Source organism: Callionymus lyra, chromosome 1 (genome assembly GCF_982586985.1).
Source record: "Callionymus lyra chromosome 1, fCalLyr1.hap1.1, whole genome shotgun sequence".
Taxonomy (NCBI): Eukaryota; Metazoa; Chordata; class Actinopteri; order Syngnathiformes; family Callionymidae; genus Callionymus; species Callionymus lyra.
In genome coordinates this window covers 38,441,582-38,993,566 of record NC_141818.1, presented here as the reverse complement: position 1 = coordinate 38,993,566, position 551,985 = coordinate 38,441,582, and the positions used below count along the sequence as shown (strand labels likewise).

Sequence of the window (551,985 nt, the reverse complement as noted above, 5' to 3'; positions counted from 1 at the left end):
AAACGACTGAAGGCCTCGGGTAGATTTATTCTGGCAACACATGACAGCTCAAATATGATTGGATGAAAGCTCTCACATGAACGTACAATCCTGGAAGCAGTGCAAGCAAGAGGAAAGCTATGATATAAAGAGAAAAGACTACGAGGAATAATTTAATACATATTTATGAATATTTTCATAATTTACCCCCAAATTATCGTTATATATTTCTCATATGTTAGTTATTAGATATTGATAGCAATGAGCTCCACAGGACAAAAAGTTTTGAGACTCACAACGCACACAGTAGAAGAAATCACTGCAGCTCTCTGTAAAGAATCATAACAATCCTGGATTCAAAAATATATAATTATATATGGAGATATTTTATTGTAAGAAAAAAAAAAGAAATCAGACCATCATAAGATGTTAAACATATTTAGGTATTCATTGGTTTATGTTGACAAAAATGTTCTAAAATGAAATTATATTAACCAAATGATCCTTCTAATTTTGTTTTAATATCATGATTACTATAAACGTATCTTTATCTATATTTACAGCATTTTATATATCATAACATTTTTTCCATGTTAGCAGTGTGTTCAATATAGTGCTCATAGATTTGCCTTTATTAGCTTCTGTCTTTCGATTGACACAACATATAAGAATTAGTTTTTTTTAAAGCCAGTGATCTAATAGATGTGTTTATACCTTAAATGTGTTTTATTTATCAGGGTAAATCAGCAAAAAAAAGAACAAACTGATGAACGATACAGTCAGTCTCGACGACTAAAGACTATAATTCACATGCATTTGTCAATATACTTTTATTTTTTTCCGCTGGCTGTCAATCATTGAGGTACTAGATGTCATTTCCCCGCTCTCCGTGCCGCGCATCTATTGTGACCGTGAAGTCAATCAAAGAAGACATCTCTGTCACTCAACGGCATAATAATAAGTCTCTTCTCCGATTCTTCCGGAATAATCCCTCCATTCAGCGAGTACCAAGGAGCAGCAGCCTCCTGCCATCCTATGGAAGGGAAGGAGGGCTAGTGCCAGTCTTGTACCTAGTCTTCAGTCCTTCAATGGGCCATTGTGGGCGCTGCCATCCTTCCTCTTGGCCCGAGCCCAGCGGGTCCATTCAGGAGTGTTACATGGCACGACTGCTCGCTGACCATCCCCACAATGCCCTCCTGTCATCCGCGGTTCATTGACATGCTCTTTAAGTGATGTGCACTGGGGTATAGTCGTGCTCAACCGCCAGTCTCAAAGGAAATGGAGTGCCTGGCTGGGTGGCCCAAGTGTGGCTTCCTGGATACCGTATCCATATTTCTTAAGAGGAAGTGATGCAAAGAGAGGTGGCGAGCGAGTTGGCGAAGACTCTCGGTCGGCCCGACTGTGCCGGTCCTCACTTCTGTGAGACACTTGTAGGTGTCACTCACCGGGACTGCAAGTCGTTTATGATCGAAGTCAAACTTAGGAAAATGTGTTTTTTTAAAAGGGGCCACGAGTCCATGGGACCGTAAATTCAATCTCTTCTCGTCTGGACTATTGTAACAGTTTGTTTTCATGTCTTAACAAGAAGGATCTGTCTCGCCTGCAGTTGATTCAGAACTCTGCAGCGAGAATTCTGACCCGCTCAAGTAGAAGAACTCACATTTCTACGATCCTTAAAACTCTTCACTGGCTTCCAGTTTCTTTCAGGATCAACTTTAAAATTCTGGTTCTTACTTTCAGATCTATTCATGGTCAGGGTCCTCCTTACATCAGTGATCTGATCCAGCCTTACACCCCAGCTCGGGCTCTGAGGTCTGTGGATCAGAATCTACTGAAGGTTCCTCGCACACGGTTCAGGACCAGAGGAGAGAAATCCTTCCAGACTGTTGCTCCTAAGCTTTGGAACGATCTTCCTCTCTCTTTGCGCTTGATGATCTACTGACTCCTTCAAGAAACATCTTAAGACATTCTTATTTGTTCAGGCTTTTCCTTGATTTTCTGGAACTCCTGTTGTGTTCTCAGTTTTATCTTGACCTTTAAAGTATATACTTTATTCAATATTGTTTTGATTGTTTAAGCGCTTTGTGACCCTGGTCTGGAAAAGTGCTATAAAATAAAAATTACTTACTTACTTACAATAATAAGGAAGTCTTCCCCACTGTTGGCTCAGTGGAGGTTCAATCGTGAGAAAATCAAACTGCAGTCCTCGGCTAATACGATAGAATTGTACGATGGGGATAAATATTTTTGGCTGGATTTCCATGAACGTTCCTCTATGTAGTTTCTTTTTCAATGGTAGCTCTTGCTTCATTGTTTCTTCATCCTGTTCCCGAAAAATCAAATCTTCAAGTTCAGTGTGTGGTCACTTGTTAAATGACTCACTTACAATTAAAAAGGAACCTAACTTTGAACTCGCCAGAAACTATTCGTCATAACCTTTTTTTTTTCTTTGGTGAGAAAATAGATCCACCAATCATTCGTTATTTTCTGTTGAAAACACACCTGCAGTGTGAGCCCTAATGATTATTCTGTGTTTTTTATTTACTTTTATATCACAATATTGGTGGACATCCACGCTCCTTAGGGTGCTTTTCTAGTATCTGTTTAAAACTGTAGTGGTATAAAACATACATACACTTAAATATTTAAATTTCTTCTCTTATGAATATGTCTCATGTCAATATTAAACAGCACTGTATCGATTGAAAACATCTTTCGAATCCTTTAAAAGAAAAAAAAAACAGTTGTGTTATTGTGAATATTTCATGTGTGTATGTAACAGATACATTTTTTTTACATGCAAATATTTACAGCGTTCATTTTTGTTTTGCGATTAAACTGCCAGCCGGTAAATGGCATTCATCTTATCCTCCGCAACAAATGAACAATAATCCAGATGATGACTGAGGATGAGAGGATACAGTTGAGCTGATGTTTTAACATATTTTGTTTTTTCAAAACGAAATGAAATCATTTACGACTTCAGTTATGAAGAATCATGTGCTCTGCAAATTCTGTAACACCAGAGTCAAGTACTCGACAATACTACAAAACATACTAGTTTCTACAGTATTACAATATACCTGTATAGTAAAATTGGCCCTGTATCGTGATACGTAACGGATTTCCAGATTCTTGCCAATACACACCCCTTGTCAACTGTGTTGTTAGGTGTTAAGATAATAGTTTAAAGATTTACTTTCTTGTTAAGTATTTATTGTAGATGAATATCATGTCTTTACTGTAGCGCCTGATGCTGTAGCGTCTTTATCTTCCTCAACAAAACATCCAAATACCTCCATACTGCTCGTCTGTAACGTCCTTCTTGGATTAAAGCCTCGGTAAGTGGAATTTCGGGGGAAAAAAAACTTAAATAACTATATATATGTATATTTTAGGTTAGTTAAGTGTATGTTATCAGTCTATCGACTCCTGTCTCAACTCATTTGAACACATTGCAAGATTTTGGTTGCTGGTCGGGTTTAAAATATAGACTTTTAAAATATTTCCCAGAACAATTCATCATTTTAAAGCTTCAACACAAGATGGACGTTACAGCCGAGCATTATGGAGGTAAGGTAAGGTAAGGTAAGGTCTTTAAGAAACATCTTAAGATGTTTCTATTTGTTCAGGCTTTTCCTTGATTTTCTGGAACTCCTGTTGTGTTATCAGTTTTATCTTGACCTTTAAAGTATATACTTTATTGAATATTGTTCTGATTGTTTAAGCGCTTTGTGACCCTGGTCTGGAAAAGCGCTATATAAATAAAAATTACTTACTTACTTACTTACTTAAGGTAAATTGTTTTTTTTCCAATAGCCACACAATTTTTCATAAAAAATAAATCAAAATAAAATAAGAACAAGAAAAAAGGGAAATAAAGAGAAAGAACAAGACGATACAATCTAAATCTAAAGATAAAGGTATTTGGATCTTTTTTCAACGTGTCTTTTTTTGTGTCTCACATTTTTGCCTGATGACTCTGGAAAATAATCCCAAACCCTTAAATCTCCATGAGTAGAAACATGAACTATCCCTTTAAACCACTTATGTAACGAGGAATGCACAGAGAAGCTTGACTTTCACAAATAAATAAACAGTCAAGAGATGTTCATGACTTTCATCTTCAGTTTCAACTTTTTTCCCAAAAGGAAAAGTAAACGAGCGATCGCGTGCACGTTACGGTTTCCCCCTGTGATCGTGCGTGTTTGACCCTTTTACACAAGCACGCGTCTAAATATAACCGTTCATTGGTGGGCGCGATCGCACTGGTCTACGTGACCATGTGCTCCATCCCTCCCTCCCTCCGTCCCTCCTCCGCCCGCATCCCTCCTCAGTCCGTCAGTCCGTCCAAAACACACGAGAGACTTACGGGGTCGGAACCAGCATCGCTCGACGGGTTTGGGTTCTGTGACCAGACTTTCTGTTGAGGTTAAACCCCCTTGTTTTCTGGTGTGTTTTTATTTTGGAGTTTTGAGCTCGTCCACGAGGGACACCATTCATGATCGCCTGAGAAAAGTCCAGATCCATTTTTGTTAAATTATTTTTTGGTTCTGATTGTTTTGAGACCATCAACCCGGGGGATTGGAACCACACGTCGGGATTTGAGACCAGAACCGGTGAGTCCCATCCGAATGTTAGCAGCTAACGGAACCGTTGGACACTCGCTGATGCTCCGAACCTGGGCTTTTTTTTGTTGACATGTTGGACCCGTAAACGCGTGCGTTATATGCGGGTCTCTCTCTCTTTCTCTCCCTCTCTCCCTCTCTCTCTCTTTCTGACCCGGGTCCCGCTAACGGACGCTGTGTCATCGGTTCCGCCGCGGGTGAAGCTAGTACCGATGCTAGTAGCTCCGGAGCCCACGCCCAGGTCCTGTCAACCCGCCCGGGATCCATCATCATCACACCCGCATATCATTGTCTTACGTTACCTTATGTAATACCTGGATACCTTTTAAGAATCAAAGCAATGAAATAGTTTTAAATGTCAGTCTAGGATTAAAAAAAAAAAGAGTAGTTTTCTGTGACATCATGTGTTTCCCATTAAATACAACATGATATTCATTAAACTGCCATCAGAAAATTAAAGATTTCTTAAAGGGAAAGTTCAGCAACAAATTAACACGTTTTCCACTCGCCCTCATCGCCCTTCTAGACAAAAATGTATGACTGAGGATGAGAGGATACAGTTGAGCTGATGTTTGAACTATTTTGGGTTTTCAAAAACGAAATGAAAGCAGTTACGAAGAATCGTGTGCTCTGTAATTCTGTAACACCAGAGTCAGTAGATTGTATCGTCTTGTTCTTTCTCTTTGTTCTTGTTCTTATTTTATTTTGATTTTTTTTTTTATGGAAAATCGCTGTATTTGCTGTGGATAATTTGGAAAAAACAAACAATTTCTCGAAGGAGACCTCCTGAGGGATCAATAGAGTTCTACCTAACCTAACTCGCCCTCATGTCGACTAAGGGTTGGGATTCTAGACAAAAATGTCTTTTTTTTTAATGTAGAGACTAGAGCCGGATATCCATCTTTTGTTGAGGCCACGACATGAGGAATTGTTCCCCTAAAATATGATAAAAAGTCTTTATTTTAATTTCTTCTCTTATGAATATGTCTCATGTCAATATTAAACAGCACTGTATCGATTGAAAACATATTTCAAATCCTTTAAAAGAAAAAAAACAGTTGTGTTATTGTGAATATTTCAATAAAGTGTGTATGTAACAGATACATTAACAATAATCCAGATGATGACTGAGGATGAGAGGATACAGTTGAGCTGATGTTTTAACATATTTTGGTTTTTCAAAACGAAATGAAATCATTTACAACTTCAGTTACGAAGAATCGTGTGCTCTGTAAATTCTGTAAACCAGAGTCAAGTACTCGACAATACTGCAAAATATATCTGTTTCTATAGTATTACAATATATAGTATAATTGGCCCTGTATCGTGATATGTAACGAATTTGCAGATTCTTGCCAATACAATACACCCCTTGTCAACTGTGTTGTTAGGTGTTAAGATTATAGTTTAAAGATTTAACGTCTTCTTAAGTATTTCTTTGAGACGAATATCACAATTTTACTGTAGCGCCTGATGCTGTGGCGTCTTTATCTTCCTCAAATAATACACTTAAAAACAACGAAATACCTTGCATATTCATTGTCTTACGTTACCTTATGTAATACCTGGATACCTTTTTTTTTTGACGAATCAAAGCAATGAAATAGTTTTAAATGTCAGTCTAAGATTTAAAAAAAATAGTAGTTTCTGTCACATCATGTGTTTCCCATTAACTACAACATTTAATACACAGTTGTGTTATTGTGAATATTTCAATAAAGTGTGTATTTAATAGATACTTCTTTTTTTTACGTGCAAATTTTGTTTTGCAATTAAACTGCCAGCCGGTAAATGGCATTCATCATATCCTCAGCAACAAATGAACAATAATCCAGATGATGACTGGGGATGAGAGGATACAGTTGAGCTGATGTTTGAACTATTTTGGGTTTTCAAAACGAAATACACACCCCGTGTCAACTGTGTTATAATAGAACATCTATTGCACAAATTCCTGGCTCATTTACTGTTTATAATTGTTAAGAATTGTTTTAAATTCACCTCTAAAACGTCTATGAAACTGAACTTGAATAAAAAAATAACTAGTACATTTTTATGGTATCCAAAGAAATGTATCAGATATCTGCGATTTCACAACCACTTGAAACTAAAGGAAAAAAAAGAATAATTCTGAACTAGTTATAATAACTTTACAAGGCAGTGCTGTTGCTTTAACAATACAATGGTATTTATGATGGTAATGTTACTCCGGGCTTCTGTTCACAGGCCTGAACGTTTAAAACACAAAATGATTTCATATGTTTGAAAACCTTTTGACTGGTTAATGTGCCCGGCTGCTCTATAAAATGCTCGTTGAAAAGGTTAAGGTGGCGACAGCGATGCTTATTTCACCGTTAAATCATAATCATTATCAAATTAAAGGTGTTAAGCTTCCACTAAATCACACGGCGAGTGTGTTAAAGCCGGTAAATGTTCTATTTTCTTTCCCTATAACGGGTGTGTTATTGAGCCATCGTGCAGCGGCTGGTAATTGCATGTGTCAGGACAAAAGCGGTGCTTATGTAGTTAGTGTTTTTCCAAATATAACTATACTTTAACTTGACAACAAACAAATGTTAAACTAGAAACATGTCACATTTCGTTGAATTTACCGTGTTTACATCATTCGCGATTCACACTGTTGATTGTTGGTCTGATGACCATGATGTCATAGCACCTCGGCGTAAATACCAATTGTGTAATTTTCAAGTGAAGCGAAAAACAACACCGAAAAAACAGTGACGTGAGGAAGTGTCAACAGATGCATAGGTCCAATGTGTCTTTAGTCTCACCTCCGACACCTCCAGAGTATCTTTATTTAATAAAGCAGTATAGGTACTACAGAAATACAAATATATATATACATGGGTATGAACAATATACACATGTGACTTAATGTATAGATCTAGACTCCAACCTTATCCCTTGCTTTTCAAGGTTGAGGTTTAACTGGTTTCTTGATGAGTGTGATTCTCAAAATGTCTTTAAGTCCAGATAAGATCCTTCCAATGCTCGCTCACTGCCGACGCCACGCTGCTGTAGGTGAGATCGTAGACAAATTGGGATCTTTACCTTTTGGCTCAGCTCTTTAAGAATGAAAATAACTCGTAGCCAAACCGTTGTTCTAGCTCAGAAAGATTGGAAAGGAGACAGAAAGGACTAGGTTTTAAGAATTCCTTCTGGCTTTGTTGAGACTTTTAGAAAAAGCTTAAGACACTTATGAGGATGGACTAGGTAAACGACAGTCTTTTTTTCAATCTATCATTTACTTAAATGTATTGCATTGAGCTAGGATAAGGAACTTTTCAGCTCCTTGTCGTTGTTCAAAATGTCAACAAACTCTTTGTTTCTTTGTCTCTGTTATTTGTCTTAGATCTATGTTCTTTATCTTTAGACTTAGATTGTGTAATCTTGTTCTTTCCCTTAATTATCTTTGTTGTATCACTATTACAAATGATAGGATGTATTGCGATATTTGTACTGTTGTCCAACTCAGGTGTTGCAGAATTTATAGATCACATGACTCTTGACAAAGTCGTAACTGCTTTCATTAGTCTTGAAACCAAAATATTTTTCTAAACAAAAGTGTAAAAAGCTGCTGGAGTCGACTGTGTCCTTAGTAATCTCCAGGATCTTGCTGTATTTTATTTTCCATTAGCTACGAGGACATGATGACTTCTGCCATCTAGTGTCTGGAAGTTTACGTGCAACACAAAAATGAACAAACACCTTGAACCTTAGCATGCTAATTGTAAATAAAAAATGTAATTATTTTATTTTGAACACACTTAATTGAACCATTAATCATTTAGGAAGTATAGTAAAAACATAAATGATCATTTGAAGTAACAAAATATAATTACAAGTTGTCTTTACAAGCTGTCAAATATTGATACAGTATCATGAAAAAGAATTGCGATATATATATATATATATATATATTGTCGCCTCGATGTTTTCTAACATCCCTTCTTTTTACATACTTCTCTATTTAGTAACGGCTGATTGAGTTCTACAAAATGGATTTCATAAACTTTTTACCGTATTAAAAGTAATTGTCAGCTGTGATTGGTTGGCTGGGCGGCAAAGCATTGTGGAAGCTGTTCAGGTCACCGTTACTGAGAGGTTTGTTGATAGGGATGCAATTTTGAGTTTGCAAGGTTATATAAATGTGGTTAATTCAAAGAAGTGAACATTGTAATTTGATATCGTAACTTGACTGAAAGGTTACTAAACTAAACGGGCCTGGTTTCATTCCCCAACACTAATTCAGTCGACCCAAAACCTTGTTTCCCGAGCCGAGTCCGGCTGGTGTTTAACACACAAGTTTCACTCTGAGTGAGCCGTAAACTATCGGCGTTGAAATGCCATTATCAGAGGTGCTGGAGCATGGAGTCATGGATTTAGCTTCGCTACCGTGAAGGCCGTCAGACTATCTTGTGTCAAAGTAGGTCAGTGGGTGAGAAGAATTCCTGACCTTGTTTTGTCCGGAAGGTCGTGTCAAAATATAAAAACTTGAGGGAAGTCGTCACATTGGCACAGATTGTCGACTCCGTCACATGCTTTTGCTTTAGTCAGTTTGTGTTGAGATTGTTGAGAGTCTGACTTACTCGCTGTCACATGACAACACACTATATTTGTAGTGATACTTAAGCCAAGCATGTGGTTAATTGTTCCATCACCCAATGTGTCATTAGTAGGTTAGGGACGTCGGTGGGATTGTGGATCAACTAACTCTGGAACTTGGATTGTAGAGTGGAGTTCTGCAGGGCAGCTGTCCCCGTCAGTTCCTCTTGTTTGTCTCGGCTTGTGTTACTGGCAGGTCCTACTGAGGGCCACGAGGGCAAAAGAGCAATTTATGGAAGGGTTAATGTTTAGCGCCTCTTTGTATATGTGATTCAGTTAACATTTTAGATCCGGGAAGACAAGTTCAGTTCAGTTCAGTTTATTTAAAAAGGACAATGTGCAGTTAAATTAAAAAGTAAGAAGTTTCAAGCTGTAGGAAAACTTCGATACACTGCAAAATTATATTTGATTTATATCATAGTTCTTCCTTTTGGACCAAATAGTGTGTATAAAATACTTCAATTTAAAATTAACAAATATTCACACTGTCTTGCAATTAAACTTCCAGGCCGATAGATGGCAATAGTTGTACCCCCGCAGCTAAAGAATCAATGAGACATCCACGTTGACTGAGAACGAGAGGATACAGTTGATAGCTTTTAAAGCTGATCTTTTTTTAATATTTTGGTTTCCAAACAAATGAAAGTATTGTAAAGACTTCGTCAAGGGTCATGTGGTCTGTAAATTACAGCAATACCAGAGTCAAGTACTCGACAATACTACGAATATATCCTCGTAACTACAGTATCACGATATATGGGATCGTTGCCCCTGTATCATGATGCGTATCGTATGGCCAGATTCTTGACAATACACAGCCTTACGTTTATTGTGTTTATGGTAACGTTGTAGATCAGAGAAGACGAGGAAAAAATACTTATTCACGTGTGTTTTGACATTAGTCAGAAACAATCAATGAAATCAGTGTAAAACCTGGATAAGAGTTAACAATGTAATGGTTATAGATGTTTCTTCATGATGGTAAAGTCACCAGACTGGTGACTGCGTTGACCTGATCTACTGCCAACAATTCCCTGAAACTCTGCACACATGGTTTGTGTTGGATCGAATGTCAACAGTGTTAAGTTAGCTCATGTATGATTATCAAGTCAGTGGCTTGAAATTCATATTTTTGTAATTTATTTAACATTTGTTGATATCATAAGCAATAAAAAAAACTCTGTTAAAATACATTCCATCTTCATTGAGTCCCAGCAGAGTAGTTCCAACGTGGCGAAGGTTCTCTGCGTGGCCTCTGAGGCCCCGGTGTTTAGCTCCGTCTCGGAGAATATTACATTTCAGATGTGAAATCCAGATTCAACTGTGGCTGCTTGTGGAAATTTCCATGTCTTTTTTTGTATTTCCATGTCTCTCTTGGATGTCTTACAAGTTAAACAATGAGGGTGGGCGTGGGTTCGACTTCTTCGGAGCGAGGAAAGTTTAGTGTTTTCTTATAGATAAAGATAATTATGGTTCATTAAATAGCATTTAATGCAACTTTTAGCTTAAATATGTTATATAACGACAATAGGTTAATTTTGTGGTTTTATTTCTACTGCAAAATCTCTTCCTGTGTGTCTATAATCTCTATCTATAATCGACTTTCTTTGAGTCAATTCATGATTCTTAGGATATGAAGGTTTAGTGGATGAGTTAGAGGCTGAAAGACGAGATGAATGATTTACTCGACAGGATGGGGGGGTCGGCCTTGTGTTTGTTGCTCTAGCGTCCCTGCAGCTTGTTGAAAAGGTAGCTAATGACTCCCTTTGTTTGTTTTCCCTCTTCAATTGTTGACCAATAATAAAACGATTCCGGTCGAAACCCCCCCTTCCGCCCACTTGTGGCTCTCGACGTCGATTCAGTTTCTCATCAGTGATCCAGTTCATTCACCTGTTTTACTGCTGGTTGAAACGTTTGGGATTTAAAATGGATAAAGCCGAACCGACTTTGCTTTCACTTAAAACTGAAAGTAAATGTTTGTTTCAATTTGAGTCATCGTTAGAACTGCAAACACGTGTATCATGTGCTTGTCTTAAAACAAGGTAAAAGTTGATTAACAAAAACAACGTGTTATTTAAATAGGACGAAAATGCTTACATGATGTGTAATACTTATATGAAAAATATTAATTGAATCATCAGAATTAAATTGAAATATTTTTCATCTTTTTGTTTATTTTTTTTTACGTATTACTACGAACCCCCACGTAGCTGGTTACGCAATAGAAGACAAATGTACAGTGACCCCAAACATGAGGTCATGCTCTGCATCTTTGTGAAGGAAAAGGTTCTGTTTGAATGTACGTCTCCATTTAGTAAATCCTTCCTGCATAAAAGGAAGTTGGATTGTTTAGGAATTTCTCCAAGAAGGTTGGAAACTCCAGCGTGGGATGAATGTGGCAGCATGTTTTGCTTTTTTTTTTGTTGCTTTTTTAATTGATTATTTTACAATATAATACTATAATATATACAATAAATAAATATTTTAATAATTATTTATTTTACAAACATTTGTTTTTTAATTTATTTTATTTGTTTCATGCTGTTAAATTGTTTTAAAGTACATAACGTTCTTCTCTTTAGTCAATGTAGATGATTTCAAGAAGTTTACACCATGTCCAGATCAAAAGTTAATCGGTTACTTTTCATGCGCCGCGTCACTAAAATAGGATTGTATATTATCATCGTCATCGATGTTAATAGGATTGTTTTTGAGTAATTAACGTAACATGAGTCCGGTGAATTTTAATTATTTAATTATTATTATAAACCATTTTATTGGTTATACTTTAATCAATTGTGTATACAACATAAGAATAATCATATTTTTTTAACTGCAAAAAATAACCTGAAAATATTTCATTAAACCTCAAATTAAACTGTTGCAAATGAACTTCCAGCCACTCATTAAGTCCCTCGCAGCTAATGGTGATGACTGAGGACGAGAGGATACAGTCGACTCCCAACAGCTTTTAAAGCTCATATTTTGGTTTCAAAACAAATGAAAGCAGTTACAACTTCGTCAAGAGTCGTGCGGCCTTATATTTGCTTTAATAACCTATATAATAATATATCCTTATTCCTAAACTAATGTTAAATATATATCACAGTATAAGGCGTCATTGCACTGTATATTGTATTGCAAGATTCTTGCCAGTACACACCACTAGTGGGCACTATGAGAGGGAAAAAGTTAACAATTATGATTAAGTATCAGATGTAATAAAAAAATCCAGACTGTGGGACATTTTTGCACCTAAATTCGATTTCCAGCCTCACATGACTGTGTTCTTGTGGATTACCGGGGAATGTTTAAGAAAAAAAAAAAGCAACTTATTATGCACATTACAGCATCTGTTTGACCCAGTTCAAGTTAAATACACTTTAGATTACACTTGAAATAAGTCGGAAACACTGGAATAATTCTGATATGTACATTTATTGTTTGAAAAGCAGCTCTTGGCTTCCTGGAAGTTTCATTATCGTAGATTTTCTTCATGACCTTCAGGTGGTGAACAGAGCTACGTTGATAATCTGGTTCCTTCGGAGGCGTCGAAAGTGTTCTGTGTGAAACGGAATCGTCATTAACTTGTTAGAAGGATTGTCAGTTGGACACAAACACACATTTTAGAGCATTGATGATACATGCTGTGAAAGAGAGGAGGACACGCCACAAAGACGACTGAAGTGAGTCGATCCTGTGGTGGACGATACATGTCCAGACATGCCCGTCCACTTCATGCTCCACAGCACTTGAGTGGGAGTCTTGTTTTAGGAACAAAGCTAAACAAAAAAACATCCATAGGCAGCTAAATATTTGTTTTGCTTCACTCAAATAATAGAAACAACATTGGGACAGTGGGCAGAAATATTTATTTATTTATTTAAGATACTGTATTGATATTTGCCAGCATTATTTTTATTTTTAACCATAGTAAGTAAGCTTTCTTTGTAAAGTTATTTTATTGTTTCCAGCTGAATGAAGTGTGTTTAAAACTGGATTTGATTTAAAATTAGCAAATATTCACAGCATTTGTTGTTTTTGTGTTGCAAATAAACTTCCGGCCGCGAACAATGAAATCAGCGAAAAAATGAAATCCTGCGAGGACTGAGGATGAGAGGATACAGTCGACTCCAACAGATTGAAAAAAAAAGCTGATGTTTTGACATATTTTGGATTCAAAACAAATGAATGCAGTTACGACTTCATCAAGAGTCATGTGGTCTGTAAATTCTTGCACCAGAGTCAAGTACTCGGCAATACTACAATATATATATCCTTGTTACTACAGTATCAGAACATATGGTATCGTTGCACCTGTCGCCACATTTTTCAAAAATAGAATAAAATGGAATAAAAGGTGGAAAAAAAATCAGGTGCAGTTTTAAACGGATGCGTTTTGCTGGTGATGAAGGACAAGAACAATATGTACTACAGACATTTAAATGATCGGATTTTATTTTTGTCAAAGCCTTTTTAGAAACTTGATTTGCATCAAGTGCTCGGTTAATGAAGACGCTGTATTCGTTGTATTGTCTTGTTTGTTAGCATGAGTTTTAGGTCATTGAACGTCACATGAATTTTGAATCATCATCTACAAAAGGCTACAAAACCTTTTTCTTTTTTTTTGAACAATACATGTTTTCTTCTGACACTCAATCCAACAACTTCCAGAGTTTAACCACTGATTCTATCATTTTCCACACAGTGTATCCATGTGCTCGGGTTTGCCCGACTACAGCCTGAGGATGCCGAGTATAGGGTTCCAGAACCTTCCGCTCAATATCTACATTGTGGTGTTTGGGACGGCCATCTTTGTCTTCATCCTCAGCCTCCTCTTCTGTTGCTTCTTGATACGGTAAGATCCTTGTTTTGTGATTGAATCGTCAGTCAACATTTTGAATGCTTTTTTCAAATGGAAGTTTCCAACCTCAACAGAGAGAAATGATGGATCGAAGCAAAATTAATTTGAACCAGTTTGACCTTCATTTCCTGTTAACACATTCAGATCATCCTGTTCTGGAGTGTGCAGAAGTACTTTATGTGTATATACATTATTTACCCATTAAACATGTTTTGTGATAGAGTTAAAATGACGCCAAGTCGCTCAAACAAAGCTTTTATAGCTCAGGTAGAAGAACTCACATTTCTCCGATCCTTAAAACTCTTCACTGGCTGCCAGTTTCTTTCAGGATCAACTTTAAAATTCTGGTTCTTACTTTCAGATCTATTCATGGTCAGACTCCTCCTTACATCAATGATCTGATCCAGCCTTACACCCCAGCTTGGGCTCTGAGGTCTGTGGATCAGAATCTAAAGTACTTCCTGAACATGCTTCAGGACCAGAGGAGAGAAATCCTTCCAGGCTGTTGCTCCTAAGCTTTGGAACGATCTTCCTCGCTTGATGGAGTCTACTGACTCCTTCAAGAAACGTCTTAAGAAATGTTTTATTCCTTTAGGCTTTTCCTACTCCTGTGTAGTTCTCTGTGTTATCTTGACCGTTTAAGATTATATTTTATTGAGTATTGTTTTGATTGTTTAAGCGCTTTGTGACCCTGGTCAGGAAAAGCGCTATATCAATATAAATTACTTACTTACTTAGTAAAAGTCATTATTGCATTGCTTTTCAATGTGGTGTTTACATTTGTTGCTTCACAAATTCATGCAAATATGAGTTTATTACAATAAATTCACATACATGTCTTTGTGTCACTTTGAAAAACATGTCTGTATCTCAGTGAAAATGTTTGTTTTATAACCCAAATTATGTTTCTGAACGTGTCATGTTACAGCAGGTAGCTCTCATACTGCCCAGGGGCCGAAATAGGCCCTTAGGTCATTTGATTAGGCCTGCAGGAGCTGAAAATCAAGTTAATTCCTCTTGTTAATAGCACCAAAGCAAGTTGATGGCTGATACGCCCACCTATCATAACCTGCAGAGAAAGAAGTGTTCTGCCCTTCTTTGTTGCCTTGAGAACGGAGCGTAGTTGAGAAAACAACGTATTTTTGTGCTTTGAGAAAATTTTATTAGCCTTTGAATTGGACGGAATTTGAAATATTGCCTTTGTGTGTGATTGAGGTCGAAACCTCTGCTTTAATATCACAGCAAAAAAACATCAATTGTAAAAATTAAATCTACTATCTTTACTTTTTTTTAATATTTTCTCCAACAAAATGCAGGTGAAATTCTTCTAGGGAGTAAATACAGGATCAAACTTTCGCTCTTTGCTCTGACAAGCATTTTACATTGTAGGTAAAACATTTACAATTTCAACTAAGAGGAAAGTATTTATCAGCGATAAACTTTAGACTTGCTTTAACCAGTGAAAAGCAACCAAAAAGACAAAAAAAGGTTGTTTATTTTTTACACCAAGTGAGTTGTTTTGAGTAAATTAAATGTACGTTATTAAAAGGCCTGGTCATTATGGTGTTTCTTCATGGTGTCAGAATATTGTGTCTGCAATGTCGTACATTAATTGTTTTTCGCTGCTTAAAGTTTGTTTACAAAACTGGATAAAGGCTCTTGTTGGGTCAGTTAACAGCTGTAAAGTCAAATGTTACTTCAGTTAAGGTTTAACTAAGGTTTCTTCAGTTAAAGAAACAAGTCTCGTGCCATTTAACATGACAAACCTTTGTGTCACACGTGTGCACAGGTGAACTGTGTGTCGAGGGCGAGGCGAAAGGTAAATCCTGGGAGACATGCCTGATATGGGGGAGTTTCCCCATATCTTTATTTAGACAAACGCAAGAATGTGAAATGACTCCATTACTTTCTAACATCTCGTCATGCTTCTTGTTAAGTATAAACAACAATGAGGTTCACATACAAGGTTCAAACTGAGGTCAGATGGACTCGCCGGAGCTTCTTCCTGTTCCATCTGAAATACAATAACCAGACCCCCGAGCGAGCCCCCCCGTCCATCATCCAATGACCCTCTGAACCCGAAGCCCACACCCTGGGAGTCTCTTCACCTGCTGACCTCTTTCCTAAAAATGTCCGACTCTCTCCTAGACTGTGCTGCTTGTTTTACAGATCCCTCTCACTCTGCTGCGAGAGGTTAAGGTTACTTATAATTGAGGTAAATCTCACAAACCTATGAACTTATCCTGTCTTTCCTCTTCTTTTCTACTCGTGTACACTTTGGTGTCGACCTCGCTGCCTGCTGTTCCCCTTAATAGCGTTTGAGTGACTCCCTGATGAGTCAGCGTTTCGTGGCATAAAAGACGGATAAAGTGGAAATTAATTTGCTGCTGCTTTTTGTTAATGATTATTTATGGCACTTGAATTTTATTTGAAGTGCTTAAACTTGTCTGATAAAATGAAAATTAGGACACTTTTTTTTTTTTATTTCTGTCCCTCCAGTTGAAACCTTTTGTGTAAAGCCAACATGAAGCAATATATTTAGATTTTTCCATTGATTTGCGAATGATGGTGTGTATTTGTGTTGTTTCCTCTTCTTTGCCAGGGTGTCTGAATGTTGTTTTTTTTAGTCTCACTAACTGACATAATTCAATCGACGGCTGTTGTCTAATCACAAAGATTTTTGTGTTTTCATGTCCGCAGGGTGCGACACCAGGCGCACAAGGAGCTCTACGCCTACAAGCAAGTAAGTGCTTTTAGATTGATTTTTAATCCAAAGACATGATTTTACTCAGTTTTATTTAGATTCTGTAAAGCTATTTACCCTTGTGTTTTCTTTGATGGTGACCCTGGGTGTGTTTGAGGTATACCATGTGTTGTGTCCGGGTCAAAGTGACCCAATGTGTTTAACCTACTCTGTCAAGGTGAACGACCTTGAACAAGAGACAACACAAAGGATACTTCAAACACATTGGGTCACCTTGACCCAGTGAAAACCCAAGGGATACCTAAAAAAAATGTATGTTTTCAGGCCGCCGAGTCAACTTGACCCAGAGCTAACACAAGGGGTTAAGTTAACCTAGAATAGATAATAGTCATCAAAACAAAAGCAAAGTTGTCTACAAAGGTAGAAATATCTCGATAGAGGTGTTTTTTAGTTCCTGAATACTCACTACTGTAATATTTGGAATTTTTTGGTTAACACCAATTGTAGCAATAACTGCTCCAACACACCAAGTCAAACATATGTCAAACACATGTATATGTCAAATTCATGCGGCTCGCTAGGTGATTTTATTTGGCCCAAAATCAAAGAACATTATTGTCGTGTTGGATTTATGCATCTCAAAGAATCGCACAAATGTAATGTAAATGTGTGTAAATGTATTTAAGAGTCTGATACTAGGGCTGATCACAGGAGAGTCTAAAGTGTATAGAATTAGGTGCAAAAGTTGAATTGTACCAGTGAAAGATGGGTTTTATATCAGAGAACAGGAAGAACACCTCTCCATCTGGATAATGATAGTAATTGCCTTTCGCTGTGAAGATGACACTTCATCTGCTTTTCTCTTCTCCGCAGGTCATTCAGAAGGAAAAAGTCAAAGAGCTGAATTTGCATGAGGTGAGAGCTCATCCCTATCTGCCCACAACGCTTCCATATCACACATTTTTTCTCCAAGACATCTTCTGGACAGAATGTTCCGTCATGTAATCTGACTGGAGGGACACGCTGTGCTGGATGATTCAGCCATGCTAACAATGCATGAGTCCCATTCATGCGCCGTCATCTTCGGCCCAATTTTTTTAATACATCGGATCCAATCGGAAGACGTAAATCCTCCGCGGAAGCGTTGGAAAAAGAAACCAAGACGTAAAAGATCTCAGTTCGGCTCAGAGAGAGAGGACGTGTGGTGGTCGGTTGATGCAATTGAACACGCACTCCGCTGACATGTCGCCGTGAACAGTCGAGTCTTGTCCTTGGTTGACAAGAGTCCTTTGCGACCCAGTGACATAACAAAAGCTCAGTGACGTCGGGACATGACAGCAGCTGATGTCCAACATTCTGTAGGTTCAATTGTTGCCCAGTCTGTGCTCTGAAGCCTCACTTTAGTGTAATAGGAGAACCATCTGCAGTAGGACCACGCAAACGAATACACTTCGCTTTATTTAAAAAACACAATTCGTAACAGACATATTTAAGGTAAGGTAAGGTAAAACTTTATTGATCCCTCAGGAGGTCTCCTTCAGGAAATTGTTTTTTTCCAATAGCCAGCAATTTTTCATAAACAATAAAAAATAATAAATAAAAAAATAAAATAAGAAGAAGAACATAAGAGGAAGAACAAGATAATACAATCTAAGTCTAAAGATAAAGACAAAGAACATAGGTCAAAGAAAAACAACAAAGACAAAGGATACAAAGACTAACATAGAATAGAACATCATGATACTTTCACTCCACTCCTGCCCCCGAACTCAGAATTGTACAATTGAATAGCCCGAGGAATGAATGAGTCCCTGAGTCTATTTGTTTTGCACCTGGGTAGGAGCATTTGTGCACTCATTCTGCTTCTCTGCTCACTGATGACAGTGTTCATTTAAATGATGGACGTATATCAGTGACGTCAGAATATTAAATGAATGAATTCATATCGACTGAACTTTGTCCTCCACTTAGAAGATGTTGAGTGTTGAGAACCATGGCCTCAAAATTCGTAGTGTACTTCAGCAAAGCGACATTCTTTATAGGTCGTCGTGATGGACCAAAAAACTCCCAGACAACATGAAGATGTCACATCTTGTGAGCCAGTAAATCTTCTCAGTGCTGTTGATCAACGGGATTAACCAAAGGTTGTCGTTCCACCATTGTAGATCTGAGCGTCAGCTAAAAAAAGTGACGATATAAAGACTCAGGAAGCTTCCCAAGCTAAAACCGAACTGAATGTTTCCCAACATCAATGGATGACCTGAAAAAGACGTCCTATCTAAAGAGAAAACAGCGGGATATCTACTTTTGAATCAATGGGGAAAGTCTTTTTCACTTTTTTAATAGAATCGCCAAAGTAGTCGTCTAAAATAGCTTCTTCAAAAGGCCCCGAGGCGCCATGCTGTTTTTTTTATGTGGAGGTGTCCATCCTCCTTTTATTTCATTTTAGGAAATTGAAAGTCAGCTGTAGAGAAGGATTAAGTAGCATTCAGATCCTGTCTTCCAGAGTTTGAAAGGTGATGCAGAGCAAAGTCTCATCTGTTGTTGTGGAGACTCTTCTCAGGACTTGTTGCGAAGCTTTTCATTTGTTGTTGGCGTGCAGTTGAGTTCAGGCCCCGATTAAACTAGTCGAGGACGAGCATCTCGTGAAATTTCTCAAATCTCAAACAATTTTTTCTTCACAATTTTGATTTGTATTCTGTCTTTTGTTATCTCTGTTTGGCTTCAACATGTCTTGAAGGTATCGTTCACCCGAAATTCAAACTTCACTCATTTTCTACTCGCCCTCATGTCGACTAAGAGTTGGGATTATTTTCTGAGTAAACTGTTCCTTTTTTAGAGTTCTAGACAAAAATGAAACAAAAAGACACTTGAAAACATCCAAATACTATTACGTGTAATGTCTCTCTTGTATTTAAATCTCAACAATTAAAAACATAAATAAGTCTATATTAAAATAATAAAATGCTTAATAAAAAAGGGATTAATTTAATTCATAAATCTCATGATAAATTAACCAAGGTTCATTATTTAAATTTGTTTGGCTGCTTGTTTGTTTGAGGCTCTTCTGTCCATGTTGTGTGGATTTTCTCATTATGTAAGCTTTGACCGCTCCTTGCTAGCATATGCTAAAAACATTCACACCCCCTCCTCACCCTACGACATTGTTCCTTAGCAACCGAGGTCAAAATATGAAGTGAACTGGTATCAGCTATCAGTGCAAGAACTTGAGCCTGGATTTACTATGATTGAGTCAGGCTGTAATGTGACCTGGAATCATAGAGTGAAAATACAGTTTGTTTGTATATTCAGTTGAGATAAATATGACTTATTTTGTCTGTTTTTTTTAGTCAGACTTAAAAAATACTTTTCCTGTCTGTAATCTCTCAGGTTGAGGCAAAAAAATAAATGTTCCAAGGTTTCATTATCAGAGGATTGTCCTTGTAAATCTGCGATCGATGTCTGTCCGTCAATAGAGTCTGACTCTACGGTGGTAGACAAGGTTGTTTCAAGTGGGTTAAGGTTCACGGCTACAGACGGAGCCAACATCCAGCGGTGATGTTGTTTTCCTTATTAAAAAAAAAAAAAGAAAAAAGACAAGTTAAGCGTTCCCGGCATGTGAGGAGGATATCATTAGACTCAGAAAACCCTTTTCCAGAAGAATCAAATGCTCGCCCTAGACTCACATGGGGATCAATTTGTTATGGTTTCCGAAGAACTGGATCAGAAGTTGACGACATTGTTGGATTCTTTTCAAGGTTTCCTCAGGAAAGGAGGTTATATAAGCCCAATATTGCAGATTTATTTAAGTCAATATCGACACATATGTTAATTAAAAACGATTCAAATCAATATGGTTTGTATCTTGTTATTATTATGGTTTTGTTTATATCATTATTTATCTTTATTCTTTCTTATTGTTACCTTTTTTATTGTAAAATTGTTTATTTAAATGCCTGGTATATATATATATATATATATTATTAATTTAAGAGCTGATATCTTAACCAAACAACACAACAATATTGTTTTTTTTTGTCTTAACATGATCGTTTAGCAATTAAAAAATATTGTTTCCTCTTTCAATCTCACTTCACATGATACATAACCTTCCCACGCCACAATGACTAACTCTTTTTCACTCTCCCCCCCCCTCAGATATGCGCCGTGTGTTTGGAGGAGTTTAAACAGAAAGACGAGCTCGGGATTTGCCCGTGCAAACACGCCTTCCACAGGAAGTGAGTACAAGCTTTTGTTTGACTTCTCAAGAGCCGAAAACTACCGTTCCCCAAGTCAAGGATTTTAACGACGAATGATCGTGTCGAGTTGTGTGTTTTAGTGTTCAAAATATTGTGTAGTCGAGAGAGATTAACGTGTAATTCGAGATACTACGCATGACAAGATGGATGGCCAGGGCTAGCCTTGCCCACTCACTCACTCACTCACTCACTCACTCACTCCCACCCTCATGTCACTTCAGCTGAGTTGTTTATAACAGCATGAAACCTCCCGTGCCCTAGTTTCCCTCCACTTACTGGAAACGTGGTCACTTATTGGATCCACGGTATAAACACTGGGGTAACTCCTGCTGTTTCCTGGGAAAATAACACATTCCAAAATGTAGGATTCATTGACGCAATATAAAGAAATTTACTTGCATGTAAGAAAAAGTGTCAAAATCAACTAGACAAGTTGCTTTCACATGAAAAATTGTTTAAATTAAACATGTCTTTGATTCCTCAGGTGCCTCATCAAGTGGTTGGAGGTGAGGAAAGTGTGTCCTCTATGCAACATGCCGGTGCTGCAGCTCGCCCAACAGGCCAGCAGCACGGACCCCGCGGTGCAAATCCCGCAGCCCTTGCCCGGCATCGAGAACCTGGTGTAGCGGATTTTCTTTTGTGTCCCGGGAACTCTTCGGCCTCCGCAGGCAACACGGCGCTCACAACGCCGGCAACTGGTCACCGGAGCCACTAACGGACGCCGCTTTCTGTCACCTTCGGTTTTTTTTTTTTTAAAGATGGTTCAAACCTTCCGTCGGGAGAGGTGGGGAAACCAAAGCACTTTTTTTCCCAGACCAGGAGGAAAACGAACGAGACGATAAAGTTGTGTTTCTTGCACTTTACAAAATATATGTGTCGGCTGTAGCGTTGTTAGACGATAGAATAACATGTGTAGAGAGATTAAACACACAACACTGAAGGGATTAAAACACACATTAAGTTTGAAAAAAAAAAACTGGAAATCCAACTAATGTGAAGCATTTGTTGTACTCGGATTAGTGTTTATTTATTATTGTGTAGTAGCACAAAAACAAACGATGGTTGATCATGTCACTGTCGCAGCGAGAGACTGTTCTGTAATTTACCCAAGATGCCCCACTGTAAAAAAAGTCCGGACACATCTCCGTCACGCCCACTTGGTACACACACCCCCTTTTTTATCGTAACCCGGAAATGGATCAGTTAGCGTTTTAATCGTGATGTTGACGGATCGATACACAAATATGTTACACAGCGAACAGGTCCGTGGCTCGGTCCACTGAGTAAACAGGTTAATATGTACACAAAGCTCTGACGCGTGTCATTAGTGACATTCCAGCACAGCACAACATCACGGCCTCTCGCACGAGACCAGGGAGTGGATTCTGGCATTTGATCAAACAAACGTGTGACAAACGTGTAAAATACTGTATCATTATTGGATCTTCTACGAGTGTCAAACTCAGTCATACGGCTGGAAATCAAAGTGGATTCATGTTCCCGTCGCTATGGTGATCAAAGGAAACACATTTGAACAAGCACTAGATGGATCGAGCCTCCAAGAATGAAAACCATCATAATTATACATTTTTACAGTAAATACCGTATTTGTTGGACTATAAGGCAGACCTTTATTTTTTCTAAAATCGACAGTGTGCCTTATAATTCCATGGTTCTTATGTTTTCATTCTGGTTGTACTTTCTCACCTCAAACCGTTTTCACACGCCACTTAAAAATCTGTCAAAAATGATAGCAAGCGACAAAGCCACACGACGAGGCTCTTTAGTATTACTCCACGAGGCTATGAAGTATAACTCTATTAGGCTCAATAGTTATACTCTCTTAAGCTTCGTAGTATTACTCCACGAGGCTATGAAGTATAACTCTATTAGGCTCAATAGTTATACTCTCTTAAGCTTCATAGTATTACTCCACGAGGCTATGAAGTATAACCCTATTAGGCTCAATAGTTATACTCTCTTAAGCTTCGTAGTATTACTCCACGAGGCTATGAAGTATAACTCCATTAGGCTCGATAGTTATACTCTGTTAAGCCTCGTAGTATTACTCCACGAGGCTATGAAGTATAACTCCATTAGGCTCGATAGTTATACTCTGTTAAGCCTCGTAGTATTACTCCACGAGGCTATGAAGTATAACTCCATTAGGCTCGATAGTTATACTCTGTTAAGCTTCGTAGTATTACTCCACGAGGCTATGAAGTATAACTCCATTAGGCTCGATAGTTATACTCTGTTAAGCTTCGTAGTATTACTCCACGAGGCTATGAAGTATAAGTCCATTAGGCTCGATAGTTATACTCTGTTAAGCCTCGTAGTATTACTCCACGAGGCTATGAAGTATAACTCCATAAGGCTCGATAGTTATACTCTGTTAAGCTTTGTAGTATTACTCCACGAGGCTATGAAGTATAACTCCATTAGGCCCGATAGTTATACTCTGTTAAGCTTCGTAGTATTACTCCACGAGGCTATGAAGTATAACCCTATTAGGCTCAATAGTTATACTCTCTTAAGCTTCGTAGTATTACTCCACGAGGCTATGAAGTATAACTCTATTAGGCTCAATAGTTATACTCTGTTAAGCTTCGTAGTATTACTCCACGAGGCTCTGAAGTATAACTCCATTAGGCTCGATAGTTATACTCTGTTAAGCCTCGTAGTATTACTCCACGAGGCTATGAAGTATAACTCCATTAGGCTCGATAATTATACTCTGTTAAGCTTCGTAGTATTACTCCACGAGGCTATGAAGTATAACCCTATTAGGCTCAATAGTTATACTCTCTTAAGCTTCGTAGTATTACTCCATGGGGCTAAGAAGTATAACTCCATTAGGCTCGATAGTTATACTCTATTAAGCTTCGTAGTATTACTCCACGAGGCTATGAAGTATGACTCCATTAGGCTCAATAGTTATACTCTGTTAAGCTTTGTAGTATTACTCTAAGAGGCTTTGTATTATTAGTCCAAGAAGCTCTGTAGTATTACTATGTGAGGCTCTGTAGTATACTCCATTAGGCTCTGCAGTATTACTTCATGGGGCTCCATAATATTATTAATAGTATAAAAAGCGCTATACGAATAAAAATGACTTACTTACTTTCTCAGCGAGGCTCCGTAACAATAATCCGAGAGGCTCCATAGTATAGTTTTTGAGGCTCCCTAATACTGCTCAGCAATGCAACGTAGTATTACTCAGTGATGCTCTAAAGTGTACTCCATTAGGCTCCATAGTATTACTTCATGAGGCTCTGTTTGTGAGAGGCTTCCTTGTATAACTCTGAGAATCTCAGTAGTATTATTCCGAGAAGCTCTGTAGTATTACTCTACAATGCTCTGTAGAATCACTCCAGGAGGCACCGTAGTATTACTCCGTGAGGCTTTGTAGTGTTACTCCCAGTGGCTAAGTAGTATTTCTCCGCGACCCCTGTTAGGTTCCATAGTATTGGTCTATGAGGCTCCGTAGCATTTCTCCGAAAGAAACCTTAGAATTACTCATTGAGGCTCTGTATTATTACTCCGCAATGCAACGTAGTATACTCTGTGAGGCTCTGTAGTATTACTCCGTGAGACGATGTAGAATTACTAATTCCATTTTCACAAGTTGTAGTCTTACTCTGTGAGGCTCCGTAATGAGGCCTTGTTGTGATCCTCTGAAAGTCTACGTAGTGTTACTAGTTACTAGTAATAGTTAGTAGTACTACGAAGTCACATCGATCTAAATGCACTTTATGTGTGAAAATAGAGAACAATTCAACTTTGGCCCCTCGTGTGATTGAGTTTAACACTGATCTAGATCTAGATCACAATTTGTTTGAGCTTGTCTGAGGCACTTATGAAGATTTAACAAGTTTTTAACAAACTTCTGTCAATCACTAATCTGATCAAAAGAACAACTCGAGTCTCACATCTACAACAGTGTTTGTGGTAATTAAATTATGTCGTTTTTACACCAAAAAAAATCTCAGATCCTCTTGTCAATGTAGACAACAGAGTCCGGGTTCCCAAAACTCAAGAACAGTGGAAATTTCTGAATTTCACTCATCGTAGTGAGGCTTTAAATCACTTTTTTAACTAGTGCAACCTGGTTGTTACAGTATTTGAGTCTGCTGTACATATGTTAACATGAGTAAAACACCAAGAGGTATTTTTTATTCATCCTAAAGTATTTAAAGAGATATTAAAAAACATTATAAGAAGAGAGTATAGATGACAAAATGTAAGTTCATGATATTCAAACTATGAGAAAAACCTTGAAAATGCTTCGTTAATTAACGATCAATACAAACCCATTGAGCGACTGATCGATCACTTCATAACTGCATCAGTCTTAACCTATTTTAGCATCGAATGTATTTTTCACAAGGTTGGATATTGAACATGAGTGACCACTCCTACGGGATTATAAGAACAATAGTTGTGTGTTTATATGTCGTAGAAATGTATAAAAAGGCTTCACATATGAAAGTATAGCCATCAGAATATGGTTAAATTATCATTTTAAATGTTGAATTATTACTTTTTAATAATTGAATTAAATAATTTATATATTTGAACTTGTTTTTTTTAATGTAATCAATAAATAAATAAAAAGTTTTTTCTTTGTTTGTTTTAATAATTTCATTTCAGATTTTACATATTTTCTTCTTTTTTTTTACACATAAAGTTTGTTTTTCTTATTTAAATAATTCCATAATAAATATTCTATTTGAATCAGTAGCCTTTTAAGCTTAATAGTGGCACTATTATAACACTTTTTTATATTGAACTCAATTGGCCATGAATTATTATTGTTTTATTAAAAACAATATTTTTTTAAATTATTGTAATTTAAATATTTAAATACACTATGTGTAAAAACAAAACAATTCAACCTTTCAATGCACCAATTGCTGAATTAAGTCATAAGAAAATACAATTAAATAAACAAAAATGAAACTTTTCATTAAGAAATTCAACATTTAAAATGTCAAATTCAATGATTCATTATTTTGATGAAATACTTCAATACCATCGGCTCCTTTTTTTTCCCCACGTGTGTTGTGTTTCAATATTTAACACTTGAATCCTCTTTTCAATGTCAAACTAAGTGCCAATGTGAGTTCAAGTGTCTGCCAATCACAAAAGGGTCTCGCTTTGGAAATAAAATGGCGTAAAAAAGAAAAAAAGATGTAGGAAGTTGAGACTATAAATAGAGTCGTGATGGCTTCTCACTGTCGTCAGTGCTGCTGTGAGAGACGCTGAATAGACTTCGTCACCACCAGCAACACACTTTCAAACACTCACCCCAGCGAGGAGTTTAAAGCAGCACAAAGTGTTTTTGGAAACATAACAAAAAATGGATATTTCGGTAATCTCCGTCTCTGCCTTTCTCGAAGTTAACCTTCTTGGTTTTTGTCTAATTTATTTGTCAATAACGTTTCTCCGACACGTACACGTTTTATTTTTTATCCTAACACTGATTATGTTTGTGGAATCCCACGGACATTGTTTGTATAACTAAGAATTCTGCAGCAGAATATTTTTGGAGATACTTGCTGTACAGTATTTGTAAGCTCTATTTTTGTATATTGGCTCTTTTTTGTTGTTGTTGTTGTTGTTTTTCTTATTTTTGCTAATTTCAAGTTGATTCATTTTAGAGAGAAACTGTTGCATGTGACAAATGTGAACTGTAAATAAAGGACAAAAAATGGGAAATGTGTTGTCTTTATAAGTTTAAACTAAGATCCAAAAAAGTGGTCAGAAGTGTTGTTTCATTGTTCCATCTGGACTCTGGTAGGCTTTGAAGGTTCCATCGTTCACTTGTGTGGCTTCTCACCTGGAAATGTAGCTTACAATCAAATCACTTCAAATAATATGATGACAAAAAGTGTATTTAAGTTAGTAGGTGTCAGTACATGATCCAGGAAATCTGCTTTACACAGTAAAAGACAAAACAGAGTAAATGAACACAGACTCCATACTTGTTGAAACAGCAGCACCTTGTGGCTGTTTTAGAAACTGCAATAACTAGTATAACATATATATATATATATATATATATATATATATATATATACAGGTATATATATACATATATACTGTATATATATACTGTATATATATATATATATATATATATATATTTAATACAAATGAAGTTCCAAGTCAATCCGTTGGATGGATAGATGGATAGATAGATATTTTAGATTATTTTAGTATAGTGTTTAAGGTTTTTACGATGACAAATTGAATAGTTAAAACAAGAAAACTATTTATTAAAATGATATATTCACTGAACGTTAGTGTATTAACATGACAGCTAGCATAACATCATGCTAATGTTAAAACAAAAGTGCATATATTAAAGTTAATTCCATATTTAGGTGATGCTTCAGCGTTATTGTAATGCATTCAATTTATTTAAACAACTGTTCAGTTATAGCCAGTTAAATGATGCATAAAATATATATTTCCTTTGTGTTTATTGTAACTTTTTATTGCTCACTTTTGCTTTTGTTTGAATATTTTCTTTGCGTTGTTTGTGAACAATCTGAGATAAGCTAAAGCTAAGCTACTTGCTAATTTTGATGTTATCATTTACAGATATAAAGCTGTTTTCGATAGATACCTGGTGACTTACGGAAAGGAGATACTATTCAAGACAATTGTAGACAAAAGGTAAGCAAAACAAAACGCCGAAGCTATTAGAGAAAAAAGATTTATAAAATGAATATATTTATATATTTACAATTGTCTGCAGTGAACGATAACGTGTGCTATTGTTTTTAGCATGGCAGCTAACACAGCAACACGCTAGCTATGTTATAACAATAGACATTTGCATGTATCAAATGTATTATTTATAATATTTTTAGTTACAGTTAAAGAATTGTTCAGTTATATTAGAATAGAATAGAATAGAAACTCTTTATTCATCCCCAGAGGGGAAACACACTTTTACAACAGCATAGTTGAGAGAAAAAAAATAAATAAATAAAGTGCAGGGAAAAAAGAATAATAGAAGAGATAATACAAAATAAAATAAAAACTATCTTAAAATATACAAAGCAGTTCCTCAGACACCACCAACAGAAAAATTCGACAAAAACAAGCCAACAAATATATCCAGTAAGATGATGCCAAAAATATAGATATTTTGTGTGTTTTGTCATCTTGACATCTTAGCTCCATGCTAAGTGCTACATTGGATTCGATTTTTGCATATATTATAATAAATAGAAAACTCAGACCAAGAAATAAACACATATCGTAACTTTTCATTGATCGTGGATATATTCCTCACTTGTTTTTTTTAGCTTGAACACTTGTTTTGTATTTGAAACAACTAATTTTAGCTCATTTTTGATGTGATCATTTCCAGATATAAAGCTGTTTTTACATTTGATCGACAGGTGGAGACTTAAAAAAGGGAGATATTTATGAAGACAATTATCAAGTTAAGCAAAACAAAACAGTCGATTGTAGTTAGTGCCATACTTTATTAAAAAGCTTCAACATCTTTCATGTTATCTATTATAGACGGTTAACAACAAGTGAAGCACGCTTTGTAAAATACAGTTTGTTGTGCAATGAATTGATAGAATAACACTTTGTATCATTTGGGTTTTTGGTAACCCGTCCACGCAGTTTCATTTTATCACCATTTGTTTTAAACATAAATAACTTCAGTGACTGCACCAGGAGTCCATATTTGTTCACATGATGTATGAAAAAAGCACGATGCTGATGTGACACAGGACCAGGCCGCCAAAGTTCACGATGCTAGCATGTGTGGTGGCGGCAGCGTTGCTGGTGCCGTTGGTCGCAGATGTGGCGTTTGCCACGACCTTGGCCGTGGTCTTTGCCACTGTAGCTTTTGCTGTTGATGCTGGTTTCTTTGCAGTTGATGCTGGTTTCTTTGCAGTTGATGCTGGTTTCTTTGCGGTCGACGCTGGTTTCTTTGCCGTCGAGGCTGCAGCTTTAGCTGTGGTGGCGGCGGCGGCGGCTTTGGCCGTGGTGGCGGCGGCGGCTTTGGCTGTGGTGGCGGCGGCGGCGGCTTTGGCCGTGGTGGCGGCGGCGGCTTTGGCCGTGGTGGCGGCGGCGGCTTTGGCTGTGGTGGCGGCGGCTTTTGTCGTGGCAGCTGGTGTCTCTTTCACTGACAACGCTGATGGATGATACGAAACATGATTTTAAAAGTCATGTTACTTTGGTGTGCCGGGATAAAAGAGGTACTTACCAATGACCAGGAGATGGACCAGGAGAAGTGAAAGAAGCATTTTTCTTGTTGTGTCTGAAAAAAAAGAAAAGAAAAAAAATCCGGTCACACAATTTATTTAATTATTTACAGGAAATAACTAGTTTGACTCAAAGATGAATATTTGGTTAGCTACCAAAACTGACTTGATAAAAAGTTATACTAAACGACTATTCATAATAAAAAAATAATATATTATAAATATTATAAATATATTATTTTGTTCCCATGTTTCTTTGCTTTCGATCTTTCTCTTGCAAAACGACTAGTAGTTGGGACTGAATTTTAGGTTTTGCATTATTTTTAGAGTAGATACAATTGGTTGAAGAAAAAGATATATATATATATATATTTATTGATCATTCAGTTAGTATTTTGAAATGAGAACATACAGAAATTCTAAATAACAGTGCTGTTTTTCTTAAACATTTATGAATAGAAGGGTTATACAGAAAAACACATGTTTAATCAAGGAATATAAGTATAACTTATATTTTCTTAAACAATCCTATATTATTTAAGTGTTCACAATGAAAGTTAATTAAAGAAAGTATTTAAAATTTCAGAAAATATGTACATTAACAATGAATTATGTCATTTGTGGCCTCGCAACATAATGTTTGTCACTTTTTATTTTAGTGATAGATAAATAAATACAAATATATTTTATTTAAAGCCAAGAGCGACTGTTGTAAAGTATATTTTTAAGTGTTAAAAGCTGAGCAAACTGACCTGTTGTTGTTGGTATAAGGTCCTGTTGATGTTGTCCTGCTGTCGTCTCCTCTGACTGACACCCTGGACTCACCTGGGCTTTTATATTCTCCGTTACACCTAGAAAGAAATCCGGCTTCATTCCTTTATGAAGAGTCAGCTGGATTTTATAACGTTCTCTTGGCTCCTAATTATTCTTCCGATACAAAGCAAACAGGAGGTGACAGGTGGTGGCACAATGACAGTCAGTGTGTGCCTAACTGACTAATGGAAGCCGAAGCTGCTCTGCCACTTTTGGGTGTTTTCCAGAGAAATGCTTTCTTTTGTTTCGGGACTTATCTACCCAGTTCTTCAACCAGGTCACAAGTGCATGACGCCATCCATCTATGTGTCCCTCAACAACCCTCACTGCTTTTCACCTCAGTCCCAACACTTTTCTAATCTCTCTCCATCCCTTCCGTCTTAGAAACTGTCCTTTTAGTCCCGTTTATGTTGGATTAGAACTCCTTATTAAATTGAAGACTTTCCTCTCCCCAGAAATCTCTTTCAGCCCTTGCGGGACCTGGTGTCCTGGGTCTGTCCCCCAAGTTTCTGGGAACACCTCCTAAAGGAGGCTTCCACAAGGCATCCTAAAAAGTAACCCGAGCTCAACATAATTCTCTGCAGGTGGTGGATTATTGGTTCTACTTTGGGTCGCTCCTGAATGAGTCCAGACATTTGGAACACTTGTATCCTTGATCTTGTTCTTTTGGTCACAAAACATACAGTAAATGGAAAGCTTTGTCTTTTGGCTTCGCTTTTTTTTTCACAGGTGATACATAGACCTAAGGACCGAGGACGACCGTAAACAATGGTGTTTAAGAAAACCTCAATACATTTAATTATTGCCCTTTTTTCTCCCCATACCGTATCGATACTCAACTATATCCATTTTGTTAAATATGTACATTTTTCTTTCAAATTATATTTGATTTAATTTAGGTTATTTTATGGTTTATATTTCAGGATACAGCTAAAGTAACAATGATTTCCCAAAAGATCTGGATGATGACTGAGGACGAGAGGATACAGTCGACTCCAGCAGCTTTTAAAGCTGATGATTGGATATAGTTTGGATTTCAAAACAAATTAAAATCAGTTACTACTGTCAAGAGTCATGTGGTCTGTACATTCTGCAACACCAGAGTCAAGTACTCGACAATACTACAAATATAGCAATCTTTTTTCCATTTATTTATTTATTGCTTAGATTTCCAAACTCAGCCTCATAACCATGCTTTCTTTAGACATCAGAAATGATGTCATGATAAGTGTGTGAGTGATATGAGAGTTGCGCAATGGATCATGAGTTCTCTTGCGTTACCAATGGCATGTTGAGCGGAATGTTTGAAACTCTTCTGGGGATTTACCGAGTTTCACTGTTGACGTTTTACGTATCCATCAGCGTCATCATTGTCCTGGAAAACTCGTCTTTGACTCAACTCTTGGTGCCAGTCAGTTTTAGGTGTGGCGATGGACAAACCTCAGCTCTGCTGTCCAATTAAAGTAGTATGTTTAATAATAAAAATAATATTATGTCAACATATTATATCAAATTAAGGGTTTGGTTACATGAGGAACGCCAATAACTACAAAACAACTAGGTGTGATTTTTAGTTCCTGGAAATTAAGGAACAAAACGTTTTTTTTTTAATAGTATTTATTGAAAACCATTCATAACGAGGCACATCAATGTCGGATCAACGGAGAAAGTATCATCACGAAACATCTCTTTGTGAGAAAACCGAACGTCAGCCGACGGGGTCTTCAGGTAGAATCAGGGCCCGGTACTGTGGTCTTCTGGTTCTTACTTTTGCTTTGTTTGGCTGATGGATTCTGGCTGCTGGATTTTTGCACCATAGCCAGAGTGTCTCTCTTCTCAATCTTCCTCAGGTGCTTCTTCTTCATCCTCTTGATCTTGGACGTGTTCTTGATCTATGGAAACATTGATCAACCAAATGTTCTCTTTTCATGCTTAACAAACACAGAATAACAAGTGTTACTCTCCCTTGACAAAACTACAATTTAACTTCCGTCCACTAGATGGAATCAGTCATTACGGCCTTTAAAGCTAAATAAAATACCTCAAGATCCCAGTGATGACTGAGGACGAGAGGATACAGTCGACTCCAGCAGCTTTTAAAGCTGATGTTTGGACATATGGTTAAAAAAACTAATTAATTCATTTACAACTTCATTAAGAGTCATGTGGTCTGTAAACACCAAAGGAAAGTACTTTGGGGAATACTACAAATAGATACAAAACAGTTTCTCTATATATCGCTACCCATGTATTGTGATAGTACCGCCAGTTTCAGTTTCTTCCCAATAAACACCACTTTTTTATAACCTATACCACATTGTCAAAAAACGTCCCCAACCCAATGCTCGTAGTTTGACCAAATTCTAAATCAATAAAACGTTGACCAAATATTTTCTAGATAATTTTATTAAACTTGTTTTAACTTGATGCTGGGCATTTTATTGTCTTTCAATTCTTTCTTTTTTTAAAAAAAAAAAACAACTGGTAAGTATTTCACTTGCTTTTAAGTAAAGTTTCTACTGAGCTTTACTTTGTTATTGGGGAATATTTTTTATGACTATATTGGATTTAAAGAAAAAAAAAAGGAAAAGCATTATATGATTTTTAAAACTTTAATTTAAATGCCAAATTAATGTCTAATTAAATTCAATTGGGTTTTAAGTTAAATGAAACAAAGAAAAATACAGAAACCAAACCCTCAAATTGGTTTAAGGTACAAAAGGCCTTTTGTAACTAATTGAAGTGACATAGAGCTGGTATTTACAGGACCAACCCTCTTGTTACCGTCATGTCATTGATAGATTTGACATGCCCTCTTCAAAATGGCTGCGTCGTGTTTATTGTATCAAGAATGTAAAAAAATCTTCCAGAAAGCGTCACTCGTGACCTCAATGAAAGCTTCACTTGAGAGACTCACATACCTTAGTATATAGCGTCAAGAGCTCTGTTGAGCGCAGGGCGTTGGTTAAGATAAGCCACTAAGATAGCTGCTGTGTGTACCAACCAATCGGTTGGCTACGTTTTAATCCCATTTTAATCAGCATTGTATTCGAGGTGAACATGGAAACATATTTACCACTTGAACAATCTCTGCCTTGCGTTCGTTCTCAGCTCTCCGCTTCAAGGTGTGTTCTCTCCTTTTCCTCTTTTCCTGTCGATGCAACAACAAGGATTAAAAAATGGGAGTGCACAACAATTCTCTTTTTTCTTTTTTTCCGTCCACTGACTTCCTTCTGTCGGTCCTTCTCTGCCTTTAGCTGCGAAGAGTACTTCTTCAACAAGTCCTTGTCCCTCCTCGCCTGCATCTTCTTTTCCCAAGATGTGCAAAGCTGTTTGTCTCTGACCAGCGTGGAAAACCTGGAGGCATAAAGAGATGGAAATGTTAGAGAAAGACCCACTGGGATCTTTAAACTTGCTTTATTTTGAAGCATCCAAAGCTCAGTTAATAGTTTAAAAACGATAAACCACTGACAAGTTGTGTTGTTGTGAACTAGCTTAATAATAACTACCTTCATTTAACTAGCTCCATCTCACATTTGTAAATCCACTTGTCTAAACGGGGTTCCTACAGTGTAAGGCCAGTTACCATCAGGACTTTAAGATCTTTCAGTTTGAAATATATTTAAATTAGTAAATGCATGAATAAAGCACCACATCGATGCCAGGTTGCTTCGTTACTATATTACCAATAAAGAGATTTTTAATTTAAGACATTTCTACTGCCTATTCTTTTGTGGGGGTCACCGGGGCGGCTGGAGGCGTCTTGAGCAGAACTCCACAAATCATGTTCGTACCATGGGAGGAAACCGGAGTACCGAGAGTAAAACAACAAAACACAGGGGCCAGAGGAGAGAAAAATCTATCCAGGCTGTTGATCCTAAGCTTTAGAACGATCTTCCTCTCTCTCTGTGTTTGATGATCTACTGACTCCTTCAAGAAACATCTTAAGACATTTTTATTTATGCTTTTTTCTCAATTTTCTTGGGGCTGCTTTGTTTGACTCCATGTTGTCTTGACCTTTTGAAGCATGTATTTTAACTGTTTTGATTGTTTAAGTAAGTAAGAAAGTAATGGTTATTTTTAAAGAGCTTTAACAATCAAGAGGAAGATCGTTCCAAAGCTTAGGAGCAACAGTCTGGAAGGATTTCTATCCTCTGGTCAGGAAGCGTGTTCAGGAACCATCAGTAGATTCTGATCAAAAGACCTCAGAGCCCGAGCTGGGGTGTAAGGCTTGATCAGATCACTGATGTAAGGTCTGACCATGAATAGATCTGAAAGTAAGAACCAGAATTTTAAAGTTGATCCTGAAAGAAACTGGCAGCCAGTGAAAAGTTTTAAGGATCGGAGAAATGTGAGTTCTTCTACTAGAGCGGCCCAGAATTCTTGTTTAAGCGCTTTGTGACCCTGGTCAGAGACAAGCGCTTTACAAGTAATAATCACTTGCATACAATCTCCCCAGATTCTCTCCCTTTTTACCAGGGAGTTGAACCTGCAACCCTTTTGCTGTGTTTTTAAGGATCAATGGAAATCCTGCTACAACAACTTTGTTCATCTTGTATTTTATTTATGAGCTTTACTACTACTATATAAGATAGAATTATAATATATTACTATGAGCTTGGCTGTAAATACTTTAACTAACGTTTTCAAGTATTGCATTATTATTATTATTATTATTAGTCATCACCTCTTCTTGTTGCGGTCCTTCCACACTCTTCCTGACTTAGGTTTTCCAAGAGGGATCACCGGGCCTGGCGTCACCTTTTCCACACGAGCCTTCTTTTTGGGTTTGGTTTCAGAGTCCGTGCTCGGGGTCTTTACCAGGCCGGCTGGCACAGTCTCCAACGCGGCGACTGGAGCCGTCTCCACCGGGGCCGATGGAAGTGTCTCCACCGGGGCAGATGGAAGTGTCTCCACCGGAGAAGACTCCTCTCCCTCCTCTTTAACTGCCTTTAAATCTATCGGTTCTGGTTCAACGCGCTCCGAACCCTCGTCCATCCTGACGTCCTCATCTTCCTCTTCTTCTTTGCTCTCCTGGATGACGGAACTACTGGTTCTCCGGCTCGGAGTCCTCACCGCTACCTCAGGAACCTGCAGCCCAGCCGGAGGTCGTACTCGGCGGCCACTGCGCGTCCGCCTGGTCTCCTCCACTTCCTGGACCGGCTCAGAAACCTCTTCTGCCACAGCAGATCTAGACCGTCGCGACATTTTTTCTGAAGGATTTTTTAGCTCATTTAATGAATTACTGTAACCCACGTGTGGACGACTGCAAGTGAGACAGAAGAGTATTTCCGCCTATGAACGGATGTAAACAAAAACTAGCCGTCCTGGCAGCGCCATCCACTGGATAGGAGGACACATTACCGTTGTAAAAAGAGTAAGTAAATAATTTTTATTTGTATAGCGCTTTTCCAGACCAGGGTCACAAAGCGCTTAAACAATCAAAACAATATTCAATAAAGTATATACTTTACAGGTCAAGATAAAACCGATAACACAACAGGAGTTCCAGAAAATCAAGGAAATAACAAATAAAAAATGTCTTAAGATGTTTCTTGAAGGAGTCGGTAGATCATCAAACACAGAGTGAGAGGAAGATCGTTCCAAAGCTTAGGAGCAACAGCCTGGAAGTATTTCTCTCCTCTGGTCCTGAACCGTGTGCGAGGAACCATCAGTAGATTCTGATCCACAGACCTCAGAACCGGAGCTGGGGTGTAAGGCTGGATCAGATCAGTGATGTAAGGAGGAGCCTGACCATGAATAGATCTGAAAGTAAGAACCAGAATTTTAAAGTTGATCTTAAAAGAAACTGGAAGCCAGTGAAAAGTTTTAAGAGGCCCCAATTTATTCATAAAGTTCAGTAAATAATATCCGAATCATACAATTGTATTGCCAGTATTGTAAGCACAGAAATGTTTTTTTTGTGGTGGAACGAATTTAATAATATAAATATAAATGAAAAAGGGATTAATAAAATACATTCATTTGAAATAAAATAATAGACATTCATTAATGAATAATTAACTTAGGTAAAATACATAAATTGAATTAAATTATATACACGATCCGGACCGCAGACAGGTATAAAGAGTTCTTGATTTGTGACGTTCTGGTCTCCTGCCGGGCGGGAGCATTTGAAACAGGGGGTGTCCCAAGTGAATGGGGGCAGCTGCAAATCTGTCTGCACGCCTCCATGTTCTGGTGATGTACAGTTCCTGCAGAGATGGAAGAGGGCAGAACGCCAGTGCATTCTGTTCTTGTCTGTTACTCTCGCAGCAGAGTACCAAACGGTGATGGAGGAGCTGGTGATAGACTCCACAATTGCAGTTAAAAACTGCACCTGCATCGACCGTGTGAGGTGGAATTTGACGCAGGAAGTACATCTCCTTCTGAGCCTTCTCCACGATGACACCAATGTTCAGATGTCCTGTAAAGGAAGTACCCAGCTGACTGATAAACTCCACAATATTCTCAAGGCAATAGTGCTTGATAATGTTTGTTTGATTACATTCTGCCCTTACTGTACAGCACAAATATAATATATTAATTATACATGTTATTCTCAGCATAAACATGTGCAAAGCAAAATAAAAACATGAATTAAAAAAATGACCTTTTTACACCCATTTGTAATTGTATATATGTATTGCCTATACAGTTTGAAATATTATATACAGTATATATGTTAATGATGAAGTCTTCCTGGAACACTTGGAACTTCCTCGTCAAAATGAATGATTTGAAAACACACAAAAATGTTGAATATTCGTTTTAAATGTTTCTCACTTACACAGGTTGTTACTTTTAATTGAACATTTACACTAGTACATTAATTGCCAATGTGTGTGACTTTGTGTTCAAAGCATTTATGATCTAATATATATTAATTTAAGCATACTTGCTGATGTTTTTAATGTTTGAATTACGATATAATAACGCCACTTTAAAAACACAATAAAACAATTTTTTTTTAGCAACAACGTACTTTTGGCCACACATTTAAAAAAAAAAAAAGATTTCTATCACTGTCTATGAATTTGATTTGCTTATCTTATTTGATTTTTACAAAACATATTGTTAATTTTCTGCATTTGGATTAAATAACGTATGATATTTTTAACAAGTGCATAAATGAGAAAATTAAAACATAAATAAATGAGAAAAATACCGTTAAAGAAACGTACACGTTTTAAAATTTATTTTGAATTATTTGCTTTCTTTTGAAACAAAAACCGATAAAGACAAGAAATAAATAATAATCGATAAGGAAATGCGAACAAGAAAAAAAACATAAAGCAAAAAAAACAACCGGTCACCTGACTTTACTTCCGCATCACGTGATACCACTGTCGCGCAGACGTTCCAAACAAACACTTCTTGCATCTGTTAAATGTAACGTTTTTAGCTCTAAAGACCACTGAAGACTGGAAATGCTTTCACTTACGACTAGATATAAAATCCTTCTTTTCCTGCCGTTCTTTTTTGGACAATGTGTAAGTACTTCCTTGTTGGAATCTTTGCTGCAAGCTGTATAACTAGTTTAAATGTTGCATTAAAGTAGTCGCTGTGTTGAATTGCAAAAACGTTTAAAGTGTTAAAATAATACCAAATAAATGAGGTGGTTTATAGTTACAAACCACCATAAGTAGTTATGTACAGGAAGCCTTCTTAAGAAAGTGTTTCTTAATATACCAACTTTGTTTCTACCTTAATATAAAAGTTACAAAATCAAACCTTAAACAGGTTGTATTTAAAAGCTTATAGATTAAATAAAGCGTAATATTAGGAAACAGGAAATTGTCAAGTTGTCTTTTTTTTAAATAGCTTTTAAAAAGTACCTATTTTTTCATTACCTTTTTTCACACTAAACATCAGATGGTCTTCCTCGACCAGTTAAAAACAACCTTTAACCAAACACTGTCCAAGCACCGCCTGAAACGTCGATTGTAACATCGTTGAGTCACAAGACATAAGATGTTCATGTTCTGTTGTCTCGCAGCTCAGTGATCCCCCTACATTCACGGTGGATTACCAAAAAGACTGTTTTCGGAAAGATGGCGAGGAGTTCCGCTACATATCCGGAAGCATCCATTACAGCCGTATCCCCAGAATCTACTGGAAAGACCGTCTGCTCAAGATGTACATGGCAGGACTGAACGCTGTTCAGACGTACGTCTCTCACCATCATCCACTAACTAACACTATTTAATGATAAAGTCATTAACCTTTTTCTTACCAAACATGTGCTTCATATAGTTTCGACATTGACTACTTCTTGAGTGATTACGGTTTCTTTCATAACAGGTACGTTCCCTGGAACTTCCACGAGGAGGTTCGAGACGGCTACGATTTCACGGGAGACCGAGACATAACACACTTCCTTCAGCTCGCTCAGGACATCGGGCTGCTGGTCATTCTTCGCCCAGGCCCGTATATCTGTGCGGAGTGGGACATGGTGAGTGGACGTGTGGGGGGAGAAGTCAATACACTTAAATATCACAATTTCTTGATACCTTATCGATATATAACAGATATTTTTTTGGTCTAATCACATTTAATTATCAATATACTTGTGGTTTACGTTTCAAAATTTTACATTACTTACTTCCTTATATAAAAAAAACATTTTGTGTTGCAATTAAACCTCCGCCCACTAGATGGCAGCGGTCACTACGTCCTCCGCAGCTAAATGAACAATGAAATCCCGCGAGATCCCAGTGATTACTGAGGGCGAGAGGATACAGTTGACTCCAGCCACTGTTAAAGCTGATGTTTGTTACGACAAGTACTCGACAATACTACAAATATATCCTTGTTATCAGTTTTGGACAATGTGTAAGTACTTCCTTGTTGGAATCTTTGCTCCAAGCTGTATAACTAGTTTAAATGTTGCATTAAAGTAGTCGCTGTGTTGAATTGCAAACACGTTTATAGTGTTAAATAGTTATGTACAGGAAGCCTTTTTAAGAAAGTGTTCTCTAATATACCAACTTTGTTTCTACCTTAATATAAAGGTAAAAAAATCAAACCTTAAAAATGTTGTCTTTAAAAGCTTATAAATTAAATAAAGAGTAATATTAGAAAACAGGTATTGCCAAATGATATATTTTTTTTAATAGCTTTTCAAAGTACACACGCACAGCTAAAGGAAAAATGAAATCCCGTGAGATCCCAGTGATTACTGAGGCAATTAAACCTCCGCCCACTAGATGGCAGCGGTCACTACGTCCTCCGCAGCTAAATGAACAATGAAATCCCGCGAGATCCCAGTGATTACTGAGGGCGAGAGGATACAGTTGACTCCTGCCAATTTTAAAGCTGATGTTTGTTACGACAAGTACTCGACAATACTACAAATATATCCTTGTTATCAGTTTTGGACAATGTGTAAGTACTTCCTTGTTGGAATCTTTGCTCCAAGCTGTATAACTAGTTTAAATGTTGCATTAAAGTAGTCGCTGTGTTGAATTGCAAACACGTTTAAAGTGTTAAATAGTTATGTACAGGAAGCCTTTTTAAGAAAGTGTTCTCTAATATACCAACTTTGTTTCTACCTTAATATAAAAGTAAAAAAATCAAACCTTAAAAATGTTGTCTTTAAAAGCTTATAAATTAAATAAAGAGTAATATTAGAAAACAGGTATTGCCAAATGATCTTTTTTTTTTTAAATAGCTTTTCAAAGTACACACACACAGCTAAAGGAAAAATGAAATCCCGCGAGATCCCAGTGATCACTGAGGCAATTAAACCTCCGCCCACTAGATGGCAGCGGTCACTACATCCTCCGCAGCTAAATGAACAATGAAATCCCCGATACAGTTGACTCCAGCCAATTTTAAAGCTGATGTTTGTTACGACAAGTACCCGACAATACTACAAATATATCCTTGTTACTACAGTATCACCCGTTTCTTGTCAATAAACACCCCTAATGATGAGTTGAATGAAGGTTTACAATACCCAACTTTATTAGCACCACTGAACATGACGCATGTTGGCATTATTTTCTCTGAAGTAAAACATCTTTCAAATTAACAAAAAATAAATAATATCCATATCTCTGAGTCACAATACTGCCGGTCCAGGACAAATTGGTTAAATGACAAATATTTAGGTTCAAAGATCAACTGATCTGCTTCAATAAAACAAAAATAAATGGATTAAAAGCCGACACTGACGCTGCATGTGTGTGTCTTCGAGGGGGGGCTTCCAGCGTGGCTGCTTCAGAAGAAAGACATCGTCCTCAGGTCTTCTGACCCGGGTAAGCAACGAAAGCCGCACAAGCTCCCGAGTCACTGGAGTCGGTGTTTCTTTTACTTTCAGACTACATCGCCGCTGTAGACAAATGGATGGGAAAGTTCCTCCCTATGATGAAGCCGCTCCTCTACCAGAACGGAGGTCCCATCATCATGGTCCAGGTGTGACTCCAACCAAAACCCGTCACCAGTGACCGAGTCTTCTAACGCTCACCACCGTCGGCAGGTGGAGAACGAGTACGGCAGCTACTTTGCTTGCGACTACAACTACATGCGTCATCTCTCCGGTCTGTTTCGAAGCCACCTGGGCGACGACGTGGTTCTGTTCACCACCGACGGCGCCGGCCTCGGCTTCCTTAAGTGTGGCTCCATTCAGGGGCTTTATACGACCGTGGACTTTGGAGCGGGTAGGTGGCGCTAGTCCGCTAGAATAACTGACAACTCTTTTTGGTTGCTATGGTTAATGCGGCCCTCGTGATGTCATAGTAAAACTATAAAACTCATCTTTGAATGTTTTCGATGGAAAACTATTTTATCATTTAAGTCATTTAAATATCCCAGTTTTTTCTTTCCTTTTTTTATTTAGAATACATTTGAAAACAGTTTCAAAGCATATTTCTCAGTGACTTTTAAAATGAAATATTACGCAATAAAATAGCTTATTTACATTTATTGTATGATGTCATTTTATAACTTCTTTCATCTTTTGCATTAGATTTTGTTTTGTTACAAAAACTACTGGGTCAAGTTGACCCGAAGGCCCGAAAACAGTTCACCTTGACCTTGTTATTTCTGGGTCAAGTTGACCCGAAGGCCAGAAAACCGTTCACCTTGACCTTGTTATTTCTGGGTCAAGTTGACCTGAAGGCCCGAAAACAGTTCACCTTGACCTTGTTATTTCTGGGTCAAGTTGACCCGAAGGCCCGAAAACAGTTCACCTTGACCTTGTTATTTCTGGGTCAAGTTGACCCCGAAGGCCCGCAAATAGTTCACCTTGACCTTGTTATTTCTGGGTCAAGTTGACCCGAAGGCCCGAAAACAGTTCACCTTGACCTTGTTATTTCTGGGTCAAGTTGACCCGAAGGCCCGAAAACAGTTCACCTTGACCTTGTTATTTCTGGGTCAAGTTGACCCGAAGGCCCGAAAACAGTTCACCTTGACCTTGTTATTTCTGGGTCAAGTTGACCCGAAGGCCCGAAAACAGTTCACCTTGACCTTGTTATTTCTGGGTCAAGTTGACCTGAAGGCCCGAAAACAGTTCACCTTGACCTTGTTATTTCTGGGTCAAGTTGACCCGAAGGCCCGAAAACAGTTCACCTTGACCTTGTTATTTCTGGGTCAAGTTGGCCTGAAAACAGTTCACCTTGACCTTGTTATTTCTGGGTCAAGTTGACCCGAAGGCCCGAAAACAGTTCACCTTGACCTTGTTATTTCTGGGTCAAGTTGACCCGAAGGCCCGAAAACAGTTCACCTTGACCTTGTTATTTCTGGGTCAAGTTGACCCGAAGGCCCGAAAACAGTTCACCTTGACCTTGTTATTTCTGGGTCAAGTTGACCTGAAGGCCCGAAAACAGTTCACCTTGACCTTGTTATTTCTGGGTCAAGTTGACCCGAAGGCCCGAAAACAGTTCACCTTGACCTTGTTATTTCTGGGTCAAGTTGGCCCGAAAACAGTTCACCTTGACCTTGTTATTTCTGGGTCAAGTTGACCCGAAGGCCCGAAAACAGTTCACCTTGACCTTGTTATTTCTGGGTCAAGTTGACCTGAAGGCCCGAAAACAGTTCACCTTGACCTTGTTATTTCTGGGTCAAGTTGACCCGAAGGCCCGAAAACAGTTCACCTTGACCTTGTTATTTCTGGGTCAAGTTGGCCCGAAAACAGTTCACCTTGACCTTGTTATTTCTGGGTCAAGTTGACCCGAAGGCCCGAAAACAGTTCACCTTGACCTTGTTATTTCTGGGTCAAGTTGACCCGAAGGCCCGAAAACAGTTCACCTTGACCTTGTTATTTCTGGGTCAAGTTGACCCGAAGTCCCGAAAACAGTTCACCTTGACCTTGTTATTTCTGGGTCAAGTTGACCCGAAGGCCCGAAAACAGTTCACCTTGACCTTGTTATTTCTGGGTCAAGTTGACCCGAAGGCCCGAAACAGTTCACCTTGACCTTGTTATTTCTGGGTCAAGTTGACCCGAAGGCCCGAAAACAGTTCACCTTGACCTTGTTATTTCTGGGTCAAGTTGACCCGAAGGCCCGAAAACAGTTCACCTTGACTTTGTTATTTCTGGGTCAAGTTGACCCGAAGTCCCGAAAACAGTTCACCTTGACCTTGTTATTTCTGGGTCAAGTTGACCCGAAGGCCCGAAAACAGTTCACCTTGACCTTGTTATTTCTGGGTCAAGTTGACCCAAAGGCCCGAAAACAGTTCACCTTGACCTTGTTATTTCTGGGTCAAGTTGACCCGAAGGCCCGAAAACAGTTCACCTTGACCTTGTTATTTCTGGGTCAAGTTGACCCGAAGTCCCGAAAACAGTTCACCTTGACCTTGTTATTTCTGGGTCAAGTTGACCCGAAGGCCCGAAAACAGTTCACCTTGACCTTGTTATTTCTGGGTCAAGTTGACCCGAAGGCCCGAAAGCAGTTCACCTTGACCTCGTTATTTCTGGGTCAAGTTGACCCGAAGTCCCGAAAACAGTTCACCTTGACCTTGTTATTTCTGGGTCAAGTTGACCCGAAGGCCCGAAAGCAGTTCACCTTGACCTTGTTATTTCTGGGTCAAGTTGACCTGAAGGCCAGAAAACAGTTCACCTTGACCTTGTTTTATCTGGGTCAAGTTGACCCGAAGGCCCGAAAACAGTTCACCTTGACCTTGTTATTTCTGGGTCAAGTTGACCCGAAGGCCAGAAAACCGTTCACCTTGACCTTGTTATTTCTGGGTCAAGTTGACCCGAAGGCCCGAAAACAGTTCACCTTGACCTTGTTATTTCTGGGTCAAGTTGACCCGAAGGCCAGAAAACAGTTCACCTTGACCTTGTTATTTCTGGGTCAAGTTGACCTGAAGGCCCGAAAACAGTTCACCTTGACCTTGTTATTTCTGGGTCAAGTTGACCCGAAGGCCAGAAAACCGTTCACCTTGACCTTGTTATTTCTGGGTCAAGTTGACCCGAAGGCCCGAAAACAGTTCACCTTGACCTTGTTATTTCTGGGTCAAGTTGACCCGAAGGCCAGAAAACAGTTCACCTTGACCTTGTTTTTTCTGGGTCAAGTTGACCCGAAGGCCAGAAAACAGTTCACCTTGACCTTGTTATTTCTGGGTCAAGTTGACCCGAAGGCCCGAAAACAGTTCACCTTGACCTTGTTATTTCTGGGTCAAGTTGACCCGAAGGCCCGAAAACAGTTCACCTTGACCTTGTTATTTCTGGGTCAAGTTGACCCGAAGGCCCGAAAACAGTTCACCTTGACCTCGTTATTTCTGGGTCAAGTTGACCCGAAGTCCCGAAAACAGTTCACCTTGACCTTGTTATTTCTGGGTCAAGTTGACCCGAAGGCCCGAAAGCAGTTCACCTTGACCTTGTTATTTCTGGGTCAAGTTGACCTGAAGGCCAGAAAACAGTTCACCTTGACCTTGTTTTATCTGGGTCAAGTTGACCCGAAGGCCCGAAAACAGTTCACCTTGACCTTGTTATTTCTGGGTCAAGTTGACCCGAAGGCCAGAAAACCGTTCACCTTGACCTTGTTATTTCTGGGTCAAGTTGACCCGAAGGCCCGAAAACAGTTCACCTTGACCTTGTTATTTCTGGGTCAAGTTGACCCGAAGGCCAGAAAACAGTTCACCTTGACCTTGTTATTTCTGGGTCAAGTTGACCTGAAGGCCCGAAAACAGTTCACCTTGACCTTGTTATTTCTGGGTCAAGTTGACCCGAAGGCCAGAAAACCGTTCACCTTGACCTTGTTATTTCTGGGTCAAGTTGACCCGAAGGCCCGAAAACAGTTCACCTTGACCTTGTTATTTCTGGGTCAAGTTGACCCGAAGGCCAGAAAACAGTTCACCTTGACCTTGTTTTTTCTGGGTCAAGTTGACCCGAAGGCCAGAAAACAGTTCACCTTGACCTTGTTATTTCTGGGTCAAGTTGACCCGAAGGCCCGAAAACAGTTCACCTTGACCTTGTTATTTCTGGGTCAAGTTGACCCGAAGGCCCGAAAACAGTTCACCTTGACCTTGTTATTTCTGGGTCAAGTTGACCCGAAGGCCCGAAAACAGTTCACCTTGACCTTGAGGCAACACAATGTTTAAATCTCCTTTTATTTGTCCCTTCTTTTTTTGGCTTGATGGCCCCTTACGACAGTCGCATATTGTGGCCCCTGATCCTCAATTTGTTTGTGGCCTCAGGTTCCAATGTATCGTCGGCCTTTGCGGTCCAGAGACACGCTGAGCCTCACGGACCTCTGGTGAGAGAATCCACCATCTGCTGCTCTTCTTCTTACTAACGCTTGTATTTCCAGGTCAACTCCGAGTACTACACCGGCTGGTTGGATCACTGGGGCTCCCGTCACGCCGTCGTTTCCACCGCCGCTGTGGTCAAGACGCTGAACCAGATGCTGGCACAGGGTGCGAACGTGAACATGTGAGTTTTAACCTTTCAATATAAAAATTATTTAATTAAATTGTTAAAAAAAAACATTTAAAATGTCAAATTCAACCATTCTGATGATATACTTCCATGGTCGCACCTCTTTGGTTTATAATTTAGCCTTGTGATGGACTGGAAAACTATCCAGGGTGTCCCCTGCCCTTTGTCCCAACTAGCTGGGACGCACCAAACTTGTAAAAAAGAATAATTATTGTGATGCTCCGTCCTCAGGTACATGTTTATTGGAGGCACAAACTTTGGCTACTGGAACGGTGAGGACGGCGTCACAAACATAAGGAAAGCGAAGGACTTGAATGTTGATTTATTTTAATATTTTTAACCCCTTCAGGAGCAAATTCACCGTTCAGTCCACAGCCGACCAGCTACGACTACGACGCTCCGCTCACAGAGGCCGGAGATCTCACCGAGAAGTACTTCGCCATCAGAGAAGTGATTCGAATGGTAGCAAAATGTCATTTTAAACGAGTTATACACAGTTGTTTTTTAATGAATCATAATAACTTTCTGTGTGTGTTGTTTCGAGTGATGATTGTGTAGATATACTTTGCAAAACAGAGGTTACAATCTATATTTTATAGTTAATACATTTTTTTTTTTTTTTTTTTTGAAGATTTTCCAAATCAATGTTTTTGTTTTATACAGAGTTTGATCGTCCAATCGCAATAATAATAAGGTATATAAAGTTTATTTTTAATTTGAAGTCTTCTAAATTAAGTATTGTCAAGTGGCACTATTATACCAATGTTTTTATAGAATTTAAAAGACAATTACTTGAACAATATTGAATTTGAAAACTTTTTTTATTATTATTAATATTTGAACTTCAATATCAAACAGTGTGGAAAATGTGTAAAAAAAAAAAAAAGAAAATTAAAAAGTATTCAATTATTCCAAAAATAATTAAATATGAAAAAAATAAAAAATATTTAAAAAATAATAAAGGCTTCAACACTTGAAACGTTAAATTAAACCATTCTTGTTCAATTCTTTCTCTTATTTTTCCTTCTTAAACAACTACTCGTCTCAACGCGCAGTACCGTAAATTACCTGATGGCTCAATACCACCATCAACGGCCAAATATGCTTATGCAGCAGTGGACATGAAGCAGGTTGGTTTAAACTTTCACCACTAACTTGTCCTGGAAGTCGTTCTAATCAAACATCCACGACATGGTTACAGCTTCAGACCGTGGTGGAGGCGTTGGACGTTCTGTCCTACTCCGGACCTGTGAAGAGCAAGTTTCCTCTGACCTTCACGGATCTAAACCAGGTAAGAGTTCAAACTTTTGAATTTATTATTAATTTAAAAGAAAATGCCTTTGTTTGTTTCAGTCCTTTGGTTACGTGCTCTACCGAACCACGCTGCCTTTCGACTGTGACGCCCCGACTCCTCTCTCCTCGCCGCTCAATGGCGTCCACGACCGGGCCTATGTGTCCGTGGACGGGGTGAGTGGAAAAACCCCGGTTGGAAATTTTCAGAGGTTCATCAGGCTGGTTTCTTCTCCAGGTTGCTATGGGGATTTTGGAGAGGGACAAAGCCCTCGTCGTGAATGTGACGGGGAAGAAGGGAAGCGAACTGGACCTCCTGGTGGAGAACTTGGGTCGGATCAACTACGGGAAAAACATCAACGATTTCAAGGTTTTTACTGATCTGTCTTTTGAGGTTGAAGCATCAGGTCTGACCTTTCAATCCTAATTCTCTCAGGGTTTAGTGACCAACCTGACTTTAGGGAAAGAGGTCCTCGGTGGTTGGACGATGTTCAGTCTCAGCGTGGATAAAGCCGTCGATCAGGGTCTGCTCAAGAAAAGCCGGTCGGAGGTCGACCGTAGCCCTTCTAATTTATCGCTGCCCACGTTCTACGGAGGGACGTTTACCATTCCTGGTGGCATCCCGGATCTTCCTCTGGACACGTACATCAGGCTACCTCAGTGGAGAAAGGTTAGTATTTCTAACGATTCACGTCAAACATCGATACACTTGATCTTTGCAAATAAATATTCAGTAAACCTGAAGAGATATTCAACAGCACTGTATTGAAAGAAGAAAAACAAAGAAGAAAAACCACTTTATTTTTTTTGTTTTGGCTTTAAAATCATATTTTATTTTTATCTTAGTTGTTTTTATGATTCATATTTTGATAAAATGTGTATAAAATAAATCAAAGTTTTTAACAATTAACATGCATATATTTACCGGCTTTGTTCATTTTTGTGTTGCAATTAAAATTCTGGCCGCTAGATGGCATCCTTAAGTAAGTAAGTAATTTTTATTTATATAGTGCTTTTCCAGACCAGGGTCACAAAGCGCTTAAACAATCAAAACAATACTCAATAAAGTATATACTTTAAAGGTCAAGATAAAACTGATAATACAACAGGAGTTACAGAAAATCAAGGAAAAGCCTGAACAAATAGAAACGTCTTAAGATGTTTCTTAAAGTCATTAGCCTTAGTCATTAGGTCCTCCAAAGCTAAAGGAACAATTAAATTCTGAGAGATCCCGGCGATAACTGGGGACAAGAGGATACGGTCGACTCCAACAGCTTTTAAAGCTGATGTTTGGACATATTTTGGTTTCAAAACAAATGATAGTAGTTACGACTTCGTCAAGAGTCGCTTGGTCTGTAAATTCTGCAACACCTGAGTCAAGTATTGACAATACTACAATTATATCTTTGTTACTACAGTATAGTAATATATCTTTAAATACAGGTTTTTGCCAATACTATCCCACTTGCTTGAGGTGTGATGAAACCTTGTTTCTTTTTCCTTCTTTTTGAGTCCAAGAATCTTTCTTTCCAGGGGCAGGTTTGGATCAACGGCTTCAACCTCGGGCGCTACTGGCCATCCAGGGGTCCTCAGGTGACCCTCTTCGTCCCCGCCAACGTCCTCAGCACGGACGCGCCCAACAATGTGACGGTCCTGGAGCTGGAGAGTTCTCCGTGCAGCTCTGGTTCGTGCGTCGTAGAGTTCACCGCCACACCTGTGTTGAACGCAACAGTGAGCCCGGACTTCACCCAGCAGAGCAGACGGTTCAGAAAGATGAGCGTGTTCTAGTGCACACTGTGTTATAGTGCACACTGTGCACTGGTTTCTCCAGAACACTCAATCAGAAAAGCCATCATGAGATCACTGTGATTTATTTGCCTCTGAATCTTTTTCATTTTATCTGTGTGCGTTTTAACTGTGTGTGTCAAAGAGTCACTGTGTTGAATCTTTTTTCAGGAGTCGGGAAAGTACTGCTTTGATCAGGGATTAATTGTGGGAATATGCCATTGTTTTACTGTAAAAAATCCTGTTGAAAATATTCAAATAAAATGACTATTTTACTTAATTCTGTCTTTTATCATTTTATGAAGTTTCAAATATCTGATATTTTGAAGGGAAAAAGTCACCTTTGATTTTATTATTACAATAAGAAGAGTTTTGTGGTAATTTATTAAAAAAAAGAGAAATTATACAAGAATACAAGGATTGGGGAAATGTGAGTTCTTCTACTAGAGCGGGTCAGAATTCTCGCTGCAGAGTTTTGTATTAAATGCAGGCGAGACAACTCCTTCTTGTTTAGACATTAAAACAAACTCTTACAATAGTCTAAACGAGAAGACACAAACACATGGATTATAAACTCCAGATCATGTTGTGAAATAATTTTCCTAGGTTTAGAGATTTTTTTCAATTGAAGGATTTGATGAACGGTTTCTAGTCAGTTTTCCACAGTGTTGAACTAGAGACATGTCTGTCAAATACAACACCCAGATTTCTAAACATTGTGCTGCCACAACAGGTTTTGCATAATAAGTAAAGATTGACGTTTCCTCCTTTTAATTTGAATTTAATTCGTCAAAAATAAAATAAATAATGATTAAAAAAAACAAAAACAATTTTCTTCTTTTGGTGGGAAACTGAGAGCAGACAACTGTGGTCCATCAGTGCACGTCTTCAATGAAAACGGTTTCTGGATTCAAGCAACTTTTCGTTGTTTGATTAAATAACAAAGAGACCAAACAACAGTCATTACTTGGTCGGTGAGATCTAGTTACAGACGACCAAAGTGTATTTATCATTAATGAATATGTTTGAAAAGCTGAAAATTGTGTGATTGGGAATTAATTGTGGGAACAAGCCATTATTATCATGATTATTATTAATATTATTAAGTCAATAAGACTTTTTTATGTTAAAGTCACTAATAAAAACTACAATTTTATTATTTTCTTGCTATTGTCTACTATCTTATTAATTTCTCATTGAAACAAGTTGTTTATAAATAATATAAATACGATTTTTTATACTGTAATAGTCCTTGTTAAACATCAGCCACACATGAATAACCATCATTTTAACGTACAGCAGAGTATGACGAGTAATAGTTCATTCATTTCAAGTTCAAGGATCAATACCACACCCTGTACGCCAGGGGGCAGTGACGTATTTTCTCTTTAATTGTTTATAGTTTTTTTTTTTTTTTTTACAGAAGAAGTCATTTGCGTGAACCGTTGAAGAAGAATGAGGAAACCTTACTCCGATGATAGTCAAGGTAACGAAGCAAAAACGACTTTATTAATAGAAAATATAGTTAACCTCAGGATTTAAACGTGTTTTTATGATGAAATATTTACGTTTACCGTGTCTGCTTTCGGAAAGACTGTCAACTTAGCTAAAGAGCTAGCTTAGTTCCTGATGCTAACCAGACGTTTATTTACCAACATATGTAGTTCTTCGTTTAATTCAACCTTTTTTTTTCTTCCCTTTTTTCTCCAGGGGTATCGACCACATGTCCAAGATGCACCCATTAATAACTGTAATATAAATACTGTCTGACAGTAAACCGAGATGCTAAAGGACACATCGTTTATTTAACGGTGTAAAAGTAAACAAACACGTTTCGTGTTGACATTCAAAACACTCGCAGAAAAACAGCAGATCCACGATGGTGGACAATCGTTACGCCACGGCTCTGGTCATCGGCTCGGTGCTGAGCCTGCTGGCCACCGTGTACCTGTCCGTGGCGGTGGGTACCCCGCACTGGTACCAGTACGACAGCCCGCCGGTCCAGCCGGCCGGCAACGTCTCCAACCAGTTCTCCAACCAGGAGCTGGACGAGAAGTCCTACACTGAGTCCATGTTCCGACACAACGGGACTCTCGGGCTGTGGTGGAGGTGCATCCGGATTCAAGGCGAGTCTCACTGGTTCAAAGAGCCAGGTATTAGTCCCCCTTTTGACCTTTGACTTCTCAGACAGCTGTACAGTTTATAGTTATATAGTTATCACTTGCTAAAGCTTTCAGTATATCTGTCAGAAATTACTTTTTCCATTCAAAGTTCAACGTAATGTGTTGATTTTAGTGTCTCTGGAATAGATGTTGGACTCTATTGTACTCATCAATATGTGTTTGATTGTGCAAAACTCTCTTTACTTACTTTTCATTGAAATATATACCATAAAAGATGCACTTGAGCCACGTCCACTAAAAACAACTTTTTGTAGAGATTAATGCTGTGTCTCAATTCGCATACTAGCGTACTCAAAGTTAGTATTTTTAGTGCGTAAGTGCGTCTCAATTCTTAGTATGCGAAATTTAGTGCGCCATGCACACTCAATTGTTGTACTTAAACGCCCACAAAACTGAGTATGGTTCGATGGACACTAACCACCCTATGCGAATATTTCGATTCTCATATTTTTTCTTTATTTCTATTTACAAACTTGCAAAACGTGCTGCCAGCAGGTGGCGATAGCGTTCAAACAGCTGGTTGCAACCATCGCTAAATAGAAGTAGAAGAAGAAGCTGTCGAGTCATTTCCAGTTAGTGTGTATCGGCAGTGTTTGATTTGAGCCGTTGTAGGTACAAATTTTGTATCATGTAAACGTTCTGTTGACGTTTCTTTAACCCATAAAAAATATTTTAAAGTGACGTTCGCATATGAAGCGTGTGACGTCATCACGTAGGAAGTGGGGGGACAAAATTTGTAGGGGGGATAAAATTTGTACCTACACCGTACTATCTGTTGAGAATTTACGTACTAGGTAGTATGGACACTATCCTGATGCATACTAACTTCTAGTATACTAAGAGAAGTATGCGATTTGAGACGCAGCATAAATCTTGTTAACCATAACCAGACCAACTCTGCTGCGATTGGTCAAGCATGGGGGTTTGTCACCACATGTCATCAATCCCTAAGATGCCACCAGTGGAGACTCCAAGGGACTCGCTGTATAAACAAAGCGGGACAGCTGGCTGGAGGAGGAGTGAAGACCATTATTACGTCATAATGGACTCCACTCTCGTAACCTCTTGTCTGTCCAGATTTCAGAGGAACTTTATAAAGTAATAAGTTAAAAACATGGTCACGGTGAAAGACTTACTGCATCTTGGAGAGAAAGACTGCAACATTTGAAACATTTGAGTGAGTCAGGAGAGTTGGGTTTTCACATTAGTTTCCATTTAAATAAATGTTTTTCCATTTTCTCAGCAGGTTATCTGCTTCATAAGAAAGCAACTGTGTTGATCTTATAACTGTGTTCAATTGTGTTGTAAGGTTTTTGCTTCTTTTAAACCTTTTTTGTTTTACACCAGATCCTAAGTTGGAGACACACTGTGTGAGCTTCACTCTCCCTCAGCAATTTGCCCCAAAATTCAAGCAACCTGGTGACCACGACGGTGAAGAAGATTTGCTACGGACATGTAAGTGTTAAGTTTAAAAGTTAACCTTTTTTAGAAATAAATAGTGGTTCTAGATGATGTAGTCTGTATAAGAGGTACACACACTTGCACATACAAACCGTGCACACACACAAGTATACTGTATATGAATCAAATCTATGTTCCTACAAGTGTTCCAAATACTTGTAACTGTCTGGACTCTCCCTTAGAAATACGGTGATAGGCTCAGTAAATATGAAGCGACTCAAAGTATAGACTCGCTAATCCTCTACATGGGGAGAAGCTAATTGAGATTTTTGGGATGCCCTACAGGGGGCTCCCTCTGCAGGTGTTCTTGGTAATTTGGAGGAGTCCCCGGGGCAGACCCAGGAAATAGTCTAAAGACTATGTGTCCAGCCTTGTGTTCTCCCGAGAGAGCTGGGAGAAGAAATTCTGGTCCTTACATCACTGATCTGATCCAGACTTACACCCCAGCTCGGGCTCTGAGGTCTGTGGATCAGAATCTACTGATGGTTCCTCGCACACGGTTCAGGACCAGAGGAGAGAAATCCTTCCAAGCTGTTGGTCCTAAGCTTTGGAATGATCTTCCTCTCCCTCTGTGTTTGATGATCTACTGACTCCTTCAAGAAACATCTTAAGACGTTTTTATTCATGCAGGCTTTTCCTTGATTTTCTGGAACTCCCGTGTTTGTCTCTGTGTTATCTTGACCTTTAAAGTATATATTTTATTGAGTATTGTTTTGATTGTTTAAGCGCTTTGTGACCCTGGTCTGGTAAAGCGCTATACAGATACAAATTACTTACTTACTTACTTACCTCTTTGCTTTAGCTATAACCTGACTTCAGATAAATGTTGGTTCAAGAGTCACGTTGGCTGATAAAGAAGAACCTTTGGTTCATCGTCATTAAATTCTCGACCTCATATATGCTCGTATAAATGTTCTTCTACAATGACCTGTTTGTGGTTTTGTCTCCTCTCAGACCTGTGGCAGTGTCAGTTTCTCCTGCCTCTGGTGTCCTTGGCTCTGGTGTTCCTCAGCGGTCTGGTCGGAGTGTGCGCTTGTTTGTGCCGCAGCTTCACGCCCACTCTGGCCGTGGGAGTGTTGCACCTTCTCGCAGGTAAGACTGATGACCTGATCAACCTCGACATCAACACTTTACAACATGGAGACTGTTGCCGTGTTGCCTCACAACAAGTAATGATCTTCTATAACTAGTGTTGGGCTGATGAAGCTCCATGAAACAGTGTCATGTTTTTTAGAGTAAGGATGAACGATTATAGAAAATAAACTGTAATTGCGATTATTTTCTGAAATATTGCGATTATTTATGCGATTATGTCCTTTTTTCCCCCATTTTTTAAAAATCTAATACAATAAATGATTAACGTAATGATTCATGTATTTCTCTTTGATTCTCAAGATAAAGTTATTATGTAATTGTTATGATAAAGGAAAATTAAGTAAACCTTAAAATAAAGAAGGTTTATTATTTACTTTAATTACAATTGTAAACTTTGAAGGACAATAAAGGACTTATGTATACATTTATAAATACGTAACAAACTGTATAAATGTATAAATAAATGTTTTGATGAATATCAATATGTCAAAATAAATAAATGACTTCTGATTTAATTTTTGTCAAAGAATGGAGCTATTTTACGTATAAATACCCATTTTGTCTTCTATTTATTTAGGTATTTATACATTTTGACATTTAATGTTTGTAAGTAAAGTTTTGTGTCCATTTAACTGCGTCGTTCTAGTGATCAGAGAACCTGATTTATTCATTTCCTTTTCTTCCCCTTTTTGAGCAGCGTCGATGCTTTAGACCAGTTGCTGCTGAAGCGATAGTTTTGAGATCGACTACTTTATTTTGTTTAATTTACATACAGACGACAAAATGTCAAAATGCATAAATACCTAAATAAATTTAAGGTTTATACAAAATATAAATAAATAAAAGTCAACATTTATAAATGATAAAATGTGTATTTATACGTAGAATAGCGCCATTCTTTGACAAAAAAAGTCATTTATTATTTTGACATATTGATATTTATCAAAACATTTATCTATGCTTTTATACAATTTGTTACGTATATCGTAAACAAACATAACATATTCCCTGCAAATACTAAAAACTAGTGTAAAAACCTGCTAAAAGTGTGATGTAAACATTTATATTTGAGTCAATAATAAATCGTACAAACGTCAGAGTAAATAAAAGTGAAAACACGAGTCAGTCATTCTTCTTTTTGCACATTTTCTCTTGTGTTTAAGTGCATTTCCTGTACTACACAATAATATATTATCATTTATACAATTATGTGATTGCATAAGGTAACTTTGATGAACACACACACGCACACACACACAGACATGTCTGCAGACACAAGATTCGAACTGATGTCAGGATGTAAAATTGTTAAAAACACTGTAGTTTGTTTCTTCTGCTGCTCTTTAGCTTCTCTAGACGTCACTGATCAACAGGTTCAAGCGTCTCTCTCTGCTCACAACTCATTCTGACGTCTCGGAAATTAAAGGAACATGAAATAAAATCGCGACTTCTGCGATATAATGATCGCATTCTTCAACATCGCGATTATATGGCTAATGCCATTCATCGCTCAGTCCTAGTTTAGAGGTCAGTAGGTGGCGCCATCAGTTTAAAAATGATGTTTCATGAGAACAGTTGTTCAAAACAAGGGAAAATAGTGCAGAGACCGCTATCTAGTGGACTCTGACAATAATGACACTGCTTCATCGGACCATCACTATGATCAACTGGAGCTGTCTGTAATCATTTTACCTGATATCGTTTTTTTTTCTCAACTGATTTTGTCGACATTGTGTTTTTAAAGTTTGCTGATAAACACTCGAGGTTTGTCCTGTTATCGATTTTATATGGTGCGTGTTGGACTATTAGTTTTAGTGAAATGTGTTTGAGTAGAACTAGAAATGACTAGTTGTTTGCTTCTAGTTCAAGATGTTTGTCCCGAAGCTTTGTGTTCATTTAACCGTGTAAACGCAGCATTTTCACCAGGAAGTTCAGAACTTTAGTATTTGTTCAGGCTTTTCCTTGGATTTTCTGAGACTCTTGTGTTTGTCTCTGTGTTATCTTGACCTTTTAAGTATTTATTTTATTGAGTATTGTTTTGATTGTTTAAGCACTTTGTGACCCTGGTCTCTGGAAAAGCGCTCTATAAATATAAATGACTTACTTACTTACTTACATTTAAGATTGAAGCTGCTTCCCTTTATCTTAACCTGTGACGATCCCTTCTCACTTTATAAAAAAAACCATTGACATCCTCCTCGTGTTAGAGCTTTACGCTCAAACCCCCACTTGTTGAATCTCCGACTCATCTACCCTTTTACTGAAACTGGAAATAATGAGTCAATCTGTGCTCGACCCGTCAGGCCTGTGCACGCTCGGCACCGTCTGCTGCTTCCTGGCGGGCGTGGACCTGCTCCACCAGCACCTGAAGCCGTCCTCGCAGGACGTGGAGTTCCGTCTGGGCTGGTCGCTGTACCTCGCCCTCATCTCCGTCCCCCTGCAGATGATGGCGGCCGCCCTGTTCCTGTGGGCGGCCCGGAGCCACAGCAAGAGCTACACACGCATGACGGCGTACAGAGTGGCGTGAGCCGGTGGAATGTCGACCACCAAGGACTCTTTTTAGCGTAGTGTCGGGACTCAGAGGGAAGGGTTTTTGTTGGTTTTTTTTCAACCGCAGTTATTGTTTGACCGCAGTCAAGGTCGGCCTTTTTTATTATTTGTTGCCTTTTTGTTGCCGCTCGTCGCCTTTAGCTTTTAATTTGCACTTTCCTCGCCACGGTCTCACGACAGAAATACCCCGTGAGTCGTAAACGCAGTCTCGGCCTCGCACGCCATCTAAACACGGACTCTTCCATCCAGCGTTCTTCCAGCGTTCCATTCCTCACACAGAACAGTTGATGCCACCAAAAACTGGGATGGATTTTTTTGTGTGTTTTTACCATCAATGTTCACCGACTGCGTTAAATCTGTCGTTTAATTGATGTTAACTTTTCTTTAGCATCTTCTGCATGTTTTACTTCTGCAATTTAAAAGAAAAAAAAAAAAGAAAAAGTTATTTCTTTTTCAACCAAAAGTTGACTTTTTTGTCATTTATAAGCGATTAAATGTCATTTAATGCCATTTGACCTTTTCGAATTAATCTTTAGTGTTTGGAATTTTTTGCTAAATGAATAAAATTTGTCTCTGAAAAGTGAATTCAAACGTATTGACTTTTATTTCAGGTTATTTCTCAGCATTTATTTGAGTTTTTCTTGTTATTCTCTGCTTCCCATATATGAGGCTCTTTCAGGCTTTTTAAACTCAACGTGTTGTTTTTATTTTTATTAGTTTAAAAACGTACAAAACATTTTCTACCGTATAAAAAATGGATAATGACAAGAGATCGCTTATAAGAACTTCCAAAAACTTGGTTTTCCAACTAATTATATTTAATTTGACACGAGAATTAAAAACGTATTACAATGACATCCCTGTTAAGAATCATAGAATATCCAGTAAACATGAAACTTATCAGATTTGATATATTAACTAGTGTTTTATGTTTGATGGTTTAATTGTATTTTTAATCAACACATGGTACTACACTTTTCTACTTCACTTTTCTGCCCCCCCCCCCCCCCCCCCGACCCCCCCATCATCTTCCACTTTAATTAAACGTATTTAAACCTCCATCATTTATCTTGTAATAAAACATTATTTCAATGAATTTCTTGGACACATTTTATGATAAATTACTTTAAAAAATCATTTTATTTCCCTTTTTATGAATAAAAGATAAACGTATTTTCTCACATCTCGTAAATACGTTTATAAATATATAAACGGGACAAACTTGAGACGAATGTATTCGATCGATCTGCTGAAACTAACGTGATTAAAAAAAAAATACAAATAAATATGGGTTCTGGTTCCTGAGCACGCGATGATGACGTCATCCATGAGGTAGACACCGGAGATGTAAATTCATCACCTTGAGTGACAGCCGGTGACGAGGTCACGCCTGCAGGCGTACGGCCGGGACGCACACGGAGATCTTCTGAGCTAAGATGAAGGCCACCTTCTTCTCGTAGTAGGCGCACTCGTTGACGAAGAAGCAGAACGCCGGCTCGCCCTCGTACGCCAGCGTCTCCCCGGAGAACGACTTAAAGACGGGGTCCCCCGCCTGCAGAGGACTGAAGTCGTTGTCCTGTTGGAGGGTCAGGGTGTGTTACGTTGTGTAGATCTGTGTGTGAGTCCTTGTGTGTCCCCCCCCCACACCTGTAGTTGTGGATGAACGACCGCCGTGATGTCGCCCGTGTCGGGGTCTCTCGGGTAATCCACGGCGCGCTCGCGACTGTAAACCTCCAGCTCGCCCGCCTCGAAGAGGGTCCCTGTGGCGGAGGTCAGAGGTCACGAGGAGCTCTCCGTAAAAACACGTTTTTTAACGATGGAGGATTTTTCTCACCCGAGTTGAATTTTTCGAGCCATTCCAGCGAGAGGTCGACGGCCTCTTTCATCAGGAAGTAAACGTCGGCTCGGATCACGCCGGTGGGTTGAGGCCCGACTTCTATGGCTGCGGAGAGAAGTAGTGACTTCAGCGGGTCGTTTAACATCCTTTACAGTCGAGTGTCAAGACTGAGACTTAAAACACACAACTGTTGCTTCAGTTAACAAACACAAGTTGCACCAATGAAAAAACACAAGTTGCTTTGATGAAAAAACACAAGTTGCTTCAATGAAAAAACACAAGTTGCTTTGATGAAAAAACACAAGTTGCTTCAATGAAAAAACACAAGTTGCACCAATGAAAAAACACAAGTTGCACCAATGAAAAAACACAAGTTGCATCAATGAAAAAACACAAGTTGCACTAATAAAATAACACAAGTTGCACCAATGAAAAAACATAAGTTGCTTCAATGAAAAAACACAAGTTGTGTTGATGAAAAAAGACAAGTTACTTCAATGAAAAAACACAAGTTACTTCAATGAAAAAACACATGTTGCTTCAATGAAAAAACACATGTTGCTTCAATGAAAAAACACAAGTTGCATCAATAAAAAAACGCAAGTTGCTTCAATGAAAAAACACAAGTTGCACCAATGAAAAAACACAAGTTGCGTTGATGAAAAAAGACAAGTTACTTCAATGAAAAAACACAAGTTGCTTCAATGAAAAAACACAAGTTTCTTTGATAAAAAAACACAAGTTGCTTCAATGAAAAAACACAAGTTGCACCAATGAAAAAACACAAGTTGCACCAATGAAAAAACACAAGTTGCATCAATGAAAAAACACAAGTTGCACTAATAAAATAACACAAGTTGCACCAATGAAAAAACATAAGTTGCTTCAATGAAAAAACACAAGTTGTGTTGATGAAAAAAGACAAGTTACTTCAATGAAAAAACACATGTTGCTTCAATGAAAAAACACAAGTTGCTTCAATGAAAAAACACAAGTTACTTAAATGAAAAAACTCATGTTGCTTCAATGAAAAAACACAAGTTCCATCAATGAAAAAACACAAGTTGCACCAATGAAAAAACAAAAGTTGCGTTGATGAAAAAAGACAAGTTACTTCAATGAAAAAACACAAGTTGCCTTCATGAAAAAACACAAGTTGCACCAATGAAATAACACAAGTTCCATCAATGAAAAAACACAAGTTGCACCAATGAAATAACACAAGTTGCACCAATGAAATAACACAAGTTCCATCAATGAAAAAACACACGTTGCTTCAGTGAAAAAACACGTTGCTTCAATAAAAAAAACACAAGCTACTTCAGTGAAAAAACATGTTGCTTCAATAAAAAAACACAAGTTACTTCAGTGAAAAAACACGTTGCTTCAATAAAAAAAACACAAGTTACTTCAGTGAAAAAACATGTTGCTTCAATAAAAAAACACAAGTTAATTCAGTGAAAAAACACGTTGCTTCAATAAAAAAACACAAGTTACTTCAGTGAAAAAACACGTTGCTTCAATAAAAAAACACAAGTTACTTCAGTGAAGAAACACATTGCTTCAATAAAAAAACACAAGTTACTTCAGTGAAAAAACACGTTGCTTCAATAAAAAAACACAAGTTACTTCAGTGAAAAAACACGTTGCTTCAATAAAACACAAGTTACTTCAATGACAAAAACACAAGTTACTTCAGTGAAAAAACACGTTGCTTCAATAAAAAAACACAAGTTACTTCAATGACAAAAACAGAAGTTGCATCAATGAAAAAACGCAAGTTACTTAAATGAAAAAACTCATAATAATCAGGATTCAAATGAGATGTTTTCGTTGATGCAGTTTGTTGGAATCATTTGTACACTTTTCACACACAGTTGAAAACATGATGTATTTATACACAGTGACTCACAGATGCCGTGTTTGCCGACTGACTCCAGAGAGTAGGCCGGCGTCGTGGAAGGCATTTGAATGACTCTCAGAGGTCCTGACGTTATCTTGCTCTGCGGAGAAATGGTGAACAAATGGGTTGAGTCGGTGAAAATAACTATAAAGTGTGGATTTATAAAAATTTTTTGAACATATTTTGAGCAACCATGAAATGAACCACAAACACAAAAGGAACCTCAACCATCTTGAAACAATTGATAAATGATCATTAAAAACAAAACTGTGTGACATTTTAATTAAATGGAGTTGGATTTAACCTTAGATCACCAAATTATGATTTATATCGGCCAAAAATATTGAGTAATTCTTAGTCAATTTCGTAAGAAAAGCACATTTTTATTTAAGTATCTGAAAGAAAAAAGGAGGAATTGCTAAATTATAAAAAGATATTAATCAATAAAGGTGAAATCGGTTTAAAATGTACTAAATATCTGAAAAAACGCAAGTTGCTTCAATGAAAAAACACAAGTTGCTTTAATGAAAAAATACAAGTTGCTTCAATGAAAAAACACAAGTTGCTTTAATGAAAAAAACACAAGTTGCTTTAATGAAAAAACACAAATTGCTTTAATGAAAAAACACAAATTGCTTTAATGAAAAACACAAATTGCGTCAATTAAAAAATGCAAGTTGCATCAATTAACAAACTAGTTGCATTAATGAAAAAACACAAGTTGCTTTAATGCAAAAAACGCAAGTTGCTTTAAAGAAAAAAGACAAGTTACTTTAATGAAAAAAACGCAAGTTGCTTCAATGAAAAAACACAAGTTGCTTTAATGCAAAAAACGCAAGTTGCTTTAAAGAAAAAAGACAAGTTACTTTAATGAAAAAAACGCAAGTTGCTTCAATGAAAAAACACAAGTTGCTTTAATGAAAAAAACACAAGTTGCTTTAATGAAAAAACACAAATTGCTTTAATGAAAAAACACAAATTGCTTTAATGAAAAACACAAATTGCGTCAATTAAAAAATGCAAGTTGCATCAATTAACAAACTAGTTGCATTAATGAAAAAACACAAGTTGCTTTAATGCAAAAAACGCAAGTTGCTTTAAAGAAAAAAGACAAGTTACTTTAATGAAAAAAACGCAAGTTGCTTCAATGAAAAAACACAAGTTGCTTTAATGCAAAAAACGCAAGTTGCTTTAAAGAAAAAAGACAAGTTACTTTAATGAAAAAAACGCAAGTTGCTCAATGAAAAAACACAAGTTGCTTTTGATGAAAAAACACAAGTTCCATGAATGAAAAAACACAAGTTGCATGAATAAAAAAACACAACTTGCATTATTTAAAAAACACAAGTTGAATCCATGAAAAAATGTTATAAAGTGCTAAATATCTGCCTACAAATTGGATTTTGTAAATAATTATATTCTACACCGGAAAAATAAAAGTTTGAATACAACATTTGCGTTAAATGTAATTGATTATGATTTGATTTGCAGAGGTTTGTAAAAGCTGAGTTATGGGTAAAAAATAATAATTTAAATTCTATCTTAATTTACCCCCAACTTTTTATATACATATAAATGGACTACATTAATAATGATAATAATAACACACTCACCTGGTTTTGTGTCCTGATTGAGTGACAGCTGAATAGTCACTACAATGTTATAATATGTTGCAATTTTCTCATTTATTTGTACTGAAAATAATTATTAAAATGGTTCAAATCAATTTCTCCTAATGAGAAAAGTTGGTCAATTTTCCCGATGGATGTATTTGCTACTCAGTGGTTCTGGGTTGATTTTATTTTTCTAAACTGAGTAAAAATGAATTTAATAAATCATTAAAAGTTCAAAGTTCAGCTGAGGACTCACCTGCATGTATTTACAGATGTGCAGCGCGATCACGTCGCCACAGTTCATGATGACGGTCAGACCCATGTTCGCCGTGGTGTTGTGCAGGTCACAGACCAGGTCCATGGCTTCAGGACTCCCCTTCGGTCCCACCAGCTCGTTCAGCTCCTGTGCCCTCTTGACCTCGAAGGGGGTCCCCTCTGTGATCGGGGCCCTGCACAAAAACACAGACGCGTTGAGTGACCGGTTCCAACGACGCCCCCCAAAAGTCACGCCCTCACCTCAGCAGCGAGTCCGTGAAGCAGCGGTTCAGGTCCGTGTCCACGTATCTCCTGCAGACGTCCACGGCTCGGGGGTTCGACAGGACCGTGGTCAAGGACACGGAGCCCCGTTTCTGGACGTTCTTTTTCTGCATTTCCCTGACGAGGTAGATCCCGGACATCTCGTTGCCGTGGGTGCCGCCGCAGACCGCCGCACGGGTCAGTGGCGGGAAGGTGAGGGGCTCCATTTCTATGAAGGGGGGGATTATGTGTTAAAGGAAAAACAAAATAGTTTTTTTAATTGATCATTTATAAACTCTCTGCCAGCTTAAGCATCACAACATTTCCATCTGGCTGAGGAGGTTGAAATAGGATGATTAAGTCGTCATAAATTGTCACAAATTCTACACTAAAATGATGTATTTTGTGTGATAGAAGAGATGTGAGGCTTTTATTTTAACTTGGTTTACTTTCTCAATCAGTCGCTTTAAATGATCAGTGACTCAGTTAAAGTTACAACATCTTAAAGTGCTTGTTCACCCAAAACATTGTCTACTCACCCTCATGTTTACTCAGGGTTGGGATTATTTCCAGAGTAATCTGTTCCTTTTTATAGTTCTAGACAAGATTGTCTTGATCTTTGTTTTTCTGAACAATTCCTCATGTCGAGGCTTCAACACAAGAGACACGTTACAGCAGTATTTGGATGTGTTTCAGTTGTTCTTTTTGACAAAGATGAAGATGGAAACAACTGATCATAACTCTAAAAAGGAACAGATTACTCTGAAAATAATCCCAACTCTCAGTTGACTTGAGGGTGAGTAGAAAATAAGTGAAATATTTACTTTAAATTGGCCATTTTTAAACGATATGAGACATTTAAATAGGTTTTAAACAAGTGATAAGTGATTTAATAACCTTAAACAGCAAAGAGTATGACAGTAATAATGAAGGAATATAAATCAGCGCCGCTCTAATGCGGTGCTCTTATTTTGAAAGCCGGAAGTTAATTTCCATCTCATAAACATTGTTTACCGTGAAGTTCAGCGATAAATCTCCAGATTTAAGTTCGGCTCATGACTGGAGAAACACGAAGGACGGATATCTGGACCGCAGTACGATGTCGAACGATGTTGTGTTGAAATGTTGTTAAGTTTCGATGACACACGTTGTTGTCGCGGTGTGTGTGTTTATTGTGAGACGCCAAGACCCGCCTCCTCTCTCTTCTGATTGGTCCATATTGCGGGGCGCTTAAATAAATAAAAATAATAGATCGCAAATATTATTTGGGCTTTGTATCTATTATTTTGTGTATACTTAATTATTTTCAGATTTATAACCTGTGGTGTGAGGATTAAGTGACGCACTGAAGACGTGACAACGTGCGTTAAATATAGACCAGACAGAAGACAAAAGTTCAAAGGTCAATGTTTGTCAATTCAATAAGTAATGACACTTGGACACAGATTAACAGCAACTCTACCTCTCAGTCACTGTTTTCACTCATTCATTACACGTGTGGTTTGTTCTCCTCGGGGTCGATTGAGAGCACATTCCGACAGACAATAACAATATAATAATAAAATAATAAACCTTCATCACTTCAACGTCTACTTCATCAGGTCAAGAGTGCTTTGAGCACATATTTCAGAAGGTACTACATTAGAGAGCAATGATATTTAAGTGATATTTTATCAACAATAATATGTTTTATAATGAAGGCAAATTGTGTTATTAAGAATAAAACGTTTGTAAAGTCGTCAGATGGATTTTATTCTGAGGGATGATATTGACAAGTTTAAAGATGGCCTTGCATCCTTTATATATTTAAGAGATGAACAAAACTGGTGAGTGTTTTTGGGGGATCTTTTAAAAGTTTTATTATTAATAATATAAATCGAGTGTCTCCTTGGATTGAATCACATTGCATCATGATAAAGGGAACTGACAGGTGTTTTGCAGTGAGTCGTAATTATTATTTCTCTTGTCATTTTGAACATCTTTATTATAGGTTTCAAAACACCCTGATTTAAAGTGAAAAACTGACATAACTGACATTTTATATATCAGTGGATCAGGTTTCTCCAGTCATGAGCTGCACTGTAATCGAGACGCATCAGAATTCTTGCCTGCTAGTAATTCTGTAAAAAGCCATTCAGAAGTAGGAAATAAACTTTCAGCTTTCAAATTAAGAGCATCAACTGCCTTGTGTTTCACAGTCATACTTAAAAATCAATGAGATTTATTTATTATTGTTTATTTATTATTTTGTGCCATATGTAGGATTTTTTTTTATTCATTTAGGTTAAGATTTTCACCAGGTTATTAAGTTTCAGATCATTTAAATGGGCACGTTTAAGATGCGAACATTTCCTAACATTTGAAAGCAGAATTTCACAACTCTAAAATCTCACAATTTTTGTAAAATTTGGCCGTGCTGAATACAGAAAAGTTTTTTTGGTACTTTTTTGTGCACAACTGACTTAAACTATTATTTTGGATGTTTTTTAATGGTCTTTGTCAATCTGTGTGCAGGTAAATAAAAATGTAATGAATAAATGAGTTTCAAATTTGTTTCTGCTTCCAACTGCTTAAAATCTTCTTCATTAGTGACAATGGATGCATTATCCTGTTATTAGTCTCCAATATCTGAAACCCACTGGAAATACAAAAAAACTTGCTTGTTTAACTTTTAGCTTTGACATTTTCCCAACTTGCCTGCAGCTTTGGGAAAGTATTTTAATGCCACGTCAACTGAAGCAAAGAAAAAGTGTAAATATGAATCTTTTGGTATTATCATGTTATTATAATATAAGATTGCTACATCAAATAATACACAATAAAGACTTATTTTTTTCTTACATTTCATCATTGTAATACATGTCCATATTGGATTCATGAGCGCCTGATAAAAGCAGGTGAAAGGGCGTCATGTGACTTTTCTGATCAATCAAGTGAAAGCTCAAGAGTTCAGAGTCGAAGTTTGACCCTTGCAATGGTGTTTTTATCACATGGTTCCCTCTGGAGAACCTCTAGGACCGGAGGAAATGAACCGCACTTAGACCATGTCTGCTTCAAATAAATGACAGATGATCAAACATGTGGTTACACTCCCGTGTCAAACTTAAACAACTCTGGTCGGTGTCCTGCGCACAACGCGTCGGGACAAACTTGAAAATATATAACGTTTCATTTGTCTTACCTTGACCTGCTGAGCTCCAGCAAAACTCACTACGAGTCGATCCACGAGTGGAGGAGATCTTGTCAGACAGGCAGCGACGTCTCCCCCCCCTCTGGCTCGTCCTGTCATGGCTCCGCCCACTCTGTACAGGTTCTTCCAGTTGGAATCCAAGAGCTTGAAGTCGTGTGCAGAGAAACCAGCTGCTAATAAACATCAAAGACACGTCGACAAAGTCTCTTAAAAACAAGTTCCATGCAGAGATGCTGATGCAACATCCTCCCCCCGTCCCCCTCCATCCACCAAATACCCCTCAAATACGCTTCAGAAACCACGTGGCAGTCGCACTCTGGTACCAGCTGCTTGGCAGGGTTCTGCTCTCTCAAAGTGCTTTCATATTTTCACGAAACTTGGTTTGTGTCCTCTCCGCCTGAACGTTGTTTTTCCATCCACCACGTGAATGTGGGGTCAGGTCGTGGGGGCAGCAGCTGGAGCAAAGATGTCCGGACTCCCCCCCCCCCCCAAGAAACCTCCGCGTGTATGGACGCGAGATCCTTCCAGCTCACTGACTTCTGTCCTCAAACTTCTGGCTTCTTCTGCTCTTTGCCTCGTGGATCCTACATCTAAGTGCTCACATGTCCTCCATGTCATTACCTTCTGATGGTAAATTAATATGATGAATTATTTCTCTGCCCTCCCGTCAATCAGAACTAGAACCGACCGTCACAACAACCGTTTCTTTCCCTTTTCTTGAACACAAACTTACAATAACACACACTTTCATTTCTTAATCTGCACCATGTAAATAGTTTCAATGTACTTTTATTGATGTTTAAGATTTTAGTTTCGTGTTTAATGTTGCACAACGCTACCAAAACAAACTCCTAATTGGTGGAACCCTGCACTTATTATGACAATAAAGATAGTTACGATTCTGTTCTGATTATTATATTATTAACCTCGTTATCATTCATTTATTGATTCAATTCATATTAAATCTGAAAATGTATTTGCAAATTATCTTTTTTATTTGATCTTTTTGTCAAAGTAAACGTTGACACTTTTGTCAATCTTACTGTTGCTAACATGTGATTGTTGTTAACATGGACTGTTGGACTAACTGTTAAAATAACTTGGAAAGAAGGAAAACTTGTGGAACATTTTTGCTATGGATGTTTAAGGTGTTTATTCAAAGATAGAAAAACGAGAAAAACAACAGCATTTTAATCATTTGCAACAGAGGATATATTGCGATATGTAGTGATACTGTAGTAACAAGGATATATTTGTAGTATTGTCGAGTACTTGACTCTAGTGTTGCAGAATTGACAGACCACATGACCTTTGACGAAGTCGTCACTGATTTCATCTGTTTCGAAACCAAAATATGTACAAACATCAGCTTTAAAAGCTGCTGGAGTCGACTGTATCCTCTCGTCCTCAGTCATGGCTGTGATCTTGAGGTATTTCATTATTGCTTTACGTTCATCCAGCGACCGGAAGTTTAAGTGAAACCCAGAAATGAACATGGCATGAATATTCGCATGTTAACAAATAGAATAATTTCATTTATCACAAAAACGTTAAACAAAGCAAGAACTGTGGTAACACATAAAATATAATTTGCAGGCCAAAAATGGAGAAAAAGAAAATTGAAGTGGAAAAAGAAAAATCGATGCAGTGCTGTTGAATATCTGTAAAGTATTGTGTAAAACAACATCGCGATATATAAGCTTGAAAATGAAGTATATTCATGAAACATTCTTGTAATTTATGATTAAAGCGTTTATTCAGAGGTATAAGAAGAAAAACAGCAACAATGTGTATCTCTCGTGCTTAACATGTACTTTTTAGTTTTTGTTGGCAACTTTTGAATGATTTATTTATGTCTTTTTATATGTTTTGTTTGTATTTATTCATTTTTTTAAATGGAAATTTGTGTGGATAGATGTATTATTGCTGTGCAATCAATCAAGTATCTTTCTATCCACGTCACTGGGTCTGAACTTCAACAGTTTAACCATTTGCAACAGATTTAACTTCAGCTGGAAGTGAAAAGCTGTGCAGCCAGCAGAACACAAAGGACCCAGAGGGTGGAGATGTCCGCTGCAGACCTGGAAACAAAAACAATGAAAGATGAAAGTTCATCTCCGGACTGTTTGTTACACGAATTAAGTTTTTAACAAGGTTCTTTTTTTGTCATTTGGGTCAGAGCCAATCACAGGGAGGTGGTGGGACCAGTTTTTAGAACCACTGCCTTATCAAGACGCGCAAACAATTAGAATCAGAAACTTTTACTGCCTGTGTTGTTAACGAAACAAAGGACTTAATAAAAGAGTGAAGTTAGAAAACACACAAAACAAGCAATAGAAAACCAGTACCAAGGCAGCCACTCTACAAGGCCAGGGAGATACATTTACGAACTGCGTTGTGTGATCCTTGCTAGTCTCACCGTGAAACGATGTAACAGTTGTGCGTGCCGGTGAGTCCGGAACTTTTGAGGACAATTTCCGTGACGTCGCCCACCTTCACCTCGTCGACGACGATGAACTCCTCTGCGGGAGAAATGACGGCTTTGTCTCCGCACTTCGGGCAGATGTCCTCATGTCTGGCCATGAAACAGGTGGTGATGTTGAAGTAGGTGCCCTCGTCCACGTCCTCCTTCATCGACAGGTCGGTCTGCACGGAGGTGAATTTCCCAAATCTGACCTTCGAACCCTTCCGGGCTTGGTACTGAGGGTCGCTTATCTTGTACACGTTCGTGCAGGTCTTTGGGTTGAGCAGCCGGATGGCGTCCGTCAGGAGGAAGTGAATCGACTTGAAATGGAAATCCTTCTCGTAGACGGTGGCGTTGACTCCGAGCGTCTCCACCGCGTCGTTGAACCTCTTGATGAATTTCCCGTCCACGTTAAAATACGCCCAAAGAGCCACCGTTTGCTCCTTCGGCACCCCCAGGATGGTCTTGGGCTGGTTGACGTTCCACACTGAGAGGAAATCCTTGTTTTCCTGCAGCTCTTTCTCCAATAGCCCTGAAGAAACTAACTTTTCAATGGCCTTCTCTCGACACCCTTGGTACATGTCGTCCACTGCGTCTGGAGACAGATCCAGCTGTTGGACGGCCGTCACCTTCCACTGGCAAAGAGAGAACTTTGGTGTTAGACTGCAATAAATATAAATACTTCACTTGTGTACTGCAACGCGCTAGTGGTGTAAGAAACCAGTTCTCGATACACTCAAATCTTGCGTCGTAAATTTCGTTGTTATCATAGTTATTTTATGGTTTACTTTTCAATAAAGTGTATATAAAATAAAATAAAAATTAACAGCAAATATTCGCAGCATTTTACCCATTTTAATGTTGCAATTCAACTTCAGGCCGCTTGCGATAACGTCCTCCACAGCTAAAAGCAACAGAGCCACAGCAGGACTGAGGACAAGAGGATACAGTTGAGCTTTTAAAGCTGATTTATAGACGTATTTTTGGTTTTAAAACAAATAAAAGCAGTTACGACTTCGTCAGGAGTCATGTGGTCTGTAAATTTTGCGACACCAGAGTCAAGAACTTGACAATACTACGAATATATCAATGTTCCTACAGTATCGCAATACATTGTATAGTTGCCTCTGCACGTATGGTATTACCAGATTCTTGCAAATACACACCCCTTACAACTCAAACAACATTCTAAGTTTTTTTTAACATGCATTACTAAATAGTTTGAGACAATGAAAATTACATTTCAAAACAAACATTGTTGAACATAAAAAGTCATAAAAGACATGAACGTTAATTTATTGACCAAATATAAAGAGCATTTCTTTTATATCCCCTTCTTTTTAATCCCACAAATTAAATTTCACACACTCACCTCCTGTGCGGTCAACGCGAGGAGGACCAGAGCGGCGACCAGCGATCGCTTCATCTTCCAAATTCTGATTTGTTTCCTTTGAAGAGAAGCTGCAACACAGACGACTTTTTCGGTGAACAGGCATGTGGCGTCTTGTTATGAATTCTTCACGGATAAGCTTTCAATCAAATTTATAAATTCACCATCACATCGCAACAGCTGGAAGAGGATTCTTACCTGACGCCCGAAAGTTGTGTGTCCGACCTCGGGTGGGATCTGTTTAATACAAGGACACTTATCTCGCCCTCAACTGATTTTGCTTTCCTGGGGAAGGAAACAAGGGCCCGTTGGGAAATCCCAGTCCTGTTGTTTGTTCTGCTACTGACTCAATTTCATTGCCATTCAGCCCAAGTTGGATCAGGTCGTTTGAAAAGGTTGAGTTAGAGCTTGTAATGTGAATAGTTTAGTTAATATTTCCGGTATTTGCCAGTTCAGCATGTTCAGACACACCAAACAAAATGTTTTCACACTTTTCACTGGTTTATGTTTCCAAATACATGCAATTAGATGATGTCTTACACTATCTAGAAGTGCACAAGGGGAAAAAAAACAACAACAAAAAAAAGTTCCTGTCATGTCTAAGAATGTGTGATTGATTGAACCATTAATCCAAATGTACTTTTAAAAAGTTGTCAGCAGTAAGTGTATTTTAATAATATTTAAAAAGAAGTTATTCCCCATATTTTGGTTTAGGTAATGCAGATAAAAGTTCTGTATCTGCTTGTAATAGAAAAGGATTTATAGCCTCGTTTCCTGTCTGTAGTAAATTCCTCAGCAAAGAGGAAGTAGGTCCTCCCCTCTCAATTAATTTAAAATTTAGAATAATTTTTAAACATCTTTGCGATGATTGTGTTTGCTTTGTATATACATATTAGAATAAAAATATATATATAAAAAAATAAATCTGGATTTGAACGCGTTTAAAAATCAAGGCTTTAGCTTGAAATTTAACCGGAAGTAAAAAAAACAATGTCTTCCGGGTTAAGTCAGTCGCGCCAAACTTGTAAACAAGACAGTGACGTATTAGAAGTAGAAAACGTAAACTTCGCGGATCTTTTAAAACATATTGTAATAGTTTTTATCGCAACGCTTCTGCAGGTACGTTTTCTCAGTATTCTAAGGAAATGAATGACAAACTACATGTGATAATGGTCACGGTTCTACATTTATAAATACAAGAAGGTCAAAATTACCGTAAAATAATAGTTTTTCTTAGAGAATATCACTCGAAATTACAGATTTATTGTTTGTTTATTGTAGATTTTTTGGAGTTATTGAGATTTGATATAAAGTATAGTTATTAAGGGTTCATAAAATACCACTTCACACGAGATTTAAAAAGTTGTTTTATTTTGTTAATAAGGAATTTAACCAAAGCAGAAACAACCCGAACATGACATGACAACAAGTCCCACAGTACACAGACACTTTAAGACAAGTAGCATAATAATGATATTGTTATACACGTAGTTAATAACCTTCTTCTTTCAGGAAGTCAGGATGGAGAAGTGGAGAGAGCGACTGAAAAAAGTGGAGCAGCTCGCAGAGTCTTTCCAGCAGAAGCCATTTTCCAGCCCGTACAAACCTCGGCTGTGGCCTTGTCAACCCGCTTCTGTGTGGAAACTCTTCCCTCGACAATGTCTGGCTATCAGCTTCGCTCAGAACTGCAAGGAGGTAACAAGAGACTTTCTGTTGTACCTGGAAAAATGTTGTCTTTGTCTATTTGCAGAATGATTCAGAAAAGACAATTACAATCCATTACAAAGCCTATTTAATAAACGTTATAATCAAAGAGTTGTATTTTAATGACTTTTAGGGGTGTGTATCACGATACAGGGGCAACAGTACGATATATTGTGATACTGTAGTAACACGGATATATTTGTAGTATTGTCGAGTGCTTGACTCTGGTGTTGCAGAATTTACAGACCACAAGACTCTTTAACTTTTTAAAACAGAAATGGGTCAAAACACCACTTTTACAAGCGGCTGGAGTCGACTGTATCCTCTCAACCTCAGTCATAGTCAATATCTAGCTGTATTTCATTATTGCTTTACGTCCATCCAGCGAACAGAAGTTTAAGTGAAACCCAGAAATTAACATGGCGTGAATATTCGCATGTTAATTGTAAGATCTGTAGTAACATATACAATATGATTTGCAGGCCAAAAAAGGAGAAAAAGAAAATTTAAGTGGAAAAAGAAAAATCGAAACAGTGCTGTTGAATATCTATACAGTATTGTGTAAAACAACATCGCGATATATTCCAACAAGTGAAGTGAAGTATATTCAAGCAACATGCTTGTAATTTATGTTTAAAGCGTTTATTCAGAGGTATAAGAAGAAAAACAGCAACAATGTGTATCTCTTGTGCTTAACATAACATTTTGTATTTTTGTGTTTTTGCATTTGTTGAAAAATGTTGATTTGAGGAATGTCTTAGTGTTGATTTCAAAAGAAAAACAACTCACCTGTTGTCGTCAGTTCATGATTTTCCTTCCTCTATTTTAACACGACTCATGTGTCTCTTTCCCTTCAGTCAGTTCATGTTTTTGCACTTGAAAAGGAAAACAGCTCCGAGGGTCAGAGGATCTTCCTGGTCACCAGCTACAGTGAACTGTGGCACTACTACCGGTCAGTCACAACAGGATCATGTCATGGTTTTCTTTCTCAGTAAATCTCATCTTATTGCTGAGGTCTTGTGTTTTTTTGGGTCACAGGACGTTCAGACAGTCCCTCATGCACTGCTATGAGGTGATACCAGAGGGCGCTGTTTGCAAACTGTACTTTGACTTGGAGTTTCACAAACCTTCCAACAAGGACGCTGACGGAAAAGAAATGGTGTCATTACTCATCAAGGTATTATAATAAACAAATATTTAACTCGTATATACTTTAAAAATGTATATATTTTATTATTTTATAGAGTTATTGCCAATTAAACCAAATCATGTTGACAATGGAAAAAACAACTTTAGAGACAATTTGAGGAAAGACGAATTTGTGTTTTCATCTTTCACAGTACGTTTGTGCGGAGCTGAAGAGTATTTACGGGCTGGAATGTTCTGCCAGGGACGTCCTCAACCTTGATTCCAGCACTGATGATAAGTTCAGTCGGCACCTCATCTTCAATCTGCCAGACGCAGTTTTCAAAGACAACATCCAGGCGGGTATGTTTGTCCTCAGACATCCGTCATGTCCACCCATTTTTTACCTCCTTCAAGTAAAACAAAAGTGTTTATCGTACGTATACAGGGTTTCAAATGCTCCTACAGAATAAATATACAACAGAGACTTACATTGTTGACTTGTAGTTTTCACACATTATGACTCATTTCTAAGCATTGTGTACTAAATAAAATTGGTCATTTAGTAAAACCAGAATCCATTGAAAATTGAAAGGATTTTAAGTTCGTCCTTTAGTCTGAAAAATACGGCAAAATAGGTTTATTAGTTATATTGACTATCCTGTAGCATTTAAAGTGGTTGTACAAGAATACATTTTCGTCTGACTGGATGAGAAATGAAACCCTCTAGTGGCTATATAGTGCAATTGCAGTTGAAAGATCACATCCTGATGTGTAACCGGATACGCGACGGTAGGAAGCTTCGAATACATGTGTGATAAAAGTCTCAAAAGTTATTGAACTCGAGTCAAAGCCGTCTCGTAAAGTTTCTCCGTGTTTAAAGGAGGCTTCATTCATGAGATCCTGAACCAAGTCTGGAGTCTCGGCAAACACGGTGTGGACCCAGTCGACAGGTGAGTCCTTTTCTCCTGTCATGACATTCAAACACCGCCCTGACCCCGTCGCACATTTGGACAGTCCGAGCAAGAAGAGACAGAAACAGGAAGACCTGAGTTTCCTGGTGGTGAAAAACAAAGACGGTCAAGATTCTCTCTTCGTAGATGTTGGTGAGAAGATTGGATGTTGGATATTTTAAACGGCAGCTGTCGTGTTGATCTGTGCGAACGTTTGACACACAGGCGTCTACACCAAGAATAGAAACTTCCGCCTGTACCGCTCGTCCAAGCTGGGGAAGAATGCCGCGTTCACTCTGGCCGAAGACAACCGGTTCCTGCCCAAGGCTGAGAAGAGGATCTCGGCGGAGGAGAGCCTGTTCCTGTCGTCGCTCATCTGTAACATCAGGTCTGTAGACTGAGGGCTGAGGAACAACGGGGCTCACAGGCGGTGCTGGTTCAGCTTCACAGGTCAGAGGACCCTGACCTGGGACATTAAAGAGGGACGGGAGAAGAAGACGAGGCCTGGTCCGACCAAGAGAAGTCCAAGTGACGGTAAGTCCTTCAAAAGAAGTAGAGATGACGGATGTTAGTGAAAAGCTTATTTTATTGCCTTATTCTATTGTTTTAAATGATTGGCTCAAGTCAAAGTTACCTTTAACTTTTAACATTTTCTTTTTTCAGATTTTGATGTTTAACATTGTGCTGTCGTCTCCACCTTTTCTCCTCTTTTTCTTCATCACTGTCCTTTGCTGACCCAAGTTATATGAAGTGTTGTCACTCATCTACTCGCACACCTTCACTATTCCATGGTCATGCTCTTAAGATCACTATATCATCAACAGACATCATTATCTGTTGCCTGTAACTAACTAACTAACTAACCAATAGTTATTTATATTGTGCCTTTCTAGACCAGGGTCACAAATCGCTTCAACAAACAAAACGATACACAATTAATACTGTAAAATAAGAAGAAATATCTAAGAAAATACCCTTCCATAAGACGATATTTATTTTTCATAATACCCAAAAAAAACATTTTTTGTTATCATAGTTCTTGTATTATTAATATTTAAATACAGTGAATTAAATAAAAAAGTTTGATTTGATTTACAATCAATATGCAAATGTTCATGGCACTATCATTTTTTGTGTTGCAATTAAAATTCTGGCCGCTAGATGGCAGCAGCTATTACGTTCTCCACAGCTAAAGGAACAGCTCCTGGCAATGACTAAGGTCGAGAGGATACAGTCGACTCCAGCAGCTTTTAAAGCTGATGTTTGGACATATTTTTGATCCAAAACAAATTATAGCAGTTACGACTTCATTAAGAGTCATGTGGTCTGTAAATACTGCAAAACCAGAGTCATGTACTTGACAATACTACAAATATATCCTTGTTCCTACAGCATTGCAATATATCTTATTGTTGTCCCTGTACTGTGATACACACCCTTTATTTAAGATATATTCTTCTCATGATATCGACACTTTTTGATTGTTAGATTTGATATGATTTCACAGATTTGATTTCTGGCTGTTTGTCGTCTCCTTACCAAGAAGTGGACGACTTCATCCTCGACCTGGTGAAGAAAGACGGGGTCACAGGAAGTGAGTTTTATTACGATCCTGTTATGAATGTCAAGTGGCGGAAATCATTTTCGAGTGACCTTCGACGTCTGCTCTGCGCGTGAAGACATCCGACGATGGAACTACTTCGCTGCGGATCAGCTGCTCGTCTACGACATCGGAAAATACCGCTGGTGTGAAAACGTCGGTCGCTTCCACAAGAGCAACAACATTATGTGAGTTTGTTTGTTACCATGAACGCGGACCTTGAATTATTAGTTTCATATTTATAAACAATCAGCAGGATGATACATATGACATGTTAATGTCATTTAAAATTGAAGTTATGATTTAAGAAATAAATGTTGATATTCATTTATTGATCGCTTAGGAAAATTAAAAGATCAATTCTATAGATATATATTTATATATATTATATTATATATTTTAATATCTAAAACACATAAATAAAAATTTTTATGTATCGACTGGTGAAATCACAGAATCATGATTGTGCCGTTTCAGGATCATTGTGGATCTCAAGGAGGAAGTTTGGTACCAAAAGTGTCACGACCCGGACTGCAGGAACTTCAGATCCTCAAGTATGTACTTGTTTCACTCACTGTCCATGTGTGTCACTGACCTTTGACCTCCGTCGTCCAGGCTCCACTCTGCCGCAGGAGATCAGCGTGGGCTTCATGTTGAGTCTGGTCAGTGCGAGACTTTCCTGTTGTGAGTCCAGCAGCTGCTCACGGTTCTGCTCCTGACAGGACGAGGAGGACCAGGCCTACCTGATGGATCCTGCTGGCAACATTGAACCCGGTCAGAACCAGAATACCGGCTCAGAGGCTTCTTGCAACGCCCGGGTGGAGCAGCAGGACGATCAGGACGATCAGGACGATCAGGACGATCAGGACGATCAGGACGATCAGGACGATCAGGACGATCAGGACGATCAGGACGATCAGGACTGCCTGGAGAGTCTCAACAAGTTTGAGCTCAATGAAGAAATCTCGGACCAACTTCTGCTTGGATGTATGGCAGACTTTGACGCCCACTAGAGGGTGAGTTCTTGACTTTTGTGTGTTGGCAAGAATCTGACGATACGATAGGATTATTCATGATGATATATTGCAATACTGTATGAACAAGGATATATGTGTAGTATTGTCGTAGTACTTGACTCTGGTGTTTTTACAGACCACATGACTCTTGACGAAGTCGTAACCACTTTCATTTGTTTTCAAACCAAATCATGTCCAAACAACAGCTTTAAAAGCTGCTGGAGGTCGACTGTATCCTCTCGTCCTCAGTCATTGCCAGGAGCCGTTAGCTTTAGCTGTGGAGGACGTAATGACTGCTGCCATCTAGCGGGCCGAATATTAATTGCGACACAAAAATGAGAGACTTGACCATTTTCATGTTGATTGTAATAGAATTAAAAAAAAAAAATCAAACTTTTAAAATGTAATTCATTGTATTTAAATATAAATCATATAATATGATAACAATTTTTTGGGGGTATTATGAAATGATGTTGATGATGATGTGTGTTGATGATATAGTGATCTTGAGAGCATGAGCATGGAATAGTGAAGGTGTGCGAGCAGATGAGTGACAACACTTCCTATAATTTGGGTCAGTGATGAAGAAAAGGAGAAGCATTTCATTTGTTTTGAAACCAAAATATGTCCAAACATCAGCTTTAAAAGCCACTGGACTCGACTGTATCCTCTCGTTCTTAGTTTTCGCAGGATTTAAACGTTACCTTACCTGCGGAGGACGTCATGACTGCTGCCATCTAGCGGCCGGCAGTGGAATTGCAACACAAAAATGTACTAACACGTTAATATTTGCATGTTGTTTGTAAATAATTAAACGTATTTATTTTACACACACTTTAAAGAAATATAAGCACGGAAACATTGTATACAAATAATGATACAGTTGCTGTTGAATATGATGAAAAACAACATCAAGGTACAGAACTGATGATCTCATCACTTTATTAAGCTCAGGTGTTCCGGCGCGAGCGAGAAACGGTCACATGATCTAGTGTCACATCAGGTTATTTCTCAATAAACTTTTATTCACACCGAAGTATCGTCACTACAGTCCAGTACGTTCGTCTCTTCGGGTACAAAGTGGTTTCGGTAAAAACTTCGGCGTTGGCACAAATAAACTCCACAAAAAAAAAAAGACGCTTAAAAACTTGTGATGGAGCTTTGAAACAAGGGAATGCAGGGAATAAAAACTCTTATTGGACTCGCACACGTTTTAGCGAAACACAGTATTTACACTTAAAAGTATCTTAAATACCAACTTAAATAGACATTAAATAGCCAAACATGGACAAAAGGTCAGGCGGTGCTTGATCACGTGATGAAACGGTTCTTTCCTGGAGGTGCAAGGACTCCGTCGGTCGGGGGTTCTTCGTGGGTCGTCTACGTGGACGGATCGGATCGAGCGCCAGGTCGGGGTCACATCTTGATTTTGGCGTAAAGTTCGTCGATCTGCTCCCTGAAGCGCTTGAGCAGCTCCGACCTCTTGGCCTTCAGGGTCGGCGTCAGCAGGCCGTTCTGCACCGTGAACATCTCGGGGTGTAGCGTGATCTCTCGCACCTGAGGAGACCAAAGAACGTCTATGGGATGGATATACAAACTCCTGTCCAGTTTACACCCTGCCTTACGCCCTTTGTAGCTGGGATTAAACCAGTACAAGGTTGTCGAGACGTAAATTCCTATAATCCGGGAGAAGTTTATTGAAGTATAATCAGTGCCATCAGGATATTTAAACGCTTCTATTTAACATTTTTAAACCTGGAATTATTTTAAAATATTTACTCAATAATTTATATATTGAAATATGAATTTTTGAGCAGTTGAATAACAAAATGCTGACATTTTTTGACAGATATTCTTAAACATATTCAAAATACATGTTCTAAATAAAAACAAAAAATGCAATCAAAAATATGTTATGTCCTCCACAGGTAAAGGAGCAACGAAATGGCTGGGGACGAGAGGATACAGGCGACTCCAGCAGCTTTTTAAAGCTGATGTTTGTACATATTTTGGTTTCAAAAGAAAGTTATTTTAAGATATATTTTACTGATACCTTGACTGTCGCAGTGATTGAATATTAATATATACTTTTAAACGTATATACATATATACTCCTACAGCTTCACAATATAATCTGTTTTAAATTCAATATTTTTTAATCGGTAGCCTTTTAATTTATTATGAAAATCTTATATGTATAATAGTGGATAATAATACATTAATAACATAAACACACAATAAACATCTATATAGTATTTGATTAAATAACTGCAATGCTGAAAAAACAAAAACATATCAATAAATACATTTGAACTATTCAATATTTCGATGGCATTCTTCTAGAAGCGCTTGTCCTTCTTTGTAAAATGTTTAATTGACGTAAAAACCAGTGACAGAATCAGGGATTTTGTTGTAAGGTTTGAACTCTGGAAGGAAGTGATGGTTTCACGTCACCTGCTCGAAGGACTTGAGTCCCGCCTCCTTGCCCAGCTTGAGAATGTCCTCCAGGATGTTGTTCTTCAGCTCCTGAAAAAACCACGAGTCAGCAGCTTGTCGGCGAGTCCAGTCGGCGGTTGAGTCTCACCTTGTTCTCGCAGAGGTCCGTGTACGAGCCCTCGATGCCTTTCTTCTTCGCCCACATGGGCAGGAAGTCCTGATCGGGGACGACGACGCCCACCAGACATGCCTGCAGACACAAGTCAGAGTCCAGCATCCAGAAAAACCTTTTTCTTTTTCTGATCCTTACCTTCAAACTGTCGCCGTGAACGAAGATCTGGGCCACCGGGTCGCTGCGGTTGTAGATGGTCTCGATCTTCTCGGGGGCGATGTATTCTCCCTGAGCCAGCTTGAAGATGTGCTTCTTCCGGTCCACGATCTTCAGGGCGCCGTTCTGAGGAAACACAGGGCGGTCAACCTTCGGACGCAGCTCCCGTACCCCACCACCCCCTCACTCACGGGGAGCCACTTTCCCACGTCGCCCGTGTGCAGCCAGCCGTCCTCGTCCAGCGCCTCGGCCGTCCTCTCGGGGTCACCCAGGTACCCCAGGAACACGTTTGGACCTTTGACACAAACCTGCAGGAGACGAACAGTCGTGCGAGGCTTCAGTGAAGCTTCGTGAACAAAGTGACGCATGAATAATAAGCTTCATTCAAACATAACGGTTTTTATTTTCTTTCTGCTTCGATATTTACATTCGTCTATAGAGTTTGTCTTATTAAGACCCCGAAAGTCACATAAAACCCTTTTGATTTTTACTTAAATTTTTAAAAATGGATACATTTTTATGTTCTTTCTTGTATTTATTGGGAATTATGATTTGTTTGAATGTTATTTTCTCTGATTTAGTTTTAAATTAGTGTTTTATTAATGATTAATTCGTATTTTTTGTACATGTGAAAAAAATAAATCATTCCCGTCATATTTTTTCAGCTCTTAATTCTCCGTCTTCACCCGCCCGTCACACAAACATGCTGCGACCTTGGAGAAAACTCAAAAGTTGAGCCTTTTTAAAAAATATTGCCTAAAAATGATGAAGATTTTGCTGCTTTTTTTTTTTCTACTCCATTATGGTTTTTTCTACCAATATTTCTTTATTATCAAAGCTAGTTTATTATACTTTTTTTTTAATGCAGAAAAATTGTTTAGGAAAGATAGACTTTTTCAATATATATCTTATCGCCAATGTTTTTGATTTAGGAAATAGTTTTTCAACTTTTTCCAATCCGAATATTTTTGTTTTAGCAAAAATATATATATTTTAAAGCCAATATTTTTGTTTTAGGAAACACAAACTTTTTCAATAGGAATATTTCTTGTTATAGCAACATTTTATTTTAATTACAATATTTTTGTTTAAGCAAATATATATCTTTTTCAAAGCCAAAATATGTGTTTAAGCAAAAATATAAATATTTTAAAGCCAATATTTTTGTTTTAGCAAATAAATACTTTTTCCAATAATATTATTTTTGTTTTAGCACATTTTAATTGAATTTCAATATTTTTGTTTAAGCAAATTTAAATATTTTTCAAAGCCATTATGTGTTTTAGCAAATATATACTTTTTCCAATACCATTAATTTTGTTTTAGCAAAATTCTATTTTAATATTCAATATTCAAATATTTTTGTTGAAGCAAATATATATATATACTGTATATATATATATATATATATATATATATATATATATATACTGTATATATATATATATATATATATATATATATATTTTAAAGCCAATATTTGTCTTTTAGCAAATATATACTTTTTCCAATACCTTTATTTAACACATATTGGCTTTGAATATATGTATATATATATATATATATATATATATATATATATATTTTAAAGCCAATATTTGTGTTTTAGCAAACCTATATATATTTCTATCTACCTTTACCCTCGAGTCACAACAAGTATTCTCAACATCGAATAAGAAACTTCACGAAGCTCACTGATTGGCCAGCAGCTCTCACCTCTCCTTCTCCATTGGCCGCCAGGTAGTTCATCTCAGCGACATCCACCAGCTTGACGAGGTTGCAGGGCAGCGGAGGTCCAACGTGACCTTCAACAACAACAACAAAAGTCAACTCCCCTCCTCCAGCGGTACCCGAGGCAGGGGTCAGTACCGGCGGTCCAGTCTCCGGGCAGCGACATGGTACACCCGGCCGTACACTCGGTCTGACCGTAACCTTCGTAGAACTGCAGAGAGTGTGTGTGTGTGTTAGGGTGTGTGTGCGACAAAGTGTGAAAGTGTGCGTTCGTGTCAGTACCTGACATCCCAGAGCCGCTCGCAGGAAGGTGAGGATGGTGGGCGACACCGGAGCAGCTCCCGTGATCATGAGCCGGACCCGTCCTCCCAGGCTCGCCTGCGCTTCAAAAGGAAGTTGCTGGTTCAAAGACTTCCTAACAGGGACGGGATGGACGGACCTGCACTTTCTTGAAGATGAGTTTGTCCCACAGACTGTCTTGTCTCACCACGCCGCCCCGAAGCTCCGCCTCCTTCCGCCTGAAGGCGAAGTCCAGCACCCACCTCTTGAGCGGCGTGTTGGCCTGACTGAACACCTTGTCGAACATGCGGTTGAGCAGACGCGGCACCACGGGGAACACCGTGGGCTGCAGGGTCTTCAGGTCGTCCATCAGAAGACGGATGTCTCCCTGGAAGTAGCCGATGCGAGCTCCGTGGACGAGGATCACTCCCTGAGAAGAAGGTTCAATTAAAAACATGTTTCGTTGCTGCAGGAAGATTTTAAATGTTAAATACAAGCAAAACAATCTGGAAATTAAAGGTTAAGATCTTTAATGCAATTCAATCCAATATTAGAAGTTAATGTGAGAACATTTGTTTAGTCAGACAAACAACGATACATGAAGTTTCTCTATGTTTTTTATTCGCTAATGAATTATTTTTGTACCATCTCGCTATGCATGCATTTTTATACGACCTAATTATTGTCTAGAAAGGCGCTATATAAATAGAGATTATTATTATTATTATTGTAGTTAATGTAATACTTGTATAAAAAAGTTGTATGTATTACGAGATTAAAGTCGTACACTTTAATCTTGTTATACATGTTTTTTATACGACTTAAATCTCGTGATAAAATCCTTTTAATAAGACTTTAATCTCTTAATAAATGTTTTTGTACAACTTTAATCTCGTTATAAATGTTTTTGTACAACTTTAATCTCGTAATAGTAAGTAAGTAAGTAAGTCATTTTTATTTGTATAGCGCTTTTCTAGACCAGGTAATAAATGTTTTTGTATGACTTTTATTTGTAATAAATGTTTTTGGATGACTTTAATCTCATAATTAATAGTTTTTATCTCGTAAATGAATTTTTATGACAATCTAAAATAAATGTATTTTATATGATTTTAATCGGAAACTGAATGCTTTTTATACGACTTTAATCTTGTAATAAATGAATTTGTGTTCGATTTTAATCTCGTAATAAATGTATTTCTGTACGACTTTAATCTTGTAAAACATCACGATTTTAATCTCCTAATAAAAGTATTTTTTACGATATTAATTTCCTGATAAATGTATTCTGTATGGCTTTAATCTCGTAGTAAATGTTTTTGTACGACTTTAATCTCGTAATAAATTCATTTTGTAGAATTTTAATCTCGTGATGAATGTATTTTTTATGACTTTAATCTCCTGATAAATGTATTTTTATACGATTGTAATCTCGTAATAAATACATTTATGCACAAGCTTAATCTCGTAATGAATGTATTTTCGTACAACTTTATTATACTTTATCTTAAAGAAATTTAATCTCATAATAAAAGTTAAAAAAAATCTCTTGAATGGATTTTTATGACAATCTAGAATTATAGAATTATTTTATATGATTTTAATCTTGTAATAAATCCATTTATATATGACTCGAATCCTGTACTTCATCGATCCTGTAATTTTAATTGTTTATAATAAATATCTTGTAATTGATGAATATTATACAACTTGCATTTTTATATAATAATAAATTAATTTTTAAAACATTAATCTGGAATACATATCAAACTGAATAACTTATTTTACACGACTTTAACCTTGTAGTTCATGAATAAATCTTGTAATAAAATATAAAATATATATCTTTGACTGGGCCTTAATTATCCGTCATACATAGTCATACACAAAAGGAATAACTTTTTTTCCTGTAGCTACACAGAGTCACCAGCAGAGGGACACGTACCTGCACCACCCTCTCAAACATGTGAGCGAGCGGCAGGTAGGAAATGTGAATGTCGTGGAGGTCCAGCATGCAGTGCACCTGCGGAGGGGGAACACACACATGCACAGATCAAACCCGACGGCCGGTACCTCCACCACTCTCTCAAACATGTGCGCCAGAGGGAGGAAGGAGATGAGCACGTCTTCAGTGCTGGCCTCCAGTGTGTCCTGGACAAGTCCAGCCATTATTGACATGAATAAGAGGGTGACCTATGACCTTCAGCTCAGCGAGAGACGCTCGGTTCTTAGCTTTCGCTTCGCCGTTGTTACCTGCGTGACCTTCAGGAACGCCGCCGTGTTGGCGATGACGTTTCCGTGCGTGAGCATCGCACCTTTGGGGTTCCCTGCGGAGACACAGGTCCATGGTTCACGGTCGGCTCCGACGAAACCCCAGTGTCCCCCCGGACTCACCTGTGGTCCCGGACGTGAAGCAGATCAAAGCCAGGTCTTCGGGTGTCGGCGGCTGAAATCAAAGGTTAACAATGAAGGTCAAAGTCAGGTGGAGACGTTTAGCTACGAGTGGTGACGAGTCAAAGAAAAGTCTCAACCGGACTTGAGACGGTCTCTCGGCAGGTGTGGGACGGAGCTACTCACCACGGGGCTCTGAAGGTGAGCCTCACCGATGGCCTTGAAACCGAAGAAGACGAAACGACTTATTATCAACGGAAATATCGATCTTTTCATCTTAAAAAAATCAACCGTCTCACCTCAAAGTCCTTCAGGCTGACGATGTCCACGCCGCACTCCTTCCCCTGGGACGCCAGGTCATCGTCGACGGTCTCCATGACGACCACTGTCTTCACCATCCTCCCATTCTCACGGACGCACTCCAGGATCATCCGAGCTTTGTCGGCGACGTCACAGATCACCGTCGCGATCTGGGCTGCAAAAGCAGGTCGGCAGTTTTAGAAACGGTCAGGTCTCAACATTTTTCTTACAAATAAAGTTTGATATTATAATATTCTTATTATATATTCTGATACAAATATACTGACATACCTTTGTTGATGATGTGGGCGATGGCTTCGTTGCCGAGGGTGTCGTACAGCGGGACGGCCACGAGGGAGTAGGTGTAGCAGGCCAGCTCTGAGATGGTCCACTGGAGACAATCACAAGCATCTCAACTATTTCTTTGTCAATAAATAAACCGAACATGAGTCACTAAGATAAATCCGTGCACAAACTCAACGTGGCAGCAGTGATTGTCCGTGATTTCACTATGTTAACGATACAAAAATGGTTTATTTTACAGATTTTAAAGCATTGAAATCTTTTCATTTTCTCAAACATCGACAGTGAGCCTCAAAATCAGCAAAGCTTTGTAGTATCAGTAAGTAAGTAATTAAATTACGTATTACTTAGTGAGGTTCCGTAGTATTACTAAGTGAGGCTTCTTATTATTACTTGGCAAGGCTTCGTATTATTACTTAGAGACGCTCCATAGTATAACTTAGCGAGGCTCTCTAGTATTACTAAGCGAGGCTTCTTAGTATTACTTAGCGAGGCTTCGTATTATTACTAAGCGATGCTTAGTATTATTTCTAAGCAATGCTTCGTATTATTTCTTAGCAATGCTTCGTATTATTACTTAGCGAGGCTTCGTATTATTACTTAGTGATGCTCCGTATTATTACTTGGCGAGGCTTCGTATTATAACTTAGCGAGGCTATGTAGTGTTACTTAGCAAGGCTCCGTGGTTATTTAGTGAGGCTACATAGTATTACTTAGTGAGGCTTCGTAGTATTACTTAGCAAGGCTCCGTGGTTATTTAGTGAGGCTACATAGTTTTACTTAGTGAGGCTCCGTATTATTTGTTAACAAGGCTTCGTATTATTACTTAGCGAGGCTTCGTATTATTACTTAGCGAGGCTTCGTATTATTACTTAGTGAGGCTTCGTGTTATTACTTGGCGAGGCTTCGTATTATTATTTAGCCAGTCTTCATATTATTACTTAGTGAGGCTCCGTATTATTACTTAGTGAGGCTTTGTATTATTACTTAGCGATGCTTATTATTACTTAACAAGCTCCGTATAATTACTTAGTGAGGCTCCGTATTATTAATAAGCGAGGCTTCGTATTATAACTTAGCGAGGCTCCGTAGTATTACTTAGCGATGCTTCTTATTATTACTTAGCGGGCTACGTATTGTTACTTAGCAAGGCTCCGTAGTATTACTTAGCGATGCTTATTATTACTTAGCAAGGCTAAGTATTGTTACTTAGTGAGCCTCCGTATTATTACTAAGCGAGGCTTCGTAGTATAACTTAGTGAGGCTCAGTAGTATTACTTAGCGAGGCTCTGTAGTATTACTTAGCGATGCTTCTTATTATTACTTAGCGAGGCTACGTATTGTTACTTAGCAAGGCTCTGTATTATTACTTAGCAATGCTTCTTATTATTACTTAGCGAGGCTACGTATTGTTACTTAGCAAGGCTCCGTAGTATTACTTAGCAAGGCTCCGTAGTACGACTTAGCAAGGCTTTGTATTAATACCTAGTGAGGTTTGTATTGTTACTTAGCGGGGCTCAGTATTATTACTTAGCGAGGCTCCATAGTATTACTTAGCGAGGCTCTGTATTATTACTTAGCGAGGCTCCGTATTATTACTAAGCAAGGCTTCGTATTATTACTTAGCGAGGCTTCGTATTATTACTTAGTGAGGCTTCATATTATTACTTTGCGAGGCTCTGAGGTAATACTTTGTAGTCAGCCATACAAACCTCTGGTCTGTTCTGCGAAAAGATTCCGACAAACTTGTCTCCGGACTGAGAGTGTCCTCTGTGGAGGAGAGCAGATCCCAGACGTTCAGCTCTGTCTGCCACCTGTGAAGACATCGTTCTTCAGTCCATCCATGTTCCTTCTCTCTTCCATAGTCAACCCTGATGACCGGTGTCTCACCTCCTGGTACGTCTGCCATTCATACGGCTGGTTGGGTTTCCGAGATCCTAAACATGGTCCATTATCTGCACACGACACGGTTTTAGTTTTGATGCAAACATTCGTTTCGGAGAGAAAAGATGGTGGAAGAATTGGGAGTGAAGCCCACCCGACAACCGGAGCCCCCGCTGGAAGGCTTGGTACATGGTCCGGGCGTCGCTGTAGAAGTGCGTCATCAGCTCGTCGCTGTCGGTCAGAACCGACCTCCGGGCGTGTTCCTCACCCTGCAGGAGGAACCACAGCAGACGGTGAGATGTTGCTCTCACTTCCTGAGGACGGACAGCTGGCTGCTCTGGAGAATGCCGACATCTGCCATATTTGGAACGTGACCCAGAAGCTCGTAAGTCACCCTGGACTTCTGTTCCTTGATAATAGTTGAACAAATGGAGAAAAGACTGGTCGCTTCGGTCAATAGAATTAATCAAATAAATAAATACATTTTTTGATTGTTTAACATATATTTTTATGTGAACTGAAAATAAACATTACAAAAAAGTTTTTTTTTTTTTTTTTCAAAGTACTTGTTAGTGGAATTCTATTTTTATGTAATTATTTCCACATAGTGTATAACGATTAAAAGAAAATAAAATACTTTTTTTAAAATTCTGTGTTTATTTAATGACCCTTGTTTAAACCCCCCCGCCAGTCAAATATGGATATTAATATATATATATATATATACATATACATACATACAGCTTGATGGATCTACTGACTCCTTTAAGAAACATCTTTGGACGTTTTTATTTGTTCAGGCTTTTCCTTGATTTTCTGGAACTCCTGTGTTGTTCTCAGTGTTATCTTGACCTTTAAAGTATTTACTTTATTGAATATTGTTTTGATTGTTTAAGCGCTTTGTGACCCTGGTCTGGAAAAGTGCTATATAAATACAAATTACTTACTTACCTACATACATACATACATTTATATAAATGAATGATATTGTTCAATTGGGTCAAAATACTATATTTAAATAATAACAATGAACATTAGCCAAAAAATATAAAAGATATTGAGGACAGGAAAGCCTGCTCATTCAGTTGTACAAAGTCAACAAATGCTGGCAAAATAAACATGTTTTTTTTTCATGATGCTGCAACGACAGATTTCCATTTCCTGACCCACTCACTGGAATTTCCTGGGACTGCTGAGCGAGGTCACAGGGAGGTTTGAGGGCCCGAGGTCTGGTGCTCAGCCAGTAGGTGGTGATGGCGGCGAAGGCTCCCATCCCCATCAGCGTGTTGGCGGGCAGCCCTCGCAAGTACTGCCGGAGATCCTCCAGCTCTGGAATACGCAGCTGTCTCAGGACTTCCTGAGCCTGCATGACTGTGGACGGACCCTGCAGAGAAAAGACTTTTTGTTTGGTGTTCCTCCTTGTTTAAGCAGAAGTGCTGCGAGGGTTCGGAAAGACTTCATTTTTGACACGGTTGTTTGCTCCAGTTGTAAACTGTTTATGCGAGCGAGACCGAAGAGGAGGCTGGCGGTGCCGTCTCCGCTCTCCTGCCGGAAAACATCTGCTTCTCACGAGGTTTAAACACTTTTTTTTTCACGTTTTAAACCACATCACTCATTTATAATAAGTCAGATCCTTCGAATCAGTCAAGAAAAAGGGCTGAAATGTCACCTAGTTTTTCAATTGTTCAATTTAGCATGAGTTCCCTTCTGTAGAAATGACATAAAAGACGTGAAACTATATTCAATGTTGCTGCTTTATACAAAAAATAAACCTCTACCCACTTTATAAGGAAATTAGTTTAATAAAAAAGAAGTTATAAAATAATATAAGCAGAAGTTTTAGCAGTAACAATATAATTAATTAAGACAAGAGGTGTAAGAACAATATCTATATATATATTTTTTTTTTCAATACACCAATATTCAACAGCACTGCAACTATAAATGAATATTGTTTTATTTATTTAAACTTTTGACTTTCAGTTCATATTTTATAAAAAAAACAAAAAACATATTTCTTTTACTTTTTTTTATATATAAATACAAATTGATTTTTTGATTTTTTTTAAATTACAATATTCAAGGCTCTAGATAGTAACATTCTTTATGTCCAGCTGAAGGAATCAAGCTGAAGGAAGAATGGAATCCAGCAAGTCTGCGGCGATGACTGAGGACGAGAGGATACATTCGACTCCAGCAGCTTTTAAAGCTGATGTTTGGACATATTTTGGTTTCAAAACAACATGAAAGTAGTTACGACTTCGTCAAGAGTCATGTGGTCTTTAAATTCTGCAACACCAGAGTCAAGTACTCGACAATACTACAAATATACCCACTTTATATCGCGATACATAGTATCATTGGCCATTTTATCGCTGCAAATTTTGAATCGACAAATTGCTCCTGATCTTGATGCTCTTAAGACGCTTCACTTCACTGCAAAAACACACCTGAGGTACAAATGATCAAATTCTTTTATCGTTTATTCATTATGGGTTTTTTTCAATCTCTCTGTATCATCTGTCATGGTGAAGAAAGAGCTGAGCCAAAAGACTCAATTTGATGGTCCCTCTTTGCTCCTACTATTTCCAACCACTTTGCGAGCCAGAGAATGGAAGAAATATTCGAGGAGGAAGTAGAAACCGGAGATCAGATGACGTAAGTCTGCAGACAAGTGACCACCGAACGTGCAGCAGAGCAACAATGTCGAAAAAAAACAAAGATGGAAACGTGACGAGGAGTCGAAAGCGTGTCGCGATCGAAATCACCTGACCCTCGAGAGGTAAGACGACACCGTCCACGAACACGAGCGAACAATCGAACCTGCTATTATTAACACGCTCGGCTCGACCGAGCTGCTGGCAGATGAATGAACATAAAAAAGCGCCGGAACAAGCTTCCTCGGTCGGTCATCAGGAAAGGTCGAGGAATAGACGTCTATTATTCGATTCAATATAAACCGAGGAGAATCATCGAGCCGACAATAAAGTGACAAACATTAAAAGTAAAAAAATACTCACAAGTCCTGGATGTGGAGATCAGCAGGTGTGTGTGAGAGTGTGTGTGTCAGCAGCAGGCGCGAACACAAGGGGGACCGAGTGACTTCTAGTAGACCTCTGAAGTTCCCACAACTATGAATAGAAAGACACACCCCTTGCCAAAGAGAAACAGACGCACGAGGCTGCGTCACTCCGTCGATGAATACACAACATCCACACATCCATATAATAGACGGTTCACTGTCCACGTGTTGCGTAATCAGCCGAGGTTTTACTGATAATATATCCGTCCTGCTCAGATGCACTGGAGACGGAATTTATGGGAAGTTGTATCCCCCCCGTGTGTCTGGACCAATTTAACTTTGAGACCAGTTCCTTAATTTAATTTTCTTTCTCAGTCATGTCTTTGGATTTACTGGTAATGTATCAGCAGCAGCTGTGAACCCCGTTGTTCCGATGAATCAACACACACACACACACACACACACACACACACACACACACACACACACACACACACACACACACACACACACACACACACACACACACACACACACACACACACACACACACACACACACACACACGTCAAAGGCATCGTGAGCTTTTTGCTGACTCAGCTTATGTGATTTTAAGTGATGTCACGACTTAGTAATTCTCCAATAGTGATATATATATATATATATTTTTTTTTTCATTCTGAAGGCGATTTCGCATCAGTCACGACCTGTAGGTTCAAACTCTCATCGGGTCGTAAATTCTATACGTTTAAGAAATGTTTACGTTTAACTTCCTGCCGTGTACGCTTCACAAATACCTGGAGTATTTTTGGAAAAACACAGTGTTTACACCAAACACACTCAAAAAGTAGGTCTATTTGCTTGAGGAATTGGGGGAGGGTCTAATGTCAGTGGAGAGTCAAAATGGGGCATCTTCAGCTAATGCACACGAGTCAAACAAATCCAGCTGCCAAGTCATTTTGAGGGTGATCTATAAAGATGGCAGCGATTAAGATAAGATAAGGAAATGACATTGATGTCAACAATGACAGATACAGAGATTTGCAATAACGGTAACACTGAGGGTAAAGGAAATGAATTGAAAGACAGTTTGATTGAAAACTGAAATGCTTGAAATGCATGAAAATGACCAAAAAAAAGCCGTGAATTAAAGTTACTTTGAAGTTTAATTTATCTCAATAATCGACCCTTAAGGCGGTGTCTGGGACAGTTGGTTGAACTACACTTTGTCCAAATTCACATTTCTAAACACTGCGAGGTTTGTTGCAAACGATTCTGTGTGGTAAGAAACACGGCGATGATGCCATCATGTTGTATCGCAACAGTTTATAACAGAACTTCACTGTTGTCTTCGCACGTCTACGAGTGAAAACACGACCAGCGACAGGTTTTAGCAAAAACGAATCCATGTGTTTATAAAGTCTGGCTCAAACCAAACAATTTCTTCACACTTGTCAAATAAAATAAACACCTGCATTTAGATAATCAATGTCTTAGCACTTCTTACCAGAGTTGTTTTTAACTTGATTTTATTCATATATCTTAAATATAAATGATAAAAGACACATGAAAATAACGAATAAAGGACAAAAAAAAGGTTTTATTTTAAACTTTGACCTCATTAAGGGCCTCTATAAAGATCTAATGTGTTATATCCGTCTACAGATATGCTTGGAATATATTTGAGCTTTTTATCAGTTTCAAAATATATTGATTTTTTATTTAAATGATTCATGTGTTTAAGTGATGTGGCTTTTTTTTTTTTAAAAAAAGGATAGTAAAAATCTAACATTACAGGGTTGTTTGTTTTCCCCTTTGTCATTGAAATGCATGTTCAAAATATAACACTTTTATTTCAAATATGAATGACATCTGTAACGGTTGATGTCAGAGAGGTCGCCCAAGGTCAGAGGTTTATCAATGGACCAGTCATTTCCACATCAGCACATGTTATTTCATATTTATTTCAGGTTTACTGTGCACTTCTCTGGAGTTTTTTAAAAAATTTTTTTCTTTTTAACTAAGAGTCACATGTCAGCAGTGTCATACTTGGCTGTCAATCGTCGGTGCACGAGAACCCCTCCGACCCTCCGACCCTCCACCCCGACAACCCTGGAGTGACACGTACACTCTCCATACTTGGCCTGGCAGCACAGCAGAACCAATGGCTGCGTCGCCTCACCAGTCACCCCACACTCCAGAGGGACGAGCGACAGACCAGCACAGTATCTGCTTCTGTGACGACGCACACAAGAGTCATGACTCGGAGGGGTAAAAAAAAAAAAGGGGAAGTTAAAAACCTCTTGATTTCCTCACAGAAAATTCAAATACAACACAACTTGTTGTACAAGCTGCAAACAAACACGTCGTTTCATCGCGCGTCGAACAATGAAGGGATTCAGAGAGAAAATCTCTTTGGGTTGAAGAAGCTACTGACGGTCAATCCAACTGAACTCACTAGATAAACAGTAGAAAAAGAGACTTTATACACTTCAGACTTTTAACAAAAATACATAAACTCACAAGGATTTTGTTTCTAATGAGAATGTAAAATCGAAATTAAATAAAAATGTCAATGTTTTCAGAGGCTAAAAGAAGGAAAAAAGGAACATTTACATCGACTGTACAGTAGGTGGCGACAGAAACAAAAGTTGACAGAGACAAATCACCTTTTAGTGTTTTCATTTTTATATATTAAGGGATAAACTTCTTTTTTTTGCACTTTATTTTCTGTGACCACGTGTTCAGTGGTGTGGAGAGTCATTTATTCTTATTTAAATGTTTACACTTTAATCTGGGTTAAATCAATATATTTCATTCATTTACATAGCAATTAATTCATCTCACTTCATCATTATATGCATGGAAGTCTTGTTATATGTTCATACTATCAAATGTTGTGTTGGTCACACAACATAAATACTTAATTGTAAGACCGAAAAACACAGAATGAAAGTACATTTGGTTTAAAAATATTGCTGTAAGATTTTTCCCTAAATTGCTCCACACAGATAAAGATAGTTATCATGTATTCATATCACTTTTCTTCTCCAAATGTTATACAAAAGGCACTTTATTTATTTTCTTAAAAAAAAAAAAAAAAGGACATTAAAAAGTAATAAAGCCTAACTTGTGATAAAGAAAGTTGAAATCTGTCAGCTATCAGAAACATTACGATCAGTTAGACCAAGGTCACAAAGTGCTTTAACAACCAAAAACAATATACAGTTAAAATATATGCTTAAAAAGGCCATAAGACACATAAGACAAACACAGGAGTCTCAGAGAATCTAAAATTGATCCTGAAAGAAACTGGCAGACAGTGAAGAGATTTAAGGATCGGGGAAATGTGAGTTCTTCTACTAGAGCAGCTCAGAATTCTCGCTGCAGAGTTTTGTATTAACTTCTTGTTTAGATGCGAAAATAAACTGTTAATCGTCTAAACAAGAAGATCAATTAAATTAATTGTTTTTTGTTCAGTTGAGTCCAAGAGGAAACTTCATAGGAAGGTCATAGGAACACTTTGAAAATGATTTTTTTTCTCCTGAATAAAATAAAATGTTATTGATTTATATCAAACGACACAAACATCTAATATTAACAAGTTAGTGGAGACAGTAAAAAAAAAAAGTTCTAATTTTTAGTCAATTAGGAGGAAAAGATAAACAAATTGTGTTCCGCCGTTCTGTTGTCCTTGAGCAAGCATGCGAGCATGTGATTCAACTACAGCCAACAACTAGAGCCTCCATGAAAAGTCTATTATTAATATGACGTCCGCTTCCACCTGCTCGCCCTGGAACACTGACCAGCACGACAGGTGAAAGTATCACCAAATACCTCGCGATGACAGGTCACGGTGACCCTTTAACCTCCTGAAGATTTAATAACTACCTCTGCCAAGGAGGTTCTGTGATTGTTACCCGATTTTTTTTTTTTTCCAGATACAGCAGCGAACCGTACACAAGACACGTTTCTGAGCTGCTCATTGAAACTGTATATCCCAGTCACGGGGTCAGAGCCGGGGGAAGGGCGGGCGGTGAACTGGAGCAAAGGTCGCGCACGCTTTCGCTAACGCGGCGTCACGACACGCGACGACATGCAGGTCAAGGCGAACAAGACGCGTTTCTAGTGGCGACCTCTAGAGGTGTAAGAAAACACGGATACAGGTAAATATTGTGATTTATTTTCTCCATAATACTGCATAGATATTCAAAAACACGGCACCCATTGAATAGTTTTTCGATAAAATATGTTAAAAATGAAATAATTGATTTCTTTATTTACAAGTAGCAGGTAAATATTCACAGCAGTTGTTCATTTTATGTGTTGCAATTAAACCTCCGGCCACTAGATTGCAGCACAGTCCTCTGCAGCTAAAGGAAGAATCATCACGACGAGGCGATGACTGAGGACGAGAGGATACAGTCGAAAAATCTTTTAAATCTGATGTTTGGACATATAATAATAAAAAAAAAAAATCATATTTCTTTTACGTTTTTATACATATATCTATATATCTATATATATAGCTGAAGGAATCAAGCTGAAGGAAGAATGGAATGCAGCGAGACTGCGGCGATGACTGAGGACAAGAGGATACAGTGACTCCAGCAGCTTTTAAAGTTGACATATTTTTGTTTTAAAAAAAAATGAAAGCAGTTACGACTTCGTCAGGAGTCATGTGGTCCGTAAATTATGCAAAACCAGAGTCCAAAGTACTCGACAATACTACAAATATAGCCTTGTTCATACAGTATTACTAGATAACGCAAAACATGGTATTGTTGTCCTAGTATCGTGATAAGTACTGTATCGCCAGGTTCTTGCTAATACACACTCCTACTCAGGCTTTCAGTTAGACAGACCTGATCCATTGTACATTAAAATAAAAAAACATTCAGTCACTATATTATCCAAAAAGATGAGAAGTTAATAATTAATATATAATAATTGTGCTTTGGGCAACTTATGAAGCGCTACTAGTCTGTGAATTTTTAACTTATTCGAGTGTGTATTAACTTCATTCCAAGTAGGATTGAACTAAATATACTGGAGCTCACGTCACAGCAGGATCAATAGAATCATGCAAAGGTCACCAAAGAGTGTGAATAAGAACCTTCAACAGAAGTTTGTCTTCAAATAAATTTGGGTCAACTCGAGCGATTCTGCGCGGCCCGGACAGCTGCACGGTTCAACACCAGACCCGAAACATTATCCAGCACAAAGCTACAAGTGATCCTCCTCCTGGAATTATTCTGCCGAGGAAGAATGAGTCAATCTTTCCAGACACATTCCATAAGATGTGGGAGGATTCCTCTAAAGTCTTGTCAGTACCAGGTGCGCCAGCAGTACTGCGGAAAGAAAATTGAGCAACATCTGCAAGTATATATGCGAGTATTTATGCAGCACATGTAGAATGAAAGTTTAAGTGAGAGTGTGAGGGGTTTAAAAATACACCTTAATATAAAAAATAAAAAAATCCCAAGATATGGTGTTGTTACTCAACAGCCCTGTATGGATTTAAGAAGAAAGAAGAAGAAGAAGAAAAAATATACAGTATATATATATACTGTATATATATAGAAAGAGAGTACATCTGTTGAAATTGAACTTCCAGCACCAGCCAATTACATTGTCCGCAGCTAAAGAAACAATGAAATCCAATGAGGTCTGGCGATGACTGAGGATGAGAGGATACAGTCCACTAGTTTCAAAACAAATAAAATAAGAGCCATGCGATCTGCAAATTCTGCGAGGCCAGAGAAAATGATTCATTCATTCATTTTCTACCGCTTATTCCCTTATAGTGATCGCTGGAGCCTATCCCAGTTTCTTCGGGCAAGAGGCGAGGGACACCCTGGACAGGACGCCAGTCTGTTGCATGACACATAAAACCATTCACACACTCATACCTACAGACCATTTCCTTAAGTTCCAAATCAACCTGTATGTGTTTGGACTATGGGAGGAAACTGGAGTACCCTGAGTGGGTTTACTCCGGGTACTCAGTACGCAAAATAGGGAGAACATACAAACTACACACAGAAAGATCGCAAGTTGCCCTTTTCTCCGGACCTGAGCCAACGTGGGCCCCAGGAAATTACTCTAAGAATATCTCAAATATAGCGTTGCTTCTACAGTATTGCAATGTATCGCAGAGTATTTTTGAACTGCCAGTGTATCACGACACGTATTGTATCCCTAGATTCTCTGCCAATACACACCACAAGAAAGCGTATGTGTAGATTTTTAAATATGACTAGCTTTTGTATGCACACACCTCCAGAAATGAGTAAATTAAACTTTCAGAAGGTTCCATTGAAGACAGACTTTGAAGTCTCTGCAATAGTTCAGTGAGAATGACAGACATCCATGTACGGTGCTGCACGTCCTTGAACTCACAACTTCTGTTGGAAAGAAAATAAATTAAACTAGAGTAGATCCTACTCGGATTTGAAGAACTGCAACACTACACAATAAAAAAAAACAACAGAAAACTAGTACTACTTCCTAGCGTTACTTAGATTTAAGCATATATTAAAGTGCCAACAATCTCCCAGAATAACAAGATAACAACAACTACTACTTATTTCATGGTTAATTTTTGTCAATTTTTGTTTGGTAACTGCCTAACTGCCTTAATATTCAAACATCAGAGGCAACATGCGTTTCAAACTAGTTAGCAACATTACTAACTCATAACAACAGCAACAACAATATACATTTAAAATATAATCTTTAAAATAAAAGACCAACACATGAGTCTCAGATAATCTAAAATTGTTCCTGAAAGAAACTGGCAGCCAGTGAAGAGATTTAAGGATCGTGGAAATACGAGTTCTCCTACTAGAGCGGGTCAATTCTTGCTGCAGACGAGACAGCTCCTTCTTGTTAAGACATGAAAAAAAAAACTGTCACAATAGTCCAGGCGAGAAGAAACAAACGCATGGATTACAAGCTCCAGATCGTGTTGTGACAACATTTTCCTAAGTTTATAGATTTTTAGAGTTGAAGGAAACAGTTTGTGGTCAGTTTTCTACAGTATTGAACAAGAGACATGTCTTATTGTCAAATACAACACCCAGGTTTCTCAGGCTCAGTTTGACAGACTGACCTAAGTCACCCAAGTACTGACTCAACATAAAGATCAGGAGGCGTTTAAACAAGAAAGACCACCAACAAGACTTTGGGCCTGAGTGTAAACAATGAGACCCTATAGAAAACTCAAGGCTAAATGCTGGTAAAATTTCAAAATGTATACAGTTTTGAAGTAATGGAAGAGTGCTACGACTTCCTTATAGAATAATCATCTTTTTTAATATTCTTGGCAAGATGACAAAGACAGAGATATCTCCTCAACAATGTCCTCTGGAACAGCTGAGTCGCCACACCACCAACAAACATAGGATTTCCTGTATAGTCTGAGCACGTAAATAAATAAATAAATAAATGTGTTGCCAGGCAACTGTGGTCAGACTCACGTCTTGCTCTTTTCCAGACTAATAATAAAAGGACTCCATTAGTCTGGGTCAAACTCACAGTGAATGAGTTCACTTGTTTACACTGACGTCCTGTTTTTTTCCGGGTCAGACGATGGATAAACAGGTTGGATCAGCAGAAGATGCCACGACCTGACAATGCTGCCATTGTTCCTGGTAACATCTGAGAGAAAAAAACCATTCAGACTCCAGAGGATCACGACTCGGTGACGGGGTGAAAAAAAAACCCTGACGTGGACCCTTCAAAAGTGTCAGAAGGTCCATCACTTCATACATGAACATCAACATAGATTTGACATTTAAAAAGATGGCGAACCACAGCAAGAATACACGTCTGAGCAACAAGTCCGAGCTGAGAGAACAACAAACGCACGCGCAAAGGGACAACAACAGTCGAGAGGAAATGTGGTTAAAAGGGAAGAAAGAAAAAATAATATCAAGAAAACAAACCTGGACTCGATGAGACGCTTCTTGGGGAGAAAAAGCAGAAGCTGCGGCGTTGAGTTCCGCCGGAGGAGCTCGGCCAATCAGAGGAGCCGTTACAGAAGCCAGGGGGGGGTTGAAGTCAGAGAGGAGGCTTCTGATTGGTTGATGGGATCGTGCACAGTGACGGCCGGGCAGACGAGCTGATAATAATATCTTCTCTGTGTGTTCCAGTAAATAATGATAATGCAAAACTAAAATAAATAATAAACTATCATTACATTTTTTTAAAATGACGCTTAAATTCTCAACATAATTTTGACAATGTCATACATCCTCAAAAATGTGTTCTTACTAAACTAAAAACACCCCCAGAAATAATCGCCAAATAACAAAACTATAACTGTGTATTGTTTTGTTGCTTATTTAATTACTTTATCTACTGATTTATTTTTAGTCTGTGTTATTTCTAGGGGACATTTTAAATGTTAAAATGTTTTCGCTACCTGTATATGTTTGAGTGTGTGTGGATATATATATATATTTATTTTTACAGCTGCAAAAATGTTATTTCCCCTCTTCTGATGGACATTTTCTTCTTTCATATTTTTTATTTTTTTCTGTGTATCATAACATTTACACTGTTGAGTTGTACTGGTTGTTTTATTAAAAAATCAATAAACAAATATAAAATTTTTTTCGCTTCCTCGTTTATTCCAATGCCCACATATGCACATATACCCTTAAATCTTGACACGTTTTACTTTGTCTTCAAAATGAAACAAAGTTTTGTTTTGTATGCACTTGTGGGAACTTGAATGACAATAAGAAAGTATGTCTAAGTCTAAGCGTATAAACAACAATAAAGATGTTGACTGACCTTTTCTAGGCATCGCGGGCTAAATGTGTATAGTTGAATAAAACATTTAATGTTTTAATGAACAAGTTATATTTTAGAATAACTTCAATAAACTTAGGAAAATGTTGTCGGAACATGATCTGGAGCTTGTAATCCATGCGTTTGTTTCTTCTCGTCTGGACTATTTTAACAGTTTGTTTTCATGTCTTAACAAGAAGGATCTGTCTCGCCTGCAGTTGATTCAGAACTCTGCAGCGAGAATTCTGACCCGCTCTAGTAGAAGAACTCATATTTCTCCGAACTCTTCACTGGCTTCCAGTTTCTTTCAGGATCAACTTTAAAATTCTGGTTCTTACTTTCAGATCTATTCATGGTCAGGCTCCTCCTTACATCACGGATCTGATCCAGCCTTACACCCCAGCTCGGGCTCTGAGGTCTGTGGATCAGAATCTACTTATGGTTCCACGCACACGGCTCAGGACCAGAGGAGAGAAATCTTTTCAGGCTGTTGCTCCTAAGCTTTGGAACAATCTTCCTCTCTCTTTGCGCTTGATGGAGTCTACTGACTCCTTCAAGAAACATCTTAAGACGTTTCTATTTGTTCAGGCTTTTCCTTGATTTTTTGGAACTCCTGTGTTGTTCTCAGTATTATCTTGATCTTTAAAGTATATACTTTTTTGAGTATTGTTTTGTTTGTTTAAGCGCTTTGTGACCCTGGTCTGAAAAAGCGCTATATAAATAAATATTACTTACTTACTTACTTACTTACTATGTTTCTATTTTTTCCTTGATTTTCTGGAACTCCTGTTGTGTTATCAGTTTTATCTTGACCTTTAAATTATATACTTTATTGAGTATTGTTTTGATTGTTTAAGCGCTTTGTGACTCTGGTCTGGAAAAGCGCTATATAAATAAAAATTACTTACTTACTTACTATATATTTTCTTATGTAATGTTAATGTTCGTAATCCTTATACTTTGGTTTGTATATTATATATATATTTATATATATATATGTGTAAAGAAAGCCAAAAGTGATGAAAGAATCCAGGCTTTTGATTCTTTTTCACATAAGACAATGTTCAAGTTCCTGTTCAGTCAACATCCATTAAAACAGTTCCTGCTGAGGAGACTGAGGGATGAAGTGAGACTGTCTGGGTCTGTGCTACAGTGGTTCTCGTCGTACCTTTCTGGGCACAGTTTCAGTGTCTTAACAAATCAAATGAGGTCTGAATCATAGGATCTGTTGCGTGGAGTCCCACAAGGTTCTGTTTTGGGTTCTTATTATTTTTGTTGTACTTGATTCCCCTCGGTAGAATCATTCAGAGATTTCCTGATGTTTCTTAACACACTTTTGCTGATGACATCCAGCTCTACTGCTCTTTGGATCCAACTGAGCCCCAGAGGCTGAACAGCTTAGTCAATTGTTTGCTAGAAATCAAACAATGGCTGAGTGAAAACACTTTGCAGCTAAATATGGACAAAACTGAAACTCTGGTGATTGCTCCTGATGATAAGATTCCAGGGTTGAGTCAGTACTTGGGTGACTTAGGTCAGTCTGTCAAACTGAGCCTGAGAAACCTGGGTGTTGTATTTTGCAAAGACATTTCTTCAGTTAAACACTGCAGAAAACTAACCAGTACTCTAGTAGAAGAACTCACATTTCTCCGATTCTTAAAACTCTTCACTGGCTGCCAGTTTCTTTCAGGATCAATTTGAAATCTTACTTTCAGATCTATTCATGGTCAGACTCCTCCTTACATCACTGATCTGATCCAGCCTTACACCCCAGCTCGGGCTCTGAGGTCTGTGGATCAGAATCTACTGATGGTTCCTGAACACGCTTCAGGACCAGAGGAGAGAAATCCTTCCAGGCTGTTGCTCCTAAGCTTTGGAACAAACTTCCTCTCTCTTTGTGTTTGATTGAGAAACATCTTAAGACTTTTTATTTGTACAGGCTGTTTACTAATTATCTTGGGGCTGTTGTGTTTGTCATTGTGATGTATTTGGCTTCTAAAGTTTTTAAATGTGTATGCGTTTTAAACTGTGTATTGTTTTGTAGTTTAAGCGCTTTCTGACCCTGGTCTGTAAAAGGTACTTTACAAATAATAATGACTAACTTACCAACTTCAGATCCAAAAAACAAAGCAAAGGTGACTTTGCACATGAATCATTTAGTTAAGTGCAGATTTAACTTTTCACCTATAATCTCACAGTCAAACAACCTTAGGCCTTATTTGTGGTGTGCAGGGACTATTGACTAAAAACTGTCTCTAATCCAAAAGACAAATATCACATCTATGACATCTAAGAGCCATGCAGTCATGTGAAGTTATAATTTAAGTCAAAATAAATAGTTTATATCTTTTTATTTAGTCCATATATATATAACAATTCCAATATAACAATATATATATATAATACAATATATAACAATTGGAAACAATTTCCCGAAAGAGACCTCCTGAGGGATCAATAAAGTTTTACCTTACCTTACCTTATATATATTATTTAAGCGCTTTGTGACCCTGGTCTGGAAAAGCGCTATATAAATATTACTTACTTACTTACTTACAATTAAAATTGTGTCATTCAGTTTCTGAAGGTTTTGGGAAAAACAAATCACGTTGTCTTTTCTTCTGAACTTAAGAAAACAAAGTCCTCATTTTTCAAATATTAGAGTCGTATGAAAGTACATTAATGTTATCAGAATTAAATTTAACATTTTGAATGTTGAATCTTTAAAGTTTGGTTTTGTTAAAGCCAGCATTTTGTAACAATTAATTCAATCATTTCTATATTGAAAGATTAAGTTGGTCTTTTTTTTAATAAAAATGTATGTAATAAAATTGAATGATTTACATGTACATATTTTTCGATTTATAGATAGAGTTTGATATTGTGTGGCAATATTATAGCAATTGTTTTATGTTGAATTAAAAAATCTATGAATAAAAAAACAATTCATTAGGAAAATGTATATTTGAATTATATGAATAAGAATATCAAACCCTATGTGTAAAACATATCAAAATGAATCTATTATAATTTTCTAATTATTTAAAAAAAAGGCTACGAGCATAAACCTGAAGGACAGGATTGTCTGCTAAAAATGATATTAAAATATACATTTATTTAAAAAAAGGTCGAAACAATTCCTCATGACAAGGCTTCAATATATATATATATATATATATATATATATATATATATATATATATATATATATATATATATATATATATATATATATATATATATATATATATATATATATATATATATATATATATATATATATATAAAATGTAACCCCTTAGCAGTCAGATTACCCCAATTATTGGCCTGTATTTTTTGTATTTATTATTTTATACATTTTACTGCACCATGTCAATATCATCACAATAACATCACTCTGCTTTTAACCTTAATTAAAAAAGCATTTGGAACTCACCTGTTTAAGAGCATTTGTACCACAGAGAGTGACGAATCTTCATTGACTTTAAAAAGAAGCTAGTGTTTAACCGATGTGTTTTCTCTGGGTCAAGCTTTTGAACGACCTCCCTGGCCTCCATAAATACATATGAAGTGGTGGAGGTCGTTCACTTTGACCAAGAGACAACATAAGGGTTGAAACAAAGCCAAAATAAAAGTAAGACCGCTAGCTAAATAGATATTTGTTAGGTCCCAATTTTTCAGAATCAGAATAAGAAAACTTTTATCGCTAGTATCGTAAACACAACACTGGAATTTGTTGTGGTCTCATTAGAGAACATTATTGAGATGTTGGACCCTGTGATCTATCTTCACACCACCGCCTTTGAGTTGCTAATTCACCCAAAATTCAAATTTTACTTTTTTACTCACTCTCATGTGGACTAAGAATTAGGATTGTATTGAGTGATCCGTCAGTAACGTCCATCTTGTATTAAAGCCTTGACATTAGGAACTGTAACAAAAAAACATATATTTAAGGATTGTTTTTAGCGGAAGATCTCAGATCTCGCAATGTGTTTAAATTGGAATAAACTAGTTTCTGGAGTTGAGAGAATTGGAGCTTCCACTAGAAACAAGCTTAAAATATAGATAATTTTTTAATTTTTTCAGAATTATACCTCATGTCGAGGCTTTAATTCAAGAGGGGGGGGATAAAGAATCAGTCACTATTAATTAAAAATGCAAAATACATTTTTTGCCTATCACTCTTAAAAAAAAGTTTGTTAAAATAATCCGAACCCTTAAACCTCGACATCATGACGATGAGTAGAAAGTTAGTGAAATCATGTTTGTTTGTTTTTAAGACTATTAACCAGACAAACTTTAACCACAAGAGGGCGCTGTTGCCAATAGTTCGGCGTGAACATAAAATATTAAAATATATTTCAGAAAGTTTATACATACTACCGAAATGAAGCACGGATGTCAATGCGATTATAAACGTTTAGATGTGGATTTGAGTGAATTTCAAAAGTTTAAATTGCGGAAAAAGCCCAAACCCTTGAGCAAGGTTATCGTCTGGTTCTGTACTTGTACACGGTGTGAACGAACCTTTTAGGCTGGGTTTGTGACGAGGGTCAGCGTCGGTTTCTTGACGACGGGGTCTGAATAAAGACCGTGTGAAATGTCGCAGTTCAGGCTCAGGGTGGCGCCCCAAGCCAAAGGATTGTATCTGTGATCCTCAGGGGTCACCACGGGTCAAAGCACAGACCCTGGCGACACACACAGACTAAATAAACAAGTGGACTCTATTCACGCATTCAGCATAAAACAAACACAAAAGATGACATACATGGATGCTAGAATGTATTTTATATCATGTTTCTATACCATGTATTTTAATGCCAATTGAATTATGATCCACTTCTTAATGTTATTGTTGATTATAAAATATACTTTGGCGTTAAAAGAGTAAAATGAAAGCTACTAGATAAAGTAGTTTAAAAATAAGTATGTACAAATAACCGTATTAACAAGTATTTGTTCGTCACAGTTTGTGCACTTATCTATTGAACAAACAAGTTAATAGTCATTTAAATATTTTATTTCTATTTTTTAGGTTTTAGTATTATAACGTTATTTACCAATGTTCTGGAAATTACAATTTCACGTTTAATAAATAGCGTGTCATGATGCTTAACATTGTGAAACAAACTAAATAAATAATATATATACACAGACGACACGTAGAAAACATGAATTTCGCTGATAAAAGCATTACTTGGTGAAATAAAAAATAAAAAATACTGATTTCAAAGTGTTGAGATAAAATAAGAATATATTGAAGCACTTATTTACGATCAAAAACCCAAAGGGACTTCGTGACGCAACGTTCTGACGCAGAGCCTCTTAAATTGTCTGCCAGCGAGAGCTTCGGGTGTTTAATCCAGTTTTTAAGTAACCACAGACAAAAGTCCCCTTTTATCTGAAAGGACGAAGACATAAAAAGTGTTAAAACGGCACAGTCATGTAATTGGATTTTATGCCCTCGTCCCTCTCGCTCGCGCTTTTCTCTCTCCATGGTGCACCAAACTCTCTCCAAACTCTTGTGATGTCTGCTGGACCTTTTCTTTCACCATCTCTGCCGCTTTTTTTTCTCCAGCCGTCGCAAGATCAAATATATCCACGCACAGGGAAAGTGTTGAGATTAAAAGGTTTCTCAATGCGAAATAAAAGAAAGAGCGCAGCAGCAAAGTGTTTTGGCGCATGAGAGAAGCGCCAATGTGTGAGAAGGAGCGCACACAATAAACCTGTTGTTACAACCTTGCTGTGAAAATATGTTTGAAGAAAACAGCCGATTGTTGTATGAAATGTATTCAAGTATAAAATAATGCCCTTTGTTTGGGGGTAAAAACTTGAGGATACAAAAGTCCCCTGTGGCATTTACCAGCAGCCTTTGTGCACTTTGCGCTTTGGCGTCTCCACTTGGCGCATTACCCAGGCCCCTTTAAACGCGATTGTTTCTTTCTTTCTAATGACATTTACCGGATCAAAACATGCTGTTAATTCGATCAGAAAGCTTCACCCTTCATAACAATAGCAGTATAATTTCTCCCAAAGTTTGTTAAGTTGACCGAAATTAGGCAAATGAATAGGGGTCTCCAGGCTATCCATCTCGCAGGTGACAGGGAATAATGCGCGCTCACACCAGCTGCATTCTTCTTTATTTCTCCCTTTCTTTCACAGCATTATTAAAATTTAGGCCAATGAAACTATTCACTGGACTGAATAGACATTTTCTTATAGGATAATAGGATACAAATTGAGCCTCTCCAAAGAGTCTCCAGTGGTGGGTGAACCTCGTGTGCCAGAGGCGGCAGGAGACGCCGGCCGTGACGCAGACGACGCCCGCGTGCCAGCAGCTAAATCACACACCTGCCGAGGACTCCCACACACAAAAAAAAAGAAAAATAAAGCATTTAAACAAAAAGCTCGCCAATCCCTCATAAAGATGGACGTGTCAGCAAGTCGTGTGAGAAACGCCGAGAACAAACGGGGGGGACTCCGTCTCCAAAAGGTCTCCCCTGAACTCGGCGGAACAGCCTATTAAAGGCTTACTTAATTACTCTAATGACACTGGACAGGCCTTCAGACTTGGACTTGGGCTCGGAGGAGAGTTAAGATCGCTTGCTGGGATTTGTAAACAGGCGATCGTGTGAGAAACGCGAGAGAGATTCTCTTTTGTCTCCGGTGCGCACAGTGCGCCACGGCGGATCACCCGAGCCCACGCTCGCTTCTCATTTCCCGCCCCGGGTTTGTTACTATGCAAATAATATTCCACACAAGTAATCACGTGTCTTTTGAACAGCCACGTGGATTAACAAAGCAGGTTTTGCCCCCCTGCGAGCCCCTTGGCTTTACGTCTTATACTATTTTAACGGATCCTAAATGCACACATTTAGCCAATGCTGCGCCTCTAATCCCGCGGAATAATTTACGTCCCGTGGATGAGCCCTTTATAAGTGAGGAGGGTCTTCACCTCCGATATCAGTCCCTCTCCGTCCAAGACCTGAACAAGTCGAACTCCATTTGAAGAAGATCTCCAGGAACTAGATGGCATCGAAGATGAAGGACCGAAAGGTTAGCCCTCTTCGTTTGTGCGCTCTGAGGAACTATTTCTTTGGCACTCGGAACTTTTCCACCTCCTTTTTAGGCAAAATCTTACTTTTATTTCACGGGATCCAATGTAGTTTTTGACTTTTTTTATTTATTTATATTCCTCGTGATCTTCAACTGAAATCATTTTTGTTGGCGCATCTCTGCATGATTATGGCGCAAAGATTCTTTTTTCAGATTTACGCATTTTTAAGACTAATTTAGGTCTTCATTTTGGTTGGATTTACTGTTAGTAAATCGAGCTAAATACATGAATAATTACCTTATTATTTCTTTATGTGCTCGTCATTCAAACTTGTGAGAAAGTGAAGTTGAAGTTAGACGCGCGCTTGTCTGTTGCGCGCTCAGGAGCTCCGGCGGCGCGCAAGTTGAGCGCATGTTTTTTTTAATATATTTTGCTCTGCTTTATGATACTTTCCATATGGATTTCCAAGTTTTAAACATTATCCTTATGTTTAACAATTCTGTACTCATGTTTCTGCCTCTCTGTCTTCCGCACAGAGAACTCCAATCTCTCACAAAGTCATCGAAAAGAGGAGACGGGATCGCATCAACCGTTGCTTAAACGAGCTCGGAAAAACCGTCCCCATGGCGCTGGCCAAACAGGTAAATATTCAGCAAAATAAAGGAAAAAAATCTTGCGTATTCTAGGTTTATAATGTACGTGTTTTTTTTTATATGATCACAGAATTCAGGGAAACTGGAGAAGGCAGAGATCTTGGAAATGACGGTCCAGTATCTGCGGGCGCTCCACTCCGCAGACTTCCCCAGAGGAAGAGAAAAAGGTAATTTTTTTTATTATTTAAAGATAATAACTTAACTATTGATGTAAGAGTTGTCTCTGCCTCCACTTTGGTTAAAAAACAAAACAATTCAGAAAGTTCATTTTGAAACTTCAATTCTGGAACGTTCGTACTACAGTGTATGTTGCCAGGAAGGAAAATGAGAATCTTGAGCCAGAACTTGTGTCAGAGCTGGTGACAAGTTCATATATATATATATATATATATATATATATATATATGATATCATATATTATAAATAAAATAAAAAAAACGAAACTATTAAAAAGTATTGCTTAAAAATGATAAGAAATAAAAACTTAAATAGACATTTTTCCCCCCCTAATCCTGATTCCCGTATCGGGGTGTCCTATCCCAGCTACTTAGGGCAAGAGGCAGCGGACACCCTGAGCAGGTCACCTGTCTGTTGCAGGACACACAACCACTGACACACAGACTCGTTTTTTCTTGATTTTCTTGAACTCCTGTGTTGTTCTCAGTGTTATCTTGACCTTTAAAGTATATATTTTATTGAATATTGTTTTGATTGTTGAAGCGCTTTGTGACCCTGGTCTGGAAAATGACTTACTTACTATTATTATTATTTATTTAATATAGTTTAAATTGTTGGTAGATAAGTGAGTAACTTGAGGATGGAGGGATGACTCGTCGTTCTGACTGGTGTTTGCGCGCAAAAGTGAATCCATCTCTTTTTTTATTTCCAGGAGAACTTCTCGCAGAGTTCGCCAACTACTTCCACTACGGCTACCACGAGTGCATGAAGAACCTGGTCCACTACCTGACCACGGAGGACCGAGCCGAGACCAAGGACATCAAGTACGCGCGCATCCTCGCCTTCCTGCAGTCCAAATCCCGCGCGGTCACAGAGCCCGTGTTCGGCTCCCTCGGGTCCACCCCAGAACCCTCGGACTACTTGGCCCAGTTGCACCCGTGCACCCCGGAGCCCCAGGGCCACAGTCCCGCGGAGACCGTGTACCACCAGCAGGCTCCGGCGGCGGGACACTTTCCGTGGCACAACCCGGCGGCGCACTACCCTGCGGTCCCGCTGTCCGCGCACGCGCAGCAGCACAGCGGGTACCTGTCGCCGGTGCAGGGACTCGAGCATCACCACTACTTCAACTTCTTGGGTCACGCGAACACCTTCAGTTTGCACAGCGCGCAGCACGCCATCTAGAACCCGTCCGGACTCTATCATAGATCTATTTATACACCCGCCGATGACGTCAAGAGACTTTGTACATGATGTAAATAAATATTTGTAATACAACTTTTGTCTTTTGTCACATCTTTACCACTCACCTCAAGTTGTTTCTCACTTGTTTATCAGTTAAACCAGTATCTTAAGTTAATACGTTTTTCTTGTTGTGTTATCAGTTTTATCTTGACCTTTAAAGTATATATTTTATTGAATATTGTTTTGATTTTCAGTTCAGTTTATTTTAAAAGGACCACATTAAAAAGATGGTTCATATGTCAAAACCAGCCTCGTCCAGTTAAGTAAGTAAGTAAGTAAGTAATATTTATTTATATAGCGCTTTTCCAGACCAGGGTCACAAAACGCTTAAACAATCAGAAACAATATTCAATAAAGTATATACTTTAAAGGTCAAGATAAAACTGATAACACAACAGGAGTTCCAGAAAATCAAGGAAAAGCCTGAACAAATAAATACGTCTTAAGATGTTTTCTTAAAGGAGTCGGAACATTTAAAAGTATTTAATCTTACTTTGTAAAATTAAAGGGAGTCATTGCAGTTTTACTACATAAATATGCCACTTTGTGTTGTTTATTTTATGTGTATTGGATTATTTACAATGAACACAATATTTATGTATTTACTTGGTTGCCCCTGGGATAAATCTTGGATGTGACCTCTTACCAGAACCACAGAAACAAACTCTTTCTTGCACACTAGTGCCATCTACAGGTAATTAAAGCATCAAGTAGAATGAAAAGGGACAGATCCAGGATAGGCTGAAGAGACTATGTAAGTAAGTAAGTAAGTAAATAATTTTTATTTGTATAGCGCTTTTCCAGACCAGGATCACAAAGCGCTTAAACAATCAAAACAATATTCAATAAAGTATATACTTTAAAGGTCAAGATAAAACTGATAACACAACAGGAGTTCCAGAAAATCAAGGAAATATCACGTATTTATGTCTCTCTCCTGGGAATCTCTCTCCCTGGTAAAGACAGGGGCCAAGCTGCCCTGTGACCCTTAATAAGAGAAAGTAAACGATTACTTTTAAAGTTGTTTTAGTTCATCACTTTAAGTGCATGTACTTTTAAAACAGGTTGATTTCTATTTCACACGACAAGCTCCAGATCAGGGATGTCAAGCCCAAGGACCATTTGCCGCCTAACAATGAAATTCTGTGGCCCTCAGTTTGATATCTGCGGTTCACAGGGGACTGTACAATGTCAGATTCTAAGGACTAAAGATCATCACATCAAATGCTTTTATTAATATAGCTTTGATTGTTAAGTTAGGATGAAATAGTTGTATTTTTTAAATACACATATGTTTAGAAAAAATGGCCTAATTTCATAGTGAAAACATGAAACAACTAAATATATATCAAATTGGATCATTGTCTGGCAGAAGAAACAGCAGAAAGACGCGTCGGCTTGTATCTCAGTCTCAACAAGAATTTAAATCTGGTGAGATATTGGATTCAAAAATATTCCTCCTTGTTAAAATATAATTAGGCTGTTACAAAACAAGATACCTCTGGCTCCTCAATAATGATTGTTCCATGTTTGTGTGTGTATGTGTCAGCTCACTATGTTATTTTTCCTTGTTTGATTTGTATTGTAGTAATTATACTGTTATAATGGTTACATGCTTCACTTCCTGGAGGTTGATTCAGATATTTTTTTGTCTGTTTGTGGAATATTTGTTTGCAAGTGGTTGCATCGGAGCTTTTCGCCTCTTCCTGCACTGTTTATGGGATGTATTGTTTTTTTAACTGTGCAAAATAAACAACTACAACCACCTTTAGATTCAGCTATCAATTTAATACTATACACACTAATCTAATAACTATCATTATGTATCCATACTGGAGATAATTTGAATTAAAGTAAGTAAGTAAGTAAGTAATTTTTATTTATATAGCGCTTTTCCAGACCAGGGTCACAAAGCGCTTAAACAATCAAAACAATATTCAATAAAGTATATACTTTAAAGGTCAAGATAAAACTGATAACACAACAGGAGTTCCAGAAAATCAATGAAAAGCCTGAACAAATAAAAACGTCTTGTTGTGATGTTTCTTGAAGGAGTCAGTAGATCATCAAACACAGAAAGAGAGGAAGATCGTAGAAACACCTTTTCCCAAGGAGGGTAAAATCTCCTGTAAAAATCATCAATATTTCAGAGAAAGTATGTGCGTGTAAACAATCCATCGTCTGTCAATAAACTGCTCCTGAATAAAAAGCAGATTTGTTCAACGTCTGTATGTCTTAACCAATCTTGTCTTAACACATTAGAGCCTTTAATGCAGCACCAGTTTGGAGGAAAGTCTCATCCATGAAGAAAGGAGACATGGAGAAGAAAAAAAGAAAAGCCTGATTGTTCTGCGTCTGAATGTGCTTCATCCTCGAGTGGTTACGAACAACAATAATCAACACCATGAAATTCAAGTTTCTCTTCAAGGAGCCACGTCAAAAAAAATACTTTGAACTTCTAGACTTAAGGAACTAACCAGACACGTCCTTCCTTTTTAATTTAATATCATTTATTTTTTCTGCTGATGTGCATCTCTCAGGTGTTTAAGTCCCAACAGTGACCGTGGTCGAGGAGATGGTCTCCGGGTCGGCGACGCATGTGTGAATAAACCCGCATTAGTCGCCCGGCTGAATGGATCAACCACATTAAGGAGTCTGGGGAGTGAAAAAGACGAGCAACAAGAGAGCAAATCAATGAAATGAAAGACAGTGTCTGTGCGGACGGGGAGGCACAATATGATAAAAGAGGACGGGCTACTTGGATCTACACGACTCCCATATTGGTTTAAATCCTGAATCCAAAGTTCAGCAGCAAAATAAAAGACTCATGTGCAGCCAGATGAAAAAGATTTAGCCAGAGCACATCACATGAATAATAATAAATTGAAAAGGGCCGGAAGATAAAAGGCAGCATTTATTGTCATGTAAACTTGAGCCACAAAGCTTAAGAATGTTTATCTTTCACATTACTTTTGCTTTCTGAACATCAATAATCCCATTTTTTACAAAAATCATTCTAATACTGTGGCCTGGACAGGAATCTTCTTATTATTTAAACGTGATGAATTACCGTGTTTTTATTCTATGTTCATTCAATAACATTTTGTCATTACGTCCATAAATTATCATAATTTATATCATGATATAGACCAGCGGTCCCCAACCCCCCCGTCTGGGGCCGTAACAGTCACTTTTACTGGGCCGTACATAAAGAAAAGTCTTTTTTAAAAATCTTTTAATAATTAATATTGTCTGAAGCACGTATTAAATGAACAAAATAGTATTTTCTTTGCATTAACTAGAGAAAATAAACCTGTGAAATGCTGGAAATAAGCGAAACACAAACTATATAAGTCTTAATTTTTATGTCTTTATATGTGAATGTTGTTGGGGGCCGTCAAGCAAAAAGAAAGACGTGAAAAAAATCCTAAAAAGACAATCGTCATTAAACCATGACATTTATTAAGCTAAATAAGCTGCAATTTTATTCTTTTATATATGAGTTTTTTTTCCAAACATTTCTTCAACTAACTAAAAATGTTTTGAATGATTAGTATATACACCAAAAATTTCACACAAAAAGTAAAAAGTGTTATGTTGTAATGTAAATGAATAATAAATACAAAATACATTTTTTAATGCATTAGAACCATTTATACATGATCATACTTGGGGCCGCATTAATACAGTCAAAGGGCCGCATGTGGCCCCCAGGCCGCACTTTGCTCAGGTCTGGTACAGACCATAGTTATCATAAGTTGCGTCAAATTTATTTATTTTTATATTAGGTTTTTCATATATTTAGGGATCAACAGAACACACTTTGTAGATAATGAAATATAATTTCATACCAAATAATAATATAGTTTCAATGTCACTAATCTTTTATGTAAGGGTGTAAGAAAACATTGATACAACAATATTTACAATGTTTAAATTCCCAATGTATTGATACCAGTGCTAATGGTGAGGTTCATGGTTGGTGAGGCACTTGGTCAGACTCCTTTAGTGTCACATGTACACGTATATAAACCCAAAAGAGAAGCTTATTCAATTGGCTACTGGTTATTTCATATTTCAACAGCATACTTCACATAAATAAGACATTTAACAAATATATGATTTAATTAAAAATTTCTCATCAAGTCTGTATTGAATTGTTGTGATATTTAGTGGGATGTTAGTCTGCATCCTCTAGATCTATGACAGTCATTTGATGAACAGATTGTTGATGAATATTGATTTATAGCTTCATAAACCTGTCATCTTTTACATTGACATAAGAGTCATAGCTGTAATATTACGTTTTAATTATCAATTTATTTAAAGTTATGTATTCAAAATATTTAACCTGCCATATTAAATGATCTGAGACCTTTCAATTAAAAATTGCTGAAAATCTAAATTATTTTTAAACAATCAATTGTTATAAAATAGATGAATGAACTAATAAATAATTTAAAAAGGACTAGCAAATGTGGATTTGAACAGATTATGACCATGATAGTAAAGGATTCCATGCTCTTAATTTGAAAGTCAGACGTTTATTTCCTCCTGCTGAGGTGAATTTACAGTAAAGTTTAGCGAAAACTCTCCAGATTTAAGTTTGGCTCCAGAGTGAAAAAGCCTTCTTTGATAGACTCGCCTTTTGTTGCTTCTTATTGGTTAATATTGCGACTGTCCTTCCGTGATTGGCTAGAATTACGCAAACCGGAACAATGTTTCTTATGGTGAAAAGGTAAATATTGAGTATTAAATAACATTTCATTCAATATAAGAGTGAGAAAAAACAATAATATTTTATTTAAGGCCAAAATGTAGTTTTTAAATATTCTATTGTATTTTTTTTTGTCTTATCTCTTTTTTATACGATTGAAAATAAAACAGTTTCTGGGCTTCAGTTTAGCTTTAACTAGTGACTTTCCTTCGCCACACAAACCTCTGTTACTTTGTTGTAAAAGTCCTTATTTCCTTTAGTTTTAAAAGTCTCTCCGTCTCAATGGAGATGTGACATAGTTTGATGAGGCTCATAAGCATGTGCCTCAAGCTTTGCCTTTTTACTGCGGATGTATTTACAATCAGCGAAACTAAACAATACCCTTACAAACATTAAACTTTAATGGTTAAAGACATCAGCCAGACTTTGGAAAATCAAGGCATGACTGCACGTGCCTGAATAGCACTGTATCGATAATAAAAAAACATTTTTTGTTAATATTCTGAGAAGGACTTCCCTACAAGTACTAACACATTTCATTAGAGAAAGCATTTGCTATTTTGTCCTTGTAAAAGCAGAAAATAGTTGTTTCTTGTTCAGAAACAATGTTGTATTATTGATCCCACAGTATGTAAATATACCGCAATATATCTTCTATCTATCGTCACACATGTATCGTGATATCTATCGTATCGCCAGATTCTTGCCAATACACAGCCCTTCTTTAATTTCAATTTAACCCCATCATGTTCTCTGTGGACGATGATTAAGAAAAAAAACCCCAGATTAAACTGCTTAATCACGTTTAAATCTCTTGACACGTTTCATGTTGAACTGGTTACATTTCTTTCAAGGAGAAGTTATACAATGAAGGTTAACAAAGAGTCAAGACAGAGCATACCTCCACTGAAGAGTTAAAATCATCTGTCGCACTATTAGAAAACGCACACACCATAAACACTCAAAGCAACAAAATGCATTTCCATGATACAGCACTTGTGTTTGGTCATGGCTCAGGAATCAAACCTGCAACTCAGGAGTGAAGCTGCAAAGAAAACAGACTTTTGATCTCAAAGCCGCTTAGGAAGTTATATTCATAGTACTAACAAGTTGTCCAGGATTTCCTTGATGTATTTACGGTAACAAGTTCACATGGTTTAAACTTATCGTTCGATGTTTTGTTAGTCGTGTTTTCCAGGGTTAAGTGATGAACGGAGCTGTTAACAATGTATTTGAAGCATGTTTTTGAGCCATTTAGGCAGTAATACACTTGTAATTACACAATTACGATTGTGTCATTCAGTTTCTGAACGTTTTGGGACATAAATCACGTTGTCTTTTCTTCTGAACTTAAGAAAACAATGTCCTCATTTTTCAATTCGTATGGAAGTACATTAATGTTATCAAAATTGAATTTAACCTTTTGAATGTTGAATCTTTAAAGTTTTGTTTTGTTAAAGCGTGCATTTTGTAACAATTAAAATTCAATCATTTCTATATTGAAAGGTTGAGTTAGTTACTTTTTTAAAAATAAAAATGTATGTAATAAAATTGAATGATTTAAATGAACATATTTTTTACACATAGAGTTTGACATTGTGTGACAAAATTATTATATTGAATTTATAAAAATATGAATAAAAGAACAATTAATTGGGGAAATATATAATTGAATTATTTGAATAAGAATATCAAACCCTATCTGTAAAACATATCAAAATTAATTTATTATCATTTTTTAATTATTTAAAAAACAAAACATAAGTCAATATTTTAAGCTTGTTTTTAGTGGAAGATCCCAGGCTACCTGAAGGACAGGATCGTCTGCTAGTAATGATATTAAAATATACATTTATTTAAAAAAAATGTCGAAACAATTCCTCATGTTGAGGCTTCAATCCAAGATGGACGTTACAGTCGAGCACTTTGGAGGCATTTGGATGTTTTTAAGTATCTTTTTGATAAAGAAAAGTGACAATCAGTCCCGACCGTGATATGAACCAACATTTTTGTCTACAACTCCCAAAAAAAGAACAGATTACGTTGAAAATAATCCCAACTCTAAGGGTGAGTAGAAAATGAGTGATATTGAGGATTTTGTCAACAAAACAAATTCCTGGTCCCGTCTGATCCCTGGCATTGATTGTAGGTTTGTTCTGGTGTGTGTGTGTGTGTCAGTGAGTGTGTGTCAGTGTGCATGCATGTGTCGGTGTGTGTGTGTGTGTGTCAGTGTGCATGCATGTGTCGGTGTGTGTGTGTGTGTGTGTGTCAGTGAGTGTGTGTCAGTGTGCACGCATGTGTCGGTGTGTGTGTGTGTGTGTCAGTGTGCATGCATGTGTCGGTGTGTGTGTGTGTGTGTCAGTGAGTGTGTGTCAGTGTGCACGCATGTGTCGGTGTGTGTGTGTGTGTGTCAGTGAGTGTGTGTCAGTGTGCAGGCATGTGACGGTGTGTGTGTGTGTGTGTCGGTGTGTGTGTGTGTGTGTGTCAGTGTGCATGCATGTGTCGGTGTGTGTGTGTGTGTGTCAGTGAGTGTGTGTCAGTGTGCAGGCATGTGTTGGTGTGTGTGTGTGTGTGTCAGTGTGCATGCATGTGTCGGTGTGTGTGTGTGTGTGTGTGTGTCAGTGTGCATGCATGTGTCGGTGTGTGTGTGTTTGTGTGTCAGTGTGCATGCATGTGTCGGTGTGTGTGTGTGTGTCAGTGTGCATGCATGTGTCGGTGTGTGTGTGTGTGTGTCAGTGAGTGTGTGTCAGTGTGCAGGCATGTGTCGGTGTGTGTGTGTGTGTGTCAGTGTGCATGCATGTGTCGGTGTGTGTGTGTGTGTGTGTGTGTCAGTGTGCATGCATGTGTCGGTGTGTGTGTGTTTGTGTGTCAGTGTGCATGCATGTGTCGGTGTGTGTGTGTGTGTGTCAGTGTGCACGCATGTGTCGGTGTGTGTGTGTGTGTGTGTCAGTGTGCATGCATGTGTCGGTGTGTGTGTGTGTGTGTGTGTCAGTGAGTGTGTGTCAGTGTGCATGCGTGTGTCGGTGTATGTGTGTGTGTGTGTCAGTGAGTGTGTGTCAGTGTGCAGGCATGTGTCGGTGTGTGTGTGTCACACGGAGCTATAAAGACAGGCTGCTACAGTTTCTTTCTTGGGAATCAGCCAAAGACGACACAAGCTGTGAGAGCAACCGTCAGTCCTGCCGCAGACCTCACCTCTCCGAGAGATGGAGGGATGCTGGACGGAGGGGAGGAGGGGGGTGGAGGAGGACAAGAGAAGAAACTCCAGCCAGAGATCATTCCCACAGCAGATACCACTATCTCACAGGGTTTAAAGGGCCCCCTCCATGTACACCTCCCCCAACCCCCCCCCCTTCCCCTCCGCTCCCCTTAATAATGCCAAAACTTGGCAGGCGACCCAACCCATGAGCAACAGTTTCCCATCCGAGCGAGCCGAACCGCCTTGGCACCAGCCATGCCTAGAAGAATGACGGGCACAGTGAGAGGAGACTAGGCATGAATGGAGGGACTATCCCTGGATTAAAAAAAAAACCTCTCCTGGTACCTGCTCCACGACCAACAGTGTCAGTTTCAGTTTCATTGTCTGCGCCGCCTGCCAGCGAGACACAAGCTTCACCTTTCTGGACTTGGCAAACGCTCTATGAGCTCGCCAGTGCAGTGCCACCAGATTATGCAAATCCACGGGGCCGACCCCCCCCCCCCCCTCCTAACCCCCCCAACACACATTCAACTCCGACGGAAGATTTTTTTTGGGCAGAGGAACCCGGGTCAGAGGCAGATGATATGATGAATACTGTACACAACGCCCCACTGTGGACGCCAACTCCACGCTCCCCGGCTCCTGTAAACAAACTCTTTTGTTTTTCCCGGTTAATCGGAGGAATGAGCAGCGAAGCACAGCATGATGGGAAGTGGCTCGATTCATGTAAGCCGTCCGGGGTGTAGTAACTGTTGACATGAAGTGGAAGATGCTACCGAGGTTTTCTGACCCTTGGCAGCAGGATGTGTCGTTCTTGTGACTCTTTTAAGAAACATCTTAAGACGTTTTTTATTTGTTCAGGCTTTTCTTTGGTTTTCTGGAACTCCTGTTGTGTTATCAGTTTTATCTTGACCTTTAAAGTATATATTTTATTGAGTATTATTTTGATTGTTCAAGCGCTTTGTGACCCTGGTGTGGAAAAGCGCTATATAAATAAAAATTACTTACTTACTTGTGTAATAATGTTTCTATTACATATCTACTATATGAACATAATGTTATTTTAGAATGACTACATTTAATGGGTTTAACAGTAGAGGGGCAACGATACGATATGTGGTGATACTGTAGTAACAAGGATATATTTGTAGTATTGTCCGAGTACTTGACTCTGGTGTCGCAGAATTTACAGACCACATAACTCTTGATGAAGTCGTTACTGCTTCCATTTGATTTGAAACCAAAATATGTCCAAACATCAACTTTAAAAAGCTTCTGGAGTCGAGTGTATCCTCTCGTCCTCAGTCTTTGCCGAGCATCTCGCAGGGTTTCATTCATCCTTTAACTGTGGAGGACGTAATGACGCAACCCAAAGAATGAATATACGGTATATACACGTGTATATAAACGTATATGAGTGTGTTTGTTCTCAATTATTCTAAACGGTTTATTTTTTTAACATAAAATGATGTTTGTAATGAAATAAGATGCCATAAATGTAAACGTTTAAATGAATATGGGAAAATATCAGTATATCTGTTTAACTCTTTCACACATTGTTAACCCATACTTTCATTTTATTTGCATGGGAGCTTTGACTTTTTTCAGTATTTTCTGTGAAAGTTTATAAAGTTATGAGAATGTTGATTTTACTTTATCACTAACAAAATCAACGCTGTGTGTCTATGAGCTCTGCAAAGCCACAAGGACCAATGAAATTGAGTGTAATGAAAATATTAATCCCTGAATCTGCATTAAATAGTTATTGAAATGTAGTAACGAAATGAATGCACCAAATTACCCGAGTACACCTGATATTTCTCAAAAATCTTTTTCTGTGTATAAAATGTTGATTAAAGTGCTCGTCTGTAACGTATATCTTGTATTGAAGCCTTGACGAGAAGAATTGTTCTGGAAAAAATTTAATAAGTATATATTTTATGCTCGTTTGTGGCAGATGTTTAAAGAACAACAAGCCATATAAACAGGAAGTACTCCGGCTAAAAATCGCGAGCGCTTCCTGTCTAGACAGTAGACAGTGTGCCAATCTGATTTTTACTTAAACAAAGAATACAATCAGGTCAGGTTTAAAGACTCACATTTTACTTGTATACTAGTGAGAAAGTAAAACTAAACAGAGTTTAAATGTCTCTCTGAATCCTTTCTGAAGCACAGAGCTGTTAGTTCGCTGTTTTATCTCCATCCCAGTTTCACAACCCGTTCATCTTTTATCCTAACAGTCCTTTCTCACACCAGCAGTAATACAATTATAATAACAACATATGTGCTTAAGTAAATGTGACAAACATACTTTATATCAGGACTTTCCCATCAGTAAACAATATCAAAAAGTAATGTTTAGTAAATCGATTCTTCACGTTAACAAAATAAATATGTCGCGAGGTACAGTTTTATGTTTTGAAAACGTAAGGTCATATTGCTTTTATCTAGGTTTTCATAAGGTTTTTCGCCTCAATTTTATTTTCTCATCAATGCCGTCTTTACTGTTTAAATTATAAACATGTTTATTTAATTAGTTTTTTTTAATCTGGATGTTCAAGCACCTCGGCACCATCTCTGAGTTTAGCAACGCAAACACAAAAAAAAAACTCACATTCGCCACATTCTTTGTTATTCATGGGAAAATAAGAGCAGGTTTGTTAAGTTGCACAATTAAGGCATCATTTGCCAAGAGAGAGTGCGCTCCTCTGGTCCTCTTTGTTTTTGGGGACAAAAGGTTGAGAAAGCGTGTTTGAGGTTTTGCTGCTGTGAGTTTTGCAGAGGGTGGGTTTTCGGTGAACCGGCGTGCCTCAACAAGGACCACTTTTGTCAGCAGCACAGACAGTGTGACATCACACAACGTGCCGGAGATAAATCAGGTGATTTTGCATGGTGGCTGCACAAAGAAAGTGCCATACATGGAAGTTCCTGCGGAATAAAGAGGTTGTGTGTAAAAGACACAACGCGGTGTGAGGAGGTTCACCGGGAGGCTCCTAAAAGAGAAGACTCATTTAGACTTTTTGTTCGGTATAACGGGATTAAATTGAGAAACATCAATAAATTATTCATATTTCAATCGCAGTTTTTTATTCTGCATGAAGATCATTTCTTCGGGTGATTAAAAATTCTCTAGAAATGTCAGGGAACACTTTTGGATTATGACGTTTAAATCAACTTTTCATTGATCAAGGCGCCCCAATCTGTTATAATGGCTTAAACAACAGCTAAAATAAAAATAGCATGGCTGTTTTCTCCTTTACACTATTATCTCATATAGAATTTGTGTTTCACTAATTTTCCCTTTTAATAAACTAGACATAACAACCATCTTGACATGTCAAGCGTGATAAGCTAATGCTTCTTCAGATACATTTTTAAATTCAAAATAATAAATATTTAGGACAGTAATCATCAAAACAGAAACTGAATAATGAGATGTTTTTGTGTCCCGGTATTTAAAGCATCATAGGTACCAGGTTCTGGTGGTAGGTGCTGAACGCTGTACAAACGGGGAAACCTGAGTCAACTTCTGTTGCATTTTAAAGATTATTATTCCTCAAAAAAAGTCTTAGAAGGTTAACCATTGAAACTATTGTGGTAATGCTCTTGAAACAAAGAAGAAAAAGAAGCCATGGCTAATGGTCCAGGGGGGCCTAGAGGCTCCAGGGGATTGCGTCCAAGTCTGATGCCTAGGTGAGGGTCTGAGAACACCCCCAGATTTCGAGCCTGGCACACCAGGGATTCATCGTCACGTCTCTAAACCCACAGACATGCGTAGAGGGCCTGGTGAGGGTTCCAGAAGACCTGCTTATCTAAGACTACTATTCTCAGGCCCCTGAGCGCCCAGGAACAGTAGCCACCAAATAAGAGGGTTTCCTTGGTCTTTACTGTCCCTTGACAGTATTCCTCAGTCCTGGAGCCCCAGAGGCTTTAGGAGCTTGTGGGCAAATCAAGGAACTTGCAGCTAAATCTGAGGGCCCTAGGCCCGGAACCCCAAAAAAACCCAGTCTTGGTACCTTGGACACCAGTTGTTGCCAAGTCCCTAGTCCTGCGAACATGAGCAGGGGGCCAGGTAAAGGGTTCCACTAACCTCAGACCACTTTCCTTGCGCCTCGGTGTCCAGAAACTTACAGCCAAGTAACAGGGCTCTAGGTACGTTCCCTAACCATCCTCTGGTCCTAGGGCCCCAGTCGCACAAAGATACTCAGGGGGGCAGAGAAGGGGTCTTAGAACTTAACTCATAGCACCATAATTCAAACAGGGTTTTCATTATAGGAAGAAAGAGGCGAGACTTGAGGTAAAGAATAAAGATAAAGAGATAGAAAAACATACAGTATTTTATAATGGATTCACCCGGGGACCCAGTTTCGTAAAGAGAGAGGCTCAAATCTCTTGGTTCATTCGGGTTCAGTGTGTCTCACTGAGAAGGCTGCTTTGGTGAGTTCCCAGCATCAAAAACATCGTCAGCTTCTGATCTCCTCGAAGGACCTTTTCAGCTTCAATCACCCGCGCTCACGTGTCAACTTCTTAAAGACGTTCGGCGTCGACCGTTTGAAAGCTTTTCTCTGCAGCATCACGCTCGACTGGCGAGGAGAACGTATCCGACCGGACAAGGTGAACCAGAAGAATGTGACACGATGGGCCCGGGAGTGTGTGATGTGGTCAGACGGTCTCTCGGCGCAAAAGCCACCTGACAGACTTGAGACCCCTCGACTTCGGGGGACCAGAATGAAAAGGGTAAATAGAAGCCAGAGGTCCTAATGTGCTCCCCGTGCGCTTGGTTGGACTCATGAGGGGCCGGTGCGGAGCGTTCAGCCTTTTGTCCGGCGAGTCGCCCGGCCACTCCTCTGTGTTTAGCCGACGTCCGAGGCCCGAACGGGGCCACGGAGGGGGCGCCCCGGGGTCTCCGCGGGTCGCACACCGAGGTCACCCTCTGAGTAACCGATCCAGCGGAAAGAGAAAGGCAGGAAGTTGATTGGCAGCTCCTGATATTGAAGGACTCAACTCCGTCTGGAGAGACTGAATGAATCTGAATTGATTGAATGTGGAAAAAAAAGAGCCGACAAATAAATGTTTACGTGTGACTGTTGATGGCGTGAACCTCTTTTTTTTTCCTCAATAAAAACGGGGCGTGGAAGAAGTTAAGCAAATCTAAACAGATGTTCAGTCGCCGGCTGTGTGAGACAACAATTCAAGGGTAGATCTGCAGTCGTTTGGAAGCAGTGGTCATCGTGTGTGCGGGTGAAGCGGTCACAGCCTTTCTGACCCAAACGTGACCAGCACAGCAGGGGGCCCGTGTCCAACACCATCATCGACTCAAAGCCAACACACACACACACAAACAAACACACAATGACCCACAATGGAAGAACCTAATTATTATTTTACGTTGATTCCAATTATTATATCTAAAGGTTTGCTATTAACTGCTGCAGTGCATTATGGGAGTTGTGATATAACATAACAAGCTCAGAATCTCTAGCTTTATTATAATAATACATGAAATCATGATGAGAAAAGACAAAATAAGAGAATAAAATCCTCAGAGAATCAACTTTCTCACAAAAGTTCTGGGAATAGGAAGATGAGAGAAAACATTAAAAAGTACATTTTAACAATACATGTTTTTCTTGAGATAGATGGATAGATGGATAGATAGATAGATAGATAGATAGATAGATAGATAGATAGATAGATAGATAGATAGATAGATAGATAGATAGATAGATAGATAGATAGATAGATAGATAGATAGATAGATAGATAGATAGATAGATAGATGGATGGATGGATGGATGGATGGATGGATGGATGGATGGATGGATGGATGGATGGATGGATGGATGGATGGATGGATGGATGGATGGATGGATGGATGGATGGATGGATGGATGGATGGATGGATGGATGGATGGATGGATGGATGGATGGATGGATGGATGGATGGATGGATGGATGGATGGATGGATGGATGGATGGATGGATGGATGGATGGATGGATGGATGGATGGATGGATGGATGGATGGATGGATGGATGGATGGATGGATGGATGGATGGATGGATGGATGGATGGATGGATGGATGGATGACGATTTGCACTTTAAATTAAAGTCATTTGATTAAATATTGTGTTAATTGTGTGTTATTGTAGATGAAAATAAATAAACAATATAAATCAAATTATTAAAAAACAACATTTATAAAACTTATTATTGTAGAAAAAAATGAATAAAAAACTATTTTTGTTTTTGGGCTGTGGGAGGAAACCGGAGTACCCAGAATAAAACAACACAAGCACAGATCTCAACCAAGAATGTATTTTTGTCTTTGTTGCAAAAAGTAATTAAATTAAAAATATTGATATCTGTCAAAGAAACGATAAAGCCCTTAAACTACAGCATCCAATAAACGTTTAATAAAGTTAAATGGTTTTATTGATTTAATCATTAACAAATAAATGCTGAAGCTTTTGTTGTCAATAATAAATCCTTGATGTGACAAATACATGTAAAAAAAGTTAATGTTAATGTTAGTTTCACTGTCTGTTAAACCATTATGACCAGGTATTAATCCTTAATGAAAATAAATAAACTAGTTGATATTAAAACATTTAAAAACCTTTTAAATTAACAATTATTTACTGTGAAAAAATAAATCAAACTGATAAACAAAGAAAGGTCAATAAAGTAAATTAAAGAAAAAATAGTTTTTAAAATTTTACAAACACGTTTTCTTGATTTTATCACTTCGTGACATTAAAAAAAAGGGAACAATCTCTTTCAATAAAAAATAAACAAAATATCAAACTCCATTAACGTGAGAAATGTCTTCTTTGTTAACCTCTCTAAATGCTTCGGGGTCGTCGGCACTGAGCCAACTCTTCAGAGAAGTGTTTTCACAGCCGACATTTGTCGCCATTAGCAAAACAAACAGGGGCGTCGTGAGACCAACATTGTGGCATCGGCCGCGCTCGGAGTTGGCAGCGCGTTCTGCCGCCATGCCAACTTTAAGATCCATTGAAAATAATATCAGTTAAACTTTCTTTAAAAGTAGCTTCTCAGCCTTTTTTTTTTGGTTAGTTGCAGTTTAAAGTGAACCCTCCATAAGTATCGGTTCGCAAACAGCAGCACAATAAGACAATACAAACTTTTCCATGTCTGAGATCCAGCAGAGGAAAGAAGGATTAAAAAACAACCTCCAGAGAACAAGACTCGCTTGTGAGAAGAAGACACCCACAGATAACTTTCTGAATGGCTGCTTACGCTCCTCCATTCTCCTCCCATCATAAGATAGGAGGAGCAGAGAAAAGGACTAACAAGATGCACATTTTACATTGAAAACTGTTATTGTTCGCCTCCTAATCTGGGCCCACCATCTGAGAGGAGCCCTGTGCTAAAGAGCAGGGGGGCATTGATAGGAGGACGAGAGCCAACTCAGGAATAGGGGAGGAGAGAGGAGTCGTAGTTGGGGTGTGGGGGGAGAGAGGTTGGCTTTTAGGAGCGGATCAGTTGGGAAATGTAGAATGGATGTTTCTTTTTCTCTTTGGATTTGACTGTTGTTTGTGTCTTTCAGCGCCTGATCCCCGTGGGCCCTGGCCAGAGTGATGCCGCTCCATGTTTGCGGGCGCAGAGTGTGTGAGGCGAGAGAGTGACGGTGGGATCGACCCCTCTTCTTTCCTACAGCTGCAGCTCAGCGGATTAGCCGTCATCCACAAGGCAACATTACAACAAGTAGCCTTTGAACAAAAGTCATGGATACTATTAATGATATGGTAATCCGTAATGGAGCTACCTCCCAGTAGTGATTATACCCAACATAGGGGAAGAATGTCCGAGAGTTTTTTTGGACGCAACTACCCCGAAACAACACTGTGGCCATTGTTGGCAAGGGTCTGGTCTGAGGCCTGCACCTTCATCCACTGGCATCGGCCGGGGCCTGACAATCCCTTTCCTTCGCGACACACACACACACACACACAAACTGCCCCCTGCTTTCTTAACACCCGTCCCTCCACCCCGATCACCCTATGAATAAAAATGAAAACACAAAAATGGATGCAGAGAAAGAGAGGGAGGGAAAAGGGGTGGGAGCGGAGGAGAGAAAAACAAAGTGTCTTGGCCGGGATCAGCCGGGGATTTCTTCCTATGTGGTTCCCACACACGGACTCGGGCTGGAGACCCTCTGTCTCCCTCTCTATGGACCCGGTTCTTCCTCCCGGACCACACAAACACTGAGTGATTTCGTGATTAGTCTCAAGAGTTTTAGTCAGTTCCCTCTTTTGTCCGCGGAAATGTCTGCTGGTGGCCATGCTGGGCCAATTATGGCAGTTATTCTTGAAACAATCCACAGTTGAACCAGGTTCACGGAATATCATGAACCAAGTGACATTAATCAAGAATACCATATGTTTCGGACTATAAGGTACACTTCAAATACTTGAATCTTCTCGAAATTTAACAGTGCGCCTTATAATCTCCCTTTGTATTATTTCTGGTTGTACCCACTGACCTTGAACTATATTTTTTTGACAAAGCGCTCAGAAATCTGTCAAAATGTTTTATTATTATTTTGGAAAGTTTATGTGATGCGCTATAGTATTACTCCAAGAGGCCCCGCCATGCTGCGAGCATCCGTAGTATTGCTCCGCTTAGGTCCATACTTTTGCTATGCAAGGCTCCATAGTATGGTTCCCCGAGGCTCCAGTGTATTACTCTGCAAGGCTACATAGTATTACTACCCGATGCTCCCTAGTATTGCTCCACGAAGGTCCATACTATTATTCTGCAAGGTTCTATAGTATGACTCCCCGAGTCTCTGCAGTATTACTCCACAAGTCTCCATAGTATTATTCCCCGAGGCTCCAGTGTTTTACTATGCAAGGCTCCGTAGTATTACTCCCTGAGGCCATGATGTATTACTCAGCCAGGCTCCATAGTATTACACAACAAGGCTACGTGGTATTACTCTTTGAGCCTCCGTAGTATTACGGTAATGTCCGTACCATTACTATGCAAAGCTCCATAGTATGACTCCCCGAGGTTTTGTAGTATTACCCCGCCAGCTCTGCCGCACCGCAAGTATTCATAATATTAATCGGCAAGGCTAAGTGGTATTACTCTGCGAGGATCCTCAGTTTTACTCCGCAATGCATTAAACCAGTCACGGTGCTGTACAGACATACACAAAATAATATTTGTTTTATTGATCACTAATATTTGATCTGTGTTTTATTTTGATTTAAAAAATAGAATTTTCTCTGAAGTAACATCAGCCTGTTTTTTTTACACTTGTTTTAGTCAAATTGACTCCAAAAATAAACCTGAAAATATTGAACATGATTAAAACTCAAACTCCATATGATACTTTTACTGTTTTTATCAGCTTTTTCTTTTTTTTTTTTATAAATGTGCGCATTTATATAACAAACGTCTTGTTAATTTGTACATTTATTAGAAAAGAAAATGTTACTCTCACCACTTTTTAAATGTAAATGTAGTTATTTAATATTATTTCATTACATTTGGTAATGTAAAGTACATTCCTTTTTTAATCATTGTATTAAAGATCAAATGTATATGACTAATCTAATTCCAAAAATAAAGTAAGCAGTTTCTGAACTGTGTTAAGTTAATATTATATTTAAAAAAAAACTACATTGCAGTGTGTTGCTATACAAACAGATCCATATCGCTATAAAATACTTTTTTCTTGCTTCACTTTTTTCACACAATAGCTTGAAAAACACGAGGTTTGAAAGTTTCACAAGTCTAAATTTTAAATCTATTAAATGCTTTGAAGCTGACATGCTCGTCTGTTGAATATATATAAGCTCAAGAATTTGAGATCTGACACAGAATTACAGAGCCGGCCTGGAGGAGACATATTTGACAACATCCACAACCGCTTGTTTGTATGGAAGTTTGTCAAAAGAAAAGTCAACAACAATCTGTCAATTTGAAATTAAATTTGAGTCTAAAAACAGAAAAATTCATAACAATAATGTTTGTAACGATACTTCAGTGGACTGATGTCCTGTCATTACTTTTTGAGATTTTTCAGACTTTATTATTTCATTATTTTAGTTTTAATCACTTGTAAATCCTAAAGTTTCTTTTTTCTGATTTTAGAAAGACATCGAAAAATGTCATGTTAACAAACAACCAGGCATAAAAAATAAAATAAAAATAATTGCCATCTTACTGATGTAAAAATGCTATTTTTTGCCACAATTTATAACGTCTCAAAATGCACAAAGTTGAAGCTTTCCCTTGTATAAGAAGAGTGGAAAAACAAAAGTTAACTCCATCTAAACCTACTCCATCGTGGAAAAGGGTTAACAACAGGATACAACTTCATTTTCCAAACCAACATGTCTAAAAAAAAAAAAGCTTGTAGTGTAAAATGTCTACATTTCCTTTACCCTCATGTCCTCCAAAAACCTCCATACTGCTCGTCTGTAATGTCCCTCTTTAGGCCCGAAAACCAATGCGTTTTTGTTATCCTTTGTGTCGCCCCTGGTTCAAGGTGAACGACCTCCACCACACAACACATTTGTTTAAGGGCCACCGGGTCACCCAGAGATAACACAAGGCTAAAGTGTGCTGAGCTCCAGACGCTACATAATGGAATGTTTTGCCTAAAACTCTAAAGATTATTCCTCTCAAAATAAGGGTGAGTAGAAAACGAGTGATAAGGATGAACTTTCCCTTTGACTTTTGCAGAGAAAAACCTGGAAACTTCTTCTTCTTAGATGCACGATAGATGGAAGATGGAGAAAATGAAGGGAGAACGGATATGAAGGATAATTAAAAAGAGGAGAAGAAGGGGTAGAAGAAGAAGAAGATAGAAGAAAGAGAATAAGCTAGAAAAGAGGAAAGAAGAAAACACTGAAGATGTAGAAGATAAATAAGAGAGTAAGGAGAAGAAGGCTAAGGAGACAAAAAGGAAAAGAAGAGAAGAAGAAGGCGGACAAGAAGATGATAAGGAAGGAGAATAGGGAGAGAAGAAGAAGAATATGAGAAAGAGGCAAATAAAGCAGTAAAGAGGGAGAAAGTAAAAGGACAAGAAGAAAAAAAACACAGACTAGAAGAAGGAAAGGAATAAGAAGAATGAGGAGGAGAAGAAGATGGAAACGGAATAAGGAGAAGAAGGATACTGAGAAAAAGGAGGAGGAGAAGAAGGAGTAGAGGAAGAAGGAGGAGGAGAAGAAGAAGCAAGAAAATAAGAAACGATAGATTTTTTGACAAGGATGGAAGAAACATTCGTTTTTCTAAAGACCTGGATATTGTGTACAAGTGGCAATAATAATAGTGTTTGTCAGCAGTGTTTGCTATTTGTGTAAAAGTGAAGAATGGTATATTTGACGTGAGCGACCCCATGATGACCCGAGAGTGAAAAAAACCCCCATTTAAAACCTCACTTGTGACCCATTACAGCAGCCCCTGGACGCGTCCTCTGTGCGACACTCGGCGCCTTGACTGATGTGTCAGAGTTGAGGACGAGGAGAATAAGAAATGCCACACAGGCGCTGACACAGGGATCAATCCGATTTGGAATGATTTAGCATTTTTGGACATTTTTGAATAAAAATGAGCGCGCTAGACGGTGGAGCAGTCTGATGAGTGAGATCTCTAAGTCTTCCAGTCCTTTTCTCTCTTCCTTCACTGGCAAGAAGAAAAGTCTTCTTTCACTGTTGGTATTACAAAATCCCCCTTTCACAACAACCCTTGTCACCTGTCAGCTAAGCCCGGCTGGTTTTCTAGGTCTTTATCCGTGACACATACACACCAACTGACTTCCCCCTCCCCCATCCAACGCACACATATCCCCCGACGTTCATTGATACACAGACAGCAAACGTAAATCCCAAGCGCACACACCAACACGCACGCCCACCCACCCATGCTCTACACCCTAAAACCACATGTCTGAGAGCTGTTACTGAAGCGCTTTAAAATTCATTACCGTGTCCTTCGCTAACAATCGCTTCTCGCCAGAAGACGGGCCCTCGACCCGCTGGACTTAAGTCCGCAGCTGCGTCAGGAACCGGCTTCTGACCATTGTTTCAAGAGATCCAGATTTATACTTTCAAACTCAACGTGTTTCTTTATTAATCATCATTATTAGTTTTGTTTATACTATGAAATGAGTTGAAATGACCAAATATTTCTGATTTATTTTTCTGATCATTTGAGGATTTTATTTTAAGAGAATCAGCAGCAGAAAATTAATAAACAATGGATTACAAATATCACATTATAATTAGATAATACACGATTTATATATATATATATATATATATATATATATATATATATATATATATATATATATATATATATATATATATATATATATATATATTGTATAACCATGCATTGGCTGTGCCTAACTGTACTAATAATATATATATATATATATATATATACGTATATATATATATATATACTAATATATATATATATATATAAGTAAAGTATAAGTATAAGTATATATATATATATATATATATATATATACTTATACTATACTAATATTATATATATATATATATATATTTATATATATATATATACTTATACTATACTAATATTATATATATATATATATATATATGTATATATATATATATATAAGTAAAGTTAGGGACAACCAATGCATGGTAATAAAAAATAGTGAAGAAGCAGGAGAAGAAGAAGAAGAAGAAGAAGAGAAGAAGGAAAAGGAGGTTAGGGAGACAGAAAAAGAAAAGAAGGCGGACAAGAAGAAGATGAAAAAAAAGTAGAATAGGAAGAGGAGAAGAAGAATACAGGAAAGAGGAGACACATAAGAAGAAGGAAAGGGACAAGAAGAAGAAAAAGAGAAAAAGAAGAAGAAGAATAGAACATGGAGAGGAAGAAGATGGAGAAGATGAAGAGAAAAAGGATATGAAGGATAATTAAAAAGAGGAGAAGAAGGAGTAGAAGAAGAAGAAGATAGAAGAAAGAGAAGAAGCTAGAAAAGCAGAAAGATGTAGAGGAAAGAAGAAGACAATGAAGATGTAGAAGACAAATAAGAGAGTAAGGAGAAGAAGGCTAAGGAGACAAAAAAGAAAAAGAAGAGAAGAAGAAGGCGGACAAGAAGATGATAAAGAAGGAGAATAGGAAGAGAAGAAGAAGAATATGAGAAAGAGGAGACAAATAAGGCAGTAAAGAGGGAGAAGTAATAGGACAAGAAGGAAAAAAACACAGACTAAAAGAAGGAAAGGAATAATAAGAAGAAGAAGAATAAAAAGAGGGGGAAAAGAAGATGGACAAGATGAAGGGACTAGGGAGAAGAAGGATAATGAGAAAAAGGAGAAGAAGAAGGAGCAGAGGAAGAAGGAGGAGAAGAAGAAGCAAGAAAAAAGGAAAGAATAATTGCCATTGTTGTTAAACACATCACTGGAATCTATTGTGGTTGAAACATTAAATAAAGCAACATATAAATAAATAAAGAATAAATAAATAAAGAAGAAGAAGATGAAGGAAAGGAAGGAGAATTATATATTATTATATCATATTAAATAAATATTATTATCATCTTGAAATAGTCAAACTATGACTTTTATTTATTTTCTGGCCTTAAACCAGTATTTTTTATTTAAGGCCTAAAAAGACACTCATTGACTGACGACTGAAGATGTTCCAAACATTAGGAGAAGAAATTAAGGTTCACAACGATAAATAAATGTGACATGATTTATTTTTTATTATAAATGACGCTTCAATGGTCAGGTGCCAATAAAAGAAGTTAAATAAATCTAATTTCATTGTGAGGCCTGAGCCGTGAGGGCAGCAGCTGGACAAACCCCAGATTAGAGACTGAAGAATGTATCAGTTCAACTGATGACCACGAGGGTCAGAGCGGAGGGTGGTCATCCGGGCCCGGGTCACTCGGCCGAGGCCCGGCGTGCCCAGAGCAGCCGTCGCTCATTAACCCATTGACGGGGTCTCCGGACACAGAGTAGGGGTCACGGGGGGTAAGGGGGGGGGTCTCTTCGCTCATCAGATCAAGATTGGACCCACAAGATGCCACTGATCCGTCGCTCGAGGGATCATCGTCGGACTCACAGGATCCGATCAAAACCGATTGATTTATCAAACACGTTCTGGCTTCCTAATCTACTTTTAGGTTTTTTTTTTTCAGAAGATCTCAAATCAGGGGTCAGTATGAAGACATCTGCTGACGACACACTGACAGTTAGGGGTCAGTATTAAAGTGAAGCATTCACTCATGACAAGAACATGATTATGGATTATTTTCAAACATCCATCTTGGTCCGTGACTGTAGAAAATATCAATTAAAAGAGTTATTTTCCCGAAATTGTGCAAAGTAAAGTATTTTCTGCCTCTTTCCCTAGGTAGCTGGGATAGTCTTCAACACCCCAAAACCCCATTATAGAGACGATATAAATAATCGTTTCTTTTTTACTAGATGACTTTAATTTTATTTCTAATGCGTATTCAGTATACGTTTAAAAATATATACTTTTAGACACGACTGATCTACGATGTAAGTAGGAGTGTTTTAGTAGATCTTTTAGGGTTTTAAATTTGAATAAATTGCGTGTAAAATAACATTTGATTTCTTTCAAAATCCTTGTCTTTCTTTTATATTTACAATTAACAAATATTTACGCAATCATTCATTTTTTTATGTTAAACTTCAGGCCAATAGATGGTTCACAGGAACAATGTAATCCTGTTGGAACCCCGGTGATGACTGAGAACGAGAGGATACATTCCCACTGCCTATAAGCAAAATTACAAAAAAACAAACCACAAAACATTGTCGTCAGTGACATATACAGTATTAATCTTTGGAAACTCTCAAGGTGAGAATCAGTGAACAGACAAAGTAGAGTATCTTCTGCCTCTGTCCCTAGGTAGCTGGGATAGTCTTCAACACCCCAAAACCCCATTATAGAGACGATATGAATAATCGTTTATTTTTTACTAGATTACTTTAATTTTATATCTAATGCGTTTTCAGTATACGTTTAAAAATATATACTTTTAGACACGACTGATCTACGATGTAAGTATGAGTGTTTTAGTAGATCTTTTAGGGTTTTAAATTTGAATAAATTGCGTGTAAAATAACATTTGATTTCTTTCAAAATCCTCGTCTTTCTTTTATATTTACAATTAACAAATATTTACGCAATCATTCATTTTTTTATGTTCAGGCCAATAGATGGTTCACAGGAACACTGTAATCCTGTTGGAACCCCGGTGATGACTGAGAACGAGAGGATACAGGCAGTGGGCCTATAAGCAAAATTACAAAAAAACAAACCACAAAACATTGTCGTCAGTGACATATACAGTATTAATCTTTGGAAACTCTCAAGGTGAGAATCAGTGAACAGACAAAGTAGAGTATCTTCTGCCTCTGTCCCTAGGTAGCTGGGATAGTCTTCAACACCCCAAAACCCCATTATAGAGACGATATGAATAATCGTTTATTTTTTACTAGATTACTTTAATTTTATATCTAATGCGTTTTCAGTATACGTTTAAAAATATATACTTTTAGACACGACTGATCTACGATGTAAGTATGAGTGTTTTAGTAGATCTTTTAGGGTTTTAAATTTGAATAAATTGCGTGTAAAATAACATTTGATTTCTTTCAAAATCCTCGTCTTTCTTTTATATTTACAATTAACAAATATTTACGCAATCATTCATTTTTTTATGTTCAGGCCAATAGATGGTTCACAGGAACACTGTAATCCTGTTGGAACCCCGGTGATGACTGAGAACGAGAGGATACAGGCAGTGGGCCTATAAGCAAAATTACAAAAAAACAAACCACAAAACATTGTCGTCAGTGACATATACAGTATTAATCTTTGGAAACTCTCAAGGTGAGAATCAGTGAACAGACAAAGTAGAGTATCTTCTGCCTCTGTCCCTAGGTAGCTGGGATAGTCTTCAACCCCCCTCAACCCCATTGTAGAGACGATATGAATAATTATTTATTTTTTACTAGATTAGTTTAATAGTATTTATAATTAGTATTCAGGATTCATTTGAAAATACTTTTAGACATGACTAATCTACGATGTAATATATGGGTTGTTTAAAATATACACAGATTTATCGCGTCTGACATTATATTTAACTTTAAGATCTTGGTTTACATTTTTATAAATTGTGTGTAAAATAACATTTTCATTCTTTCAAATTCTTCGTCTTTCTTTCATATTAAACATGCAAATATTCACGCATTCATTCATTTTTATGTTAAACATCAGGCCACTAGATGGCAGTCTTCACAGGAACGACGTAATCCTGACGATAACTGAGAACAAGAGGATACAGAGGATATATTCCTGCTGCCTCTTGGCAAAATTACTAAAAAACAAACCACAAAGCACTTGAAAATAAATAATTTTTAATCAATAATGATGTAAATAATAGTACATTTATATATACTGTATTGTCTTTTATAAGATAACACATTGAAAAACTCGACTTAGTTTTAGGTGATACAACTATTTGTTTAGTTTCAAGGTATAATATAATATATATAGTTTCATTTAAATGTATTTGTCTTCTTGATAAGTAATTTTTGAATTAGATATTTTGTATTAATCTTGATTCAACATTTAAACACGTTATGACCCGGAAGTTGCTCCAAATTTTAATTGGATTGTAAATAAATATATAATATTTTAAGGTGTTTAGTGATCCGTGTGTTCACCGATTCTCACCTTGAGAGTTTCCAAAGATTAATACTGTATATGTCACTGACGACAATATATATTTTTTAAGTGTTTTGTGGTTTGTCTTTTAGTAATTTTGCTCCTCTGTATCCTCTCGTTCTCAGTCATCACCGGGGTTCCAACAGGATTACAGTGTTCCTGTGAACCATCTATTGGCCTGAAGTTTAACATAAAAAAAATAGTAAAAAGAGTTATTGCATAAATATTTGTTAATTGTAAATATAAATGAAAAGACGAAGATTTTGAAGGAAATCAAATGTTATTTTACACGCAATTTATTGAAATTTAAAACCCTAAAAGATCTACTAAAACACTCCGACTTACATCGTAGATCATTCTAAAAGTATATATCTGTAAACGTATAATGAATACTAATTAGAAATAAAATGACAGTCTTTTAGTAAAAAATAAACGATTATTCATTTGGTCTCTATAATGGGGTTGTGGGGTGTTGAAGACTATCCCAGCTACGAAGGGAAAGAGGCAGAAGATACTCTAATGGGCACAATTTCGCAAAATTAACTCTTTTAATTGATATTTTCTACACCATAGATGTTTATATATATATATATATATGTATATACAAGTTTGCCACAGGATGTAGTTACAGTTATAAACAACATACGTCGACATACGTCAGTCACAGACACGACTTCTCCGCACTGGAGCTGGAAGTGGATTCTGCGACAAAAGCCTCCATAATTAGACTCTAAGTGCTGTTTAACTGGATTAACTTATTCTTGGTTGGGAAACGGACAAACAGAAGTCGCACACTTGTGACGGACGACCGTCGGCTCGAGAAGTTCATTCATCCTACAAATTGGTCAAGTGTCTTGCAGGGAAACGATCGTCACACACACGTGTTTATATTTTGATACACACACACACACACACACACACACATCGTCACTTCTGTGAGACAGTTAGGAAGTTGATCTCGTAATTCTTTCATTCCTCGTCCATTGAACTGCTTTTCTCTCTGAGTCGCTGCAGGCCTTCCTGATTGGTCATGGAGACTTTAATGTGTGTGTGTGTGTGTGTGTGTGTGTGTGTGTGTGTGTGTGTTGGCGCTGCCTCGGCTGTGTGACTTTTTACCTTCGACCTTTGGCTCGTATTGTCTCCGGCGTGAAGCGAATCTGACCAGCAGACGATGTTGATAATCTGCTTCCTCCTGAGTTTCTCCTCGGTCGGGCGTTCAGACGGTTGCTTCGACGCCACTGGTGTCTGGGCCGTCTCCTCCCTGTCGTGTCCCCTGCCTCTTACCCTAGGTAGCTGGGATAGACGCCAACATCCTAAAACCCCATCAATGGACTTTATGAATAGATTATTAATTTAATTTTAACTAGATTTGTTTTATTGATAAATAATGATTTGGTGTAATGTTCATAACAAGTATATATATTCATCGTAGGCCTGGTCTACTATAATAATATGGCTGAGAGAATATATATATATATAGATATATTGCGATGCTTTTTCACAATACTGTATCAATATTCATCCTCTCTCTGGTTGATTTCATTCAATCTCTTTCAATTTTTTTAAATTTAATATACTAATATTAACATGCAAATATTCACAGTGTTAGTTTTGTGGACCCTAGATGGCAGAAGTCATCACGTCACCACTGAGGACGAGGGGATACAGTCGACTCCAACAGCTCTTAAAGCTGAAAGTGTGTATAAAATTGAAATAATTTGATTATTTAATATACAAATAACATGCAAATATTCTCAGTGTTAGTTTTGTGGACCCTAGATGGCAGAAGTCATTACGTCACTACTGAGGACGAGAGGATACAGTTGACTCCAGCAGCTTTTAAAGCTGATGTTTGGACATATTTTGGTTTCAAAACAATTGAAAGCAGTTACGACTTCGTCAAGAGTCACATGGTCTGAAAATTCTGCAACAGCAGAGTCAAGTACTCGACAATACTACTAATATATCCTTGTTACTACAGTATCACAATATATCGTATTGTCGTAATATATATATCGTAATATATAGATTATAGAATTGCAACAAAAGTGATGTTATATATAAGACAGTTTTGTTTCTTTAGAATTCAATCCAAAATAAATAAAGAAATGTAATAAAAAATGAAGAATATGTAAACTTTGTCTTTGATTGAAGTTGATTTTTGGGATTGGATAACTTAGACACAAATGCCCCATTATTATTTATTGAAGCAGCTCTTTTTAGATTTAGATTTTTGCTTTACAAAAAAATTGAATTATTATTATTATTATTTTTATTAACGCAACTTTTTTCTGATTGAAGCCACTGTTTCAGATTAAATTATTATTGTTTTTAGATTTAAGCAACTTTTTGTCTGATTGAAGCTGCATTTTTATTTTAATTGAATAAACTTTTTTAAATAATTGAATAAACTTTCCTTTTAATTGAATCAACTTTTTTTTTAAATAATAATTGATTCAACTTTTCTTTTAATTGAAGCAATTTTTATTTCTATTGAAACGACTTTTTTTCGGATTGAAGCAATTTTTTTACATTGAATCAACACTTTTTTTTTATGGAATTAACTTTTTTTTTCTGATTAAAGCAACTTTTTTATAGCGTTGACGCTAAAATCCACAAAGTAAAGAACGTAATCAACAATTCTTTAGTACGACTCTTTAAAAAAAATGTTTTAGTCAAACTAGTTTTGAAATAAAAGTGACTCTTCTTTGTCCATAAAGATTTCCCACTCAGCTTAATAACGATTGCATTTCCACTCTCAGGTTGGAGGTCCGGATCAAAGTCAGGAGCCCACCAGTGCTCCCATGCTGGCCCACCTCACCCTCCACCACTGCGGCTTTAACCCCGTCTGACTTGTGTAGTCTGCGGGAGTGAGGGGCGGCCGGGAGATTGACAGTCGGGGATCAGAGGAATAAAAAGATGGCGGTCACAGTTTGGTCTTATCTGATCATATCGGTCACTGTAGTGGTGTCTTTGTCTGTGGGTGGGTGTCAGTGTCGTCGAGGAGGGGGGGGGGGGGGTCTGCTAACTGTCTGACACCTGCAGCTCTTCATACTCAAAATGCAAATCCAACAATCACGCCCCCTCCATGACCCCTCCACAAAATAACACCCCGAATCTTTCCTCGCCCAGATTGAACTGAGAAGATTTTTTTTTTTTTTTTTTTTAAACTTACATATTTAAAAGTCAAATGTATTTTTTTAACAAGTATTACAAATTTTAATAAATATCACAACAAAATAGTATTAATTACTGAAATTAATTGGAAAACATTGTAAATAAACGGAAGTGAAACCAATAAAATTAAACTAAATAAAAAGTATGATGTAGAAAATGTATAATTAAATAAGGATAAAGAAGCAGGTGCAATTTTCAATCCACCTCATTGGTTCAGCGCCACTCCGTGACCTCTGACCTCCTCGGCGGAGTCTACTCAAGGCTGAAGAGACAAGTAAAGTGCTGCATTATTTGTATTGTTGTGTAAAAAAGGGAGGAGTACATTTTGGGGATGCACCTGTTTTACTGGGGGTCCACCTCTCAAGTGTGCCGGCAGGATCAGCACCAAGTTCGTGGAAAGACTGCCCCCTGCTGGACCGTCTGGAAGTTAGGTGGTGTCCTCAGGGCGGGCCCGCGAGTTACTTGGTTAGCAGAAGTGGAAAATAATGGCGAATTATTGAGTTTTTTAATCACTTATGAGTGCAGAGGCGTTAGATATTAGATATTTACATTTAAAATAAAATAAATGAAACGTGTTTAAATCGTTAAGGAGGGGCTATGTGAAAAATGTAAGGAAAATACAACATAGGTTTGCATAGTAACATATAATTAAATAAACGTTGATAAAAAAAGGACCTTAAAATATACGAGTATACAACAATAACTACTGCTTAACAACGTCAGTAAATATAATTTGTTACTTTCCTACTCCTGGATATTGACAACATATTATGAAGATGTTAATTGTATCAACAATGTATGGCTATTTTGCTGGAATATTATGTGACGTTAGAGAATTAATTGGTGAAGGAACAGCTGCTTGAATGAAAAAAACAGAATTAAAAAAAAAAATTGGGAATCTGAATAAATGGCGCTATCTAGTGGTTAAGATGTGGTACTGTAGGAGGATATAATTAGTAAGTAAGTAATTAATTTTTATTTGTATAGCGCTTTTCCAGACCAGGGTCACAAAGCGCTTAAACAATCAAAACAATATTCAATAAAGTATATACTTTAAAGATCAAGATAAAACTGATTTCCAGGAGTTCCAGAAAATCAAGGAAAAGCCTGAACAAATAAAATTAGGATGGAATACTCTGAAGATAAGTGGAAAAAACAGTTGAGCTGCAGCAAAACCGCAGTAAAAATTAAAATAGAAGCGTTTTTAAAATAATGCAACATGATATAGTTAGTTAAAACCAAATGGAAGGAACTGTTTTCTCCTACAATTCCTTTTTTTAATTATATACACTTTTTAAAAGATAGCAGCGTAAAAAATGAATTTTACTGACTATTATCGGGTTATTTCTATTGTAAACAAGTTTTAGGCTTTTGGTTAAGGACATTTTTTCACTGTAAAATGGATTTCCCTTCATTTATTGTTACAATATTTGTTTTTTCTAACTGGATGTTCTCTTTAAATCTGACCCGGTCCAAAAAAAAAACAGTGTGTCCTTTAAACGTCCTCCATCTTGACCCGCTCCTATCTCAAAACATGGCGATCAAACTTGAACTCTGACCTCGGATATTGTCTCAAGCTCGTGAACCAATTTGACGCGCGGCAGGTCCATCACTTAGGGTTCTCGCGAGGACGCGCGCCCGTATAAAGACGCGCGCGGGAGGGAGGGTTCGTCCACTTGGATCGGCGTCGGGTCTCCCGGAGGACATCAAGTTTTTGGAGAGAGAGACTGACCAGAGAATCGAGAAGCCATGTCGGACGCGGTGGTCAGTTTCATGAAGGACTTCCTGGCGGGAGGTATCGCCGCTGCCATCTCCAAGACAGCAGTGGCTCCCATCGAGAGAGTCAAGCTGCTGCTGCAGGTAAAAAAAACACCTGAGGCTTCATTGATTTAAAAGTTTTAAATACTTTAAATAAACACCGGTTTCATTTGTAAAAAGTATCATATACTGTGGTCTGCATGAGTTGATCCAATAATGGATTTTTACGCACACACGTGATCTCAGGAATCTCCCCCCCAAAATAAAAGTTTGGGAAAATCCAAGTTCTTTGGTAATATTATTACGTTTTGTATGAAAGAGACGACAGACAGTAGTTGGGTGAAAGTGAATCGCTAAATTTAACTCGTGTAACCAAATACAGATCAGATACTCGAGTGACGGAGGCATCATGGCCGCGCACACACGTGACTCTCGACTTCTACACTCAATAGTTTAGATTTTAATCCTCATTATTGCTACTATCGATTTAAAAAAAAATTATCGTGCTTTCTTGCAATTAAATAACGCAGAATTAAACACCTAAGCTTCTTATTTCTTCTTTTATTTTTTCATTTTAGTGAGAATTTGGGGGATATTTTTCCAAGCCAAAGCAAAGTTTTTAATTCTCTTTTTTTTTTACTCTGTGGTACATGCCTTCAAATTTTTAGACAAAAGCTGGTAACTTATCGGTGACATAAAATAAATAATTTTAATAATAATATATAAAATAAATGACGAAAATGTATAAACCCTTTGACTCTTTGTGAGCAGTGAGGCTTTTAGTCGATATCAATAAACTGACTTTATTTTCATGATACTGTATTGATATTCAGCAGCACTCCATCCATTAAAAGAAAATTGAATATTTATATATGGCTCTTAAAACATATTATATTTTCAGCTGTAATTTTAATGTGTAATTTAAGTGTGTAAATTATAAATGAATCGTATATTATTTACAATTAATCTGCAATTATTTACAGCCTTTATTTATTTTTGTGTAGCAAATTATGATAGTCTGGTCTGATAGTCATCACATCCTCAGCAGCTAAAAGAACAAGGATATTATGTAAGATCTTGGAGATAACTGAGGCCTAGAGGATACAGTCAAATACATCAGCTTTAGAATCTGTTTTTTGGTTCAAAACTGATTAAATTATTTACGACTTCATCAAAAGTCATGTGGTCTATAAATTCTGTACCACTAGAGTCAAGTACTCGTCAATACTACGAATATATCCTTGTTACTACAGTATCACAAAATCTCACAATAGTTTGGATAGTTGCCACTGTATTTTTCTTAATATTATAATTTAAGAGGACAAACTCATTCTACCTCTTAAAGCTGGAAACAACCCATTGAAAAAAAGCTCATAAAGAAACTAAAAAGTCAAGTTCAAGTGTAAACAAGTACCGTCTTCCCCCTGCAGGTCCAACATGCCAGTAAACAGATCACCGTTGACATGCAGTACAAGGGCATCATGGACTGCGTGTACAGGATCCCTAAAGAGCAGGGCTTCATCTCCTTCTGGAGGGGCAACCTGGCCAACGTCATCCGTTACTTCCCCACCCAAGCGCTCAACTTCGCCTTCAAAGACAAGTACAAGAAGATCTTCCTGGGCGGCGTGGACCAGAAGACGCAGTTCTGGCGCTACTTCGCCGGCAACCTGGCGTCCGGCGGCGCCGCCGGGGCCACGTCGCTCTGCTTCGTCTACCCTCTGGACTTTGCCAGAACCAGGCTCGCCGCGGACATCGGGAAAGGTTCGGCCGAGAGGGAGTTCAGCGGGCTGGGCAACTGCCTCACGAAGATCTCCAAGACGGACGGCATCAAGGGTCTGTACCAGGGCTTCAACGTGTCGGTCCAGGGCATCATCATCTACAGAGCCGCCTACTTCGGCTGCTTCGACACGGCCAAAGGTGAGCGCCCAAGTCGCCGGTCCCTATTGTTTTCGGTTGACCTTTTGTGACCCCCCCTACCTCCCTCTGGACAGGTATGCTCCCCGACCCCAAGAACACCCACATCATCGTCACCTGGATGATCGCGCAGACGGTCACGGCGGCGGCGGGTTTGATCTCCTACCCCTTCGACACGGTCCGACGTCGCATGATGATGCAGTCCGGGCGTAAAGGAGGTGAGTGACCCTTTTATAACTTCAATAATCATGATGCAACTCTTTAGACCAACTTGTTTTTATCTCAGGGTCAATGTGACCCCAAAGGCCTAAAAAAACAAATGTGTTTGTGGTATCCCTTGTGCCGTCTCTGGGGTCAAGGTGAACGACCTCCCTGGCTTCCTTGAATACTTTGAAGCAGTGACCTTCGGGTCGCCTTGACCCTGAGATAAAACAAAGGTTAAGATAAGATGCCATGAATGACAGTAAAACCAAGGTTGAAAGAAAGGAATTAGATTCTGTTGAAGACGGTTTTCTACGTATCAAATGTTTTCGGCTCGAGACCAAGACTGATAAAAGATTTTGGTTCCTGTTGTGGAAGGTCAAAATTCTGTATTAAAACTATGAAAAAATAAATATAAAAGGTGTTTTTTATTGATAATAGATACATAATTACATTAGAAATAGCTTGATTATTTTCAATTAAATTCCAGTGCACGTTGGAAAATGACTTGAGCTCATAAAAAAACACATAAATTACTAAATCACTAAACCTGCTCTTCGCTCCTCGCAGCCGACATCATGTACACGGGAACAATTGACTGCTGGAGTAAGATCATGAAGCAAGAGGGCTCGAAGGCCTTCTTCAAGGGCGCCTGGTCCAACGTCATCCGAGGCATGGGCGGCGCCTTCGTGTTGGTCCTGTACGACGAGATCAAGAAGTACACATAGACCCTCTCGATTCCCACGTAGGAAAAAACCCTTCACGTGTCTTATGTCATTGTTGCGTCAACACGACCTGGGATGTCTTGAACCGCCGAGACGAGGACGGACTCCATAAATCTCTGAATTATTATCCCGAGTTTGTTCAAGTATCACCAGCTCTCAAGGATCAAAAGGTTGTGATCATTCTTTATCCATATCTCACGTTTTATTAAAAATAAAAAGGTTCATTATTTACCATTTCTGGGTGTTTTTTTCTGTTGATTTGGCATCTGCTACAAAGAGACAGTAAAGTCGCACTTATGACGCAGAAATTGCGATGACGGTATTTACCAAAATCACTGGAACAGGAAGCAAGTGTCTTATCGCGTCGTGGTCTTCATTTTTTTAAGTAGTCGCTGTACAATTACTGACAAACCACTTTCTTGTCTTACCCTGAATACTGACATAGATTTTTTTCCTCTGGTGTTGCAGAATTTACAGACTAAATGACTTTTGAAGTCGTAACTGCTTTAATCAATGCAAAATATGTCTAAACGCCAGCTTTAAAATCTGCTTGAGTCGACTGTATCCTCTCGTCCTCAGTCATTTCCTCGGGATTTCATTGTTCCTTTAGCTCCACAGGACGTAATGACATCTATCGGCCGGAGGTTTGCAACGCTTTGATTCATTCCGAATAAGAAACTTTTATATGCATGTTTTTATGTGTAAAAAAAATAATTAGATTTAATTTTTATACAATATTTATTGACATAAAAACCATATAAGAACTTTAATTTAATTTAATAAAATCAATACAGTGTTGTTGAACAAAGATACAGTATAGTGAAAAGAAATCTGCAATATTGAAGTGTCTCAATATCTTGTACACCACAATACTGTAGATTCTCTATCAGTCATATCACAATTAATCTACTTTGATTTGGACCAAAGCGACCATTAAAATGAATTTGCATACAAACTTTATTACATCTCTATTATGACAACAGTAGATATTATTAAGAGGAATATAGTAACTTCAAGACAGCATGTCGTCTTTGTGTCAGATCCGACTAAAATAATTCTTTGTAATTAAATAAATACGATTATTATGGCCGCAGTGATGAAGAAGGGTCTCCAGGTGAGGGGTCAAGGCCAGGCAGGAAGTGGTCGGGAAGTGCCGACTTTTTTCGACTTGCAGGCCGACTCGGTGCTGCTGGTGTCGACCGAGGCTGGACTGGCGTCCTGAGGAGAGGCACTGTTCACCCGCTGACCTCTGTTGGCTGGAATTAAACCAGAGTGATCTTCTACTGAAACCCAAAAATTAAAAAAAATAGTTCTGGGAGCATGCAGTACTTGTACAAGGGACATCTTCTACGATAACTCAGGTGAAAGTACTTCAATGACATTTTCACAAAGATTAACAAACGGCACAAAGAACATAGAGTAGTTTCTTCTGGATCTAAGGAGGTTTTTCAAAATAAATATTAGTCACTTGTATGGTGTCTGACATGCTATGGTCGGTTAAGAAATAGGGAAAATAAAGCTAAAACGCACTTTAGTTAAAGCAACAACACGTAACATTTTAGTGGATTTTTGTTTTTCACATTTCCTGTGACGATTGATTGAATCCTGATCAACTGTAATCAATGCTGTTATTTCAACCATGTTCTAAACCTGTGTAAGTTTTCCACACCAGTGGATCAGATGAAGTATTTTCACATGAAGTAATGAGTCTTTTTTTCAAGTTAGCAAGAAGGTAAAACGAGAAACTGACCCATCATTTTGCTTCTTTTTTTTTAAACAAATGAACACAAATAAAAATGCTAACAGTGAAAATGTTCAATGCAAGTGTTTCAACACCAGGGGGAACTAACACGATTTACCCAACACGCAATCACAAAACAAAAGTTAATCATGCGATTGTAGTGATGAAATATAATCTAATATAAAGGAATTTTCACTTTAGTAAGAGGCTAAAAGTGGTTATTGCAGACCAATAAAAACATTTAGCAATGACGATTCGATCAATATTATAGTTGTTGCTAATCATTTGTATGGTGGACTCACCTAACCACATCCTGCTGGAATCGAAGTCCTCCTTGTCCATGTAGGCGTAACCGAAGTTTGGCGGGACTGGGCCTCCATATCCGCCTCTGCGTTGATAGTTGGCCAGTTGTTCTGAACGCTTCAGTCCACGCGTCGGCTTCACCGCCTCCAGTCTTTTTAGAAATGCCTGGAGTCGACACAAAATAGAGACAAACTCAAGACTCGGGTCAATAACTCAGATCAACTCAGATATTAAAAAATAAATCTCATTTTGGTTTATTTTTTGACACCGTTTTGGATTTTGTGAGATTAAATATCCTGAATCTGGCGATACAATACAGAGGTTAACATATATGGTGATACTGTAGTAACAAGTATATATGTATAGTATCGTCGAGTACTTGACTCTGGTGTTGCACAATTTACAGACCACATGACTCTTGACGAAGTCGTAACTGCTTTCATTTGTTTTGAAACCAAAATATGTCCAAACATCAGCTTTGAAAGCTGCTGGAGTCGACTGTATCCTCTCGTCCTCAGTCATCTCCAGGATATCGCGGGATCTCATTGTTCCTTTAGCTACAGAGGCTGTATTGACTGCTGCCATCTAGAGGATCGATGTTTAATTGCAACATAAAAATGCTTGTGGAGTCGACTGCATCCTCTCGTCCTCAGTCATCTCCAGGATATCGCGGGATCTCATTGTTCCTTTAGCTACAGAGGCTGTATTGACTGCTGCCATCTAGAGGATCGATGTTTAATTGCAACATAAAAATGCTGGTGGAGTCGACTGCATCCTCTCGTCCTCAGTCATTGGCAGGACCTCCCGGGATTTTATTCTTACTTTAGCTGTACAGGAGAGAATGACTGCGGCCAAATGTTGAGTTGCAACACAAATAGTTAATTGTTAATGGATAGAATACAATCATAGATAAATAATTGAAACAAGAATCATTGAAGAACTATGATAAAATGGAAATATTGATTATAAAGCTCCCCCCAAAAATGGTTCAAATTAATACATTGCCTTTGCATTTATTATTAAAGTATATTCCTTTTTTCTTACAGCCCTAAATAATACTTTCGTAGTCCACATGGACTATTGTCAAATATTTAATAACTGAGACAACATAGACAATACATGAAGATAAATGTATATAGAAAATGTATAACACTGTTAAAAGAAAGCTCACAGATATACCATATATTCAATGAAAGGATTCTAAAATCAACTGTTCCACAATTCAATCCAAGTGTGAGTGATATGGAGCTGCTCAGAGGGACTGGCGAAGGGACAACATGGTCCACATGTGCGATGGTGGCTCGAAACATGGATCACCCGGCAGATTCAATTACTGCGCTCTAAGAATAGAGGGGGTGAAAAGCATCCAAAAAGCCGACTCATGCTTCTATAGAGAGAGAGAGAACAGTGTGTCCCCTAAAGGTCAACAAACATCTTCACATCCAAAGATCAGAGCAAGAACTACATGTGAATCCAAGAGATTAATGTCAGGATCTTCCACTTCCACTCCCCACGTCACTCGCCGACCCGGGCCGACGTCATGGACGAGGACGTCTGAACCTTCTCACATTGTTGCTCAGCAGCTCAACACCCACCTGCTACCATCTGTCCGAGACCAGTCAGCCGGGTCTGGTACTGCGACTCTTGCACAAAAAACCCACTCGTACAGTCGATTCTCGACATATGGACGAACCCCTCTTGCAATTTTTTTTTTGTTACTGTGCTGAACTTCTGTGTGCAAAGAAGACGTATCTTCTCCTTCATCCATTTTAAGTTGTTGATCCAGGAAGTTCCGCTACAATTTATTGAGTTTCCTTGCAGTAAATCCAACAAATTCCAGTTTTGAACAGACTTCACACGGCCCCGCGGACTCTGACAACTTTATAATTCAGCCAAAGAATTTAAAATACAAATGTATGAAATAGTAAAAACACCTAATTATACTATTTGGTGATGGTTAGCAGGATCTCCTCACAGGTTGCTGGTTCGCTTCCAGGTTGGGAGGGAGCCAACTTGTGACCTTTCTGTGTGGAGTTTGTATCTTCTCCCCCTCTAGAGTGGGTTTACTCGGGTACTCCGGTTTCCTCCCACAGTCCAAAAAACCTAGAGGTTGATTTGGAACTTGGGGAAATTGTCTGTAGGTATGAGTGTGTGTGTGAATGGTTGTGCCTCTTTCTCTTTGTCCTGTGACGGACTGGCGTCCTGTCCAGGGTGTCCCCCGCCCCTCGCCCGATGAAACTGGGACAGACTCCAGCCGGCCCGCGACTCGCATAATAAGCGGCAGAAAAAAACGAATGAATGTTGATGGTTTCATGAGACCTCATGAAGCAGCGTCTTCATTCTGAAAGGCCACTAGATGGCGCTCCAAGTTTGAAAATAATGCCAGGTTTCATTTAATTAATAGATCATAGCCAATGAAGAAGAAGAAGGAAGCTGTCTCTCCTGCAGTTCATTCAAAACTCTGCAGAGAGAATTCTGACCTGCTCTAGTAGAAGAACTCACATTTCTCCGATCCTTAAAACTCTTCACTGGCTTCCAGTTTCTTTCAGGATCAACTTTAAAATTCTGGTTCTTACTTTCAGATCTATTCATGGTCAGGCTCCTCCTTACATCACTGATCTGATCCAGCCTTACACCACAGCTCGGGCTCTGAGGTCTGTGGATCAGAATCTACTGATGGTTCCTGAACACGGTTCAGGACCAGAGGAGAGGAATCCTTTAAGACTGTTGCTCCTAAGCTTTGGAACAATCTTCCTCTCCCTCTGTGTTTGATGATCTACTGACTCCTTCAAGAAACATCTTAAGACACTTTTATATATATATATATACTTTATTGAATATTGTTTTGATTGTTTAAGCGCTTTGTGACCCTGGTCTAGAAAAGCGCTATACAAATAAAAATGACTTACTTACTTACTTACTGACAATGATTATTAGATCAAGTTTGCCATCTAGTGGCCTTCAAATTGAAGACACTGATTCCTCATCAATTTCCTGAGGCCTCATCAACCCATCGTTTATACTATTTAACTACTGGCAGGTCTCATTGTTTTCTCTGCACAAGGTACTAAATATTTGAATATATTCAACAGGTTATTCATTTGGACACTGGATAAGATTAGGCGTAACCTTGGAATTTAGTGTCAGGTTGGTGCGGTAATAAGTGCCTTATTTAAGGAGCCAACAAAACAGTGAACTCCCATGATGCCTTTTCTATATATTGCTCTCTTAAGTTAAGGTTCATTGGTCAGTTTAAGACTGTATTTAAATTCTTCTTCTACGCTGCCTAGTCAAAAGGGATAACCAGCTCTGACTGGGCGGCAAAGTATTATGGAAGCTGTTTCGGAAAGGTTTATTAAGATGCAAGGAAGGACGATTTAGGCCTCAACTTGTATTTGAAAAATTAAAAGGGTCTATACTTGGACCTCTTTAAATCAATGCGGAGTTTAACTCACCAGGTTCTCTCTCTCGATGCGCTTCTGCTCCCTCTGTCGGTTCAAGGCGCTGTGTGAGGGTCGGGCGTTAGCGGCGGCGATCCTAAACTGGGGTCTCTGCCCCGCGGAACCCCCCGACCGGGGTCTCGGGGAGTTGCGACACAGCTCCTGCAGAAGCCGCTGATTTTCCCGGTCGATGCGTCGCACCTCGTCGTTGTTGAAGGAGAAGTTCTTCCTGGTGTTCGGCCGAGGAAGCCTGAAGAGCAGCTGGTCCTGGAACTGACATTCCGAGCTGAAGAAAGCTAAGACATGACGAGAAAATACACCAGATTAATGGCTCCTTAAGCGTCTTCTTCACGACAGTCGTGACTCTACTTACACTCATTATCATCCAAACGGGATTCAGCCTCATGATGAGCGTCACTGAGTACACTTGAAGGCACACACTCCTGCTGCTGGGCTTCTTTAAAACCCTGGTCTTTAATTTCTTCCTGCTTCTGGTCTTCTGGCTGAACAGGACTGACGCACGGCGAAGACAGCGGACTCACATCAGTCACCAAATCCCAAGAAACATCAGTGTCAGGGTCGCGACAATCCCCCTTTTTCAGATTTAATTTCCTTAGACCCGCTGTCGTTTTGTTCATTTTTGTGGGCTTGTTTGAGTAGTTCCTGCTGCTGCTCGGAGAACTGTCCGACTTCAGGTCGGCCTCGCTCGAGGAGGAAGACGGACTTGGCTGGCGTGGTCTTCTCACCAGTTTCTTCGGAGACCTTTTATTCTTCCGATTAAATGATTGATTGGGATTTCTTTCTTCTTCTGACTCGGTGGAGCTGCTGCTGGACGTTCCATTGACGGTCGATTCCTTCGCTAGAAAAGCCATCAGCCTTAAGGTTGACTTTGTAGACGGAACATTCCCACCACAGTTATTATTTATCACTTTATGTGGTGTTGAAACGGAGTTACTCTCTTCTGTAATCGTCTGTACCTGACGTCCTTCTCCACGACGGTCTTCTATTTCGCCGAGTTTCTCAGTATTCCACAGGGCTGGTGGGAAATCGTCCGGTGGCCTCGCAGACTCAGCTTTTGATTCCGTCTTTTTCCAATCGTCTTTTTCAACGTCACTGTCGAAGAACGAGTGATCCACTTCCTCTCGTGATTCAGACGCGCTGAACATGGTCACTTTGTGAGGATGTGACGAACAAAACCTATAAGTGGAGAAAAACACTCAATGGCTGATCCAGTTGTTTAGTTTCCTGTAACTATAACAAAACCTTTATTTAAACAATATTTTCTGTCAACTTGTATGGAAGCATATCAGAGACATCAGACTATTGAATTGATTATTTAACTTTGAATTTTTCTTTTGAAATGGATTTAATCATTTTTTTGGAATCATTGCAATTTAAATGATTGTAATATTGAAAGGTTGAATTAGTTTATATTGAATATTTGAATTAAAAAAATGTGTCTATTGAAAGGTCTAATTATCTTTAAATAATTGAAAGACACAATTGGAACACATTATTATTGTTTTTATTGAAGAGTTTCAAGCCCAATATTCTCCTAAATTCACTTGTATTTAATTTGTAGACTTTCATATTGAATATATATATATATATGGTGGCACTATTACAGCCAACACTTGTCATTGATGTACTTCAATACAAATCTATTCCGTTATAACCAACTGATTCGTTGTTTTAATAAGTCATAAATGTAGTTTCTTTTTAGATTTACCTCAAACCTGAAGTCCTGTATCTGTGCCTTTGTAAAGTCATGGATAACAATCCCTTTTTAATTCCCTCAGAAATGTAGCTTCTAAACTATCAAATATGAAACTCATTAATATATTCTGCGATGCTCTTTAATAAGTACAAGTCAGTGCTTTGTTTCGTCCAAACTATGGTGTTTTAAGTCTTTAATTCGATGACTTTAATCGTCTGATAGCTTCGCTTTATTCCAAATTCAGTCCAACTTTCATCATAAAGATGATGGAGTTGAATGATCTTAAAATGGCGATTAAACCGTTTTTTATGAGAGCCACTATAAAGATGAACAAATCGATGTCAAACGGCTTTTAAAAGACGCAAATAAAACTAGTAAATTGAGTTTAACTAGTTTTATAACAACAATATATTTCAGGAGCTGAAAGAGTCGCAGTCACGAGTCAGTTAGAAACGGTTTAAAAAACAAGTCAAATAAGGCTCACTTGTCACCAAAAGGTTTCCTGGCGTTTTGCAACGAGCAGATTTTCTTTTTTATTCCGAAAACGGTTTTTCTTACTTGACACTTGGACGCGATAATAAAAACAAACGTGTGCTATGTGGCTACAGTAGCAGCGTAACCAGGCAACTACATCACTTCCTAGCAACGGTGACGTCAGACACAGGAAGTGTCGTGTGGACACGTTTATTTTTATTTTTATTTTTTAACACGGTAAAGGTTTCTAATAAAATACGAACCAGATGTAAACATTAAACGCATTTCTTTTATTTTTTATTAATCTAATTTAATTTTCATTTTCTATATTTATCCTGTGACGTCACCAACGCTGACAATACAAGTTTACGATTCGGAAATAAATAAACTGCTTAAGAAAGAAAGTATTTAAAAAAATAAATGAATACACTTAATTTTAAAAAAGCGTTTCTAAATTTATTTTAATATATAATCAAAGAAAAATAAATAAATAATAACAAATAAAATAAATACCATGTCGCTGTAAATGGCAACAAACCATATTCTTAGGCATTTTTTCAAAGTTTAAATACTCATTAAAGTGTCAAGAATAATAGTGTCTTGTTTAAAAAGGTACAGAAAAGTGTTTCTGAAAGTTTTACCACACAAACCCTATTTTGTTTTACATTAAAGGAAATAAAGACGATTCGGATTTTAAATAAATGCAACAACAACCCATCAATACATAGAAATAAAATAAGTAAGTAAGTAAGTAAGTAATTTTTATTTATATAGCGCTTTTCCAGACCAGGGTCACAAAGCGCTTAAACAATCAAAACAATATTAAATAAAATATATACTTTAAAGGTCAAGATAAAACTGATAATACAACAGGAGTTATAAAGTTATAAAGTTAAAGGAGTAAGTAAATAAATACTAGTTTGATTATTAATTTTACGTTAGGTTAGCAATGATTAAAAGACAAAGTATCCCTGGAGCCCAAAATCTCAAAAAGCCTAGTCTAGACAATTAATCCCACAATTGGGACTTTTTTTTCCCTTTTAAGTGTGAAGTGAAGCAACATCACCACACCAGGGACTTAACTCTCGCCAAGATATAGACAAAGTCATGATTTTCTCTGCGAGGACCACCAGTTCCAGAGGGTTCCTTCCAGCGCTTCGGTAAGAGGATTAACCAGAGACGCGTCCCCTGAAATCACAATTGGTCACGGGTTGTCTGCTAATAACATAGTTGGACTCAACAGTGTAACCCGCTGATTAAATCTGGAGACGCAGGACAATAGTGGCGAGAGGGAAGACGTCTCATAAACCTGAGTCTGGTCTGATCGTGTCCACATGAAGGTGTTAGTAGCTCAGGAACGTTAAAGGATAGTTAACCTTCTGGAATAGTCACAGCTATGATAATTAGGAATTTAAATCTGGAGAGAGTCCAAGTAGAAAAAAGAAAAAAAAAAAAAAACTCAAACGGACCAGTTCTCAGGAGGATTTTTTTCAATTAGCATTAAGCCAAACTTATTTAAGTATATAATAAATAGTTTGTAACATTTAAATTGTTTTAATAACAAGCATTTTCATATTTTTTTAATACTTAAAAGGTTTTTTTTTAATTGAATAATTGTACCAACATTGTTTACTGAATTTCAAAAGCTAGGAATGAAAATATATCCTCATAAAATGTACCTTTTATTTATTGGAATAAATTTAAGTGTAAAAAAATTCATTCTTGAAAATATTACATTTTTAAAGATTCAATGATTTAAAAAATTAAAACATAATGCACAAATTATTTAATTTAATGATTTAGTAAAATGAAATGCAACGTACCAATATAGAACTATCATATTTAAAGATTAAAAAATTAAATACATTTAATTAAAATATAACCATTCAATATTCTGACGGCACTGATACACTTCCATATCACGTCACCACTATTTGAGATTTAACTGAATATTTGAACTTTACTTAAGACCATTTGTTAGTATCGACGCTGACATAAACATACATTATTCTCATAAATCAAGTTTATTGAAGCCTCACTTCAAGAAAGATTCTCTATTAGTCATATAACTCTCGGTCTTTGTGGCATACACAGATTATAATAAGCGGTCTGATCCCAGAAGTCCGGTCCTTTCCAGCCACACCAGCCCTGAAACCACACGTGAAGTCAGTGAAGGAAGCCGGGCGAAAAAGAAGTAACAAGCGAGGTACAATGGACGATTCCTGCAGGTGACCCACCTTGTCCGTGATGACCTGAAGGTCCTCGGCTCCGGTGTAATGTGGATCCAGGATGAGGAAACGGATGTTTCCGGTGATCTCACTCCAGGCCACACCGAGGATAGTGTGAGCGAGAACTCCTCCTCCTGCCCGAGACACATCAAGCAAGAACAACATTTCTATGTAGCTCTACACACACAGAAGAACCAGAGCAGAAGGTAAGTTCATATCAGTGTAAAACAGCAGCTCTTGATCAACATCAACAATTATATTTAAAAAAAAAAACACTCACTATGCTGTCACGCTAACAAGTCCATGCTATTACAAAGACACCAAGTCACTTGAATTTTACATGATTTATTTGCTCTTTTTGGTTGTTGAGTGAGTCAAGATAAAACTTAGAAGGAACAATGTGATGGAAAAACCTAAAGTAAATTCTAAACTGAAAGTAAACTTCCGGGTTTGGATAACAATAGTTTAAGAAATCTTTCCACCTGTTTGCTGTCCGGATCAGAAACACTTTATTTTATTTAATCATACATATTTATATGCTCACTTCAATGTAAAAGTAACTTCTTCTTTTTTAAATTAATCTCATTTTATCTATTTACTTTACTTACTTTATTTGTGATTCTAAAAGATAAGCTAGTTGATTACAGGGTTATATACGGGGGCAACCGTTTATAGCCCCATAGAACCCAATGATACTTAATTTTGTGAAAATACAATCAAATAACGACAGGAAAAAATGTTTTTTTCATATTGATAAATTGGGATTAACTTTATGCATGATGTGTGTGTTTTGACTCGCTTGTAAATGGCTTGATCAAGATGAAAAAATAAAGTGGAAAATGTCACCGGGTTCATGGAGCGACATTAGAATAAAATGGATTCTCACCGATCATTACAGGTGTTCCTTCTGTGAGGAAGTGGTTCGCCAGTTCTCTGCCTTTAGACGCCAACTCTGAGCCCTGACTGAAGAGTGCGAATGCTTTACTGCAAAGATCAGACCCCTCTCCTTGTTCAATGATCTACACACACACCTCACAAACATGATCTTCGACGTGACCCCCAGTAGCTGGTTGAGAACAGCCTGGACCTCAAAGGATCCGATCCACTGACGGGACCCAGCGAAGGCTTTTTCTTTGTCCCCGACGTCCACTAAAGCCTAGGAGGGAAACACAAGTCAGCACGAATACAGACTTTAAAAGACGAACTGTAAGAAGTCGACCTGCTGGATCTCTCTGTGAGTCGGCACCGGCCGATCCGCGAAGCCCTGCTGCTGAAACCAAGAGCAGATGGTCTGGAGGGAACGATACGCGCAACCCCAGCCGTTGTCGTCCACGCGGTCCTGCATGTAGTGGTGGTAACTGTAGAGGCCTTGGGTCAAGTAAACCTGCGAGACGATAAGCATCCGTCAGTCACAAACTCTGCCCGAATTCATTCACAGATACAACACCTTTCCGTCGTCCAAGTTGGGATGCACCAGAGCGCAGTGAGGGTTGCGGAGATATCCGTCCTTGAAAGGCTCGTTTGCAAAGTGGTAAACGTTCGCTCTTCTGAATAACGGTCGATCTTCAGGGAGTCCAAACCTTCGATGCAATTCCTGAGAAGCGAACGGATTTAATAACATTTCAATTGAGAAATTTAACTATTGAACTAGTTTACAGAATGCGAGGAGAACTATTATTAGGTAATAAAAAAGAAATATTGTGAGGAGAAAAATAGAAATAAACATAGAAATACACAAAGTAATACTTATATTACTAATATACTCGATATAAATTAATTCGTTTACATGGCTGAGGGGATAAAAATAAACACAGAACAGTGGATATTAATAAGTAAATGCGTGTATTATATTATATATTTTAAGCATTTTCAAAAACCGAATTCCCGAACATTTTTACCGAAGAAAATATCGGATCAATTTTGTCCAGTTGGTCCACTACTTTTCTTAATAACTTTGCAAAGTTAAGAAATTAAAAAAAAATAATCTGGAACAGAGTGTGTATGAATGCGTGTTAAGAGAAGCCTCCGGGGGTTAAAACCCAAATTTCCAGGAGGGTGATTGACAAGAGGAGGGAATAGATAAATCGGAAATACAAAACAGGGGAAAAAAAATAGTTCTTTGTGCATTGAAACACATTTCAAAAAACAATTTTCCTGTCCACGCCTTCATTTTTAATGACTTTTCTACGACCTAATTATGGCAACCCTTATGGTCCATACAAGTGATGATCTGACAGACCCTCACCTGTCTCTGTGTCTCCAGTTGACTATCCGACAGTTCTGCCGGATAAACCACGGTGACCAAACCATGAGGGTCAGGAAGAAGGAAGTGAAGCGGTTCAGGAACCAAGACAGAGTTTCCCTTCATATGCAGCAGGACTACTTTCTCCATCTCGCACAACTGTGCGACGAGTGCCTCCGACAGGTGAGCGCAGGCCCTGCAGGAGAAGAAGAGTCACTTGCTGAAGGCATCAAAATAGTGAGTGACAGGGCGACATACACACGTTTCTAAACTGTCAGATGCCGAGAAAGTGACGACACAATCCATGGGAAGAGTTGAACACAAAAAGTTGGACTTCTGGAGCGTCTGGCAAATCACAGGGGCCGGAAGGGGTCCGGACCTCGTCGCCTCCATCATCAGTTGAAGGTCTATGACACGCTTAATAACAAGAGAAATAGAAAATATAGTTTATTTAAAAGTTCGCAATTTTTCGACACCGTTTCCACGTCAACATACCACAAAGGAAGTCCTTTTGCTTTTTTTTCGTGCAGCTTTTTTGTCAACTTCGCTTTCATCCGATCTGCAAGAATCGAGCAACATTACAACCACGACGAACATGCTTAACACATGTCAACACTTACCGTATCCACGGCAACAAATCTATAAGCGACGTGTTTGGCGTTATGTCTTTAGGTGTCACGGCACAGCCTTTGTTTGGCCAGATGACCACAGGACTGTCCTGGATCGTGAAGACACAGAACCGGGATTGCACCTGAGAACGCAGACCGTCGAATGTCCTGGAGATGACTGGCACGGAGAAGAAACAGTAGTTAAAACAGTCATTCTGGTGTTTATTAATAATGTCAAAACACACAAAAACAAGTAAGAATGAAAGGGATCCATAGACAAGTTGACAGTTGATAGTTTGACATTGTTTTGATGGATGCAACATTGAACATCTGTCAGGAACGACACGTACCATCTGTGTTATTGAGCAGACATCTCAGCTCCAGTGGTCCTCTGACTCGGAGGATTCCTGCGGTGTCTTGAGGAAGCGAACCAACAACCTGCAGTAAAAGATACCACTTATGTTTACAGCGTTTTATTCACAAACACTTTAAAATAGTCAAATTTTACGCAGCTGTCATGACCAACATATCGAAAGAAACTTAAGCATCTTTAAAAAAATCTTAATATCAATTAAGGAAGAGCAATAAACTCACCATTTTGAGGCAATATTGCAGTTTTAATTCAAGAAGCTAATGCTAAACTAGCCATGACGTCCACTGGAGGAAGCTCTCGACGTGTCCATGAACGCGCCACTTGATTGGTTCTCGATGACCACGCCCACGTCGCCACGGCAACAAGAGCACAGGCCAACTTTTTATTTATAATAATCTTAAACAAAATATAACGATTATTGTTCAAAAAAAATTATATATTAGGAATAAGCAAAGTGTCGATTTTGTGCACAGATAATACTAATTTAAAATAGTTAATTGTATCCAAATGATAAAAATAATCACAAAAAAACAACTTCCTGACTCGATAATTATTTGCGGGATTTAGCCAAAGAATGTTTATTTATTTTAAATAAAATCCTCGACGCATGTATGTGTACTATTAATATTATTAATAGTTTTTAAATAGTTTACATGTAGTATTGTGTTTTAACCCGAGAGTGGCGCTGTTCATCACGTCTTACGTAATGTTCATTTAAACTAGAAACTGTAAACAATGTCAAATAAGTTATTTAATTAAAATTAAACGTAATGATAAAGTAACACAGTTTGGTAAACAGACGTTTCTTTTTCTGTACAATTTAATAATTATTTACAAGAATTAATATAAAAATAATTAATAAAAACGAGTTGGAGATTTAGATAGATAAACTTTATTCAGTGCATATTTAATAACTATCAACATTACACATGTAAAATCATCATAACCTACATGTAAACACAGCGAGTGCAGAAAGCTGAGGCTGACATGTCACGGTATCGTATTTTCCAGTCATTAAAATGCAGCCCAGGGGACACTGGTTCTATACTGGGATGGAGTGAAGCTTGATATATCCGATTAGTCCAGCATCACTGATCATGTCACACTAGTTATGCAACACTATCTCTTTTAAATCTCTATTTTTAAATCCAACGACCACTTTGTTGCATTCAGTTCAACCATTTTAAACTGTAACGTGAAAGAATTAACGGAGTAGAAGATACTTACAGAGTAAATAACACCCGGGGCCACAACTCTCATGCATGCGAGGCTCCGAGTCGAGACTCAAGACTGAAGCGACTGCTGCTTTAAAATCACAAGTGTAGTCAATATTCCACTAGCATGTCATGGAGAAGGAAAGAAAACATTTGTAGTTCAGAGCTGCAGCCAGTATTAGTTTATTTGTTGTTGATAATATTGATAATATCATGACATAAGGTGATAATATCATGAAATAACCTGATAATATCAAGAAATAATGTGATAATATCAAGAAATAATGTGATAATATCATGACATAAGGTGATAATATCATGACATAACGTGATAATATCATGAAATAACCTGATAATATCATGACATAACGTGATACTATCATGAAATAATGCTATAATATCATGACATAAGGTGATAATATCATGAAATAACCTGATAATATCATGACATAACGTGATAATATCATGAAATAATGTTATAATATCATGACATAACGTGATAATATCATGAAATAATGTTATAATATCATGACATAATGTGATAATATCATGAAATAACCTGATAATTTCATGAAATAACGTCATAATATCATGACATAATGTGATAATATCATGAAATAATGTAATAATATCACGACATAACGTGATAATATCATGAAATAATCGGATAATATCATGACATAAAGTGAAAATATCATGAAATAGCATGATAATATCATTAAATAACGTTATAATATTATGACAAAACGTGATAATATCATGACATGACGTGATAATATAATGAAATAACGTGATAATATGAAGAAATAAGGTGATAATATCATGAAATAACTTTATAATATCATTACATAAAGTCATACTATCATAAAATAACATGATAATATCATGAAATAATGTGATAATATCAGGAAATAACTTTATAATATCATTACATAAAGTCATACTATCATAAAATAAAGTGATAATATCATGACGTAACCTGATAATGTCATAAAATAACATGATAATATCATGAAATAATGTGATAATATCAGGAAATAAAGTGATAATGTCATGAAATAATGTGATAATATCATGAAATAAAGTGATAATATCATGACATAACGTGATACTATCATGAAATAAAGTGATAATATCATTAAATATAAAGTGATAATATCATGAAATAACGTGACAATATAATGAGATAATGTCATGAAATAACATGATAATATCTTGAAAAAACATGATAAAATTAATGAAATAATATGATAATATCATGACATAATATGATAATATCATGAAATAACGTGATAATATCATAAAATAACGTGATAATATCATGAAATGATGTGATAATATCATAAAATAACGTGATAATATCATGAAATGATGTGATAATATCAAGAAATAAAGTGATAATGTCTTGAAATAATGTGATAATATCATGACATAACGTAATAAAATATTTCGACACATCAAAAGAAGGATATGCGCAGAATATCATACTGAAGGCCACCAATGGTCTGATGTCATGCTTCAGATGATTTTTAGTTTATTTTGGAGTAGAATGCACCAGAAGCTTACAAGAATGAATCGTAACGTATATGTTTTTGGCCAGTGAAACTCCAGTGAAATTAAGCAATACAGTCTGGGTTTTAAGACTTATTTCCTGATTTCAGATTTGTTGTCTCACCATTATTTCAGGCAACATTTATTTGCGTTCACATCATCCGCCAGTCAACTAATGTTTTAAAACATTATTTCCCAATTTCGGAGACATTAATTTTTCATATTTTTTCAACTCTGTAACGAATATATATCGAATTTTCTCATGTTCTATGTATTAACATGATACTATGAAATAACGTGATATTATAAAATAATGTGATATTATGAAAAATGTTGATATTATGAAATAATGTGATATTATGAAACAATGTGATAGTAAGTATGAAATAATGTGATAGTGTAAAATGACATGATATTATGAAATAATGTGATACTATGAAATAACATGATATTATGAAATAACATGATATTATGAAATAAAACGATATCATGAAATAACATGATATTATGAAATAAAACGATATCATGAAATAACATGATACTATGAAATAACATGATATTATGAAATAACATGATATTATGAAATAAAACGATATCATGAAATAACATGATACTATAAAATAACATGATACTATGAAATAACATGATACTTTGAAATAACATGATACTACGAAACAACATGATACTATGAAACAACATGATACTATGAAATAACATGATACTATAAAATAACATGATACTATGAAATAACATGATATTATGAAATAACATGATATTATGAAATAAAACGATATCATGAAATAACATGATACTATAAAATAACATGATACTATGAAATAACATGATACTTTGAAATAACATGATACTACGAAACAACATGATACTATGAAACAACATGATACTATGAAATAACATGATACTATGAAATAACATGATACTATGAAACAACATGATACTATGAAACAATGTGATTATATAATGACAAAACGAACTAATCACATTACATGATAATATGACAGAACGTAATAATATCATGAAATACCATGAAAACATAATACAACTTGATAGTATCATGAAATAACGTCATACTTTTCTCAGCGCACTACAGGAGTGAACATCATTCATCCAAAGAAACAACCATGTCAACTTCCTCCAATCACACTTTTCAAAAACAAACGTTCCTTCTGGAACAAAACGCCAGACAGTGACGTCACTGTGCTTCGACGGCTCTGGTGTGACGTACAGGAGGATGAAGAGGCAGCAGTGACATCATAATTGGAAAATAGGATAAAAAAAAAATGACATAAGAGCATCTGCGCGGGAGTCTCTCGCATCATAACATGATTTAGATCCTCTGACCTCAGGCTGGTTTAAGTAAAAAGAGTCTTGATCGCATGAGAGAAGTCTGCTGGAAATAACCTCCTTCTGTCATTGGCTGCTTGGATTCACCACTTGCGCAGGCACACACACACACACACACACACACACACACACACTCGCTCATTGGCTTTGGGTTAGTTGTTCAGCATCACTCGCAGGATCCAGGATCCAGGATCCAGGCAGCATCACACGGAGTCTCCTGGTCCAAGAGGACGGACGAGGGAACTGGACGCGCCCGCCGGATGATGATGGCATCTACACGCGTCGCCGCTGATATTCTATAATTTAAAACATTTTAAATTTTTTATTGAAGAAGAAGAAGAGGAGGAGGAAATGTTCTGTGCCAAGCTGAAGGAACTTCAGATCTCCAGCGGAGAATGTCCCTTCTCCGGCAGAGCAAACCTGCAGCGCGCGGACCTGGAGGCGAGCGCGGGAGCGGCCGCCGGGTGTGCAGACGTGCACGGAATGATCGTCGCGGATCCGCCTCGACACAGGAGCCACAGAACCAAAGTTAACCTGCACACGCTCGGGGAGAGCATCCGCAAGATCGCGTGTCCAGAGGTGAGTGGATCCCACTGACCAGGAGGGTCTGGAGGGTCTGGAGGGTCTGGAGGGTCTGGAGGGTCTGGAGGGTCTGGAGGGTCTGGAGGGTCTGGAGGATCTGGAGGATCAGGAGGGTTTTTGTTTTTAAATGATGCCACTTTGTTGCAGTTCCACAGACTGCACGTCGCACTGCAAAGACTGACGGCTCGGATCGACCAGCAGGAAAGGTGCGTGTTGAACACACACACACACACACACACACCCACACACACTTCTTGTAGTAAATATGTGTCAAACTCGACCTCATAACATATATTTATGGCCTGGGCTTTGAACACAGATTTCATTTGTAACACAACTAGAAACTAGATCAAATACACATAAAGACATGTGGTGGTGATTACAACAACAACAACAACAAAACAACAACAACAACAAAGTGTGTATGAACCAAAGTATAGATTTTGTTATTATGCCCACAATATGGTTTGAGTAGATGCAATGAATATATATGATTTTAATGACAATATAATCTTTTCTTTAAGTATATTCGAAGTCTGGCCAAATGTCCTTTAATCCAGTGTTTTTCAACAACTGTGCCGTGGCCCACTAGTGTGATAATATCATGACATAACGTTATAATATCATGAAATAATGTGATAAAATCAGGACATAACGTGATACTATCATGAAATAATATGATAATATCAGGAAAAAAAAGTGATAATGTCATGAAATAATATGATAATATCAGGAAAAAAAGTGATAATGTCATGAAATAATGTGATAATATCGTGACATTACATGAAAGTATCATGAAATAACGTGATAATATCATGAAATAATGTGAAAATATCATGATATAACGTAGTAATATCATGAAATTACATGATAATATCATTAAATATAAAGTGATAATATCATGAAATAATGTGATAATATCGTGAAATAATGAGATAATATCATGACATTACGTGATAGTATCATGAAATAATGAGATAATATCATGATATAACGTAATAATATCATGAAATTACATGATAATATCATGGAATAACGTGATAATATCATGAAATAACGTGATAATATCATGAAATAATGTGAAAATATCATGATATAACGTAATAATATCATGAAACAACGTGATAATATCATGAAATAATGTGAAAATATCATGATATAACGTAATAATATCATGAAATTACATGATAATATCATGAAATAATGTGATAATATCATGAAATAACGTGATAATATCATGAAATAATGGGATAATATCATGACATGACGTGATACTATCATGTAATAAAGTGATAATATCATTAAATATAAAGTGATAATATCATGAAATTATGTGATAATATCGTGAAATAATGAGATAATATCATGACATTACGTGATAGTATCATGAAATAACGTGATAATATCATGACATAGCGTGATACTATCATGAAATAATGTGATAATATCATGACATAACGTGATACTATCATGGAATAAAGTGATAAAATCATTAAATATAAAGTGATTGTATCATGAAATAATGTGTTAATATCATGAAATAATGAGATAATAACATGACATTCCGTGATAGTATCATGATATAACGTGATACTATCATGAAATAATGGGATAATATCATGAAATAATGTGAAAATATCATGAAATAATGGGATAATATCATGCAATAATGTGAAAATATCATGATATAACGTGATACTATCATGAAATAATGGGATAATATCATGAAATAATGTGAAAATATTATGATATAACATGATAATATCATGAAATAACGTGATAATATCATGAAATACAACAACACAGTGTGTGTGAACCCAAGTATATATTTTGTGCCCACAATATGGTTTGAGTAGATGCAATGAAACATATGAATTTAATGACAATATAATCTTTTCTTTAAGTATATTCAAAGTCTGGCCAAATGGCCAAAAAAATGTTAATCCATTGTTTTTCAACAACTGTTCCGTGGCACACTAGTGTGCCTTGAGAGATCATCAGGTGTGCCTTGGGAAAATAACAAATTTGACCTAATTAGTCAAAAAACATTATTTATCTGCAAATAAAAGACAAGGGAGCTGATATTGGCTGCTCTGTATGTCAATCAAATGGTTATAGGACCGATTGGTTGGTGTCCAGCCGTAAAAAGAGGTCTACATACTACCATTTTTTAAAACATTTTTGTCGGTGGTGGTGATTTTTTTCAATGGAAAAAATGTACCTTGGCTTGAAAAATGTTTAAAAACACTTCCTTAATCAACTGGCATGATCTTTGAATCCTTTGTCTTGTAAGTTGTTTTTTTTTATAGCTGACCAGCAGATACGTTTAGATAACAACTCTAAAACGGTAACTTCTGGGTCACTTTGACCCGGAAGCAACCGAAAGGTTATTAACATTTAACGTCAGAAATGAAGCTTAACAAATGTTACGTCTCTGATCTCATTTAAAATACACATTTCTACCAAACCCTTCCATGCTATTAGAGATTCCTGAAAAGAGAAGGAATAGAATCATCAAAAAGCACGTTTTCGTGTAGTTAAAGTGATTATCCCACCACTAGATGTCGCTGGAATGTACCTCCCTGAATAACTGATATAACTAGTATCGGCCCCAAATCTGTCCTGATCAAAAAGGAACAAAATGAAACATCCCTCTCTAAAAATATCCGCTGCTTATCAAATATTTGCAGGATCATTGATTATTGATAAGCTTTATAATATAGGCCGTGACTTTTTTAGGGACGAAAAATGATGTGTGTTTGTTACATTTCATTTTTTCTCTCAGAATTGGATTTTTTTTAAATGGTATAAGAGGGACGTCCTTATATGGTCGCATCTTCTCGTGAGCGCTCTTATCTCACAAGATAATCTCATCAAGTGGTTCCATCATCATCCTTTCTTTCTCTTAAAAAACCTCTTCTGATGTTGCAGTCAATGGTTCCCGTTTCTTCAAACCTCTACCAGGAATGTTTTTCAAAATCTGCTTAACTGGTTATTGTTCTTTTCCACAGTCGTGCCGTGTGTCGTGCCGACGGTCAGAGCTGCGGTGAAGATCCGGATCATCTGGTGGACATGATGAGCGCGTATTCCAAGAGAACAGGTACAAGGTTCCATCCTTCTGATGCCACTGACCGCTGCTCACTCCGTCACCTCTTCGGCAGGGATCTCCACGGAAGCTCTGCCGGTCTCTCTGGGCGAGGAGCTCTTCGACATGTGTTACGAGGAGGACGGACACATTCTGAAGGTGGTGGGGGGAGCTCTCCACGACTTCCTGAACAGCTTCAACGTCTTGTTGAAGCAGAGCAGCGTGCAGCGGGATTGTTGTGTCCGCGAGGCGTCGGTGCTGTGCTTGGACAAAGACCCGGGTCTGCTCACCGTCTACTTCTTCAACCCGCACTCCACCACGAAACTCTTCTTCCCCGGGGTGATCCGAGCAGCTGCTCGCCTGCTGTACCACACCACCGTGGACGTGCTGATGGATCTACACCATTCCAAAGACAGCATCCTTCAGTCCAGCCCTCAGCCCAGTCTGCGCTACACCGTGGTCGTCAAGGATGCCAAGAGTTTGAGTCCCAGTCCCCTGAGGGCCACCACAGCTGGGACTCTTCCTACCTCGCTGTTCTCCACCATCTTTCCTTTCCATCTCATCCTGGACCAGGACTTGGTCCTCGTGCAAATCGGACACGGGCTCAGGAAGAGACTGACCAGGAAGGACGGACCGAGGCGAGCGGCTACTTTCCAAGAACACTTCTCCATCGTGACCCCTCAGATTAAAGTCACCTTCCAGTGCATACTGACGATGCTGAACACCCAGTTCATCATCCGGATCAGGCGCACGGTGTCGGACAACGTCGGGAAGGTACGTCATGGTCTCGCAACCCGAACAAAAGTACACCAAAAACCTTTGGTACTGTTTATAAAACATAAATGCTGTGTCTCAAATCGCATACTTGCGTACTCAAAGTTAGTATTTTTAGTTCTCAATTCTTGGCTTGCGAAATTTAGTGCGCCATGCACACTAAATTGTCGTACTTAAACGCCCACAAAACGGAGTATGATTCGATGGACACTATCTACGCTAAACGGCTTCCATCTTAGTGACGTTGTAAACGGAAGTTACCTCAAATATATATATATATAGATATATATATATATTTACAGATGCATTTTCAGCCAACAGTAGAAGGATGACACGTCTTCTGTTCTGATACCGGCGTAAACATCTCACGAATATTTTCGTTTCTCATATTTTTTCTTTTTTTCTTCTTCCAAACTTGCAAAACGTGCTGCCAGCAGGTGGCGATAGCGTTCAAACAGCTGGTTGAAACCTTCGTTAAATAGTAGTAGAAGAAAAAGCTGTTTCCTGTTAGTGCGTAGCGGCAGTGTTTGATTTGAGACGTACTATCTGTTGAGAATTCGCGTACTAGTTAGTATGTACACTATCCTGATGCATACTAACTTCTAGTATACTAAGAGAAGTATGCGATTTGAGACACAGCTAAACAGTATTTTTTGGGACATAAGGCGCAACAAATATTAACAAAGATTCTGTTATATTATGTGATTGATAGCTGACATTCAGCTTGGTATGTAAGTAAGTAAGTAAGTAAGTAATTTTTATTTGTATATCGCTTTTCCAGACCAGGGTCACAAAGCGCTTAAACAATCAAAACAATACTCAATAAAGTATATACTGTACTTTAAAGCTGTCTCCTATAGACTCCTAAATATGAAGTCCAGAGTCCGACAGAGCTCCCACATAGTTATACCATGTAGACTACTAGAATACTACGGAGCATTGCGTAGTAATACCACTTTGCCTCGCGTAGTTATACCAGGAAGCCTCGCGAAGTAATACTACGGAGCCTCGTGCAACATCAAAGAGGCTGAATTAATGATGAGTGATAGACGGATGGATTTTTTTCCAACTGCATTTTGGGCGAGATTAAGCAATTATGGGTGAGATGCTCATGATTCATACCTAGCATGACAATATCACCTCTGCCAGAACATGTGACCCCAAATCAAAAATATCATTTTAAATGGACATATTACAACACACTGTTCAAATAAATGTTATTATAAGTGATCATGAAGGACAATTATTTGAATCACATCAAGACGAGTCTCTGGACTATGAATAGTTATTGGTGCGCGACCAGTGTGCAGTCGGCCCGAGGAGGAGATCAACAATATACCCCAAGCAGAGATCAGAAGCAAATGTCAAACCAGTTCATCCGTCAAAGGCTGAACCAGCCGCTGCTCTTCCTTTGAGGCACATAGGAAGAGAGGAAAATGTATGAGTAGTAAATACGACAGCCTTGAAATGACCGAAATCGGGTGTGTAGTAGCTGCTAATCTAAGATTAAATACACCAAAATACTACGTACAATATATCCAGACGGCTCATTCTCTAAAGAAGGACAAAGTGGTGTGTTATTGACACAAATGATGCGTCTTACAGGTATTAGTAAAATACATTATAATAATATAATAATGGTGAAAACATATTTTATTCAAATTAAGGCGAACTAAAATGGTACAAAGTTGAATTATTAAATAATATTTACACCTTGTTGAGGCCATTATCTTCACAAAAACAACAGTGTTCAAGAAGTTAAAACGGTTGGAACTGAGTCCGTTTCTGTCGCTCCAACACGACGTCACGTCCGGGTCTTAATACTTTGCTTTATGGAGAAAAAAGGTCAATTCAGAGTGTAACAGGTCGTTTATTCGCCGTTTCAAGTCAAACAAAGATACAAGCTTTTACAATCGATCGGGCGCGCTCTTTGCTGGCAGCTCTACAGGTTGATAGCTCCGGGAAAGACGGTCCCGAACGATAATAACATCGCTATATTTAAGGCAAATTTCCGGGCCGAGAGGTCCTCCCCCTATCGCGCTATTGGTTCCTCCAAACTCCCTGTGTCACGATCTCCTGTGGGGAATTCTTCCTACTTTTTTTTATCATTCAAATGTTCTTCGGTGGAAATTCCTGTCTCCTAGCCCCCCCCCTCACAGATGTGTCCCTGCTTCGTTCTTTTGATCCACGATCCAAGGTGTGAAAAGGGCAGACAAACACGTTTAAATAACCGGTGTCATGTTTCTAATTCTGTTCCAAGCTTGTCTTGAAAACAGTGTGTCAGTCTGGAGTGAAATGTTGATTCTGAATGTGTATTCAAACGTTTAAGCTCTTAGATGAAGCTAGTAATTTATACTTTATATTTTCATTATCTTTTAGCATTAATTTAAGTATGGCGTATACGTATAGTGTATAATAATTTTTAATCTAACAAAGTATTTATAGTTAGCTTACAATCATTAGCCGCTAAAGGCAATACTAACTTTTCTTACCTTCATCCATCATTGTCTGCTGAAGAGAACCTTGACAAAGTGAATACACATCTCCAGTTAAACCAACCTCAAAAGAAGGTTTGACAATGTGTATGTTTGATTTTTACTAATAATGTTCTGAAATAATAATCACTAAGTCAGTCGCAATGATTTAACTTTACGTTTTTTGCTTCGTATTCCTGCAGCTGATGGAGCTTAAGGGCCAAATGATCTTTGTCTCCGAGTCCAACGTCATCCTGTTCCTGGGTTCCCCGTGCGTGGATAAACTTGAAGAGCTGACGGGTCACGGCCTCTACCTGTCCGACATCCCGGTCCACAACGCGTTGCGAGACGTGGTGCTGGTCGGGGAACAGGCCAAAGCGCAGGACGGTCTGAAGAAGCGTCTGGGGAAAGCTAAAGCCGCCCTGGAGCACGCTCACCTCGCCCTGGAGGAGGAGAAGAAGAAGACGGTGGACCTTCTCTTCTCCATCTTCCCCGGGACGGTGGCCCAACAGCTGTGGCAGGGTCAGACCGTCCAGGCCAAAAAGTTCCACAGGGTCACCATGTTGTTTTCCGATCTGGTGGGCTTCACGGCCGTTTGCTCCATCTGCACACCGATGCAAGTGATCACCATGCTCAACGAACTCTACACTCGGTTCGACCATGAGTGTGGCGAGCTGGACGTCTACAAGGTCAGTGGCTTAAAGTAAAAAAAACATCTATTTACGAAGGTGGATTTAAGTCTTAAAAGGATGTTGGACCTCTATTGTACTCATCAGTGTACAAAACTCTCTTTTCATTGAAATATTTACATCAGAAAATGTGCTTAAGCCCCGCCCACTGAGAACTGCATAGTTGACCTAGTTATAAAATCTTATAAGCCCCCTCAGCTGTGATGGCCAAGCTTCAAGGTTTGTCACAGCGTGTCATCAATCCTGACAGACTAGGGACTCGTTGTATAAACAAAGCGTGGTGGGACTACAGCTGGTTGGAGGAGGAGCGAAGCCATTATTACGTTATAATGGACTCCGGTCTTGTAACCTCTTGTTTGCCGAGATTTTAGACGGAGGAGAACTATATACCGTAATACGTTCAAAACATGGTCATGATGAGAGACTTACTGCATCTAAGAGAAGAAGATTCAACACTTGAAACATGGGAGTGACTCAGGAGAGTTGGATTTTCTAATTGGTTCGCACTTTAATAGTATATTTGTTCATGAATACGGAAGGATTGTGTGTATCATGTGAGTAACAAACAGAAGACATGGAATGCCTAAAATCGCCGTTTTTGACATAGCTATAGATGTAAGAACTCAAGTGGTTGTTATCGAGAAAACCTTGTTTAGATAAAAGCTTTCAAATGAAACTCTTATAAACTACAAATATACCATGACCCTCGTGTTGTCTCTGGGTCAATCTGAACGACCCAGAGACAACACAATACTACAAACACACCAGGGTTAAGTTGTACCAGAAATTGAAGTAAGCAAGGCTGCTATACTCATTTTCACTGTTGATGGAAAAGCTCCAGAACATAATTCATCGCCATGAAACAAGTTTAAATATATATATATATATATATATATATATATATATATAGTTAGTGAGTTTTATTTGTAAATATATTATTACTTTTATTCTTCTCAAATGGGGGACATTTAAGTTGTCACCTCAGTTCACACATTATATTAAGATTAAAAATAATGATAAAAAAAACAGTAAAAAATGTGTATGTTTTCCTCATATCTAGCGAGGGTTTACTCCAGGTATTCCAGTTTCCTCCCACAAAAACATACAGAGGTTGATTGGGAAATTGCCCATAGGTATGAATGTGTGTGAATATTTGTGTGTCCTGAGACGCCCTGGTGGCGTTCCCCACCTCTCACCCGAAGAAGCTGGGACAGGCTCCAGCACCCCCATGATAATAAGGAACTCAAATGATGCATTGACTACATAAGTACACTAAAAGTGTAAGGAAAAGGAGTTGTAAACACTAATCAAAACGTTGTATTTTTTCATTAAACGCCCTAAATGCGGGTGGGTGTGGGGGGGGGGGGTAAACTCTCCTTCCTGCAGCGCGGGTGAATGAATGAGTGAAGCACCAAAGATGCTGTGTAATGCCGTCAGAATAAATGATTACAAAATAGAATTTAAGCTGGAATCCAATCAAGGATCCTTCTCGCTTGAAAAAGCACGATAGTAACGGAACAATTTAAATTTTTCATCAGCGCCTTCAGCTCTGATCAGAAATTCAAGATTTGAGTTTTGTCTTGGAACCTGTTATTTGTTAGGCTTCAATGTGGTGGAAACGGGAGGCGTTCTCTACTCTCGTCCTGACAGCGCATCAATAATTTAGCCTTCAATGTGGTTTCACCGTTTTTTTCCTTTCGCTCGAGTAAATTCTATGACATACAGGTAGCAGGTTCAGAGCGAGTCGCTTCCACAGCCACGTATCTCCTTAATCTGCAGCTGGAGGGGGAAACGTAATCAAAGAGCCTCTGATGTACAACAGAGAGACAGGAGCGCGTTTGACAAATATCTCGTAAAAAAAAAACACAAGGAAGTACCTTCAGGACCTCTGTTTCCATTCCACGTGTGCCTTCCTAAAAATAGTCTGTGCTGTTGAGTGCTCTGTAGGGTTTACATGTGAGCTCTTCTAGTGGTTTCGGTGCTGCCACGTTCCCCTGATGCTGTAGTCATACCTTAATGTTCATTCTAAGGTTTGCACTTTATTGAGAAAATAATGCATATCTAACCCTGACCCTAACCCTAACCCTAACCCTTACCCTAAACATAACCCTTATCCTAAACCTAAACCTAACCCTAACCCTAACCCTAACCCTAACCCTAACCCTAACCCTAACCCTAACCCTAACCCTAACCCTAACCCTTATCCTAAACCTAACCCTAACCCTAACCCTTACCCTTACCCTTACCCTAAACCTAACCCTTACCCTAAACCTAAACCTAACCCTAACCCTAACCCTAACCCTAACCCTAACCCTAACCCTTACCCTTACCCTAACCCTTACCCTAAACCTAACCCTTATCCTAAACCTAACCCTAACCCTAACCCTAACCCTAACCCTAACCCTAACCCTTACCCTAACCCGAACCCGAACCCGAACCCGAACCCGAACCCGAACCCTAACCCAAACCCTAACCCTAACCTGAACCCTAACCCTAACCCTAACCCTAACCCTAACCCTAACCCTAACCCTAACCCTAACCCTAACCCTAACCCTAACCCTAACCCTAACCCTTACACTAAACCTAACCCTAACCCTAACCCTTATCCTAAACCTAACCCTAACCCTAACCCTAACTCTAACCCTAACCCTAACCCTAACCCTAACCCTAACCCTAACCCTAACCCTAAACCCTAACCCTAACTCTAACCCTAACCCTAACCCTAACCCTTACCCTTACCCTAAACCTAAACCTAACCCGAACCCTAACCCTTACCCTTACCCTTACCCTTACCCTTACCCTAAACCTAACCCTTACCCTAACCCTTACCCTTACCCTTACCCTTACCCTTACCCTTACCCTTACCCTTACCCTTACCCTTACCCTTACCCTTACCCTAAACCTAACCCTTACCCTAAACCTAAACCTAAACCTAAACCTAAACCTAAACCTAAACCTATCCCTAACCCTAACCCTAACCCTAACCCTAACCCTAACCCTAACCCTAACCCTGACCCTGACCCTGACCCTAACCCTTACCCTAACCCTAACCCCAACCCTAAAATACCTGACTGAGATTCTTGGATCTAACCGGCATCGCTGTGCTCAGGTGGAGACGATCGGAGACGCCTACTGTGTGGCTGGAGGATTACACAAGGACAGCGAGACTCACGCCCTGCAGATCGCCTTGATGGCTTTAAAGATGATGGAACTCTCTGACGACGTCATGACCCCGACTGGAGAACCGATACAGGTGGGGAATCAGATCCGGGGGAGAAGAAACTCTTCGAGTTCTAATGGCAGGAAGTTTGCGAAATTATTCTTTGGGGTTTTTGTTTTTGACTTGGCTATTGCTAACATCATCTCAGAGACAATAGTGTTGATCAATAAATCTCTGAAAAGCCAAGATACTGTTTTATATTTTCAGGTGACAAGTTATTTTCCTTCTTTTTCAGATGCGGATCGGTCTCCACACTGGTTCTGTACTGGCCGGGGTCGTCGGTGTTAGAATGCCTCGCTACTGCCTTTTTGGTAACAACGTCACATTAGCCAACAAGTTCGAGTCCTGTAGTCAACCACGAAAAATCAACATTAGCCCCACGACTCACAGGTGATCTACCGTCACAATCCTATTGTTAGTTTAAGAATAACTTGAGCTGCTTCTTCTTTTTTTAAATGAAAAGCTAGATTAACTGTTAGCATGAAGGAAGTCATTGTTTAGGTAATTTCAACAAGTGTAGGATCAGTTTTTGTCAGTTATATTCACAAGTTTTCGGCTTTTACTCACACCTTGTTCGTTGTGAATATCTTCTACCCTTAATCGCATGATGATTATAAATTTACTGTGAACAACACCTTTATAAGTTTTTGACAGGAAATAATTTAATATTAACTTTGATGAAAACTAGCGTCTCTCTATTTACACCTTATTAAATGCAGGTACAACAAGGTAAAAAAAAAAACATTCACTGTTAATAATACTGTTACTTTAAAAGAAAAAATAAATGCAAATATGAAAGTATTTATAGTGATCTAATAATGCAGAAATAATTCAATTTAATTGTGAATGTAATCCCTATTTTAAAGTTTCAGCACGTTCATTCTTCACAAATATACAGTTATAACATCAGAAATGTTTGACACCTACCAGTAATAAATCATCCTTATAATCGTATATAGTCACAATTATTTATTTTGATGAATTAATATGCTATTAATAGAGAGAAGCTAGTCGTCATAAAAAGTTAATCTTTGACTACTTTCTTTTTCCCTGTTAATAACCAGTAATAAATCATCCTTATTATCGTAAACAGTCACAAATATTTTTTTTGATGAATTAATATGCTATTAATAGAGAGAAGCTAGTCGTAATCAAAGTCAATCTTTAACTACTTTCTTTTTCCCTGTTAACAACCAGTAATAAAGGTGTTTTGTTGAGCGTGAACTGATTATTATCATGTTATTAAGGGTAGAGAGGTAGACTAGAGTCACAATGTACAAGGTGTGAGACAGTATTATAATGTTTAATAAAAGGTTGTTTTGCTGTTAATACACATTTAATGAGTAGCTTAATGAAATGTAATATGTGTTCCTCATTCTAAAGAGTCCTTTAGAGCAGGGGTCCCAAACCTTTTTTTGCACATATTATATGAAGGACTGACCTTCATATAAAAACATTTTCCACTGGTTTACAGGTTTATTTTTTGAGTAAACTTGACTGAAACGAGCGTCTTGACGTGTCAAGAGTCACAGACTGATGTTACTTCTGAGAAAATACAATTTTCTTTTTCAAAACAAAACACCTTAAAGATAGTACTAATCAAACAGAAATAATATGAATTATCTTTTCTTTCTGTACTCTATGGTCCAGACAGAGAAAAGTATTCTGGGACACTTATCTTGATCTATGGGTCATAACGTTTTGGTCATAGAGAGTAGAAACATAGATGGAATAGAGAGTTTGTCTTTTCAGCGCTTCAATTTTTTTTTTTTTTTTTAAGATATCTGGTTTTACTGGCAAAAATTTAAATGCATGCGTAAAATTTGTCAATGTACACAAATCACCCAAAACTCATATTTAGCATTCATAGCCAGTTGAATCTGTGCATGTTTAACAGAAAGACTTCTTACAGCTCCAAAGATAAAAGGTCACTTTCTAAGATGTCAAACCCTGTGATTTATTTGTATTTCCTAGATTGCTGAAGGATCGCCCAGAGTTTGTCTTCATTCCCAGGACCAGGGAAGACCTTCCGGCCAACTTCCCAGAAGACATCCCTGGTGTTTGTTATTTCCTGGAGCCTTCCGTTAAAACTCCCAAACTCCAGTGAGGCTCGTCCGAATCACAGGCGTGTGAAAACATGAATCGTGGAAACATCTTCGATGTCTCGTGTCATACCGATGACGTCTGCGAGTTAAACTTTCAGTCTTGTGCAAATTAAGTCTATTAATATCCCACTAAGGGGTTGATCTGGTCATTAAACGTCAACAGGTTATTTTAACCGATGAAAACGTCAATTTTCACTCCCGTATATATGACAGTGAGCACCAGTGATTCACACATTCTTGTGTCATTAAAGTATCCATGTAGCGTTTTCTGACTGAACATCAAGTTGTTTCAACACGGAGATTAACAAGGAGGTGAAAGTTAAGATCCCGAGATACCAAACACATTCGTTGAGCAGTTCAGGTGCCTTATGGGAAATCACAAGTTAATCACAGATTTAAAAGATTTATATTTCACATCTCCTTGAGATTTTGTATTGAAACCAGCAGCAATGTTTTTTTAAGCATATGGTGTATTAATCTTCCTTTTTCTTCCCATTAAAACTATAAGAAACTGAATTACAGATATGTGATATAACGTTTGTATTTTTATGGTCTTTCAATGTACACGTTTATAGTATATTTATACTTTTGTTTTCCAAGCACTTGTTTCCTGGCACAGTGGAAGCATCCGATGAATGTCCTTCGACCACTCATGATGATGTGCTGTCATCATTAATGTAAGCAAATTAAATAAAAAGAGATTTCAAACACTGGACTGATATTTTTCTGCTCCTGGAATAATACACTATATATATATATATATATATATATATATATATATATATATATATACTACACATATAAATAAATCATAAACATAAGTGATCAGAAGTTAAAGTGGTAATATTCAATAGAATATTTTATTGTTTTAAAAAAGAAAACTGTCAACAAATGGGTTTTTCTCATTTAAGTAGATATATATATACTGTATATATACAGTATATTGTATGATGATGGTGATGATGGTGAAGATGATGATGATGGTGATGATGATGGTGAAGATGATGATGATGATGAAGATGATGATGAAGATGATGATGATGGTGAAGATGATGAAGATGATGATGATGATGATGATGGTGAAGATGATGATGATGATGATGATGAAGATGGTGATGATGATGAAGATGATGAAGATGATGATAATGATGATGGTGAAGATGATGAAGATGGTGATGATGATGAAGATGATGAAGATGATGATAATGATGATGGTGAAGATGATGATGATGGTGAAGAAGATGATGATGATGGTGAAGAAGATGATGATGATGGTGATGATGATGATGATGATGATGATGGTGATGATGATGGTGATGATGATGATGATGATGAAGATGATGATGAAGAGGATGATGATGGTGAAGATGATGAAGATGATGATGATGATGATGGTGAAGATGATGATGATGGTGAAGAAGATGATGATGATGGTGAAGAAGATGATGATGATGGTGATGATGATGATGATGATGATGATGGTGAAGATGCTGATGGTGAAGATGAAGATGAAGATGAAGATGAAGATGAAGATGATGATGGTGAAGATGCTGATGATGGTGAAGATGCTGATGATGGTGAAGATGCTGATGATGGTGAAGAAGAAGATAATCATGAAGATGCTGATGATGGTGAAGAAGATGATGATGATGGTGAAGAAGATGATGATGATGGTGAAGATGCTGATGATGGTGAAGAAGAAGATAATCATGAAGATGCTGATGATGGTGAAGATGATGATGATGATGGTGAGGAAGATTATGATGGTGAAGATGATGATGATGGTGAGGAAGATGATGATGATGTTGGTGAGGAAGATGATGATGATGGTGAAGAAGATGATGATGGTGATGATGAAGATGATGATGGTGAAGAAGATGATGATGATGATGGTGAAGAAGATGGTGATGATGAAGATGATGATGGTGATGATGAAGATGTTGATGATGAGGATGGTGAAGAAGATGGTGATGATGAAGATGATGATGGTGAAGATGATGATGGTGGTATTATATAATTTGTGTTTATTTATTTAAAATTATGAAATGTTATTTAATTTGTTTAAAGCTTTATTTATTATTAGTTTTTCATAATAAAACTCTTATTATGTCATCGCTTCTGCACGAGTTCACTGTCTCCGTCATTAGTGGCGATGCCAACACTCATCTCTCATTGGTCGACACCCAACGACGTCACACGCCTTCTCCGCACGCCATTGGTCGGCGCTGATTTTCTGAGGCTGCCGACGACGAGTCGCTGCACGAAGGCAGGTCTGAAGCATCTGCAGCAAACGATGACGGTCGCGTCGCTCTTTCTGCCTTAAAACGAAGATAAAGGAAAAAACAGCCTCTATCATGGTACGTATTAATAAACACTATTATTTCTGTGTTTATGGTGTTTTTCTGCTGGTCGAGGACGTTTAGCTATTTCCTGTTAGCGCGCTGAATGCTACACGATAGTCAGTGTTTCCAGGAGAACAGGTGGAATCTTCATGGATGGAATGACATCACGAACAAACTCTACATTTCCTCAGGAATTAATGCGTCTGTTTATGTGTTTTTTCCTGGGTTTATTTTCCAGTATGGATTTGTCAATCACGCCTTGGAGCTGCTGGTTCTGAGGAACTACGGTCCGGAAGTGTGGGAGGACATCAAGTGAGTTCCTGCTCCTGTGTTTACACTTGGATGTGAAGAGATGTTTGACACACAACTCATCTCATGTACAGATGTTGTTCTCACTCTTGGCTCTGTTTAAATAATCATACGATGGCTTTTAAAATAGATTTTCCATTTATATTATTTTCTTTTTTATACTAGACTTGTTATGTTAGGTTGAATGTCTCTTATCTTTCAAATTAAAATAATCATAAACAAATATTATATCTTCAAAAGGAGGATTCCCTCTTTTAGTTTGCTTTTTTTTTTAGCCTTCTAATCTTTTACTACATACCATAGTAAACGTGAAGTCATCATACTTTTGAAAGTGGATGTGATCTTTGTTCAGGGGCCACATTTTATACAGACTGTTGTTAGGGGCCATCAAAAAAAAACAACAATAAAATAATATAAGTAAGTAAGTAAGTAATTTTTATTTGTATAGCGCTTTTCCAGACCTGGGTCACAAAGCGCTTAAACAATCAAAACAATATTCAATAAAGTATATATTTTAAAGATCAAGATAAAACTGATAACACAACAGGAGTTCCAGAAAATCAAGGAAAAGCTTGAACAAAGATAATAGCAAAATAATACATTAAATAAACAGAGTATAAATTACAATCAATTGCAGTATAATAACAGTATTTTATTGTATTTATTTACAACTTCCTATCTGATATTAAAGCATTTACTAAATGTTTTACATGTATCCAAAGATAAGAGAGGAAAAGTGCTAAAACAAAAAACGTTTAAGTCGTATTTAGAGACTAGCATTGAGTAAAATAAATCATTTCTAAGTAGTTGGTTTCTACATGATCTTTCGACCTCAAGAGGGCCACACAAATACAGTCAAGGGGACGCCTTTTGGCCCTGCTGTAGAGGAATAAAGCAGAATTTAATCAATTATTATTATTATTTTTGTCAAATCTCTGCTGACCCAGACGTGGCCCCGGTCTGAAATATAGTTTTGTAGCAGAAACTGGCAGCATCTGCACTTTAAAAAAAAAAAAGGTTATCAAAGTAAAAGTGGATTTAAGCAGCGATTCATCACGTCAGTTCCAAACACGAGCGACTGCTTCATGTGGAGCTCAGATCCTCCCCTCACCAGTTTGTTGATCCAGCTGTTTTTATTTTAACGGCTTCTCCGGACAGAGTTGTAGATCATGTTTGTTTTCCCAGCTCACAGCGAAATGAGAAACTAATCATCCGTGCGACGAACAATAGTTTGTAACAACACGACCTCGTGTTCATACAGTCTTGATTTTTAATTACTTCCAATGTTGGAAACTTTCAAACCTGATCTTCTTAAAAAGCTCCTGGAATGGCCGGTCAATAAATCAGGCTCTATTTAAGGGTCGGTGACTCCATCTTTACCGAAATGGCTTTTTCCTAAAAATGTCCAGAGACCGTGTTTTTTTTTTTTTTACGCTTCCGTCGATAACATCTTGTGTTTACAGACGAGAAGCTCAACTGGACATCGAGGGTCAGTTTCTCGTCAGGATTATATACGATGACACGAAAACTTACGACCTGGTCGCAGCTGCCAGTAAAGTCCTCAGTAAGTTTTTCTTTTTTACTCTACGGATCAACAAATAATGATTTTTCGAATGATATTTCTGTTCTTTTATTCTTACAAACGCAGAGATCGACGCCGGAGATATCCTGCAGATGTTCGGGAAGATGTTTTTCGAATTTTGCCAGGAGTCTGGATATGACACCATCCTGAGAGTGCTGGGGTCCAATGTTCGTGAGTTCCTGCAGGTGAACTTGAATTTTACTTTAAAGATGGAAATCTAAGGCCTTTAGGAAAATATAGATTTACTTCAATATCCTGCTATTGTTTTTATTTTTTTATTTATGATTATCATAAAGGGTGTTAGAAAATATCGATTTAACGATATATCGCAATATTTTTATTCACGATACTGTATCAATATTCAATAGCGCTGTAACCATATTTTAAAAAATATATATTTAAAAATATATATATTTTTGCGCTGCCGACACTAACTTTATTAAATGTCTAAAGACGAATCACGACACAGAATATGAGCCGATCGAAGAAACAAGAAAGACCAAACAAAACGAAGCCGTTAACTTTCCTGTTCTGTAGAGACGAGAGAAACGTTCAGTCGACGCATGAAAGTCAACAATAACAAACGTTCTTGTTGGTGTTAATGTTGACTTTATCATTGGAATCTGACTCATACAATAAGTAGAGTTTAATACTGGTTGAATAAAGGCTGTTAGCGCTGAGTTCCATGTGACATCTACGCTAAATTTGATTTCCACAAACTTGTTAATGTAAATTTTTTGTACATTTTTTGAGAAGCACTTTTCTACAAGCACCTTCACATTTGATTAGAGAAAGTATTTGCTCATTTCTTTGCTGTAAAAGCCAGAAAAAAGTGGTGTATCTTTAAAAGAATCAATATATTGTTGTTACTACAGAATTGCAAAATATCGTATCTATGTGAAGTATACATGCAGGCTTCGAATATAAACTTTTTAAGGTCAAGGCAAGTGTTGCCTTAAAGAAGAGCATAAATTTAAGGGCCCCAAGGCAAACATTTATTTTGAAGTAGGGGCGCCAAAGCAAATGTGTGTATATATATATATATATATCATGCTATTTTCAACACATTTATTTTACTCACAACAAATAATTCAATAGCATTTTTAAATAATGCACTCGGGTTCGACATAATGTCATTTTAGCATCTAAGCTATGCATTCACATCTTGTGCTTCTACTGCTAGTAATTATTCATTTATAACAAATATGTATTATAACAAATGTTCACAAACTTAAATAAAATGCTCTGAATAAATAATCACCTGACATACATGTTAAAGTCATGAGAATTAAAAGATTATAAATGACTGGATTACATGTAAAAGTAAAATGAGTCATGAGATTTGGTTAATCAGTCATTATATCAATAATATCGTTTTCATTAGCGGCTTGTATTCAATGTTTACAAAAAGTATACAAATCCACGTATGTTACACACTTGGTCGCTGAGAGCCACGAATTAAAATAAACACACACATGGCAACATCGACAAGTTTAGGAACTGGCGAGTTTCGGGGGCAAACAAACCACTAAATACTTTTAGCACTGCATTTAACAGAGAAATAAACTTACCTAAAAAAGTTGTGTATTTTGCTACATTTTTCCCAACAGCCTGTAATTTCTCGTCTATTCTTTTTTTTTACCCTTTCCTTGCTTGGCATTTTTAAAGTTCAATGCCTGACCAAAATTCACCAGACACCTTTACCTACTTCAAGATGCTGATGTAATGAGTGTATCACTCGCTCGGCTGTTTCCGTCCTCAGTTGACCTTTGACACCCATGTTGTTTACCTTTTACCGTTAGATATTGAACAGTTAAAAATGCTAAATAACAGTCAAGTCGGGACGATTTTATTATGTTCATGCGACGAAACAACAACGCTACCAGTATTTATTAACCAATTAAAAGCTGTTGCTGTAAACGTGGGTACATTTTTCAGTATGTGGAGGTACTGTGGTTGCCGCGGTGAAATTTCGAACCCTGAACATGTATCGAGATATGTTTCATATCGTCATATTCTTGCCAATACACATCCCTAATTAACATTTAAGTTCATTTTTATGTTGAAATTAAACATCGATCCTCTAGATGGCAGCAGTCATTAAAGCCTCTGTAGCTAAAGGAAATATGAGAGATCCTGGAGATGACTGAGCATGAGAGGATGCAGTCGACTCCAGCAGCTTTCAAATCTGATGTTTGGACATATTTTGGTTTCAAAACAAATGAAAGTAGTTACGACTTCATCAAGAGTCATGTGGTCTGTAAATTCTGCAACACCAGAGTCAAGTACTCAACAATACTACAAATATACCCTTGTTCTGACAGTGAGAAATATATCATATCGTTGCCCCTGTATCGTGCACCTAAAGATTCTTTAAAATGTTTAATATTTTTTGAGCATAATATTTTTTTATTTAATAATTGAATCAAATAATCCCTTTATTAATCATTTTAGATAAAAAAAATATACAATCTTTTCAAAATTAAATGTTTTTTAAAACTTTAATTCCAATAATTAATGAATGCATTTTCTAAACTGTTTCAACACCAAAAATATTGAAGAAAATAATAATAATAACAAATAATTGTATTCATAAAAACGATGACATGCTTCATATTTGTACCTCAGCGCCACTAACATCATTTCATTTGAAACTCTTCGTGTCGCCGTCTTAACGGAAGTGGAAACATTTTAGTTTTTTTACACGCGATGCCGCCAAGATTAATTTTTTTCTTTCCGTGACACGATGCACTTCCGTCGCCAGAACCTGGACGCTCTGCACGACCACCTGGGCACCATCTACCCGGGGATGAGGGCGCCCTCGTTCCGCTGCACCGACGCCGAGAAGGGAAACAACTTGATCCTTCACTATTACTCGGAGCGAGAAGGACTGCAGGACATCGTCATCGGCATCATCAAGACGGTCGCTCAGCAGATCCACGGCACCGAGATCGAGATGAAGGTCCGTAGACGCAAAAGACCTTAAAGTTAAATAATTAATCTAGTTTTATCCAGACGCTTATTTGAGATTGAGCTGTAAAATAAAGAATATGATTCAATGATTTCCTTTCAAGATGATCCAGCCCAAAAGCGAGGAGTGCGACCACATCAAGTTCCTGATCGAGGAGAAGGACTCGGAGGAGGAGGCCTTCTACGAGGATCTGGACGGTTTCGAGGAGAACGGCACACAGGAGACCCGGATCAGCCCGTACACCTTCTGCAAGGCCTTTCCCTTCCACCTCATGTTCGACAGAGACCTGATGCTCACCCAGTGCGGGAACGCCATCTGTCGCGTCCTACCTCAGGTGCAAACCCTTTCTTATCTTAGCTTTAAGGTGTGAGACTCCAGGGCCCCGGGGCCCAAACAGTCATTTCCTGTGGCCTGTAAGAGCTTTGAAGGGAAACTAGAGTTTTGATTTAAGTGTGTCTCAAAAAAGATGTCGGACTCTATTGTATCATCAGCGACTGTTTGTACAAAACTATATTTTCATTCAAGTATTTACATTAGAAAATGATCTTAAGCCCCGCCCACTGAAATCACTTATGTTGTCGTTTATCATAACCACACCCACTCTGCTGTGATTGGTCAAGCATCAAGGTTGGTCGGCGCCTATATTCCATCAAGGAAGTCTCCACTGCCAAGGGACTCGTTGTATAAACAAAGCGAGGCGTGATTACAGCTGGCTGAAAGAGGAGTGAAGCCATTGTTACGTCATAATGGACTCCGCTCTCGTAACCTCTCGTTCGCTGAGATTTCAGACGGGGGAGACCTTTATAGGAAGACTTAAACATTTGAAACATGAGAGTGAATCAAGAGATTTGGGTTTTTACATTGGTTGCCCGTTAAATACATGTATTTTTTTTAATAATAATTGAGGATGTACTAATAATTTGAGACTACTACTACTACTACTACTTTTATTTTTCTACTACTTCTAATTTTACTACTAATTCCACTTCTTCTACTTTAACTACTAATTCCACTACTACTTCTACTTTTACTACTTATTCTACTACTACTTTCAATACTACTACTAATACTACTACTACTTCTACATTTACTTCTAATTCTACTACTACTTTTACTTTTCTACTATTTATACTTTTTTAAAACTAATTCCACTTCTTCTACTTTAACTACTAATTCCACTTCTACTACTAATACTACTACTACTTCTACTTTTACTACTAATTCTACAACTACTTTTACATGACCAAGCCGTGATCACAGCCGGCTGGAGGAGGAATGAAGCCATTGTTACGTCATAATGGACTCCACTCTCGTAACCTCTCGTTCGCCAAGATTTCAGGCGAGGGGGAGAACTTTATAGGAAGGGTTAAACATTTGAAACATGGGCGGAATCAACAGATTTTGCTTTTCACATTAGTTGCCCTTTAAATACATGTATTTTTTTTAAATAATAATTGAGGATGCACTAATAATTTGACAGTATTACTACTACTACTACTTTTTTTTTCTACTACTTTAACTACTAGTTCCACTACTACTACTACTACTACTACTTATACTTTTACTACTTATACTACTACTACTGTCACTACTACTACTAATACTACTACTACTTCTACATTTACTTCTAATTCTACTACTACTTTTACTTTTCTACTACTTCTAATTTGACTACTAATTCCACTTCTTCTACTTTTTTAAAACAAATTCCACTTCTTCTACTTCTACTACTAATACTACTACTACTTCTACTTTTACTACTTATTCTACAACTACTTTTACATGACCAAGCCGTGATCACAGCCGGCTGGAGGAGGAATGAAGCCATTGTTACGTCATAATGGACTCCCCTCTCGTAACCTCTCGTTCGCCGAGATTTCAGACGGGGGAGAACTTTATAGAAAGGGTTAAACATTTGAAACATGAGAGTGAATCAACAGATTTGGGTTTTCACATTGGTTGCCCTTTAAATACATGTGTTTTTTAATACTAACTGAGGATCCACTAATAGTTTAAGAGTATTATGAGTCATGCTTTATACCGTAATTAATCTCAATTAGTGAAATGCATTTATAATCTGTATAAATAGTTTATTTTTGCACCATGCTTTATTTGTCTAAACCAAGGCTCCCCAACCTTTCTCGGACCACGGACCGGTTGAATGTCAGGATTATATTCACGGGCCGACGTTCAGATATAAGAAAGTAAAAATACAATAGGATGACGTGGAAAAAAAAAATACATTTCACTATAATGCTGAATCAGCAAGAGCTCATGACTGGTTACAACAAGATGTATTTGTATCTAAGCTTGTTTGATTGTATGCCGATGATGTTGTTCTGTATGTATGTGTCTCATAGCTTTTAGACACTTTGTGTGAGTTTGTGTTTTAGCATTATTTATATGGAATGAAGATTGTAAAACAGAAGATTAGTTCTAGAGTTGTTCACTAGTCAAGAGTCACACGCTTATTTCAGAGAAAATCTGCTCTTTTTTTTTCAAAATCAAAGCCGATGAATGTTCATGTTAATCCTTTGATATGTCAGTGTTTAAGTTTAAGCCAACAATTGTACAGAGACGTCCAAGAATGAAAAGAAGTTGTGATCAGATGTTTGAGACGGTTTGGTGAAACATCTCCTGCAGCTCCAGCCCGGCGCCTGCATCCTCCCGTCCGTCTTCTCTCTGGTCCGTCCTCACATCGACTTCAGCTTCCACGGCATCCTGTCCCACATCAACACCGTCTTTGTTCTACGCAGCATGGTGAGTCGGGTACACTCGTGTGACCATGTTTCCTCCAAACAATGGTTATAATCAAGCAGATTCTCATGTGACTAACCTTTGACCCTTGAGTCGTCTCCGGGTCGAGGTGAACGACCTCCTTGGCTTGCATGAAAGAAAATGCAGAGGTCGTTCACCTCGACCCGGAGACGACTCAAGGGTTAAGTGGTTATTATCGAGAAAACTATGACTAATTCTCGTCTTAAATGAAACTGATTGAGTGAATGCTGGGAAGGCTATGGTCTAGCTTTCTTTTATCTCTTCCACGCTTTCTTTTTTTTACTCTTTTTCTACCCCATTTATTTCAATTTGAAAAATCTTCAACTCATGTTTCAACTCCTTCCACTTTGACCTACTACTTATACTTTTACTACTAATTCCACTACTACTTCTACTACTACTACTCTACATTTAATCCTAATTCTACTACTACTACTTTTATTTTTCTACTACTTCAAATTGTACTACTAATTCCACTTCTTCTACTTTAACTACTAATTCCACTACTACTACTACTACTACTTTTACTACTATTCTACTACTACTTTCACTACTACTACTAATACTACTACTACTTCTACATTTACTTTTAATTCTACTACTACTACTACTACTTTTACTACTTATTCTACTACTACTTTCACTACTACTACTAATACTACTACTACTTCTAATTTTACTACTAATTCCACTTCTTCTACTTTAACTACTACTTCTACTACTACTTCCATGTTTACTACTTATTCTACTACTACTTTTACTTTTCTACTATTTCTCCTTTTATTAAACTAATTATACTTCTTCTACTTTAACTACTAATTCTACTTTTACTACTAATACTACTTCTACTTCTACTACTAATTCCACTTCTTCTACTTTAACTACTACTTCCACTACTACTAATACTACCAATAATTCCACTTCTACTTCCACAGCACAGCATGCTCAGCATTCACACTGTATTTTCTTCTCGAAGTGCACTCTTTCTAGTGATCTTCTTATCGTTACATTTGTTCAAACGAAAGTACATTTATTTGTACCACACAATCGAATCAACAAAAAAAGGTGGTAGTACCAGTATCTTAATGCTTTGTTACAAAAGGGGAATAAGTTTTGTATTTTAAATCCACCGTGACACTTGCTTCCATTATCAATTGAACATTGTTTGCAAACGGAGACAGAAAAGATTGAAAACTACAGAAGCAGAGTCGAGAATATTTGAGCAGGAAAGTTCAGGACCGAAGGTGAAATATTCATGAAGGTTTAATCCTGGAAGGAGGGCCTGCTGAACGTGGAGACGGTGGAGAACGAGGACGAACTGACGGGGGTGGAGATCAGCTGCCTCAGATTGAAGGGACAGATGATTTACTTGCCAGAGGCGGAGAACATCCTCTTTCTCTGCTCCCCCAGGTGAGTCCACCCAAGTGTGAGTTCTCCATTAATCAGCAGCTGCTACTTCATTCAAATATTCCACTGTTAAAATGTATATATATATTTAAATGTTAATGTTATTTTTGTCTTACTGTATTTTCAATACAAAACTGCATCACATTTCACGATTAACTTTGATTTGCAATAGTTTTTTCCATACCCAATATAAGACTCACTATTCATGTGACGCAAAAACTGGTGTGAATTATAAATTGATCGTTCAGATAACATAAATAATAACATTTACTATTACTTTAATTAATGAACTTGAGTGTCTACAGTTTGACCCCTTGAACTGTGAGGTTTAAAATGACCTGCAGCCTCTTTCAATATATATAAATATATACTATATATACTATCAAGTGATTTAAACCATTATTTAACTTGATACATACTGAGTAAATAATAAAAAATAAATACCACCATGTCATGTTTCTTTAGGTGACATCACAAAGAGCAGATCACCTTCCAGGAGCCGAGGTCTCGAGCACTCACTTTCAATTTAATTATCCTTGCTATATATTATGTATTAAAAATTGAATAAAGCATTCACAAATTAAAAAAAAAAGCTCATTTGTGTAATAGGCAATGTTGTAGCTTGAAACATTAAAAATAAAATAAAATTATATCAACGAAATATTACCTAATAAGTCTCTAATCGACTTTATTTTTCTCACGACTGTTGCCAAAAGCTCTATATTCTCGCCTCATATATGTAAACTGTGTCACTGGATACTGGGCAATGAATAGGGATTGGCCAGGTTTGCTGACCTTTCTCTCTCCCAGCGTGATGAACCTGGACGACCTGACCAGAAGGGGTCTGTACCTCAGCGACATCCCTCTGCACGACGCCACGCGTGACCTGGTGTTGCTGGGCGAGCAGTTCCGCGAGGAGTACAAACTGACCCAGGAGCTGGAGATCCTGACCGACCGTCTGCAGCACACCCTTCGAGCCCTGGAGGACGAGAAGAAGAAGACGGACAGGTCTGATCTTTTTTTTTTTAAACCACGATTTCAAAGGGAAAAGGTGTAGAAGAAACATAATTTAAAATAAGTAGGTTTTCAGTCTATTGTAAATATTATTTCAATTAAACTCAATTGGTCGGGTGGGGTCACCAGAGGTCATATCATGAGGAGACTGGGCCACAAGCTCAACTCTTTTTTACAATTTAATTGATGTTTTGATGGATGTATGGGATTATTTTAGATCATCTTAACTTCATAATCAATGCTGTATACAGTAAATGATCAGATTATTCTAGAAGCATCTGACAATTTTAAATAATTCTCTGCTTCCAGTCTTCGGTTTGCCATGAGTTCAGGGGTCGTCATTAGATTCTGTGAATGTTGTAAGGGGCCGTCAAGCAAAAAGATGGAACAAAACCCAAAGAAAAAAGGAGAAAATAGCTTTGTCATGACATTTATTTAGCTAAAAAAGTTACATTTTTATTTATTTAATTTAAAATAATGTTTTTTTCAAAACATTTATTTAATTTACATAATGTTTTGAGGGATTTATATATATATATAAGAATAAAAAATAATTAAGTTGAAATATAAATGAATAATAAATACAAAATACATTTGTTAATAAGCAACTAGAACCATTCACATGATCATATTTATTATGTTAAGCATGGATCTGTTACTACACCAGATGATTCCTTCAGGAGCTTCACACTCACGACACGGGCGTCGCCTATAATAGGAACTCTTCACCGTCTTCATCCTCTCGTGAAATTCCTCCACCATCACACCTGCACTATTATCTTTTCTGTGTTCTCTTCTCACCTCTCGCCTCTTACCGGTGATTGCAAATCTGTATTCTGCACTAAATAATCTCGTCTTAAACCATCTATTTGTGACACGAGATGTCGTGTCTCCGGGAAAAAAAAACATTTCTTGGGAACGTGAGGTTTTCCTTCTTCCCCCGTTCTGTACGTTTCATCAGCCGTCAAATTGTCTGCATCACAGGAGGTATTTCGAGACCGCCATGATTTTACCGTTGCCATAGAAACACCACACTCCCCAAACCCAACGTAGCGTACGCAGAGAAAATGACCAAAATGTCCTCGGGGAGGAATAAAATAAAAAATGCTCGTCCACTTTCGTTTAAGTCCCTACAGAGTCTGCACCTGTATCTCATTCTCTTGTTTTTTAATGAGACGTATTTCAGCGTCTATTCCTTCTCCCTCCACTCAGGCTTCTCTATTCCGTCCTGCCGCCATCCGTCGCCAACGAGCTGCGCCACAAGCGTCCGGTCCCGGCCAAACGCTACGACAACCTGACCATCCTGTTCAGCGGCATCGTGGGATTCAACGCCTTCTGCAGCAAGCACGCCTCGGCCGAGGGCGCCATCAAGATAGTCAACCTGCTCAACGATGTTTACACTCGCTTCGACATCCTGACGGACTCACGGAAGAACCCTTATGTATACAAGGTGAGCGGCCAGAAAGCTGTCGGCAACCAATGGCGTGTTTGCGTGGAGAGGATCCGCAAATCTAAAAAAAAAAGTTCCATTTCCTGCCGTCGAGGGCGAAAATGAAAAAAACGCGGCGGTGACGCTGCTGATTTAACATTTCACGGTAACACACCGACAAGGATATAAGAGGTAATTTATATCTCCAGTTGTGTCTTTTCCCCCCATTTGAAGAGTGTAAACACAACATGGTTTTACTCAGGGACTATTTTATGGAGCTCCGGTGGCAGATTTACACGCACTGCTTTCAGGAAAGAATGCACTTTGAGATGTCAAACAGACCCAGTGAGTCAGCCTCATCCAGCGGGTCGACAAAAGAAGTAATATTTACTCTAAAGGCTGAATGGCCTGGTGGTCCCAGTGTTTTCAGCCGATCTCGGGCGGAGGCCCCCGCATGCCTGACGAGCCGATGTTCAAATGTTTACGTTTCGGTTTGTGTATTTAAAGGAAAAACTCCATTTGATGCATGGATTCACCGAACTTCTCGTACACAGGGTTAAACCCATAGTTCACACAAAAATCCCAACTCGTTTTCTACTCACCCTCGTGTCGACTGAAGGTTGGGATTTGTTTTTTTTAGACAAAAATGTTTGTTCATTTTAATGTAGCGACTGGAGCTCAGTTGCCTTCGTCCTAAAAGTCGAACTTAAAAACATCCAAATACTTCAAAACTACTCGTCTGTAACTCAAACTTGCAAATATTCAGATGTATGAATCTGCTCGTGCAAACAAATATAAGCACTTTTCTTTGTTTATCCAAATCCACATGGAATTAATCGCAGACTTGTTCCCCTTTCCACGCCCTCATTTACATATTTAAATCATATTAAAATGAACCAAATTCGTGATCTTTGTCTCTGCGATCAGAAAAAAACGAATGAAAACATGAATTTTTACCTAACAGTTTATTTTCTTTCAATTTAAATTTAAATTATTGCGGACATGATCCGGTGTAAACGTTTATATTTAACATACAGGGTTATTAATGCAAATATTTTATTTCCAGAGACGATCAGGGCCTTATTTGAAACATCTTAAAATGGAGTTTAACAAGAATAAAACTGTAAATCAGTAACTAGCACTATAGTGAGTATTGATGATGATGAGAAGATGGTCTGATCGTCTGAGCTTCATATTAATGTGTGACACGACACAAATTCTTATTACATTTATGAATTAATATTGTATTTATATAAGTGTGATTTTCAAAGAGATCTGATCACGTGATCACATCAGGGAAACCGGCTTTAGCTGCTTTCATTCTGCAGCTTCAGTTTGAAAGAACGAGATGTTGTTTCAAAAGAACGTCTGTGACTCTCGTGGAGAAAGACTTGAAGCGATCAGACGCTGATCATTTTGTTCGTTTTTTTATTAAAAACAAGCTTATAATGTCTACATTTTTCCCGAATAGCGTGAAATAGAGGATTAAAATATTAAGTATAAAACGATCAATGTTGTCCCAATAAATACAGATCATCGGTTTGGTGAATGAGAACATATTTATATGTTTGTGAATAATTTAATATCCATTTGTGTGTTTGTTAATTTTTTATCGATACTGATCGTAGTGAGGCTGACGTGCATCCGAGCAGTAAATAAGGACGTTTTTAACACTCTTTTCCCTCGCATGCCTGACGAGCCGATGTTCAAATGTTTACGTTTCGGTTTGTGTATTTAAAGGAAAAACTCCATTTGATGCATGGATTCACCGAACTTCTCGTACACAGGGTTAAACCCATAGTTCACACAAAAATCCCAACTCGTTTTCTACTCACCCTCTTGTCGACTGAAGGTTGGTCAGATTTGTTTTTTTTTAGACAAAAATGTTTGTTCATTTTAATGTAGCGACTGGAGCTCAGTTGTCTTCGTCCTAAAAGTCGAACTTAAAAACATCCAAATACTTCAAAACTACTCGTCTGTAACTTGCAAATATTCAGATGTATGAATCTGCTCCTGCAAACAAATACAAGCACTTTTCTTTGTTTATCCAAATCCACATGGAATTAATCGCAGACTTGTTCCCCTTTCCACGCCCTCATTTACATATTTAAATCATATTAAAATGAACCAAATTCGTGATCTTTGTCTCTGCGATCAGAAAAAAACTAATGAAAACATGAATTTTTACTTAACAGTTTATTTTCTTTCAATTTCAATTTAAATGATTGCGGACATGATCCGGTGTAAACGTTTATATTTAACATACAGGGTTATTAATGCAAATATTTATTTCCAGAGACGATCAGGGCCTTATTTGAAACATCTTAAAATGGAGTTTAACAAGAATAAAACTGTAAATCAGTAACTAGCACTATAGTGAGTATTGATGATGATGAGAAGATGGTCTGATCGTCTTGAGCTTCATATTAATGTGTGACGCAACACAAATTCTTATTACATTTATGAATTAATATTGTATTTATATAAGTGTGATTTTCAAAGAGATCTGATCACGTGATCACATCAGGGAAACTGGCTTTAGCTGCTTTCATTCTGCAGCTTCAGTTTGAAAGAACGAGATGTTGTTTCACAAGAACGTCTGTGACTCTCGTGGAGAAAGACTTGAAGCGATCACACGCTGATCATTTTGTTCGTTTTATTATTAAAAACAAGCTTATAATGTCTACATTTTTCCCGAATAGCGTGAAATAGAGGATTCAAATATTAAGTATATAACGATCAATGTTGTCCCAATAAATACAGATTATCGGTTTGGTGAATGAGAACATATTTATATGTTTGTGAATAATTTAATGTCCATTTTTGTGTTTGTTAATTTTTTATCGATACTGATCGTAGTGAGGCTGACGTGCATCTGAGCAGTAAATAAGGATGTTTTTAACACTCTTTTCCCCCGCATGCCTGACGAGCCGATGTTCAAATGTTTACGTTTCGGTTTGTGTATTTAAAGTAAAAACTCCATTTGATGCATGGATTCACCGAACTTCTCGTACACAGGGTTAAACCCATAGTTCACACAAAAATCCCAACTCGTTTTCTACTCACCCTCGTGTCGACTGAAGGTTGGGATTTGTTTTTTTTAGACAAAAATGTTTGTTCATTTTAATGTAGCGACTGGAGCTCAGTTGCCTTCGTCCTAAAAGTCAAACTTAAAAACATCCAAATACTTCAAAACTACTCGTCTGTAACTCAAACTTGCAAATATTCAGATGTATGAATCTGCTCGTGCAAACAAATACAAGCACTTTTCTTTGTTTATCCAAATCCACATGGAATTAATCGCAGACTTGTTCCCCTTTCCACGCCCTCATTTACATATTTAAATCATATTAAAATGAACCAAATTCGTGATCTTTGTCTCTGCGATCAGAAAAAAACGAATGAAAACATGAATTTTTACTTAACAGTTTATATTCTTTCAATTTAAATTAAAATTATTGCGGACATGATCCGGTGTAAACGTTTATATTTAACATACAGGGTTATTAATGCAAATATTTATTTCCAGAGACGATCAGGGCCTTATTTGAAACATCTTAAAATGGAGTTTAACAAGAATAAAACTGTAAATCAGTAACTTAGAGGCGCTGAGTGTTGATGATGATGAGAAGATGGTCTGATCGTCTTGAGCTTCATATTAATGTGTGACACGACACAAATTCTTATTACATTTATAATTTAATATTGTATTTATATAAGTGTGAGATCTGATCACGTGATCACATCAGGGAAACCGGCTTTAGCTGCTTTCATTCTGCAGCTTCAGTTTGAAAGAACGAGATGTTGTTTCACAAGAACGTCTGTGACTCTCGTGGAGAAAGACTTGAAGCGATCAGACGCTGATCATTTTGTTCGTTTTATTATTAAAAACAAGCTTATAATGTCTACATTTTTCCCGAATAGCGTGAAATAGAGGATTAAAATATTAAGTATAAAACGATCAATGTTGTCCCAATAAATACAGATTATCGGTTTGGTGAATGAGAACATATTTATATGTTTGTGAATAATTTAATATCCATTTGTGTTTTTGTTAATTTTTTATCGATACATATCGTAGTGAGGCTGACGTGCATCTGAGCAGTAAATAAGGACGTTTTTAACACTCTTTTCCTCGTTGATACATATGAACTTTGACCTGGAAAAGTAGGTCTGCCCGTTTTTTTTAACCTACAACCTCTTAGTACATGAGGCCCCAAGTTTTGACATAGTCTTTTCATTCTCTGAGGCATAATCTACTGTATCTTGAATATACTCCTTCACCGAACACACTCATTATATTTCTCTCGTCTAGTTTTAAACGCTTGTGCTGTACTTCCTGTTTCGACGGCGGTTCTGCCCGTTGCGTCAAAGAAAGACAAACGATTCATAGAATATTTTTGTCTCCTTCATGTCCACAGGTGGAGACGGTGGGCGACAAGTACATGACGGTGAGCGGTCTGCCGGAGCCGTGCACACATCACGCCAAGTCGATCTGTCACCTCGCGCTGGACATGCTGGAGATCGCCGGACAGGTCAAGGTGGAGGACAAACCTGTGCAGGTCAGTCTCTGAACTATACTTGATGATGATGGTTCCAATCCCTCGTTATGGATTGGTAGAAATCTGGCGATACGATCACAGCGATATATTGTGATATGCTGTATAGCAATACTATAGTAGTTTCGACTGCATCCTCTTGTCCTCAGTCATTGCATTGAGCTGTGTCTCAAAAATCACATACTTGTGAACTTAAAGTTAGTATTTTTAGTGCATAAGTGCGTCTCAATTCCTAGTATGCGAAATGTAGTGCACCATGCACACTCAATTGTCGTACTAAAAACGCCCACAAAACTGATGCTGTGTCTCAAATTGCATACTTCTCTTAGTATACTAGAAGTTAGTATGCATCAAGATAGTGTACGTACTAACTAGTAACTAATTCTCCACAGATAGTATGTTTCAAATCAAACTCTGCTGCTACACACTAACAGGAAATGACTCGACAGCTTCTTCTTCTACTACTATTTAACGATGGTTGCAACCAGCTGTAGAAACGCTATCGCCACCTGCTGGCAGCACGTTTTGCAAGTTTGGAAGACGAAATAAAGAAAAAATATCAGAAACGAAATATTCACGAGATATCTATCAGTATCGGTATCAGCAGCGAAGACGTGTCATCCTCCTACTATTGGCTGAAAATGCACCTGTAAGTATATATATTTATATATATGACGTAACTTCCGTTTACAACATCATTAAGATGCGCAAGTATGCGATTTGAAACACTGCATGAGTATGGATCAATGGACACTTTCTACCCTAAATAGCCGCCTTCTTAGTAACGTTGATGTTGTAAAAAGAAGTTACGTTATATATATATATATATATATATATATATATATATATATATATATATATACTTACAGGTGCATTTTCAGCCAACAGTAGGAGGATGACACGTCTTCGGTGCTGATAACGGGGAAAACACTTTACTTTCTCATATTTTTTCTTAATTTCTTCTTCCAAACTTGCAAAACGTGCTGCCAGCAGGTGTCGATAGCGTTCAAACAGCTGGTTGAAACCATCGTTAAATAGTAGTAGAAGAAGAAGCTGTCGTGTCATTTCCTGTTAGTGTGTAGCAGCAGAGTTTGATTTGAGGCATACTATCTGTGGAGAATTAGTGACTAGTTAGTATGTACACTATCCTGATGCATACTAACTTCTAGTATACTTGGAGAAGTATGCGATTTGAGACACTGTTTTTGTTTAGCTGTGGTGGACGTAATGACTGCTGCCATCTAGCGGTCGGTAGTATAATTGCAACACAAACGAAGAAAATTTTTCTAAATTTAATTTCTGAAACAAATATGGCGATGTCCTAGTTATTGATCAATCACGATGATGATTCAAATCCCTATCGATTCGACCCTATTGAACGGTTGAAGATTGAGTTTGGGTCGACGGTTGCACACGCTACTAGCACACGCTACTAGCACACGCTACTAGCACACGCCAACAGGCACGTTGGATGAAGAGCAGCAGACGTTTTGTTTGACGGACTGCTGTGGATTGTTATTGTATTCACGGCTGTTGAGACCTGCGCTCTGGAAAGTGGTGTCTGCTTAACAAAGAGCTGTTTATTTTGGGGACGCGGCATCAACGGAGACGAGCGAGGTTTAGTTTTGCAGAAACAGACTCAAATCATCTCATGACCCCGGAGCTAAAAATAGAGCCTCGTTTGTCTCCGAGCTGACAACGACGAGCGCTCCAGCTCTGGAGTGTACATTTCTCCGCTGCTTCACATACTCCAGATCGTTTGTTTTTTTTTCACATCGACTCAAAGTCTGAAGATGCTTTTTTTTTGGTGGCGAGTGATTCTGCAGGAGAAATAAAAGGCAGAAAACACCCACCGAATCTTACACCTTCTTCTTGAGCTGCTTTCATCCCTTTATGGTGTTTGTTTCTATTTTTATATCTGCCGAGCTGAAAAACAACCTTTTTTATTTATATAACTCTATTTGTGGACATACTTTTAACATATAATTTATAAATAGTTTAGAATTTATCATTTAAATGTTGAGTTTTTGAAAATACATTTTCTAAATTCCATATTTTTTAAATTCAAAGCTTTTTTAATTCAATATAAAAAGGCACAGTAACTAACATCAATGATTCAATGGCTACAGTAAATTTTCAGCTATTTGCAACTTATGATACTTTTTTCACCAACATTTTTATATTGAATTTAAAATGCCTTTTATTAACAAATGTTGAATTTAGAAAACTTGTTTTGAATGAGAACATCAAAAAAAGAAATTTTGAAATTCTCAAAATGTTGAAATTTTGAAATTCAAATTCAAATTCAATTTATTTAAAGAATTTAAAATTATTTAAATTTATTTCAGAATAATTTTTCTGAATTAGAATATCCAACTCTATGTGTAAAAAAGATTTAATTCATTTCGAAAATATTCGAATTTTACATTAAATTATTAAAACAAATACCAGATTAAAGCTTTTACTATACAAATAGTCAATTAATTTTTCAATAAAAATAAATTAAACATTTGAATATATTATATATTTAGTGAATGACGTGATTCAAACACATTCAATTCTTGAAAAAAAATGTTTCAAAAGCTGCAATAAGATCCAAAACCTTTCGGTCTTCCTTGTTATTTGAAACACAAAAATCACCTGCGAGTCTATTTCTTTAGATCACGATCGGGATCCACACGGGTGAGGTGGTGACGGGGGTCATAGGTCAGAGGATGCCCAGATACTGCCTCTTCGGGAACACGGTCAACCTCACCAGCAGGACTGAAACCACGGGAGTCAAAGGGAAAATCAATGTTTCGGAATACACCTACAGGTGAGAGAACCTCCTTGTGGTGAGTTGAGGTATTACAGGAAAACGTGTCCTCTGCAGGTGTTTGCAGTCGCCAGAGAACGCCGACCCGCAGTTCCATCTGGAGTTCCGAGGTCCCGTGTCCATGAAAGGGAAGAAGGACCCGATGAAGGTGTGGTTTCTGTCCAGGAAACCCAGCGACTGATTCCGACCAGAGACTCTCCGGCAGGAACAAACCGAGACGCCGCCGCCATCTTGTTCAGACGACGTAGATATTTTGAATATAAAGAGTAGATGTTTATTTATGTCTCCTCTCACTCCTCAGCTTAACTTGAGCACATTTTCATTTCTTTCACTTAAATACATTTATTAGTGAGTGTTCGCTTCGTCTCCATTTTCACGTATTTATTGTGTTTGTTAAAATTCTCTGTGAAATATAGAATTAAATATATAATTTTAAAATGATAAAAAATAAAATATTATATAGTATTTTAAAAACAAATTAGAAGAATCTAATTACTCGTGTTAGCACTTTTTAATCTTTCTTATTATTTAATTTAAATCACTTTAAATGTGGAAACTCTTAAGATTTAAATCTTTTAATAATATTAGACATTATATTGTGTGCAATTTTGGATCACTTTTTTTTTTGCTTTTCACTTTTTTAGTCCACGCTTTTATTTAATAACTGTGCTGCTAGTCTTGTATTGTTTTCGTTTGAATAGTAAATAAAGAAATAAATGATCCGTTTGTGTTTGAATCGAGTGACAACAGATTCGCGTGTAGTAAGTCCGCCCCCTGGTGGTGAAACATAAAACTACGTTACATGTTTATTCATTTCCTACCGCTTTTGCCTTTATGACGATTATTTTAAATTTAAAGTCAACAAACGGTTATTATTACAGTAAAATAAGGACAAAAAAAAGAGAGAAAGCAAGTATTTTGGCAGAAACAGTGTTTTCTGATCGGCTAGCATGAGGAAGCTAAACATTATTTATACATTATTATTCCATATTTCTTGCTTTAGTTAAGAAATAGACTTTATTTCTAATGACTAACCTTGAACTTGTGTTCAATTAAAATCTGTTAAATGTTGATAAAACACATCAACGGCATCTAAGCTATCAAGAACAATGAGGCAACGTTAGGGCTAGACTTTGACTTACAACCTTTTCACCCACTTTTTTTTTTTTTTTTCAGTTTAAGAACATTTATCCGCTTTAAAATCTTTATGATCAACGATGAAAACGCATCTTTTATCTCCGTCCCTGAGCGAGTTTGTCCAGAGTTCAGCCATCATTGGAGGAGACGTTCTCGGCGATAAGAGATAAGAGATGAAGCTCGAACCGACAGGCGAGGGAAAGTTTGATAAAAGAAGGGATAGAGTGAATAAAAGTCATTTTCTTGAGGAGAACAATTCCAATTATAAATCGGTGAAACTCTCGTCTTTGCATTGCAAGTTCCCAGCAGGCGTCAGAACCAGTGGTGAGCGGACGACACAGAATATGACCTGTTTAGTATTAATCTTTATCTTATCAAAGGTTTGCTATCATCGCCGGTGAAGTTCAACATGGCTTCTGATAGGATTTACAGCATATTATTTACTCACTCTCTTACCGTAATAAAACTCACTTTTTAAATGTTGGTGCCAACAAAAGATTTTATTAATTGTATTAATTAATTTGGGGCATTTATCTTGTATTAACTAATTTTTTGGCCTTTTTCTTGAAGGAATTGAAATAAAAAGAATATTGAAATAAATTAAAAAAAATCTGTAATTCAGAAGAAATGACTGAAGAATCTCAACACCTCAAACGTAGCACATGTTTATACCATCACACATGTTTATACGATCACACGTGTTGAGAGATGTTGAACCAACACACACGCCCTGAGTAAACAAGCACAGAACCAGGAAGAGTTCAACATATCAAGCCTGGATTGAATCTAACCTCCGTTCTTACCCGGGATCTCACCCATGGTCCTAGAAGTTGCCACATCAGCAGGTCTGATCGTCGGGCGCTGATAAGAGCCGCGGCTTTATATATGAAGCAGCAGCAACAACCCGCTCGCTCAGACACTCCTTCAGCTGCAGAGTCGTCCGCTTGACCTCCACCATGACCTTCAACGGCACCTGGAAGATCGACCGCAATGAGAACTACGAGAAGTTCATGGAGCAAATGGGCAAGTGGCAACCGAGTTAGAATAAGAAACATCTAATCTACTTGCATGTCAGTTAGTAACTCATTTATATATATATATATATATATATATATATATATATATATATATATATTTATGTCACAGAACAGATTGGATTCCTACTGGTCCAGATTGAAATTCCAATCTGTACTAGTAGAATTCCAGATTCTACTAGTAAATTCAATACAGTAGTAGGATTACAATCTCTACTAGGAAAGATTGGAATCCTACTACTGTATTGGGATCTGAATATTGGAATTCAAATCCGTCCTAAAAAAAATGGGAATTCTACCAGGATTATCTCCAATTCAAAAAAAGAAATTCAGATTACATCAAAATGTTTTGGAAAATACTAAATCATGGAATTCCAATCTGTACTTGTAGGATTCCAGATCCTACTGGATTCCAATCTGTACTGTGACACACACACACACACACATATATATATATATATATATATATATATATATATATATATACAATTTAAAAAAATATTATAACATGCATTTCCTTTTTTTGTATAGTTTGTTATATTATCCAAAATAAAGTTGATCATATTATATTTCTTCACATCCAACCCTTTCATTTCATTTCTTCCTTATCCTTCATGAATTCCCTGCTCAAGCTTGTTTTTGTATGTTTGTATCTCTATTAATTTATCTATTTTAGTTCTTATAAATCCTGCTTTTTAACTATTCCCGTCATCCTGCAACTTCCTTTCCCAACTTTTCCTGCAATTCTGTCATCACTTTATCATAACATTCGTCCTCTGATGTCATTTGGGCCAGTTTTTGTTTTTTTAAATCGGTTTATATAAACTGGTGGGTTCCTCTGCTTTTATTCTGCTAAATCATCAACATTTTTTTTACTTAATACACATTTAAATAAAGTCACATTTCATCCAGTAACGACCGTGTTACTTTTAAAATGTTTACAGAACCTTCGATAAGCAGCAATTTTAATTATTGAGGTTTGAATCCAACTTAACAATCTCTGTGTTTGTAAACCTGCTTCTTCATAACAAAAACTGTTTTCTATCTTTGTCCCGAATCAAGCTTTTTGTAAGTTTCCTTGTCTTGTATTAAACACTCAATTATGGTCACGACCACATGAACATTAACACGTATTTTTATCTTGTATGGAAGTGTATTCGTGTCATCTGAATATTTAATGATTGAACTTAACATTTTTATTTTCATTATTCTATTAAAATACGGTTTTTTTAAGCGGTGAAGGAATTTTAAGGGGAATAATTTGATTAAAAAAATGATTATATTGATTTATTTTCATTGTTTATTTTGATCGTGAAAATGTTCAAATATAATTATTGAATTGAATAATTCAAAAAGAAAAGAAAGAAAGAAAAGTTTGAACGTTCGACCTTCGGCTCAGGGTCAAACGTCCTCCGTCCGCAGGGATCAACATGGTGAAGAGGAAGCTGGCGTCTCACGACAACCTCAAGATCATCCTGGAACAAACCGGAGACAAGTTCCACGTGAAGGAGAGCAGCAACTTCCGCACCCTGGAGATGGACTTCACTCTGGGCGTGGCCTTCGAGTACAGCCTGGCCGACGGGACCGAGCTTTCTGTGAGTGGAGCGACATTTGACCTGACCTTGAGTTAGAGCCGGTCGACCTTTTGTGACGTCATCTTATCGGCGTTATCGCTCGTATCTGCCGAATAACTCCCGATATGATGGTGACCCAGGGATCCTGGACTATGGACGGAGACGTGATGAACGGGGACTTCAAGCGCAAGGACAACGGCAAACAACTCACCACCACCAGAGTCATGCAGGGAGACGAACTCGTGCAGGTGAGCAGTTTGTAACCATATAATACAACATGATAAGAGACGCAACTACGGCTGCAGACCTGGTTTAAGTATTTTGTACTTAGGTCAGTGAGACACAGTACAGAGAAAATACAAATAAGCTGAAATATCACAATACTTAATTGATATTCAACAGCACTGTATCCATTTTTTTTTTAAATTTACAATTAAAATTAAAATATACAGTGTTTCTTCATTTTTAAGTTGCGATTTTACTTACGGCCTCCAGATGGCAGCAGTCATTACGTCCTCTATAGGAAATCCCTGAAATACCTGGGATTACTGAGGACAAGAGGATACAATCCTGCATTTATTTTATTTTTTTTAAGTTGATGTTTGGACATGTTTTGGTTTCAAAACAAAAGCAGTTACGTGGTCATGAGGTCTGTAAATTCTGCGACACCAGAGTCAAGTACACAACAATACTACACATATATCCTTGTTACTACAGTATCACGATATCCTGATACAACTTCCCTTTCGACCCATTTTGTGTCTTCCTTCAGACACATCACTCAAACATTTTTTTCATCAACTTTTCTACCTTTTTTTTTTTTATTTTAAATAAAGTGAATATAGTTTATTATTTAATAAACTAATATTAAGCCTTTTTTTACATCAATTGGTCAGAATTGAAGGTCATTCCTAGTTGCATTTTTCACACTCTTTGGACTTTTAGTGTCAACCTTTGATTTATGATTTTTGTGTCGTTCTCTCAACAGACCTACAGCTACGACGGAGTCGACGCCAAGAGGATTTTCAAGAGAGGTTAAAAAAAAACAAGCTCCAGGCGAAAGTACTGCCAACAACAACAATGCACTGCAAGTTTATCAAACACCAGCACTAATAAAGTTTTTTTTAAACGACTTGTATACCCTTTTTTTCTTAATAAAAAAAGAAAGAAAAGAATCTTTTGAAAAGTGTCTTTTGTTCATGTCACTTTGCGCCTGGTTAAAAAAAAAAAGCGCTGAGTCATTCTATTGATCAACCTCTGCAGCTAGCGCTAATAGCCATTAGCTAACACAAAAACATCCTTTAGGTTAAAGTTAAAATGGAGAAACTCTGTGACTCAAGATTGTTACTTATCTGCAAGATTAGACTTTTTTTGTGTCACAGATCAATCATTTGTATTCACAAAGTAAACCTGAAATCCAAAACAAACGTACGGACTTTATTACCACGGGAATTTTGAATTAATGAAAAAAAATTCTGAATTAAAATTAAATTGTTTTATTAATTAATTAAATTAAAAAATGTGTTGGATATGTAGGTGTAACTTGTCCATGTTGTTTGTTAAAATAAAAAAAAATAAAAAAAATGCAGGTTTAACGTTACATAAAAATACATAATGTCCTTGTCGTCACTTAAATGAACATTTTTTAATAATTAAAAATAAATAAAACTGTATGAACTCTTGTCATGGACTGAACACAAGCGCTTTACCCTTTACCTACTTATCTCTGGACACTGACCTTGAATCAGGGTCAAAGGTCAAGTCTGGTGATCTGTTTGTAACCATATAATACAACACAATAAGAGACACAACTACGGCTGCAGACCTGGTTTAAGTATTTTGTGGCATTAGGTCAGTGTGACACAGTACAGAGAAAATACAAATAAACTGAAATATCACAATACTTAATTTATATTCAACAGCACTGTATCCATTTTTTTTTCAATTTAAAATTAAAATTAAAATATACAGTGTTTCTTAATTTTTAAGTTGCGATTTTACTTACGGCCTCCAGATGGCAGCAGTCATTACGTCCTCTATCGGAAATCCCTGAGATACCTGGGATGACTGAGGACAAGAGGATACAATCCTGCATATATATATTTTTTAAGTTGATGTTTGGACATGTTTTGGTTTCAAAACAAAAGCAGTTACGTGGTCATGAGGTCTGTTAATTCTGTAACACCAGAGTCAAGTACACAACAATACTACACATTTATCCTTGTTACTACAGTATTGCAATATCCTGATACAACTTCCTTTTCTTCCCATTTTGTGTCTTCCTTCTAACACGATCCCTTAAACACTTTTCTACAATTTGTTTTTTGACAATGAGATTATTTTAAATAAAGTGAATATAGTTTATTATTTAATAAACTGATATTAAGCCTATTTTTTTTTTACATCACATGGTCAGAATTGAAGGTCATTCCTTACATAAAAATACATAATGTCCTTGTCTAAACTTAAATGAACATTTTTGATTTAATCAGTTAAACAAAAAAAATTGAATTGTATGAACTCTTGAAACACAAGCGCTTTACAAATACCCTTTACCTACTTATCTCTGGACGCTTCCCTTGAATCAGGGTCAAAGGTCAAGTCCTTAAGTAAAGCATGTTTAACGTCACCCCGGAGACATAAATAAAACACTCACCCGCCATTGAAAAAAACCACCAAGTTAACACACTTTTTTTTTGAGTGATACAATAATCAGACTTTATTCAACAATAAATAAAAATAAATATATATTATGTACAAAAATATAAAGTGCAGACAGATTCTCACATCAGGATCAGGAGCGTCGTCTCAGATCCACTCATGAAGCAGGTGTCGGGGTCGTATGTACAAGGAAACGGAGGAAGGAAGAGACACCGTGTGGAAGAACTCGAGTGTTGCATGACGACGAGGTAAGAAAAGGCGCGAGAGGGAACCGATGGCAACTGTGAGGTCATGTGACACCAAATCGTTTCTATCACTAAAATGATTATTTAAAAAAAAACAACAAAAAAAACTCTTCGTCAGCGGCTCGGAGACGAAGAACAAACACACATGCGACGGTAATAAAATGAAGGTTAGTTTACAGCGGTTTCTCTTCACACGTCTGATTTAGAGACATGTCATGAGCTGCATATTTCAGCTTGACATCGATCCCGGTTCATTCATCCGCGTCCGGTCGTCTCGGAAAATTCAGAAAAAAGGCACTCTTGATACTATGGAGCCTCCGGAAAAACTGTTGTTATTTACATGGACACGTGTGAGGATGGGTAACAAAACACAATCAGGGGGGACACGATCGACCCCCGATATACTTCATCCCTTTTCACCAAAGTTTGAAACGTTCCTTCAGTCGTGAACCATTGGTTATGAAATCTTGAGACTTTTGAGGTTGAACTTCAGCTGAAGTAATTTGTCGAAGTACATTTATGTACAGTACACATCGCCATTCAACTTCCACCGTCTCATATTTTTGTAATTTTTATTTAATTTGATATTTTTTCCGCAACGCTTCCTGCTTCTTTTCAAACTGGTGCCAACAACTCCCATGATGCCTTTTCTATATACTGCTCTATTTAAGTGACATCTGATTGGTCGCAACAATACTGTATTCAATATCTACGTGCACTACGCAAAAAGTGATCAACAGCTGTGATTGGTTGGCTGGGCGGCAAAGCATCATAGTAGCCGTTTAGGCCACTTGATTATGGGTTAAGTTCGGAAGTTCAATAAATTATATTTAATAAACGTTGTTAATCTTGACACAGCCGATCTATTAATTTTGAAATGATTATTAACTCCATGTGGTTATTATTAGTGTTCAAAGGATGAAAAATTTGGCGGATTTCACGAATAAATCCCGCGATAAACCTGACACGGTTTATAGGTTAAATCGTTATAAATGATCAATTAACTACGTTAAAATCTGGAGTTGAATGTCGATCACTGAACATTTCCTTTGACTAAAAACAACCCTCGGCAGAAGGGTTACTGTTCCTTTTTTTCCAGATTTGAATGAAGTTTTAAGTACTTTTAAAAGACGCTGTCCAGGGTGTCCTCAGTCCCTCTGATTTTAAAGACAACGATCATTCGTATCAACATGTGTTAAGGCTATTAAAGAATCAACCAGACAAGGAGCCAAAAGACTCTTGAAGCGTTGACTCGGAACCTCTCGAGTCAGACGAGTCCGACAGGTAAAGACCCGCAACGAATGGAAGACGTGACCATATAAGGAGATGTGACGCGACATGTGACGTCTCACTTTGTCCACCGGGAGAATCTAAAAAATAGAATCGAGGTCCTTCAGTTTCTCCACCTGGTTTAAGATGATCAGCACTGACCACAACAGAAGAACACATGGAACGACAGGGAAAAAAAAAAAAAGAAAGGAAAAACTGCTTCATTGACAAATAAATTTGGATTATTTTAGTCATTAATAGTGAGAAATGAAGCCTGTGGTCAGAAATGAACGAAGGTTTAAATGAAAGTATAGCACGTGGAGGTTCATGAGCGGAAAACAGTTGCATAAACAGGAGAAAATATTCCCCGACTTTAAATATGGATTATTACATCTGATAACAGTTATAATCGAATATCTCATCACTGGTTTTTTTTTTTGTTCATGCTCATGCATCCGCTGTACAAGCAGCTAGACGAGGTCAAAGGCCACATGCAGGTTTTTTCCGAACAAGTTTCCTTCTGTAATGAAAGCACCTGCATCGTATTCAAGGGGGAGACGGAGGATAAGAAACCCCTCGTCTGTGAGCTACAAAAGAGTCCATCAAACACGTCTGGAAAACCTGAAGGCGGCTCCTGTATACAGCAGGACGGAGGGTCATGCAACACTGATCTGTACACACACACACACACACACACACACACACACACTCTCACACACACAGACAGACTCACACATGTGTGCGACACTAAAACCCGTCGTGCTGAAACGGTGAGTGACATGATGGACTTTCTCATTCCCGACCGATGTCGAGTCTCCGACTAAAAACCTCTGAACTTCAGGAGTAGAATATTTTAGGTCAGATAAAAGAGTTTTTTTTTTACACTTAAGCCCATGGGTTTAAGTGTATTATAAGAATTTTGCAATACAATTTATCGTGATGTATAGTAATACTGATGTATATATTTGTAGTATTACTGGACTCTGTAGTAATACAACATGACTCTTGATGAAGTGGCAACAGTTTGCTGTTGACTGTATCCTCTCGTCCCGAGTCATCGGCAGGATTTTATTGTTTACGTTAGCTGTGGAAGACGTATTGATTGCTGCCATCTAGCGGCCGGAAGTTTAATTGCTACTTAAAAATGAACAAACGAGAATATTTGCATATTCATTGTGGCATGATTTATATAATATAAAATAAAAATATAATTGCGACATTGAAGAGTATCTTTTCTTATACCCCTACTTTAGCAGCGCTCTGGTGTAGATGATTGAAAGTATTGTTGAATTCACAAACTTTGATAAATTAGACGCAAAAATGTGTTAAAAAAAAAACAGAAGTTAGAATAATAATAATAACAGAAAGTTAATTATTCGTCTTTCAATAATTAACTTTCTTTTCAAAAGCAGACATAAAATAATAATAATTTTGTAGTAACGGTTGGTTGGTCGTCCCAATGAAAGTGTTTTAAATCTCTGACCTTAATGACCTCACAAAAAATGGTTGTTTTTTGGGGGGAATAGTCCAATCAAAGCTGTGTATTTCATAATGTTATCAATAAACTTTTACGTTTACTTGCATTAACAGAACGGATGAAAAACCAAAGCACAAAACAGGATATTATCATAAAGTGAAATGCTATTATGTATAGAATTAGTTTAGTCCTCAGTACAGTAAGTACTAGTAATAATCTCAAGATGGAAATCGTGACCTTGAAGTCTTCATTGTCGGAAACTCGACACCGAGCGCCGGACGACGAGAACAGACCTGTTAGAACTGGACGAACATGACGGATGTGTCGTGGAGGGGCCGCCGCGCAGGTGGTGATGCTACAGTGATGGAAGTAAATGGTTCACATTCTAATAATTCATCATCAAGTCCTGAAAATGTGCAATTAAATACGCTACATACAACCAGACTCCGATGGTGCAAATTCTCAGACTCCTGGTTTTTGTACAGAATGACATCATATTCTGTGTAATAAACTCTATAAATAAATAAGAAATGTCCTCGTCTCTGAATATATAAATATACTCGAGTGCCCGTACAATCTTTCTCACGTCTTCGGCGTCTACGAACGAGAACCCAGAACCCGTCAAGATGGCCGAGAAAAGGTCTCCCTGGCGAACCTCGGCTGACGGCGAGACGCGCTGATAATCCATCTAAACAACGCAACATTCTCCTCGATCCTTTTCACTAAAGTGACAAGCTTGCATAAATAAATTCCACCCGGGATGGAAGTGGCACGCGCTTCAGAACATTTTTCCATTCTGTAAACTCTTTGGCATCCGGTGCTCCCTCGCCGAACCGACCCGAGGCGTCCATGTAAACTCACTGCTCATAAAAAGCCTCGCTCGTCCAGACCCTTGGCCGTCACTGGGTTCCATTTTGCAGTGGGTTTATTGCTATTATGGCCTGTGGGGAGAAAACATGGCGTCCGTTTAGCTTGTTGTCATTACGAAAACAAACATTTGAAAATAATCAAATCAGTGGTAAAACAGGTTTTTAAACATAGTCATGAAACTCCACACTAGAGCAGGATTATTGTTTTTGATACATTTTCACAATCATTCCTGAGATTTCATAACTTTTTAATCATTTTTTCCATTTACACTTAATAGAGCTCGGTCGGTGGTTTTCTACCAGGGGCTGCTGAGGGAGACAGTCTTGTGGTCTTACCCCATCTAGTGGTGAGCTCAAAAAGTTGCATTTTTTAAATTTAAACCTCTTGCTTCAATCGAAAACAGAATTTTGAAAATATATATATATATATTGTTTGTGTTTGTGACACGTTTGTCTTCTTGCAATCCCAGACTAGTTACTTAAAAAATATTGAAAACATTTGTTCCATTTTATTAATAATAATATTCTAAGCTTTAAGTAAGTAAGTAAGTAAGTAAGTAATTTTTATTTGTATAACGCTTTTCCAGACCAGGGTCACAAAGCGCTTAAACAATCAGAACAATATTCAATAAAGTACATACTTTAAAGATCAAGATAAAACTGATAACACAACAGGAGTTCCAGAAAATCAAGGAAAAGCCTGAACAAATAAAAACTACTTAAGAAGCAACTATATAACTTATATTCCATTTTTTTTTATAGAAACCGTTTGTTTGAAAATTATTTTTCTTTTGACGAAGCAAAACTACCCTCATATTTACTCTCCCTCCCTATGGCCTCAGTAATAAGTGATATTTACCTTTTTTATGTTTTGTAAGCTTGAGTAGGAGTTTACAAACATCCTGCTTCTTCTGTTAAATATATTGTAAGTAAGTAAGTAAGTAAGTCATTTTATTTGTATAGCGCTTTTCCAGACCAGGGTCACAAAGCGCTTAAACAATCAAAACAATACTCAAAAAAGTATATACTTTAAAGATCAAGATAATACTGAGAACAACACAGGAATTCCAGAAAATCAAGGAAAAGCCTGAACAAATAGAAACGTCTTAAGATGTTTCTTAAAGGAGTCAGTAGATCCATCAAGCTTATATGTCTTGACCATCTGTCATTTCATTTTATTCTGTTATGTGTGTCTGCGGCACACAGTAAAGGAAATATTGACTAACATTTTGATTTGTTTGCTTTCTTACTTGTTTCTGTTTTGGATTTAGGAACCTCCTGCGTTCGGGTCTCGGCGGCGAGGGTGTGGCTGGTGTCTCTTCGCTCCGTCGCCCCGGACGTCCTCGGCATGGTCGCCGAGAGCACCAGCGGCCTCTGGTTGTGGTACTTCAGGCGGTAGGTTTCCGTCATGCAGTTGTCGACGGTGAAGTACGTCGTGAGGGAGACCTCTTGTGCCGGCGCCGCCTGCTCCGCCACCCTGCACGGTCTCTCCTCGCTCTCGAAGGACGACGGCGTGCTTCGCTCCTGGTCGGAGCCCGACTTGGAGCTGCCGTCCAGGAACATCTGGAGGCAGCCGGAGCCTTCGGGTTTCCTGTGAGGGCTGGCCAGGTGCAGGCCGGGCGGGTACGGCTCCTGGAGCAGCCGCGGGCGAAACGTGGCGTGGCTCGCCTCGCCTTGGTGGTGCGACGACGCGACCCGGTTGGAGGCTCGTAGATGCGGGGACCCTGACGTGCCGAGCTGACGCGGAGCGTTCGCTTGCTGGGGCTCGTTGGCGATGACGTTGCCGTGAGGGGTGTGGTACGGCAGGGTCACGTGGGGACAATCGGAGACGGTGGCCTCGCTGTTGCTGGAGCGGTACGAGCCGTCCCTGTCCTCGGGCTCGGAGATGGCGAGATCGTCGGAGCTGTTCCATTCGGAGCTGCTGGTTTTGGTGAAGTGCCTCGGGGCTGTACTTTCCGCGGCGTGCCTACAGTTCGTCGGCTCCGGCTGCTCGCTCTGCCGGCTCTCGGGGCCACTGCAGTCCCTCTCCGACGACTTTTTGGAGGAGCCGAGAGCGTACTTCATCTTCCGCCTGCAAGAGTCGTCCGACAGCGTCAGAGAAGATCATCACAATCGTTTTTTGGACGACAACGGTTTTTACCTTGAACACGGGCTACACTTGAGATGAGAGTGCGAACCTTGGTCGTGGTTCTTTCCCTGAGTTTTGGCTGGATGTTTACCTGGAACACCAGAGCACATGACATTTTAACATTGAACCACTTTAGATGAAACAGAAGTGAGTTTTTCATCGCAAATTAGGAACAGATACCAGACTCTCTAAGGCAGACCTGGGCAAAGTGCGCCCCGGGGGCCACATGCGGCCCTTTGACTGTATTTATGCAGCCCTCGTAATGTCAAAGTATGATCATGTATAAATGGTTCTAATGCATTTATTTTTAATTTACATTTTCACACAACACTTCCCTCCTTTTTGTGTGTTATTTTTTGAGTATATATTTATCCCTCAAAACATTTTTTTTTTAAGTGAATTGAAGAAATGTTTTGAAAAAACGAATCTATACAAGAATAAAATTGCATCTTATTTAGCTTAATAAATGTCTAATGCCTAATGACGCATGTCCTTTATTTTTTTTAGGGATTTTTTCGTCTTTCTTTTTGCTTGACGGCCCCTAACAACATTCACAGAATTGAATGTGGCCCTTGTAGAATTTTAATTGCCCACCCCTGCTGTAAGGTCTCGTTCAAGAAAGGTGAGTAAATGAAAGTGCATGTTTGCACGTAAAGGTCTGCATTACTTAAACCTACTCCAGATTTATAGATGGATAAAACTTTAGGAATCCCCCTTGAAATCTCCTTCGGGAAATCATAGATAGTTATATTAATAAGGAGGTGAAGATGATCCTGTCAGACACACAGAGTAGCTCTGAAAAAAATAATTTTGGGTGAAGTTTATAAAAAAAAGTTAATTTCTTCTGCTACAAGAAAATAAAAAATATGTTTTAACACCATTTTTTAAAACTCTGAATGCCGTAGAGCCTGAGTAAATAATAGATGTGAGTATATGGAATATTTCTGCAAGAGTAAACTAAAGAGCTGCTTTTCTTGGAATCTCCCAATCCCACGAATATACTTAGATGGATGTCAAACCCAATGATTTCGCGCAAACGTCTCACGTTCCAATTGTTTTCTGAGAAGAAGATTACTACGAGAGCTTCCGACATTCATCCGTGCACACGCACACCCGAGCATTAGCTCGAGGGACAAACACTCGTAGCGGTTATTCTCGGCGAACACAAGGTGGCATCACCAGAGTAATAATCTCGTCCTCGCAGCTGAATCAACCCACAAGGTTTTAAAGGCATCCTCTTTAAAAATAGATGCGCTATTCCCCCCCCTTTGCTCTTCAGCCGGGGGTCCGCTCGAGGATTAAAGCTTTGGCTGTCGGACGGAAAACACTTGTTATAGATATGAGTGGGACACTATGAAACACTTCTGTCCCTAAAAAAAAAAAACATTGTCAGAAAACTTGTCCAGCTGTGCCTTGTGAGGCAGTGATGTGGGATTATCACCAGATTAAAGCCCCTGCAGCGCTGACCGGGTGAGGAGGTTACCGAAGCGATATCATCCAAGAGAGTGACAAATTAAATTTAGCTCCGCGAGCTTGTACTCCGGTGTCTTACTGAAGACGGGAGTAAACAGAAATCACATAAATGAGTTTAGTCACATTCTGTTCAGAAAAGTAGAACATCTCTGCTCGCTCTCTCTCTCTCTCTCTCTCTCCCTGATTGTTTGGGTTTTTATCACGAGATGAAAACGATAACTACACAAAATAACGCAGCAGAGGATGCAACGGCAATGAAATGCTTTCTTAATAAAGTGTCAGCTCGTAAATGTTGCTTGAAATAAGACGAGAGATTTCTCGTGTGGAAGCTGGAAGCCGATCGTGTTGGATCCAAGTTTACAGATTTGCTCGGCCCTGATTATTCAAAACTAACAAATAAAAACTCAGCCACAATTTTATTCTGCTACCGAGTATTATCAGAGGGTAAATTTGTCAGGAAGTATCCAAGACACATAATGGTAAGTTGGGGTGTGAGAAAATATACACTTATATGTTGCAATATTGTTTTTCACTATAACTTGATATTGATATTGATAATTTACAGCAAACATTTCAGTCGTTACATCCTCCGCAGCAGAAGAAACAAGTAAATCCCGGAAATTACTGAGGACGAGAGGATACAACTCCAGCAGCTTTTAAAGCTGATGTTTGGTTTAAAAACAAATTAAAGCAATTACGACTTTGTCAAGAGTCATTTTGTCTGTAAATTCTGCAATATCAGAGTAGAGTACTGGACAATACTACAAATATATCTAGATATTGATATATATGTGGTATTGATCCTACCTTATCCCAATACATTGTATAGTTGTCACTCTATCGTTATACGTATTGTATCTCCAGATTCTTGCCAACACAAACCTATAAACTGTATAATAAAGTAGCATTTTACACTCGATGTTTCATATATGATTCATATATATATATATAAATAAAATGATTGAATGTCTTAAAACAAGATTAATAATAGTTAACTTTTTATTGGTGATGTATCAGTAAGTTTGTTTTCTTAACCTTTATTTACCTGGCCAAGAAAGTCAGCAGTTAGTCAAGTTAAGTTGTTGATTTAATAAACTAGTCAAATAATAACAAGGTGTTTTTTTTAAGAAGAAAACCTGAGATTATTATGAATACTTAATATACGTGTATCCCATCTATTTAAATAATTAGAATGTGTCTGATTCATCAACTGTCTGACATGAGCCACTAATACAACCATGATGCAAATATTCAGATGAAAACAGTCATTTCTAACACCGTTGAGTTTCTTGAAAACTCAAGATTTAACGCCACCTGAATCCAGCACTCACCACTAATGTGACATACATACCATTCAGCGATGGTGAGGACATCACACTTGACTTAGCCTCGCTTCCTTTTTGGGGTACCTGGCTGAAAAAAATGGAATTTTTCCGATATGTTTATGTTTTTGTTTTTTTAATCTCTTAGTTACATATCAGAAATGTAATGTGATTAGGTCATAGCTTTTGTATGGAAGTATATCAGTGCCATCAGAATATTTAACGGTCTAATTTAATTTCAAAAATACATTTTCCTAAAATCTCTATTTAAACATTTTAGCCTTTTAAATCCAACATAAAAATGTTGAATAGTCCCACTAAGCAATATCAACAGTAACGATCCAACTTTCAGCCAATCATGCGACACGCAGACAAGCGCACAAGTTTTGTCTAGTGGCGCCATTATACCAACCTTTAAGGATTTCATTTTTTTAAATGCAAAACAATTGAAAAATATTGAATTAAGAAAATGCATTTGAATGATTGGAATTAAAATATAAAACTCATTTAAACTCTTAAAGATCTATTCATGGTCAGTGATCTGATCCAGCCTTACACCCCAGCTCGGGCTCTGAGGTCTGTGGATCAGAATCTACTGATGGTTCCTGAACACACTTCCTGACCAGAGGAGAGAAATCCTTCCAGACTGTTGCTCCTAAGCTTTGGAACGATCTTCCTCTTCCTCTGTGTTTGATGATCTACTGACTCCTTCAAGAAACATCTTAAGATCTTCTTATTTGTGCTTTTCCCTGATTTTCTGGAACTCCTTTGTTTGTCTTATGTGTCTTGGCCTTTTAAAGATTGTTTTTTTATGTATATTATTTTTTATTGTTAAAGCGCTTTACAAATACTACCACTACTTACTTAATTACTTACATTAGGAAAAAGTAATATTTATTTCTAAGATGTTCAAATTGTTTTAATCCAATTACTAAAAACACACATGAATCCAACCTTTCAACATAGAAATGATTGAATTTAATTCAAGATTATTCAATACTTTAAAAAATGTTTCAATACATAAAAAATGTAATATTCAAATTTCCAACATTCAATATTCATATGGCACTAATATACTTCCATATTTGCGCATTAGTTTAGCTACGAATGTTTGGTCATCTTTGTGTGTTTTATAAATCTTTTTATTGAACTCAAGCGGAAGTTTCTCACCTCTGTGTAGGAATCTCTGGTGTCGTTCGTGCGTCTTTAACGGCGAAACCGTCGACTCCGGGCGAGTCAGGATTGGTGGAGCCACTGCTCAGTCGATCGCTGCTCTCGTAGCCCGACTCCGTCCTCTGGATGGTCCAGGTGTCACTCCGGAGCAGAGATTTGGGACAACCCTTCAGTCTGCTACCTCGATGCTGGTTGCTTTTGCTTTCGGACTCCACCGAGCTGTGGCTCTCGGTCTCGTGGCGCTGCTCGTCCTCGTAGATGGTCATCAAACACTTCTGCTTCCAATCCTCTCTGCTCCGTACGTTACCTCTTTCCTTCTCCCGGTTCCTATCCGCGTGACCCCTTTCCTGAGGACAAGGCTTGTTGTGTCGTGGGCTGTCCAGCTGCTGCTGCCGCCGCTGCTCCAGCTCGCTCAGCACCGTGTCCACGTTCAAGACCTCCCGCACGGGTCTCCAGGTGGACTTGGACCTGCTGCGGCTCGAGCCGCTCCCGCTGCTCTCCCATTGGTCGGAGGAGCTGTCCTGGTCGTAGCGGCTCTGAGACACGTTGGTCTTCTTGCCGTGTCCGCCGGCGCTCGCGCTGGACTGACCCCGGGCCTCCTGGGGTCCTCGGCCCGAGTGGTTCATCGCCTTGTCGGCGCGAGGGTAACTTTTCGACTTCTGTTCGTACCTCGGCCCATTCTCTGGAGGAGACGACGACCTGGCATGTGGAAGATCTGTAATAAAAAAAAGATTTAACCTTAATATGTAGAAGGAAATCCTGATTTACTTAAATTAAACTCGAGATCCACCATTGGATCATTTTACGTGACCCAGAGGGAGATTCTTATTAAAGCCCCTAAAAGACTCAACCACTGGCAAGGCTTGTTGACAGAATTCAATATTCATCACTCATTTCCTCCCAAAGTCCAACTTCACCACAGCTGACATCGTACATATATTGAAACGTGAAATGTGTCTTCGATGAGAAAGGATGCAGGAAGACGCTCGTACCTCTGTGATGGGACGGATCGTTTCTTCTGTGCCCCCTTTCCTTCTTAGACATTTCACCCGGTCTCATGTTCTCCATGTAGGGTTCGTGGAGCTGTTTGGGACTGCCCAGAGGATTCTTCACTGAGGCAAAACACACAAACACAAGTGTTAAATATTAATAAGACTATGATGAGAGTCATTTTAAATAACAATTTGTTGACCGTGAAATCAACGCTGCCATTCTGTTTTTTTAAATTGATTTTTGTTCCATTCTTGATTGTTAAATATATTAACATTAACCGTAGAGGTGTGTATTGGCAAGACTATTTTGATACTCTAGGACCAAGGATATATTTGTAGTATTTGTCAAGTACTTGACTCTGGTTTCACAGAATTTACAGACCACATGACTCTTGACGAAGTCGTAACTGCTTTTATTTTTCATTAAACAAATATATGTCCAAACATCATCTTTTAAAGCGGCTGGAATCGATTGTATCCTCTCGTCCTCAGTCATCGCTAGGGCTGGGTATCGAACTTTGGTTCTTTTGTGGTATTGACCAAAATGCTTTAGTAATACAGAATAAAATACAAAGAAACATGCTTAGTTGCCCATGTTTCGATACCCAGCGTTGCTCTATTTGCTATGGAGCATGTAATGATCACTGCAATCTGCAAAGGTAAGTAAGTAAGTAAGTAATTTTTATTTATATAGCGCTTTTCCAGACCAGGGTCACAAGCGCTTAAATAATCAAAACAATACTTAATAAAGTATATAGTTTAAAGGGCAAGATAAAACTGATAACACAACAGGAGAACAAATGCCTTAAATATAATATTTACATGTAAAAATACAACAGAAGAAAAAAAAAGATAATCATTTTGTTTTATAAACAACTAATTGAAATATAAACCATATAAGAAGACACACATATACATTCTATATTTTTCCATGGATTCATGTTCCAGTAAAATCTTGTTTAGTGTCGTTATTTATTACTTTTTATTATTCTTTTTTTCTTTGCAGTGTATGTGTGTGTGTTTATTATAATTTAGTAGAAAGTATCTCTGATGTTCTGGTGCATTGGTCAGGTTGTTAATAGCTTTTCGTTTACTCTGTATCATGTGTTTTCAGGGTATAATTAAAATATGTTTTCATTTGTATCTAAAGAAGGAGAATAATAAACATTATCCATCATTAGCTTTCAAAGTGTTGATTTCTAAATGCGATTAATATTGTCTAAGTTAAGACGATTTTCAACTAATTCTTTCAATGGTATAGCAGGAAAATCTACTGGAAAAGAGGAAATATTTTTACCAGCCACCACTATATATATATATATACAATATATATGTACGTATGCATGTATTGTAAAAAGTATTGTGACAAAACAAAACATAGTTACACTCGCAATATTTTCTTAAGCCTCAAAATAAAAAAAATAAAAAAAAGGCTGGAGAACTCGAGGCGGCAAAATAATGATGTTTTTGAGAGTCGCCTGTAGAAGTCTGAGGAATCAAACTAATGACGAGCCTTAAGATAAGTACAGTTAGATCAGGTTCACGGCAGGTTCAAACACCAGTAAGCCACACATAAACCGCAAGGTTCAATTCAGACGTTGGCGTGCCAACGACCGACTTGTTGCTGCAGCCACGACAATGAGATCATGTTCCAGCTGGTCCACGCGACGGCGAGTAGGACGCGGTATCAGGGACGGGGGGTGACATGGTTGACATTTTAGCTATTCCGGCTAAAGCATTCAGACAACGCTGCACTTTAAAAGACCGGTCGTCAAGCAACACCCTCCTTCAGCCGCGGCCCGGGCAGACATTCAGACTCATCGGATGACTACTTAGAGTAGTGTCTCCATCAGTCTAAAATTAAACCATCAACAAGTGTTTTGTCCACTTGAGCAAAACGAAACACTGACCACAAAAATCACTTACACTTAGTTTTGATGAAGCAAGAATCCAATCCCATGCCAGTCAACGTGTTGAAACGTCCCATTAGATAAAAACAATCCATTTAGGCTCACAGAGCTACATTGTCCGGAGAAACAAAGCTGCTAAATAACTCCGGGCGAGCTTCGAAAACAGCAATGTCGATGGACGAGGACGAGGAGTGTGTTCTACCGCCGGGTGCAGGGATTAGGGAGGAGGCGTGGGTGGTAATCTGTGTGCAACAGAGGCATCATCCCCATGTTTAGCTGGAGCCAGCTCACAGTGCACAGCAAATCATTTCACTTGTGATTCAACAGAACTCTAGTAAGATCAGTTGTTAGCAGTCATGGATAACAGCTTTGTTTAAAAAAAAAGAAATTTGCTACAAACATATAGTTTTGGTTGGAAAGCATATTTGAGGACAAATTTTGTGATATCTCAGTAATATTTTTGATTATTAACAGAATAAAATAAACCAACTTCAATTTGATCCTCGGAGATAAACCATCCATCTTCTACTGCTTCAAAGTCAGATCGAGGGGGCAGCAACAGGAGCCAAGTGGCCCAGGACATTCAACCCCTATTAGTAGAACCCTGACGTGTTACCATACCAAACCCGGCAAGGCTCCTCAGCGTTACTCCGCAGCGTTACTCCGCCGCGTTACTCCGCCGCGTTACTCCGCCGCGTAACTCCGTCGCGTAACTCCGTCGCGTAACTCCGTTGCGTAACTCCGTTGCGTTACTCCGCCGCGTTACTCCGCCGCGTTACTCCGCAGCGTTACTCCGCAGCGTTACTCCGCAGGCCAAGCAGCGTTACTCCGCAGCGTTACACTGCAGTGTTACTCCGCAGTGTTACTCCGCAGTGTTACTCCGCAGTGTTACTCCACAGTGTTACTCGGCAGGCCATGCAGTGTTACTCCGCAGTGTTACTCGGCAGGCCACGCAGTGTTACTCCGCAGCGTTACTCCGCAGGCCACGCAGTGTTACTCCGCAGCGTTATTCCGCAGTGTTACTCCGCAGCGTTATTTCGCAGTGTTAATCCGCAGTGTTATTTCGCAGTGTTACTCTGCAGGCCACGCAGTGTTCCTTCACAGCGTTACACCGCAGCGTTACTCCGCAGGCCAAGCAGCGTTACTCCGCAGCGTTATTCCGCGGGGTTACTCCGCAGCGTTATTTCGCAGCGTTACTCCGCAGCGTTATTCCGCAGGGTTACTCCGCAGCATTATTTCGCAGCGTTATTTCGCAGTGTTACTCCGCAGCGTTATTTCGCAGTGTTACTCCGCAGCATTATTTCGCAGCGTTACTCCGCAGGCCACGCAGTGTTCCTTCGCAGCGTTACTCCGCAGCGTTACTCCGCAGCGTTAATCCGCAGCGTTACTCCGCAGGCCACGCAGCGTTACTCCGCAGCGTTACTCCGCAGCGTTATTTCGCAGTGTTATTTCGCAGTGTTACTCACCAGCGTTATTTCGCAGTGTTACTCCGCAGCGTTATTACGCAGTGTTACTCCGCAGGCTACGCAGTGTTCCTTCGCAGCGTTACTCCGCAGCGTTACTCCGCAGCGTTACTCCGCAGCGTTACTCCGCAGCGTTACTCAGCAGGCCAAGCAGCGTTACTCCGCAGCGTTATTCCGCAGGGTTACTCCGCAGCGTTATTTCGCAGCGTTACTCCACAGCGTTATTCCGCAGGGTTACTCCGCAGCATTATTTCGCAGCGTTATTTCGCAGTGTTACTCCGCAGTGTTACTCCGCAGTGTTACTCCGCAGCATTATTTCGCAGCGTTACTCCGCAGCGTTATTACGCAGTATTACTCCGCAGGCCAAGCAGTGTTCCTTCGCAGCGTTACTCCGCAGCGTTACTCCGCAGCGTTACTCCGCAGCGTTACTCCGCAGCGTTACTCCGCAGCGTTACTCCGCAGGCCACGCAGCGTTACGCCGCAGCGTTACTCCGCAGCGTTACTTCGCACTGTTATTTCGCAGTGTTATTTCGCAGTGTTATTTCGCAGTGTTACTCACCAGTGTTATTCCGCAGCGTTACTCCGCAGCGTTACTCCGCAGGCCAAGCAGCGTTACTCCGCAGCGTTACACTGCAGTGTTACTCCGCAGTGTTACTCCGCAGTGTTACTCCGCAGTGTTACTCCGCAGGCCACGCAGTGCTACTCCGCAGTGTTACTCGGCAGGCCACGCAGTGTTACTCCGCCGCGTTACTCCGCAGGCCACGCAGTGTTACTCCGCAGTGTTACTCCGCAGCGTTATTCCGCAGTGTTACTCCGCAGCGTTATTTCGCAGTGTTAATCCGCAGTGTTATTTCGCAGTGTTACTCTGCAGGCCACGCAGTGTTCCTTCGCAGCGTTACTCCGCAGCGTTACTCCGCAGGCCAAGCAGCGTTACTCCGCAACGTTATTCCGCAGGGGTTACTCCGCAGCGTTATTTCGCAGCGTTACTCCGCAGCGTTATTCCGCAGGGTTACTCCGCAGCATTATTTCGCAGCGTTATTTCGCAGTGTTACTCCGCAGCGTTATTTCGCAGTGTTACTCCGCAGCATTATTTCGCAGCGTTACTCCGCAGCGTTACTCCGCAGGCCACGCAGTGTTCCTTCGCAGCGTTACTCCGCAGCGTTACTCCGCAGCATTATTTCGCAGCGTTATTCCGCAGTGTTACTCCGCAGTGTTACTCCGCAGCATTATTTCGCAGCGTTACTCCGCAGCGTTATTACACAGTGTTACTCCGCAGGCCACGCAGTGTTCCTTCGCAGCGTTACTCCGCAGCGTTACTCTGCAGCGTTAATCCGCAGGCCACGCAGCGTTACGCCGCAGCGTTACGCCGCAGCGTTACGCCGCAGCGTTACGCCGCAGCGTTACGCCGCAGCGTTACGCCGCAGCGTTACTCCGCAGCGTTACTCCGCAGCGTTATTTCGCAGCGTTATTTCGCAGTGTTATTTCGCAGTGTTATTTCGCAGTGTTATTTCGCAGTGTTACTCACCAGCGTTATTTCGCAGTGTTACTCCGCAGCGTTATTACACAGTGTTACTCCGCAGGCCACGCAGTGTTCCTTCGCAGCGTTACTCTGCAGCGTTACTCTGCAGCGTTACTCCGCAGCGTTATTTCTCAGTGTTATTTCGCAGTGTTACTCCGCAGGCCACGCAGTGTTCCTTCGCAGTGTTCCTTCGCAGCGTTACTCCGCAGCGTTACTCCGCAGCGTTACTCCGCAGCGTTATTTCGCAGTGTTATTTCGCAGTGTTACTCCGCAGGCCACGCATTGTTCCTTCACAGCGTTACTCCGCAGCGTTATTTCGCAGTGTTATTTCGCAGTGTTACTCCGCAGGCCACGCAGTGTTCCTTCGCAGCGTTACTCCGCAGCGTTACTCCGCAGCGTTACTCCGCAGCGTTACTCCGCAGCGTTACTCCGCAGCGTTACTCCGCAGCGTTACTCCGCAGCGTTACTCCGCAATGTTACTCCACAACATTACTCCGCAGCGTTACTCTGCGAGGCTCCGCAGTGTTACTTACATACATACATAGATACAAACTTACTTCAACTTCAATTTGATCCTTAGAGATAAACCATGGACACGTTATTTTAAATCATCCATCCATCTTCTACTGTTTCAAGGTCAGATCGAGGGGGCAGCAACAGGAGCCAAGTGGCCCAGGACATTCAATCCCCATTGGTAGAACCCTGAGGTGTTACCATACCGAACCAGGCGAGCCTCCGCAGTGTTACTCAGCAAGGCACCCTAGCTATCAGTGGAGGCCATCACGAAGAATGGGGCTTCTGGAGTGCTTCATGTTCCGAAAAAAAAAACTCAAGTCAATGTGTTATTGTTCAACTTTAAAAAGTTTAAAGTCTCTGCTGTATGACTGAACTCCTGCTTATCTCTAAAAGTATATTCAATTCAACCTCCCAAAGAAAAAAAAAAAAATGTTGTTTGATGTTGATCCTCAGGATTCTTTCATACTTTAATACAAGTGAAAATGCTTTGCCATCACCTCATTAGTGAAGAACATTTTTGGGCTGGCGCTCGCTTCAATTGTTACACCACCACGGAAAGTGTGCTCGGAGCGTTGAGAGGAAGTTAAGAGGGTCAGTGACGATGAGTTGCTGACTCTACTTCATGCTAATGTACATTACATTATGTTGAGATGATGGCTTCATCCAAAGAGACTTTAAAATGAGGTAGGCATTCACAGTCCTTCCCTGAGGGGGGAAACTGCTGTGCAGCGCAGTGGAAAAGTCAGCGGGAACTTCGAGGCTTGACAAACAACCAGCGAACTTACAAAGTTACTGAGAGTGAAAACAGTATCTTACAAGAATCTGTTTCAACACAAACAGACACTTGGGAATTAAACCAGGAATTGTATAAACAACATATAAACATTCATCTTATTTGACAACTGTAGTATAGTATTTACTCCCCACCCCCAAGGAGATTATGTGATGGTCAGTGTTCATCTTTCTGTTTGTATGTTGGCAAAATAACTCAAAAATGAATTTGGGATTCAAAATAAAATTGTAAACTATTTCCAAAGTACCTTTTGAAATAAGGGAAGGATCGGGCGTCACTAGAGATCCAGCTTTCTTCTTCGCCTATTGTGCTAGTTCTGTAACGCTCACCGGCTTTCCAACTGACCTCAGTGCCAGACATAATAAACCTATAAAGGGTTTTGAAATTAATTGATGAAATAAATGTAGGAAAAATATGTGTGTCAATCACAAAATGGGTGCTGCTTGGCAGAGGTCTGCGCCCATTTGTGTGCGATTTCACTCTCTTTTCCTTCTTGATACATATGAACTTGGTCGAGGAAAACTATTAGGGCAATCTAAGTACACAAGAATACTTTTTTTTTCAGAAAGATTCTTTACATGGAGGCTTCAATACAAGATGGACGTAACAGACATGAAGTATGGAGGTGTTTCGATGTTTTTAAGAAAATGCATATGGACTAAAATTGTTGCCTTTAATTATAAGAACAGATCACCCTTAATCAAGATAAGGGTTGCTTTCCGAGTAAGTTTGTCTGAATTTTTTTTTAAATATCTCCTGCAAAAGCAAAACCTATTCCTGGATTTTAAGATGTATATTTTTAATCACCCTATATAGTATATATATATATATATATATATATATATAAACATATTAATTGGCTCTTTTAGAAGTAGAACAAGATTAGAAACTTGGTCATAGAAATTAAACACGTTTAGATTAAATACGTTTAGAATTAAAGACGTTTAGATTAAACATGTTTAGATTAAACACGTTTAGAATTAAAGACGTTTAGATTAAACACGTTTAGAATTAAAGACGTTTAGATTAAATACGTTTAGATTAAACATGTTTAGATTAAACGCGTTTAGAATTAAAGACGTTTCGATTAAACGCGTTTAGAATTAAAGACGTTTAGATTAAACACGTTTAGAATTAAAGACGTTTAGATTAAACACGTTTAGAATTAAAGACGTTTAGATTAAACATGTTTAGAATTAAAGACGTTTAGATTAAACATGTTTAGATTAAACACGTTTAGAATTAAAGACGTTTAGATTAAACGTGTTTAGAATTAAAGACGTTTAGATTAAAGACGTTTAGATTAAACGCGTTTAGAATTAAAGACGTTTAGATTAAACGTGTTTAGAATTAAAGACGTTTAGATTAAACATGTTTAGATTAAACACGTTTAGAATTAAAGACGTTTAGATTAAACATGTTTAGATTAAACGCGTTTAGAATTAAAGACGTTTAGATTAAACGTGTTTAGAATTAAAGACGTTTAGATTAAAGACGTTTAGATTAAACATGTTTAGATTAAACGCGTTTAGAATTAAAGACGTTTAGATTAAACGTGTTTAGAATTAAAGACATTTAGATTAAATACGTTTAGATTTAACATGTTTAGATTAAACGCGTTTAGAATTAAAGACGTTTAGATTAAACGTGTTTAGAATTAAAGACGTTTATAATTAAACACGTTTATAATGTCATGTGAGAGCTCGCGAACATAAACATGTCTGACCTGTCATATCACCGTTGACCTGGGCTTTGTATCGTGGACACATGGTGGTCTGTCTTGGCGCGTCTTCGTTGGAGACCGGCGTCCCCTCAGGGTTGGTGTAAAACAAAAGAAGAGGCTGAAAGTGTCCTCTGATGCACTTCGACGCCACATCTTTCCACTTCGAGCCGATCTTTCGAAAAGACAACGCAGAAGATGAGAAGTCCTGGTTCTCAGCGAACATAGAAAGATAGCGGTCGGTCGTACCTCTTTCACAGTGGCGTCATCGAAAAACATCCACTTGGAAGATTTGGTGTGATAAGCAAACGCCGAGTAATGTTTACTAGAAAAGCAGATCATCCCCACCAGATGAAGCTCGCTGCGTTTGACATTTTCATCAGTGACTCTGTTAAAGAGCTGAAAGGCAGACAAGGTTGAGACATTTGGAGATTATATGCAAACGGATTTTTGGCTTTAACTGGGTTAGTGCAGCTTCATGTCGGCACAAAAGTTCATTTTAAGCATTAGCAGCAGTTCCACCGTGAAAACATCTTCAACATGATGGAACTCTGTAAACAAATTCTATTTAAAAACACTTTAAAAAAAACAGCTCACTTATTACATTTCTTTACTTGCTTGGATGTTCTTTAGGATATCAAAAAAAAAAAAAAAACTAACTGGTTATATAAAAACTTAGACCATGACTTAACTTTACTATCTTTGAAGCTTCACCTTAGCATATTTACTCAGTGTTAGCTATTAGCTTAGCATTAAGCTAACATAAATAAATAGTTTGTTAAAGGATACATATGCTCATTTTAAGTGATTTCTTTATGAAAATACTATTATTAATGAGTGTTAATAATTATATTTTACTATATGCTAAAGTAAGTTCAGTGACACAAACTGTTTTATACACATTTAAGGTGTTTCTGACTTTGATAAGTAGTTTAAAATCAGTTAAGTAACACTTGAGATATGAAGAACTCTCTCTCTTATATTTGTACTAATGTTATTTTTTTACTTTATGGTAACAATAATAAATTAATGTATTTCCAAAACTCCATGCTACTTATAGCAACTTGGACAATTTCATGACTAAGATAGTAAAAATTATGATATGATAACATTATTAATTTCTGAATGACATAAGAGTCAAAGCTGATTATTCGCATTTTAAACATTTTAAATGATCTGAATGACAAACTTGGTGAAAATCTTTGTCCAAATTTCTTTTAAACAATCAATAGCTTATGGCACAAAACAACTAATAATAACAAAAAGAAGTGAATGAACAACAAACACTCAAAGTGTGACACTTTGCATTATAAACCATCTAAAATAAAAAGTATAAATGCCTAAACAAACTTTGATAGGGAAACATTTAAATGGTACATACCCCGCATAAGTTTAAACGTGGTGCAAGGGACCGAATAACATCGTCTGTCAGATCCGATTGCTCGGCGTCCCAAACAAATCCTATCGTGACGATCTCAGGACAGTTCATGAGAACACGACGGATCTTGATGCTTTGGCCACAGTCGCTCTGCAAACAAATACAACAAATAATAAAAAAATCAAATAAAACTAAAGTAGCTTAATATACAAATCAAAATAGAAAACGGTATTTCTGCTCAAAACATAATTGTATTGACGTCCTGCGACACTGCAAAATAAATTTTGGATTTTAAACAAATCACTTAGATATTTATATACATATATAATTAAAAGTAAATTGACTTTTGCAAAAAAATATGTTTTTAATCTGGTTTAAATAATTTAAACTTTAAATTGTTCTGGTAATTTTATAATCCTGATCTGTGTAAAAAACATATAAGTGAAATGGATGTATGGGACATATACATTTTAAATAAATTAACTTCCTCTTAAGGCATTTTATCAAGTTAAAATAAAGTGTAGAAATCAAATCAAGATATAATTATATCATAATGAGTTAATATCTTGTTTTTTTTTTATCAGTAAAATGCTCATTAAGTTTATATTTAAGGCACTTATTATTAATTTTAATGAACACGGGCTGCTTGGCAACAGATCCCTTTTTTACTTCAAAGTGAAAGACGACGTTGGCTTCGGCCGGTCGCCGTTCCTGGAAGAGTGAAAGGACGTTTTGCAAAAACCCCGAGCTGAAGAGCGAACACAGCGGCCACACATACAGATGTTAGAATAACAGCCGATAAGCCGTCCCTTCTATTTTTAACACCAGTCTGGCACCGACTCCTTCCTGTTGCCATGAGTACAGTGCGAGCCAAAAGCACGCGCTGTACTCCCGATAGTTTCCAAAAAATCACTTTTTTTGTGTCTCGTTTTTGCAGCGACATGAGAGCGACTCGTCACGAGTTAAAGGACTGCTTGAATAAAAAAAAAGCTATTAAACATTTAATCACATACAGGACAGCTCCTCAGATCCCCCGTGTTGTTTGCTGCCTGCAGCAATTCTCCAAACATGTCCGCTCGCAGACGCTCACTCTTCCCCAGCATGTGGTCGACCTGTTGGCTACACACACACACACACACACACACACGCACACACACACACACACACACACAGACAGAGGATGACATAACACAAAAATGGCTTCTGAATTCACATCATAAATTTACCAAAAGATCAGAACTTCACTTCATTTTCTACTCACTCTCTTGTGGACGTTAGTTAAACGATACAGTGCTCATCTGTGACGTCTTTAATATAATCATTAATATGAGAAATTATTTTAATTAAATAAAACAAGTCTATATTTTAAGTTTGTGTCTAGCAGGAGCCAAAAGGCTAACATGCTACTCAAACATCTAGTAAATCTTGTGAGTGTCTACCGTCTTAACTCGAAGAGACAACGTTACTTGAGTTTTACCTTACCTTACCTTACTTCTCAGGGCTTCAATACAAGACGGATAAACAGACGAGCAGCAGTATGTTGGTATTTGAATGTTTTAAGGCGTGTATTTTTGAGAAAAAACGAGGAAAATTAGGCGCTGCTCGCAACTTTCTTATGAACATACATTTCTGTCGATGTCTCCTAAAATACACAACTTTCTTGTGGCTGCTGTGTTTGTCTCCATGTTATTTTTATTTATCTTTTTATTTTTAAATCATGTATTTTAACTGTGTATTGTTTTGTTGTTCAAGCGCTTTGTGACCCTGGTCTGAGAAAGGGCGCTTTACAACTTACAATAACTTGATTTCAAACTACTATAAAAATAATCCCTAATCTTAGTCGACAGGAGGGCGAGTAGAGAATTAGTGAAATGACGAAAATAAAATGATTACTTTGCTGCAACATTAAGTAAGTAAGTAAGTAATATTTATTTATATAGCGCTTTTCCAGACCAGGGTCACAAAGCGCTTAAACAATCAAAACAATACTCAATAAAGTATATACTTTAAAGGTCAAGATAAAACTGATAACACATCAGGAGTTCCAGAAAATCAAGGAAAAGCCTGAACAAATAAAAACATCTTAAGATGTTTCTTGAAGGAGTCAGTATGCAACAGCATTAATAATAAACATGAAGTTAAAATTCAGATTCAAGCAAGAATAGGCAGACGTTGCAGATTGTTGAGTACAGAAGATACACATCTCATCTCGTCTTTATCCGAGCAGCAGACGAAAACAGTGTGCTCGACTGTGAATAAAGATCTTCTGATGAGAAGCGAGAAAGTCAGGTTCCTGGGAATTTCCATTCGCTAGCGAAGGAACAAAACGAAGCAGCAGGTGATGGTCACGGCAGCTACTCACCATAATGCTGTCGTTGACACGTAATGGACGAACTCTGTGAAGGGGTGAGGGTCCGAGGAGGCGCCGCAGCAACGGCAGACGAACTGGAGAAAATTGAAACCAGTGTTTAGTGACGCGACTGTAAACAAAAGTGTGTGTAAAGTTTTGTCAATAAGTCCCGGAATTCTTAGATCCAGTTTCTTTAAAAAAGCTTGACGAGTAGCAAAAAAAATAAATCAGATGCAAACTAAAAATAAACAGCATTTATTTTCGGTCCGAGTTCAGTCCAGACTATTTTTGGTCTTTATTGATCGCTCCAAAACTTTCATCTGCTACGACTGCCTGACGTTTCTGGAGGAATCTGAGCGACTTCACAAAAAGCTCTACGGCGAACACGTCCAGAGTCAGGCCTGAGGTCAGGGGGCAGATTTTTAAAAATAATGTAATTTGTGGGTCTACATTTGGTTTAAAATTCAAACTTAAATTGACTAAAATTATAGACGTTATTCCACGATTTGTGACGTTAAAAATGCTTCGTCCTCCTGGGAAGAGGCTGAGGAACATCCAGTAGTAGAACCATCAAACCGAGGAACACCTATTACTGTATTTATTTTCTGACAGATCTCTTGGACCACCACATATTTACACACTCCGGCCCGTCCAAAAAGGTTTTATCCTTCTCCCCTGAAATGCATCTCCACCCTCAGTTTAAAGTAGAACTCTCTTTTCCATGAGTGGGTGTTGAAGTCACCTGTTCGTAGAGCATCATGGCGAACTTCTGATGAGTGATACAGGACTTGGACGAGCAAGTGTCCGTTGCTGTGTCAGAGACGATGTGCAGATGTATCCTCTCCAGGATGTTTTCCTGAAGTGCAGAAGGTCAAATGAAGTCAACATACAAGAAGACTTTTACAAATACGTCTCATAACCTGACTCGAAATACAAATATTTTATACATTTAGTATATATTAATGCATCATTCATCAGCTCTACATTACAACCAGCTATAAAATGCTCTCAGTGGAGGAAGTGTTTAACCCCAGGTCTCCTCTCTGGGGACGTCCTGACCCGGATATTACTTTTAATTAAAGTCAGAGACGGTTGAAGACATACGAAGCACTCGGCGGCGTCGTCCATCAGACCCAGCTGGAAGCGCTGCTCGTCTTTAAATGTTTCAGCGAGGGCGTTGCGCAGGCTGTCGGAGGGGAGGACGCGCTCCCGACTCTGCTGGAACTGGCTGAAGATACTCTGGGGACGCAAGCGGTCGCGTGTTACACACCGAGAAATAAACACACAATCCGAGTAGAGATTAAACAACAAAAAGTGTATATTAACAAACTGAAAGACTAACAAGGAATTAAAGGGGTGTGTCAGCGACGATACAATATAGCTTGTTACATTGTGATACTGAAGTAACAAGGATATATGTGTAGTATTGCAGAGTACTTGACTCTGGTGGTGCAGAATTTACAGACCACATGACCTCTTGATGAAGTCGTAACCGACACCGTTACTGTAACTTGTAAATATAGTTTTATTTTATACACACTTTATTAAATTATAAACCATGAATAAAATTTGACAGAAAATCTAATTTGACAGCAACAAATAATAACAAGTATTGAATAGAGATAAGGTATTAAGAAAACAAATGTTGTGATGCTTATATAAAAAAAAAATTAAAAACCTTAGTTTTGAACTCAAAATGTTCCAAAATGCATCCCTTTGTTTTCTACAATGTTTAATCTTCCCTCTCTGTGGCAAAGTAAACATATGTCGATGGACAAGTGTAGAATCAAAATAAATGAATTAGTTAATAATGTAATTGTTCCAATATTATCGAACAAATTCCCATTAAATTCCTTTCCTATAACCTCAGTTATTTGAAGTCTCTTATCTTATCTTATCCTAAACAATGGCCGCATAAAGTCGTGTCAACACAGTTTTGTAGATAGTGGAGATTATAACCTCAACAAAAAAAGAGAAAATGATTCAAATGAAAGAGAATTTGACAAAAGATGGTTACACAAATATGAATATAAGATTGAGAATTATCAGCATGTTTGGAACCTGAAATCAAATTCTAAAACCGACATTTGATTCAAGTTGTGGTTCAGCGTACTTGTGGAATTTAAATTTGTGTTGCAGCAGAAGTTCCGAAATGAAGCCACTATTCATCAGAAACATCAACACAAAGCAATAAATAAAGAAAAAGACACAAAGACAGGATAGTTTTCTACCTTTAGTGCGCAGAAAATACAGGAGTCGCCGAGACAGAAGTGTCCAGAAAGGTGTCGTAAACTCCTGCGAAAGATGTCGAGCTGCCAAAGGACCTGTGGGAGACGAAGTCAAAACATTAGCACGTTACGAATCAGGCACGATGAAGGACGACTGCGGTCGCTCACACCTGGACAGCACTGTTTAGGAAGCAGCTGTTCTGACCCGGTTCGTTCAGGAGACCTTTGGTGAGAGCGAGAGACAACATGCTGCCCGGCTGGTAGGACTTCTTCATTCCTCCTCCGGGCTTTTTAAACATCTTCACCCAGGCCATAGAGCTAGAGCTGACAGCTGGTGAAGATCAAGAGCAAAACTCTGATTTAGACAAAACATTAAGAGTCTATTACCTTGATATCATTTAAATTGCTCCAAACGGATGACGGCGCCATCTAGTGATAGATTTACAGATGATTCTTCCCCTTTTAAAGGGCATTAGGCCAAAAAGTATGTGAATTCTAATGTAGCGACCGGCGCTAACTCTTGGTTAAAAAAAGATACACTTAAAAACATCCAAATACCTCCGTACTGCTCGTCCGTCCCTCTTAGAAAATACAAATACAAATAGACTCAGGGACTCATTCATCCCTCGGGCTATTAAATTATACAATTCTGAGTTCGGGGGCAGGAGTGCAGTGAGAGTATCTGGATGTTCTGTTCTATGTTAGTATTTGTATCCTTTGTCTTTGTTGTTTTTCTTTCCTTGACCCATGTTCTTTGTCTTTGTCTTTAGACTTAGATTGTGTCATCTTGTTCTTCCTCTTTATGTTCTTCTTCTTGTTTTATTTTTTATGTATTATTTTTTATTGTTTATGAAAAATTGCTGGCTATTGGTAAAAAACAATTTCCCAAAGGAGACCTCCTGAGGGATCAATAAAGTTTTACCTTACCTTACCTTACCTTGTATTGAAGCCTCGACATTAAAAATTGTTCAGGAAAAAAACCTAAATAATCTATATTTGTTAAGCTTGTTTGTCCGTTACAGACGACGTTACAGACGAACAGTATGGAGGCATTTTGTTGTTTTTAGGTGTCTTTTAAAACAAAGATGAAGACAACTGAGCTCCAGTCGCTACATTAAAATGAACAAAATGAACAGATTACCCTGATAAATAATCCCTACCTTTCGTAGACATGAGGGTGAGTAGAAAATGAGTGAAATTGTTTAGCAAATCCGTGTAGTTTTTTGGTGGAAACATGTTCCTTAACTCACCAAAAATGTTAGGTAGATTAAAAACTGTTGACTTGTGGTCAAGTTAAGTAAGGGTAAACGCATGAAAATGTGTTTGTGGAAGTTAATTCAGACAAGTTTCTGTATCAGTTATAATATCTTGCTCACCTCGAACAATATCCGACATGAAAAAAACGTTTCAAACTCTCACATCAAAGCTCCATGTGGGCAGTTAAAGCAGCGCTGGCTGAAAACTTCCTCTTGGACACAGATCGCATTGCATCACTAAAACCGAATGACTGATTTGGTCGGTTGCCAGATCAATTATTATATCATCTACCTTCTCCTGAATGTGAGGTAGACTTGCTGGAGCTGGACATGCTGGGCGGTGGAGGTCCTGCCATGGGCTGCGTCCATCTTACCCCCACGCACCGCCACAGCTAGTGGAACGCATGGCATGGATCTACCGGGGGCTCGTGCGGACGCCGGCGGCTGCTCACCATCGGATGTCAGCTGAGGAGAAATCCAGGAAGTATTTTTCCAGCAGCGTGAACTCAAAACAAAACAGGAAAATAACAATGCGACCCAATTTAAACACGTCTTCTCTTCACACACTTTATTTTATGAATTTAGAGTGATGGGCTGTTGAATGTTATTGTAACAATATATTGTATTTCAAGAAAATAGAGACATCACTACTAGAGGAGATGCTGGTGGGCGTTCAGTGAGGAAGAAACACCAGACACAAATGACCAGGTAATAGTCTAACGTGATGATTAGAAAACTAATCGTTTACTATAGTCAACCAGTTGCATAACAACTCACATCCATCTAATTTTCAGGTTTTATTCTACATTTTAATTTTTTAAGTCGGTCATTGGCTACATGTCGCCGCTGCTCTGTTAAGAACTAGCTCACCTAAACCTAACAAAACACTATTGTAACAGTTGAGAAGGAGGTGTCTCGCCTGCAGTTAATACAAAACTCTCCAGCGAGAATTCTGAGCTGCTCCGGTAGAAGAACTCACATTTCCCTTAACTTTAAAACTCTTCAATGGCAGCCAGTTTCTTTCAGGACCAATTTTAAGATTGTGGTTCCTACTTTCAGGTCTTCATGATAAGAAAAAAAGAGGCTATATAAGATGCTAGTAGGTACAGTATAATGTGCTTCTTATAACATGTGAATAATTTCTTTATTAATGCTGAGGTGACCATCTTATTGTGTTTGATTTTGTGAATACTTTTTCAGTTAGCCCAGAAATAAAGTGAGACCAAAATAAAGAAGACATATATTGTATTAAGATTATGCAAGTAAATGCGTGTCATGATCACACTTTTAATTTACATTTTTTACATGAATTTTTACACTCACATCAAAATGAGACTTTATCCCATTTTTTTTTTAACTTGAAGCGTTTTTTCATTTTTCAATGCATGAATAAATTCAGTATAAAATTGAATGTAAAAATATTATGTTTAAATACCTCAAAGTAAAAAAAGATTAAATACAAAAGAAGTGTGTAAGAACATTAAATGTAAAAAATGTAATGTGAATAAAGTCAGTGGAAGAAATTTGGTGTAAAAAAAAAAAAAGTATGGGAGCTATTGTTTTTTTTATGAATTTCTAACACTGAATTTTTAAAGCATCAAAACAAAAAAAGTCATGCTCAGGTCAAGTCATGCTCTAAAAAATTCAGTGTTAGAAACTTGTGTTCACAGCCTTATTAAACACATTTACTTCCATATAAAACAAGCAAAGTTGTGGTGTAAATATTTGTCATTTACCAGTCGATGAGCAGACATCAGCAAATACAATCAGACAATGCAGCCAGAAAACTGCTGGGCTTTAAATCCTAACAAAAGTGAATAAAAGTTATTTATAAAGTAGGTTTGTTTGTATTTTACGTTTCCAGGATATCAGCAGTGGTCAGTGAGCACCTTTCATGTTTGATCAAGCGAACTGAATCGCTGCCAGACCGCTGTACAACTGTGTTTGCGTCGTTTTCATCACCACTGTACAATACTGATGACATAGTACACATGTACTACTTCATCAAGAATATCAAGTACATGCTCCACCAATCGCTGAAAACAATTTATACGTTTTTGATCAACAAAACATCTAAGGCGAGTAAAACGTTCATTGGAATCCCTATTATATTATAAGTTATATATTTATCTTCAAGTATACTAAATATAACATAAATTAATAAAAAAAATCCTATCACTTTCAATGCAAATGTTGCAAATGTAATCCATTTATAATACACAAAATCTGTGATTTATGTTTCAATTACTGCCTGTTAGATTCTATGCATATTCTGAGAGCCAGATTTTCAAATGTAACTTAAATTGATTAGAAATGATTCACATCATTATAGGCGCCACAGAATGACCTGGTGCTTGATTCTGTTCCCCTTTTTTCATTTTGTGTCTTTTCTTTCTTTTATTCTGTACTGACAACATTAAAACGTCTGTGTTGTGTTTCAAACAACAAAAGTGTCAGATTGTGATCACATAATGAAACTTATTTTTATTTATTTGTTTAGCCAATTCCCAATGATACCAAACTTTAAAAAAATGACAGACATATTGCAAGTTTTGAAAGGATTTAACAACAAAAAAAGTCCTAAAATATTGAACCCTATTGACTTAAGGAGGTAGAACAGAAATTAGTGCATTTTATAGGTTTTAATAATCCATAACTTTCTAAATATGTATCAAGGGAAAATGATTCTTAAATTAATGGAGTCTTCTTTCCAAGAGCAGATTTATAATACTAATACTTATGATACACATACCTATATATAGCCACACTTTCCAATGATACCAAACTTTTAAAAAATGGCGGAGACATCGCAAGTTTTGAAAGGATTTAACAACAACAAAAAAGTCCTAAAATATTGAACCCTATTGACTTAAGGAGGTAGAAAATAAATTAGTGCATTTTACAGGTTTTAATAATCCATAACTTTCTAAATATGCATCAAGGGTAAAAGATACTTATATTAACGGAGTCTGACCCGCTCTAGTAGAAGAACTCACATTTCTCCGATCCTTAAAACTCTTCACTGGCTTCTTATTCATGCAGGCTTTTCCATAATTTTGTGATCTACAAATTCGCTTTATAAATATAAATTACTTACATCTTTAAACGAGCATATTTATAACACTAATACTTATAATACACATACCTAATTATAGCCACGCTTCCTAATGATACCAAACTTTTAAAAATGGCGAACATATCGCAAGTTTTGAAAGTATTTAACAACAACAAATAAGGCCTAAAATATTTAACCCTATTGACTTAAGGAGGTAGAACAGAAATTAAAGAACATTTTCAAGGGAAAATGACACTTAATATTAACCGAGTCTGACTCGCTCTAGTAGAAGAACTCACATTTCTCAGATCCTTAAAACTCTAAAAACTGGCTTCTTATTCGTGCAGGCTTTTCCATAATTTTTTGGTCTATAAATTCGCTCTATAAATATAAATGACTTACATCTTTAAAAGAGCAGATTTATAACACTAATACTTATAACACACATACCTATATATATATAGATAAATGTTTACGAATGTAAACAACTATCCTGCCAGTCACTTCCAGTCCAACATGTCTCCAGGTTCGAGGCACCAGAGCTGATGTTTACATGTCAACTCAGTTTGTTTTGCGGGTCACATGTGTTGTTGCAGCAGCGACACCCCCATGATGTATCTACACGGGCCTGCGCGCTCCTGGGGTTCAGTAAGAGGACACACACACACACGTTCAAAACCACGGTGAAAAAAAACAAACCAAAACAAAAACCCCGGCCATGGTGGCGAGTGGGACGGAGCTAGTAGCACCGTTAGCTTCGATGCTAACAGTAGGGGAAAAAAAACGGTCACGCATGCAAGCTCTGAAAAACGAACGCCCCGCGCACACTCACCTCGCCGGGGAGCGGACACTCGACTCCGCCGCTGAAGGAACGCGAGCTCCGGCTGTCAATGCGCAAAATCCAACCCCCCCTTGAAAACACAACGAGCCCCGGTCAGAGGAAGCGACTGCAGATGGAGCCCAGAAACGCTGTCATAGTGCAGCAGAGCAGCGAACACGCACTCCGCCGGCACCAGTGCTGTCAACACCACTTCATTGCGGGAAGATTCCTCCCTTCTTTTTTCTTTTTTTCTTTACTCTTTTTTCTTTTTTTTTTGGAGGCCGTTGATGGTTTCAAGAGCCAGAATGTCCGACGTTAGGATTAAAGTGATATTTTGGAGACTTTTGAGAGGTCAAACTCCGCCCCCAGTGTCGCCAGCGGGGAACTGCAGGCAGGCGTCCTCTCTTCTGACGAGTGGGGGTCAGAACCTCCAACTAGTCATGATGGTGATGAGAGAAGACATCACATGACCTGCACTGGTTTCATAATCCTGCTGCACTGGAGAGGAACATGTCTGCTCCTCATGGGAAGTGGACACAGTCGAAAAAAAAGTCAAAGGAGTAGTAAACACGAGCTGAGCGTGGAAAAATATCATATTTATATTGTATTTTATTAACACTTTTCTTTTATAAAAGCCCTTTTACCCCCAATATAGTATTTTTTATTCACTTAAAAGGGCAATAAATACTTGGAGAGAAGGAGGTGTTCGCTTCTGTTTTTCTATTGCTTACTTATTATTTTATTCTGTACTGACAACACAGAAAAATGTTTTTGTTTAAAACTCTGGCAATAAAAGTTATCATTCATCATGAGGTTCTAGAACTGTGTCGTATTATAAGTCCATTAAACCCTTCAGAGACTTTATCTTGTTTCCTCTCATTTTCCTGCGAGATATTAAATCCATACACAGCTGGTGAACTGAAACCTCCCAAATACAAGCGTCCAAGTGACATGACCTTGTTTCACGTGCCATAAAACACACGGTTACAAGTGAATTAAATCATTATAAATAACATCATGTATTTATTTTTGTGTCTTTAACATTTCAATTTAGTATTAAGTGAATATTAACTACAAGGATAGGAACAAGAAAAATAATCATCCTGTGTTTAGACAGGTTTTTGTATCTTTTTTACACATACAGACTTAGAAAAAAATGAATTGATTGAAATAGATTAATATATATATACAGGCACAAAATACAGAATGATTTTGACATAATAAAATAGGTTTTAAGGTGGAAAAAATCACACAAAACCCCCTAATTAGATCAACGAAATAGCATGAAAATATTTCCAAAATAATTGATTAACTGTTTTTGGTCTTATTCTTAAAATAAGGCTTAAAAATAAATACTTTTATATATGTTTAGTTTGGGTAAGATACAGTATTAACATTAAAAATGTACCAATGAATCAAAATGCATAGGAAGATAAAGAGATACACAATACAGTATGATCTACCAGTATTTTTCTTTTTCCAAAATTTGTACAAAAGTAAGTTGGAAATAAACTTTAAATTAACTTCATAGGCTTAGTAAAAGAAAGATTCTGGCCAAATTCATACTCAGTGGAATCTGTTTTATTTTTATATATATGTTCTTGTTCTTGCAGTGAGCTGGAAAAACAATTTCCTGAAGGAGATCACCAGAGGGATCAATAAAGTTAATCTATCTAGATGTATCCTTTCTATAAAAAATATATTAATAACAATCGCTTTTGTCTGCTACTAGCTATGTGTGGTTGATGCTTAAATAACAATGACAGCTTCTCCTTCAGGCTCTGGTTTCCTCCCACTGTCCAAAACCATTAAAAAATAAGAATAATTTGAAAGACACATTGAAGCTGTACAGACAAGTCAAGAACTGTGACAACGACAGTTTTAAAATACTTTCCGTGACACATTAGCGACAGAATTCGATGTAACTCGGCCAGAAAAATAAAAAGGGAAATTATTTTTATCAATGGTGCTGAGCAGCGGGAGACGGGATATATAAAACACAATATGGGCCAGATGGAGATCCTGGCAGGGGAAGTCCTGCAGCTTTTTTTTTAAAAAAAGAAAAAAAGAGTAGACAACAAGGTTAGCAAATTAAATGGCTTCAGTTTTGTCTAGTTCTCTGCCACACAGACTGGGTTATTTATAACAGGCGCCTTTAAAATGGTTAAGAAAGATTTTAAATCAAAGAAAGGATCTGTTGGAAAAGAGAAAGAGGGAAATCGAGGTTTCCATCTTGTCAGTTTCAGTGGGAAACAGAAGTTTTCATCCATTGTTCTTCACGTTTCTACACTCATAAATAACCTTGTCTAAAATTAGTTCCTGATTTCGTTTTCTTCTGGTTGCTCTGCGTGATCGACGGATCGATTGAGTCCATTTAGTACAGGTTTGGTGTACAAACCTCTGCTTCTGTCTAATTGTGCTCTAGTATCCATCACCAACATCTCCACGTCACCACCGTTACCTATCCATGGAAAAAACTGTGGAAGTGTTCCATCAGGTTCCCTAAATATTTTGAAGGATTGTCCACTTCTGAAGAGCTGTAGTGCTTTCTCTGTTGTTCAATTGAGCTTTTTTGATTTTCAATACTATACAAAATTGCATTGATAACGTATATAAACCTTTATGTTAATTCAGGATCAAGGTGACCAGGAGGCCGGGAAAAAAATGTGTTTGTGTTATCCCTTGTGTTATCTCCTGGTTAAGGTAACCGGAGGCCCGAAAACAAATGTGTTTGTGGTATCCCTTGTGTTACATCTGGGTCAAAGTGACACAAAGGCCTGAATACAAATGTGCTTGGGGTATCCCATTTGTTGTCTCTGGGTCAAGGTGACCTGAAGGCCCGAAAACAAATGTAATTGTGGTATCCCCTGTGTTGTATTTGGGTCAAGGTGACCCAAAGGCCTGAATACAAATTAGCTTGGGGTATCCCTTGTGTTGTCTATGGGTCAAGGTGACCTGCATTCCCGAAAAACAAATGTGTTTGTGGTATCCATTGGGTTGTCTCTGGGTCAAGGTGACCCCAAGGGATAACACATTTAGTTTCACCTTTACCCAGAGATAACACAAGGGTTCTTCTGGTTATTAATATTCTGTCTATATTTTTTTTTTTCAGGTTGATAATTATAAATGTGAATCTGCAAAACTAAATACATTTTATTTGATTGTCCTAAACGTTCCAAATGTATGTGTCATTAATACATGTAAGTCTATGTATATTGATATTCTTGTTGTGATTATTACAACCAAAACTGTTATTGATACAATGTCGATCTACATTTTTGCTTATATCTTGGAAATAAATATAAACTCACAATTGACACATTGATGCCCAATCTACTTTTTTTTTTATTACCACATTTTATTTAAGATCAACGGGGACCAATAATAGCCTTTTTCCTTCAGGTGCCTTTTCTCTTTCTCGTCCGGACCGTGTAACATTTGATGAAAAGTACACAACTTCAGACATCATCACTTGTCAAACGCTTTCATATCGTGTAGTTAATAAATAACTTCTCAGCTGTTTATTTACATTCTCTTGCGCCATAGAAATCAATCCTTTTAAAAGGTTCTCTTCGGGTCGGTGAGTGGACACACTGTCCGTCGAAGAGTCGAGACATGAGAATCTGTATAAGTGCTGCTATAATACATGGTTGACCCTTGACCTCCTACAGGTCTTCTGACTCGGGAACTTCGGCGGGCTCCAGGGTGATGGTGGGCAGGATCATGTGGACGCTCTCCGTTATCCACCCCTGGGCCGTCCTGTTGAAGGTGGGTCGCTTCGCCCCGCTGTCCTGTAGCTCCGGGTACCGTGGCGGGCTCAAGTCCAGGGCGGGTAGTTTGAAGGAGATGGCGCGGGGGGCTTTGTCGAAGCCCCCGTACGGAGTCGCCACCCTGCGGGCGGTCGTCAGAAAAAGTAAATCGAATTCAAATCGGGAATCTTTTCCATCCTCTTACCGATTGAAGCTCTTGTACTCGGGCAGGTCCGGTCTTGGATCCATGACGGGCATCCTCATTTTGATGGTCTCGGCCAGGTCCGGGTCACGGAGGAGCATCTCTTCCCACGGGGTGTAGGACCGGGACACGGAGGAGGCGTTTGTCGTCTGTGGAGTCGTGTCTGTAAACAAACATCGGTGAAGCTCGCTGGTGTCGGATCAGAAGGTTCTGTGCTGGATGTTGTGGCTCTGAAGTCGGGTCGGAAGCACTCGCCCGGAGCCGCTGTCATCCGTCACCATTTTAAAATAGCACATAGTTCCACGCTCGGCTCATCGTATCACGTGTCGAACATTTCCCATCCAGTTGTTTTAAAGCGTTTCACTTCTTCATCCCAGTCGCTCTTTCTTATACGCAGAACCACAAAGTAACTCTTTAGTAACTTTTCACTTGAACACTTACAGGAGCCGAGGTCTCGAGCTGTTTGGTATAATTTATTTTCTTTTGTTTTCTGGTGGATAAATGAAGATAATTGACATTACTATAACATAACCTTTAAACAAGGGGTGTAAGAAACTATTGATAAACTTCAATATTGCAATATTTCTTTAAATCGAACAGCACTGAAGTGTTTTTTTTTAATAATTTTGGTTTATTTTTCAATAAAGTAAATAAATAAATAATTACTTTAAATATATATATATATAATTACAAGTAGCATGCCAATATTTACTGCGTTTATTCATGTTTTTTTTTTACAATTAAACTGCAAAATCAGTCATTACTTCCTCAGCCGCTAAAGTAACAATGTAATCCTGCGAGGACTGAGGACGAGAGGATACAGTCGACTCAATCAGCTTTTAATGATGATGTTTGAATATATTTAAGTTTAAAATCAAATGAAAGCAGTTACGACTTTGTCAAGAGTCATAATGGTCTGTAAATTCTGCAACACGAGAGTCAAATACTCGACAATAGTACAAATATATACTTGTTCTTACAGTATCCCAATACAAAGTAATCTATTGTATCGTTGCACCTGTATTTTGGTACGTATTGTATCGACAGATTCTTGTCAATACACACCTTTGTAACACGTTATATGGAACTTCCTAAAATTCAGTTATTCTTCATTTTCATACTCGCATTTAGTTTACTTGCTATCATAGCGAGATTGGGGTAGTTGTCTATATTATGAGGACAATAAGTTTAATAATTCTATAAAACTGTACTAACATCGGATGAAAGATATTGAAATAAGTAAACCAGTCACAAGATTCACTTGTAGCATCTCAACGTTTTAAAAAAAAAAAGAAATCGAAAAGTTGTTCTTATACATTTGATCAATTCACTGCTGTTATACACTGCATTTTGTGTACTGGTTCTGACAAAGATGTTATATTTGTTGAGCCTGACACATATTTTTATGTCATGCCTTTCAAATCCTGTGACATAACGGGTCAGACACGCTTATGTCTGCACACTATCCGCTGATTTTCATGACTTAGTTACATAAGAAGGAGCTTTTAACTGTCCAGCACTCGCTGGGGCTTATTTATGGAATGTTCAAAGAATAAACGTGTACTTAAAATAAAAAATAAAAAAGTTGCCAGATGTTCCAACAGATATAAGCAAGCTTGGTATTAAAATTAAAATCATTAAATAATTTGTTGTCGCTCCACTGCTGTGATTCTGTTTTTGTTTTGGAGTTCTACTCATAAATTATTTTTCACAGACAAAACAAATGGAGTTTAGTGACGTAACCAAAAACAACTTGCAAATTTTAGTCTGAAGAACACACAATGCATGAGAAGAGCATGTAAAACATATATATTTTCATTTAAAAACGTTGTGAGAGGATGTGAATATATAAAACTTTATTCGTAAATGCAGGCTTTCATAAATACCATCTACAGATTATACCTTATTTTATCTCCACGATGTCATCATAATCCTAAACTTCATATTTCAAAGTATGCACATCGTGTTGATTTCAACATTTGAATGAAAAGTTATCATGAGATCACACACAAGAAAGACAGAACTGACTTTTTCAGTTTTCAGGAGTTGGCATCAACAGCTAGTGGCTTCACTTTGTGATGTTTTCATTCAGAATGTTCTCTCAATATACGATATAAGATTCAATATATTCTTCTGTCTCTGGTTGTATAATATACTTTCCATCAGAGACTCCGAGTCACACAACAGCTAAAGGCCCACAAACGAAACCAGACGCGCACCTTGGTTACGCCTGATCGCCATTATTGACAAGTTCATGATAATACTTTATTGATTATAATTATTGATCACTATTTGGATATATAGAGAATAAATTAATTGATTGTTATCTAAACAAGGTTTGTGAGCATCAATCTGGTTACACATGTGATCAAATTAGTCATAACGATATAAATACAAAATAGTATCAAGACTATCGTGGCAAATTTTTTTCGGTCAGTCGTTCAGTTAGTCAGTTAGTTTGTCCATTAGTTAGTTAGTAAGTCAGTCAGTTAGTTATTTAGTTAGTCAGTCAGTCTATCAATCAGTTAGTTAGCTGGTCAGTCAGTCATTTAGTTAGTCAGTTAGTTTGTCCATTTGTTAGTTAGTTAGTCAGTCAGTCTATCAATCAGTTAGTTAGCTTGTCAGTCAGTCAGTCAGTCAGTCAGTCAGTTAGTTAGTTACTTTGTCAGTCAGTCTATCAAACAGTTAGTTAGTCGGTCGGTCGTTCGGTCGGTTGGTCGGTCAGTCAGTTAATAATAATTAGTTTAGTTAGATAGTTATTCAGTCAATCAGTCGGTCTGTCAATAAGTTAGTTGGTTTGTTAGTAAGTAGGTCAGTCGGTCGGTCGGTCGGTCGTGTCGGTTGGTCAGTCAGTCAGTTAGTTAGTTAGTTAGTAATTCAATTAGTTAGTTTAGTTTGTAATTTTATAATTCAATTCCTACTGTGAATTTGTTGCTGTAACAATGCAAATGTCCCCACAAATCCTTTTAAACATGGAATTATGAATTATAAACATCTTAAAGATGGATTTATAAAGATATTGTGATGGACAGATGAACTGATCCTCTCTGAGGTACAAAGTAACTTTGAATGAATTACCTGGATTTGAGTTGCTTTGACTCGTTGTGCTGTCATTTGCTGCCGACTCCACTTTTATCTCCACTGTGTGAATGTTGTCATTCAGCAAATTACTCTGAAAAAAAAAAAAAGTGTTTCACTCCAGTGAAAGTTCTCACACCAACAAAAAGAGGATCTTTTGTCCCAGAGACATGAATTCAACAAGCGACTCACACTTAGCTGTGCGTTGGCCTCGTTCTGAATGCTCTCGAACGTGTACTTGTCCGATCGCTTCTGTCTCATCTTGAAAAGTCTGGACCCTCGATTGGAGAGCAGAGATAACTCCTCCAGCATGATGTCTTTGGGGGTGCTCAGCTTCTTCCCCAGGTCCATCACGTACTCTGTCAGAGGCATGGAAGAAGAACCCCCTCACTCGTGAACCAAACATACTCAAATGTAGCAGAAGCCAATTAAATGTATCCGGGGAACCAATTGAGGGAAATAATTGTAGATATAAATCCCATAATAAATAAATGTATGAAACAGATTTACAGACCAATTCTAGTTCACCATATTAAAGCAAGTAAATACTTAAGGGATTAAGTGTCTCTTAAAAAGATGGTGGACTCTATTGTATCATCAGTGTCTGTTTGAACAAAACTCTCTTTTCATTGAAATATTGACATTAGAAAATTATCTTAAGCCCCGCCTACTGAAAACCCCTTTTTCTAGAGATTAAACCATGTTTAACATAGCCACGCCCACTCTTCTGTGATTGGTCAAATATCCACGTTTGTCACTGAGCGTCATCAATCCCAGAAGTCTCCACCTCCGAGGGACTTGTTGTATAAGGGAGTGATTACAGCTGGCTGGAGGACTAGTGAAGCCCATTATTACGTCATGATGGACTCCGCTCCCGTAACCTCTTGTTCGCTGAGATTTCCGACGGGCAGAACTTTAAAGTAAGTTCAAAATATGGTCATGATGACAGACTTACTGCATCTTGGAGAGGAAGACTTCAACATTTGAGTTAGGAGAGTTTGGTTTTCATATAAGTTGCTCTTCAATAAAAAACGTAATGTAAAAAAATACATATATATTTGGATGCTTATAAGCTATAAAATCTATAGTATAAAATACTACAGTTATTGTCATTCTTCTCGTTAATAAAAACTCAAATAAAACTTCCTAAAAAATGTTTCTCTTTAACAACATGTGACCTCGTGTGTGGTTTATTTTGGTGAACATAAAAATACAACTTCCACCAGGCTTGCTAAAGTGCTCCTAAGCACAGCAGAGTCCATTCGGACCGACTCCTGATCCGTCTCCATGCAGCGCTCTGTGGCTGCAGCTGTCTTGGACCTTCACTCTATCCAAACAGCCAAATAGTTGGCAGGACTTTCCCTCCAACCCGCCCAGAAATAGGCCTTTGAAAAGGACGAACAGCGCAGGGATCAGTCCCCAGCGGTACTAAATCATCTCATTAGCTTATTTATGGCAGGAGTTCGAGAGCCAGCGCCGACATTTTCAACCCGGGATCACAATAGATGTTGTTTGTCCGGGCCGAGCTCGTAACTGACCGTTGCTGCCTTCGACCTCCTGACAAATGGCCGCTGCTCGTTTCTTCCTTTCTCCGATCGACATGGTGCAGAACTGGGACATTTCTGGACAAAGATATTCAATTAAGAAAAAAGAGATTATTGAGAAAAATGTCAGATGAAGAATAGAATAGAATATCATCATGATAACGGGAAAAAAATGCTATTAATTAATGAAACTTAGTGCAAAATGAAATACATTTGATTTATTATCGTGAGATCAAATAACAAGTTAAAGGGTTTATTACATCAGATCAATAGAAAATATAAATAGGAAACTATCAGAATATTTTTGTTATGAATTCAAACAACTAACGCCTTTCATTTATTAAAAAAAATTGTAATATACAAAATATCACAAGCTTAGCGGAGAATTTGTCGATGTTTATATGTTTGCTTTAAAACATTTGAATCTATTACATGTATTATTTAAACTACCGACATAATAGCAGGTGATCGCTGCAACATTCAAGACTTCTATTACCAAATAAACAGTGATTTAAAGTAGAATTTATGAAGAAAAAATAGTTAAAGGTCAAAGGTGAGAATTGTACCAGTCAACTGTTTTCTAAGTACAACATATGCGTTGATTTCACTATTATTATTGTTAAAATAATATATATTTGCCATTAGGTTAACCCAAAAATTAACTTAAAATATAAAAATCAAATTCCAGATTTGAAAAGATTTGACAACTTAACGACTTCTCGCCCAAACCGACCCGTCCGGTCCGTACCTGTGCTGTGGTCCCGGTCCGAGTCCGAGGCGGCGACGGAGGCTCAGGGGTCAACCTTGCGAGGGCAGCGCGATCGTCCCTGATCTTCACACTCCCGGACACTAAAGCCAAACTCTGTGTGTCTCTGTGTCTGTTGTCGTTGGTATGCGGCTTGCATCAATAGGCTAAATTTAACCTGCCAAACACTCAAAGTCACACTCAGACACCACAGGACAAGGATAGCTGGAGACACAGAGGGAGGAGAGAGTGAAAGAGAGAGAGAGAGAGAGAGAGAGAGAGAGAGAGAGAGAGAGGATGGACAGGACAGTGGACATGTGCTCTCACTCATACGCTTATTGGTTTCAAATCTTCAGAGCATTTAAACCTTTGACACTTTAAGATTGTCGTGAACGCAGCTGTACATTCATCGGAATGAAATACGCATATAATGTTTCCAATTATCAGTACCTTACTGTTGCAGTGCATTATGGGTATATTGAGAACATTAGACACAATGTTTGTTTAGTCATTTGTAATCAATTGGAGAGTAATACCTCCAAGTAGGTTTTAGTTGAATGCATGGTTTGGGACGGGAGGAAACCAGAGTGCATGTATTAATTTTCAGCTGAAAAACTGAAATGAAGCAGAAAGAAAAGGACATTCACAGAAATTACGACATGTTTTTTAATCATTTAGGTGCTTAAAAGGTGCAGAAACACAAGTCAGGTTGTGAAATGATCACAGGAATATTTATGTTGCACACGACGAACCAAAAGGTATATTAGTGACACCAGAATACTGGTTGAATTTAACATTACATATGTGACTTCATTCATTCTTTTCATTGAAATTCTGGGGGGGTGGATGCATTGATTTGTTTTCTTTATTGAATAATTGAAGTTAACATATTTTTCATTTTAATTAATGTATATTTGATACAATTGGGGGTTTTAATTTTCTAATTCAGATCATTCGAAAAATAAAGAGCCTTTTTAATTCAATATAAAATAGTGGCACAATACAAACATTTTTAAATTAAATTTAAAGGGCCACAAATTAAAAAAAACTATTGAATTTAGACCAATATTTATTTTTAAATGCTACATCTTTCAATATACAAATGTATCAAAAAAGTATTCAATAAGATAAATAAATGTATCCAACTACCCGTCAACATTATCTTATTCCCATCAAATGTTTTTCCTTTAACCTCAGTTTGACTGTTATTGAAAGTCAATGTAAAGTCGTTTCCATCCATAATCTCAGTTCCTTATCTCATCTTAATTACTTCTGATATCATTCAACATTCAACTTCTCCTGTCAACAACCTTCTGTATCTTCTGTTTAACATCCTGTAAATTCAATCTGTGCACAAAAAAAATCCTCATAAAAAAGTGTAACACACGTGTAGATGCTGTTTATAGAAACAACAGCATGAAAAGTGACCATAAGTGTCAGTAAACATGCAAACAACCTTTAAGTACTTAACTTTTTTTAATCCTCTTATGTTATGTATTGTTTGAATTAAAAAAAATATATATATCAAAATAAATGATTTAGTAAGAATTTGTGAAGGAAAACCCTTTAAAACCGTGGCTGTTTAGTGAGTGGAAAAGCATTCAATGCTACTTAACACATCTATAAAAAATGTATACTTTGTTGGTATAAATTGGAGTTTGCTATGAAGTAAAAATATTAAAACATATTAGAGATAATCCCGCTACGGACTATTTGAAAACCTCTATATTTCTGAGTAGTCGAACCCGTCATGCCTTTGACAAACTTCCCTTTGGACAACTCTGGCTTTTCTCCACTAGGGGTCTCAAACAATCAGCTGGTATGGTGGCCACTAGAGGTCAATTCTTGTTTAGAGTGGGTCTCACATTAGGGGGGGGAGGGGGGGGGGGGGGGTTTCAGCAGCTTTTTATGGACGTTTTTGACATATTTAAATTAATATTTTGGTTCTTTTATGTATTATTCATGTGGTTTCACTGTGGATTTGTGCCATGTTTCATTATAGTTTTAAATAAAACATGACTTAACTGTGGCCCTAGTGTTTGTTAGTATATTTCTGACTAACTTCTCTGGAATGTGCTGTGAAGTGGAGTGTATTGGGGCCCTTGTCTTACGAACGCATAACTGCTAGCGGACTGCAGCGGCCGGGCCGGTCTAAACGGAGGCCCGTAGAACGCCGGCTTCTCAGGTGGGTATGTCCGGCTGCTGGCTGGGGCCCGGAACGCTGGCGCGGCACGGTATTGACCTTTGGCGACAGGTGCCGGATCAAGAGAAACCCTCCGCTTCCATTCCTCCGGAGGCTCTGGCAGGGATCTGCGGAGCCCTGAGGCTTTGACGCTGGAGGCCACGGATGACGGGAAGCTCTGGAAGCAAAAGGCCTCGTCCACTGAGCCGAGGGGGCTCCTGGACGCCGCCTCCCAGGGGGTCGGGGCCTTCTTGTAGACCTCCTGGTAAGACGTCTGCCTCTGCGGGAAGGACGGCTGGGACGCAGGTGGAGTCAAGAGACACGGAACTGAGTTCATCCGCCTCATCGGACTGAAGGGTAGACTTCTACCAAGAACCTGGAAGAACATAGCATTTGTTAGTGATGGTCGACTTGAGATGGGCTGACGAAGCTTCAAGAAGTATCGTCCTCATTATTGGTACCACTAAATGTCAACTACTTGCACAAATATTACCACCTTGTAGAAGCACCACCTACTGTTTCATGAAGCTTCATGAAGTATCGCCCTCATTATTAGATCCCACTAAATGTCAACTAGTTGCACAAATATTGCCACCTTGTAGAAGCACCACCTACTGTTTCATGAAGCTTCATGAAGTATCGCCCTCATTATTAGATCCCACTAAATGTCAACTAGTTGCACAAATATTGCCACCTTGTAGAAGCACCACCTACTGTTTCATGAAGCTTCATGAAGTATCGCCCTCATTATTAGATCCGAATAAATGTCAACTAGTTGCACAAATATTACCACCTTGTAGAAACCAACAGCAACACCTACTGTTTCATGAAGCTTCATGAAGTATCGCCCTCATTATTAGATCCGAATAAATGTCAACTAGTTGCACAAATATTACCACCTTGTAGAAGCACCACCTACTGTTTCATGAAGCTTCATGAAGTATCGCCCTCATTAATAGATCCCACTAAATGTCAACTAGTTGCACAAATATTACCACCTTGTAGAAACCAACAGCAGCACCTACTGTTTCATGAATCTTCATGAAGTATCGCCCTCATTATTAGATCCCACTAAATGTCAACTAGTTGCACAAATATTACCACCTTGTAGAAACCAACAGCAGCACCTACTGTTTCATGAAGCTTCATGAAGTATCGCCCTCATTATTAGATCCGAATAAATGTCAACTAGTTGCACAAATATTACCACCTTGTAGAAGCACCACCTACTGTTTCATGAAGCTTCATGAAGTATCGCCCTCATTATTAGTCCCACAAAATGTCAACTAGTTGCACAAATATTACCACCTTGTAGTAACCAATAGCACCACCTATTGTTTCATGAAGCTTCATGAAGTATAACCCTCATTAATAGATCCCACTAAATGGCAAAGCATTTGTTAATGATGGTCGACTTGAGATGGGCTGACGAAGCTTCAAGAAGTATCGTCCTCATTATTAGATCCCACTAAATGTCAACTAGTTGCACAAATATTGCCACCTTGTAGAAGCACCACCTACTGTTTCATGAAGCTTCATGAAGTATCGCCCTCATTATTAGATCCGAATAAATGTCAACTAGTTGCACAAATATTACCACCTTGTAGAAACCAACAGCAACACCTACTGTTTCATGAAGCTTCATGAAGTATCGCCCTCATTATTAGATCCGAATAAATGTCAACTAGTTGCACAAATATTACCACCTTGTAGAAGCACCACCAACTGTTTCATGAAGCTTCATGAAGTATCGCCCTCATTATTAGATCCCACTAAATGTCAACTAGTTGCACAAATATTACCACCTTGTAGAAACCAACAGCACCACCTACTGTTTCATGAAGCTTCATGAAGTATCGCCCTCATTATTAGTCCCACAAAATGTCAACTATTTGCACAAATATTACCACCTTGTAGAAACCAACAGCACCACCTACTGTTTCATGAAGCTTCATGAAGTATCACCCTCATTATTAGATCCCACTAAGTGTCAACTAGTTGCACAAATATTACCACCTTGTAGAAACCAACAGCACCACCTACTGTTTCATGAAGCTTCATTAGCCCATCGCTACTTCGATGGGTTTGTATCACATCAAAACTGACTCTTAACCCGCTTCAACTGACTTGTACCTGGTTCTGTAAATCTTCACACAAAGTTTGTTTAAAATAGTTTAGTTTTTCAGTTTTGGTCTTACCATCGTTAATTCATTCAAGTTCAGTAAAGGCTGTGTTATATCAATTTTTAATTAAAATTTAATATGAAAATATTCATGCCGTGTTCATTTTTGGGTTGCAATCATACTTATCCTACGCAGCTAGAGCAACAAGGAAATACAAAGAGTTCCCAGCCATGACTGAGGACAAGAAGATACAGTTGACTCAGGCAGCTTTTAAAGCTGATGTTAGAACATATTTTGGTTTCAAAACAAATGAAAGCAGTTACGACTTCGTCAAGAGTCATCTGGTCTGTGAATTCTGTACACTAGTACTCAACAATACTACAAAAATGTCATTGTTGCTACAGCCGATTTATTTATGAACGTAGTTGATAGTTGAAACCAGGCTTAATTTTATTTTTGCAAATAAATAACCTCATGCTAATAGTGACGCTAAACTGATAGCATGCTAATGCTGATATTGACAATTGATTAATGAATTTAGTTTATAGTTGAAACCAGAATACATTTTTTTCATACTAATAAATAATCTTATGCTAATGTTGACACGAAACTGATAGCATGCTAATTACAATATGTACAATCGATTTATGAATGTAGTTGATATTTGAAACCAGATTTAATATTATTCACGTTCTTAAATTATCTTACATTCATTTTGAGTCTAAACTCATAGCATGCTTATGCTAATATGTACAATCGATTTATGAATGCAGTTGATAGTTAAAACCAGAATTAATTTTATTATTGTTAATGAATGATCTGATGCTTATGTTGACGCTAAACTAAAAGCATGCTAATGCTGATATGTACAATTGATTTATGAACGTAGTTGATAGTTAAAACGAGAATTCATTTAATTCATGTTTATAAATTTTCTTATGCTAATGTTGACACTAAACTCATAGTTTGCTAATGCTAATATGTACAATCGATTTATGAACGTAGTTGATAGTTAAAACGAGAATTCATTTAACTCATGTTTATTATTTTTCTTATGCTAATGTTGACACTAAACTCATAGCTTGCTAATGCTAATATGTACAATCGATTTATGAACGTAGTTGATAGTTAAAATGAGAATTCATTTAACTCATGTTTATTATTTTTCTTATGCTAATGTTGACACTAAACTCATAGCTTGCTAATGCTAATATGTACAATCGATTTATGAACGTAGTTGATAGTTAAAACGAGAATTCATTTAATTCATGTTTATTAATTTTCTTATGCTAATGTTGACACTAAACTCATAGCTTGCTAATGCTAATATGTACAATCGATTTATGAACGTAGTTGATAGTTAAAATGAGAATTCATTTAACTCATGTTTATTATTTTTCTTATGCTAATGTTGACACTAAACTCATAGCTTGCTAATGCTAATATGTACAATCGATTTATGAACGTAGTTGATAGTTAAAACGAGAATTCATTTAATTCATGTTTATTAATTTTCTTATGCTAATGTTGACACTAAACTCATAGCTTGCTAATGCTAATATGTACAATCGATTTATGAACGTAGTTGATAGTTAAAACGAGAATTCATTTAATTCACGTTTATTAATTTTCTTATGCTAATGTTGACACTAAATTCATACCGTGCTAATGCTAATATGAACAATCGATTTATGAACGTAGTTGATAGTTAGAACCAGAATTTATTTTATTCATGTTCATAAATTATCTTACGTTAATGTTGACACTAAACTAATAGCGTGCTAATGCTAATATGTACAATGATGATACTATAATTATCATTAGCATCTTTATGCACGTTGTAAAACTGACATGTCTTTTCTTATTGTGTTGAGAAGGTTCTCTCTGAGAACATTTCTGTTGCACCATAACTATGTTCAAAGAACTTTTGACAGAAATTTGACTTTTCAAGGGCAACTTTGATGTTGAAAATATTTGGCTGGAAAACAGAAAGGTGTTGAGAAGGTAAAGCATAGAATGTCAGTGAAACCAGAAGAGAAGGACACAGAAAAAGAGGTACACAAGAAGAAGACAGGAGAAATTTAATGGCAGTGCAGAAAAAAAACATTGATATGTCAGAGGGATGATCACAAAGAGACATGTTTGCATTTAAAGAATGGGTTAAGATTGATGTATAACCAAATGGTCAAATCATGGTATACACAACATTTGACAATTGTAGAAAAAGGAACCACAACTTTAAGAAGTTCAATTTGCTTGGATAACATCTGGAATGAGACCAAAGGAATTTAGAATGCATCACGAAATAAAAAGTGCATAAACAGTTTCTCAAGAAAACTCTTTAAAGCCTTAAAGTGTGAACCTTATTTTGGATCCTGATTCATGCTACAGTAGATCACATCGAATGTACTAACATCTTAAGATTACTCTCATCAACATCAATTTGCCGTTGTTTTTAGGAAGTTGTCAAGTTTCCTAATGAGCCAATTCCAAAAATCAGACATACATCATGAAGTCATGAATACAACTAGTTTTCAGTCAACACAAATACCATTGAGCTTCTATTATATTGATAACCAGCACCAATTAAATTGGAATTCCATCAATTATGAGGATATTCTTGTGCTGCTTCTAATAAATTAAACAACAAAACAAAAGTCATTATTGCACAAATGCTCCTCCTGAGAATATTAAACTTTGAGCACAAATTTATGAAACAGCAAATAAAAGACTAATTTCATCCTCATATTTACTAATCCCGTCTGAAATTATGTGTGATAAACATCAGCTAAAACCAACTTAAGCTTGTATAAACTAGCGTCTTCATAAGGGATGTAAATTGAACTTTGCTAACATTTGTGCTAACATTTGTGCTAACATTTGTGCTAACATTTGTGCTAACATTTGTGCTAACATTTGTGCTAACATTCAGCTGCATTCAGTGTTTTCAGTTCAGTGTGCAAATAGAGGAAAAAATAAATAAAACCTACTTCCCTACATCCTCACTTCATGTCATCCTTTCACATTGGCCAAAAAACAAAAAGGAACGTCGGGGGAACTTGTTGACCCTGTTTAACACGGATGTGCTTTCTATTACCGGATCGGTTACCCCAAAAGATAGGATTTGTGTCAGGTCAGTACATTCAAGTATTTCTGATCACAAAATATATAAAACGTCCAAAATCAATTTAGGGTCATTTATCAAATTAGGATTTTGAATTAATTATGACTGCCTGGTAACAACTTCCCATTGCCTTCCTAAAGAGTGACTCCATCTATTCTTTTAACCCACATGCTCCGTCCCATACATTGGCCTTTTTTTTCCTGACCCATTCAATTAAACTAATTCACCATGGTAACAGACTTCCACTGTTTCGTGCTGGCCATTGGCTTTTTAGCGGAGAACTTGGGCCGGGGAGCCATTTGACGAGCGCCTCTAGCTATGAGAGCGGCCGGCGAAAAAGCCAAAGCGATGCTGTCATCCACTGATGAATGCTGCGAAGTTGAGCTGGCGGGACGCACTCCTGGCGCTTGCATGTGGTGGCTAGAAGGGGTCAGAGCGTGTTCTTCATCCGAGTGCTTGCCATTAACAAGAGGCTCATCCACCACGGCGCTCTGATCGCCAGAAGAAACTTGGGAACTTACCCACTTGGAAGACTTAGCAGGCTTATCTGATTTATTTTCGGAGCTAGAGTTAGGGGAATCAGTGAATGCAGATCTTTGCTTAATGCGTTTTGTGACTTCAAACTTTGATTTAGGGGTCGGTTTGGGACTGGGACTCTTGGCTATGGTCATGGCGTCATATTTGAAGAGTGCAGAGTCCAACTGATACGGCTGATGTTTCATTATATCTAATGCATTGAGCTGCTTTGGGGGCGCTGTGGGCTTTTCTTTTGGTTTAGTTTTGGGGCTGGGGGCAGAAGCTTGTTTGGCTGCAGAAGGAGGGTAGAAAGGAGAAAGAAGGGGATTATAAGATAGAGGAGGAGGGGCACGGACATTAGATGAGTACCTCCAGGAGTGCGGCAAGGATGATGTCGGGGACTGGGCTCTTTGGGTCGACTGCGCTTTATCACCGGTTACGACAAATTTCTCCATTCTCGTCTGCCTCTTCGCAAACAACTGGGCCCCCTTCCCCATCGAGCTGTGGCCATTAGAAGCCCCCCTAACTTCTCTGTCTGAGCCTTGAGCTCTTAAATAAGTGGCTTGGGGTGATTGGATCAATGACTTAATGGCTTGTGGTGGACATGAGGCAACTGAGTTTGGGGCGCTTCCTTTGGGTGGTGACGGAGGGTTCATACTCACGGGGGAGCGTGACGGCTGTTGACTCCAGCTATTTGTAGACGGCTCAAGATGACGTTGAGACGAGGTGCTGACAGGTTCCCAACCAGGTGCTTGATCTTGAGCTGGTGCCCACCCTTTAGAAGTTTGGAGAAGCTGAGCCGATTCTTGCTGCTCCAAGTAATGTGTGCCAACCTGGCAGTGGGGAGGCAATGACCCGGTACCCCGATGAGGAGTGTAGGGCTCATCGCTTGAATGTTTCATCCAGGGTGGACAGGATGGATCGATCGCTGGCTTTGGGGCAACGGGAGGTGGATTCTTGAGTTTGACTGTTCTCGGTTGCATGAAGTTGCAAGCCTCGGCTCCCAGACTGAAGCAGTCCTCTTCTGGCTCGAGGTCCGACCTTCTGTCTCCTTTGTTCTGTAGTTTAGATTCCGCTCCTTGTTTCAATGCTTGCTTGTTGGCGGCTTTTCTTTTGGACTCAGAGAGGAGGCCTGTCTTGATGGCCGGCACACATATCCGTTCATCTCTAGAAGCAATAATGTCTCCAGTCGGGGACCAAACTTGTGGACTGGAACTTATCGGCACTCGTACTTTGAACCTTGGCTCAGGCCTCTTAGTGACCGGGGTAATGTGACCTGGCGTGTAAGGGACAGGTACTCTGACTTGAAATCCGAGGAATGGCTTGGCAGTTCTGTTGGGCACCGAAGATTTTGGACTATGTTGCGGTTCTTCGATATGATTGCTCTGATGGGAGTTGACCAACATATCCTCATGGATATAGGTGCGTTGTGGCGGACATTCGCGTTCCCTCAACAGTTCAGCAGGAGGCGCTCTACTAGTAAGCTCCTCTTGTTCCGAATCGAGCGCGTCCAGGCGTTTTCGCCGGCGGTCGAACATCAAGACTCCTTTCCCTTTGGTATCTGGCAGGGCTTCCATTTTCACACGCTCCCAATTCAGACTCGTCTGGACCGTCTGCTGGTACAGAGAATATTCCTCTTCTAACTCAGAATCACTGGTCGTGACGAAGCTATACGCCGCTGCTCTTATTTCCTCCGCTTCTTCTTCTCGTACTCGGTCTTCGCTGTCAAATACGTCGTCTCCGGTCCCGTAGCTCACGAGGGTGAACTTCTTGACTCTTTGCCTGCGTTTCTCAAACAACAACGCCCCTTTATTTTGAGGGTTTGGTGCATTGGTGAGCAGGTGAGCTATCCGCTTACACTTGGACTTTGTTTCCTTGACATTCTTTTCTGATTGGCTGTCTTTGAAGCCTAGGACAGATGAGAGGATAAGAATACACTTTAATGGTTTACACAAAAAGATCAATCTGTTTGTGGAGGAATCTCTTTCACTGTGTATAGTTATTAGCTTTAAGGAGGTCATGCGATCGTTGTTTGGTCTAGGGGTGTCAAACTGGTCCAGAAAGGGCCAGGGTGGTGCAGGTTTTTGTTCCAACCAGTCAAGCACACATGAGTTAACCAATCAGGAGTCGGCTTAAACAAGCAACAGCGCCTGATTGGTTCAACTATATGTGCTTGACTGGTTGGAACAAAAACCTGCACCACCCTGGCCCATTTCTGGACCGGTTTTACACCCGTGGGTCACTCTATATCAACAAAGTCTTCGAATTATGTACATCACTTCACTGGTCTTCAACAAAGCATTGATCGTGTGGTTAGGAAGACGCCTTGAAACATTTTTTAATCACTTGTCTCTGGTCAAGAACGGTTAAACAAGTGAGTTAATAAAGTCCACAAACCACGTGAGGATAGAACAACGATGCTGACGCAACTCAACATACCAGTCATAGTTTCCTGCTTGCATGATGGAAGTTACTTTTGCCCTGAGATATGTTGAATTAATCCAGACATTCATGTTGTTTGATACACCCACATTTGAGTTCCTCACACAACACACACAGAACAGGTGGAAATGCAGTCTCCTTATATAACCTGGACGAGTGCCGGGCCGTGAGCGAGCTCAGCATATTCAGGCTCCTGAAGCACCCAGAGATATTGACACCTACAGACCTCGTCTTGACCTGGTCTTCGGATTAATCTTGATCCAAAACAACATGCTCATGGGAGTAGACGCGGTGGATATCTATACACACTACTGATAAGCCCTTATTTACCACAAACAGGAAATAAATAACCCTTTAAATACTTCAGGTTTGTTCCCTAATAACATGTATCTTGTGTCTAATACCATTACTCTAACCAGTACTTTAGGTAAGTTTCTGTTGCTTAGACGTCTGAAACAGTTCTCACACTACAGAAAAACTGTGGTAAAATTTTCCAAATATATTTTAAAAATATCATCCAAGTGCAAAATAAGTGTTTCCATGTAAATATACTTGTTTTGCAAGGACAGTAAACAATGTTTAAGGACATTTATTATTTCCATTCAATGTATTGATTTTGACTTTATTTGGTTGTTTTTGTGTTTTTTCTAATTTTACTCGAAGTAATATATCTTACTAGTATTATATGTAAGTTAATAAAAATAGTCTTAAAATACAAGATGATAAACAGGACTTGGAATAAACTCGTTAAACATTTCAATTTCCTTTTTAAAAAATGGGGTCAATATCAAGCATAACAAGTCAATAAGACATATTATCCGAAGCAGTATTTAATATTTACATCTGAATATACAGTAATAAGATATAATACCAGTAAAGGCAATTACTTTTTTAAATATAGGAATTAGATTATCAAATTCGAAGTGTAAAGCATTCATTTAAAAATGTTTTTTTAACGGCACTGATATACTTCCATCATCATCTTTTCCTGTTTGTCATTGAAAATGAATAACAAAACAAACAAAAATGACCTTTTTCCTATATTTCCTATATAACTTGGCCCCTTAAGAAATGTTATTTCAAAAGACACTGATTTCTTAGCACAACAAAAAAAAAAGATAAATGGTGGTCGGTTTATTATCAAAGAGGCATCGATATCCAATTAATTCTGGGGTTAAAACAGTTAAAAATAATGTTTTAAAGCAAAAAAAAGCAGCTTTATGTTTACCACAAACGCATCCAGAGAACCAGCAGACGTCAGAGAAGATTTTTTGTGTGGAGGTGGAAACGATCTCTTAACAGTTTTCAGAGAAACGTTGAGCTCATGAACATCATCAAAGTCATACAGTTGCTGCCGCACTAATAAAAGCATCATCTTCACTTACGGCGTAACAGTGTGTGGGAGCTCGCTTTCCATTACACCGTTACGACCTGATAAGCGGCGTCGGGTAACAGGCCGGGCGGACACACATGCTCACGTCCGTCAACCTTCTTTCTGCCGGCCTCATCATATGCTCATGTTTTATTCTTATCCTGCGGCTCGCGACCAATAAAGCTCCACCGGTAACACCACCCAGAATAGCCTCCACAGCCCAGTTTGAATTTAACCACAGGCGTAATATTTCACAAGCACTGGCTCTTTTTTTTAAAATACATAAAAGAATAAATTTAGGTTTTGAGCAGTGACTTAAGAATTCATCAGATTGTGAAATCATGCAGACCCTCTCGAGGGTTGAAGACTTACGTGTGCACCTGGTCCTCTCCCTGTCCCGTCTGGAAAGATCTGTGTCGGACTCCGAGTTCCTCTTCTCTGCAGGCTCAGCACCCCCGCCTGGGATTCCAGAGAAGACAGGAGCAGGAGGTGCTTCGCTGCTCCCTCCTTCCTCAGAAGATCCACTGCTTCCGTCAGACGAGGCTGCCCCTCGTTCTCGTGTGGTCGGGGTCAAGGCCGGGGTCGGGTCAGAGGTCGCCCCAGAGAAGGAGGACGAAGAGGGAGAGCGAGGCCGAGTCGTCGCTGGACTCTCTCCGTCCTGAGGAGAAGATCTCCCGCGATCATCTGGTTCCTCTTCATCTTCACTCTGGTCGTACGAAGAGCCTCCGTCTCTGTCAGGCCTGAACCCGTGTGGTCGGTCTCTGGAGAACTCGGTGTCGCCGAGGTCGTCGTCGGGGTCGTCGGATCCGGACCTCGAGAGTTCTTCGGTGGCGGGTTCCATTCTGGAGGGTTACGCCAATGAGCCCTTCAAAGAGAGAATAGTGTCCAAGTTTAATAGTTACATGACCATGTTTGGAATGGTAGCAGAACATTGAATGTTTGAAGCACACACTTGAATTCAAGCTATATTGAAAAGTTGCATTTTTTGTTTTGAAAAGTTAAGTAAAAAAAGTTGAATATTTATATAATATTTATATAATTTTTTTTTTTTTTCTGTAGAGTTTGATATTATAATTCAAATAGTTCAAAAATAAATGTTCTAAATTGAGTATTGTTTAATCCGTAGGCTTTTAAATTCAATATAAAAATGTTGGTACAGTAGTGCCACCAGACTATAAAAAAGATATATATATAAAATATATATAAAAAATACTTAAATTAACTTTCAGTCAATCATAATTGATCCATATCTTTTGGTATTGTCTGGTGGCACGACTGTACCAACATTTTTATATTGAATTTAAAAGAATGTCAAAGATTACAATTTTTTTTTTTTATTACAAAAAAATATTTTTGAATTATTGGAAATAAAAATATCAAACTCAATATCAAATAAAAACATTAATCATTTTGAAAATAATCACCTTTTTCTATTTTAATTATAAACAAAAAACAATTCAATTATTGAATTTATTTATTTATTAAAAAACTAATTTAGTTAAAGCCCTGGATCTAACTTAGGTTAGATTTTGTATTTCATTTTTGGCTTCAAATCAAAAGGAAGACAAGTTTTTCAATTTTGTTTTGGCAATTTACCCAAAACTTTTATTTCCAACTTCTGAATTAGAAAATGACGAGAATAACTCAGCCCTCGTGGGGTTTTGAAAAAAAACAGAAGAAAAATAAAAATGAAGCTCAAAACTGAAAAAATTAATGTATTTTTATTTGCAATAACTGACCGTTTCACTAAAGCACTACATCTAGTAACATACATACATATCGTCAAAAAAAGGTGAATAATGTTTAGTCAGTTGTGTTGGTTTAAACACCAAACCACCGTTATCTTGCATCTTTTACTTACTTAAACAAAGATTAGAAGTCAGATCTGGTTTAACGACACGACAAATGAGAAAGTAGACTGAGTTTACATGTTTGTCTGAATAATTTTCTAAAGCAGAGAGCTGTTAGTTCGCTGTTATACCTCTGAAATGAGACAAACCTACAGTAGCTGATGAGATTGAATGTTTCCTCTTGTTCCACCTGGATTCCTTTTCTTGGTTTGATTTGTATGGGTTCGATGAAGTGAAGCTTCATGAAGCAGTGTCCCCAAGAGTGCCATCTAGTGGGCACGAAAAACCAGAACAATGTTTCACGAAGCTTCATCAGTCCGTCGCTCCTTCAATGTTGCGAACACTTTTCACACTTTGCCAACTAAGTTCTGGTCTCAAACCCTCAGGCTTGTTTCCAGCAGCAGGATCCAGATACTGCTCTACATGGAAAGGTATGTCGAAGTGTGAGCAGAGCGACCGGGGAGCGAGCAAAACAATCAGAGGCTGTTTTGTGAGTTGATGTTTACACTGAGTTTGTTACTAATGCTGTTGTCATCCATCAGCGCTGCCACGGCAACCTTTAGCAACCAAATATAATCAGTGTTTATTTGGGATTTCAGTTATTTATACAGAACCTTTAATTCAAACATGTGTTTCAGAGATATTTATATATATATATATATATATATATATATATATATATATATATATATATATATATATATATATATACGTATCATTTATCGTATTGTCTGTTGGCACTATTATACCAAAACAATTATAGTGAATTAAAAAGGCTACAAGCTGAAAAATATTCAATTCAGAAAATGAATTTTTTAATAGTTGAAATTTGAATATCAAACTCTACGTTTGTTAAAAAAAACATTTATTTTGAAAAAAGTTATAATAATAGTTATTTAATAACAATTAAATAAACAAATAATGAAATTAAATTAGTCAATAAAATCAAATTCAACATTTCAATATAGATGAAGAATTGTTTTATTTATTAAAAACAAATTAAAAAACGCAACAACATTTCAAAGTTTCAGCATTTGTTAAATTCAACTGTCAATTTCCTGATGACACTTACTTACTAACTGACTCATATACTTCCATAATATATAAACAGAAAATTAGCAATTTAAAGTTAAATTTGATTTAAGAAATTTAGCTCATAACTCATAACTGTGTACTACACAACAACAAAAAAATCAAATCAAACAGGAAAGTTAAACAGGAAAGTTAAAATACTGAGACAATGTACAATTATAGCCACAAAAAACTACACACCAAAATACTACCAAAACAAATCCAGGGAGTAAAAACACTCCAGAACAGGTTAACAAGTAAACCCGAAATAAGTACACAATTTTATAGACAAAAATCATTATATTTGATTTCATTTTTAGGTAGGTTTGTTACACAGGAATATTACATTGAGAAGGTATCAGCAGTTTTTTCAATTGACCAGAAGAGGGCGCTAGAGGTAGAGTTCAGGTTAGTAGAGGGAAGTATGTTTTGAATGGAAGGTTTTTAGATGAGAAATGTTTTCATTCGTTTTTAAGATCTATGATGTAAGAGTATAACGTTAGTTTTATTTATTTATTCGTGAAAGATGTTGACAGAGGACGATAGAGAAGAAAACAGGATTAAAAAAATATATTTTCTCAAATTCAAGGGATGGAAAAAAAGAGGGATCAGAGAATTGCAGTAGCGCCCTCTTGAGGTGAATCTGGGGACTGTTAACGCAGTCTCACTTCATTTATTTTTTTCATCACTTTTTTGCGTGTTTTTTCCAATTAAGGTTAGCTTTTCTGAAGTCTGCTGGTTTCCATGGTAACGACGTGTCAGCTCCATGATAAGTGTGTTAAGCCAGGCCCCGAAGCGTGACCCCTTAGCATGACCCCATGATGAGGATCAGACCTTTCCATCACATCATTAGTCTCTGGTCCGATGACCTCAACTTACCTCATACTGGACCATCTTCTACTGAATACTAGATTTATTATTAATAGAGATTAATTTAGAGTCAGAGTGAAAATGTATATAATTTATTGCTGGATAATGTATATCTTATCATTGTCTTGATTCATATATATATATATATTTTTTTCTTGTATAATATATATATTTTTTTATCAAAAGTGTTGATCTACTGTGAAATATAAAACCTTTAATTGATGTATCATGTTGGATTTACACGTAAAAAACCATTGAATAAATAGCTCATGTGAAGCAACAAAAATAAAATTATAACAATGTTTAAAATATTTTATTAAACCTTCATCAACTAATAGGCGAGAAATATTAGAAATGTTATTGCGCAACATTTTATTTAAAATAAATTCTGAAGAAATAAGATTCATTTACTAATTGAGAAAAATCAAGCACGACCGCAATAACAAGGAAAGTAAAAGTTCATACAAAGCGTAACAATAAAATGAATTTTTGAATAAAAAAATATATTCATCAAGTTTAATGTTATCTTCATATTAAAAAAAAATACATTTGATATAATTTTGACATCAATCCGTTTTTTCTGTTATTCTTAATTAGACTTTTATTCATATTTAATAAATGATAGTTCTATTCAGATCACCTAGTCAGTTAGTTAGTTAGTTAGTTAGGTAGAATAAACCTAACCTGGTTCAGTCGTTCATCAGAGATGAAAACAAAAGAAATCAGGAACTCACCGTTAAAACAACAGACGTCCAAACATTCATCCATGAAGAACAAATTCCCATTCATTCACATCTTGCATGTCCAGCATCTGAACCCTTGTGATGAACTTTCTCCATTCCTGTGTCAGTGTAGATATATATATTTATATATATATATATAGAACCCTCCCCCCTCTCACCCGCCCCCCCGTCACCTTCGACCTCAGCATCACTGCAGGTTCATCCTCCTCACGCCTGTATTTTTAACAAAGAATATATAATATAGAATGAAGCCATGACAGTTTTCATCATCAATAACTTTATATTTTCATATAAAAAATTCACCTTTAAACCTTTCTTTTCGAAATTCTAACACGTTTCTTTACAGTCAACGGACGATGTCAGAATCTCTGTCAGGATGTCCTTGTATGGACATACAGCCCGCAGAGAAATGACTGCAGGAACATATTTAACCCTTGTGTTATCCCAGGGTCAGGATGACCCGGAGGCCCGAAAACAAACAGTGTTTATGGTATCCCTTGTGTTATCCCAGGGTCAAGATGACCCAGAGGCCTGAAAACAAACAGTGTTTATGGTATCCCTTGTGTTATCTCAGGGTTTAGGTGACCCAAAGCCCAGAAACAAATGTGTTAGTGGTATCCCTTGTGTTGTCTCTGCATCATGGTGACCCAAAGGTCAGAAAAAGAAAATTGTGGTATCCATTATGTCGTCTCGGGGTCAAGGTGACCCGAAGGCCCGAAAGCAAATGTGTTCCTGGTTACCCTTGTGTTGTCACTGGGTCAGGGTGACACAAAGGCCCAAAAACAAATGTGTTAGTGGTATCCCTTGTGTTCACCTTGACCCAGAGACAACATAAGAAAATAATTAAAAAATATGAATTTATAGAATAGTTTTCAGTCAATTATACTGAGTTTTATCAAATGTATTATCTGTATAATTGTGTAAATCTTTATTTTGTTTGCATATTGAATCCCTAAAAACAAATATTGTTCACTTTTTTAATAATAATTAAATACAAATAATAAACTTACCCACTGTAAACCTTCTCCCCCAATAAAGGAATCAGTGGAAAAAATGGATGAATTAACTTTGGTATATACTATACTTCAGATAACAAATTATTATGTAGATTATATTTAATTTTGTTGTGGTGCATTAATATTTTGCAGATACTTGTTGTATTTGTTTTTTTTACATTTATATTTATTTGCAGATACTTTTGTTATACTATTCTGTTATGAATTAAATCAAATTCACTTAATAGTGAATTTAATAATAGTGTAAAAAAAATCATATCAAAGTTTTATTCACAATAAAGATAATGGAAGAAATAAACAATACAAACGTCTGGAGGTTCTTCATTGACAAAGTAAAAGTTGAAAATGTATTTACTAGACGTATAAAAGTCTTAGCACTTAAGAGTCATGGATGTATGTCGAGTGAACGGCAGGATCTGAGGGAAGAAAAAGAGACTTTTGGGAATCAACGGGTAATAAATGAGTTAAAACATCGGCTCGTAAAAGTCCGACTCGGACCCGCTCGACCTGGATGTACTCATGTGTACAGTCGGGTCCACTGATGCCTAACAGTGTGTTTCCAGACACAAGAGACTTTAGACAGTGTCAGTCAATGTTCCACAATAATTCCACTGGATCCTTGTACAGGATATTTATTAACTCCTCAGTCTCAAACTCAAACATATATTACTGCCAAGGATAAGCTGGACCTGCTGGTACAGCAGGTTTTTTGGTGAGGAGGAATCCAGAGGAACCCACAAAAGAATCTCCTCCGACCCATTAAGCAAAGATGAACTTCGACAAATTAATCTCAGAGATTAACGGATTTGGAAAATTCCAAATTCAAATAATCCTGATTCAGCTGATGTCTCGGGTCACCCTGCCGTGCCACTTCCTGCTCAACAACTTCATGGCGGCGACCCCGGATCACCGCTGCGACTTCGGCCCGCTGGAGAACCGGAGCGACTTCTTCAACCTGACCCTGGATCAGAAGGTGGCCGCCGCCGTCCCCCTGGATCCGGACGGGAGCCTCAGCTCCTGCAGGATGTTCTCGGAGCCGCAGCTTCTCTTCTCTCTCAACAACGGCAGCCGGGCTTCGACGACCGGGTGTCGCAGCGGCTGGGTGTTCGACAACAGCACCTTCAGGTCCACTCTGGTCACGGAGGTGAGTCTCCCTTCACGCCTGTGGAACTCCAGATGAATGTCTTCTTGACTCTTCAGTGGGAGCTGGTGTGCGACAACAAAGCCCTGAGCAAGGCGACTGCCACCCTGTTTTTCATCGGTGTCATGTGTGGAGCCCCTTTATTCGGGTTCCTCAGCGACAGGTAAGAGTCTTATTTTTTTTCTTGAGAAAACTTCTCCCTGCGCATCTCCTGGGTTTCCTCAGGGCACTCCAGTTTCCTCCCATTGTGCAAAACATACAGCGGTCTTTTTTGCACCTCGTACCTGTTTATGGTTGACATTATATTCTAGAGATAAGAGTGAAGTGTCGAAATGTCCTGAGTCAGAAGCCAATGTCTACACCAGGGTCGTCCAACTCAATCCCTCCAGGGGCCAAAATCTATTAGCGCTCATGGTTGCGACACAGTTATTGCCCGATTGGTTGACTGATTTTGATTGACATGCACAGCGGCCAATCGGTTCAATATGTATCGGGAACGAACCGAGCAAAAAGTTTTTCACGCAAATCTTCGCCACGAGAAGCTGCCAGTTCAAATGAAAGCGCAATAAAAGCTTGTGTGATCACATCCTTAAAAACACGGTTATATTAATACGCCGTCACATGATGGCTATTTATAAACAAAAAAACACTGAATATAATAATAATAATACGCACCTGTTGCAGGTGAGCCACATATTCTATGACTAGAAATGACTGCAGGAACATATTTAACCCTTGTGTTATCCCAGGGTCAAGATGACCCGGAGGCCCGAAAACAAACAGTGTTTATGGTATCCCGTGTGTTATCTCAGGGTCAATGTGACCCGAAAGCCCAGATACAAATGTGTTTGTGGTATCCCTTGTTTTGTCTAAGTAGTGATGACGATGTGACAGTTTTATTCTCCTTTAACTTCATCTGAGGATGTTTGAAATAAGCCACTGATCGTCTCTGTACATACAGTATTCTTGTTAATAACCTAAGCTTTGGAACGATCTTCATCTCTCTTTGCGCTTGATGGAGTCTACTGACTCCTTTAAGAAACATCTTAAGACGTTTCTATTTGTTCAGGCTTTTCCTTGATTTTCTGGAACTCCTGTGTTGTTCTCAGTATTATCTTGATCTTTAAAGTATATACTTTTTTGAGTATTGTTTTGATTGTTTAAGCGCTTTGTGACCCTGGTCTCGAAAAGCGCTATATAAATAAATATTACTTACTAACTTACTTACTTACATGTATGTAACATTTACACCAAGCTTGTCTGAGCTCATTTACAAGAGTTTTAGAAATATTTTAAAATCTAACACATATAAACTGTTAACGCTGTTAAATTTCAAGTTTTCATTTGGTTTTTATTTTATTTTATAATTGCTTCTGAGTAGAATCTCGGGTCTCGTGGTCATGTTTGAATACGATTGACATATTTAAATAGAGGCGTGGAAAGGGATGAACCCGTCATTCATACATCTGAATATTTTTATGCAGCGTACGGCTGTTTTTAGTAGGAAATCAATGCAATTCCTAGTGCATGACGCTCTTGAACATGTACACAAGTGTATAAATGTATTTTAAAAACGATTCAAAAAAGTTACCGAAGCTTTAGATTAGATGAAGAAACGATGCTAATGATGTTTAGCACATACGACACGCTAGGCGTATATACATTTGACATGAATTCGAGGCAAATTTTTAAAACAAAATCAAAAAAACTCACCTGAACTGACTTGTCTCCATGTGGAGTAACTACTACTATCTACTCATATTTTCCCTAAAGGACAAACAAAAACTTTAATGAAACATTCCCCAGAATTATTATGATCAATTATTTACAAACCGGAAACAGGTGGATATTGTATATTAATGAATGATTTCTGGAGTAGGTTCGGCCGACGACCGCTGCTGTTGGTGTCCTACTTGTCGTCCATGATGTTTGCGCTCCTCAGCGCCTTCTCCTCCTCCTACGTCATGTTCATGGTCATGAGGTTCTTTAGCGGCGTGTGCTTGGCCGGGATCAGCATCATCTCCATCGTTCTGAGTACGTCGACTGATCTTTATTAGTGTATGTTTGTCCCGTCATATCATCAGTGTCTCCGTCTGGCTTGAGATTCCCAATGAGACTAGTGCTGTGTCTCCAATCGCATACTTCTCTTAGTATACTAGAAGTTAGTATGCATCAGGATAGTGTACATACTAACTAGTACGTGAATTCTCCACAGACAGTATGTCTCAAATCAAACTCTGCTGCTACACACTAACAGGAAATGACTCGACAGCTTCTTCTTCTACTTCTATTTAACGATGGTTGCAACCAGCTGTTTGAACGCTATCGCCACCTGCTGGCAGCACGTTTTGTAAGTTTGGAAAAAGAAATAAAGAAAAATATGAGAATCTAAATATTCGCGAGATATTTAAGCTGGTATCAGCACCGAAGAGGTGTGATCCTCCTACTGTTGGCTGAAAATAATACACCTGTAAGTATATGAATATATATATATATATGCATACATATGAAGTAACTTCCGTTTACAACGTCACTAAGATGGCGGCCATTTAGGGTAGATAGTGTCCATCGAACCATACTCAGTTTTGTGGGTGTTTTAGTACGACAATTTAGTGTGCATGGCGCACTAAATTTCGCATACTAAGAATTGAGACGCACTTACGCACTAAAAATACTAACTTTGAGTACGCAAGTATGCGATTTGAGACACAGCACAGGTCTTCTTTAGCATGCTAACGATAGCATAGTGCTAATAAGTCCAGGGTGGAGGGGCAGTACATTGGTAAATAAAGGAATAAAAGACAAATAAATGGAGAAGGGAAAATCACCACAAAGGGACCAGTTAACACCAATGATTCCCTGTTTAACAAGAATGAGACGACAAATATAAATAAGAAGGTTTTAACTCTTTCTCTGGACGGACTAAGCTAATGTTTGACTGATAGATACATGTTAGCTTTACTAGCAGGTAACGTTTTGCTGGGACAAAACCCTATAATATAAATATATACTGTATATATATATATATATATGTATATATATGTATGTATTTCTTATTTAAAATGACTGTGTAGTGCAGGGGGTTTATATTTTCTATCCGGAAAAACAAGGCTTATAAAATTCGCTATTCTAATTGTATCCGTTAGCATTATATCGTTAGCGTGCTAAACAATCGATTCTCAATGTAACTTGTAACTTGTTTTTGTGAATTTCATATTCAAACTATGTTCCTAAATGATCTGTTCTTGCTTGTGTTGCTGAAAACGCAGACGTGGAGTGGTGCAGCATCGAACGCAGAACGTTGTCGGCCATAATCGCGAGTCTGGACTGGACTCTCGGCAACTGGATCCTCGTTGCGTTCGCATACGGCGTCAACACGTGGCGTACGCTCATCTTGGCAGTGACCTCGCCTTTAATATTGTCCTGTATGGCCTGGAGGTATTGAACCACGTTTTTAAAAGAGCCTCCTAAAAAAAACATCTTATTTTTTCTTAAACCCATAGGTGGCTCCCCGAGTCCGCCCGGTGGCTCATGGCCAATGGCAGAGCTGAGGAGGCTCATAAATACATCTTGCAATGCGCGAAGACGAACAACAGGTTGAAGAGTGTGGCGGACATAACTCCCATGGTCGAGTTCAATCTTAAGGCTAATGTCATCCACCAGGATGGAGGACTTTACAATTTACACTGTTTATTCTGTACTCACAGATGCTAGTGGAGTCCCATGACGTCCATGTGGACGGCAGGACGTACACCACCCTGGATCTGTTCAGGACGACAAATATCAGAAAGCTTGCCATTTGCTCCGGCATCGTCTGGTAAGTGTTACGAGTTACGTTATTAGAAACGTGGATGATGAGCCATTAGCATGGCAACCCATTATTATTATTATTATTACTATCATATTACAAAACCAGTATTTAATCACTTTATTTTGATTGATTTCATGTTGTTGTGTTTTTTAAAGAAAACCTCTCTAGTAAATCCAAAAGAAATGACACAAAGGATTTTGGTTAGTGTGAGCTAAGGGTTGGGATTGTTTTTGCTTCCTTTTTAGAGTTATAGACAATAATGTTTGTTCATTTTAATGTAGCGACTGAAGTTCAGTTGTCTTCGCCTTTCTCTTTGTCCAAAAATACATTTAAAAACCTGTAAATACCTCGGTACTGCTCGTCTGTAACGTCCATCTTGTAGCCTCGACATCGGAAATTGTCTAGAAAAAGTGATAATAGTCAAGTGTTCATGTTGCTCACATAATAAAGTGTTTAGAAAGTTTTTTTTATTTCTTTATTTACAATTAAAATGCAAATAGTCACAACGTTTGTTCTATTTTGTGTTTCAATTAAACTTCCGGCTGCTAGATGGCAGCACTCGTTACGTCGCCTAAAGTTAAGGAACAGTTTAATTCTGCAAGAACCAGGCAATGACTGAGGACAAGAGGATACAGTCGACTCCAGCAGCTTTTTAAGTTGATGTTTGGACATATTTTGGTTTCAAAACAAATGAAACGAGTTATGACTTCCTCAAGTCATATGGTCTGCAAGTTAGCCAGAGTCAAGTACTCAACAATACTACACATATATCCTTGTTGTTACAGTATCACAAAAAATAGCAATATATCATTGACCATGTATCGTGATACGTGCTGTATCGCCAGATTCTCTCCCATGTATTTTTGTTTGTTTAGACGGGTTGTATCGAAGAATAATTGTTTTACCGTATATTTCTTTTAATGACGAGTAAAGATTGTTTTTTTCCATCTTCAGGTTTGGTGTGGCATTCACCTATTACGGCATCAGTCTAAACATCGTGGGTTTCGGCTTCAACATCTACCTTAGTCAGTTTTTATTTGCAACTATTGAAATGCCGATGAAGGTCGGGATATATTTCCTCCTCGAGAAGGTCGGCCGGCGCTCCAGTGAGTCGGGGGCCTTGGTGTTAACTGGACTGTGTCTCTTGATCAACATGTTTGTTTCCAAAGGTAAACGTAACCTTCCATCCAACGTGATTGTTTAGAAAAATATATCAACTCTATTTAATCCCCAGACATGTGGGTCGTTCGAGCGGTGGTGGCGTTGATCGGAAAAGCTTTTTCGGAAGCGTCTTTCACGATCATCTTCCTCTACACGACGGAACTGTATCCGACGGTCGTGCGGTCAGTTGCGTGTTGTTTGTACCGTTGACTGATCGAAGCTCAAAGTCTCAAAGTTGGACCACGTTTGCTCTCCGTCCAGTCAGAACGGCGTCGGCTACACGTCCTTCGTGGCGCGTCTCGGGGTTTCCTTGTCGCCGCTTATCATGCTTCTGGAAGACGTTTGGCAGCTGCTGCCTTCGCTGATCTACTGCGCGACTGCCATCGGGTCCGGTTTGGTGGTTTTACTTCTGAGAGAAACTCTGAATGCCCAACTTCCACAGTTCATCGAGGACATAGGAAAGCCACGGTAAACAAACGTGTTCATTTCTGCTATAGAGATGCAAAAATGTTCTAAATGAATTTATTTTTCTACATATAGAGTTTGATATTCTAGGGACAATGATTCGAAAATATTTTTTTCTAAATTCAATATTTGATAATTTTTGCCTTATAACCCTTGTGTTGTCTCTGGGTCAAGGTGACCCGGTGGCCTGATAACAAATGTGTTTGAGGTATCCCTTGTGTGGTCTCTGGGTCAAGGTGAAAGACCTCCACCAATGCATATGTATTTACGGAAGCCAGGGAGGTTGTTCACCTTGAGCCAGAGACAAAACAAGGGATACCTCGAACACATTTGTTATCAGGCCACCGGGTCATCTTGACCCAGAGACAACACAAGGGATATCATAAAACCCATTTGTTTTCAGGCCTTCGGGTCACCTTGTCGCTGAAATAACACAAGGGATAAATAAAATTAAAAAAATGTTGGTAAAACAGTTTCTACATAATTATACTAATAATATATTTAAAATGAATATATGTTTTTACATTAAGTTTGATCATTTACTGAAAAATATTCAAGAATGCATTTTTTAAGTTCAATATTTTATCATTTGTAGCCTTTTAAATTCAATATTAAAATGTTACAATAGTGCATACAACTGTATGTTGTTTTTTTATATTCTTATTTATGACTATTAAAAAAAAAAAAGTTTAGCTAAAGGTTTAAATATTTGAAATGTTAAGTATAACCATTCAATATTCTAATGGACCTTATATACTTCTATAGTTTTCCTCCAGACACAACTACTACAAAACTTCCACTGAAAAAATATATATTACAATAAGTTGAAAGTTTTCTCAAGTTTCTCAAGTATATGATCAAGTGGAATATTTAAGAATATCTTCTTAATCCACCGTCAACAATTTCTACTGCATCATCACCAGGATGTGAATCTCACTGGAGCTTCCTGTCTCTGCAGGTCACCGTCCAAGAGGAGAACCGAGAGCCTTTGACATCGTGGAAGGACTTTGAATCACAAGATTAGAGTGAAAGTGAAGAATGGGAACAGAACCTGATTCAAACCATTTATGCTCGAGTCCATTCATATCAACAAGTCTACTACTGTGTACGCTGAACCGTTGCCTCAAAAATAAAAAGTAGATTATTGATTCTTTGGGTTTTTTTCTACCATATACATGTAATCTCACTTAAACTTTAAAGTGGGAAAACTTCGATATGATTTGATGCTTTAAGTAAAACTGAGATGAGACAAATTATGAATTGAATTGTTGAAGGAGAACAAAGCAATAATAAAGAGCCTCAAATAAGGAAAAACAATATTTATATATATTGGTAAAAATCCTGCACTGACTTTCTCTCATCAATGCACAATTTGCTTGGATAAGGATTTTACTGTGTAACCTTTTTTTTTCATTCAGAAGACGACGGATGGTTGAGAAGGTACAAAGAGTGTGGGAAGAATCTTGTATTTTAGAGGCTGGATTATGTTCCGGGAAAATTGATTTAAGGTCAATGTTAATCAATGAGAATAAAAATTTGGACACATTTTGGATGCATGTTAATGTGTTTTTTGTTAAATCTGTTGTGGAGTGAATTGTTGAAGTCTTCCTCTTCAAGATGCAGTCGGTCCCTCATCATGACCATATTTTGAACTGAAATCTGGGCGAACGAGAGGCTACGAGAGCAGAGACCATTATGACGTAAAAATGGTCTTCACTACTATTGATGACGTGTGGTGACAAACCAAGCTTGATAGCCAATCACAGCAGAGTGCGTGTGGTTATGATAAAGTGTTTTCAGTGGGCGGGGCTTAAGATTATTTTCTAATATAAATATTTTAATGAAAAGAGAGTTTTTTACAAACAGACACGTACTGATGATACAATAGAGTCAAACATCTATTAAGAAACACTTTAGTTGCTCTTTAAACTTGAATATGGCTGAAATTGTGCTAAAAGAAATAGTAAAAATACTTGAATAAAAACCTTTTTCAGCATTTGGAACACGGTGGCGCAGTGGTTAGCACGACCACCTCACAGTCACAGCAAGAAGTAAGTAAGTAAGTAAGTGTTATTTGTAGTGCCTTTCTAGACCAGGGTCACAAAGCGTTTACTTCCAGGTCGGGTGGGAGACAACTTGTGCCCTTTCTGTGTGGACTTTGTATGTTCTTTGTTGTGTGGGTTTTCTCCGGGCACAAATAAAAATTACTTATTTACTTACTTCCGCCCACAGTCCAAGAACATACAGAGCTTGATTGGGAACTTGGGTAAATTGTTGGTAGCGTGTGTGTGAATGGTTGTATGTATTTGTGTGCCCTGGCGTACTGTCCAGGGTGTCCCCTGTCATGCCCGAAGGAGCTTGGATAGGGTCCAGCCCCTCCACGACTCCTGGCAGAAAATGAATGAATTTTACCATAGTGGTTCACTCGTTCTGTCTAAATTGTGTTTGTATGAGGCTTTGTAAATGAGTTACAATGTGAGGGGAAGTGTTGCAAATCAATGTCATGACTATATCAGGGTAAATGACATCAAAGAAGCCTAAATGAAGGATGGAAAGCGAGACTACAGTTTATGACGGAACTAGTTTGGACATCATCCGATATCTACCCATCCTTAGTTCGTGCACAAACTTTCATACGTTCACAAAAACACACGTGCCACTTCAGAACAGTGTCTGCGGTCCAACATCCAAAAACAAAGTTAAGTTCAGAGTATTATTTGCAAGGTACAGCAACCTTTATGTCTTAAACTGAACACTCACTTATTCAGTCAATGTCCTTACTGCCTGAAGAGCCTCCCTCACACATTGGTCGGTCAAAACAACCCCTGCAGATTAAAAGGTAACAGAGAGTTTGAGATTTGCGTCCAACAATTATAAACCAGGGTGACAACACAAAGCACGTTCGCTGACCAGAGACCAAAGCTGTTTGTGGGACAGGACCTGACATGGGTGTGTGTTCATCAAGCCTGAGCGAACATTCAAGTGACAAAGCTGCCCATTAACCAGCTGCCTTTACAAATCAGCGACAGACCCGAGTGCAATGTCCAGGACCGGTACTGTAAGTCGAGATAACTTTAATAAAACCCCCCTAAATGTGAGTGTCGTCCCAAGTCACGTTCAAGATGAAGTTCGAGAACCTGCTGGCAGAGGTGAATGGCTTCGGCAAGTTTCAGTTGAGGACGGTGGTGTTGATGGTCATCGCTCGCCTGACTCTGCCGTTCCACTTCCTGCTCACCACCTTCATCACGCTGGTCCCCCCTCACCACTGCGACACCGGCGCTTTCGACGGCGGTGACATTTTCACCAATTTAACGCATTCGCAAAGACTCCGCGTTAGTATTCCCGCCCAGGAAGATGGCGCCCTCAGCTCCTGCCAGATGTTTCCTCAGCCTCAATACCAGCTGCTGCTCAACACCTCGAACGCCACCGAGGCTACAACTATCCCGTGCAGAGATGGATGGGTTTATAACTACACAGGCTTCAAGACATCGCTGGCCACGGAGGTGAGTCGAGGGCGGATTGAAATCAACAATCTGTTGAAAATCTTCCTCTTTCCTCCCCGTAGTGGGACCTGGTGTGCGGCAGTCGAGGCGTCAACAAAGCCACAGCCACTATTTTCTTTGTCGGGGTCATGCTCGGAGCGGCCGTGTTCGGATATCTCAGCGACAGGTGATCGAGGTTGCATATCCGCAGCACTGGTATTCTTACCCTAAAATTAATAATAATACAAGAGTGAATTTCAGGCTAAGACTAGCAATCGGTTTGCTTGTTTTTCTTCTGTGATATATATTTTCACGTAGGCAGAGTCAACTGATAAAGAGGTTCATAGTTCAGAACTTTCCCTATTCGTCGACCCTTCTAGGACCCCCTCTACAATCCCAAGCTGTGTTAAGTACAGTGGTATAAAAATAAAATAACAAAAAGACGATGTCAACATTGCTAAAGAGTTCAAAGTCACAGACAGTTCGGGAGTTTTCCCCTGATTATTTCGTTAATCTCTCATAAAAAGCACATGTGCAGTAGAGAAAGATTAACAAATAAACAATAAAAATAGTCTAATTACTCAAAAAAAGGGAAAATGACAGTGTATTTTTAATTCCCTGCTAATAACCTTTAGAGAACACTATCCCGGAGCAATTATTGACTTAAACATCAATGGTGGTTTGTTCAAAACAGCTCACAAGGAAGAATGCTATTGAAGAAACGTTAGAAAAGTCAAATTCATGAAGCAGTTTTCCTTATATTTGCCAGGTTTGGCCGGAGGGCAACGCTCTTACTCGCTTACATTGTCACCAGCTTCTTTGGGTTCGCGAGCGCTTTCTCGCATAATTACGCCATGTTCGCTGTCCTGAGATTCTTCACTGGACTCGGGGCGTCTGGCATCAGCATCATCACCGTCGTGCTCGGTAAGTTACCACAACCGCTGGTTCAAGGGTAGGTTTTCATGGAGGTATCCTGCATTTATATCAGTTCAAATCCATCATCCACATCTAAGCGGTACACATGTGCAGTACACACAGTAAAACAAAGTTATAGTGCCAGGAAAGTATAGTGCCGTGAAGAAGAGACACACAATTTCAGAAATAATACTCAGTGATGCTTAATGATCATTAATTCGTCCTCTTAGCTATTGAATGGGTGGACATCAAGAATCGGACTCTGCTCGGTGTTCTGCTGAGCATGGATTGGTCTCTTGGAATGTCCATTCTACCTGCCATTGCCTACTTATCCAGCGACTGGAGATACCTGACGGCTGCTGTCACCAGCCCGCTAATACCTGCAATCATCTCCTGGTGGTGAGTACACTCATACACAGACTGTAGTACCTCCTGACGACAAAACATTCTCTTTTATAATCCTAGGTGGATTCCAGAATCCGCCAGGTGGCTGATAGGAACGGGGAAAGTGGACAGAGCTCATTTTTACCTGCACCAGTGTGCAAGGGTCAACAATAGACAGCAACTGTGCACTGACCTCACCCCAGAGGTGCTCCCCGGTCTTCATCATACCAAAACGTACTCAAACTAAAATGTGTCGTTTTACTTTTGCAGCTGCTGCTCAAAGTTGTAGTTGTAGAAAATGAAAACAGAAAATATTCTTACTTGGACCTGTTGAGGACCCCCAGGATGAGGAGGCTGGCACTGCTAACCGGAATTATGTGGTAATGTTATGATGCTCATTTGCTACATGTATTTTGTTCGCCTTCAGGACACCTGGCACAAGATGTGTTTTGGATGAAATATATTAGAGGAATAGGAGAGCACCAGGATGGATAGACCAGCATTTATATAGCAATAAAAGATGAGTGGACAGATGGATGGATGGATGGATGAATGGATGGATGGATAGATGGATGAATGGATGGATGGATGGATGGATGGATAGATGGATGAATGGATGGACAAAAAGACGGATAGAAGGACAGACCGTTTGGATGACTGGGGGTGTGGATGGATGGAAGGATGAACTAACCGATAGATAGATGGATAGAAGGACGTATAGTTGGTTGAATGAGTAGGATGAATGGATAGATGGGTGAATGGATGGATGGATTGATGGATAGATGGATGAATGGATGGACGAAAAGACAGATAGAAGGACAGACCGTTTGGATGACTGGGGGTGTGGATGAATGGAAGGATGAACTAACTGATAGATAGATAGATGGATAGAAGGACGGATAGTTGGTTGAATGAGTAGGATGAATGGATAGATGGATGAATGGATGGATGGATAGATGGATGAATGGATGGATGAAAAGACAGATAGAAGGACAGCCCGTTTGGATGACTGGGGGTGTGGATGGATGGAAGGATGAACTAACCGATGGATAGATGGATAGAAGGACGGATAGTTGGTTGAATGGATAGATGGATGAATGGATGGATGGATAGATGGATGAATGGGTGGACGAAAAGACAGATAGAAGGACAGACCGTTTGGATGACTGGGGGTGTGGATGAATGGAAGGATGAACTAACTGATAGATAGATAGATGGATAGAAGGACGGATAGTTGGTTGAATGAGTAGGATGAATGGATAGATGGATGAATGGATGGATGGATAGATGGATGAATGGATGGATGAAAAGACAGATAGAAGGACAGCCCGTTTGGATGACTGGGGGTGTGGATGGATGGATGGATGGATGGATGGATGGATGGATGGATGGATGGATGGATGGATGGATGGATGGATGGATGGATGGATGGATGGATGGATGGATGGATGGATGGATGGATGGATGGATGGATGGATGGATGGATGGATGGATGGATGGATGGATGGATGGATGGATGGATGGATGGATGGATGGATGGATGGATGGATGGATAGACAGACAGACAGACAGACAGACAGACAGACAGACAGACAGACAGACAGACAGACAGACAGACAGACAGACAGACAGACAGACAGACAGACAGACAGACAGACAGACAGACAGACAGACAGACAGACAGACAGACAGACAGACAGACAGACAGACAGACAGACAGACAGACAGACAGACAGACAGACAGACAGACAGACAGACAGACAGACAGACAGACAGACAGACAGACAGACAGACAGACAGACAGACAGACAGACAGACAGACAGACAGACAGACAGACAGACAGACAGACAGACAGACAGACAGACAGACAGACAGACAGACAGACAGACAGACAGACAGACAGACAGACAGACAGACAGACAGACAGACAGACAGACAGACAGACAGACAGACAGACAGACAGACAGACAGACAGACAGACAGACAGACAGACAGACAGACAGACAGACAGACAGACAGACAGACAGACAGACAGACAGACAGACAGACAGACAGACAGACAGACAGACAGACAGACAGACAGACAGACAGACAGACAGACAGACAGACAGACAGACAGACAGACAGACAGACAGACAGACAGACAGACAGACAGACAGACAGACAGACAGACAGACAGACAGACAGACAGACAGACAGACAGACAGACAGACAGACAGATAGATAGATAGATAGATAGATAGATAGATAGATAGATAGATAGATAGATAGATAGATAGATAGATAGATAGATAGATAGATAGATAGATAGATAGATAGATAGATAGATAGATAGATAGATAGATAGATAGATAGATAGATAGATAGATAGATAGATAGATAGATAGATAGATAGATAGATAGATAGATAGATAGATAGATAGATAGATAGATAGATAGATAGATAGATAGATAGATAGATAGATAGATAGATGGATGGATGGACAGTTAGATGGATTTATGGATGAATGGTTGGACCAATGAATTTAGACATGATGGTCATCGGACACGTCGTAACATTTGAATGCTGAGAAAGCGAGAGTTCAAAACGATGTACCCGAGGCTGTGTTTTCTTCTCTTCCTTGTCCAGGTTTGGCTTGGCCTGTTCCTACTATGGAATAAGCTTGAACATCACAGGGCTGGGCATGAACGTTTATCTCACACAGTTCCTCTACGGTGCAATCGAGCTCCCGGCAAAAGTCTTCGTCCTCTTCACTCTAAACACGATGGGTCGCAGAATGACTGAGGCCGGTGCTCTCCTGCTGACCGGGCTGTGTATTCTCTTCAGCATGTTCATTCCTGCAGGTAAAGGATCAGTTTCCAAGAACATTAATGGTTTAATTGCCACATTGTAAACAATCCTTATGGTATGATAACCTCCCAACAGTGTGACTCACATTTTAGTGTATTTTGTTGTTCAGATAAGTGGCAGTATCGGACAGCGCTGGGAGCTTTAGGCAAAATGTTTTCCGAGGCATCGTTCACCACGGTGTTCCTGTACACCACAGAACTCTACCCCACTGTGATGCGGTGTGTTGCTGGCGTTTGTATCAAAGAAGGATATTGTTTTGTGACCCAACCTTTCTGCTCTTTGTGAAGACAAAACGGACTCGGCTTCTGCTCCTTCGTCGCCCGCCTGGGTGTTGCCGTGTCTCCGCTCATCCTGCTTCTGGAGGACGTCTGGACCTACTTGCCGAGCTGCATCTTCACTCTGGTGGCTCTGCTCGCGGCGTTGTCTGCCAGCTTCCTCCCGGAGACACGAAACATCCGACTTCCAGAGACCATCGAAGATGTGGAGCAGAGGAGGTGAAGACCAAAGAGATTAACTTCGTTTGTATACTTTGTATAATTTTTTTTTTTTCTGCAGACGATCCTTCTCCACCACTTGTGAGAAATCTCCTCAATAAACTATGAAACAAAGTTGTTTTACTGTTGGGGTTGATACAGGAATGTCAGCATTTAAAGGGCACCTAATGTGAAATAAACCCAACTCTCCTGACTTGTTGTAATGTTGAAGTCGTCCTCTTCAAATGCAGTAGTTGCTCTGTTTTAAAGTTGTAACTTAATAAAGTTCTCTTCTGTCTGAAATCTCGGCAAAGATTACAGTTTATATTAAACATTCTGACATTCCTCCCCTAGAAGCCCTAAATCCGTTAAGTACCTAAATGTTAATTGTGAAACAAAATAAATATTTATGTAAACATGGTGAGAGTTACTTCTGCCTTTAGGTGTTTTTGTAATGTGTACATTAAGCAGCAAACCTTATTTTTATTATTCGTTTTTTAATGTACAAAACTGGAGTTTTAGGAGTGAGTTTAAAATTCACGTGAGTCCTTGAATGCAACTCGTGATTTTGTGACCAATCAGAGCGGAGTGGGCGTGGTTGCTTGGACGAGACTACTTCTCCAGCCAAAAGAGAGCATTTTAAGTGGGCGGGGCTTAAGCGTATTTTCCAATGTAAATATATTTATTAAATGAAAGTTTTGTGCGAAAAGAAACATACTGATGAGTATAATAGAGGTCCTAGAACAATTTGAGAGACACTTAAATCAGCACATTAGGTGCCCTTTAGAGACATGAACATGTGTATTATTATCTAATAATTGAATATTTTGCTCAGTTAAAAGGTACACATCAAACTGTAGTCAGAAGTACAAATCATGCTCACGGAAAACCTCAATGATTAGTTGTTAAAACAAACACTGTGGGCCAAATAAGTCTCACCAAATCATGTTAATGTGGCCTCAAGAGCTTTCAATAAACAAACGATATCTGGTTCATTTGAACTGTCAAGCAAAACAAAATCTTGCTATAGCCAGTGAGGATTTTAAACTAAAAAATGTTAATGCCGGTGAAGGATTAAAATAAAGGTTTGTGGACGCAGCAGTGAATTTAAAGAAATAACAAACAAAAAAAAGGAACTACAACAGTGCGTCTAGTTGAGTCCAAAGTAAAAAAGGAGCTGCTTAAAGCTAAAATTAGACCTCAAGATATAAAACAATGAGTGATATGGAGTCTTCACAATAAAAAGAAAGAAGAATCTATAATAAAAAGCTGCATCGAATCGAGGTTATGACCCATTTATGTCAAACACTATGGAGTTGTCAGAGAAGATCACTGGGTGAAAGGTCAAAAGAATACCGTGCTGGACATTGGACATTGTTTTTGTCAAACATTAAAACCATTTTATTTAACTGACGGCTTTTATGTTTATTTAGGAAGTTCACAAGGGATTTTAATAGACAGTAGTTGTGTAGTAGCATTATCAGTAGTAAAAATGTAAGAAACCAATTTTATTTTATTTTTACTTGCACAAGTGTTAATACACTTGAATGATGGGACCTGAACTTAGTCGACCTCTTTTACGCAACAAGGAAGTCTCTGTTGGATTAGTGGTTAAGAGAGTAAACCATTCACCGGTTCACTCATCTCTGTGTTCGACACAAAAGGTTTCAGGTCCTGGTTCTCAGACGGGATTGAAGGACCAGCAGAAGATTGGGACAAAATGAAGTTTGAGGACATAATCACTGAGATCAATGGATTTGGAAGATTCCAGAAGATGATCATTGTCATCAGCTTCCTCGGGCGCTTCACTCTTCCTTGTCACTTCATGATCAACAACTTCATCTCGGTGGTCCCGTCCCACCACTGCGACATCAGCCACCTGGACGACGGGGGAGCTTTGGAGAATCTGACGCTCGAGCAGAAGCTCACCGTCAGTATCCCGGCGGAGGACGATGGCTCTCTTAGCTCCTGTCAGATGTTCGCCGAACCACAGTTCCACCTTCTTCACAACCTGTCCACCTCGACTCAGCCGACAACTTTGACCTGCAGGAGCGGCTGGGTCTACAAGAACAGCTCCTTCAAATCTACTATCACCTCACAGGTAAGATCGCAGTGAACCGAAGACGTTACTCAACATCTAACCATGCAAACACAAGGACATAACTTATTATTTAAACCTGTAAAAAAAGGAGTGGTGTAGCTTCATGAAGCAGTTTCCCTGATCCAAGGTTGGTGGCGCTGTTGGCAGATTTGATAAAAAAAATAGAGGAAATTAAGATGACGCTTCATGAAGCTTCACCAGTTGATCTAATCTATGAGAAAAATCAAATGAATGTCCAGAGGAAGTCTTTAACTTTTTAGGTGTACCAAATTTTTTGGACTATACGATAAGGTCCACTCAAATATTTATCCATGAATAAACGTGTCTGCTTTTTTACACAAAAAAGCTAAGCTTGTTCTACTGCATGACTGATAGCCTACGATCACCTAGTATAATACTAAGAACTAGTCTAGCAGTTTTTAGCCAAGTAATAACATGGAGTTTAGTAGATTACCAAAGTTATACTTGGACTTTCAGTGCCATGAAAAACATAAAATCAGTTCATTAGGTAACATAAGGTCAGTAAGTACGACCAGAATTAATAATTAATTTGCACTGGATTATAAGCCACACCCTCTATAGAAGAACTCACATTTCTACGATCCTTAAAACTCTTCACTGGCTTCCAGTTTCTTTCAGGATCAACTTTAAAATTCTGGTTCTTACTTTCAGATCTATTCATGGTCAGGCTCCTCCTTACATCACTGATCTGATCCAGACTTACACCCCAGCTCGGGCTCTGAGGTCTGTGGATCAGAATCTACTGATGGTTCCTGAACACGGTTCAAGACCAGAGGAGAGAAATCTTTTCAGGCTGTTGCTCCTAAGCTTTGGAACGATCTTCCTCTCACTTTGCGTTTGATGGATCTACTGACTCCTTTAAGAAACATCTTAAGACGTTTTTATTTGTTCAGGCTTTTCCTTGATTTTCTGGAACTCCTGTTGTGTTATCAGTTTTATCTTGACCTTTAAAATATATACTTTATTGAATATTGTTTTGATTGTTTAAGCGCTTTGTGACCCTGGTCTGGAAAAGCACTTTATAAATACAAATTACTTACTTACTTACTTACTTACTCTATTTTCGGAAAATTAAAGGATATATGCAACTGAGACTAAGACGACCAATGGTAGGTTTTGTGAAGCGAATCTCTCGCATGAAAGTCATTTACATCAAACTGTAGCTGAACGGGTTCGTATTAAAGTGATAGTCGAGGTTCCTCATGTGATCTAAACCACCTCGTAACCTCTGTGAATAAATGGTCTTGGATCTGAAAATACGTGGTCGTGCAAAATTGGATTTGGGTGTGAACATGTTTTAAGTAGGAAACCCACGTACGTCTGAGTAAATAACTAGTGTCGGTTGTGTCGTTCAAAAAGTGGGACTTGGTGTGCGACGACAAAGGGAAGAACAAGGGGACGGCGACCATCTTCTTCGTGGGCGTGATGTTCGGAGCGGTGACGTTCGGCAGTCTCAGCGACAGGTGAGGAAAAGCCTCCCATTTTCAAAACCGACGACTCGTTGACCTTTTTCGACATCTTCTCCCACAGGTTCGGTCGCCGAATCACGCTGCTGGTGTCGTACGTCACCGCCATAAGCTTCGCCGTCGCCACTTCTTTCTCCACCACCTACGTGATGTTCGCGGTGTTGAGGTTCTTCACCGGGTTCTGCATCACCGGCATCGCCATCGTCTCGTACGTCCTAAGTGAGTGAGTTGGATGACCTTTGGATTGGATGACGCTAACTAACGCTACGTTTCACCCCAGGTGTGGAGTGGGTGGACATCGAGCACAGGAAGCTGGTGGGAGTGATTGACAGTTTGTCTTGGTCTTTTGGAAACACGATGTTGGCATTAATCGCATACTTGGTGGATGGATGGCGAATGCTGTTCATCGCCACCAGCTTACCTCTCATCTTAGGTATTGTCACCTGGAGGTTCGTACTTCCCTTACTCTTGAACAAAACCCCTCATACCTTAGCTATACATCGTCTTCTAGGAGACCCCCCCCAACCTGGAAGCTTTCCTTAGCAACCTCTTAGAAGATCCTTTTTCCCTGAGAACCCTTAGCATCTAAGACCAATCTGCACTTCTTGAGTCCGCGTTTTTTCCCCCCGAGATTTTCAGAGGCTTTTAATGTTGTTCTAGTAGATCTGGAGTCACTAACCATTATGACAGCCAGAGCTACTACGATAACAAGCTTGATACACACTTTTCTTGATACCTGTCAACCATTTAAGCCACTGTGTCCCGTAGGAGGACTTCTAACTTGATCCTCTACACCAGGTGGATGCCAGAGTCCGCCCGATGGCTCATCGTTAACGGGAGACTCGAAGACGCCCAAAAATACCTGCAGAAATGTGCCGAAATGAACGGAACGGAAACGGGAAGTCTTAAAGTTGAGGTGAGAGGACAGGTCAGATTTGAAGCTTCGGTCGACTCAACATTCCAGTTCCTGCTGCAGACGCTTTCCGACATCGTCGTGACGGAGAAGAAGGGTCAAACTTACTCTTACCTCGATCTGATCCGCACACCGGAAATGAGGAGACTGGCTCTACAGACAGGTGTAGTTTGGTCTGTGGGTTTTTTCCCGTTCTTTTTCTGTTCATCAAAATGTGACATTGGGGCTGTAAACCCTTCCTGACCCTCTAGGTTTTGCATTGCGTTGACCTTCTACGGGATCAGCTTCAACATCGGCGGCTTCGGCCTCAACATCTACCTGACTCACTTCACCTACGCCCTCGTGGAGATCCCGGCTAAAGTGGCCGTGTATTTCCTCCTGGATCGGATCGGCAGGAGGAACACGGTGGTGGGAGCTCTGTTGATGGTTGCAGTATGTTTAGGAATCAACATCCTGGTCCCGAAAGGTAATTGGGGTTCGTCATGGGAGAACCATGTTTTTCTTTCTTGACAGAATGTTTGCCAACTTGTTCATTGCAGATCATTCGGTGATCAGAACCGTTGTCGGGGTGACAGGAAAAGCTTTTTCTTCAGCCTCCTTCGCTACCATTGTGCTCTACAGCTCGGAGCTGTACCCCACCGTTGTGAGGTACTGAGGCTGCTTCTTTCTCTCCGACCGCAACTTTCTAAACGTTCCTTGTGACTGCAGGCAGAACGGGATGGGCTACAACTCCTTCCTGGGTCGAATGGGTGTCGCTATAGCGCCCCTCATTCTACTGCTGGACGAGGTGTGGACGCCCCTCCCGCAGGTGGTGCTCATCTCCACCGTCCTCTTGGGGGCGCTGGTGGCGAGGACCTTGAGAGAAACGAGGAACCGATGTTTGCACGAAACCATAGAGGACGTGGAGGTGCAGCGGTGAAAACCAAACAATTTTCAATCTTTCAAGAGTCGATTGTAATTTAAAATAAAAATGTTTCCCCTGAATAAAGAAGAATTTAATTATCATTTCCTCATCTAGACTTGTTAGATAAGAAATAAAAACACAAGAACAAAAAAAAAAATTGTAATCAATTTTATCCAAAGATGAAGACAGCTGAGCAACAGTCGCTACATTAAAATGAACAAACATTTGTCTACAACTCTAAAAAGGAACCGATTACTCTGAGATTAATATCAACCCTTTGAAGGCGAGTAGAAAATGATTGTTTGAATTAAAGTGCATCGTAAAAAATCAAAATCAATTTTATCCAAAGATGAAGAAAACTGAGCAGCGGTCGCTACATTAAAATGAACAAACATTTTTTGTCTATAACTCTAAAAAGGAACCGATTACTCTGAGAATAATATCAACCCTTTGAGGGCGAGTAGAAAATGATTGTTTGAATAAAAGTGCATCGAAAAAAAATCAAAATCAATTTTATCCAAAGATGAAGAAAACTGAGCAGCAGTCGCTACATTAAAATGAACAAACATTTTTTGTCTATAACTCTAAAAAGGAACCGATTACTCTGAGAATAATATCAACCCTTTGAAGGAGAGTAGAAAATGATTGTTTGAATTAAAGTGCATCGAAAAAAATCAAAATCAATTTTATCCAAAGATGAAGAAAACTGAGCAGCAGTCGCTACATTAAAATGAACAAACATTTTTTGTCTATAACTATAAAAAGGAACCGATTACTCTGAGAATAATATCAACCCTTTGAAGGAGAGTAGAAAATGATTGTTTGAATTAAAGTGCATCGAAAAAAATCAAAATCAATTTTATCCAAAGATGAAGAAAACTGAGCAGCAGTCGCAACATTAAAATGAACAAACTTTGTCTATAACTCTAAAAAGGAACCGATTACTCTGAGAATAATATCAACCCTTAGTCGACATGAGGGCGAATAGAAAATGATTTTTTGAATTTAAGTGCATCGAACATCATTACCGTCTGGAACACGACTGCCACCGTGTGGACAAGAATAGAACAAACACAGCAAGTCTTCAAAGCAAATCATTGAAAGATCAACACGTGTGCAGGTTTAAGTCAAAACTTCTTTATTAAAGAAACAAAGCAAGCACAATCAAGTTATGACTCGGCGCCCCCTGCGGGAGAGCCGGTCACATCTAAATGACATATTACAGGTTCATATCAAGAAAATTAAAGCCAGGTTTAAAGTTAATTATTCTGGCAATACACGAACTGTCATGACTTTATTGAGAGGAGAGATTCAAAACAATAATAGAAAAGTCTTGTGGAGTCTAATAGAGTCTTGGAACATGAGGGTACAGTGATACACAAAGAGCTATGACTAAATGATGCCAACTTCGTCCGGTACACTTGGACACCAAAGGATTAGTACTGCGAGTACTCCTTGGTCTCCAGTTTGGCAACGATTCGCTCCAGCTGTCTCTTTGCTTCACACTGAGGGAAATTACTCATTTCGTAGTACTGCGGGGCGATTTTAACCAACCTGGAAGGACAGGGGAGGAAGAAGAAGAGTTAACAAAAGGGCACATTGAGTCGCCCTCACCCCTCATCACTCACCACTCTGGCTTGATGTCGGTACAAGTGCGTATGTAGTTCTTGGTGGTGAGCACAAACTCGTTGTAGAGGACCCACTCGGGCTTGTGGTCCAGGACCGTGGATGGGTGGAGTTGAACCACTTGGTTGTCTTTGACTGTGAGGTAATGACCGGTACGCTCCAAATGTGCCACCTGCCCGGACAGAAACAGGAAAAACCCTTTTGTAATACCTGGTATGGACTCACGGTGAAGCTTCTCGACAAGAACCAAGACTTCTAGGTCGATATTCAACATTTGTTTAATAAAAAGATAAACAAACAAGGTGTTTCTTTATCACTTATAATATAACTGAAATGTATGATTACCGTATTTTCCGGATTATTATAAGTCACAGTTTTTTTTTCATAGTTTGGCCGGGGGTGCGACTTATAGTCTGGAGCGACTTATGTGTGAAATTATTAACACATTATTACCGGTCTATCATTTTACATGTTTTTTTCACATTGACCGCAAGAGGGCGCTCTAGCCCTGTGTTGATAATTTCGACGTAGAAGAGGAAGCGCCGCAACTTCTACCTCCGGAGTTACCGGAGTTGTTTAAAAGTGACACCGAGGATGAAGATTTCATTGGATTTTAGTTATTTGGAGTTACACGGATGGTTTGGTAAACTTCTTAGCATGTTATTTATGCTATAGTTCTCTGAATAACGCTTAATATGTTATGTTAACATACCACGTTCTCAGTCGTGTCATGTAACGTAACCGTACAATTATTCAGCCTGTTGTTGCCTCTATTCTATTTTTATTTTAAATTGTCTTTCAAGGTGACATGTCTGTTCTTGGATTTTATCAAATAAATTTACCCAAAAAATGCGACTTATACTCCAGTGCGACTTATATATGTTTTTTCCTTCTTTATTATGCATTTAAGTCTGGTGCGACTTGTACTCCGGAGCCACTTATAGTCCTGAAAATACGGTAATGGGAATTAATACATTAATGTCTATGAAGCAGAGCATGCAAGAAACAAAGTCTCTTAAATGTGTCCTGGTTCTGCACCACGGTCTCCTCCAAGAGGGACCTGCTAAGACAGCTAAGGATTCAGCATCTAGGATGCATCCTAACAAAGGTCATCTCTAATGCTTCTCTTGACAAAATGGTGCAAATGGACGTGGAGCTGACCTGCATGAAGAAGCCGGTGCAGAGTGCTCGGCGGATGTTGATGTAGTAATCCCTGCTCGTGAACTCTGTGCTCCGTCGGGGAAGGTTGAAGCGGTCCATGATCCTGGACAGCTGCTGCCGAACGTTGTCGGCCGACATCAGTGAGCGATAGTTGACAAAGTTGTCGTAGCACCACTGGTTGGCCTCGTGGTCTGGAGGGCGAGAGTTGTTCAATTACAAAGTTAAAAAGAAGAGAACATCCACACGTCTTACTTACTTTGTTTGAACGCGTGATAGACGTTGAGGAGGGTCAGGTGGTCTCCGTCGATGTGGGCAAACCTCATCTTGGACTCGTCTGCCGCCTTCTTAGCCTCCGTGGGGCGAACAAAGCACTGTGGGACTAAACAAGGTTGGTATGGGCCCCAACAAAGCCGCCCATAGGGATGAGTCAAACAGTCTGAGAAAAATGCAGAACAGCCTATGATGCTAGGGCGCGGGATACAGCGAGGGGCGAGGCAGGACCAGAGGGGGATACGGAGCTGCCCGAAGGAGGTTCTGTAGTTATTCCGGAGGTTTTCCTCAACACAAAATAATAATTACAAGTTTTATATTTTCCAATCATATCATTTTCTTGACTCTTACACAATTCTATGTAGCATAATTATGAATACACATTCGATATTCAACATAGATTCTCTTTTTATCATAGTCGTTTAATGGTGTGTATTTCAATAAAATGTGTATAAAATAGTGCAAGTTCTTTTTTTTTAATTATTGACAATTAACATGCAATTATTCATGTTGCAATTAAACCTCCGGCCACTAGATGGAAGCAGTCATTACGTCCTCCGCAGCTGATGTTTGGGCGTGTTTTGGTTTCAAAACAAATAAAAGTACTTTGTAGAAACAAGGATACATTTTTTACATTTCCCTGTTTTGCAATGTATTCTGTATCATTTTTCATATGGTATCGCCAGATTCTTGCCAATACAATATTTTTACAATATTTTTTTTTACTGCTGTTCAAGTTTAAAATGTATCTTAGATTCTTCTTTAGAAACGTTTAGATTACCTTTAATAGGTTAGAATCGTTTATATCTGTAGATCACTGACTTAAATAATACTTGTGAAATATACAGTATATGCTGTATCCAAATATATGCAGTCGAAGTTTTTACTATATAAAATATTTCTATACATCATATAACGTTTCTTTAAATGTATTTTACGCTGTGGTATACAAGATTTAGCACCAGCATCTGCATGAATTTACAACAAAAAAAAATAGAATAGAAATGTTTTACAAGCAGCAATATTGATTTGTCTGCGACGTCAAGAAAGAGGTCGGCCCTGTTCAGGGCATTACCTGACAACATGGCTGTGATGGACAAGATCTCATTCGAGCAGTTGAACTCGCAACTTGCAATGACCATCTTTGCTAGCTGGGGGTCCAGCGGGAACTCTGCCATCATGGAGCCCAGTTCGGTCAAGTCGCCGTCATCGTTCAGAGCAGCCAAATAATTCAGCAGCTCCAGGGCTCTCATGAGCGTCTCGGGTGCTGGAGAGATAAAAAAAAAAGGGATTTTAGTGTTAGACGTTTGTTGATTATTCAGGTTTTTTTTTTAAATGGTTATACAGTATATATAGACAGACTCACCAGGTGGATCCATGAAGTCAAAATGCACCAGATCATCAATACCGAGCTTCTTCAACTGCAGCACCACAGAGCCCAAGTTGGAGCGCAGAATCTCTGGATAGGTGTTATCCTAGAAAGGTGAAGTCAAGGAGAATGGAATCATTAAAAAATGTTTTTATTTTTGGAACACAAGCCAAATTGTGTTTGTTTCAATTAGTTTTCTCACAAAATTATAATCATCAGTGAGTGAGTGAGTGAGTCAACTCACCTGCATCTCAGTTTTATAGGCCTTTTCAGTGTAGAGGCGAAAACATTTGCCGGGACGTGTCCTGCCAGCACGTCCTGCCCTCTGCTGCGCAGACGCTTTACTGATGGCCGTGACCAACAGAGACTCAACTCTGATTCTGGGATTGTACACCTGGAAGAGAAAAAAAAAACAAAAAACTTTTCAGCAACTTTGTTTTACCTTTTGCGATTGTGAAAGTCTCCTGCATTTAAAAAAACAAAACATACCTTCTGTTTAGCGAATCCAGGATCAATGACAAATACTACGCCATCAATTGTCAAAGAAGTCTCAGCGATGTTTGTCGACACAACCACCTACAGAACATATATTGTCACTGAGAAAATCTGATTGCATTCAACACTAGGGATGGAAGAAATTATTGATACACTTAAACTAAAAAACCCTCTGTAAATTCTGCAACACCAGAGTCAAGTGCTCAGACATACTACAAATATTGTGCCTTCAGTTTTGACAACAAAAACTATGTAAAATGTCGTATTGTTTGCCCCTGTATTGTGATACAACACGCATAACAAGATTCTTGACAACATACACCCATATTTTAGTCGCCAGTCAAACATACCTTCCTCCCAATAGCACCGTTTGGCTTCCTCGGAGGCGGCGGCTCAAAGATTCGCTGCTGCTGTTGCGGAGGTAATGTGGAATACAGTGGAATGATCTTGATGTCTCCGACTTCAGGTCCGAGGTCGTCTACCTCACGTTTGATCCGTTTACAAGCTTCATCGATTTCCTGATGGTAGAAATAATCGGGGTTTTTTTTGTTCACGTCGCCACATTAACGGACAAAAAGCTGGAAAATGAATCCTCACCTCTTGACCAGTGAGGAAAAGTAGGCAGTCCCCTTCGTCTTCTTCACACATGTGGATCTGGATGACGGTGCGGATGGCGGCCTCTAGGTAGTCTCGCTCGGGCTCGGGTGTGTAAAAGATCTCAACGGGATGTGTGCGACCAGGGATGGTCAGGAGGGGACAGCTGTCAAAGTAAATCTGGAACTTGCCAGCATCGAGGGTGGCACTCATCACGATCACCTGAAAAGTGGCAAATAAATACATTTAAAAGAAATAAGGATAACATTTTCCAGATTTTCCTGGCCTGCGTAGATGAATAATCCGAGAGTCATCTCGACTTCACTCACCTTGAGATCGCCTCTTTGTCGCACCACTTCCTTCAGCACTCCCATCAAAATGTCTGTGGCCAGCGTTCTTTCGTGAGCCTCATCCAAAATGATCACACCGTACCGCTCCAGCAGCGGGTCGTTCATGGCCTCCCTGAGCAACATACCGTCTGTCATGTACCTGACGGGGAAGAGGGAACGAGAGGATTCGATTACTTGAAAGAGCACGAGAATGGGTGGCCGAGTCGAGGAGGCGTGAGTCACTTACTTCAGGATAGTTTTGGCTGAGCTGCAGTCTTCAAATCGAATGGAATAACCCACTTCCTGTCCGAGCATCACGTCCATTTCATCTGCCACTCTCTGAGCAACACTCATCGCAGCCACTCTCCTTGGCTGAGTACAAGCTACTGCTCTCTTAGGACCAGGTATTCCTCGAACCATATCAACACACCACTGAGGGATCTAAAAAAATAAAATATTATTTGGATTTAGAAAGAAAAAAGGAATATTCAAGGAATTGGTAAAAAAAAGAAAAAAAAAAAAGTACCTGAGTTGTCTTTCCTGAGCCAGTCTCTCCCACCAAGACAAAGCTCTGATGCCTTGTGATGATTTCGCTGAAGCTTTCCTTGTACTCCCACACTGGTAGCTGCAACCTTTTTTTAAGTATTTCATAATAACGGGGTGTGTGGGGCAGGTTGGTAAACGGGTTCATCTGCTGCTGCATGCCCAACTGTTTGATGGAAGGCAGGGTTGTTCCGCCGATCAAGCCGATCGGTGCGCTGGACGGCTTGGCGTCTCTGTCACGGTCCCGTTCCCGGTCTCTGTCCCGATCCCGGTCCCTGTCCCGAGAGCGATCCTCCCGATCTCTGTCACGGTCCCTGTCTCGGTCACGCCTGGAAGCATGAGAAGATAGAAACTAGATTTTAAACTTAAATAAAACCTCTGGGATTTATGTACTTATTATATACAGACACGGCCTTTAATAGATATTTAGGAAAATATTTACAAAGACAATACAAAACAGATGTACATGTGATCAAAATTATTAGAAATTGGAATGACATAACCAAATCCAATTTTCTGCTCCTGCTTTCTAATGTTATTTACCTGTTGGTAGAGATTGTTGTGAGCTGTTGGTACTATTAAGCTCATCTCAAAATGATTCTCATTAATTTCAGTTTCGATTTATTCATAACACTTAAACTATGAAGGGGAAGGAAAAAACCTGTCACTTTAGATCGATAATACAACTTTAACATGAAAATACTGGGACTTTCACACAAACACCATACGAAGTATTTAATAAATGATACACAGTTCACAACTCAAATATCAAATTGTAATATTCAATGTATTATCAAGCCTTAGTAATTCATAGATGAGTCTCATGCTTTCGCTTTAGCTTCATACAAACAAAAACTCTTCTCTCCTCTCATTGACAGGATACATAGATCAGCCATTAAGGATTGATGTTGTTAGTAAAAATGCATGTTTTCTTTCTTTTCGCTAAATATATATTTTATACTGCTTGAGGTCGAAACCCTTCATTTGGCGGCGATTAGCAACATGCTAAGTGACTTAGCTCGCCGCACACACACGTGCCTCAGACGTGAACGTAAACCGTTAGCATGGCTGAACGCACTCTTTAAACATCGAGTCAAACTTCCGCGTAGGTGGACATGTCTGACGAGAGTCGCGAATTAAACGTTTTTAAGCGCCGATAAACCAGCAAAACACACTGTTTTCGCTCATCCTTCTGCGTTTACTGACGCGCGTTAGCAACGTAGCTTTAGCTTGACGCTTGTTAGCCGGACGTCGAGCGGCTTCACTCGTAAACAACGGTTCTTCTCACCCTTCCGACCGCTTCTTGTTGGAATAGTCATCACCCAGGTCCAGACGATGTCTTTTGGACATCCTTTTGAAGTAAAGTGTCCACAAATGCCTTCAATAAAGGGGGTCACTGAGCCACCGGGCAACTAACTTGGCTTCCTGGTTCATATGCCGCTATCTTCGCTCGGCGCCTGGACAGCGTGGAGAGCATGACTGACACCTGCTGGTTCGGAGGACTTCCTTGTTGCTCCACTTTTTGTTGTTGTTTTATGGAGAAACAAATTAAGTAAATGTGCATTAAATCCGTGTCGGTCCGAGTTCCTTCCGTTCATTACTTATTCAATTTTGTATATTGTATAATTAAATGCAGATACTGTGATGTTCATGGTTATTGTGTGGTTACAAGGTTATAATGTAACTTACATCCAGCTCTGTCAACTTGCTGCCTGGAAAATTGGTTCCTTTTCCCATCTCTAGTACATCAACCCTTTATCTACCGTCAACGCCTTCCATCATCCATGCATTTCCATCCCACCATCTACAAGTTCAAGTTCTTTATATGTAAAATATCCATGTGTCAAGACATACAGCATACATTAAATTGTGGTCCTCTAAGACCCACGATGCAAAACATGAAGACGGTTGAAAGGACATTAATTAAGACATTCAAGAAAATAAATAAAAACAAATAACTAACAAAATGAAATAAATGATCAACAGACTTAAATCGCCTTGACTTCAACGAACATATGCATGCATCTTTAGAACATAAACCTGGCAAAACCTCTAATCTTATCAGGGTCATAGCCCAGAGGAACGCTAATGGGTTCCTACCTGGGACATTCTGGACCCTTCTCTTATTGAGGAAGACAAAATGACCCAAACTCTAGGTCTGCTCATTGTTTTTGTTTTTCCACTTTGTTTTTGGTCTTTGGTTTGGCAGACAGGTCTTGTTTTTCTTGGCCTCCTAGTAGTCGTCCTTGAGAGGTGGGCACTGTCATGTCCTGTTGTTTGTGTTCCCTCTTGTCTCACTTCCTGTTACTTTTGTGAAGGCCTTGTGTCTCTCTGTGTGTTTTAATCTTTTCAACTTCCTCTTGAGCTCCTGGCTTGATTATCCTTCATTTTGTTTTTCGGTCGAATTATCTTATTTTATACGACTGATGTCCTATGTCGTAAACCATCGTCATCATGTTGGGCAAAACCTTGTGACTTACTTGTAGATTCATTTTCACAAAAGTCTACATTGTATTTTGGTAAACACTCTACATCTTCTAGAAGAGATCGGGGGAAGTCATTAGACATAAATCGGGATAATTATTGATCTATAGCTTCATAAACCATGACAATAACATGAGTCACAGCTAATAATGCGCTGCTCTTCATTTGAAAAACCGAAAGGTTATTTCCTTCTGAATAGCATTTGGGGAATTTAGCGTAGAGTTCAGCTGGAACAACTGATAGATTGACAGCAGTATGATGTTGTACGACGACTCGATGAAAGATAGACCCGCCTTATGTCAAGCTAGGTTGTGATTTTAACGTTAAATAATCATGATATTTAATTTTTTTTTTTGCTTGATCCATCATACATGACTCAATATGCAGTTATTACAAAAGTCAAGCTCATATTGAATGTATCTTTTGTAATGTATTTCTGTTTTTAACAGAGGAGAGAAATCCTTCCAGGCTGTTGCTCCTAAGCTTTGGAACAATCTTCCTCTCCCTCTGTGTTTGATGATCTACTGACTCCTTCAAGAAACATCTTAAGACATTCTTATCTGTGCAGGCTTTTCATTGATTTTCTGGAACTCCTTTGTTGTTCTTGTTGTTATCTTGACTTTTTAAGTATATATTTTATTGAATATTGTTTTGATTGTTTAAGCGCTTTGTGACCCTGGTCTGGAAAAGCGCTCTATAAATATAAATTACTTACTTACTTACATATGCTGTCCCGATCACGAATATTGTTTAATTCAATTTCATGTATTTTGTCATCTTTTTTTTTATCCATTATTTTTCTCAATAATGCACTTATACAACCATGAACACGTTCTAAAATACTGTAGAAAGGCAGGTAAACTTGAAAATAGCGTATTATTGATCTTGTTAATAGTGATAAGTTGACCTTGTCAAGCGTCTCTGGTTTGTTTAAACACCCATGATCCAGAGGAGTCTCCTCCTTCAGCAAGCAACGCCTCCAGACACGATCATGTAATGGTTTATAAGACTGTGGACCAGAGTCAGAGGAGAACAGGCGCATTATTGGAGAATTGTTTTGGATCTTTTGCGGGAAAATGCGTCCAAGAAGGTGAGCAAACTTTTCTCAGTCAGCATCTGCTGCATTAAAGCTCCTAAAACGCAACATTAAGTTTCTCCACATGCTGAAAATGTACAATAATGCTTTTGGTTTTTAGACAAGAAGATACACAAACGCACGTCTTTTATTTTAAAACAGACAAATCTCGCTTGAATATGTTCTGCGTCAAGTGATTACGTCACTGCACGTTAAGAAGATAAGCTGATTCATTTATTTTCTGCTTTTGCTCAATAGTTTTGTTTCGACCTTAATCCTCAAGATGATTAACAAACACGTCGCTCATTGTGTTTTATTATTTTAAAAAAACGGATCGAATTTGATTCAAATGATTCTGATTAATCACACGTTTATTACAAACGATTAAAAATAAAATATGAATTTCTTAAACTGCTTTGCTTGTTGAACATACCGATGGTTTCTTTTAACAGAAGTTTAATTTTGTTTCACTGATCTGTAGTCTGTGTTGACTTAAATATTATTTTCCTCCACTATAGTCTTACTTCAACTGTAAAGTGTCTTGAGATAACTTTGTTATGATAAGAAACTTTAAATAAAATTGAATTGAATTTTAGTAACCGCGTTCAATGCCATCAGTAAATTTGCTAAATATCCATGTAACGGTTTGATATAATAAAAAAGTTTTTTGTTTTTTTGGCTTTCTTTTCTGATTATTATACAAACGACTGGTTAAGTAGGTTAACCAGCATTAAACTGCTAGCGAACGTATTTGAAAGTTCCAGATACTGAACCAAATACTACAGTTTAATGTGTAATTCAACTTTATTATAAGTTATATTCACTTTATGGCCCGCATGTTTCTTTACAGAAAACACATTTTACAACTTGTTCATCCTACATGATCTTTTCTATATATACATACATGTCATATTGATGAACATTTTTCTGCTCGTTCAGGCTCGTTTTGACGCTGGAAGTCTTGCTGTCTGCGCTGGGATGCTGCCTCCTCCTCGCCCGCGCCGACCATGACACTTCCTCGCCACCAGAGGTCGCTGTGAACAATGGCTCCCTGTATGCGGCGTGTAAAATGAGACCCAGCTCGTCCCTCCAAGAGGGCCAGCCCAAAGTCTACGGGCAGGTTCTGTTCAAGCAGGACTTCCCTCGGGGAGAACTCCAGATCCGTTTCTCCCTGAATGGCTTCCCCGCGGATGACGTCACGCGACAACACCGGGCTATTCACGTCCACCAGTATGGACATCTGCACCGAGGCTGCGGCTCCACTGGGGGGCACTATAACCCGGGTGGCGTGGATCATCCGGGTCACCCGGGAGACTTTGGGAACTTCCTTCCAGACCAAGGGAAGATCGAGGCGACGATGGCGTCCAACGCCACACTGTTCGGGGGTCTGTCCATCCTGGGAAGAGCCGTGGTGGTCCACGCCGGAGAGGACGACTTGGGAGGAGGTCTGGATGAAGGGAGCCTCCTGCACGGGAACGCGGGGCCACGACTCAGCTGCTGTGTGATCGGAATGGCTCCCCCTGGCGTCTGGAATCAGTAGTGTAAACATGTGAAATCCGGACGTTTTTTCAACGATGTATATCTTTGTTTAGGTACCTATAGATATTTCACACGACATGAATAAATGTAAACATGCCACATACATGATGGAAGAATCGATACAGCGTCATGTAACACATTATAAATAAACAAAATGCAAGTGAAATTAATATTAAATTAAAAATAAGTATAAATAGATGCAGAAAATAATAAGAACCATTCTTTTCATACATTATCTTAAAGATCTAGTTTTATTAGCTAAAAATGTTTTAATTCAATGAAACGAATCCCTACAATTGTACTTGTAGCATGTCAGCAAAAATAAAGATTCAAATTGTGTAAAATTGTTTAAAACTGATGCAAAAGACAAGATGAGATTGAAATAAATAGAAATAAATAAAGACATCAGTGTGTGTTCTTTAGAGTTGATGCATGAGGGTCAAACACGTGTTGGACTTTAATAACTAATTCAAGATATATACTCTTTTAAAAAGCTACTTTGAGTTCAGAAGTTAAAAGTCGGACAAAAACCTTTTGTGAGTCTGTTTTTATCATCTCTACACAACATGTTCTGATTTATTGTGCTGCGACTTCAACAACAATCTTCCACACCGACTCCAGATGTAAATCCTTCAATATCATCGTGGACTCGTTTAAAAAAATCCATCCGTATATTTTTCCACCTCTTAACCGAGGTCAGGTCGCAGGGGCAGCACCCGGAGCGAAGAGGCCCAGACTTTCCTCTCCACAAGAAACGTCTTCCCTGGTCCTTGGATCTAGTCTTTCTTAAAAGGTTTATTTGTCATGGAGGACCCGAGAACGTAACTTGTCGACTCAAAGGTTCGATCATATCTCCTCCACGTGGGACCTCTCAGTCAGTTCTCCCTCCTGGTCCAGGTGAAGGTCAGCTTCTTCATGAACGTTCGTGTCCAGATCTAGAATAACACACGGTCTGTTGACAGTTTCTGGTTCTTCGGGATTTTCTTCTTCTGCTGCGTTGAGCCCGAGAGTCTCTGTGACCTCACGACCTTTCTCTATCGACTGGCTCGCTGGATCGGTCGCCCGAGCACAGTCGTCGCCCAGATCCTCCTCTCCACCAGGGGGCGCCGTCGTGACTTGACAAACCTTCAATTCGCAGGAACCCTCTGAGATGCCCTCAGGTCCAGCTTCTTGACTTCTAAATCCTGTGAAGAACCACGAGCGTGAGGACAACACAGAAATAATATTTCCAGAACTTCACAAGTTACCTTCCTGTGGCTCCAGCTCTGCCTCGATGGTGTGCTGGGATGCCAAGATGGCCGCCTCCTTCCCTGCAACAGTGACACACACCGTGAAACAATCGCAGCCACTGAGCCCAGAAAAGGAAGCAGGAAAAAACAAAAAACAGAAACAGAATTCCAGAGAAACATACTTCCACATGTTCCCACAGACACATTATAAGTCAGGCCTCCAGGAAGCAGGAAAAGAGAAGGAAGTGGATTATTTTGAGCAGTGTTGCACACACACACACACACACACACACACACACAAACACAAACAGTTCTTCACCTGGCAGGCTCCAGAGACCCGACATCTCCAGAGTCTTCAGCTTCTTCTCCACTTCTGCCACTCGGTTCCCCAGGATCCTGAGACCATCAGATTAAACTGTTGTGATCCTGCATGTTTGTGTCCTGCCATTGTTTACTTGTTTATGTGTGCGTGTGCGACAGCCTTTGTTTTACTGTCTGTATGTGTCTCTTTGTTGATTTGTTCGTGTTTGATGGTTCACGTTTCTGAAGGTGTGTACATGTGTGTCTTTTGTGCATGTTATGTATGTTTTACATGTTGTTTATATGTGTGTTTTGTGCAATTTGTTTTTGTAGGTGTATATGCGTGTTTGGAAAGTACGTGTGTTTTGCACGTGTATATGCATGGTGTGTGTTTTGCATTAATTGCATGTGCGTATATGCATGGTGTGTGTGTTTTGTCCGTGTGTATATGCATGGTGTGTGTGTTTTGCATGTTTGTTTTGCATGTCTGTTTTACATGTGTGTATATGCATGGTGTGTGTGTTTTGCATGTGTGTATATGTATGGTGTGCATGTTTTGTCTGTGTGTATGTGCATGGTGTGTGTGTTTTGCATGTGTGTATATGCATGGCCTGTGTGTTTTGCATGTGTATACTGTATGTATGGTGTGTGTGTTCTGTCTGTGTGTATATGCATGGTGTGTGTGTTTTGCATGTGTGTATATGCATGGTGTGTGTGTTTTGCATGTGTATATGTATGGTGTGTGTGTTTTGTCTGTGTGTATATGCATGGTGCGTGTGTTTTGCATGTTTGTTTTGCATGTGTGTTTTACATGCGTGTATATGCATGGTGTGTGTTTTGCATTTTTTTCATGTGTATATGTATGGTGTGTGTGTTTTGCATGTGTGTATATGCATGGTGTGTGTGTTTTGCATGTGTGTATATGTATGGTGTGCGTGTTTTGTCTGTGAGTATATTCATGGTGTGTGTGTTTTGCATGTGTGTATATGCATGTTGTGTGTGTTTTGCACGTTTGTTTTGCATGTGTGTATATGCATGATGTGTGTGTTTTGCACGTTTGTTTTGCATGTGTGTATATGCATGATGTGTGTGTTTTGCACGTTTGTTTTGCATGTGTGTATATGCATGATGTGTGTGTTTTGCATGTGTGTTTTGCATGCGTGTATATGCATGGTGTGTGTGTTTTGCATGTGTGTTTTGCATGCGTGTATATGCATGATGTGTGTGTTTTGCATGTGTGTTTTGCATGCGTGTATATGCATGGTGTGTGTGTTTTGCATGTGTGTTTTGCATGCGTGTATATGCATGGTGTGTGTGTTTTGCATGTTTGTTTTGCATGTGTGTTTATGCATGGTGTGTGTGTTTTGCATGTGTGTTTTGCATGCGTGTATATGCATGATGTGTGTGTTTTGCATGTGTGTTTTGCATGCGTGTATATGCATGATGTGTGTGTTTTGCATGTGTGTTTTGCATGCGTGTATATGCATGGTGTGTGTGTTTTGCATGTGTGTTTTTCATGCATTTATATGCATGATGTGTGTGTTTTGCATGTGTGTTTTGCATGTGTGTTTTGCATGCGTGTATATGCATGGTGTGTGTGTTTTGCATGTGTGTTTTGCATGCGTGTATATGCATGGTGTGTGTGTTTTGCATGTTTGTTTTGCATGTTTTTTTATGCATGGTGTGTGTGTTTTGCATGTGTGTTTTGCATGCGTGTATATGCATGATGTGTGTGTTTTGCATGTGTGTTTTGCATACGTGTATATGCATGATGTGTGTGTTTTGCATGTGTGTTTTGCATGCGTGTATATGCATGATGTGTGTGTTTTGCATGTGTGTTTTGCATACGTGTATATGCATGATGTGTGTGTTTTGCATGTGTGTTTTGCATGCGTGTATATGCATGGTGTGTGTGTTTTGCATGTTTGTTTTGCATTTGTGTTTATGCATGGTGTGTGTGTTTTGCATGTGTGTTTTGCATGATGTGTGTGTTTTGCATGTGTGTTTTGCATGCGTGTATATGCATGGTGTGTGTTTTGCATGTTTGTTTTGCATGTGTGTTTATGCATGGTGTGTGTGTGTTTTGCATGTGTATATACATTGTGTGTTTTGCATGTGCGTTTATGCATTGTGTGTGTTTTTTACATGTATATGTGTATTGTGTGTGCGTTTTGCATGTGTGTATATACATTGTGTGTGTTTTGCATGTGCGTTTATGCATTGTGTGTGTTTTTTACATGTGTATGTGTATTGTGTGTGCGTTTTGCAGATGTTTATGCATGGTGTGTGTGTGTGCGTGTTTTGTGAATGAATCCTTGTTTGTGTTTTGTAAATATGTATACGCGATTTGCAAGTGGATATGAGCTTGTGTTTTGTAAGTGTGTACGTGTTTTCTGCATGGTTTGTGTGTGATTTGAAAGTGTATGTTTGTGTTTTGTTCATGTTACAGTATGTTGGTTTTGTGAGTATATACAAGTATGTTTTGTAAGTGCATTTTGTGCATGTTATGCGTTTTCTGAGTGTGTATACATGGTTTATTTGAACATCTGTTGTTGCTCTTGCATGCTATGACAGGAAGACTTGTGTACTTGTTGATCTGACGCTGGTGCTGGATCACCATGTTCTTCTCGTGGATGGTCTCAAGCAGAGCCGTCGCCAGAGACTTCAGGTCAGAGATGGACTGAGGAGTGACCGGCAGACTGCAGCCGTTCTCCTCCGACAGCAGCAGCTCCTTCACTGTCAAAATGACGTCAAACACACACTTGTTGACAAGTGGAATGTCAAGAATCTGGTGATACAATACACTATAATACTGTAGTAACAAGGATATATTTGTAGTATTGTCGAGTACTTGACTCTGGTTTTGCAGAATTTACAGACCACATGACTCTTGACGAAGTCGTAACTGCTTTCATTGGTTTTGAAACCAAAATATGTCCAAACATCAGCTTTAAAAAGCTGCTGGAGTCGACTGTATCCTCTCGTCCTCAGTCCTCGCCAGACTTCATTTTTCCTTCAGCTGCCGCGGACGTAATGACTGCTGCCATCTAGCGGCCGTAGGTTTAATCGCGACACAAAAATGAATAGACGCTGTGTATATTTAAATAATAATAATATAAATAATAATAATAATAATATAAAAAAAAAAAAACAAAAAAAAACAAAACTTAAAAAAAACAACTTAAAAAAACAAACAAAATATAAATACAATAATTACATTTAAAAAAAAAATCCATAAAGATCCATAAAGTTCTACCTAACCTATTTGTGTGTTAATTGTTAAGCTAACAAATATTGGAGTTTAGAAACACTTTATTAAACTGCCAACCGTTTAAGAACGATGGTAAACACAAGCTATGAGACAGTACCACGAAAAGAAACAATCGTTTAACCTTGTTTCGCAGACAGAACTCCGGTGAGGGCGCTGCTGTTGGGTCTGGCTCCCACCTTGGAGATCTTCCTGCTCTCCAGAGCACTCTGACGAAGAAGAAGCTCCATCTTAGATCATCTCTTTGGTTTTACTCAAGACTATTCCTCACCTTGTACTTCACCATGTTCGCCTTCAGCATGTTCACCTGTTCCTGGAGCTGACCCAGTCTCTCGTGCAAATACCTGCGACAGATATCGATCAAATCGATGGATCTATTTTCCGACTCGTGACGAAGAAGAATCGCCGTCCGGAACCTGTTCTCCATGCAGAGAGCGTCGATGTCCAGCATTCGTATCTCGTCGTTCCCCACCAGGTGGTTCATCTCCACGTTGAGACGATGAGCCTTCTGCTGGAAGACGTCTCGCTCGGCCCGGACGTCCTGCAGCTCGTCCGCCAGGGATTTGACCGAGTTCTCCAGCAGCTCGTTCTACGGACAAAACTTTGTATTTAATTATTAATTATTCAATTCGCCGTGACCTCACCTGTTCTCCGGCTCGCTCCAGCTGTTTTGTGTGTTTCTTTTGCATGCGTGTATATGCATGGTGTGTGTGTTTTGCATGTTTGTATTGCATGTGTGTTTATGCATGGTGTGTGCTTTGCATGTGTATATAAATGGTGTGTGTTTTTTACATGTGTATAAATATGGTGTGTTTGTTTTGCATGTGTATATACATTGTGTGTGTTTTTTACATGTGTATATGTATGGTGTGTTTGTTTTGCATGTGTATATACATTGTGTGCGTTTTGCATGCGTGTTTATGCATGGTGTGTGTTTTTTACATGTGTATATGTATGGTGTGTTTGTTTTGCATGTGTATATACATTGTGTGTGTTTTGCATGTGTGTTTATGCATTGTGTGTGTTTTTTACATGTGTATGTGTATTGTGTGTGCATTTTGCATGTGTTTATGCATGGTGTGTGTTTTTTACATGTGTACATGTATTGTGTGTGTGTTTTGCATGTATATATACATTGCATGTGTATATAAATGGTGTGTGTTTTTTACATGTGTATATGTATGGTGTGTTTGTTTTGCATGTGTATATACATGCTGTGTGTGTGTTTTGTAAATATGTATCTATTTTCTCCTCGGTGTGTGTTTGATAAATGTGTGTTGGTTGTAAGTGCATGTGCGTGTGTTTGTAAGTGTATTTGCATGGCGTTTTTGTTTCGTAAATGTGTATTCATAATTGCTTTTTGTGCATGTTATTACTTTTTGTAAGTACATATATGTGTTTAATGAATGTGATTATTAATTATTCAATTCGCCGTGACCTCACCTGTTCTCCGGCTCGCTCCAGCTGCTTGACCAGATCCTCTCGCTCGTGAGCCGGGAAGTGCCGAGTCCCGACGTCCTCGTCTCCCAGACGCTGTTTGGTGATGGTCATCCTGAGCAGCTGTGACACAAACACAAGCCACAGTCAGGCCCACGAGTTTCTTTGTGAGAATCATGACTGTTTCTTTTGAGGTAGATTTCACCTCCTGCTAGCTACAGATGCTAACTCGAGCTAGCACTGTTAGCCACTAGCTATGCTATGCAAGCTATGCAATTGGTTTCACTTTAGTGGAAAAATATAGAAGTATATCACTGTCACTAGAATATCAAAAAGGTTGGATTTATTGAACTTGAAGCATTTCATTATTTTTTGGGGGAATAAAATAATAAAATAATTATTATATTGAAACATGGAATTTTTTTTTAGTATTTTATGAATAATTGAATGCAATGATTTTTGATTTATTTAATTTATAAAATTGGATATTATTATACAAACATTTCTACATTGTATTAAAAAGGCTTAAAACTATATTAATTAAAGCATATTTAATTCAGGAAATGTATCCTTGAATAATTAGAATTAAAACATTTAAACTTTTTAACAAACAGTGCATTCATTTTGAAACTTTTCCAACGTTTACAATGATTATATACAATCAATTATTACGATGAAGTATTCTAATCTTTCATCATAGAGATAATTAAATGTGAGTATTCAAAACATAATTCAATGCTTAGAAAACCTAACATTTCCATTAAAAAAACAAATCAACATTTAAATGTTCTGGTAACTGTTTTTAGATACTTTATCAAACAAGTATACAAAATAATACACCATGTTAAGTTGTGAATGATACGTTTGAAAGAAACGAGTAAAGTAAGTACAGTATAGAATCAGGGAAATATTTTTCATAATAAAGTTAACAATTTTTTTAATTTTTTTTTTGTTATTTCTGGACATTTGTTAACCGTCCATGAGCTTGATAAAGTTAATTATATATAAGTATTAATGACAAAGGATTATGTATTCCCTTGTATCTGCATTTTGTGATAAATTGAAATGTTTTGGAGAAAATATTCTTCAGGCACAAGAAAATGTTCTTTGATGGAAGTACCTGTACTTTCATTAACAGGCCTGCATGAGCTAGAACAGGTCAGAGAGGGAGTGAGATAAAGTCTGTCGTTACACAAAAGATAAGGTTGTGTGCGAGAGGCGGAGCCAATGTAACCTTGTTATCCCCCTGAGCCTCCGTCAGTCGTTGCTTCACCTCCTTCACCTCCTCGGAGAGCTGGTGGCTCCTCTCTCTGGTGTCTCTCAGCAGCTGAGCCAAGTTGACCTGAGAAGGACCAACAAAGTCAGATTCAAAACCTTCATCTTCTGGGACCAGGATCCCTCACCTGGTCTCGCTTCTCTGGTGGCAGAGATGGATCTCCGTCCTGAACAAAAAAAAAGTTAAGAAATATCTCTGAGGTTTTCTTTTAGCTCATTTTTTTCTTACTCACAATGAGTTCCCTGTACTTCTTCTTCAGCCCTTGGTGGCGCTCTCGCAGCTGGTTGGCCATCAGCTTGTACTGATCCCGCTCCTGCTGACAGGTGTCCAGCTCCTTAGAGAGGATCAGCAGAGCCTCCTTCTTGCTCTCCAGCTTCCTCTTACAGATAAGGAACTGTTGGTGAACGCAGGTCTGTTGTTAGAAGTCACTTCCATGGACGACAATACTTTATTATATTTTATTATATCTCCGTTATTTCAGGAGCGAACGTACAATAACATCGAGGACGCGTCACTATAACAGGTTTACTGGTCTCGCTGACATTTAAATCTGATCCACTCCAGGGCAGCCTGTCAATCAAACACCTGCTTATTTGATTATGAACACAACAGTGACAAATATCCTAAAGGGCGACTAAACTTAACTCACTCCATGTTTCAAATGTTGAAGTCTTTCTATCCAAGATACAGTAAGTCTCTCATCATGTGACCATGTTTTCATCTTATTATTTTTAAAAGTTCACCCCCGTCTGAAATCTCAGCGAACGAGAGGTTACGATAGCGGAGTCCATTATGATGTAATAATGGCTTCACTCAGCTGTTCTACTTCATATTGGTGCTCCGTCCTCTAACCGCCTTGTCGTTAGAAGCTGTCAGAAGGCTTCGCACCAATTCATAGAACCTGAGATTATGATAGATAACTCAGGGGTTATCATGCTCCCTTGGAGGTGGATTCTTATGGAATTGATGACGTGCAGTGATTAACCTCGAATCATTTAAGATTTTAGCTCCAGAAAAAAAAAAAAGTGTTTTCAGTGGGCGTGGCTTAAGAACATTTTCTAATGTCAATATTTCAATGAAAAGAGAGTTTTGTACAAACAGACACACACTGATGATACAATAGAGATCCTAGATCTACTTAGTTGAACTTTAAAACTAACACAACGTTTTATAAATATATTAAAAGCAGCGAAAAAGAGCAAATAATATTATTAATAAGTCCTGTCAAAACTGATCTTTCATAAATGTATTTATTTTTTCGTTTTTTGTTGATTTTACTGCAGGTTAAGTCATTGCTTACAACAAACACAAATCTAACATGATGACAGCGAGAGAATCTAACAGTATAATCTCAAACGCCACCATCGCTCGTCTCTCTCACCTCGTTGCTCATCGCCTGCCAGTCGCTCTCGCTCCTGCGGGTCTGATCCATGTTCCTCCTCAGACACCGACAGGTGAGTCCAGGTGAGCACCGGTCATCGAGGCGCTCGGTTCGCGTTGGACATTGTCGGAGACTTTTCGCATCATCGGTGGAGATTATATCAGGAGCGAGAGACGCAACAACAACCACTTCCTGCCGTCAACGTCTACGTCACAGCGTGCTGTGGTGATGCGTTCAAAGCCCCATAGGAAAATAGGCCGCTGCCCATAAAAATCTGAAATTAAAATGGTCAATATTAGTATATATTTTTTTTTTACCTGTATTATTAATTTAAGGCATTTTTACCTTTTATTTACGATATTTGTAGATGGATATAAAATCTGCGTCAAACAAAAACGACAAATGCGTCATTAAATTGTTAAGTCTATAATAAACAGTTTAATCTTGTAATTTTAGAGGATTATTTGCAGGATTAAAATCGAAGATGGACATTTTAAATTGTAGATCGTCATTAATACGAGTTAATAATTCAAATGTTGTGCAAACAATAGTGTATTAAGTGACTAAGCTTTGAAACAATCTTCCTCTCTCTTTGCGCTTGATAGAGTCTACTGACTCCTTTAAGAAACATCTTAAGACGTTTTTATTAGTTCAGGCTTTTCCTTGATTTTCTGGAACTCTTGTTGTGTTATCAGTTTTATCTTTAAGTATATACTTTATTGAATATTGTTTTTATTGTTTAAGCGCTTTGTGACCCTGGTCTGGAAAAGCGCTATACAAATAAAAATTACTTACTTACTTACTTACGTATTTCAGTGTGAGTTTAAGGTTTAATCTTGTAATTTCAGAGGATTATTTGCAGGATTAAAATCTAAAATGGACATTTTAAATTGTAGATCGTTATTAATACGAGTTAATAATCCAAATGTTGTTCAAACAATAGTGTATTAAGTGACGTATTTCAGTGTGAGTTTAAGGTTTTAAAGGCAGTTACTGAACTGCAGCTGTCGACGCCTGAGTTAATCTCTTCTTGTTTGCTCAGCAGATACATTTCCCAGCACGACTGTGCAAATGAAAGACTGAGGAATCAACAGAGTTCAAACACTGCTTTTTTCTTTTATTGAACTGCAACATTCAGGGGGTAAAACAGCGTATTATGTTGACTTTATTATCCTTTTTTTTTTACAATTCTTGGCAAATTTTGCATTATTTTAAAACTAAAGAACATGTTTGTTTCGAAAAGAAATGCAGAGAAAATATGTATAATGCAGTTTAAATGCGTAAGCTTCAGTTTCCAAAGACAGCAGAGCTCATTCTCAAAAATATGAAAATAAAAAATCCATTCGCTGTACATCAGGCACTAACGTTAAGCTATGAGTTGAGAAATCATTCATTGGCCATTTTAGTAGGAGATTGAAAATGAATCTGCAGTTTATTCGATTGTTTTTCTTTTCTCCAGCGACCATTAGAACGTTGAGCTACAAGCTGATGTCCACGATGACGTGCTGGAACACCATGGACTTGCCCTTGAAGCTGGAGGAGAAGACGAAGTTCTTCTTGTCGGTCGTCATCGCGGCGAACGACCGCGGCGACTGCACGTAAACGTCCTTGAACTTGTGGAACGTCTTGCTCTCCGAGTCCCAGAGGTAGATCTGCGTGAAGGAGAAATCGCTCCCCAGGGCCAGGTAGTGGCGGTCGGCGAAGGCGAAGGGCTGCAGGAGCATGGAGCCCCTGGAGGGAAGAGACTGAACTTCGCTGAACTGTTTGTTGGCCCACTTGAGGATCCTGGAGTCGCCGATGTAGCACGTCAAGGCCAGGTACCAGTCGCTTTCCAACCGGAACGCTTTGATGGCCACCACCTCGTCCACCACCGGGACTTCGCCGTGGAGCATGAACTTGAGGGAGCTTTTGTTCCAAAGGTAGATAACGGGCGACTGGGATTTGCTCGCCAGGATCAGGTAGGACTTCCCGTCCACCTCCACGAACTCCGCGTCGGTGTCTCTGAACCACTCGTGAAGGAACTGGTAGGAAAAAAATCCTGTTTCGTTGCGCTCGGGTTCGTCGGTCCACTTGTACAGCGTAGACATCCCGGCCTTGGAGCTGTCCACGATCAAGAAGTACCATTCGCTGGCCATCTGGAAGACCTCGATGTCGTTGGGCTTGGAGATGTTGGAGGCGTCCACCGACTGGAACTTGGTGAACTTGTTTTGTTGCTCGTCGAATTTGTAAATGTGGGATCCGCCGAACAGCTGAGTCACGATGATCAAGACATGCTGGTCCACGAGAACGGACCTGCAGCCCACCACAGACTTCCCTGAGAAACCAAGAGAGTCACAGACTCAGAGAGAGAAACGAAGATACAGAAGCTAAGGATAATGAGATGATACAGAGCTGGGCTAGAATCGACACAACCTCTAAAAGGTGTCAGCAGTAGGATAGGAGCTGCACGAGTGTACTTGTTTATTTTGATTTAACGCCCCATGTGTAATTTCTAAAATAGTGTTTCTGGCTCCCCCTAGTGTCGTAAATTTAAACTTCAAGTTTCTAATTTTAAATCCTCTGACCCACAGCGGTTTGGTGGTCTGGTGGAAACTCTCAGACTCTCTGGAATGGGTCGTCTAAACAAAGTTACATTGTGATCGTTATTATATTACTGTTACTATATTAATAGTTAGAGAGTTCTGGATAAGTTTGTTCAAACTGTTCAAAATGAAGCTAGAAAACATAACAAAATGTTACATATAGTTGATTTAATGTCCCTCACGAACCATTGTGACCATAGATAAGGTGAAGCACAAGTAAGTTAAAGAAGTTATTATATGTATTAAATGTACTTGAATGTTATTGTAATATTTATTCCAATACTTCTAAGCCAATTTATTTTTAAAATAGGCCAAAATACATAAATATAAATTCGACATTTGCAAATACTATTCTAATGTTCAACATAAGCCTAAAACGTTAAATATTAGCTTCAAGAAAAAGACAACAGTTGGTCAAAATATTGAGGAAAGAGATATCGAAACATATAAAAGAGTTAAATGTGTTAAAACCCTGTGAGAAGATCAACTCGAACCAACCTGTGATATTGTCAAACTTTCTGAAGTTGGTCTCAATGTGGTCCCACTCCATGATCACACAGCTATTGGAGCTGGGGGCAGCCATGGCCACGTAGATGTCCTCTTTGAAGGAGAAGATGTCTGCTGACATGGACTGGATAGGAATGGACTGGTGGCGCAAAAAATCTGAAGGACAAAGAACACAGTGATATCTTTAATCCAGAATTATTGGTCCATTAACTGCACAATAAATGGAAGCATATCAGTGACATCAGAATATTGAATAGCATGATTAAAAACTGTAGAATTATTTTTAAATGTTTCTGTTTTTTATTATTTCATTATTGAAAATGTTGGAAATATTTCTCATAATTAAGGGAATTTGAATTAAATATTTTACAAATTCAATATACAAAATGTTGTCCCCATTATATAAAAAAAGTATATTGAATTTAAAAGGCTACAAATTAAGAAATATTGGATTTACCCTTCTCGTTTAGACTATTGTAACAGTTTATTTTGATGTCTAAAGAAGAAGGAGTTAGTCTCGCCTGCAGTTAATACAAAACTCTGCAGCGAGAATTCTGACCTGCTCTAGTAGAAGAACTCACATTTCCCAGCTCGGGCTCTGAGGTCTATGGATCAGAATCTACTGATGGTTCCTGAACACATTTCCGGACGAGAGGAGAGAAATCCTTCCAGACAGTTGCTGCCTCTATTAGCTCAGGGTCTAAGTGACCCTAAGGCCCCATAAAAACAAACGTGTTTGTGTTATCCCTTGTGTTGTCTTTGGGTCGAGATGAACAACCTTCCTTGCTTACAGAAATACATATGCATTGGTGGAGGTCAACACAAGGGATACCACAAACACATTTGTTTTCGGAATTTAATCTCAACCCAATTAATTCATTTAGCCAAGAAAAATATGTGTTGCTTTTTAAAACCGATATAAAAGTGTTTGCATTGTCATAGCAACATTTCAATATTCGATAATTAAAAATGTTTTTTTAAATAAAAACAAATCCAACCTTTAAATATAAAATGTATGGAATTCCATTTTTTGAAAATGTGTATGATTTTTGATTAAACAAAAAGCTCAAACATTTCAATATTAATTCCGTAAAAAATTCAACCATTCAATATTCTGACGGCGCTTATATATAGCATTAGCATTTATCGAGGAGAAGATATTTTAAAACTCTTTCCGTATCTTCCTGAATTATTAAACCCCTGCATTGATTCGTCTTCTAGTGTTTCCATGACGGTACCTGTGGAGATGCACTCGTCCGGAGCGACGGGCTGGTCATTGAGCCGCTTGCCCTTCATGTGAGCCGGACCTGCACAGACGACATCAGAGACGGTGGCGTTGGTGCTTTTCAGCCACGTCATCAGCCACTTGTTCTCACAGCTGCACTGGAAAGAGTTTCCTCGCAGATCCCTGGACACAGAGTGGACAGTCAAGGCTAGAAACACATCATGTTCGTCCCTCTGAAGTCTATAATGACCGACAAGCATCTGTTTTTATTTTTTCCATGTTTTACTTTCAAGTCTGTGTGTTTTTGTTGTTTGTCCTGGCGACTGTACAGGTCAATAGTCCCGGGAGAAAAGGTCCCGATCTGTAGAAACATCGCTATATTTAAGGCAAATTTCCTGACCGGGAGGTCGTCCCTTTCCGGCCAAATGGTCCTGTCAAGTTCCCTGTGTCCCTGTCTCCCATTGAGAGACATCCTAATTTGTTTTCTTGTAATCAAATCATTCAAATGTTCTCGGGTGGGGGTTTCCGTCTTTGAGCCCCCCTTTCCCGGGTGTGTCTTGCTTCGTTCTTTGATCTACGATTTAAGGTGTGATTTGCGGATAAACAGATATTTTAAATTACCGATGTCGTATCTCTAAGTCTGATCCGAGCTTGTCTTGAACCAGTGTGAATCAGTCTGGAGTGGAATGTTGATTTTGAATGTGTATTCAAACGTTTAAGCTCTTAGATGAAGCGAATAATTTATACTTTATATTTTGATTATCTTTTAGCATTAATTTAAGTATGGCGTATATGTATAGTGTATAATAATAGAGGGTTATTTATCATTCAATTAATTAAAAATTGTTTTTTTTATATTTCCAGAATTTTATTTCTGGGAAAACCACAGGAAAATGTTGACCATCTTGGTGTGTTTTTCGTTCTTTAGGGACGTTTTTACAGCCTTTGTCAGCATCACTTTGCAAAAAAAACGCAGACACACTGCTGACAACACAAGTTACTCACAGCTCCAGCAAGGAGTCCAAGTCAGAGAAGAGATTTCTCGGCAGATGCGTCAGCTTGTTATTGGCCAGAGATCTGAAGGAGAAGGAGGCGAAGAAGAGCGATTAAGAGTCTCCTCTGTTCCAAGAAAACTCTTCCACTCACAGGTGGGTTAAGGCTCTCAAACCCCTGAAGGCCTTTTTGGAGATTGTTTCAATTTGGTTTCCTTCAATGAACCTGTTCAACATAAACATGTGTCAGTTATTAAGAAACCAACATTTGTTTATGCAAAGTGGACAAGAAGTGGAGGACACCCTGGAAAGGTGACCGCTTCCATTATTTTAGATTTACCTCAGACAGTCACATCATTCTTATAGCTTTTAAATTATTATTATTATTATTAGGTAAACGTGTATTTGTTTGTAACTATAAATTTAAAAATGACATAAGGTTGTGTAATCCAAGTCAATTAACAGATGATTTTAGACCTATTTTCTTACACAATTAAGATTTTTGTATATTTTAAAACAAATATAATCAAATGAATGATGTAAAAACTTAGTACCAGGTTTGTTTTCAATAATATTATTTCTTATGTTTTAACCTGGAAGGTGACACAATAGGAAATAGGTTAAAAAAAGAAAGAAAAATAAAGCCCATGTTAAGCATGTTACTTTACTGTATTAACTGTATCTAATAACTGTATTTTTGAATCCAAGAGCACAAAAAATATTGTTTAATTATTTAATCAATACAAACTATATGATTTTTTGGGGGGGGCGAGCATATGAATAATTGTCAATCAAGAAGTTTGGCAGACATAATGAAGATATTCAAAGTTCATATTGTTTTACTATATGAGATGTATACTATATTTTATTGCCATTTAACGATTTGTTTTGTTGGGTGAGATTGCACAATTTGCTCTCCTTTGTAAGTAAGTAAGTAATTTTTATTTGTATAGCGCTTTTCCAGACCAGGGTCACAAAGCGCTTGAACAATCAAAACAATATTCAATTAAGAATATACTTTAAAGGGCAAGATAAAACTGATAACACAACAGGAGTTCCAGAAAATCAAGGAAAAGCCTGAACAAATAAAAACGTCTTAAGATGTTTCTGAAGGAGTCAGTAGATCCATCAAGCGCAAAGAGAGACGAAGATTTCACATTTTTAGTAAAAGTAATTACGTAATAAAGTGCTGTGTTGTGTGTGAAAAAATAATATTTGAAAAAAATTACACGTGTTCAACACCTATAGCCTCTGGAATGATAAAGAATTTGGTGATGCTAGTGGGGGCCACACATTAAATATTGCTTAGGGGCCCCAATATGGCAGTCTCAGAAAAAAAATCTTAATAATTAATTTTTGTCAATATACACCAGGGTTTATTTAAGCACATTGTAATTTATTTGGTTTATTTGCAAGTAAATGAGGTTTTACTTTGGTTCTAAATATAAATATAATAATAATACATCTATAAGAAAGTGGGGAAGGTTCTCACAGATACTCCAGGCGGGGGAGACCGTAAAAACTGTCATCTTGGATGGTCGTTAAAGAATTCGCGTTCAAAAGCCTGTTTAAAGAGAAAATAAACATATGATTAAAAAACATTCTCTTCATGTCTCCACACAAGACTCACAGCAGTTGCAGGGAAGGCATGAGAGTGAACATCCCCTCAGTGATCTCAGAGATGGATCCATTCACGACGCTCCTGGCGACAACAAACACAAAGGGTTAATGGACTCGGTACCAGACCCAGCAGCCTCCGCGGAACAAAAGGAGGAAACATCCCATCATGAGTGTCTCACAGGGAGTTGGAATTGCTCGGGAGAGCTCGTGGAACCGTGGACGCGCCCACGCAGATGACGGTCTCTTTGGTGCAGGCGCATCCTGAGGGACACTTGACGGGCCGCTTGGGTTCCGAGGCCCGGAGGAGACTCAGCAGGATCAGGACCGAGACCAGGAGCGGCGGCAGGACCGTCATGGCGAGAGAGGGGATCGAGGAGGACTGAGCGAGTGTCGCAGGGTCCAGGGAAAAGACTGCAGAGACGAGACTGACCCGACGTTACTGCAGCGACAGCAGCTCCGGACACACGCACGCACACGCGCACGCGTTAGAAAAACAACACATTAAAAAATATATATATAGTGAATAATATCAAATATATTAAAAAATAATAATTCATTAATAATAATAATAATGTGCTAACAGCTGAATCTTTATACTTATTATTTTCGGTCGTTGTTACTTTAAATTCGATACATTATTGATCAGGTTTGAATCATAATAACCGCGTCATAACGACCTCTTTCTGTCAGTCAGTGTTGATGTTGGAACTTTAGTCTGTTCTGTTCGTGGTTGTTTTGACTTAACTTCAGCACTAGAGGGAGACAAGTGCATTCACGTATCTTAAACTCTTTATAAATTACTTACTTACTTATTTATAATCAGGAATTACGTCATAATTATGTGCCATAACAACTATTACTAAAAAAGATTATAATGATTTTGTACAACATTTCTTATGAAAATCAAGAGATCAATAGAATTTACGTTCATTATATTATATATATATAGTTTTTAGAGGCTGATTTAGCTCCTGAGACAAATTGTGCCGTGACTTGAGACTTTGAACACATTTTAAAACATTTCACATTATCATCCCTGTGCTCGATTTATTTCTTAATATGCATCATGTTATCAACTGGTTTTGAATAGGTCTCTGAAGTTCAACTAATGTGTTGATTTAAGAGTGTCTTAAATAGATGTTGGATTCTATTGTATCATCAGTTTGTGTCTGTTTGTACAAAACTCTCTTTTCCTTGAAGTATTTGCATTAGAAAATGCACCTAAGCCCCGCCCACTGGAAACATTTAGAGAGATTAAATCTTGTTTATCATAACCACGCCCACCCTGTTTTGATTGGTCAAGCACCAAGGTTCATCGCCACGCGTCATCAATCCAGGAAGTCTCCACTGCCACAGGACTCGTTTTATAAAAAAAGTGGGCCGATATTACAGCTGGCTGGAAAAGGAGTGAAGCCATTATTACATCATAATGGACTCGTAACCTCTTGTTCGCTGAGATTTCAGATTGAAAGTTGGGTTTTGACATCAGTTGCCCTTTAAATTTATAATTGAATTTAATTAACTAGGCCTTTTAAAGTATATATTTTAACTGTGTATTGTTTTTGATTGTTAAAGTGCTTTGTGACCCTGGTCTAGAAAGACGCTTTACAAATAACTATTACTTACTTACTTACTTACTTACAATGCCAACTGCAATGTAGTTATTGTGGTATAGATGATTAAAACCATGAGACCAGTGACAAGAACTCAAATTGATAGAAAGGAGACTGATCTGTTCCTGACCAGCGGGTTATGAGGTCTTGTGTAACTCAATGCTCTCTGCCATAAAGTGTTAACTGTACATGTCTGCCATCGCTGGAATAGTCCATGGCGGCTCATGGGTTCAAGCCTCGATGGTTTCAGGCCATAGTATCCATGAAACTCTTCGCAAACGTGCAACCAGAAACCGAGAGACACCAGGCCAAATGTCTTGTTTTATTTCTCAAGAAGCAATAAAGAAAAGAAGGCATGAAGTTCAAGAGATATCTTGAATATTTGGCCTCTTCAACAAACATATCATCACACTGGAAGTCTTCCTTCATTTTATGAGCACAGTAAAAGTGTCTTGCTAGCGATGTGTGATTTAAGAAGATGCATATTTATTTTTAAAAAAAGAAAAAAACTCTATTTAATTTAACTTTTTAGATTTTGAAACCTTCACTTTTTCATTGATTTTTTTTAAAATTAATAATTGAATCCAATAAATGAATTAGTATTTATTGATTCATTGCATTTTATAAATTGTATATTTTAATTCAATAATTGAACTAAATAATGTGTATATTAGAAAAGTTTTCTTTTACTTTTCATTTTTTCATTTTTTTATTAAATATTATTGAATCCATAGCCATTTAAATTAAATATAAAATTACTAGCTACTAACTTTCAGTCAATCATGCGACGGCTAAAAGCACCATTTCAACCCTCTCTGAAATGAGCTTCTCACTCTATCTCTGAGGAACTTGATCTCGATGGTTCAGTCGACCCTAATGGCAACAGTATACTTTACTTTATTTTAAAAGAAGGTAGAGAAAATAATGTTAAGGTAACTCATTTAACGTTGACCGTTTGACTCTCTGAACCTCAGTCACCTGCTCAGATGTGATTCCATCTGCTACTATCTGTGTCACCATAAAGTTTGTTTGGGCAGGACGGTGCGAGTCCACCGGTCACTGCACTAGAAAGAAAGAACACATTGACATGATCGATGAAGATTAAGCTGCAAAGAAGAAATTATTTAAAGAAAAAAAAAGTTTATTTTATATCATATTTTTCAAGGTCAAAGGGTGAGGTTATTTTTTTTAAAAAAGGGAGAAAACCACTGAACCTATGTCGGGAGGATAATCCTCTTAAGTGAATTGTCATCATGGTGTAAGACTCTAATCCCTAACTTAACTTGTCCGCGTACGACACTGTCTTATCCAAGCTGACCTTTAACCTTTGAACTATGAAGACCCCCCCCTGCGTTTTTGTACGTGCGCGTGTTTGTGCGTGCGCGAGTGTAATCTAGAGAAGTTGTCTACTTGCTGGTGACTGCTTCACAGCAGGTGTTCGAGTCGTTGAGGGTCTCCTCTTCCCCCTCAGGAACTTGGCACACATTTTCCTGGACATTCTGCAGCATAGATGACAAAGAAAATGGATTAAAAAATAATTATTTCTTTACATTTTGTGTGATGTTGGTCCTGGATGTTGTGTCGTCTTGATTAATTGTTGTCGTTGCAACAGATTGTTTATATTACAGGAACAAATTCGACTGTTTATTTAGCGTATCCGTGTAACTTTCAACACAACAAGATAAAGTCCTCGTCCCGCCGCCGAAACAAGACATTCGGTTTGGCATGTGTCAGAACGTTTCCGTGCAAACAGCTGGGAGGTTCAAAACACTTCTGGAGAAGACCCCTTGTCAGCTCCTTGAGTCGCCCAAACAAGTGTCCGACAAACACTTGTCAGCTCTGCGAATTTGTCACGGTAAAGTCAACACTTGTTAGCGCGATGGGATTCGCTGGAGCTTTTTTTCGCTCCACGCCACGGTCGGTTATTTCTGGAGAAGGTAGAGAATCGATTCTCCGCCGTGAGCCTCGATTCCTGTGGCTCATGGATCCACACCTGCTGTTTTAATGTAGCCACGTTAAGAGGCTGATCTCAACGTGCGTGAGCTGCCGCCCTCGCTTTTTAAATAGCGGACTAAATTTACCGCATATGAAGAGGTCGCTTCAACCTCTGTACGCCTTGAGTAAATCCTGTATGACTTATGAATTGTTTGGTTACAGATGTACAGTAAAAATGATATAACCAGTGGAGAGAGTCAACACTGTTTACACTTACGTATCCTCCGTCCTTGATGTTCCCATCAATGTGATCTCCACACACACCAACTGGTGTTTCAACACCTCCCTGCTGAATACCAGCGACCCGAGGCCCCATTAAGAAACCGCTCTGAACCCTGACACTTGGATAATTGGTAGAACAGATGTATTGTTCTGACAGTCTACAAAGTACTTTATTTTTCTTTTAGCTTTAAACATTGTATGATAATATAATTATTATGGAGAAATATAGTTCAGTGTGTTTTTTATGAGAAAGATATAATAACTTGTGATGTGAAAACCTTCTTATGTTGATATGAACAATACAAAGAAGAGCCATAAGGACTATAGACAATACAGGATACACAATACTGATCTGGTAAAATAAAATAAAAAAGCGCTAATAATGTACAAAGCAAGAAATAATTAAGAGTCAAGAAACATAAAGGGGATGTTTATGGAAATGGTGGACGGATTTTTCTGTAACTTTGTGGAACGTTCTGTACGTAAAGCCAAGTACAATTATAAATTATAATTTCCAAAAAGCTACTTTTTGGAATTTGAAGTGATAACTCAGGATTATGAGGGATAAATCCAGAAAAAGAATAGTGTTAATAGTTATACTACATTATTATATAGTATACACGCACAGGGATAATAATGATGATGTATTTTTATGGATATATGATTAATACATGATGTTATTTTGTGTAACGTGGATAATATCAGATTATATGTAGGTATCCATTGCTGTCAGTGATTATATATTGTGTCATTATATGGATATATTTGCAGAAATATGTGTGTCCATTTCTAAAATAAAATACATGTATTAATTCATGCCTGTTATCACCACCTGAGTGCTTGACGGAAAGCATCCATATAAATTATATCTAAATAAGAACCATTTGAAAATTGACAGTCAAAGACACTTTCTTATCTTTCTAAACCTATGCTGGCTGTGTGTAATTATATCATCCTGATGATGGTCCGAAAACATACAGAGTTCAATTGGGAACTTGTGGAAATTGTCCATAAGAATAAGTGTGTGTTTATAAAGTGTCTTTGTCACCTCCGTCTCCTGCCCAATGAAGCTGGGATAGGCTCCAGCCCCCCTTCAAATCCCTATATGTGGGGTCGATAATAATGTTAGCTGTTGAAGTACTAAGTAAAAAGTGTTATTGGGATGAAACACTTTATTTGTACTATTTGGTATTTGTAGTGGCAACAGTTCTTTGTATTATGCAGGAACTGTCCACAAAGTGGTGCTGAAACTCAGACATTAACTGATCTGACAGTTGGGTTTAAAAAAGGGATACAAACCCTGCTGGGATTTTCCCGGGGACACCATCTGCCCACCCCTTCTCCCTCTCTCCCTCTCTCCCTCTCTCCCTCCCTCTCCCTCCCTCTCTCTCTCTCTCTCTCTCTCTCTCTGGGTCCACAGCTCCGGCTCAGCCCGCAGAGTTTTCCGTCCTGTGTCAGGGTAACATCGAACACCAGGACCACCTGACGGTTGGAAATGGAAGCGGCAGAGAAAACTCTCACGTACCGAGATGACATGGGACTCCACAAGAAGCTGCTCCTCCTGGACAAGGACCCGGATAAGACCACCGAGAGCAAAAGCGACGAGTCCAACTACGTCGACCTGGACATGAGGCCGGATGGTTTAAAAACGGTCTGTGGTCTCCAAGTGTCTGTGGTCCAGAGTGAGGGTGTCAACAACCAGACGGTCCCGGTCGAGATTGTGTCCAAACCCCCGGGATGTGACCAGGACGCGGGGGTGGACGCGGAACCGGACCCCAGCGACTACGAGAGCGACGACCTGCAGTACACGGACATGTGTCTGAGCAGCAGAACCGAGTCGGACGACAGCGCCAGCGCGGTTCTGTCCGAGCCCTCGCTGGACGCGCTGGAGGACGAGTCCCACTACATCACCACCCACGAGATCCAGCTGACGGAGCTCGACCACGATGTGGATTACGACCTGGGCCAGGGGACCTGCTGGGATTTTGAGGACAACAACTTCGTTTATTCCTTTGTGGATTACGCCTCGTTCGAGAGCGACGACACCCGAGAGGTGTCGGTGTCGGTGTCGGGGAGGAACCAGAACCAGAACCAGAACCAGAACCAGGCTCGTTCGGAGCAGGAGGAGAGCGACCTGTGCGCCAGCTCCGACGAAAGTCTCTGCAAACACCCGGACGGGGACCCGGGCGCGGGTCAGATCCACCTGAAGATCCAGACCTCGGCGGCGGTGGACGAGCCCGTCTCGGACCACCACGCGGACTCTGGCGCCAGAACAGGAGCCCTGTACGACCGAGCCCCGTATTTCATTCCAGCCCCGGGCCGTCAGCACCTCGCCTCCAAACTGAGACGGAAAGACATCAACGAGTATTCCAGTGGCGCGTCCAGTTCCGTCAGCGAGCTGGACGACGCGGATAAAGAGGTGCGTAATTTAACCGCCAAGTCCTTCCGAAGCCTGGCGTGTCCGTACTTTGACGCCATCAAACTGAGCGCGTCCAGCGAGTCTTCCATGTCGGAACCAGGACTCAACAAGTGGTCCGCGTACGTGGACTGGGGGTTTCGGAATATCTCCCAGGAGAAGAGGGATCGCGGCGTCTTTACGCACAAGAGTCTTGGGGTGAAAAGTCAAAACAATGGCGCCTCCTCGGATAAAACCGCACAGACCACGAACAGATCTCGAGATCCTGCCTTGAGAAGTCACCAACAACATGGAGAAGTGACCCTAAATCTGCGCTGTAAAGTCGAGGCAGGTGAGAAGGCGCGATCCAAGGATGTGATAATGGAAGGGACGCACAAAAGGGCGGTTTTCGCCTCCAGTCTGCTGAAAAACGTCATTTCCAAAAAGATGCAGTTCGAGCAAGATCGCAAACAGGAAAGGTACTGCAGGGAGTCCAACGGCAGGAAGTTTTGGAGAAGACAGAGCTCAGATTCGGGTTCTGGGTTCAACTCCGGCGATGATCAGCAGGTGGAGGGCGACCTGTCCCAGCGAGCAGGGGAGCTAAACAACTCCAAAGATGGATCAGATCCTCGAAACAAGGAGTTACCCGAGCCTCCGAAAACCCATCTTTCCCACAGTCAAACCAGTGCTTTCGACTCAGTGAGACCTGAACCCTTGACTTCCGTGAGTGACAGCCAGGAAACCAACAGGATGACGAAAGTGCTTTTTGTTCAACAACCGTCCGAGGAGTTTCCCACGACACCTGTGACACGTGCACAGACCGGCCCTCAGGCCTACAACAGACCTCGTGGGAGTCATGAAGCCATGAAGAACCCTGGTATAAAAATACACCTGAGGGGTGTGAAGGAAAGCAAGGGCTGCACACTGAACATTGCCAACTTATTAACCCCAAAATTTAGCAACAACACCATCAACACATTCAAGGCGGCGACCAACGCCAAGTGTCACAGTTTCTCCGCCTCGTCGGAGAAGACCCCGAGCTTCACGGTCCGAGACATCCGAGACACGAAATGCAAGTTTACCGCGCCGATCTATCACGTGCGAGATGTTCGGAAGCTGGTCAAGAGCTCCTACCGCTTTGTGTCGTTGGACAACAGCGCCAGCAAATGCATCATGTTGGACCGCCACGAGGAGAAACCTCAGAGCGAGCCGGCGAAACATCGGCTGCCTTCGCCCATCGTCATCAAGTGCCAGTCCGTGAAAACCAACAAGTCGAACGAGGAAGACGCCGACCCACCGGAAACCCCTCAGCAGAACTCCAACGAAGACAAAGCCGTAGAGTCGGTGATGAGGAAATTCGAACCTAAAATCCCCAAACAGGCGGCGCTGGAGAAGCTCAAGGCCGCCGTCAAAACGATGGAGCAGCTCTATGTTTATGACAGGAACGAATGGAAGCGAAGAGCACAGACTCCACGGCCAGCCTCGGACATGGAGCCCAACGTCACAGCTGGAGATAAGAAAGCTCTGAATATCATATGCGTTCCATACCATGACAGGGACAAGCGGTTGCACCAAAAAGGTAATTCGGGGTCTAAACCCGAAAGCTCTGTAGCCACAACGAAAAGGTCCGAATCCCCCGGGGGACCCCTCCGCGTGAAAATAGGGCCTCAAACGGTCCCCCCCCCATCCGTCCCTGCTGTGGCTCTAGACTCTGAGAACTATCTCACCATACCGGGTCTGACCCACCAAGCTGCGCCGCCGAGTCCGGAGCCGGTTTCCAAGGCGACAAACAGGAGTCAACACCGAACAGGTGACAGCAAAACATCTGAGCGGAGATTAATGACGCCGAGTCCCGGTGCTGTAATCCACCACCAGCCACCGGCAGCTCCACAAACACATCAGGTGTTGTGTTTCTCCCCCTCTGTCAATACCGTGTCACCCGCACCTTCTCCGGGAGAGACGGTGCCACGGACGCAGCGGAAAATGCTACTGGACCCGACGACGGGAGATTATTATCTGGTGGACACCCCCGTAAGGCCCGCCACCAAGAGGCTCTTCGACCCCGAAACGGGCCGGTTCGTGGACGTGCCCATGTCCGGTTCGCCCCCCATCACGCCGGTGACCGCCGTCACCCCGGTGCCGCTTTCCCTATCCCCCCTGTCGCTGGGCCCCGGCGCCTACATGATCTGCCCCGGCCTCATCCCGTCTCCCACACTCGGAGCCCAGGTGCTGTCACCACACTCACACGGTCACTTGGTGAACGGAGGCGGGGGAAAGGTAAACCATACCAAGACCTCTAAGCAGGACTTGAACGCTGGGGGTGCTGAAAGTGCTTATTACAGCGCTACAGGAGAGACCCTCAAGGGGTCACTGCAGCTACCTGTCAGTGTGGGGAACCGCAGGGAAGCAGCTGGAGGGTCGGAAAGAAAACCTGTCGTCAGCGTCACGTCGCAACAAGGTCCAAGAATCATTGCCCCGCCTTCCTTTGATGGGACGACCATGAGCTTCGTCGTGGAGCATCGGTGACCAAGGAAACCATCAGACAAACAACGTGAGTTCATGTTTCAAACAACTTCTTCTGTTTTTCAATCTGTCACATGGCCCTGAAGCATGAAGAATCTGCCCCCGAGTCATTTGTCAAGTGTAAAAACAAACCTGCAAAAAATATTAACATAAATACTCTTTTAAATAATACTTTTTATTATTTTACCACACAAGAACTAACACTCCACAGAGACAAACATCCAATATTTTCCTAAATAATGTCCTTAATTTGATTTTCTATTATGTTAATTCATTTTAGATTAGATCATAACCTAAAAATATGGACCAATATGGACAATTCTGTTAGGCAGGTAAAGCATTTATATTAAAATGACATCACTTTAAATGACAGATGAAAAATAAAATATAACGTTGAGAGCATTTTTTCATGTGTTACGAGGTGGTGAAGTTAGACTAAACACAGGGGGCCCAGGACGGGTCCTTGAGGGATTTGATTCTGGGCCAAAAAGAAAGAAAAAATAATTGATTTAACGTCTTCTGTAGAGACAAACATCCAATATTTTCCTAAATAATGTCCTTAATTTGATAATTGAAAATCAAATTCTTATTCAATTTTAGATTTACATTTAGATCATAACCTAAAAATATGGACAAATATCGACATTTCTGTTAGGCAGGTAAAGCATTTATATTAAAATGACATCACTTTAAATGACAGATGAAAAATAGAATATAACGTTGAGAGTATTTTTTCATGTGTTACGAGGTGGTGAAGTTAGACTAAACACAGGGGGCCCAGGACGGGTCCTTGAGGGATTCGATTCTGAGCCAAAAAGAAAGAAAAAATAATTGATTTAACGTCTTCTGTAGAGACAAACATCCAATATTTTCCTAAATAATGTCCTTAATTTGATAATTGAAAATCAAATTCTTATTCAATTTTTGATTTACATTTAGATCATAACCTAAAAATACGGACAAATATCGACATTTCTGAGAGAATCTAAGAGAATTTTTTCATGTGTTACGAGGTGGTGAAGTTAGACTAAACACAGGGGGCCCAGGACGGGTCCTTGAGGGATGTTATTCTGGAAAATCGAGAAAAAATAATTGATTTAACGTCTTCTGTATTGACAATTATGGTCGAAGATATGTGTTTTGTTTAAAAAAAACTTAAATTTTACTCGAGAGTAACACAGGCTTGAGACTCTTGACACGTCAAGATGTTTGTTTGGGTCAAGTTTACTCTGAAAAAGTTGTTTTTATATATAACAGACTTTATTTGATGATACATCAGGTTGGACTGAAGATGACAGGTTTCAATTAATATACGGTTTCGCTGATTCTCCGCCTGAGGCCGTGTGATTGACAGGTCAACGAGGTGTGATCTAAAGGTCATCTTGACTCGGCATGCCATGTGTTGAACGCGAGAAGTGTGGGGCTCTCGATTCTAGAGCAAAGGAGCGACGATCAGAGTCTTTCCCCCCTTTTTTTTGGCGCCGCACATCTTGATTGATGGTGGAGGTTCGTGCCCAACGCGACAGAGCAGAGCAGGCTCGGCTCACGTATCACGTATGAGACGAGTGTTCCGAGTCGTCAGGTGTTATGGATTCACTTCCCCGACTCATCGTGAGATATACTCTGGTGAGTTAAAGGAAGGTTAGCCGGCGGAAAAACATCGCATCTGAATATTCTTTGAATTTAACTTTCAAAATGTTAAAACTTTGTTGTTTTTTTCAAGCATTTCCTTTCTTAAATTAAAAATATATAATTAAACTTAATAATGTCTATATTGAAACGTTACATTTTTTTTGTTTTAAAGAATGTAATTAAAATGTTTAATATTTCCAAAATCAATACGTTGTTTTTACATATTTTTACACTTCACATACACATATTCTAAAAGTTCTAAATGTATTATATATATATATAATTATATATATATATATATAATACATTTGTTTAATATTTCCAAAATCAATACATTGTTTTTACACATTTTTACACTTCACATACACATAACCAAAGCAATGTATTGATTTTGGAAATATTAAACATTTATATATATATATATATATATATATATATATATATATATATATATATACAGGATATACAGGATATACAGTATATATACATATATACTGTATATCCTGTATATCCTGTATATAATATATATGAAACCATTTTTAAACATAGAATTTGATTTTGCAATAACAATCATTTAAAATAAGTTTTTCATTTGTGGTCTGCTAAATAAAATGAAATGTCGGTATAATAGTGCTAAGAAATTTTGAATTAATTTAACCTTTACCTTTAGCATTATCTTTGGAGTTAATCACAAGGGTAAAATGGCTTCTAACAAAAAAAATGTAATACTATATTTTTCATTGTATTATATTTCATTTAATTATTGAAATTAGATTATTAAACAATACGTGCAAAAAAAATTATTCATTTTGAAAATATGTGTTATGATTATTTTATTTAAGAATAAATTTCAAAATTGTAAAAACAAGATTTCATTTTCATGTCTTAACATTTAAATTCAACCATTGAATATTCTGACGGCACTGGTCTGGACTTTTAAAGTATCGGACTCATCCAACCGTAGATAAAGAGCAGATCACATGTCCGATCATTTGCTGTAGCTGCGGTGATGTAACCAACGAAGCGCCGCCAGATAAACCACAGGAGAATTTTAAGGTTGAGGTCCTGTGACCCTTTTGAACTCCTGGAATGGTCAGTGTCACCCCTGAGGACAACTGTGCATTGCACCTCGGCGAACAACCTTCATGTGGTTTTTGATTCCGAATGTCTCTAAAACCAACAGTTGAGCTGGCAGCCACAGCTGTGACACGACAGTGTTAATAGACATGCAGCAGCTTCTGACAGGTAACCCGAGCCACGGCTGGGCATGTCGGGAGACGGGGTTTTCAGCCACGGCCAACGGGCGAGTTGGTCGAGCTCCCTTTTCCCTGCATTACACATCGTCGGGCTATTTTGATAGTGTGAGACAAGTTTGTTTACACGGTTGATTTTCAGGGTTAGAAGGTGTCACAGGAAACTATTCCAGTCAGTGACACCTTCCTTCTAGTTATTCTCAATTAGTGTTAGAAATGCTTTAATTGCTCGGATGAGATTACATAAGTCTACTCATGTCCTCTCTACAACAGATGGTGGAGTCGCACCGGACGAGATTCCAATTCAGACTCACGGTTCAGAACATTAATTCACTAATAAGTAAACAGGATTAGAATCGGAACGTTGTGCCATTTTTCTTTCCTGTTGATCGTCGCTTTCATCTGTGTTTTTATTTATGACGATCTCCTTATTTTCTATGGGTTATTAATGTATTGCCTACTTACCGGATTGTGCAGGGACAGAGACAAGACAAGACAAGAGAAGATAGGACAAGGCAAGACAGGACAAGACAAGAGAAGATAGGAAAAGACAAGACAAGTCGATATAGATAAAGAGAAGACAAGAAATGACAAGATAGGACAGGGCACAACTAGATAGGATAAGACAAGACACGTTTGAACAAGACATGATAGGTCAAGACAAGTTATTTTAAAAGACAAGATAGGTTGAGATTAGACAGTACAAGACAAGAGAAGTAAGGAAAAGGCAAGATAGGACAAGGCACAACAAGATAGGATAAGACAAGGCACGTTTGAACAAGACATGATAGGTCAAGACAAGTTATTTTAAAAGACAAGATAGGATGAGATTAGACAGGACAAGACAAGAGAAGTAAGGAAAAGGCAAGATAGAACAAGGCACAGCAAGATAGGATAAGACAAGGCACCTTTGAACAAGACATGATAGGTCAAGACAAGTTATTTTAAAAGACAAGATAGGATGAGATTAGACAGGACAAGACAAGAGAAGTAAGGAAAAGACAAGATAGAACAAGGCACAACAAGATAGGATAAGACAAGACACGTTTGAACAAGACATGATAGGTCAAGACAAGTTATTTGAAAAGACAAGATAGGATGAGATTAGACCGGACAAGAAAGGAAAAGACAAGACAAGTCAATATAGCTAAGGAGAATACAAGAAATGACAAGATAGGACAAGGCACAACAAGATAGGAAGAGACAAGGCACGTTTGAACAAGACATGATAGGTCAAGATAAGTTATTTTAAAAGACAAGATAGGATGAGATTAGACCGGACAAGAAAGGAAAAGACAAGACAAGTCGATATAGATAAAGAGAAGACAAGTAATGACAAGATAGGACAAGGCACAACAAGACAGGATAAGATAAGGCAAGTTTGAACAAGACATGATAGGTCAAGACAAGTTATTTTAAAAGACAAGATAGGATGAGATTAGACAGGACAAGAAAGGAAAAGACAAGACAACACTAGGTAAGACGAGACAAGACAAAATAAGATAGAAAAGATTTAAAAAAAAAAAGACAAGACAAGTCGATATAGATAAAGAGAAGACAAGAAATGACAAGATAGGACAAGGCACAACAAGATAAGATAAGACAAGGCAAGTTTGAACAAGACATGATAGGTCAAGACAAGTTATTTTAAAAGACAAGATGAGATAAGACAAAAAAGGATAGAAAAGATTTTTAAAAAAAGAAGACAAGACAAGATAGAACAAGTCAAGCTATTAAAAAGACAAGATAGGAGAAGATTAGACCAGATGGGACAAGAATAGAAAGGAAAAGACGAGAAAGGATAAGGCACAAGAAGATCAAACAGGACCAGACAAGATAGGACAAGAAAAGACAAGATAAGATACAAAAAGATAAAAAGACAAGACAAGATAGAACAAGACACAATAGGACAGGACAAGATAGGTCACAACAAGCTATTAAAAAGACAATATAGGTGAATATTAGACCAGATCGGACAAGACTAGAAAGGAAAAGATAAGTGAGGATAAGGCACAAGTCGATCAAACAAGATAGGACCAAACAAGATAGGACAGGACAAGACAAGACAAGATAGGGTGGGACAAGGTCAAACAAAATAGGACAAGACAGGATAGAGGAAGAAGAGAACAAGATCAAATTAAGACCAAGTCTAAAGAAATAATTAGAAGAAGCTAAAAAGTAACATCGTTTCATTTTGTCTCAAGATAACTATTAGATCAAGATCAAGCCAAAGACCACAAAGTAGGTGGTCTCTAGCGCAGTCTCAGGGAGGGGGGGGACTTGAATATAACCCAGGTCCTGCAAATACATATGACATCATTAGGAAAGCAACATGGTAGAGTCACATGATGTTGTATCTGTTTTTCAATCAAGAAAATATTTTCAATCAAGATGAAGTTGCTTCAATTAAAAGTTCCTGCAATCAGAAAACTACAGTATTTCCACTCAAAATAAAACAATATATAATATTTAAACTAGAGTTTTTTTTGTGCTTTGATTTCAGTTATCTGTTCTGTATTTGTGGCATTGTATAGTAAGTGTGTAAGTAAGTAAGTCATTTATATTTCTATAGCGCTTTTCCAGACCAGGGTCACAAAGCGCTTAAACAATCAAAACAATATACAATAAATGATAAACTTTAAAGGTCAAGATAACACCGAGAACAACACAGGAGTTCCAGAAAATCAACTCAATCCAAAAAAAAAAAGAACGGCAAAAACGTATGTATTTCAATCTTTAGTTCAGTCCCTTGAGTTAAAAAGACGAGTTTAATTTATCAAAGAAACTTTTCTTGGATTGAATAACGAAGACACGTATGTCTGACCTATAAAACGTAAATCAATCAAAGAGTTTGAACGAAAATAATAGATGTTTTTTTTAAGCAACTTTTCTTTGGGTTGAAATACATTTTTTGTTATTAAAGCAACTTTGTTTTTGATTGCACTTAAATTTTTGGATTGAACCCACTTTTTTTTATATACTTATTTACTTATTTATTATACCAATAATAAAGAAAACAAATCCAGAATCATAGACTACTTTTATTTTGAAGGATTCAAAACCTCATCATTTTTATCGCTCTTCAGAACATTATGGGGTGAATTCCCTGCAAACACGGGGGACGACACAAAGATGGGAGTCAGATGGTCTCACACGGAGTTCAGTAGTGGTGTGAAGTGAATCACTCTCCGTGCATGTGTCGCCGGAGTGACGCGCAAGCATGGCTGGGAAAGTGATGCAGGAGGAAAAGGTCAGGAGATGTAAAGTATTTGTTGTGCTGATGCAGGGGGAGGACAGCTGCTCGCAGGGATCAGATGCTGCTGCTGCTGCTCCAGGTTGGAGGCGCGTCTTTGGGGCTGAGATGGGGTCAACTTTTAATAGACCCCCCACTCGCCCTCCCCTTTTTTCCCCCCGACATGAAGCGTCAGAGGTGTTCGGCTGGTGCCGCCCTCGCCCTCGCCCTCGCCCTCGCCCTCGCCCTCGCCCTCGCCCGCCTTCCACCCGAGCGCATGTACGTCAACAAATATCAAGCGAGTAGATCCTGTCGCTGGAATCACGTCAACATAGGAGGAGCTTTTTGAGTTTGTATTTTATTGACATTTACATCTGCCTCTCTGTCTGACCTCGCTTTAAAAAAAAATAGCAAAAGGGAAACGTTATTACAAGTGTAATTACAATTAAAATAAAATAAAAGGACATGCAATAAACTGGAGAAATCACAAGATGAATTCATAACTGAAAAAAGTATTAAACTATTATTACTATTTTTAAATTCCTTTAAATGACTTGAACTGGAAGTCTCCATTCTTTTTAAAAAAATATATATTTAATATAATAATAATAATTAAAAATGACATGTATGTTCTCCCCGTGTTGCATGGGTTTACTCGGGTACTCCGGTTTCCTCCCACAGTCCAAAAACATACAGAGATTGATGAGAACTTGGGGAAAATTGTCCATAGGTATGAGAGTTTGTGTGAATGCTTGTCTGGCATCCTGTCCAGGGTGTCCCCTGCCTCTCGCCCAATGAAACTGCGATAGGCTTCAGTCTCAGCGCAAACCCAATAAGGGATAAAGCGATAGAAAATGAATTAATTAATTAATGTGTACATTTCCGCAATTACTGTATATGCCTTTTGCTCTTTTTAACAAACAAACTTTAAAAAAGAAAAACAACAAAGGTTACAGGCGATGACTGAGGACGAGAGGATACAGTCGACTAGAGCAACTTTTAAAGCTGATGTTTGGACATATTTTTATTGCAAAATTAATGAAAGTAGTTACGACTTCGTCCAGAGTCTTGTGGTTTGTAAATTCTGCAACACCAGAGTGAAATACTACAAATACATCCTTGTTACTACAGTATCACAACATATCGTATTGTTGCCCCTGTCAGGGGATAAATATTTCATTGCCAGGTTCTTGCCAATACACAGCCCTATTATTGGTCCTGGACGAGCTGGACACAATTTGATATCTCGATATTTCAACAGATATTTCCATATCGAAATAATGCGATGGGATATGGCTGAAGTGAAAAAAACAAACATTATCGTAAACTCACAAATAAATGAAGTAGACATAAAGTACAGGCAAAACGTTTTAACACACCTTTTTAATTCAATGGTTTATCTTTGTTTTCAAGGTTATTTACATAATCTTCACACTAAATATGTAAAAGCTATAAATGTATACACTTTAACAAAGAAAAGAGTGAAATAACTGAAAACTTTTCTTATATTCTAGTTTCTTCTAAGTAGCTTTGACATTCTTTTGTTGACCTTCAAATCATAGTCAACGGAAATGTGTCCTTTTTAAGGGTTACTCATTGGAATTCTTTACCATTTTAATAGGGTTGAGACCATTAGTTGTAAGTAAGTAAGTAAGTAATTTTTTATTTATATAGCGCTTTTCCAGACCAGGGTCACAAAGCGCCTAAACAATCAAAACAATATTCAATAAAGTATATACTTTAAAGGTCAAGATAAAACTGAAAACACAACAGGAGTTCCAGAAAATCAAGGAAAAGCCTGAACAAATAGAAACGTCTTAAGATGTTTCTTAAAGGAGTAACAGGTTGATACAGCCTTATTGGACAACCTTAGAATTAATTTTATTGCTAGAATCAATCGGCTGAGTAAAGAGAAATATATGACCATCATTACTGTAAGAAATGATATTATTATATTATCAGTCAGTGACTAAAGAAGGTGTGTCCAAACTGTAGTTTTAATCGGTGTATTTATATTCTAGTGGAAGCGAAACAACCGTGCAATATTTTATAGTCCTCAAAATGTATTGTTTAATGTTGCACAACCGTATCCAAAGAAAATTCCTAGTCTCTGTATGCACAAAATACAATTATTTCCGATTATTTTTGACGTTTTCTTCAGATCTGCAGGCCCGACTTTCTCTTTGCTACTAAATCAGTTTGCAGTTGGCGAACCCGCTGATGATATCTGACATCTGTTCGCAGGTATCTCCACTGAGACACCAGGCCTCCATCACTGTAAGTGCAGAACCTTCTTTCCTGCCAGTGGCTTTTTCGTCCAGGACAACTTACGCCCCAAAGAACAAACTGTCATCTCTGACCCTGCAGCGGACGCGTCTGTCTGCGTCACAGCACTTTGTAGATGAAACACATGTAGCCCTTTACGCTTTTGTTGCTGTACCAATTTACTTTGTGATACTTCCTGATGTGTAGATCTATAACCAAAAGAAATCCAGACAGTTTTTTTTCTAAATCTAGTTGAATGTTATTGACTCTTATTCATGTGAATGTTAATTATGTAACACTTGAATTAACAGACTGAGAGGAGACAAAATGTGTTGTTTTTTTTGGCAAATTGAAGCTGCTCTATGTTTGGAAATAAACTTTGAATAGTATTTTTTTTTTTTTGGTTTTCTCATATGATATGGCTCAGATCATTGTTACACACCACATGTTGAGTTTCTCTTTCACACTAAAATCAAATGTCTGGATGAATTTACAACCTTCATGTTGATAACTAAGATGGACAAATTAAGCTTCTTCACTTAACTGTCGTTTTGAAAACTTGTCTCAGCAAATGATGAGTAAAAAAGCCGAAACAATAAACAGCAAGAATACTGTGTATCACAAAGATAAGCTTATGACAAATACATATCACTAGCTTTCTACCGTATTTGATAAAAACAAACAAATGTATCAGTGGCGCCAACAAAACAGTGAACTCCCATGATGCCTTTCTACACACTGATCTATTTTGGTCGAAACAATACCGTATATTTTACAACTATGTTGTCAAAAGTGATTTGCTGGGCGGCAAAGCATTATGGCAGCTGCTTACTGTGAGGGATGGCGCCTCATATGCAACGTTGAATTTTGAAGTTCGTATAAATTTGGTTAAATAATCTTGTTAATTTAAAAAACAAAATAAAATGGTCACTTTGTGGTTTCGGTTTAATGTCAGAAAGTAACCCCTGTGACTAACTACCACTGTATAGGTTATAAACTCAGACAGAAAGCTGCATAAAGTTGGAACAAATTTAGTAAATTTAAAATGTAGGACTGTGGGTTTTAACAAGAGGGTAAAGTAAGTAAGTAAAGGTCAAAATTGTTTTCTATTGAGACTTGTTATTTGTAATGGAATCATCTGAAGGTAGAAAAAAATTAATTGATTTTACAATTTTCTCTTTGCGAGTCAAACCAAATATTGTATCAGTTCCCATCATAACAAAAGTGTCGCTTTACAGACACGTCACCAGCGCAAAGTTGTTTGGAATAGTCATCGAAAGGGCAGATGCTATCAAACTATATTCCAACATATTGACGTCAGCGTAGCTCGGGAAACATTGTCCAGCTTTATTTTGAAGGCCAGAATTTCAAAAGCGGTGCGGCAGCCATCAGCCCGAGATAAGTGAGGTCGAGTCCGAGTTGAAAAGGGAGCTGGATTTCCTGGGATTAACTGGAGAGGCATGCTTCTTCAGAGCCAGTGGAGTCAGGGACTGGGGGGGGGGGGCGGAGGGCCACAATGACAGCTTCAACTTGAAATAAAATGTTTATGTGACCGTGTGGGGAAATAAGTTGAGGGCCAAAGACTAAAAATATTCTTGCTTCAATGGACTTTTTCAGCTTTAAATTACAAGGTTTAACTCAATGTCGTTGCAACCTTTCATCCACATTAACGCAGAAATAAATAATGAGAAAAATATAGATTTTCAGCAGAGTTTAAAATAGCTGGACACACATTATTGGCGTTTAAAAACATACTTGGGCATATAAAAGTGCATCCAGTTAAAATAATGATCAAGAAATATAGGTTCTAGCTCTGAATGAAGAAGCTCAACGCATCAAGTACTCATATTACCAAACAAAAAAAGAAAAATGGGAAGATGAAAACACAAAAACATGACATCAAATGCTCGGAAAACATCCTGGAAAAGAGCCTAAACACATTTTATTTATGAAATAAAGTTATAATGTCTGTTATGTCTGGTTTGCTTTTGATTATAAAAACTCAAACATGTCGACGAAGGTACTCAGAGCTGCTGGTCAGTCTTTTTACCTTCTATTTTTAACTCCTGATTCATTAATTTATAGATGTTTTAATCAGATTTGACTAAAAATATAAAAAATAACAAACAATAAAAACAATAAAATCTATGATAATGTTTATGATCAAAGCGGTTTATCGCACTGAGAGGCTTTCGGGAGCAAAATAGTGTTTAATATAGAGTTGAAGAATGAAATGGTCCAACATATAGAATGAAATTACAATTGATATTTAAAAGTAGGATTTTTTTTTTTTGTCATTATTTTGGGAAACATGAAAGAGGATTGTCAGAATATTTTTTATTAATGTCAATGAAAAATGTATTTTTCTATTCTCTCTCATCTGTGCGCCCAGTAAACCTCATAAACGACTTTAGACAATGTAACATTCGGGGACTCATGAAGACTTTGAGGGTTTTGTGATGCGATGCTTGTGTGAACGACGGAGACGTGAAGTTGTGAAATGACAATGTTTGTAAAGAGAATAATCAAAGTGTGAGAGAGTGTACCAGAAGGTTGAGTGAAAAGTTGAAATGAAAAATGTTTCCCAATAAATGCAAATACAAGCAATAAAAAAATGCCTACTCTGATCTTTTTTAACTTCAAATACTTTTATCTTATAATCTAGTTCAAGCAGTGACGTGTGGTGAGGTTCATGGTTGGTGAGGCACTGACTCCTTTAGTATATAAGTATATAAACCCGGAAGAGAAGCTTATTCAATTGGCTACTGGTTATGTCATATCAACAGCATTTTTCACACACGTATGAAGTCTAAAAAATATATGATTTAATTCATAATTTCTCAAACAATCTATATGGAATTGTTGTTATATTTTGTGGGATGTTAGTCTACATCCTCTAGATCTATGACAGTCATCGATTGTGGATGAATATTAATTTATAGCTTCATAAACCTGTCATCTATGACATTGACTTAAGAGCTGTAATATTACGTTTTAATTATCAATTTATTTAAAGTTACGTATTCAAACGTTTCAATAAGACCCGCCTTTTGTTGCTTCCGATTGGTTAATATAGCGACCGGCCTTCCTTAATTGGCTAGATTTACGCAAACCAGAACAATGTTTATTATGGTGAAATGATCAATATTGAGTGTTAAATGGGCCAAAATCATTTAATTATTCTATTGTATTTTTCTTAGTCTTATCTCTTTTTTAATACGATTGAAATTAAAACCGTTTACGTTAAGTTTGAGGGTCATTGAGGCAGAAAAAATTAAACTGGCAAACATGTCGACATATATTTTCTGCCTATAACTCCAAAAAGACTGCAAACTCTTAGGCAACATGAGGGTGAATAGTAAATGAAATGTATATTTTGGGTAAACTTACCCTTTAAGTTTGTTAAAAAAATGAACACAGTATTTTAGTTACACTATTCTCAAAATCGTCTTAAAGATAAATAGTTCCAAGCCAAAGACTACGGAGCTGAGACTGCCATCTAGCGTTTGAAAGTGAGGATGCATGAAGCCTCAGGAAGCTTCATGAGCTCATTGCTTATAACACAGCTAGCGACAAGCTAATAATACATGTATTTATTGCCCTCTAGGTGGTGTGTTTATTGTTGTTCAAAAAAGAATCAAAACAGTAGAATACCGAAAAGGAAATAATTGGAATTATTGAAAATAAACGCATCCAAATTTGTTATTAAATTAATTAAGGCACATGTTTTTCAGTAATGTATTTTTACTGTTCTGCAGGGACAGTATTACACATATTTTTTTTGTATTTATCAGATATTTCATCGGTTAAAGGAGTGTTTAATTTTCAAAAATGGAACAAATTCCCCCCCCCCCCATAAATATCTTCACAGGACGCATTTAGAATCTGCGGAAAAACACTTCCGAGTGATCGTCGATTATTGCTCAAAGCCAGTTTGACGCTGGGGTCGATAAAGTTTCAACGATCGGGCCAAACAGAAAATTAACGACGCCGGTCAAAAGGGAATCAAACACATTTGGCATCTGCCGGTGTGCGAGGGCGGCTCTCTGGTGACACTGAAACATCACCCCGGGCCAAGGCTTAAGTTTAACCTGACAGTTCGCTGTTGTGTTTACTGCGTTGCCATGGACGCGGCGGGAACCAGCGCTAACTGGTTTGCAACCAGCTGCTGTGGCCTGTTTTTAAAAAGAATCTTCATTAAGGGCCCAGTTGTTGTGTGTGGATGCCAGTTGGGGCTCTGATGTCACGGCGGACGCTCGGAAAACGTCAAGAATTATTACTCACATGATCAAGTATGTTGGCGTGCATCGTGCTCCCCACGCAAGCCTGCACACAAATACACAATATCTGTTTATAAACAACACGCTTTGTATAAATACATGCACTCACCTCCTGCCTGTTAGCACTGTTGCTAATGCTACTTAAGTAGCAGCACAAAAACATGCTAAAATTAGAGCTCTATTTTCACAATAATCTTTCTGGAAAATATTATATTAAAGCATAAAGTTATAGATAATCCAACTCTTGATTTTTAACTTAATATCATCAAATATATTAAGTAAAGAAGGTTGTTGCGGTTGAGCTAATGCTAGTGGCTAATGGACAGGTCCTAAAATGGCTGCCATGTGTTCACTTTTTTAAAGTAGAAAATCTATCTCTTAGGTCACAATATTCAATACTAGAAATAGTAAAATAATTAAAAATAATAACAAATAAATAACAATCAAAGTAAATGTGTTTCTGTATTTTGTATTAGTATCATTCATTTATAGTCTCTAAATATGACTACATGGCTTTTGTTTTATGATTTTTGTAAGTATTTATTTCCTGTGAGTACAACAAAAATATTTTGGTAAAAAGGTTTATTAAAATAAAATTATAATTTAATATAATTTTACCACATTTAATACTTGATTTCATACTACTTTTTTTTGCTTGATGCCCTCTTACAACAGCCAATGTGTAAAATGTGGTCCCATTTAAATGCCAACCCCACAACTGAGGATTATCAATACTTTATTATAATATTGTTTTAATAATACAACCTAATACACACAGCCACATAACAGCATTGCAGACAAATAAATGCAGGAACAGGGCACTTTATTTAAGAAGTTGTTTAATTCTTTACAACACTAAAAAGAACATCTTTTTGTACATTGACGCCAATTAAAAATGGGGAGTTTAAAAAAGATTCAATAAAAATATTAATCTCCTGTGTGGCTCATAAATAAATGAAAAAAAAAACATAAAAGGTACTGCAGGAACACTGGACTGCAAACAGTATGTTGTTATTTTTTCTTTTAAAGTCACAGGGATGTAAACATTGCAAGTCCACTTCCGTTCCTCTCCTGCGAGATGGTTGGTCCCTGAAAGCCTCGCAACCTGCTGAGAAATCATCCAAAGTGGATTCGTCGGCTACCAGTTGGAGTCGAAAACCCTCTTGCACATGTTGGAGTTCTCCTGATGAAGAGGGAATTCAGATCCCGGAATGTTTTGCTTCCTGCTCTTACGAGAAGCAACGTTCTTCCCGGTCGCGAGACTGTCATATTTGCTGACGGATTCGCTTGAAAATGAGACAAAAGAAAAGGAAATTCAGCACAAAAACAAAAAATCCACAACAAGGAGGTTTCAATCTCACCTGATCGGGAACGTAGATTTGTCCATCTGCATGCAAACCAGGAAGGGATATTCAGAGAACTGGACCGTGGTGATGAAGTCCAGTGAGGATTCAGTCTGGAAGCTGACCTCCACGCCAGTTCTCAGGAAGTCCAGATCCACGGTGACGTTACCGGTCACCACCATCGCTCCTCTGTCAGCACCAGGAGAACAAATATGTTTAAAAAACATGCAGCCATGTCAGCACAAATTCTATTTTCAAACCACTTGTTTCACGTCCTTCTGACACAACATAGTCATATTTTAAGAAATATGATTTCAGATCCATCTTTTTTCTATTTAAAAAAAAAAATGTTTGAAATATAATTGTACATTAATGGTATTTCTCATTACTGCTTCAAAGATATTTGATTTAAAAAATATATATAATGGTAAATAAGTGTTTGTAATTCAATCTTCCCAACTTCTGTACTGTATACATTTTTTAAATGTCTTAATACTTGTGTTTATTTTCTTGTACTACTGTTAATGGTTGCTAATATAGCAATAATTCTATCATTTATTATTTTATTTTTATTATTTCTTATTCTCATTTTATTATACTTTTAATTTTTTTATTCATTATTTCTTGTACATTTTAACATGTGTACTGTATGTTTGAATATAACGTGTATTTCCCACATGTTTGAAGAATAATACGACCTCTATATAAGGTTTGATGTATAGTTATAGTAATAAACTATAATCTACACCTGTTATAATAGCATCCTGACTATAATTGAGATAAAACCTTAAATTCAGGGACATCTTGAGACCCTTTTATAGGTTTTACTGTCAAAGAATCTACAAACTCAACGTGTAAATATTCCTGATGTAACATGCGGACAAAAACACAGCCCTGGGTCATCGTCCGGCCCGACGTCTCCGGTTTATCGCCATGTATTTGTCAGTTTGTCAGGAGCTCAGAAGGCCAGTTAAGCTCAGACTTTTAACGCGAGGAGTTTAACTCCTGTGAAACCACTCTCCAGTTCACCGTTCAAAACCACGCTGTGTCTGCCAGCCGCCCGAAAATCCAGCATCTGTCACTTTGCCCGTGCAGAAATGCCTTGGCAGAGACACCGGAGGGTTTGTTCTGAGTCTATAGTTAGACCGGGTCTATAATCAGAGTGGAAGAGGTGCAGCTATGTTGATCCATTCACCTGCCTCTGCCATTCCCGACCGCCACACACACACAAACCTTCACACACAGTCCAGGATTTCAAATAGATCTGTTTTTCCAAAAGCAATGTTTTTTCTCCCAAATCTGCTCAATTCCCTTACAAACATTGATAACTTTGTACTTTATACAGCTCTAAAATACATCACTACTTGTTTTTGTTTTTTTAGGTTGTCTATCTTTACACAAACCCTGGCATCCTGTCCAGGGTGTCCCTCGACCCAGAGCTTAGCAGCTGTAATGAACTACTACGGTTGAGTCTGTAAGTTTCACGGTACAGAGTCAAAGATGCGATATATCGTGATACATCGTGATATATCGTTTTACTGTAGGAACAAGTTATACTTTTAGTATTTTCTGACTATGTGACTCTGGTGTTGCAGAATTTACAGACCACGTGACTCTTGAAAAAGTTGGTTCATTTTCATTTGTTTTTGAAAACCAAAATATGTCCAAACATCAGCTTTACAAGCTGCTGGAGTCGACTGTATCCTCTTATCCTCAGTCATCACTGGGTTGTTGCGGGGTTTCTTTGATCCTTTAGCTGGAGTACATAATTACTGCTGCCACCTAGTGGCCGTAAATTTAATTGCAACAAAAGAATTGTGAAAGAATATATATTATCTACCCATCCATCTATATCAACTTGATTGAAATACAAACCTAGATCTATGATAAATAAAATATAATTTGAAAATAAATATATTTAGTATTGTGAAAAAATATTGCGATATAGTAGATTTAATTAAATGAATTATCTTTTTTTATATACAATGCTTTATCTTGCTGGATATTTTATGATCGTTGAAAGTACAAACTTGCATCATGTTCTGATGCCTGCGGAGCGACGACACGGTCGAGACACATTTCTTCGTCAGCTGTCGTGTATCAACTGTAACGTGTCAAATTAGAGACTCGGGCGACGTCACGGTCGCACAACCAGTGAGATAAGCGTGAAAGCAACTCCAGCACATTAGGTCAGAGGTCGCACTGATATGGCTGAACGTTGGATTCATAATGAGGACTTCGCCCTGAGATCAGACTTCGCTCTGACAAAATGCACAAAAGGTAGATTATTTATTTGAAGAATCCACGCGTGACATGGACCAGAACCACAATAAGAGTTTTTCGTTGGGGTCGGGGGGAACTGACCTGTTATTGACGCTGGTTTTGGACTCCCTGTACCAAAGACTGATCTCCATTCCTCCCGAGATGTCGATGGCTAGACCGCCTTGGAATTCTGCACCGGCCTTCAGACCAGACTGGAGCTGGATCACCTGAACACAACATGTAACTTTAACACAATGTTCCAAAGAGAATACGAGTGACTCAAAGAAAGATTACAAAGAAAATAAATCCATGAAAGTATATCAGAGATATGACAATATAAAGAAATGGAAAAAGTTTACAAAGTATATACTTTATTTTAGTACTTTGTGACCCTGGTCTGGAAAAGCGCTATACAAATAAAAATGACTTACTTACTTACTTACTTATTTACAACCCAAATGTTGAAACTATGAACTTTTGCAAATGTGTTTTTTTAAAGAATTCATTAAAAAAAAAAAACAATAATTTCATAATTTCTAATAAAAGAAGATTAGATTTTTGTTAATGGTATAATTTAATTCAATAAAAATCAAAGTTGCTTCATTTTACCTCGGAGTGATCGGTCAGCAGGATGAGACCCTTCACCACGTTCATGGGCTCCCCGGTCATGGAGAACATCTTGGACATGAGGTCACTGTAGCCTTTGAAGAACGTCACCGGCCTGAGCTGGACGTCGAAGAGCAGGGCGGACATGCCGGCGAAAGACTCCAGATCCTCCTCTCCCTCGTCGGGCGTGGCGGCGATCAGCGACTCCAGGCCCTGGGCCTCGATGGCCACCTGCAGCCCATGTAGCGTCAACCCTCGGCTCGCTCCGTAGATGTTCATGTTGCTTCTGCGCAGGATGCCCGAGCCGGAGTACAGGATGTCCAGGCTGTACGTGGAGCTGACGTCGGAAGATTCTGCAGAAACATCATTTTACTGAAGACAATCACAACTAGAGGTTTTAAACTAGGAAGAAAACAAAAGAAAATAAATGTTTATTTTTCTATTAAATGCGTGGATACTATTCCATATTATATAGGCTAGACTCTGGCGATAAGATCTAACAATACAGGGATATGATATATTGTGATACTGTAGTAACATGTGTAGTATTGTCAAGTACTTGACTCTTGACAAGGTGTAACTGCTTTCATTTGTTTTGAAACCAAAATATGTCCAAACATCAGATTTCAAATTTGCTGGAGACAACTGTATCCTCTCGTGCTCAGTCATCGCCGGGAATGTATCGGGGTTTTTTTAGCGGCAGAGGTGACGTGGTGAATGCTGCCATCTAGTGGTCGGAAGTTCAATTGCGACACAGAAATGAACAAACTGCCTAAATATTAAGGATTATATTATTAATTTTATTAAAGTATAAATCATTAGTAAGTAAGTAAGTAATTTGTATTCATATAGAGCTTTTCCAGACCAGGGTCCCAAAGCGCTTAAACAATCAAAACAATATTCACTAAAATATATACTTTAAAGGTTAATAAAAGGTTAAACTATAAGAGAAGTATGATGAAAATAAAACAAAGTAAATATATAATAAATAATTATAATAATAAATAGAAAAAGACTGTATCCTCTCGTGCTCAGTCATCGCCGGGAATGTATCGTTTTTTTAGCAGCAGAGGTCGTGGTGAATGCTGCCATCTAGCGGCCGAATGTTCAATTGCGACACAGAAATGAACAAACTGCGTAAATATTAAGGATTATATTATTCATTTTATTAAAGTATAAATCATAAGTAAGTAAGTAAGTAATTTGTATTCATATAGCACTTTTCCAGACCAGGGTCCCAAAGCGCTTAAACAATCAAAACAATACTCACTAAAATATATACTTTAAAGGTCAATAAAAGGTCTAATCATAAGAGAAGTATGATAAAAATAAAACAGGTAAATATATAATAAATGATTAAATAGAAAAAGTCTGTATCCTCTCTTGCTCAGAAATCGCCGGGAATGTATTGGGGTTTTTTTAGCGGCAGAGGTGACGTGGTGAATGCTGCCATCTAGCGGCCGGAATGTTCAATTGCGACACAGAAATGAACAAACCGCGTAAATATTAAGGATTATATTATTCATTTTATTAAAGTATAAATCATAAGTAAGTAAGTAAGTAATTTGTATTCATATAGCGCTTTTCCATACCAGGGTCACAAAGCGCTTAAACAATCAAAACAATACTCACTAAAATATATACTTATATTTATATAAATATATATATATTTATAGACAGTCAGATCAATAAAGTTCTACCTACTTTAAAGCGCAATAAAAGGTTAAACCATAAGAGAAGTGTGATAAAAATAAAACAAGTAAATATATAATCAATAATTATAATAATTAAATAAAAAAATAAATTCGACACATGTTGAATATCGATACTTTATCATGAAAAAAATGATGTTTAGGTGTATTGATATTCTCTTACACCCCTAGTGGATACATTTTTGCATCCGCCAAAGGGCAGATAAGCTTCACTTCATGCAATAAAATATTTTCAAGTAGCCACACTCTCACTTCCTTATAAAATGTTGTCTATATTAATGTGCAAGTGCATCACTTACGGGCCATGAATCCAGAATACGACGAGGAAGAGCCGACCTTGGAGAAGCGGTCGTAGTTGTGCGAGATCAAGTCCTTCATGGCTCGCTTCAGAACTTCACTGAGATCAGAGGGAGAAACACACACATTTAGAAACCAGCATTGGATTCCAACTAACTAATGTCAACCATTAAATGATGAGTAACTTCTGGACAGTCGTGTCGTTCCTCAAAGGTTGATTGACAGATGAACGCACCTGGCAGGCATCTGGAAGCGAATGATGTCCTGGATCTTGGACAGCATGTACTTGTTCATCTCGTGGGGCAGGTTGCCGATGGACAGCAGCAGGTTCTTGACCTCCACGTAGGAGGGGCCGCTGCTGAGGATGACGTCGGCGGCCGCCGCCCTCACGTTCTTCTCGTAGATGCGGCGGTTCTGGTGGTAGACCCTGTTCACCGTCTGCTTGACCTGCGGGTGGAGAACGAGTGGCTCAGGTCAACGGTCAGCTGTTGGGAACACATTGAATTGAAAATTGAAAAGGAGGGCGAAAACCCCAGATTAAATCTTTTCAAATTTTCAAAGTGAACGACCTCCCTGGCTTCCATAAATATATATGCAGTGGTGGAGGTCAACACAAGGGACTACACAAGGGATAACACAAACGCATTTGTTGTTTTGGCCTTTGGGTCACCTTGCCCCATAGACAACACACTGGATACCACAAACGCATTTGTTGTTTTGGCCTTTGGGTCACCTTGCCCCATAGACAACACACGGGATACCACAAACGCATTTGTTGTTTTGGCCTTTGGGTCACCTTGACCCATAGACAACACACGGGATACCACAAACGCATTTGTTGTTTTGGCCTTTGGGTCACCTTGACCCATAGGCAACACACTGGATACCACAAATGCATTTGTTGTTTTGGCCTTTGGGTCACCTTGACCCATAGACAACACACGGGATACCACAAACGCATTTGTTGTTTTGGCCTTTGGGTCACCTTGACCCATAGGCAACACACTGGATACCACAAACGCATTTGTTGTTTTGGCCTTTGGGTCACCTTGACCCATAGACAACACACGGGATACCACAAACGCATTTGTTGTTTTGGCCTTTGGGTCACCTTGACCCATAGACAACACACAGGATTCCACAAACACATTTGTTGTTTTGGCCTTTGGGTCACCTTGCCCCATAGGCAACACACTGGATACCACAAACGCATTTGCTGTTTTGGCCTTTGGGTCACCTTGACCCATAGACAACACACGGGATTCCACAAACGCATTTGCTGTTTTGGCCTTTGGGTCACCTTGACCCATAGACAACACACGGGATACCACAAACGCATTTGTTGTTTTGGCCTTTGGGTCACCTTGACCCATAGACAACACACAGGATTCCACAAACACATTTGTTGTTTTGGCCTTTGGGTCACCTTGACCCATAGGCAACACACGGGATACCACAAACGCATTTGTTGTTTTGGCCTTTGGGTCACCTTGCCCCATAGACAACACAAGGGATACCACAAACGCATTTGTTGTTTTGGCCTTTGGGTCAACTTGCCCCATAGACAACTGACGGGATTCCGAAAACGCATTTGTTGTTTTGGCCTTTGGGTCACCTTGACCCATAGACAACACACGGGATACCACAAGCGCATTTGTTGTTAATTTAAAAATGAATTTAAACAATTTGTTTTAAATACCAATTAAGATCCGTGTGAAATTAAAATAGGCTTCATTTTCAATCAATTATATACCATTTTTAAAACATGTTGATACCCAGAATGTCAGCTCCTTTCCAAGAAACATCTTAAGACATATTAAGTATATATTTTATTGAGTATTATTTTGATTGTTTAAGCGCTTTGTGACCCTGGTCTGGAAAAGCTCTATATAAATATAAATTACTTACTTACTTACTCCTTTGGAAACATAAGATTGGAGTTTCTTTTTCAAATTTCAACTAAGTATTATATATAGATATTTAGTCGTAAATAATAACGTTCATCTTTTCCATTCATCTGTGTTTGTGTCTCCCAGCGTGGGGGGGGGGGGTCGTTGGAAATTGTGGCAGCCGGGGTTTTGTTTACAACAACACTCGCTTCTGTCCCTGACAGCGTACCTCGTCCGTCATGAGCTCGGTGTCGTATCTCTGCAGCGCCGTCAGGGCGATGGTGTTGAAAGCTCCGACCTCTGACTCGGCATATTTGGTGAAGATGGGAATGGCCTCGGGGAGTAGGGAGTTCTTCAGAGCCAGGAGGTACATCTGGACTTCCGAGTCCTCCTTTGTGCTGTCGGGACCTTTGAGGATCATCTTCTTCACCTCGGTCACCGTCTGCCGGGGGGGGGGGACATCCAAAATCATTCAGGGTTTCATTCAAGAGTCATCTTGAAAGTAAGTAACATTAAATTACACATTAATTATGCATCTATTCAACATAATAAAGAATAACCGGTAGAAGAATGACTGACCGGTGAGTTGCAGCCTCCTTTCTGGCAAAGTTTGTGCACCAGAGCACCCATGATGATCACCACGGACTCCTTGATGTCACTGCTGCCAATCTTGCCTTTATAGATGTCCTGAAAAATAAGATCTTTAAATGTTAAAAGATATACATTTACTTTATAGATGTCCTGAAAAATAAGATCTTTAAATGTTAAAAAATGTAAATTTTAACTTCCCTCGAGACCCGCAAATATTGTTCTGGACATTTATTGTGAATTTAACAGTTAAAATGTTAAAATTTAAGCAAGTTTTTTTAATTTAAATAATTTAATTCCATGTTTTTTTTTGTATTGAAAGGTTTAATTAATGATTTTTTAAATAATTTATTTAAAAAAAAAAAATAGAATATTTTTTAAATGAATAAAAAAGGTTATACACATATAGAGATTAATATTCTCATTTCAATAATTAAAAATAATCTAATAATTTCAATTTCTACATCCAATTTTTCATTTTAAATTCCATATAAATACAATATATTGCGCTATAATAGCAGCATTTAATGCATTTAATATACAACAAGGATTATAACATATTAAATTTATCAAAATGTATTTCTAATTGTTAAAATTAAAATATACATTTCTATGTTTTAAATTTATTTTGAAAGAATTCGTAGACTTGAAAAACAAATCAATTTTTCAGAAAATGTAAACGTTAAATGAAATCATTCAATATTCTTATAGCTCATTCCAATAATTCAAAATAATCCAATAATTTCAATTTTTACATTCAATTTTTCATTTTAAATACAATATAAATAAAATATATTGCACTATTTAAAGCAGCATTTAATGCATTTAATATAAAACATGGATTAAAACATATTAAATGTATCAAAATGTATTTTTAATTGTTAAAATTAAAATATACATTTCTATGTTTTAAATTTATTTTGAAAGAATTCGTAGACTTAAAAATCAAATCAATTTTTCCAAAAATGTAAAGGTTAAATTAAATCATTCAATATTCTTATAGCTCATTCCAATAATTCAAAATAATCCAAAAATTTAAATTTCTACATTCAATTTTTCATTTTAAATACAATATATTGCACTATTTAAAGCAGCATTTAATATAAAAGGCTATGGATTAAAAACATATTAAATTTATCAAAATGTATTTTTAATTGTTAAAATTAAAATATACATTTCTATGTTTTAAATTGATTTTGAAAGAATTCGTAGACTTGAAAAACAAATCAATTTTTCAGAAAATGTAAACGTTAAATTAAATCATTCAATATTCTTATAGCTCATTCCAATAATTCAAAATAATCCAATAATTTAAATTTCTACATTCAATTTTTCATTTTAAATACAATATATTGCACTATTTAAAGCAGCATTTAATATAAAAGGCTATGGATTAATAACATATAAAATCTATCAAAATGTATTTTTAATTGTTAAAATTAAAATATACATTTCTATGTTTTAAATTTATTTTGAAAGAATTCGTAGACTTAAAAATCAAATCAATTTTTCAGAAAATGTAAACGTTAAATTAAATCATTCAATATTCTTATAGCTCATTCCAATAATTCAAAATAATCCAATAATTTCAATTTTTACATTCAATTTTTCATTTTAAATACAATATAAATACAATATATTGTACTATTTAAAGCAGCATTTAATGCATTTAATATAAAAGGCTATGGATTAAAACATATTCAATTTATCAAATGTATTTTTAATTGTTAAAATTTAAATTTAAATTTCTATGTTTTAAATTGATTTTGAAAGAATTCGTAGACTTAAAAATCAAATCAATTTTTCAAAAAATGTAAACGTTAAATGAAATCATTCAATATTCTTATAGCTCATTCCAATAATTCAAAATAATCTAATAATTTATATTTCTACATTCAATTTTTCATTTTAAATACAATATATTGCACTATTTAAAGCAGCATTTAATGCATTTAATATAAAAGGCTATGGATTAAAAACATATTAAATTTATCAAATGTATTTTTAATTGTTAAAATTAAAATATACATTTCTATGTTTTACATTTATTTTGAAAGAATTCGTAGACTTGAAAAACAAATCAATTTTTCAGAAAATGTAAACGTTAAATTAAATCATTCAATATTCTTATAGCTCATTCCAATAATTCAAAATAATCCAATAATTTCAATTTTTACATTCAATTTTTCATTTTAAATACAATATAAATAAAATATATTGCACTATTTAAAGCAGCATTTAATGCATTTAATATAAAACATGGATTAAAACATATTAAATGTATCAAAATGTATTTTTAATTGTTAAAATTAAAATATACATTTCTATGTTTTAAATTTATTTTGAAAGAATTCGTAGACTTAAAAATCAAATCAATTTTTCCAAAAATGTAAAGGTTAAATTAAATCATTCAATATTCTTATAGCTCATTCCAATAATTCAAAATAATCCAAAAATTTAAATTTCTACATTCAATATTTCATTTTAAATACAATATATTGCACTATTTAAAGCAGCATTTAATATAAAAGGCTATGGATTAATAACATATAAAATCTATCAAAATGTATTTTTAATTGTTAAAATTAAAATATACATTTCTATGTTTTAAATTTATTTTGAAAGAATTCGTAGACTTAAAAATCAAATCAATTTTTCAGAAAATGTAAACGTTAAATTAAATCATTCAATATTCTTATAGCTCATTCCAATAATTCAAAATAATCCAATAATTTCAATTTTTACATTCAATTTTTCATTTTAAATACAATATAAATACAATATATTGTACTATTTAAAGCAGCATTTAATGCATTTAATATAAAAGGCTATGGATTAAAACATATTCAATTTATCAAATGTATTTTTAATTGTTAAAATTTAAATTTAAATTTCTATGTTTTAAATTGATTTTGAAAGAATTCGTAGACTTAAAAATCAAATCAATTTTTCAAAAAATGTAAACGTTAAATGAAATCATTCAATATTCTTATAGCTCATTCCAATAATTCAAAATAATCTAATAATTTATATTTCTACATTCAATTTTTCATTTTAAATACAATATATTGCACTATTTAAAGCAGCATTTAATGCATTTAATATAAAAGGCTATGGATTAAAAACATATTAAATTTATCAAATGTATTTTTAATTGTTAAAATTAAAATATACATTTCTATGTTTTACATTTATTTTGAAAGAATTCGTAGACTTGAAAAACAAATCAATTTTTCAGAAAATGTAAACGTTAAATTAAATCATTCAATATTCTTATAGCTCATTCCAATAATTCAAAATAATCCAATAATTTCAATTTTTACATTCAATTTTTCATTTTAAATACAATATAAATACAATATATTGCACTATTTAAAGCAGCATTTAATGCATTTAATATAAAAGGCTATGGATTAAAAACATATTAAATCTATCAAAATGTATTTTTAATTGTTAAAATTAAAATTTACATTTCTATGTTTTAAATTGATTTTGAAAGAATTCGTAGACTTAAAAAACAAATCAATTTTTCAGAAAATGTAAACGTTAAATTAAATCATTCAATATTCTTATAGCTCATTCCAATAATTCAAAATAATCCAATAATTCCAATTTCTACATTCAATTTTTCATTTTAAATACAATATAAATACAATATATTGCACTATTTAAAGCAGCATTTAATGCATTTAATATAAAACATGGATTAAAACATATTAAATGTATCAAAATGTATTTTTAATTGTCAAAATTAAAATATACATTTCTATGTTTTAAATTTATTTTGAAAGAATTCGTAGACTTAAAAAACAAATCAATTTTTCCAAAAATGTAAACGTTAAATTAAATCATTCAATATTCTTATAGCTCATTCCAATAATTCAAAATAATCCAATAATTTAAATTCCTACATTCAATTTTTCATTTTAAATACAATATATTGCACTATTTAAAGCAGCATTTAATGCATTTAATATAAAACATGGATTAAAACATATTAAATGTATCAAAATGTATTTTTAATTGTTAAAATTAAAATATACATTTCTATGTTTTAAATTTATTTTGAAAGAATTCGTAGACTTAAAAATCCAATCAATTTTTCGAAAAATGTAAAGGTTAAATTAAATCATTCAATATTCTTATAGCTCTGATATACTTCAACAAGGCATCATTTAAAAGTTTTAAAATCCTCATTATTATAAGGAATAAAAGATAGTAAAACGTAAAGCCGTCGGCATGTTTTGATTGTGATTCACCATCAGGGCCTGCAGCATCCTCTCGTTGGGATGGGATGCGAAGCCACAAGCGTAGAGGAACCTCTCCTGCAGCACGAGGCCGCTGGCATCGGTGAAGTTCAGAAATTCTAGCATGGCATCCAAAGACGCCGGAGTCTGCGAGGACGTCACCGCGTCCACCGCTTGAGGTCTTGAGACGGTTAAAAAACAAACACACAGTGAGTCGAACACGACACGACCATCGAGATGACAGAGTGACAACGTCAGTGCGAGGCGGAGTAAGATATAGGAAAGCGGAGTCTTCTTACAGAGTTGTCTTACTGGCACTTTTCAACACTTTGAGGATCTCGCTTTTGGACGCCTTCCTAATGTTCTGGATCAGGGCCAGGAAGCTGCGTGGAGCCGTGGCCTTGGACAGACCGGCGGGCTCCAGATGCCTCTGGTGGGTCTGCCAGAGCTGGAATAGCTGCGACACAAAATATAAGGAGACACTGTGGAATGAGGCGTCAAACGGGCCATTTTCGGGCACATGAGGTGATACTCTGAGTGCTGGTCTAGTAAGAGACTCCATATTTGTACTGGGTCAGATGCTCAAACCTTTGTGTTGTCCCAGGGTCAAAGTGAACGACCTCCCTGGCTTCCATAAATACTTATGCAGTGGTGGAGGTCAACACAAGGGACTACACAAGGGATACCACAAATGCATTTGTTGTTTTGGCCTTTGGGTCACCTTGACCCATAGACAACACACGGGATACCACAAACGCATTTTTTTTATTTTGGCCTTTGAGTCACCTTGACCCATAGACAACACACGGGATACCACAAACGCATTTGTTATTTTGGCCTTTGGGTCACCTTGACCCATAGACAATACAAGGAATACCACAAACGCATTTGTTTCCCGGCCTTGGGATCACCTTGACCCTGAGATATTTTAACTTGTTTAAATAAGGACATTTATTTGAAGTTGAAATACCATCCCTCTCAATGGTCAGTAACAGAGACCTGAAAAAGCTCCCCTAATGCTTTGCCGCCCAGCCAACCGATCACAGCTGTCGATTCACTTTTGAAATACAAAATGATGTAGAGATAAAGTAAAGTATTGCGGCGAACAATAAGCTGTCACTAAATAAAGTAGCTATAGAAAGCCATCATGTATATATATATACTTTTAATCTATATACACCACTCTGCTATGTTTTTTAAACGGTTGCCAAGCAACGGAATTTTGTTGCCAGTTTTTCAATGCTGTGTTCTTCTGTTCAAGGCCAAGTCTAAAGTCATGAGAGTTCCATAAGTAAAGTGGGTGAGTGTGACTGCATTTCTTTTATTTAAACGTATGTATTTAAATATGTACTGTAGTACAGTGTGCAAAAAAAACATGAAAAAATGAAACCGCTACACGGTGAGTGAAATAAGAAATAATTCAAATGTTTATTTGCTGTAAATATAGGTTCTTCTTTTCATATTTCCTTTACCAGTATCAGTTACACTATCTTTTATAAGGGAACTCTATGATATTTCGTAAATGCAATCGTTTTAATTTCTGTTTCTCAAGTGTCACCATCTAACAACACACCTCGTCTACAATAACACGAACATGATCCACTCACCGATGGACAACCTTTACACGGGGTCGTGACCTTCTCGGCGATGATCCCAACAGCTGCCAGTTTCTCATCGATGGACTGGATCACGGCCGGGACGTCTTTCCCATGAGCCCCCGGGGGAGCGGCGCCGGTGTCGCGCAGATTCAGAGTTTGTCTGAGGACAAAAAAAAAAAAAAATAGTGAGCGTGACGTCGTCCACACTGTGAAGGTCAGGGGTCGTTTCAGACCTGGACACGACTTTAACGGCCGTGGATCTGTGAGTGTTGACGGAGAGAAGGTGGTTTTCCTCGGAGGCGGCGGATCGGATGAATCCATCTTCCAGCTCGAACGTAGTGACGGAACTGGACTTCTTGGTCACGCCGAGCACCTGCGCAGGTACAAATGAAGCTTTTAGCTATATATCCATCTATCTATCCATCCATCCATCCACCTAACTATCCATCCACGAATCCATCCACCTAACTATCTATCCACGTATCCATCTATCTATCTATCTATCTATCTATCTATCTATCTATCTATCTATCTATCTATCTATCTATCTATCTATCTATCTATCTATCTATCCATCAATCTATCCATCCATCCATCAATCTATCCATCCATCTATCCATCTATCCATCTATCCATCTATCCATCTATCCATCTATCCATCCATCAATCTATCTATCCATCCACCTAACTATCTATCCATCCACCTAACTATCTATCCATCCATCCATCTATCCATCCACCTAACTATCTATCCATCCATCCATCTATCCATCCACCTAACTATCTATCCATGTATCCATCTATCCATCCATCCATCCATGTATCCATCTTTCCATGTATCTATCTATCTATCTATCTATCTATCTATCTATCTATCTATCTATCTATCTATCTATCTATCTATCTATCTATCTATCTATCTATCTATCTATCTATCTATCTATCTATCTATCTATCTATCTATCTATCTATCTATCCACCTAACTATCTATCCATCCATCCATCTATCCATCCACCTAACTATCTATCCATGTATCCATGTATCCATCCATCCATCCATCTATCTATCCATCTACCTTTCTATCCATCCATCTATCTACCTATCTATCTATCTACCTTTCTATCCATCTATCTACCTTTCTATCCATCTATCTACCTTTCTATCCATCTATCTATCTATCTATCTATCTATCTATCTATCTATCTATCTATCTATCTATCTATCTATCTATCTATCTATCTATCTATCTATCTATCTATCTTTCTATCCATCCATCCATCCATCTATCTATCCATCTATCCATCTATCCATCTATCCATCTATCCATCTATCCATCTATCCATCTATCTATCCATCTATCTATCCATCTATCTATCTATCCATCCATCTAACTATCTATCCATGTATCCATGTATCCATGTATCCATCTATCCATATATCCATCTATCTATCTATCCATCTATCCATCTATCCATCTATCCAACTATCCATCTATCCATCTATCCATCTATCTACAATACTCTATTGATATTCAACAGCATTGTCTTCATTAAATCAATTTTTTATTTTTTTTTATTTTATCTTACCAGTTATTTTTTGGTTTATAAATATATTTAGAATTGTTTTGATTGTTTAAGCACTTTGTGACCCTAGTCTGGTAAAGTGCTCTATAAATATAAATTACTAACATATTAATAAAATACGTTTTTTTTTTAAATTTACAGTTGACGTTCAATTATTCATGGGGTTCTTTCATGTCTGTGTTGCAATTAAACTTCCAGCCGCTAGATGGCAGCATTTCGTCCTCCGCAGCCACATGAACAATGGTATACTGGCAATGACTGGGGACGAGAGGATACAGTCGACTCCAGCTGCTTTTAAAGCTGATGTTTGGACATGTTTTGGTTTCAAAACAAATGAAAGCAGTTACGACTTCATCAAGAGTCATGTGGTCTGTGAATTAGACAGAGTCAAGTACTCGACAATACTACAAATATATCCTTGTTACTACAGTATCACAATATATCGATTGTCACCGCTGTATCATGATACGTATAGTATCAACAGATTCATGCAAATCCACACCACTAGTTAGTAGGTCTTTGTTAAATACCGGAGCCGCTCCACATACCTGGCTGTGTGTGGTGAATCCACTCTCAGGTGTCCGGCACGAGTCCAGGATCTTGGTTCTTGTAACTTCGCCTTTTGTCGTCTTGTAGTCGACGGTGCATCTTCCGGACACATCGTTCTGTTTCCATGGTTTCACTTTCAGTTTTTATTCATCGGGTACTTATTCCATCGTTCGGAGTCGGGGGTTCGAGGGACTTACCTCGATGACCTTCCCGTTATGGAGCTGGAACTGCAGTAAACTGGCCACGCCTCTTTTCAGGTTCTTCACCAACGCTGGCTCCGCCCAGTAGCTGTAAAAGGCCTTTGCCTGAAAAAAGAAAAAGATACATTTGCTTGAAAAAAAGATTTCATTGTGGACGGCCAAGTCATTTTATGAGTCCCGTTGAGTATTGTCCCGATTTAATAGCAGATGACTGTTCAAGATAACAAAGTGTATACATTTCCAAGCACACAGCAAAAGACCGACTCACAGTCCGCACGTGACACGTGGACAAGCTTTGAAAATGACATCCTCACACTGCGACTCCTGAAAGGAATGCCATTTATTTATGGCACCTCATCACAATATCAGCCAGAACCTCCGCAAATAGACGATCCAAAGCTACACTGCGAGTGTTTTTCCTATCGGTGTATAAATATCTTCAGACAGCAAGGTAAACACTTTATCCCCTTTCACAGCATCAGATGGATCATTCCTTCTCGAATTAACTCCGGTGGACCAACATCAATCCCCCCGTCAGGGATCAGTTTAATACTTAGAGTAAGATAAGTTACCGTCAGTGTAACAGATGACTAAATGGTTTTTATTGCTACATGGAGAATATCGTGGTGGAACGTCATGAGAAAAACTTTTTGAGGAAGATATTGTGTCACTTAAAAAAATATATATTAAAAACTGTGCCTCATGTCTTTATGTCAGAGCTACTGTGTTTAAAACTAACATTATGATTGACCAATAAAGGTTTTAGAAAATATTAATTTCAGCAGTATTTTTTTGACGATACTATATCGGTACACAACATTTTGTGATGTCAAATCATCTTTACTTTTTTTTTTAGACCATAGTTATTCAATAGTTTATAGTTCAATATAGTGTATACAATTTAAATATTTTTTTTACTTATAATTAATATGCAAATATTTATTCCAGAACCCTGTGATGACTGAGAACGAGAGGATACAGTCGACTATAGCAGCTTTTAGAGCTGACTTTTGAACATATTTTGGTTTTAAAACAAAGCAATTATGAATTCTTCAAGAGTCATGTGGTCTGTAAATTCTGCAACACCAGAGTCAAGTACACGACAATACTACAAATACATACTTGTTCCTACAGTATTATAATATATTATATTGTTGCTTCCGTATCGGGATACATATCGTATCGCCAGACTTTTGCAAATATACACTTTTCTCTCACTCTTGTTGTGTCTCTTTCGTCACAAACCTCCGCCTATTCTCCTCTGCCTGCACTCTCTTCTTCACTTCCCTTGTAGTACTTAAACGTATGTGTTTTTACTCCCTTTATTATCTTTCTTGCTGATCTCACTCATATTCAAACCTCTTGTCTCCCTCTTTGTACTCCGGTTCTCCTCACTCTCACTACATATAAATGTTACTGAATAAACATCATAAAAGCCTTAAATGAAAAATAAGAAGATCTACATCTATTAGATTATTATATACATAAACTCTATAATTATGTTTCATCTAAACACAATATCAAGTGTGTAAATCCAGTATGTATTAAATATGATTATAGTCAAAGTAAGCCAAGTTTATATTGATAAAGATAATTTTAATCAACGATATGATGAATAATAACAGGAGAAAATCGTATTAGTCTTTATTTTACTCAAATACATTTTTTTTTAAAGAATATTACATATTTCAACAACTGGAACTTCAAACAACTTCTGTAACGTTTGCTCACTTGCTGACTCTTTGTACCCGCCGACCTCCTCACACACACACACACACACACAAACATTCACACACTTATCTGCCTGACTGTACTCTGACAACATCATCACCTCCACACATCCATCATATACTCTACTTCTGGTTCGCTTACGACTCCGAGTGTATCACTTGAGATTATAAATAGTTTGATATGGAGCAGTTTTTGCTTTGAACGTTGCCACTGTACATTCCTATAACTCCTTAATACAGCTAGTCAAAATGTTATTTATGCTCCTATATATGATATCAAAATAACATTTCTATGAAGTTTAGTTTTTAATGGTGTTAAATGAAAACCTAGGGGTACAATTAAACAGAAAAAGAACTACATGCAATTGAGAATAATGATGCTTACCTTTCCATTTTTGAGATGCACGAAGAAAGGTTTTGTCAAAGCAGCGAGTCTGGATCTGCCGAGGAGACTCTCGGTGGTGGATCCGTGGAGAAGATCGTCCTTCCCTGAGCGAGGAGGTGTGGGGTCGACTTTAACATTGGAGATCTGTCCATCACACAGAGTTGAGACAAAGTTGTGTTTACAGATGTTTTTTTAGGGGGGGCTGCAATAGTGCAGCAACATACCTGCAGCTGGATCAGTTGTTCGTCTTCATTGCTGGGGTCTCTCCACGCAAGGTTGACGGCCACGTCGCTGGAGATCTTGTAGCCCGAACCGCCCTTTCTCGACCCCCAGGCCGAGTCCACCAGAACCTCTGTGGTGTAACTGAATTTGTACAGCTGGTCGTTTTTGAGTCGGGGTCCTGTTGCTGCTCCACCTGAAGTAACACAGCAGTTGATTAGAAACACATGCAAGAGTCAGTAACTTAAATAACGGGAATAATTCACATTTACTACTAATTTCTTCTTATTTCCCATGATCTTGATATGTCAACAGATTTTTATCTGATAATGTGTTTTTTGTCCGTGCGCTCTGGCGCACCCTAGCGGTGGACGGATTGAACTAAAACAACTGAAAGAAAACCAAAACGGTAGAATTACAAATATTTTTTATTCGATTATGGATCAAACTCGGTGTCTGTGTTTTTGAGTCAAATCGAGACAAGATAAGAAAACAACAACGACTACAACAACACCTATTTTAAGTATTATAATCTAATAACAGTGTATTTGCAAAATGATAATTTACAGATAAAAAATACAGATATTAAATACAGATAAAAAGCAAACTCAATTTCAAAATAGCTTATTTTTGTCAATAGAATAACGACATGATTGTAACTGTTGAAAACATGTATATGTAGAAAACATATTTAATATTAAAATAGTAATAACAACGTTAAAATACGTTTAAATATAGAGAGAGGAGTTTCTTTAATGTACATTGTTTGTTGTTCCTATTTGTTCCCTCTCTATTTTCTTATACATTTTTTTTAAATTTTGTATTCAAATAAACCCAACAGGGACTGTATTGTACAATGTGCTTGTGTTTGACCAACAATTAAATTAAACAACTAAATAAAAATAGATTAAATGAATTAAAAATAAAAGTGCAATGAGATCAATAATCATAAAATCTACATAACGTCAGAGCTGATAAGAATTTACTTTCTATAATTTAAAATGAATGGGATTAAATGTAGAAAATATTTTGTATAAATCAAAAGCAAGTGGTTTATCATACTGTTTTTTTTTATATTTAATTTATTAATAGGACAATTTTAGTTAATAATAGATCACATTTAAGACCAGGGCTCGCGGGGCGTGTTCCAACCGAGAAAAGATAAACTATCAGGACCATTAATGACAAGATACGAGGGAAGAGAGACTGACGTGTCAGTGTCTGATTTCATCGCGTCATTTACATACTTCATTTTGACATAAATACAACCATTCCTATTGTTTTTTATAAATAATAATTTAAAGACTTAAATGTTGTTTTATAGCAACGTAGGATGCAAAACACTTTGAATAATTTCACTTCCACTACAAACCTCCACTCACCGAAATGAATGAGTATTTGTAATTATTTGAAGGATAATAATAATAATAATAGAGTTACCTTTGGCAGTCACGCACGCGGCCGCGCACAGCAGCAGGACAGCGGTCCACATCTCGCCTCCTCTCAGAAGCTGCATCACCGGCTCTCGCTCGCAGAAGTAACAGCAAGAGTGGCCAAAAAAAACAGAAAGAAAAGAACGACTAGAACTAACCCCCTGGTCTGGCCTAATCCGTTTTATCGTGTGGGGAGGGCAGACTCCAAACTCCACGCTTAAGTACTAAGTACGAGGAAAAAGTAGCGAATCATTAACCAGACGCGCAGAGATTTGACTTATATTGACGAGCGGCGGCTTTACCTTTCCAAAATGGCGCTCAAGTGACGACACCGTGAGGTCAGGTGACGCCATGATGAGGTCACTCCAATGATTAAATCGATTGTCGAGAGAAAAGTGGATTAAAGGCAGATAACGGAACACAGAGTGGGATTCACACGCTTAGAAAATGTTCTATTTTCTATCCCTAATGGCGACTCAGTTTTTATGTTAGACCACCTTGTTTAGGTTTTTCTCTGCATGAACAGACCTCACTTTGTGATCCGGGTCACCCTCCCTCGCCCTCTCATGTTACCGCCTCTCTTTGGATCAATTGTTTGTCACTGATCCGACTAAAATGTTCCATAACTTGTATGGTTTGAATTGTGTGTTTTCATGTCTCGTTTTAATTGTCACTCCATCATGGTTTTAAATATTTACTTTTACTTATTTGTTTCAAAAAATATGTTCACAAACATCCAGGACAACAACACAAGGATTTATTAATATATTTTATTATATATAAATGTGCTTCAATAACTCAGAATACTTATTTTAAATTTTTAAATTTGAACAATTTAAGTAAGTAAGTAAGTAATTTATATCTATAAAGCGCTTTTCTAGACCAGGGTCACAAAGTGCTTAAACAATCCAAAAAAAATACTCAATAAATATATACTAAAAAGAACAAGATAACGCAGAGAAAAACACAGTAGCATAAAATAAATGTATTAACTCGAATACAAGTTAATGCACTTTTTTAAAACCCTTGTGTTATCTCAGGGTCAAGGTGACCTGAAGGCCTGAAAACAAATGGGTTTGTGGCATCCTTTGCGTTGTCGCCTCTGGGTCAAGGTCGACGACCTCAGGGCTGAGGGCTAAAACATGTTGCATCACAAGTGCAAAATTGATTTTTTCGTCTTTTTTTTTTTTTTTTTTGAAGGATCTTAAAAGTATATTGAACATCTACCTCTTCACAACATGCTAATGTTATAGCAATTAGCTTTAACTTTAATTCCATTATGTGTAACTATTTGTGTCCTTGGATGTTGTCGTGTTGTGTTACCAGAACTGTAGCTTTTTTTCACGCATGGACACATAACTCGTATTCTAGGACGGTGGACCGCGAGCCGGGTCAGCTGCCAGGTCACCTCGTCCTTCTAAATAAACAACAGCCTGACCTTGTTTTTAGAATTTCCAGCAAACAATCGTACTTGGAATCAGAAAGACGGTTCCAGATTAGATCAAGTCCGTTTGAGCTCGTCTACTGTGACAAAAGGAAGTGCCCTACGAGATTAGGGGTCAAAGGTCAGATAAGAAACACTAACACATGGCAGACTTATGGTCACAAAGGATCCCAACAACTTGGTTTTCTTTAAAGAAAAGACATTAAATAGGATTAATAAGAGTTTTAATACTGTTATTACGGTATCTTCCTTTTTTTTTTATCAAATATTTTAGAGTAATTTACATTTACTGACCATTTCAAATCCTATAGTTTTAGAAAAAAAAGCTTGACAATCACATGAAAGTTGTACAAAGACACATTTAATGGTATTTACAACTTGCCGGAGTCGAGTTTTTCACACGATCGCGGGGGAAACGTGTCTGCAGAAGAAACAAGTTTGGCACTGAGTGGACAGAAGCGTCTCCGTCGTTGACCGTTACAATCGTAAGATTAGCATTGAAAAGAAAAGAAAAGAATAAAACAAACGCAAACATATCCATCTTTACAATCAGACAGAAGAAGAGAAGAACTCACTATATACATGATATACATTGGATCTCGATATAATCGCTGCAAATTAAATAAATGTAGCCAGAAAAAATAGTCGCGCTCATTTTACATGCTACGCTCACATTAAATAATATCCGTCGTCGTAGATTTTGTCAGATGTTGTGAATAAAAACACGTGACTTAGAAGAGTATATACAACAGCACAAAATAATATGTGCAAAAATACGAAAAGGAAAACAACATCTTGTTGAGAGCAACCGGATGAATTTGGTAAACAATATAGGAACAAATAAAAATCGCGTCCCCTGGTGGACATTGTGTGCAACTGCATGATGATTAAAGTGCTTGAGTCGAACAAGATAAAACAATAAATCATCCTAGTGAACGTTCTACGTTGTGAAAACATCGTAGTCTGCGGCACTAACTTCTCATTTTTTGACTCGTACTCACTACTATGATTCGGACATAAGTCATGCTGTGCATCAGCCTTGGAAGTTGACCTTCGACCCTAGAATAAAACACACGACCACAGCGCCATCTATGCTCGCACACGGCTATGTACAGCTTTACATGGTTCAGGCTCATTCAAATGTTTTTTTCTATGTACATGCACCTGAGGCTGTGTGTTCACTCCCTGCAGTGAAGGCTCCTGTGGCAAAAAGTGCAGCATCAGCATTTTTTTAATTTTTTATTTGCAGTCATGTGCTGGTGAGAAAAATAATAAATGCTTACCTTGCAAAAAAATCTTCTCCACCGACTGAATTTAGAGGCCGGTTTAGGTGAACAAACTGCAACAAAAAAACATCAATATCTTGTATTTGAAATTACATTTTTTTTAATACAGATAAATGAGACACAATGTTTCCTGTAGTAGTAGAAATCCCTTCATTACTGAAGATTCTTTGAGGAAACCATCTTCCGGCCACATTAAAATGACTTGGCCGGACAATTCTGGCCTTCATTTGTGTTTTATTTTGAAAAAAAAAGAATGGTTATTGTGAGATAACTGGCCATGTTGTTTTATTTTGAATGGTGATATAGTAAAAATGGTTGCGAGATTCATGAACAAATGCGTTTGTGGTATCCCTTGTTTCGTCTCTGGGTCAAGGTGACCCGAAGACCCAAAAACTATTGTGTTTGTGGTATCCCTTGTGTTATCTCTGGGTCAAGGTGACCCGAAGGCCTGAAAACAAATGTGTTTGTGGTATCCCTCATGTTGTCTCTGGGTCAAAGTGACCCGAAGGCCTAAAAAAACAAATGTGTTCGTGGTATCCCTCATGTTGTCTCTGGGTCAAGGTGACCCAAAGGCCCGAAAACAAATGTGTTTGTGGTATCTCTTGTGTTATCTCTGGGTCAAGGTGACCCGAAGGCCTGAAACAAATGTGTTTGTGGTATCCCTTGTGTTGTCTATGGGTAAAGATGACCCGAAGGCCTGAAAACAAATGTGTTTGTGGTATCCCTCGTGTTGTCTCTGGGTCAAGGTGACTCGAAGGCCTGAAACAAATGTGTTTGTGGTATTCCTTGTGTTATCTCTGGGTGAAGGTGACCCGAAGGCCTGAAAACAAATGTGTTTGTGGTATCCATTGCATTATATCTGGGTCAATGTGACCCGAAGGCCTGAAATGCATATGCAGTGGTGAAGGTTGTGCAGGCCTTCGGGTCACATTGACCCATAGACAGCACGGGGGTTAATCATGTCTTTTTAGAATCGACTTGCTTGTGTCGTAAAGTTGATAAAATACAGCAAGTTTTACTTTAATTTCAACTGTTATTATGAGTAAGAATCAGGAAGTAAACCTTCCTTCCAACTCACCAACTTTCTCTGACGGCTTCAATGTCGCTCACCAGATTCTGCGCCAGGCAGATGCCGAAGATCTAAAAAGAGTCAACATGGTTAACACTAGGTGGCGCTCCTCCTCCTCCTCCTCCTCCTCAGCACACCTGCAGCAGCGCGATCCCGATGAAGATCCCGGCCACCACCGTCAGGTTGTCCTGCAGCCACTTCTCGAACTGAGGAACGCAGCCTTTGATGTAGATGAACATCCTCTGCTCGGAGTCCTGCAACGAGGAGGTCCAGTCACGTGATCCAGCAACTCAAGGGACTTCTCTCTCCAAACACAACAAGGGGAGCTAAGGGGGGGGGGGAGTATGGAGGGGCCTCCGAGGCGTGGCTGCAGCATGAGTCATCCCTCTTGGATGGTGGGTTTGAGGAGGACAGTTGTTGAACATCATGTTTGTACGATGATGTCGCCTCAGACTCGCCCAGGAAGTCAAGTTTCAACACGAGCGAACAAAAAACTCACCGTCTTGGCTCTGATGTCGTATCCACACTGAGTGTTGATCACGTCCTCCTGTGGAGACAACCAAGGTGATGAGTTCACTGAGAGGGAGTGAGACAAATAGACGTTAAGACTTACAGATCCTTCGTCAAAATAAAAGTGTGTTTTTTTTTTTTTCAAGGTCTTAACCAGAACCTCTCATAGAAACATCAGTTTCACTCCAGTCACCAAATATAAAATAATTTAATTCGATTATAAGATGTTTTAGAAGTTTATTCAACTTTATATTCAAAGTTTGATTAACCCTTGGGTTGTCCCTGGGTCAAGGTGACCCGAAGGGCCGTAAACAAATGTGTTTGTGGTATCCCTTGTGTTTTCTCTGGGTCAAGATGACCTGAAGGCCCGAAAACAAATGTGTTTGTGGTATCCCTTGTGTTGTCTCTGGGTCAAGGTGACCCAAAGGCTAGAAAACAAATGTGTTTGTGGTATGCCTTGTGTTGTCTTTGGGTCAAGGTGACCTAAAGGCCCGAAAACAAATGTGTTTGCGGTATCCCTTGCGTTGTCTCTGGGTCAAGGTGACCCGAAGGCCCGAAACAAATGTGTTCGTGGTATCCCTTGTGTTGTCCCCGGGTCAAGGTGACCCAAAGGTCCGAAAACAAATGTGTTTGCAGTATCCTTTGTGTCGTGTCTGGGTCAAGGTGACCTGAAGGCCTTAAAACAAATGTGTTTGCAGTATCCCTTGTATCGTCTGTGGGACAAGGTGACCTAAAGGCCTTAAAACAAATGTGTTTGCAGTATCCCTTGTGTCGTCTCTGGGTCAAGGTGACCCGAAGGCGCGAAAACAAATGCGTTTGTGGTATCCCTTGTGTCGTCTCTAAGTCAAGGTGAACGACCTCCCTTCTATAAATACATATGCACAGACAACACCGGGGATACCACAAACACATTTGTTTTCGGGTCTTTGGGTCACATTGACCCATAGACAGCACGAGGGTTAATAATGTCTTTTTAGAATCGACTTGTTCGTTTTGTAAAGTCGATAAAATACAGCAAGTTTTACTTTAATTTCTACTGTTATGAGTAAATATAGGGAAGTATATGAGAGCCATCAGATTATTGACTGTCTTTTTTAACCATTTAATTGGTTTGTTTTTCATTTAATTCTATAATTTATACATTGAAAGGTTGACATTTCTTTTAACAATTGATTTTTTTTTAATTATAATAATTAAAAAACAATACTTATTATTATTCAATTCAATTATTTTAAAATAAATCTTTCATGCTCGCCTGGGTCGACAGGAAACATAACAGGAAATAACAAACACCCGAAATAGGAAAGGAGAAAAAGAAATGATAATGAGCCACGAGGACAGAACCGACAACCGGGTCAAACCTCCTGTGTCTAAACACCCAGAAAACACTTCCTTTAAAATCCTGATAACAAACCTACCGCGGGATCTTTGGTGCAGCAGGAAAAGGGAACTCCACATTTCTCTCTGCTCGGGTTCGTATCCGTGCAGTTGAAGTAAATGTTCAGGTTCCAGTCGTCGGCGCCGAAGGCTCCACAGCACTCCCACTGGAACGACAGCAGACTGACTTTAGCTCAGCTCACTTTTTTTTTTAAACGTTTCAACCGGCTCGCTCACGTATTCCTGCGTGAAGTCGATGAGGTTCTGCAGGTCGATGTCGTCCCTGTAGGCCCGGATGTTGTTGTTGATGAAGAAGTTGAGCTGGTCCTTGATCCAGTCTTTGAAGACGAAGGCCAGGACTCCAGCCGTCAGCTCCAGGAAGAAGATGATGCCCAGGAAGACGGAAAACTGCAACAACATTCTATTTTAAACAACTATTCTACTGCAGGAATGTACATAGTCTGGGAGCCGTTTGCAAACTTAAGACGAAAGGCCCGAAAACAAATGTGTTTGAGATATCCCTTGTCTTGTCTCTGGGTCAAGGTGACCCAAATGCCTGGATACGAATGTGTTTGTGGTATCCCTTGTGTTGTCTCTTGTTCAAGATGACCCAAAAGGCCCGGATACAAATGTGTTTGTGGTATCCCTTGTGTTGTCTCTTGTTCAAGGTGACCCAAAGGCCCGAATAAAAATGTGTTTGGATATTCCCTTGTGTTGTCTCCGGGTCAAGGTGACCCAAAGGCCCGGATACAAATGTGTTTGTGGTATCCCTTGTGCTGTCTCTGAGGTCAAGGTCGACAATTGGGTCACATTGACCCTGAGATAACACAAGGATTAAATTAAACTCCATGCATGAAAGTATATCAGTGTATTCAATATCAGAATATTGAATGGTTGAATTTTCAGATTTAAAATGTTGAAAGTTTTAAATTATTAATGAAAATGTTGTCATTTTAAAAAGGTGTACAATTATTATTATTATTTATTTTAATGATTGAATTAAAATATTTATATATTGAAAGGTTGAATTTGTTTTTAATGAAAATTGAATTCAATAGTTCATTTATTTAAAAATCTGAATATTTTCTAAATTAAGCATTTTTTATATATTTGATATTTTAATAACAATAATTAAAAACTGGACTTTCTAAATTAAATGTTTGCTTGTTTATTCATAGCCTTTTAAACGTGAATATTCACCATTATACCAACAGTTTTATATGAAATTATTAAACGTTTTTATCATGTTGTGTTTTCATTGTATTATGTGATTTTTTGTGAAGCGACCTTGAGTTTCTTGAAAAGTGCTTTTAAATAAAATGTATTATTATTAATATTATAAATTCAAAATGCTTCGCATCGAGAACAATATTAATTTAATTCTTTAAATTAAATCATTAGAAAGAAATCTGACCTCTTATTTTTAGAAATTATTTAATTTAATAATTGTAAAAATAATAATACATGCTTTGAATTTTATATATGAATTAAATTGAAATACTTTTTTGTGCATATCCCACCAACAAAACAATCCGCCAACTTGAGGTAAAATGAAAGCATTTTTTTGCGCTGAACTTACGAACTTGAGCAGAAAGGAGTTCTCCCGCAGCGCCCCGATGCAGCCGGCGAAGCCCAGAATAAACATCACTCCGCCGACCACCAGAAACAGCCAGACCGGGTCGAAGCCCCCGAGGTCTGTGATGGAAGAGATGTTGGAAAGAACTCCCTGCGGAGAGAAATGTGTAAAACATCCACTTAAAAGTTGGGTTGTAACGAAATTTTAATCGCTGAAATAAGTGCATTTTTGTTTTAACGATAACATATCGATATTCAACAGCACTGTATCGATTTAAATATATATTATATATATATATATATATATATATATATACTGTATATATATCTTTTTAAATTTACATTTAACATGCAAATATTCAGGCCGTTTGTTCATTTCTTTGGTTGTAATGCGACTTCAGCAGTAATCATTACATCCTCCACAGCTAAAGAACGTACTTGACTGAGGACGAGAGGATACGTTTGACTCTAGCAGCTTTTAAATGTGACCTATTTTGCTTTCTAAAGAAATTAAAATAGTTTTGACTTGGTCAAGAGTCACGTGGTCTGTAAATTCTACAACACCAGAGTCAAGTACTGGACAATACTACAAATATATCCTTGTTACTACAGTATTATAATATATCGTATTGTTGTTCCCCTTTAAGAAACATCTTAAGACGTTTTTATTTGTTCAGGCTTTTCCTTGATTTTCTGGAAATCCTGTTGTGTTATCAGTTTTATCTTGATCTGTAAAGTATATACTTTATTGAATATTGTTTTGATTGTTTAAGCGCTTTGTGACCCTGGTCTGGAAAAGCGCTATACAAATAAAAATTACTTACTTACTTTGTTTTATTATCATAATGGACACAGACTAATTTCTTGATAAAATATCTACATTCTAGAAACAGAACAACATTGCATAAGAACAGTTTAGTTGTTTTATTGTGGCTTTAAGTGCGACTTTCCAAGACTCATGATTCAAGTTCTATGAATGACACGCACATCTATAATGATCCCATACTTAAGGTTTGATCTCCAATTACAACACATTTAAACTGATGTGTCTATAAACACTCATGTCACTGCAGCAGCTGTTGATTCTGGAGTGGAAAAAACATTCTGGGAAACCCATCAGAAAGTCTACAACGACGCAGAACTACATTCCATTGGAAAAATAGTGACATTCCTTTTTTTTTCTCCCGATTCTGTGGTTCCTGCTCGACAGAAACGACGACGTGGATTTCTTTCCTCACAGAGTCGTCTCTGAACTGAACTCACCTTCTCACTCCACGCCCACAACCCGATGGCCAGAAACGCCACTCCGAGGAACTGAGGAAGGAAGACGGAAAGAAAATGATTATTGTTCCTCGTCAGGCAGACAGTAGGAAGATTTTCCTGGCTGCAGGATCAGGGGAGAACTCAAAAGAAAATCTATGAAATATAAACTATTAAAAAAAATACTTGCTGCTCCATTATTAAAGACTTTGTGATGGCTTTTGTTAAACTCATCGTCTTTATGATGGGATTAAAATTCAAATTCAAAACGCATGCTGCATTATATAGATGAAAGTTATTAGATCATTTGTTTAAAAATTGATTAAAATTGATTAAAAGAAACTTTAGAATTTAAAAATGCATATTTTCATGGATTTTTTTTTCAATAGCAGTTTTATTTTATGATTTTTATTTCATCATATTATATTGTCTATACCATGTATATATATTTCATTAATTTCTTTTTTTTTCATTATTATTTGCATTTTTTTTTTCATTATTATTTGCATTTTTTTTCATTGTTATTTGCATTTTTTTTATTTTAATATGTTGAATGTGTGTCTTAATATTATGTACATCTTTTTTGTGAACCACTTACAGTTAAAGAAGAATAAACAGTATATCATGTCAAATGGCTTATTTAAATGATAGAAATAAAAATTGAAAAATAAAATATGTTTAGTAAAGTAAAACGTAAAAAATTAAAGATTAAGAAGGAGTTTTTCATTCTCATGGTGGCATGAAGTTAAAGACCCTAGCCGTAGATTTTTTAAGTCGTTTCTGGCGCCCTCAGTGTCATAATAGTGTAACTGCACCTCAATAAACCTCAGTTTTGCCAATAATCATACATTTCTCAAGAAAATAAATCTCATTTTTTCCATGAATATTTTCAAAGTGTTACATTTTATTGCTTAAATGCGGATTTAGTTTCTATATCTCTGATCTACTAACCAGGGACCTTTGGTCTACAAACATAAAATACTGGTTTTATATCATCTTGGCCCCATAAAGACTGGCTCTAATCATGGGGTCAATCCCAAACCGCAATAGAAAATACTCAACCCTTAAAAAAAGTATTGATCATTTATAATCCCGCCATAACCCAAAGTTAGTCTTTGACCTCTCTCAGTCAAATGTACTTCATTGTCAAATATAGCCCTGGATAAACAAAGCTAGTTATTATTACAGTCGACTTGTTCTTGAACCTTAAAGCTCTGTTTTCTGTCTCCACTCCTTGTTAGTACCACATCTTGGTCTTAACTCAAAAGACAAAAATTGACTTTTTCTTCTACTTAGTGGGCACCGTCTGGTGACCACACTTTTCCCAGAAACATGCTCGACAACTGGCAGCAACTGTTGTCTATAAAAAGATGAACCTGGAACATGTGGAGTCTTTTGAAGAACAAAATACACACAAAAAAAAAGATTGTTCACCAAACATGGCCTTTCACTTCCTATACAGTCTCTAATGACAATTTTTTTCCACTTGCCTCTAATGTTTACAGTAGTAACTTCCTTTTTACGAGCAAACTACTCAAGATATTTTTATCTGAAACTTTCGATCTATCATTTTAGTCTAAAAACATACCTAACTTCTATTGACAACTAGGGGTCTATAGCGGTATCACAAGGCGCAATTATATAATATGTTACGATATATTGCCATATTGTAGGGTCAACCATATATTTGAAGTATGGCCAGAGTACTTCTGTAACTGTGTTTGTTTGTTTTGAAGCCTAAATTAGCCAAACATTGGCTTCAAAAGCGACTGTATCCTCTCGTCCTTAGTTATGGCCCGGATGTCACTGCATTTCATTGTTTCTTTAAATGCGGCGAATGTATTGACTGCTGCCATCTAGTGACCTGAAGTTTAATTGCAACACATATACGAACAAATGCCATGAGTATTTGAATATTCATTGGAAATTTTACACACTTTATGAAAATACAAAAAATATATATATACTGTATATATATATCTTACACCCCATTGACTTTAAACTGTGAGTATTCAGTGTGATGAACCATGGCCACCTGTCCAGGGTTTCCTCTGTCTGTTTAAAAGTTTAGCTGAGAGGTTGAAGACTAACCACTTGGATGTTGACTCTGTAAAGCCAAAATAAAAGCATTTAAAGGACAAATTCCTGGCAAGATTTACGACAAGGCAGCTGGGAAAAACTTCCTCTTGTGCTAAATGAAGTGTGAAGGGTCATCTGGTGGTCTGCCAGCCCTTTGTGGACAGATGGTCTTCTGCTCCCCTCCACGAGCTCATGTTGCCTTCAGTCCACGAGCACGAGCAGAAAAAAAGTGGGAAATTAATACTAAATGATCTGGTATTTGTGATGCAATCCTTATGTAAGGAATCTCTGTAACCGTTCTCCTGAGAATCACAGTCATATATTGTGAGACCTTGAAAAGAACATTTATTTTGTCATATTTTATAATGTATATTTAAATAAATTCTAAACTTTTTTAAATACCTGCAAAAATATATTTCCATATCACACATAAAAATTGAATATTATCCTTTTTTTTAACAATTGGGAAGTAAGTAAGTAAGTAATATTTATTTATATAGCGCTTTTCGAGACCAGGGTCACAAAGCGCTTAAACAATCAAAACAATACTCAATAAAGTACATACTTTAAAGATCAAGATAATACTGAGAACAACACAGGAGTTCGAGAAATTCAAGGAAAAGCCTGAACAAATTGGAAACGTCTTAAGATGTTTCTTAAAGGAGTCAGTAGACTCCATCATGCGCAAAGAGAGAGGAAGATCGTTCCAAAGCTTAGGAGCAACAGCCTGAAAAGATTTCTCTCCTCTCTGGAACCATAAGTAGATTCTGATCCACAGACCTCAGAGCCCGAGCTGGGGTGTAAGGCTGGATCAGATCAGTGATGTAAGGAGGAGCCTGACCATGAATAGCTCTGAAAGTAAGAACCAGAATTTTAAAGTTGATCCTGAAAGAAACTGGAAGCCAGTGAAGAGTTTTAAGGACCGGAGAGATGTGAGTTCTTCTACTTGAGCAGGTCAGAATTCTCGCTGCAGAGTTCTGAATCAACTGCAGGCGAGACAGATCCTTCTTGTTAAGACATTTAAACAAACTGTTGCAATAGTCCAGACGAGAAGAAACAAACGCATGGATTACAAGCTCCAGATCATGTTCCGACAACATTTTCCTAAGTTTAGAGATTTTTCTCAGTTGAAGGAAACAGTTTCTGGTCAGTTTTCTGCAATGTCGAACAAGAGACATGTCTTTATCAAATACAACACCCAGGTTTCTCAGGCTCAGTTTAACAGACTGACCTAAGTCACCCAAGTACTTGAACCCTGGAATCTTATCATCAGGAGCAATCACCAGTGTTTCAGTTTTGTCCACATTTAGCTGTAGAGTGTTTTCACTCAGCCATTGTTTGATTTCTAGCAAACAATTGACTAAGCTGTTCAGCCTCTGGGGCTCAGTTGGATCAAAAGAGCAGTATAGCTGAATGTCATCAGCAAAAATGTGATAAGAAACATCTGGAAATCTCTGAATGATTTTACCGAGGGGAATCAAGTACAGCAAAAACAATAAAGGACCCAGAACAGAACCTTGAGGGACTCCACACAACAGATCTGCCGATTCAGACCTCATTTGATTGGCAGATACACTAAAACTGCGCCCAGAAAGGTAAGATGAGAACCATTCTTACACAGACCCAGACAGTCCCACTTCATCCCTCAGTCTTCTCAGCAGGATCTGGTGATCAACTGTGTCAAAGGCTGAGGACAGATCAAAGAGAACCAGAACAGTGAATTTACCAGAGTCAGCCGACATCATGATGTCACTGGACACTTTCAATAAAGCTGTCTCCGTAGAGTGATGTTTACGGAAGCCAGACTGAAACTTCTCATGGATGTCGCTCTGATCCAGGAACAAAGACAGCTGCTCAGACACCACCTTCTCCAAGATCTTGGACAAGAAAGGGAGCTTAGAAATAGGCCTGAAATGACTGAGGTCAGTTGGGTCTAAGCCTGGTTTTTTGAGCAGAGGCTCCACAATGGCATGTGTAAATGCATTGGGAAAAAACCCTGTGGAAAGGGAGAGGTTCACCATATTGGTAACCCAGGGGCCAATTACATCAAATACTTTGATAAAAAGCCTACAAGGAAGGACGTCATCTGAGCAAGAGGAGGGTTTCATCTTGTTCACTAGTGCTGAAATATCACCCAAAGATACAGCAGTAAAGGAGGACCAAGAGGAGGAGAGGGTCTCAGAGACAGTAGGGGTTTCAAACAAAGGGGGAGAGATTTTCTCTTTGATCAATTTAATTTTGTCAATGAAAAATCTCAACAATGCATTGCTGTCAGCTTCACAGAAGACAGGCGTGATTTGAGGAGCAGGAGACACGAGAGAATTAATCGTGTCAAACAAAACTTTGGGGTTTTTCCTATTTGCTGCTACCAGTTTTCTGATGTAATCAGATCTAGCAGTTTCTACCATCTCATTGTAAGAAGTCATCAGATCCCTGAGGTGAAGTCTATGCACCTCAAGTTTAGTGGACTTCCAGAGACGCTCAGTCTTTCGACAAAGTCTCTTCAGACTCAGGAGATCTTCATTTGTCCAAGGGCACCAGGAGACATTATTATAATTATTATTATTATTATTATTGTTGTTATTTCTAATAATAATGCTTTTTTTTTAAAGGCAACTAAAAACCCAACTTTATCTGCAGTAAGTTCCTCATCATGACCATGTTTTGAATTTATTACTTTATAAAGTTCTCAAATGTCTGAAATCTCAGCGAACAAGAGGTTATGAAAGCGGAGTCCATTATGACGTAATAATGGCTTCACTCCTCCTCCAGCCAGCTGTGATCACGCCCCGCTTTGTTTATACAACGAGTCCCTTGGAGGTGGAGACTTCCGGGATTAATAGCTTGCGGTGGCAAACCTCGGTGATTGACCAATCACAGCAGAGTGGGTGTGGTTATAGTAAACGAGATTTAATCTCCAGAAAAAAAAGTGTTTTCAGTGGTAGGAGTTTAAGCTAATTTTCTAATGTAAATATTTCAACGAAAAGAGAGTTTTGTACAAACAAACACATACTGATGATTGCAATATAGGTCCAACATCTATCTAAGTTACACTTAAATCAACATATAAGTTGACATTTAACAAGCAGTAATTGACAATTGAACTTGATTTAATTGTTGAATTTTAATTTTAAATAAGTATGTTCCAGTAAATTGACCATTTACAGTTACAGTGACATTTATTTTCTAGTTAACAAACTAGGACTAGTGTCTGTGGATGTCACAGCTCCTCGTATGGTGTAAATCAGACCTGGTGCCCGGGGGCCACATGCGGCCCTTTGACTGTATTTACGCGGCCCTCGTAATGTCAAAGTATGATCATGTATAAATGGTTACAATGCATTAACAAATGTATTTTGTATTCATTATTCATTTACATTTCAAAATAAGACTTGTTTACTTTTTGTGTGTCATTTTTCGAGTACATATTAATCCCTCAAAATATTTTTTTAATAAGTTAATTGAAGATATGTTTCGAAAAAACTCATATATAAGTAAGTAAGTAAGTAAGTAATTTTTATTTGTATAGCGCTTTTCCAGACCAGGGTCAAAAAGCGCTTAAAGAATCCAAACAATATTCAATAAAGTATATATTTTAAAGATCAAGATAATACTGATAACACAACAGGAGTTCCAGAAAATCAAGGAAAAGCCTGAACAAATAAAAACGTCTTAAGATGTTTCTTTAAGGAGTCAGTAGACAAGATATACCAGAATTAAATTGCAGATTATTTTGCTTAATAAAAGTCACGGCCTAATGACAAATGTCCTTTTTTTTTAGGGATATTTTCATCTTTTCTTTTTGCTCGACAGCCCCTCACAACATTCACAGAATTGAATGTGGCCCCTTGAAGAATCATAATTGCCCACCCCCAAAATAAAAAAACATTTTTTATAAGTTAGTTGAAGAAATGTTTTGAAAAAAAATCATATATACAAGAATAAAATTACAGCTTATTAAGCTTAATAAATGTCATGGTCTAATAACGAATGTCCTTTTTTTATTTAGGGATTTTTCTTTTTGCTCGACGGCCCCTAACGACATTCCCAGAATTTAATGTGGCCCTTGAAGAATTACAGTATATAATAATAATAATAATAATCTCTATTTATATAGCGCCTTTCTAGGGTCACATACTGGTTTGACTTTTAAATCTGAAATCCATTTAAAAATAAAATAAATAAACATTTAAACTGAGCTGTTTCATTTCACAATCTGAGAACAAAGCACGTGATTGTTTTTTTGTTTGTTTTTGTTGAGGGTTGAGAAGAGGATGTTGTGTCACCTCCACGGTGTTACCTGGCAGCACCAGAGATGTTGTCTCCACAGAAACAAAAGGATGCAGAAAGAGAGAGAGATGGAGAGAGAGAGCGAAAGAGAGAGAGAGCTTCACAACATCACTGCCCACGAACACCCGGGGAAGCACCAAACAAACGGCCTGTCACTCAACACTCACCCAGAACACGATGTTGAATCCGAAGATGAAGTATTTGATGCAGCAACTGACTTCCTGCGCCTTGAAATGCTTCCCGGAGATCATGTTGTTCTCGTGTCGACCCTCCAGATGGATCTTCTCATCCAAGATGTTGACGGAAACACCCTTTTATTTTTTCCTCCTCCTTCAGGATCGCGTTCACCGTCCAGTCAGCGGCACCATGACGTCCGAGACCACGATGATGGCTCCGGTTCCGGTCTCAGACACGAGTGGTGGTTCTGGGTGTAGATCTGTGAGGACGTGTCGAGGTTTATCATCTAAAAAAGAAGCGGATTAAAACGCGAAACCCTCGAGCACGGCTGCGGTTCAACTTGGCAACACGGGAGAGCCAATCAGATCGCGCGCTCGGAGGGAGGAGGCGGGACTTCCTTTCAAAAATTCCTAAACGTGATTCATTTTTAATTTTTTTTTTATTTAATTACTACTTAACTTTATAACGTGTACTAGTTGAAGGCGACGTGTTGTTAGTTAAAATATAAAGTAATAATAACATGGGTTTCGAAACTCACTTGAGGCAACTTTGGAGTAAATCTCTGTTTGTACTGAGCTTCTGTTGTTATATTGTGATATTTAGTCTTTGGGTTTTTTTCAATGACTTATATTATTATTGAATAATTCAAAAGAGGTAAACATTTCAAAAATTTGATTTTTTCTCATTAATTCATATCAGTATACAGTATAAAATGTCCTCCTTAAAACTGCACTGGCTGCCAGTTTCTTTCAGGATCAATTTTAATATTCTGGTTCTGACTTTCAGATCTATTCATGGTCAGACTCCTCCTTACATCACGGATCTGATCCAGACTTACACACTGAGAACAACAAAGGAGTTCCAGAAAATCAGGTAAAATCCTGCACAAATAAGAATGTCTTAAGATGTTTCTTGAAGGAGTCAGTAGATCATCAAACACAGAGGGAGAGGAAGATCGTTCCAAAGCTTAGGAGCAACAGTCTGGAAGGATTTCTCTCCTCTGGTCCTGAACCGTGTTCAGGAACCATCAGTAGATTCTGGTCCACAGACCTCAGAGCCCTTTAAAGTATATATTTTAATGACTATTGTTTTGATTGTTTAAGTAAGTAAGTAAGTAAGTTTAAGCGCTTTGTGACCCTGGTCTGGATAAGCGCTATATAAATACAAATTACTTACTTACTTTATTGTTTTCATTTAAATTGGTTTTACTTAATGTGTTGATTTAAGTGTCTCTTAAATTGTTCTAGGACCTACATTATACTCACCAGTATGTGTCGTTTTGCACAAAACTCTCATTTAATAAAGATATTTACATTAGAAAATACGCTTAAGCCCCGCCCACTTAAAATGTGCCGTTTTGGCTTGAGAAGAATGCTGTGTCGCAAATCGCCTTATTCTCTTAGTATACTAGAAGTTAGTATGCATCGGGATAGTGTGCATACTAACTAGTACGCAAATTCTCCACAGATAGTATGTCTCAAATCAAACACTGCTGCTACACACTAACAGGAAATGACACGACAGCTTCTTCTTCTACTACTATTTAACGATGGTTGCAACCAGCTGTTTGAACACTATCGCCACCTGCTGGCAGCACGTTTTGCTTTTTGGAAGAAGAAAGAGTTGGAAGAAGAAGTTTGGAAGAAGAAATAAAGAAAAAATATGAGAATCTAAATATTCGCAAGATGTTTAGACCAGTATCAGCACCGAAGACGTGTCATCCTTCTACTGCTGCTGAAAATTATACACCTGTACGTATATGAATAAAACGGGAGAGAACTTTATTAAGTAATAACTTCAAAACGGAGCAACGTCATGATGAATGAACTACTGCATTTTGAAGAGGACGACTTCAACATTTACAACATGTGAATAAGTCAGGAGAGTTGGGTTTTCACATTAGGTGCCCTTAAATATTGGAAAGGATTTTTTTCTTCCCTCCCTTGCACCCCCCAACCATATTTTATAACACAGTGTACAAATACCAACTCCTCATTAGCTGCAAAGGTCATAAGTCATTTCCACACAGCAGCCGAGAAGTGCAACACAATTCAACACCATAATCAATTACTTAAATATTAGAACAAAATGTTAACAAAACCGTGTGATGTTAACAAGGTCTAATAAAAAGTTGACAGTAAATTTCAATTATTCAGGAATTGTAATTGCCGTATTGCTTAAATACACAGTAAAAAAAAAAAGACACATACTTGGTTTTAATGTGGTTTATTGCATAAAATAAAATACAAATATTATTGACCTTTACAAATATCTGTTTACAAAACATGATAAATTATGAAAATAAATACTTCTGTTTAGTTTTTTAACCAACTTTCGTTTGCAGAGAAAGAGGACGTTGAGAAATGTCGACAAGTCAAGTTGCTAATACTGTAACAATACCGTAAAATGATCCAGCGGTCAAAACAACATTTGGCTGACCAGCTTCGATGCATCACAAGAATCACGAGTTATGTAACACTATCAATACTGTAAATAGACATAACATAAAAAGATAAAAAATATTTGGCTATTAAAATCATTATAGAATATGGATTTTTTGTAATGCTCAATTTTCAAATATATATATATATATATATATAACATTTCTTTTGCATCTACCAACAGTATTCAAGTAGATTTGAGAACTATATTGTTCTTATTTTTAAAAACCCTTCCTCAGAAGTGTGCACACAGATTGTACTATTATGGCCTGGATTTGTCAGCACACAGTGAGCACAAAACATTGCAACAATGACGTGCAAGGTCGCGTTTTAACCCATGCAAAATGTTTAGAAGTGAAGAACCTTTGGAAAATCATGCTGAGAATCTTTGAAAGTTTTCCCCAAAAAAATAATAATTTGACATGCAGCAAGCCATTAAAATACAAATGGAGGTTTGGCACATCTTCCTTTAAATACAGATGGCTCCAACTGCCTTGAAAGTCAACTGAGAACGTTATAGGAAAAGCATATATATGAAATATAATAAAACAATAATTATATTGTCCTTGCACGTACAAGAACATGTCACCAAAGAGTTGCGTTTCCATGCCTACTATCACAAACTGAAACTCATCAACGGTGAACAATGCAAAAAAAAAATGGGCGGCTTAAACATCAAGTGAGTTAGTGCTGTGACCAAGAAAAATAGCTTTCTTGAGTCAAACAAACAACTAAATGTTATAGTTTCATCTGTTTATGTAGCAAGAAATGAAAAGCTTAAAAAAACCTTAACAGCCAGGAAAGATTCCTTGCCATTGCCTTGTTAATACCTAAGCCTGTGATATTATATCCAATAATAATAATAATGTTGAAAGAGGCAAAAAAAGAAAATAATAATAATACCGTGCAATTCAGCATGCAGCCACTGGGGGCACCCTTAACAAACGTCCCTGTGCATCGTTGGCATATAAAAGGAGCGACTTTTAATACTTGGTGAAGTGAAAGTGAGTCAGTGTCTGTGAAAATGTTCACCGTTTACTAAAAAATAAATCACCTTTGAAACAAGAACTGTGTCTTTAATGTCCCTCAAATTAATTGTATTCATGTTATTATTATAGATAAATAGATTTCTACATATATTATATTATTATTTTAGACCCCACCCAAACTAATTCTGTGCTCGAATATAAAACGGTGGTAAGAATGTGCAGCCGTGCTCACCGCAGGGTTCAAATGTGAAATAGTCTTCGTCATGATTGAGAGTAAAATCGCTAAAACATTCTTTTTTTGTGTGTGCGTGTGTATTTGAAGGTTTCCTTTGGAAACATTGTCGATTGCGTCATAAGCGCGACAGAAACATTTTTCCAAAGTCCTGTCAAATATAACCTCTGTCGACAGAGCCCCCCTCTGTGTTTGTGAACTTTCTCACTGAACGGCCCCGCGGGAGAAAGACTTGAGGTCGGGGCCGGGTATTTAACACACACACACACACATATGCGCACACACACACACACACACACGTCCCTTTGTATACACTAAGGTCAGCTGGACCAACTTTCTTGACGCTGACGAGTCACAGTGGAATTGCTAGATCTGGTTCCTGATGAGTCTTAAGACACCTAAACCAAGGTGTCTGAAGATGTTTTTCCAAATGTACAAAAATGTCATGTAATGCATATATATATCGTCATGGATACGCCATGTTTGTGAGCCTGAGTCTGGTGCAACACTGATGTGCTCTGATCACATGACCCTGTAGAAGTGTTCTATTTAAACCGGCTCGACACAGTTGCATAAACACGGTGGCGTAATGAGAACCAGACGAGAAGGGGATGTCCCTCCAACGACCCCCTTATTTCTGTTTCCAAGGTCACACGACCTTCAGAACGGTTGGTTTCTGAATTTGAAATTTTGGGCACCAGCGGAGCGGCTTTTTTTTCCCCCCTTTATGTCTCTTAGGTCACCTTGATGGCAGCTTTCTTGACGCAGAGAAGCGAGACGTACGGGACGCCGATGAAGGCCCACTTCTCGTTGGGCCAGAACATTATGACCGGACCTCGCTCCGGCGCCTCCGTGGCCACGTCGAAGTAGGCGAAGCAGACGCATCCCAGGTACGAAGCCAGACAGATGAGGATATGCCTGGAAAAAAGAGAAAATTATTATTTTTATATTAAAAGGTTTAAATTTGTATTGTGTTTTTTTAACTGATTTGAAATGTCTTTTTTATATTTTCAAAATGACATTTTAATTCTAATAATTCAAAAATACTATTTCTAAATTGAATACATTTTAATTCTGAGCCTTTGAAATTCATTATAGTACAGACAATTACGATGACAGTTTTATACCAACATTCTATAATATTTAAAAGGCTGTGAAAAACATAAAATAAATGTTTTCAAAATTTGACACTGCACTTAAATATCTGGTGCACCTCATGTTTTAATACATTACTCCGCGTCGCTACTGAGCATTACTCCGCGTCGCTCCTTAGCATTACCCCGCTTAGCTCCTTAGCATTACCCCGCGTCGCTCCTTAGCATTACCCCGCGTCGCTCCTAAGCATTACCCCGCGTCGCTCCTTAGCATTACCCCGCGTCGCTCCTTAGCATTACTCCGCTTAGCTCCTTAGCATTACCCCGCTTAGCTCCTTAGCATTACCCCGCGTCGCTCCTTAGCATTACCCCGCGTCGCTCCTAAGCATTACCCCGCGTCGCTCCTTAGCATTACCCCGCGTCGCTCCTTAGCATTACTCCGCGTCGCTCCTTAGCATTACTCCGCGTTGCTCCTTAGCATTACTCCGCGACGCTCCTTAGCATTACTCTGCGACGCTCCTTAGCATTACTCCGCGACGCTCCTTAGCATTAGTCCGCGTAGCTCCTTAGCATTACTCCGCGCAGCTCCTTAGCATTAGTCCGCGTAGCTCCTTAGCATTACTCCGCGTAGCTCCTTAGCATTACTCCGCGTAGCTCCTTAGCATTACTCCGCGTAGCTCCTTAGCATTAGTCCGCGTAGCTCCTTAGCATTACTCCTCGCAGCTCCTTAGCATTACTCCGCGCAGCTCCTTAGCATTACTCCGCGTAGCTCCTTAGCATTACTCCGCGTAGCTCCTTAGCATTACCCCGTGTAGCTCCTTAGCATTACCCGGCGTAGCTCCTTAGCATTACCCGGCGTAGCTCCTTAGCATTACTCCGCGAAGGCTCCTTTATAGTCAGAAAAACAAGGTACTGTATATTGCAAACAGTGTTTGTATCATGGAAACGGCAACCCTGCCAACAGTTTGAACATCCTGTGGGTTTATTTGAGGTGAAATGTAACAACGAAGACACTTATTGCAGTTTCAGCAGCTTCGTAGGGAGCTTACCAAGCACAGTGCAAGTAAGGGAAGTTGACTGAGGACCACATCTCACAGAAAATCCGGTCACTGATCCAGCACATCAGAGCGAGAGCCCACCAGAACCCCGAGATCACACCAAGCTTGAAAACACGTAGGTTTTCACACCTGAAATAAACACACACAAAAAAAAAACATTTTAAAGTACCTGATTATTTTTGTTGCTACTAGTAAGCTAACTGGGAATGGGGGAAGGAGAGTGTGGGCTTTGTGTGAATCCATGATTACTATTAAAAGCTCATAATCCTGGTTAAGATTAGCGTCAAGGCTCGACAATTGAGAATAATCCGCAGAAATTAAATTTCCTTTTTCTCTAACCAGGCAACCACCATAAGAGATATTGACTAATCTAGTCTACAGCTGCTGAGCTATTCTTAGAGCCTTGACCTTGCCTTTGAAACAGCCTTCATGACCGATCAGTGATATTACTTAAGGTCATCATCATTTACTTGAAGATTCTCTCCTTCATCTTGGACTACTCCACTTCAAATTTGGACTTTTCCCCATACATGACATTCCTCAAACGACCTCAAAGGAAACAGGAAACAAGTGCTTTGACAATCAAGATAATGGATGCTTAGCTGGGTGTAACAAACAGCGGTTATTATGTTGCGTGAAAAATATCAGGTCCAGTTCAACCTGCCACGAACCACATTGTTCATCTTTCACACAGAACATAATGATGAGAATAGAAAACTTATTTTCCAAAGTTACCACTACATATGTATTTCTGGACGCCATGGCGGTCATTCACCTTGACCCAGAGGCAATAGAATAGAATAGAATAGAAAATAATAATAATTTTAATAATACAAGGGATACCACAAACACGTTTGTTTTTCGGGCATCAGGGTCACCTTGACCCCGAAATAACACAAGGGCTAATATTGGGTAACAAATGAAAACATTGATGAGGTACAATGTACAGAAAATGTAAAATTGAATGACCCAGAAATGACATTGGAAGACAAAGAGCTCACATGTTTGTTTATGCCATGATTCTTTAGCAAATTAAAATGATTTTTCCCCGTGCAAGTTACTTGAAATTAGCAAGTAGTTACTTCAAAGATACTAGTTAACGGGGAAAGTATTTTCTTTGAAAGACAGGGAGAAAGGCAAATTTGGAAAGTGTAAGGGCAGTGTATCGTTGGATGCTCATCAAACAATTCAGAAAAAAGCTTAAAACAATATATAAACAATAAATTAATAAAAAAAAAAAGAATAGAATGAATTAGGAGTAGTGCTTAATAGTAAAACATTTTCAATATGATTGGAAAAAAAAAGGGTTCTTCCGATTAGATGACCCCTGGATGACCCTTCCATAATGCGATCCAATCAGATCGCCTTGTTATTCGACTGTGGTGTTGTTTTGGGCTTAGAAATCTGCCTTGAGGGCGAGAACTTCGATATTGGCACATGCGATATGCACATGGAAAACATGTGCGATTATTTATCATTGTTGATTGTATAAATCAGGCATTTTTTTTAAATGCGCACTTTGACCAATCAGTATCACGTTCTGTTAAGTTGTCAATTTGTACTTCTTTGTACTTCAATTCTCTTTGTCGTTTACGTCTCGTCTGTATGTTAGCTGTGCAGCGCAGCTTGCTAGGCTTGGTTGCTAAGCGCGGCTCAGTATATACACGGAAGTAAGACTAACTTATGAGCTACTTAAACGCGAATGATCCAGGCAGTCGCTCATGTCTTCCAACCCCCTTTGCTAAAGCAACATATTGTAAGTGCTTTTCATCTTTTTCTCAGTTGTATTCAGCGATCCTGGAGCTTCCAACCAAGTGTAAACTTGTCCTTCTTCGCTGTATGCTAATGAGCTAAGCGGTTAGCGTCATGTCATTTATAAACTGTTATGTGTGCGTGTGCAAGGAGGTGGGATTTATTATTAATTTGGGTTATATCGCGAGGCGCCGGCGGCTCCTCTCTGATGTCGCTCGGTTTCACGCAAGTCCCGCGGACACCAAGCTTACTAAGTGAGGTTTTTCCTCCGATCGGAAATAAACGAAAAGCGAAATATCGTGTAGTTTTCCTCATCTACACGCCTGGACCTCCCCTACAGTACTCGCGCGCAGGCGGCTACATTTTTAGGTGAAAGAATATCGCACTTATTTCCAATATCGTGCAGCCCTAGCGCCTTCCAAAAGCTCCCATTGACCGAACAATTTGCAATATTGTATTAAGAAGGGTGACCTAACCCTTGGATTTAACCATTGATCTGTAAATATATTCAACAATGGAGGAAGTGCAAGTAGACGCACACTCTGACTCACGGAGTGGTCCAGGGTGGTAAGTTATCAAGGACAAGCTCCGGGTTAAAGCAGCATGTCCTAGTCATCCAGCAGCTGTGGTTACACAATCTTTCTTGACAGCTACTTAACATAAACAGCCTGTTTTTGTCCCAGTGGAAGTGAATCATTTGTTCTGTGGGAGAAAAAACAAACAACAAACAGCAGTTCCGTCTGCTTCAAAAAAAAAAAAAAAAAAGGGCAAAAGTCCACAAGTCGGTGCCTCAGGAATTTGCTCCCACTTAGTACAACAAAAACATCGGCAGGAAAAGTTGACTGGCACCAGCAATAATCTCCAGAACGAGCAACCGCTGGAACAATTGATGACAGAAGGTTGAAAGAGCCGCGGAGGTGGCGAGAGGTGATCGGAGGAAACGGATAAAACAGAACCTGTCGCCACATCCATTTGCTTCTTTTGTTGTTGGGAATGTTATTTCACATCACAACCCTCTCTCTCTCTCTCTTGCAGAGAATGTCAGGACAAAAGGTCAAATGTTGATAACTGCCGACACATGTTATCCTGTCCCATGCTCTTAGCATGACAGGCCAGAAAAACAACAGGGACGGTAGAAACAGAATCGAACCGAAACTCATTGATTAAAAGCAGAAAATGGAACCTGTGTCGTAAAAACTGCTCAAGGGTTCAACATTTTACATATTCCATAAGAGAAAAAGTTTTCTCTTATACACCACAATAAGGCAATCATTTGATTGGTCAGCATTTAACATGTGGGTAAATGTACCTTATTATTTAGTAACTTCTTCTTATATTTCAAGAACAAGCTTAAACGTGTGCCATCTCTCGCCTGAAGACCCACCTTTTGAGTTCTGTGATGAGCAAGGCTGTGCACGGGATGCCCAGAGTCATGAGGGACAGCGAGTTGACCACAGGTTTGACAAAGGCCAGGCCTGTGGTGATCCCAGACAAGATGCCGATGACCACTTTGAACCTTGACCTAGATAGAAGAATGAAAAAAACAAGTGAGGAAAACGCAGAGGAGAATTGAGCAGCATCAGCCCTAAATTACGAGAGCATAAACTCTGGCTTCTTGTGTATGAACCATTAACAAACACAAAGCAAATTTGATGGCCCTGAAGAAGAAAAAAAAACGGACATGATGACTCGGCGACTTCAGAGCGAGGAGTCACGGCATGTGATGCAGCTTTAACTGGTGTCAGCTATCTCAGACGGGACTATTATTAAACCGGTCGGTCACTTGGACAACAGTCCGATGAAGAAGTTCACAATAACATGGAACATTTGAGAATCACCGTTTACCCAAAATACATAATTGATCTGGAAAATAAATAAATCCTGGTGAAGATTAAATATATACTGGGTATACAGTTGATATATACTGTATACTATCCTTGTGATATTAATGTATTATTATTATTGTGTTATCAGTTTTATCTTCATCTTTAAAATATATACTTTATTGAATATTGTTCTGATTGTTTAAGCGCTTTGTGACCCTGGTCTGGAAAAGCGCTATACAAATAAAAATTACTTACTTACTTACTTATAGACTCAAAATATGTATCAATCAGTGAAGGTTTTAATGGCCAAAGAAATGGGAATATTGAATATTCAAAAAGATCAAATGTATTAAACAAAAACCATTTGTTTCGCTTTGAAGGTAAATAAGATTATAATTCGGTTGTTTTTTTCTTTGTGGACCTCGTTTTCACAGGGAAGTCAATGGTAGGGAATTGTGCCACCTCCAGTACCGACCCGTTTTTTAAAATTTATTTCAAAGTATGCACGTGTATTTATTCGTCCGTTATCGACTGGACATACCGATCTCTCCGAAACATCTTTGGCAAGTATCTTTTAGGGAACCACATTCCAATGGCACACATCAGAACCCAGAGAATGGCCAACTCATCCAGCATCTGGCCCAGGAAGCTGAGGGTGGCGTGGAAGTATGTAGATCCAATACCTGGAAGGAAGACACGATTATTCTTGGAACATTAATACGTCTTAACGTACTCCAACAGTCTGGGTCATGGGCCAAACAAAATGAATATTTACCGAACTAGAAGAGGAAGTATGGAAGTGATTATTGTCTTTTTATTATTCCTGGAGGCTCAATCTACACCATTACACAATTGGTCTGTCTAAACTTTGGGGTAAGAAAACGTTATAAAAGTCATGTGTGCGTAAAACAAGTTTGTAATTCTCAGTTTCTGTGCTTACTTTTTAAATGTGTGCCTGTTTTCTGCAAAAAAATACGAGTAAGAATTAAAGTTACGAACACAAATCACTTTCCTGTCAAATATGACGTCCCAGGATCATTCAACGGTCGCACGCACGCCTTTCAGAAAGTTTTCTTACCCCATACTTAACCACCATATTTCTCTTAACATTCGTTTTACTTTTATTAGAAGTCTCTGCTCAATCGCGGACTTAAAATACAGATTTTCTTAAACCCTGGTAACTTTATATGTCACCGACATCAAGGTTAATCTACTTTGATGTTGATCAGGCAAGAGAAAAACGAAATCCCCCCCGCTTGTAGTCAAAATAAAACAAAAGCCAGGATGAATCTTAAGGAATTAACATATCAAGGGTTTTAATTGTAAAGCATTGAATAAAATGTAACAAGACAGAAAAACCGGGATTTCCCAAAATCATTCCAATCACCAATTCAGTGCAACATTTGCCATATTTGTTTATAAATATTTAGTTAGTATTCCAAGCATTTATTTTAAAAAAATAAAACTTTATCAAGTAGATCACGTAAAAGTGTGTTTGCTTGAGTAGAAATCACAAGCTGAGCTATGCACCCGATCAACTCAATACAGGTCCAAGTCAAATTTGTGCTGAGGACCGTTTAGCCTGTGCAACAGTCTCTTATCAGAACGTTCAGACTGTTCGCAGGATACACCACTTGTTATCAGCACGCTTCAGAGAACCTTGTATGGAGACAAAACTAAATTTTAACCATTTCTGTAAATAAACTTAGACAGAAAGAACAATACTTTATATATAGAGTTTATGATTAAATAGAAAAAAGTATTTATATACGTTTGCATTGATATATCCACTGAGTTACAGTGGTAAATATGTTACAACTAATGGTACAACTTTCATGATTGACAGTTAAAGTTGCCTTTTGGCAAAAAATGTTGGTCTTGCAGGTCAAACCTGGGTCGCCATGGTGAAGGGAAGAGTTTTAACTAGTGACTAGTAGTTAGCTCACCAGCATTACTTAATGTCAAAAATGAAGAAAAAAAAGAAAAAAAAAAAGAAAACAATGCTGAATTTATAAAAGTAAAATTATTTTTCACTATAATAACCGTTCAAAATTTAGATTAATGTACAACACATTATCTGCTGCTCGCAACTATTTAACACACAAACTCTTTTTGTTACATGGCTCATCTGAAGACCACATGACCTCCTTGGCAGCAATAATTAGTATTTTACTGCACACATTTTTTTGTTGTTGTTTTTTACTCTCCAATATGCAATATATATATATATATATATATATATATATATATATATATATGCACTTATACACTTAATGGTCAATGGAGGATATTGTGCTAATCCGGTTCAGGTCACAAGACTCAAAATGAACAGATGAAAATCGAATGACATTTAATTATATATATATATATATATATATATATATATATAAAATATCATTGTTGTTCATAGAGATAATAGTAAGTAAGTAAGTAAGTAATTTTTATTTGTATAGCGCTTTTCTAGACCAGGGTCACAAAGCGCTTAAACAATCAAAACAATATTCAATAAAGTACATACTGTGTGTAAAGGTTACTAAAGTAATGGTCAATGGACTATATTGTGCTGATCCGGTTCAGGTCACAAGACTCAAAATGAACAGATGAAAATCGAATGAGATTTAATATATATATATATATATATATATATAAAATATCATTGTTGTCCATAGAGATAAATAAGTAAGTAAGTAATTTTTATTTGTATAGCGCTTTTCTAGACCAGGGTCACAAAGCGCTTAAACAATCAAAACAATATTCAATAAAGTATATACTGTGTTTAAAGGTTACTAAAGTAGGGGTCAATGGACGATATTGTGCTGATCCGGTTCAGGTCACAAGACTCAAAATAAACAGATGAAAATCGAATGAGATTTAATATATTATATATATATATATATATATATATATATATATATATATATAAAACATATCAAACGCTGAGGATATAGGGCATGTTATAGGCATATATATAATATATATATATATATATATATATATAATATCATTGTTGTCCATAGAGATAAGTAAGTAAGTAAGTAATTTTTATTTGTATAGCGCTTTTCTAGACCAGGGTCACAAAGCGCTTAAACAATCAAAACAATATTCAATAGTGAGGGATCAATAAAGTTTTACCTTACCTTACCTTAGTATAGTATATACTGTGTTTAAAGGTTACTAAAGTAGGGGTCAATGGACTATATTGTGCTGATCCGGTTTAGGTCACAAGACTCAAAATGAACAGATGAAAATCGAATGAGATTTAATATATATATATATATATATATATATAAAATATATATATATAACATATGAAACGCTGAGGATATAGGGCATGTTAGAAGCAAATATGAACAAATATGTGTACAATTTAAAACAAGCTAACTGTATAGTTAAACAATGAGCTTATCATTATTCTACGAGTAAACAAACTTACCAACCACCACCAGCAGACTCCATATGAGGTAGATCCCACTGTTGAAGTGTGTGGCATATTGTCGAAACAGGCAGATCAGTATGGGGGGCAACACAAAGAATAGGATGTTGCTTATCTGGAAGAAGAAGAAAAAGGAAGAAAGAAGATCAACAACAAAAAACAAGCATGCAGTCTGCAGAAGAAACCTGATGCTTCTCGACAAACGGTTCCAAGTGTGAACCCTTTAAAAAAACATGTAAAAAGGCGAGGTTTATAACGTAAATAAACAACAGTGTGTGACAAACACGACAACAAAGAAAGGATGAGATCCTGATCCATGAGATCTCCTGCAGACGTCTTCGCTAGACAACAAGTTTAAGACACAAAAAAAACAGTGGCATCTTCACCGAAAATGAAGGTTCTTACCGTGTTGTAGAATTCGGCAATGCTGGGGTAGATCAGGTAGTTCCCTTCACACCAGTCCACGTCTGAACTCCCAGCCTGCAACTGGTCCCAGAAAATGAGATTAACGTTACTCATGTCTGGACTAGTTCTCCAGGATGGACAGTCGTCTTTAAATAAAAAAAGAAAAAAAAAAGGGGGTAAAGAGATAAATCGGAAGCTAGCTCTCTATTTTATCTCTAGCATTCTCGCGAGCGAAAAGGTGCTTCTAGAGAATTGTTGTGCTAGAGTAGTGAGCTTCATGTTAAGCGTCCTTCCTCCACAAAGACTCGTCGTGACGTTCAACGCTGCTTAGTGACAGCTGCTCTGGCCGTCGACAAAGAGCGTATGACGGCAGCGAGAGGACTACCCGCTCTGTACTTCCTGCGCCGCGGCAATGAGTTAGAGTTCAATACGTTTACTTTTTAAATGTATGTATGATCTTTGAATTTCCAAACGCATTATTTTGTTTATTTTCCAAAACATTTTGATTCAATCCGAATTTCTCCTATTAAAATCGAAGATTGTCCTGGTAGAATTCCAATCTCTACTAGTAGAATCTGGAATTCTACCTAGTAGAGATTGGAATTCCAAACTCAAACTAAGGTAAGGTAAGGTAGAACTTAATTGTTTTTTTTCCAATAGCCACTGCAAATACAGCAATTTTTCACAAAAAATAATTCAAAAATAAAATAAGAACAATAACAAAGAGAAATAAAGAGAAAGAACAAGATGATACGATCTAATAACTAATAACTAGTAACTAGTAGAATCCGGAACTCTTCTGGATTCCAGTCTCTACTGGGACATATATACATTAAAAGTAAATCCGACCAGAAAATACTCACACATATTATGTATGACGAGCAATAATATTTTATTTATCTCAATACTAGTTAACGATTCATGGGTTAAAAGAAAAATAAATAAATCGTATTTTAACATCTCATATATATATATAATATATATGTTATATATTTTATTTCATAATTTTTGTATTAGATACTTATACAATACATATATATATATATATATATATGTTTTAATATAAAACATTTTTTTAACGTATTCTTTTCTGTATACGCATTTCATGTAAATCGTGTTTTATATTTATTAAAGTAAGCAAGTAAGTAAGTAATTTATATTATATAGAGCGCTTTTATAGACCAGGGTCACAAAGCGCTTAAACAATCAAAACAATACTAAAAAAAATATGTATTTAAGTGACTCATACGACATTTTAATTGAAATAATTATAATTATATTAATTATTATTCTGATATGCATTGGCTTAAATTTAAAGATCAATTAACATTCGGTTAGATAATCTAATCTAATGGGTTGATCTAGTAAGAGAAAAAGAAACATATTAAACTCCCGTTCAATTTGGTGTAATATTTCACACTTATTTTATGCATAATTCTTTTTTTTTCAACAAGCGTAGGCACTCGTCCTATTTTATTTATCTTTTTTTGTTGTTTGATTTGCGTTCTTTATTCTGTGTAAACTAAAAGTATACTGTCAATATATAAAGCCGTTTGAGATCATTTTAAGCAAGACGTAATCTCGCGATAGTATTTCAGGCCTATGTGAGACCTCGAGGCGGATATCCGCTCTCTTTTCCGTGGCGGACCGTCGTTGGGTCGGTTTGGCAAAATGAAGGTACAACGTTTCCCTCAATATATCTGTATGAGCAACGCATATTTCACATAAATAATCCGATTGTATAAATGGCGACATCGTTGGCTCTCAAGCAGTGTGAAAAACTCTGGGATTGATGCGTTTGTTTGTCAGGATGAAGTTTGATGGTGTGAAGGAGACGCGCTGAGTTGGCTCTGTTGGCTAACAAGCGGTGGAAACATGGCGGCTAGCTGCTAGAAATGTGCCCTAAAAATGAAGTCGTATTTTGACCAATTGTCCTCTACACGTATCGCACACTTTTATCCATATATGTATTTTACTCCCTTTATGGTTATCTTGAATATTATCCATTGTATAGCTGTAGGACGCTACGCTAACATGCTAACGGTGAATAACCGGCATATGGGCCACATGACATTAACGCTACTAGTTTTGGCTAAAGTCTACTGTTTAAAGTGGATTTCTGGTGTTTTGGGGCAACATTTTTATGTGCAGTGGATGTGAATGAACACGTTAAACGGAGTCTGTGTTTTTTTTTTGTCCATGTGTTTATTCAATATTTTGTTACCAGTAATCAAGTTAATGTTATCTTGACCTTTTAAAGCATATACTTTATTGAATATTTGTTAAGTGCTTTGTGACCCTGGTCTGGAAAAGCGCTATATAAATAAAAATGACTTGCGTACTTACCAAGTTGAGTGTCTCATGTTTACTTCATGTTTTCTTTTGCAGCTGAACATCTCATTTCCCGCTACTGGCTGCCAGAAGCTGATCGAGGTTGATGATGAACGTAAACTGCGTACTTTCTATGAAAAGCGTATGGCTACCGAAGTGCCCGCTGACCCCCTGGGTGATGAGTGGAAGGTGAATGTTTTTTATTTTTATTTCTTAAGATGCTTCATAGTGGCACACCAGTAGACCCTTTCTGACTGTTCAGTAGTCATTAAGGGGGGACAGTGTGTTGCCAGAGCAAAATGGAGCAGCTACAGATACAACCAACGCCCTATAACTGGCTGGTTGAAACAGCGAAGCTCAGACAAAACATGTGATAATCTTGAATGATGATATTTCCCCCCCTTGTCAATTACTAACGTTTCCTATCCATCTATAGGGCTACGTGGTGCGCATCAGTGGAGGCAACGACAAGCAGGGCTTCCCGATGAAGCAGGGTGTGCTGACCCACGGTCGTGTGCGTCTGCTGCTCAGCAAGGGTCACTCCTGCTACCGTCCACGCAGGACCGGTGAACGCAAACGTAAATCTGTGCGCGGCTGCATCGTCGACGCCAATCTCAGCGTTCTCAACTTGGTCATTGTCAGGAAAGGTACGTTGTTTTTATTTACTCGGATCATTCATGCTGTTTTTTCAGTTTAATGCAAAGATGCTTGAAGTGTGAAATGGCGGTTCGAGCGACATTATAGTGGGTTTATAAGACGGTGCATGGTTTTGACTGAAATAGTGATGAAATTAACTCAAAATGCCTATTAATTACAACTCCATCTACAAATATTTAAAAGATGAAAGGCATGGGTCGTAACTAAAATGAAAGTTTACTAAACTTTCTGTAAGGAGAAGTTTGACATTTTTTGAGGCACGATTTATTTTGATTTTCTCAGTCTTTGTTACAGAAATTACCATTTATTCCCTTCGACATAAGTTTCACTCTTATTGGAAATGATCTTTAATTGTTTTAATTGACCTCGATAGCAAATAAAGACTTGCGGGCTGAATTTGGACCCAGGTCTTGGTCTTTAACACGCATGTTAAGAAATTAAAATGTATTCATCGTTTACCAATGCAGAAAAGGTTACACGAAATGCACATATTGACGTGTATAACAAATGTCTTGCTAAAATCTGTGGTTAAGAACTTTTCAACTAAAAACAATGCAATTGTTAATGGCACACCATTCGACCCTTTTGGATTCTTCCATAGTCTTAAAGGGGAGACAGCGTGTTGCTAGATTAACTGTGGAGCTGCTCTCCAGATGCAACCTGATCACTCGTCAATTGGCTGGTTGAACTGCATTGCTCCGCCATTGTTTGTGTGTACAGTTGGTGGTTAAACTTCGCATTGGTGTCAGGTGTTTGACTTCAAGTTGTGTTTTCTCACAGGCGAGAACGAAATCCCCGGCCTCACCGACAGCACTGTCCCCCGCCGTCTGGGTCCCAAAAGGGCCAGCAAGATCCGCAAACTGTTCAACCTGGCCAAGGAGGATGATGTCAGACAGTATGTTGTGAGAAGACCTGTCAACAAAGAAGGTACAGAGATTAAAACAATTGTATTGGAAGGGGTGAAAGGGGCCCTTTTTTAGGGGTTAAGTTGTGCAATTTTGTTTTCCTTCGATAGGCAAGAAGCCCAGAACCAAGGCTCCTAGGATCCAGAGACTGGTGACTCCCCGTGTGCTTCAACACAAGCGCCGTCGCATTGCCCTGAAGAAGAGGCGCACCCTGAAGAACAAGGAGGAGGCCTCCGAGTACGCCAAGCTGCTGGCCAAGAGGATGAAGGTTAGTTTTTCAGTAGAACCTCATTTGTTTTTGACAGCATTCAGTTTGCATTTTAGTCGAAGGGTTTTATTAGACCATTGACAAGGACCATGAGACATTTGAAACATAATTTGTTCATATGGTCGTATGAATGTTTGTTTTTTTAGGATTTGCAATTTTTTCCAACTGTACTACAGTATATTAAATGTTTTAATATTTTGATTTATAAACGCTCTGGTTTTGAAGTCACTGAATCCTAATATGTGGCATCGCTTGCTAAGTTGCTAACTGTTGATCATCTTCTGTGCACTAACAGGAGGCCAAGGAGAAGCGCCAGGAACAGATTGCCAAGAGGCGTCGTCTTTCTTCTCTGAGGGCATCTACATCCAAGTCAGAGTCCAGCCAAAAGTGAACTCTCAAAGTTTAATAAATAACTGTTGGTTAAAAATCAATGTGTTTCACGATTATTTTTTTAAAATTTTCAAGCAAATGTGTTAGTCTATGATGAGTGTATTTTGCGTACTTTGTGAAAAGCGTATCTCTACCGAAGTGCCTGCTGACCCCCCCCTGATTGATGAGCGGAAGGTGAGTGTTTTTTTTTTTTCTTAAGCGATGCTATAGTGGCACACCAGTAGACCCTTTCTGACTGTTCTGTAGTCACTAAGGGGGGACAGTGTGTTGCCAGAGCAAAATGGAGCAGCTACAGATACAACCAACGCCCTATTACTGGCTGGTTGAAACAGCGAAGCTCAGACAAAATTTGATAAACTGAAATAATGTATTTGTTCCCTCAGTCTATTTAAATAAAGGTTGGTTAAAATGGGTTTCTCGGTTATTTTATTTTCAATCAAATGTTTTTATTTAAAGTGTGTTAAAATGTTCTAAGATTTTCAGGCTTGCATCCAAGTGAAGCAAAAACTTGAAAGTCCAAATTTCTCATCCCTTGTCATGATGCTCTGCTTTGAATTTAATTTGCGTAGAAATCTCAACAAAACGGAGATAAGGAACGTAGCACATTAGAACTAATAACTTCCAGTTCTTATGTTCTGTTTTTTCCTGGCACTAAGTGACACACGTTGCAAAGGACTTTTTAATTGTTTTGAGTGAACGTAACTTCAACTGAGCGATTTAAACACCTTTAGCAATACAAACATGTAAGCTCTTTAATAAAAAGAACAATATGAATTAACCATTCTCAATACTACTTTACATGGATAAATGTGCCAACAAAATCATCGCTGCAAATCAATTTATCAAAATGTGACTCGTGTGATTCACCTCAGGTTCCGAAGATGCACTTCAACAGTTTAGTTTAGGAATTAGAACGGCTGTCTGGTAGTCTCTGCTAGTTCCACACGTATTTTATATTGCATTGTACATTTACAAGTGTTATTTTGGTCAAACGCGGTTCAGCCAATCAAAAAGATCCGATGAACAAAGTTGGACTTTTTAAATATGTGTTTAATGTGTGGTAACAAAGTGTCTCTTTTTGTCTCGGTTCAAGTTCTGTTCACTCAAAAAAAAAAAAAAAACTTTTTGAAAAGACGTCCGCGTTTGGGTCTTCTGACGTCATCACGCAGGAAGTGCCCGGACCAAAATACTAGGGTTTACCGATTCGGTACCTGAACATCTTCGCTGCTACAAAAACAACAGGGCTGTCGCTGTTTTCGCCAGAATGGCGCACAGAACGTGTGTGTTGGGCTGTAAGGACACACTGTCGCTACACACTCTCCCCAAAGAAGCTGCTCTGAGGCGCCAGTGGGAGAAGTTCGTGTTTCCAGAAGGACAAGATGGACCTTCTTACAGCTCACTGTTCCTCTGCTCGCGACACTTCGAGGACGATTCTTTCACCAACAAGTTTCAGTTCGACGCAGGATTCGCCGAACGATTGCACGTGAAGAGGACTGCGGTTCCGACTCTGCATGGACCCAGAGGAGGACCCGAACCCAATGTGGTAGGTGAATAATAGTGTAATATTTAGCAAGCTTTTAAACACAAAAATAAACCTATAAATTAATATTACTACTATCTGCATTTAAATATAGTGCTTTATATTTGTTGTCTTGGGAAACCAGCTCCATCAATACGTCTTAAACGTTCACTCTCTTACACGCACTGACACTACTTTACTTCTGGTTACCCCATTGGCTGCTGGGTAATGTAGTCTCACACAGCTTTATTATCGTAAGTAATTTGTATTTATATAGCGCCTTTCTAGACCAGGGTCACAAAGCGCTTAAACAATAATAAAAAAAAATATATATATATATATATATATATATATATAACTAAAAAGGTTAAGATAACACTTAGACAAACCCGGGTGTCCCAGAAAATCAGGGACAAGCCTGCACGAATAAGAAAGACTTAAGATGTTTCTTGAAGGAGTCAGTAGATCATCAAACACAAACAGAGAGGAAGATCGTTCCAAAGCTTAGGAGCAACAGCCAGGAAGGATTTCTCTCCTCTGGTCCTGAACCGTGTGCAAAGAACCATCAGTAGATTCTGATCCACAGACCTCAGAGCCCGAGCTGGGGTGTAAGGCTGGATCAGATCACTGATGTAAGGAGGAGCCTGACCATGAATACAGGTAGATCTGAAAGTAAGAACCAGAATTTAAAAATTGATCCTGAAAGAAACTAGCCACCAGTGAAGAGTTATAAGAATCGGAAAAATGTGAGTTCTTCTACTATAGCGGGTCAGGACATTCTTTCCGTTTGCTCTCCCTGTCGTTATCTCTTATCACGCATTTTAAAGTACATGATATTTAAAAGTAATTTTTTTAATCTCTCACCCAGAGTACATGTCAACCTGTCGTGGAGAGTAAACAGGAACCAAGAGACTTGGAAATCCCTCACAGGCCAGTGAAGCCTCAAATGGTGTCGATAGGAATCCAGGTGGACAAGACGACTTTTACCAAAACCACAGCCACACAGAAGTCCTATAAAACTAATCAGGCCCATGTGAGAAGCAAAGGTCTGTTTTTTTTCTATTATTCATTTTAACTTTGGTGTAGACACTTGTATTATTGTGTCTCTGTCTCCTCTACGTCAATATCTCAGGTCTTAGAGTTAAAACTTGTTTAATATTAATGATTTATTTTTTAAACAGCAACACAGACTCAATCAATGGGCAAAAGCGTCGACAACAAGCCGGACGCCGAGCCTGAGCCGAGTCCCACGTCCACGGGGGACACCTTGGACAGACCTTTGCTGAGACCGGCGAAGAGACCACGTCTGGAGCCGCTGACGGATGAGGACGAAGGACAGGACGGAAGCTCTCGTTGCGGGCAACACCAGTCGACGGACGAGCCGTCCAAACTAAGGTAAGACGTGTCTGTTGTGTAATATATTCAGTATTTATAACGTTTTTTTATTTTGTAATCTCCAGGGACTGGGAGACGGACTCGCAGACGGATCACAGGAACAGGAAATACATCGTTTTTGAGGATTGTTTGCGAGCGCTCTTTCAGACTTGCCCAATGTGTCAAGGGGACTGCGAAGTCGACCAACTTCGAAAGGGGACATTTGTGGAGTTCAGACAACTCTGTCCGGAATGTCGGTACGACAGGAAGTGGCAGAGCCAGCCGTTGGTCGGGAACGCCCCCGTGGGCGACATCGCAATGTCGGCGGCCATTTATTTTACCGGTTCATCGTACAACCCATTGAAAAAGGTAAGTAAGTAATTTTTATTTGTATAGCGCTTTTCTAGACCAGGGTCACAAAGCGCTTAAACAATCAAAACAATATTCAATAAAGTATATATTTTAAAGATCAAGATAAAACTGATAACACAACAGGAGTTCCAGAAAATCAAGGAAAAGCCTGAACAAATAAAAATGTCTTAAGATGTTTCTTGAAGGAGTCAGTAGATCATCAAACACAGAGAGAGAGGAAGATCATTCCAAAGCTTAGGAGCAACAGCCTGGAAGGATTTCTCTCCTCTGGTCCTGAACCGTGTTCAGGAACCATCAGTAGATTCTGATCCACAGACCTCAGAGCCCGAGCTGGGGTGTAAGTCTGGATCAGATCAGTGATGTAAGGAGGAGTCTGACCATGAATAGATCTGAAAGTAAGAACCAGATTTTTAAAGTTGATCCTGAAAGAAACTGGAAGCCAGTGAAGAGTTTTAAGGATCGGAGAAATGTGAGTTCTTCTACTAGAGCGGGTCAGAATTCTCGCTGCAGAGTTCTGAATCAACTGCAGGCGAGACAGATCCTTCTTGTTAAGACATGAAAACAAACTGTTTCAGTAGTCCACCAAGTGAACCTTTTCCTCTCAGGTAATGACGGCGATGAACATGGACATCTTGGAGTACAGCACTTTCAAACAACATGTTCGAAACTATCTGGAACCCGCCACCGTCCATAAGTGGAGATCGGAGCAGCGTGCATTTACCGAACAACTCGAACGGGAAGAAAAAATCCCTATCGGCGGGACGATGAGATCAAAGTCCTCGGGTGAGGATTCAAGAGTCGTCCTACGGTGACGTTTGTACTTTTTTTCGTGATTTAAAAAAAAAAGCGTTTATTAAATGTGTCGTGTTCACAGGACACTCTGGAAAGTTTGGCAGCTACACAGTGATGCACCTGGACACAAAGAAAGTCATAGACATTCAGCTGGTGCAGGTACTACGCAAATATTTACAAAATTCTGTCTGAATATCTTTTGATGTATTTTTTTTTTGTCCAGAGCGATAAGGTCAGAGGTCGCGTCGATATGGAGAAGGAGGGACTGAGAAGGAGTTTGGAGTACCTGACGAAAAACCGAATCGCCGTGGACTACATCGTGACCGACCGGCACACACGGGTCCAGCAGTATTTAAGGGACAACGACATCGTGCAGTATTACGACGTGTGGCACCTGGAGAAAGGTAAGAACTCTCACATTTAAACTCATCTACTACATGAATAGTCTGAAATTGAACTCGTCGCAGGTTTGTCCAAGAAGCTGGAGAAACTTTCCAAATCGAAAGACTGCGAGGTCGTTCGCAAGTGGCTGCCGGCGATCAAGAACCACATGCACTGGACGGCCACGTCGTCCAGGACGGGGCCGGAAAAAGTGGCGAAGTGGAAGTCGCTGGTGAACCACATGCAGAACATCCACAAGCACGACGATCCTCTTTTCCCCAAGTGCGCCCATCCTTACCGAGCCACGACGGACCCCAACAAATGGTTCAAGCCGGGTACACGTCACACTCACCGATGCTGTGTCTCAAATCGAATACTAGCGTACTCAAAGTTAGTATTTTTAGTGCGTCAGTGCGTCTCAATTCTTAGTATGCGAAATTTATGCACACTAAATCGGCGTACTAAAACACCCACAAAACTGAGTACGGTTCCATGGACACTAACCACCCTAAACGGCCGCCATCTTAGTGACGTTTTAAACGAAAGTTGGGTCATATTTATATGCATATACTTACAGGTGTATTATTTTCAGCAGCAATAGGAGGATGACACGTCTTCGGTGCCGATACTAGCTTAAATATCTCACGAATATTTAGATTGTCATATTTTTTCGTTATTTCTTTTCCAAAGTTGCAAAACGTTCTGCCAGTAGGTGGCGATAGTGTTCAAACAGCTGGTTGAAACCATCGTTAAATAGTAGTAGAAGAAGAAGCTGTCGAGTCATTTCCTGTTAGTGTGTAGCGGCAGTGTTTGATTTGAGACGTACTATCTGTTGAGAATTTGCGTACTAGTTAGTACGTACACTATCCTGATGCATACTAACTTCTAGTATACTAAGAGAAGTATAAGACTTGAGACACAGCACATGTCACTTGGACGGAAACCTTTTATGAAGACATTTTTTGGTAGATTCTGACGTTGTTTTTTCTGTCTGACAGGTACGGCACCGACCAACAAAGTTGAGAAAATTCTGTTGAACGAGAAGGTTCTCAAGGACGTGGAGAAACTAGGCAGCCACGATCAGACGTCAGCGCTCGAGTCTTTCTGTAGTCTGATGCTGCAGTTTGCACCGAAGACTTTTGCGTTCTCCTACGTAGGAACGCTCTGCAGGTAATCGGTAACACACGACACCGTCGCATGCGACAAGAATGCATTTGTGTTCATTCTTCACATGACTTCACAGACTATACCTGGCAGGCCTGCATTACAACGAGAATGTTGGACGAGCCACGACTCGTTCACAAGGTGTCGGGGCCGCGAAGGAAGCATCAACATCAGGTGATCATCGTTGAAATGAACAAAGAAATACTTTTTTTTTAAATACTCCCTGATATCTGCTGTTGTTATACAATATCCACATTTCTAGAAGGCGCTATATAAATAGAGATTATTATTATTATTATTATTATTATTATTATTTGTAGTTAAAGGGCACCTAATGTGCTGATTTAAGTGTCTCTTAAATTGTTCTAAGACCTCTATTATACTCATCAGTATGTTTCTTTTTGCACAAAACTCTCATTTAATAAAGATATTTACATTAGAAAATACGCTTTAAGCCCCGCCCGCTTAAAATTCTCTGTTTTGGCTGAGAGGAAATCTTGTCCAAGCAACCACGCCCACTCTGCTCTGATTGGTCACAAAAACACGAGTTGCATTCAAGGACTCGCATAAATTTTAAACTCACCCCTAAAACTCCCGCTTTGTACATTTAAAAACGAATAATAAAAATAATATTTGCTGCTTAATGTACACGTTACAAAAACACCTAAAGGCAGAAGTAAGTCTCACCATGTTTACATAAATATTTACTTTGTTTATTAACATGTAGGTTCTGAACTGATTTAGGGCTTCTAGGGGAGGACACCTGCACCAGTGTGATGTCATAATGTATTATTTAAACCGTAATCTCGTTTGGCGAGATTTCAGACGGGAGAGAACTTTATTAAGTAATAACTTCAAAACGGAGCAACGTCATGATAAATGAACTACTGCTCTTTGAAGAGGACGACTTCAACATTTAAAAAGTCAGGAGAGTTGGGTTTTCGCATTAGGTGCCCTTTAAGAACGTACATTAATCTATTATCTCGAACAAAAACATGTTTCTTTTTCTTCTTTAGGTTACGTGACTGAGCTGATCAGAATTGTGTTTGACGAAGTGCTGGTGGATCCACAAAAATTCATGGATGAGTTGAAACAAGTCACATCCCAGATGCATGAACCTGGAAAGGTTGTCAAAAGCGAAGATGTGTCCATCTGAACCGAAAAGACTGTTGGGGGGTTGGGGGGGGGTGCCTGGTGTCTCTCGCCAAATAATGATGAATGAATAAAGTGGTTTTTGTGTCTGTCTTAAATGTCCTGCACAGGACTTAAATAACAGTGTTATTACAGAAAATGTCCAATATTTTGAGACTGTTCTAAAGAAGGTAAGACTTTTACTTTTTTAAAATAGTGACATTAATTGAAAATGGTTTTACAGACGTGTTTCATCTTCAGTCAACATGGAACAAAACCCAAATTGCACAATCTTTTCATGTTACTGGTTAATATGTTTGGGTAAAAAAAAAACAGTAACGAATAATGCCGAGATAATTGTCATTCAACACCAAAATAATACTCTTCAATAAGGTGGAAATAAAGTTATATAAAATGGCGTATTTCTGCTCAAAGTCCAGCAGAGAGTGGCCACTGCCATTAAAGACCCACATGACGGTGACGGATATGAAAATGAAATTTACGCTTGTTTTGTTGTATATATTTTTTAATAAACTCGTTTTTAAATAATTCATTTCATTTGTCATTTAATTCTAAACTTAATGTTCTGTTTTTTATTTTGATGAAATCTGGTCTTGTGGATTAAAATGCACTGAAAGAACGAGCGGTTTATAATTGAATCTTGTTTCTGTGTTTAAAACATATCTGTGACCAAAAGTTGCCCTAAAAGTGTTATTGGTTCTCGATTAAATCTGTTTCAAAAACCTGTATGAACAGCTACAAAGATAAGAGAACGGCACAGGTTAGCGTGTCAACACGACCCAAACCACTTTTCCCCATCACTAGTTTGTCCACCTGCATACAAGATAAAATACACAATTCAAGTTTCTTTAAAGAACAATGATTTTATTTGTTACAAAAAAAATGTCTTCAATTGTGTTATGATAAAAAGATATACAGTGTGGTGAATAGTGCTTTGTATTGGCAAGAATCTGGATTTACGAAACATTTAACGATTCAGGGGCGATATATGGTGATACTGTAGTAACAAGAATATATTTGTAGTATTGTCGAGTACTTGACTCTGGTGCTGCAGAGTTTACAGACCACATGACTCTTGACGAAGTCGTAACTACTTTCATTTGTTTTGAAACCAAAATATGTCCAAACTTCAGCTTTAAAAGTGGCAGGAGTCGAGTGTATCCTCTCGTTCTCAGTCATCACCGGGATCCCGAGGGATTTCCTTGTTCCTTTAGCTGCGGAGGACGTTATGACGGCCAGAAGTTTAACTGCAATAGATAAATTAACATGGCATGAGTATTTGCATGTTAATTGTAAATTAAATAAATTCATAAATGATGTGTTTAAACTAACCATGTAAATAATAAAACATGAATCCACAGATTAAATCTTTGTAAATGATACAAAGATTACTTACTTGAACACATATACATGTAGACCGTGCAGCTCTGGTTCTATCTGGTCCCATATTTAATGAGCCACAACAACAACAACTACTCTTAAACTTGCTTTGCATGAAAGACAAAGGATACCTGACTACAGGATCAACACAATACTTTTTCCCCCTGAGATTTATTCTCACTGGTGAAGGAATGTAATGGAAATGGTAAAAAATAGATTACAAAAAACGAAAATGAATCCATAAAATAACTGTAGTAACACATAAAATAAGGGTTGCAAAATGACAATAAATACATGTATATTTATATATATATTGTATGTATGTAGGTATGTGTGTTGAATTAAGTATTCTGTCTATCAACTACCAACCAAAAGCTGGTGTCCATCAGAGGCGACGAGGTGGTTGTTGATAGTTGACAACTATAAGTACCTCGGCGTGTGGCTGAACAGTAAACTGGTCCTGCAACACAGACCATGTATATAAGAAAGTTCAGAGCAGACTGTACTTTCTGAGGAGGCTCCAATCATTTAACATCTGCAAGAAGCTCCTCTGCATGTTCTACCAGTCTGTGATGGCCAGTGTCCTGTTCTATGCTGTGGTGTGTTGGGGTGGAAATGTGTCCAAGAGGAGTGTCAACAGGTTGGACAGATTGATCAGAAAGGCTGGCTCTGTGGTTGGAATGAAGCTGGACTCACTGGTGACAGTTGTTGAGAGGAGATCATTGAACAAACTACTGTCCATCATGGATGATGACAGTCATCCTCTCACTCATCAGTGAGCAGAGAAACAGATGGAGCACGAATGCTCCTTCCCAGGTGCAACACTAATAGACTCAAGGACGCATTCATTCCTCAGGCTATTAAATTGTATAATTCTGATTTCGGGGGCAGGAGTGGAGTGAGAGTATCTGGATGTTCTGTTCTATGTTAGTCTTTGTATCCTTTGTCTTTGTTATTTTTCTTTGATATATGTTCGTTATCTTTATCTTTAGACTTAGATTGTATCATCTTGTTCTTTCTCTTTGTTCTTGTTCTTATTTTATTTTGATAATTTTTAATGAAAAATTGCTGTATTTGCTGTGGATAATTTGGAAAAAAAAAACAATTTCCCAAAGGAGACCTCCTGAGGATCAATAAAGTTCTACCTAACCTAATATAACAGTGATATTACAGAAAATGTCAAATATTTTGAGACTGTTCTAAAGAAGGTAAGACTTTCATTGTTTTTTATATAGTGACATGAATTGAACATGGTTTTACAGACGAGTTTCATCTTCAGTCAACATGGAACAAAACCAAAATTGCACAATTTGATATATATGTATATATATATATATGTATATATATGTTAAATATATGTATATATGTGTATTTCAAATTGAGCCTTTGGTTCCTTCAAGGGTTAAAAGAGGTGAACGTTGAATTAAACTGGTAAATAATAAAGGTTTTAAATACATGTTCACGCGTCATATTTGGTAAATAATAAAGGTTTTAAATACATGTTCACGCGTCATATTTGGTAAATAATAAAGGTTTTAAATACATGTTCATGCGTCATATTTGGTAAATAATAAAGGTTTTAAATACATGTTCACACGTCATATTTGGTAAATAATAAAGGTTTTAAATACATGTTCACACGTCATATTTGGTAAATAATAAAGGTTTTAAATACATGTTCACACGTCATATTTGGTAAATAATAAAGGTTTTAAATACATGTTCACACGTCATATTTGGTAAATAATAAAGGTTTTAAATACATGTTCACGTGTCATATTTGGTAAATAATAAAGGTTTTAAATACATGTTCACGCATCATATTTGGTAAATGATAAAGGTTTTAAATACATATTCACGCGTCATATTTGGTAAATAATAAAGGTTTTAAATACATGTTCACACGTCATATTTGGTAAATAATAAAGGTTTTAAATACATGTTCACGTGTCATATTTGGTAAATAATAAAGGTTTTAAATACATGTTCACGCGTCATATTTGGTAAATAATAAAGGTTTTAAATACATGTTCACACGTCATATTTGGTAAATAATAAAGGTTTTAAATACATGTTCACACGTCATATTTGGTAAATAATAAAGGTTTTAAATACATGTTCACGCGTCATATTTGGTAAATAATAAAGGTTTTAAATACATGTTCACGCGTCATATTTGGTAAATAATAAAGGTTTTAAATACATGTTCACGCATCATATTTGGTAAATGATAAAGGTTTTAAATACATATTCACGCGTCATATTTGGTAAATAATAAAGGTTTTAAATACATGTTCACGCGTCATATTTGGTAAATAATAAAGGTTTTAAATACATGTTCACGCATCATATTTGGTAAATAATAAAGGTTTTAAATACATGTTCACGCGTCATATTTGGTAAATAATAAAGGTTTTAAATACATGTTCACGCATCATATTTGGTAAATGATAAAGGTTTTAAATACATATTCACGCGTCATATTTGGTAAATAATAAAGGTTTTAAATACATGTTCACGTGTCATATTTGGTAAATAATAAAGGTTTTAAATACATGTTCACGCATCATATTTGGTAAATAATAAAGGTTTTAAATACATGTTCACGCGTCATATTTGGTAAATAATAAAGGTTTTAAATACATGTTCACGCATCATATTTCACGCGTCATATTTGGTAAATAATAAAGGTTTTAAATACATGTTCACGCGTCATATTACCATCATAGAAATGATGGAGTGGAGATTCATCTTTAATAATAATAATAATTATTATTAATGTGTATTCTCCATGTTGTTTCTGGTCGCATGAACTGCTCATCCATCCCTCGTGGAGTCTGCAGACTTTCACCTGCACGAACATGGTGTCTGGTGACGTCGGACTCCGAGCACGCGCTCAGCCACGAGTTTTTCCCGCCCGTCCGCGGTGCTGATGCTGCGGTGGTCTCTGCTCCTCGTCGCATCATCCCACCTCTGCAACGTGCCCGTGGACCCCCGTCTGGCTGACGTCACGGAGGAGGCGTGTGCGTGTGATGATGGGGAAACAGCACGTGGAGCTGCTGGTGCTGGGAGGAGTCGGTCCACGTGTCTGAGGCGAGCACTGATCTGGGTCCGAACCGAGAGCTCAGTCAGTCCAGAGCAGCAGCATCACTGGAGAACATCAGCAACATGGCGATGGAGATGGAGCCCTCAGAGTGAGTTGACTTTCATTCATCTCTACTGTTTTTATTATTCATGACGAGAACAACTGTTGGTTTACTTACTAACTTTATTAACTAGCGTGACTTTAACATAAGCTTTTTATTTAAGCAGATAAAATAGAATTTGATTCAATTCATCTACGGTTAATTCAATACATTAATATAATGTTTTATACACTTTGAAAAAAATATATACTTTACATTTTGTCTCCACAACCTATCGTTTCAATAACTGAATTCTTGTTTTTATGTTTATTTACGATTTATAATCTGGAATATGCATTTTATTGTTCTAGTGTTAGACATTTCATCTTATTATTATTATTATTATTATTATTAAAGCTAAAATTAAAACACATGCTTATTTTAAGAGACGTTATAAGTAATACATAATAACAAATTGTTGTTTGTGTTGTTTTTACATTGTGTTGCTGTTGTTTGATTGAGAATAAATGATCAATAAATAAAGGTATTCAAACGTATTATTAGTATTCTTTGCATTACACTATCATATCGTGTGACATAAATGTTTGGGTTTAAACAAAACAAACAAAAAAAACGAAAATAAGTTAAAAGTAAACAAAGGCAAACAGTTTCTTTTTTTAAATGTTCTTATTTACACAAAATTTACAGAGATAACTCCATTGAAATCAATGTTATCGTTTTAATACTTTTAGGGGTTTATTGATGAAAAATAGATGGATGGATAAACTTTATTGATCCCTCTAGAGGTCTCCTTTGGGAAATTGTTTTCCATCACACAGCAACACAGACGATAGATTCATAAAACAAGAACAAAGTTCAATAAAAAGAAAGTACAAGATGACACAATCTAAATCTAAAGATAAAGAACATAGATCAAAGAAAAGGATACAAAGATTAACATGGAATAGAATCATCTTTTCCCTCCTGCTACCAAACTCAGAATTAAACAATGTAATAGCACGAGGAATAAATGAGTCCCTGAGTCTATTAGTGTTGCATCATGGGAGGAGCATTCGTTCTCCATCTGCTAAACTGGTTGAAATAATTTGAAGTGACAGAAAACTATCCATGATATTAAAGCTAAACGTGTTACACGTGGAACATGCTTAAAGCTCTTTTAATCTCGATACACACAAGTATTTCTGTATTAACAAACGCGTCGTCTTCTCGCAGCGTCATCCGTCTGATCATGCAGTACCTGAAGGAGAACAACCTGCACAAAACCCTGAGCACGCTGCAGGAGGAAACCACCGTCTCGCTCAACACGGTGCAGAGCATCGACAGCTTCATCGCCGACGTCCAGAGCGGCCACTGGGACATGGTGCTGCTCGCCATCGAGTCCCTCAAGCTCCCGGACAACATACTGATCGACCTCTACGAGCAGGTCCTTGAACCCCCCCTTTAATCCGCCTTTTTCGTCCCGATCTCTAACCCACGTCTCCGAACAGGTGGTGATGGAGCTCATCGAGATGAGGGAGGCCGGCGCCGCCCGATCCCTCCTCCGACAGACCGACCCCATGATCATGCTGAAGCAGACGCAGCCCGACAGGTACGCTCACCTGGAGAAGATGCTGACCTGCTCCTACTTCGACCCCCGAGAGGTGAGGTCACGACCCCCGCTTTACGTCTGATCAGTTTTTTGACGGAGGTCTGTGGCGCAGGCGTACCCGGGAGGGAGCAGCAAGGAGAAGAGGCGGTGGGCTATAGCGGACGCCCTCGTGAGGGAGGTCAGTGTCGTGCCCCCTTCTCGTCTCATGGGGCTCCTCGAGGAAGTCAGTGTAAGTCTGTGATTCATTAACGGTTACATTGTGAGTGAAGTTATTTCACATATACAACTTTATTTTTTTATTTTTTTATTTTACAAAAGAGTCCAAAACTATTCCGATGTTTAGTTTAAAGCTTTGCTTTCAGTGTCATCAGAATATTAGTTTTTAAAATGTCAAATAATGTTTAAATGTTTCCTGAATAATAAAATAAAATATATATATATATTTTTTTAATTAATGCATTTTCAATTAATTTTGTTTTTAAATTTAATACGGATATGTTGGTATAATGGTGGTGTTTTATATATTAAATTTTAAATTACACATATATATATATATATATTCTTAAATGTTGTGAACTGAATATCAAACTCTACGTGTAAAAAAATATTCATTTTGATGTTTATTTTAGATTTTTTTTTTAATGTTGGGATTGTTACACTAAAGTTATAATATTAAATATTAAATTTAATTTTTTCTTTGCCTTTAAAAATTGTATCGAACAATGTTGGAGCTATAACCGACATTTATATTGAATTAAAAATAATTATTAATTCAGACTCTTTTGTTGAATTATTAGAAATAGAATATGAAACTCTAAATGATAATATTATTCAGATGCATCCTTGTATCCTCTTGTCCTCAGTTTTAAATAAATTTTTGTGAAAAACTAAAACAAATTAAACCCTTCATTAAAAATAATAATTAAATTATCCTAACAAACATTGGAGTTTTAACAATTAAAATGTTAAATTAAATCATTTAATTTTCTGATGGCACTGATTTACCTTCATACTGATCATACTTTTATTTTTTTTAATTAACAATTTAATTCAATAATTTGTATATTGTAGGGTTGAATGTTTTCTATTATTTTTTTTTATATTCAATACATGTTGGAATAATCGTTTCATTTAATAATTTAAAAGGCTATGAACTAAAAAATATTGATTTAAAGTATACTTTTGAAATGTTGGCAATAAAAATAATAATTTGATGTATAATTAAGATTTTTTAAATGATTATTTTTTAAGACCCTGAGACTGAACGACTACTCGGATCTGTCCTCCCCTGAGATGAGCGACGACAGCAAGGACTCGCACTTCGACAAAGAGAGTTTCCCGACACAACTGTATCGTCACATCAAGGTTCGTCCAAACATTCTTGAAATAATTAATAATAAAGTAATAATATCTTGACTCAATGTCACAAACATCTGGCTGTTTTTGCTGTTTTGATGCAGAAAATAAAGTAAAAACTCAAAGAAAGTGTAACAGAATATTAAACTATTAAATTTGACATTTAAAAAAATGAATCTTTGTTTCTTTTTGGTTATTTTTTCAAGCCTTGAATCGTCGAATTTAATCATTTCTATATCGTAAAGGTAGACATTTTAATTTTTTAAATGTAAATTAATGTGTTTTGTACACATAGAGTACAATATTCTAATTGCAATATTTCAAAAATACATTTTCTAAATTAACTTTACTATCAGTAATATCCTTTTAAATTCAATATAAAAATGTAATAGTGCAAAGTTTCAACATTTTGAATATTAAATCCGAACATTTCATTTTCATTTTGTCACTAATACACTTCCATGTGTTTTAAATGCAGCAAAAAATGAAGAAATAAAACTGTCCTGTTTTCTGCAGTTTGGCCGACGGTCGCACGTGGAATGCGCACGTTTCTCTCCCGATGGCAAGTATTTAATCACCGGATCCGTGGACGGCTTCATCGAGGTTTGGAACTTCAACACAGGGAAGATAAGCAAGGTGAGAACCCCTCTGAACGATCACTGTAAGTTGAACTCCCCGTCCTGATTGATTGTTTCCATGACGACTCAGGATCTCAAGTACCAGGCCCAGGAGAGCTTCATGATGATGGACGACGCCGTCCTGTGCATGTGCTTCAGTCAGGACGCCGATCTTCTCGCCACCGGAGCTCAGAACGGAAAAATAAAGGTTCGGACTTCGAGAATATGTAATAAAATTAGAATGTTTTTTTTTAAACGATGGAACGTGTTTGGTTCCAGGTGTGGAAGGTCCAGAGCGGCTTGTGTGTGCGCAGGTTCGAGCACGCACACAACAAAGGTGTGACCTGTTTGGGCTTCTCGAAGGACAACAACCAGACCTTGAGCGCGTCATTGGACCAGACCATCAGGTGGGACTCTACTTTGTTGCAACCAGTACTTTTGATGGATACTGTAGTCTGTTAGATTAAAACTGTAAAAATATTGAAAAATTGAAAAGCAAAACGATTTTATTTTAAGGTTGCAGTTGGAAAATATTAAATGTGTGTATTAACAAGAATCTGGTGATCACGATACAGTGAAAACGAATATTAATATTGAGATACTGTAACAAGGATATATGTGTTGTGTTGTCCAAGTACTTGACTCTGGTGTTGCAGGGTTTGATGCCTAAAATGCGTGTAAAAAAATATATTTTTTAATTTACCATTAACATGTATATTAACAGCTTTTGCTTATTTTTTGTGTTGCAACTAAATTTCCGGCCGCTAGATGGCAGCAGTCCACATGACTCTTGACAAAGTCGTAACTGATTTCATTTGTTTTAAAATCAAAATATATCCAAAAGTCATCTTTAAAATCTTCTCCTGTATCCTCTTGTCCTCAGTCATCTCTGAGATATCTTTGAAATTTCAATGTTCAATGTTAGCTCCAGAGGATGTAACGACGGCTGCCATCTAGCGGCCGTAAGGTTAATTGCAACACAAAAATGAACAAAGACTCCATGAATATTTGCAGGTCAATTGTTAATAATACTTAAAATAAAATAAAAACATAATTTCAAATATCAACCATAAAATAACTATGATGAAAATCACATGTTATTTAAAGGCCAAAAATAAAAAAAATCTATCTATATTTATACCTTTTGTTTTTGAGAAAAAAAGAAACTGATAAATATTGATACTGTATTGTGAAGAAAATAAAAATCGATATTTTCTTACTCCCCTAGTAAACTTTAATATTCTGCAGGTTTTGACTAAAGAGCAGAACGTATAAAAGTGTTTTCAGAACAAAATATTGAAATATATAATAAGAATATAATATAAGAACATCACAACTGAATGGTAACTAAATATAATGTTGTTTCATAATGTACACATGAGAGAGGAATCAAGAAAAACTATAAATAATATTCATGAAAAACCACAGTTTATATGAGGTGATGCTGCAGTGGATCCATCAGTGAAAACCTCTCGCACATGTTGCTCTCGACGAGTCAAACGTTTCTCGCTTCAAACCGAAGAGGCTGAACGTGCGACTCCTGGGGTTCTGTGGGCTGAACATCTGCGTCGCAGGCACATGTGCCGTGTGGGCGCAGACCAGACGCCATGTGCTCCGGTGCAGAGATAAAAAACGTGATCAGCCTCCGCATTGTTTACATCCCCCTCCTCTCGGCGCCGCCTGTCACGGTTTAAACGCCGATCTGCACCCCAGTCACACTCGCCGCTGCTAAAAATAAAACCCGGCAACACGTTCTGTCTGCTCTTGAGAAGAAGAAGGAGGAGGAGGAGAGAAAAAAAGAATCAACCTTCTCTGACTGGAGTGTCGGTGCTTTCAGGATCCACGAGCTGAGATCCGGGAAAACTCTGAAGGAGCTCAACGGTCACTCGTCCTTCATCAACGACGCCTTCTTCACCCAAGATGGATTCCACATCATCAGCGCCTCGTCCGACGGCACCGTCAAGGTACGAGGGTGCGAAACATAAAACCTTATGGATCCCTCGTTGATGAACAACAACGGTCAAATCAAAGCCCTGATGATACTCTGACTCCATTTTCTGTTTCTATTGTAAACTAATATGGCACCGAGGCAGCACATACCTCCTCCAAGGAGGTCATGAGATAAATTAGCAACATTAGCAACATTAGTAACATTAGCAACAACAGCAACATTAGCAACATCAGCAACATCAGCAACATAAGAACGTTTTTTTTTTGGTTGCCTTTTCTTGATGGAAAACGTCCTCAAAACATTAGCAACATTAGCAACATTGTCAACATCAGCAACATTAGCAATATTTGCAACATTTGCAACATTTGCAACATAAGCAAAACACCAGACCGTTTTTTTTGTTGCTTTTTCTTGTTGGAAAAAATCTTCAAAACAAGCCCAACATTATCAACATTAGCAACATCAGCAACATTAGCAACATTTGCAACATTTGCAACATAAGCAAAACACCAGACCATTTTTTTTGGTTGCTTTTTCTAGTTGGAAAACGTCCTCAAAACATTAGCAACATTAGCAACATTAGCAACGTCAGCAACATTAGCAACATTTGCAACATAAGCAAAACACCAGACCGTTTTTTTTGGTTGCTTTTTCTAGTTGGAAAACGTCCTCAAAACATTAGCAACATTAGCAACATTAGCAACATCAGCAACATTAGCAACATCAGCAACATTAGCAACATTTGCAACATAAGCAAAACACCAGACCGTTTTTTTGGTTGCTTTTTCTAGTTGGAAAACGTCCTCAAAACATTAGCAACATTAGCAACATTAGCAATATTTGCAACATTAGCAACATTTGCAACATAAGCAAAACACCAGATCGTTTTTTTTTTGTTGCTTTTTCTTGTTGGAAAAAAATCCTCAAAACAAGCCCAACATTAGCAACATTAGCAACACAACTTTTGATTAAATGTCACCAGGGTTCTCATAATTGCTAATCAATTACACTGACCCTCCAGCAGGTGGCAGTAGAAACAAGAGCAGAGAGAGAAGAATTTTTAGTGTTTCAGACCATTTTAAAGGGACTTTTATGACGCGATATTTCGCTTTAGGGGCCGTTGTCGGGGCCCAACGACCTCCACTAGCCCAGGTCCCGGAGTCCTTTTTTTAACACGAATTAAAAACTTTCAAAAGCGGGGGAAAAGAAATACATGGCAATACTTGTATAGCAAAAGCAAAGAGAAAAAACCTCAATAGCAATATTGTCAAAAACAAGATGTTAAAGCATCTTTTCAAGATTCTCTTCATATTTGCTCACGTCATAGATCTGGAACACGAAGACCAGCGAGTGCGTCAACACCTTCAGATCCTTCTCCCGGATCTCCAACGTCCCCGTCAACAACGTGATCCCGCTGCCGCAGAACCCGGATCTGTTCGCCGTGTGCAACCGATCCAACACCGTGGTGGTTCTGAACATGCGTGGCCAGGTGAGAGGAACGGACCCGCAGGTCATAGAGGCGGATGAGGATCAGCACCTCACAAATATTTTATTCACATTTTCTTTTTTTCTTTCTTTAAGATTCAATTACATTTGTACAAATGATTATTTATTTAATAATTTAATTAAATAATTTATATATTAAAAGGCTGATTTTTAAAAAAAATAATTAAATCTAAAAATATAAAAAATAGATTTGTTTCAAAATGAATGCCATTTTTGTACCAATTTGATGTTGTAATTCCAATTTCAAGCCTTTTAAATACAATATAAATAAGAGTAGAATAGCAGTTTATAAATATATACAAACATATTGTATATCTGCAGACATCTGAGACACGCGTATAAGAAAAACCCAAATATGTCTCTAGCCCTAAAGGCTGCTGGAGTCGACTGTATCCTCTCGTCCTCAGTCAAGGCTGGCTGATTCAAATGTTCGCAGGACGTAATGGCGGCTTTGATTTTATATTTATCTTTAAATATTGAATTTTAAAGAATGTAAAACATTTTTTTAAATTAAAATGTTGTTTTTTTTGGTACCTAAACCCAAATTAAATTGAAATATAACCCATAAAACAACTATGATGAAAAACTAAACTCAAAATACTCAGACATATATGTGTTCATATATATATATATATATATATACACATACACACACACATACGTGTATATAGGTATATACATATATATACATATATATGTGTGTATATGTATGTATATATATATATATATGTATATGTATATATATATATATATGTATATATATATATGTATATATATATATATTTGAACATTTGAATGTACGTATATACATATATATGTGTTTGTATATATATATATATATATATATATATGTATATGTATATATATATATACATATATATATATATATATATATATATATACAAACACATATACATGTATATACGTATTTACACATATATATCTCTATATACGTATATACATATATTTATATTTTATGGCCAAATTAAAAAATAAACACAATATACAATAAACATGCAAATATTATATTCATACCAGCAGTAATTACATCCTTCTCAGCTAAATGAACATTGAAATCCTGCGAGATAACTGAGGACGAGAGGATACAGTCGACTCCATCAGCTTTTAAATCTGGTGTTTGGACATATTTTGGTTTCAAAACAAATGAAATCATTTACGACTTCTTCAAGAGTCATGTGGTCTGTAAATTCTAACTACCAGAGTCAAGTACTCGACAATACTACAAATATATCCTTGTACCTATTGTCAATAAACATTCCTAATATTAACTTCTTTTCCTCAAGACCGTAAAGAGCTTCAGCGCCGACAGAAAATCCGGGTCCAACTTTGTGTGCTGCACGGTGTCGCCCCGCGGAGACTGGATCTACGGCGTCGGCGAGGACTTCGTCCTCTACTGCTTCAACTACTCGACGGGACACCTGGAGAAGACGCTGACCGTGAGTAACCTCGTCCGATAAACTCATCCCGAAGCCTGACGAGCGTCTGCCTCTGCAGGTCCACGAGAAAGAAGTCATCGGCGTCACCCATCACCCGCACGACAACCTGATGGCCACCTTCAGCGAGGACGGGCTGCTCAGGCTATGGAAGCCGTAGATCAAACCTGGAGTCCGGAGGACGTTTTGCACAAGATTACGAAGCTCACGACGCAATAATCCAAACCGCAGAGCTCGGAGACGAATCCACCGTTGTGTTCCTCTTGCCGGTCTATATTTTCCATGAAAAACGTTAAAATGTCATCAAACAGAAAGAGTGAGCGATTACAAAGGATGGTCGTCATGGAAACTCCCTGAAGGGTTGATGTGCCATGTAGCAAGGCAGAGATGGAGCCTGTGAAAAAGATTGATTTACAAACGAAAACAACGTTTTTTATTTCAATAAAATACAGTTCTGTGAACACGTGGGGGGGACATCTAGTGGACAGATGGAGTAACGGCAGCTATAGAAACAAATTCACTTGTATTCAGCTTGTATAATCCTCTGCTGTCCTCTCTGGGTACTCCAAGTACCGACATCCTCCCGCTGAATTCTTCACCAGTGCAGTTCTCAATCGTTTTCATCTCTCGGATCTTTAGACATGAAAATGCATGAGGGTCGACTGTCGTGGAAGTGCTTTTTGTTTGGGCGTTTAAACAAACAATATCAGGTATTTGATTGTTTTTTTTCTACCTTCTCGATGACGTTCTTGCATGTGACCTCGTGACCCTTCCAGACGTGAGTCCGATATCTGAAGATGCATGATGATATTACGTCTTCTTTTTCCGTCGTGCCGATATTTTGTTACTTTCTTACAAGAGTTGTGGTCGATTCTGCCAAATATTGCTTCACTCATTGCACTTTATCTGTGTGTGTACGTTGTGTGGTTTAACCATAAAATGGTAATATTGTGAAAATGATCGGTTTCCTTTCTTGAATGAACACACTTTGAAGGAAGGAGAAGTAACTAAAACGGGGTCCAATTAAATATGATCAGATTTTCTCCACCACAGACATTTTTACAGCATTTTGAAATTTTAGAAATACATTCAAAGTAAAATTCAATGTTACAAAAACATTCTCAATGTAAAGTAAAGCAATGTTAAAAAAAATAAAACTTGATGTTGAAAAAGGAGCTGCCAAAGCAAGGAGGATTTTATTTTGCTACTGTTAAGATTAAAGTGGAGGATGGAAAGAAGGAAAGTGAGGAAGTGAGGGAGGAAGAAAGGACGAAGAAAGAAGGAAGGAAGGAGGAAGAAAGGAAGGAGGAGGAAGGAGCAAGAAAGAAGGAGCGAGAAAGGAGTAAGGAAGGAAGGAGGGAGGAAAGAAGATAGGAAGAAGGAAGAAAGAAAGGAGGAAAAAGGACGAAGGCAGGAGGAAGGAAAGAGGAAGAAAGGAGGAAGGATGGAGGAAAAAAGGAGGAAGGTAGGAGGAAGAAATTAGGAAATAAAGGAAGAAGAAAAGAGGAAATAAAGGATGAAGAAAGGAGGAATGAAGGAGGAAGAAGGGAGGAATGAAGGAGGAAGAAAGGAGGAAGGATGGAGGAAATAATGAGGAAGGCAGGAGGAAGAAAGGAGGAAAAAAGAAGGAAATAAGGATAAAGAAAGGATGAAGAAAGGAGGAAGGACCCCAGAGAAGGACAGTATTTGACACAAAAATTAGTTAAAAATAAAAAATCTAAATGTAAAAAAAACGAAACACTAAAACACTGACCTTGACTCTGATTTCACACAAATCTGCATTTTTTAAATAAATGCCAGAAAATATTTTGAGATTAAGTTAATTCACGACTTCTGACTAAACAATGGTTTGTTCCGTGCAGATTGAAAACCAAGGCGTGTGGAAAGAAGCGTCACATTATTTTATTAGAAAACAATGATGATCCGCTGAAGGTCGTCTACAGCGCAAATGAAAACATTAAAAACAAGTTTGACAATAAAAAGCAGAATTATACAAACAGAAAATACATCATTAAGTTATTTTAAAAAAAACACACGACGAGGTACATTTTGCCAAATCAACACTTTGGCGTTAATGGCGGAGATGAAACGGTGGGAATGCTACGGAAAGATTTGGCCAAAACATTATGACCACCCTGGTGACATTTTATCAAGAAAAAGCAACAAAAAAAACGGTCTGGTGTTTTGCTAATGTTGCTAATGTTGCTAATGTTGCTAATGTTGCAAATGCTGCTAATGTTGCTAATGTTTCAAATGTTGCTAATGTTGCAAATGTTGCTAATGTTTCAAATGTTGATAATGTCGCTCATGTTGCAAATGTTGCTCATGTTGCTAATGTTGCAAATGTTGCAAATGATGCTAATGATGCTAATGTTGCTTATCTTTCAAATGTTGCTAATGTTGGGCTTGTTTTGAGGATGTTTTCCATCAAGAAAAAGCAACAAAAAAAACGGTCTGGTATTTTGCTAATGTTGCTAATGTTGCAAATGTTGCAAATGCTGCTAATGTTGCTAATGTTTCACATGTTGCTAATGTTGCTAATGTTTCAAATGTTGCTAATGTTGCTAATGTTTAAAATGCTGCTAATGTTGCTAATGTTTCAAATGTTGCTAATGTTGCTAATGTTTCAAATGCTGCTAATGTTGCTAATGTTTCAAATGTTGCTAATATTTCAAATGTTGCTAATGTCGCTCATGTTGCAAATGTTGCTAACGTTGCTAACGTTGCTAACGTTGCTAATGTTGCTAACGTTGGGCTTGTTTCTAGGACATTTTCCATCAAGAAAAGGCAACAACAAAAACAAATAGCCTTTCAAAAGTGTTGCTAATGGTTCCGGCCAAGTATGCACGAGATGATTGTAAGACATTATTATTGGATACATTTCTTAAATAACCACACGGAACACTCAAGACGACCACCACTGAAACCGCACCAGTCGTTTTGCTCGACCAATCGGATCGTATCGACCTCTGGAATGTTGAGACCGCGATATCTGGAAGGAAGTCTTCTTTTTTTCTTCAAATAATCATTTATACGACGACGCCATTATTTACATTTCATTGCGGTTGGCGAGCGGTCACTCGCTGGACGACGATACACGTCATTTTCAGGAATGTTGACCTCTGACCTCTCATTTATAAAAAGTAGCCCTTCGAGGGTAAAATATCTGAACGTCCAGTGGTTTAGTGAGCGACGTTTCCGATCTGAATTGAAAAGATTCAAGGGTTAAAGATTTGTTGACATGTTGCAGATATAATCTCAGGCTCATGCGCGTGCATCAAATTGTTTGAAATATCATGAATCAAACACACGACCATGAAATGTTCTCCGAACTCAAACGGTTGTCGCGCCGTTCGTTCACAGTGTATCAGAAGAAGAAATGGCACCGAAGACGGAAGGAAAAAAGGTTCTGAACACCAGCCAAGTAAAAAGTGCGGAGTTTTAAAAACACACACGAAAAAAAGGTGTTTGTTTAGTAGAAGAGGGTTAAATGTGCCACGACAACACACACACACACACCTGCGAAAAAAAGGTTTAGGACGTTTGGCACTGAACGCCGGACGCTCCCGGGTACTCGTCCTCCTCCATGTAGTAGAACTGGCTGCGCCGCCGCCGCCGCCGGTTCTCCAGGTTGCACTCCTCCAGGTCGGTGTAGATGTAGAGGTCGTCGTCCATCCCCTCGGGTCGCTCCGCCTCCCTCCTCTCGGGCAGGTAGCGCTCCAGATCCTTCAGCTTGGGGGTCGGCAGGAAGTTGGGGGCCGGGAAGACGACCTTGAAGGAGAACGCAGAGTCAACACAAGCGTCGACCCCTCAGCGAGGTGAGGAACTCACGGAGAAGTTGACGATGAGTCGGCCTTTCTCGAACGGATGGCGGTGCTTCGGCATGCCTTCGTTCATGATGCACTTGTTGTCCCCGGGTTTGATGATTTCACCTGACGTTTGAAATCATTGTTAAAACATCCGTTTTAAGAAAGTCGGGGGGGAAGACGGACCTGGATGTGACGTGACCAGGAGCGTCCGGTTGTCCAGGGTCTGGATGGGCTTCTGGAATCCACACAGAGCTTCCACCAGCTGCAGCTCCATGGAGACCATCAGGTCGTCTCGATTTCTGGAGACAACCATTAACACCTTAGTTTAACATCAGTTCATCTTGATTATTGACTTTAATTTAAGATTTTAAACTCTTTTTTTTAAGCTTTATATTTCTTTGCAATTATTTAATTGAATAATTTATATATGACTATATTAAAAAGTTTAATCCGTCTTAACATTGTCAAAATAAAAGCATTTTCTTTCATATTTTTATATAAAAAATATTTTTATTTCATTTTATTTCATTTATTTGAGTTCAATATTCATATTTCAATCATTCAAAAATAAATGTAGATTAATATGCTTGTTTATTCTTAGCCTTTTAAATTAAATATAAAAATGTATTTTCTACTTGCATTGTTATAACATTAAATATTGAATTTAGAAGAATAAGGATAAAAAATAATTCATTTTGATGTTATTTCTTCTGGACATTACTATATTTTTCAACATTATTGCATCAATTTGCAACATTAATAGACATCATAATATAAATTAATATACATTAATTTGTGTTATTAATAGACATTATTATATTATAGACATTATTATTATTTATTTAGATGTTATTTCTATTCATTATTATATTTGTAAACATATTATTATATATTTAGATGTTATTTCTAGACATTACTATATTTTTAGACATTATTATTATATATTTAGATGTTATTTCTAGACATTATTATTATATATTTAGATGTTATTTCTAGACATTATTATTATATATTTAGATGTTATTTCTAGACATTACTATATTTTTAGACATTATTATTATATATTTAGATGTTATTTCTAGACATTATTATTATATATTTAGATGTTATTTCTAGACATTATTATTATATATTTTGATGTTATTTCTAGGCATTATTATATTTTTAGACATTATTATTATATATTTAGATGTTATTTCTAGACATTATTATATTTGTAAACATATTATTATACATTTAGATGTTATTTCTAGACAATATTATATTTTTAGACATTATTATTATATATTTTGATTTTATTGCTAGACATTAATATATTTATAGACATTATTATTATATATTTAGATAGATATAGATTTAGACACACTTGTATTTCTGGTGGCATTATTATACCAACAATACCAAGAATATTGAATTTTGCTAATTCATTTGTATTAATAAGAATAAAAATCTATGTGTAAAACAAAATAGATTATTCTTAAAAAATACTTAAAATAACCCCATAATTTCATGATTCCATTCCAAATAGAAAAGCATCCAACCTTGTAAACTGAGCGTGTTCTCTTAAGTCCAGGACAAAGATGATGTCACCAGGCTCCAGTCCCGGTTCCTGATCTCCTTCCCCGTGAAAGACTATTTTCTGTCCATCTCTCATCCCTGCGTCAGCGACAACTCTTCAGCCTCTTATCGTCCCGCGAAAGAAAACTGCCGTTTCATTCTCACCCTTGTCGACGTGAACCTCCAGGATCTTCTTCTGCCTCAGGATCTTCCGACCCCCGCAGGCTTTGCAGCGGTCCTTCTGGCTGATCCTCTGCCCTTGACCCTGGCAGCCCTGGCACACCGTGGACACCTGCTGCACCATTCCTGGTGCCAGCTGGTGAACTCTGACCTGCATGCCGGAGCCGTGGCACAGCATGCACATCTGAGCGGCACCTTTACGACTCCCGCGGCCTAAATCAAGGCAAACACATAAGTGACAGCTCAGTTACTCACTGTAGTACTATAGTATAACCAACATAACACTTGGTAGAATCAACGTATAACACACCTTCCCTGCATATTGCATATTATAATGAAAGACCGGCTCTAGTAGAAGAACTCACATTTCTCCGATCCTTAAAACTCTTCACTGGCTTCCAGTTTCTTTCAGAATCAACTTTAAAATTCTGGTTCTTACTTTCACATCTATTCATGGTCAGACTCCTCCTTACATCACTGATCTGATCCAGACTTACACCCCAGCTCGGGCTCTTAGGTCTGCGGATCAGAATCTACTGATGGTTCCAGAACACACTTCTGGTCCAGAGGAGAGAAATCCTTCCAGGCTGTTGCTCCTAAGCTTTGGAACGATCTTCCTCTCTCTTTGTGTTTGATGATCTACTGACTCCTTCAAGAAACATCTTAAGACGTTTTTATTTGTTCAGGCTTTTCCTTGATTTTCTGGAACTCCTGTTGTTTTCAGTTTTATCTTGACCTTTAAAGTATATACTTTATTGAATATTGTTTCGATTGTTTAAGCGCTTTGTGACCCTGGTCTGGAAAAGCGCTATATAAATAAAAATTACTTACTTACTTTCATATTCATTGATCAAAAATTAAATATCTGTATTTTTAACTGTAAAAATAAACCCTTAAATAACAGTACTGCAAAACATGTTTTTCTCGGTGTTATCTTGATCTTTTTAGTCAAAATATATATATATATATACATATATATATATATATATAGTTTTGTTTGGAGTATTTTATTGGATTGTTTTGATCGCTTTGTGACCCTGGTCTAGAAAAAGGCTCTATAAATATAAATTACTTACTTACTTACATACCTGGAATGGACACAATATTACATAAAGATTCATATCACACAAATTACAGTGAAATATGTGAAAATGTTTTGCACTTTTCAATACAATCAAAAAAGTTATAAAAACACTCTGAAAGACACCGATTCTTTTTCTGCTTGTGTCTGTCGCCACCTAGTGTAGAGTCATCGTAAGTGTTTGTATTTTTATCTTTCAATCGCTGCCTGAGATTTGAAAATGTCAATCTATTTAGATGATGGTGTCTGTGTTTGAATCACACAATTGACATAATTCAAGGTGAACACAAACCTTCGCATCTCTCGCACAGTGTGTTTTTCTGAAGGGACAATTTCCTGGAAGCTCCGTTATAAAGATCCTCCAACGACACTGAAATTTGATGCACAACGTTCTTTCCTGTGGAAGACAAAAAAGGAAGTCAGCGGGAACTAATATTCCTCCATCTCTTCTTCTCAAACCGTCTGATTTCTTCTACCTTTCCTCTCGCGGTGCATCCGACTGCCTCCGCCGAAGAACAGGTCGAAGATGTCCATCGGCGACGCGAAACTCCCGCCGCCGCCGCCGCTACTTCCTCCCTCTTTGATGGCCCGCTCGCCCCCGCGATCGTACACCTCTCTCTTCTTGGGGTCGGACAACACCTCGTACGCCTGGGAGATCTGCTTGAACTGCGAACAAAAACATAAAAAAGGTGATACAAACATGTAAGAAAACCCATCGATTGTCGTTCCTCACCTTCTCCCCCTCGGTGGGGTTCTTGTCAGGGTGGTATTTCAGGGCTAGTTTCCGGTACGCCTTCTTCAGCTCTTCGGGCGTGGCACTGGGCTTCACACCCAGGGTGTCGTAGAAAGCCGTTTCCTTCACCATGATTGATTAAAAAACTACACAGAGGGAGAGAGAGAAGTTTATAAAAAACACTATTTTGACACAACGGTATAGAAAAAGACGTTCTATTTCAACTACGGCACATGAATAGTGCATATTTAATCCAGGAGTGAAGATACACACAAACACACTTTTTGGGGGTGTCCTGCATTTCATTGTTATTATTCTTTTTTTAATTTTTACATCCACTCATACTTCCGACTAATTACAGCGTGTTCTTTTTCATCTTAAATGTTGTTTCAATCTTAAGACGTTTTATGTGTCCAGGCTTTTCCTTGATTTTCTGGAATTCCTGTTGTGTTATCAGTGTTATCTTGATCTTTAAAATATATACTTTATTGAATATTGTTTTGATTGTTTAAGCGCTTTGTGACCCTGGTCTAGAAAAGCGCTATACAAATAAAAATTACTTACTTACTTACATCAACTTTGACCTTGATAGTTTCTGCCTTCCAAAACAAACTGGATCCCTCTGGCTGTATTTATACACCTCATGAGGTCAAAGTCAAACTTTTAATCGTATTAACCTTGGAATTAGGAGCGTTATCACGGTATTGACAGCAAATCCTAATCGTGTAGAAAATCACCAACCGTTTACATGTTTATTTTTCATTCCTCCTCCGTGTTCATTTCTCGCTGATATATACATGCCTGCAATATTGCAGAGCTGCTGTTGACCAATGAGGTCTGGGTCTTTTGGTCATGTGATGTTGGCACCTCAGCGATGACTCACAAACATTTATGAACCATTGATGACATCATGTACAAGTACAACTTTTGGTTAATCTATAGATCTAAAGAACTTTATTTATCCCTCAGGAGGTCTACTTCGGGAAATTGTTTTCCCAAATAGCAATACACAGCAATACAGACTGTAATTCATTTAAATAAAAATAAGAACAAGAAAACATTTTCTAATAAAATAAATTACAAGATGACACAATCTAAGTCTAAGATAAAGAACATAGATCAAAGACAAATAACAAAGACAAAGGATACAAAGATTAACATGTAATAGACTCATCTTTTCACTTTACTCCTGCCCCCAAACTCAGAATTGTACAATTTAATAGCACAAGGAATGAATGGGTCCCTGAGTCTATTAGAGTTGCATCATGGGAGGATCATTCGTGCACTCCATCTGTTTCTCTGTTCACTGATGACAGTGTTCAGCGGATGACTGTCATCATCCATGATGGACAGCAGTTTGTTTTTTTAGTAAGAGAAGTCTTATACGGTGCACTGTAAATTTTTTGAGAAATTAAAGGATTTTAAGTGCGTCTTATAGAATGAAAAATACATGAAATGTTTTTATACGTCATGTGATGCACCTATTGTGTTGGCTATGACTATGTAAGTAAGTAAGTAATTTGTATTTATATAGGGCTTTTCCAGACCAGAGGGTCACAAAGCGCTTAAACAATCAAAACAATATTCAATATTGACTCGTATAATTCAATATACGTATAGGCTTGAGGAAGACAGACATGGGATTGGGCCTTAGTACCTATTTAAAGTGTGTTTCTATACACATAAATAATGTGTTGGAAGGGCTCTTCTATAAAGGGATAAGGAGGAGTTTGAATGGAGACAGAACCTTTAAGTGGTCATAAAGCACAACTGCGTGTAATCGGTTCCAAAACGGTAATAACCCTCAGCTTGACCTGTAAAAAAAAAAGTAAACTTTGACCCCCATAGTAGAAATCTTTGTGATGGCCAACTAATTGTATAATATATTACTAATTCCATCTATATTTAACTTGTTATGTTTCTCCTATTTTATTTCTTTCTTTGTCTGTTAGTAGATAGATTTTGAGAATGAATTGAATGGATTTAATCATGTATTCAAACTGAAATATTACTCTCTTCATTACTACAATTATTCTTTATCTTTAAAACATGTTTCACTCCTTCATATTCAACTTCTTTTACATGTTCCTCCTTTTTTCACAAGACAACAGCACCTTCAAATGACAGATTGTGGCCCCTGAATACATTTTATTTAGCAACCCTGCTTTAACGTAAGAATACGTAGACATATACATATTATTATTATATTATAATACATATAGGAAAAACAATTTCCTGAAGGCGATAACCAGAGGGATGAATAAAGTACGACTCCTAACTGACAATAGTCCTGTTGAAAAGCAGGCAGAAAAGATAGTTCCATATATTTAGGTCTTCAATTACTCACATGACCCATTAAAAAAACAGCATCAATACGTCAATACACACAGCAGCACTACGTCGATTATTTTAAATGAGTCCACAAAAAACTATATCTGGAGCAGCTGTCAAATAAGAATTGAACTTTTCTTTATAGATCATTTAGCATTTTCTGTCAATAATGACAAAAAATGCTTTAACTAACTGGACTTCCGGTTGTTTTGTAAACATTTCTGTCAATTATTAAGTCAGAATATCGTCCATTGGGATTGCAATACCATCTCAATATTTGGTGTTACTATATTTATATTAAAACGCATTTGTTTCGTACCGTAGTCGGTTGTTATGTTGTGACAAATAACGGTTATATCTCAAGAGCGTCAATTCTAAATGTAACTTGGTGTTTACAGGTTTCTTCACAATATATAAACAAGGTGTCAGATCACCTGCTCTCGGTTACAGCTGCTCTTGGCTTCAAAATAACACCATTTCCGGCTACAATCAGCCGATTAGCTCGTGTTTAACGTGGAAATAACACGTAGGAGAATAATCGCAGCCATTTTAAAGTCACTCACCTTCACCAATATTGTTTTTAATGGAAGGGAAACGCGTTAGATTTCTGTCTCCTCCTGGATCTGGAGACCGCAAACAGGCAGTCCCTGCGTCGCGCTCTAGTGTCGTCATCAGCGTGAGGCGCGAGGATCCCACAGCGGCGTGTGTGCAGGAAGCTGCAGTCATTTCTCCTGGAAAAAAAAACACTTTAAAAACGATGTTAAAAATGTCTTCCTGTTGGCTCGTCAGCAAGGACGACGTTCACAAACCCATTCTACTGCCACATCTCCAGCCAGTGGTCCTGGGTCGAGGCCCTGAAACGACTATTAAAGATTCAAAATGTTCAAGACACCAAGGTAAACAGTTTTAACTCGACATACGATTGATTTATTTCAAGTTCCAAACACAACTGTGCAAACATTTGTTTTCAGTGGAATTGAAAGCAGAGTGCCAGAAAGGTTATGTACGAGTTAAACAGGTAGGATACACACGTTTAAACACTGTATATCCAAGGCTGTTCTCACCTCCATGTCAGCTGTAGAATATAACATCATAGCTGAAAAACATTGTTTAAATTTTCAATTGTATTGCAATTTCATATATCAAAAATAATCCTAAATTATCCGAAACCTATTTATTGGGTGTCAATCTGAATCTAAATTCGTAATAAACAAACTACAGTTTTTGATATAAGTGAATGAACTAATTAATAATAATAAAAAACATTAACACACGCAAATTTTTAAACTCTATGGTGAGTAAAAGAAACCGTGATAATAAAGGATTACAAGGCAGAAGCCACATTACGTGATATTCTGCTCTTAATTTGAAAGTTTATTTCCCTGAACAGTGTTTTGGGAATCTACTAAAACGGTCAAAACAGGAGTCTGTTCCGGTCGCTCCAACACGACGTCACTTCCTGTTCCCGGGTCTTAATACTTCGCTTTGTGGAGAAAAATGGTCAATGCAGAGTGTCGCGGGTCGTTTATTCGCCGCTTCAAGTCAAACAAAATACAAGCTTTACGATCGATCGGTCGCACTTTCTCCCGGCGACTTCACAGGTCAATAGCCCCGGGAGAAACGGTCTCGAACTGTAGAAACATCGCTATATTTAAGGCAAATTTCCGGGCCGAGAGGTCCTCCCACTATCGCCCTATTGGTTCCTTCAAACTCCCTGTGCCACAGTCCCCTGTGGAGAGTCCTTCCTAATTTGTTTCCTTTTCTAATCATTCAAATGTTCTTGGGTGGGGGTTTCTGTCTCCTAGCCCCCCCCCTCACAGATGTGTCCCGCTTCGTTCTTTAAACCACGACCCAAGGTGTGAAAGGGCAGACAAACAGACGTTTTAAATAACCGGTGTCATGTTTCTAATTCTGTTTCAAGCTTGTCTTGAGACAGTGAATCAGTCTGAGTGAAATGTTGATTGTGAATGTGTATTCAAACGTTTAAACTCTTAGATGAAGCAAATAATTTATACTTTATATTTTGATTATCTTTTAGCGTTAATTTAAGTATGGCGTATACGTATAGTGTATAATAATTTTTAATCTAACACTACCATTAAGGGCTGGCACATATTTATCCAGAGTAAGAGCCATGCTTTGAGTGTTACAGTATATATAGATATATACTGTGTATACAGTATAATTTTGTTTATTTAAAGAGATATTTCTTCTATTTCCCCTCATTTTTTATACATGCTTCTTTATTTAGCTAGGTTTGAATCCAACATCTATCGACTCTAAGGTGGTGGGAAAAGGAAATGAAGTCAAAATGAAACCGGGACAGCGGCTTCACGTCGTCAACCATCTCTACCCGTACGTGATACGGTTTCAAGAAGACCCCGATGGTAAGAAATGTTCACCGGAGACGGCACTGCAGAAACACCAACCAAAAACAAAGGACCAGGACAATATGTCACCGGAACGATCGGAGGAGTCCCCGAACCCCGGAGGAACGGCAAAGACGAGCGTAAGACCCGAATGACTGGCTAACGTTATTGATGTCAGAGCTTTTATCTAAATGATGTTCCAGGACAACACTGGACACTGGAGTCAAGGACTGAAGGCTTCAATGCAGGACCCCAAGATGCAGGTGTTTTTCCCTCTTACCTATCCTCCGTAAAGTTAGTGTGCGTTGTATGTATTTTCACTCGTCTCACAGAGCATTTCCTCGTGTTCCTCAGGTGTATAAGGATGACCGAGTGGTTGTCATAAATGACAAATACCCCAAAGCCCGGTACCACTGGCTTGTCCTGCCTTGGATCTCCATTCCAAATATGAAGGCCTTGCGTTCTGAACACTGCGAGCTTGTGAAACATATGCAGGACGTAGCTGAGAAGATGGTGCAGCAGTGTCCACACGCTGGATCCCTACAGTTCCGCAAGGGCTACCATGCCATCCCCAGCATGAGGTGAGGCGTTACATCAGAATCTGTGTCATCGGACAAGATCCGGCTCATTTTGCTTATTACTTTATGTTGTTTCGTTGTCGTTTTGGATTAACAGTTTTTTGTGTTCATTGTTTCATTAAGAAAACAAATTCAAAAGTGTCATCAGACAATTTGAATGGTTGAATTTAACATTCTAGATGTTGAAAATTATTTTATTGTCTATATTTAAAGGTAGATTTTTTTTTTTTTTTAACCGAATAATATAATTCAATATATGTATGTATTTTTAAAGGTTTAATGTATATATATATATATATATATATATACATTAAATCTTTAAAAATACCTACATATATTGAATATATATATATATATATATATATATAATTTTAGGGTTTGATAATCTAATTCAAAATTAAATAAAAATATTAAAGAAAGATTTATTCCTAGGCTTTTAAATTACATATAAAAATGATTGTCTGATCGTGCCAACATTTTGTCAAACTCTATTTTTAATTAAAATATATTAATCAAAAAAAAAAATTTCAATGTCAGTTATTTAAAAAAGCGCCAAACAAATGGAATCTTTCAACATAGAAATTATCATTTCTATAATTTCATGATTATAAACAACTACAAACAAAAAACGTTTAAATTCATAATTTATTATATTCAATTGTTATTTTAAATAAAAAAAAATGAAAAATCCTAATGTTAGTATATAAAATGTTAAATTGAACCGTTCAATATTCTGATCGCACTGATACACATCCACATGCTTTCGAAACGAATGTACACACAGAAAATTGTGAGAGAATTTACGATTCAATTGACTTGTACCTCTTGTTATTTATGTAAATATGATTGTGTATATATTATATAGCGCAGATTTATCTTTTATTCCATTTAGATTTTCTTTCTCGTTTTTATTTCTGGGTGTTTTTATTTCTCTTGCTGCTGTTAAACCGAATTTCCCCTCGCGGGACTAATAAAGGTTTTCTGATTCTGATTCTGATTCTGAGATATTTACAGTTTGCCGTGAATTCTTATCAATAAGTGTCTCGTTAATCCTTACAGTCATGTTCACCTCCATGTGATCAGCCAAGACTTTGACTCTCCTTGCATGAAGAACAAGAAACACTGGAACTCTTTCACCACAGACTATTTCATTGACTCTGAAGGCGAGTTTACATTTTCTTCATTTTAGAGTCATCTTCTTGCATTTCTCAGCGCTTATTGTTTCTTATTCTTCCAGAAGTGCTTTTGATGCTGGAAACCAGCGGGGCGGTGAAGGTGAAAGACGGCACCAGCGAGCTTCTAAAACTTCCTCTCCGATGTCACATGTGTCGCAAAGAGCTTCCCACCATTCCAGCTCTAAAACTACATCTCAAATCGCACTTTGGAAGCACATCAGTTTAAAGTTGTTATTGAGAAATCTTTGTTTCTGTCTTTTTTTGTAAAATGGTTGTGACTCAACTCTGTGAAAATTAAACATTTTTCAACATGCATGTTTAGCAGGAGTGCATATGGGCAAGAATCTTTACGATACGTATCACGATACAGAAAACAAGTTTGTAACTACTTTCATTGGTTTTGAAAACATGTCCCAACATTAACTCTAAAAGCTTCTGGAGTTGACTGTATCCTCCCGTCCTCAGTCATCGGCGGGACCTCACTGGATTTCGTTGTTCTTTAAGCTGCGGAGGACGCAATGACTGCAGCCATCTAGTGGCCGGAAGTTTAATTGCAAGACAAAAATTAACAAATTGCATGATAATTGTCAGCTAGATAATTCCTCGCTGGGAAATCGCGTGAGTGGATTGAGCGCTTTGCCCTGTGACGATAAACTATGAAAGCTACAAAGGAGTCAAATTCCATGTTGATAATTTGGATTTTAATCTATGTGTTTATTTGTGAACGTATGTCAGAGCAGGAAATGTTTGAAAAACTACACAGATTTGCGACTTCTTTGACCTCGTCCCATTCATTTCTTATGGGAAATGTATTGCTCTGCACAGCCCACTAATAAAAAATAGTATTTTATTTTGCACACACATTATTAAAATGTATGATAGATGGATAAACTTTAAGAATCCATCTGGATATCTCCTTCGGGAAATCGTTTTCCAGCACACAGCAACACAAACGATAGATTCATAAGAGCAAGAACGAAGTCCAATAAAAAAAAAGAGCAAGATGACAAACTCAAAGTATAAAGAATAAAAGGTAAAACTTTATTGATCCCTCAGGAGGTCTCCTTCGGGAAATTGTTTTTTTTCCAATAGCCAGCAATTTTTCATAAACAATAAAAAATAATACATAAAAAATAAAATAAGAAGAAGAACATAAAGAGGAAGAACAAGATGACACAATCTAAGTCTAAAGACAAAGACAAAGAACATAGGGCAAGGAAAGAAAAACAACAAAGACAAAGGATACAAAGACTAACATGGAACAGAACATCCAGATACTCTCACTGCACTCCTGCCCCCGAACTCAGAATTGTACAATTTAATAGCCCGAGGAATGAATGAGTCCCTGAGTCTATTTGTTTTGCACCTGGGTAGGAGCATTCGTGCACTCATTCTGCTTCTCTGCTCACTGATGACAGTGTTCAGAGGATGACTGTCATCATCCATGATGGACAGTAGTCTGTCCAGAGATCTCCTCTCAGCAACTGTCACCAGTGAGTCCAGCTTCATACCAACCACAGAGCCAGCCCTCCTGATCAGCCTGTCCAACCTGTTGACACTCCTCTTGGACACATTTCCACCCCAACACACCACAGCATAGAACATGACACTGGCCACCACAGACTGGTAGAACATGCAGAGGAGCTTCTTGCAGATGTTAAATGATCGAAGCCTCCTCAGAAAGTACAGTCTGCTCTGAACCTTCTTATATACATGGTCTGTGTTGCAGGACCAGTCCAGTTTACTGTCCACCCACACACCGAGGTACCTATAGTTGTCCACTATCTCCACCTCGTCGCCTCTGATGGACACTGGATGTGGCTTTGTCCTGGACCTCCCGAAGTCCAAGACCAGCTCCTTGGTCTTTGAGGTGTTCAGCTGCAAGTGGTTCCTCTCACTCCAGTCCACAAAGTCACGTATCAGACTCCTGTACTCGTCTTCGCTGTTGTCCCTGATGCATCCCACAATGGCAGTGTCGTCAGCATACTTCTGGACGAGACTCAGCTCTGAGTTGTAGCAAAAATTCCGAAGTGTAGATGGTGAAGAGGAGAGGGGCCAGTACTGTCCCCTGAGGTGCTCCTGTACTGCACATCACAGTGTCAGACTTGATGTCCTTCAGCCTGACATACTGTGGTCGATCAGTAAGATAGTCCGTAATCCAGGAGACCAGACCAGGGTCCACATGCATCTTAGTCAGTTTGTCCTGCAGCAGAGTGGGTTGGATAGTGTATATATAATATAGATACAATTAAAAGAACAACATGGAATACATAATATTTTTACCCCCTAAACTCAGAATTATAAAGCCTAATACCACGAGGAATGAATGAGTTCCTGAGTCTATTAGTGTTGCATCTGGGGAGGAGCATTCGGGCTTCTCTGCTCACCGATGATGGTGTCCAGAGGATGAACCATAAACGAACCTTAATGAACATTTAAATATCATTAAACCTAAAATAACCCCAACATTTTTCTTTTAATATCAACACAGTGCTGTTGATTATCAATATGGTACACCTTGTGTAGCTTGGACTAGCTTCATTGTTTTTAGCATATATCTTGCTCATCAATCACATGAGATTATAAGAAAATAAGAGACGAAACATTAAAATATATACATACATTTATTAGTATAAAAGAGCATTAGCTTTGTCCACACCAATATAGAAAAATCAGGTGTTGTATCGTGCAGGTCAACATTCAGATGCAACAGCTTGCGATGAAAAAAGTCTTTTAGTTAAAGATGAAGTGAAGTTGTCATCGTCGTAGGCGTAATTCTCGCTCGTCTTCATCTGGCGCCATCAGGTTATCTACAGAGTAGTACGCGTCGTCGCCGATGTTCTGGAAGAAGTACTCTTCACTTTCCGTGGATTCTTTACTTTCTTTGCTCTCGCTGCTGCTGTCGCTGGCGCTTTTAGTTGTGGCCGTGATCTCGATACTTTCGCTGCTGCTGTCACTGGTGGTCCTAGATTTGTCCGTGCTCTCGATACTTTCGCTGCTGCTGTCGCTGGTGGTCTTGGGTTTGCCCGTGCTCTCGATACTTTCGCTGCTGCTGTCGCTGGTGGTCTTGGGTTTGTCCGTGCTCTCGATACTTTCGCTGCTGATGTCGCTGGTGGTCTTGGGTTTGTCCGTGCTCTCGATACTTTCGCTGCTGCTGTCGCTGGTGGTCTTGGGTTTGTCCGTGCTCTCGATACTTTCGCTGCTGCTGTCGCTGGTGGTCTTGGCAGCATCTTTCATAGTGGTCTTTGCTCTTAGGTTGCTGCCGTCTATCGTAATCTCTGAGCTTTCACTGCTGCTGTCACTTGCGGTCTTCGGGGAACCTGTACTTTCAACGCTTTCACTGCTACTGTCAATGGTGGTCTTGGTCGCGTCCATCAAAGTGGTCTTTGCTCTTAGGTTGCTGTTGTCTATAGTAATCTCTGTGCTTTCACTGCTGCTGACACTGCTGGTCTTGGTGGGGTCTGTACTTTCAACACTTTCACTGCTGCTGTCACTAGTAGACTTTGGGGTGTCTGTACTTTCAATGCTTTCACTGCTGCTGTCACTTGTGGTCTTGGTAGCGTCTGTACCTTCGATACTTTCACTGCTGCTGTCACTGGTGGTCTTGGTAGGGTCTGTACTTTCGATGCTTTCACTGCTGCTGTCACTGGTGGTCTTGGTGGCGTCTGTACCTTCGATGCTTTCACTGCTGCTGTCACTGGTGGTCTTGGTAGCGTCTGTACCTTCGATGCTTTCACTGCTGCTGTCACTGGTGGTCTTGGTAGCGTCTGTACCTTCGATGCTTTCACTGCTGCTGTCACTGGTGGTCTTGGTAGCGTCTGTACCTTCGATGCTTTCACTGCTGCTGTCACTGGTGGTCTTTGGGGTGTCTGTGCTTTCAACACTTTCGCTGCTGCTGCTGCTGCTGCTGCTGCTGCTGTTACTGTTGCCCTTCGTGTCGTCTGCTGTTTTCATCTGGAGGCTCTTGAAATTCCGGGCGGTGGTTACATGATCTGTCACCTCATCCGACTCTTCCTTGACCTCGGTGCTGCTGTTGTCTTCTGCGCTCAGGGGTTTGACCACATTTGCGAAAACCTGGACCCAATTCTGAAAAAAGATGAAAAAAGAATGGGTTAAGATTTATTTTCCTCATCCATCCCTTTGTTAGACTACGAACCTTTCGAACGTTCTCCTCACTGTCCATGGCTTCGTCTTTGGTCTCCGTTATCGTCTCCACCTGGACGTAAGATTGAGGGGTTAAGCCTATGATGATATCTATTCTTTAAACATGTCATGAGGGAAAACATTATTGAATACCTCAACGTCTTCTGCCGATTTGCTGTCACTTTCTTCTGAAGGCTGTAACCAGAAACAAATTATTTATTGATAAAAATGACTGTATATTCTAATATATCAGTCAAACTTTCCCAATCAAGCTTTTTTAATCCATATCTGTTAATAATCGAAGGAAAGGAACCAAACATACATTTACATTTTACATTAGTTGAAGGGAAAAACCCCCTCATTGAACTTGACTTTTGAACACAAACATTGACAAATTGTCTTGTTTATTTCTGGTATGATGCATTTCAAGTGAATGAAGAATAAATTAACAAAATCTCAAAGAGATTGTGCTTGTGTATTCATCTTGTCTAGATATCTGCGAATTGCAATTTTAATTGTATATTCTTTACAAACACCCAAGTATGTGTCGAACAACTCATATCAATCAAGGTGGACGACTCTTAACATGTAGATAGATAGATAGATAGATAGATAGATAGATAGATAGATAGATAGATAGAACTTTATTGATCCCTGGGGAGGTCTCCTACAGGAAATTTTTTATGAATTGTTTATTAAAATGTACCTTGTCCTGTGACGTTGACTCTGCTGAAGAGGACTCGGAACTCTGAGAAACAAGAACATACAACATAAGTTATGAAGGAGTTTAAACATCTAATAAAGAAAACAATGTAAACATTAAGATCTAGCTTTGTGTACATATATATTCTGATAGATGTGCAGGAATAAATGGTTTAAGTAACTGAAATACATAGAATACATATGAAAGGGTATCAAATATATTTGATTGTGCCGTGACATTAAAACAATAGATTCATTATACATCAATATAAATGTAAATATCTTCTATTGAAGTAGAAAATATCTGCGTTTTAGTTTATACCATTAAATATAGATAAACTAAACAATGAAACAACATTAAAAAAACAACTATTGAGTTATCACTAGTTGACTTTAAAATGTAATCTATGATGACTGTACAAAAGAACATTTCAAGACTATTAACCACTAAAACATATCTGAGCTAAGAGTAAAGCCCTGCTGCTGAAATGATGAGAAAAATTGATGTCAGTCAAATAAAGAAAAATAAAATCAAAGCAAAAATGTAAATACCTGCAGGTGTGGTGCGCTGTTCTCAGATGACTCCGACACGGACGAGCTCTCACTCTGGCAGAGAAATATGAGAAAGGAAACACAGATTCAGATTCATGCTTTAAGTCACTTGTTTACTATTCTTAGTGATTTCCTAATAAAACTCACCGTCAAGTTGGAATCGACATCCTTCGACTCTGAAACGTCATTATGTATAATCTGGAGGATAAAACGTAAATATGTTAAAACAAAACAACCAGAAAACCAGAAATAAACATCTGTATCGTCACACTCTTTGTTTAGAATTTCAACTAAAAAACAAATACATGTTAACAAACTATAAACACAAGATTTTTGATTTCAAATTAAAAACAAACAAACATGAATATTCATTTAAAACATGCACATTGAACCATGTACTTACAGGATTAGCAAAGATGATGCCAAAGAGGCAAAACGATATAATCACAGTCTTCATTCTGTAACAAGAAATACTCATGTTCACTTTTGTTCATTAAAAATACATTTTGAAAGTTCATCTGAAGGTATTATTCAATGAATTACCTTGCTATGTGTGGAGCAAAAGTCGTGAAAGCGATTCCAGCAAACTTCTCCGGAGCCAAGAAGGTGTTTGTTCAGACGAGGTGCATGTGGAAATAATCCTGCAATGCTCCGAGCACCCCTGTATATATATATCTCCACTCCATTAAAGTGACTGCATCACTTCCTTCCGCCTGTCTCTTCTGAAGCGCACACACACATTCTCTGTTCACACACACACACACACACATACACACACACACACGTCTTTCATTTCATTCCGTCTCTACATTCACCACTGACCCCTCCCAAGGGGAGAAAGTGAAATATAGTTTGGATTTCGAAACCATAGGGTTTGTGGCTCTTTGTAAAAACAAACTCACCCACTCAGAGAGGGGCAGACAGACGGGGAGATGCTTGTTTCCGGTGTGTACATATATTTAAAGTGAGGTTTAGGAGCAGCATTCTTGCAGGAAGGAAAAGCTGGTCTAATAAACAAGCGCGACATATACACTGTATGTGTTGTACATGCAGCGAGGAACGTGCCGCGTGAATGAAAACTCAGGTCTGAGTTTATGCAACTCTTTCTTGCTCAGACAGAACAAACATTTACCTCCAACATTTCAGACGTGTATTTTCGGGTGTTTTTGAATGATAAAAGTGGGGTCAAAAGTACACATGTTGTGAACGTGAGGGTTGTTTATCGACATTAGAAACTGCAGGTGGAGTTGACATTTGACCTTCTGTGGGAAGTATCTAAATGGTGTTTGATCCACATTTTGGTTCATCAGTCGAACATCGACTTGACTAGATCTTTCTGAGACCTCCAGGATGGGACGACTGGCCCTGGTTGGACAATACATATCTGAGTTCGGGGACAGGAGTGGAGTAAAAGTATAATGATGTTCTGTTCTACGTTAGTCTTTGTAGCCTTTGTCTTTGTTATTTTTCTTTGATCTATGTTCTTTATCTTTATCTTTAGACTTAATTGTATGATCTTGTTCTTTTTATTTCTCTTTGTTCTTGTTCTTATTTTATTTTGATTATTTTTAATGAAAAATTGCTGTATTTGCTGTGGCTACTTTGGAAAAAAAACTATTTCATCAATAAAGTTCTACCTAACCTAACCTAAATACAACCAAACATTCAAGTATCATAAATAAGTAAGTAAGTAAAGGTTATTTGTTAAGTGCCATTTTAGACCAGGTTACAAAGCGCTTTAACAATCAAAAACAATACACAGTTAAAATATATACTTTAAAAGGTCAAGACACATAAGACAAACACAGGAGTCCAAGAAAATCAGTGAAAAGCACAAATAAAAATGTCTTAAGATGTTTCTTGAAGGAGTCAGTAGATCCATCAAACACAGAGGGAGAGGAAGATCGTTCCAAAGTAAGTAAGTAAGTAAGGAATTTGTATTTATATAGCGCTTTTCCAGACCAGGGTCACAAAGCGCTTAAACAATCAAAACAATACTCAATAAAATATATACTTTAAAGGTCAAGATAACACAGAGACAAACACAGGAGTTCCAGAACATTAAGGAAAAGCCTGAACAAATAAAAAGGTCTTAAGATGTTTCTTGAAGGAGTCAGTAGATCATCAAACACAGAGGGAGAGGAAGATCGTTCCAAAGCTTAGGAGCAACAGCCTGGAAGGATTTCTATCCTCTGGCCATGAACCTCTGTTCAGGAACCATCAGTAGATTCTGATCCACAGACCTCAGAGCCCGAGCTGTGGTGTAAGTCTGGATCAGATCACTGATGTAAGGAGGAGCCTGACCATGAATAGATCTGGAAGTAAGAACCAGAATTTTAAAGTTTATCCTGAAAGAAACTGGAAGCCAGTGAAGAGTTTTAAGGATAAGAGAAATGTGAGAGTTCTGAATCAACTGCAGACGAGACAGATCCTTCTTGTTAAGACATGAAAACAAACTGTTACAATAGTCCAGACGAGAAGACACAAAAGCATGGATTATAAACTCCAGATCATGTTGTGACAACATTTTCCTAAGTTTAGAGATTTTTCTCAGTTGAAGGAAACAGTTTCTGGTCAGTTTTCTGCAGTGTTGAACAAGAGACATGTCTTTATCAAATACAACACCCAGGTTTCTCAGGCTCAGTTTGACAGAATGACCTAAGTCACCCAAGTACTGACTCAACCCTGGAACCTTATCATCAGGAGAAATAACCAGAGTTTCAGTTTTGTCCTCATTTAGCTGCAAAGTGTTTTCACTCAGACAGTGTTTGATTTCTAGCAAACAATTGACTAAGTAAGTAAGTAAGTCATTTTTATTTATATAGCGTTTTTCCAGACCAGGGTCACAAAGCTGGGGCTCAGTTGGATCAAAAGAGCAGTAGAGCTGGATGTCATCAGCAAAAATGTGATAAGAAACATCTGGAAATCTCTGAATGATTTTACCCGAGGGGAATCAAGTACAGCAAAAACAATAGAGGACCCAGAACAGAACCTTGAGGGACTCCACACAACAGATCTGCCGATTCAGACCTCATTTGATTGGCAGATACACTAAAACTGCGCCCAGAAAGGTAAGATGAGAACCATTCTAACACAGACCCAGACAGTCCCACTTCATCCCTCAGTCTTCTCAGCAGGATCAACTGTGTCAAAGGCTGAGGACAGATCCAAGAGAACCAGAACAGTGTATTGACCCGAATCAGCCGACATCATGATGTCACTGGACACTTTCAGTAAGACTGTCTCCGTAGAGTGATGTTTACGGAAGCCAGACTGAAACTTCTCATGAATGTCAATCTAATCCAGGTACAATGACAGCTGTTCAGACACCACCTTCTCCAAGATCTTGGAAGAAAGGGAGCTTATAAATAGGCTGGAATTTACTGACGTCAGTTGGGTCTAAGCCTGGTTTTTTGAGCAGAGGCTCCACAATGGCATGTTTAAATGCATTGGTAAAAACCCCTGTGGAAAGGGAGAAGTTCACAATTTTGGTAACCCAGGGGCCAATAACGTCAAATACTTTGATAAAAAGCGGAGGGTTTTAAGGATCGGGGAAATGTGAGTTCTTCTACTAGAGCCGGTCAGAATTCTCGCTGCAGAGTTTTGTATCAACTGCAGACGAGACAGCTCCTGCAGGAGATTAGGATGGTGGTACCATATATGACAATCACCTTCCTCTTGTTTCCAGGTGAAACGAATCGGATCCAATTCATGACGAGACACCATATTTTTTATTTTTAATGGCGGCGATAACTGGAATTAGCCTAATGGTACCAGGTCAAAGGTAAGCAGGTGTCGAACTTAAAAAACAAGGGTTCAAAATCCTTTGACAGTCTAAGAAAGTTGCGTGCCAAATAAAAGTGCATTTACTGAATAGGGAGGTTGATTTTCAAAATCAATCTGGGACTCAATTTATCTTAATGATCCCTTGGTCAAACAAATACCAGTTTTACTTTTCATGTCAACATCAATAATCTCTGTTCCGCGTCTTAAACACGGACATTTTTAAAAGGTCACGATATCAACATGAACAATAATCTGCCTTTCGAGCCACAGAAAATTGACTTGATGTCATGAGTTTGTCTCATGTGGTCCAGGGAGTTCTCCGCATGGAGTGAAGCTCCGTCATATGGAAGGCATTAAGACTCTGCTCTGAATGGTCCAAGTAGGAGGAGGCCCTGGGGCTGACCGAGGGGGACACAGGACGAATGACACTTTTACAGCTTGACTTTTAGTCTCAATATGAGGATTTCAAATGATTATTTAACCTGGTCTTGATTCATCCTCAGAGCCTCCGTGTGACTTTCATAACCTGAGCCAACGCGACCGCAGGGCAAACAAGGTTCTTGGAAAAACTGTCCTTTCGAAGAGAAACCCATGTACAGTATGAGCTTCCGTGCCGTCCAAATATGGTCGTGTTTAAAACAGGAATCCTTGTTTAACCTCCTCTGGAGAAACATGTAATTAGAGCCGAGATCTTCACTGGTCTGGAGTAGAAACCACAGTGGAACGGTTCTTGCTTTAGACCGCGGAGGAGGATGATTGATGCTTGTCGTGGCACAAAGACTGTTGTTTTGTGATCTTTGATTCTTCTGATGTTGCACTATATATATAAAAATACATAAGGAAATCCCCCTTTTCCCAGTTTTGGGTCTCAACAAATTCTTGAAAATAATTTACAAGCCATTTCACCATTTTTTTAATTTTTTTTATAAACAATTGAATTAAATTGAAAAAACTATTGAAAGAAATTTACAAACTATTTAAAAAATGGACAAACAAATTTACAAGAAATTGAAACAAATTTACAAACTAATTAAAAAAAATAAAAACCATTGAAACACATTTTCTAAACTATTGAAATATATTGACAAATTATTGAAAGACATTTGCAAAATATTGAATTAAATGGAAAAAATATTGAAAGACATTTACAAACCGTTGAAATACATTTACAAACTATTGAATTATTTTGCAAACTATTGAAACATATTTACAACATTTTTAAACGCATTCACAAACTATTGAAAAACATTTACAAAATATTGAATTAAATTGAAAATATTGAATCAAATGTATAAACTATTTAAACATATTTACACAGTATTTAAATACATTTACAAACTATTAAAACAAATTACAAACCATTGATACACATTTTCTTAACTATTGAAACACATTTACAAAATATTGAAACGCATTTACAAACTATTGAATTAAATTGAAACATAATGAAACAAATTTACAAACTGTTGAAACAGAATACAATTCAGAACTTCAGCTCAAATGTTTTAATCAATATTTAAATTTTTTCAAGTACTTTAAAAAACGATGTAATGTCTTTATCTTTATTTTTTATATATATAAAAAAATATATATTTTAAATAACAAATCAAAAATAAACCAGGGTATTGATTGAAATTGGATGGATGGATGGATGGATTTTAGATTTTGCTTTCATAGATGGAGATTTATCCAAAAGTGAACCATAAGTACTGAGTAATAAGAGGAGTTGGCAATAAAACACAAGAAGAAGAAGAACATGATACATGCTGTTCAATGACAATACTACAGAGAGGGTAAATTCTCTTCTGGATTACGTCAAATCCTGAAATTAGAATTATCTTTTAAGCAATTCTTGCAATCATGTTGGTTCTACAGACACATTGATTATTACCCTGAGTTTGAATTTCAATTGTGAACCTTTTTCTTATCATCAAGTTGACCAATCACGAACTGTATCATTTGTATATTTACCATTTTGGTTTATTCAAATGCATCTGATCTAAGTTATTGTAAAGTCCTTGTGAAGGTCAGGAGGAGCGACTGTTTATATCTGATATAAATTGAATTTATTTGTACAGAACGGAGATTCTCAGCTCGATATTCCTGTCTGCCCCCTCGTCGGAATGATCCAAAAGACCCTCCCCATCACGCACTCATCACTGAACGGGAAGTTCGGGTGCGAGTTCTGATCACGCCACGTCCTCTTTACAGGGGTTCTGCGATCTGAGTTGGATCGTCGTCCTCTTTTGCAACATCAAACATCAGGTAATACAAATTTACTCTTAATTATTACATTTAATCTTGTTAACATGTGTTTAAATGGTTTATTTATTGTGTAACAATATGAATTTATTAGCAATTTGTATTTAATTTTACACTATGCAGGATTGTGGGAATTAAGACATTTTTAAGCTTGATATTTTCCATATGAAATATAGATATTATTAATCTGAAAGTATGTTCTAAATCGTTCTACAATCTTGAAATACAAGCGCCATCTCTACTGCATCTACCAGACCGAACCAAACGTGATTATCGTGGGCTCGTTGGTGTCTCTTTTGTCTGCCGCCAAAGACAAAAAACGTTTGTGGACTTAGTCAACTTTGTTCCAGTCTGGTAGCTTCTGATGCTTGCTTAGGCCCTGAATGTGACTTCTGTCAACTGAGCATCAGCGAGCAGGATCACCATGGCGACAATGTTCGTCTTGTGTCGAGCGGGACGACATCCATTTTTTTTTTCTCACATTAGCTGCTTCAACTTTTCATTCTCTCGACTTCAGGGATGAGGATCAGCTTTGCTTTCGCTTGCCTTCTGGCAGCGACAGTGTCGCTCTCAGTGAGTATCCGCAGCTGCTGGCAAAACTTTTAATGAAGACACTGAAATAAATATATATTTTAATGGAAAACAGGTGGGAAAAGAAGCTCATGGAAAACACCATGGATCACACAGAAGATCAGAAAAAGCTAAAGAAATGGTAATTATCATTATTTTTTCATTTATTTAAAGGTTCAGTCTATGGAGGACGAGGAATGACATAATTATAAGTAAATAATTGTATGTATTAATAATAAAATAATCAATTATTATTTTTCGACACTTATTTATTTATTCAATTGTTTATTGATAATTCTGTCATTAATTGTCCTTCATAGAGCCCATGTGTAAGTAGGAGTAAATTTCCATTTAAACTTTTACTTTTTTCTATTTATTACAAACCGCTGTAGTGCATTTTGGGAAATCTAATTTAGCTAAAGCTTAATTACAGTAAAGACTTTGCTCATTATTTTGTTACATTCAAGTATTTTCCCATTAGTTTAGGCATCATGTCGTTTTTACCCTTCATTTTTGATTAAATAAATCAAAGGTTTGCTCTTATGGCTACAAGTAAAAATACTTAACGACACTGAAGAACATTTTTTTATTCACTGAGAAAAGACAATAAATGATGGTGAATAATATTTTCTCAAGGCCGCGATAGACGACGAAGTGAACGTGGGGAAGTTTGTAGCAACAGTTGAGTCCAGCAGCCCGGAGGAAGACAACTCTGAGGAACACCTGGACATCAACAAAGATGGAGGGATGGAGATGGATAAAGGCTCTGCGGTTCTTCTCAGCGAGGAGCAACTGGATTCTCTTCTGAAGAAGGAGGCAGAAGAGGAGGAGAAGGCGGCGAGGAGGGAGCTGGACGACGCTGCGATGGAGGAGAAACCCGGTGCGAAGAGAAGGAAGTTGAAAAAGAAGAAGAGTGGAGGGTTGGCTAAGGTGGAGAAGACATCATCTGGGGATAAACTGGTGATACATCCAGAGGCTGGTGAAGATCACGGTGTGATGTTGGACGAGGGCAGCGCAGACATGGACTATAACGCTGACGGTTCAGACCCACAACTGCCGATGAAACCCCTCACTGAACCTCTAGAGGTGGCAGAAGAGAAATCGAAGTCAGGTCCTCATGACAAGACAAGCTCCGAAGCAGCAGACGGCGACGTCCAGACCGAGCCTGAAGACGGAACAGAACCAGCGGACTCACAGGAACCAAACAATGGAACGGTTCCTGAGCCAACACGAGATGGGAGGAAAGAACACAAGCTGGACGGGAAGACGAAGAGGCCGAGGAAGAACCAGAGGACCAGGAAGCACTTGCCCCAAAGTGACCAACCAAGATCTGGCGTAGAACCGAACCGGCCAGAACCTCAGGAGTCCAGTACTGACGCCACAGTTCAGAAGGCGAAGAAGAGGAGGGCAGGGAAGTGGGTGAGATAATCATCAAAATGTTAAACATTTAACCTTTTCTGTGTGTATAAATTGCTGTTAAAATCCAGTAATTCACCTACTCACGCTATTAAAACAGCACTACAGAAGATTACTGGCTCCCCCCACTGTTATAACAGTGTAACTGCAGCACTGTAGACCATGGGTGTCTATTGGAAAGAACCTGGCGATACGTTACATAGGAACACATCAATTGGTAACTGCTTTCATTTGTTTCTAAACCAAAATATGTCCAAACATCAGCTTTGAAAGCTGCTAAAGTCGACTGTATCCTCTCGTCCTCAGTCATGGCCAGGATCTCATGGGATTTCAATTTCTTTTGCTACCATCTAGCGGCCGGAAGTTAAATTGCGAGCCAAAAATAAAACGGTGTGAATATTGAATTAATTAAATTTTGTTCATTTTAAATAAGAAAACTTTAAATAATTGTATTTTATATACACTTTATCAAAATAACATAACACAACTATGATGAAGATAAAAAGGATTTTGAAAGTAAAAGGACAAATAAAAAACTAATTAAAATGTAAGCGTTACAGTATCGTGGGAAATATCTCGTCAACAATGACTCGATTATACAACAATATAGCGGCGTCTAGCTAACTGTGAACGATACTTCATGAGGCTTCATCACTGAAAGAAAAGACTCTCATTATAATAATTATAAATGAACACTTTCTTAAAATATTTTGGTTATGTTATATAAGGTAAGTTCAACTGTTCGAGTCATGTGACCAATCATGACAGTAAATTAAAATTGCATGTATTGTTGCCTAAAAGAATAGATTAACCTACTTATTTACTCCAACATCGACCCAATTCCTTTACAAATGGCCGTAAACAAACACATTGAAGGATTGGCCAGAGGTGTGTTTGCACCTTGTTTTTGCTGACCTCGTGTGGTTCAAGTTAAAACAGCACCTATCACTGAACCATGAACACATTTCTATGAAGGTTTTTCAAATGTACTGGAGGTTTTGAATGGATGAATTAAAGCAAAAACGTGTCGCCGTCTGATCCAGGGTCCTGTCGTCGGCATGAATCCGGTCCAGATCAGAGCCACCGCGGATCTCTACCCGAGTCCTGCTTCGTCCCCACGCTCGGAAGCCCCCGCCGGTCAGTGCCCGAAACTACTCATTAAAACAACAGCCTTAGAGTGGAATCTGCTGACCAGCGACTTTTTACAAACCCTTCTGCACGATTAGAGTCACAATCCAAACACAAGTCCACCAGCTATGGAGGGGATTTCATCAAATAAAAGTGTTAAATCCAAGTATTAATTGCAGTTTTCTTTCAGATCCGTGTGATAATTTCCGCTGCAAACGCGGGAAAACTTGCAAACTGGATGCGGAAAACAAGCCGAGCTGTGTTTGCAGACAGTCGTCCGAGTGTCCCCCCAGTGTCAACCAGTTCGATCACGTGAGTCCGAGTCCAGAGCGTTGTTGGAGAGACGATGAACTGATTTTTTTTTTTGCAGGTCTGTGGTACCGACAACAAAACCTACGAGTCGTCCTGCGAGCTGTTCGCCACCAAATGCAACCTGGAGGGCACCAAGAAAGGGAACAAGCTGCACATGGACTACATCGGCTCCTGCAAAAGTCTGACAACATTTCCAAAAACGCTGCTCGGAGAGATGAATGTGTTTTTTTTTTTTTTTCTGTTTCAGTCATTCCCGAGTGCGTGGACTCGGAGCTGGTCCAGTTCCCTCTGAGAATGAGGGACTGGCTGAAGAATGTTCTTCTGCAGCTGTACGAGCACGACTCCGACACGCCGGGCTTTCTCACGTCCAAGCAGCGCTTCAGAGTGAGTTTTTAGAAGCATTTTTAAACCAGGGGTCTCCAACTGCCACTGGGGGTCACCTAAGGTCAATTCTTGTGGAGACTCATCACTTTGTTTCTGGACGTCTTTGATTTCATTAGATTTAGATTTTGTGTGAATCTCACTGTGAATTTTTTATCTTTTTATTTTTCATTTGATCTCTTCCATCTTAACCAAATGATCCAAACTATATAAATGATAAAATGTGATGTGATCTTTATTCCGTAATAAGGTTTATTTGTAGTATTGTCTTAATACTTGACTCAGAATTTACAGACCACATGACTCTTGACGAAGTCGTAACTGCTTTCATTTGTTTTGAAACCAAAATATGTCCAAACATCAGCTTTAAATGCTGCTGGAGTCACTGTATCCTCTCGTCCTCAGTCGTCAACTGGATCTCGCGATGTTTTCTCGTTTTTCTTCTTTATTTTTTTCCTTAAGGTGAGGTGACAAAAAAAATGTACAAAAGCTGAATATCTGAATGCTAACTGTAATTAAAACTTAATTTATTTTATATATATACTTGAAAATAAATGGTAACCAAAAATTGACTATGATAGAAAAAAGAATACAAAATCAATTAACGATAGTTTCTGACAGTCGTAATGGATATACCTAATATTTTTGTGTGGGTCAAAATCTCTCAAAATTGTAAAAAGTTGTTGAAATTGTATTACAAATATAAACTTAAATCCTCTTTAATTAGACATAGAACTGACAAAACTTCACTGTAATCACCACCCTGACCCGAGATATGTATCTCTTGTCACTCTGGCTGAAGAACATCTAAAAATGACTAACAAAAGTTCCTCAAAATCGCCTCCCAGGTGAGGAAAATATCGGAGAGCGAGCGGCGCCTCCACGCTGGAGATCACCCCGTGGAGCTGCTGGCCCAGGACTTTGAGAAGAACTACAACATGTACATCTACCCGGTCCACTGGCAGTTCGCTCAGCTGGACCAGCATCCTTCAGACAGGTCTGCTCTCCGCCATCCCCCCAAAAAGATAGACCCTCCGCTGAGCGTCTCTTCTTCAGGTTCCTCTCTCACTCCGAGCTGGCTCCTCTGCGGGTTCCTCTGGTGCCCATGGAACACTGCACCTCCAGGTTCTTCCAGGAGTGCGACGCAGACAAGGACAGACAGGTCTCCCTCAGAGAGTGGACTTCCTGCTTCGGGATCAAGAGCGGTGAGAACCTTCTGGACCCCCTGGTTCAAACCACTTATGAACCTTTTTTTTTTCAACTTCCTTCACAGATGACGTTGACGTGAACCTGCTCTTCTGAGTTCCGGTGTTTCATAACTTTTGACCTTGGAGGTCAGAGGTCATGTGTCAAGTTGTGTGAATCTTTACTTCATTAGTCTATTATAATCGTTGAGTACTAACTGTCGTCAATACCACATTATTATTTCTTTATTTACACTGTCGTGTCGTTTTCTCTGTTCAACATAACCTTCTAGATATTAGTTATCATGTGGAATATACTTTTAATAAAGCTTTATTGACAACGTGTTACAAAAGATTTGTTGTGTTGACTTGTGTTTTAGCCACAACATAAACATTACCTGAAGTTACCTCTTACAGAGCTAACCGAGAGCAAGGCTCGGTAAGAGGGTTACCTTTCGTAGAACCTAAAGTTATGATTAGATAAATGAATAACAGTGTCACACAGAGGCCATTATGTATCGATACAATGATTTGACCAACGTTCAAGCCAAAAACAGACTTGATTTAGTTTTTACATTTTTTAAATGGTAGTTAAATCCAACTGGATCTTGTCCTGTGCCTTCGTTGTCGTTGAATCAGTAGATATTGGCTGGATATGAAACCTGGAACCTTCTTATGACATATTTTTGTTTCCTGTTTTATCTGTAATCTGCAAACCAGGATAATCATCTATCTATATATTTATCTGTGGATAAACATAGCTACACACACACACACACACAATCACACACACAAACACACAATTCTCCAAACACAAAAGAAACAAAGCTACACACACACACACACAATCACACATACAGACAAACACAATTCTCCACACGCAAGAGAAACACAGCTAAACACACACATACACACAATCACACACACAGACACACACAAAAGAAACATAGCTACACACATACACACAATCACACATACACAATTCTCCACACCAAAGAAACATAGCTACACACACATACACACAATCACATACACACAATTCTACACACACAAAAGAAACATAGCTACACGAACATACACACAATCACACACACAAACACACAATTCTCCAAACACAAAAGAAACAAAGCTACAGACACACACATAATCACACATACAGACAAACACAATTCTCCACACGCAAAAGAAACACAGCTAAACACACACATACACGCAATCACACACACAGACACACACAATTCTCCACACCAAAGAAACATAGCTACACACACATACACACAATTCTACACATAAAAGAAACATAGCTACACACAAATACACACACACAGACACTCAATTCTACACACACAAAAGAAACATAGCTACATGAACATACACACAATCACACACACAAACACACAATTCTCCAAACACAAAAGAAACGAAGCTACACACACACACACACACACACAATCACACATACAGACAAACACAATTCTCCACACGCAAAAGAAACACAGCTAAACACACACATACACGCAATCACACACACAGACACACACAATTCTACACACACAAAAGAAACATAGCTACACACATACACACAATCACACACACATACTTCTCCACACCAAAGAAAAATAGCTACACACACATACACACAATCACATACACACAATTCTACACAAAAAAGAAACATAGCTAAACACACAGTCACACACACAAGAGAAACATAGCTACAAATACATACACAATCACACACAAACAATTCTACACACAAAAGAAACATAGCTACACACAAATACACACACACAGACACACAATTCTACTCACACAAAAGAAACATAGCTACACGAACATACATACAATCACACACACACAAAAGAAACATAGCTACACACACAAAGACACACAATCAGACTCACAAACACACATTCTACAAACTCAAAAGAAACATAGTTACACACACATACACACAATCACAGACATACACACACACACACACAAAAGAAACATAGCTACACACACATAAACACAATCACACACACACAATTCTACACACAGAAGAAACATATCAACACACACACAATCACACAGAAACACACACACAAACACCCATACAAAAACTAATGACACACACACCTACACACACACACGCATGGGCACACACACAAATTCATCTCACACACACAAAACACACACAACGCACACACCTAGACACACACAATCTCTCAGACACACAAACACATAAGACATACACGGTAGTAAGTGTTTAACAAAAACAAAGTTTTGCCCTTGAAAACAGCAGCTTCAACCTAACATGTGATAAAGTGCAGTAACTTGGCTGAAACGCGTGCTTATGGTGAATTATTTTGGTGATAATAATATTAGTTTTTTCTCTAGGTTTGTGTAACTGTTCATACTTCTTGTGAGACAAGATAACAAATATACTTCCTGGCCGTTCCTTCACCTCCATGTGACTCACCACATTTAAAAGATGAAATCATGGAGTGGATTGACGTTGGGGAACATCCAGTTTTAACCTCAAGAACCCGGGTTTGGTCTCTTAATGGGCTTCACGCCCGACATGACGGCGTCGAGATATTCCTCGCGGTGGAAGCTGCTATCAAATGGTTTGTGTGTTTTTCACCACATAATCCTCCCTGATGGGAGACGATGACAAGGGAACTTCTCGAGGTCAAAAACCCTGGACTCTCATTGGTCGAGCCGACTCTCGCTCCAGGTATATAAGGCGAGCTCACACCTGCTGCTGTCACCTTTAAAAACAACAGCAACCATGTTCTCCATCTTGTGGGTCGTCCTCCTCAAAGTGTTGCTGGCGGAGTGCGGCGTGTCGTCGGACAGCGCCGAAGCTAATGCTAACGCTAACCCGGCGGGAAACATCGCGGCGCAAAATGGCCTCCCCGCTAACGTCGACGCTCTCCTGGCGCAACTGGCGCAAGTCGGCGGCGCCTTGTTGATCCAACCGGGCCAACTGGGTCAGATCCCGGCGCAGCAGCTGGTCCCCGTCGGGGTGATCCAAACCGGCGGGGGGCCGCAACCGGGCGGGGTCAACGCACAGGGTGCGGGAGGGAACCCGGGGTTCACCGTGTTCGCTCTCCTGCCTCAAGTCAACGGCAACGGACTCAACCCCCAGCCTCAGCCCAACCTCCAGCCGCAACCGGCCGCTCTCCGGGGTCAAGTCGGGGGACGGTTCCAGCGCTCGGCGGCCGCCCGCCTCAGACGACCCCCGCCGCTCAAGTCGGACCAGGACCAGGACGAGGACGAGGACGAGGACGGTTCCGGGGCGGCGGAGGTGGAAGACCTGCCGACCGAATGAGCGTCAAAAACAAGAGTCGACCTCCTGCTAATAAAAAAAGTATCTAAAAATAACCGAGTCCTGCTATTCCTGTATCACCCGTTCACACCCGCATTTTTTCCACACTCACAAATATTCTATGACGTAACGCCCCAGACGAGATGTTTCATCATCCGGGGGGGTGACGGCGTGTAATTAGTCCAGAGCTGCAGACCAGACTTCAGGGTGTTTACCTGCTGCTCGGCGGTCGCCGCCGTCAGCATAAAAAATAAAAAAAACATGGAGTTCCTGCGTGCAGCGACAGAACCGCACGCACCGAGGGTGTAATAGCCGCCCACGTGACATCTTCACAAACAAACGTGGACCTCCGGAGCTTCGTCGAGGAGGAGAAGAAAAAAAATGTCTGCGGCCAAGACTGAGGCTTTTGTACATTCTTATGTAGGTGGTGGTGACATAACCTATAGACTCTGAAAAACCTTCTTCACTTTGCCTTCCGTGAGCTTTGAAATAAAAAAGGAGTCGACTAGCTATAGCCTAGCTTAGCCTGCACGGCGTGAAAATCTATCGAATAAAAATAAATAAAAACGTGTAAAAAGTAGAGACCATATTCTCTAAAGGATTTCAGGGGCCCCCTGTCCTCGAGGGCTCAGTGGGCGCAGCAGGGTGTTGTCTTCCTGTTGTTTTGCTTCGACCCACTTCGGAAAGAATTTCTGGGAAAAAAACAGATATATTTACGCTCCACTGAAAAATTAAAATAAGATTTCATGATATCTTTGGTTTTCTGTGTTGCGTCTCCAACACTAGAGTCAAATCTGAACCAATTTTTTTGTTAATAATTAAAAAAAAGAATAGAAATGCGTTCGAAACCTTTTTTTTGTTTTTATTAGGATTCAAAATCTGTCTTTTTTTTTTAAATATAAATCTCCTTTTTATTAAATGAAGTCTCAACTTAACTGAGTCGCAAAAGATGTCAAAACCTCAAACTCCAGGACGATTTTTTTTCCGATTCGAATTGACTAATCGCGATTTAATAGAATCCAAATTAAAATTTTAAATAAAACCAACTCTACACTAGGTGGCGACAGAAACACCTTTGAGTTTATTTTTTGTTTTTATCAAGCACAGAAATGTGTGTTTTTACATTAGTTATGTAGTTGTGGTGTAGTTTAAAGTTTTTATTTGAACAGTCTTAAAGTAAAATAAGGATATTTTATAAAAATAAATCCACATGTCAATCATCTCATTTCATCGTAATACGCAGACCTACAAGAAAGGCTGACATATGTTGATACTATCAAATGTTGTCATAACTATACAAGTAAGTGAGTAAGTAAGTAAGTCATTTTATTTGTATAGCGCTTTTCCAGGCCAGGGTCACAAAGCGCTTAAACAATCAAAACAATATTCAATACTTTAAAGGTCAAGATAAAACTGATAACACAACAGGAGTTCCAGAAAATCAAGGAAAAGCCTGAACAAATAAAAACATCTTAAGATGTTTCTTGAAGGAGTCAGTAGATCCATCAACCAACTATATTGTCATTGAATTGTCGTCGCAATTTTGGTAATTAAATAAATAAATGACAAATAGTTGAGCCCTAATGATAATGAGAACTAAAATATATACTCCTTTTGAGTTTATCTCCGGGTCAAGGTGACCCGGAGGTTATACAGAAAACAAAAGTTTAAACACAATTAAAAAATAATTAATAATTCCTTTGTGTCTAGAGGAAAGACCCAGGTAAAGCATGGCACTCATGAGGTAAAATATCTTAAAGATATAGGACTTTTATCATCTGTTTTTTCCCATTTTTCCCATATTAAATTCCCTTCAGAAAGTTTTAAGTGAATATAAAAACATTCTTTGGGAGAGAATGCTTTTATGTTACATTGAAAAGAATGTAAAAAATATATAAAATAGCCATATAGGAGTTTGCAATATCATATTTTGCTTGATTTTATACTTTTCGCTCCTTTATTTTTGCTTGACGGCCCCTAACGACAGGCAATGTTTAATGCGTGGCCCCTGAGGAAATGTTGTTGCCCACCACTGGTTTATACACAAGCAAGTATGAACAGGTCAATATGGCTGTGATTCAGCATTTGAACAATAAAACGATTGTTTAAAGCTCTCGTGGGCCGCATGAAATAAATTGGTGAGACAGATTTAGCATCGGGGGGAGTTTGACACTGATATAGCTTATGGTTAATATAAAAAAAAGTTATGATTTTACACTTTTTTTCTCTCCTCACGATGACATCAGGTGTTGACAGCTAAAGCTGGTGTCGGCGGTCGACCTGGTCGGTTCTGAGTCACCGTGCTGTTTGTGCTCAAAATTCTTTAAATCTCACAAAAAGCTCCCAAAAGGTGTCACGCAGATGACAAAGACCCAGACTCCGGTCTTCTCTCTAATTGGACCGAAGGTAATCTCCTGGACACATAAAAGCGAGTTACAAGGTCAGACACAAGTTACACGGAACATTTGTCGGACAATATTTTAGTTGTCGAAAAGTTGTTTTCACAGGTAGACCAAAAAAAAAAAAATGAAGGTCGTTTTCTTCGTGTGTTTCGCCTTTTTCAGTCACGTAAGTACGGACACTTCCACACACCTGAACTACACACTCAGTGATGCTTTGTTTTTGTTTTTCTCACACAGGTCAGTGCGGGGAAGGTAAGAGCGTCTATACATTTATCATCACAGATATTTGAAATTAAAACTGACTGATCATTTCAGCTCGCAAAACTGATGATGCTCTCAGCCATGAATGGAGGAGCTGTCGGTGCAAATCCCGGTCTGTTGGCCGGAGGCCTGAACCCTCAGATGGCGGCGCTGGGCGGGGCCGGTTTAGTGGCTCAACCCCAGTTTGTCCAGGTCAGTGAGAGATGGTCAGAAAGCCTTATAAAAAACAAACAAACAAGAGAATTTAGAGTAAATGTTCAGGTTATTTTGTCAATACAGTTATAAACAAATCAGATCCAAATGATTGAATGTTAATCTTAAATCGTATCTGGAAAGTTCAACGTTGAATTGACGCCTAATAATTCTAATTTGTTTTTGTACTTTATTGTATTTGTAAAAAATTTTTTTTTTTGCATGACAATATTAACTATAATAATATTTATCACATAAAACAATGTAAATCACGATTAAAATCCGTTTTCTTTGGCTTTTACATGGAAACTACTTCTTTAACGGACATCAGTCATGTAGTTCAGTTGAATTGTATCACAATATAATTGATTAAATATAAAAACTGATATATATACACTTTTTTTTTTTTTTTTTACTGTAATTTAACACAATAAAAACAACTTTAATAATAGTCTCAACAGGACAATATTGTTGTGATTCAGTTTTTGATTAACATTAAATTATTCTCATTATAACAATTTTCTTGCAGACCACAAACTATAAAGTTAATAAATATGTAGTGTTTCACTATGAGTTTACAAGTATTTTAATATGAAACTGGAGATTTTCAACAACATAAAACAATATTAATGAATAAACATACTAACAACAATATTCATAACATGTAAAGAGTTTAATGCATGAGGTGAGAAAATACATCCTACATACTGTATTAAATAGTAGACTTTATTTTGTAGAATGACCAAGTTATAATGAATTGTTTCATATATTATAATGTATCTGAATCTTTTACTCTCCGTTTGATAATAAAAACAATTGTAAAAATCTTGTTTCACACAGTATCTGATCTTTTTTACTCTCAGTTCGTTCCCCGTTTTCCTGCCTTTGGCTATCCTGCTCCTGTTCCCAACATGTACCCGGCCCCTGCAGCCAACATGGTGAGTCCCCCCTAGTTAACTATCAATATTTCAGTTGCAATTTCAACTTGAATTGTCTCTCTGCAGCTTCCTTACTTCGGTGGCCCTCAGATGCCACAGATGAATCCTCTGCAGCTCCAGCAGCAGCAGCTCCAGCAGCAGCAGCTCCAGCAGCAGCAGAATGGGGTCAATATAAATGCTTTTATATATATATATAAAATATCAATCTTTATAATCTTTTGTTGACTTTGTTGTGATCAGGTTCTGATGGGAGGTCTTGCACAGCAGCAGACACTCCCCCCACAACCTAATGTTCTTCCAAGATTCCGGGTAGGATGATCTTATCACTTTATATCCATAAAATTCAGGAATAATAATAGTTTTTTTGACTCAACAGCGCAACATCCGGACCCCAGAAAATGCTCCTGAGAAGACACCTGACACTCAGGTAGATTTGTATATGTTTGGAACATTTAAAATGAATTGACTGGATAAATGTCTTGTGTTTTTATTCTTCAGATTCCTCCTCCTGGAGCAACTGAATGTGACTGAACATCATGTCCATCAAGACCTGTGTTCCTCATACCTACACTTATGACTGACATAAACACGTTTATAAATCAACACATTTGTTTTTGATTGTATCTAATAAACTAATAAACTCTCTGAATGCATTTTTTTTTTCTAAATCGTTGCTGCCCTCTACTGGACTAAAGAGACAACGTCAACATGAATTCAGAGCGTGTATTGTCTTAGAAAATCATTTTCACTTAGTGATCCAACCTATAGAATAACTTCTTTTTTTTGACACTTAAGTCGTTATTTTTAATATCCATAAGATATCTATAATATCTTTTTTTATGTGACCAGGAAAATACCTTTGATTTTAATGTAATGTGTTGAGGAAATGTTGATTATAAAAGAGGAACAAAGATTAAATCTTAGTTTTGTTCTGTATTTCCATCTGTAACGTTTTGGTATTAACTCCGTCCTCATGTGTGTTGTTGAGCTGATTTGACCTTTTAGGGATACAAGCTCTATTTAAAATGCCATTTATTTGAATGAAAAACGATATAAAGGACAAATATTTGGGTGTAAAATCCACAATAATGGTAAAAATTAGTATCTTTAGGAAGTTTTATTTCACCCAAGGAAACTGCTTAGATGAGATCAGGTCATATGTTGTCTGCCAAACGTATCCTGGGTCTGACCCAAGGTCTCCTCCCAGTTGCCCAAAACACCTCTAGAGCAGAGGTGTATATAGGAATTATTACAATACAGGAGCAACTATACGATGTAGTAACAAGGAAATATGTGTAGTATTATCGAGTACTTGACTCTGATGTTGCAGAATTTACAGACCACACGACTCTTGATGAAGTTTAACTACTTTCATTTTTTTTGTTGACCAAAATATGTCCAAACATCAGCTTTAAAAGCTGCTGGAGTCGACTGTATCCTCTTGTCCTCAGTCAACGTCAGGATTAATTTTGTTCCTGTAGCTGCGGAGGACGTAATGACTGCAACACAAAAATGAATGAGCAGTGTGAATATTTAAATGTTATATACAGACCCATAAAAACATAAAAAAATGAAAACACAATGAAAGCCAAAAATAAATAAAAATATACAGTTCTGAATAAGTCGATATGGTAAAGTTTCTTTCGCACAAACTATCTTCGATTTAATTGCACTCCAGGCCCGAACACGAGCGCTGCTGAAAACAAACAACAAAATCTTTCTTTTGCTGTTGTAGCAAAACAAAAAGGCGAATTATGTTGAAACTCACAGACGTGACTTCTTTCTAATGACACACCGAGGAGCGTCTGACCGCGAGCTGTCTGCTGATCCCGTGACGGCAGGACGCTTTAAAAGGACCAGGTTCAGGTGGAGAGGAGACACAGAAAGGGAAACCTGCAACCAGACCAGGTACCGACCCCGGCTCGTCTTCTTAAGACCAAACATATTGACGGGTTTTTTCTTCCAGACGCCATGGAGATGCAGACTGCCCTTCTGTTCCTTTGCCTGTGCGAGACCATCTTTGCTCTACCTGTGAGTTATTTCCTCGGCAAAACCTTCGCCTCCTCGGACGCTCCCTAACCCTTCGTCTCGCTCCACAGATCCAGATCGGGATTCTTGCCAGCAACAGCAACGAGGTATCGAACCAAGAGTCCAGATGAGTTTTAAAAGTTCATTTTGACGCCGATGATGTTTGTATCTTCAGATCCTGAGACTGAATGGACTGAATGGACTGAATGGACTGAATAGACTGACTCTTGCTGCTCTGGGACAAGCACAGGTCGAGTTTCTAGACAAAAACATCTTAACTATGTAGAAGATCAATTCATTGAGTTATATACAGGATATTCTTACACACAAATAGGTATTGATGATTTATTCTGTGAGTATTTTATTTCTTAAATTCTGGCCCAAAATCTTTTTGGATCACCATCAAACCATAGAACTTTAAAGATGAGTCGGACAGAATTTATCTTTTTAATTCTGGGTTCATGTTAACTCAGGATTTAATAATACCAGGTTCATGTTAACTCAGGATTTAATAATCCCAGTTTCATGTTAACTCAGGATATAATAATCCCAGGTTCATGTTAACTCAGGATTTAATAATACCAGGTTCATGTTAACTCAGGATATAATAATCCCAGGTTCATGTTAACTCAGGATTTAATAATACCAGGTTCATGTTAACTCAGGATATAATAATCCCAGGTTCATGTTAACTCAGGATTTAATAATCCCAGGTTCATGTTAACTCAGGATTTAATAATACCAGGTTCATGTTAACTCAGGATTTAATAATCCCAGGTTCATGTTAACTCAGGATTTAATAATTCCAGGTTAATGTTAACTCATGATTTAATAATCCCAATTTTATGTTAACTCAGGATTTGTTAATTCCAGGTTCATGTTAATACAGGATATGTAATCCCAGGTTCATGTTAACTCAGGATTTAATAATCCCAGGTTCATGTCAATACAGGATTTATTAATCCAAGGTTCACATTGACTCAGGATTTGTTAATCCCAGGTTCATGTTAACTCAGGATTTAATAATACCAGGTTCATGTTAACTCAGGATTTAATAATCCCAGGTTCATGTGAATACTCAGGATTTATTAATCCCAGGTTCATTTTAACTCAGGATTTATTAATCCCAGGTTCATGTAAATACAGGATTTATTAATACAAGGTTCACATTAACTCAGGATTTATTAATCCCAGGTTCATTTTAACTCAGGATTTATTAATCCCAGGTTCATGTTAATACAGGATTTATTAATCCAAGGTTCACATTAACTCAGGATTTGTTAATCCCAGGTTCATGTCAATACAAGATTTATTAATCCAAGGTTCACATTAACTCAGGATTTGTTAATCCCAGGTTTATGTCAATAAAGGATTTATTAATCCAAGGTTCACATTAACTCAGGATTTGTTAATCCCAGGTTCATGTTAATACAGGATTTATTAATCCCGGGTGCTTCTTCCAGGCCTCTTTGCTGCCCCAGTTCGTCCTGCAGCAGCAGCAGCCGGATCTGTTCCTCACCCCTCAAATGGTCAACCTGAACCCTCAATTGGGGAATCCCTTCAACCCTCAGGGGCCTCAACTGTTGATTCCCAACCAGGGGAACCAGCTGACCCCCGTAATGCTCCCCAATGGCCAGCAGGATCAACTGAACACACCACAGGACCCCAATAATCCCAATGGGCCCCAGATAGCTCAAAACCCAGTGCAGGTACTGAGTTCAAATGTTGTTCAGATACTGACCCGGGGAAACACCAAGAGAGCTTCAAGTGTTCATAAATTTCATCTGTGTTGTTCTCAGATGTTCCCACAGTTCCAGTATCCTGCTTTCGCATACCCTCAGATGAACCGGCAGCAGGTCAGAGGTCAAACTGTCTTAAAACATTTCTGATTTTATTTTGTAATACGAGGCGGATAAATATCCTCCATCGTCCTACAGGGCTACAACTACTATGTCCCGTCTTACGGATACCCACAGCAGAGGAACAACGTAGTTATGCAGCCCAACAACCCTCAACAGAACCTGGAGAAATCCACACAGAGACCACAGCTCCCTCTGCAGGTGAGTGGAGGGAATGCTGCCAATACCAGACAAGTAAGAGTAAAAAAATACTATTTTATTTTGAACTTCTTTTTGCTTTTGATTTAGATTTCAACCCGAAAAATAACTTGTTCCCTTTTTTTGTTACTTATATTATATTTCAATGTTTTGCCCAAACATTTTTATTTGTGAAAAACCCCCAAAAATAATTAAGTTATCCTTTTCCCGTTCATTTTTCTTGTCAAAATGTATCATCTATATCTTATTGATCACTTTTAAAACCCCTGTTTGCACCTGGACTTTGGAAAGACCAGAAAAAATTACTATAGACTTGAATTTGACGAATGTTTTACATTATATATCATTATATAAAACTGGTTCTAAGGTATTTTAAACAAGTTTTTAATTAGGATAACTATTATACGTGAATATGTTTTTAATATTTTTATAATTCCAATCATTTCAGCAAGCATCGCAGCCAAAGGTGCCGGCAGAAAAGGTAAAAACGAATCCAAGTCAATGAATTTATGGTGATGAATTTAATTAATTTAATTTGAATATGATTTTATTGTATCACAGACGTGGCCAATGGGCACTCGTAAAGAGTCGACCACGATCCCCCCAGTCCCTCGCGGAGACACCATTGGACCAGGAACTGATGAGGTGTGATGATGATGATGATGATGATGATGATGATGATGATGATGATGATGATAAGTTATCTTTTCTTTAAAAATTCTGTCTCATAATTTCAGGGTAACACCAACTTCCCTTTCCTGTTTGAGCCTTGAATTCCAGCAGGGAAGCAACAAGGTGAAAACAATTCAGACTTTTCTTAAAGATTATGTTCTTCAACTAAGTCTTTGTGCTTCTCCCTCCTCCCCTCAGGCATCATTTTGCTGTCAACAACAACAACAACAACAACACAAACCAATAAAGCACTTTGATAGCCAAATCATTGCGTTCACTTGTTTTATTTCAATAGCCAATTTTTTGTTCTTGATTCCACGAAAACATCTTCTTTTAGTGACTCAGGATCAATGCTGGGTTAAAAAAAAGAAGAATACAATTGAATGTTTCCATTAAATTCAAATGAAATCCAGGTTTGACTCACGTTTAAGAGTCAGACGTTCTCTTATGCGTGTCTTCCCTTGGTTTGAACCTAAGAGAGAGAATTCAAATGTTGATCCTGAAACTGTGAAGTGACTTGAAACAAACTCTGAACAGAAGCTGATGGTGCTTACCAGAACCTCCAGAGAGCTTTTCTCCTTCATTGTTGTATCAAAGCATAAACAAAGATGTTAATTCGTTGACACGAAAAAAATGCTGACAAGTACAGGAAGAACATTACCGTCTGGGAATCAAAGACGATCTTCAAAACCTAACAAGAAAAATAAATGTATAAATGAAACATGACAAAAACAAAATAAGGTGAAATTGAAACTTACCCCAAACTTGTGGCCTTGAGGCCTCCTTCTTCCACGCTGTGAATGGAAAAACACATTTTGATCGAAACGTCAACCACCAGTTATTTTAATAAAATTTGTAATAATTATTTTTATATTGTATTCAATTTACAAACCATTCACACCTGTAATTAACTTAAGTAATCATTTTCTTATCTTTTATTTGTAAAAACAAGACAAAACAACTATAGAAAATGTTGTAAACAATGAAAAAAAAGAAGTTATACATACAAAGCCTCTCTTCGGTTTCAGTCTGAAGAAATTCTCTCCCTGCGAGATTCATCACATCAGATTGACGGCTTGAATTACATTTGCACTAGAAATGACTTTACCTCCTTCAGTGGAAAGTCCTGAACCTTCTAGGGACAAGAAAAAAACAAAAACAAAAGAAAAGCATCAATAACTTTTGTTCAACGTCGAAATAATCGTGGGCAAAAATTCAAAGTGTTACCGGGATCGTGATGTTCTCAACCTGAAGAAACCAACAAAAAAAACATCAGTTCTGGAAATATTTATGAAACATTCTCCACTGTTTAATGATGTCAAATGTTGCCCACCTTGAAAATGGATGTCTTGTTCCACTTTTGAAAAGAAAAAAAAAGATACGAATGAATACAAGTTTAGAGCAATATATGACCTTTTTCTTTTATAGATTCTTGTCACTGCTATTTACTGTTTTGTTTAAAACATTTTTGGGTAGTAATACATATTTCATTGTCTTTAATGCTTTACTGAACCTACAGTATTTCGTTTTATACTTCACAAAAGACTCAATTAGACAACATATTATTCTGTCATTCCCCCAAAATGACCAGATAATGCTGGTTAAAACGTATTTTAATCTTAAAAATACTCCTAAGATTTACATCATATCCCTAAAAAAAAATCTTAATTCGCTGTAATAGGTGTGCATTTAAACGTGTTTTAAGCCTCATAAGATTTACTTTTTTGCTTCTTTAACAAGAAAAGTTTGGCCAGTAGAACCAAAATTCCTTTTTCGAAACAATGATTAAAAAAACCTCTTGAGGTGCTTTGATCTAGTTTGTAAATATAAATCTACATTTTTTCCGCCACACTCCAAGGTAAAAGACAAGTGTGTCTACCTTTCCTTCGTGATGTCTCAGCATTCTCTCCGGATGCTGATGGGACACCACAAAATTCCCACAGTCAAGAACCAACCAACATGATATTTGATCCTCTTATCTTCTATTCCACCTTAAAATAGATCCTTAATCCAAATGAATGAATCAGCCCTACCTCTCCGTTGCCATGGTGAGCAGGTCCTGGGCGCCCTGCCGAGGGTTTTCGTCCGTTTCGGTTTCCGCGACCCAGACCTCTTCCGGGCGGTCCCTCTAGATCCTCGATCGGCTCCTCGTAGTCCTGAAGGGATTTTGTCGGCCGTCAACGATCATGTCAACGTCCTCGTGGTCGGGGCAGCAGGGGTTACCTGGTAATCCCCCTCCGGATATTCTTCGTCAGCGCCGTAATCGGGAGCCTCCGTCGCCATGTCGTAGTCTTCATCCTTCGAGGAGGGGGGGGGGGTTTAAGAGAAATATTAAATGTCCGTATGGTGTTTGGTCATGTGACAGTCTCGGCTACCTGGTAGTCTTGGTCCGTGGGCATCGGGTCCTGGTCGCACGGGTCCATCTAATGATGAAAATAGGAATTCGATTTTTTACCCTTCGACCCCCAACTATTAAAGCCATGTTCATGAGTTCAGATAAAATAACTTAATTTAAACGAAAAGTATTAGAAACAACAGATTATTTCCCAACATAATTAAAAACAAACTTTAAATTTCGCTGCCAACTTTAAAGTGATAGTTCAGCCAAAATTCCATTTTCTACTCACCCTCATGTCGACTAAGTGTTGGGATTATTTTCAGTAATCTGTTCCTTTTTGGAGTTATGGACGAAAATGTTTGTTCATTTTAAAGTAGCGACTGAAGCTCAGTTTCATCTCCATCTTTAAAAAAGAGGGTCGTTACAGGCGAGCAGGTTGGAGGTATTTGGATGTTTTTAAATGTTTTTTTTTAAGATGAAGACAACTGAGCTCCAGTAGCTACATTAAAATGAACAAACATTTTTGCCTATAACTCTAAGTCGACATTAACTTTCCCTTTAACTCCAAATGAAGCGACGACAACATTTCAATATCTGAATTTTTAAATTAAATGACCAGGAAGGAGCTCAAAAGAACGACTTTAAACCCACCTGAGCGGCGACGGCCGACAGGAGCAAAACTGCAACACAAAAGATCTGCATCGTCTCTGAAGGAACCTTCAAAAGAAAAATATAAAGTTAAAAAGCCAGTAAAAGCGGTGAGAGGACACAGCATCGGCTGAACTCACCGAGGAGAATAAGTGTCCGTCAAGGATGCAGTTGTATTTATATCGGATGTGAGACAGTTTCACGAATGGATTGCTTCACATGGTCTGAGTGTTTCCTCCCGACTTAAGCCCTCAAAGCTCGCTCGTCAATAACCTTGCAATGTGTCGTTTTGTAATCTCTCCTCCTGGTTAAGATTCATCTGAACGTTAAAACAACTCAAAGAAAAAACATTAACCAATGGATATAACACCTTTGAGTTATTTCCAAAACTCAACCCAAAATTAAATCGGAAACCATGGTGCTCGGTGGGAAAAAAAAGGGTGGGATGAGGCCCAGGTTGGACGAGAGATTCTGTCCCTGGTGGAGGAGTTCAAGCATCTTTGGGGGTCTTGTTCATGAGTGAGGGGAAATATGTTGCATCCGCTGTCATTAGGTCTCTGCATCATCTGTCATGGTGAAGAAAGAGCTGAGCCAATAGACTCAGATGTAATCTGATCTCAATATTTATTTTTGTTATCCATTTATTAATTTTGACACAAAGGATCATCATTAAGTCCTTACATTTCCAAAGGAGAGAATTACTCTGAGGAAATAGTTTAAGCCTTATTTGAAATGATGTTTCTACATGAGGTGGATCAACCTCAGCTGTGATTGGCTGAGGAGGAGTATATATAGACCTCTGGACAGGTAGTCAGGAGCAGATTCAACTAAAGAACCTGAGAAAGGTAAAACTACTCTCTCTTGCTGATATATAATATATATATATTCTGATTTTAACTTTTCTTCTTCAGATGCAGTCACTGGGAGTTAAGATGTTCGCTCTGGCCTTGGTCATGATGCTGGTGTCCACCGCTCTGGTCAGAAAACATTACATTAAAATGAGCAACGATCAGAGTTTGTGAATGTTTCACTGAAATATATGTTCTTCTCTCTTCGCAGGCGAGTTCTGAGTCGGTGAGTGTCTTGTTAGTTGTATCGAAATTCTGGATCTTTTCCTCTGTATAAGCGTTTGTATTGTCTTTCAGCAGGAGAGCAACAGCAACGGAGGCTCCGACGAGGCCACCACCAACACGCCCACCAACACGCCCACCAACACGCCCACCACCGCCGCCAACGCCAACGTTGCCGCGGCCACCGCCTTTTGTCAGGCCTTTCAACCTACAAATCTCGCTGCATGTGTGGCTGCACTGACACCATTACTTGGATGAACACGATGTGTTAACACAATTGAAGAAATAAATTGAGATCATTCAAAGGCATCTATTTCTGTCTGTCATTCTTTTATTGTTTGTATCATTAAGAAACACTGACGTGACTGTCTTGCAAAAAAAAGTAAAAAATAATAATAAATACATGAATCTTCATAAATTAATAAATGTTTTTTCTCAGATCCGTCTGTTTAAACACCGAGCTGCTAAAATCATACCGTCCATAACTTCTCAACAAAAAGATATTTACAGACCCACAGCTAAATTATCAACATGACAAACGTCAAGATTTAATTAACCTCAGTTTTGTGGACTACAGGAATTTATATTTTAATCTAAGTTGAAAACCAAACTAACCTGAAGCAATACGTCAAAAGAGTAACAAGTTAAAACAAACCGAGAAAATCTACGATGTGGATTTTAACACAGTGTTTGCTCGGATGAAAGATTCATATTCAAGAGACGAACAAAACTGATGCGTGGTTATTTTTGGGAATCATTTAAACGTTTTATTATAAATAATACAAATCAATCGTGTCCTTGTATTGACTTGCATTGCCTCACCGTCATCATGATTAAAAAAGGGAGGGGCTTACATGAACTGACTGGTGATTTTCAGATTCTAGAATTAGTATTTTTTATTGTCATTTTGAGAGACAACCTTCATTTAAAGTGATTTAAGTGCCTTTATTTAAAGTGTTGAAGGTCAAAATGAAAAGGTGTGCTCCACGCATCTTTATACTTTTAGTTGTTTACAGTAAATATGAATCAGACACAAGAAGGCGATCTATCAAATTCTAAATAAAACCTTATTTTGTAGGACGTTTGTGTTGGTGTCAGTGTCGAGAGGAATGTTGATATGAAGCACATTCACATGTTGTTGAAAGAATGTTGAAATAAAAGCCATGAACTTTACCACGTGTCACTGTTTAAATTCGCCCTCTTGTCACACACTCAACTTTTCATGCAACGTAGCTTTTCTTCTTCAGCCACAGTTAATGTGTCGTGTCGTCATCCAATGCTGCACGTAAAAATATTTATTGTAAGAGTAAAACATAAACTCAAGAAATTCAGTACTGACAGATCAGTCGTAAAAAAGTACACTTCCTGACGCGTGTCCATGTGTTACTAATGTTTTGAAATTATATTTATACACAAAGCACTCTTTCTTAGAGATAATCCTTCCTCAGAGATTATGTGAGGTGAGGAGAAAGGATGCTCTGGCCCTCTTTGCTCCAGCTGCTGCCCCCACAACCTTTACCTTGAATAAGCGTCAGAAGATGAATGTAAATTGATCTATATATGTATTTATTTTTATTTTGTTATCCATTTATCCATTTCAACATAAAGGATCATGTTTAAGTCTTAACATTTCCAAATGAAAGAATTACTGTGAGGAAATGGTTTAAGCCTTATTTGAAATGATGTTTCTACATGAGGTGGATCAACCTCAGCTGTGATTGGCTGAGGAGGAGTATATATAGACCTCTGGACAGGTAGTCAGGAGCAGATTCAACTAAAGAACCTGAGAAAGGTAAAACTACTCTCTCTTGCTGATATATAAATACATATATTCTTTATTTTAACTTTTCTTCTTCAGATGCAGTCACTGGGAGTTAAGATGTTCGCTCTGGCCTTGGTCATGATGCTGGTGTCCACCGCTCTGGTCAGAAAACATTACTTTAAAATGAGCAACGATCAGAGTTTGTGAATGTTTAACTGAAATATATGTTCTTCTCTCTTCGCAGGCGAGTTCTGAGTCGGTGAGTGTCTTGTTAGTTGTATCGAAATTCTGGATCTTTTCCTCTGTATAAGCGTTTGTATTGTCTTTCAGCAGGAGAGCAACAGCAACGGAGGCTCTGACGAGGCCACCACCAACACGCCCACCACCGCCGCCAACGCCAACGTTGCCGCGGCCACCGCCTTTTGTCAGGCCTTTCAACCTACAAATCTCGCTGCATGTGTGGCTGCACTGACACCATTACTTGGATGAACACGATGTGTTAACACAATTGAAGAAATAAATTGAGATCATTCAAAGGCATCTATTTCTGTCTGTCATTCTTTTATTGTTTGTATCATTAAGAAACACTGACGTGACTGTCTTGCAAAAAAAAGTAAAAAATAATAATAAATACATGAATCTTCATAAATTAATAAATGTTTTTTCTCAGATCCGTCTGTTTAAACACCGAGCTGCTAAAATCATAGTGTCCATAACTTCTCTCAACAAAAAGATATTTACAGACCCACAGCTAAATTATCAACATGACATACGTCAAGATTTAATTAACCTCAGTTTTGTGGACTACAGGAATTTATATTTTAATCTAAGTTGAAAACCATACTAACCTGAAGCAATACGTCAAAAGAGTAACAAGTTAAAACAAACCGAGAAAATCTACGATGTGGATTTTAACACAGTGTTTGCTCGGATGAAAGATTCATATTCAAGAGACGAACAAAACTGATGCGTGGTTATTTTTGGGAATCATTTAAACGTTTTATTATAAATAATTAAAATCAATCGTGTCCTTGTATTGACTTGCATTGCCTCACCGTCATCATGATTAAAAAAGGGAGGGGCTTACATGAACTGACTGGTGATTTTCAGATTCTAGAATTAGTATTTTTTATTGTCATTTTCATAGACAACCTTTATTTAAAGTGATTTAAGTGCCTTTATTTAAAGTGTTGAAGGTCAAAATGAAAAGGTGTGCTCCACGCATCTTTATACTTTTAGTTGTTTACAGTAAATATGAATCAGACACAAGAAGACGATCTATCAAATTCTAAATAAAACCTTATTTTGTAGGACGTTTGTGTTGGTGTCAGTGTCGAGAGGAATGTTGATATGAAGCACATTCACATGTTGTTGAAAGAATGTTGAAATAAAAGCCATGAACTTTACCACTCGTCACTGTTTAAATTCGCCCTCTTGTCACACACTCAACTTTTCATGCAACGTAGCTTTGTCTTCTTCAGCCACAGTTAATGTGTCGTGTCGTCATCCAATGCTGCACGTAAAAATATTTATTGTAAGAGTAAAACATAAACTCAAGAAATTCAGTACTGACAGATAAGTCGTAAAAAAAGTACACTTCCTGACGCGTGTCCATGTGTTACTAATGTTTTGAAATTAGATTTATACACAAAGGACTCTTTCTTAGAGATAATCCTTCCTCAGAGATTATGTGAGGTGAGGAGAAAGGATGCTCTGGCCCTCTTTGCTCCAGCTGCTGCCCCCACAACCTTTACCTTGAATAAGCGTTAGAAGATGAATGTAAATTGATCTATATATGTATATATATTTATTTTGTTATCATTTATCCATTTTGACATAAAGGATCATGTTTAAGTCTTAACATTTCCAAATGAGAGAATTACTCTGAGGAAATAGTTTAAGCCTTATTTGAAATGATGTTTCTACATGAGGTGGATCAACCTCAGCTGTGATTGGCTGAGGAGGAGTATATATAGACCTCTGGACAGGTAGTCAGGAGCAGATTTAACTAAAGAACCTGAGAAAGGTAAGACTACTCTCTCTTGCTGATATATATTATATATATATTCTGATTTTAACTTTTCTTCTTCAGATGCAGTCACTGGGAGTTAAGATGGTCGCTCTGGCCTTGGTCATGATGCTGGTGTCCACCGCTCTGGTCAGAAAACATTACTTTAAAATGAGCAACGATCAGAGTTTGTGAATGTTTCACTGAAATATATGTTCTTCTCTCTTCGCAGGCGAGTTCTGAGTCGGTGAGTGTCTTGTTTGTTATATTGAAATTCTGGATCTCTTCCTCTTTATAACCTTATATACTGTCTTTTAACAGAATAGCAATAGCAACGAAGCCACCAACACCAACACGGCCACCAACACGGCCACCGCCGCCGCCGCCGCTGTCACCGCCGCCGCCACCGCCAGGACCATCTGTCAGCTCGTGCTACCTGCAAATCTCGCTGCATGTGTGGCTGCACTGACACCAGTATTTGGATGAACACAATGTTTTAACACAATTGAAGAAATAAATTAAGATCATTCGAAGGCATCTATTTCTGTCTGTCTTTCTTTTATTGTTTGTATAATTAAGAAATACTGTCGAAACTGTCTAGCAAAAGGAAATTTAAACAGAAATCATGAATCTTTAGTTTGCAAGTATGACACGATTTACCAGATCAATCAATGTGCACTTTAGGCTGTGACTGACCATTGTTTTCACAAGAAGAACCACACACACATACACATAAATAGGTAAAAATGAATTCATTACAATGAACAAACCAAGTTGAAAGCCACAAGCTTCAAACTCAAATCAGCCTACCAATGTATTTTATGTGGGCTGTCAAAAGGTTGGCTTAATATCAGTAGATAGATGAATTGATAAACTGACCAATATAAATATCAGTGTTTAAAATAAGGAAGATATTATACCGAGTCCCCAGAACAACTCGTAAAGATTAAAATATATTTGATTTTAGTTTTTATTGAAGGACAAACACATTGATAATTAATAATCCAAGAATAAATATAACATTACAATCAGACTTGTACTACCTTATAGAGACAAGTTTGATAAATATATACTTTGTTCTCTGTCAGAACTTGCATCAAATCAATAATAAAATAAAATAAAATAAAAGAGCGATAATTCATTCTTTTTTTTTCTACCATGTATTGTCCTTGTCAGGGTCACTAACACCTTAGTATCATCATGAACAGATCACCAGCCCGTCCATGCTGGCTCAAGTGTGAAGTAAACTCACAACCTTCTAGCTGTGGATCAAGTCAAGTCAGAAGTGAATTTGAAAAACAATCACGACTGTGTTAAACTTTAGGTACAAAAGAAGAAAAAGCATAATTCCAACTTCCTCCTTAAAAAAACAAATGTACTCACCCTCATGTTGTCTAAAAGACTGGATCATTTTCAGAGTAATCGATTCATTTTTAAAGTTATAGACAAAAATGTTCAATCGTACTGCTCGTCTGCAATGTCCCTCTTGTATTAAAGCTTAAAATATAAACTCAAACTTGAGTTTATTTCTGAACAATTTCTGATATTGAGTCGTCAATACAAGTTGTACTTCAGTAGACTTGGAAGTAACGCATTGTTAAGTAAAGTGTTACCAGTAACTAATTAATATATCGAAAACAATGACTATTCTCGATGGTAAACAGAGCTCCAGTCGATACACACGAACATATATTTCTCCCTATAACTCTGAGAAGGAGAGATTGCTCTGAAAGTATCACTTAAACACTTAGTCGACAAGTAGAAAATAAGTGTGTAAATAAGTTTGAATTTCGCTGAACTATAACTTTAATGTCAGTTTGTTAACTAGGATGTGTTGATCAGGCGGCGATACTTGTCTGTCACTCTTATAATTCAATGTAATTCCACGTCTCAGGTTGTCATACTCAGACACTCCTTAACTTCTGGCCTCCGACCTCTCAATCCACGGGCACCGCTCTTTAGTAATCACAGCGGTCGGACCAGTGACACATTTTGAATAGCAAATCTGGTGTTAATCTTATTTCTACACCATCTTGACCAATATCTGTTTTTAAGCTAATTGCTCATATTCACTTAAAGTCCGACGGGGAGTTGGTCCCGTGGCCCAGTGAATCATCCTGAACTGTGATTGGCCGAGCACCAGATAAAAGAAGAAGCCCGGAGCAGCTGATGTCACTCAAGTCAACCTTAACAACCCTGAAGGTATTCTCACTTGAGTTCCTCACGCGGTTGCCGGGTTTTAAACTCGTGTCATGTATTTTCAGATGCAGTCACTCGGTGTGAAGATGGTCGCTCTGTTCACGGTCATGATGCTGGTGTCCACCGCTCTGGTGCGTCCATGTCACTGAAACAACTGGTGTCCTGGTCCTGATGTTGACTAGTGTGATCTCTGCTCTCTCTTCCAGGCTCAGCCAGTCGCTCATGTGATTGAGAAGCGCTCCTCTAGTAATGTCAGTAGCCTCGCTGCGTTATTCTACCACTGCTCATTCTTCACCCTAACCTATTTTGTTGTCGTTATTCTGGACAGGAAAGTGGCAACAACAACAACAACAACAACAACAACAACAACAACAACAACATCAACAACAACAACAACAACATCTTTGGCAACCTCCAACCCAACCAGCTTCTCCAGCTGCTGCTGCTGTTCAGACAGCTCTCAACCACCACCACTGGATAACTCGCCATCATGCTTTGAAATAAAGAGCTATTGAAATGCATCTTTCTTGCCTTCTTAACAGGCCTAGGCTACAACTGAGATTTAAAAAGGAACACGTGTCTGACACACAAACTGCTCAAGATAAATTAAGAGAAATTATGGACAATAGATAATCAAAATATCGAACAATATCATCATCAAAACTGACCGTTATAACAACAACGTAACTAACACTATACTACTTCTACTTAAAAAACAAAAACGTAAATAACAACATCAACAAAACCATCAACCATTTTTCAAGAAATTATTTTCTTTGGTGAAACAAGTACAAATAACATAACTGTTCTCCTGGTGCAGTGGTTCGGCCAAGAAGGTTGCCGGTTCGCTTCCATGTCCTGAGGGAGGTAACCTGTGACCTACTTGTGTGCCCCGCCTCTCGCCCAAAGAAACTGGGAGAGGCTTCAGCCCCTCGTGACCACCATAAGGGAATGAGCGGAGCAGAAAATGAATCAATGAATGTTCTTCTCTGTACTCTGTTCTGTACTTCAATCAGGAAATCAGGGAAAAGCACAAATAAAAAGGTCTTAAGATGTTTCTTGAAGGAGTCAGTAGATCATCAAACACAGAGAGAGGAAGATCGTTCCAAAGCTTAGGAGCAACAGCCTGGAAGGATTTCTCTCCTCTGGTCCTGAACCGTGTTGAGGAACCAACCTGACCAGGAATAGATCCAAAAGTAAGAACCAGAATTTTAAAATTGATCCTGAAAAAAACTGGAAGCCAGTGAAGAGTTTGAAGGATCGGAGAAATGTGAGTTCTTCTACTTGAGCAAGTCAGAATTCTCGCTGCAGAGTTTTGTATTAACTGCAGGCGAGATCCTTCTTGTTAAGACAAGAAAATAAACTGTTGCAATAGTCCAAACGAAAAGACACAAACGCGTGGATTACAAGCTCCAGATTAAGTTGTGACAACATTTTCCAGGTTCATTCCTGTTCATCATGGTATCTGATGTCATAACATATCCCACTTTCCTCTATCAGGCTTTTTGCAACAGGATCTTAATAAGTTGAGCCAGGATAACCAAAACGTCCTTACCTTATCTTGGTTTTGAGCAATAGGCCCCTGGACTACAATTTAGCTCCTTCTTGGTTCCCAAAGGGATGAGAACCATCCTCCCTCTCACCACATTATCCTGTGGGTAGATTTGTGTGTGTGCATATGAGGATTTAGGCGTGTCAAAGTGAGCCTGAGAAACCTGGGTGTTGTATTTGACAAAGACGATGTTGAACTGTGACCTTTCTGTGTGGAGTTTGTATGTTCTCTCTGTGTTGCGTGGGTTAACTCCGGTTTCCTTCCGCAGTCCAAAAACTTACAGAGGTTGATTGAGAACTATGGGAAAATTGTCCTTAGGTATGAGAGTGTGTGTGAATGGTTGTAAAATGGTAGAAAATGAATGAATGAATGTCTCCAGTAAAACACTGCAACTGATAAAAATCTCTAAATTTAGTAAAATAATGTCACAACACGATCTGGAGTTTATAATCCATGTGTTTGTGTCTTCTCGTTTAGAATATTGTAACAGATTATGTTCCTGGCTAAACAAGAAGGATCTGTCTCGCCTGCAGTTAATACAAAACACTGCAGCAAGAATTCTGACCCACTCTAGTAGGAGAACTCACATTTCCCCGATCCTTAAAACTCATTGCATTGCCTGCCAGTTTCTTTAAGGATCATCTTTAACATTCTAGTTTTTACTTTCAGATCTATTCATGGTCAGGCTCCTCTTTACATCAGTGATCTGATCCAGCCTTACACCAGCCCCTGGTTCCTGAACACACTTCTGGACCAGAGCAGAGAAATCCTTCCAGACTGTTGCTCCTAAGCTTTGGAACGATCTTCCTCTCTCTCTGTGTTTGATGATCTACTGACTCCTTCAAGAAACATCTTAAGACATTTTTATTTGTGCAGACTTTTCACAGGTTGCCTCCCTCAGGACATGGAAGCTAACCGGCAACCTTCTTGCCCTTCTTGCCCTTCCTGCACCAGGAGAACAGTTATATTATTTCTACTTGTTTAAACGTTTCACCAAAGAAAATAATTTCTTGAAAAATGTTTTGTTGATGTTCTTAGTTATGTTTTTGTTTTTGATTTTTTTAGTAGAAGTAGTATAGTGTTAGTTACGTTCAGTTTTGTCGATGATATTGTTCGATATTTTTATTATCTATTGTCCATAATTTCTCTTAATTTATCTTGAGCAGTTTGTGTGTCAGACACGTGTTCCTTTTTAAATCTCAGTTGGAGCCTAGGCCTGTTAAGAAGATAAAAAGTCGAGAAATGCATTTCAATAGCTCTTTATTTTAAAGCATGATGGCGAGTTATCCAGTGGTGGTGGTTGAGAGCTGTCTGAACAGCAGCAGCAGCTGGAGAAGCTGGTTGGGTTGGAGGTTGCCAAATATGTTGTTGTTGTTGTTGTTGTTGTTGTTGTTGTTGTTGTTGCCACTTTCCTGTCCAGAATAACGACAACAAAATAGGTTAGGGTGAAGAATGAGCAGTGGTAGAATAACGCAGCGAGGCTACTGACATTACTAGAGGAGCGCTTCTCAATCACATGAGCGACTGGCTGAGCCTGGAAGAGAGAGCAGAGATCACACTAGTCAACATCAGGACCAGGACACCAGTTGTTTCAGTGACATGGACGCACCAGAGCGGTGGACACCAGCATCATGACCGTGAACAGAGCGACCATCTTCACACCGAGTGACTGCATCTGAAAATACATGACACGAGTTTAAAACCCGGCAACCGTGTGAGGAACTCAAGTGAGAATACCTTCAGGGTTGTTAAGGTTCACTTGAGTGACATCAGCTGCCCCGGGCTTCTTCTTTTATCTGGTGCTCGGCCAATCACAGTTCAGGATGATTCACTGGGCCACGGGACCAACTCCCCGTCGGACTTTAAGTGAATATGAGCAATTAGCTTAAAAACAGATATTGGTCAAGATGGTGTAGAAATAAGATTAACACCAGATTTGCTATTCAAAATGTGTCACTGGTCCGACCGCTGTGATTACTAAAGAGCGGTGCCCGTGGATTGAGAGGTCGGAGGCCAGAAGTTAAGGAGTGTCTGGTCTGAGTATGACAACCTGAGAAGTGGAATTAGATTGAATTATATGAGGGACAGACAAGTATCGCCGCCTGATTGACACATCCTAGTTAACAAACTGACATTAAAGTTATAGTCCAGCGAAATTCAAACGTCATTCATTTTCTACTCACCCTCTTGTCGACTAAGTGTTTAAGTGATACTTTCAGAGCAATCTCTCCTTCTCAGAGTTAGAGGGAGAAATATATGTTTGTGTGTATCGACTGGAGCTCTGTGTTTTATTTTTCATTAAGTGATACAGTGATAAGTTTGTGTTTCATTTTCAAAATATCATAAGTTCTTGAACGCACCATAACAATTCCATTATCATTGAATGCATCATTAATGCCAAAGAGGTGCAAAGAAACAACAAGCGTTGTGTTTCTTCAGTCTATTTTAAAGGAGTAATAAAATAAACTTCTCTCTTATTACCATCGAGAATAGTCATTGTTTTCGATATATTAATTAGTAACAGCACTGGTAACACTTTACTTAATAATGCGTTACTTCCAAGTCTACTGAAGTACAACTTGTATTGACGCCTCAACATCAGAAATTGTTCAGAAATAAACTCAAGTTTAAGTTTATATTTTAAGCTTTAATACAAGAGGGAAGTAACAGACGCGCAGTACGAAGGTATTTGGATGATTTTAAGTGTCTTTTTGGACGAAGATGAAGACAAAGACATCTGAGCTCCAGTTGCTACAATAAAATGAACATTTTTGTCTATAACTTTAAAAATCAATCGATTACTCTGAAAATAATCCAGACTTTTAGACGACATGAGGGTGAGTACATTTGTTTTTTAGGAGGAAGTTTGAATTATGATTTTTCTTCTATTGTACCTAAATTTTAACACAATCGTGATTGTTTTTCAAATTCACTTCTGACTTGACTTGATCCACAGCTAGAAGGTTGTGAGTTTACTTCACACTTGAGCCAGCATGGACAGGCTGGTGATCTGTTCATGATGATACTTGTTTAAGGCATTAGTGACCCTGACAAGGAAATACATGTTAGAAAAAAAAGAATGAATTATCTCTCTTTATTTTTTATTTTTTTTATTAATTTGATGCAAATTCTGAGAACAAAATATATATTGATCGAACAAAGGTCGTACAAGTCTGATTGTAATGTTATATTTCTTCTTGGATTATTAATTATCGATGTGTTTGTCCTTCAATAAAAACTAAAATCAAATATTTTTAAATCTTTATGAGTTGTTCTGGGGACTCGGTATAATATCTTCCTTATTTTAAACACTGATATTTATGTTGGTCAGTTTATCAATTCATCCATCTACTGATTTTAAGCCAAGCTTTTGACAGCCCACATAAAATACATTGGAAGGCTGATTTGAGTTTGAAGCTTGTGGCTTTCAACGTGGTTTGTTCATTGTAATGAATACATTTTTACCTATTTATGTGTATGTGTGTGTGGTTCTTCTTGTGAAAACAATGGTCAGTCTCAGCCTAAAGTGAACATTGATTGATCTGGTAAATCGTGTCATACTTGCAAACTAAAGATTCATGATTTCTGTTTAAATTTATTTTTGCTAGACAGTTTCGACAGTATTTCTTAATGATACAAACAATAAAAGAAAGACAGACAGAAATAGATGCCTTTGAATGATCTTAATTTATTTCTTCAATTGTGTTAAAACATTGTGTTCATCCAAATACTGGTGTCAGTGCAGCCACGCATGCAGCGAGATTTGCAGGTAGCACGAGCTGACAGATGGTCCTGGCGGTGGCGGCGGCGGTGGCAGCGGCGGCGGCGGCGGCGGTGGCCGTGTTGGTGGCCGTGTTGGTGTTGGTGGCTTCGTTGCTATTGCTATTCTGTTAAAAGACAGTATATAAGGTTATAAAGAGGAAGAGATCCAGAATTTCAATATAACAAACAAGACACACTCACCGACTCAGAACTCGCCTGCGAAGAGAGAAGAACATATATTTCAGTGAAACATTCACAAACTCTGATCGTTGCTCATTTTAAAGTAATGTTTTCTGACCAGAGCGGTGGACACCAGCATCATGACCAAGGCCAGAGCGACCATCTTAACTCCCAGTGACTGCATCTGAGGAACAAAAGTTAAAATCAGAATATATATATATAATATATATCAGCAAGAGAAAGTAGTCTTACCTTTCTCAAGTTCTTCAGTTGAATCTGCTCCTGACTACCTGTCCAGAGGTCTATATATACTCCTCCTCAGCCAATCACAGCTGAGGTTGATCCACCTCATGTAGAAACATCATTACAAATGCGGCTTAAACCATTTCCTCAGAGTAATTCTGTCCTTTGGAAATGTTAAGCCTCCTTTGTGTCAAATGACTTTGTTTGGCTTTAACCACCACAGACGTCTTCCCTCAGACTGCTAGTGGCTCTGGTTCTGCTTTGATGATGCACCTCCATTCTCCGTGGTCCTCTCTGGTTCCGCCCATCCAGGAATGGCACAAGACTCACTGATGGTGGAGCTGGACTTTGGCCTAAACCAATTAAGTTAATGTGATGCGTAAACAAGAAAATCTTAAGACATTGATTTGCAATTGATTTATGTCTGACAGCCACAGATGTCAGGTCGCAACGAGCCTCGCTGGTTAAAAATATCAGGTGTCGATGGCCAGTGCCATAAAATGATCAAATGCTAAAACCTTCACAGTTGGTTTTCTTTTGGACAACAGTCAATGCCATCCTCCGTCTAGCAGCAGCAGTTCCCTGACCTTGTCTTTTCTTTAAGTATTTTCTCAGAGGAATTTTCCTACACATCCATTTGCCCTTTCGGTCTTTTCCCCAATCTTTTCACACGACAACCATCTTTGGACAATGCGCCTTCATACTCCTTATTAAAATGTCACAAGTGACCGACATGTTTGGGTTGGAGGTATGATGCAGGCAGGTGCCGACAATCCAATCCGATCCACAACAGATATAAATATATGATCAGAAAGTGACCCTTGGTCGTGTCTCAGATGACAAGGTAGTCGCTGTAGTGTCTTCAAACAGAGCTTCAGGGTCTTCCAGCTCATAAACCTTACGGTTGTCCTCCTAATCATACTTAGACAAAGCTTTTAGTGCTGGTGAAGTCTGAGTGTTATAAGCCACCGTAGTGGAGATAGATGCCATTTCAGTAGCTAGAGCAAAACCCTGGATTCTGGATAAAAGGAGCTGGAGCTATGGATATCATAGGAAGTCGGGGACGACTTTGCAGTAGGTCTTTGAATCCAAAGTAACTCTAAAGAAATCATTGCAGGAAATTGTGGACACTGATGGACACTGGACGTGGCTTTGTCCTGGACCTCCCGAAGTCCAAGACCAGCTCCTTGGTCTTTGAGGTGTTCAGCTGCAAGTGGTTCCTCTCACTCCAGTCCACAAAGTCACGTATCAGACTCCTATACTCGTCTTCGCTGTTGTCCCTGATGCATCCAACAATGGCAGTGTCGTCAGCATACTTCTGGACGTGAGTCAGCTCTGAGTTGTAGCAGAAGTCCCAAGTGTAGATGGGGAAGAGGAGAGGGGCCAGTACTGTCCCCTGAGGTGCTCCTGTACTGCACACCACAGTGTCAGACGTGATGTCCTTCAGCCTGACATACTGTGGTCGATCAGTAAGATAATCCGTAATCCAGGAGACCAGACCAGGTCCATGTGCATCTGTGTCAATTTGTCCTGCAGCAGAGTGGGCTGGATAGTGTTGAAGGCACTAGAAAAGTCCAGGAACAGGATCCTCACTGAACCGCTTCCTTTATCCAGGTGGGAGTAGGTCCGATGCAGGAGGTGAAGGATGGCATCTTCCACACCAAGAAAAAAAAAAAAGAATTATCTCTCTTTATTTTTTTTATTTTTTTTATTGATTTGATGCAAATTCTGAGAACAAAATATATATTGATCGAACAAAGGTAGTACAAGTCTGATTGTAATGTTATATTTCTTCTTGGATTATTAAATATCGATGTGTTTGTCCTTCAATAAAAACTAAAATCAAATATTTTTAAATATTTACGAGTTGTTCTGGGGACTCGGTATAATATCTTCCTTATTTTAAACACTGATATTTATGTTGGTCAGTTTATCAATTCATCCATCTACTGATTTTAAGCCAACCTTTTGACAGCCCACATAAAATACATTGGAAGGCTGATTTGAGTTTGAAGCTTGTGGCTTTCAATGTGGTTTGTTCATTGTAATGAATACATTTTACCTATTTATGTGTATGTGTGTGTGGTTCTTCTTGTGAAAACAATGGTCAGTCACAGCCTAAAGTGAACATTGATTGATCTGGTAAATCGTGTCATACTTGGAAACTGACGATTCATGATTTCTGTTTAATTTCTTTTTGCTAGACAGTTTCGACAGTATTTCTTAATGATACAAACAATAAAAGAAAGACAGACAGAAATAGATGCCTTTGAATGATCTTAATTTATTTCTTCAATTGTGTTAAAACATTGTGTTCATCCAAATACTGGTGTCAGTGCAGCCACGCATGCAGCGAGATTTGCAGGTAGCACGAGCTGACAGATGGTCCTGGCGGTGGCGGCGGCGGTGGCGGCGGCGGCGGCGGCGGCGGCGGTGGCCGTGTTGGTGGCCGTGTTGGTGTTGGTGGCTTCGTCGCTATTGCTATTCTGTTAAAAGACAGTATATAAGGTTATAAAGAGGAAGAGATCCAGAATTTCAATATAACAAACAAGACACACTCACCGACTCAGAACTCGCCTGCGAAGAGAGAAGAACATATATTTCAGTGAAACATTCACAAACTCTGATCGTTGCTCATTTTAAAGTAATGTTTTCTGACCAGAGCGGTGGACACCAGCATCATGACCAAGGCCAGAGCGACCATCTTAACTCCCAGTGACTGCATCTGAGGAACAAAAGTTAAAATCAGAATATATATATATATAATATATATCAGCAAGAGAAAGTAGTCTTACCTTTCTCAGGTTCTTTAGTTGAATCTGCTCCTGACTACCTGTCCAGAGGTCTATATATACTCCTCCTCAGCCAATCACAGCTGAGGTTGATCCACCTCATGTAGAAACATCATTACAAATGCGGCTTAAACCATTTCCTCAGAGTAATTCTCTCCTTTGGAAATGTTAAGCCTCCTTTGTGTCAAATGACTTTGTTTGGCTTTAACCACCACAGACGTCTTCCCTCAGACTGCTAGTGGCTCTGGTTCTGCTTTGATGATGCACCTCCATTCTCCGTGGTCCTCTCTGGTTCCGCCCATCCAGGAATGGCACAAGACTCACTGATGGTGGAGCTGGACTTTGGCCTAAACCAATTAAGTTAATTTGATGCGTAAACAAGAAAATCTTCAGACATTGATTTGCAATTGATTTATGTCTGACAGCCACAGATGTCAGGTCGCAACGAGCCTCGCTGGTTAAAAATATCAGGTGTCGATGGCCAGTGCCATAAAATGAGCAAATGCTAAAACCTTCACAGTTGGTTTTCTTTTGGACAACAGTCAATGCCATCCTCCGTCTAGCAGCAGTAATTCCCTGACCTTGTCTTTTCTTTAAGTATTTTCTCAGAGGAATTTTCCTACACATCCATTTGCCCTTTTGGTCTTTTCCCCAATCTTTTCACACGACAACCATCTTTGGACAATGCGCCTTCATACTCCTTATTAAAATGTCACAAGTGACCGACATGTTTGGGTTGGAGGTATGATGCAGGCAGGTGCCGACAATTCAATCCGATCCACAACAGATATAAATATATGATCAGAAAGTGACCCTTGGTCGTGTCTCAGATGACAAGGTAGTCGCTGTAGTGTCTTCAAACAGAGCTTCAGGGTCTTCCAGCTCATAAACCTTACGGTTGTCCTCCTCATCATACTTAGACAAAGCTTTTAGTGCTGGTGAAGTCTGAGTGTTATAAGCCACCGTAGTGGAGATAGATGCCATTGCAGTAGCTAGAGCAAAACCCTGGATTCTGGATAAAAGGAGCTGGAGCTATGGATATCATAAGAAGTCGGGGACGACTTTGCAGTAGGTCTTTGAATCCAAAGTAACTCTAAAGAAATCATTGCAGGAAATTGTGGACACTGATGGACACTGGACGTGGCTTTGTCCTGGACCTCCCGAAGTCCAAGACCAGCTCCTTGGTCTTTGAGGTGTTCAGCTGCAAGTGGTTCCTCTCACACCAGTCCACAAAGTCACGTATCAGACTCCTATACTCGTCTTCGCTGTTGTCCCTGATGCATCCAACAATGGCAGTGTCGTCAGCATACTTCTGGACGTGAGTCAGCTCTGAGTTGTAGCAGAAGTCCCAAGTGTAGATGGGGAAGAGGAGAGGGGCCAGTACTGTCCCCTGAGGTGCTCCTGTACTGCACACCACAGTGTCAGACGTGATGTCCTTCAGCCTGACATACTGTGGTCGATCAGTAAGATAATCCGTAATCCAGGAGACCAGACCAGGTCCATGTGCATCTGTGTCAATTTGTCCTGCAGCAGAGTGGGCTGGATAGTGTTGAAGGCACTAGAAAAGTCCAGGAACAGGATCCTCACTGAACCGCTTCCTTTATCCAGGTGGGAGTAGGTCCGATGCAGGAGGTGAAGGATGGCATCTTCCACACCAACTGCTGGCCGGTAGGCAAACTGCAGGGGGTCTTGCGCGTGCTGGACTTGTGGCCTTAGATGTTTGAGGAGCAGCCGCTCCAGTGTCTTCATCAGCTGCGAAGTCAGTGCCACCGGTCTGTAATTGTTCAGTACGCTCTGTCGGATCTTTTTTGGGACTGGAACAATACAGGAAGTCTTCCACAGAGTTGGTACTTTCCCCAGCCGTAGACTGAGGTTGAAGACATGCTGGAGTGGCTCAGCTAGTTCAGCAGCGCAGGTCTTTAGCAGTCGAGCAGACACCTTATCAGGACCAGCAGCCTTCCCTGGGCGAATCCTCCGAAGTACATCCTTGGAAGTGGTTGTGTGGAGCTGGGGGGTGCACAAGAAGGTGGGGCAGGTCCTGAGGCGGGCAGCAGTGAGGGTGAGGTGACCTGCTCAAACCTTTTGAGAAAGTTGTTTAGTCCATTTTCCTCCTCCACCGTGTCCACTGCAGTCAGAGAGGCCTTGGTCTTGTGTCCAGTGATGGTTTTATCTTGTTCTTTCTCTTTATGTTATTCTTCTTATTTTATTTTTATTTATTATTTTGTATTGTTTATGAAAAATTGCTGGCTATTGGAAAAAAAACAATTTCCCGAAGGAGACCTCCTGAGGGATCAATAAAGTTTTACCTCACCTTACCTTTTAACACCATCCCGGACCTCTCTTATTTCTTCTTGGCTCAGCTTCTCCTCCAACCTCCTCCTGTAGGTGTCCTTTGCCTCCCTCAAGCATCGCTTCACCTCCTGCTGAGCTGATATCATGGCGTCCCTGTCTCTGCTCCTGAAAGCCTCCTTCTTCCCGTTAAGGACATCCTTGACCTCCTTTGTTACCCACAGTTTATTATTAGGGTAACAGCGGACAGTCTTATTAGGGGCGACAACGTCCAAGCAGAAATTTAAATAATCCGTTAGACATGTATTGCATTACATTCGATTTTTTTCAATTTAGATTCAAATATAAATTCCTGTAGTCCGCAAAACTGAGGTTTATTAAATCTTGACGTATGTCATTCCAATAATTTGGCTGTGGGTCTGTAAATATATTTTTATTGAGAGAAGTTATGGACACTATGATTTTAGCAGCTCGGTGTTTAAACAGAGGGATCTGAGAAAAAAAAAATGTATTTCATGAAGATTCATGTATTTATTTTACAGTTTCGACAGTGACAGTGGTTATCGGTGTTATCTTGACCTTTTTAAGTATATATTTTATTGAGTATTGTTTTGATTTCTTAAGCGCATTGTGAAACTGGTCTGGAAAAGCCCCCTTAATATATAAATTACTTACTTACTTACTTACCATGGAATTGTATTCTGTGGAGCGAGCCTGCTCCAGACCAGGCTTAGTTCCAGTATCAATATTATCTCATCCTTTATTTCAGGCAGCAGTCACCACAAATGGAAATTTATCCACTGCTCACTACACACTCTAAAACTAGACCATCTGTCATTATTAAAACACGGGTGATCATTAATTGACATCACTTTAGATGACTGATCATTTTCGATGATTTTGTAATTTACAGTTTTCCACAGACTAGACACAACCCATATAGATGCGCAAAGAGTAACATAATGTTCCTTTACTGTATAAGAATAAACCAGAGCTTTTAAAGGATAAACCACCGTTCATTTTTGACAAACAGTTTGTAAAAATGGGCTTTGCAAATAAAATGTTCTTGCCTTTCAAAACTGAAGTCCCACAGTGGCATAAGAAATGAACAGACAAGGATGCAGTAGACTTCATGCAGGCCTGTATAAAAACAATACTAACAACTCAATCAAATCAAATCAATGAAAAATTACACAAATTTATTTATTTAATAAACTAAACATTATCTTTTAGAATGTTTGCTTTTCTCAGACCCACCCAAAGGCTTAAAGGCCCAAGATTTCAAAATATGGATCGGAAGATAAATTGGGAAATGAGTTGCAACAGACTTGAGTCTCTCCTTTGATCGTCTGCGAACAACTATATATAGTGACGGTGAGAGATGAGCAGCAACTCAACCATTCTCCCTTGAACAACAGAGAAGACAGTCCAACACTGACAAGGTAGTTCATGAGGTACCCTTTTTCTTCTTGTCGTTTTTTTCAGAGTCTTTAAAAAGTACTTCTTCTCCCTCAGATGCAGTCATTCGCAGTAAAACTGGTCGCCGTTGGGATGGTCGTGATGCTGCTGTCAATGACTCTGGTTGGGACAAAATCTGACAAAAGGAAATGTTTAAATGGAAAAGTCTAAACTATTTTGTCTTCTCTTCTGCAGGCACAGCCCGTCTCTCATGTGATTGAGGAACGTTCTTCCAGTAATGTCAGTGACGATATTTGATCATTTATTGAATTATATCTTTGGTACATGTTTCTGTGTAAATTGTTTGATGGATCTAATTCTTAAATTCTGTATGTGTGGTTTTTTCTTTTAGGAAAATGGAGGCAACAACCTAAATCAACTCCTACCATTTTTACTTTTGCTGGCTCAACAAAATGCAACTCAGCTCCAGAACGTACTGCGCCTGCTGCCCCTGCTGCAACTGTTTGGATGAATACAACGCGCTACAACAATTACATCAATAAAACAAGAGCATTCAAAATGAACCATTTTCCAGTGAAATTATTTTTTTCCTTTTCAAGTTTCAGAAAATTAATTTTCTTATCTTGTAATATTGTGCCTACTAACATGCAATTCAATGAGATTTGTTGCAATAAGTCCCTGCAGCTAATATGTGAATTCAGCTCAGACGCAGAAAAGAAGAAGGGATCAGAATCAAAATAAATGAAATGAAGAGAAGTCATAAATAAGAAATATTTAGCTGCCAATGTGGTTAGTGGATCCATTTCACACACTAACCCCCCCCCCCCCCCCCCCCAAAAAAAAAGAAAAGTATAACAAATAAACACACAACAATGAGCAGAAGCAACCATGAAGTAAAATTCAAGTCCTTTATTTATCACGGCAAAGACGGTTCAGCACTCCATCCGTCCTTATATGAATCTTGAATTTGAACTTAAGCATCGTCAGTCGACCTCTGGGATGAGGGCTTTGAAAACTCGTGCCAGAGTTTGTTTCATGCCTATCAATAAAGGAACAGGGAAACAATGAACATCAATTTTGCTTTGAGATAGATTGTCGAGACCGAGAGGGACCAAGACCATGGACCGGGGCTCCAAAACTCATGGCTCCAGAGCCACACATATAAAGGTCTTAAGATGTTTCTTGAAGGAGTCAGTAGATCATCAAACACAGAGAGAGAGGAAGATCGTTCCAAAGCTTAGGAGCAACAGCCTGGAAGGATTTCTCTCCTTTGGTCCTGAACCGTGTTCAGGAACCATCAGTCTGACCATGAATAGATCTGAAAGTAAGAACCAGAATTTTAAAGTTGATCCTGAAAAAAACTGGAAGCCAGTGAAGAGTTTTAAGGATCGGAGAAATGTGAGTTCTTCTACTTGAGCGGGTCCGAATTCTCGCTGCAGAGTTCTGAATCAACTGCAGGCGAGACAGATCCTTCTTGTTAAGACATGAAAATAAACTGTTGCAATAGTCCAAACGAAAAGACAGAAACGCGTGGATTACAAACTCCAGATTAAGTTGTGACAACATTTTCCAGGTTCATTCCTGTTAATCATGGTATCTGATGTCATAACATATCTCACTTTCCTCTATCAGGCTTTTGCATGATTTTAAGTTTCTTTTTGGACGAAGATGAAGACAAAGACATCTGAGCTCCAGTTGCTACAATAAAATGAACATTTTTGTCTATAACTTTAAAAATGAATCGATTACTCTGAAAATGATCCAGTCTTTTAGACGACATGAGGGTGAGTACATTTGTTTTTTAGGAGGAAGTTTGAATTATGATTTTTCTTCTATTGTACCTAAATTTTAACACAATCGTGATTGTTTTTCAAATTCACTTCTGACTTGACTTGATCCACAGCTAGAAGGTTGTGAGTTTACTTCACACTTGAGCCAGCATGGACAGGCTGGTGATCTGTTCATGATGATACTTGTTTAAGGCATTAGTGACCCTGACAAGGAAATACATGTTAGAAAAAAAAGAATGAATTATCTCTCTTTATTTTTTAATTTTTTTATTGAGTTGATGCAAATTCTGAGAACAAAATATATATTGATCGAACAAAGGTAGTACAAGTCTGATTGTAATGTTATATTTCTTCTTGGATTATTAATTATCGATGTGTTTGTCCTTCAATAAAAACTAAAATCAATATAAATAATTGAATTGCTGGGATCTATTTTTCCTTAATCAACTGTAGTCTTATTTCAACTGTATAGTGTCTTGAGATAACTTTGTTATGATAAGACACTTTAAATAAAATTGAATTGAATTGAATTGAATTGAAATATTTTTAAATCTTTATGAGTTGTTCTGGGGACTCGGTATAATATCTTCCTTATTTTAAACACTGATATTTATGTTGGTCAGTTTATCAATTCATCCATCTACTGATTTTAAGCCAAGTTTTTGACAGCCCACATAAAATACATTGGAAGGCTTATTTGAGTTTGAAGCTTGTGGCTTTCAACGTGGTTTGTTCATTGTAATGAATACATTTTTACCTATTTATGTGTATGTGTGTGTGGTTCTTCTTGTGAAAACAATGGTCAGTCACAGCCTAAAGTGAACATTGATTGATCTGGTAAATCGTGTCATACTTGCATACTTTCGACAGTATTTCTTAATGATACAAACAATAAAAGAAAGACAGACAGAAATAGATGCCTTTGAATGATCTTAATTTATTTCTTCAAGTGTCTTAAAACATTGTGTTCATCCAAATACTGGTGTCAGTGCAGCCACACATGCAGCGAGATTTGCAGGTAGCACGAGCTGACAGATGGTCCTGGCGGTGGCGGCGGCGGTGGCAGCGGCGGCGGCGGCGGTGGCCGTGTTGGTGGCCGTGTTGGTGTTGGTGGCTTCGTTGCTATTGCTATTCTGTTAAAAGACAGTATATAAGGTTATAAAGAGGAAGAGATCCAGAATTTCAATATAACAAACAAGACACTCACCGACTCAGAACTCGCCTGCGAAGAGAGAAGAACACATATTTCAGTTAAACATTCACAAACTCTGATCGTTGCTCATTTTAAAGTAATGTTTTCTGACCAGAGCGGTGGACACCAGCATCATGACCAAGGCCAGAGCGACCATCTTAACTCCCAGTGACTGCATCTGAGGAACAAAAGTTAAAATCAGAATATATATATATATAATATATATCAGCAAGAGAAAGTAGTCTTACCTTTCTCAAGTTCTTCAGTTGAATCTGCTCCTGACTACCTGTCCAGAGGTCTATATATACTCCTCCTCAGCCAATCACAGCTGAGGTTGATCCACCTCATGTAGAAACATCATTACAAATGCGGCTTAAACCATTTCCTCAGAGTAATTCTGTCCTTTGGAAATGTTAAGCCTCCTTTGTGTCAAATGACTTTGTTTGGCTTTAACCACCACAGACGTCTTCCCTCAGACTGCTAGTGGCTCTGGTTCTGCTTTGATGATGCACCTCCATTCTCCGTGGTCCTCTCTGGTTCCGCCCATCCAGGAATGGCACAAGACTCACTGATGGTGGAGCTGGACTTTGGCCTAAACCAATTAAGTTAATGTGATGCGTAAACAAGAAAATCTTAAGACATTGATTTGCAATTGATTTATGTCTGACAGCCACAGATGTCAGGTCGCAACGAGCCTCGCTGGTTAAAAATATCAGGTGTTGATGGCCAGTGCCATAAAATGAGCAAATGCTAAAACCTTCACAGTTGGTTTTCTTTTGGACAACAGTCAATGCCATCCTCCGTCTAGCAGCAGTAATTCCCTGACCTTGTCTTTTCTTTAAGTATTTTCTCAGAGGAATTTTCCTACACATCCATTTGCCCTTTCGGTCTTTTCCCCAATCTTTTCACACGACAACCATCTTTGGACAATGCGCCTTCATACTCCTTATTAAAATGTCACAAGTGACCGACATGTTTGGGTTGGAGGTATGATGCAGGCAGGTGCCAACAATCCAATCCGATCCGCAACAGATATAAATATATGATCAGAAAGCGACCCTTGGTCGTGTCTCAGATGACAAGGTAGTCGCTGTAGTGTCTTCAAACAGAGCTTCAGGGTCTTCCAGCTCATAAACCTTACGGTTGTCCTCCTCATCATACTTAGACAAAGCTTTTAGTGCTGGTGAAGTCTGAGTGTTATAAGCCACCGTAGTGGAGATAGATGCCATTTCAGTAGCTTGAGCAAAACCCTGGATTCTGGATAAAAGGAGCTGGAGCTATGGATATCAAAAGAAGTCGGGGACGACTTTGCAGTAGGTCTTTGAATCCAAAGTAACTCTAAAGAAATCATTGCAGGAAATTGTGGACACTGATGGACACTGGACGTGGCTTTGTCCTGGACCTCCCAAAGTCCAAGACCAGCTCCTTGGTCTTTGAGGTGTTCAGCTGCAAGTGGTTCCTCTCACTCCAGTCCACAAAGTCACGTATCAGACTCCTATACTCGTCTTCGCTGTTGTCCCTGATGCATCCAACAATGGCAGTGTCGTCAGCATACTTCTGGACGTGAGTCAGCTCTGAGTTGTAGCAGAAGTCCCAAGTGTAGATGGTGAAGAGGAGAGGGGCCAGTACTGTCCCCTGAGGTGCTCCTGTACTGCCCACCACAGTGTCAGACGTGATGTCCTTCAGCCTGACATACTGTGGTCGATCAGTAAAATAATCCGTAATCCAGGAGACCAGACCAGGTCCATGTGCATCTGTGTCAATTTGTCCTGCAGCAGAGTGGGCTGGATAGTGTTGAAGGCACTAGAAAAGTCCAGGAACAGGATCCTCACTGAACCGCTTCCTTTATCCAGGTGGGAGTAGGTCCGATGCAGGAGGTGAAGGATGGCATCTTCCACACCAACTGCTGGCCGGTAGGCAAACTGCAGGGGGTCTTGCGCATGCTGGACTTGTGGCCTAAAATGTTTGAGGACCAGCCGCTCCAGTGTCTTCATCAGCTGCGAAGTCAGTGCCACCGGTCTGTAATTGTTCAGTACGCTCTGTCGGATCCTTTTTGGGACTGGAACAATACAGGAAGTCTTCCACAGAGTTGGTACTTTCCCCAGTCGTAGACTGAGGTTGAAGACATGCTGGAGTGGCTCAGCTAGTTCAGCAGCGCAGGTCTTTAGCAGTCGAGCAGACACCTTATCAGGACCAGCAGCCTTCCCTGGGCGAATCCTCCGAAGTACATCCTGTACCTGGAGTGAGGTGAAGCTTGGAAGTGGTTGTGTGGAGCTGGGGGGTGCACAAGAAGGTGGGGCAGGTCCTGAGGCGGGCAGCAGTGAGGGTGAGGTGATCTGCTCAAACCTGTTGAGAAAGTTGTTTAGTCCATTTTCCTCCTCCACCGTGTCCACTGCAGTCAGAGAGGCCTTGGTCTTGTGTCCAGTGATGGTTTTATCTTGTTCTTTCTCTTTATGTTCTTCTTCTTATTTTATTTTTATTTATTATTTTGTATTGTTTATGAAAAATTGCTGGCTATTGGAAAAAAACCAATAAAGTTTTACCTTACCTTACCTTTTAACACCATCCCGGACCTCTCTTATTTCTTCTTGGCTCAGCTTCTCCTCCAACCTCCTCCTGTAGGTGTCCTTTGCCTCCCTCAAGCATCGCTTCACCTCCTGCTGAGCTGATCTTATGGCGTCCCTGTCCCTGCTCCTGAAAGCCTCCTTCTTCCTGTTAAGGACATCCTTGACCTCCTTTGTTACTCTCAGTTTATTATTAGGGTAACAGCGGACAGTCTTATTAGGGGCGACAACGTCCAAGCAGAAATTTAAATAATCTGTTAGACATGTATTGCATTACATTCGATTTTTTTCAATTTAGATTCAAATATAAATTCCTGTAGTCCGCAAAACTGAGGTTTATTAAATCTTGACGTAAATTACTTACTTACTTACTTACCATGGAATTGTATTCTGTGGAGCGAGCCTGCTCCAGACCAGGCTTAGTTCCAGTATCAATATTAACTCATCCTTTATTTCAGGCAGCAGTCACCACAAATGGAAATTTATCCACTGCTCACTACACACTCTAAAACTAGACCATCTGTCATTATTAAAACACGGGTGATCATTAATTGACATCACTTTAGATGACTGATCATTTTCGATGATTTTGTAATTTACAGTTTTCCACAGACTAGACACAACCCATATAGATGCGCAAAGAGTAACATAATGTTCCTTTACTGTATAAGAATAAACCAAAGCTTTTAAAGGATAAACCACAGTTCATTTTTGACAAACAGTTTGTAAAAATGGGCTTTGCAAATAAAATGTTCTTGCCTTTCAAAACTGAAGTCCCACAGTGGCATAAGAAATGAACAGACAAGGATGCAGTAGCCTTCATGCAGGCCTGTATAAAAACAATACTAACAACTCAATCAAATCAAATAAATGAAAAATAACACAAATTTATTTAGTTAATAAACTAAACATTATCTTTTAGAATGTTTGCTTTTCTCAGACCCACCCAAAGGCTTAAAGGCCCAAGATTTCAAAATATGGATCGGAAGATAAATTGGGAAATGAGTTGCAACAGACTTGAGCCCCCCTTTTTGATCGTCTGCGAACAACTATATATAGTGACGGTGAGAGATGAGCAGCAACTCAACCATTCTCCCTTGAACAACAGAGAAGACAGTCCAACACTGACAAGGTAGTTCATGAGGTGCCCTTTTTTTCTTGTCGTTTTTTTCAGAGTCTTTAAAAAGTACTTCTTCTCCCTCAGATGCAGTCATTCGCAGTAAAACTGGTCGCCGTTGGGATGGTCGTGATGCTGCTGTCAATGACTCTGGTTGGGACAAAATCTGACAAAAGGAAATGTTTAAATGGAAAAGTCTAAACTATTTTGTCTTCTCTTCTGCAGGCACAGCCCGTCTCTCATGTGATTGAGGAACGTTCTTCCAGTAACGTCAGTGACGATATTTGATCATTTATTGAATTATATCTTCGGTACATGTTTCTGTGTAAATTGTTTGATGGATCTAATTCTTAAATTCTGTATGTGTGTTTTTTTTTTTTTAGGAAAATGGAGGCAACAACCTAAATCTCCTACCATTTTTATTTTTGCTGGCTCAACAAAATGCAACTCAGCTCCAGAACGTACTGCGCCTGCTGCCCCTGCTGCAACTGTTTGGATGAATACAACGCGCTACAACAATTACATCAATAAAACAAGAGCATTCAAAATGAACCATTTTCCAGTGAAATTATTTTTTTCCTTTTCAAGTTTCAGAAAATTAATTTTCTTATCTTGTAATATTGTGCCTACTAACATGCAATTCAATGAGATTTGTTGCAATAAGTCCCTGCAGCTAATATGTGAATTCAGCTCAGACGCAGAAAAGAAGAAGGGATCAGAATCAAAATAAATGAAATGAAGAGAAGTCATAAATAAGAAATATTTAGCTGCCAATGTGGTTAGTGGATCCATTTGACACACTAACCCCCCCAAAAAATGTTGAAAAGTATAGCAAATAAACACACAACAATGAGCAGAAGCAACCATGAAGAAAAATCCAAGTCCTTTATTTATCACGCCAAAGACGGTTCAGCACTCCATCCGTCCTTATATGAATCTTGAATTTGAACATTAATCGTCAGTTGACCTCTGGGATGAGGGCTTTGAAAACTTGTGCCAGAGTTTGTTTCATGCCTATCAATAAAGGAACAGGGAAACAATGAACATCAATTTTGCTTTGAGACAGACTGTCGAGACCGAGAGGGGCCAAGACCATGGACCGGGGCTCCAAAACTCATGGCTCCAGAGCCACACATATAAATGTCTTAAGATGTTTCTTGAAGGAGTCAGTAGATCATCAAACACAGAGAGAGAGGAAGATCGTTCCAAAGCTTAGGAGCAACAGTCTGGAAGGATTTCTCTCCTCTGGTCCAGAAGTGTGTTCAGGAACCATCAGTAGATTCTTATCAACAGACCTCAGAGCCTGAGCTGGGGTGTAAGGCTGGATCAGAGCCACACAACCTTGAGAAAAAACGACATTGGACAGATAAACAAGCAAACAAGCAGAAAAAAAACAACATTAAATTCATGTCAATTTAAGTTTTCCAATGTGTAGTTAATTGTTTATGAGTAAAGTTGGTTCCTTCACTGACTTTAGAATGAAACATGATATATTTGTTTGGTGAATTCAAAATATTTCTGGGGAATAAACATGGGGTTTTGATTTTTTTTTGGGGGGGACAATAGATTTATGAGTCTAAAAGTGTAACATTGATAGTTCACTCATTTTCTACTCGCCCTCATGTCGACTAAGAATTTGGGATTATTTTCCGAGTAATCTGTTAGTTTTTAGAGTTATGGGCAAAAATGAATGTTCATTTTGATGTAGCGACAGGTGCCAAATGGAGGAACTTCCTCGAAAAAGACACTTAAAAACATCCAAATACCTCCATACTGCTCTTCTGTAACGTCCCTCATGTATTGAAGCCTCGACTTGAAGAATGGTTCCCCAAAAATTTTTTATAAGTCTGTATTTTACGCTTATTTGTGGCAGATGTTTAAATTATAACAAGCGATACAAACCGGGAGTACTTTTAACCCTTTACGTCAAAGATATTTTTTGGCTCTGATTGTGTTTTAATTTCAGAAGGAAATGAACCTAAATGGTACTCGATCATTTAAACAACTGAGTGGTTGCTGACCCCTACCATGAACACAAGACGTTTGACATGAGCAACAAAACTGGTTTCGAAGATGTAATTATCATCTATTAGTAACTTTGCTTTTCTCAGACCCACCCAAAGGCTTAAAGGCCCAAGATTTCAAAATATGGATCGGAAGATAAATTGGGAAATGAGTTGCAACAGACTTGAGTCCCTCCTTTGATCGTCTGCGAACAACTATATATAGTGACGGTGAGAGATCAGCAGCAACTCAACCATTCTCCCTTGAACAACAGAGAAGACAGTCCAACACTGACAAGGTAGTTCATGAGGTGCCCTTTTTCTTCTTGTAGTTTTTGTCAGATTTTTAAAAAGTATTTCTTCTCCCTCAGATGCAGTCATTCGCAGTAAAACTGGTCGCCGTTGGGATGGTCGTGATGCTGCTGTCAATGACTCTGGTTGGGACAAAACCTGACACAAGGAAATGTTTGAAAAAAAGTCTAAACTATTTTGTCTTCTCTTCTGCAGGCACAGCCCGTCTCTCATGTGATTGAGGAACGTTCTTCCAGTACCAGTAACGTCAGTGACGATATTTGATCATTTATTGAATTATATTTTATTCTTTGTTACATGTTTCTGTGTAAATTGTTTGATGGATCTAATTCTTACATTCTGTATGTGTGTTTTTTTTTTTAGGAAATTGGAGGCAACAACCTTAATCAACTCCTACCATTTTTACTTTTGCTGGCTCAACAAAATGCAACTCAGCTCCAGAACGTACTGAACCTGCTTCCCCTGTTTCAACTGCTTGGATGAATATAACGTGCTTCAACAATTTCACAAATGATTAAAAAGCATAAGAAATAACAATTTCCTGTGAAATTACTTTTTTTCCTGTTCATGTTTCAGACTTACGCATTTTAAAAAAATATAATTTAACATCAATGTTATCGATATTTCGTGTTACAATACGATGCTGGAACTAACAAGAAACTACTTTAATCAGTTTTGCCAGTTCAGATCGGAGTCAGAAAAAAAGCAGCACACAGAAATAAAATGAAAGCATCAAGTAACAGAAATGACAAGATTGATGGTGGAACCATTTCAAACCCAAACAGAACTCACAACCATCAGCATTTTCTATTTTTTTTTTGGGTTGTTCAGGGTAGTGGTTACAGCAAAAGTTTCTTAATATGATATACAAACAAGGAGATCAATTAATGTCCTTTATTTTTTAACGCCAAAGAGGGACAGTTCAGCACTTTATCTGCGCAATTCATTATCTTGAATCTATCTTTTGTTTGTGGTTAGAACCTTTTTTTAAAATGTTATTTTAAGGATGTCTCTAACTTGGTATACACAACAACACAATCAAACCAGGGATTCAAATAATTTTAGCGTGAAGAACAAAATGATATATAACAAAATGTCTGACTGCAATATTATTTCAATAAGTATGGCTAATATTTCTTAATTATCTCTCATCAAACTATCAAAGATTCAACAAGCAAACTAACCCTTCAACATCAATTTAACTTTAATTGGAATTTTAATTAATTCATGTATGTTTATTATCATATATTAAACAAAGATGCAAAGATGCAATCATTGCGTCATTCGCATTGTACATGTTTAATTATTCGGAAAACGTAAAAAAAACCCCAGAAAGTTCAGTAGTGGTTTAATTAACATTTAAACAGCAGAGAAAGATCAAACAGATCAGAGCCCTTATCTCTGGTTTCTAGAATCAACAAGACAAATGAATCAACAAAATGCCAATCACTGAATCGAGTGTCCCAATGCCCCCAAACTAAAAAATGTATTTAAACTTCTTAAACTTAAAGATGACACGGAGAGACAGTAACAAAGGAAAACTTTTACTTTTGTTTGCCAGTGACATTATTGCACGAGTTACACTTTAATCCAAGCACCAAATGAATGTTTTGTTTTGTCATATTATTTCTAAAAAAACATATTTGTGAAAGAGTTTGTCTTTGTCTCTCTGTGGAGGAAAAATAAATTGGATTTCTTCTGTCGTAAATCATCTCATTATCAATGCATTAGGAAGCCTAAAACGTCATTTTTATAATGCTGAGTCATCGTATTAGTCCTGCTGTGGACTTTTGGAATTCAGGGATATTGTCAGATTAATAATTCAGGCACTGATGCAATCCAAGCCAAGGGATCGACATCCACGTTGAGTAAGCTAGAAGACTACAACAGGGCGTCGACAAGTAATAAAAAGAAACAACAAAGCAACTAAATGTATTTTTACAACATTCTGGTTTTACTCTTTATATTTGGATCCAATTTACATTTTAGATGAGAGTCGAAAGTCATAATAAGTTGTGTAACTCTGATCTACTGCAGGTTGTCCCAAACACAATTTAGTGTTGGAGTTGAAAAGTTTGCAGGAACATTCAACAGTGATAAGTGCATACATTCGTCAACTTACCTTTGACAGGTTAACGGGAGGCTGGTGCCCGTTCAAGATACATATTTGGAAAGTGACCTTGGGAAGGGTGTCAGTCCATCACATATTCAGGAAATCCTTCACACAACCGGAAAAAATTAGAGCCATGGATAAAGCTCTGTGGGAGGAAAGTTTTCCCCCAAACTCAGAGCTGTCGACACTCGATTAGAGTCTATAAGACAAACACAGAAAAAAACATGATAATTATCAAGAAGATAATAAGTTACAGTTACTAACATGTATTAACAACCATGTTTTGCAAAGATATCAAACTCAAGGCCTGAGGTGGGAAGTTTAGCCAGATCTGATTACATTTGGAAACTGGTAACAGTCAATAAGAAAATCCTGCTGCCCCAATCACCCTTGTTTTCTATGAAGAGCTTTGCATTGTTGAGTTTTTTCACTCACAAGTCTCTACCTTGTGGTCCTCATTTAACAACGTCACTCTGGCTGACATATCGGCACTCGCTCGTCCGACGTCCTTCCGTGTAGGCTCTTTATTAAAGTGTTTGATGTAATTGGCCCCTGGGTTACCGAAATTGTAATCCCCTCCCTTTCCACAGGGTTTTTTTCCAATGCATTTAAGCATTTCATTGTGTATCTTTTACTCAAAAAAACAGGTTTAGACAGAGCGACAAACTGTCAATCTGGCTTCCGCAAACATCACTCTATGGAGACAGCCTTACTGAAAGTGTAGATCTTACACTTTGTAGTCCCTTTTTTCAAATGAAGCTCCTTTGAGACAGTGAGAATCAATACAATAGTAAGTCAAATGTAGTTATTTAATTGTAGTGGAAGATACAGTAACATACAGATTTTTCTTAATTTTTTTACATCTTCACATCAAGTAAAGATACAATTCTGCCTCTTGAATAGTACATTTTGACTTCCAAATATGTGTAGACCTCAGATTTTAATGTTCAAACTCTACCCTTTAACATCTAATATTTCTTTACTTTTCGCCCCATGACTAGGTTGAACATTCCGCCGTGTCTCAATAGATCTAAGGAATTTAAAAAAGCAATAGAAAATCGAAAGATAAAAACTCAATGACTGCTGTTTCCATTTATTAAGAACCAGGATGTGAGGATTATTGAGTTTCAGACTCGTATTTTGAAATTTGGTAGATTGAAACTTGAGCTTCTAGATCCTGTCTGGGCCTATTGTTAGGAAAGAGTGTTATTGGGAAATAAAAGCAGTTGCTGGTTCAATATCAGTGACACAGTTTTTGCATGTAATAAACTCAGATTAGCATCAGGAAGTGACAAACCGCGTGGTAATGAAACTGCTCTTAGACCCGTTTGGTCTTGTAAAGTGGTGATGAAACTGACCACGAGAGATGTGAAGCAACACCTTCAACGTTTAAGAGCCAGATGGCCGACTCGCCACTGTCAGGAAGCTAGACGACGCGTCAGAGTGTGGACGCTCCCGAAGGTTGACAATGAAAATGAAGGCTTCTCTCCTGGTCATATTCTGCCTGCTCGCCTCTCCTCTTGCTGTAAGTACATTTACAAATGAAAATATGAATTTAACACATACTGCATGTATTAAAGAGATCACCTTATATTAAAACTTCACTAATTTTCTACTCTTGTGTCAACTAAGGGTTGGGATAATTTTCACAGTGGTCCATGTTTTCACAGGGTGGTCGAATAGGACGCCCACTTTTCTTCTTTGTCCAAAAGACTCACTTTAAAACATCCAGATACCTCCATACTGCTCGTCTGTGATGTCCATAAAATATTGAAGATTCATCATGAGAAATTGACAAAAGCATTTATTTGTAGAAGAAACTTTCAGTTGCTCAGATCCAGCTAATAGTTTATCATCATCGAAACACATTGTAAGTGTCCATGCGCAAGTTATACGCTGGTGGTCTGGAATCTCCCGCTAAAAACAAGCTTTAAATACAGGTTTTTTTAAGCAATATCTAATGTCGAGGCTTCAATCCAAGAGGGATGTTACATACGAGCAGTATGGATGTATTTGAATGTTTTTAAGTGAGTCGTTTTGGATGAAGAAGAAAGGTGGGCGTCGTTGGCGACCACCCTGTGAACATACATTTTTGCTTATAACTCCAGAAAAACATGGATCACTGTATAAATAATCCCAACCCTTAGTCGACATAAGAGTAGAAAATTAGTGAAGTTTTAATTTTGGGTGAACTATCCCTTTAATTCATGTATTATGTGTCATGTAGATGTTTTTAAGTGTCGACGAAGACAACTGGGCTCCAGTCGCAACATTAAAATGAACTAACATTTTTGTCCTTATCTCTAAAAAGTAACATATTACTCTCCCAACCCTTAGTCGACATGAGGCCGAGTAGAAAATGAGTGAAGTTTGAATTGTCTAACTTGTTTTTTTCGTAACAGAACTGTCACGATAGCAGCTACTCGGACAGCGATGAGGTAATAATCTCACTCAGATAAACGAGAAAAGTTGCTAAAATGCTTTAAAAACTTTTTAAAGACGGGAGTGGGATTCACGTTCTGGCAGCTGCTTGCTGCTCTTATCCCGCTGCTGCCTAATCCTCCAGCACCTGCAGCTACAGCGATGACGGAGACGACCACCGAGAACCGCGGAGACAGCGGTTAACCAACGGAATTCCACTGTATTTGTCCGATACTGAGTCAAAAATCAGTCTAAAAACTGTCCCGTGTCTGAATGTATTTCCCTTCTCTCTGTCAGTATTTGTTTCAACCCGCTTTGTGTGATCTCTCTGTGTCGATATAAAGTGTCTATTTTTAGCCATGTGACAATAAATCCAACCATATGGTGAACAAGCATGTTGAGGCCCGTGTAAAGAATGAATGAGCAGTTTCTTCTGTGTAATTATGAGTTTGATCTCGGGGGTTGGTCCCTGACCTGAGGGAGGATGCTGACGGTGACTTATGTGGCTTAAGGATGGGAGGAGAGGCAAGCCTTTAATAAGGGACTCTGTCATTTTGCCTCATGACTCAGCCAGTTGACCAACTTCACGGAGTCTTCACATTTGCATTTTGTTTTGAAAAGCAGATATTTCAACCCATAAAAAATAAGGAATATCTTCCGAGTAATTCCCCCCTTGGTGTCTAAAAATGTTTCTTTAAACATAAAACATGAATTAGATAAGTTCACACGTCTTGTTTTACAGATTCGACTCAATATCTTGTGCAACCGAAAAACGTTGTTGTCAAATGAAAGCTTTGCTTCTACATTGAACTTTTCCAGTTGTAACTCAAGTTACCCGAGTAAAAATAAACATAAAACGTCAAATGTAATGTTAAATAAAATCTACTGACTAGTTTTTTGGCAGTAACCTCATACTATAGCTCAAACCTTTCTTTTCATATGGGTGGCAGACAAGAACAGACAAAATAAGAGTATGAAAAATAAACCCCAGCATAACGCTGAATCAGCAGGAATCCCTTGGTTTCCCACCTAGATCTCACATATATAGTTTGATTTTTAGCAACCATTAAAAGGTCATTTTTTGGGGGCTAAATTTGACCCAAACTAGAATATTGATGTGTCAAGAGTCTTATGCTTATTTTACCTCACAGAAAATCCAGCCTTTTTTTCTCAAAATAAAACGCCTTTAGAGAGTTAGAATCAATTTAAAAGACATTATATGTATTTTTTTTCTTCTTACCGAGCGGATCCATATCAAACGACTCACGGACCAGGTAGAGAGATTGCTGACCACTTCTCTGAAGGCTGGGAAGAATCAAAATCCTTTTATTTTTTTCATACTTCCACATTGGATAAAGATTATACCTCTTGGAGCCACCATTTCGACTTTCCAATACATTTAGACCCCCCGACATGTTAAACACTGGGACCAACTAGTTGGAGATCTCGGAGGTAAACCCAGGACTTTGGACGAGACCATGTCTCCCATTTGACATCACGTCACTCAGAAAAACTTGAAGAGGATTCAAAGAACAGTAAAGTCTGGACATCTTTGCACTGGCTGCTGCCATCACGACCTGACCTTGGATAAGCATTAGAAGATAAATATTATAAAACAACACAAGTTGAATTCTGTTAGGAGTTCATTTTCGGATTTTGAAAAATACTTTTAAATGATATTGCAGATCAAACATACGTTATTTTAATGTTTCTTTTTTACAATGTATGAGGATGTAAAAGTAATTTGCTAAAGTCCAACGGAGGAAATGGTCACTGATGTGTTTGTTGAGACGTGCGGTAGAAACACTGCGACGGCCACTCCCTCAGGTGCTCTGTAGGCACTTTGGAGTCCATGCATGTTGAGAGCTTTTCCAGACATTACAGCATCTTAATTGAGGAGAATCTGCAGCCGACAGTGGATTTCTTTGCTTTCCAACTCATCAAAAATCTCTTCTAATTGTCTGAGCTACCTGTCCTGTGATTGGCCGCCGGACTCCACGCCGGGCCCTTAAGTCGCCGCTCTCCTGAAGCAGTAGTATATTAACCCGAGAGTCCTTGTTCAAGTCGTGGTAGGAGATCCGTTGGGGAATCATTACAAAAGCAGGATTGTATTAGCGTTTGCAAAATGATTTTTACAATCCTGCTGTCATGTCTGACCATCGGGGCGACCGCAGTCCCCGTGAGTTTGTCTGGTGTGAGGTTTGACGTCCCGGCAATGAACTGAAGGTTTGTGTGGTTCTACAGGTCGGTGTTCCAGCAGCTGACGTCCCGAACCAGGGGCTGACTGTGGAGGCTCCGGCTCAGCCCTGTCCCAACCAGGATCCATCCCAGAATTCATTTGCTCAGCAGCAGCAGCAGCAGTTTCCCCAGCAGCAGTTTCCCCAGCAGCAGTATCCACAGCAACAGTATCCACAGCAGCAGTTTCCACAGCAGCAACTCCCTCAGCAGCAACAGCAGCTTCCACAGCAACAGCTTCCACAGCAGCAACTTCCACAGCAGCAGTTTCCACAGCAGCAGTTTCCACAGCAGCAGTTTCCACAGCAGCAGTTTCCACAGCAGCAGTTTCCCCAAAACGGTGCAACACTTTTGCCTCAAATGCAACAGTTCCACTGGCCTCCACTAGGTGGCAGCCCAAACCTGGTACCTCTGCAGCCCATGGGAGAGCCTGCTCTGCCTGTCAATCAACCTCCGCTCCAACAACAGCCTCTGGTAGGAACTAGAAAATCTTTCACCAACTATAACTTTTGACCTTAAGTCTATTTTATTAAAAAAAAAAAACACAAGTAGACTAGAACTGGTGAGAAACGCCAAACAAAAATTGTGAAATCACGACAACAGACTTGACTTTTCCATACACTGTTAGACTTTAGACTTTCTTTTATTTTCATTTCACAGAAAACACAGCAGTGAAACTGGCAACGAAATTTCGTTGCTCGGCAACCGTAAAAATACACAGCAGAGTGAATGTATACGTAAGTCTTAATTACTTGCATTCCTCAATACTATGATTATTCCTTTACAGGTTTACCCATCCTATGGATACTACCCTGTCTTTATGCCCCAATACACAAATCAAATGGTGAGATTTAGTTGTCTGTCTGTCTGTCTGTCTGTCTGTCTGTCTGTCTGTCTGTCTGTCTGTCTGTCTGTCTGTCTGTCTGTCTGTCTGTCTGTCTGTCTGTCTGTCTGTCTGTTTCTCTGTGTGTGTGTGTGTGTGTGTTTTAGGAAACTAATTGAAGATAATGAAAGATACATTATTTCTCTGGTGTGCGCCTTCTTGGTGCTTTTCTGGTTCTTCTCTGTTTCCTATAAAGTTGTATTAACACGTTTCCTGGAGGGAAAAGAAGAAGAAGAAGAAGAAAAAAAAAGCCCCTTTTAATGACAGAGTCTTGTGGAAACCTGTGTCAGCACTTTGTGTCATTGAGACGTATCTGAAGAATTGGACTTATCACAACCTTGTTTGTTCTCAGTTTCCCCAATATAGATTTCCGATGATGCCCGAGGCGCAGCTCCCTCAAACACCGGCGAACCCTCCTGCAAACACTCCGGTGGTCGCTGCCGAACCTGCCGCTGGACCGGCTCCTGCAGCAGAAGCTCCTCAGACAACTCAACAGCAGCAGGTCCAGCATTTACCTCAGAGGGTTCCATTTTTATGAAATTTAGCTTTTTTTTTTAGCCAATAGTGTCACTTACTTAGCTCGGTTACATGAAGCTTCATCATGAGAATTACTTACGTTACAGCAAATATTTCATAAGGATTTTTGTCAACAGATATGTGTCTATAATGAAATAGAGATACATGTTTAATGTATGTCACCGTATGATATATGATCAGAGAAATGTTTAACAGTTTTCTGGAAATCTAAAAACATTTTTTATTCCTCTCAGAATCCTCAAATTGTCTTCATGCTCCAACATCCAAAGGTAAACAACACTTATCTAAGAACTCACATTGCTAAAGATGTCAGAGTTTTATATCTTTATCGCTTCCTTGGCTTCTCAGTGTCTTATGAATTAAAGGGCGGAGACTTGAACTATTGCTCCTCCTGCTATCAGACCACATTACTCAAAAAGAAGCATCACTTCACCCAGGTCTGGAGATATGTGAGGCACTGCCGAGGATGGTTTAGTTTATCGCCATAATTGTTCAGACAGAAGCTCTCTTAAAAAAAAGGAATCAGTGCTGAAACCATGGCTGAATAGCTTCATGCTAATGCTAATCTAAAACATACCAAGTTGATCAAAATCATCAGTTTAATTCCACGAGAATATATATTTGTTGTGGTTGTCCATCGAACGACTGCATTAAAGCATTTTTTGCTGATATGGATTCGGGAGTTTTGGAAGTAATTTACTTGTATGGCCGTTAACTGCTGCTGCTCCTGTGGCCATCTTTGTTTTTATATGGCTCGTGAGAGATTTAAATACCTACTGATGGTTTAAAATTTGCTTTCACATTCATTTAAAATTTGAAAAGATACAAGATTATCTTGTGTGACAAACAAACGTTGCCACTTCCTCGGAATCTGTTTACTAATAATGGCTTCACTCCCCCTCCAGCTGTGATCACGCCCCGCTTTGTTTCTACAACGAGTCCCTTAGAGTCGGGGACTGGGATTGATGACACGTGGTGACTTACCTTAATGCTTGACCGATCACAGCTGAGCGGGCGTGGTTATCGTAAAGAAGATTGAATCTCCAGAAAACTAAGCGGTTTCAGTGGGCGGGGCTTAAGAATATGATCTACTGTAATTATTTCAATGAAAAGATAGTTTTGTACAAACAGACACATACTGATGAGTACAATAGACTCTAAGATCTAGTTAAGACACTTAAATCCACACATTCGTTGACCTACTTTCATGTTACTGTAGTGACATTGTTTTAGGGTTGCTTACCCAGTGGTGGTCCGACACTGAATTACTCCCTGGGCGAAATTGCATAATGGAAAATATATGAATAATGTCTGAACACAAAGTAAAAAAGGTTAGTGTATTCTTTAATGTAGTTTTGCAGTCGCAGTAACAAAATGTCCAACATAGTTTTGGTTCTTTCAATATTGATGCTTTGATTCTCTTCTTTCTCTTACATCTGACTCTTTGTTTCTCTCCACAAGGGTCCAGCACTCGGCGGCCTCAGCTCAGAAGAGCTCGCGGTAATAGCGATAGTTAAAGAAAAGTGTCTTACGTCATTGATGATAGAAAATAATATGATTGTGGCTCTTTTCTCTCTTCCAGATGGCAGCCGAACTGGGTCAGCTGAGCGCCTATCTGCCGTCGGTGCTCAACAATCCCCCGCCTGAAGCCCCGGCTCCTGTCGGTCAGACCGCCGGGGTTGGCCAATAAAGCCGACTTGTCACCTTCGGTTGGATTATTGCCGGGACAACAACGGGCTTCCTGATCTGATGACGACTCTTGGGGCACAAGAGCTCCACGTCTGTCCTTGTGAAAAGAGAAGTTTTGCCTGAGGCTGAAAACTCAGCAGCGCATCGAGTAGTCAAACAAGTTTCTGCATCTGATCTAATATATTCCTCCACCAAGAGAAGAAAACATTTGTGAAACATCAAATAAAATCTTTGAAGACATCGTCACGTCTTTCTCTGGATCCGTTCTTAAATCACAAACGCCTTACTTGGAATAAAAGAAAAGCATTTTAAGGTTTTCTGAGCATATTCATGAAATAATTCTTCACTTAATCACTTGCCTTTGGAGAAACATTTAATTTTAGAGCATATTGATTTTTTAAAAAATGTCATTACGTCTCTAACATTTTGGCTTATGTTTTGTTTTTGGCAACAGAAAACCAAAAAACGATTTATTTTTCATTTAGATTCCATGAATAATGTATGAAATATTTATAATTTAAGGAAACACAAATGAAAAAAATACGTATAATATAATATATATGAATATATACTGATCTTTTTAATCGACTAAGGTATTGAGGCAATAATGTTTGAGTAAAATGAAAACTGGATTTGACACGACCACCTTTTAAGTTGAATTAATACCTAACCCTTGTGTTGTCTCAGGGTCAAGATGACCCGAAAGGCCTGAAAAGAATACGTGTTTGAGGTATCCCTTGTGTTGTCTCTGGGTCAAGATGACCCGAAAGGCCCGATCACAAATGTGTTCATGGTATCACTTGTGTTGTCTCTGGGTCAAGATGACCCGAAAGGCCTGAAAACATACGTGTTTGAGGTATCCCTTGTGTTGTCTCTGGGTCAAGGTGAACGACCTCCACCACTGCATATGTATTCATGAAAGCAAGTGAGGTCGGGTCACCTTGACCCAGAGACAACACATAAGAGTCAACATTGGTGACAGCAATTTTACCCCAAACCCGTCTGTGATCGTTCACCTAAAATTCTAATTTCACTAACCTTCTACTCACCCTCATGATGAACAAGGGTTGGTTTTTAATTTTCAGAGTAATCTGTTCCTTTTTAGACTTACAAACAACATTTTTTGTTCATTTTAATGTATTGACTTGAGCTCAGTTGTCTTCGTCTTCATCTTCGTCCAAAAGAAAAACTTAAAATCATCCAAATACCTCCATAGTGCTCGTCTTTAAGGTCCCTCTTGTATTGAAGCCTCGACATGAGGAATTGTTACGAAAAAACCATAATAAGTCTATATTTTAAGTAACATATAGACAGTAAGTCGACATAAAGGTGAGTAGAAAATGAGTGAACCTCGACTTTTGGGAGAAGAATCAATTTTTAGTTAGTTTAAAGATTTTGATGAATAAAAATGAATTCAGCTTAGAAATGCTCGAAAAATAAGTATTAATTAAGCAAAAAAAAAAGGGTTTAAAGAGAATTTAAAGAGGAACTTTGTTGCACAAAACCGAAAAAAGCGAGTGTCTCTTAAAGCAGACGAGAATCTATGTTTTCGATCTCCCTCAGAAAGTCGTTGACCTCCGTGACCAGTTTCTTTTGGTTGAGTCCGCTTTCACTTTACACACAGAGCAGCAGCTTTTACTTTTGTCGAAACACACAAATACTCTGACGACAATATCATCAAAACCCTGCAAATATAACTTCATTCAATCTGTAACTTTTAACGACTGAAGGAAATGAAAATAAAAAACAAACATCAGGAGTTTTGAGTCAATATATATAAAAACAAAACAAATCACAACACAACATGATTAAACGCAGACTCAGCACTTTTCTCTCTGCTGACCTGTGGAGAACTCTGACAGAACACTGTCATTTATCTTTCAGAGAGGAATTTAAAGACCAGACACTTGGTTTTGAATCCTGAATCAGAAGTAATGCTGAGATTCTGCCTATTTTTAAAGGATTTTTAATCTATATCAAACATTGCTTCTGCACAAACTTTTCAAAGCGTGTCTCATAATTGTTAAATCGAGTGGATTAATGAAGTTGTCGCGTTGGCAGAAAAAAAAAAGGTGTTCTCCTTCACGAGACGATATAATCATCCACACTGCTATTACCTGTGAGGCGGCTTTGACCACCGGTCATTTAGTAAATCTGAAGACCAGACACTCAGTCATCGGTAAAAAAAAAAACCCATCACGCCCGTGGAGAACCATTGGCCCCTCCGGCGAGCGTCCTTGCTATAAAAGGCTGGCTTCAGAACCTTGGATCGACACCAGCGAACCGTCGTCACCAGCGTCTTCAGCACCTCGACAGGTGAGCCGCTCGTCTGCCGGTCCTACCCTTCAGAGACCATCCTTGTGTGCGTTTCTGTCTCCGCAGGACTCGTGAAACTCAAACATGAAGGTGGCCATTCTTTGCCTGTGTCTGGCGAGCGCAGCCTCAGCTGCTCCGGTGAGTTTGCTACAAACCAAAACTTCTTCTCGTTCTCTTGTGTGACACGTTTGTTTTTTCAGTCCTTTTTTCATTACTTGCCTCATTTGGCTCGCTCCAGACAACAGGCCCCGCCCACACAGGTACCAGTAGCTTTTTTAAAAATGTTTTTATTTGAGCAGAGAAGGACACAAATAACCTTTTTACGTCCCTGAAGGTGAGGAGTCCCCTCCCTGCTGGTCCGGTGCTACCACAAGCCGGTGCTTACAGCGTTGAAATAGTATGTTTGGCACTTAAATCTTATGCATGAATGGCCATGTAATGACTGTTTACTGTGTTCTATTGTAGATCTATCCCCATACGTTTCCTGGTGCTGCAGGTCCTGCACAGGTAGGACCATAATATCTATTATTTTAAATATCTCTCTCTCTCTCTTCGATGCCTTAGAAGTCGACATGTAATGTAGGTCATTGTTGCCCTTTTTCTGAGTTTTAAGTAAGTAAGTAAGTAAGTAATATTTATTTATATAGCGCTTTTCGAGACCAGGGTCACAAAGCACTTAAACAATCAAAACAATACTCAAAAAAGTACATACTTTAAAGATCAAGATAATACTGAGAACAACACAGGAGTTCGAGAAATTAGAGGAAAAGCCTGAACAAATAGAAACGTCTTAAGAAGTTTCTTAAAGGAGTCAGTAGACTCCATCAAGCGCAAAGAGAGAGGAAGATTGTTCCAAAGCTTAGGAGCAACAGCCTGAAAAGATTTCTCTCCTCTGGTCCTGAGCCGTGTGCGTGGAACCATCAGTAAGTTCTGATCCACAGACCTCAGAGCCCGAGCTGGGGTCTAAGGCTGGATCAGATCACTGATGTAAGGAGGAGCCTGACCATGAATAGATCTGAAAGTAAGAACCAGAATTTTAAAGTTGATCCTGAAAGAAACTGTTAATGTAAATGTTAAATTTAACGTGGGAGAGGGAAAATTTTTAAGGTACATACCATTAAATAATAAAAGATCGAGGAAAACCTAGAACACACTCATTTTCATTTATATTTTTTTGCAGTGCATTATGGGATTTGAAAAAACATGAATTTTGCTTTATCAGATGATTTAAAAACTTTTACTGTGAGGAAGTAAGTGTAGGTTTTAATGCTTTTTAGTCAGTGGTTACTATGTTTTTCGTTAATGAAATGTTATTCAAAATACCCTAAATTATAATTTCTAAATACAACCTTTTTTTATTGTATCCAGTTTCCTTCTCAAGGTTTCATCAAGTATTCTCTTCCTCATGCACCAGGCAGACAGAGTGTAGAGGTGGTGAGTACAGCACTACTAGTCTTTTTAACATACAAACCTCACTCATTTTCTACTCACCCTCATGTCCACTAGAGTTTTAGAGTTATCTGTTACTTTTTGGATTTATAGAGGGGGAAAATATCCCTCTAAAATGCATTTAAACAGTCAATATTTTCATTTTTTGAAGGTTGAATGTTGGCAACATTCTAGATGTTTAAGTTGTTTTGGGGTTTTGAAGTAAAAAGTCCTGCTCTCGGGGTAGAGTCACATGTAAATTCACTTTTGTTATAATGAGGCTCAGCCAGCTGGTGTTTTTTACATGACTTTTATTCACTGACTGAAGCCTTTCAGAGCTAATATGGTGATCAATCAGCCACTAGAAACACCATCTAGACATTTTAAAAGTACTTTGTAAATAAGACTTTATTCTTGTCTCAACGATGCGGTTTGGAACCCCAACAATCTTAAGACAGGGAGGTTATGGTGAATTGAGTTTCAGGAGAAGTTTAACATGACTAAGTGTAAGAATCATTAAATACACCCATTCTCTAATCACTAAGATATAAAAGCCAACGCTTGGCAACCATTTTTTGATTTCATGTTCTTTTGTTCGCAGTACTACCCCTACGACTTCTCCCAGCAAAGGGTAAAACACTCACTTTTGTCTGGAAAAGGCTCTACATATACAATTAACTTCCTTACAATTCTTTCCTATTTTTAGGTTCTTCCATTTGATTTTCCTCCTCAGCAATTCCCTCAGCAGACCCCGAGTGTGAGACTCCGCAGCACGGTTTTGTTCTATTGAGCTTTCGTTCGGTTTAAATTGAACAATTTTCTTCTTCCTCAGATTGCCGCTTTTGATCCCAATCTGATGCCGTCCCAAGATCCCCTGCTGTCTGTTCAGCAGGACACACCACAGCAGGCCAATGAGGTACTTGAGAGCAACTGTCGCCCGAAGAAGAGCCTTTAGCCATTTGAATGCACAAAATATTTCATTAAAAACAGCTATATATACAGTATATAAATAGTTAATTTGTATACACTTATCATCTTAAATGTAGCGTCAACTCTGGCAGTGCATTATGGGAAGTACAAATGCTAACTGTGGTGAATAGAATTCTGGGTAAAATATCACTGAATGTGGAAATATGTCGTTGCAGGTCCCTGTCAATGTGTGAGGCCGACGTGACAAAAGTGCGACGACCGGGATCATTGTTGCGACTTAAAACTTTATAATTTATTATTTAACCACATTTCACCAAAGCATTGTGAGAAAATCAACTTTATTTATTATGATATTTATTCCACACTTTTCTGCTTCTATTCCTTACTCATCAATAACCTTTTTTTTTTTTTAGTCTGTGAAACTGTCAAATGTTGAACGAAATGTGCTTCATCTTCACGCGTCTCTTTCTTTAGCAATAAAAGTCACTCTCAAGCAACCACTGTTTATTTGCCTTCTTATTCGTTCAGTTGGATGATCATATCTCTTTTTAAGCATGTTAAATATTAGTTATCTTAAATGAGCATAATGAGTCGGGTAAAGTATCTTTGAAGAGCTCGCACAACCCAGTAGAAAGAGAAAGCCAATCATCGAGCTTCTATGGCACTGTAGGAAAGACGCTAATACATATGAATTAAATCATGTTTTTTTTTTCCTCACTCTGTCTTTTCAAGTTAATTGCCGAAAGTATTACTAAAAAAGGCAGTTCATCGGTGACCGCTGTGCGGTACTTAATTGCTCATGAAAAAAAGAAAATAATTGCTTGATTATTGAAATCCATTACGCTCAACCTGCACTGCTGAAAGAGAAGCTACACAAGAGAGAAAGAAAAAAACATAAAACATATTTTAATGTAATATGTTTGTTATAATAAGATTGTATACAGTTGAACAAATATACATATCAAGTAAAAACAAAATGTTTCATTGAATGAAATTTAAGGTTTATGTTCGTTTCAAATCTGTTTGACATCATAATAACTTTATAGCTAAACATAATTGAGCACAGTTGTCGAGTAAATACCAGACAGTGGAAAGAAACTGTCTCCTATAAGCAGAGAGAAAAATACCTTAAAGGTGGTTTGATCTTGATCCTCGTTCCCTGAGGGACACCAGGCCTGTCACAACACAACATTTATCTCGTCTCTTTAAATGTACAAGTGCTGTTCTGTCACGCTATGACTGACTCGACTTCTGCTAACGTACATGGCGTTTCAAATCCAATCGACAAATTCAGCAACAAGTTCACAACACGAGAAAGAGCCACAAAACCACCTGAGAATGTTCTTATTACAGCAAGTGATGGTCAAGAGGGCACAGCGAGACTTGGAAAACATCTCTTAACAAACTAAAAACGGCGAACAAATGGAAAACAACTGGAACTTCAAAACAAAAACGTGTGAACTAGTTGAGTTACCATCGGGACTAGGAGTGATAAACTTAAATATCCCAACGTTTTTTTCCCCTGAGTACTGTAACAATAGTCATATTGTTGCTTAAAAAAAAATATATTTCATTGTTATAATAGTTATAGTTTATGTTTTGATTTTTTATTAATTATATCTAAAAAATAAGATTTCTATTTTTACTGACAATAACTTTTGAATATTCAGGGTTTTTGTTTATTTTTGTACTGCAAATAAACTACCGACCGCTAGATGTCAGCAGTTAAATAAACAATGAAATTCTGCAAGATCGTTGACGACTGAGGACAAAGGATAAAGTCCTCTCCAGCAGCTTTTGAAGCTGATGTTTGGACATATTTTTGTTTCAAAACAATCGAGAGCAGTTATTACCTTTTTCATTCATTTTATTATTTATTTATATTTTGATTTTTTTTTTTGCTTTCAAATCAGATTTAATTTTCCATCATGGTTCTTTTTTGTTTAATATTTTCATAAAGTGTGTAAGATAAAATCATTTTAATTCCATTCACAGTTAATGGAGTTTAATCATTTTTCTGTTGCAATTAAACTTCAGGCCTCTAGATGGCAGCAGCCGTGACTCTTAACGAAGTTGTAACTGGTTTCATTTGTTTTGAAACCAAATTATGTCCAAACATCAGCTGTAAAAGCTGCTGGAGATGACTGTATCCTCTCGTCCTCAGTTTCTTTTGCTGCGGCATACAGTCGTCTCCTTTTACAGATGATGTTTGGACATATTTTTGTTTCAAAACAAGAGTCGTCGTCAAGAGTCATGTGGTCTTTAAATTTGGCTACATCAGAGTCAAGTACTTGACAATACTACACATATATCCTTGTTACTACAGTATCTAGTGATACTACAACCATATTCTTGCCAATACACACCCAATCTACACAGCACCGGCCTAACACAGAGAGCGGAAGTTTTAGAAATACTTAGATTAAAAATAAAATCAGCAACTTCAGTCCTTTTCTTATTCAATTCCATTTCTTTCTTGCCTGCCAGCATCAAGAAGGGAAGGTAAAGCTGAGGAGAAGCTTTAATGAGACAATGGTGGAGCTTTATATACAGATAGACTTTCATTGTTCTTTCTGTGGAGCAATAAGTTCTCAGCTGGATTGTTGCCCGGAATACTAGTTTCTCTCCATGACTGCATCACTGTACACATAATGAAAGACTCCAGGAAGACTGAATTACCTCTGGGAGTCTTCACGCTGGTGACCTCTGTGTGTTGCCTATGCAATTCAGTAGAATTGTATAGCATCTAATAACTCAACGTCAAACTTGTATTTATGTATACAATTTCTAAGATTAAAGGTTTCTTTTCTACATATAGCTTTGTTTAGTTCGACTTCAGATGATATTATCTGAAACCACGAGCTTAAATTGCTGCCTTCGTTCTCCTTGTGGTGATATCCAAAACTCCCCACACACACCGTTACGGTACTCATCCACAGAAACATGGAAAATGTAAAACCTTTAATTACAGATTTAGAAGTCAGTTGAGCCTTATAGACAGTACGTCCTTGTCAAACATCAGTATTCAAGCGTCCTGAAATGCAATCATAGCTCAAACTAAACGTGAATATCTTGGAGGCAGAAAGGGCTCTCAGACTGATTTGCCGACTGATTATATTAGGGCGAGAAACAGCAAAGAAAATATGATTTAGCAAGAACGCTACATTGATATAGAGTTTGAATAGTTACAACGAGATAATACATACCAAGGATTATATACAGCGGATTGCTAAGAGAATTTCAATGAGGATTTCGATCATCAGAAGGATGGAGCACCTTCGATGGCGGCAGTATTCAGATAAGTGCTTCTAAGAGCTGGACAAATGGGCTTAGTGTAAATTTAAAAAAAAAAAAAACCTCCCACACTCAGGGACAGTCATGAAAAGTGGGTCTCTGGGTCGTCGTCTCTGAAGATGTTCCTGAAGTTGTTCACGTTGTGGACCAGAATTTTCCCTCTCCTTTGTGTTATGTTGATAAAAAATATTACCACCAACAAGCATTTATAGGTTGATGAAAATGATACAAGATTTAAATTCTTGTCATTTAATGGTAAATAAAATTTCCCCTATGACGCTAATAGAAACTACAAATAGAAACTAGGCTACATACCTCAGCCCTAACTGTCTTTATTTATCTTAAATATTTCTTTATCTACATTCAGCTTAAAAAAAGAGAAATTACAAGACAGTTTTGTTTTGTTTTTCACATTAAAATAACTCTTTCCTTGAGGAGAACAGGGATACAAGTGATTACGTGCTAGGCTAGCTGCTAGACCAACATCCTACACAGGAAGTGCTTGGGGTAAACATTGCAAGCGCTTCCCATGTAGACAGTAGACTAGAAGGGTTTGCTATGTTTACCCAGAGTAATTCCCTTCTGCGATAGGCTGGTGGCCTAGATGCGTCCACTAAAAACAAGCTTAATATACCCACTTTCTTTGGAACAATTTCTCATGTTGAAGCTACAAAACAAGATGAACATTACAGACGAGCAGTATGGAGGTATTTTGGATGTTTTTAAGTTTGTCTTTTTGGACGAAGATGAAGACAAAGACAACTGAGCGTGGGTTCGCTTCAATGAATACAACACGACAAAAATGTATAAACCTGACTAAAATAATAAAACTTGCATGAAACTGAACTGGACTAAAAAAGTAAAGAAATTACGGAAAATAACGAAAACTAAAATCAAAGCCAGCTGCCAAAAGAATACCACCATCGTTCTAAGTGGTCTTGGTAGAGTCCTGGTCTGGGTCATGGTGGGTCTTGAGTGTCGAGGGGCATCTCGGCTCAGATGGTAGCATGGTTGGCTTGCGGCCTAAGAAGTTGTGAGTTCAATCCCAGGTCTGGATCAGATTGTGGCGTTGTGTCCCTTAGCAAGACATTTTACTGATGGTTGAGATGGAGCGCTGCATTGCAGCCTACTGCCATCAGTGTGCGATTGTTTCTGTGAATGGTTGAATGTGTAACTTAATGTAAAGTATAGAAAAGCGCTATATAGGTAAAGTTAGTCTGCAAAAGAGTAGACAAAGTGTTTTATTGCTAAATTTATTCTAGAAACAAGTGCAAAGCGAGGAGAGAACAGTAACAAGAAAAAAACAGGGTCTAGCTAACTATCTTTAATAGAAAAGTGAAAGTATATCTTAGAGAAACTTAAAAACCTGACTGTTAGTGAATAAACTGCAACTGTGTAGTCAGAAGGCAGAGAGCAAGTACAACGATAACGCTGCACTCCTTTAAAGAAACTCATCCCTTTTACTCTATTTGAAAAAAACAATTTGTCACTGGTCATCCCTGAGAGTTAACACCCGTTCAAACCTGCCCGCACTCTCTTCTTCACCACCCCTTTCTCTGCTAGACTGATGCTTGTTTTCTTTCACCAGCTTCACACAATCCTCTACTGATCAACTTGATTCATGTATGTTCTCTTTTACCTGATCAGGTTTTGTGAAATCTGGAGCTTATCCAAGCTACCCAGGGCAGGAAGCAGAAGTCAACCCTTCAAGCAGATGGTCTCAGACTCAAACTCACACTTCCCATTAATTCTCATTTTCTCTTATTGGTACAACTGGAATTTGTAGTGCTTATTCTGTTCTGTCTTTAAGGAGGGTGTTGCATCTCAGTCATGACAAGAAGGTTTTATTTCAGGGTAATAACATGTCATTAAGTATAAGAGGGGGCCCACGTGCATCACTTTTCCTAAAGCACATTCTTCTATGTTGTTCACAGACGGTGATTGGCTGTAGCCCGGCGTTCTCAGAGTATAAATGCCTTCCAGATATGAGATGAAGTCGACAAAGCTTCAGAGCACGGCTTCACGAAAACCTCTCCTCAGAACAAAGGTAGGGTCATTCTTTAATAAGTTCTGTATTGGAATAGAGATTTTAGGGGGTTATCTTTTTTTATTATTCTCTCCATCATCTTCTCTCCTCAGACGCTGTGACGATGCATCTGGTGGTTTTATTAACGTGCCTGTTGGCGAGTGCGTCAGCTGCACCTGTAAGTTCCGCCTTAATATGAGGTTATGATGGCAAAACCGCACATTGGTATTCATAGAAGAAGAGAAAAAGTCTCAACGGTTTTACTTCTTTTTTTTTAGGCTCCTGCCAGCAAGACCCCTGAGGTAGGTCGTTGTTTTTTTTTTTTTAGCTTCTTCATGAACCGTCTTGGCATGTTTTGATGGATGTGGAACATGTCTGAAGATGTCTGGTATTCCCTTCCACAGGCCTCTGCACATGCTAATGCAGCCCTCAGGTGGATGGAGATGTACAGAATGTACCAGCAGCAGGTCAGCAGACAGAACCACCCCACATCATTAGAAGAGAGATTTCCAATTAACAATCAAATGACTTCTGTATTCAGGGAGTTGTCGACAACCCTTTCCTGCCTGCCGCAGACGCCCCTGTAAGAATTTCCCTCACTGAGTTTCATGATCAAGATTCAGCTTCTCTAATTTAATCTTCTCACCACCAGGCCGAGCTGGTCGGAGCAGCAGTGGTGAGTCCTTGAGAGCTTCTGTGGGAACGTAAAACCACCTTCTCCGGGGTTGATGTGTTGCAGGTGGAAGTCGCGCCGGCAGCCCTCGTCGCTGCGCCAAAGGCTGCTCCTGCAGGAGATGATTCGGAGGAGGAGTCAGAGGTGAGATCAACGACGCCGTCGTTCTCCGACGCAACAGAGTTTGAACGTGTTGCGTGGATAAATATATTCATGAGTTTTAGGTTAATCTACCTGACATTTTACATTGTTGACATGATGATGAATGGCGCCGGCCACATTTGAGTCGCCGCAGTGGTAATGAATTAATTATGTCTTTCAACAACAGAAAAACGAAAAATTCATGCAATTAATCAATTTGCAACTCAGACCTAGATCCCCATTTATTGCATTATTAACTTTATTATGGCCCTGGTCCAACTTTACCAGCCAATAATGGATTCAAAGAAAAACATGTTCCTCCATTTTTCCATGCATCCATCCATCCATAAATTCAACCATCCATGACGTTGTCTATCTATACATCCGTCCATCATCCATCCATCTATCCATCCATCAATTCATCAATCCATCCTTCTGTCCATTTATTATTTCATAAATTCATCCAGGCAATGCGTCATCCTTCCATTCATCCACAATTTCATACATCCTTCCATCAATCCATCGACCCTTCTTTTTGTCTATTCTTCCATCCTTTCATACATAAATCCATCAATCTGTCTATTCTTGAATCCATTCATCCATTCATCCATTCATCCATTCATCCATTCATCCATTCATCCATTCATCCATCAATCCTTCCATAAATCTTTTTCTTTTCACATCCTCCATGCATTAACTATTAATCCATTCATCAATCGTCTCTTCTTCCATCCGTCCATCCATCCATCCATCCATCCATCCATCCATCCATCCATCCATCCATCCATCCATCCATCCATCCATCCATCCATCCATCCATCCATCCATCCATCCATCCATCCATCCATCCATCCATCCATCCATCCATCCATCCATCCATCCATCCATCCATCCATCCATCCATCCATCCATCCATATCCATCCATCCATCCATCCATCCATCCATCCATCCATCCATCCATCCATCCATCCATCCATCCATCCATCCATCCATCCATCCATCCATCCATCCATCCATCCATCCATCCATCCATCCATCCATCCATCCACCCATCCACCCATCCATCCATCCATCCATCCTCCATACATTCACTATCCATCAGTCCGTCTGTCCATCAATCATCCGTCCACCATATTTATGATCCTGTAGGTGACTATGGATATAAAATATTAAGTCTCTTAATCAAAGAATTGAAAGTCTTGGGTCGAAATGTTCACAAAGTAAACTAAAAACTTGGACTATGAGCAGCTCAAGTAGCAAGAATATCATCCAGTTTCTCATTTCTTTCACTTAACAAAACAGGGAAGATAAATAATATAGCAATTATTTCAGGCTGTTTAAAAAAAGCTGAATTTAAATCATTGAGGTTTTGACATATTGGTTTCATTACTGACTTGACAGGAGAGTATCATAGAAAAGGTGAAAAATATAACTGCAAAAATATATTTTGGCTTCTTTAATTACATTCTTAATCAGTCTTCGTCTCAAAAGTAAAACTTCCCCAAAAACTTATTTCACCTATTTATCTCAATTATATTTGTATACAGACTTTGCCTGTGAGAACTTCAATGAACAGGAAAATAATGGATAATATCTGAGATCAATCTTGATGTCGTGGACAGGATGGTGATGGAGCTCCGAAGGCAGCAGCAGCAGCAGCAGCTGGAGCTGCTCCACTGAACTCTGATGAAGCAGAGGAGGAAGAAGAGGCCGAAGCTGTCGAGGCCGAGCCTGCAGCACCTGAGGCAGAACCAGCCGCACCTGAGGCAGAACCTGCCGCACCTGAGGCAGAACCAGCCGCACCTGAGGCAGAACCAGCCGCACCAGCAGAACCGTCTGCCGAGCCTGCAGCTGCAGCTCCTGTGGCAGATGTTCCTGCTGAGGTCGAAGTGGTCGATCCAGCCGCCGTGGATGTCCCAGCCGTGGAAGTCCCAGCCGTGGAAGTCCCAGCCGTGGAAGTCCCAGCCGTGGAAGTCCCAGCCGTGGAAGTCCCAGCCGTGGAAGTCCCAGCCGTGGAAGTCCCAGCTGTGGAAGTCCCAGCCGTGGAAGTCCCAGCCGTGGACGCCCCAGCCGTGGACATAGCTCCAGTAGATGCTGCTCCTGAGGTGGCTGCTGTCGATGCGGCTGGACCAGATCCTGCTCCTCAGTAGAACATACGACTTACTTGTACCTTACTTCACTTTCAGAACCACTGGGACGGCTGATGGACACACAAGAGTTGATTATTTTTCACCACGTTTTGTTTGTAAGCAACACAACGGAAGTATGAATGTGCGACAACTCATTCATGAGACTCGAAACGATGCTTGATCTGACCACGACGAGCCTGATCATGACTTGGGTGACTTGGTGTCTTTGTCGGTGACAATGAACGAATGATTTGCATCGTTGAATAAAAGCATCTCACTGAAAATGATTTTCTTATATTAAAATTCAGGCCAGAACAAATACAGCATCAAGTAGATGTAAGTGTGTCTTAAATAGATTCTGGACCTCTATCGTATCATCACTTTGTGTCTGTTTGTACAAAACTCTCTTTTCATTTAAATATCTACATTAGAAAATGTGTTTAAGCCACGCCCACTGAAAACACTTATTTTGTGTGGAGATTAAATCTTGTTTACGATAGTAATGCCCACTCTGCTGTGATTGTCACTTTCCAAGGGGACTCGTTGTACAAACAAATCGGGCGTGTTTACAGCTGGCTGCAGGATGAGTGAAAACCATCATTCCGTCATAATAGACTCCGCTCTCGTAACCTCTAGTTTGCTGAGATTTCAGACGGGGGAGAACTTTATAAAGTAATTATTTCAAAACATGGTCATGATGACTGCATCTTCAAATTGATTAGCCATGATGATGTATGGCAAAGAGGTCCCAAACTTCTAGATAGAAAGATATTCCATCCTTAAGAGGATCATCACGAATCAAAAACCTTTTCATTCATTGATAATTTAGTTAATATGACAAACATATTATTAACAAATTAAACAAACCAGGACAAGACCATTAGGACCACACAATAAAGTTTTCTTAAAGGGCAACTAATGTATAAACCTTAACTGTTCTGACCACATTTACATTACTTGGCGAACGAGAGGTTACGAGAGTGCAGCCCATTTTTCATCATCAGAACAAATAATAATGATAATAATACATTTTATATAAAGGCGCCTTTCTTGGCACTCAAGGTCACCATACATCGGCTACATACATAAAACATTTAAAACACACTAATAAAATATGTATAAATAAAAAGTAGCAGAAAAGGGTAGAGGAATAGCATCAAATGGAATAAGCAGTTTTAAACAGATGTGTTTTGAGTTGAGTTGGTTTTGGAAAGAGTGGATTTAGTACCAAGGAGGAGGACATAGGTTTTGTTACTGTTGAGTTTAAGGAAGTTTTGGGTGAACCAGGTTTTTATATCAGAGATGCAATCAGTAAGGGAGGTGGGGAGAGTGGACAAAGGTTTGCTGGAGAGGTAGAAATAGGTATCATCCGCATAACAGTGGAAATAAATATTAAATTTGCGGAAGATATTGCCGAGGGGAAGGAGGTAGATGATGAAGAGTAGGGCCCCCAGGCCAGAGCCCTGGGGCACACCTGAAGTGACAGAGGAAGGTATGGATTTAAGGGACTTTAACTGAATGAACTGAGTGCGGCCAGAGAGGTAGGATGTGAACCATTTGAACATAGTATGTGTGATGCCAATGGAAGACAGCCTATTGAGGAGGGTGGTGTGACAGATGGTATCAAAGGCTGCACTCAGGTCGAGGAGGATGAGGATGGAGAGGAGACCAGAATCAGCTGCCATGAGGAGATCATTTGTAATTTTAATGAGTGCTGTTTCAGTGCTGTGGAGTGGGCGGAAACCGGACTGGAACTGTTCATACAGGTTATTATTGGATAAGTGAGAATGGAGTCGAGAGGCGACTGTTTTTTCGAGGATTTTGGAGATGAAGGGTAGATTCGATATAGGACGGAAGTTGTTGAAATCACAAGGTTTTTTCAAAATTGTGTTTTGAAGGATGTAGGAACAGTTCCAGTGGTTAGGGAGGAGTGGATGATAGCAGAAATGATGGGGGCAATGGAGGGGAGGCTGGCTTTAACAAATTGCGTGGGAAGGGGGTCAAGTTGACAGGTGGATGGTTTGGCTTTCTGAATGAGTCCTGTCATTTCTGGGAGAGTGGGGAGCTGGAAGGAGGATAGTGAGTGAATGGAAGGGTGAGAGTCGGCTGGGATGCTGAGGTGAGGGGTTGTTCCAAGATGCTGGTGAATATTCTGGATTTTTGCAATGAAAAATGACATTAAAGAGTTGCAGAAGGAGGTTGTGTACAAGTGTGTGTGTGGGGGGGGACTTGGAGAAAAGTTGCTTAGAGTTGCCTTTGTTGGCAGTGATTATACTGGAGTAGTAGTGGGTTTTGGTGCTGGCAATAGACGCCTTATAGCATAGGATATGGTTATTGTACATTTCTTTGTGAGTATTGAGACCAGTTTTCCTGTGGAGCCTTTCAAGTTGCAGACAAACAAAGCATTTTCAGTGGGCGGGGCTTATGCACATTTTATAATGTAAATATTTAAATGAGAAGAGAGTTTTGTACAAACAGACACATACTGATAATACAATAGAGGTCCAAAATCTAGTTAAGACACAGGTATAGCAACTCATTATTTGAACTTTAAATTAAAATTAATTTGATTAGTCTAGAAATTCTGTCCATAAATATAACGCAATTTAGCTCAGAGGCTAGTTTGTCCTGTAAACGCAACTGCTTTGAGGCTACATGGCTGCGATGGATTGATCATCTGGACGTCCTATGCGGCCCGATTGATAAATGAGTATTCACGACTGGAATGGTCGAATGAGCAGAATGTAATCATGCAAATGCAAAAGCTACATCGACATAGATATTCCAGTAAAATCGAGGATTTTTTTAAGGATCCTAATTTGATCAAGTTTTTGTTGGAGCAGATTGTAAGCTCCACAGCAGTAAATACTTGTCTGTCATTTCCTCTTCAAACATTAATTTCTTAATTACACAGCTTCTCTCTCCTGAGGGGATTCAGCATCAGCGGTCGTCATCTGCTTCGTGTTTTCGACGGACTCTGTCTCCGTCTGATCAATCAAAAGACTTGACTTTTTTTGGTGTATCTTCAAACTTTATAAGTAGAAAAATGATCATGTTTATTGAGATCTCAGTTTAATTTAAAGTGATATGTCACCTAAAATATAAATTTCACTCATTTTCTACTCACGCTCATGTCAAACAAGGGCTGGAATTATTTTTTAGAGTAATACGTTTTTTTTTTTGGAGTCCATTTTAATGTTCCCGGAAAACAGAAGTAATTGGATGTTTTTAAGTGTATTTTTGGACTAAGATGAAGACAACTGAGCTCCAGTCGCTACATTAAAATTAACATTTGTTGTCTATAACCCTTAAAATGAACTGATTACTCTGAAAATAATCCCAACTCTTAGTCGACATGAAGGGTGAGTAGAAAATGGGTGAAGTTTGAATTTTGGGTGAACTATTACTTTTAAGGTTCATATCAGAAAGAAAACATCAAGTAAAGCAGAGACAACACATACCTCTGCCAAGGATGTAGTATGTATTATTTTATGAAATACAGATTAGTTGGAGAGCAAGTGGAAGGAGAAAAGAGAATACATTGAGTGAGATTAACTGGCTCATAATTAGCCAAAAGTGGCTGATATTCTGGAAATCATACTTAAGTAAAGCAAAGGATATGGTATACATTTATATATACTCTTTTTTCTATCCTTGTAGTTGGAAAATGAGCTGGAATTCCTCAAATATCCCTTAATCTAAATGTGTTGAAATGTTCATGGCGGGTCTTCTGCCCCCACCCTCCCTGTGCCCCTTTATTCTTGACCAATCACAATCCACATAATCATAGCAAAAGTGAGCTAATATAGGAGTCTTAAAATTGAAAAAACTACACTGACAGCTGAAGCATTTTTTTTGGAGCTGCTTGTAGTCTCAAGACAACATGGTAAAGCTGATCTGAGATCTGTATTACACATCTCACTCTAAGAGGATCAGAGCAGTGCTGACTCAGTCTGTGTGGGTTTTAGATTGTGTTTAGTGGTGTGTGAGTGTGTGTGTGCTTCACTGTTCCGCGGCTGGTGACAAAAATTATAGTTGCTCTTAATAGAAGTGTGGACACTCTCTCTCGGGGTCCTCCAGTGAACCCTGCTCTTCCAAACCGAACAGTCTTGCATCCAGTGGACGGCCTTCAATAGATCCGGCCCTAATCCTAATTATTATCTGGGTCAGTACATGACACAGTTGATGCAACAATTCTCGTGATTGTTGTTGGAGTTTTATTCTAAAGAAACAATGGAAATTATGCATAATAAGAGTTAAGAAATGGACTTAAAGACACAGTAACAAGATACAAGGTAAGTCTATTTATCTCCTAATCCTACAAATTATATTTCAGAATTAGGTGTATTGTCTTCATCCTGACAATTTCAAAAAAACTTCATTGTTGAATCTATTTCAGCCCACACTCGTATTTTATATATATTTTTAAACAATTGTAAGGCCTCTGGTTAAGGTGACCTAGCAGCTGAAAATGCAAGGGATAACTCAAACACTTTTGTTTTTAGCCACAGCGACCAAAAGCCACACAAGGATTAAAGAAAGGTAGACAACACATACAACTGTCATACTTCTCAAGACCAATGATTGGTTGTCTTGGTCTTGTTTTAGTCTTGTTATGGTCTTGGTCTTGGTCTTGGTTTTGGTCTTGGTCTTGGTCTTGGTCTTGGTTTTGGTCTTGGTCTTGGTCTTGGTCTTGGTCTTGGTCTTGGTCTTGGTCTTGGTCTTGGTCTTGGTCTTGGTCTTGGTCTTGGTCTTGGTCTTGGTCTTGGTCTTGGTTTTGGTCTTGTCATGGTCTTGTCATGGTCCTCTATAATCTATAATTTCTCTGATCAAAGAAACTTTCATCATGTGACGAAAACAAGACAAACCAAGACATTATGGTCATTTTACAATAAATACAATGGGGTATAAACATTTTGGTTGAACCTAAAACCAATAAAAACAAAAGATAAAATAACTAAAAAGACAAAGACGGGATTCAGGAACACTTTAAACGGAATGCCAAAAACAACTTTATTTTATTCCGGTCTTGATCTATGACCAGATCAGTCAAAAGCCTCTGTCTTTAAATATCTGTTATACTTCCTTTAAAAAATATATAGTCTGTGATAAGACAATTGTTTCAGCAATACATTTGTCAAACTTTTTTGCCCTTTAAAACAACTCCTCAAATCACATCGCGAGCGGCAAAAATCCAATTTATCTCCAGAGTACAGCGACTGCAAATGAAGAATGCAGTGGCTTAAGTGGTCATCAACCTGAGAGGGTTGTCCTCTTCTCCCTGACAGACATTTCTGATCGAGTCTTCATGTAACCTGTTTAGTATAGATGCCGCTCTACTTCACTCATTAGAAAGATCGATTGACTCTTACTTCACTCCAGATTCATCTCAAGTAAGTCGTGGTTGAACCGTAACTCGTGGAATACTGAATGAGCTCCATGTCTAATGATTGTCAGATCAGATACTTTGTACTGGGATCGACGTCAAAGGGCATTCCCAGCATGCATAGCAGTCGATATTGCAATTAATATACAGTATTTTACGTTTTCAAGACACGGTGGGAGAAAAGATTCTTCTCCTAGTGGAGGAATTCAAGTAACTTGGGGTCTTGCTCACGAGTGAGGGAAAAAAACATCCTTAGTCATGCGATAAAGAGCTGAGCCAAAAGACAAAGCTCTTCATTTACCAGTGTTCCTACTCTCTTCTATGGTCCTTGACTTCGTGACCCAAAGAACAAGAACGTGGATACAAGATTTTACAAACGGTGAGGAGCTCAGTCATTCAGGAGAGATTTGAAGTAGAACCATTAATCCTTGGCTGGAACACCTTATCTGAATTCTTCCTGGTCGACTCCGAAAAGGTTGGAGGGACTCGATCTTCTTGTATTTTCTAGTATTTTTCTTCTTTTTTTTTAAAGCAATGTAATATTTTAAATTATGGTTATTGTGCTGTCTGGTATACTGTAAATACAATGATACACCCTTGTGTCACCTTGACCCAGAGGCCCGAAAACAAATGTGTTTTTCAGGCTTTCGGGTCAATTTGACCCTGAGAGGGGTATTATGCCATTATTAATATCTAGAAAAGTAATGACGACCCAAGATCTTTTCCTTCATACTTCACAAAATTCTGTATAATCAAACAAAAACGGATCTTATTCTATAGTTTTATGCATCGTCATTTTATAGACATAAGTTCTTGTTACAGTCAATTACTATCTATATATATTAAAGTGTTTGTTTTACTCTCTACCACTTCTAATGAGGACATAGTGAAGTGATGGTTAATTAACCATTTTAGTATTTAATTATCTCACTAATGCAAATTTCTGTTAAACACCTCCAATTAATTAATTCACACCTTCAAAAAAGGGCAAATCTGAAGTTGATTTATGTTTCCTGCTGTCACTCAGAGTGAAATTAAAGAATAAAAAATGCATGAAAGCGAACGAAAAAGGTGAAGTTAATTAGTAAAACTTGTGTCTGCCATCAAATCCTTTATATCTGAACTGAGTGAGTCCAATTAAAATCCCGAAAAAAGATGACTCCGTTTAGCTTATTGTTGAATAAAGCGCCATTATAATGTAAATTACTTCTATTCTGAGGAGAGGAAGAAAATAATGTTTGATGAGATAAAAGACAGGATTGGTTTTCCAAGTCGAAAAATAGCTGCAGTTGACAATTTTTTCATCTTCACAGTCGTTGACCAACAGAAAGTATCGTTGAGGAAAAACCATGGAGAAAGAGAAGGAGGCAAAAAAGTAAGAAAATGATTGACACGATTACCCTGTTTACAAGGCTGACAAATACAAATTCTACTTTGTCACAGGCCTAAAGAGTTTTTCGTCATCAATCCTGCGGGGAATTTGTATTACAACTGGTTGTTTATCATCACAATACCAGTCATGTACAACTGGACCATGATCATCGCCAGGTGAGTCAATTCATTTCAAGCAGTTCCTACGAAAGAAACAAATGAAAGGCTTTGATTGAAGCGCCAGTAATTTGTAGTTGGATGTCAGGTAGAATTATGTTGCCATTAGACGGAGCTTTTATGTTGCTGGGTTGAGTGAGTGCTCGCCAGAATATTCCCCGAGTTTAATTAGAACCCTCAAGTTTTATTCAAGGCAGGAGAAAGACACATGACTCCAGTGGACATGTTTCCTTGTAAAAAAGTTGCTAAGTTGTGCTCAAGAAATAATGGAAGTTAATGTCAGTCTTTGAATATGAATTTCAAACTGAATTCGTACAGCATTAATATGGGGCTATTACTGTTGCTTAAGCTTTGTAAATACTTGAAAGGATTTACAAATATATACCTGTATCTTTACAGTGATACACAAATGCATAACTCGATCTACGAACGTGAAACCCGTTTTTTTGTAAATTTGATAAAATGCCAAAATTTATAGTGTCCTTATTATTTTGCAGTTCATTTTTTGTCTTCAATGCATGAATACATTATGTCTTAAAAATGTATCTTAATTAAATATAAGTAATATTCTGTTTAGACAATTCATTGTAAATAAAAGAAATAAATTGTAAAGGATGTTTACACTGAATTCTTTGCAGTAAATTTAATCTTAAACGGAATTTTTTTGACAGTAAATGTATTAATGCAACAGGGCTCTAAACTTGATGAAGTCTGTTGTGATGATAAAATTTAGTGTTAGAAATTATTATTATTCAAAGTCCAATGAAACAAATGTTCAACCATTATTATTATTTTTTTTTTTTTACATTGCTGTTCCTCTTTTCTGGGTCAGTTACTAAACGGTTGAATCACGTGAACCTACTAATACTGACAAGTAGTATTGAAGCTTAATGAAGCATTGTCCTCATTTATTGAGCTCAGTAGATGGCGCTGTTGACTTTAAAAACGATGGTAGGTTTCATTGAACTGGTAGTTTAGAGTCTAAGACAACAAAGCCAAGCGTTCGATGAGGACATATTTAATTTCCTTACACATAAAGGGCTGTTCACCTAAAACAGAATGGTAAAGAAGAAAAAAAACGTTAATATAAAAGATATGCAGTAAAAAAGGATGTTACATGACATTATCAACATTTTTGAAAACGTAATTATTTTAATTTAAAATAAAAAAAAATGTGAACATGCATGAAACATCAGATAATATATGTATTTATTTTAGATAAATAACATAGGACAAATACATACATATTTTTTATGAATACATATTTATTTTGAAAAACTGAAAAGAAGTTTTTAAACCAGAATCACTTCCGCACATTTTTTAAAACCTTTTTTTTGTCCAGGTGTGTTGCAATGACTCACTAGTACACTTTGGATTCTCATGGTTTTCATGTGCTTCTCTTATCAGGGCTTGTTTTGAGGAGCTCCAGCACAATTACCTCGTTTACTGGATCGTCTTTGACCTGGCATCAGATCTGACCTATGTGGCCGACATGGTGGTCAGGACCAGAACAGGTATTCAACCACTTATGTTCAGCTTCTAACAGCAAAATACCTGTTAGACCCTCGATGGATACCAAGTGATTTATTTTTTCTCTCAGGTTATCTTGAGCAAGGATTAATGGTGAAGGATGAAAAGCTCCTGCGGGAGTGCTACACCAACAGCTTTCAGTTTAAGCTGGATGCTGTCTCCATGTTGCCCACAGACATCCTATACCTCTATTTTGGTCTGGACTACCCAGAGATCAGGATGAACAAGCTGCTAAGGATCGGGCGCATGATGGAGTTCTTCACCAGGACCGAGACTAAAACCAACTACCCGAACATCTTTCGTATCGCAAACTTGATCATGTACATCCTCATCATCATCCATTGGAACGCCTGCTTTTACTTCTCCTTCTCCAAGTCCATCGGTTTTGGGGCAGACGACTGGGTTTACCCGGCGTTGGATGATCCGGAGGAACCAGAGTATGGTAAGCCGATGAGGAAGTACGCTTTCAGCCTCTACTGGTCCACGCTGACCCTCACCACCATCGGAGAAACTCCGCCGCCGGCGCTGGACTCTGAGTTTTTCTTCCACGTGGCCGACTTTCTCGTGGGCGTTCTCATCTTTGCCACCATTGTGGGGAACATCGCGACCATGATATCCAACATGAACGCCGCCCAAGCTCAGTTTCAGTCACGGATAGACAACATCAAGCAGTACATGCAGGTAGAAAATCCATCACGATTCTTTCATTCTATGTTGTAGGATCATTGATTAAAATATAATTGTATCGTTTTTTCGATTTGATTGTTAGATATGGGGGGGTCACCCATATGGTGCCCGCCCGGCATCAACGAGGTAGTCCTTGGGCCTGTTGTTTTTCTATTATGATACATTTTGTGTTTCCTTTCTTGTCCCATTTGTAATTATTGAAGATACAATGATGTGATTCATTTGCATTAGAATCATTTATTACCCATAATTATATATGAAGTTATTTCAGAAGTGTGTAACAAGCATATGGTATTACTTCAGGTTACACAGTACCCTTGGAGTAGCTCACATTTCCAAAACGTTTTTTGGAACTAATGGTATAAGTCTTATCCGATACTGGTGCCTAACTTGTACTTTTGAAGCGGTGTCTGCATGGCTTCCAACGTCTGACCTGATTATTTTATTTAATATATTTGGAAAGTATGTTTTCAAAAATGTGGTTTTCAGGGAAAATTACATCATAACAAAAATAAGGGAATAAACTTAGTCAGCTTTTCTTCCAGTTACCGTTGTCTGGTTTCTATTGATAGGTAATTATATATATATATATATATATATATATATATATATATATATATATATGAATTGTCTAAACAGAATATTACTTATATTAAGAGACATTTTTAAGAATTTATTCATGCATTGAAGACAAAAAATGAACTGCAAAATAATAAGGACACTATAAATTTGGCATTTTATCTTTAAGTCTTGATTATTAAGTATGGGGCTATTACTGTTGCTAAAGCATTGTAAATGCGCGAAAGGATTTGCAAATGTATACGTGATTCTGTACAAATTCATAGCTAGATTTACAAATGTGTAACCCGATTTGTGGATGTGTAATGCAGAATAATGATGCTCTAGAATCTTTTAATTCAATTTATTCTGCTGTTTGGAAACTTGTGCGTAGTTTGTGATGCTTGACTTGTGAGTTTTTTTTTAATTTGAACATACTTATTCTATATATATATATATATAAAATGGTCCTTCTAATATTATCGGGATTTCTTAGAATATGTCAGCCAGAGATGAACAAGTCATAACAGGCTGTTCCTAACAGATTTGAATCAAGGCTGTCGTGTTATTCCAGTATTGAAATTGAATTTTAATAACCAAATTAGGGTTTATCCAGATCTGGTCAGATCAGATCTGCTCCTTTGTCTTCCCCCTGCTTAGGCATCCCAGCTACCAAGCATTGCAAGTGCTGGTAATCCTGAAGACTTTAGCAGGATACTCAATATTAACCTAAATTGGGCATTTTTCATGACAATTTGTGGGGAACCAACACAGCTTATATATCTGCTTATTGGGAAAATAACATCAGAATTATTTATCAACATTCTTCATGCACATACAAATGTGTTGCATAGTTTCTCCAAATGACTGCCTCTCGATAAAATTGCGACAGCTTTTTGGTGCATTAATCAAAACGTGACACGTTTCTCTCTGCAAAGGACAAGCTGTTCAAGATGTAATTTTCTTGATTTTTAGGTTCGAAAGGTCAGCCATGATCTGGAGCTGCGTGTCATCAAGTGGTTCGACTACCTCTGGAACAGCGGCAGGGCTCAGGACGAGCGAGAAGTACTGCGCTACCTCCCGGACAAACTCAAGGCTGAGATCGCCATTCAAGTGCACATGGACACCCTGAAGAAAGTGCGCATCTTCGCCGACTGCGAGGCGGGGCTTCTGATCGAGCTCGTGCTCAAGCTGCGACCCCAAATCTTCAGTCCCGGGGACTACATCTGCAAGAAAGGCGACATCGGTCGCGAGATGTACATCATCAAAGACGGAAAGCTTGCGGTCGTGGCGGACGACGGAGTGACACAGTTCGTCGTTCTGGGGAGTGGGAGCTATTTTGGGGAAATCAGCATTTTGAATATCAAAGGTAGCAAAGCGGGCAACAGGCGGACGGCGAACATCCGCAGCATCGGCTACTCCGACCTCTTCTGCTTGTCCAAAGACGACCTGATGGAGTCGCTGCAGGAGTACCCTGAAGCCAAAGGCATGCTGGAAGATAAGGGACGAGAAATTCTCTTGAAAGACGGTCTGATTGATTTGGACCCAGCGAACATCATGCCGGAGGCCAAAGAGCTGGAGGAGAAGGTCAACAAGTTGTACGGCACCATGGACATGATGCAGGTCAAGCTAAAGAAGATTCTGGGGAACTATCAGGATGCGGACCAGGCTCTTAATCACCGTATCGATGACCTGGAATGCATGATAGAGGAAGAGGCGGAGCAACAGACCTAGATGAAGGGACAAAAGAAGATGACAAGGATACTTAAAACATCTTCACTTTCCTAGTTTTAACTAAAATTCCAATGTGATGAATTAGACATTAATTGTATTTTAAACTTAATAATAATACATTGCCTGAAAAAGCTTTTCCTAACAATGTGATTTATCTTGTCAATATATATTTAAAAGAATAAAATTGTACTCCTCTGGGTAGACTATATTTTGAAGACACTATTATATTTGTGTTTATCTTTGTTTGTGTTTTGTTTAGAAAAATGTGAGTTCTATCTGCAGCAGAGAGATTCTGGCGTTTTCTCAGACAACAATATTGGAGTTTTAAATGAACGGCCGTACAACTGAAGGTGGGTTTTTTTTAACACTGGAACGTTTTCCTTTCTGTCGGTGTATTGATAAAGGTGCTACAGCAGCTTTGGGTGTAAATCCCTGTCTAAACCTTGGAGCCAACCGTGCACACAATCATTTTTCAAACAGGAAATTGCTTCTCTTTTAGCAGACAAATTGTGTCCTTCCCCCGCTGCCTTACAGAGAAGCTTGAAACCACTAGACTGTCAATAGCTTTTGCTCCTGAATTCAGAGAGGGGGAAAAAAATGTTTGTATGTTTGTGTTGACAGGAAGTAAAACAAACAACTGATGTATGACAAGAAGCATGTTTTGGGATCAGTTCAAAGCATTGATCAGATCCCAATATTCTGTTAATAAAGACCACAATGATTATTCACGAAAAACATTATTTTTGTCTGGTATAGAAGCAGTTTTTCAAATTTTAAGTTTGTCTTATTCCAGCCCTAATGAGTGTGAACCAGGCAAGGACTCCATATTTGTAAAGTTTTTTGATGGTAAAGGAATAAGGATTATCACATCAAATGCTATCAATTACTTAGCTTCGATTATATTGTTACGATGGAGCATTTCAATAAAGAAATTACGTAAATAATGTTCCACATTTCCCTTAAACCACACACATTAATTACATTCCTTTATGTATGTTTTATTTAAATTTATATTATTATTTTTTTAATCTATTTTGAATCAAAGATGTGGAGGACAAAAAAAAAAAAGCTGGTGGATGTTACATTTATTCAGAAATATATATCATCATATCGTCATTTTTTTCTAGCGAGGAAATAAAGGAATAAGATCAAATATTTGAATGGTTCGAAAAAGGATAGATAAACGAGTTGCCTCTCGATTTTCACTTCATCTTGAACGTGAAAAAAGACAAAAGATTTTGTCTGACCCTCTCTATGTTTAAAAACAATCTTAAAACCTTACTTTTCGATAAAGCCTATAACTAACTTAACTGTTTATCTTTAGCTGCTATAACTAACAAAACTGTTTATCTTAGCTGCTATAGGCTGAGAATGCTGGAGGAGTTTTAGACACCGAGCTCTGTATATCCTTCTTTTCTGCATTACATTCATCACCTGTGCAGTTTAAACCCACACCTTTTTATTTCTCTCCCGGAGCCCCAGGGCTCCACCTCCAGAGCTGCTGCTGATCCAGGATCTTCACCACGTCATCAGATCCCGAGTTCTCTCCAGGACCTCCATGGACTCTCCTACACTTTCCTCTTTTTTTTCTCACTATAATTTCCCTCACTCCTCTCCTTATCCATCTGTCTACCCCCCCCATCCTTCCTCCACGCTGGTCAAAGCGGCAGGCCGTCAACAATGAGTCTGGTTCCGCTCGAGGTTTCTGCCTTCTAAAAGGAAGTTTTTCCTCACTGTACAGCTCACTGTACAGTGTTTTGTTTCTTGCTCTTTGTTGCATTGCTGGGATCTATTTTTCCTTAATCAACTATAGTCTTATTTCAACTGTATAGTGTCTTGAGATAACTTTGTTATGATAAGACACTTTAAATAAAATTGAATTGAATTGAATTGAATTGAATTGAATTGAATTGAATTGAATTGACATAAACGGAAATAAAACAATAATAAAATAAAAAAAATCCCAATTAGGTTGCCTGGTTGAAGAAAATACAATTCTACATTTTCTAGTCCAAAGAAAATCTGTTTGTAACATCAGATGCTTCTTGTCCTGACAAACGAAAGCTTCTCCAACAAGCCGATCTAATTGGGAGCAAGGTCAGGAGTCAGAGGCAACACAAATACTCACATCCTAGATACCGAAGGACCGTGATCATGGTCTTGTCGTTTCATGATATACATTTCTCACTGTCAGCGGTTTCCTGGTCACATTTTCCTAGAGAGAGTGGAATTTATAAATGAAACTAAACTCATTTGTGTCCATTTCTCCAGTAATAAGGAGCAAATAATGATTCCTGATAAAAGCAAGAAAATACATGTTGTCACAGGCAGGAGGTTTTATAAGTTTTTCTAGGTGTCCGCTGTCAATTGAGATCATTTTCATCTCACTTTTTGATTTTAGATATCTGTTCCATCTTAACCATATAAGCAAAGCCTTACAAATTATATATAATAAAGATATGATGATCTTTATTCCATAAAGTGATTTTCACTTCACATTTCTCTCATGTTCTACTCACCCTCAGTCATGATAGGGACTATCTATGTCTTATTGGAGTTATAGGGAACATTTTCAAGTCCATATTTTAAGTTTATCCTCATTGAATCACATTGCAAATTTCAGTGATCATAAGCAATTTACATGTATTGCCTAGCAGCATCTGCTTAAAACAATCTTTTTTCGGAACAATTTCTTATCCCAAGGTACAAGATAGACGTTACAGACGATGGAGGTATTTGGATGTTTTAAGCGTGTTGGTTTTAGCTGTTAAATCAGATCACTTATCTAGTTTCTCCATTGCCATGAAGAGGCTTGAATGCCTCTCTTACAACACATTTATTTCCCAGGCGCTATTCAAAGTCAACTCACGGACCCTTGTCTAAATGTCTATGTTGCAATTGGCGTGGAAGTACCCTCGACGGCAGATTGATGTCGCTCTATATGTCATTTATCCTGGATACATTGTTGCCACTTGCATTAGGCCCATTGTCGCTGTGTGTCTAAAGGTCAGTCATCATAAGAGAAATAAGTGGCAAAAAAGCCTTGTTATATCAGTCACGACTGGAACGGTTCATTCAAACCACATAGTGCTACATCTTCTCAGTTCTTTGGAATAATACAAAATGTACACCTTGAGCTGAAGATTCAAGTCGTACAAATACAATAAAATGCTATTTTACTTTCATCCACTGATTATAAGCGAGGTCGACACATACAGTAGATGATCAGTATAGCTGATTTTTCTTTTTTTACACAAATTCACAATCATAATTCCAATTTTCTCTCACCTTACACTCATTATAGTCACATTAAACCACCTGCTTCGCTCCAGTTATGAAAAAAATTTGCTCCCGGCTCTTATTGCCAGGTTGTTAATTCTCCATTTTCTGGCTAAATGGCTTTTTCCCTCCGGATACACATTTCTTAACTTTCATACCTCCCCTCTTTTCAAGAACTTGTAAACTCCGTGTCTTGATTGACGGAGATGAAATTGGATTCTGTGTATTTTCTTAATCGAACAGCCACGATCCTCAGCGGCAGATAACAGCAAATGCAACCTCTATGTCAGCTTAACGTGAACCAAACGTGTTGTATTTTGCCTGATGAACGTTATTTTGAACTCATTTGTTCTGGTGAACGTCTCACTCTCTCAGTTCATCGTTCGCCCTGTAGGTTGCCATGTTTTCTTGCAAAGAGTAACCTGTTAACACACACCGTACACGGGTCTAAATGTATCGCTGGAAAGCACCTTATCTGGCAACACCAGCCACAGATGGGGCACAAACGACAGACTTTTAGTTTAGTTTAGAAGTTTTATGACAAGGTTGATGAGGATGGAAAATATTTCACATTGATTGACTTTAAAAAAGATGCAAGTTAGGGTGGCGAACATATGACCACTGCAGCCTCAATGTAAACCTGGTAATTTAGGGTTTAAAAAGAGATGATCTGGACTAACATTTTCGACAAAGCTTTAACTTTTCGGCCATTCATTTCTTAAAGAGTGATTTATTTTATTGTATTTTATGTATAATTCCTGTGTGTGTTTTTTTCAATACTGACAAAACATGTAAAATAGTTTCTGATATGACAATGAAATCTTTATTTTAAATGTTAAATCGGATACAATATTGCTAATTTGGTCATATATGGGCTTTGGCAATAAAGGATAGCTTGTAGCAACATATAGAGAAAAAAGAACTTTGAACTAGTTCATTCTTGGAGCCGTGAACTTTTGACATTTTTGAATTATCACCTGAACAAAGCAAAACAAAACAGTGTATACTAAATTTAATTGTTAAGAAATCATTTGATAAAATTTCTGCATTTCCACGAATAAGGCTAAAAACTAAACTTGTTTCATATTTCAGATCCATCAACGTCGCTGCGCTAGCTAGAGTTAAGCAACAGATCGGAGGGCCGAGCCTGAAACTCATACATCGAGTATCACTCACAACAGAGACGACTCCACTCACGGCTGATGAGTTCGGCATCATTGCAGAAGCACTTCTCGTGCTCGCTCCTTTCCATCAAGCAACAGTTGAGTTGTCCGGGGAGCACCGAGAGTCAGGTTCAGAGGTCATCCCCATGATGAAATTGCTATGTCACGCACTTCAGTGTAACACTTCTTTGTACACACAGACTGCAACACACCTTCCAGACACGGCTTTCGTTCTGGAGTCTTTACTGAATGCATACAATTAGAATTGGTGAAACAACAGCTAGCACTTTTCCTCAGTTTGTTCAGTTTTGTCAGTTTATTTGAGCATATATTTGCTTACAATGTGTGGATGAGCAGGTGTCTTTATTGAAGTTCAGCAAGTTTAGCAATGGATCATCGAGAACACCCCAGCATCCCGAATACATACTCAGTCCCAGCACATTTTATAGCAGCAAGTGTTGACAAGAAGTTTCATGATTCTCTCTGTAATCGAACAGCAGTCCAGATGTTTCCTCTTTAAATGTCCCAAAATCTTCCAGATAAGGAAGTCTCGGCTCATGCTTCCTTTGGCAAAAAACACCTCGTCAGCACTGACCCAGCTTCTGGCATAAACATCTGTTTTGATCCTCAAGTTCAACTATGAACTTGAGGTTTTTACTTTATTTTACATCTTATTTTCAGGTCTTAAATCAGCTGAAATCCTCCACAGTAGTAAAAACTATTTTTTTTACTGCCGACTCCGTGACTGAAGTAAATCACTTCATGTCGAAAAGTAACATTCTAAGGAACGAGGGTCTTTTTTACGTTGGTCATAAATCCACACATCCGCACCTCTATGCATTGGCTATGCAACCTCTCTGCACTGCAACTTCCTCCGTGCCATGTGAGTTTTTGGAGTTATAGGCAAACATATATGTTCATATGACGGTTGCAAACGACACCTACTTTTCTTTAGTAGTACAGGAAACACTCATGGGTAAATCGCGCAGTGCTCAGTGTCCACACTAGGGGCTCATGGCCTTGTGTCTCAGGACGTATGTTATTGCCTTCAACTCCATAAAGCATATATATTACATAATAATAATAATGCCACCCCTAAGTCTACATGAGGGTGAGTAGAAATTGAATGGAATTTGAATCTTGGCCAAACTATCCTTTTAAAGGTAGTGAAGGTAGGAAAAGTACTACATCAGTATCGATTGAGTTTCAAAAGCTTTTGAGTTAACCAAGCATCAAATGAGCTGTTTTATGGGACTTTATACTTTACTTTATATAACTTCCGTACTTTGAACACTTTTGGGATAATAACTGGATGTTGTCCCTTAGATTCAAAACAAGTACAGATTAACAGCCAGGTCACATAACAACACATAAATCCCAGATCCTCTTTTTTGTTACGAAGATGAACATATTGAAGTCTGGTTCTTTATATCACATTAAATGGATGATCTTGGAAATTATATTTCAGACTTTAACTTCCCAGTATTGCATTTTTCTTAAAGGGCACATAATGTGAAAACCCAACTCTCCTGACTTATTCACATGTTGTAAATGTTGAAGTCTTCAAAATACAGTAGTTCATTCATCATGACGTTGCTCCGTTTTACTTAATAAAGTTCTCTCCCGTCTGAAATCTCGCCAAACGAGACTACGGCTCATATTAAACATACTGACATCACTCTGGTGCAGGTGTCCTCCCCTAGAAGCCCTAAATCAGTTCAGAACCTACATGTTAATCGTGAAACAAAATAAATATGTATGTAAACATGGTGAGAGTTACTTCTCTCTTTAGGTGTTTTTCTAATGTGTTTTTAAGCAGCAAATCTCATTTTTATTATTCATTTTTAATGTACAAAACGTCGTGTTTTTGTGACCAATCAGAGCAGAGTGGGCGTGGTTGCTTGGACGAGATTTCTTCTCAGCCAAAACAGCGCATTTTAAGTGGGCGGGCTTAAGCGTATTTTCTAATGTAAATATCTTTATTAAATAAGAATTTTGTGCAAAAAGAAACATACTGATGAGTATAATAGAGGTCCTAGAAAATTTTAAGACACACTTAAATTGGCACATTACATGCCCTTTAACAGCTAACTTGAAGTTTTTTTCCTATCCACCTCTTCATTTCTTTGATTTAATGACATACTTTGATTTAATGACATACTTGGACCTAACTGAAGCCATTAGGCAAAAGCAGTTTTTCCGTATATCGACAACACTGTATGTCCGTGATCAGTCTGAAGTGGTTTTTAAATGGAGCGATTATTCATCAAGTTTAATCAAGTTTTTTTTTAACTCTGATTATCTCTGATAACTTGGTGCCACTGATAAAACTGTGTGGGAAAAAATGGATGTACATTTATGCCATAAAATGCCCTCAAAAAAAAAAGAAATAACTTTATACAATGATGATATATTATTTCTAAAGGTCACAAGCATTACAGTCATGGTTAAAGTGCAAATTTCCCAAAAGAACATAGATTACAATCTTCTTTTATCTTGTTTAATCAGTCTCCTGTTTTAATTTTGTTAAGTCTTTTTTTTAAAAAGCAGGTGAAAGGTGAAACATTTTTACAGGAATTCTCCAACAAAAAGTATCGCTGTAAACGTCTCTTGTTGTTCATTAGGGTGTAATCGACAGCTTAGAGTTTTCATTAACAAGTGCATTTATGGCCTTGATGCTCTAAGTCAAATGAAATTCAATGGATCATTGATCAAAGCGCTAATTACACACACCATGGACCCACAAACCTGCAAAAAACAAGCAGAAATCTAACTAATGAAGACCAAACTAGACCCTGAAACCTGATGTTGTCCGCAGGTGCGCCCTGCGACAGAGAAAAGTAAACGCCAGAATGGGAACGACAGAAAAAGACACAAAGATGTGTTCGCCTGAAGATGCAATTATCAACCTCGTTTATCAAGCCAACACTAATTGTGTTGTCGACACTCTCTAATAAATCTACGATGCTGTTTGCTTCAAACCCTGCAGCTGGCTAAATAGGTGTTTTTTTTTATTTTTTATAAAAGGTAATTTCTCCACTGCTGCTCCGCCATACCTCCAACACTACCCTAGTGGGAGATAAAAATATGATAAATAACAAATAAAATAAATCATATTTATCGTGGGAGAGAGTGGTATTCTTAGCTCACACTGCATGAAGGACTAGCATGTGATTTGAACCGCACACTCTACAGATGGATAGAGATCGGCCATTTGGACTTGCACTCTGGTGTTTCAGTAAAAGAGCTGAAGAGTGCTTCAGTGTGCTCTGAGCCATTAACACCACATTATCTCCACGTTTTATGTCTGTGCTGGAGCCGGTTGAGAGTTTCAAATCTGCCATTGCTGCATTTTGCTGACCCAGGCACCTGCTTCGCCCACTGCCCTGCCAGCTTTTGTGTCCAGCATGATGTTTATTTTTATTCCTCTGTGATTCCCTCTGTACGTTATAGGTGCTTTTAACATAAGCTGAGCTACAAACTACAACATCTACAATAGTAAGATTCTGTTTGTAGAGATTAGCTCTTCATTCAGCATGACTATCCACAAGGATGGATGGTTAGATGAATGGAAGCATGGATAATGGATCGAGAATTTACGATGGATGGATGGATGGATGCTTAATTAGAAGCATGGATGATGGATATATGATGGATGGATGGATGCTAAATTAGAAGCATGGATGATGAATATATGATGGATGGATGGATGCTTAATTAGAAGCATGGATGATGGATATATGATGGATGGATGGATGCTAAATTAGAAGCATGGATGATGGATAGAGGATGGATGGATGGACGCTTAATTAGAAGCATGGATGATGGATAGATGATGGATGGATGGATGCTTAATTAGAAGCATGGATGATGAATATATGATGGATGGATGGATGCTTAATTAGAAGCATGGATGATGGATATATGATGGATGGATGGATGCTAAATTAGAAGCATGGATGATGGATAGAGGATGGATGGATGGACGCTTAATTAGAAGCATGGATGATGGATAGATGATGGATGGATGGATGCTTAATTAGAAGCATGGATGATGGATAGATGATGGATGGATGGATGCTTAATTAGAAGCATGGATGATGGATATATGATGGATGGATGGATGCTTAATTAGAAGCATGGATGATGGATATATGATGGATGGATGGATGCTAAATTAGAAGCATGGATGATGGATAGAGGATGGATTGATGGACGCTTAATTAGAAGCATGGATGATGGATAGATGATGGATAGATGATGGATGGATGGATGCTTAATTAGAAGCATGGATGATGGATATATGATGGATGGATGGATGCTTAATTAGAAGCATGGATGATGGATATATGATGGATGGATGGATGCTAAATTAGAAGCATGGATGATGGATAGAGGATGGATTGATGGACGCTTAATTAGAAGCATGGATGATGGATAGATGATGGATAGATGATGGATGGATGGATGCTTAATTAGAAGCATGGATGATGGATAAATGATGGATGGATGGATGCTTAATTAGAAGCATGGATGATGGATAGATGATGGATGGATGGATGCTTAATTAGAAGCATGGATGATGATAGATGATGGATGGATGGATGCTTAATTAGAAGCATGGATGATGGATAGATGATGGATGGATGGATGCTTAATTAGAAGCATGGATGATGGATAAATGATGGATGGATGGATGCTAAATTAGAAGCATGGATGATGGATAGATTATGGATGGATGGATGCTTAATTAGAAGCATGGATGATGGATAGATGATGGATGGATGGATGCTAAATTAGAAGCATGGATGATGGATAGATGATGGATGGATGAGGGGATGGACAGATTGATGCATTTATAGATGGATATATGGATGAATTGATGGACGAACATATAGATGGATGGATGGCAAGATGGACAGACAGACTTTTGGATGGATAGAAGGATGGATATTGATGGACAAATAATGGATGGATGGATGGATGTATGGACCGACAGATGGATGCATGCATGAATAGATAAATGGATGGACAAACGGATAGATAGAGGATGGATGGATGGATGGATGGATGGATGGATGGATGGATTTTTTCCTGCATTATTCATCACCTGTGCATTTTAAACCCACTCTTATCTTCTCCATCTTTCCAGGAGCTCCAGGGCTCCACGTCCACCTCCAGAACTGCTGCTGGATCCAGGATCTCCACCACGGCAACGGACCCAGATTTCTCCCCATGATCCTCCCTGGACTCTTCTGCCCTACTCTATCCTCTCCTCTTTTATACCTTTCCATCCATCTGTTTACCTCCTTCACCTCCCCCACCCCCACAGCAGGTCAGCAGCAGCAGGCTGTCAACAATGAGTCTGGTTCTGCTCAAGGTTTTCCTCGTCACTCGGTGATTCACTTATGGTTGATTCGCTGGGATCTGAATTGAATTGAATTCAATCAGAGTTCAATTGAGGGATGGTTGGATGATTGATGGATGGATACTAGATGGAGGGATGGATGGAGGAAGGAAGGAAGATAGTGTTTTCCTGTCCAGGGCTTTGAGTTCCTTGTGGTCGTGCCCAGCATTCAAAAATATCATCCCCAGTTATTTTGGGTAAAACAGGCTTGTATTGAAATCCCAAAGTATTTGAACCGGATGTGGCTGTGGTTAATAAGGAGCTCAACTTAAAACAAAAATGCCACAAGGGTGCCATTCAGTGTTTGGAGTGCTGCCGTGGAGGTGCTGTTTCGTGAAGACAAGAGCTCCTGCATACTAAAACAAAAGAAACCAAGACTGTTGAATTTGATGAAAGGTTTAAAAAAGAAAAAAATCACCTCTGAGGCTTGCAAAAGTTAATAGTGGAATCCTCAAATTTATGCACTCATGCTTCTTCTTTTTCACTCTTTTAACTGATAAATAGATGGATGGATACATTGAACAAAGTAAGATGGATGAATAGATGGATACATGAAGGGATGGATTAATATTGAAGGATAGTTTGGCGCATGCAAGGACGGACAGATGATTATAGATGAATGGATGATGCTTGAATGATAAGTGAATGATAGATAGTTGGATATTTGGATGATGGCTGCATGCATGGAGGATGGATAGATAATGGATGTACATTCGATTTTAGTTTAAAGGCATGACGTAGTTCCAGCTACTTGTACTCGTACACTTCATTTACAATCACACCATCGACATCTTCACTCTAGGGCGCTTCATTAATCTCAAAGCCGAGCCACTGCACACGATTCGTCTTCCAGCAGGAAAAAACAATATCCAATACATTTCCATTTGACAAGATTAACAAAGCAGGTGACGAGCAGGATCTTTGGTGCCTCCGTGTGATGGAGCGCCGACAGGTTTGGTCCTGAAGAGTCACAGAGTGTGCGAGCGATCAACACATCTTTCCTCCGTGACGTCTATGACAAAAAAATCATTTCTACATAAATGATTGTGCAATGAAGAAATTCGTATTTATATGAACTGTGAGATTGAAGCTAATGGTCTGAGATCAAAATCAATAGTAACTCACTGTTCGCATCGTCACACACAGATTTTTACTTTTTTTTATTCTTCTTCTATTAATATAACCATAATAACCGCACACTGTGGTCTGATGTCAATCTGTCTGTTCAGTTAAGATACATTCAGTAAACATGTTTTTCTGAGATGTAATTGTCCCACTTTAATGAATGCGTCATCGCTTCATTCCGTTGCTTTTGAACTATCACAACAATGTATTGTCTCTTGTGGTCACATGACCAAACACTCTTATCCTATGGCCAAACACAGGAAAAAACTTTAAGAATGTATTTCCTTGCTTTTACTTACTTTTTTTCTCTACAAAAAATTGTAAAAGTCTATATTCTAAGTTTGTTTTAGTGGAAGATAACAGGCCATCAACCTAAATCTAAGCCTAAATCGCATTTTTTAGAGAAGCAGGAGCTGATAGCCATTAGCGTCTGCTACAAACAAGCTTAAAATATAGATTTATTTATTTATTTTCTGAACAGCGAGGCTTTAATACATGAGGGACTTTACAGACGAGCAGTATGTATGTATTTGGATAGTTTTAAGTTTGTCTTTTTGGAGGAAGCTCGTCCAGCCGCTAGCCTAGCATTAGCCTAGTAGCTAGCCTAGCAGCATCATTTGCGGAAAACAATCTTAAAATATAGAATTGCTTTATTTCTTTGGGACAATTTCTCATGTCAGGGCTTCGATGCAAGATGGACGGTACAGACGAACATGATGATGGTATTTGGATGTTTTTAAGTGTCTTTTTGGACGAAGATAAAGACAACTGAGCTCCAGTCGCTACATTAAAATGAACAATGTATTGTCTCTTGTGGTCACATGACCAAACACTCTTATCCTATGGCCAAACACAGGAAATGCTTTAAAAAAAAAAAACTTTAGAACTTTAGGAATGTATTTCCTTGCTTTTATCTACTTTTTTTCTCTACAAAAAATTGTAAAAGTCTATATTCTAAGTTTGTTTTAGTGGTAGATAGCAGGCCATCAACCTAAATCGAATTTTTCGACACTTTTTAGAGAAGCAGGAGCTGATAGCCATTAGCGTCTGCTACAAACAAGCTTAAAATATAGATTTATTTATTTATTTTCTGAACAATTTATCATCTCGAGGCTTTAATACATGAGGGACTTTACAGATGAGCAGTATGTATGTATTTGGATAGTTTTAAGTTTGTCTTTTTGGAGGAAGCTCGTCCAGCCGCTAGCCTAGCATTAGCCTGGCAGCTAGCCTAGCCGCATCATTTGCGGAAAACAATCTTAAAATGTAGACTTGGTTTATTTCTTTGGGACAATTTCTCATGTCGAGGCTTCGATGCAAGATGGACGTTACAGACGAACATGATGGAGGTATTTGGATGTTTTTAAGTGTCTTTTTGGACGAAGATAAAGACAACTGAGCTCCAGTCGCTACATTAAAATGAACAATGTATTGTCTCTTGTGGTCACATGACCAAACACTCTTATCCTATGGCCAAACACAGGAAATGCTTTAAAAAAAACAACTTTAGAACTTTAGGAATGTATTTCCTTGCTTTTATCTACTTTTTTTCTCTACAAAAAATTGTAAAAGTCTATATTCTAAGTTTGTTTTAGTGGTAGATAGCAGGCCATCAGGCTAAATCGCATTTTTCGACACTATTTAGAGAAGCAGGAGCTGATAGCCATTAGCGTCTGCTACAAACAAGCTTAAAATATAGATTTATTTATTTATTTTCTAAACAATTTATCATCGCAAGGCTTTAATACATGAGGGACTTTACAGACGAGCAGTATGTATGTATTTGGATAGTTTTAAGTTTGTCTTTTTGGAGGAAGCTCGTCCAGCCGCTAGCCTAGCATTAGCCTAGTAGCTAGCCTAGCAGCATCATTTGCTGAAAACAATCTTAAAATATAGACTTGGTTTATTTCTTTGGGACAATTTCTCAAGTCAGGGCTTCGATGCAAGATGGACATTACAGACGAACATGATGGAGGTATTTGGATGTTTTTAAGTGTCTTTTTGGACGAAGATAAAGACAACTGAGCTCCAGTCGCTACATTAAAATGAACATTCGTTCGAACACTCTAAAAAGAACAGATTTCTCTGAAAATAATCCCAACCTTTAGTCGACATGAGGGTGAGTAGAAAATGTGTTTCAATTTCAGGTGAACTATCACACTCCTCTCCTGCCATCTTGTACAAATCTTAAAACAAAGGTGACTCAAGAGAGCCCTTAGCTCGCCTGCAGCGACGCCTCGCTCCGACCAGACGATGAAACGTCGAAAATCCCCTAGAAAAAAAAACAATCCTGTACCTACTAGAGTGACGGCTGAGAGGAACGACGTCATCCTTCCATCAGACGCTAATAAACAGATGAAAAATCTGAACTAAAACACAGAGTGATTGGATTTGTTTAACAGAACACGACCAGTAGACGAGTGTAAGCCGATTTGTCTCAGCACTGCGGGTTCTGAGGAGAGAGCTTTATGTGATGTGAAAATATCCAGAGGCTGAATTCAGCCTGTTATTGGTGAATGTTGACGGATGGAGGAGAGAGTCGCCACATTCTAACCAGTGGGAAGACACAGTGTTTGACATTTCTGGCCCGAGCGTTGACCTTGAGAAAAACAATGTAAACACCGGTGGACGAAAAAAGGAATTAATTTCCACAGAACTGAGATTAAAAATTTGATTGATTTTTGTTTATAAAAACTTTTTGATCTATGAACTGCTACCTATCAACAGAAAGTTTAACATGGCGAGAAGAAATTCATGATTTATCTTTTTAATAAGGTTAAAACACCTCAAACCATCACTACAGACATTAAATATCTTGAACTTTCCAACACGTTCAGACGGAATATAAAATGAACAGATGATGGAAAAACCCAATAAAAACAAGATTGTAATTTCGGAATGGATTTGCTTCATTTTGGTTTAATCCAATTTTGGGGTTCAGCAATATTGGTTTCCCAGTCGAAATCTTGTGATTTCTAGCAACGTGGACCATCAGGCATAACTAATAGATCCTAACTAATCAGATCATAAAGGTGGAAAATGCAAAACAGTTTACCTCCCAGTAATCTTGCTACTGTCACTCACAATTTTCACGGCTATCCGTTTAATCTCTCAACCTATAATTTTCATTTTAAGTTCAACTAATGTGTTGATTTAAGAGTGTAGATGTTGGACCTCTATTGTACTTCATGTGTCTGTTTGTACAAAACTCTATTTACATTGAAATATTTACATTAGAAAATGCCTTTAAGCCCCCCCCTACTGAAAACACTTTGTGTTCCTGGAGATGAAATCTTGTTTATCGTAACCACACCTGACCAGAACCAACTCCTGGATATATCTGTGATTCATTTTAATGTGTCCCCGATGTTTGTCATCTGTCTGAAGACGCTTTGAAATCTGATTTTTAGTTATTAACTGGAGCTCAATCATCGCTCATATTTTTCTGTTACTGACAAACTTGAACCCAACAGGTCTTGCAAGTATGCAAGTGTGTCGAGATGGTATGTAAACTGTGGACGTGCTTAAATCTATGTGTATAAGTTACTAGGGCTGTGTGTGTGTGTCTCATCCTAACCATTTAGATTCCAAAATCACTCCACAAAATAGCTTCAAAATCAGCATGTACACTACGGACCACTCAGTGAGGGTTTAAGGAGGGGGGGGCAACTCGATCAGGTCTAGAGAAAGGGACAGAAACCCCCATTGAAAATCCAAATGTGTCCAATTCGTATGGCATTTATATGCGTTTATATTACATAAGCCATAAGAAACAAGTTCCATAATTCAACATCAAGGCACCAACTTTACGGCGGCACAACTGTGGATATTTCTACCAGGTCCAATTTTTTTTTGTTGCCATGTTTAATACAAATAAATGTAATTTAACACGTCAATCTAATTTGCAGTGAGGGTTGGAGTCAGTCAGGGCTGACCTTTTTCACTGATTCTGTTCATAACTTATATGGACAGAACTTCTAGGCACAGTTGTGTGAGCTTGGGATTGGGTCACCGCTCGCAGGAAAGGTTCGAATCATGAGATGAGAATCAGAACCTCCAAATCTGAGTCCATGGTTGTCAGTCAGAACAAGCTGGGGTGCCTTCTCTTGGGTCGGGGATGTGATCCTGACGCAAGTGTAGGAGTTTAGGTACTAGTCTGGGGGTCAAGTTTGTGAGTGAGAGAAGAATGGATTGGGGCGGCGTCTGCGGTCATCCGGGCGAGGCTCGGTGTAGAACCGCTGCTCCTCCGCCTTAAGAGGAGTCAGTTCAGGGGACTTGGGTGGCTCCAGGAGGTCCCTCTAGTGAGGTGTTCAGGGCACCGATAGGACACTGAGGACACACTGGCGAAGACTATGTCTCCCTGCTGGTCTGGGAACGCCTAGGGTTCCCCCAGTAGGAGCTGAATGATGTAGCTGGGGCGAGGAAAGTCAGATTAGTGAGCCGGGAACGAGATGAATACAAATGACAAAAACACTTAAATTAAATCTTAAATTAATATCCACAAATGGTACCAGAATATTTTTACATGAATTTATTTCTCAATCAGAATAATTGTTGTTCTAATCTAATTTTAATTTGCTGAGAGTGGTAGTCATTTACAAGCAAAAAAAACAGTTTTTATGTCCTCTAACTTTTACACCTTTTATTATCGTTTTATATTTAATCGCAAATAAAGAACCTGAGGCACTTTTTTTTTGGTAACTAATTACCATCCAACTGACTGACTGGGCTGGAAACATGTATTATTGATCTCATGGAAAGCCGCTAATAGGAAATCAAAGTAGTGACCGATCGAGTGACTGTGGAAGCTTCATTCTCTATTCATGAAGTTAATAAAACGGAATTCGTGAATCGATCACCGCCCTCAGGAGCTTTTTTTTTTTTTGCGCACTCGGGGGCGCACAAGTGTGCGCAAAAAAAAACAACTCCCTCGGGTGTCATAGGGAGGGAGGAGAAACTGTTGTTTGCGCTCATCGATCGGGCTTTAGTGGACAACGACCCACCGGTCAGGGCAGGTCTTTAGACACTTGGATCGGCGTGTGAGATGAAGATCAGTGCGTCACGTCGCGCGTCACGGTGGTGCCGTAAGCGCTCCTCGCCGCTGGTGCGTCTACACGTTTGATCCGGACCCCCCCCCCCCCAAAAAAAAAACCGCTTGTACTTGCTTTGGAGACGAAAAAAAAAAAAAGAAAAAGAAAAGGATGGCGTCCTCCAACAACGGGTCCAACATCACCGGGAACTACACCAACCAGTTCGTGCAGCCGCCGTGGCGCGTCGCGCTCTGGTCCGTCGCCTACAGCGCGGTTCTGGCGGTGGCCGTGTTCGGGAACATGATCGTCATCTGGATCATCCTGGCGCACAAGCGCATGCGGACCGTCACCAATTGCTTCTTGTTGAACTTGGCGTTTTCCGACGCGTCCATGGCCGCGTTCAACACTTTGATCAACTTTGTGTACGCGGCGCACGGGGACTGGTACTTTGGCGAGGCGTACTGCAAATTCCACAACTTCTTCCCGGTCACGTCCGTGTTCGCCAGCATCTACTCCATGACCGCCATCGCCGTGGACAGGTGGGTGGAGAACATGGAACGCAGAACACGCACATAAAGTTAAATCTTTTTTTTTTACGCACATCAATTACATAGTTTATATCTGAACTCTGAATTATAATTCTAATGATAAATTAAAGTGATGCCTATCATGAATCCAATCCTTGTCACCATGAGGCACACAACCATGGTTGCCACAGTAACCGCATTGAAGCATCCCAGCTTTCTGGAAAATAGACTAAATCAACTGACATACTGTTTCATTTGGAATATGTGCGTTCACAAGTGCAGGGGAAAAATGGGAAAAAGGGATTGGACAACTGTGTCTGCAGCTGAGTGCACTGGTGTGTTTGCACTCCAAATCCACATTTACACAGGATTTGACTGGAAAATTCTACAACAATGTAGTTCAACAGTGTATCAAAAATGTACTGGTGGTCATTTTTGGGTGATTTTCAATTAATTTATGAAGACAAATCAATGCTAGGAAATGATAGATAATGTCTGTCGTCTGTACGACTACATCGAGGGACAGAGATGATCTCAAAGCCTGATACACATTTTCAGTTTTTTTTTCCATTTTTTGGAAATATTTGGCTAATCAAAGCATGATTTTTCGTTGATATCTGTTAAGGACTCTTAAAAAGGAACATCGGTTAAACTCATGGGGACAAATCTGGCCCGCCAAGTGATTCCTGGTAGTCCACAGGATATTGAATTGTGTAACGTTTGGTTTTTTTTAACTAGTAAAGGACTGAAAGAACACATACCTCCCCCAAGGTGCTCAATTCAAGTGAATGTTTAATGACGTAGATTAATAAAAAACGAAGTAACTATTTCATGTAAACTCAATAAAAATGCAATCAACTCTAGTAAACTATACCTATGATTAATGATTTTCAGGACATAACTACTTCTACTACTACTTCCATTTAGTATTTTAAAGCAATTGCAGATGAAAACTAGAGATACATTTTCCCAAAACATCCTCCTAAATTCAGTAATATAGCTGCGTGAGCAGCAGTGGTGAGAAGCCATACAAGTGAATGAGGAAATTTTCTAAGCAGAGATGGAACTGCAAGACTCCAAAAATGAATCACAAACTAGCTACTTTAAGATAAACATGATTGAGATTCATTACAAGGAGTAAAACAAAACAAAAACGGGATAGTCAGTTGGATTTTCAGAGATGTAGGTTTAACAGATTCTCATGAATTGCAGAACAACATTGATATTATTCAGGAAAGTAAAGGGGAGAAGGTGGCATCACACTAAAGACCTCGGTTACCTGAATAATTCCCCATGATATCATTGACAGCCATGTGAATTATTCATTGCCATGCATTTGTAAACATATTTCAAGGGTGGATCAAGTATCATTGTGCTTGAATACCATCGCTTTAACGATACTAAATATGTTGTTTTCTCATGTTTGATGTCTCACATTGGTACCAAAGAAATGTCCTAATTAGTGGATCCCATCCACCCCCTGGCATTAGAAAGGAATTCTGATTTTGATGCCGATTCTGATTCTGATTCTGATTCTTCTGATTCTTAATTCTGATTCTGATTCTGATTCTGATTCTGAATTCTGATTCTTATTCTGATTCTGGAGGATCGTAATCGTAATCGTAATCGTAATCGTAATCGTAATTGTAATCGTAATCGTAATCTTAATCTAAATCTTAATCTTAATCTTAATCTTAATCTTAATCTTAATCTTAATCTTAATCTTAGTCTTAATCTTAATCTTAATCTTATTCTGATTCTGATTCTGATTCATTCTGAATTCTGATTTATTCTGAATTCTGATTTATTCTGATTCTTTTTCTTTTTCTTTTTCTTTTTCTTTTTCTTTTTCTTATTCCTATTCTGATTCTGTTTTCCGCCTCAGATTTAGAATCTGATCTGCCAATTGAACCTCTATTTTTCGCCATAAGGAACATAAAATTTCACTTCTTCACTTCCTTCACTTCCTTCACTTCCTTCACTTCCTTCACTTCCTTCACTTCCTTCACTTCCTTCACTTCCTTCACTTCCTTCACTTCCTTCACTTCCTTCACTTCCTTTACTTCCTCACTCTGGCATGAATCTTAAATTCTTCAATCTGGACGACATATGTGTGAGCAGTGAGTATATGAATAATTCCAACCGTTGCAAAGGCTCTTTTCTGAGATGGAAAATGGGATCTTTGAACTCTTTCATACATATATGTGCCCAAGAATTCAATTATCATTAATACTGAACGCTCATGGAATAATATACAGTATGTCTTCAATCTATTACAAGGTCCCTTTGTAGTAGAAACAGAAAATGTAATCTGGTCAAATTGAACCTTGTTACAAAATCTAGCCGAAGGGAAAGTAGCCGAGGCGGCCTCCGTTGATCTCTTATGTGTTTCTTTTCATTTGAAATCTGTCCAAGACAAGGTTTGATCCGCTTCTCTGTACATGAGTGTAGGTTGAATGTGTTCATTTCACTGGCAGAAAGTTACCTGCTGTCTAAATGACACAAGTAGGCCGTGACGCAACCACCATTAGTGGCCGGTCCGAGATGCCTATCAACCCATGATTCAATTACTGCGCCAGGCTGATGAAGGACGCGGCATCATGACAAACTTAATGAATATAATCCTGTTGATAGTCAGGAGGACTTCAAAAACATAATACGGAGAAAAATACACCCCATAAGTGTTCACGTTTGGAGGTGTTTTTTTAAAGGCAAACTGAAACAAGAATCTCGACGTGGCGAGATTCACAGGCTAATAATAAATTCTAAATTAAGTCTGTTTAAAAAAAATAAAATAAAACACCTTTTAGATAGTTATAATCAATTAAACAGAGATTGAGTAAATATTTCTTTCTTAATTTCCTGCCTGGTGGTTGTGGACCACAGATGTCGAAGACTTATCTGAGAACCAGAGGACACTTGTCCTTGCAAAAGCAACGTCTGAGATGAATGCAGTATGAAACTTTAAATTCAAGGATAAACTCGGGAAGATTAAGGACGATATTCAATACTTTTATTCAAGGGCCTTTAAGTTTCTACTTGAACAGAAATGTTGTGCCACCAAATCACTCTTCTATATCTAATAAAACCTTCAATACAACAAAATACATAATAAAATATATGAAATACCAAATCTCTGTTCTACAATAAGACATGGATTACTCTGGAAATTCTCCGAAACCCTAAAACGACATTAGGTTGAGAAGAAAGTGATCTATTGAGAAAGTGAAAGTGTTTTTTACACTCTTACTTTTCGGCTTTGCCTCAGCAGCCTGGAGTAGCGCATGCTTTCAGAAAGCTGTCACTTAAATAACGAAGGCAAGAAGGCAGGAGTTGGATCAGAGGACGAGTTCTGGTCACAGCGTGGTTGTCAGAAAAATCCTCCTGAGGGAAGAATAGCCTCTGATTTGCCTCCAATCTGCCATTCACTGGTTACATTTGATAGGGTCGGATCAGGGGTTTCAGAACCCTCGACATAATCCCTTGCTTTGTACAAGTGAGACTTCAACTCATTCAGCTTGTTGTCCTCTGGAGACACAACATCCTTAAGTAGACCTTTCTGTCACAGTCTGAATGGATCCCATTAGTTGACCTTTAAACAGACACAGCAGTACAATATGAATTAAATTTTAATACAATGAGTGCAAAACACAATCCACAATCAAAAAAACAAAAGCTCATACATAACAAAGAGTCCAGTATCTAAGGTCCCAAAAATAAACCTCCACCGTACCGGGGAATGAAACAGGAAACCTGGAAAACGGAAAACAAGGTCAACACACTCAAAAGGATCAAAAAACGTATTGAGTACTCGGTCACTGATGCAGAGAAGCAAAAGTACTCATTTAAAGGTAAACACAGAACATATCTTTCATGTAAACAACATGATTCAAGGATTCCATTCGATAGTATTTGAAGTTATCTCTATGATAGCAAGTGGTCCAAGGCTCAAAAAAACGGTTGAAATATTTTAATACTGGACAACCGGGTACTATTCAATTCAATTCAATTTTATTTAAAGTGTCTTATCATAACAAAGTTATCTCAAGACACTATACAGTTGAAATAAGACTATAGTTGATTAAGGAAAAATAGATCCCAGCAATTCAACTAGAGGGATTAAGCTAAGATAACTGACCAGGCTGTGATTCCTATTAAGTTGTTAAGGGTGTTCCATCTGTATTTCTACTGCATAAGGAATTATAAGTAGTTCTAAGAAATTTGGCATGAAAGAAGAGATGATTTCGCAATGACTGGGTGACTTGAGAGATTCCTGTATTTTCACCAGCTTCACAGCTGTTGTCACATTGATAAAAAAAAAAGCCAGAAATGAATGCCGCGCTAAGATGGATGTCACTGACACAAAACAGTGGCAGCCCAGTTAGTAAATCCAGGAAAAGAAAATAACTTTAAGTACGTGGAAAATGAATGAGGCTTCAAGCCAAAAGAGGTACAGTGTTATTTAGTTTAATGCAAAACAAACAGATTTGAAGCGTTAATGATTTTACTTTGTTTTTATTCATCATAAAGAGTCTAGAAGTACACTTCTGATTGAAGACTACTGCAGATAACTGTGTGTTTCTGGTAAATTACCTTGAACGCCCTGCTCCGAAAAGAAAATGGTTCCAAAAAAAAAAACGGCCAAATGTTCTGAGATAATTATTAGATAATTAAGATGAGCACATTAGCGACTTAACACAATGGCTTTCATCACCATCATGCTCTCGTTGTCTTGCAAAGGACTTTAATTTCATTTTATCTCTGACCTGCTTCATTTCCTCTATCTGCGGCGTGGTGGATGGATGATAATGACAGCCACTGTCCTTCTCATAAAACCGTTTATTTTGATGTCCCCCGTAATGTCTGTCACAGAAGAGACTACGTACCCCCTTTTTTTTTTGGAACCTAATTGTCCTCGAAGGCTGATGATGTTTTGATGTTTCCGCCTCATTTAAAGCCGATTTTCAAGATTCATGTGAACATTTTCACAGCCACAATCAATCAAAGAGATAATAATCGATTATAAACTTACAGGTCAATGTTTTAATACGAGAGCTCGCAACAGTTGACAAAAATCAACATAAGCTAATGCTAGTTTGCAACAAAATGTCACATTATAGCGTGGTATAGGTAGATAGGATGGATAGATGGATAGATGGATAAATGAATAGATGGATAGATGGATAGATGGATGGATGGATGGATAGATGGATAGATGGATAGATGGATAGATAGATAGATAGATAGATAGATAGATAGATAGATAGATAGATAGATAGATAGATAGATAGATAGATAGATAGATAGATAGATAGATAGATAGATAGATAGATAGATAGATAGATAGATAGATAGATAGATGGATGGATGGATGGATGGATGGATGGATGGATGGATGGATGGATGGATGGATGGATGGATGGATGGATGGATGGATGGATGGATGGATGGATGGATGGATGGATGGATGGATGGATGGATGGATGGATGGATGGATAGATGAAATAACTAAAAGAAAAAAGATACAAAGGGAAAATGATACAAAGATACTACTAAATAATAATACTAAACCTAGAATGAAACAATCTAATTGTACGAGGAATTAAATGAGTCCCTGTGTCTATTAGTGTTGTATCATGGGAGGAGCATTCCTGCACTCCATCTGCTTCTCTGTTCACTGATACACTTTGTCATCAGTAAAGGGATGACATAGTATGTTCCCTCTGTATTGGGAACATACAGAGGTTCCCAATCCACCTCTGTATGTTTTTGCACTGTGGGGGGAAACCGGAGTGCCCAGAGTAAACCCACACATCAAGGGGAGAGCATACAAACTCCACACAAAAGTTGGCTCCCTCACGACCTGGAAGCGAACCACCAACCTTTTTTGTTTTGAGGTGATAGCACTAACCACTGCACTACCGTGCGCCCCCCAAAAATGATCATTACATATTATAAAAAATAAATCCTTATTAAGATATGATGAAAAATGTACATTTCTAAACATGAATTCTGTTAATATGGTCAGAATATTTATAAAGGATTCCTATTTTTATCTATTGAATGTCAATCATTGAATATTAGTGGATACTAAATGATCAATAGCATGAGAACATAACGTTTTGTCCATTGAAGGTTGTCAATCAAATGATCTGTGATTCATTCCCAGCTTTCTAATTAGTAGTTGATGTTATCAACGATTGATGTTGTGCTACATATGAATCCATATTTTGTACTGCGACCATCCAATGCTTTGGCACACACCGTCCTTTTAAATTGCATCAGGATCAATAGAAGCCGACTTGGCATGCACTGGATGATGAGCTGCACGTGTCTCTGTTCTAACCTCCGACCTTTCCCGTCTAGGTACATGGCCATCATACATCCTCTGAAACCCCGTCTGTCAGCAAAAGCCACGACCGGGGTTATCTTCTGCATCTGGAGTCTGGCCGTTGTCCTGGCCTTTCCTCTCTGCTACTTCTCCACAGTTCGCATCCTTCCCCGCAGGGCCATCTGCTACGTGGCCTGGCCCCGGATGGTGGATGACTCCTTTATGTAAGTCAACTACTTAGTTTCTTTCAAGCCTCATTCGCATTCAATTCAGGGTACTTTCAAGTACTTTGAAGAACAGGATGATCCTGACTTTTATAATAATGAGGGAAACAAAGACATTCAATATAAGGATTATTAAGAAGACTCACTCAGGAATTGTGTCAAATTTGATGTTTAAACAAAATACACTCTGTCTGTGTAGCATGTTAGCTTTTTAGCTTCTGCTACAAACATTTTCTCCGGCTAATAAAACAAAACGCTAGCATGATTCTGAAGATGACAAGAGAAGGTGTTTATTTGATTTACACCTTAAGACTGATGTATTCACCACCGTGCGAGCTATAGCACCAGAAACCTGTGAAATCTGTTACTGCCATATGGCTGACCTGCTAAATTTATGACGATTTAATGATCAAGTTCTCTTAAATCTCACATAATCATTTTATTATTGATTGTAAATTGGGATTATTGTTTATCTATAACACCATAAACCTGCCATACATGCGACATAGCTAAATTGTGATGTTTTAATGATGAATTTCTATAACACTTTACGTTCAGATTTTATGATATTGTGTGAAATATTAGTTCATGTCCTCTAGAGGAGATCCATGGCAGTCAGTGATTTGAACTCAGGGAAAGTATAGAATTATCACACGTTAAAACTTTCAATTTTAAATAGGCTGAAAGCTATTGACTGGGTCGAAATCAAAATCTAGATTTGTTTCAAACAATCATTAGATTAAATAATGAATGATAAGGAAAAATTAGACATTTAAAGGCTCCAAGAAAGAGACTCATTACTTTTATCAACCTAAAGATATTTTAAAATGCTCTTGATAGCTGTAACAGAGAAGGCCTTTACAGATTACCTGAAGAATACAAGTGCAACATTTTTACTATTTTAAATATATCTTGTAATGCAGAGTGGAACATTCAGGAATTGGGAAAACAGACGATTTAACATATCAGCAAAGCAAATATCAAAGTATGAAACTGATGCTATTACAGTTTTTGTTGTAATTCAAAAACTATTAGCATGTTAGTGTTTATGCTATATTTATTAGTTTGATACTAAACTGCTGTCAGAAATGTTATTTTCGTTATCCATTTTATGCTCAACTTCTTCTAAAGATAACTTTTTACCTATTTACTGAGAAGAGTTGACAAATATATATATATATATATATATATGAATTAATGGCAGTAGAAAATAGTGAAATATTTTTTTATTTTTCTAGGTATCACATCATCGTGACTGTCCTGGTCTACCTTCTGCCTTTAGTGGTGATGGGAATCACCTACACCATCGTCGGGGTGACTTTGTGGGCAGGGGAGATTCCAGGAGACTCTACCGAAAACTATCATGGACAACTACGTGCCAAGAGAAAGGTAGGACGCCGAAAAAAAAGAAAAGTAATCGGCTCTCAGATGCTTTCTAATGCCTCCTACAACCAAAGGGAATTAAATGATCTCTGATTACACAACGCAGCAGAGAAACGTAATGCTTTTTTGGTAATTAAAAAGAAGAAGCGCTCGATGTAGTCCACCTCGCCAGGAACAATTTAGGACTAAAGATGTGACTGTTTAAAGGCTTTGTGGGCATTATAAGATAATACGATTGACAGGAAGGAAAATTGGAATTCCACCCTGATGTGAAACACACAAAAAAGAGGATGTTTTAAATCTTTTTCCTTTGAAGGCCACATAAACTTTTTCCTTCCCTGTTTCCGGGTCAGTTTGAAACAGAAAAAGTCTGATGATTGCGTAATGATTGAGTTGTTTTCCAGAATGCCACACAAAATAAACAAATAATCCTGTCTGGATTATTGTCAGAAGAAAAGGGCAGGAAATAAATAATAATCAAATAACCATCAGTGAGTTCTTCACAGAAAAAAGTCCATGGAAGATTTACTGTTAACATTTTATGTCCTGAAATGTTGATATCTTTCAAACCAGACCTTCTTAGAGAGCCAAAAATGTAGGTGAATAAATGAACAAAAAACATACATGCTTGATCTTTATTAAGCTACTTGAAATAATAATTAAACGTCTCTGGTATTCTTCAGGGGGCCGGGCCTAATGTAGAAGTGGGCGATATCCGAGCCGTAGTTTGGGGACCACTGTTTTAAATAGTGAGTTTGAGAAGGTGATGTCGTCCGGATTTCCTTTATTAATGTTAAGTGTATTTTTGACCCCATCCAGAGATTATTAATACGAGCATGAACAGGTACCCTCGGATTTGTGACACATTCAATTACATTTTTTTTTTTCTGATATAAATCTGTAATAAGACGTAATGAGATGACAAAATGTAATTTACCCATGATTCAAACTTTCACTCATTTGTATTATTTTCAGAGTAATCTGTACCTTTTTAGAGTTATAGAAGAAAAAAAGTTTGTTCATTTTAATGAAGTCTTCATCTTTGTCCAAAAAGACATTTAAAAACATCAGAATACCTCTGTATAACTCCATCTTAAAGCCTCGACATGATAAATCTAACACTTCAACTCCTAAAGAGTAAGAAATAAAAGTAAAGTCGATCTCAATAAGATAAAGCCAGTTGTGTCATGATGCTTCAATACCAACAAGACAATGTCAAAAAATGCGTGACACAGTATGTCAACATTGTATTGATAAAATACATGATATATTTGAACCCACTTGCACCAGACAGTTCATTACTTGTCCAAAGTACTCATTAAAAAAGATCGGCTAAATCATCTGTAAATATTCCAAAACTATCACTGTCAAATAAAAACGGCGGCAGGCAATTATAGATAAGAGGAGGCCGTGCAAGATAACTTGCTCTTTAGGTTCCGAGTTCAAATTAAAGGTTGGCCTTGTTTATTCTGATAAACTTGAAATAATCTGCAACGACTGGGCATGTAGATCTCCCGTCACAACTTGGTGGGTTATCTGTCTGCAACTTTATATAAACCATGAATGTATCAAAACACTTGTTCTTTTAGGATCTGATTTGATGGGATTAATCATTCACTTGCATGACTTCTAACTCTAATAGTTCAGGGACCAAACTCCATTCACAACAAAAACAACAAAAAACACGACTACATAAAACCTACTCCTTCAGTTGAAATGTATTGTTTATTCAACATTTTTAAGTGGGTTATCTAGTGAAAGGATCACCAAGCTTTTTTTGCACCGTGTGTAGATTTAACGCTTGATGTGCATTATTTTCATGGAACTACAGCAAAAATAAAATAGCACGACCTGCAGATGTTAAGTGAACGACAACAGATCTCGCTACAATGCTGAATCAGCAGGAGCCCTAGGCTGGTTTCTCTGTCAGGTTAAATAACTGGCTTAACACTTTTACTTAAACAAAGAATATGAATCAGATCTGGTGTAAAGAATCGCATTTTACTTGTTTACAAGTGATAAAGAAGAACAACACAGAGTTTTCAATTTGATAAACATACTTTAGCTCAGAACTTTACCATCCCAATGCTGCAAGATACACATTTTCAGTTTAAAGATTTTTTTTTTAATGTAAACTTAACCTGAAATAAGCGTGTTGACGTGTCTAGAGTCACAAGCTAATGTTTTCCAGAAAAATAGACTTACTCTGACAGATCAGAAATGTAACTGATTATTGTTCTATCTCCGCGGACCTGTAACAAATGCGTCACACTCCGTTACCCAGCTCCAAGCTCGGTGTTTGAAAACCACTGATCTAATGAGAAGAATGCGGCGCTACGATCCGAAAAGACCCCGTATTCATTGTCTTACAGGGTTATTCTCTTGGTCATGATATTTTTTTTGTTTTATTTCACTGGAAGCCTTATTTTCATTAAGTCTTTGAAGGTTTATTCACAGTGCACATCAGACTATTGTCCCTCCCAACATAGCACATCACAAATACTTTATGTAAATCACTTTTGTGTTGTGGAGCGTCTTTTTATACATCAATTATACATGAAAATAGAATTCACGTTACGTTTTGTGTTGCTTCAGTTTCATTAGTGAGCACTAGGTATAGTGGAATGTTTTGAGCTAAAGTATGTTTATGACATTTACTTTAACATTACTTACTTATTACATTACTTCTTGTAAAATAGTGTGTATGTGTGGGAATGAAACGTAAGAATAAGAGCAACCGGTTTCTGAAGTTTGTTGGAAACCTGTAGGGGTAAATAATGAACTGCTTGTGAAACTGCAACAGCGATATAACAGCGAACTAACAGCTCCGAGCATCAGAAAATATTCAGACAGACATGGAAATCTCTTCTTCTTTCTCACTTTTATACAAGTAAAAGGTGCACCTTTAAACCAGATATGATTGCCCTCTTTGATTAAATCTTAGATTCCTAACCTGACAACTAGTTACTTGAGTCACGTGATGCGTGGACATATTTGAACACACTCACTGAAGGGACGTCACAATCTATATTCATTTCTGAAAGTGAAATTGTTTGGCTTTTATGCATCAACGTTGCAGTCTAGTGGAAGAGTGGTGGGATTTTCCCCCAGCATCCCATAAATAATAGATTCATGATGCCTGGACTACAGTTTCTTGGAAATGAAAGTCACCAAATTAATTCACAATATTTGCGATTGTCATTGGGATTCTGGGTGTTTTCCTGTGTGCAAAATGTCTGATGAATCTTGATTCATTCACTAAATCAGACAAAAGCATCAACTTAAAAAATGATTCCCGAGAGGCCACTTGTAGGCAATAGTGCAGATAATTGCATTCGACTGTGATCCATTTCAGATTCGACCCTTTTGGCTCTTGTCGAGGTTTTAATCAGGCCCAGCTTCAGACGAAAAGCCAAAGGGAATAGATGTCTTGCGGTAAAAATAATTGTCTCGATACTTTGCTGGTGAAAATATAGCCGTACATAAAACTTGCCTGGCAAAGCCCCTAGGCACCGATATTGGATCTGTATGATACCAGTCCACGGAAAACTGATGAAAAAATATCCTCATTAACCTCAGAAACCCCAAACTTTGCTGTTGGAAGTCGTTAATGAATTGTTCACCGCATCAGTGCAAGTGGATTCTCCGGAGCCCAAATCTTTAAAAGGCTCAAGGATTTAATCCACTCTTAAATAGAAGCTCATCGACTGTGTGTTGTGCCTCACATGGGGGGTAATCATCCACGATATCTCTGATAGAATTCTGTCCACGTATCTAAGCTGATTTAAATTCAGGGGCCACTAAAGAAGCCGATCCCTTAAGATGACTCAGCGTTAAATCGCAGCTGTGAGTACACCAATCAGCACGGCTCTGTGCACAAGACTCAGTGTGGTTATGTGTGGCATTGACAGACAGATAAGGGTCAGAATTTGAACAACAGGTATGATAGATTTTTAAAGAAGTTTCGATCAGTGGTCCCCAACACCCCCTGGGGCCGGTACCGGTCCATTTGTTACTGGACTGCATTGACAGAAAGAAAAAAGTCTGTTCCATTAACAATTACTGCATGGAAGGTTTTATTTTGAAAGAAGAAAAAAAATGTCACTTGAATTACATATACAGGGACGCTTGACTATTGAAAATGAGTAAAACACAACTTTTTAAAAACCAAACTTCTGTTTCTGAATCTTCATTCCATATTTATAAGGCTTAAACACAAACTCACACATTGGCAAACAGTCTCTAAAAGCTAGGAGACAGCCACATACAGAACAACATCGTCAGCATACAATCCATCATGAATAGTCAAATACACAAATATCTGGCACCATTTAATTTCTCTTGCTGATTCAGCGTTAGGGTCAAATGTTTTGTCCATGCACGTAAATGTAGTTTTTTGGCAGGTTATGTTGGAGATGAATTAAAATCTATAAATAACAAAAGAGTCTCAAGTCATTGTTGAAAATCTTACATAATACTGCTTTAATAACTTATCTGAATGTATATCTAGCATCTCTGAAGGTAAGAAACACAGAGAGTAAAAGTACAGGAAACCAAGTAGCTCAAAGTAAAAACAACAAGTTATTGTTCAATTTCTTAAAGTTACAATATCCTTGAGGTGCATTTGAAAGTCTGATCGGGTCTGTTCCCCCATTTGAATTTAAGCAATGTGATGCTGCTTCACTCGGGTTTGAGAGCAGAGCCAGAGAGCGAATATATCTTTGACTTTTATTGAGCAGTGCCTGTCTGACTTTGGCCTTTCGAAAGTTTTATTGTTTCAGTCTCAATTGGATTTGAAAGTTTCTTCTTAATGCTGAAGTGCAAACAGAACACATTTGCAAATAATTGTATATTAACCAACCATTGATCCCCTGATTATTGCACACATTGTTCAATATTAAGATTGATAAAGTGTTACTAATGTCAAACTCTAACTCTCCTAAATCACTCACATGTTTCAAATATTGAAGTCATCCTCTCCAAGATGCAGTAAGTCCCTCATCATGACCATGTTTTGAACTTATTACTTTATAAATTATTCCACCGTCTGAAATCTCAGCGAACGAGAGGTTACCAAAGCGGAGTCCATTATGACCTAATAATGGCTTCACTCCTCCTCCAGCAAGCTGTAATCACGCCCCCTTTGTTTATACAACGAGTCCCTTGGAGGTGGGGACTTCCTGGATTGATGACACACGGTGACAAACCTGGTGCGGTTATGGTTAACAGTAAAGAAAGTTTTGTACAGGTTTTGTGTAGTTTTGGCCTTTAACTAATCCTACATATTTGTGATAACCTTTAGTTTTGAATGAAGTCGAGTAGAAGAAGTTAGAAGCAAAATAATCACCTTTCATTTCAATTATCTGTCAAACTTACTCTCGTGTTTTCACATAAAGATCTGTAAGACACCGAGGACTGACCACGATTCACATTACAGCGTCGAGACTTGAAAGAAATGACACTGAGACTCAAGAGGCTGAGAGCAGAGACAGGACAAGTGTACTCTTTCATGCGAACAAAAAGCTAAGCTTGTAAAGCGACGGCATATACGTGTTGATGTCCCTCAACTTTCAGCCCATGATCTATTCTTTTTGCTAATCATAATCTAATTATAATTAAATTAAATATAATTAAAAAGAACAGCCTTTAAAGGTTGTTATCAAAACTACAGAACAGAATATAGAGTATGGCGTTGGTTATTCCTACATAGATGGTTTTATCTGCGACAGGGAATCAGATATGCATGTAATTCCATTAGTTAGGCAGCGACAGGGTATTAACATCTCAATCTAGTAGAGAGACGTCGAGCAGAATAATGCACCGATGTGTCCAACTGTCAATATTCCGACTGATATTTCCACCGATAATCAACTTTTGCTACGTTTTCTACCAGAGTTTTCAACACCACCATGTTTTTTTATTCAAATGTGCTTATAAGAGATTGCTCTTGTTTCTATTTACATTCATTTTATTTTTTATCCCTTGAAACATCTTTCATTGTTCGGGTTTTCTTGTTTTAAAAATATCTGTCGATAAATAAAACCTTAGACAAACAGCAAACAGATTTGTTTTTGGGCCATTGGGTCACCTTGACCCAGAGACAACACAGGGGTTGAAATTAAAACACTGCATCATTTCTGGTTTGAAATTAAATGAACACCTAAAATAACTAAATAAATGACATGGTTTTGCAAACCTAAAATAACTACTACCTGTACACTAACAGGCTTTAGCCCTTCATTTACGAAAGATAAATATTATTGTTTGTCAACTTCTTCCCAATCAATCAATCAAACCCATTGAAAGTTCATCCTTAAAGTCTTGCTATGACAAATATGTTTTTTTTAACCATTGTGTTGTTTCAGGGTCAAGTTGACCCGAGGCCTGAAAGCAAATTTAATCCTTTGGGTCACCCTGACCCAGGGATAACACAAGCGTTAATAACTCACCATTTTTAATGTTACTATGTAAGACAGAGATTTAAAATAAGCGTAAAGATTGTTATTGTTTCTATAGTGGCAGGTGCACTATCATTATTTTTTTATTTTCATTATGTCATTGTCCACTTTTTAAATAGAAATGAATGGCTTAAATGTATGAAACAAGCGATGATCATTCACTGAAAAAAACATTTAGTTGTGATACTGAAGATAAAGTGATTTTTAAAAAAGTACTTGAATAAAACATCCATAATAAAAGATTACCAATGAACCAGGAGAGTAAACACAAACCAAAAAAAAGAGGGAAGTATGAGTCAGAAACAAAAGTAATAGGAGCATGACACACAAATCTGAGGAAAAAAAGAAACAAGGTGATACTACAGGAAATAACATGGCGGTCAACACAAGCGTTCGTCAGAAGGAGTGAAATAGAGAATACACAGAAGGTGCGTGGAGGTTGAAAAACACACTCACGGAGAAAATCACTCGGAAAAGCGCCAGGAAATACAAGGGCGGGAGAACAACGGACTGGTGTGGGTCAATCTGAAATACAATGCTGTAGGAGAGGGTTACGAGCAGGTGGTCACGGGATTAATTGTGTGTCACTATCCGTCAAATAAACCAGAAGGAACCGAACTGACCTTTAATCGTTCTCTAACAATAGCTGTATGTACAGATCAACCCTGACACGGGCAAACATCCATGTATTTTTACAATATTTATTTTAAAAATCAGTTTTTCATGTGAGGACTGTCATTTCAGTTTAGTTTGAAGTGGAGGTTTGTTCGTGTGTGCTCTGGCTAAAGCTGCTGAAAAGACCAAAGAGTAGTGCAGGAATATTCCACCTTCTTTGAAATCATCAAATGCCTGAAAACACTTCTTACCGCAGGACAGACACTGAGTATCTCATGTCTCGCTTGTGATCAAATGTAAGACCTGCAGCCTGGCCTGACAAAACCGATTGGTGCGATTCTCATTCATCTTCTGACTGAAGACGCTTTAAAGGCTTCCTTGCCATTCAAGCGGAGCGATGACATTTTCAAATAAAATGTCACCCTTTCTTCCGTGCACTAGGTGTTTTCTTTGACTTCAAACAAAGTAGAATCCACTCAACGCTTGTTCCAGGTTTGTTTTCTTCATTCATGTGCAGGTCCATTCAATTTTACAAGAACTAGTGGATTTAAGGTTGCACAGCCATATATGTGTCATATTTTAATATTTCTTATAAACAACCAGTATGCTCAATTACCACAAATACAACTCCCATTATGTACTGCAACATTTGGCAATAACGCAAAAGTCTAAATCAGATTTGTCTTAAGAATCAATAATCTGCCGATAAAATACATATCATGGTCAATATGATATATCGTGATACTGTAGGAACAAGTATATTTGCAGTATTTTCCAAGTACTTGACTCTGGTGTTGCAATATTTACAGACCACATGACAAAACCGCTTTCATTCGTTAAGAAACCAGTAATATGTACAAACATCAGCTTTAAAAGCTGCTGGAGTCGACTGTATCCTCTCGTCCTCAGCCATCGCCTGGTATCCTGCTTGCTGTAAAGTTTAATTGCAGCACAAATATAAACAAACGTGATTATTTGCATTTGAATTTGTTCATTAAAAAAATATATATATATATATTCTATTTTATACGCACTTTATTGTAATATAAGCCATAACAGAACTGTGATAACAATTATATTGTCCCCAAAACAATACATAAAAATACCTTTTTTTAAAATAAAAAGTAATTACAGTGCTGAAGATTGCCCTCGGTTGAACAACCACCAGAACACATCCCATGTCGGCCACACAGATCTCATCTGACAAGTGGCCATTCAACTTTAATTACAATTGCCCTGGTTTGACTGCATGTATTTTCCTTTCCGAGCCTTTGAGCAAATTGTAGGAGACGCGAGACACCAGATCACAGCGAAGTCTGCGACTCCTTCTGAGATCGCTGTCACAGTCCGGCATTGTCCGTCGTGCCATTTGTAGCCCTTGAGCAGGTTATTACGTTGTTTTAAACTGTACCAGTGAATGTTGAATACACAGGATTATTTTCTTTATTTAACTGCTTTATCTTGTTTTAATATATGTTCAAACCTCACCTTAATAAGCTGCTGGAGTCGACTGTATCCTCTTGTCCTCAGCCATCGCCTAAGTTGAATTGCAACACAAAAATGAAAATAGATAAACATATAAATATATAAAAATAACTGTGATAAAAAATATTATATTATTTTAAAGCCAAAAAAACGATGTTGTGTTGAGCTGACTGAACGCCTCAATTTTGAACTTCTGAATGTGAGAGGTCCCTGGGTTATGTTACGATCAACATTTGTTGTACATATGTTTGTTTTGTTGTGTAACACTCCCGTATCGGTAAAACTCTTTTCTATTATTATTATGTATATATATTATTATTATTATTTTATTATTTTCAATTCCAAGGTCAAGCACTAAGCACAGCGTTTTCCTTCTGAATTGATTGAATGTTCCGGACATTCCATCGAAAGAATGATAAACGCAACAGGAAAGATTGAATGTATGACGCAAATACTATCCGTTCCATTGTGTTCTTTATATTCCTGAACAAAAAGTATGGTACAGAAGGTGCGTGACAATGTGGTGAATGTACACTTGTTGTACCACATGATACAAAATGATCGTGTGGGAGGGATTTCAAAACTAAGTGGTATTTTATTATAATATGTTATTTCATGAAGCATATTGCAAATTTCAAATCAAACATATTTTATAGTAAATGAATTAAAATAACAAAATTGTTTTTTTTCGTCCTTTATATATTGTTATGATCGTTTTGCTTGACAGCCATAAAATGTGTCCCCTGAAGATATCCAGTTGCCTGTGTTCTAAAATGTGCTGAAGCTTCTTTCCTGTGTTTGCTAAGTGACTGTTTATGAATATATTTTCCTCTGACTGAATGCGGGAAGAGAAAAGTATGTTTCTGGTGTTGTTTCAGGCGTTCAGGATCCACATTTAACTGCCAGCACAGTCTGTAGACTCACGCTGTTTTGTTTTTGATTGTGTGTTCACTTCAACCAAACCCAGTGAGACAGGCAACACAAGGGTCACTTGTTCCGTTAAAAAAAGCCCAAAATGTTTTATTTTATTTCTTTAATAACCATGAAAACGGAATGACTGTTTAAAAAATGTGTCATAATAAAATATACAACATTATTCAAACTAAAGGTTCTTAGCGGTTGAAGTACGAGCTCCTGAAGTGTGAGCCAAGATCTTGAGGTCGAACTTAAACCGCCTAGATTTCTCAACTTTGTGTTGAGTAAACAAATAAAAGTACATTTAATTGGACAAATATAAAGGTAAGAAAAATTTAATTTTAGGGCTGATAATTGGACATTTTCTCCAGTTTATTTTTAATGTACAAACCACTTTTTTATAGCCTTATTATTTTCGTCATTCCATGTTTTCTTTTCTGCCTTTTACTTACATGATACACATGAGTTACTACTTGGTAATTATCTGAATAAGAGTAAATGAATAAGGAGTAAATACGGAGTAAAAGTTATTTAGAAAAGACATGTTTCATTTGATTTCAGAAAATTTCAGTTGAAAAATGAGCCTCCTATCGTACTATTGTACTACCTTGTACTCCCCATTATAAGTGAACATCGAACCAATAAGAGGTTGTTTGAAATATCCAGGTGAAAAGAAACACTTGATGATGTGGTGAAGAGAAGAATAGAAGGTAGAATAGAAGAGAAGAGAAAAGAAGTGACACTACGGCTCTTCTCACTGTAATGAAAACAGCGATATTTTTTATAAACCAATTCACTCTCAGGTACTTGAAAACCTCATTAACGTTTTCTTTTTTTAAAACATTCCACTTTATCTTGTCTTATGTCACTGAATAAATCTACCCACTTCAGTATTTTACTGCGGCAACACAGGGTTCAAAAACAAAGCCGAGGGAAAGCTTTAGTTACTCAGACAGAGGTCAGTCTTGCATAATCCTCTCGCTAATAGCCACTTCCCTCTGCGCGGTTTTACTGACATATTGGAGATTTGTGCAACATTAATGTGTAAATGATTTCAGACAAGGGCGATCCGTCTGAGCTCGGCATTTAAGCCTGACCTCGACCTGCAGGGCAGAGCCCCGCTCTGGCAACTCAACGGGTAACTGATGGTGTTTTCAGAAAGCTCATAATGAACCTGCGTTTGTAAGTTTACCACAGAATGTTGGGTAGGCTCTTTTTTTATTGAAGCCAAGTCTTGTGTGTTATGCTTTTGTGTATCTGGAACTACTTGGATCATTGCTCTTTGTGTGCCTGTGGAACATAGATACTCGATTTAATGATGTCGTAAAAAAAACAACACTACAGACCACTGAATACAACAAAAATCCCTCCAAAGATGAGGAAGACGAGATCAAAAACAAAACTACTCAAAATACATTGAAGTTAATTAACTAAAGAGTCGATCCAGCGTTGGCAAAAGAAAGGGCTATAAGTTAAACTTCACATTACAGAAAAATACACAAAAAGTCCCTCAAATACTGTAAGAGGATCAAGAAAACAGATGTACAAACTGATGCAGGACGAATACAAACGCTCTTGCACAAGACACTAAAGACACGTTGTGTGTCTCAAATTTTTTGGAGTACACTAGTGCGTTCAAACTGAAAACACACCGACCGATGTCTCGAGAAAACACTAATTTTACCACAAAACAACCACAACAATAACACAATTCTAACCCGCTCTAGTAGAAGAACTCACATTTCTCCGATCCTTAAAACTCTTCACTGGCTTCCAGTTTCTTTCAGGATCAACTTTAAAATTCTGGTTCTTACTTTCAGATCTATTCATGGTCAGGCTCCTTCTTACATCACTGATCTGATCCAGCCTTACACCCCAGCTCGGGCTCTGAGGTCTGTGGATCAGAATCTACTGATGGTTCCACGCACACGACTCAGGACCAGAGGAGAGAAATCTTTTCAGGCTGTTGCTCCTAAGCTTTGGAACGATCTTCCTCTCTCTTTGCGCTTGATGGATCTACTGACTCCTTTAAGAAACATCTTAAGACGTTTCTATTTGTTCAGGCTTTTCCTTGATTTTCTGGAACTCCTGTGTTGTTCTCAGTATTATCTTGATCTTTAAAGTATATACTTTTTTGAGTATTGTTTTGTTTGTTTAAGCGCTTTGTGACCCTGGTCTAGAAAAGCGCTATATAAATAAATATTACTTACTTACTTACTTACTTACTTACAATGAAACACAACTTAATAACTTATTTCGATTGGAGAAAAACTCTGTCGAGTGTCGGCGATAGTGTTCCAACGGCCGGTTGCAATCAGTGTGAAAAAGTAGTAGAAGAAGAAGCTGTCGAGTGATTTGTGTGAAGTGTGTATCGGCAGAGTTTGATTTGATACCCCATGGACTGGAACCAGGAAGCTGACAGTAATGAGAGGCTGATTGTAGATTCGTTACAGTCCGTGGTGGCATCACCTGTGAAGTGAACACACAGGGTGGAAGGGACATGAATGAACGTGACAATATGAAATAAATATAAATACACCATTAATCATGACAGCCTTTATATTAAAAATAGAATGAATCATTTTGCCTTCATATTTTCTGGTCAGAGACCACGTTTTGTGTACATTAACAACAGGTATTTTGCTCCTTTTTACACATTTTTGTCATAATAATGATATGTGGAAAATATAACCAGCATTCATTGATCTTAAACAAACAATTAGTAAAAGTATATTCATAATTAAACACATAGTTTAATGCATAGTGGTAGTGTGATCACATAAAATCTTCACAATTTTGTACTTTTGGAAGAAAATATATCACAAAAACGACACACAATCACTCAATGTCTAGTATCAACAAGACACAGTAACAAGTTGTAAAATCGTGAAAACTGTGAAGTAAATGTCAAAAAATTGTAAAACAAACAAGAGATCCCGCAAGATCCAAGGTATGACTGAGGGCGAGAGGATACATTCGACTGCAGCAGCTTTTAAAGCTGGTGTTTGGACATATTTTGGTTTCAAATCAAATTAAAGCAGTTACGACTTCGTCAAGAGTCCTGTGGTCTGTAAATTCTGCAACATGAAGTTTTTAGTTTTTAAATATTATAAATAGCATTCTGTTCATTTCTGCTAAACGAAAATATTTGCCAAGTTGAATATAGAATTGAACTCGTAAAATGATGAATGGTAGTCGTGTGATATTAAGATGGAGAATCGCATGAACATTCAAAGCATGCACATTCCTGGCCGCATAATTTCCTTCATAACCAGATTTATTTTGACGTCCAAGCATAGTTACCCTCAAAGATGGCTGCATTTGGAGTATTAAAAGCTAATATAAGGTATTTGTGCTCCGTTATTCCAGCGTTTGTTATGAGCCGGGAAGCGTGAATGTCTTTTCTAATATTGTTTTCCGAATAGACTTCTCTTGAGTGTTTCACAGCCCAGTGAAGACCCTGGTGATATATGGAGTGTGACAGGGGAGGAGTTGCCAGAAGGCTCGAGTGTTTATATTAGCAGTGATCTGATTTTTACCAACCTGCCTGGAATACACAACTACTCACAGTCCAATAGTCCCATCAGAGCCACCTTATTTATCATCATAAGCAGAGCCTAGACAAGTTTAAAGTCCAAAATGGAGCATATGTCTGTTTTTTTCAGGTTATTTAAAGGCAACTAATGTATTTATTTAAGTGTCTCTTATATTATTCTTGGAATCTTGTATAATCAGTATGCGTTTGTTTGTACAAAACTCTCTTTTCATTGAAATATATACGTTAGAAAATGTTCTTAAGCCCCGCCCACTGAACTCTGTGATTGGTCCAGAATCTAGGAATGTCTCCAAGGGACTCGTTGTATGAACAAAGCAGGGTGTGACTACAGCTGGCTGGAGGAGGAGTGAAGCCATTATTATGTCATAATGGACTTCGCTCTCGTAACCTCTCGTTCGCCGAGATTTCAGACGAATTTTATAAAGTAATTAGTTTCGAAACATGGTCATCATGAGAGACTTACTGCATCTTGGAGAGAAATACTTCTGACATTAGTTGTTCTTTAATGGTAAACATTAATTCTTAAAAGGGTTAGTTCAGCAAAAATCAAATCTCACTCATTTTCTACCCTTATGTCGACTAAGGGTTGGGATTATTTTTAGAGTAGTTGGTTAGGGTTAGGGTTAGGGGTGAGGAGGAGTAAAGCCATTATGAGGTCATAATGAACTCCCCTCCCGTAACCTCTCGTTTGCTGAAATTTCAGACGGAGGAGACATTTTTAAAGTATTAAGTTCAAAACATGGTCATGATGAGGGAGTTACTGCATCTTGGAGAGGAAGACTTCAACATTTGAAACATGTGATTTAGGAGAGTTGGGTTTTTACATTAATCTTCAATCAACGTTGCCCTCTAATTAAAGAAAGTCCTGCAGGCATGTAGGAGTAACAAAGCTACAAAAATAGGTGTTGCTGAAAACACACATTTTTGTGTGTGTTCAGTTAAAGTGGGTGGATACGTGGGCTGAACAGCATGTTACTGTTTATTGTTTTTCTTTCAGCTACGTATTTGTTACTTATTAAAGAAGAATTGAAAATGAATTGCATGTTGCAAGAGGTACTTAAAGTTAGTCTCTGAAGGAGTTGGTTCATCCATTTTTTCTTTATATATGACTTGTAGGGAACTATCTTGCGATTTTAACAACAAATTTAAAGTGTTTGTTTTATGGAGTATTATTTAAGCGATAGTTTTTTCCGGAGCGGATACAGTCTGTGGTTTACACTGGAAGCGCTTGCGTTATTTACCCAGAATACTTCCTGTTTGTATTGCTTGTTATTCTTTAAACTTCTACCACAAACTAGCATAAAGTATAGACTTATTTAACTTTTTTCCTCGGAACGATTCTTATCAAGGCTTCAATACATGATGGTAGCAGACGAGCAGTATGGAATTATTTAGATGTTTTCTAAAGTTTATTTTTGGACAAAGATGAAGACCAAGACAACTGAGTTCCAGTCGCTACATTAAAATGAACAAACCTTTTTCCTTATAATTGTAAAAATTAACCGATTACTTTAAAAATAATCCCAACCCTTAGTCGACATAAGGGTAGAAAATGAGTGAGATTACATTTTTGCTGAACTAACCCTTTTAAGAATTAATGTTTACCATTAAAGAACAATTAATGTCAGAAGTCTTAGTCTCTAAGATGCAGTGAGTCTCTCATCATGACCATGTTTTGAACTTATTACTTTATAAAGTTCGTCTGAATTCTCGGCGAACCAGAGGTTACGAGAGCGAAGTCCATAATGACGTGATAATGGCTTCACTCCTCCACCAGCCAGCTGTAGTCACTCCCTGCTTTGTTTATACAACAAGTCCCTTTGTGACTAGAGACTTCTGAAATTTATGACACGCCGTGACATACCCTCCAGCCAGCTGTAATCACGCCCCGCTTTGTTTATTCAACGAGTCCCTTGGAGGTGAAGACTTCCAGGATTGATGACACACGGTGAGAAACTGGGTGTGGTTATGGTGAACAAGACTTCATCTCCCGGAAAACAAAGCGGCCCCTTCCATTGCTCTTTAGCAGAACTTATTTCCCACGGTATTATTTATTAACTGTATTATTCCCACAAACTTTTTTATTCGTGCCCACTGGCTCAGCATGAATCCCTGTGTAGAGCCGCTGCTTCGCTTCAGGGTGGATAAACATCACCTATATTGACTGTGTATCATCTAGCAGGAAGTTTTAAATCCATACCCAAACATGAGTCAGATATCGTACAAAACAGTCTCTGCAGTAGACAACAGTTCAGGACTCCCAGAATAGGGGGCCGGTCTTAGATGCATTTAGACCGGGGGACGGAAGAAGGTTAATAGTGTTTACGTGAACAAGGAGAGAGTGTTTGTGTTCACTTGTGCAGCGTCAAGATGTGTTGAAGCAGACGCACGTTGATAAATTCCAGACGCCATGCTGTCCTAAATTCATGCATTCCTTACTTGGACATCGGGGGAAATGTGTCATTACGTTGAAGATATTTGAAGTAACAGTTACAACAGAAGGGTTGTGTTTACAGTTCCGCTTCTACAGAACATCCAAATCCCAGAAGTTAGTGTTTGGACTTCAGGATGGACTGTTTGGGATCAGACTGTGAGCCTCATAAAGACACATCATCATGGAGTTTGCTTTGAAATAAGTTTGGCTATAACAAGCGGTTAATGTACGACCATCCTTGACATTTAAAACCATTTCAAAGCTTATTCTTTTCCTGACTATAAACTTATTTTAGTTCGTCAAAGTGAATGAAGAATGTAATAGTTTAGAAGAAACTTGCATAGAAAAAAAGCGAGTGTGTGAACATTATACATACAATTTATTAATTTACTTTAACTCCAGGTATTTATAGGAACCAAAATGATTTCCTCAAAAGCCAAATCGAGTCTGTTTCCATCCACAAATCTGAATTCATCTCAACACCATGTTGAAGTGAAAGATGAGTTGAATTGTGCTTAATAGTTGTGGCTCTTGTTCGAAGGCAATAATGAAGCATCTTGTTGAGATTCATCATCGTCATCTTTATATCTTTGGAATTTCTTTCTCAATTTTCTTCTGCTTTGCCCTTTGATTGACTTTCATCATTTAGTCACCAGCTTAGTGAAGCAGGAACCAAATATTAGTTTCAAATGATTAACTGAAGCCAACTTTATTTGCTTTATTTTACACAGACTGATTGACAACTGTGTACTTTTGGAACGCTGATGCTATATTTTATCCTGTGAGGCTGCAGTTTTTACTTATTTATATCTTTCATCGAATTGTTTGATGTAATTGATATTGTTCCAAGCAAAGCAAAAGCACAATCACAAAAACTGAACAATATAAATGATGCAAAAACATAACTTTATTAACTTGAGCCAAAGTCTGCATCTGCGCTGGAACTCAACAGTGTTTAATAATGGTGTTAATTTATAGTTTTTTTAATCAATTTCTTTAGTTTCTATTGCAAATTATCTGTGTACTAAAGTGGCTGGGAATGGCTTTTACAAAATACATTTTAAAATTCTGAAAAATATTTTCGAAAGCTGAAACAAAATGACTAAATCCTGAGACAAATTTAAATACTTTAAAACACATTTACAAAATGGTAAACCGATTTAAAACGTGTGAAACTAATTTACTATATCTTTAAATAAATTCACATATTTACAAAATGGTGAATCGAATTTAAAAAATGTGAAACAAGTTTACTGAATCTTGACATAGATTTACATACTTTTAGAAACATTTAAAATTTAAATACTGTAAAAACATTTGCAAAATTCTGAAACTAAATTACAAAGCGTTAAAGAATAAATAAATCGTGAGACAAATTTATATACTCTTAAACATATTTACACATACTAAAACAAGATTTCCAAAATGTGAAACAAATTTACTGATGCTTGAAATAAATGTACATACTTTTAAAAATGTTAACAAATACTCAAACCCTTTTACAAAATGATGAAACCAATTTACAAATGTGAAAAAACAACTAAACTGTGAGACAAATTTAAATACTTTTAAACACGTTTACAAATACTCAAACACATTTGCAAAATCAAAATGGTGAACGAACCCAATGTAGAAGTAGTGTCCATCAGAGGCGACGAGGTAGAGATAGTTGATAACTATAAGTACCTCGGTGTGTGGCTGGACAGTAAACTGGTCCTGCAACACAGACCATGTATATAAGTAAGTAAGTAAGTAAGTAAGTTATTTTTATTTGTAAAGCGCTTTTCCAGACCAGGGTCATAAAGCGCTTAAACAATCAAAACAATATTCAATAAAGTATATAAGAAATTTCCGAGCAGTCTGTACTTTCTTAGGAGGCTTCGATCATTTAACATCTGCAAGAAGCTCCTCTGCATGTTCTACCAGTCTGTGGTGGCCAGTGTCCTGTTCTATGCTGTGGTGTGTTGGGGTGGGAATGTGTCCAAGAGGAGTGTCAACAGGTTGGACAGGTTGATCAGGAGGACTGGCTCTGTGGTTGGAATGAAGCTGGACTCACTGGTGACAGTTGCTGAGAGGAGATCACTGGACAAACTACTGTCCATCATGGATGATGACAGTCATCCTCCCAACACTGTCATCAGTGAACAGAGAAGCAGAATGAGAGCACGAATGCTCCTTCCCAGGTGCAAAACTAATAGACTCAAGGACTCATTCATTCCTCGGGCTATTAAATTGTACAATTCTGAGTTCTGGGCAGGAGTGGAGTCAAAAGTATCATGTATCCTTTTCCATTTTCTTTGATCTATGTTATTTATCTTTAGACTGAGATCGTATCATCTTGTTCTTTCTCTTTATTTCTCTTTGTTCTTTTATTTTGATTATTTTTTATGAAAAATTGCTGTATTTGCTGTGGATAATTTGGAATAAAACAATTTCCCGAAGGAGACCTCCTGAGGGATCGATAAAGTTCTACCTAACCTAACCTAACCTAACCTAACCTGACCTAAATGTGAAACAAATTTACTTAATCTTTAAATAATTAAATATACTTTTAAACATATTTACAAATACTCAAATACATTTACAAAATGGTGGACCCAATTTACTACGAATGAAACAAATTGACAAAAGCTTGAAATAAATGTACATACTTTTGAACGTATAAACAAAATTATGAAACCAATTTACAAAATGTGAAACTTTTTTTTTTAATCTTGAACTTGAATCTTTTAAACATATTTACTCACCAAATTGATTTGCTTTTTTAAAAATGTAATTCAAGTTTACAAAATTCAAACTAAAGGTCAAAGGCTGAAATACATTTCTATTTACCGAAACTCTTTTATTTACCAAAGTGAAATCTTACTTTGATTAGTAAGTAAGTAAGTAAGTAATTTTTATTTATTTAGCGCTTTTCCAGACCAGGGTCACAAAGCGCTTAAACAATCAAAACAATATTAAATAAAGTATATACTTTAAAGGTCAAGATAAAACTGATAACACAACACAAGCCTGAACAAATAGAAATGTCTTAAGATGTTTCTTGAAGGAGTCAGTAGATCATCAAACACAAAGAGAGGAAGATCGTTCCAAAGCTTAGGAGCAACAGCCTGAAAAGATTTCTCTCCTCTGGTCCTGAGCCGTGTTCAGGAACCATCAGTAGATTCTGATCCACAGACCTCAGAGCCCGAGCTGGGGTGTAAGGCTGGATCAGATCACTGATGTAAGGAGGAGCCTGACCATGAATAGATCTGAAAGTAAGAACCAGAATTTTAAAGTTGATCCTGAAAGAAACTGGAAGCCAGTGAAGAGTTTTAAGGATCGGAGAAATGTGAGTTCTTCTACTAGAGCGGGTAAGAATTCTCGCTGCAGAGTTCTGAATCAACTGCAGGCCACTATATACTAGGTACAGATTACTCTTTCTATTTAACACATTCCTCTCCTTCTTCTCAAAAAATTTGTTCCAGGAGTTTGTTCATTTTGTTCACGGCGGTTTTACTATGACAAAGGCAAATAAACAGACAAAGGTTTATCATCAAAACATTCATAATTAACAGTCTATTCTCAGAACAAATTGTGTTTAAATGTATCATGTATGAATATATATGAATATTATATCAATGTGTTTCAGTGTAGAGGCTGCGCTTTTCTTTCTGTGATTGTCGTTTGCCCTGCGGCGCCGCCACAATTTTTCAATTCCACGACCCTGCACTTACATGGGTGGCTTTTCTGAAGAGACAGGCGTGTTCAGCATGATGTGCTCTGGCTTTACATTCTCAGGGGGCTTGTCTGACATTTAACAACTGGATTTTTTTGACCCCAACTGACATCATTATGAAGAATAAGGCAGGAACGCAACATTTCCCTTTAATGCATCTTTCCATGTTGCATGTAGTGGCGGGTAACTGAATATTAATAGATTAAATAGTTACCTTTTATTGACTTTTATAAAAGATGAGTCGGCGCTGTCAACTATGGCATTGTTTATCTGTCAGAACAGATCAATTGTCTCCCATATATTTAATTATATTTGTTTCAAATATTCGTTTGTTTGGTCAATCTATAGCAAAGAGTAGACTTTTTGTCTGTGTGACCCAAACACCCCGAGTGGCTGGGATATGAATTGACAGATAAGCCTGGACTTAGACAGCTTATCATTGCTATTTCTTTTCTTTTCTATTGCAGGCGGTGAAGATGATGATCATCGTCGTGGTGACGTTCGCTCTCTGCTGGCTGCCTTATCACGTCTACTTCATAGTGACGGGTCTCAGCAAGCACTTGAAGAAGTGGAAGTACATCCAGCAGGTCTACCTCTCGGTTCTGTGGCTCGCCATGAGCTCCACCATGTACAACCCGATCATCTACTGCTGCCTCAACAGCAGGTGAGTGTCGTCCCTCAACAATGCGTTCAAAGGTATAAGTGATTGATGTTCTAAATGTCAGCAGTCAATGGAATCATTATCAGGGAAATGTCACGACGCATTCTCGGGATTCTTTAGACCGGAGCTCTCGCCAATTATTTAACTCTCCTGTAGCAAATCACCTCTTCAGACTTTAAGAGATAAACTTCACTCATTTTCTACTCACCCTCATGTCGACTAATGGTTGGGGATATTTTCAGAGTAAAATGTTCCTTTATAGAGTTATAGACAAAAATGTTTATTTATTTTAAGGTAGCGACCTGAGTAAGTTGTCCAAAAAGACACTTAAAAACATCCAAATACCTTCATACTGCTCATCTTTAACAACCATCTTGTATTGAAACCTGGACAAGAGGAATTGTTTTGAAAAAACTTAAATAAGTCTATAGTTTAAGGTTGTTTTTAGCAGAATATTTCAGGCCATCATCACACTTGCAATGGGTTTAAATGAGGACAAAACTGTAGCTGGAGCTTCCGCTACAAACAAACTTGTTTATTGACTTATTTAGGTTTGTTTCTCAACAACTCCTCATGTCGAGGCTTCAATACAAGAGCGAGGTTACAGGCGAGCAGTATGGAGGTATTTGGAAAGTATGTATTTTTGGTCATCGAAGACACCCGATCCCCAGTCATTTTTGCCTTTAGTTACAGATTATTTTGAAATGAATCCCAACTTCTAGTCGACCTGAAGGTGAGTAGAAAATTAGTGAAATTTTAATCTTATATCTACTATTCCTAAACCTTTAAATTGTACTTTCTTAATACTTCATTTTTATGTTAGTGCCATTTTTCATTCGTCCAATTCTCTTGACCCTCGTTCTAGATTCCGTGCCGGCTTCAAGCGAGCGTTTCGCTGGTGCCCCTTCATCAACGTATCCTCTTACGATGAGCTGGAGCTGCGTTCTACTCGGCGGCAACACACCAACCAGAGCAGCATGTACACACTGTCCAGGATGGACAACCAAACGTCCGTCGTCTACGATGCCGACGGCGACGGCGGAACGGCGGGTATCGGGAGGAGATCCAATATGACGAGGAGTTCCAAACAGTCCCACAATCCAGCGATGGCCAACATCTGTAGCGCCAGGGAGAAAGCGTTGAATGGAAGTGCACTCTGATGCTTGATACGAGGATTTACCTTCGTCAGAACCATCGACTCATTTTTCACCAGGCGTCTGTTCATTTTTACGAAACACGCCTTTAGGTAAACAACGCTGTTCAAGCCAAACCTATTATAGAGAAACTTCAGGACCTCAATAGCATTAGAGTAGATTTAAATGGTGCATCTGACGAAACCTCCCGAACCTTTGCACAAACGATTGATTTCATCAATATTTTGCTGATTGATTTGACTTAAGGAAAAATTACTTGTCATAGTGTCCCACGTAAGTTCATGTATTTTCATAACGTTTATATCAGGGGACTACATCTATAAATCTGAGACTATGGTCCTCAGTTGGAAAAGGGTTGGAATGTCCCAGGAGTTCAAGTGTCTCGGGGACTCGCTGCTAAGGGAAGGATGTAGTCGGATCAATGCGAGGTCCTCAGTAGTGAGGTCTTGTTTGTTTGTCGTGGTGGAGAAAGAGCTGAGCCAAAAGACGAAGCTCTCGATTTGACCCGTCCATGTAGGTTTCTACTCTATTATTGGATCACAAAGGGTAGTGGAGAACAAGATCAAGGATACATACAGGACTTTTCTCCGTCCGGACTTTTCCTTAGAGGTAAAGTCAGTCATTCAGGAGAGACTCAAAGAAGAACCACTAATGTAGGTTCCTCCTGGAAGCCTCCCTTGAGGTTACAGGGCTGGGAAGGAGACCCAGATATCATAGGAGCAGCTGTGAGCCAATCGGTATATATTGTTCGACGCGTGTAAATACAAGAAGAAGACGAAATCAGAGAAGCTTAAACTTCAGAATGAGGAGAAACAGGGTGAGATGAGACCAAATACCGACTGAAGGTAAAACGAGGACACAGCTATTGCTCCTCTCCTGCAATACTTGTGGTTTGTTATTAATTTCTCTTTTGCTGAGAGGTCGAGGCAGAGTCTGTCCCAGTCAAGGAGACAAGATATATCAAAAGGATCAATTACCTTTTCGAGCAATCAGTTTGGTAGATGCACTGCAGAGCTACTACCCAGTAACTTTAAGAGAAGGTCTCTTGGGCCATTTCAGTTCATACAGTAGCCATCTGTAAAAAGTCCCGCTGTTCAATCATTCATGCTATTTTCTTTTTGAAACTTGAATATAAATCCTGCATGACAATTGTTGAAATTAAGGTCAAATAACGGATTTTGCTCTACATGGAGAAGAGCTTGTTGCGGCTTTATTGAAAAGATATTGATGGCACGACGAACTGAACGAAAATATGAATCTTGATAATCACCCGTGGGAGTCGGAATTGACCCCCGAGAGGTTCAAACCCACATCCCTCAAGTCCCACTGAGTGGTAATGATCGTACACATGGATGACTCAAACAAGTAAAAGGTTGTCGGCCAGGGTGAATCAATAATTTCCCCTCGCTGAGTCATCGCTGGAACAAAAGAAGCACAAAGACAGATCTAAAGACTTTGCATGAATGATTTATACACAACTTGGTCTTATGAAGCATAATGTCCCTCGTGGGACCCCTGTAGGGTTTATAAAGATGAAGAGAAACCTTGTTTACTCACCATCCTGCCAACTATGAGTTGGGATTATTTTCAGAGTCATTTGTTAATTTTTTGAGTTATAGACAAAAATGCATGTTTATTTTTATCATAGCGACTGGAGCTCAGTTGTCTTCGCCTTCATTTTTGTCCAAAAAGAAAACATCGAAATACCTCCATACTGCTCGTCTGTAACGTCCATCTTGCTATGACAACATTGTTCTGAAATGAATAAAAGAAGTTTATATTTAAAGTTTGTTTGTAGAAGAAGCTAAAAGACTAACATCCAGGTAAATATAACAAGAGTCTCCAGTTTCCAATGTCTACACTCAATGTTTTTACGGGCGTCTTTTTGGACAAAGACATTTCTCACCATCATATGGACATACATGTCTGCCTGGAAGACAGAGATTACTCTGACAATAATCCCAACCCTCAGTGGACATGAGTAGGAGTGAAAATAGAATTTCCTGTGAATTTTCACTTTAAATTAGTTTTTTTTCCATACCTATTGGAAAAAGATAAATCCCCCATTTTGACCACTCGGGTCACAGTGGCACTAGTAATGTCAAAAAACTCGTAGTACGGTTGTGTCTTGCATTGGAGGTCCAACATCACATTGACAGGTGTACATGTATTTGATTGACATGCAGCAGCTATTTAAAAAAAAGAAAAAGCGCTCAGTTGCCTGTCTGTGCATGATTCTGTTTTTTCCCGCCAAATATCTTAAACTATATCTTGTATATTGCTCTTGTCCTGAGAAAATGACTACGCAAAAACTGAATGTTGAAGGACATTTTGAACGTTTTTTTCCGATGAATGTCGATAGAGCTGTGCACTGGATCTCTCTCGTTTGTCACATGGTGTTGTTTGTGGTGTAACTTCTCTTCTGTGGCATCTGTTTCCAACGAATGCTACGTGAAAATGTGCCTCTTTCTATTGTTCGTGATGTTAACTTCCTCATTCGTGTCATCGACAGTGTTGAAAAATATGGCAACTGTCATTGTATATTTTGACTGAGTCGATGTAAAGTGACGTGATGCATTTGCTCTAAAATATAACAAATGATTATTTATATTCTGCTCAGCTTTGTAGGAAATGTCGCTGTATTGTCAACAGTGTTTACGATGAAGTACCAAAAAAAAATCAGCGTGAAATGCAGTAAATAAAAATGCTACTAATTGTCTTTTTTACTCAGATTCTGTGTTAAATATACGTATTAAAATATAAATGACTTAAGCTTGTGTAATCCTGGCTCACACCTGACGATCTCACAGAAGAGGAAACTACCTTGAATGTCAGGGTCTTCAAAGCCTATTTTTCCAGGTCAGTCACTTTAGCCTTTAAGTTAGCATGAGCCTCCTGCGGGCTGGACAGTGTGTTCTCAAGCGCCGTAACACGCCGTGTCAGGTCGTCTGCTGCGAGTTCTAAGGAGGAAACTCTTTCATCGCGGTTGTCCATTTTTCAGCCTCATCCGGTCCAGCTTGGTGGAGGCTGAAAAAGTCGTTAGCTAGCGCCGCACGATGCTCCACCAGAAGCGCCGTGATAGCCTCAAGCTAGCAGCTTTAGAGCTCTTTCTTAGATTGTGTAAGGCGATAAAAGTTTGTTACCAGAGTGCTTTTTTTTTTCGCCCATGAGGAAGTCCTTCAAAGCCTATTTCTGACACATACAAGAATACACTTTTTGGGATATTATTTATTAAAAAAGAGCAAAGATAAACGGTTTCTATCTATTTCCATCGTTGCCCGTAGGGCTGTTTGAAAGTATTTCTTTCTTCTGCGTCATCCCCAGCTATAGGAACAAAGAGTTCAATAGGGGTGACTGAGGACGAGGGGATACAGACGTCTCCAGCAGCGTTTAAAGCTGATGTTTGGACATATTTTGGTTTCAAAACAAATGAAAGAAGTTACGACTTCTTTAAGAGTCATGTGGTCTGTAAATTTTGCAACACCAGAGCCAAGTACTCGACAATACTACACATATATCCTTGTTACTACAGTATCACAGTTTATCGGAATATAATGTATTGACGTTCATGTATTGTGATGCGTTCGTTGCTAGTGCTTTTGTCTTCATGCCAGAACTTCTATTTCTAAAGATGGTCTCAGTATTATTTTAGTCTAGATCAAGGCTGAACAATTACATTTACTCAAGGAGACATCATGTTGGTACTGTTTCGAGGCGTTAAAAAGCAAACATTTGTACACATGTACACAAACATAGATATGCACACGGAAACACACAATCACATATATGCACATATACACACACATACTGTACACAAAACACACATTTATACACACTAACACATCTACAAACATTCGCAGTCAAACAGACACACACACAAACGCACACACATACACACAAACACACTATCACATACATACTAGTGCACTAACAAACACACACATCCACAAATACATCCGCCATGCACATAAATACACAAACCCCAAATGCACACTCACACCCATACACAAAAACACTAACATGCACACACGCACACACACACATAAGTACATAGGTATGTGCGCGCACACACACACACACACACACACACACACACATATGTGCACACAGGTAAAAAAACAGAAAATGTACACACACACGACTACACACATAAACACACCTGTATGTGCCCACATAACCGCAAACACACACAGGCTCAAACAGAACAGAATCGCGCGCACACACATTAAAAAACAACACATACATTAACACACAGACATGAACAAAGACAATTGCACGCACACACGCACACACATGAAACATACGGTTTGCAAAAAGCTGCAGTTCATCAAATTTTCTACTTGAGACGGAAAAAAAGCCTTGTATCAGAAATTGAACTTTTTATCCTCAGGAACACGTTTATTCAACAGTTCTGATGGTTTGAATATAAGCTGTCAGGTCCAGTGACAGTGAGTGGACTCGCGCTGTGAGCCAGACGGATGAATAAATGAACAGATGAAGAGAAAGGAGGCAGTTCCAGTTTGAGACTGAGATGTAGAATAATAATAAAAAAACGTTTTTTTTTTTGGGGGCTCAGAGCAGAGTTTTTTTTATGAAGAGAAAAAGTAAAATGGTTGATTTAAACCTTTGCAAATGTGCAGCATGTGAGTGTAAACCCAAGTTGACAACATGTTCAGTGAAGCTTAATGATGAACAAACGAAGGCTTCACGTGAACATCATGAAGATTGATCCGCTCGTAGTGATGCGACGGGTCCTGCGACGATGATGCCAACTTTGCTAACATGT

General features: G+C 38.3%; 40 protein-coding genes, 2 long non-coding RNA genes and 1 pseudogene across 57 annotated transcripts; 25 read left to right on the top strand and 18 right to left on the bottom strand.

The window, feature by feature from the left end:
• Positions 1–4,314: 4,314 nt before the first annotated feature.
• rnf24 (ring finger protein 24) lies at positions 4,315–25,618 on the top strand. The gene is made up of 6 exons (XM_087806849.1): positions 4,315–4,598; positions 13,942–14,091; positions 16,798–16,840; positions 17,675–17,716; positions 20,960–21,039; positions 21,545–25,618. The coding sequence occupies exons 2-6, from the start codon at positions 13,949–13,951 to the stop codon at positions 21,684–21,686; spliced, it is 450 nt and encodes a 149-aa protein (XP_087662975.1). The 5' UTR covers positions 4,315–4,598; positions 13,942–13,948; the 3' UTR covers positions 21,687–25,618.
• Positions 25,619–28,545: 2,927 nt separating this feature from the next.
• LOC148089445 (uncharacterized) lies at positions 28,546–30,274 on the bottom strand. The gene is made up of 3 exons (XM_087783954.1): positions 30,053–30,274; positions 29,303–29,356; positions 28,546–29,230 (listed from the first exon to the last, which is right to left on the bottom strand). The coding sequence occupies exons 1-3, from the start codon at positions 30,171–30,173 to the stop codon at positions 28,782–28,784; spliced, it is 624 nt and encodes a 207-aa protein (XP_087640080.1). The 5' UTR covers positions 30,174–30,274; the 3' UTR covers positions 28,546–28,781.
• Positions 30,275–31,677: 1,403 nt separating this feature from the next.
• On the bottom strand, positions 31,678–35,401 carry ccdc86 (coiled-coil domain containing 86). The gene is made up of 4 exons (XM_087783940.1): positions 34,801–35,401; positions 33,341–33,470; positions 33,190–33,264; positions 31,678–32,005 (listed from the first exon to the last, which is right to left on the bottom strand). Exons 1-4 carry the CDS (start codon positions 35,319–35,321, stop codon positions 31,838–31,840), a joined length of 894 nt encoding a protein of 297 aa, XP_087640066.1. The 5' UTR covers positions 35,322–35,401; the 3' UTR covers positions 31,678–31,837.
• A 1,860-nt stretch (positions 35,402–37,261) lies between these two features.
• glb1 (galactosidase, beta 1) lies at positions 37,262–48,352 on the top strand. The gene is made up of 16 exons (XM_087806836.1): positions 37,262–37,606; positions 38,113–38,282; positions 38,418–38,568; positions 40,315–40,375; positions 40,438–40,532; positions 40,597–40,777; positions 44,757–44,815; positions 44,870–44,991; positions 45,229–45,269; positions 45,347–45,459; positions 46,053–46,127; positions 46,199–46,288; positions 46,351–46,464; positions 46,526–46,657; positions 46,724–46,957; positions 47,821–48,352. Exons 1-16 carry the CDS (start codon positions 37,544–37,546, stop codon positions 48,073–48,075), a joined length of 1,956 nt encoding a protein of 651 aa, XP_087662962.1. The 5' UTR covers positions 37,262–37,543; the 3' UTR covers positions 48,076–48,352.
• Positions 48,353–49,474: 1,122 nt separating this feature from the next.
• Positions 49,475–55,946, top strand: LOC148089442 (claudin domain-containing protein 1-like). 2 transcript variants are annotated; one of them, XM_087806824.1, is made up of 5 exons: positions 49,475–49,558; positions 49,783–50,198; positions 51,603–51,710; positions 52,671–52,808; positions 55,115–55,946. In XM_087806824.1, the coding sequence occupies exons 2-5, from the start codon at positions 49,952–49,954 to the stop codon at positions 55,336–55,338; spliced, it is 717 nt and encodes a 238-aa protein (XP_087662950.1). In that variant the 5' UTR covers positions 49,475–49,558; positions 49,783–49,951; the 3' UTR covers positions 55,339–55,946. The 2 variants fall into 2 exon arrangements, with proteins under 2 accessions (XP_087662950.1, XP_087662942.1); XM_087806816.1 differs by having other exon boundaries at positions 49,783–50,225.
• Positions 55,947–56,470: 524 nt separating this feature from the next.
• LOC148089441 (N-acyl-aromatic-L-amino acid amidohydrolase (carboxylate-forming) A-like) lies at positions 56,471–64,501 on the bottom strand. 2 transcript variants are annotated; one of them, XM_087806782.1, is made up of 7 exons: positions 64,412–64,501; positions 61,231–61,459; positions 60,971–61,163; positions 59,111–59,201; positions 57,196–57,303; positions 57,009–57,121; positions 56,471–56,937 (listed from the first exon to the last, which is right to left on the bottom strand). In XM_087806782.1, exons 2-7 carry the CDS (start codon positions 61,455–61,457, stop codon positions 56,746–56,748), a joined length of 924 nt encoding a protein of 307 aa, XP_087662908.1. In that variant the 5' UTR covers positions 61,458–61,459; positions 64,412–64,501; the 3' UTR covers positions 56,471–56,745. The 2 variants fall into 2 exon arrangements, with proteins under 2 accessions (XP_087662908.1, XP_087662918.1); XM_087806792.1 differs by lacking the exon at positions 64,412–64,501 and adding an exon at positions 62,245–62,354.
• A 1,057-nt stretch (positions 64,502–65,558) lies between these two features.
• On the bottom strand, positions 65,559–68,627 carry LOC148089440 (erythroblast NAD(P)(+)--arginine ADP-ribosyltransferase). Its single transcript, XM_087806805.1, has 4 exons — positions 68,473–68,627; positions 68,257–68,345; positions 66,840–67,519; positions 65,559–66,501 (listed from the first exon to the last, which is right to left on the bottom strand). The coding sequence occupies exons 2-4, from the start codon at positions 68,308–68,310 to the stop codon at positions 66,429–66,431; spliced, it is 807 nt and encodes a 268-aa protein (XP_087662931.1). The 5' UTR covers positions 68,311–68,345; positions 68,473–68,627; the 3' UTR covers positions 65,559–66,428.
• A 660-nt stretch (positions 68,628–69,287) lies between these two features.
• Positions 69,288–76,995, top strand: primpol (primase and polymerase (DNA-directed)). Its single transcript, XM_087806770.1, has 15 exons — positions 69,288–69,393; positions 69,787–69,969; positions 70,836–70,930; positions 71,017–71,155; positions 71,319–71,466; positions 71,987–72,056; positions 72,121–72,209; positions 72,282–72,444; positions 72,499–72,590; positions 73,564–73,650; positions 73,736–73,844; positions 74,134–74,210; positions 74,272–74,318; positions 74,379–74,672; positions 76,601–76,995. The coding sequence occupies exons 2-14, from the start codon at positions 69,796–69,798 to the stop codon at positions 74,667–74,669; spliced, it is 1,581 nt and encodes a 526-aa protein (XP_087662896.1). The 5' UTR covers positions 69,288–69,393; positions 69,787–69,795; the 3' UTR covers positions 74,670–74,672; positions 76,601–76,995.
• acsl1a (acyl-CoA synthetase long chain family member 1a) lies at positions 75,598–95,358 on the bottom strand. Its single transcript, XM_087806756.1, is given in 21 exon segments — positions 75,598–76,229; positions 77,127–77,198; positions 77,257–77,358; positions 77,419–77,562; positions 77,628–77,744; positions 79,153–79,241; positions 79,306–79,378; positions 79,450–79,545; positions 79,607–79,876; positions 81,392–81,492; positions 81,495–81,597; positions 81,700–81,773; positions 81,841–81,892; positions 82,024–82,056; positions 82,137–82,312; positions 82,429–82,528; positions 84,153–84,254; positions 84,331–84,395; positions 84,479–84,593; positions 85,499–85,708; positions 95,296–95,358. Coding segments are annotated over 20 exon segments (2,220 nt in total). The 5' UTR covers positions 85,694–85,708; positions 95,296–95,358; the 3' UTR covers positions 75,598–76,088.
• Positions 95,359–103,141: 7,783 nt separating this feature from the next.
• Positions 103,142–105,217, top strand: helt (helt bHLH transcription factor). The gene is made up of 4 exons (XM_087783928.1): positions 103,142–103,204; positions 103,742–103,846; positions 103,929–104,025; positions 104,748–105,217. The coding sequence occupies exons 1-4, from the start codon at positions 103,178–103,180 to the stop codon at positions 105,215–105,217; spliced, it is 699 nt and encodes a 232-aa protein (XP_087640054.1). The 5' UTR covers positions 103,142–103,177.
• Positions 105,218–134,794: 29,577 nt separating this feature from the next.
• Positions 134,795–137,936, top strand: slc25a4 (solute carrier family 25 member 4). Its single transcript, XM_087806742.1, has 4 exons — positions 134,795–134,962; positions 136,291–136,777; positions 136,852–136,992; positions 137,546–137,936. Exons 1-4 carry the CDS (start codon positions 134,852–134,854, stop codon positions 137,701–137,703), a joined length of 897 nt encoding a protein of 298 aa, XP_087662868.1. The 5' UTR covers positions 134,795–134,851; the 3' UTR covers positions 137,704–137,936.
• A 703-nt stretch (positions 137,937–138,639) lies between these two features.
• Positions 138,640–145,522, bottom strand: cfap97 (cilia and flagella associated protein 97). Of its 4 annotated transcripts, none has more exons than XM_087806729.1 (5): positions 145,386–145,522; positions 143,558–144,381; positions 143,200–143,480; positions 139,744–139,909; positions 138,640–138,983 (listed from the first exon to the last, which is right to left on the bottom strand). In XM_087806729.1, exons 2-5 carry the CDS (start codon positions 144,348–144,350, stop codon positions 138,823–138,825), a joined length of 1,401 nt encoding a protein of 466 aa, XP_087662855.1. In that variant the 5' UTR covers positions 144,351–144,381; positions 145,386–145,522; the 3' UTR covers positions 138,640–138,822. The 4 variants fall into 4 exon arrangements, with proteins under 4 accessions (XP_087662855.1, XP_087662828.1, XP_087662837.1 ...); XM_087806702.1 differs by lacking the exon at positions 145,386–145,522 and adding an exon at positions 144,914–144,990; XM_087806711.1 differs by lacking the exon at positions 145,386–145,522 and adding an exon at positions 144,914–144,990 and having other exon boundaries at positions 138,640–138,980.
• Positions 145,523–147,357: 1,835 nt separating this feature from the next.
• On the bottom strand, positions 147,358–151,150 carry ufsp2 (ufm1-specific peptidase 2). Its single transcript, XM_087783916.1, has 12 exons — positions 151,048–151,150; positions 150,804–150,891; positions 150,466–150,631; positions 150,341–150,404; positions 150,108–150,262; positions 149,849–150,041; positions 149,051–149,197; positions 148,823–148,987; positions 148,635–148,759; positions 148,490–148,566; positions 147,613–147,737; positions 147,358–147,523 (listed from the first exon to the last, which is right to left on the bottom strand). The coding sequence occupies exons 1-12, from the start codon at positions 151,048–151,050 to the stop codon at positions 147,437–147,439; spliced, it is 1,395 nt and encodes a 464-aa protein (XP_087640042.1). The 5' UTR covers positions 151,051–151,150; the 3' UTR covers positions 147,358–147,436.
• Positions 151,151–155,158: 4,008 nt separating this feature from the next.
• gucy1a1 (guanylate cyclase 1 soluble subunit alpha 1) lies at positions 155,159–168,523 on the top strand. The gene is made up of 8 exons (XM_087806663.1): positions 155,159–155,532; positions 155,683–155,741; positions 158,547–158,635; positions 158,697–159,394; positions 162,072–162,557; positions 165,667–165,810; positions 166,013–166,167; positions 167,752–168,523. Exons 1-8 carry the CDS (start codon positions 155,305–155,307, stop codon positions 167,882–167,884), a joined length of 1,992 nt encoding a protein of 663 aa, XP_087662789.1. The 5' UTR covers positions 155,159–155,304; the 3' UTR covers positions 167,885–168,523.
• Positions 168,524–170,128: 1,605 nt separating this feature from the next.
• On the top strand, positions 170,129–189,722 carry gucy1b1 (guanylate cyclase 1 soluble subunit beta 1). Its single transcript, XM_087806675.1, has 13 exons — positions 170,129–170,239; positions 170,463–170,536; positions 171,997–172,097; positions 172,182–172,300; positions 174,880–175,077; positions 175,190–175,420; positions 177,730–177,846; positions 179,141–179,274; positions 180,082–180,279; positions 181,498–181,735; positions 186,136–186,276; positions 188,934–189,088; positions 189,146–189,722. The coding sequence occupies exons 1-13, from the start codon at positions 170,237–170,239 to the stop codon at positions 189,267–189,269; spliced, it is 1,833 nt and encodes a 610-aa protein (XP_087662801.1). The 5' UTR covers positions 170,129–170,236; the 3' UTR covers positions 189,270–189,722.
• A 1,277-nt stretch (positions 189,723–190,999) lies between these two features.
• On the top strand, positions 191,000–194,008 carry fabp2 (fatty acid binding protein 2, intestinal). The gene is made up of 4 exons (XM_087783905.1): positions 191,000–191,248; positions 192,682–192,854; positions 192,974–193,081; positions 193,822–194,008. Exons 1-4 carry the CDS (start codon positions 191,182–191,184, stop codon positions 193,870–193,872), a joined length of 399 nt encoding a protein of 132 aa, XP_087640031.1. The 5' UTR covers positions 191,000–191,181; the 3' UTR covers positions 193,873–194,008.
• A 1,318-nt stretch (positions 194,009–195,326) lies between these two features.
• Positions 195,327–225,826, bottom strand: usp53b (ubiquitin specific peptidase 53b). Of its 3 annotated transcripts, XM_087806632.1 has the most exons (17): positions 225,463–225,826; positions 221,868–222,040; positions 220,490–220,650; positions 220,323–220,415; positions 219,196–219,330; positions 218,834–218,947; positions 218,104–218,186; positions 216,755–216,860; positions 215,745–215,891; positions 214,613–214,762; positions 214,370–214,538; positions 206,443–206,562; positions 205,448–206,165; positions 204,307–204,368; positions 201,495–201,573; positions 200,605–201,425; positions 195,327–199,426 (listed from the first exon to the last, which is right to left on the bottom strand). In XM_087806632.1, the coding sequence occupies exons 2-17, from the start codon at positions 221,929–221,931 to the stop codon at positions 199,350–199,352; spliced, it is 3,099 nt and encodes a 1,032-aa protein (XP_087662758.1). In that variant the 5' UTR covers positions 221,932–222,040; positions 225,463–225,826; the 3' UTR covers positions 195,327–199,349. The 3 variants fall into 3 exon arrangements, with proteins under 3 accessions (XP_087662758.1, XP_087662768.1, XP_087662777.1); XM_087806642.1 differs by lacking the exon at positions 225,463–225,826 and having other exon boundaries at positions 221,868–222,242; XM_087806651.1 differs by lacking the exons at positions 221,868–222,040; positions 225,463–225,826 and adding an exon at positions 220,878–220,973.
• A 2,956-nt stretch (positions 225,827–228,782) lies between these two features.
• On the bottom strand, positions 228,783–234,928 carry myoz2b (myozenin 2b). The gene is made up of 6 exons (XM_087783893.1): positions 234,772–234,928; positions 234,018–234,101; positions 232,672–232,838; positions 232,480–232,573; positions 229,405–229,564; positions 228,783–229,341 (listed from the first exon to the last, which is right to left on the bottom strand). Exons 2-6 carry the CDS (start codon positions 234,097–234,099, stop codon positions 229,116–229,118), a joined length of 729 nt encoding a protein of 242 aa, XP_087640019.1. The 5' UTR covers positions 234,100–234,101; positions 234,772–234,928; the 3' UTR covers positions 228,783–229,115.
• A 1,761-nt stretch (positions 234,929–236,689) lies between these two features.
• Positions 236,690–247,368, bottom strand: synpo2b (synaptopodin 2b). Its single transcript, XM_087786553.1, has 3 exons — positions 246,900–247,368; positions 243,376–244,622; positions 236,690–237,326 (listed from the first exon to the last, which is right to left on the bottom strand). Exons 1-3 carry the CDS (start codon positions 247,366–247,368, stop codon positions 236,826–236,828), a joined length of 2,217 nt encoding a protein of 738 aa, XP_087642679.1. The 3' UTR covers positions 236,690–236,825.
• A 5,418-nt stretch (positions 247,369–252,786) lies between these two features.
• Positions 252,787–259,803, top strand: LOC148089427 (solute carrier family 22 member 7-like). Its single transcript, XM_087783880.1, has 10 exons — positions 252,787–253,221; positions 253,278–253,381; positions 255,098–255,252; positions 256,488–256,656; positions 256,722–256,845; positions 256,926–257,035; positions 257,984–258,198; positions 258,264–258,372; positions 258,452–258,658; positions 259,614–259,803. Exons 1-10 carry the CDS (start codon positions 252,847–252,849, stop codon positions 259,645–259,647), a joined length of 1,602 nt encoding a protein of 533 aa, XP_087640006.1. The 5' UTR covers positions 252,787–252,846; the 3' UTR covers positions 259,648–259,803.
• Positions 259,804–261,733: 1,930 nt separating this feature from the next.
• Positions 261,734–267,123, top strand: LOC148089426 (solute carrier family 22 member 7-like). 2 transcript variants are annotated; one of them, XM_087783859.1, is made up of 10 exons: positions 261,734–262,158; positions 262,221–262,324; positions 262,907–263,061; positions 263,283–263,451; positions 263,518–263,641; positions 263,707–263,816; positions 266,067–266,281; positions 266,398–266,506; positions 266,576–266,782; positions 266,844–267,123. In XM_087783859.1, the coding sequence occupies exons 1-10, from the start codon at positions 261,778–261,780 to the stop codon at positions 266,881–266,883; spliced, it is 1,614 nt and encodes a 537-aa protein (XP_087639985.1). In that variant the 5' UTR covers positions 261,734–261,777; the 3' UTR covers positions 266,884–267,123. The 2 variants fall into 2 exon arrangements, with proteins under 2 accessions (XP_087639985.1, XP_087639993.1); XM_087783867.1 differs by lacking the exon at positions 266,844–267,123 and having other exon boundaries at positions 266,576–266,786.
• Positions 267,124–268,353: 1,230 nt separating this feature from the next.
• On the top strand, positions 268,354–272,269 carry LOC148089425 (solute carrier family 22 member 7-like). 2 transcript variants are annotated; one of them, XM_087783845.1, is made up of 9 exons: positions 268,357–268,862; positions 270,243–270,346; positions 270,414–270,568; positions 270,630–270,798; positions 271,148–271,265; positions 271,326–271,435; positions 271,514–271,728; positions 271,802–271,910; positions 271,971–272,269. In XM_087783845.1, the coding sequence occupies exons 1-9, from the start codon at positions 268,482–268,484 to the stop codon at positions 272,179–272,181; spliced, it is 1,572 nt and encodes a 523-aa protein (XP_087639971.1). In that variant the 5' UTR covers positions 268,357–268,481; the 3' UTR covers positions 272,182–272,269. The 2 variants fall into 2 exon arrangements, with proteins under 2 accessions (XP_087639962.1, XP_087639971.1); XM_087783836.1 differs by having other exon boundaries at positions 268,354–268,862; positions 271,148–271,435.
• A 1,014-nt stretch (positions 272,270–273,283) lies between these two features.
• dhx15 (DEAH (Asp-Glu-Ala-His) box helicase 15) lies at positions 273,284–279,988 on the bottom strand. Its single transcript, XM_087806690.1, has 14 exons — positions 279,842–279,988; positions 278,537–278,882; positions 278,258–278,451; positions 278,011–278,170; positions 277,685–277,903; positions 277,438–277,605; positions 277,082–277,168; positions 276,837–276,986; positions 276,590–276,698; positions 276,299–276,490; positions 275,210–275,332; positions 274,954–275,144; positions 273,795–273,964; positions 273,284–273,720 (listed from the first exon to the last, which is right to left on the bottom strand). Exons 1-14 carry the CDS (start codon positions 279,901–279,903, stop codon positions 273,603–273,605), a joined length of 2,289 nt encoding a protein of 762 aa, XP_087662816.1. The 5' UTR covers positions 279,904–279,988; the 3' UTR covers positions 273,284–273,602.
• A 2,041-nt stretch (positions 279,989–282,029) lies between these two features.
• On the top strand, positions 282,030–284,054 carry LOC148089423 (extracellular superoxide dismutase [Cu-Zn]-like). Its single transcript, XM_087806619.1, has 2 exons — positions 282,030–282,127; positions 283,052–284,054. The coding sequence occupies exons 1-2, from the start codon at positions 282,114–282,116 to the stop codon at positions 283,650–283,652; spliced, it is 615 nt and encodes a 204-aa protein (XP_087662745.1). The 5' UTR covers positions 282,030–282,113; the 3' UTR covers positions 283,653–284,054.
• A 112-nt stretch (positions 284,055–284,166) lies between these two features.
• On the bottom strand, positions 284,167–292,722 carry LOC148089422 (coiled-coil domain-containing protein 149-like). 2 transcript variants are annotated; one of them, XM_087806609.1, is made up of 13 exons: positions 292,543–292,722; positions 291,394–291,555; positions 291,289–291,327; positions 291,120–291,227; positions 289,892–290,008; positions 288,865–289,037; positions 288,720–288,792; positions 288,573–288,657; positions 287,769–287,916; positions 285,200–285,276; positions 285,063–285,098; positions 284,899–284,961; positions 284,167–284,835 (listed from the first exon to the last, which is right to left on the bottom strand). In XM_087806609.1, the coding sequence occupies exons 1-13, from the start codon at positions 292,591–292,593 to the stop codon at positions 284,498–284,500; spliced, it is 1,470 nt and encodes a 489-aa protein (XP_087662735.1). In that variant the 5' UTR covers positions 292,594–292,722; the 3' UTR covers positions 284,167–284,497. The 2 variants fall into 2 exon arrangements, with proteins under 2 accessions (XP_087662735.1, XP_087662736.1); XM_087806610.1 differs by lacking the exon at positions 285,063–285,098.
• Positions 292,723–293,638: 916 nt separating this feature from the next.
• On the bottom strand, positions 293,639–299,921 carry LOC148089421 (leucine-rich repeat LGI family member 2-like). The gene is made up of 8 exons (XM_087783821.1): positions 299,648–299,921; positions 299,479–299,550; positions 299,341–299,412; positions 298,003–298,074; positions 297,862–297,933; positions 296,870–297,039; positions 295,623–295,787; positions 293,639–294,856 (listed from the first exon to the last, which is right to left on the bottom strand). The coding sequence occupies exons 1-8, from the start codon at positions 299,821–299,823 to the stop codon at positions 294,021–294,023; spliced, it is 1,635 nt and encodes a 544-aa protein (XP_087639947.1). The 5' UTR covers positions 299,824–299,921; the 3' UTR covers positions 293,639–294,020.
• Positions 299,922–304,755: 4,834 nt separating this feature from the next.
• LOC148089420 (uncharacterized protein C4orf54 homolog) lies at positions 304,756–316,988 on the top strand. The gene is made up of 2 exons (XM_087783808.1): positions 304,756–308,244; positions 316,578–316,988. Exon 1 carries the CDS (start codon positions 304,794–304,796, stop codon positions 308,217–308,219), a length of 3,426 nt encoding a protein of 1,141 aa, XP_087639934.1. The 5' UTR covers positions 304,756–304,793; the 3' UTR covers positions 308,220–308,244; positions 316,578–316,988.
• Positions 316,989–321,752: 4,764 nt separating this feature from the next.
• Positions 321,753–341,783, bottom strand: mttp (microsomal triglyceride transfer protein). Its single transcript, XM_087806608.1, has 17 exons — positions 341,528–341,783; positions 340,093–340,283; positions 339,869–340,012; positions 337,751–337,858; positions 337,553–337,669; positions 335,654–335,793; positions 335,430–335,580; positions 334,122–334,279; positions 333,835–334,003; positions 329,567–329,674; positions 329,217–329,429; positions 327,334–327,545; positions 327,101–327,198; positions 325,093–325,442; positions 324,586–324,710; positions 322,240–322,410; positions 321,753–322,164 (listed from the first exon to the last, which is right to left on the bottom strand). The coding sequence occupies exons 1-17, from the start codon at positions 341,601–341,603 to the stop codon at positions 322,017–322,019; spliced, it is 2,679 nt and encodes an 892-aa protein (XP_087662734.1). The 5' UTR covers positions 341,604–341,783; the 3' UTR covers positions 321,753–322,016.
• A 1,522-nt stretch (positions 341,784–343,305) lies between these two features.
• Positions 343,306–356,944, bottom strand: LOC148089418 (tetraspanin-5). 2 transcript variants are annotated; one of them, XM_087783786.1, is made up of 10 exons: positions 356,578–356,944; positions 350,045–350,095; positions 348,786–348,932; positions 347,444–347,614; positions 347,248–347,373; positions 345,819–345,866; positions 345,457–345,573; positions 345,329–345,390; positions 344,248–344,303; positions 343,306–344,164 (listed from the first exon to the last, which is right to left on the bottom strand). In XM_087783786.1, exons 1-9 carry the CDS (start codon positions 356,659–356,661, stop codon positions 344,291–344,293), a joined length of 819 nt encoding a protein of 272 aa, XP_087639912.1. In that variant the 5' UTR covers positions 356,662–356,944; the 3' UTR covers positions 343,306–344,164; positions 344,248–344,290. The 2 variants fall into 2 exon arrangements, with proteins under 2 accessions (XP_087639912.1, XP_087639920.1); XM_087783794.1 differs by lacking the exons at positions 343,306–344,164; positions 344,248–344,303 and having other exon boundaries at positions 345,325–345,390.
• A 1,853-nt stretch (positions 356,945–358,797) lies between these two features.
• acer2 (alkaline ceramidase 2) lies at positions 358,798–370,126 on the bottom strand. The gene is made up of 6 exons (XM_087806607.1): positions 369,818–370,126; positions 369,413–369,527; positions 366,521–366,662; positions 365,538–365,675; positions 362,393–362,530; positions 358,798–361,167 (listed from the first exon to the last, which is right to left on the bottom strand). The coding sequence occupies exons 1-6, from the start codon at positions 369,929–369,931 to the stop codon at positions 360,984–360,986; spliced, it is 831 nt and encodes a 276-aa protein (XP_087662733.1). The 5' UTR covers positions 369,932–370,126; the 3' UTR covers positions 358,798–360,983.
• A 1,277-nt stretch (positions 370,127–371,403) lies between these two features.
• On the top strand, positions 371,404–374,409 carry rps6 (ribosomal protein S6). Its single transcript, XM_087806606.1, has 6 exons — positions 371,404–371,494; positions 372,206–372,337; positions 372,585–372,795; positions 373,586–373,732; positions 373,821–373,978; positions 374,274–374,409. Exons 1-6 carry the CDS (start codon positions 371,489–371,491, stop codon positions 374,367–374,369), a joined length of 750 nt encoding a protein of 249 aa, XP_087662732.1. The 5' UTR covers positions 371,404–371,488; the 3' UTR covers positions 374,370–374,409.
• A 1,154-nt stretch (positions 374,410–375,563) lies between these two features.
• LOC148089415 (uncharacterized) lies at positions 375,564–381,654 on the top strand. Its single transcript, XM_087806603.1, has 11 exons — positions 375,564–375,911; positions 376,756–376,933; positions 377,069–377,282; positions 377,348–377,630; positions 378,239–378,416; positions 378,508–378,584; positions 378,649–378,829; positions 378,893–379,141; positions 379,805–379,976; positions 380,050–380,144; positions 380,987–381,654. The coding sequence occupies exons 1-11, from the start codon at positions 375,633–375,635 to the stop codon at positions 381,124–381,126; spliced, it is 2,046 nt and encodes a 681-aa protein (XP_087662729.1). The 5' UTR covers positions 375,564–375,632; the 3' UTR covers positions 381,127–381,654.
• LOC148089410 (uncharacterized) lies at positions 378,074–424,649 on the top strand. 2 transcript variants are annotated; one of them, XM_087806604.1, is made up of 13 exons: positions 378,074–378,102; positions 417,019–417,114; positions 419,195–419,381; positions 419,896–419,951; positions 420,025–420,090; positions 420,585–421,367; positions 422,408–422,501; positions 422,683–422,804; positions 422,863–422,983; positions 423,052–423,188; positions 424,034–424,182; positions 424,242–424,390; positions 424,459–424,649. In XM_087806604.1, exons 4-13 carry the CDS (start codon positions 419,898–419,900, stop codon positions 424,485–424,487), a joined length of 1,704 nt encoding a protein of 567 aa, XP_087662730.1. In that variant the 5' UTR covers positions 378,074–378,102; positions 417,019–417,114; positions 419,195–419,381; positions 419,896–419,897; the 3' UTR covers positions 424,488–424,649. The 2 variants fall into 2 exon arrangements, with proteins under 2 accessions (XP_087662730.1, XP_087662731.1); XM_087806605.1 differs by lacking the exon at positions 378,074–378,102 and adding an exon at positions 416,869–416,888.
• Positions 383,657–395,080, top strand: LOC148089414 (WD40 repeat-containing protein SMU1-like). The gene is made up of 13 exons (XM_087783774.1): positions 383,657–383,710; positions 385,346–385,696; positions 386,861–387,071; positions 387,136–387,288; positions 387,349–387,465; positions 388,488–388,601; positions 389,109–389,228; positions 389,301–389,417; positions 389,489–389,616; positions 391,047–391,173; positions 392,488–392,649; positions 393,971–394,123; positions 394,182–395,080. Exons 2-13 carry the CDS (start codon positions 385,671–385,673, stop codon positions 394,278–394,280), a joined length of 1,527 nt encoding a protein of 508 aa, XP_087639900.1. The 5' UTR covers positions 383,657–383,710; positions 385,346–385,670; the 3' UTR covers positions 394,281–395,080.
• Positions 396,003–404,466, bottom strand: dnaja1 (DnaJ heat shock protein family (Hsp40) member A1). Of its 4 annotated transcripts, XM_087806601.1 has the most exons (10): positions 404,375–404,466; positions 401,481–401,626; positions 401,224–401,413; positions 401,040–401,144; positions 399,652–399,879; positions 399,471–399,585; positions 398,113–398,228; positions 397,952–398,052; positions 397,640–397,891; positions 396,003–397,323 (listed from the first exon to the last, which is right to left on the bottom strand). In XM_087806601.1, exons 2-9 carry the CDS (start codon positions 401,610–401,612, stop codon positions 397,655–397,657), a joined length of 1,224 nt encoding a protein of 407 aa, XP_087662727.1. In that variant the 5' UTR covers positions 401,613–401,626; positions 404,375–404,466; the 3' UTR covers positions 396,003–397,323; positions 397,640–397,654. The 4 variants fall into 4 exon arrangements, with proteins under 4 accessions (XP_087662727.1, XP_087662716.1, XP_087662726.1 ...); XM_087806590.1 differs by having other exon boundaries at positions 396,003–397,891; XM_087806600.1 differs by lacking the exon at positions 404,375–404,466 and adding an exon at positions 404,246–404,265 and having other exon boundaries at positions 396,003–397,891.
• Positions 404,509–408,175, top strand: aptx (aprataxin). The gene is made up of 7 exons (XM_087783760.1): positions 404,509–404,707; positions 404,783–404,829; positions 406,063–406,320; positions 406,384–406,443; positions 406,535–406,761; positions 407,818–407,921; positions 407,996–408,175. The coding sequence occupies exons 1-7, from the start codon at positions 404,569–404,571 to the stop codon at positions 408,157–408,159; spliced, it is 999 nt and encodes a 332-aa protein (XP_087639886.1). The 5' UTR covers positions 404,509–404,568; the 3' UTR covers positions 408,160–408,175.
• On the bottom strand, positions 410,691–413,998 carry LOC148089411 (uncharacterized). Its single transcript, XM_087783747.1, has 11 exons — positions 413,874–413,998; positions 413,734–413,788; positions 413,478–413,528; positions 413,331–413,384; positions 412,783–412,824; positions 412,230–412,271; positions 412,090–412,149; positions 411,816–412,019; positions 411,240–411,689; positions 410,873–411,152; positions 410,691–410,815 (listed from the first exon to the last, which is right to left on the bottom strand). Exons 2-11 carry the CDS (start codon positions 413,785–413,787, stop codon positions 410,691–410,693), a joined length of 1,362 nt encoding a protein of 453 aa, XP_087639873.1. The 5' UTR covers position 413,788; positions 413,874–413,998.
• Positions 424,650–433,449: 8,800 nt separating the features above from the next.
• odam (odontogenic, ameloblast associated) lies at positions 433,450–436,214 on the top strand. Its single transcript, XM_087786422.1, has 7 exons — positions 433,450–433,509; positions 433,578–433,613; positions 433,682–433,756; positions 434,970–435,215; positions 435,306–435,362; positions 435,444–435,566; positions 436,125–436,214. Exons 1-7 carry the CDS (start codon positions 433,450–433,452, stop codon positions 436,212–436,214), a joined length of 687 nt encoding a protein of 228 aa, XP_087642548.1.
• A 31,318-nt stretch (positions 436,215–467,532) lies between these two features.
• LOC148089408 (uncharacterized) lies at positions 467,533–467,969 on the top strand. Its single transcript, XR_015710511.1, has 3 exons — positions 467,533–467,600; positions 467,671–467,721; positions 467,839–467,969. It is a non-coding gene; the product is annotated as an uncharacterized LOC148089408 (long non-coding RNA).
• Positions 467,970–471,013: 3,044 nt separating this feature from the next.
• On the top strand, positions 471,014–472,389 carry LOC148089407 (uncharacterized). Its single transcript, XR_015710510.1, has 3 exons — positions 471,014–471,113; positions 471,991–472,026; positions 472,088–472,389. It is a non-coding gene; the product is annotated as an uncharacterized LOC148089407 (long non-coding RNA).
• A 1,745-nt stretch (positions 472,390–474,134) lies between these two features.
• On the top strand, positions 474,135–477,409 carry LOC148089406 (uncharacterized; annotated as a pseudogene).
• A 19,787-nt stretch (positions 477,410–497,196) lies between these two features.
• Positions 497,197–501,734, top strand: cnga1a (cyclic nucleotide gated channel subunit alpha 1a). The gene is made up of 4 exons (XM_087786180.1): positions 497,197–497,225; positions 498,633–498,739; positions 498,826–499,436; positions 500,976–501,734. The coding sequence occupies exons 1-4, from the start codon at positions 497,197–497,199 to the stop codon at positions 501,732–501,734; spliced, it is 1,506 nt and encodes a 501-aa protein (XP_087642306.1).
• A 16,038-nt stretch (positions 501,735–517,772) lies between these two features.
• On the top strand, positions 517,773–549,976 carry tacr3a (tachykinin receptor 3a). Its single transcript, XM_087806578.1, has 5 exons — positions 517,773–518,277; positions 524,632–524,820; positions 526,059–526,209; positions 545,852–546,048; positions 546,911–549,976. Exons 1-5 carry the CDS (start codon positions 517,910–517,912, stop codon positions 547,203–547,205), a joined length of 1,200 nt encoding a protein of 399 aa, XP_087662704.1. The 5' UTR covers positions 517,773–517,909; the 3' UTR covers positions 547,206–549,976.
• Positions 549,977–551,985: the final 2,009 nt, after the last annotated feature.

Excerpts from the sequence above, each read along its gene's own strand:
- rnf24 (XM_087806849.1), top strand. The coding sequence starts at position 13,949 with ATGTGCTCGGGTTTGCCCGACTACAGCCTGAGGATGCCGAGTATAGGG. Across the intron at positions 16,841-17,674 it reads AGCTCTACGCCTACAAGCAA|GTCATTCAGAAGGAAAAAGT; the intron begins GTAAGTGCTTTT and ends TCTTCTCCGCAG. Across the intron at positions 21,040-21,544 it reads AAACACGCCTTCCACAGGAA|GTGCCTCATCAAGTGGTTGG; the intron begins GTGAGTACAAGC and ends TTGATTCCTCAG.
- LOC148089445 (XM_087783954.1), bottom strand. The coding sequence starts at position 30,173 with ATGAAGCCGGATTTCTTTCTAGGTGTAACGGAGAATATAAAAGCCCAG. Across the intron at positions 29,357-30,052 it reads CCTTATACCAACAACAACAG|ACACAACAAGAAAAATGCTT; the intron begins GTCAGTTTGCTC and ends CTTTTTTTTCAG. Across the intron at positions 29,231-29,302 it reads GGTCCATCTCCTGGTCATTG|CGTTGTCAGTGAAAGAGACA; the intron begins GTAAGTACCTCT and ends ATCATCCATCAG.
- ccdc86 (XM_087783940.1), bottom strand. The coding sequence starts at position 35,321 with ATGTCGCGACGGTCTAGATCTGCTGTGGCAGAAGAGGTTTCTGAGCCG. Across the intron at positions 33,471-34,800 it reads AAGGACCGCAACAAGAAGAG|GTTTTCCACGCTGGTCAGAG; the intron begins GTGATGACTAAT and ends TTATGCCTCCAG. Across the intron at positions 33,265-33,340 it reads AGAAGGACCGACAGAAGGAA|GAAAAGAGGAAAAGGAGAGA; the intron begins GTCAGTGGACGG and ends TTGCATCGACAG.
- glb1 (XM_087806836.1), top strand. The coding sequence starts at position 37,544 with ATGCTTTCACTTACGACTAGATATAAAATCCTTCTTTTCCTGCCGTTC. Across the intron at positions 45,270-45,346 it reads AAACTTTGGCTACTGGAACG|GAGCAAATTCACCGTTCAGT; the intron begins GTGAGGACGGCG and ends TAACCCCTTCAG. Across the intron at positions 46,958-47,820 it reads GGCTACCTCAGTGGAGAAAG|GGGCAGGTTTGGATCAACGG; the intron begins GTTAGTATTTCT and ends CTTTCTTTCCAG.
- LOC148089442 (XM_087806816.1), top strand. The coding sequence starts at position 49,952 with ATGGTGGACAATCGTTACGCCACGGCTCTGGTCATCGGCTCGGTGCTG. Across the intron at positions 51,711-52,670 it reads AGAAGATTTGCTACGGACAT|ACCTGTGGCAGTGTCAGTTT; the intron begins GTAAGTGTTAAG and ends GTCTCCTCTCAG. Across the intron at positions 52,809-55,114 it reads AGTGTTGCACCTTCTCGCAG|GCCTGTGCACGCTCGGCACC; the intron begins GTAAGACTGATG and ends TCGACCCGTCAG.
- LOC148089441 (XM_087806782.1), bottom strand. The coding sequence starts at position 61,457 with ATGGAGCCCCTCACCTTCCCGCCACTGACCCGTGCGGCGGTCTGCGGC. Across the intron at positions 59,202-60,970 it reads ACATCTGTAAATACATGCAG|AGCAAGATAACGTCAGGACC; the intron begins GTGAGTCCTCAG and ends ATTTCTCCGCAG. Across the intron at positions 57,304-59,110 it reads AGTCGGCAAACACGGCATCT|CCATAGAAGTCGGGCCTCAA; the intron begins GTGAGTCACTGT and ends TTCTCTCCGCAG.
- LOC148089440 (XM_087806805.1), bottom strand. The coding sequence starts at position 68,310 with ATGAAGCGATCGCTGGTCGCCGCTCTGGTCCTCCTCGCGTTGACCGCA. Across the intron at positions 67,520-68,256 it reads TCGCGTTGACCGCACAGGAG|TGGAAGGTGACGGCCGTCCA; the intron begins GTGAGTGTGTGA and ends TCTCTTTGCCAG. Across the intron at positions 66,502-66,839 it reads AACTGTTACATCGTTTCACG|GTCTGCAGCGGACATCTCCA; the intron begins GTGAGACTAGCA and ends TTTTGTTTCCAG.
- primpol (XM_087806770.1), top strand. The coding sequence starts at position 69,796 with ATGGAGAAGTGGAGAGAGCGACTGAAAAAAGTGGAGCAGCTCGCAGAG. Across the intron at positions 72,210-72,281 it reads TTCTCTCTTCGTAGATGTTG|GCGTCTACACCAAGAATAGA; the intron begins GTGAGAAGATTG and ends TTTGACACACAG. Across the intron at positions 72,445-72,498 it reads TCGCTCATCTGTAACATCAG|CTTCACAGGTCAGAGGACCC; the intron begins GTCTGTAGACTG and ends GTGCTGGTTCAG.
- helt (XM_087783928.1), top strand. The coding sequence starts at position 103,178 with ATGGCATCGAAGATGAAGGACCGAAAG. Across the intron at positions 103,205-103,741 it reads CGAAGATGAAGGACCGAAAG|AGAACTCCAATCTCTCACAA; the intron begins GTTAGCCCTCTT and ends TCTTCCGCACAG. Across the intron at positions 104,026-104,747 it reads CCCCAGAGGAAGAGAAAAAG|GAGAACTTCTCGCAGAGTTC; the intron begins GTAATTTTTTTT and ends TTTTATTTCCAG.
- slc25a4 (XM_087806742.1), top strand. The coding sequence starts at position 134,852 with ATGTCGGACGCGGTGGTCAGTTTCATGAAGGACTTCCTGGCGGGAGGT. Across the intron at positions 134,963-136,290 it reads GAGTCAAGCTGCTGCTGCAG|GTCCAACATGCCAGTAAACA; the intron begins GTAAAAAAAACA and ends TTCCCCCTGCAG. Across the intron at positions 136,778-136,851 it reads CTGCTTCGACACGGCCAAAG|GTATGCTCCCCGACCCCAAG; the intron begins GTGAGCGCCCAA and ends CCCTCTGGACAG.
- cfap97 (XM_087806702.1), bottom strand. The coding sequence starts at position 144,954 with ATGACTTTACAAAGGCACAGATACAGGACTTCAGGTTTGAG. Across the intron at positions 144,382-144,913 it reads TACAGGACTTCAGGTTTGAG|GTTTTGTTCGTCACATCCTC; the intron begins GTAAATCTAAAA and ends CTCCACTTATAG. Across the intron at positions 139,910-143,199 it reads GCATCGAGAGAGAGAACCTG|GCATTTCTAAAAAGACTGGA; the intron begins GTGAGTTAAACT and ends TGTCGACTCCAG.
- ufsp2 (XM_087783916.1), bottom strand. Across the intron at positions 150,632-150,803 it reads TCTGCTCAATAACACAGATG|TCATCTCCAGGACATTCGAC; the intron begins GTACGTGTCGTT and ends TCTCCGTGCCAG. Across the intron at positions 149,198-149,848 it reads AACTGGAGACACAGAGACAG|GAATTGCATCGAAGGTTTGG; the intron begins GTGAGGGTCTGT and ends TTCGCTTCTCAG.
- gucy1a1 (XM_087806663.1), top strand. The coding sequence starts at position 155,305 with ATGTTCTGTGCCAAGCTGAAGGAACTTCAGATCTCCAGCGGAGAATGT. Across the intron at positions 159,395-162,071 it reads TGTCGGACAACGTCGGGAAG|CTGATGGAGCTTAAGGGCCA; the intron begins GTACGTCATGGT and ends GTATTCCTGCAG. Across the intron at positions 166,168-167,751 it reads ATTAGCCCCACGACTCACAG|ATTGCTGAAGGATCGCCCAG; the intron begins GTGATCTACCGT and ends TGTATTTCCTAG.
- gucy1b1 (XM_087806675.1), top strand. Across the intron at positions 172,301-174,879 it reads ATGTTCGTGAGTTCCTGCAG|AACCTGGACGCTCTGCACGA; the intron begins GTGAACTTGAAT and ends TTCCGTCGCCAG. Across the intron at positions 189,089-189,145 it reads GTTTCGGAATACACCTACAG|GTGTTTGCAGTCGCCAGAGA; the intron begins GTGAGAGAACCT and ends TGTCCTCTGCAG.
- fabp2 (XM_087783905.1), top strand. The coding sequence starts at position 191,182 with ATGACCTTCAACGGCACCTGGAAGATCGACCGCAATGAGAACTACGAG. Across the intron at positions 191,249-192,681 it reads GAAGTTCATGGAGCAAATGG|GGATCAACATGGTGAAGAGG; the intron begins GCAAGTGGCAAC and ends CTCCGTCCGCAG. Across the intron at positions 193,082-193,821 it reads AGGGAGACGAACTCGTGCAG|ACCTACAGCTACGACGGAGT; the intron begins GTGAGCAGTTTG and ends TTCTCTCAACAG.
- usp53b (XM_087806632.1), bottom strand. The coding sequence starts at position 221,931 with ATGGCAGGACCTCCACCGCCCAGCATGTCCAGCTCCAGCAAGTCTACC. Across the intron at positions 214,763-215,744 it reads CACGTTTAAACTTATGCGGG|CTCTTTAACAGAGTCACTGA; the intron begins GTATGTACCATT and ends TCTGCCTTTCAG. Across the intron at positions 199,427-200,604 it reads TAAATCCAAAACAGAAACAA|GCCATAATAGCAATAAACCC; the intron begins GTAAGAAAGCAA and ends TTCTCCCCACAG.
- myoz2b (XM_087783893.1), bottom strand. The coding sequence starts at position 234,099 with ATGTCCCAGTTCTGCACCATGTCGATCGGAGAAAGGAAGAAACGAGCA. Across the intron at positions 232,839-234,017 it reads GGAGGTCGAAGGCAGCAACG|AGTACGTGATGGACCTGGGG; the intron begins GTCAGTTACGAG and ends TGCCTCTGACAG. Across the intron at positions 229,342-229,404 it reads GAGTACAAGAGCTTCAATCG|GGTGGCGACTCCGTACGGGG; the intron begins GTAAGAGGATGG and ends GACCGCCCGCAG.
- synpo2b (XM_087786553.1), bottom strand. The coding sequence starts at position 247,368 with ATGGAACCCGCCACCGAAGAACTCTCGAGGTCCGGATCCGACGACCCC. Across the intron at positions 244,623-246,899 it reads GGAGAGGACCAGGTGCACAC|GCTTCAAAGACAGCCAATCA; the intron begins GTAAGTCTTCAA and ends CATCTGTCCTAG. Across the intron at positions 237,327-243,375 it reads AACAGCCGTCACGCTCCCCC|GTTCTTGGTAGAAGTCTACC; the intron begins GTGAGTATGAAC and ends ATGTTCTTCCAG.
- LOC148089427 (XM_087783880.1), top strand. The coding sequence starts at position 252,847 with ATGAACTTCGACAAATTAATCTCAGAGATTAACGGATTTGGAAAATTC. Across the intron at positions 255,253-256,487 it reads CATCATCTCCATCGTTCTGA|ACGTGGAGTGGTGCAGCATC; the intron begins GTACGTCGACTG and ends CTGAAAACGCAG. Across the intron at positions 256,846-256,925 it reads TGGCGGACATAACTCCCATG|ATGCTAGTGGAGTCCCATGA; the intron begins GTCGAGTTCAAT and ends CTGTACTCACAG.
- LOC148089426 (XM_087783859.1), top strand. The coding sequence starts at position 261,778 with ATGAAGTTCGAGAACCTGCTGGCAGAGGTGAATGGCTTCGGCAAGTTT. Across the intron at positions 263,452-263,517 it reads CCTGCAATCATCTCCTGGTG|GTGGATTCCAGAATCCGCCA; the intron begins GTGAGTACACTC and ends TTATAATCCTAG. Across the intron at positions 263,642-263,706 it reads GCACTGACCTCACCCCAGAG|CTGCTGCTCAAAGTTGTAGT; the intron begins GTGCTCCCCGGT and ends TTACTTTTGCAG.
- LOC148089425 (XM_087783836.1), top strand. The coding sequence starts at position 268,482 with ATGAAGTTTGAGGACATAATCACTGAGATCAATGGATTTGGAAGATTC. Across the intron at positions 268,863-270,242 it reads AATCTACTATCACCTCACAG|TGGGACTTGGTGTGCGACGA; the intron begins GTAAGATCGCAG and ends TCGTTCAAAAAG. Across the intron at positions 271,911-271,970 it reads CTGTACCCCACCGTTGTGAG|GCAGAACGGGATGGGCTACA; the intron begins GTACTGAGGCTG and ends TTGTGACTGCAG.
- dhx15 (XM_087806690.1), bottom strand. The coding sequence starts at position 279,903 with ATGTCCAAAAGACATCGTCTGGACCTGGGTGATGACTATTCCAACAAG. Across the intron at positions 276,699-276,836 it reads CCTATAAAACTGAGATGCAG|GATAACACCTATCCAGAGAT; the intron begins GTGAGTTGACTC and ends TCACCTTTCTAG. Across the intron at positions 275,333-276,298 it reads CATCACAGCCATGTTGTCAG|TCCCACAGTGCTTTGTTCGC; the intron begins GTAATGCCCTGA and ends AACCTTGTTTAG.
- LOC148089422 (XM_087806609.1), bottom strand. The coding sequence starts at position 292,593 with ATGGATCAGACCCGCAGGAGCGAGAGCGACTGGCAGGCGATGAGCAAC. Across the intron at positions 289,038-289,891 it reads TGGAGCGAGCCGGAGAACAG|AACGAGCTGCTGGAGAACTC; the intron begins GTGAGGTCACGG and ends TTTTGTCCGTAG. Across the intron at positions 287,917-288,572 it reads AGTTCTGTCTGCGAAACAAG|TGAAGGAGCTGCTGCTGTCG; the intron begins GTTAAACGATTG and ends TCATTTTGACAG.
- LOC148089421 (XM_087783821.1), bottom strand. The coding sequence starts at position 299,823 with ATGACGGTCCTGCCGCCGCTCCTGGTCTCGGTCCTGATCCTGCTGAGT. Across the intron at positions 297,934-298,002 it reads TTGAGAGCCTTAACCCACCT|ATCTCTGGCCAATAACAAGC; the intron begins GTGAGTGGAAGA and ends CTTCTCCTTCAG. Across the intron at positions 294,857-295,622 it reads AAAGTTTGACAATATCACAG|GGAAGTCTGTGGTGGGCTGC; the intron begins GTTGGTTCGAGT and ends TTGGTTTCTCAG.
- LOC148089420 (XM_087783808.1), top strand. The coding sequence starts at position 304,794 with ATGGAAGCGGCAGAGAAAACTCTCACGTACCGAGATGACATGGGACTC.
- mttp (XM_087806608.1), bottom strand. The coding sequence starts at position 341,603 with ATGCAGCTTCTGAGAGGAGGCGAGATGTGGACCGCTGTCCTGCTGCTG. Across the intron at positions 340,013-340,092 it reads AACAACTGATCCAGCTGCAG|ATCTCCAATGTTAAAGTCGA; the intron begins GTATGTTGCTGC and ends TGTGATGGACAG. Across the intron at positions 337,670-337,750 it reads ATAACGGGAAGGTCATCGAG|AACGATGTGTCCGGAAGATG; the intron begins GTAAGTCCCTCG and ends CCATGGAAACAG.
- LOC148089418 (XM_087783786.1), bottom strand. The coding sequence starts at position 356,661 with ATGATCTCCGGGAAGCATTTCAAGGCGCAGGAAGTCAGTTGCTGCATC. Across the intron at positions 347,615-348,785 it reads ACTCCTTTCTGCTCAAGTTC|TTTTCCGTCTTCCTGGGCAT; the intron begins GTAAGTTCAGCG and ends ATGTTGTTGCAG. Across the intron at positions 345,574-345,818 it reads ACGACATCAGAGCCAAGACG|GACTCCGAGCAGAGGATGTT; the intron begins GTGAGTTTTTTG and ends TCCTCGTTGCAG.
- acer2 (XM_087806607.1), bottom strand. The coding sequence starts at position 369,931 with ATGAGTAACGTTAATCTCATTTTCTGGGACCAGTTGCAGGCTGGGAGT. Across the intron at positions 369,528-369,817 it reads TTGCCGAATTCTACAACACG|ATAAGCAACATCCTATTCTT; the intron begins GTAAGAACCTTC and ends TTCTTCTTCCAG. Across the intron at positions 366,663-369,412 it reads GAGTCTGCTGGTGGTGGTTG|GTATTGGATCTACATACTTC; the intron begins GTAAGTTTGTTT and ends TCTTCCTTCCAG.
- rps6 (XM_087806606.1), top strand. Across the intron at positions 373,733-373,820 it reads AAGACCTGTCAACAAAGAAG|GCAAGAAGCCCAGAACCAAG; the intron begins GTACAGAGATTA and ends TTCCTTCGATAG. Across the intron at positions 373,979-374,273 it reads TGCTGGCCAAGAGGATGAAG|GAGGCCAAGGAGAAGCGCCA; the intron begins GTTAGTTTTTCA and ends GTGCACTAACAG.
- LOC148089415 (XM_087806603.1), top strand. The coding sequence starts at position 375,633 with ATGGCGCACAGAACGTGTGTGTTGGGCTGTAAGGACACACTGTCGCTA. Across the intron at positions 378,585-378,648 it reads TAGACATTCAGCTGGTGCAG|AGCGATAAGGTCAGAGGTCG; the intron begins GTACTACGCAAA and ends TTTTTTGTCCAG. Across the intron at positions 379,977-380,049 it reads TACGTAGGAACGCTCTGCAG|ACTATACCTGGCAGGCCTGC; the intron begins GTAATCGGTAAC and ends ATGACTTCACAG.
- LOC148089414 (XM_087783774.1), top strand. The coding sequence starts at position 385,671 with ATGGCGATGGAGATGGAGCCCTCAGA. Across the intron at positions 385,697-386,860 it reads ATGGAGATGGAGCCCTCAGA|CGTCATCCGTCTGATCATGC; the intron begins GTGAGTTGACTT and ends GTCTTCTCGCAG. Across the intron at positions 394,124-394,181 it reads ACCTGGAGAAGACGCTGACC|GTCCACGAGAAAGAAGTCAT; the intron begins GTGAGTAACCTC and ends CTGCCTCTGCAG.
- dnaja1 (XM_087806590.1), bottom strand. The coding sequence starts at position 401,612 with ATGGTGAAGGAAACGGCTTTCTACGACACCCTGGGTGTGAAGCCCAGT. Across the intron at positions 401,145-401,223 it reads GATGCACCGCGAGAGGAAAG|GAAAGAACGTTGTGCATCAA; the intron begins GTAGAAGAAATC and ends TGTCTTCCACAG. Across the intron at positions 397,892-397,951 it reads GACTCATCGTCAACTTCTCC|GTCGTCTTCCCGGCCCCCAA; the intron begins GTGAGTTCCTCA and ends TTCTCCTTCAAG.
- aptx (XM_087783760.1), top strand. The coding sequence starts at position 404,569 with ATGTTAAAAATGTCTTCCTGTTGGCTCGTCAGCAAGGACGACGTTCAC. Across the intron at positions 404,830-406,062 it reads GTTATGTACGAGTTAAACAG|CTAGGTTTGAATCCAACATC; the intron begins GTAGGATACACA and ends TTCTTTATTTAG. Across the intron at positions 406,762-407,817 it reads CATGCCATCCCCAGCATGAG|TCATGTTCACCTCCATGTGA; the intron begins GTGAGGCGTTAC and ends TAATCCTTACAG.
- LOC148089411 (XM_087783747.1), bottom strand. The coding sequence starts at position 413,787 with ATGAAGACTGTGATTATATCGTTTTGCCTCTTTGGCATCATCTTTGCT. Across the intron at positions 413,385-413,477 it reads ATGTCGATTCCAACTTGACG|AGTGAGAGCTCGTCCGTGTC; the intron begins GTGAGTTTTATT and ends TTTCTCTGCCAG. Across the intron at positions 412,020-412,089 it reads GTGAGGAGAACGTTCGAAAG|AATTGGGTCCAGGTTTTCGC; the intron begins GTTCGTAGTCTA and ends ATCTTTTTTCAG.
- LOC148089410 (XM_087806604.1), top strand. The coding sequence starts at position 419,898 with ATGAGGATCAGCTTTGCTTTCGCTTGCCTTCTGGCAGCGACAGTGTCG. Across the intron at positions 419,952-420,024 it reads CAGCGACAGTGTCGCTCTCA|GTGGGAAAAGAAGCTCATGG; the intron begins GTGAGTATCCGC and ends AATGGAAAACAG. Across the intron at positions 421,368-422,407 it reads AGAGGAGGGCAGGGAAGTGG|GGTCCTGTCGTCGGCATGAA; the intron begins GTGAGATAATCA and ends CGTCTGATCCAG.
- odam (XM_087786422.1), top strand. The coding sequence starts at position 433,450 with ATGGAGATGCAGACTGCCCTTCTGTTCCTTTGCCTGTGCGAGACCATC. Across the intron at positions 433,510-433,577 it reads AGACCATCTTTGCTCTACCT|ATCCAGATCGGGATTCTTGC; the intron begins GTGAGTTATTTC and ends CTCGCTCCACAG. Across the intron at positions 435,363-435,443 it reads CTCAGATGAACCGGCAGCAG|GGCTACAACTACTATGTCCC; the intron begins GTCAGAGGTCAA and ends ATCGTCCTACAG.
- cnga1a (XM_087786180.1), top strand. The coding sequence starts at position 497,197 with ATGTACAACTGGACCATGATCATCGCCAG. Across the intron at positions 498,740-498,825 it reads GGTGGTCAGGACCAGAACAG|GTTATCTTGAGCAAGGATTA; the intron begins GTATTCAACCAC and ends TTTTTCTCTCAG. Across the intron at positions 499,437-500,975 it reads ACATCAAGCAGTACATGCAG|GTTCGAAAGGTCAGCCATGA; the intron begins GTAGAAAATCCA and ends CTTGATTTTTAG.
- tacr3a (XM_087806578.1), top strand. The coding sequence starts at position 517,910 with ATGGCGTCCTCCAACAACGGGTCCAACATCACCGGGAACTACACCAAC. Across the intron at positions 518,278-524,631 it reads ACCGCCATCGCCGTGGACAG|GTACATGGCCATCATACATC; the intron begins GTGGGTGGAGAA and ends TTTCCCGTCTAG. Across the intron at positions 526,210-545,851 it reads AACTACGTGCCAAGAGAAAG|GCGGTGAAGATGATGATCAT; the intron begins GTAGGACGCCGA and ends TTTCTATTGCAG.